Source organism: Hypanus sabinus, chromosome 19 (assembly GCF_030144855.1).
Source record: "Hypanus sabinus isolate sHypSab1 chromosome 19, sHypSab1.hap1, whole genome shotgun sequence".
Taxonomy (NCBI): domain Eukaryota; kingdom Metazoa; phylum Chordata; class Chondrichthyes; order Myliobatiformes; family Dasyatidae; genus Hypanus; species Hypanus sabinus.
This window is the reverse complement of record NC_082724.1, coordinates 54,340,144-54,775,248: the sequence shown is the minus strand read 5'-3', so window position 1 is coordinate 54,775,248 and position 435,105 is coordinate 54,340,144. Positions and strand designations below refer to the sequence as shown.

The 435,105-nt window shown below is 44.7% G+C and overlaps 3 protein-coding genes, 1 long non-coding RNA gene and 1 pseudogene across 9 annotated transcripts; 1 reads left to right on the top strand and 4 right to left on the bottom strand.

The window, feature by feature from the left end:
• Positions 1 to 960: 960 nt before the first annotated feature.
• On the bottom strand, positions 961 to 8,713 carry LOC132378154 (uncharacterized). The gene is made up of 4 exons (XR_009506903.1): positions 8,605 to 8,713; positions 3,763 to 3,882; positions 3,554 to 3,667; positions 961 to 1,103 (listed from the first exon to the last, which is right to left on the bottom strand). It is a non-coding gene; the product is annotated as an uncharacterized LOC132378154 (long non-coding RNA).
• Positions 8,714 to 19,572: 10,859 nt separating this feature from the next.
• vhl (von Hippel-Lindau tumor suppressor) lies at positions 19,573 to 25,769 on the bottom strand. Its single transcript, XM_059944430.1, has 3 exons — positions 25,489 to 25,769; positions 24,113 to 24,250; positions 19,573 to 20,888 (listed from the first exon to the last, which is right to left on the bottom strand). Exons 1-3 carry the CDS (start codon positions 25,685 to 25,687, stop codon positions 20,704 to 20,706), a joined length of 522 nt encoding a protein of 173 aa, XP_059800413.1. The 5' UTR covers positions 25,688 to 25,769; the 3' UTR covers positions 19,573 to 20,703.
• A 5,205-nt stretch (positions 25,770 to 30,974) lies between these two features.
• On the bottom strand, positions 30,975 to 67,719 carry thumpd3 (THUMP domain containing 3). Of its 6 annotated transcripts, none has more exons than XM_059944427.1 (10): positions 67,658 to 67,719; positions 66,356 to 66,632; positions 63,833 to 63,910; positions 49,583 to 50,095; positions 48,342 to 48,472; positions 42,647 to 42,716; positions 40,373 to 40,488; positions 39,135 to 39,242; positions 34,330 to 34,453; positions 30,975 to 32,610 (listed from the first exon to the last, which is right to left on the bottom strand). In XM_059944427.1, the coding sequence occupies exons 2-10, from the start codon at positions 66,620 to 66,622 to the stop codon at positions 32,395 to 32,397; spliced, it is 1,623 nt and encodes a 540-aa protein (XP_059800410.1). In that variant the 5' UTR covers positions 66,623 to 66,632; positions 67,658 to 67,719; the 3' UTR covers positions 30,975 to 32,394. The 6 variants fall into 6 exon arrangements, with proteins under 6 accessions (XP_059800410.1, XP_059800407.1, XP_059800408.1 ...); XM_059944424.1 differs by having other exon boundaries at positions 67,676 to 67,718; XM_059944425.1 differs by having other exon boundaries at positions 67,558 to 67,671.
• A 27,328-nt stretch (positions 67,720 to 95,047) lies between these two features.
• Positions 95,048 to 399,546, bottom strand: LOC132377932 (SLIT-ROBO Rho GTPase-activating protein 3). Its single transcript, XM_059944422.1, has 22 exons — positions 398,940 to 399,546; positions 303,915 to 304,110; positions 272,683 to 272,845; positions 248,309 to 248,371; positions 238,260 to 238,445; positions 220,934 to 221,062; positions 213,571 to 213,792; positions 202,086 to 202,187; positions 198,822 to 199,019; positions 197,073 to 197,157; positions 192,302 to 192,329; positions 188,213 to 188,315; positions 178,926 to 178,986; positions 173,458 to 173,535; positions 161,794 to 161,928; positions 155,939 to 156,044; positions 154,585 to 154,812; positions 152,964 to 153,043; positions 112,262 to 112,442; positions 109,598 to 109,747; positions 107,553 to 107,880; positions 95,048 to 104,067 (listed from the first exon to the last, which is right to left on the bottom strand). Exons 1-22 carry the CDS (start codon positions 399,004 to 399,006, stop codon positions 103,648 to 103,650), a joined length of 3,309 nt encoding a protein of 1,102 aa, XP_059800405.1. The 5' UTR covers positions 399,007 to 399,546; the 3' UTR covers positions 95,048 to 103,647.
• An 11,858-nt stretch (positions 399,547 to 411,404) lies between these two features.
• On the top strand, positions 411,405 to 412,875 carry LOC132377867 (eukaryotic translation initiation factor 4E transporter-like; annotated as a pseudogene).
• Positions 412,876 to 435,105: the final 22,230 nt, after the last annotated feature.

The following is a 435,105-nucleotide window of genomic DNA, read 5'->3' as shown; positions in this document are numbered from 1 at the left end:
TGCTTGTCACATGACTAACAATTTCTGGAAGTTAACCTCTTTCAAGATTTAAGTTTATCTCAGGTACATTGAAACATACAGTGAAATGTGTCATTTATGTTAACAACTAACACACCCAAGTGTAAGCCAAGGGCAGCCCACAAGTGTCCCCACGTATTCTGGTGCCAACATAGCATGCCTAGAATGCTCAGCAGAACAACGAAGAGCACAACAACAGCAAAACAAGCCTCCTTCCTCCCTCACAGCCAGGACAGACCTCCTGTTAAACTTATCCATGCTGTTTGCAGGAAACAGGCAAATCACCTATAACCACATTGTATAAATGAAGAAAACTTCCTCACATATTTCCCCCATCTCTCTTGTATATTTCCGTCACTTTGAAGATGTTCCCTAGCTTGTGAATGATCTGCCAATGGGAAGAGTACTTGAATCATCCTATCCAAACCTGGTGTGACCTTGAACACTTTTATCAAATCTCCTTCCTCTGCTTCTCCAGTCTAACCATATAACTGAGAACCTGACTATCTGGTAGCACTATGGCCCAAAGACAAGAGTTCAGCACCCAGCTCTATATTAGAGCAGTATTGTTGAACAAATTGTCTTTCAAATTAACAGCTTCAAACAAAAGCCTTGTACGCTTTTCAGGGAGATCTTAAAAGATCGATGGCATTGAAAAACAATAAGGAATCCTGATGGTTTAACTAATATTCTTCTCTCAGCTAAAGCCATTTTTTTTTTAAACCTTCACTTCACTTTACCTGTGTTGGATAAGTGCTCGAGCAAGCTGTGCTGCCAAATTCTTCATTGGGATAAAGTAGCAAGGCATTATTTCTCTCTGGTCTTTCATGGGGTTTCTGCTAATTACACCAAGTTCCTGATAATATACTCCCCCCCCCCCCCCCCCCGTTGACCACTGCTATTTGAAAAGATCACAAGTTCAGGCCATTCATATCCCTCTGGTTCTGCTGTTTAATTGAAATAAGTAGGATGATGAAAAAGGTGGGCAACACTGAGCAAACCATCAACAAAGAGGAGAGTTGGTGTGTTGGTCTCAGAGGTAGCTACAGCTCACTTTGTGATAACTTGCTTTCGTACAATTGGACCTGTGGGGATAAAGTTGATAACAGTTTACTCTGAAATCAGTGAAGAATACTCAGTAGTTCAAACTATTTGTTAAAAGCCATACTCGGGTTAAGAACACCTGACTTATGGATACCCCTACATATAAATGAGACAAAATACTAAATTTTTACATCTGGTGTATGTATATTTGCTCCTACAAATGGCAGAAATAAATTCCCCCCAACCTCAACATGCCCCCTCTACATTATTAGTAGTTCTTTCCTGTTCAGTTTTGCATGTATTTGATGCCATTTATTACCATACCGAGGTGCTATGGTTATTGTATTAAGTGTTTTTATTTATTTCATGACTCATGGACATCTATAAAAATGAAAGCCATTCTTTACCGAGGAAAAACCTGTATGTTATTGCCAATCATAAACCAAATGAATGTTTTGAACCAAGTGGACAATCATAGGACGTTGAACAGTACAGTACAGGCTGTTCGGCTCATGATGTGCTATTTAACCTACTCTAAGGTTAATATCACACTTCCATCCTGCATAGCCCTCTATATTTCTGTCATCAGGGACCCTTAAATGTCCCTGATGTATCTGTCTACCCCTGGCAGTGCCCTCCATGCACCTACCACTCCACCTAGCTCTGACATCCCCTCCTGTCACCTTGAAATTTTGCCCTCCAATATTAGCCATTTCTGCCCTGTGAGAAAAGGCACTGGCTGTTCACTCTCTCAATGCCTCTTATTGTCTTATACACCTCTATCCAGTCACATCTCGTACTCCATCCATCCAGGAGTAAAGCTCAAGTATGTTCCTGGGTGTCAAGATCTCTGAGGATCTAACCTGCTCCCAACACATTGATGTACGTAGTCATAAAGAAGGCAAGACAGCGGGCTATACTTGAGATACAGAAGCCTGAAGGCACAAACCCAGTGATTCAGGAACAGCTTCTTCCCCACCGCCATCCGATTCCTAAATGGACATTGAAGCTTTGGACACTACCTCACTTTTTTAATATACAGTATTTCTGTTTGTGCACATTTTTAATAATTTATTCCATATATGCAATTGAGTTACTTATTTATTATTATGTTTTATTATATTTTTTTTTCTCTCTCTGTTAGATTAAGTATAGCATTGAACTGCTGCTGCTAAGTTAACAAATATCACGTCACATGCAGGTGATAATAAACCTGAGTCTGATCTTTCCTCATAAGATACACTCTCTCCAGGTAGCATCCTGGTAAATCTCATCTGCACCCTCTCTAATTTCCTATATTGAGACAACCAGAACTGAACAGAATATTCCAAGTGTAGTCTCACTAGTTTTATAGAGCTGCAACATTACCTCATGGCTCTTGAACTCAATCTCTTGACTAATGAGAGCTAACACACCACAAGCCTTCTTAAGCACTCTATCAACTTGTGTGGCAACTTTGAGGGGTCTATGGACATGCACCCTATGATTCCTCAGTTCCTCTATTCAGTTAGGAATCCTGCCATTAACCCTACACTCTGTCTTCAACTTTCCAAAGTGAATCTCTTCACACCTTTCCAGGTTAAACTCCATCTGCCACTTCTCAGCCCAGCTCCTATCAATATATTGTATCCCTTGAACTCCTTCTACACTATCCACAATATCACCAACCTTTCTGTCATCTGCGAACTTCCTCATCCAAGTAATTTATTACAATTACAAAATATGCTCCTTTCTTCCTCTTGACAAGATATTCCATGGTTCCTTAACACCCCCCCCCATCCATTCCCTGCCTCAACAGATCAAACCTATCCAGAACCCCATGCAAGTGCTCCCTAAACAAACTCCACGTTTCCGTTGTGCATTTCCTGGAGTACATATTTCCAATTTATGCTCCCAACTTCCTGCCTAATAGCATCATAATTCTCCCTCAAATACTTTTCCATACCATCTGTGCTATCCCTGTCCAAGGCTATGGTGAAGGTCAGAGAGTTGTGGTCACTGTGTCCAAAATGCTGATCATTATCAAAATGGGACAATTAATCAATTCACCTCAGTCCCGACATCAGCCAATGTCCATATCCTGGGAGCTCTGTCAAGAGTTCAAGAACACTCAAACACTTTATGGTTGAGAACTGAGAACACGCTGAGCATCTGGTTTGAGTGTGCAGTATACTATTTTATTCCTATTTTAGAGAGTGTAGAACTGGCCCTCCTCGATCAACACTTACTCAGTAACCCACTTACTTAACCCCAGCCTAACCACAGGGCAATTTACAATGTCCAATTAACTTACTATTCAGTTTGTCTTTGAAATGTGGGAGGAAATCGGAGCACCATGCACTCCTGAGGAGAACGTACAAACTGCTGACAGAGGAAGCTGAAATTGAACTCTGGACTCTGGAGTTCCCAGCCACAAGTTGCACCAGTAAATACTAAACATAAGAGGAATCTGTGATTTGCACACTGAACTCTTTTTAGAGCTGATACTCACAAAGGTTATTGCAGCGATCATTGTCAATCCAGTACTTCAAGGTGCTTAGCTTCAGTGCCTCGTATGGATTTAGATATTCTGGAGGAATCCTAGGCTTGGTGGCCAGATAGGCAACTGTCCGATCAGAAACAGAGGAACACAATCAGTTATCTCTCAGTGACAAGCACTCATCACAGCAAAGTATCCAAAGTTAGATAACCAAGGCAGACCTGGCTTCATTTCTGTAAACTCGTCCTTCAGGTAGTCACTAATCCTCGACATCGAGACGCTGCTCAAACAGCAATCGTAGCGGAAACGTGATAACTGCTCTTTATAGTAAGGTGCAGAGCCTAAATGTGGCAATCAAAAACAACTGTGAAATGAATGACTGCGAAAATCACAGACCTTTAAACCAATAGTCATAAATGACACACTGAGCAATATTGTTAAAGCAGTTTCACTGAGCAGAATCGCTAACCGTAACCACCAGCCACTGATCCATAAACTGTAACTACCACACTGACTCCACTGTTTGTAATCACTGTACCACTGTTATAATCAGCCGCCCAGCTCCGAGTCTAATCCCAACTCCCCGTCCTATCATCTGACAACAGCACTGTTCATCCCTGAATAATCTCCATACTTACCCATAAAGTCATAGTTCCCTTCCTGTAATTGATCACAACCCCCACACAGTGACAACAATCAACAGGACTTGCTAACTAAACACCAAACTTGGGAACAGCGTCCCAAGTACCTTTCCTCCACAGATCACCATCCCATATCACAGAATGCTACATCACAGTACAGGCCCTTTGGCCCACAATGTTGTGCCAACCCTTTAACCTACTCTAAGATCAATCTAATCTACACAACCATCCATTGTTATGTCTTTAATGTGCCTACCTAACAGTTCCTTAAATGCCTCCAGTGTATCTGCCTCTACCACCCTCGGCAGGCTGTTCCATGCACTCGCCTCTCTATAAAAAAGCCTACCTCTGACATTCCCCTGTATGTTACACCAATCACCTTAAAATTATGTTCCCTCGAATTAGCAATTTCCACCCTGGAAAAAGTCTCCGGCCTTTCACTCGGTCAGAAAAGTGAGGAAGGTGCAGGATAGATGTATCCAAAATCAAAGAAATACTCAAATGGCAAAATAGTACAACCGTGGCTGACAAGGCAAGTCAAAGCTAATGTACACGCAAAAGAGAGGGCATACAACAAAACAAAAATTAGTGAGAAGACAGAAGATTGGAAAGCTTCTAAAACCCAACAGAGAGCAACTAAAAGAATCTTTAGGAGGGAAAGATGAAATATGAAAACAAGCTAGCAAACAATATCAAAGTGGATTGTAAAAGCTTTTTCAAGTATGTAAAAAATAAGAGAGAGATGAGAGTAGATATAGAACTACTAGAAAATGAGGCAGGAGAAATAATAATGGGGGCCAAGGAGATGGCAGATGAACCAAATGAGTATTTTGCATCAGTTTTCACTCTGGAAGACACTATCAGTGTGCCAGATGTTGAAGGGCGTGAGGGAAGAGAACTGGGTGCAGTTACTATTACAAGGGGGAAGGTGTTCAAAAGGCTGAAAGACCTAAAGGTACTGAAGCCACCCAGATCAGATGAACTTTACCCTAGGGTGCTTGTGGTGAAAGAGGTAGTGGTAGAGATTGTGGAGGCATTAGTAATGATTTTCAAAATCATTGGACTATGGCATGGTGCCAGAGGACAGGAAAATTGCAATGTCAAGGAGGAAGCAGCAGAAGGGAAATTATAGACCAGTTAGCCAGACCTCAGTGGTTGGGAAGATGTTAAGGATAAGATGATAGAGTACTTGGTGACACAGGACAAGATAGGACAAAGTCAGCATGGTTTCCTTAAGGGAAAATCCTGCCTGATGAGCCTGTTGGAATTCTTTGAGGAGATTATAGGTAGGATAGATAAAGGGGATGCAGCGGGTGTTGTACATTTGTACTTTCAGAAGGCCTTTGACAAGGTGCCACTCATGAGGCTGTTTACCAAGTTAAGAGCCCATGGTATTATAGGAAAGTTACTGGCATGTTTAGAGTATTGGTTGATTGGTAGGAGGCAGCAAGTGGGAATAGAAGAATCCCTTTCTGGTTGGCTGCCAGTGACTAGTTGGTGTTCCGCATGGGACCACTTCTTTTTATGCTCTATATCAATGATTTAGATGATGGAATAAATGGCTTTTTTGCCAAGTTTGCAGATGAAACGAAGATTGGTAAAGGGGCTGGTAGTGTTGAGGAAACAGGTAGGCTGCAGAAGGATTTAGACAGATTAGGAGAATGTCAAGAGAGTGGTAAATGAAAATACAATATTGGAAAATGTATGGTCATGCACTTTGGTAGAATTAAATGTGCAGAATATTTTCTAAATGTGGAGAAAATCCAGGAATCTGAGATGCAGAGGGACTTGGGAGTCCTTGTGCAGAACACCCCTGAAAGTTAACTTGCAGGTAGAGTTGGTGGTGAGGAAAACAAATGCAATGTTAGCATTCATTTCAAGAGGTCTAGACCACAAGAGCAGAGATGATGTTGAGGTTTTATAAGGCACTGGTGAGGCCTCACCTTGAGTATTGTGAACAGTTCTGGGCTCCTCATCTAAGAAAAGAAGTGCTGCTGGCATTAGAGAGGTTTCAAAGGAGGTTCACAGGGATGATTCTGGAAACAAAGGAACATTGCAAGGAACATTTGATGGCTCTGAGACTATACTCACTGGAATTTAGGAAGAGGGGGATCCCAATGAAACCTTTTGAATGTTGAATGGCCTGGACAGAGTAGATGTGGAAAAGATGTTTCCCATAACGGAGGAGTCTAGGACAGCCCAGCACATCTGTAGTTGTGTATTTCCCATGATTCAAGATATTTACAAGAATAGGTGTGTAAAAAGGGCCTGTAGGATCATTGGAGACCCAAGTCACTCCAACCACAGTCTATTCCAGCTGCAGCCATCCAGGAAACGGTACCGCAGCATAAGAGCCAGAACCAACAGGCTCCGGGACAGCTTCTTCCATCAGGCCATCAGACTGATGAACTCACGCTGATTTGAGTGTATTGTATATTACATTGACTGTTCTATTTATTATAAATTACTATGATTGCACATTTAGATGGAGGCGTAACATAAAGATTTTTACTCCTCTTTATGTGAAAGATGTAAGAAATAAAGTCAATTCAAGAGGGCAGAGCCTCAGGATAGAGCGGCATCCATTTAAAACAAAGATGCGGAGAAATTCCTTTAGCCAGAGGGTGTTGAATATGTGGAATTTATTATCACAGGCAGCTGTGGAGGTCAGGTTGTTGGGTGTATTTAAGGCAGAGCTTGACAGGTTCTTGATTGGACACGGCATCAAAGGTTACAGGAAGAAGGCTGGGGAGTGGGGCTAGGGTGGGGGGGGGGGAATGGATCTGCCATGATTGAATGGCATAGCAGAGTCAAGGGGCCAAATGGCCTAATTTTGCTCCTCTGTCTTCTGGTCTTATGGTCAAATACAGGCCAAAACTGACATGGTTTCCTCAAGGGAAAATCTTGCCTGACAAATCTATTGAAATTCTTTGAGGAAGAGATTTGGTGGATGTTGTGTACTTGGATTTTTGAAGGCCTTTGCTATTGTGCCACATGTAAGACTGCTTTGCAAGAGCCCATGGTATTACAGGAAAGGTACCAGCATGGATAGAGCATTGGCTGATTGGCAGGAGGCAAAAAGGAAGCCTTTTCTGATTGGCTGGCATTTGACTAGTGGTGTTCCACAGTGGTCAGTGTAGGGGCTGCTTCTTTTTATGAAATATGTCAATGATTTGGATGACAGAATTGATGGCTTTGTGGCCAAGTTTGCAGATGATATGAAAATAGGTGGAGGGGCAGGTAGTGTTGAGGAAGCAGGGAGTCTGCAGAAGGGCTTATACAGAGTAAGAGAATGGGCAAAGAAGTGGCAGATGGAATACAGTTTCGGGAGCTGTATGGTCATGCACTTGAGTAAAAGGAATAAAAGTATAGACTATTTTTTAAATGGGTTAAGTACAAAAACTGAGATGCAACTTGGGAGTCCTCATGCAGGGTTCCCTAAATGTTAATTTGCAGGTTGAGTCAGTGGTGAGGAAGGCAAATGCAATGTTAGCACTCATTTTGAAAGGACTAAGATATCGAAGCAAGGATGTAACATTAAGGCTTTATAAGGCACTGGTGAGGCCTCACTTGGAGTATTGTGAGCAGTTTTTTGTGCATTATTTAAGGAAGGATGTTCTGACATTGGAGGAGGTTCATAAGCATGATTCCAGGAAAAAAGCCTTATCGTATGAGAAGTAATTAATGGCTCTGGACCTTTTCTCCCTGGAATTTAGAAGGGGGGTGGGTGGGTTCTCATTGAAACCTATCGAACATTGAAGAGCCTAGATAGAGTGGGTATAGAAGGGATGTTACCTATGGTGGGGTAGTCTAGGACCAGAGGGCACAGTCTCAAAATAGAGGAATGTCCATTTAGAATGGAGATAAGCCAGTGGGTGGTGAATCTGTGGAATTTGTTGCCGCAAGCAGTGACAGAATCCACGGTATTGGCTGCCAAAGTTACATGGAGAAGGTAGAAGAATGGAGTTAAGAGGAAATGGATCAGCCATGATGAAATGGTGGCAGACTCAATGGGCCAAATGGCCTAATTATGCTCCTATGTCCTGTGGTTTTTTGGTCCTATCAAGTCAATTCACATCCTCCATCATTCCAAAGAGAAAATCCCAAGCTTGCTCAATTTATTTTCATCAGACATGTTTTCTAATCTAGGCAACATCCTGCTAAATCTCTGCAGCCTCTCTAAAGCTTCCACATCCTTCCTATAATGACACGACCAGAACTGAACACAATTTTCCAAGTGTGGTCTAACCAGAGTTTTATAGAGCTGTACCAATTTCCAATCCCAATCCCGATTCACATGACTGCTTATCACCAACACCAGATCCATTTGCAATCAAAACCATTTGTTTCTCCTGGTCTATTAAACCACAATACATGTATCCTAGTTGTTTCACAAAAGATAAACACTGCTTCTGTACTCACTTTGAGGCACGCTGATGGTTAATCCAGGTGCCTGTAACAGAAGGAATTTATAATGTAATCAAAAGAACGTCAGGCTACAAATTACTTCATTTCGCCCTTCAAGCATATCACTACTTCAGGGACATTGCCACCCTCCCTACTGCCTACCCTATCTTCTGACCACTTCCATAGGAATACTGTATGTCCACTGAGGCAGTATAGAAGATACATGGACAGTGTATGAGATACGTGGATAATGTAGGAGATACGTGGACAGTATATGAGATACGTGGACAGTGTAGGAGATACATGGACAGTGTAGGAGATACGTGGACAGTGTATGAGATACGTGGACAGTGTAGGAGATACGTGGGCAGTGTAGGAGATACGTGGACAGTGTGGGAGATACGTGGACAGTGTATGAGATACGTGGACAGTGTAGGAGATGAGTGGGCAGTGTATGAGATACATGGGCAGTGTATGAGATACATGGGCAGTGTATGAGATAAGTGGGCAGTGTATGAGATACATGGACAGTGTATGAGATACGTGGACAGTGTAGGAGATACATGTGCAGTGTAGGAGATATATGGATAGTGTATGAGATACGTGGGCAGTGTAGGAGATACGTGGGCAGTGTAAGAGATACGTGGACAGTGTAGGAGATACGTGGGCGGTGTAGGAGATACGTGGACAGTGTAGGAGATACGTGGGCAGTGTAGGAGATACGTGGGCATTGTAGGAGATACATGGACAGTGTAGGAGATATGTGGGCAGTGTATGAGATACGTGGACAGTGTATGAGATACGTGGGCAGTGTAGGAGATACGTGGACAGTGTATGAGATACGTGGGCAGTGTATGAGATACGTGGGCGGTGTAGGAGTTACGTGGACAGTGTAGGAGATAAGTGGGCAGTGTATGAGATACGTGGGCAGTGTAGGAGATAAGTGGGCAGTGTATGAGATACGTGGACAGTGTAGGAGATAAGTGGGCAGTGTATGAGATACGTGGGCAGTGTAGGAGATACGTGGGCAGTGTAGAAGATACGTGGACAGTGTATGAGATACGTGGACAGTGTAGGAGATACATGTGCAGTGTAGGAGATAAGTGGGCAGTGTAAGAGATATGTGGGCATTGTAGGAGATACATGGACAGTGTAGAAGATACTTGGGCAGTGTAAGAGATACGTGGACAGTGTAGGAGATACATATGCAGTGTAGGAGATAAGTGGGCAGTGTAAGAGATATGTGGGCATTGTAGGAGATACATGGACAGTGTAGGAGATACGTGGACAATGTAGGAGATACATGGATAGTGTATGAGACACATGGGTAGTGTAGAAGATAGCTACAGATAGGTGGACAGTGTAGGAGATATGTGGAGATGTGAACAGTGTAGGAGATAATTGGAGATGTGAACAGTGTAGGAGATAAGTGGAGATGTGAACAGTGTAGGAGATAAGTGGAGATGTGAACAGTGTAGGAGATAAGTGGAGATGTAGACAGTGTAGGAGATAAGTCGAGATGTAGACAGTGTAGGAGGTAAGTGGAGATAAATCGACAGTGTAGGAGGTAAGTGGGCAGTGCAAGGTAGCTTGATTAGGTTAAAAGGAATTGACTTGCTGAAGCCATAAGATGGTTAAGATATTTCCATCTATATAGTGGCACCCAGTTGCTTTCAATTTCTAGAGAAATAATCCTGCTCTTGTTGGAAGTATTTCCACTACTCTATAATAGACTATTTTTTGAGTGTGTGGACTTTGATTCTTTGGATAGTTGTTCCATCCACTGCTCTGCAGAGCCTATCTGGTTTGAGGAATGCAGCTCAAAGGAATGCACTTAGGTCTCCCAGTTTCCAAATTGAGGATCATCTTCATTCGCCATATACATTTACATGTGTCCGGAACTTGCTGATGCGATATGCAACAAAAAACAACATTCAACAATTATAGAGAATAAAGAATCATATAAAATATAAAGTTGAAGGTTAAAGTATGGATATAAAATGTGATAAATACTTAATACTGCATGTATTTACAATGTAAAGAGCAGCATTATAAAATGGTTTAAAGTGTTTACAGTACAGTGCAGTCATGGGGATAATAGATAACGTCAGGTTGCTAGAATAGTTGATCAGATTAACAGCCTTGGTAAAGGAACTTTTCAGATGGTATGAATTTCTTTTTTGATTTACTAGCTCTATACTGCTTTCCAGAAGACAGCTTTTGGTAAGGGTAGCTTGCAGGGTATGTAGAGCCTGTAATGTCCTGGGTGCATACAAGTCCTGCAGTGATGGTAGATTGCAGCTAATGACCTTTACTGCTGACATGGTATGTTGTAAGAGGATGCTATACCAAACTTAATGTGAGGATGCTCTCTAGGATGCCGGTGTATGTTCTGGGGAAATAGATCTTACCATCTTAATAAAGGGTCTTGACCTGAAATGTCAACTGTTTAATCTCCTCCATAGATACTGCTGGACTTGCTGAGTTCCTCCAGAACCTTGTGTGTGTTGCCCAAGATTTCCAGCATTATCACAGATCTGGTTTCATGCCTGACATTTGGGTGCTGACTGTGTAAAGTTTGTATGTTTCCCTGTGACTGCATGGGATCCTACTGGGTGAAAGGTTTTCCTCCTACATCCTAACACATGGGCATTGGAAGGCCAACTAGCCTCTGCAAACTACCCTGAGAGTGTTGCGGAGTGTTAGAATCTGAGGCGAGTTGATGGGAATGTGGGGTAAAATGTCTCAAAGTGCGGTGAAAAGCTATACAGATCATAATATTACAACGGTACTTTATAATGTTACAAGGAAAAACAATAATAGGATGCAAACGAAAGTGTTACAGTTACAGAGACAGCGCATGCAGGTGGACAATCAGGTGCAAGGTCATGACCAGGTAGATTGTGAGGCCAAGAGTCTATCTTATCATACTATGCTGCCATTCGAGCATCTGTAATAACAACGGGATAGAAGCTATCCTTAAGCCTGGTGGTACATGCTTGCCGGCTTTTGTATTTCTGCCCAATGGGAAGGAGAGAACAAAGAGAGACTGGGGTGGGTGGGGTCTTTGATGCCACTGGCTGCTCTCCCAAGGCAGTGAGAAGTGTAGACAAAGTCTAAGGAGGGGTGGCTAGTTTTCATGATGAAATTAATGTAGGATTAGTGTAAATGGGTGGTTGATGGTTGGAGCAGACTCAATGGGCTGAAAGTCCTGTTTCCAACGTCTGCCTCTCTATGACCTCGATGCAGGAGACAAGCGTGACCAAAGGCTAAAATCAAAATGTAATCATCTTGGGTTGAAATGACTGATAAGTATTTCATATTAAGAGAATTTCAGTCAGATATAAAGTCACGTCAATCCTGAATATTGCATTAAAACATGAAAAAATACAATGAGGAAAAGGATACATTTTCCACGGGATAGGATTGGCATGAGTCACCCAGAAACTGTGTTGTGAGGGAAAACCGTGGATCATGTAACAATTAGTCAGAAGCTGAGACCATCTGGAACAGGGCTTGTGGGTGTCGGGTCAATGGCAAAGTGTAAAATTTCAAATTTCAACACATCATTTGCCCATAATGCCTGATAATTACTTTGTCACCAATAATTTATGAGCAGACAGTGTCTGCCTGTGTAGGACTGTCCTTTCTCATGACAAAGAGAGTTTAACTCTCTCCCCCTCAACCCTACACACTTCACGGAGTATCAGCCCTGGATGAATAGGTGACTGAAGACAGGAGTGAAACTAAGAGGTAAATAGGATTAACAGCAACACCACCTTTCATCACCAGTGGACGCTGCAGAGCAGTGAGTCCAGTAGACAAGAATAATTATACTTGCGGGTGTAGTGTTTTGCTTTGATGAAACAGTATTTATTTTAGTATTTATTTTTTAGCTTGCTTCAACTGTCCCTGAATAGTGTGGCTCCAACGAGGTGTTTTTTTGTTTAGGGACCCTGAGTTTGGCTAATGCTATTATTTCTGCGTGTTTAATTTTGAAGTGACCTTGTGTTTCATTGTTCATTTAGGAAATTACACTAAAACTAGGAAAACATAAAGGGGTGGCATTTTAGCTGTACGTGATAGGTATTCAGACACAGAGTGCAAAGACCGCGATGATACTGTGGCAGTTAACAAGTTTTCCACTAAGTTTTATAAGGAAAGGAATGATTTATACAGTCAACACGTTTGCCATTGTATCCACCAGACTGATAGAATTATTTCTGGAGGTTATAGCATTCCTATAGAATTTGCAGTGCATTTTTACAGCAACTAATATTTTCTGAAGTGAATGGAAATGGAACTATTGTAATAAATTCACACATATGCATAATAAGACATCTAACCATCACTAAAGAAACAGGTCTGTCAGCCTACTGTGCCCATAGTAACCACTAAGTATCCCATTTTCCAAAACTCGGTTGCAAGTTTCTTTGCCTTGGCATTTCAAGTGCTCATCTCAATACTTCTTGAATGTTGAGGGTAGCTGCTTCCACAACCCCAGCCATGTTAATTTAAACACACCACTAAAAGGCTCATAAACCCACCACCATTGGTGTTGGATCTGGTCCAGTTGAGCTACAACCCATCTGTCCTGTACAAACAAGAGAATATCTGCAGATGTTGGAAATCCGAGCAACACACACAAAATGCTGGAGGAACTCAGCAGGCCTGGAAAAAAGTACTATTGATGTTTCCGGCCAACTATGTACTTACCCAAACTTCTCTTAAATGTTGAAATGGAACCCATATCCACCACTTCCACTGGCAGCTTACTCCACACTCTCACCAACCTCTGAGTGAAGAAGTTCCTCCACATTTCACCATTCACCCCTAACCCATGACCTGTAGTTCTATTTTCACCCAACCTCAGTGGAAAAAGCCTGCTTGCATTTACCCTGTCTATACCCCAGATAATTTTGTATATGTGCTCCAAGTTGTTCCTGCCTCCTCCCTTCCTTTCCCTGGTGGCCACACACTCACTTTCTGATCTTCCTTAAACCACACAGGGTGTCCACCTCGAACAGACAGGATCCTAATGGAGAGTCCCAACCTGAAATGTTCACTCTCCATTTCCCTCCACACAGGCTGCCTGATCTGCCGAGTTCTTCAAGCATCTTAGCTGTCTGAGGAGTGCTCTGCCAAGACCATGGGAAAATAGATTGTTTCCTGATTGGTCAGGGCATCAGTGGTGATGGGGAAAAGGCAGGTGTATGGGGTTGAGTGGGATTCAGGATCAGCCATGTTGGAATGGCACAGCAGACTTGATGGACTGAATGGCCCAATTCTGTTCCTCTGTCTTATGGTCTGTTCATGCACTTTTCGGCCTTATACAGCCAAAAAAAAGCCACTTTTTGGCCTTATACAGGTGGCACTCAGGCTGGTCAAACAGGGGGCAATTCCTGCAGATATAGTCATTCAGACCGCGAAGAGTAATTCCCAGACAATTCCTGCAGATAGTCATTCAGAGTAATTCCCAGACAATTCCTGCAGATATAGTCATTCAGACTGCGAAGAGTAATTCCCAGACAATTCCTGCAGATATAGTCATTCAGACTGCGAAGAGTAGTTCCTGCAGATATAGTCATTCAGACTGCGAAGAGTAATTCCCATTAAACCTGATTCCAAGTGACTAAGCTCTCCTGTGCTACTTTTTTAAAATAATGAATCCAAGTTGAAAAGAATTTGTTTCACAGACTGGTATGGCAACTGCTCTGCCCAAGAGCACAAGCAGTTGCAGAGTTGTGAATTGCCCAGTCCATCACACAAACCAGACTCCACCCTGTTGACTCTGTCTACTGTCACAGAAAAGCAGCCAGCGTAATCCGTGCCACCCCAACCCGGGTTATTCTCTCTTCTCCCCATTCCTGCCAGGCAGAAGATACTAAGTGCTTACCACAGGGCTCAAAGACAGCTTCCATTCTGACTCTTAAATGGACCTCCGGTGAACTCGTGACCTCTCAATCTGCCTGCTGATGGCCCTTGCACTTTATTTGTCTACATGCACCGCACTCAGTGGCCAATGCCTCCTGTAACTAATACCGTACCCACTGAGTGTGGGTATTTCTGCTGCTGTAGCCCATCTACTTCAGGATTTGTCTTCCTGTGTATTCTTCTGCCCATGTTGTAATGTGTGGCTATTTGAGTTGCTGTCACCTTCCTGACAGCTTGAACTGGTCTGGCCATTCTCTCTGACCTCTCTCTAAACAAGGTGTTTCTGCCAACAGAACTGCCGTTCTCTGAATTTTTGGAGGTTGTATCTCACACTATTCTCTGTAAACTCCAGAGATTGTTGTGCATGAAAATCCCAGGAGATCAGCAGTTTCTGAGAGACTCAAATCATCCCATCTGGCACTAACAATCATTCCATGGTCAAAGACTCTTCCCCATTCTCATGTTTGGTCTGAACCTCTTGACCATGTCTGCATGTGTTTGTGCATTGAGCTGCTGCCGCATGATTGGCCGATTAGATATTTGCATTAAGGAGTAGGTGTACAGGTGTAAAGTGACCACTTTACATTCGGCATTCTCTTAAACACAAGAGATTCTGCAGATGTTGGAAATCCAGAGCAACCTACACAAAATGCTGGAGGGAATTCAGCAGGTCAGGCAGTACCTATGGAGAGGAATAAGCAGTTGGCATTCTGGAGGAGACCCTTTGGAACAGAATATCGACTCTTTATCCCTTCCATGGATGCTGCCCTGAGTTCCTCCAGCATTTTGCTTCTGTATTCCCTTATCTTTTTATTACTTTGATGTACTTCAGCCTGGATCTGAGATGGTCTGCCTGGCCATTTTTCACTGCATACGTCACGTATACACAATAATAAAACAATAGCCAATAAAGACGACTATCACACTATCAATTACCTTTAACTTGTACTAATAAACTGTTACCGCATCGATACGGTACATACATTTCTTGCCACGTTTGTAATAATTGCCGCAGGCGCGTTTTAAGTGCAGACGTACACTGTACCTGCAACTTCAGCTTAGCCCAGTGGTTGGTTATCGGGTGCGGGTAGACAGCGGGGTCGCTCTTTCCCCAGATGGATAAGCTGCGGGGGAATGATAACGGGCAGGGATTAGTTACGGTGACAGACGGGTGTGAGCCCGGCTAAAGGGCAGCGGAACTCACCATTTCCGCGCCACCGGAGAGCCACGGCGATTCCTACTCTGCATCTCGCAGCCGGCCAGGGAATGGGGTCGCAGCCTGTGTCTCTCTCAGCCGGCGGGGTATAGTGACGGGGCAGTGACGAGGCTCAGACACCCTGCCCTCCTACCCGGGCAGAGCCTCAGGATCCAGCCGATGTATTTCAATAAAGTCTTTTCAATGGCGGGAAGAGTTACATCGATCATGGAGTAGTTAAATGGTCTGCACTGGGCTGTAGTGTTACATATTATGCTTAAAAACCTGATGAAACACTGAGCGGCACAGACAGTTTAAAATAACCAGTCCTTACACTCAGATCCCTCTGTCGCCCATCTGTAACGAGGCTCCTCAGTATCGCCCACTGTAACCTATAGATTACAGTGTCGGCCTACTTTTCTATTTTATTAATTTTCTAAAAGGGAGAGCAGATTCAGAAATCAGAGGTGCAAAGATTAATTGTGAGTCAACTTGCAGGATTTCCTAAAAGTTAACTTGCAGGTTGAGTTGGTGGTAAGAAAGGCACATGCGTGGTCTTGACAAAGGGTCTCGGCCCGAAACGTTGACTGCTCGTTTCCACGGATACTGCCCGACCTGCTGAGTTCCTCCATCTTGACGGTCGTGTTGCTTTGACCCCAGCATCTGCAGTGTGCTTTGTGTTTGCAATGTTAGCATTCAATTCCAGAGGACTAAACACATAATAGAAGGGCTTGACGAGGCTTTGGTCAGGCTGCACGTGGGAACTGAGAGCAGTTTTGGGCCCCTTATCTAAAGGACGTGTTGTTTTTGGAGAGGGTGAGGAGGTGGTTCACAGGAATGAAGGGTTAACATATGGAGTTTAGAAGAATGAGGGCATGGGATCTCATTGAAACTTATGGAATATTGAAAGGCCTAGATAAGAGTGTGTGTGGAGAGGACCTTTCCTATAGTGGGGCAACCCAGGACCAGAGGACCTCAGCATAGAAGGAATCCCTTTAGAACAGAGATGCAGAAAACAATTTATTTAGCCAAAGGGTGGAGATTCTGTGGAATTCATTGCCATAGACTGTGGAGGCCAAGTCATTGGGTATACTTAAAGTGGAGGCTGATATGTTCTTGATTAGTAAGGGCATCACAAGTTATGGGGAAAAGGCAGGAGAATGGGGTTGAGAGGGATGATAAATCAGCCTTGATGGAATGGCATACTAGGCTCTATGGGTAAAGCGGTGTAGTTTTATTCCTGTGTCTGTTAGTTGTTACGAATGAGGAGCAACTCTGATGGGCAGAAGGGTGCAAAGTCGCCCCCCCCAGCCCCTTTTGGAGAATCGCAAATCGCTACTGTTCCGATGCTGTTATCAAGGGAGATGAGAGAGACACAGGAAAGCTGCCAAGACAGTTGTTATTGATAAACAGCTCATGTCTGTTAATGAGAGACGACTCAAAGATACACAAAGTGGAATATCTCCAGCTAATAAAAGAGAACGGAACCATTGATTACTGCTATTGTCTTTTGGAGAAGGTTTGTGTAGTAGGTACTGTTCTATTCATTGAAACCCCTCAGGCGGGCAACCAGAGTGGGCTGGTTTGATGGGTTGCATCATCTCAACCTGATTGACACCTGAGACCCGGTGAGTGGGGATAAAAGTGAGGTCTGGGGAACACCCCTCAGACGCACCAGGAGAGACGCTACGAGACCGGTGGGGGCTTGTGTGTGTCCTCCCTTGCCTGGGTGGCGAGCTCACCACGGAAGAATGGTTTAGCTAAAGGAGAGGTCACACTTGAACGGCCACGACAACGAGACACCTGACGGATTGAAATCATAAAGGAAAGCCGGCAAGTTTTTCTCTTTCCCTCTCTCTCTCTCCAACAATTGCAACACAGCGACAAACAAAAGACGGCAGCTTATGTGAACTGCAGAGAACTTCATATTTCCATCGGACAATACATTATCCCCTAGACAACGATAAAGCTTATCTCTTATTGATTATTATTATACCCACACTTTTAGTTTTAGTATTGACGACATATATTATCTGTATATTTGCATTGATATTATTTTTGTATATTTTTACTAATAAATACTGTTGAAAATAGTATCACCAGACTCCAACGGACACTCCTATCTTAGCTGGTAAGACACCCAGTTATGGAGTTCATAATAGTCTTATGGCCCCTCAGTATCACCAGGTAATCCAGACCCCTCAGTTGCCACCTTGAACCCAGTGTTGCCCCACTCCCATAACCCAGAGACTAGTCAGTACCATATACCCTCTGTATGATGTTGGTTGGTTTCATGCCTCCCATTCTAATCCAGCCAGTAATCAGTATCAGATTGTATTGGATCACTTACTGGTCAGTAGGCTGGCGTTGGTATCTCCATCCTGTCTGAAATCCATCAACTCTTCGATCCAGTGCTCATTGAGATATTCCTAGCCCACATACCATACTTCATTGACAACTCAACCACCCCAATGAGTTTGGACAGAATCTCCGTTCTCTAGTGGATGGTGTAGGTTGCTGTAGATTACAATCTGGTGAAGAAGTGACAGATGGAGTTCAATCCAGAAAAGTGTGAAGTGATACACTTTGGAAGATCAAACTTGAAGGTGGAATACAGGGTTAATGGTAGGGTTCTCCACAGTGTGGGGGAACAGAGGGATCATTGAGGTCCACGTTCACAGATCCATTAAAGTTACAACACAATTTGATAGGGTGGGTAAGAATGTATATAGTGTGCAGGCCTATATAGTCACAGGATTGAGTTCGAAGCTTTAGAGAGGATGCAGGGATTTACTAGGACGCTGTCTGAATTAGAGAGCATGTTTTAAGAAGATAGGTTGATCTTGCTAGGGCTTTTCTCTTTGGAGAAGATGGCAGGTGACAGGATAGAGGTAAACAAGATGTTAAGAGGCATCTATTGAATGGGTAGCCAGAGACCTCTTCCCCTTGGTGGAAATGGCTGAGTGGTCATACTTTAAGGTGTTTGGAGGAAGTGCAGGAGATGTCAGAGGTAGGTTTTTACACAAAGTGGTGCGTGCATGGAACATGCTGCTGGTGTGGTGGCAGAAGTAAACATATTACAGACCTTTAAGAGACTCTTTGACAGGTACATGGATGAAAGAAAAATGAAGAGCTGTGTGGGAGGGAAGAGTTTTGAGCAAGTTAAAATGTCAACAACATCATGGGCCATAGGGCCTGAACTCTGTTTCATGTTCTTTAGTGATATTGCTGCAACTTTATTGCAAGAATCACACTGGTGCATTTCAACTTGTGCAATATACTTTTAATGGCTTTGTTCAGCTTTTACATACAAAAAATATACAGGAGCTTAGTGTGTCCCTATCAGAGCTGTGACTTAAGCAAGCTAGCTTTGTCTGGTGATTCTGTGGATCTATTTTACTCTGACTCAGTAGCAGAGCTCAGCTACTGATCTTATACGATGCTAGCCACCAGCACCTCACAAGTTCAGCATTAATCACAGCTTTCACAGTTGAATATTGTTCGGACACTTGTCTGGCCTTGGACTTGAAGTATTGTTATTTACACAGAATTGCTGTGGAAAGTGAAAACAGCAAGAGGTGGGGGCAGTCTTCCTCTCAAACCAATGCCGAACTTCCACAACTGACATGGACCAGTACCAACAGTTTCAGTATTTCCAGGTACGTCAAAACTTTGGCAATAACAGAGAAAGGCAAAGACAAAGACAAATTTGTAGAGTGGAGCTGGCATGACAATGGAACCTCAACATGGAGAAAAGTGAGGTGACACATTTGCACCTGGAAGAATCAACCTGGTCATGCCTTGGAAAGAGTGTAGGAAAGGAGGGGGGGGGGGGGGAGGGATTAGGAAAGGGCTGGGCACAGACGTAACATCACTACAAAGTATAGTAACCAAAAATAAAGTGAGGATCCCTAGGGGAATTTCTGGAAGGGGATAGAATTGAAAGGCATGTTGGTTCTATTCCAACTTTGCAAGTCAATATGAAGTGAACAGGTGTGGTGAAATAGCAAAACAGGTGTTTAACGCTTTGAAGAGAAGACTGAAGTGACCAGTCATCCTTTTTTTTAAATGAAAGGAGGCCAGAACCAGGGACCATAATCATAGCTCAGCAGCAAATAATAAGCTTTAGAGGTTACGATGCAGAACAAGCTGGCTACGGCATCAGTATATACAGTGGGGAGCTCAGTTAATGAAGCAACTACAAGCTCACATACAAATATCATGACATTTTACTTAAAGGTTTAATTGAGAAAGTCCTTTCCCACAGTGCAGCCATATAATTAAGTGAATTTAAGATACCATCTCAAGTAAACTCATGCTCCTGGCATCTTCAGAAACCACGCAGAGTTAGGGTTGTCTCCCCAAATACTCTATGCTGCTGTTGCTGCTCTGGGTGAGTCTTTCCCTGTCTATTACATCAGCAGATCAGCTAGCTCCCCCTTTATTACATCCATATTTTGTACTTGCACTAGGCAGCAGTTTTACACACTAGCCCATCTTCACATCATACACTGACTAGGCTGTCATTTTCCTCTCCATTCCCAGTCAGTTCTGCCATCTTATAGAATAAACAGCAAGTGACTTCCCAGACACCAGGGCTCAAGACTGAGGTAGCCCAGCTTCCTGGCCAAATTTACTAACTTCCACTGCTGCCTGATGCTAACAGGCCCACCATCGCAAACCAGAGATTCACTGAGAACCGTTTTCACTTAAAGGTACAAGTGATGTAAAAAAAAATTTTTTTAAATTAAATTTGGTCCAAGAAATAGGAAAATACAAAATATGACAACAATTAACTAATTAACCAGGGAGACTGCTGGTCACAGCTTTGAGTCATAATCACAGTAGACAGTCACTGTTCATGGGAAGATCTGAAATGAGTGAAGCCATTCATTCTGTTCACCCAGCAGATCGCAGTTCATAGCTTGCCTACGCATAATACACCAGGTCGATCTGGGGTGATATGGCAAGTGAAAGGAACAATATCACTCTAAATTACTACTCTTTCCTTCCTGTTCAGCCAGCTGTTGAAGACGCTTAAGATCTTTCAGGACCTGGGGATTATCTTCTAGTTCGTCGTGGAGCGATCTGACTATCTCTAGATGTCTGTAGTCCTCCCGCTTCACAAGGCTACGCACCACTTGCAGACACCTCTCCTTTAGTGTGTAAACTGGATGGAAAGGAAAACATTTGAAAACACAATGTAACTCAATATTCTCAGTGACAATTTTTATTTTTAAAAATAGTAAAAATCACATTCTTATCAAACCAGATAAACCTTCATATTACAAACCTTTCCAGTCAGTAGTATGACATGTTAGAAGAGGTTACCTGCATTGTGGGAAATAAATGTGCACACAGCAAGTTCCCATGAATATTAACATAATAATACCCCACAAATATTAATGTTTTGGTCTCTTGATGGATCGATATTGTTCGGGACAACATGGTGAAATTCCTTCAGACGGATGGTGTTGCAGCATCATTTATGCCCTGGAATGGGCGTTAAACTGGTGTCTGCTAGACTTAGAAGTGATGATGTCACTGGACCAATTAAACACTGATGGCTTGCTCTAATGACAAATCCACATTTGGAAAGTTTAATTAAAACAGAGACACAAGACGGAATCTAGAGCAACAAATAAAGCGCTGGAGGAACTCAGCGGGTCGAGCAAAATCTGTGGAGGGAAACAAGAGAGCTGATATTTTATGTCAAGACCCTTGTCCAATGCAGATTACTACTCTTCAGTCAGAGGAAGGGTCCTGACCCAACATATCAACTATCCATTTCCCTTCATATTGATGCTCCCTGACACACCGAGTTCCTCCAGCAATTTGTGTTTTTTTTTTAAAACTAAAATGTTTAATTTTACTGGATATGGACATGGCCGTCTTAGCGTTGATGTATAGCTTTTCACCCAAACGCTTTTCTCTCTGGTAGCCTGAACTGTTCAAACTTTTCCAAGATAATGCTGCTGTATGAGCTTAAATTGGTCACTAAAGCAGGAAGGAGTCATTCAATATACAGGGCATTTCTTACGATTTTAATTACGAATTGTCAAAAGCCTCTGAATATGAAACAGCTTCTTCCTTGTAGCTGAAGCCTTTGGAAAAAATAAGCTCAGGTCCTGAATGGAGTGTCAGTAGGCAAGTACTATGGAGATATTGTAGTTGGAGATTTTCATTGGGATCATGAATTCCTAAACTGCATTAGGATTAAAGTTTTAAATATTGCAGTGGTTGTAAAGATTAATAAATCCTGAAGCCCCAATGAGATGTGCCCAATGCCCAATGAGATGACAGCTAACGCAAAAATAGCTGGGTGCCTGACAGAGATAATATTTAAATCTTTACTGTCTATAGGCAAAGTACCAGAAAGCAAACTGGAGAATAATTTGGCACTTAAAGGACTTAAAGGTTAAGTCTGGTAATCTTGGTCTGTGAATCTAATATTAATAAGGAATTTACTGGAAAAAAAATGCCTGAAGGACAGGATTAATGTACACCTGGGAATGTAAGGAATGACCAACATGGATTTGTGTGTGGAAGATCCTACTTGATAAATTTAATTGAGTATTTTTTGTAGGGATAACTAAATATATTGATAACGACAGTGTGGTTTACATGGACTTCAGCAAATACTTCGATAAGGTTCCACACGCAAGGCTGATCCAAAAATTATAGCCTGGGGATCCAATGCAAGATGGCAAAACTGACCTGTTATGGGAGGTGGTGATGAAGCATTGCTATTGTGATTGCTTGTATACCACAGGGATTAGTGTTGGGATCAATGCAACACCCCTTACAGTTTGCTTTTTAAGTTAATAATTTGTAAATTATGATTAAGTTTTCAATTAATTGCCGGTGATGTTGATAGTGAGGTAAGTAGTATTGAGCTACAGAATAGTAGTGTAATTTGGGCGGAACAATAACAGTTGGAATTTAATCTTGATAAGTGGGAGATGACATATTTTGAGGGTTCTAACAAAGGTAGGATATATATCATGAATGGTAAAGCCCTAGGAAGTATAGTTGGCCCTCCTTATTCGTTGGGGATTGGTTCCGGGACACCCTGCGGATACCAAAAAACATGGATGCTCAGGTCCCTTACTTAACCTGTCTCAAGTGGATGGAGCTTGGGACCCGTCGCCCGCACTGTTCCGTTGATGGAAAACAATCATGATTGAAAATAAAGTGGAAATAATAAAGCGATCAGAAAGAGGTGAAATGCCATTGGTCAATGGAAAAATGTTAGGCTACAGTCAGTCAACGATTGGAACAATTTTAAAGAATAAAGTGAGAATAATTGAGTATGTGAAAGGCCCTGCCCTGATGAAAGCTACAATTATTACTAAGCAACACAGTGGTTTAATCATTGAAATACATACATTTAAGTGTTTTATATGCATAGAAAGGTAAAATATATACTATATGCTAAGACAAATGTTTGACTGACACTAAGTAATACCAGACATACCTGTTCGGACTTCCTTATAATACCTAATGCAAAGTAAATGCAATGTAAATAGTCGTTATACTGTATTGTTCAGGGAACAATGCTCAAACAACAAGGGCTGGAGAGAGAACTTCCAGGTTTTCCGCACATGCAGAACCCGCGGATGAGGAGGGCTGACTGTATTTGAAAACAAAAGGACTTAATGTTCAAGTCCAAAGATCCCTGTAGGAGGCTGTACAGAGAGATGAGGTGATAAGGAGGTAGAGCTGGGGCTCCCAACACTTTTTATGTCATGGAGCCTTACCATTAACCGAGGGGTCCATGGACCCCAGGTTGGTAATCCCTCTCTGGAGTATAAAAGCAGTGAGGTCTAGATACAATATGATAAAATATCAGTTATGTCACAGCTGGAGTACTGTGTGCAGCTTTGGTTGGCACATTATAGGAAGGCTCACATTCCCCTAGGGAGGGTGCAGGGGTGATTCACTAGAATGTTTTGGTTATGAAGAGTCCGGGCCTGGGTTTTTTTGGAGCACAAGACGGCAAAATGTAATCTGGCGCAGATGTATAGAACTATTGGAGGTAGATTGTGTAAAACAAAAATCCCCATAGCAGTGGTGTCCAAGCTCAGAGGGCAGAGGCTTAAGGTCAGGAGGTAGTGGCTTACAGGAGATGAGAGGAAGAATTTTTTGGATATAGGGGGTGAATGCAATCTGGAACACACTGCTTGACTGGATGGTGGAGGTAGAAATTCTCACAGCTTTTGAGAAGTATCTGGAAGACAGCTCGAATTGCCAAGGTACAGAAGGATACAGACTGAGTACTGGTAAATGGAATCAATATTTGATGGCAAGGCAGGCTAGGGAGCCTGTTCTGTGATGTGTGATTCCAATTAGGAAATAATTAAAATATTATTAAGACTTATTGCAGCTGATTACCTGGTATGGTGATCTTAACTATTATGTATTGAGGCTGGCCAATCTCATTCACCTGGCCTGGGGGGGTGAAAAAGACCTCATGGCCATTGACAAGGAGCCTGTCATCGGAGATCGCATCACGGAACATCCAAGGGTGACCTGAGGAAGAAAACAGCAATATTTGGAAGGGTCGATCCTTTCCAAAGGCTGGAAGGAGTTGCCTGGACCTGAAGCATTATCTATTTCCCTTTCCACAGGACTGGCTGTTTCCAGCATTTTCTGTTTTTGTTTGTGAGTAACAGTATCAGTGAACAAGTTGACAAGGTCACTTAAAAAATACAGGAGAAAACATTTTAAATGGACTTCTTGAAAGCAACAGCAGATTAAATAGTAATCCCAAAGCAAATGACTGTTCCTAACTCCAAACCCAGCTGCAAGTGCTGAACCTTCCTCTAGAACAGGGGTTCCCAACCTAGGGTTCACAGACCCCTCAGTTAATGGTCAGGGACCAAGGCATTTAAAAAATTTGTGAACCCCTGCTCTAAAAGTCTGAACCATGAGCCCCAATCTACCTCTCAACCCCAACCATACTTATAACTCTCCACAGAAAATCTAGCAAGATTCCCAAGGCCAAGATGTATCCACAGTGCTCAAATCAATTTTAGATTTCTTACCCCAAATCATCTCAGATCCCACAATATTGCCATTATCTCTGACCCCTTCAACACCCAACCAACCCCCAGACTAGCTTATTGATCCCAGTCCCACCACCCTGACGTCACCCCTCCACCCAACCTGCATGATCACAGATGAACAACCTGTTGACCCCGGATCCACACTGAACCCACCCGTTGATCACGGAGCAACACTGGGATGCAGCCCCACACTCCAACATACCTGGACCGACTCAAGGACAGCTTATCAGATTCTTGAATAGCCCTCTTGTACTTGCAAACAAAGTGTAGATTTTGAAGCTAAGAGTCTTTCTCATCGTACAAGGGGTGGGGTCCATAGTTAGTGATCTGGCACTTTGTTTACCTGCACTGCACTTTTCTGTAGGTATTACGCTTTATTCTACATTATTATTGTTTTAACTTATTCTAGCTCAATGTACTGATTTGATCTGCATCATCAGTATGTAAGCTAAACTTTCCACTAATAGCTTGGTGTGTTATCAATAATAGAACAATAACAATAGCTTACTGAGGTCCTCTAGCAATATGTGTGACCCCAGCTCCAACCCCGACCCCACCTCAGACTCAGACCCAAACCAAAATGTCCGAGCCAAACCACTGCCCCAGTTCCCATCCCACTCCAGCACAGAAGCTGGTTCCCAAGTAAGGGGAGAACTAGCGTTGGGACACCCATGACCCGGGAGTGGGGAGCGGGCCGCTCACCTGTAAAGGTGTTCATCTTGCGGCCGCTCTGCGCTGCCATCACGGCATAAGTCTCAGGCAAGCCGCGGTAGTTGATCCAAACCGGCTGGACGCTGCGACCTGTGCAGTTACAGAAGGTGACGAAGGAGCTCTGTCGGCTGTGATGGGAGCGGAGCCAGTTCACACCGGCTACCGCGTCAGGATTCCCAATCTCCGGCATCGCTTGTAGTACAGCGCCGGGCCTTTGGCCTTCTAGAGTCTACGTTGTCGAAAGCAACAGCCGGCCCCCAAATGTTTTGATTGGCTAATTCCGTTGTCAATCTGTGAGTGAGCTATGATTGATAGGTAGTTTATTTAATTCGTAAATTCGAAGTCATGATTGGATAACTTTCACATCAATCACAAGGAAAGTTTAAAAACTCCGCCCCTTCGTTGATCGTCCAGGCTTGCAAATTAAGTGAAATTTAGCCGGGCAGATGTTTCTGGGATCTGTGCCGACTGATTAAGGAGTAATGCCACATGAAACCATTTGGAAGGTGAAACCGTCAAAGTTTTGGGTACTCATTTCTAAAGAAGGTTGCAGACATATTGTCCAGCCACTGATGTTGCCTGACTTAGGTAACCACACGGATAGAATTTATAACCACAGCAAGGTTACTGAGGAAAGGTTGAAAGTGATATGCACCATACGCAGGCAAATTGGACATCTTGGTCAGCATCGATCAGCATTGGGATGAAGTGCCTGCTCTGTGCTGTATTACACTGATTCTGAGTACTCACAGCAATTTGTTTATAGTTCCTGTTTTTGTAACGTCTGTACTGTTTTTATTTTTGTTTTTGTAATGACTCATTTGGTCAGTCAGTCAGTGTTTACGGTGCTCAACCAATTCTTAACAAAACCATTGAATCAGCAAGTGTCAAGAAACCTCACTCACAGCATAGTTAGTCCAACATATTCAAGACTTGTAGTGCACACCAGCATATTCTCCAACCACTGGATGTCATTCAATGCTCCTTAATTCAGTTTTTATATGAATTTAACTTATACTGCAGTACAGTATAAGTTTTCTTGTAAACTCAGTCATATTAAAGGGTGTTAGTAAGTTTCATTGGAGTGCAAGAAATTTGCTAAGGCTTACTGGGGAGAGTTTAAACTAGAATTGTTGGGTGGTGAGAACCAAACTGAAGAGACTGGGGAAGAGGAGGTGGCTCACAAATAGAGAAAACTTGTAGACAGTGTGAGAGAGGGGATAGGCAGGTAATACGGAAGGGACACGTTCAGACCGAAGGTTTGAGATGCGTCTATCTTAACACAAGGAGTGTTGTGAATGAAGCGGATGAGTTTGAGTGTGGATCAGTACTTGGAGATATAATGTGGTGGCCATTACAGAGACTTGGATAGCTCAGGGACAGGAATGGTTACTTCAAGTGCCAGGTTTTAGATGTTTCAGAAAGGACAGGGAGGGAGGCAAACGAGGTGGGGCGTGGCACTGTTGATCAGAGATAGTGTCACGGCTGCAGAAGAGGTAGACACCATGGAGGGATTGTCTATGGAGTCTCTGTGGGTAGAGGTTAGGAACAGGAAGGGGTCAATAACTTTACTGGGTATTTTTTATAGGCCGCCCAATAGTAACAGGGTTATCGAGGAGCAGATAGGGAAACAGATCCTGGAAATATGTAATAACAACAGAGTTGTCGTGATGGGAGATCTTAATTTCTCAAATGTCAATTGGCATCTCCCTAGAGCAAGGGGGTTTAGATGGCATGGAGTTTGTTAGGTGTGATCAGGAAGGTTTCTTGACACAATATGTAGATAAGCTTACAAGAGAAGAGGCTGGACTTGATTTGGTATTGGGAAATGAACCTGGTCAGGTGTCAGATCTCTCAGTGGGAGAGCATTTTAGAGATAGTGATCATAATTCTATCTCCTTTACAATAGCATTGGAGAGAGTTAGGAACAGACAAGTTACAAAAGCATTCAATTGGAGTAAGGGGAATTATGAGGCTATCAGGTAGGAAATTGGAAGCTTATGTAACCCCCTGGGTCGCCTCAGGCTCGCTCAGCTCGTTCTTGTCTAGGGGGAGCAGCCTTCGGCCCCGCCAAACTGGGTAATCAGCTGGTGTGGATGCTGTGTGATGTCCCCGCCTCACCCAAAAACAGACAGTACACCATATGCGATTAAATGAGTACAATTTATAAAGGTTACTATAACTAAGTGATTAATAACGATACAGTATATATGAAGAGAAAATTAAAGAAAAGGCGCCAAACTTATCAAAGTCCAAACCACTTCGTGCACAGCCGTTGGAGCTCAATTTCTGAAGTCTTCTGGCCACCATTCGATCCCCTCCGAACTCCTCGACTCGCAGCTCAGGACCCTCCGAACTCCTCGGACTCTCCAAACAGCTCAGGACCCTCCGAGTGGTCAACCAAGCACATCTAGCTTCATTCCCCCCCCCTCGGAGAATCTCCCGGCCTCGGACCCCCCCTTTGGGGTCCGATCCTCGCTCAGCTTAGAGCATTGCGTCCTCTCTCTCGACCCCCTCGCGCCGATCTGCCCAAAAGCCCGTCAACAAAAGCTTACAGACTCAGAAGAAAGAACATTAATCCCCATTTGGTTTACAAAGGAATACCATTCTCGTTATCAGTAAATTAGCATTCCTGCTAGTTAACAAAAAAGAAGAAACCCTCTTTACACTTAAATTGGAAACAGATGTTCTCAGGGAAAAGTACGGAAGAAATACGGCAAATGTTCAGGGGATATTTGTGTGGAGTTCTGCACAGGTACATTACAATGAGTCAGTGAAGTTATGGTAGGGTGCAGGAACTGTGGTGTACAAAGGCTGTAATAAATCTAGACAAGAAGAAAAGCTTACAAAAGGTTCAGAAAGCTAGGTAATGTTATAGAGATCTAGACGATTAGAAGGCTAATAGGAAGGAGCTTAAGAAGGAAATTAGGAGAGCCAGAAGGGGTCATGCGAAGGCCTTGGTGGGCAGGATTAAGGAAAACCCCAAAGCATTCTACAATTATGTGAAGAGCAAGAGGGTAAGATGTGAAAGAATAGGACCGGAGGAAATAGCGGAGGTACTTAATGAATACTTTACTTCAGTAGACTGAAAAGCTTGAGCATGTAGATATTAAGAGAGAGGATGTGCTGGAGCTTTTGGAAAGCATCAAGATAGATAAGTTGCCAGGACCGGATGAGATGTACCCCAGGATACTGTGGGAGGCTAGGGAGGAGATTGCTGAACCTCTGGTGACAATCTTTGCATCATCAATGGGAATGGGAGAGGTTCCTGAGGATTGCAGATGTTGTTCCTTTATTCAAGAAAGGGAGTAGAGATAGCCCAGGAAATTTAGACCACTGAGTCTTACCTCAATGGTTGGTAAGTTGATGGAGAAGATCCTGAGAAGCAGGATTTATGAACATTTGGAGAGATATAATATGAATAGGAATAGTCAGCATGGCTTTGTCTAGGGCAGGTCATGCTTTATGAACTAGACTGAATTTTTTTGAGGATGTGACTAAACACATTGATGAAGGAAGAGCAGTAGATGTAGTGTATATGGATTTCAGCATGGCATTTGATAAGGTACCCCATGCAAGGCTTATTCAGTCCTATTATATATATTATAATAAGGCTTATTATAGTGCTTTAACATCTTTAGACTATTTTTACTGTGCCCATAGTCTTTTTTATTAATTATGCTATTGTTTGCACTGTTGTAACTATATGTTGTAACTATGTGGTTTTGTGCAGGTCTTGTAGCTTTAGTTTTTGGTCTTGTTTGTCTGGTGGATTTGGAGCTCCTTTCCGGGAAACGCGCTAAGACGGTAGCGTGATATTAATACGCAGCAGCCTCTCCGGACTCTGGATTGGGGATTGCCAAACGTTATGTGGATTTTCTAGTGTAGTCTGTTTTGTCATATGCTTTTGTGATATCATTCTGGAGGAACGTTGTCTCATTTTTTAACTGCATTGCATTTGTGGTTTCTAAATGACAATAAACTGAATCTGAATCTGAATTGAGAAAGTAAGGAGGCATGGGATCCAAGAGGACATTGCTTTGTGGATCCAGAACTGGCTTGCCCACAGGAGGCAAAAAGTGGTTGTAGACGGGTCATATTCTGCATGGAGTCGGTGACCAGTGGAGTGACTCAGGGATCTGTTCTGGGACCCTTTCTCTTCATGATTTTTATAAATGACCTGGATGAGGAAATGGAGGGATGGGTTAGTAAATTTGCTGATGACACAAAAGTTGGAGGTGTTGTGGGTAGTGTGGAGGGCTGTCAGAGGTTACCGCGGGACATTTATAGGATGCAAAACTGCACTGAGAAGTGGCAGATGGAGTTCAACCCAGATAAGTGTGAAGTGGTTCAGTTTGGTAGGTCAAATATGATGGCAGAATATAGTATTAATGGTAAGACTCTTGGCAGTGTGGAGGATCAGGGGGATCTTGGGGTCCGAGTCCGTAGGATGCTCAAAGCAGCTGCGTAGGTTGACTCTGTGGTTAAGAAAGCGTACGGTGTATTAGCCTTCATCAATCGTGGGATTGAATTTAGGAGCCGAGAGGTAATGTTGCAGCTGTATAGGACCTTGGTCAGACCCCACTTGGAGTACTGTGCTCAGTTCTGGTCACCTCACTACAGGAAGGATGTGGAAGCCATAGAAAGGGTGCAGAGGAGATTTACAAGGATGTTGCCTGGATTGGGGAGCATACCCTATGAGAATAGGTTGAGTGAACTTGGCCTTTTCTCCTTGGAGTGAAGGAGGATGAGAGGTGACCTGATAGAGGTGTACAAGATGATGAGAGGCATTGATCATGTGGATAGTCAGAGGCTTTTTCCCAGGGCTGAAATGGTTGCCACAAGAGGGCACAGTTTTAAGGTGCTGGGGAGTAGGTACAGAGGCGATGTCAGGGGTAAGTTTTTTACTCAGAGAGTGGTGAGTGCGTGGAATGGGCTGCTGCCAATGGTGGTGGAGGAAAATACGATAGGGTCCTTTAAGAGACTTTTGGATAAGTACATGGAGTTTAGTAAAATAGAGGGCTATTGGTAAGCCTAGTATTTTCTAATGTAGGAACATGTTCAGCACAACTTTGTGGGCCAAAGGGCCTATATTGTGGTGTAGGTTTTCTATGTTTCTATGAAATAGAACTAGGTGATTTCAAGAGAACATGAGAACCCATTATCTGACTTATAGATACCTTTGTAAGTTAGGTGGTGGCTAATGGCTAGCACAAAGAAGCTACACCAGAGCAAATGTAGAAAGCTGGTAACTAGAGACATTTGAAAAGGGAACCAGATATTTGCAAACCAAGAAAATTTCACTGGTATTGTAATGGCTATACTTACTGTGTTCAAAATATTAGCCTGCATTTCAATAGCAGTCCAATCAAGGCAGTCTCCTTTTCTAATTTGTCTTTTGTGTAATATGGATTTTAAATGCACCTGGGGGCTGCTGACAGGACTAGCAACGCTAGAAAAATTGGACAACCTTAAAATCATATCCAAACTTTTATTCTAAAATGTAAGTAACATTCAAATAAGTTTTGCTCATGTATCTCTTAACCAATCTATCTCAGCAAATTAAAACAGCACAAATTCTCACTCTGTGTGACATTTAAATATATTTTAGTTCTGTTGTAGTTGAGAAGACAAAAATGAAAGCTAGGATAAAATCTCAAACTCTAATCAAGGTATCCTACATTGTGTGTGCTGACTCACAAATGCCATAGGATGCCGTGTAAGCCTGTATTTCAAGATCCACCCTCCATTTGCGGTCACTGCACCACAGAAAGCAGTTAGTTATCTGAAGCACACAGTATTTCAAGGCAATAAGGAATCAAGTGCTAGTATTAGATTCTGAATAATACAACAGGATCTATATGCAAATTCTGCACAACCTCTCTCCAATTCTTTCAATACTAAGCATTTGGTGTTGAATTAGATTAATTACTGTATTTTATCTCCCTTGAGGCCTGAAAAACAATGGCCAGTCTATCAGCTGCTTCCAGTATCTCTCTACAGATGAACCTATTGGGCAGAGACACCAGGCCAGGTAAATTTCAGCCAATATTCCTCCATCTGCTGTTTCCAATCAGGACTGCTGGATGGTGATGAGTGGAAAATCTGACTCAATTCTTCTCCACCTAATCCAGAAACACTGAGGGGAACTACTGTAAAAGTACTGCTTAGCACAGAACTAGAACATACAGTAGTACTGGCTTCTAAGTGTCATTAATGAACTAGGTGATTCCTCCATAAACAAGGTTATAGCAGCCAAAGGTTTAAAAAGGATGGTAGGTATGGATCAAAGAAATATTGGTGAAATATCCAGAATCAGAAAGAGATTAACAGAAGAGGAGGCGGGGGGAAAGAGTTTTGTTTTGGAGGAGAGATTAAGTTATATATTACATTTTTTTGGAGTGGGATATTTTAAGAGTATTTTTAATACTGACTTATTGTACTGCACAAACAAGAATTCCATAATGTTAAAAACAACCACAAAATTCTTAAACTTTAGTTGAGAATGTTTATCGTCTGTTGGCTTCTCAGCTCAGCTCAGTTGAAAGAAAAATTTGCTCAGTTTCTTTGCCCCCATTTCTGCTGTCCTGTGCATTAATCTAAAACTAACAAATAGGAAATACTGACCACACTCAAGTTGTTCTGATGTAACTGAGAGTGGAAGGGGGAGGTAGGTGGCAGATCCAATGTAACTAAGATTTCCACCTATTCAAATTGCTATCTCAACCTCCTTTGATGTCTTGAGTCCTTGTAACATTCACTACCAATCTGCTTCACAGATTTAAGATGGTGCGCAGTCTGAAAACGGTCCTTGGATCAACTGATGAAAGAGAGCACAAACTTTTTCTCCATTAACTTTTGTTTTAAACCCACTTATCTTACCAACAAGGCTCATGTTTATTCCTTAGGACTATACATTTCCTTCTCTTCTATTTCTACTGCCCCCGTTTTACACAAAACATCCTTGTTCTGAGCAGATTCTTGAGGCATCTTAAATAACTCATTAAAGGAAAGACCCGTACGTTTTAACAGGTAGACAGCAGCATGTAGCCCACCAACATTCACCCAGACAATATGAGACTTCCTCCAGAGATGACCCATTTTTGACATGGCCTGCAGCAGAAGAAAATGAATATCAGTTGTAATTTCTGGAGTTGTAGTTAGACTTTTGACCCTATAACACATGTTCTGGATTACAAGTGATATGAAGAGAAAAACTGTTCAAAATCAGAACAACTTTCATCCTAGCTTGACAGAATGTGGTGCTCATCCATACAAGGCATTGGTCTTCAAAGACACCAGTCACCCTTTGTGATCTTGGCAGGGTGAACAATGGGTACTGTGCTTAGCTGCTTTGTAATAGTGCTCTTCATCCTTCAGTCTGAACACTTTAGTCTGAAGATATCTAACCTACTGTGCTTTTCAAAAAGACTCACCTCAGTCCGCTGGGAACCCCCATTCCCCTTAGGTGCTCTCACAACAATGAATCACTTGTGACTCAATGTGAAGATGGGTAAAGTGGGGTGAGGAGTGCAGCCACTCAGTGTTGAACTTCAGTGCACAAGACTGAAGCCTGGTTGGTAAAGTGCATGGGCCCCACCAATGCTGGGGACTGGCAGGCCAGCTCCAAGTGTTGATAGCCCCTGGTCCTTCGAGCTCTTTCATCACCTTCTGTTGGATGTGACAGAAGCTGCTGTTTCTCTTTCTCTATATTTGTCTGTACAGCTTTTCCCAGTCCAGGGATTTCTCTGGGGTAATAAGCTGCCTTTGTGCAGCTACGCAATGAGAGGAGAGTGGGAGACAGTGAGTTCCATCACCTCTGGCAAGAGGCAGTGAGAGAAACGAGAACCCAGCTGCCCTGTAGACATGAGGCAAATGCTGCCAGTCCCCAGGAATAAATCACAGTCAAGGTGCCAGCCAAGATTGCAGCATTGAGCTGCACATCTCAGCAATGAGAGGCTGCATTGTTCATCTATGCCTAAGTAACAGGAGTCCTCACAGAGCCTCTCTACACTGACTCATGGGTGATTCAAGTTCCTACAGCAGCACCATCAGATACACACATCAAATGTTATAATGCCACTATGAACACTGTGATGGCTATCAAACATGTGGCTCAGGCAGCTGTTTTTTCAAGTTCATAGGGACTGTTTTCAGGACAGCGAAGGGAGTCAGGGATTAAAGACAGGGATGAGGGAGAGTTAGAGGTCAGGGACAGTAAAGGATGAATCAGGGGCAGGAGTCACAGCTCAGAGTCCAGGTTGGAGCACTTGCAGTCAAAGGTCAGTGAACCCTGAGAACAGAGTTTGGGTTGGTTGGTGCTAAGGATAAAGACCAGCAATCCCTGTGGTCAAGAACAGAAGTTGCTGGCCTCTGAGACTGAGGAACCACAGTCTGCAAGTCTCAGGGTCGGAGGGCCATTTACGTCTGGAGGTCCAAGTCCCGTGACTGGCAAGTCATGGGATTGCTATCCAGAGATCAGCAAAGTCTGGAAATTGAAGACTGAAGTCAGCAAGTCTGAAGGTTGAAGCCCGAAGATCAAAGCACCTGGGTTGTCTTGTCCGTAGGTCAGAGTTCGGGGCCAAGGACTGGAGGTTGAAGGATTGGATGCAGCCTGCCCTGGGGTTGGTGGCCTGTCCATCAGTGTGAGTGAGTGTGTTGTTGTGCCCAACATTGTGTGCATGCTAAGTTGATGCCAAAATCAACAGGTTGTGTAGGCTATTGACACAAACAGCACAGATTACTGTATATTTCCACATACATGGGATAAATAACTATATCTGAATCTGAATGCTCTGTGTCCCAATTGCCAAGTACTTGACAGCTTCTTACCTTCACAAAGCATTTCTTGTCTTGTGTTAGGAGAGCAGCTCTCCCAGTCTCAGGTCTGCATACTCGCCCCATTTCCTTCAGACAGGCTGGATAAAGGTCCCAGTTTTTCCTCTTTGAACCTATCCTAGTTTCATTAAATTTAGATGTCAGAAAACACCAATGGTACATCTATCCAGTATTTTGCCATGCTGGTCATTTTTCACATAGGGGCTTTTATATTTTTCACATAAGTCAGCATTTTGTTTGAACATCTGTAATATTAGAGTCAAATTCAATCAAGTTCTCAATCAATAGTTACATGCATATTTTCCTTTCTCTAAAGCATGGGTTTTCATACCAGCTGATGTGTTAAATTCAGAACTGAACCAAGGCTGTTTCAGGTTGATCCCTTTGTTACACAATCTACCTTTTACAAACCAGGATGGGTAGAGGCCACTGAGCAAATTGAAGTAACACTGACCATGAATAATGAGCAAGGTCAGTAGAAATGGGGTAAAAAATGTGCATGTGAATCATTACCTAGTCCCAGAATCATCTCTCACATTCCAGTGCTTATTCAGTTAAGACAGTACCAGTAGCACGTAGATGTTGTTTTGTTGTAACACAAAGGAGGTCCTCTCCAAACATTACAGAGCAACCAAATGCAATGGTTCTTAAGTACTGCTTCTCTACTGGAAGGTATCAATAGGCAAACTGGTAAACAACTAGAAAAAGCAATGCTTGTAATGAGCATGTACATCAAATGAACTGCAGCTGCAAAGATCAATAGAAGATACTGCCTTGTCAGTTTTCAAAGCAAATCCCTTAAGTGGCCTCCTGCTGCGAACCAGCAGAATGAGATTATTGTACACAGTTAACTAGTACTCCGTATATATCATGTCTATATATTTTCACACAAATTCTGAAAGAGTGAAGTTTAATTCTTTGTCTCTAATTTTGCTAATATAAAATGCTAATGCAGCCAACCTAGTGGTAACAGTGCCAGATTCACAATACAGCAGACTATGGAAGTTCCCTGATCACAGAGTGCCAGACCAAAGGGTCTCAACCTGTATTACAACACCAAAGAATATTCAAACCCATGTTTGCACTGATTTAATCTCTGACAGTTATTTTTTTTTTGTTACTAGTCCTGGAGCATAGAAAATCAAAACCATTCAGCCTGAGGTTTTCCAGAAATTGGTGGAAGATTCACAAGTTGGCCAAGAAATTAATTAAATCAAAATTTGAATCCAAATTTATTTCAGAATTAATACATTGTTAACCACATTGGCTGCTACCAAGCAACCAGAATGCAAATTTAGATGTATGAGCTGGGCTCAGAGTCACTGGTCAACCTCACATAACACAGTGCTCATATCTGGCAGTTATAGCTGCATTTGAAATACAAGAAATGATACTGTATATAAGTCTTAAGGTCACAAGAGCAGGACAAAGGTGGAGTGTTTTACAACAAGCAGTTTGCTTCCTGATTACTCCCATCTTTTCAAACTACATTGCAACCATCAGGAAAGAGGCAGAATATTGACTGCTTGCACTGATGAGTGTAATTCTAGTAGGTTCAATACTCCACGTGTCTGGCATCCCACCCTCCACACAAGAACTATTAGGGATAAATAATGCTAGTAACAAGAACATTCTGTCAATAATAGGTCTTCTGTAAAGCAATTAAACCACAATAAAACCACCTTAATATTTTAATCTGGTAAAGTAAGAGGGACCTCCAGTTCAAATTAATGCACTCATTTTCAACATTAATTAAAATGACAATTTTAAGGCAAACATGGAAATGAATGAGAAGTAAACTTAACATATCAACATTAGTGCATCAGCTTTAGCTCAGTATTACACTTTCAATGGACTCAATAGGCCGTGATTTTAAGTTCTAGGCCAGATGACATTCCTATTAAATACTTTGGGAACACTGGACTATTATGGTACCAATATTTAGAAGAGACATTTAGCTGAGACCCCATCTACCATCTCAGAGTAAAGTCAAAAATCGTGCAAGAATATTTCAAAGAAGTTCCCCAAGTCCTGGCAAATATTTATCCCTGTACCAACATCATTAAAAGGTAAATTATCTGGTCATGATAAAATGTACATTTCAATAGTGGCTGAACTTCAAATTGTGTAATTTACTCTAAAGTGCTTTGGGGTGTCCTGGGGTTATGAAAGGTGCCGTAACTTCTTTATTTCAATCATTTTACATTGCAGTTCAAAGTTCAAATTTCAAAGTAAATTTATTATCAAAGTACATACAGTATATGTCATAGAAACATAGAAAACCTACAACACAATACAGGCCCTTCAGCCCACGATGCTGTGCCGAACATGTACTTAGAAACTACCTAGGGTTACCCATAGCCCTCTATTTTACTAAGCTCCATGTACCTATCCAGGAATCTCGTATCTGTCTCCACCACCATTGCCAGAAGCCCATTCCATGCCCTCACCACCCTCTGCATAAAAAAACTTGCCCCTGACATCTCCTCTGTACCTACTTCCAAGAACCATATACAATAAATCCATAATAGAACCAATGAAAGACCGCACCAACTTGGGAGTTAAACCAGTGTGCAAAAGACAACAAATTGTGCAAATACAAAATGAAAGAGATAAATAATAACAGTAAATAAATAAGTAAGCAATAAACATCAAGAACAACAAATGAAGAATTCTTGAAGGTGAGTCCATAGGCTATGGGAGCAGTTCAGTGATGGGATAACAATGATGTTATTTCCACTGGTTCAAGAGCCTGATGGTTGAGAGGTAACAACTCTTCCTGAATGTGAGTACTGAGGCTCCTGTACCTTCTTTCTATTGGCAGCAGTGAGAAGAGAGCATGACCTGAGCGGTGGGGGTCCCTGATGATGGATGCTGCTTTCTTGCAACATCACTCCATGTAGATGTGTTCAATGTTGGGGAGGGTTTTTACTAATGATGGACTGGACGATACTCACTACCTTTTGTAGGACCTTAGATTCAAGGGCACTGGTGTTTCCATTTAGCCAGTCAATATACTCTCAATATACTCTCCATGTCAAAGTTTTAAATGTCATGCTGAATCTTCACAATCTGCTAAGTAGAGGTGATGCCATGCTTTCTTCATAATTGCACTTACGTGCTGGGCCAGGACAGGTCCTCCTAAATGATAACACTGAGGAATTTAAAGTTGCTGACCCTCTCCACCTCTGTTCCTCTGAGGAGGACTAGCTCATGGAGGACTGGTTTCCTTCTCCTGAAGTCAATAATCAACTTCTTGGTCTTGCTGACATTGATTGAGAGGTGGCTGTTGTTGTGGCACCACTCAGCCAATTTTCAATTTCACTCCTATATGCTAATTCAGCCTATAACGGTGGTGTTATCAACAAACTTGAATATGGCATTGAAGCTGTGCTTAGCCACACAGTGTAAAGTGAGTAGAACAGGGGGCTGAGCACACAACCTTGTGGTGCACCTGTGCTGATGGAGATGGTGGAAAAGATATTGTTGCCAATCCAAACTGTCTGGGGTCTGCAAGTGAGGAAATCAAGGATCCAATTACACAGGGAGGTATTGAGACCAAAGTTTTGAAGCTTATTGAATAGTTTAAATCAATAAGCTTCAAGCATTATTCTATAGTTATAATACATTGAAGGTTTGATATGCTTCACAAGTGGAAGTATATTTAGAATCCATCAGACAAGTGGGTGTTAGTCAAGATGTCAGTGACCAACGCAACCAATGGCAACATCCAGATAATTCACTAAGACCTTTTCTCTTCCTTCTTCTTTTAAACATGCTTCTACTACTAAACTGCATGCAATTGGAGCTTGTAATTTACATTTATATTATGTGTTTTTGAGCTGACTGGGCAAACTACAGCTTTAGCTGTTTCAAGGGGAATTCAGCATGTGGCTTGCAGTGCACGAACCCATCATCAGTTCCATTATTTGCCTATCTTGCTGAGCAAGATTGAAATCAATGAGTACAAGAGCAGAAGGTGAGTGGTGTTCAACGCTGTCTCCCTGCATTTGATCATTTTCCTTCTCCTTGCTCACTGCTGCCAGAGTAAGGTCAGGAGGCTTGGGTCTTGGGCAAGGTTTCAGCAGCATGGCTTGTGGGTAGTACTTGTTTTTAGAGGACTTTGCAGTTCATGTTACATATGTTTCTGGTTACACTTTTATTGTGCAATTTTGATTGGGGCACTTCGATGTGGACTGGCTCTGCGGCTTGCAGTCAACGAATGACACAGTGCTAAATTGAACTGAACTAAACGGAACATTCCTAGACCATTTCAAGGTCTCTACAGTTCGATGTTTAATATTGTGTGTTATTCGCTCGTTTTTGCCACTTGCACGATTTGTTCTTTTTTTCATGCATTGGGTGTTTGATGTTTTCTTTGAAGGGGTTCCATGGTGTTTCTTTGTTTAGTGGCTGCCTGTGGGAAGACGATTCTCATGGTTGTATAATACATGCATACTTTGATAATAAATGTATTTTGATTCTTTGAATCACAAAAATTAGAAAAGTATTCTAAAGAGTCAGTCAAAATGTTTTTAAGGATAGATATTTTGTTTGAAGTTTTGTTAAAGTTTAAAGTTAAAGTTCAGGAAGAAACAACCAATGAAGGAAGTATGCTAAAAAAGCCAGTGTAGGATAACCCAAGTAGATACAATCTTACTATCTCCCTCATTATTTTCAATGACAAGGATATTGTTAAATAAGTAGATGGAATAACCATTTCTGTATACACAAATGAGATGAACAATGAAATATTAAGTTCCTTGTGGTGAATTCCACAGTTCAGAGTGCAGTCTTACCTCTTTCCAAAAGGCATATCTGATATAATGATATCCACAGAACTGGTCTTGAGTGGAAGGTTACAGATATTCCACTGTATAACATCTAAAGGCAAGCCCCAGTTAGTCCTGCAATGCACAACAATGTTAATTTCAGTAAGAGATGAAATAAAAGACACCTTAGATTAGCCTTCATAGGCATACTTTTCTTAAACCTCAAGGCCCTATTCGTTCCCTAAACATGCTACACATTTTGAGTTATATTTCCACAAAGGTAAGTTATTCAGCAGCACCCATGTGAACCAGTCAGTGGATGTTGAGAAGCTATTAATTGCTCTGGTATTTGGATTGGAAGGCCTGGTGATTATCTTCTTCTGATCTCCAGATAGGGCACAGCGGACTGTTGTTGACTGTCATCCTGATAGAGATCAGTTGATTTGTGATATTTCATTCACATCTGATAAAACATTGCATCAGGCTATAATCTGCTGCTCTGGCCTAGCGTGGGAGGAATTGCTCAATATTACAGATGTGCTCTTGGATTAGTATTGGATATTCCACTTTCTAACAAATCAACAGTATGTTTAAGATTGTTACAACTACACAATGGGTTGGGAAATGGACAACAAATCATTTATTCAGGCTCAGGTTTGTCATGTCTTAATTTTGGTCAGTTATTCATTAGTCTTACCAATAAACCACTACCAGGCAAGGGTCAACTTTTATATCTTGAATTAAAAGCCAAGATTTAACAAGATTTAACTTAACCTTTAATGGGTGAGTTTCGATAATGGATTTTTTTCAACTAAAATAACAACCGTTATCACATTTTAGATTTAACTTTCTAGGAATCTCCTGATTTTCCTGTATATTAAAAGCATCTAGGTTTCAGACGGGGATTCAAGACTGGGTACTTCTGAAGGTGCTGACCTGTGGTGTGTACAATTCTGTGTGCACCTCCAAGGGAACTCCATATACACATGGCAGGCTACTTGGCCTTACCCAACGTTTGAACTCAACACTAGCCTTTGCTAAATATGATATGTAGTTTGTAACTGGGGCCAATGGTCTATAATCTCAGGTGATTTCTTGCCGCTCTCTCCTTGACAAAGGCTGACTGAAAAAAATACAGCTGTAAGTTCAATTTCACAACATTTGAAAATGGAATCAACGACCTGACAGTACATTTATAGGAACATTGCAAAGCCCCTTGGAGAAGCAGAACTCAGTGTCCACCTGGCAGTAGAATTAATTCTTACCTTCCCTTATCAAGTCTCTTCTTCTGTAAGGAATTGATGTTATTAATGGATCTGTTCACAGCCAGTACATTGTTGTCTCCACCAACAAAGTAAGACTGTGTGAATTCCAAAGCTCCCTAGAAAAATGTTCAAATGAGAGACAGGTATCAACAACTAAAGGCACAGCTCAAAACATGTACAAAGTACTTTTTACATACAGTAATTACAAGAGACCCTTATGGACTACTTGCTACTAAAGGCAAACATCTCCCTGCTGAAGTTATGAGTGTTAAAGACTACACCCAACCTCACATTTAAAATAGCTCTAAGATTTGTGACAGCTTTAAATATTTAATTGTGGTCATGCCTGCTGACACTTGCAGGCTGCCCCAGCACATCCTTAGATGTGATGGTTGTTAATGCAAACAACACATTTCACTGTATGTTTTTATGTGCATGTGATCAATAAATCTGAATCTGATTGATAACTGATATTTCCTATTCTATACACATACAACTGTGTGAAAAATAGCGTGTAGGAAAAGGTTGAATGTCTTGTCGTGTGTGACAGTGATGGCCCGTGCTATGGAGAACATGCCCAACCAGAATTGTAATCTCATGTTTTAACGTTCCTCAAACTTGTTTCAATTTATTGCTTGTAATTCTCCGTTAATAAGAACGAAACGAAATGACAAAATCTCACTCGCCAACATCAGCACTAATGACAGAGTAGAACTAGACACATTTTCACTGTGGGTCTAAACTGGCAGTGGCATTTTCAATTCTACTGCCTACGTGCTATACTCATGAGACCATAAGACACAGGAGTAGAGTTAGGCCATAAGGCCACTAAGTCTACTCCACCATTCTATTGTGGTTGATCTATTATTCCCCTAAACCACATGAACATTTCATGATGTCTGACCTTCCAAAGACCTCCCTACTCAACCTGTAACAGGTTAATACTGGCTCAAGGAAAGTAATCTTATTCCAATGGATAGGAGAAAGCTAAATAAAGCTTTTATTTAATTAAGTTGGTTTAAAAATTTCTATATGCATGCACATGTGTATGTTTTTAATCTTTAACTTTAAAATATTAACAGTATTTTTAACAAGATTTGCTTTTTTAGCAGAGTTCAGGGGATTTTGAATCCTGCCAAAAGACATTCCCAACAATGCATAAGTGTGACAGCTTTGATAGCAGGTGAACATGGGATGGGAAAATGCTAGGGAAGAATCAGGGAAGAATCTCCAAAAGGGAAGAGATTCTATGCCATTATATTCCTAATCCACCTCCAAGTAAAAGTGATAAGTCTTACTGATTCGCGGATCCAATATCTCAAAGTGGTAATTCTACATTGTTGTAAGATGATTGACCATGGGTGTTATCGTCAGTAAACCACAGAATTGTTAATGACAGCTGCTGATCTAATTCACATTCTATCATACAAAACAATCGTTGCCTTATCTTTGTACGTAATTTCCATTAGTTAAGCCACAGACATGAAAATGAGAGAATCCTAGTGTTACAGCTTTGGAACATTGATCCGCTTCCCTCCTCTCTCCTGATATGCAAAATTTCTGCATGTCAAAGAATGTTCTAGCTGGAGTAACCAGATAGATAATGGGCAGGTGAGAATCTTCGCTCATTTATCCTTACTGTGTGGTAAGATCAATTTACCTGTTGTTATTCTATACGAGAACAACTTAGTTGAGATCATGGATGGAACCTAGCCACATTTGCTCTGCAGTATGTGACATGAATGGAATGTGAGGCTATCAAGGTGGGTTGCAAATGACATAGGTACACAGTGACAAATAATACAGGAGTCTCACTCTGCACAACTCAGACCCAGCTTAATCCAATGGAGGAGATACAGTACATGGGTTGCAAGCCTACCATACATTAGACGTTACTGGATGTTCTAATAGATCCATTTGCAGTACGAGCCCAGTGCAACTAATTTACCACATTCAGTTCTACAGGTACTGCACCATGCGAGGTGTGAAAAGCATGGGGAAAGGGAAATTGTGGTGCTGGGAGGGAGTGAGAATTAGTGATGTGGAAAAAGAGAGAAATAAAAGTAGAAAAATATAGAGAAAAGAGACAAAGAAAATGCTGAGGAGAGAGATGTATAAAGCTGTACATGTACTACATATCACAAGCCAATTCTACAACATGATCCAAAGTGAATTAGAAATTGTGCGTGCAAGATCCCAGGCAGAAGTTACAACAAATGGATCAATGCAGTAAAATCTGTCTGTATCTAGACTCATTCATCTCAGTGACTTTACCTCAATTGGGATAGCTCCTGTCCCGCACATTGGATCGACGATGATATCGGTTAACTGAGGACTACAAAGTCTGCAAGGCAAAATTTTAAAAACAAGTTAGCAATAATGAAGACAAAAAAGCCAGCTGCATTTACACTTGCTTGATGCTTTGTAGTAGAACAGATCTGAAATCTTATTAACACAACCAGAAGAATTCATCGTTAAGTACAACAGCTCTCAGCTGAGTTACACATGAGGATTGGAAGGAGAATGTGGTGTGATGCACTTAGTGGCAACTCCACAGAGCTAGTAGAGTATATCAAGGTGATATAGATGAGGAGGCTTACATCTGTTTTGTCCAAATACCCATGCAAAATGAACTGATTAAGAAATATGGCACCTTATTTTTAATTCATTTGTAGTAAGGTCTTACTACACTATTCAGAAATTAATGAAAGGCACACTCTTAATCCAGGGTGAAATATTTACAGTACTGTTGAGAAGTCTTAGGCACATATATACATATATATAGCTAGGTATATATATTTTGCACAGTACTGTAGTAATTTTATGTATTGCACTGTACTGCTGTTGCAGCTGCAAAAAGCAAATTTCCTGACATACATGAGTGATGATAGACCTGATTCTGATATGGGTCTCTATTGTGGACTGAGAATAGAATTATGGTTGGGAAAAGGGGAAAGGAGAGGGGATTGAGCGGTGAGCACCAGAGAGATATTCTGTAAGTATCAGTAAACCAAGTATTTGGGATCAAAAGACCCTGACTGGTGTCTCAAAGTTGGGTGTGTCTGCACCCATACACCACCTGCCCCTGCCACTCCTTCTCTTTCACCTGTCAGACACCCCTCCCACAGCCCTCCACTCTTGCCATTCCCAACATTCTTTGCTCTTGCCAGATTTACAAACTTGCTCTCAGCTCCATGTTGATAAATCAGTACTGTGCAAAAGTCAGAGACACCATAGCTATATATATGCCTAAATCTTTTGCACAGCACTGTATATAGGTAAGGATTCATTATTCAGCCAGGGCGGACCCATGGGACGAGTGATAGTCATACAATTAAAATAGATCAAGGAGATAAATTATGGTAAGACCTTTCACAAGAGGATTGTCAGAAAAAATTAGACACATTTAAGAGGGATTGTGGTAAAAGACTGATGGACACTACCAAAGCAGCTCGTACACTGATAAGATGAACAGATATAAAATCAGGTTTAGATGCTGCGAACAGGGGACGCTATTTTTTTAGAGTCTCTTTGTCTCTATTCCGTCTGCTCTGATAGCATATCTTTCTACACCTGTCTTTTTAAGATGTCTTATCCCTTCATGATTTGTGCAGTACAACTTCATAGACTATTGAATAATAACACAATTGTAACCTCTTTAATCCCTGGAAAACTTATAGAAATATCTTCAACATCCTTTATAAAGCATTCATGTCCTTTCATCCATGTATGGCACCCAGAACTGGACATATTGCTCCATCTGATGACAAGCCTGTATTTATTTGATTTGACATAACTTTTGTATTCTATAAATCTGGTTTTATAACCACATCATGTTTTTTAACCTCTCCTACACAAAGATTAAAGCAAAAAATATTCTCAGTTCTCTCTACCCTCTAATAATATTCAACTGACAACTATTATATTTTTTTTCTGCATTCCAACCCCATCATCCAGGGAAATTGGTCTCCTTGTAAGATTATAGCCAACCCATACCTTAGAACAACCCACTACTGCATCGTGTAACCAACATCTGATTCTTGAATTGTCTGTCCTGGCTAGATCCCTCAATTTCCTGAAATTAGTGCTAACATTAGCTATGTAAATTCTAGATTATCTGTCTTTGCCTATCTCTAATCTGAATTGATACTAAAATTGTGATGTGACACTCTCCATATGGCCTACTTCATTTCGAGGACTAGATGAAGCAGTGTTCTTCCCTATTGGAGACACATAAAAGTTAAATAAAATTTTCTTGTACACTCTTCTGAAATTCCTCCCCTCATTTGCTATTAACACTAAGTACGTATTCCTGTCACTGTTAAGGGCTGAATTCACAAGCCTGTAGTCTCAACTTAACTCTCATTATCTATTTTTCTCATATGAACAGCTTGTTCTCATATCTCTGACTAGCATCCCACAGCTTTGCTCATTGAATAGAGAATATGATTTGTCTGTGATCAACTTTCCAGATTACATTAAACTGACTTTCTCAGCTGCAGGAATTCATGTCAATGGAATTTCCTGAAGCTTTCAAAGTTTTTGAATGAAAACTCATTCTAACTGCAGGGTGCAAGCTGTTCTGGAATGAGTGAAATGATATCTCAGTGAAAGCTTTGTAAAACAGTAAAAGTGTGCACAGTGATCCCAGTTCCTCCCAGTGTTAATTATTAACATTCAAGCCATCTACTGCAAGCAGCTAGGCATTTAAATGGAACTCAGCAACTTAATTTCAGGTTTTCTTTATACAGGTTTTATGATGTAAAGGAAATGTCTCTTTCTTGGCAAACTGGGATGTTTGCTACTTTGGGTAGTGTTACATGGAAATTATTTAAAATAATGAGAACCCATTTCTGCCTACAATACTGAGTCATGCAAATATCTTGGTCATTCTTGCATTTGCCTAGCCAGAGAGGGCATCATTTATTTTTATTTTATTTGCGATACAGTGCAGAACAGGCTGCACTTTCTGCTCAGCCAGCTATGCCACCCAGGAACCCACCTAATTACAGAACAATTTACAACGGGCAACTGATATATTAACTGGTACGCCTTTGGAATGTGGGAGGAAAACAGCATGCGTGCGTTCCCAGGGAGGAGTGTACCAGCTACTTACAGATGATGCTGCAATTGAACTCTAAATTCCAATGTCCCAAGCTGCATTAGCTAACAGCTATGCTGCTGTGGCGCCCAATTGTAACCTTGTACCTCACAGAATGCCTATGTGCACTGATGCTTCAGGAGAGCATAGCTTTAGAAGGAGTAGGCCATCTAACAGCTCGTGTGTGCTTTGTAGTCAACAATATCCTCGCTAATCTCCTTCCTCAATGCCACTTTCTTGCATTAACCCCATTATCTTTCAATTCCTCCATGTGAGAAAATCAATAGATTTCTGTCCTGAATACAATCACGACTGAGCCTCTGCAGCGTTTTCAGATGCAGTCTTCCTCTAGGTAAAGAAATTTTCTCACATATCTCTAGTAAATTTTCACTTTGAAACTGTGACTTACATTTTTTTCAGGAATATTGTCAGTAACTAGTGGAATTCTGCAGGGGTCAGTGTTGGGACTGTAGCTCAAACATGAGAAAATCTACTGAAATTAAGGTTTACAGGAGAAGGTAGGTTAAATGAGTGGCAAAAATCTTAAAAATGAAGTCCAATATGGGAAAATGTGAAATTTCCTATTTTGGCAGGAAAAAAACAAAAAAAAAATATATCATCTATATATTGAGAGAATGCAAAGCTCTGAGTTGCAGAAAAATCTGGTTGTCCCAGTGTGTGATTCTCAAATGGGTGGTATATAGGCACTATAAGTTATTAGGAAATCTAACAAGGTTATTGTTCAGTACCGGGGTAAATCAGTTATATTGAACCACTGTTGAGACCACATCTGGAAAATTATGTACTGAGTTTGCTCTGCCAGTCATCATGGCTGATTTAAAAAGAGCAAACTCAATGGGTCAAATGGCCCAATCCTGCTCCTCTATCTTAACATTATGGTCTTATTATTACACTCACTGCAATCAGGGGAAAATACAAATCTGACATTCCTGTCAAGCCAGGAAGAAATCTATATGCCTCAAAGAGATCACCTCTCTATATTCTTAACTAGAGAGATATGAGGTCTGATCATTTCTCCTCATATGATCCAAGAAATCAACCCAGTGAAATTTTGGTGTACTCCCTCAATTGCAAACACAGGCTGTGCACCAATTATTCAAAATTCCAAATCCAAAAACCTCCAAAATCTAAAATTTTTTGAACGCATACAGGACGTTACAAACAGAAAATTCCACGAGGCACTGGGAATGCTCCTAGGTGATGTGCAAGTCAGTCACCACAGACTGTTCTGAGAAGTGACCTCACATATGTAATGAGCTGAAATATGAAATATTTTCATTTCATATGTAATGAAAATTAGAAAAATACTGCATTAGCGAAAAGTGAAGATCTCAATCTTGTACTGAAAGAGTGTACTTGTCAGCATTGGAGTGAAAATATGCCACTTAATGGTATGCTGATCATGAACCAAAGATCAATCATAATGAAATGAAAATTGGAGGTAATTGAATATGTTCTCCCCATGGAATGTGTGGGATTTTTCTGGACGCCCTGATGTCCTCACTCAGTCCAAAGACATACTGGTTGTAGGTTAAATAGTCATTGCAAATTATTCCAAGATTAGGCTGGGGATAAATCGAGGCTTGCTCTGCAGCACAGCTTGAAGGGCTGGAAGGGCCTACTCCACATTGTATCTCTAAATAAAAATAAATAAATGTATATATATTCAATAGGCTGGTTGCAGACATCTAAGAAAACGGCATGCTATTAAATTTTTAAAGATTTGCGGTGAGAAAGCATCTGCCGATCACAAAGCAGCAATGAAATTCATTGATGAGTTTGCCAAGATCATTGCTGATGAAAATCTAACACATTGAATGGCTGCATCCGTACATACTGTATGTGTGATGAACAAGTGTAAGACAAGGTCTGCTTACCGGTAGTGCATAAAATCAGTCGGGAATGATGGCAATGCCAAACAACCAATGACTGTCCATCTGGCTGAGGTAGTAATAGTAATGGTTCAACATCCATATTATAGTTTCATGTACAAACCTACTTAAAATATTATATAAAGCAACCCACCCTTCCTATCATAGCTACTGTGGAATGGGTAGCTGTTGAAATTGATGGCAGATACGAAACCAAATGCAGCGCAGGAACCCGGTAACAGACACGGTCGGGGTGGACATTCAACTCTAACAGTGTATGGAGGACCCAGCTCCATCACATCAGACTGTGGACTGTTCACTCTGTGAGCTTAATGCCAGCTGTATATCAACTGTATATATAATGTAAATGAATTTTGTGTTTAGTCATGGGTCACGTCCCCAACAAAACTCGCTGTGTACATGCAAATATCCCAAAATCCAAAACACTTCTGGGCCCAAGCATTTCAGATACAGGGTGTTCAACCTGTATATTCTTTCTTAGGGAGGCCAGTATATAATATTCCAGATGTGGTTTCACTGATGGCTCTATATAACTGATAAATAAATCAGCATCTTGAAACACAAAAGTTCTGAAAGTGGCATGACAAATGTTAAGATGTTTTCATTAGTGGAACAGTCTGAAATAAGGGGGAGACAGCTTCAAGGGGTCAGTCACATAAAAGCATAGTATGTAGAGATGTCTTCATGCAGAAGGCAGTGAACATCAGCTACTCGCTTCCCTGGAGTTGGAAGTACTTACACTGGAAGTGTTCTTGGGGGAAAAGAAACATCAGGGGTTTGAGGGTTATGGGGATCTGGCACAGAGGAGGCTTGAGGCAGATCAACTAATATATAATGAATGGCAGAGAAGACATGAGAGACCTGTTCTGCTAATTTTTTGTGATTTCTATCCAATGCATTTCAAATTCGGATGTCCAAATGTTTGGATAAACAAAACAAATAAAGTAATTCCTACCTTAGCATCCCATAGGCCAGAGTAGATCGCAGAGTTGTAGGCCCAAAGTGGACTATGTTTCGCCTGTGCAGGCTTTCCTCTGTAAGAGCTATACCAATCACTACTTCATTATCATGAATATTGAGTAGGATCTGCAGATATGTGTGAATGGGTAGAGGGGCACAAAAACAAAATGATTATTGATGGCAGCGCAATAGTGTCATTTTCTTCCCACGGGTAACAAAATACTTCACAGCATTACTATGGATACTTTCCAGCAAAGTAAATGATATCATCCAAACCAACAACCACCTGCTGTACTGAGAAATCCTCCCTGTGTGCCATCTGCCTAGAGCACTTCCGTACTGTGTACAAAATACAAAATTTAACACATCATCTGTAGACAGACTTAGATCAACATTGGGCAATAACTTAGTGCTATGTGATAAGGTATGATTTTTCAATTACACTTTACTTAGAACAAGACTGTAATGATCATATGTTTTAGGACATAAACAATATGAAATGATTGAAGGCAATTTGACCATTCATTCCTTCAACAAATTCAAATGCTTCCTGTTCATGATTGAAACTGTGACCATATCACTTAATGGTACTAAAATTCAATGATCTTAATAGTTCATAATGTCTCCATTTCAGTATTTATCCTTTAGCCTTCTAAGCTTCTGAGAGACATTCTCCTTAACCACACACAAAACCACCATACACAGAACCACTACATGCTAACACACTCGTTTTCAAAAATAAGAGTTAAACAGCTTCAACTGTATTACTTCATTTTAATAATTTGAAATAAAATAAAGTTTTTGCTTTTAATTACTTCCTCAGGTTGGGGCATGATAAAAGGAAAAAAACTCAGGGTGGGGACTTCTGTACAAACCTATTAAGACTACTTAAAATCTGAAATTAAAAAAAACCCAGAAAATGCTAAGAATACTCAAAAGGTATAGCAGCTGCTATGGAGAGAAAAACAGTTAATAGTTCAGGTTGAAGACCCTTCGCCAGAACTGGAAATCACTGTGAATAACGTTGCAGCTGGGAATACATTTTAGGTGTGTGCAGAAGTCAAGGCTCTGAGCTGGCTGTAAGACTGCCACGGTACTCATCAGGAGTGTGTGCCTGTAAGAAATGCCGATTGATTATGTACACAGCGGTGGAAGGCTATTTATGGCAGTTGACAACTTCAAAAGAGCAAAGAAGAAAAGGGGTAGGAGGATGCAGACACACTCTATATCGAGTACCTCTATATCGAATTTGGTCATATCTGCCTTCCACTTGAATAGATCCTGCACAGCACCACCAAACTCTCTAGCTGCCTCCATTGAGGTAAAGTTATGCTTCTCCCCAGCTCTATTGCAGGTAACTCGAAATTTGAGCAGCTCGCAGCCCTTCCCTTCATTTTCATTTTTGCCATTCAGATGTCCCTCATGTGGAACCTGATCAGCAGCCACATCATTGAAGATCATGGTGGCCTCCTTGATTTCAGAGAGTTGATCGCCATTTGGCCCAGATTCAGAGACAGGTAACGCTGTGCCATTGTGCAGCTGATCTCCAGAAGCTAAATGGGGACAAATCACAGGTGCATTATTTTGGTTAATTTCATGTGATGTTTCAGAAGCCGGGCTGCTTCCTTGATTGGCTTTCCTGCGCTGTAACTTCCTCTTCTTCAGACTGTTGTTGAGCTTCCACACTTCAAGGGGAACTGTCCAGGGGAGTTCACCAGCCAAATGCCTGAAGTCTTCCAGTATACTATCCTGTTAAAGAAACAAAGAGACAAGCAAAAAAAAGTGATATTTCTGGTGTGACAGAGATGGGATGCATTGTTTGAGGTGGAATCTTTCAAAGAGGTATTAAATCACAGCACCATCTGCCTTCCCAAATAGATGTAAAAGAATCAAGGGATACCCTTTCAATGAGGACTCCCCCATTCTTTAGCATTGTAACTAGTATTAACTCATTTTTCATCTGCTGTATGAGGGAATTAATGTCTTCTTATCAACTATCATATTTCCTATAGGAGTGACAATAGTTCTGAGGTACTGAATGAGCACTGTGGTACTTTGGAATGTGTCTTATAGAGCAAACTAATGCAATATTGGCCCTTCTCAACAGGTCAGAATAAAAAAAGGTTGCTGGTTATGTTCTCGCTCTCTGAAATTGGGATATTATAGTCTACTTAGAGCACTCATCTCAAATATTATATATTCTTCAAAATTACAGCAAAGTCATTCAATGTAAAGGCAGAAAATCCTTCCTTATACATAGTGGGAATTAGTAAGTCCCTCTACAAAATATCTGTTAATAATTGAATTTTTCAACATCAAGATTGAAATGCTTTTATTAGAAAACGGTTATGCAACCAAGTCAGGTGAACAGTGTTGTTACAGATCAACTGCAATGTTAGTGAATTAACACTAGAGTACTAGAAAAGACTCAGGGAATAAATGACATACAGCTACTCTTGTTCTTATTTTCTTTCCCTTGTTTCCAAGATATTTCCCCTTTATCTTTCTGCACACATACAGTCAGTGGCCACTCTATTAGGTGCGGCTGTATACCTGCTTGTTAATGAAAATATCTATCAGTCAATCATGTGGCAGCAACTCAATACATAAAAGCATGCAGACTTGATCAAGTTGTTGCTCAGACCAAACATCAGAATGGGGAAGTACAGTAATGTGATCTCAGTGACTTTGACAGTGGATTGATTGTTAGTGGCAGACGGGGTAGTTAAGTATCTCAAACTGCTCACCTCCCTGGGATTTTCACACTTAACAGTCACTAGAGTTTACAGAGAATGGTGCAAAAACAAAAAAAATAAATCTAGTGAGTGGCAGTTCTGTGGGTGAGAATGTCTTGTTAATATGAAAGGTCAAAGTGAATGACCAGACTAGTTGAAACTGACTGAAAGGAGACAGTAACTCAAATAACCACTTGTTACAAGAGTTGCGTGCAGAAGAACACCTTTGAATGCACAACACACTGAACCTTGAAGTGGATGGGCTACAGCTGCAGAAGACCATAAGACTCAGGAGCAGAATTAAGCCATCTGGCCCATCGAGTCTGCTCCGCCATTCAATCATGGCTGATCTTTTTATCTATCTCCTCCTCAACCCCAGTTCCTAGACTTCTCCCCGTAACCTTTGATGCCATGTCCAGTGAAGAACCTATCAATCTCTGCCTTAAATACAACCAACGACCTGGCCCCCACAGCTATATGTGGCAACAAATTTCACAAAGTTACCACCCTAAAGAAATTTCACAAAGTTACCACCCTAAAGAAATTTCTCCACATCTCTGTTTTGAAAGGGTGCCCGTCTATCCTGAGGCTGTGCCTCTTGTCCTAGACTCTCCCACCATGGGAAACATCCTTTCCACATCTACTCTGTCTAGGCCTTTCAATATTGGAAAGGTTTCAATGAGATCCCCCTCATCCTTTTGAATTCCAGTAAGTACAGACCCAGAGGCATCAAACGTTCCTCGTATGATAACCCTTTCATTCCTGGAATCATCCTTGTGAACCTCCTCTAGACCCTCTCCAAGGCAAGCACATCTTTTCTAAGTAGACCACGGACATGCACTCAATAGCTACTTTATTAGGTACAGCAGATACCTAATAAAGTGTCCTGACTCCCCATTCTGAGTTGAACCAGTCAGGGCAAAGGTCAGCCAAAATCATTGCTTTTAGTACCTGGGGTTGAATAGGAGTCAAGAGTTCCTGCTGGTGATCAAATCTCAGGGACTTCTGAAGAACAATGCTCAAATTGCTTCAATGCTGTCCCCTAGTTTATATGTAGCAAATGCTAAGGTAAGGAAATGAGATTAACATAGTGTGTCAAACCCAGTCAAAACATTTGTGATGAGACTCCAGTGACAAAGGTAAGAAAACAGATTATCTATCCCAAAAAACCTACAGAAGTAGCATAATAGACTGAAAATGCAATCCAGAGTTTATTGGACTTTAAATCTTGATGGTATCCAACAACATTAACAGCCTGTACTTATACATTTGGTTTTTATTAAGAACTCTGCTCCATCATCAAGGCAGCAATACCAGACAAAATTTAACACCGACACATTAAAAGAGCTATCAGGCAGTTGACCGAAAACTTGGTGAGAATAGATATTAATACCTAAGAGGAACAACAGGAAAAGACATGAAGATTTAGATTCAAAGATTTAAATTATATTTATTATCAAAGAATGTATAAATTATACATCCTTAAGATTTGTTTGCTCACAGGTAGTCACAAAGCAATAAATCCGAAAGAGCCCAATTAAGGGAAAAAAATAAAAATAAGAAAGATCAAACCCCAATGAGCAAAAGAGAAAAAAATACAAATCATGTAAACAATTGAAGCAAACAACAACATGCCGAACCAAAATTGAGTCCTCTAATCCGAATCCTGGAGTAGGCAAAGCCTCCCATGTTAGCGGACACACAGCACAGCAGCTGGGGCAGTCTTCATTGCTCCAGAGTCATGGAGAGAGGAGTGACCATAATGGAGAGTGAGCAAAATCAGCTCTTGTCTCCTATCTGGGCTGGCATTTAAATAGTCTAAACAGCAGATTGTACCTCGCACTAGGACCCAGTTGCAGTGAAGGGCTCCAGGCCTAGACCACGTTAACCAGCGACTTGTTGCAGGCCTAGATTTCACCACCCTGTCCGAAGCCACTCTCAAACTCTTCAAATCAGCTCGGCGCCCAGAGTGATACAACCTCACGCCTGGGCCAGTTGTATGGGCATTGAATCTCCTCTTCCCATGCTCCGATTTCTCCTCTTGGCATCCAGAGCAATCCAACCTCACACCCAGGCCAATTGTACAGGCATCAAACTCCATCTGCAACACACTATCTTGGCTTGTCCCCAAAACTCACCCTACCATCACTCGGCCCTTCACTGTTTACAGCGATCATTTAACACAATCTACCTCAGAAAGGGTATTTTTAGCGATGTTTTTAGTTAGATTTATTAACTTATTAACTGCGTTCAGTAGTGCCACCTTAACCAGATTTCCAAAGTTTAGGGCATCTGCAACTAAAGGCAGGACCAATACTAAAGTAATTAAATACAAGGGTGATCAAGAGAAAATAAATGAAGTGTTGCAGAACTGGAGGCAAAAACAGGTTGATGGAGGCCAGTTATGAAGGCATCCAAAAACAAAGATGAGGAGTAAAAGTGAGACACTGTTTAACCAGAACTAACAAGTGTAAAAGCAAACACATGGGCATGGATGATGAGCCTGGTGTGAGATAGAACCCATGAGATGCAAGTCAAGGTTTACAAGGTGAGAATTAGGATTCCTGCAGCAGAGATGGACTGCAGAGAGCAGAACATGGAAATCCAGCTCGGAATGCAAAGGAGGAGTCAAGTGTAGAGTTAACAAGAGGTCTATGATTATTTCAGTAGCCATAGAGATCTAGAGCCCTTTGGAACAACTCATCAATGTCTACCTGACCTAATCCCATCTGGCCCACGTCCCTCTAAACATTTACCTGTTCAAATGTCTTTTTATTCTTATAATTGTAGCTGGCTCTATCACTTCTTCTGGCAGATCATTCCATATACCAGTAGCAAACTTGTCCTTCAGATTCCCCTTAATTTTTTTCACCTTAAATCTATGCCCTTTAGTTTTAGACTTCCCTACCCTGAGAAAAATAAAGACCGCTACCATCCATCTTCTCCATATCCCTCATGATTCTATACATGGCTATTATGTTCACCATTCAGCATCCATCACTCTAGGAAAACAGTCTCAGTCTATCCAGTCTCTCATAACTAAAGCCCTCCAGTCCTGGCAAGATCCATGTGAATCATTTTGCACCTTCTCTAGCTTAAAGGCATCCTTCCCAAAGCAAGGCGACCAGAACATGATACTTTAAGTGTGATTGCATTAACATCTTCGATATTAAAGGATGCTGAAACAGAAGCAGAGTCTGCTGATGCCATGGAGATGGAGATGAACAGTTTTAATGAATGGGAGTCAGTATGATAGATAATAAGTGAATGGCAAAGTGAAAGAGTATGATAACTTGAGTTTGACTGAAGAAACAGGGTATGTAGATAATAGCTCAGCATCAAATAGAGAAAAAACAATTCTAAAATACCATAATATCAAATTTAACCAAGTGTTAAACAAAATAAATGAATTAGAACAATGGTACATGACATTTTGGAAAAGGAGGCAGAAAAATGTAGGGAGCTCCAATCCTTGAGGATAATATTAGGCCACAAATCAGTAATGAGCCTAGCTCAACAGATTGGAAACTGAAGTCAGAATCGGTTTAAATAAAAAAATGGGCAAAGAGCATTGTTGGTCTATTAGTGGTTATATAGCTTAGCAGAAAATCAGTATAGAAGGAATGGACTTTTAATAAGGATGGTTTAAGAATCGTAGGGGACTTTAAATTTAACATGGTCTAGAAAAGTCAGATCAGCAAATACAGACATGGACAGGTTCATTTAATACATTCAGATTCTATTTAGAAAGATTATTGGAGAATGAACCATTCACAATCAACTACAAAAGGACAGTGTTAGATTTAATGAAAACTCTTGAAAAGTTGATTAATATCACTGAAGACTGGATACATGTAAAAACATCTAAGAATGACTTAGCATTGATAGGCAACAAGTAAAAAAATCAAGATTTAAAATTGTTCACTCTCGTTCTTCAATACAGGATTGTAAAGGAGAACAAAATTATTGTTCATCTGGATCCGATGTAGCATAAAAAAACAAAGTAAGCATAAAGAACACAATTAAAACAGAATAAGTATAAAAGCAATCTTATAAACCACAATGTACAAGTAACTGTTTGACTGTGACCATATATACATAGACTAATTGTATGTACAGTACATACATTAAGTGACACTAGGTGCAGGAGTATCTGTACTTAATGTGACTCTGACAGGAAATGTTAAAATGATAAAATGACTATTGGCAAGAGGAACTCTTCTGGGCAGCAGCAGAGCATATGAAAACACAGTAAGACAGTGACTGTATCAGTGTGGGTATGTGGTGTGGAGCATAAGCGTAAAGTGGCAGCACATGGGGGGGTGGTTAGGGTGCTGAGTGGCTGATGTGTATGTAGTGGTGTGGTAATGGATAGAGATGTTGATCAGCCCGAGTCTAGTGGTGCTAGCACGGATGATACGTAGCCTCTTCCCTGATGGGAGTGGGACAGATAGTCTATAAGCAAGGTATCTACACCATAAAATAACAAACAACAAACTACCATAATCAGCAACAAAATACCTATGTCTAAAACTGATGAAAGAACTTGTGCAAGTCTGCAAAAAGGAAAAGGGCGTCTAAGTAAAATCAACTGTTTTGTGTCTATCTTTGCAGTAGAAGGTTCTAAAGGCAAACTAGGTAAACAGAAGGCAAAAGAGATTGAGGAATTTAGACACAGTGTCGTACCACGTGGAAACAAACATTCATGCCATCAGAGTTGCTCAGTAAGTCAGTCGTACCTGCCTGTGTTTGGCCTCTGGCTCTCTAAACCTTATCCACCTATGTAGTTATCTAGACAGTTTTTAAATGTTGTTTATGTGCTCACCTCAACCACCATTTCAGGCTGCTCATTTGAAATATGCATCAGTATTTGCATAAAGAAGCTGCCCTGATGTTCTTTTAAATCTCTCACCTTTGATCTTAAGCTTATGCCCTCTTGACCTGCACCCTGGGAAAGACAATGTGTTCCCACCCTGTCTATGCCCTCAGATTCTTATATACCTCTGAAACTTCTACATTACAGAGAATAAAGTGCTGGTCAACACAACCTCTGTTACTCAGGCCCCTAATTCCAAGCAACATTCTGCTAAAACTTTTCTGCATTCTTTCTCGTTTAGGAACTATAACTGAATGGCCAAAACTGTACACAATACTCCAAGTGTAACCACAACAACATCTTAAATAACTTCAACATTACTTACCAGGTTATATACCCTGACTGATGAAGGTCAGTTTTTTTCACCATCTTATTTACTTGAGATGTCGCTTTTGTCAAACTATGCACTTGCACTCCTAGGCCCCATGTTGCATTGCACTCCCCAGAGCCTTACCATTCACTGTACAAGTCCTACCTGGCTTGATCTCCCAAAATGTAATACCTCATATTTATCTGGGTTGAAAGCAATTTGCCAATCCTTAGACCACAAACCTAGCTGATCAAGATCCCCCCTCTAACTTTTAATAATCTTCTACACTATGAACAATACTATCTATTCACAAACTTACTAAGTAGGCCTTGTATATTCACATCCAGATTGTTTATGTAACTTACAAATAATCCCAAACTCAACCCTAGTGGCAGATCAGTACACAGGCATCCAGTACGAGAATCAACTCTTAAACCATCACCCTAGCACTGAGCCAATTGCAAATCCAATCAGCTATCTCACCTCGGATCCCATGGGATTCAGCCTTCCAGACCCCTTGCCATGAAGGACCTCCTCAAAGGCCTTACTGCACTGCATCTACTGCCCTATCCTCACCTACCCTTTAGGTTACCTTCTCAAGGAACTCATGAAATTTGTTAGACACTGCTTCCCATGCACAAAGCCGTCCTGAATCAAACTCTCTCTCTCCAAAAGTTGGTAGATCCTGTCCCTCAGAAATCCCTCCAGCAATTTATCCATCACTGATACCAGACTCACTGTCCTGTATAGTTTTCTGACTCGTTTTTGAAACCTATTTTAAACACTGGTACGTTAACCACTCTCCCGTGGTCCGAAACCTCACCTGTGGCCAGAGTTAAAGCAAAAATCTCTGTCAGGGCCTCCACAATTGCACCTCCAGCTTTCAACAAGGTCTGGGAATGCAGCAGACCAGGCCCTGGAGATTTATTAATCTTAGTGCACTTTTTGCCTTTACGCCCTGCTAAACACAGCACATAATGATGATGACACTCTGTTGATCCATGTGTGGTCCAAGACACTTCCAGTCATTACCCTCACTTCCTCAGCTTTTATAGGAAGAAGCGCTGTCGATGTTTTGGACCGAGACCCTTTGTCAAGACTAACTGAAAGTAAAGATAGTAAGAGATTTGAAAGTAGTGGGGGGAGGGGGAAATGCGAAATGATAGGAGAAGACCGGAGAGGGTGGGATGAAGCTGAGAGCCAAAAAGGTGATTGGCAAAAGGGATACAGAGCTAGAGAAGGGAAAGGATCATGGGACGGGAGGCCTAGGGAGAAAGGAAGGGGGAGGGGAGCACTAGAGGGAGATGGAGAACAAGCAAAGTGATGGGCAGAAAGAGAGAAAAAAAAAGAGGGGGAGAAAAGCTAAATATATCAGGAATTTGGATTCATTTTGACAGTAGAGGAGGCCATGGATAGACATATCAGAATGGGAATGGGACATGGAATTAAAATTTGTGGCCACTGGGAGATCCTGCTTTCTCTGGCGGACAGAGCGTAGGTGTTCAGTGAAACAGTCTCCCAGTCTGTGTTGGGTCTCACCAATATATAAAAGGCCACACCAGGAGCACCAGACCCAGTATGCCACACCAGCCGACTCACAGGTGAAGTGTCGCCTGACTTGGAAGGACTGTCTGGGGCCCTAAATGGTGAGGAGGAGGGAAGTGTAATGGCAGGTGTAGCACTTGTTCCCCTTGCAAGGATAAGTGCCAGGAGGGAGATCGGTGGGAAGGGATGGGGGGATGAGTGGACAAGGGAGTTGCGTAGGGAGCGATCCCTGCAGAAAGCAGAGAGGGTGGGGAGGGAAAGATGTGCTTGGTAGTGGGATCCCGCTGGAGGTGGCGGAAGTTACAGAAAATTATACATTGGACCCGGAGGCTGGTGGGGTGGTAAGTGAGCACAAGGGGAACCCTATCCTGAGTGGGGTAGTGGGCAGATGGGGTGAGGGCAGATGTGCGGGAAATGGGAGAGATGCGTTTGAGAGCAGAGTTGATGGTGGAAGAAGGGAAGCCCCTTTGTTTAAAAAAGGAAGACATCTCCTTCATCCTGGAATGAAAAGCTTCATCCTGAGAGCAGATGTGGCAGAGACAGAGGAATTGTGTGAAGGGGATAGCATTTTTGCAAGAGACAGGGTGGAAAGAGGAATATTCCAGGTAGCTGTGAGAGTCTGTAGTCTTATAGTAGATGTCAGTAGATAAGCCGTCTCCAGAGATGGAGACAGAAAAATCAAGAAAGGGGAGGGAGGTGTCAGAAATGGACCAGGTAAATCTGAGGGCAGGGTGAAAGTTGGAGGCAAAGTTAATGAAGTCAACGAGCTCAGCATGCATGCAGGAGGCAGCGCCAATGCAGTCGTTGATGTAGCGAAGGAAAATAGGGGGACACATACCCGTATAGGCTTGGAACATGAACTCGTCCACAAAGCCAAGATAAAGGCAGGCAAAACTGGGACCCATGGCTACACCTTTGGTTTGGAGGAAGTGGGAGGAGCCAAAGGAGGAGCCTGCCCTTACACTTCCTCCCTCAACACTATTCAGGGCCCAAGGCAGTCCTTCCAGGTGAGGTGACACTTCACCTGTGAGTCGGCTGGTGTGGTATACTGCGTCTGGTGCTCCTGGTGTGGCCTTTTATATATTGGTGAGACACGATGCAGACTGGGAGACCGTCTTGCTGAACACCTACACTCTGTCTGCCAGAGAAAGCAGGATCTCCCAGTGGCCACACATTTTAATTCCACGTCTCATTCCCATTCTGATATGTCTATCCATGGCCTCCTCTACTGTCAAGATGAAGCCACACTCAGGTTGGAGGAACAACACCTTATATACCAGCTGGGTAACCTCCAACCTGATGGCATGAATATTGACCTCTAACTTCCGTTAATGCCCCTCCTCCCCTTCTTACCCCATCCCAGGTATATTTAGCTTCCCCCCCCCTCCTTTTTTTCCTTCTCTTTCTGCCCATCACTCTGCCTGTTCTCCGTCTCCCTCTGGTGCTCCTCTCCCCCTTTCTTTCTCCCTAGGCCTCCAGTCCCATGATCCTTTCCCTTCTCCAGCTCTGTATCCTTTTTGCCAATCACCTTTCTGGCTCTCAGTTTTACCCCACCCCCTCTGGTCTTCTATCATTTCACATTTTCCCCTCCCCCTCCTACTTTCAAATCTCTTACTATCTTTCCTTTCAGTTAGTCCTGACGAAGGGTCTCTTCTCGAAACATCGACAGCACTTCTCCCTATAGATGCTGCCTGACCTGCTGCGTTCCACCAGCATTTTGTGTGTGTTGCTTGAAATTCCAGCATGTGCAGATTTCCTCGTGTTTGTTTCCTTAGCTTTCATTGTTTTCTCCACCGTAAAAATTGGAATTATTAAAAAATCTCTCCCATTTCCTTTGGCTCCACACACAGATGGCCACGCTAATCTTTAAGGGGCACTGAAATAAATTCAGTTCAAATCAATGGTCTTACATCTCTCCTTACCGTGTTTCTGGATACCCTAACAGCTAAACTTACTTCCACTGGCTACCATATTATCCCTGATTTTTCATCAGCTACTCTACCTCTTGGGACCACACCCTCCATCACTCTAGTTTAAGCCCGACTAGGTAGCATTTGCGAATGTCCCAGCCAGGATATGAGTCCTCCTCCAGTTCAGATGCAACCCATTTCTCTTGTATAGGTCATCACTACCCTAGATGAGAGCTTAATTATCCAAAATTTGAATCTCTGCATCTTGCACCCAGTACTCAACCATGCAATCAGCTTAGCTGTCTTACTAATTCTACCCTCACTAGCATGTGGCACTAGGAGTAATGCAGAGATCACGTCCTGCTTTTTAAGTTCTCACATAACTCCTTATATTCACTGCGCAGGACCTCATCCCTCATTCGACCTATGTTGTTGGTACCAAAAGACATCTAACTGTTTATGCTTCCCCTTGAGTGTGTTCTGCAACTGTTCCAAGACTTCGGAATCTGAAGCAGGTTTAATATCACTTGTATGTTTCATGAAATTTGTTGTTATGCTGCAGCAGTACACTGTAATTAATAATAATAAAAAGCTGTAAATTACAGAGAAGAAGCCGTTCCAGAATCGCTGAGCATGTGCCTTCAGGTTCCTGTACCTCCTCCCTGATGGTAGCAATGAGAAACGAGCATGTCCTGGTTGATGGGGATCCTTAATGATGGATGTCACCTTTTCGAGGCATTGCTCCTTGAAGATATCCAAGATGCTGGGGAGGCTAGTGGCCATGATAGAGCTGACTGAGTTTATAACTTTCTGCAGCTTATTTCAATCCCTTCTCCATACCAGACGGTGATGCAGCCAACTAGAATGCTCTCCACAGGACATCTGTAGAAACTCTTGCTTGTCTTTGGTGATATACTAAACTTCCTCAAACTCCTCATGAATTATAGCTATTGCCATGCCTTCTTTGAAACTGCATCTAGATGTTGGGCCTCGTTCCTCTTTCTGGCACCCAGAAGGCAACACACCAACCAGACATCTCTTCTGTAGGCACAAAATTTCCTGTCTGCCCACCTAACAATTAAGTCTCCTATAACTAGTACCCTGCCTAATGTTTCCCTTAGCAGCTGAGCCGCATAGCTGGTCAGAGAGCCTCTGACCAAGCAACCGCTGCTGTACTCAGAAAGGTTGTTCCCTCCTGCAGTATCCAGTATTTGCTTCTAAGGAGAATAGCCACTCTGCACCATCTGTCTCTTCTCCTCACAAGTTCAAGTTTATTGTTATTCCTGTATACATACATACCACCAAAGTTTCTCTGGACTAAGGTGCACAACACAGTGCATGTAACACACACAATGCAAAGGTAATTGTACCATATATAAATTAACAAATAATAAAGTGCATCAATGACACAAGTTAAAAAGAAAACAGTATACACTACTGGCACTTCAAACTTGGTGAGACCTGGGTTGTGCAGGGAGTTTAGCAGCCTCATAGCCCGAGGGAAAAAGCTGTATCTTATCCTAACCGTCCTTATCCTAATGCTACAGTAGCTGCTGCCATATGTTAGGGGATCAAAGAGATTGTTGGATGGATGGGAGGGATCATTGACAATGCAGCGCTACTGATAGATATCTTGGATGGGTGGAAGATGATCCTCACAATTCTCTGAAGGGCCTGGGTGATCTGGGTGATCACCTGAATATATGCCGCTTGTAACTTAGGTGCTATCACCTTGCTACAACTCTTGTCTATGACGCTCTCAGCATGTTGGATGATCTTAAGTATGTCCAACTTCAGCTCCAGTTCTTTAATTTGGCCAGACAGGAACACTTCCTACAAGTGTAGTCCATTCTCTGCAGGAACAGCATGCCACTGACCTGGCTGATATCCCAACGATACTTATTCTAAATAATAGTTCAAAGAGATCTTACCAGAGCTAACTTTTTTCCTTCCTCTGCCAAGCATCCTCTCACCAAAGCCTCAGCTTCCCATTCTCACTATACTTACTCTCTCAACAGCTGTTTTACAATGACAGCTCTGCTTGACCCTACCTTCTTTTTATTGACTGCTGTTACTGACTATTAACTGACACTTCTTAAACTCTTGCTCCAAGTCTAAGTCAATTGTTAAAACAATTAATACTGGCAAAATATGAAATATAAAACAAACTATGAGCTAAGAGCTGACAAACTTTGTAATATTGATGCATGCACCCTTGTTTCTCATAGTGATAGAGCACAAAAACAGGTCCTGTGTACTCACCAGCTCCAAATCATTAAGCATGCATTTATTCTCAACTCACATTAGTCTTATTTTATTCTCCCCAAATTCCCATCAATTCTCCCCAGATTTTAACACAGTAGGAGCAAAGTTACAGTGGCTATTAATCTGCATATCTTGGAGATGAAGCAGGATACTAGAGCACCCTGAGGAAACTCATGCAATCATGGGGAGAATGTGCAAACTTCATGTAGAAGTCAGGATTGAACTCAGTAGATTCAAAGTAGTGGATCATACATACATCAGAGGTACATCCCACCCCATCATTAATATCTATATGAGGCACTGCCTCAAGAAGTCAACATTCATCATCACTGGGATTTCCTCACCAGAAGCCCACGATCTGTGCGGATTGGAAATAACATCTCCTCCTTGCTGGCAATCGTAACTGGTATACCTCAAACATGCATGCTTAGCCCACTGCTCTGCTCTCTCTACACCCACAACTGTGTGGCTAGTCACAACTGAGATGTCATCTATAAATTTGCCAGTGACACAACCATTGTTGGCAGAACTTCAGATGGGGATAAGGAGGCGTACAGGAGTGAGACAAATCAGCTAGTTGAGTAGTGTCGCAAAAACAACCTTGCACTCAATGTTAGTAAGACCAAGGAAATGATTGTGGATTTCAGAAAGGAGAAGTATCGAGGACACACACATCAGGCCTCATCGATGGATAAGCAGTGGAAAGGGTGAGCAGTTTCAAGTTCCTGGTTGTCAACATCTCTGAAGATCTATCCTGGGCCCAACATACTGATGCAATTAAAAGAAAACTTAACAGCAGCTCTATTACTTTAGGTGTTTGAAGAGACTTGGTATGTCACCAAAGACACTAGCAAATTTCTATAGATGTACTGTGGAGAGCATTCTAACCAGTTGCATCACTGCCTAGTATGGAGGGACCATTACACAGGATCTTAAAAAGCTCCAGGAAGTTCTTCCATGCACTAGCCTTCCCAGCATTGAAGACGCCTTCAAAAGTTGATGCCTCAAAAAGGCAGCATCCATCATTAAGGACCAACCCCACCCCATCATCTAGGACATGCCCTCTTCTCAATTCTACCATTCAGAAGAAGATATGGGAGCCTGAAGGCACACACCCACCATTTCAGGAATAGCTTCTTCCCCTCTGCCATCAGATATCTGAATGGACAATGAACTCATGAACCCTTCTCTTTTGGCTCTACTTATATAATTTTTAATATAAACTTCTTGTTGTAATTTATAGTTTCTTTTTATTATTATGTATTGTAATGTACTGCTGCTGCCCCAAAACAATAAATTTCATGACATATACTAGTGGTATTAAACCTGATTCTGATTCAAATATCCCCACCATCCCGCTTCTCACAACTACCATCAGGGAGAAGGTACAGAATCCGTAAGTCTCACGTCACCACCAGGTTCAGGGCTATTCCCTTAATCCATTTAGTTCTTGAACCAACCTGCACAACCTTAATCAGCACCTCATTATGGACACACTATGATGACTTTGCATTAGAGTGGACATTTTTTGTTCTAATTATATTCTTCCCCATATAATTTTACGTATATTTTTCTCGTGAATGTTGTGCACCTGATGCTATGTGCCTGTAATGCTGCTGCAAGTAAGTCTGTCATTGTACCTCTACATATATGTGCATATGATAATAAACTCAGTTTTGAACACAGGTTGCTGGAGCTATGATGCAGTAGCTCTACAAGGTGAGCCACTGTAAGAGGTAGCCATAGAGATGGAAGACGTGTGTGATTTCCAATCTCAAAGGTCCTGTTCTGTTTCTTTATTTTCTTATATGCTACATATTATTCACTATATTAGTAGGCACTTACCTTGGATTTGTTAAACTGGTACTGAGGAAACTCCTGGATAACAACAAATAAATTATCAACAGATCTCAAAAGATGAACCTGAAAGAGAAAGAATAGCAGATAAAGATTTTAATTTGTATAAATTAATATTTGAAAGTAATCAAATGTGAAAATAATTTGATTTCTCTCCCTGATGGTTTATTTAGTACACACTGCCCAGGGTGTGCCAGGGATAAATTAAATTGTGTTCCTAGAATACCTTTCCACATATTAAAGATAACCATCATAACATTTCAAAAATTGGTTGAGAGGCATTTGAAACTTGACATGCAAAATGAAATACCACAAAGATGCAGATTTATCAGGTGACTGGATAAAAGACCTTGCCTTCAAACTATAAGAGAAATTTGTATTTTGGAGTATTTTTATAATTGTATTTGTTTCATTAATATAGAAATGGCAGCAGACTGTCAGACATCAGAGATGAACACTTAAGGTGAAATTGAGGCAGAGGTAGAAAAACAGCCATGATCGTGATAAAAAATGGAGTAGGATAAGAGGATCATATAACCTCTGCCTGCTTCTGTTTCTTACGTTATTCAACAGGGTTAAATATTAGCCTGGGCATCAGAAATAATATTTCTACTATTCTTTAAAATATTTTGTTTGCATTCATTGATGAAGGCAGACTGGGCTTTAGTTTAAAATCTCACCTGACAACAGTCCCTCTGACAGTGGGACACTTGATAAGCACTGCACTGATATATCAGCTACAATTATTGAATCTATTGTTCTTCAAGTGCTATGGATGGTTAGAAGGTTGTCATAAGTTACAATGGGACATTGAAAGGATGCAGAGATGGGCTAAGAAGTGGCAGATGGAGTTCAATCTGGAAAAATGTGAAGTGATATACTTTGGAAGGTTGAATTTGAATGCAGAGTACAGGACTAATGGCAGGATTCTTAGCAGTGTGGAGGAACTGAGGGATCTTGTGTTCCAAGTCCACAGATCCCACAAAGGTACCATATAATTATTAGCGTTGATAAGAAGGTATATGGTGTGCTAGTCTTCATTAGTTAGAGGACTGAGTTCAACAGCTGTGAGGTAATATTGCAGTTCTATAAAAATCTGGTTAGATTACACTTGGAATATTGTGTTCAGTTCAGATGTAATGATTGTAAACATGTGATTTAGAATTAAGGGGAGGTGTTGTTTGATCTGTTTAATATTTATTAACTTTACAGTTCAGCAATTAATTATCTGTTTATATTTAAAGTAGATCTTACAAGCATGTAACTGTTTAATATGCTTCCTAGTGACCACAATATATACATTCAGCTGTTCAATTTGTCCCCTAGTAGGTATTTTGGTATGATTCTGGAAGCTTCTCTTGGGACTGCATTATTTGAATGGGGGTATCTCATGGGTTGACTCTTATCTATGAATTTGAATAAAATTTTCCTTATCTATGTAGTATAAAAGAGCTGACCACAAGGCTAGTGCTATCTTTGTTTTTAGACCCTTCCACTTCTCCTCTCTTTAACTTGTAGACCTATATCACTATTCATTTTCAACTCTCTATGTTTAATAAAGCAAGCATGAAGCAACAGGTTTTGGGCCTCTGTCCTGATTTTTGAAAGAACCTTTGATAAAAACATCAAAATCTAACATGTCATCACAAAGAAGGCACAACAATGGCTCTACTTTGTTAGTATTTAGAGAAGATTTGGTATGTCACCAAAGACTCTTTCAAGTTTCTATGGATGTATGGTGAAGAGCATTCTGTCATCACAGTCGTGTATGTACTCTCTGGTGCACAGGATCACAAGAGGCAGCAAAGGATTATAGACTCAACCAGCTGCATCATGGGCTCAACCCTCTCTACTAACTGAGGTCATCTTCAATTTCTGGTGCCTCAAGAAGGAGGCATCCATCACTACAGACCTCCATCATCTGGGACATGCTCTCTTCTCATTACTAGCATTAGCGAGAAGATACAGGAGCCTGAGGACCAATTCAAAAATTTAGGAACAGCTTCTTCCCCTCTACCATTAGATGAATCCATGAGATTGTAGTTCCTTTTATTTTGCCTTTTTTGTAAATGTATTTTGATGTCTTTGCACTGTACTACTGCCTCAAAGCAAGTTTCACATCACGTCAATGATAATAAACCTGACTCTGATTCTTCTGTAGCTGTAGTATGAGTAGTGCCTTAACATCCCTTATGCCAACTGCACAGCAAACAGAACATCAGAGTAACATTTCACAAGGGCCAACAATAATGATGTTTTCAATGTTTTAACTTGGATTCAAACCATTAACTTGTTCAGAGATGGAAGAGGATGATCATCTAAACTGCAGCCAACTCACACAAAAAAGTAACTGTCCAATGTGATTAGTGATCTATGTTAAACTAACAGAGCACTGGCTATGGGTGGTCCAATTATTTTCCAACCTTCTGGATTTGGACTCACAAAGAACCTAGTTTTAAGCTCTCAATACTTTAAAAATGTACGGAATGGATACAAAATAATAAAGCTAACCTGAAAAAGATTATCTTTAGAAACCTCAAAATAGATTCTTCCTCGATCCTTGCTAATTCTGGACTCAGATCCTATTTTCTCTTGGACTTCATCGGCAGCTGTTTTCTCGAAGCCAGTAGGAACAGTCGCTCCAACTGTGACATAAGGCCCCTGCAAGCATCCGGGCTGCTTAATTGACACATCCTTGTTTCCACAAGGCCTTCCCTCCACTCCAGACACAGTCGCTGCTGTGTTTGGTCCATCGGCATCTCCGTGGGGTGCAGACATTGCTTTTATACTTAAAGGAAAAAGATAAGCATTTGTAGGGCGGTTTTCACCACAGAATGTCCCAAAGCAAAACATAACCCAGTGCTAACATTGGAAAGAAGGCAGCCAATTGTCACCTATCCAATTTACAAAATCAGTGAAATTATTTATTTTTTCAGGGGTGCTGACTAAGAGGTAAACAGGCTCTTCAAAAGAGTGCCACGGATCTTTTGCAAATATCTACTGACAAAAGGTTAATGTCTTCAGCAAAAGCCATCACCTCAAGCACAGCAGCGCTCCTGCAGTACGACGCAGGCTGGAATTACATGCTTAATTCTCTAGAATGGTACTGAATACCAACTGTGAGGGTACAGGTGACAAACACCTATAGAATTCTATAGAAGTGATTCTTAGCTAGAATAGACACTTGAAGGATTTTTGTACCATTCCACAAATTTCTTTCATTAAGATCTGGTGATCCTTTGACTCCCCTCCCAGGTGGTGCACTTTGTGCCCTGTTGCTACAGGTCAAGATTATTAAGTTAGTTATCACACTACGGACAGATGAATTAAAAACACGCACTTTAGTGCTTTCCAGTAATGTCAGTCAGACAGAACTGGGATGCAGACCTTCCGAGAACGGGGTCAGGAAATCAGCTCATGCCTGTGACCTATGTTACACTGGTCCTACTGCCATAGCTGAACCCAGATACGACTCCCAGTGACTAGTCTTTTGGCTGAGCACCCAGTGCTTGATGGGACATGCAGTATAACCCTGTATACTTCCTCCAGTGATATCTGAACCAACGAGTATCTACAAATCTGTAGCCGAGATTCCTCCTCCCCCCCCCACTTCCCGTGACCGAGGTAGATTACTCCCCAAGCATTCCCCTACCCAGGACTGAGATCACATCTGGTGATGACTGGGATCAGATCTAAACATCACCCCAACCTACCCAATGAGTGAGACGATACCTGGCCCTACAAAACCCACCGTCACTGGCTCCCCTTACCCTAACTCCCCCACCCCTTGGACAGCTGATGCGAAACACGGACCCACTCCGATGCCCTCACCCGCTCCGGTTGCCAGGTTCCCCAGCACTTCCGGTGCCCGTCCCTCCGATCACCGGAAATGCAATTAATGGAAGTGCGCATGCGCAGCTGGGTTGCGTGGCGGAGACACGTCGGGGTGGGAGGGGGAGAAGTTGATGGTCTCCCCGCTTCGGTGTGCTTACGGAGCGGGGAGAAAGGAGAGGTGTGGGAGGGGGTTGGTGATGGATCCTTGTCCTGGGGTAGAGGAGAGAGCGAGAAGCTAGGAGGTAGACTGGCCTCTGTGGGCCTGAGTGGGACGGTGGGAGAAGTTTCCTCCTACTGTATGTGTGGTGTGTGTTTAGGGGGGAGGGAGCTGGATCCCTCCCGCCTCTGTAAGAGGGTGGGAGAAGGTTCCTCCTACTGTATGTGTGGTGTGTGTTTAGGGGGGAGGGAGCTGGATCCCTCCCGCCTCTGTAAGAGGGTGGGAGAAGGTTCCTCCTACTGTATGTGTGGTGTGTGTTTAGGGGGGAGGGAGCTGGATCCCTCCCGCCTCTGTAAGAGGGTGGGAGAAGGTTCCTCCTACTGTATGTGTGGTGTGTGTTTAGGGGGGAGGGAGCTGGATCCCTCCCGCCTCTGTAAGAGGGTGGGAGAAGGTTCCTCCTACTGTATGTGTGGTGTGTGTTTAGGGGGGAGGGAGCTGGATCCCTCCCGCCTGTGTAAGAGGGTGGGAGAAGGTTCCTCCTACTGTATGTGTGGTGTGTGTTTAGGGGGGAGGGAGCTGGATCCCTCCCGCCTGTGTAAGAGGGTGGGAGAAGGTTCCTCCTACTGTATGTGTGGTGTGTGTTTGGGGGGAGGGAGCTGGATCCCTCCCGCCTGTGTAAGAGGGTGGGAGAAGGTTCCTCCTACTGTATGTGTGGTGTGTGTTTGGGGGGAGGGAGCTGGATCCCTCCAGCCTCTGTAAGAGGGTGGAAGAAAGTTCCTCCTACTGTATGTGTGGTGTGTGTTTAGGGGGGTCGGGGAGGGGTTCGGAGTGAGACTTCTTTGCGTGTGGGGAGATGGTGGAAACTATTGACTCTCCTGTGTGTGTTAGAGGAGTGGTTAAAAACTGTGAATACAAGAACAGGTGAGAGCCTGGACATTCATTGTTTACATTACGCATTGTGGGTTATATGTAAAAGTATGTAAATATCATATGTCATTACTAGACCACCTCCTGTGTGTGCCTCACTTGAAATTAAAATGAAACTAAGATGTGTTATTCTGGTCTCTGTATTTTTGTTTTCAATTAATGTTTTGGAGTTACAAAACAACAGTGGCAATGAGGTAGTTTTTAAACAAACCCAAGATGAACACCTATCTGTTTCAGGTGCAGTGGTTTGGTCGGAGCAGTTCAGCTGCTGCAGCCAATATAAGCTTTGCTGATATCATGGAAGTATTACAGGAATATTTAGAAACAAAGCCATCGTTGACTGCGTAATGTTTTGGGTTTCATAAGGATTCAAAAGGAAGGATTAAAGAAGTTGTATTGAGTATTGCCAATTCAAAAATGGGCTTAATGATACACTTACAAGAAAGCATTAAAAATGGCTCCAATCTGAAGCACAGCTTACATTAAAGAGAACAGTTGAAATTGCTGTATCAATGGAGACAGCAGACAGGCACAATTGAGTTGCAGTCAGGAAAGAAAGTGAGTGTGAGCAAAATTGCAATGTCTAAACAGGAACCAGCCTGGCTGAATAGTGTTACTGTTGTGGCAGAGTTTCACCAGGCCATTGTAGGTTTAAAGGCGAAACTTGCAGAAAATACAACAAAGTCAGACACATACAAAGAGCATGTCAGGCTGACAAAAATAAATGGACTGCACAAGGAAGAGAAAAAGATAAAAAGTCAAGTTGCAGTTTCAGAAAGAGTACTTATCAGCATACTGTTGATGAAAAATCTGATAATGATGAGTGACGCAGGACCGGGTAGCCTTGAGATTTATAGTGTGAAAACTAACTAGACGAGCAATATGGCTTGCACCAGAATTGTTCCCAATAGCCTTGCACACTGTTGATGTGTTGAGAAGCTTCTTCTCAAGGACTACTGTACCAGAACATTTTGTTAGTGACAATGGACCACAGTTTGTTGCATAACAGTTTCAATCATTCCTGAAAACGTATGGACATCTGCTCTGTACTACCTAGCTACGGCTTGGCAGAGAGATTTGTCCAGAGTCTAAACACACTGGGAGTAATATCAGTAGAACACAGTACGCTGATACTGCTCACCAATTTCCAATAAGCCGCACACATTACAATCAACGACTCACCAGCTACGCTGTTCCTGAGTTGCCCCTTGCATTCACACTTGGATCTCCTCAAACCCAGTCTCAGAAGGAGTACACAGATCAAACAGCTGAGACAAATTGAAGGCTCCTCAAACAAGGAGGTTTGATGTTTCACTCCTGGATAAGCAGTCCTGGCAAGGGACTGCAGATGTGATCAAAAGTGGGTACTCTGAGAGATTAAGGACTACTCTCCTACACAGTGGAGATCGCATTTGATATCACCTGGAGACAACACATCTATCAGTTGAGGAGAGCAGAGGGAATAGAGAAGAGAGGTGCCAGAGCTGTCAGAGCCACTTCCTGCAGTCCTAGAGTCCCAGAGTTGTAGGAGTCCTACAACCACCACAGAAGAGGTCCCAGAACCTGAGATTGTTTCACAACCACAATTCTCACCTGCTAAGCAGAGTGACTCCCACCCCCTTGTCAGGAAAGACGTTACCCACAAGAATAAGGAAACCTCCACAATGTCAGTACACTGTCACCTCATATGTGCATGCGTCATTTAAAAATGAAACTAAGACACAGTATTCCCAACTCAGTGTTTTTGCTTTAAATTATTTTCATGTTTTAGAGTTAGAAAGCATAACTTATGTATTGCAAATTCTGAGCCAAGACCCTCAGTCTTGGCTATTGCAGTCATTCATTTGGAGACAAGCACCTAGTATTCCTCCAGCTGAGACATTACTGCTCTTGTTTCTTTAGTGGGAGCTGAGGACCCTGTTCCCTCAGAATGAGCAAAAGATCCCCATCCAGTAGAAATGTGTGAGATCTCTGTATCCATCAGTTCAGCCTGGGGTTGAGGTCTCCACGCCCGTTTGAATGTGCTAAGAGCCTCAGTAGAGATCCCTTGTTCCTTCCTGTCAAAGCCAGCAATGCTATGTACCTGATCAGGCATGTTTCACCAGCATACAAGCAGTTCCAATTTTTCCCCTCCTCCATCCAGTCTGGGGTTGCCTGGCACAGGCTGCTTTCCCTATCTCAAATCTTGCCAAGTGTGATTCTTGCTGTGTTAATCTCGAGAGAGAGCACTGCTGACATTTTCCACCTGGCTGGGTCTCATGAGTAACTTATTGATACTGTTGCTTCCCAGCTGGTGTCACGAGCTGGTCTATAGCCAGAGAAACTAACTGATTACTCTTCCCTTACCTCAGGTATCTGGACCAAATATATCCCAGACCAGCCAGAGAATGAATAGAACTCTCATCTTAAAGCAATAAAATTAAATCACATCCAACAGCTGATCCAGAGGAAGAATAAGCCATTTTATTTGATTTTAGCTTATCTGCCCAGAGGATCCAATCGTGCTCTATTATCACTGACATCATCAGAAACAATAAAGAGAATAAGGATAGCTCTGTAAGACTGACAAACAGTATTAATGATAGCCTTAGTAACATTGAGATCTATCTTAGGGGCTCAGTTCTGTTGAAGTATCCAATCAGGAAGGATAGTTTCACATGCCCATCTTGGAGTTTTATAATGTTTTTATGATTTGCACATGAGCCTTTTTTACAAAATAATACACTTTAATTTTAAGACAAAGTAGGATTATGTAAGAGGGAGTCTTTAATGGTAAGCATACACATGGAGGTGGGAATAATTTGTACGCAGTGAGAGGCAGACTTGCATTGAGCTTACAGCAGATATTTTGGGGCTCTGTGGATAAACAGCCCTCTAAGGGCCTAAACATTGTTTGTCAGCTCACATGGTTGAGCGGATCCATGGCAGAGGGCGAACTACATAACCTGTCACTGAGCAAACTGAAGTCTGAAAGATGTTGATCAGCAAGCTTTCATTCACCGCTTATAGTGTTCTTACAGCTCACTATAAGATGTAAGGGATCACCTTTAACAGATTGTCAGAGATTTGCTTTCACAACCAGAATAAAGCAAGCAGCTACATTAGGACAAACAAAGGAAAATCTGCAGATGCTGGAAATCCAAGCAACACATGCAAAATGTTGGAGGAACTCAGCAGGTCATGCAGCATCTATAGAAAACAGTACAGTTGATGTTTTGGTCTGAGACTCTTTGGCAGGACCTAATGAAGGGTCTTGGCTCGAAACATTGACTATACTCTTCTATAGATGCTGCCTGGCCTGCTGTGTTCCTCCAGCATTTTGTGTGTATTGCTACATTAGGACAACATCTTCCACAAGGTTCACTTATGGTTCCATTTAGGTCTCCCCTTTCAACATTTGACATCTGCATCTTCCATGCCTTTAAAAATGCAGTTCAGAAGAACTGAGGAAAGCTCAGACCTTCAGAAGAAAACAGTAAAAGTAGTTTAAAAGGGTTGGAACTTTGGTTCCAGAGGACAAAGAACTCCATTAGATTCTTAAACCAACCTGCACGTTCCAAATCCTACCTCAGCAATGCAACACTATGACCCCACTGCCTGCGTTACCATGGAAGTTTTGTTTTGCACTAATGTCTTGTTCTGCAGTTTTGTTTTCCTTGGCTTGTATAAGTTACATGTAATTAACATATAACTTACTTTCTGTGTTGTCTGAATCGAATCTGTGACGCTGCTGAGAGCAATTTTTCCATTTTACTGTATCTCACCATACTTGTGCGTAGGTCAGTAAACTCTACAGCATAGAAGAACTCCAAGCTTGCTGTCAACACCAAGCATGTTAGCGTATAAAGCTCTTCTACATCATGGGACAATGTGGATACCTGAGAGGAAAGGGTAAATATTTTCTACCTGCACAGGTCACACCAGGATGTTCAGCATCAAATGGCAGGACTCAGTTCTTCAAAGAGAAAATTTATTAAGAGTGCCAGCCATACTGAAACATTCCAGTGGATTAGTATTGAAACATTTTGGAATGTGATCCACCTTTCTTTTGGAAGAAAGGGTATAACCATGTAGACACCACACCAGTGTCTCCATTTCTGCAGAAGGCTAAGGAAATCCAACATGTCCCCATTGACTCTCACCGAGTTTTACAGATGCAATATGGAATGTATCATATTAGGATGTATTAGAGCTTGGTATGGAAAATCCTCTGCCCAGGACGGGGAGAAATTGCAGAGAGTTCTGTATACAACTCAGTCCATCATGAAAACCGGCCTTCCTTCCACAGACTCTCTTTACACTTCTTACTGCCTCAGAAAAGCAGCCAGCATACCAAAGACTACCTCCACTCCTACCCTGGAGCTTCTATCTTCCCTCCATTCCATTGGTTAGAAGATCCAAAAGCAGGAAAACACATACTACCTAGCTTGACAGCTTCTATCCCACTGTTATAAAACTCTGGAATGGACTTCTTGTACATTATAAATGAACTCATTCTAGTAATCTACCTTGTCATGGCCCTTGTATCTTATTGCCTACCCACACTGCACTTTCTGTTACTTTTTGTTATTCCCTTTCACTTGTACAACTTTAAAGTATTTATGATTTAAATGATCAGTATGTATGGCTTATAAAACTAAGTTCTTCACTGTAACAACAATAAACCAACACTAATGTGCCTTTGGAAGCTCACTATGTTGAATATTATTTTCAAAAACAAGGGAAAAAGAAACACCTTTCAGGCAAGAGAGACGGAGGAGCAGTGTTGTCACTCCTGGAAGAAAAATGGCCGTGAGTTCTATCAGAATTTGAATGTTAAAAAAAGATTGTAGATGTTTGAAATCCTCAATACCAACAAGACAAGGAGATGATTATCGAATTCAGAAGACCTCGCTACACTCGCACCACTCTTTACATTGGTGGGCCAGCAGTGGAAATTGTGAGCAATTTCAAATACCTGGGAGTGCACATCTGATTGTCAAAGAACACATTATACACGATCAGAAATCTCGCCAACGCTCTTATTCTCTGAGGAGGCTGACGAGAGCTGAATCACATATATATATATATACTCACATCCTTCCAAACTAATACTTAGCAGAGAGCATCCTAACAGGCTGCATCATTGTATGGTACGGAAACTGCACTGTGGTGGGCAGGGAGTTTCTACAATAATCATCAAAGCTACCCAATGCATCCCCGGCACCAGCTGACCTGCCATCAAGGGACCTACTGTGTATACAGAGAAGTGCTAGTAACATCACACCAACTCTACTCTGTCCCACTCCCCTCAGAAAGGAGGCCTTGTAGCATCCACACCAGGACCACCAGACTCAAAAGCAGTCACTTTCCCTAAGCAGTAAGCCCGATCAACACCTCCACCTGCTAATCCACATCTGCACACCCCCCACCAACTTATTCTGAGCAAAACACACAAAATGCTGGAGGAACTCAGCAGGTCAGGCGGTATCTATGGAAACAAATAAACAGCTGACATTTCTTGCTGAGACCCTTCTGGATTTCCACCATCCGCAAAATCTCTTATATTTAAAATTTGTAGCTGCTTATTCTGGCTTTTGCCCCCCCCTTTTTTTTTCCAATTCTGATGAATGGTCTTTGAACCTAGACGTAGACTGTTTCCCTCCATCCATGCTGTCTGGTCTTTTGAGTTGCTCCAGCTTATTTTTGAGTATTTCTCTGGATTTCTAGCATTTGCAGAATCCTTTTGTGTTTAATTTTGCAGGTCAAAGTCCCTTCAGCAGAACAGTACTTGTCAGAACATTTTTTAATTATGTTCAACCTCTGGAAATGTTTTGATTTTCTCAGACTGGAAGGTGGTGGCTTACCAAAGACTTGGCATAAGGGAACCATCTGAGGGAAGAAGAACAATACGCAGGCACGGCATATGATGCTTTTTGGAGTGAGAACAGTCCATGGGATGATTGGAATAATTGGCTTAATTTTCTCATGCAGGGCACGAAAGCTGTAGAGTCATCTAGCTGGAAACAAGTCCTTTAGCCCAAACATCAATTGGTCAGATACTAATCCCAATTTATTTCCCCACATTCCCATTTACTCTGACCACACATTCTACCACTCATATATACACTGGCAGCGAGTAATAATGACCAATTACTCTGCCCACCTGCGTGACTTTGACATATGGGAGGAACCTGGAAGAAATTCACGCATTCTCAGGAAGAACATACAAACTGCACCCAGACAGTGCTGGAAATTAGGATCAAATGCAGGTCACTGGAGTTATGAGGCAGCAGCTCCATGAGAGAGCACTGTACCCTCTTAAAAGACCAAGACAATTATTGGCTCCAATAGTTAGATGTGAAAGCCGTAGTAGACACATACAGCTTTCAAGCTATCCAAGTATGCAACAGACATTTACAGCCACTGCTTTAGATAAGGCACATCTTGATGAAGGTTCTCAGCTATGATTGACTGGTTATTTCTCTTCAGAGATGCTGCCTGACCTGCAGAGTTCTTCCAGCATTTGTGTGTGATGCAGATCCTGTTTAGGACTATATGGCCAAGTGAGGCATCAATGCATTAGGCTATAACATTCTCTGTTTTCTGCAGTATGCAAAAAGTACTCCAAAAATTGGAATCATAAATTCATCATTATGCCCATCTATCTACTCCCAATTTCCTGCATTTGGCCCATTTACTTCCAAGCCACGTCCTTGCATGTATCTGTCTAAGTACTGCTTAAATTACTCTATTGTTCTGTCTCAAACACTTCCTCAGGAAACTCATTCCATACACTCACCAACCTCCTCAGGAAACTCATTCCACACACTCACCAACTTCCTCAGGAAACTCATTCCATACACTCACCAACTTCCTCGGGAAGCTCATTCCATATACACACCAACTTCCTCAGGAAACTCATTCCACACACTCACCAACTTCCTTGGGAAGCTCATTCCATACACTCACCACCTTCCTCAGGAAACCCGTTCCTGATTCACCAACTTCCCTCAGGAAACTCATTCCACATCCTCACCAACTTCCTCAGGAAACTCATTCCATATACTCACCAACTTCCTCAGGAAACTCATTCCATACACTCACCAACTTCCTCAGGAAACTCATTCCACATCCTCACCAACTTCCTCAGGAAACTCATTCCATATACTCACCAACTTCCTCAGGAAACTCATTCCATACACTCACCAACTTCCTCAGGAAGCTCATTCCATACACTCACCAACTTCCTCAGGAAACTTATTCCATACACTCACCAACTTCCTCAGGAAACTCATTCCATACACTCACCAACTTCCTCAGGAAACTCATTCCATATACACACCAACTTCCTCAGGAAACTCATTCCACACACTCACCAACTTCCTCAGGAAACTCATTCCACATTTTCACCAACTTCCTTGGGAAGCTCATTCCACACACTCACCAACTTCCTCAGGAAACTCATTCCACACACTCACCAACTTCCTCAGGAAACCCATTCCAGATTCACCAACTTCCCTCAGGAAACTCATTCCACACACTCACCAACTTCCTCAGGAAACTCATTCCATACACTCACCAGCTTCCTCAGAAAACTCATTCCACACACTCACCAACTTCCTCAGGAAACTCATTCCACATCCTCACCAACTTCCTCAGGAAACCCATTCCACATACTCACCAGCTTCCTCAGGAAACTCATTCCAGATTCACCAACTTCCTCAGGAAACTCATTCCTCATACTCACCAGCTTCCTCATGAAAGACATTACAGACACTCACCAACCTCCTCAGGAAACTTATTCCACATCCTCACCAACTTCCTCAGGAAACACATTCCATACACTCACCAACTTCCTCAGGAAACCCATTCCACATCCTCACCAACTTCCTCAGGACACACATTCCAGACACTCACCAACTTGCTCAGGAAGCTCATTCCATATACTCACCAACTTCCTCAGGAAACTCATTCCACATACTCACCAACTTCCTCAGGAAACTCATTCCACACACTCACCATCTTCCTCAGGAAACTCATTCCACACACTCACCAGCTTCCTCAGGAAACTCATTCCACACACTCACCATCTTCCTCAGGAAACTCATTCCACACACTCAACAGCTTCCTCAGGAAACTCATTCCAGATACACCAACTTCCTCAGGAAACTCATTCCATACACTCACCAACTTCCTCAGGAAACTCATTCCATATACACACCAACTTCCTCAGGAAACTCATTCCACACACTCACCAACTTCCTCAGGAAACTCATTCCACATACTCACCAACTTCCTTGGGAAGCTCATTCCACACACCAACTTCCTCAGGAAGCTCATTCCATACACTCACCACCTTCCTCAGGAAACTCATTCCATACACTCACCAACTTCCTCAGGAAACTCATTCCATACACTCACCAACTTCCTCAGGAAACTCATTCCATATACACACCAACTTCCTCAGGAAACTCATTCCACACACTCACCAACTTCCTCAGGAAACTCATTCCATACACTCACCAGCTTCCTCAGAAAACTCATTCCACACACTCACCAACTTCCTCAGGAAACTCATTCCACATCTTCACCAACTTCCTCAGGAAACCCATTCCACATATTCACCAGCTTCCTCAGGAAACTCATTCCAGATTCACCAACTTCCTCAGGAAACTCATTCCTCATACTCACCAGCTTCCTCATGAAAGACATTACAGACACTCACCAACTTCCTCAGGAAGCTCATTCCATACACTCACCAACTTCCTCAGGAAACTCATTCCATACACTCACCAACTTCCTCAGGAAACTCATTCCATATTCACACCAACTTCCTCAGGAAACTCATTCCACACACTCACCAACTTCCTCAGGAAACTCATTCCACATACTCACCAACTTCCTTGGGAAGCTCATTCCACACACTCACCAACTTCCTCAGGAAACTCATTCCACACACTCACCAACTTCCTCAGGAAACCCATTCCAGATTCACCAACTTCCCTCAGGAAACTCATTCCACACACTCACCAATTTCCTCAGGAAACTCATTCCATACACTCACCAGCTTCCTCAGAAAACTCATTCCACACACTCACCAACTTCCTCAGGAAACTCATTCCACATCCTCACCAACTTCCTCAGGAAACCCATTCCACATACTCACCAGCTTCCTCAGGAAACTCATTCCAGATTCACCAACTTCCTCAGGAAACTCATTCCTCATACTCACCAGCTTCCTCATGAAAGACATTACAGACACTCACCAACTTCCTCAGGAAACTTATTCCACATCCTCACCAACTTCCTCAGGAAACACATTCCATACACTCACCAACTTCCTCAGGAAACCCATTCCACATCCTCACCAACTTCCTCAGGACACACATTCCAGACACTCACCAACTTGCTCAGGAAGCTCATTCCATATACTCACCAACTTCCTCAGGAAACTCATTCCACATACTCACCAACTTCCTCAGGAAACTCATTCCACACACTCACCATCTTCCTCAGGAAACTCATTCCACACACTCACCAGCTTCCTCAGGAAACTCATTCCACACACTCACCATCTTCCTCAGGAAACTCATTCCACACACTCACCAGCTTCCTCAGGAAACTCATTCCAGATTCACCAACTTCCTCAGGAAACTCATTACATACACTCACCAACTTCCTCAGGAAACTCATTCCATATACACACCAACTTCCTCAGGAAACTCAGTCCACACACTCACCAACTTCCTCAGGAAACTCATTCCACATACTCACCAACTTCCTTGGGAAGCTCATTCCACGCACCAACTTCCTCAGGAAGCTCATTCCATACACTCACCACCTTCCTCAGGAAACCCATTCCAGATTCACCAACTTCCCTCAGGAAACTCATTCCACACACTCACCAACTTCCTCAGGAAACTCATTCCATACACTCACCAACTTCCTCAGGAAACTCATTCCATACACTCACCAACTTCCTCAGGAAACTCATTCCATATACACACCAACTTCCTCAGGAAACTCATTCCACACACTCACCAACTTCCTCAGGAAACTCATTCCATACACTCACCAGCTTCCTCAGAAAACTCATTCCACACACTCACCAACTTCCTCAGGAAACTCATTCCACATCCTCACCAACTTCCTCAGGAAACCCATTCCACATATTCACCAGCTTCCTCAGGAAACTCATTCCAGATTCACCAACTTCCTCAGGAAACTCATTCCTCATACTCACCAGCTTCCTCAGGAAACACATTACAGACACTCATCAACTTCCTCAGGAAACTCATTCCTCATACTCACCAGCTTCCTCATGAAAGACATTACAGACACTCACCAACTTCCTCAGGAAACTTATTCCACATCCTCACCAACTTCCTCAGGAAACACATTCCACATCCTCACCAACTTCCTCAGGAAACTCATTCCACATACTCACCAACTTCCTCAGGAAACTCATTCCACACACTCACCATCTTCCTCAGGAAACTCATTCCACACACTCACCAGCTTCCTCAGGAAACTCATTCCACACACTCACCATCTTCCTCAGGAAACTCATTCCACACACTCAACAGCTTCCTCAGGAAACTCATTCCAGATACACCAACTTCCTCAGGAAACTCATTCCATACACTCACCAACTTCCTCAGGAAACTCATTCCATATACACACCAACTTCCTCAGGAAACTCATTCCACACACTCACCAACTTCCTCAGGAAACTCATTCCACATACTCACCAACTTCCTTGGGAAGCTCATTCCACACACCAACTTCCTCAGGAAGCTCATTCCATACACTCACCACCTTCCTCAGGAAACTCATTCCATACACTCACCAACTTCCTCAGGAAACTCATTCCATACACTCACCAACTTCCTCAGGAAACTCATTCCATATACACACCAACTTCCTCAGGAAACTCATTCCACACACTCACCAACTTCCTCAGGAAACTCATTCCATACACTCACCAGCTTCCTCAGAAAACTCATTCCACACACTCACCAACTTCCTCAGGAAACTCATTCCACATCTTCACCAACTTCCTCAGGAAACCCATTCCACATATTCACCAGCTTCCTCAGGAAACTCATTCCAGATTCACCAACTTCCTCAGGAAACTCATTCCTCATACTCACCAGCTTCCTCATGAAAGACATTACAGACACTCACCAACTTCCTCAGGAAGCTCATTCCATACACTCACCAACTTCCTCAGGAAACTCATTCCATACACTCACCAACTTCCTCAGGAAACTCATTCCATATTCACACCAACTTCCTCAGGAAACTCATTCCACACACTCACCAACTTCCTCAGGAAACTCATTCCACATACTCACCAACTTCCTTGGGAAGCTCATTCCACACACTCACCAACTTCCTCAGGAAACTCATTCCACACACTCACCAACTTCCTCAGGAAACCCATTCCAGATTCACCAACTTCCCTCAGGAAACTCATTCCACACACTCACCAATTTCCTCAGGAAACTCATTCCATACACTCACCAGCTTCCTCAGAAAACTCATTCCACACACTCACCAACTTCCTCAGGAAACTCATTCCACATCCTCACCAACTTCCTCAGGAAACCCATTCCACATACTCACCAGCTTCCTCAGGAAACTCATTCCAGATTCACCAACTTCCTCAGGAAACTCATTCCTCATACTCACCAGCTTCCTCATGAAAGACATTACAGACACTCACCAACTTCCTCAGGAAACTTATTCCACATCCTCACCAACTTCCTCAGGAAACACATTCCATACACTCACCAACTTCCTCAGGAAACCCATTCCACATCCTCACCAACTTCCTCAGGACACACATTCCAGACACTCACCAACTTGCTCAGGAAGCTCATTCCATATACTCACCAACTTCCTCAGGAAACTCATTCCACATACTCACCAACTTCCTCAGGAAACTCATTCCACACACTCACCATCTTCCTCAGGAAACTCATTCCACACACTCACCAGCTTCCTCAGGAAACTCATTCCACACACTCACCATCTTCCTCAGGAAACTCATTCCACACACTCACCAGCTTCCTCAGGAAACTCATTCCAGATTCACCAACTTCCTCAGGAAACTCATTACATACACTCACCAACTTCCTCAGGAAACTCATTCCATATACACACCAACTTCCTCAGGAAACTCAGTCCACACACTCACCAACTTCCTCAGGAAACTCATTCCACATACTCACCAACTTCCTTGGGAAGCTCATTCCACGCACCAACTTCCTCAGGAAGCTCATTCCATACACTCACCACCTTCCTCAGGAAACCCATTCCAGATTCACCAACTTCCCTCAGGAAACTCATTCCACACACTCACCAACTTCCTCAGGAAACTCATTCCATACACTCACCAACTTCCTCAGGAAACTCATTCCATACACTCACCAACTTCCTCAGGAAACTCATTCCATATACACACCAACTTCCTCAGGAAACTCATTCCACACACTCACCAACTTCCTCAGGAAACTCATTCCATACACTCACCAGCTTCCTCAGAAAACTCATTCCACACACTCACCAACTTCCTCAGGAAACTCATTCCACATCCTCACCAACTTCCTCAGGAAACCCATTCCACATATTCACCAGCTTCCTCAGGAAACTCATTCCAGATTCACCAACTTCCTCAGGAAACTCATTCCTCATACTCACCAGCTTCCTCAGGAAACACATTACAGACACTCATCAACTTCCTCAGGAAACTCATTCCTCATACTCACCAGCTTCCTCATGAAAGACATTACAGACACTCACCAACTTCCTCAGGAAACTTATTCCACATCCTCACCAACTTCCTCAGGAAACACATTCCACATCCTCACCAACTTCCTCAGGAAACTCATTCCACATACTCACCAACTTCCTCAGGAAACACATTCCACATCCTCACCAACTTCCTCAGGAAACTCATTCCACATACTCACCAACTTCCTCAGGAAACCCATTCCACATACTCACCAACTTCCTCAGGAAACTCATTCCACATATTCACCAGCTTCCTCAGGAAACTCATTCCAGATTCACCAACTTCCTCAGGAAACTCATTCCTCATACTCACCAGCTTCCTCAGGAAACACATTACAGACACTCATCAACTTCCTCAGGAAACTCATTCCTCATACTCACCAGCTTCCTCATGAAAGACATTACAGACACTCACCAACTTCCTCAGGAAACTTATTCCACATCCTCACCAACTTCCTCAGGAAACACATTCCACATCCTCACCAACTTCCTCAGGAAACTCATTCCACATACTCACCAACTTCCTCAGGAAACCCATTCCACATACTCACCAACTTCCTCAGGAAACTCATTCCACATCCTCACCAAATTCCTCAGGAAACACATTCCACATACTCATGATTCCAGCATGAAAATGTTGTTCCTCAAAATTTAATTTAAATCATTTCCCTCTTATACTTCTGTGCCTGTTAGTTTTAGATTCCACTACCTGGTGGGGAAAACCTGCTATCATCCATCTTATCTATACCTCTCATGATTTTATATACCTCTATAAGGTTACCCCTCATTTTAGAATGCTCCAAGGAATAAATATCTAGCCTGTTTCAACCTCTCCCTCTATCAAAGGCCCTCTAATCCTGGCAACATCTTCAACAATTTTTATGCATTCCCTCATAACTTTCTTTCATGGTTTTCAGAACAGGAAGACCAAAACTGTTTACACAGCATTCCAAATGTGGCTTCACCAATACAATTGCAACATAATATCTCAACTCCTATACTCAATCCTCTTCATACTCTTTTATACATTTTCAGATATTTCCTTAGCCTTTGCTGTTCCAGAGAAATAAACAACCCAAGTTTGTCCAACCTTTCCTCAGAGTACACGCCCTCCTATCCAGGCAGTATCCTGGTAAATCTCTCTTGTACCCTCTTCAAAACTTTCCTCAGGCATCCTTCTGATAATGGGGAGATCAGAACTGAAAGGAATAGTCCAAGGAGTGCCCAACCAGAATTTTATTAAGTTGCAACAAAACTTCCTGACTCTTGAACTCAATGTCTCAACATGGAGCCAGGCATGCCCTGTGCTCTTTTCTACCACCCTGTCAACCTGTGCTGCCGCTTTCAGGATCTGATTGACATGGACCCCACGATCCAACCCTGTAAGTGTCCTGGCATTAACTGTGTACTGGCCCTTTATATTTGATATCCACTCAGACTTGGTCATATTAAACTCTGTCTGCCAATTCTCCATCCATCTGCATTTGATCTATATCCCACTGTTATCCTTTGGCAGTCTTCTCTCTATACGCAATACCACCAAATTTTGTATCATCTTCGGAATTATTGACCCACCCATCCATGTTGTGGTGTGTAGTTTATTTACTGTCTGTGCTTCTGCTGCAAGTTTGTCACTGTGCCTGTACCTCACCATACTTGAGCTCATGAACTGGAACAATTGGGACTTCTTCAGGGTGGAAGGAAGTAACAAGTGGAGAGCTCCAAGCATCAGTTTGGGATTTATGTCAGTGATACGAAGGAGGGAGAAGACTTTTAGGTGTGCAATCTTGATGATGACATCAAAATAGGTGGATAGGCAATCTGCAAAGATTGTATTTGGGCTCTGCAAGAGAATATAGATAGATAGGTGAAACTCGCCAAATGGAGTTCAATGTGGGAAATCGCAGGATCATTCACTTTGGTAAAAGTCAAATTATTATCAAAATTGATATATATATTTCATCATGAGATTTCACTATGAGATTCATTTTCTTGCAGACATTGACAGACAAATAAAGATACAGAATAGAATTTAGACTTGTAGAGTCATAGAAAAATACAGCACGGAAACAGGCCCTTTGGCCCATCTAGTTCATGTTGAACCATTTAACCTATCTAGTCCCATCGACCTGCACCTGGACCATAGCCTTCCTTACCTCTGCCATCCATTTACCAATTCAAACTTCTCTTAAATGTTGAAATCAAGTTTACTGTACATGCATCACTTGCACTAACCAGCTCATTCCACACTCTCATGACCCTTTGAGTGAACAGGTTTCCCCTCATGTTTCCCTTAAAATTTTCACCTTTCACCCTTAACCCATGACTTCTAGTTATAATCCCATCCAACCTCAGTAGAAAAAACCTGCTTGCATTTACCTTATCTATACCCCTCATAATTTTATATACATCCTCTATTCTTCTATTTTCCAAAGAATAAAATCAAAACCTATTCAATTTTTCGATCTTTCCTTATAACTTAGATTCTGCAGTCCTGACAACATCCTTGCAAATTTTTGCTGTAATTTTTCAACATCTTTCCTGTAGGTAGGTGACTAAAACTGCACACAATACTCCAAATTAGGCCCCATCAACCTTTTTATACAACCTCAACATAACATCCCGACTTCTGTACATAAACAGTTTAAGATGGCTCTTCTGAAGATGGGTGACAGCTTACTGGTGGTTGATAAAGCAAGAAATACAACTAAATACCTCTATTAATAAGATTCAAGATTCAAAAACTTTATTGTCATTCTAACCGTACATCAGCTCTGCAGGGCAGAATGAGACAACATTTCCCAGAAGCAGTGCAATCATAACATTGTGGCGACCCTTTTCCTGGCGTATCCGAACCGACTCACAATGAGATAGCCTACGGGGGTTTGCGAGCACAGAGCTTTGGAGCCTCTGCGCCATGGGGGGCCGGTTGACAGAGGCTTAAAAGTGAGGCTGAAGTTTTGGAATAAAGTTTTTTCCTTCGACTGCAGTTACCGACTCCGTGTCGTAATTTTAGCGCTGCGTGTAGCACACCGCTACAACATAACAATAAATAGTAAAACACAACAGCCACATGTCAGTTAAAAACAAGTTATAAGTGTCCAGTGCAAGTTAAAAGTGTCCAAAGCAGAGTCAGGTAGAGCAGCTATTTAGCAGTCTGACTGCCTGTGGGAGGAAGCTGTTTAGTAGCCTTGTGGTTTTAGTTTTGATGCTCTTGTAACGTTTGCCTGATGGCAGAAGAACAAACAGTTTATGGAGAGTGTGTGGGGGGTCTTTAATGATGTACCGTGTCTTCTGGAGGCATTGACTCTGAAAGAGGTCTTGGACAGAAGGTAGGGAGACCCCAATAACCTTCTCTGCTCCCCTAACCACCCTCTGCAAGGCTTTTTGTCAGCAGCACTGCAGCTGGAGTACCAGGTTGTGATGCAAAAGGTCAGCACACTCTCAACCACGCCTCTGTAGAATGTAGTTAAGATGTTAGTGAGGAGTGATGTTTGTTTAAGCTTCCTCAGAAAGTGCAATCTCTGCTGGGCTCATTTCACAATCCCAGTGGTGTTCCTGGACCAGGCGAGATTGTCTGAGATCTGCACCCCAAGGAACTTGGACATCCCCAAGGATGTTTTCCACTCTGTCCACTGTGGAGCCGCTGATGCTGAGGGGTGTGTGCTCAGGCTGAGACCGTCTGAAATCGATGATCATCTCCTTGGTTTTGGTGACATTAAGCATCAAGTTGTTGTCACTGCACCAGCTCTCTAGGTGTTTGACCTCCTCCCTGTTTCATTTTTGCTGACGAGCCCCATCACTGTGGTATCATCAGCAAATTTAATGATCAGGTCCTCCTTGAATCTGGCTGCACAGTCATGTGTTAGCAGTGTAAACAGCAATGGGCTGAGCACACAGCCTTGTGGGGATCCAGTGCTCAGTGTGATGGAGTCAGAGATGTTCCTGCCAACACAGACTGACTGTAGTCTCTCTGTTAAGAAATCCAGAATCCAGTGACACATGGCAGTGTTAAGGTCAAGCAGCAACAGTTTCTCCACTAGTCTCTGCGGGATGATGGTCTAACACTTTTTCTGTGGAAAATTGTGGTAAACTATCACCGCAAACAAAGAAGAGGCAAGTGAAGGCGAGGTTGACTTGAGAGTTGAGGCGTGCAGGTGCGATGCAAAGTCGGAGTAAGGTCAAGGCATGGTTGAGGGGAAGTGGTCAGAGCAGGGTCGAGGCATGCTTGAGACGGAGTCAGAGTTGGAGACAGTGTTGGAGTGAGTGGCACAGTTGAGTTCAGAGCCCATCCACTTAAACCAAGAGTGAGGCTGGATTGATCTAAGTGCTTGGCTGATTTGTAAAGGTCAGATACTTGGTGGGGGTGTCCAGGCCCAAACCATATCGAAATGGCAGGGCTCGGGTTCTAGTGTGGGGGACAGCTGATATTTGGACAATTTAAACGCTGGGCCAAGTGGAACGTAAGGGCAGGGGATGGGAACGGAGGCAAGGATCAGGCAGGTTCTCCCTGCCATTTACTCTGCTTTCCCCAGCACCGAGGCTGGGGTTTTTGTCCTGCTCCCACTGCGAGCTTCATGACGATTTGCCCCACTGTCTGATGAACTGAGGCAGAGGCTGTGGGCTTCAGGTCTGTGGACTCACTTTCATTCTGAATGCTGTTGCTTGCTTTTTTGTTTACATGATTTGTGTGGCCTTTCTCTCTCTGCACATTGGGTGCTGTTTTTTTATTTAATTGGGTTCTTTCGGGGTCCTTGTTTTATGGCTGCTTGCAAGCAGCCGAATTTCAAAGTGCAGAGAGAGAATTTCTGTAGACTTTGATAATGAATGTACTTCGATTTTGAAATTTACTTCGGCATATGAAGGCCAATGCGTTCCTTACAACCCTATCTACCTGTGCCACCTCTTTCAGTGAAATATGGACCTGTATTGCCAGATCCCTTTGCTCTACTGCTCTTGTCAGTGCCCTCCTGTTCACGATGTATGACCTGGTTCTACTGAAGTGCAACACCTCACACTTGTCTGTATTAAATTCCATCTGCCATTTTCCAGCTGGTCCAGATTCCACTATAAGCTCTGGTTTTCTTCCTTGCTGTCCACTACAGCCCCCAGTCTTGGTGTTATCTGCAAATTTGCTGATCCAGTTAACCACATTATCATCCAGATCTTTGACATAGATGACAAACAACAACAGACCCAGCGCCGATCCCTGCAGCATTCCACTAGTCACAGACCTCCACTCAGAGAGGCAATTGTCTACTACACCTCTCTAGCTTCTCCCACAAAGACAATGTCAAATCCAATTTACTACCTCATCTTGCATGTTGAGCCGTTGAACCTTCTTGACCAGTTGCCCATGCGGGACCTTGTCAAAGGCCTTGCTGAATTCACATCCACTGCCTTGCCTTCATCCACTTTCCCCGTAACTTCTTCGAAAAACTCTAAAGGATAGGTTAGACGTGACCTACTATGCACAAAGCCATGTTGACCATCCTTAATCAGTCTGTGTTTTACTGAATACTGATATATTTGGTCCCTTAGAAATAACTTTCCCACTACTGATGTCAGGCTCACTGGCCTATAATTACCTGGTATATTTTTAGAGCCTTTCTTAAACACCAGAACAAAATTAGCTATCCTCCAACCCTGTGATGCCTCAGGCTATCACTAAGGATGATTTAAATATCTCTGCTTGGGGCCCCTGCAATTTCTGCACTTGTCTCCCACAGGATCCAAGGGTACACATTGTCAGGCCCTGGGGATTCATCCACCCTGCTCTGGACCTCCTCCTTTGTCATCTGTTTAGGGTCTGTGATCTCACCACTGCTTTGCCTCACTTCTACAGACTCTGTGTCTATCTCCTGAGTAAATGAAAGTGCAAAACATTAATTTAAGATCTTCCCCGTCTCTTCTGGCTCCACCCGTAGATTACCATTCTGATCTTCTAGAGGACAAATTTTGTCCCAGGCAATCCTTTTGCTCTTAACATATATGTAGAATCCCTTATGATTCTCCTTCACCTTGTCTGTTAGGGCAATTTCATGCCTTCCTTTAGCCCTCCTGATTTCTTTCTCTTGCATTTCTTATACTCCATAGGCACCTCATTTGTTCCTACATGCTTATACTTGCTATGCACCTCATTTTTCTTAACCAGGGCCTCAATATCTCTTGAAAACCAAGGTTCCCTAAGCCTGTTATCTTTACCTTTTATTCTGACAGGCATATACAAGCTTTGTGCTCTCAAAATTTCGCTTCTCCAATTTAGAATCTCAACCCTTGGAAAGTCCTTTCTTGTTTTCCATATTTCCTTTGAAGCTAATGGCATTAAGATCACTAGGTGCTAAGCACTCCCCTGCACAAACTTCTGTCACCTGCCCTGTCTCATTGCCTAATATCAGATCAAGTATCACATACTCTCTTGTTGGGACTTCTGTGTCCTGATGAAGGAAACTTTCGTGAACACAGTTCCAATCACAACACCTCACTAGACATGTTCTCCAGTCTGTCTTGACTGAGCACTGCTGTGACATTTTCCCTGACTAGTAATGCCTTCTCTCTTTAAGCCCTCCCTCTCTGTCGCATTTAAAACAGGGACAACACGGAATATTGAGCTATGAAAAACTATACATAAGCAAAGACGGACAAACAATGAATGTCTGAACAGAAGACAAATAGTGCAACCCCTCCCCCCCCCCCGCCAGGAATGCGAGTTGTAGAGTTTGTAAAAGTGAGTCTATAGGTTGTTAATGTCAGCTCAGAGTTGAGGTGAGTGAAGTTGTGCATGCCAGTTCAGGAGCATGATGATTTATCCCATCACAATCAGCTAAAGAAAGAGGATTTATATTCTTTGGAGTTTAGAAGGGTAAAGAGAGATATTATTGAAACATATCAAGTTCAAGTTCAAGTTCAAGTTTATTATCTTTTGATTGTACAACCAAGCAAAATAATGTTCCTCCAGACCACAGTGCACCCACAAAGCATATATCACATAGAGCACATAAAACAAAATATTCCCACAAATACGCTAATAAAATGTAATTCAAAGTGCATGTTGTGAACAGCACAAGTAAACAGTACCAGATGACTTTGGTGGAGGCAGTGTACTCATTAGTCTCACAGCCTGAGGGAAGAAGCTGTTACCCAGTCCTGATGCTCCTGTACCTCCGTCCTGATGGAAGTGGGTCAAAAAGATCGTGGGATGGGTGGTAGGGATCCTCAACAATGCTCTGGGCCCTTTGCATACGACGTTCCTGGTAAATGTCACAAATGGGGGGGAGGGAGGCCCTGGTGACCCTGGTGGGTCTTATTGTCCTCTGTAGGGTCTTGTGGTCCAATGCCTTGCAGCTTCTGTACCACACAGTGATGCAACCAGACAAGACACTCTCAATGGTGATCCTGTAGAAAGTTGTTGGGATAGAAGATTCTAAGGGGATATGACTGATGTTGAGATGCTTCCACTAATAGGGCAGTCTTGAATGAGGGGACACAAGATAAGGAAGCAGTAATTTAAAATAAAAGTGCATAGACATTTCTTCTCACAGGTCACAGTTCATCTTTGGATTTTTCTACCCCCAGAGGTTTGCGGAGGCTATGTCACCGAAGGTATTTAAAGAGGAGGTAGATATAAAAATTGGGGAATTGAGGGCTATCAGGAAGTGGAGGGGAGGCCTGGGGCAGATCACATTGGATGTCAGGGTAGGACTGAAGGTCTGAGTGGTCTAGTCTTTAATTCGTTTGGACTCTGTTTCCTTGTATTCCTGCATTGGGACTTATATTCAACTACTGACTGAGGCAAGTGAGCTAAGGCTGTGACACTGACTTTGTATAATCTTAAACCCTATCCAAGGGGACATGAGACTAGGCCCTGCAAACACATTCTTTATGCGCTTTACATAAAAACTACATTACTACAGATTCTCATTTTCTTCTTCCCTTATATGCTGGTCCTGCTGGAGCTCATCTGGGCATAAGCTAAAGCAGTTTTCAAAGTGGGAGTTAGATGAGTCAGAGAATGTTAAAGATGGGCCATCATCTCCACTCCTTTAAATAAATGCTGCTGCACGGACCCGAGAACTGCACTGATGAGTTGCGTGGGAGGAACCATTTGGATAAAGTTAGTAACCCGAAAAAAATATGCAAGTAGCTGTTCTAAAGTAGAGGATTACAAACTGTTCACTAGTGCTGGGGTTTGAGGGTGGACAGATATAGGAAGCCAAGTCCAAGATATTTCAACTCAGCATCCAAATTCAGCACAGGAAGCCCTGTATAAACTGAGAGGATAGAGAGAAACAACTCACAGTTAATGCATCATACTTGAAGCTCAGTGGGTAGTGGCTGACAGGAGGTGGAAGGTGGTGTTATGATACAAGCAGGGACTCTTTCCAAGATGTAATAATTAATATTTTTCATTGCTGCGATAAATTTTGGTTTGATTCAGCTTTCCTAGTAGCGGAATGTTGGAATTGAAGGGGGAAGGCAGAGGGATTTTCCAGTGTGGTTGCACTCCCACCTACCTTCCCCATCACCTGGGTGCACCTTCCAGCTGATACTCCTTCCCCTTCCCTCACCACCGTCTTTTACTTTACTTTCCAGCCCTGATGAAGGGTCTCAGCCCAAAATATTGACTGTTTATTCCCCTCCATAGATACTGCCTCACCTGCAGAGTTTCTTCAACACACTTTGCGTGTAACTCGGCAAAACTTGGGACTCATTACATAAAGGCTGACTCTGTAAAAGACTGGAACACTTTCCTTCTGTGAAAGTAACTTCAAGCACTCCAGGAATGAGAATGGGATCCCCTATATTTGTTGTGAATTTGATACTTCAGCAATATTTGAGTAATCTTGTATATATATTGTTTGATTAAGTATTCTTGTTTGTTTAAGTAATTCATTATGGATTATACATATAAATACATGAATTGCATACGTCATCACATGTGAAACGTGTGTGCCTCTCCTGACCTGCTGCAAAGCTCCTTGCGGACCATGTTAGGGATCTGAAGCAGCAGCTGAGCGACCCTCAGCTCATATGGGAGAGTGAGGAGATCCTCGATCAAATTTATAGAGAGGTAGTCGCCCCTAAGTTGCAGGAATTGAGTAGTTAGGTGACTGTCAGGAGAAAGGGAATTGTGAATAGGCAGTTAGTGCAGAGCACCCCTGTGGTTGTTCCCCTAGAAAATGAGTGTTCTGTTATGGGCGATGACCTCCCAGGGGAATGCCATGGGGATCGGTTTACTGGTGCTGGGCATGGGTCTGTGGTGCAGAAGGGAAAGAGGGAAAAGAGGGTATCAATAGTGATAGGGGAACAGACAGGAGATTCTGTGGACATGAACAGGACACCCAGATGATAGGTTGCCTCCCAGGTGCCAGGGTCAGGGACATCTTGGATCGTGTCCACAACATTTTGGAGAAGGGGAGGAAGAGCAGGCAGATGTCTTGGTACATGTTGGTACCAATGACGCAGGAAGGAAAAGCAATGAGGTCCTGATGAGAGAATTTAGAGAGAGGCAGAAAGCTGAGAAGCAGGACCTCCAGGGTAATAATTGCTTGATTACTACTGAGCCACACGCCAATGAGGATAGAAACAGGATGATTTGCAGATAAATGCATGGCTGAGAAGCTGGAGCAGGGGGCAGGGATCTTTTCTGGGGGAGGTATGGCCTGTACAAAATGGATGGGTTGCACCTGAACCTGAGGGGGACCAATGTTCTTGTGGGCAGCTTTGTTAGAGCTCTTGGGGAGGGTTTAAACTAATTTGGTAGGAGGATGAGAACCAGAGTGAAGGGACACAGGACAGGCTGGATGGTAAAAAAGCAAAGATAGTGTGCAGTCAGACTCAGGAAGAGCAGGCAGATGATAGGACAAAATTACAGCCAGCTGGGTGAGCATCAGTGTAATCGGGATGCAGAATCAAAAAGGGTGACAAACACAGTACTCAAAGTATTATAAAAAATAAAAGAGAGTTGAGAGTGGATATAGGACTTCTAGAAAATGAGGTTGGAGAAATAATAACGGGGGCCAAGGAGATGGCAGATGAACTAAATGAGAGTTTTGCATCAGTGGAAGACACAAATATGTTCCCATTGTGGCAGGAGCTCACGTACACCAAACAAATGAAGATTTAAGGGCGAAGCTTGCAGAAAATGCATCCAGTAGGACACACACAAGGAACATGCCGGGCAGACAAAAGTACATGGATTACACAGAGAAGAGAAAAAATTTAAAAGTCAAGTTGTAATTTCAATAAGAGCACTAGTCTGCATGCTGTTGAAAAAAAATCTGATAACGATGAAAGGAACACAGGACTGAGATTTACAATTTGAAATCTACCATCAGATAAGCAATGTGGTTTATGCCAGAAGGGATTGGCAAAATAATTAAAATGGAATTAGTCACTGGTTCAGCTGTTTCAGTCATTCCACAAAATGAGTTTGAATGGCATTCCAAAGATACTAAATTGAAGCCTGCAGATATCCAACTGAGAACTTACACCAGAGAAAAGATAACTCCTGTGGGAATGACATTCATGACAGTGAAATACAACAACCGACAAGTCACATTGAACTTGTATGTGGTAAAAACAGAAGGACCAGCATTGTGGGGACATGACTGGCTGAGACAACTGCAACTTGATTGGAGATCCACCCACCATTTGCAATAGAGTCAACTGAGAGTGAAATAAGAAGGCTACTGGATGACGCCACAGTGTCTCTGAAGCACCATCAATAACTCTCGGAGACGTGAGGCGAGATATAGGCTTTTATTCGCTGGAAGAGAGCAGTCAGCAGCAAGAGATCCCCACACGACATCCTGGAGACTGAGGGAGGAGCCGTGCCTCCAATCACCTTTATACCGGGGTCAGTGGGAGGAGCCACAGGAGCAGTCAGCGGGGGGGGGGGGGGGGGGGCGGCGTGTCCAGACAGGTATATGTAGTTCAGCACAGTCTCCATGATGTACACCATGAACCATTGCCCAACAGAAGGCAAACAAGCCTTGTCCTCTATGCCTCTGGCTGGAAAGCTTATCGGACCATGCTGCTCAGAGGAATCATAAAGGTGATGAAAGCCGTGGTCCAGCTACAACCGTTTTCATAAGCAACATATCTGAGTAAGCTTCTGATATGTTAATTAAGCAATTACTTGTAAAATGTGGCTTGGTTACAAGCTGGAAGAGAGTTCAAGGAGCTTCAGGGAAATTGCAAGCATTTGACTTTTGTGAGTATAAAGAACCAGAATCTACTCTGTGCACATTGAGGTTATTGCATGAACTTCAAGTGGGAGACAAAAAGCTGCTTGTAAACGTAGATGCAAAGTTCAAAGCTGGTTGGATGAATGGAAGGCCAAACAGAAAGGAGTCATTAGAGATAAAAAAACAGAGGCTTCGTCAGGTGATGCTGTGGATGAGGAAACCAAGAGGAGAGATCAGATCGCAGAGAGAGCAATAGGAGGATTAATAAGAGAATACTTCAGTGAATGAAATGCACCTGCCCAAGATCAAGATGCACAAACTAAAAGAAAAGGATAAGAAAGATGTCTAGAGCTGTCAGAACCACTTCCTGCCGGTCTCACAGTCAACTCCCACAACCACAATGGAGAAAAGTCTCACCTGCCAAGCAGGGTGATTCCCTCTTGTCAGGAAAGACATATCCCATAAGAGTAAGAAAGCCTCCACAGCGATTAAATCTTTAGGCCTGAATGGCACAATTTAAAATTTACTACACTGTGGATGTCTGTAGTTGTATTATATAGTATACTGTGTATTTAGTTGAGCTGCATTCTCCATTGAGTTGGAGTTTATAGCTAAGCAGTGAGGAGAGTTGTATATTTGCTATTTCAGGAATATTTGAGTAATCTTGTATATATATAATTTTATTAAGCATTTTTGTTCATTTAAATAATTCATTATGGGTTATTATTTATAAATACGTGAATTTCAAATGTCATCATGCTACCATGTGATCTGTGCGCGCCTTGCTTAAAGTAAACATGAAGTCAGATCTGCATTCCCAGACTCCTGTGTCTTCCTTTGAATTAGTTTAATGTTTTAACGTAACACAACATAACAACATTCATCTCCAGATTCCAATCACACAAATGCTGGTTCTAGCCTTGCTCTAACTATACACTTTCATCTGGAGACCAAAGTTGATTGAAAATGGTGGGAGACATTCTAACAACTCTGGGTTCCTTTGAATTCCACCACCTCGGAAGGAGATACTTGGAGGGAGCAGAAGGAACTTACAAAGGTGTTGACATCATAGAAAACATTCCATCTGGATGCGTCATAGCTGTGCATGACAACTGTTGATGGGCCAAGACTGCAAGAGGCAGCAGAGAGTTGTGACCATAGGCCAGTCCATCATGCAGTTGCAGATTCCCTACATATGCTCTTTTGGCAGAGGAAAGATTGAAAGAGGAATTCATACCAGAATGGAAAGTGCTGAAGAACAGCAAATGGAAAATGTAGAACGTTTCCTGATGGATTGGTTGATCCTTTAGAAGCATACCCAGAGAAGTTTCATGTGAATGATTCTGGGAACCAAGAGGTTAATGTATGAGCAGGGTTTGATGGTTCTTGTCATGCACTTGCTGGAGTTTAGAAGAATGAGGGAGATCTCATTGAAAGACCTCGACAGAGTGGATGTGTTTCCTATAATGGGGGAGTCTAGGACTAGAAGGCACAGACTCAGAATACAAAGATCTTCCTTTAGAATGGACATTAGAAGGAACTTATTTAGCCAGAGGGCAGTGAATCTGTGGAATTCATTGCCATGGATGGCTGTGAAGGTCAAGTCATTGGGTATATTTAAAGTGGAGGCTGATAGGTTCTTGATTAGTAAGGGCATCAAAGGTTACAGGGAGAAGGCAGATGAATGGGGTTGAAATGGATAAATCTGCCATGATGGAATGGTGGAGCAGATTCAACAGACCAAATGCCCTAACTTGGCTCCTATGTCTTATGGTTTAAGATCTTTGGAAAATAAATACTGGGAAATGGGGAGAGTTTCCGAGGACAGAAGGACACTGCTTTGGGGAGGAATGCGACGACGAGGGACTGTAGTATATTTGCAGTGCTGGCTGAAAGAGAATCTTGTTTGTTCCTCTTCCCACCCCCCCCCCCCCCCCACCTCCCCACAGCCTCCCCCGGATTATTCTGATCCTCTCTTTTTGAAGTCACAAAGCTCCTCATTCTGATGGTGTGATAGTGTGGAACGGCTGAGAGATGTGGCGTGCAGGCCAGCAAGCTGACAAAGGAAGCCTCGAGTCAGCACATAGACCGGGAGAACCCACTCTCGGTGCGCTGGAGCAGTGCAGCGAAGGAACACAATTCCCTTCACCTTCGCCCTTTGACTTTTGACATGTTGGCGCTGTCAACGAGCACTGCCAGCTTCAGAAAGGAGAAGGACCGGAGAGGAACGAGTGAGCATGTCTTTTCACACAATAGAGAACAAGAAAGACAACAAGACATCTTTTTATATATATTATATATATACTGTATGTACATATACATGTATAGCACATAATATGAACAAACATTGTGGGGATAAAAGTGAGCATCCAGTCACTGTACCAAAATAAAATGTCATACTCCAAAGGATACTTTAAAAAAATAATTAGAAACCAAATGAGTTTTATTAAATACAGAGAGTGAGATTATTGTTAACCTCCATATACATGGAGGAAAATTAGTCCATGAAGTTACTATATTATTTACTGTTTTGGATATCAAATTAAACATCTCCATTGTAATGAAACATCAAGCTACTTAGCTAAGTGCAAACTCCTGGTGAGTGGATTAAGCTAATTCTATTTCATCTCAACTTGAAACAAGAAGCATCAGTATGCTTGACAGAATTTGCAGCATATCTTTGAGTGGTTTGAAGATCTTGTACCAGATCGCAACAGGCAAGGTGGCAACTGCCATGAAGGAAGGGATGCTCATCTTGTTGATTGTGATCTATTGCTGGTTCCCAATCCCTTTCATCGTCCTTGCCCATTCAGACATGTGATAAGGGTAGGAGAGCAGGGATATTGTAACATTGTGGTTTTGTCATTGGCCAATAAGGAAGCAGTCTGGGGTAACGATCCAGTTGATAATCCCATCATCACAGCTTAATTATTGGATTAATTTCTATTTTTCAATTGCTTTTCAATAAAGTTAATTTAAATTGCTGAAAAATCATTGACAGGTAAAGAAAACGTATGTCTTTAATCTTCCTGTCTTAGTCCAGTAGCCCGAGGACTGGAAACTTGAAGCCTGTCTTGAAGTTGGTGGACTGTCTGTATGTGTGTGTGGGAGGGGAGGTGGGGGAATGGGGCTTGTTTTGCTGCTTGTTATGTTCTGTTTTTCTTTAATTGCGTTTTGTGTTGTTCTGCCAAACTATGTTGATGCCGGAATTTGCGGTGGTACTTGCGGGCTGCCCCCAGCACCTCCTTAGGTGTGTTGGTTATTAACACAAAAGATACATTTCACTGTGTGTTAATAAATAAATCTGAATCTGATAGATCAGTCTGACAACTTACATGCCTTAAGGACCAGCAAGGTCAAAGGCAGCTTCTATCCGACTGTTATTAGTCTCTTGAACCGACCTCTCATGCACTAAAGAAGAGCTTTAGGTTTTCGAATCTACTTCGTTGTGACCCTAGCAGTTTATTTGTCTATCTGCACTTTAATTTCTCTGTAACTGCAACAAAATATTGTTTTCACTACCTCGATGTTATATAGGGCATGGCACACAAACAAGAACCTTTCTGAGCATGTGACTGTAATAAACCAATAGCATCTGCTGTACCCCCCCACCACCATCACAGGCAGCTGAGCATGTGACAAAGACATCTGTTCTTCCCAGAAAATGAATTAAAACTACATGGGTCAGCCACTCTACACCCCACAGCGCCACATCTACCATAATTATATATTTTGATGGAAGCAGGTTCCTCAGTTTGCAAAAGTAATCATCTGACTGGAGCAATTGGGTTCATTCAGAGTAGAACACATCAGATGCTGGCCACAGAGGAAAATGGAAATGGAGAGATGGGTGCAGGAGTCCATGAGAACGTGAAGAGTGAAGGGACTATTCAGCTCATTGTCACCCCAGTCATCTTATACTGTCACCCCAGTGTGACCAATCCCTCACACTCACCATTCATCCATGATTCATCCCTCCAGTTACATATTCTTCCCTCCCCTTCAGGATCTTCCCTCCACTGAGGCTCTTATCACTCTTCCAAAGAGGAAAATCTCTTCAGTACCTCACTCTTACACTGATTCCATCCCCCTCGTTCCCTATACTTCAATCTGTTTTGACGTTGGGAGAAATCCTGACAATTCCCCCACCCTTTTCCTGAGTCCCATCCCTCTGGTTCTCATTCCTCCTTCCCTCTCCCCAACTGAAGGAGCCTGCAGCTCTGAAGCTGCATCTAGTAGATGCCTTTAGAATGAACACACTTGAACACAAGTACCAACCTTTATCAAGTCTCAATAAACAAATACATTCCAGTATTTATTTTAAAGTTTACATTTTTTAAAGTAAACTAATAATCCCAAATTCAAACTGAGTCCTTGAATTATCTTATCCATAGTTATTTTAATTCTCGGTGGAATCAGTCCTGTTAACTTTCTGGCTTGTATTTAATATGCCTAGCCTTTAGAAATTAGTTTAATGCTGTCTGAATCTCCTGGGATTCTCAAAAAATACTAAAACTAAGGATGTGATTGCACCGGAGGGGGAGATTTACCAGGATGCTGACTAGGATGGAATGTTGCTCTGATAAGGAGACGCTAAATAGGATAAGCTTGTCTTCCTTAGAGACCGCCAGGAACTTGATGTAGATGTACAAAATTATGAGGGCAATGACGGTGTAGGAAACATTTCTCCATTTAAAAAATAGTCTAGTACTGTAGGGCATAGGTTTAAGGTAATGAGTCAGAAAATTTAGAGGGGATCTGAGAAAAAATTGTTTCATTTACAGGGTAGTTGGTATCTGGAACATGCCATGTGGTGGAGCTAGGTACTCTCACAATATTTTTGATGTTTGTGGACAAGTACTTGCCAATGTACAGTAGACTACAGAACAGATACTGGTAAATGGGATTGGTATAAGTAGGTGATTGATGGTCAAAACAGACAGAATGGGCCAAAAAGGCCTGTTTCGGTGCTGTGTGACTCCATGTCTCCGTCGCAAGAGAGTTCCTTGTGCCTGTGCCGACTTTGGGAAAAAGCCCACTAGTCCGATCTGTCCCCACATCCCTGCACTGTTTTCCTCTTTGCCCAGTTCAGCAAAGCAACTGCGTTCACTGCCCTCTCTCACACTGGATTCCAGATCAGGCCAACCGTTTGCGCTTAAAGGAACCATTTCTATGTTCACTTCTCCCTTTGGAATCATGTTGAACCTGTACCCCCCTGCTACTGATTTCCCAGAGGCAGAATCTGATCTTTCTAATCTCTATAGCAATGTCAAATGGGCCCCCCCCAGCGGAGAGTGCAGTGCAGTCATCTCTGAATCAGAAGGTTGCTGGCTCAGGTTCCATTTTGGGGCCACAACCTTCCACAGTTTGTGGGCTGGTCCGCCTGCCCTATACTGCGTATGAAGATCCCTTTTCACTGGGAAACAGAGTGTAGGGAAGGTGAAGGAAACCAAGATGAAAAATTAATAAACTAACAAGCTGTCTGTTCCAAAGCACACCAGGACATAACCCTTAGGTTCACTCTGACTGGTCTGGTGGTTTGTTTAAACACTGTGCTTGCAATACATAGAGTTTTGAATATATGTTTTTGCACTTCAAGTCCTTCAACAAGTCCGGAGCGATAGTGGAACATCAGGGAAATATGTCAGTGGCAGGGAGGGGGTTCCCTTTGCTACAGGCTCTTTTCCGTTTTAAAGCCCATTATAGACATGAGTCCGTTCTGGCTGTGCTCCCCTGCAGGTACTTTCTCCAGCTCCGCACTGGCTGAAAGGCTGCTCGTATTGACCATCTCCAGCCCCAAAGACTTTGCCACTTTCATATGCAGGCAGGTGAAGCACAGATCCAGTGTGGGGCTCATGCCACACGGACATACAGTGGGTCTCTGACCCCGTCCTCAGAGTAACTTCACGTCGCAACAGTGTGTCTCTTACACTCACGTGCACGCACACACACTCTCAAACTTTAATTGTCTACCTGCGGTACACTGTCTTTGTAACTGCAACACTCTATATACCTTCCCTTTCGTACCCCTTTGTACCGCCGTGTATGGAACCATCTGTCTAGATGGAACACAGACAAAAGATTTTCACTGTGTGACAATAACCAACTGGTTACCAAACACTCGGAAACACACTCATAATTCCACCAGTACACGCCCACATACACACAATTGTGCCAGCGTTGAACAGACTCTCTTTTATAACCAACGGGCTCTCCCAATGCAGGAAACAAGTCGCTGGAGGAAATCAGCTGTTCCTCCAGCAGATCGATCGTTGCTCCAGATTCCTGCATATTGTTCCTAGAGAAGCACCTCTCCAGGCAGGTTTGGCTTTCCATAATTCTTCATATCTTCATAATAGTCATCAGTATCTCACACTGGACAACCTTTACATTCCAATGGATGACTAAGCACAAGGCAGCCTACCTTGGATCAGGCCTGTAATCTCGCTGCTTGTAGGGCAGATCCCTAGCGTCATCCCTGTTTGTACCAGGTCAGATTGGGCCTGTCCTGTTCCTTGCTTTCCCAGGTTAATAAACTCGCAGAACACAAGGCTGAGTTGGGCCTGTAGCCTTGCAGAGTCAGGCCTGCACAGACCAGCAAGGTCATTGATTCATGGAGGAAAGAACATGCCAGGTTTCGGGTTATGAAATGAGGTTTGGGGGGCATCCTGGAACATCACAAGAGGAGGAGTTTCACAAGAACTATCCCAGAAATGAAAGGTCTAACATGTTAAGAGAATTTGATACCTCTGGGCCTGGATTTGATAAAATGCTGTTTGTTAAATTCATTAAATTGGAAAGGGTGCAGAACAAATTTCCATGGTTTAAAGTATGAGGTGTATTTGATACCTCTGGGCTTGGATTTGATGGAGTTCGGGAGGATGAGGGGGGAAAGTCATTGAAACTTCTTGAATACTGAAAGGCCTGCACAGAATGTACGTGGAAAGGATGCTTCCATTAGTAGGAGATTTCGGGATCTGAAGGCGCAGTCTCAGGTTAGAGGGGTGGTATTTAAAACTGAGATGAGAAGGAATTTCTTCAGCCAGAATCTGCAGAATTAATTGCCACAGAGAAAGGCAAAGGATGTCATTAGCTGTATCTAAGGCAGGGATTGATAGGTTCTTGAGGGGTTTAAGCGGAGAGAATAAAATCAAATTAGTGTATTTCACTGTAAGTAGATCGTTAGCCTGGAGCTGGTGGGCTGAAGGACATGTTCCCATGGTATATGACACAATAAGAAGGCGAGTTGAACAAGCTGCATCGTGATATCATCAAAGGAAGCCTGTGAACATCAGTCAACTGCAAGCAGTGATTTATTGGATGCAACTTGTAGAGCTGAGCAGTGGATGGGGACAGTGAGAGTGAGTGATAGTGGTTACTGATGTTACCAAGTCATTCTAGCCCAGATACTCCACCAAAGTCCATGACGATGGGGCTGGGGTGGTAGAAAATTCTCACATCTGGCTTGTAAACCAGAATAAACGAGCTGAGAGAATGACTGGGGGAAGTCGAGGGAACACACACGAGTCCTCATCGAGGGACCAGAAGTGGAAAGGGTGAGCAGTTTCAAGTTCCTGGGTGTCAGCATCTCTGAGGATCTACCCTGGGCTCAAAATATTGATGCAATCACAAAGAAGGCACAGCAGCGGCTATAATTCATGAGGAGTTTGAGAAGATTTGGTATGCCACTTGCAAGTTTCTACAGATATACCATGGAGAGCGTTCTAACTGGCTCTTTCACTGCCTGGTATGGACGAGCCACTGCACAGCATCAGAAAAAGCTGCAGAAAGTTGTAAACTCAGCCAGCTCATCATGGGCACTAGCCTCCCCAGCATCCAGAACACCTTCAAAAGACAATACCTCAAAAAAGCAGCCTCCATCATTAGAATCTCCATCCTCTCTTCTCATTGCTGCCATCCGGGAGGAGGTACAGGAGCCTGAAGACACACACTCAGTGTTTCAACAACAGCTTCTTCCCCTCTGCCATCAAATTTCTGAATGGTCAATGAACCATGAACACTGCCTCACTGTTATTTTCTCTCTGTTTGTACTAGTTATTTAATTTAAGTTTGAAAGTATACTTCTTATTGTAAGTTTTTAATGTTACGTATTGCAATGCTGCAGAACAACATTTACCAGTGACATTAAACCTGATTCTGATCACAACCCTGGCCACTCATATCATTTGGACAACATGTACAAAATGCTGGAGGAACTCATTAAGCCAAGCAGCTTCTATGGAGAGGAATAATCAGTCAACATTTCGGGCCGAGACCCTTCATCAGGACTGGAGAGGGAGGAGGAAGAAGCCAGATAAGAATTTGGGTCGGGGTTGGGGGGAACAAGTACGCTCTGGCAGGTGATAGAAGAAACCAGATGAGGGGGAAGGTAGGTGGGTGGAGCAATGGGGATGAAGTGAGGAACTGGGAGGTGATAGGTGGAAGATGTAAAGGGCTGAAGAAGAAGGAATCTGATTGGAGAGGAGAGTGGACCATGGGAGAAGGAGGGGCACCAGCGGGAGGTGACAGGCAGGTGAGAAGTGATGCCAGAATAGGGATAAAGAGGTGCAGAGGGTAAGTCACCAATAGTTACAGAAATCAATGTTCATGCCATTGGGTTAGAGGCTACAGACAGAACCTTAGGGTGGCCTCATTGTGACCATCTGATGAAGAAGACACTTGGCATGGTTGTCTTCATTGGTGAAGCCACTGAGTACAGGAGTTGGGATGTCATGTTACAACTAACTGTACGAGACACTGGTGAGGCCAATCCTTGGGGTATTCTGTCCAGCTATATAATAATGTCATTAAATTGGAAAAGGTGCAGAACAGATTCCCAAGGATGTTGCTGAATTTGGAGAGCATGAGCTATAAAACTGCATGAGCTGTAGTTGTTTTCCTTGGAGTGTAAGAGGTTGGGTTGATGTTATAGAGGTTTATTAAATCATGAGGGGCATAGATACAGTGGATAGTCACAATCTTTTTCCCAGGGTACGGAAGTCTAAAGCTAGAGGGAATAGATTTAACATGAGAGGGGAAAAAATTTATAGGGAACGTGACAGACAACTGTTTCCACACAGAGGGTGGCGAGTATTGGGGATAAGCTGCTAGACAAAGTAGAGGATGTGGGTGTAGCTACAACTTTTAAAAGACGTTTTGACAGGTGCGTTGTTTAGAGGGATATGGGCCAATCGTTGGAACCGGAACTAGCTTTGGCAGACTTGTTTGTCAGCATGGGCAATCTGGGCTGAAGGGCCTGTTTCTGTGCTGTATAACTCTATGACTCTAGGCTGGCTTGCTGGTCTGTAAATTAATTTTCCTAACCGGGCTTGGACAGCAGTGTCAACATGTGTCAAGCAGTGTCAAGCAAACACTAAATGCGATTGGTCCGACCCCCCTCTACACTGCCAAGTCACCAGTCCCCAGCGGCTGCCAAACCCAGATACCATCTTTGTCCCTGAGTTGACAGAATAACATTGAGGTGGTGGGGTAGGGGAATTACTATCCTAGTCGATATCCCCACTCCACTGTTCCCTCAGCGTTGCACAGCCTGGCTCGTGTGTGAGGGGTGGAAGTTAACCACGTTGGTGAGTGCTTGCCTGTCTGTTGGCAGCAAGTCAATCAAGTCTTGGAGAGAGAGGAAGGGGCAAGGTAACACCTCAGCCAGCTTACCCCAGCCTGAATCGAGCTGCACAGGTCTGAGGGAGCTCCTGCCTTCTACAAAGGTAATAATTAAATGCTACGCAAAGACCACCTGCCCTATTCTATGGCCAAAGATATAAGCTCAATGGACTCCCAGTTACACAGTTTGTAATGCTGTCTACAACAACTGAACGGGCACACGGACAAAATGAACATCCTCTGAATTGTTCACCTTTCAGGAGACTTTCCCAAGTCTGACATCCTAACCACGTAGTGACATCAGTCCTCAAAAAACACAAGCCAGCTACACCCTCCCCTACACACACACATGCGTGCGCGCACAGAGACACACACGCACACACACACACACACACACACACACACACACACAGTGTAAACTAAAGGAACCTTAACGATCATGTGCAGTTGTCCAAGGAGATGATGAAATATCACATTAAATATCACACAGTCCCTTTGCCTGTTTCTGTGACACTATGTACATCGAAAACATTTTCTTACAAAAGGAATACTACATAGATTAAATGCTTCACAAAAAGTAGGATAAGTTAATCTACATATTTTAGACACACACTCTTTGCCTAATTTCCATATTATTGTTACGTTATGCTGCATTAAGTACAACTGTAATATTAATTAGTTAATCATTAAACTGGTAATACTGTGCTACAATATGTATACGTCAATTCCCCCTTCCCCCACTTGCTCAGTACAAGCAGGGGGAGTGAAGCTCTTGCCTCTGCCATCTATTTACAGTGTTGATACTGGGCACCAGAGTAGTTGGCTTAACCACAAACATCGTGAGGGAGGAGTGGATGTGGAGATGTTCCAGTGGAAGGAACTCCCAGATGTTCTCAGTTGGAGCTGAAATGAAATGTGTTTTGTTGCTCCTTCTCGGCGGCCTCCTCCCAAACTGTATTTCCTCCTTCACTCCCACAGGACGCAGCCCCTGCACCTGCTTGTATTGCTTGGATAGCCAGCTCTCCTGAGCCTGCTCAGGACGTGCAGATTAAGGGCCGTTCATCCCAGGTGTCGCTGAAGTGGAGGCGGTTTTGCGGATGTGCGAGTGCAGGGAGACTGGGCCGACACTGATCTCCTGCTCTTGGCAAACCGGTTTCACCAGGGAAACGGCATCAACTACACGTTTACCTCAGTCTCGTTAATCAAAGGGACGGGAACAGAAGCCTAACCCTGGCTGGAAGGCTTCCTTCTCTCTGTTCAGGCGGTGCTTCGTACTGGGAATGAGGCTGGGTGGGTCACATAGTGCCGGACTTGTCACCCCCGCTGTTGGGGAAGACCTTCTCGGTAGGGGTCACGGCTGGACTCCCGACTCCCGAGCTGCTGCCGCTGCTGCTCGAGCGGTGCTGGACCACGGGGCGCACGGGCCTCATGGGAGGGGGCCGGAGCTGCGAGCCCCCCAGGCGGGCGGAGAGGGCCGGCTTGAAGGTGGTCATCATCTCGCTGGAGGAGCTGGAGCTGCGGCGCATGGCGGCGTCGGGGTCGCGGATGACGATGGTGTGCAGCGGGCTGGCCGGCTCGGAGTTCACCGCGCCGCTCGGCGGGTTCTTCATCTGCTCCAGCGTGTCCAAAACCACGTCGGGTGCCTGCTTGGCCGTGTTCTGCCTCTCCAGCTCCCGCAGCTCATTCAGGGCAGCACTCATGGTCTTCTCTATATCCTGGCCAGAAAGTAAAATCAAAATGACTGTGCAGAAAAATCCACGTGCCTCCTCTGTCAGTCCCCTCCCCCTCCCCTGAGGATATGATGAGCAAGCTAGGGCTTTCCTCTCTGGAGCAAAGGAGAAAGAGAGGTGACTTAGTTGAAGTGTGCAAGATGATAACAGGCAGAGATCAAATGGATAGCCAGAGAGTTTTTCCCCAAAGTGAAAATGGCTAATACAAGGGGAGATAATTTTAAGGTGACTGGAGGAAATTATAGGGGGGGATGTCAGAGATAAGTCTTTTTTTTACACAGAGAATGCCAGGGAGGTGGTAGAAGGAGATATGTTAGGGGCATTTAAGAAACTCTTAGATGGACACATGGATGATAGACAAAGAGAAGGCTATCTCAGAGGGAAAGGCTCGATTGATCTTAGGTCAGAAGGTTGGCACAACAGCGCGAGCTGGAGAGCCTGCACTGTGCTGTGACGTTCTATGTTCTATTTGGAACCAATTTCTGGGACCCTGAGCAATGCACAAAGCACTGGAGGAAGTCAGGAGGTCAGGCAGCATCTGTGGGGAATGGAGAGTCGACGTTTCAGATCCAGGCCCTTCACCTGGGACTCTGAAACAAGAGGGCGTAGACCATCAGACATAGGAACATCAAGTCTGCCCTGCAATTCCATCATGGCTGATTTATTTTCCCTCCAACTACGTTCTCCTGCCTCAAACAAGAGAAAATCTGCAGATGCTAAAATTCTAAACAGCACACACAAAGTGCTGGAGGAACTCAGCAGGCCAGGCAGCATCTATGGAAAAGAGTACAGTCTATGTTTTGGGCCGAGACCCTTCATTGGGACTGGAGAAAAAAAAGATGAAGAGTCAGAGTTAGAAGGTGTGGGAGGGAGGAAGAAACACAAGGTGATGGGTGAAACCTGGAGGTGGGGGAGGGAAGCAGTAAAGAGCTGGGAAGTTGATTGGTAAAAGAGATACAGGGCTGGAGAAGGGGGAATCTAATAGGAGAGGACAGAAGGCCGTGGAAGAAAGAAAAGAGGGAGGAGCTCCAGAGGGAGGCAATGGGTGGGTAAGGAGATAAGGTGAGAGAAGGAAATGGGAATGAGAATGGTGAAGGGGGGGGCATTACTGGAAGTTTGAGAAATCAATGTTCATGCCATCAGTTTGGAGGCTACTCAAACGGAATACAAGGTGTTGTTCTTCCAGTCTGAGTGTAGCCTCATCAACAGTAAGGAGGCCATGGATTGGCATATCGGAATGGGAATGGGAAGTGAAATTAAAATGGGTGGCCACTGGGAGATCCTGCTTTCTCTGGCGGATGGTGTAGGTGCTCGGCAAAGCGGTCTCTCAATCTAAATTGGTTCTCACCGATATACAGGAGGCCACACTAGGAGCACCGGATACAGTAGATGACCCCAACAGACTCACAGGTGAAGTGTCTTGAATGGGTTATGGGGGAGGAGGTGTAGGATAGTTGTAGCACTTGTTCCACTTGCAAAGCTGAGTGCCAGGAGGGAGGTCAGTGGGGAGGGACAAATGGACAAGGGAGTCGCATAGGGATTGATCCCTGTGGAAAGCGGAAAGTGGAGGGGGAGGGAAAGATGTGCTTAGTGGTGGGATCCCTTCAACATTCCATTGTACCCAAGGACGGGGCCTCAACAGCCACCTGTGGCAAAGAATACAGAATCACCACCCTCTGGCTAAAGAAATTCCTCTTCATAGTTTAGAGTGGGAGGTCAAAGATGTAAAGCGGGATGATGCTGTCTGTCCTTTTGATTGTGTGTTGCTCGAGATTCCAGCATCTGCACTCTCTTTTGCCTACAGAATAAATCTCTGTGAGTAATTTTCAAGGAGGTGATGAAAGTGATTGATTTGGGTACAGCAATGGACTTTGAATTTTGGTAAGACATTCGACAAGGTAGGCTCATCCAAAAGAGTAAGATGCATGGACACCATGGTGACTTGGCCATTTGAATTCAGAATTGGCTTGGCCTGAGAAGTCAGAGGGTAGAGGTCAACAGGTCATTTTGGCTGGAGGCCTGTGAATAATCGTGTTCTGCAGGGATCCATACTGGGACTTCTGCTGTTTGTGATATTCTGTATATAAACGACTTGAATGAAAACATGGATGGCTGGGTTAGTGAATTTGCTGATGACACAAAGATTGGTGGTTGGTGAATCATGTAGAAACTTGATAAGTGGGATGTAATCAGTTGCAGGTGTGGTGGAGAATGAGAAACGGAGCTTAATCCCGGCACATATGATGTGTTGCACTTTGGGAAGTGATAATATACGGAGAGATTCTGAGGTGCAAGTGCATAGTTCTCTGAAAGAGGCTTGCTTACCTAATCTAGTCTGTGCCAAGCTGTTATTCTGTCTAGTGCCATTAATCTGTGACTGGACCATAGCTGTCCATACTACACCCATCAATGTACTTAACAAAAATGTTGAAATCGAACCAATATCCACCACTTCCACTGGCAGCTCGCTCCACACTCTCACCACCCTCTGAGTAAAGAAGTTTCCCCATCATGTTCCCATTAAATATTTCACCCTCTGCCCCAACCTATGACCTGTAGTTCCAGTTTCATCCAACCTCAGTGGAAAAAGCCTGCTTGCATTGACCCTATCCACACCCCTCATAGTTTTGTATATCAAATGTCCCTTCAGTTTTCTGTGCTCCAGGGAATAGTTCAACCTTTCCCTGTAACTCAGGTCCTCAAGTCTCAGCAATGTCCTTGTAAATTTCCTCTGCAGTCTTTCAACCTTATTGATATAATTCCTGTAGGCCACACAATTCTCCAGATTAGGCCTCATCAACTTCTTGTACAACTTTTCATAACATCCCATCTCCTGTACCCAATACTTTGATCTATAAGGGCCAATGTAGCAAAAGCTTTCTTTATCACCCTGTCTACTCGTAACACCTCTTTCACAGAACTATGGATCAGTATTCCCAGATCCCAGTAGTAAATATGTGGAATGCTCTGCCACAGACTGCGGTGGAGGCTAAGTCCGTGGCGGAAGTTGATCATTTCCTGATCGGTCAGGACATCAAAGGATAAGGCGAGAAGGCAGGTGTATGGCGTTGAGTGGGATCCAGGATCAGCCATGATGGAGTGGTGGAGCAGACTTGATGGGCTGAATGGCCTAATTCTGATCCTATGTCTTATGGTCTTACTTCTCTCATGTGCCACTGTTGAGACTGAGGACTGGAGCTTGGAGGCCTGGAAGCCGCCTGTCCTGGGGGGTAGGGGTCTGCGTGTGGGTGGGAGCGTGGGAAAGGGGTTGTTTTGCTGTTGCTTGTTTTGTAGTGTGTTAGCTGAACATTGTGGGCGAGCTATATTGGCACTGGGATGCGTCGTGACACTTGCTGGCTGCCCAAAGCACATCCTTGGGTGATGCAAATGATGCATTTCGCTGTATGTTTCAACTCACACGTGATAATCATTAATCTAATATAGCCAATAAATCTGTATTTAGTCATTACCTCGGCCAGCGCCTCTGCCTCCAACGCCTTGTGGTCACCAAGGCTGCTGTGACGGGTGGAGACTGATGTCTGCCGCATGGGGTGCCCGTCTGCCAGATTCTTCCGATCAGGATAATTAATGCTGCCAGCGCTGCCGAAAGTGGCTAGCCGCCTCTTCTCCGGGCTTTCCATCCGGCCCCGGCTGACGGTGATCTTATGGGGACTGCTGGGACAGGCTGCAGCCCGTGGGGGTGTGTCGATGGCCGGTCCGGAGCCCCTGACTGGGCTGTGGGCATCCCCTCCACTCCGACGCCGCTGGATGGCAGCTCCGTCCGACCTTAAGCGCACCCTGAAATGGAAATGACGGCAATGGAAGTTCGGTTCAGGGGTCATAGACATCAGAGGGCATTGGAAGTGTGGGCATTATTAGAGCAGCCACTAATTTCAGGCACGGCCACTGTGATATCAGGTGGAGATCAGCGACATCAGCCAACAGATTGGTCAGGAAATTTCCCTCCTCTCCTTCAAAGTGGCACCACTAGCATGGCGGGCAGAGCTGCTCCCTCAAACCCCGGTGAGCCAGGTTCAATCCCCACCTCGGGTGCTGTATATGGGTGGGGTTTCTCCTTCTCCCTCTGACTGCCCCAGTTCCTTTCGACATCCCAGAGATGCGCAGGGTCAGTGGATGAACTGGCGGCTTTAAGCTGCCCCAAGTGTGTAGGTGAGTCCTGAAATGTGTGGCCAGTTAATGGGACTGTGGGAAGAATAGGTTACAAGGGGAACCAGCAGAAGTGTGGCATTGTTCTGTGAGCCAGCATGGACTCTTTAAGCTGAATGACCTCCAATATCATAGGGAAATATGGACGTGCAATGTTTTAGTGTCATACAGCACAGACACAGGCTCTCGCCATCAATTCTATGTCAACCATCATGCAGCCATTTACACCAATCCTCCTACACCCCCATCATCTCCCTCCAGATTCTGCCACTCACCTACACAATGGAAGGAAGCCAAATCATCTACCAACCTGGGCATCTTTGAAAAGTGGGGAAAGACTAGAGCACCCAGAGGAGTCATGGGGAGAACGTGCAAACTCCACACAGACAGCAGCTGAAGTCAGCATTGAACCCAAGGCAATAGAGCCGTGGGGCAGCAGCTCTCCTCCAGGTGACCCTACATTGATCTGAGAGGGCAGGCAAGCCTTTGCATTAACGTCTCCGGTGAAAGGCAGAGCTCCCAGCAGTGAGGGGTGACCCAAAAACCTTCTGACTGAGAGAAGAGACTGCCCAGCTCGGCAGTCACAGGGAGAGCATGCAAACTCCGCACAGACAGCGTTCAGGGTCAGGAATGAATCCGGGTCATAGCTGGCACCAATCTCACTCTGGTCCCTGGGACGGTGAGCAATGTGAACTACCCTCCCTATCTCTCCTGACACACCCATTGACCCGGCCAGTACAAATGTAGCCAGTTAAATGATACAGGTGACTTCTTAAACCAACCTCTTCCACTGTTTCAGACATTGTGTTTGGAGATACAGCACAGTAACAGGCCCTTCTGACTCAACGCACCTCTGCCACTCAATTACAACCGTGCGACCCATCAACCTACTAACCCGTATGCGTTTGGAATTTGGAGGAAAGGAGAGCAGCTGGAGGAAACTCATGTGATGGGGGGGGGGGGGGGGGAGCAGAACGTGCAGACTCCTTATTGTCAGCGATGGGAGTCTGACCCAGGTCGGTGGTGCTGTGGTACTGTCACACTAACCACCTACACTACTGGACTACTTACCCATATGTGACATTGAGGATGAGCCCAATCTCGCCAGCGCTGAGAAAGAGGGACGAATCGCAGTGGCAGTATTATTTTACAGAAGGAGGAACCTCAGCCTATTTGACATTTACTCACTGGGCCATTTGGGAGTGAGCTCTCAAAACCAAACATTGACAGTTAGTGTCAAGAACTGCAGGTTTCCATTTGTTCTAAACTCTTTCTGTGAGGTAGGCCGCAAGGAGAGCCCTCACTGCAGGGACGCCAAACTGACTAGTCAAAGAAAGGGGGTGAGTACCTGCCCAGGATACCTCCGAAGGAAAACTCTGGCAAGTTGTCCGAAGGAGACTGGAGGTCGTTCTTCGAGGAGGCCTTGTCATCCAGCAGTGGGCCGCTGCTTGCCTCACTGTCCGCTTTCTGGCTCAGGCTGTCAGAGAAGGCGTCGTCCCTGAGGAAGGCAGGCAGACATCAGTATTCCTTCAGCTAATACCCTTGCATTTACAAAGTGCCTCTCATAACCTTGATAAAGAAGCTTTGAAGCGTTATACTCTGTGAAACTTGGTCTTAATTATTTAACAGAACACAGGAAAATACTGGAGGAACTCAGCAGGTCAGGCAGTCAATGTTTTGGGCAGAGACTCTTCATCAGGACTGGAACGGAAGGGGGAAGAAGCCAGGATAAAAAGGTGTGTGTGGTGGGGGGGAGGGATGGAACAGATGACAGGTGGAATCAGCTGAGGAGAAGGTAGGTGCGATGAAGCGACAAGCTGAGAGGCAAAAGGTGGGTGAGGTAAAGGGATGAACAAGGAGGAATCTAATAGGAGAGGACAGTGGACCATGGGAGAAAGGGAAGGAGAAGGGGCACCAGAGTGAAGTGATGGGCAGCTGAGGAGAAGGGGTAGGAGGCAAACCAGAATGGGGAAATGGAAAGAGAGGAAGAAATCGCAGGAAGTTAGAGAAATCGATATTTACGTTGTCAGGTTGGAGGCTATCCAGATGGAATACTGAGGTGTTGTTCCTCCAACCCGAGAGTGGCCTCATTGTGGTAGTGGAGGAAACCATGGAGCTACATGTTGGAATGGGAATGGGAAATAGAACTGAAATGGATGGCAACCAGGAAAAATCACCTGATGTGCTCTCAGATTACCTGCCAGGGGAAGGGTCCGGCTTCTCTTCGGAATACTCCCATGGAGAGGGAATTGCGATGCACTCTCCCGAAAGACCAGTCCACCCTCAGCGCTGCACTGGACGGTCAGCCTGGGTGACTGTCATTCTGACCCCGGGGGCTTATTACAAAGTAAAGCTCTGACTACTCTGCCTCATAGAGGACCCAGTCTAAGCTGACTAACCGATTGCCATGGAGTTGACTACTGCCCTGCTGTCTCTGTGATCGAGCACACTGATGGTATGGCAGCTGTGTTTTATGGAGCTGGAGTAAGTTGAGAGCTAGTTAAGATCAGACAAGTTTGGTCAAGCAAGAAGCTTTGTAGCTGGGATAGGATAACCATTAGCCTAGCAGTCAAAACCAGATCTAACCCAAACTCCTGTACTGGAAGGACTGGCAAAAAGCTTCTTCGGGGTTTCTGCTGACACCCATTCTCCAGCTTTACAATGAGCTGAGAGCTGTGATTTATTTTAGTTTAAGAGGGGTGATCTTATTGGAAGATATAAGATCCTGAGGGAATGCTGAGATGTTCCCATTAGTGGGACAGCCACAAACAAGAGGGTGTAGTATTCTTTACCCTGGAGGCTGGATCATTGGAGATATTTAAAAGGAGGCTGATAATTGTTCTTTTTTATTTAGCGATACAGCACAATAACAGCTATCAGCCCACATGGCCCAATTACACCCATGTGACCAATTAACCTAACTCTTAGTTCTTTGTGAAGTGGGAGGAAACTCATGTCATTTTGGGCCGATGTATAAACTCCTTACAAAAACAGCAGTGAGAATTGAACCTAGGCTGTTGGGGCTGAAATAGTGTTACTCCAATTACTTAGCCACCATGCTGCCCTGGTATTCTGTATAAATATTTGAAAGATAGGGGAGTTGAGGGCTGTGGGAAACTGGCCCAGCTTAAGGCATGGTAGGGAAAGCTTGAAGGGCCAAGTGGCCTGCTCCTGCTAATTTCCTGCAGACTTTCTTGCAGCCACAGGTCTGGGTAATTCCATTGGTTCGATGATGGCTGAGAAAGTACTTATGAAGGAGATGAATTCTTATTGCACTAGGTGAAATTCTGGGTGCAGTCCCTTTTAGAGCAAGGGTCTTCTTGTGCATAGTTCACTCTAAAATATTATCACAGATAGAAAGTGTTTGGCACACTGGCCTTCATCCTTCAGGGCACTGAGTACTGAATTTGGGAAGTTATGTTGCTATTATGTTATATAAGGCATTGGCGAGACTGTATGTGGAGTATTGTATAGAGTTTCATTTACCCTGTTATTAGAAAAGATGTTCTTAAAGTAGAACATGCACGAATGATTTACTATGATGTTGCTTGGACTTGGGAGTCTAAGCTTCAAAGGAGAGGTTGTGTAGACTTTAGTCCCTGAAATGTAGGAAATTGAGGGGTTACCTGGTAGAGGTATATAAAATCACGAGGGGCAGAGACAATGGGAAAAGCTTTTTCCCAAGGAAGCTAAACTAAAAACAATAGGGTCTAGCCTTAAGATCAGAGGCTAGGGATTTAAAAGGGACATAAGGGGCTTCTTCTTCACACAAAAGGTGGTGTGTATTTATTTGGATGAGCTTTCAGAAATAGTGGTTGAAGCAGGCACATTAGTAACATTTAAAATATATCTAGATAAGTACATGGGAAGGAAATGTGTAAAGAGCTATGGGCCACACACAGGCAGGTGGGGCCAGCTCGCTGGGCATCACAGTCGGCATGGACGACTTGGGCCAATGGACCTGTTGCCACGTTCCACCACGCCACACCACTCCCTGGGGACAGGCACTTACATGTCCTGTACCACAATGTACTGATGCGGGATTAGACCATCCAGCCCATTGTGCCGTCCCTCCCACCAGTCCTCGGAGGCTCTGTGGTACAACAGCAGGGAGGCTCCCTTCTTGAACGACAGCTCCCGCGGCGAGCGGCCAACATAGTCGAACTTGGCGATGGCTTCGATCTGCTCAATCTCTGCAGAGGGTGACAGAGAGACAGTGATGGTCACTATTAGGGATAGATACTCACAGGCTCATGCTCTCTAAGAAGCTGGGTTTGGTGGAAAACAACTTCAGGAAGGGGCACGTTATGGGGTGACGACTGTAATTTGGATAAGTAGGAAAGTAGAGCACAGGACAGAGAACTATTCCACTTGCCACTCTTTCTCCATGACAATGAAAACTCTCACTCTCATTTCCTGCTGACTTTTGCCAGTCACATTAAATCCATGCTCCCTCTTGGACTATTCTACAACTATGATGAGCAAGGCCTTTGGGCATGCTTGGAGAAGTAGGGCATTTGCATGCTCTAGGGGTGATAGTAGTAGAACCTGGCCGAGGAGTGAAGTCCGACAACAATAACTTGTAGTTAGTTGATTCGGTTGTTAAGAAGGCATATGGTGAGCTGGCCTTCATTAGTTGGGGGGTTGAGTTCAAGAGCTGTGGGGTAATGTTGCAGCTCTATATAACCCTGGTTAGATCACACTTGGAATATCATGTTCAGTTCTGGTTGCCTCATTATAGGAAGGATGTGGAAGCTTTAGAGAGGGTTAAGAGGAGATTTAACAGGGTGCTGCATGGATTAGAGTGCAATTCTGTTTGAGAATTTAGTAATGACCAAACCACAAAGTTGACAAAAATCTCAAAACCAGTTACCGCCTTTATTTCATGATATCATGGGGAGCCGTCCTTCCAAGGAACAATGACTCTGCCAATGTAAGGTTACATGTTCAAATTTATATAGCAAATCCAATCACATTAGGCCAGCAGGTCTCAAGACAATGTTTCTGCTATTTACACAAAATCACAAAATTGGCATCTACACAATCGGTTCCTCATTGATCAGAGTACAAAACAAACCGTTAATCATGTTGCCTCTCAGATGAGGGTCAATGGTCCCTTATTAATGATATGATCTATTGTCAGTTAGTACAAGAAACGTAGACCCATTCTGTTTCTTATTATGCTATCCCCATGTTTCTGTTAACCCTTAGTCCTCAAGCTTAATTTTTCCTCCACAATGTGTGATGAGGAAAGGTTGAGTGAGCCAGGGCTTTTCTCTTTGGAGAGAGAGAGGGTGGGAAATGACAAGATAGAGGTGTAGAAGATGATAAGAGGCAAAGATTGAGTAGATAGGCAGAGACTTCTTCCCAGAGTGGGAGTGCCTAATAGGAGGGGGCATAATTTTAAGGTGTTTGGAGGAAGGTATAGGGGGATGTCAGAGATAAGTTTTTTCCACACAAAGAATTGTGAATATGTGGTATATACTGCCAGGAGCTGTGGCAGAGGCAGATACATTAGGGACATTTAAGAACTTTAGGTAGGCATGTGATGATAGGAAAATGGAGGGCTATGTGGAAGGGAAGGGTTAGATTGATCTTAGAGAAGGTTAAAAGGTCGGCACTGCATTGTGGGCGAAAGGATTTTGTATTGTTCTGCAATGTTCTGTGTTCTAAATAGCACCCTTAACATGCCAGGCCATGTCACAGGGTGAATACAGGATAGCAATAGCACAGCGATGCAGTGGGGGCCAAGCCATTGTGTAAGTTCAATGGTGAGGAGGATAGGTTTTTGATTAGTAAGGGTGTCAAAAGTTATGGGGAGAAGGCAGGAGAATGAGAGGAATCAGCCATGACGGAATGACAGAGCTGACCCGATGGGCCGAATGGCCGAGTTCTGCTTCCTTGTCTGATGCGGCTGGTAGATTGGTAACAAGTGTTAAATAAATAGTCGCCTTTCACCAATTCGACTACCTATATCCTTCGATAACCCGGCACTGATTTCAAATTTTCCGCGGAACTGTAATTTCAAATTTCTCGGGCCACTGTACCAATCTGTTGCGCATTGATTTGGTTGCACTAGATCTGTTCATGTGTTGGCATGCTCTTGTAAGCACAGACAGGCGATTCTTGCTTGTTTTCTTGCATTTATTAATAGCATTTGCGTGAGGCGTGGCTGCCCGGCACCCGCCCATCTCACTCGCCAGCAGTGCGCGCTGGGTCAGTCCGCCTTCTCACTCGCCTACCAGCAGTTGCGCACTGCCCTCTGGCGTCACCCGGCCGGCACTCCGTTCTCTTTTGCCTACGACCTCAGATCAGACGTGGTGACCCGCTGAACTTAAGCATATTACTAAGCAGAGGAAAAGAAACTAACGAGGATTCCCTCAGTAACTGTGAGTGAAGAGGGAAGAGCCCAGCGTCGAATCCCCGGCCACCTGGTGGTCATGTCAATTGTGGCGTATAGAAGACCTCCTTTCTCCAACTTTTGCTTCTGCTCACTCAGATGTGCTGCCATCAACATCAACAGTTTTTGAAGAAACTGTTGCGCCAGTTTCAGCACCAGTTCCTGATGCTTCACTCATTTTTCAAGATGAAGACATTAATGATCCTGACAACCCCACACTTGCAGACACATAACTTTGCCTGAAGGTATATTAAACGTCTCACTTTAGAAGCGGAAGTGCTCAATTGTTCTGTATAAGTTAATTCCTGTACATTTACCTTTACCCTTTATTTTATCTGTGCCTGTACAGTATATAACTTTATTAAAATTTCACTTGCTACTCATTTAATATTTGTTTCATTATTATCTAACTTGTACTGATTTACATGATATTTTAAAGGTATGATGAGGCGGTTAGCTACTGCTTAATATGATCCTTCTGTAATTCGGCATTTTCACTAATCCGACACTCTGAAGGTCCTGATGGTGCCGGATTAGTGAAGGTCGACCTGTATTTTTTGCTCAGTGACAATGCTGCCTCACAGCGCCAAAGGCCCTGGCTCAATCCGGACCTCCATTGCTGTCTGTGTGGAGTCTGCAGGTTCTCTCTGTGAATGTGTGGGTTTCCTCTGGCCTCCCCTGTCTCCTCCCTCATCCTAAGGTTGTGCAGGTTATTGGTTGCTGTAAATTGTCATTAGTGTGTAACTGAGGGGTAGAATCTGGGGTGAGCTGATGGAGAATAAGATGGGATGAGTGTAAAATCATGGACAAGTGGGCCAAAGGGCCTATTTCCATGACATGTGACTTTATATAAAAAAAGTCGAAGCATTGTAGAACACACTAGGTCATAAGGGATGTTGTATGGGGTGCAGTAAAGGATGAGGGAGAAGTAATAAGGCAGAGGGTTTTAGCAGGGAAAAATTCCAGGGTGTAGGACTGGGGAAAATGAATGCACAGTTGAGGATGGTGGACCAATTAAAAGCAGAGTTGGCCTAGAGGTCTGAGCTGGGGCTAGAGCTGGGGCTTTTAGGAGTTGCAGTATCAGGGGTGGAGGTGAGGTGCTGGCAGCTGAAGGTGGTGACAATATACCTAGGCTGTCAAAGGACGGGCAGCCTACGGGAGTACTAGGTGTGGGACCAGACTGGACATAGGCAGCGGAGAAATGCGCGGGCTCCCGTTCAAATTCCATACAATAGCACAGGAACAGGCTATTCACACTGAACTAATTCATCGAATGACACCTAATCTCCTCTGCATGCACATGGTGCAAATCCCTCCATTCTCTGCCTGGCTAAGTGTCTCTATTATATCTCCTCCCATTCCCACCCCAAGCAGTGCATTCCAGACACTCAACACTCTTTTGTGTATAAAAACTTACCCCAAATATCTCCTTTAAACTTGCCCCCAATTGTCTTGAATACTTGCTACTGTTATGTCCGCAGCCCCCTCCTTTGTGAGAATCGCAAGAGCACTAGTTGAGGGGGGGGCAGTAGACCCAGGAAATGGGAGAGAGACATGCCGGATGCCTCGATCCACTGGTGATGCAAATTAACGTGACATTGACCATTGTCTCCTGGAGACCACAGTTGTGGATTGGGGACAATGCTACGTGCAAGCCCTCGGGCAAAGTGGGCTGGTTGAGAGAGAGATTGCATCATCCCAACCTGATTGACATCTGAGACCCCGTGAGGAAGTATAAAAGAGGGTCTGGGGAACAACCCCTTCAGACGCACCAGACGAAACGCTAATGATCCCGTAGTAGCGGGAAGCCATTTGAAGGAAGTCACGTGCGTTCAATTCCGTTGCTGGAATCGGTGACTGGAACCACGGAAACCAGCTTTTAGCTAACAACGGGGAAGCCCGCTCCCCTGATTCAACGGATTCGCTTCATAAAAGACCCGGGCAAGTTTCTTTTCTGACCAATCTCTCTCTCCAACAAGTGAAAACCCAGCAGTCCCCAAAAAGCTGAAGCCTGCAGGAACTGAGTTACTGTTATATTTCCATCGGACAATGTATTATCGCCTAGACAAACGATCGAGCTGTTTCTTATTGATGGTAATTATTAGACCCGCGCTTTTAGATTGAGTAGTGACGACGTATATTATCTGAATGTTTGTATTAATCTTATTTTTGTGCCCCTTCATAAATAAAGACTTTTAAAAATAGTACCATCAGACTTCAACGGACCTCTCTATCTTTGCTGGTAAGTGATCCAGTTACGGGATTTTGTTAACACTACCTAATATTAGAAATTCTGACCCGGAGAAAAAGATACTGCTGTCTACCTTATCCATGGCCCTCATAATCTTATAAACTCCAATCCAGCCCCACTCTCAGCCTCCATTGCTTCAGAGTAAATAACCAGGACCAGCTAGGTCTGGAGACAGAGGCAATCTGAGCAAGGACCATCGGGGAAATTCATGATCCACCTATCTGTTCCTCAATCCACAGGAAGAAGAGCTACTGTAGCACAAGCTATCAGAGAGGGGAGGAGGTCAGAAGTTGAGGAAGGGGCAGGATTGGTAACTCAATATTCCAGGATACTGACACTACAGGCCTGATAGATGTGCAGGCAAGAGAGGAAGGGGAGTTCTCTTCTTATTGCAAGAGGACATAGAGAGGATATTCTTTGGGAATCTTCTACTGAGGCCATATAGAAACAAGAAGGGGATGGTCAACCCTGATGGGATTGTATTATAGACCCCCTCCCAGTAGTCAGTGTGAATTGGTGGAACAGATATACAATTGCACCTAGCTGTGAACATAGCAGGTAGTGTTAGTAAGAGGTTTTAATTTCCCTAATGTTGACTGTGCCAGCCTTAGTGTCAGAGGGTTGGACAGAGTGGAATTTCTGGTATGTCCAGGAAAGCTTCACTGTATGGAGGAACCAACAAGAGAAGGTACAACGCCGGACCTCTTCTGGGCAATAATGTAGGCAAGTGGCAGAAGTGTCTGTGCTCATACGCTTTGGGACCAGAAACCACAATGATATTAGTTTTGATATGGTTAGGGAGAGGATATGACTGCTAGGGTACCGGACTGAAGCAGAGCAAATTCTGGAACTGTGGGATGGAGCTTGTTGCGATTGATTGGGTGTGACTGTTTGCAGGGAACGGAGGGTCCACCAAGTGGGAGGTTTACAAATGTGGTGTCAAGAGGGGCCTGGATGCTCCTGTTAGAGTGAAGGGCAGGGCTGGCGGGTTTGGAGGCATTGAGTCTCTGTTTAAGGAAAAGGGGGAGGCATTCATTGCATGAGAGCAACTGGGAACAAGTGGATCTCTTGAAGATTATAAGAATTCTGGGAGTGCACTATTGAGAGACATTGGGGGTGGGTAGAAAGAAGATATGAGAAGGATCTGACAGGCAAGGTGAAGTGAAAATGAAAGAGATTCTAAAAGAATATTAAAGAGTAAAAGGATAGCGAGGGAGAGAATGTCTCCTTAAAGAATGCATGACCATCTCAGTGTGGAGCAAAAGGAGATGGGAGAGACTTTTAATGAATAATTTTCTTCAGCTTTTACTGTGGAGAATAAGATGGAAGGAAATGGGGGAGATGAATGGTGTTGGCTTGAACAACATACAAATCAGTAGAGGAAGTTGTTAGAGCCCTTAAAGTGGATGAATCCCCAGGCCTGGCCTGGGGCATTCTCAGACCTAGTAGAGAGCTAGGGAAGAAACTGCAAGAGTCTTTGAAGAGGTTTTTGCTTTCTCTCTGGTCACTGGTGAGGTTCTGAATGAACGGATAGCAGCTAATGTGGTACAAATGTTTAAAAATGGAAGCAAAAACAAGACGGAACTACAGGCCAGTGAGTCTGATATTGACGGTGGGTAAATTGCTGGAGGGGTTTCTGAGGAAAAAGATGTACCAACATCTAGAGGGATAAGGTCTGATTCAGGACAATTAGCAAAGATTTGCGTGTAGGAAGTTGTGTCAGACATATCTCGTCAAGTTTATCAAAGAGGTAATCAAGGGGGCAGTGAATATTGCTATGTGCAATTTAGCAAGGATTTGACAAGGTCTCCCAGGGCAAGCTAGTCTGAAAGGTTAGAATGCATGGGATCCAGGTGCTGGTAGATGATTGGATTCATAATTAGCTGAGTAGTAGGAAGTAGAGGATGATGATTGAGGGTTGTTTCTCCGACAGGAGACCTCTGTTAAGTGGTATACCACAGGGTCAACACTGAGACCTGTGTGGTTTATAATTTACTGTATATAAATAATTTGGATGTAAATGTAAAGGAAGAGTTAGTAATTTTGTAGGTGGTACTAAAATAGGTGGTGGTGTAGATAGTGTAGAAGGATATGAAAAACGACAATGGGTTCTTGATCAGCGAGGTTTGCCATATAAGGATTGGCATATGGCTTTCGATCCAGATAAATGTGAGGTATTACATTTTAGGAGATCAAGCCTGTTAGGACTTGTAGAGTGAACGGTAAGTCTCTATGGAGAGGTATGCAATAGAGGGAGAAGATTTGTATAGTGAATGACATGGCTCTGGGAAGTCGTATGTAACAGGACCTGTAGAGAATGGTAAGGCTCTGGAGAGTGGTATGTAACAGGGGGATAGGACCTGTATAGTGCATGATAAGGCTCTGGGATGTGGGATGTAACAGGGGGATAGGACCGGTACAGTGAATGATAAGGCTCTGGAGAGTGTTATCTAACAGGGGGATAGGACCTGTACAGTGAATGTTAAGGCTCTGGGATGTGGGATGCAACAGGGGGATAGGATCTGTAGTGTGAATGATAAGGCTCTGGAAATTGGGACGTAACAGGAGAAAAGGACATGTACAGTGAATGATAAGGCTCTGGAGAGTGGTATGTAACAGGGGGATAGGACCTGTACAGTGAATGATAAGGCTCTGGAGAGTGGTGGGATGTAACAGGGGGATAGGACCTGTACAGTAAATGATAAGGCTCTGGAGAGTGGGATGTAACAGTGGGATAGCACCTGTAGAGTGAATGATAAGGCTCTGGAGAGTGGTATGTAACAGGGGGGTAGGACCTGGACATTGAATGATAAGGCTCTGGAGAGTTGGATGTAACATGGGGACAGGACCTCTACAGTGAATGATTAGGCTCTGGAGAGTGATGGGAAGTAACAGGGGGATAAGAGCTCTAGATTGAATGATAAGGCTCTGGAGAGTGGTGGGATGTTACAGGGCGTTAGGACATGTACAGTGAATGATAAGGCCCTGGAGAGTGGGATGTAACCTGGGGATTGGACCTGTATAGTGAATGATAAGGCTCAGGAGATTGGGATGTAACAGGGGGATAGGACCTGTACAGTGAATGATAAGGCTCCTGAGAGTGGTGGGAGGTAACAGGGGGATAGGACTTGTAGAGTGAATGATAAGGCTCTGGAGAGTGGTGGGATGTAACAGGGGGATAGGACCTGTACAGTAAATGATAAGGCTCTGGAGAGTGGTGGGATGTAACAGGGGGATAGGACCTGTAGAGTGAATGATAAAGCTCTGGAGAATGGTGGGTTGTAACAGGGAGATAGTACTTGTACAGTGAATGATAAGGCTCTGGAGAGTGGTATGTAACAGGGGGATAGGACCTGTACAGTGATTGATAAGGCTCTGGAGAGTGGTATGTAACAGTGGGATAGCACCTGTAGAGTGAATGATAAGGCTCTGGAGAGTGGTATGTAACAGGGGGGTAGGACCTGGACATTGAATGATAAGGCTCTGGAGAGTGGTGGGATGTAACAGGGGGATAGGACCTGTACAGTAAATGATAAGGCTCTGGAGAGTGGTGGGATGTAACAGGGGGATAGGATCTGTATAGTGAATGATAAGGCTCCGGAGAGTGGTGGGATGTAATAGGGGGATAGGAACTGTACAGTGAATGATAAGGCTCTGGAGAGTGGGATGTAACAGAGGGATAGGACCTGCAGAGTGAAAGATAAGGCTCTGGAGAGTGGTATGTAAAAGGGGAATAGGACCTGTACAGTGAATGATAGGGCTCTGGAGAGTGGGATGTAACAGTGGGGTAGCACCTGTAGAGTGAATGATAAGGCTCTGGAGAGTGGTATGTAACAGGGGGGTAGCACCTGTAGAGTGAACGATAAGGCTCTGGAGAGTGGTGGGATGTAACGTGGGATAGGACCTGGACAGTGAATGATAAGGCTCTGGAGAGTGGTGGGATGTAACAGGGGGATAGGACCTGTACAGTAAATGATAAGGCTCTGGAGAGTGGTGGGATGTAACAGGGGGATAGGATCTGTATAGTGAATGATAAGGCTCCGGAGAGTGGTGGGATGTAATAGGGGGACAGGACCTCTACAGTGAATGATTACGCTCTGGAGAGTGATGGGATGTAACAGGGGGATAGGAGCTCTAGATTGAATGATAAGGCTCTGGAGAGTGGTGGGATGTTACAGGGCGTTAGGACATGTACAGTGAATGATAAGGCCCTGGAGAGTGGGATGTAACCGGGGGATTGGACCTGTATAGTGAATGATAAGGCTCTGGAGATTGGGATGCAACAGGGGGATAGGACCTGTACAGTGAATGATAAGGCTCCTGAGAGTGGTGGGATGTAACAGGGGGATAGGACCTGTACAGTGAATGATAAGGCTCTGGAGCGTGGGATGTAACAGTGGGATAGCACCTGTAGAGTGAATGATAAGGCTCTGGAGAGTGGTATGTAACAGGGGGGTAGGAGCTGGACATTGAATGATAAGGCTCTGGAGAGTGGTGGGATGTAACAGGAGGATAGGACCTGTACAGTAAATGATAAGGCTCTGGAGAGTGGTGGGATGTAACAGGGGGATAGGATCTGTATAGTGAATGATAAGGCTCCGGAGAGTGGTGGGATGTAATAGGGGGATAGGAACTGTACAGTGAATGATAAGGCTCTGGAGAGTGGGATGTAACAGAGGGATAGGACCTGCAGAGTGAAAGATAAGGCTCTGGAGAGTGGTATGTAACAGGCGGATAGTACCTCTAGAGCGAATGATAAGGCTCTGGAGAGTGGTATGTAACAGGCGGATAGGACCTGTAGAGTGAATGATAAGGCTCTGGAGAGTGGTATGTAACAGGCGGATAGGATCTGTAGAGTGAATGATAAGGCTCTGGAGAGTGGTGGGATGTAACAGGGGGATAGGACCTGTACAGTGAATGATAAGGCACTGGTGAGTGGGATGTAACCGGGGGATTGGACCTGTATAGTGAATGATAAGGCTCTGGAGATTGGGATGTAACAGGGGGATAGGACCTGTACAGTGAATGATAAGGCTCTGAAGAGTGGGATGAAACAGGGGGATAGGAACTGTACATTGAATGATAAGGCTCTGGAGAGAGGTATGTAACAGGCGGATAGGACCTCTAGAGCGAATGATAAGGCTCTGGAGAGTGGTATGTAACAGGCGGATAGGACCTGTAGAGTGAATGATAAGGCTCTGGAGAGTGGCATGTAACAGGCGGATAGGACCTGTAGAGTGAATGATAAGGCTCTGGAGAGTGGAATGTAACAGTGGGATAGGATCTGTACAGTGAATGATAAGGCTCTGGAAATTGGGACGTAACAGGAGAAAAGGACCTGTACAGTGAATGATAAGGCTCTGGAGAGTGATGTGTAACAAGGGGATAGGATCTGTATAGTGAATGATAAGGCTCCGGAGAGTGGTGGGATGTAACAGGGGGATAGGAACTGTACAGTGAATGATAAGGCTCTGGAGAGCGGGATGTAACAGGGGGATAGGACCTGCAGAGTGAAAGATAAGGCTCTGGAGAGTGGTATATAACAGGCGGATAGGACCTCTAGAGCGAATGATAAGGCTCTGGAGAGTGGGGTGTAACAGGGGGACAGGACCTCTACAGTGAATGATTAGGCTCTGGAGAGTGATGGGAAGTAACAGGGCGTTAGGACATGTACGGTGAATGATAAGGCCCTGGAGAGTGGGATGTAACCTGGGGATTGGACCTGTATAGTGAATGATAAGGCTCTGGAGATTGGGATGTAACAGGGGGATAGGACCTGTACAGTGAATGATAAGGCTCCTGAGAGTGGTGGGATGTAACAGGGGGATAGGACTTGTAGAGTGAATGATAAGGCTCTGGAGAGTGGTGGGATGTAACGTGGGATAGGACCTGGACAGTGAATGATAAGGCTCTGGAGAGTGGTGGGATGTAACAGGGGGATAGGACCTGTACAGTAAATGATAAGGCTCTGGAGAGTGGTGGGATGTAACAGGGGGATAGGATCTGTATAGTGAATGATAAGGCTCCGGAGAGTGGTGGGATGTAATAGGGGGACAGGACCTCTACAGTGAATGATTACGCTCTGGAGAGTGATGGGATGTAACAGGGGGATAGGAGCTCTAGATTGAATGATAAGGCTCTGGAGAGTGGTGGGATGTTACAGGGCGTTAGGACATGTACAGTGAATGATAAGGCCCTGGAGAGTGGGATGTAACCGGGGGATTGGACCTGTATAGTGAATGATAAGGCTCTGGAGATTGGGATGCAACAGGGGGATAGGACCTGTACAGTGAATGATAAGGCTCCTGAGAGTGGTGGGATGTAACAGGGGGATAGGACCTGTACAGTGAATGATAAGGCTCTGGAGCGTGGGATGTAACAGTGGGATAGCACCTGTAGAGTGAATGATAAGGCTCTGGAGAGTGGTATGTAACAGGGGGGTAGGAGCTGGACATTGAATGATAAGGCTCTGGAGAGTGGTGGGATGTAACAGGAGGATAGGACCTGTACAGTAAATGATAAGGCTCTGGAGAGTGGTGGGATGTAACAGGGGGATAGGATCTGTATAGTGAATGATAAGGCTCCGGAGAGTGGTGGGATGTAATAGGGGGATAGGAACTGTACAGTGAATGATAAGGCTCTGGAGAGTGGGATGTAACAGAGGGATAGGACCTGCAGAGTGAAAGATAAGGCTCTGGAGAGTGGTATGTAACAGGCGGATAGTACCTCTAGAGCGAATGATAAGGCTCTGGAGAGTGGTATGTAACAGGCGGATAGGACCTGTAGAGTGAATGATAAGGCTCTGGAGAGTGGTATGTAACAGGCGGATAGGATCTGTAGAGTGAATGATAAGGCTCTGGAGAGTGGTGGGATGTAACAGGGGGATAGGACCTGTACAGTGAATGATAAGGCACTGGTGAGTGGGATGTAACCGGGGGATTGGACCTGTATAGTGAATGATAAGGCTCTGGAGATTGGGATGTAACAGGGGGATAGGACCTGTACAGTGAATGATAAGGCTCTGAAGAGTGGGATGAAACAGGGGGATAGGAACTGTACATTGAATGATAAGGCTCTGGAGAGTGGTATGTAACAGGCGGATAGGACCTCTAGAGCGAATGATAAGGCTCTGGAGAGTGGTATGTAACAGGCGGATAGGACCTGTAGAGTGAATGATAAGGCTCTGGAGAGTGGCATGTAACAGGCGGATAGGACCTGTAGAGTGAATGATAAGGATCTGGAGAGTGGAATGTAACAGTGGGATAGGATCTGTACAGTGAATGATAAGGCTCTGGAAATTGGGACGTAACAGGAGAAAAGGACCTGTACAGTGAATGATAAGGCTCTGGAGAGTGATGTGTAACAAGGGGATAGGATCTGTATAGTGAATGATAAGGCTCCGGAGAGTGGTGGGATGTAACAGGGGGATAGGAACTGTACAGTGAATGATAAGGCTCTGGAGAGCGGGATGTAACAGGGGGATAGGACCTGCAGAGTGAAAGATAAGGCTCTGGAGAGTGGTATATAACAGGCGGATAGGACCTCTAGAGCGAATGATAAGGCTCTGGAGAGTGGGGTGTAACAGGGGGACAGGACCTCTACAGTGAATGATTAGGCTCTGGAGAGTGATGGGAAGTAACAGGGCGTTAGGACATGTACGGTGAATGATAAGGCCCTGGAGAGTGGGATGTAACCTGGGGATTGGACCTGTATAGTGAATGATAAGGCTCTGGAGATTGGGATGTAACAGGGGGATAGGACCTGTACAGTGAATGATAAGGCTCCTGAGAGTGGTGGGATGTAACAGGGGGATAGGACTTGTAGAGTGAATGATAAGGCTCTGGAGAGTGGTGGGATGTAACAGGGGGATAGGACCTGTACAATAAATGATAAGGCACTGGAGAGTGGTGGGATGTAACAGGGGGATAGGACCTGTAGAGTGAATGATAAAGCTCTGGAGAATGGTGGGTTGTAACAGGGAGATAGTACTTGTACAGTGAATGATAAGGCACTGGAGAGTGGGATGTAACCGGGGGATTGGACCTGTATAGTGAATGATAAGGCTCTGGAGATTGGGATGTAACAGGGGGATAGGACCTGTACAGTGAATGATAAGGCTCTGAAGAGTGGGATGAAACAGGGGGATAGGAACTGTACATTGAATGATAAGGCTCTGGAGAGTGTTATGTAACAGGCGGATAGGACCTCTAGAGCGAATGATAAGGCTCTGGAGAGTGGTATGTAACAGGCGGATAGGACCTGTACAGTGAATGATAAGGCTCTGGAGAGTGGGATGTAACAGTGGGATAGCACCTGTAGACTGAATGATAAGGCTCTGGAGAGTGGTATGTAACAGGGGGGTAGGACCTGGACATTGAATGATAAGGCTCTGGAGAGTGGTGGGATGTAACAGGGGGATAGGACCTGTACAGTAAATGATAAGGCTCTGGAGAGTGGTGGGATGTAACAGGGGGATAGGATCTGTATAGTGAATGATAAGGCTCCGGAGAGTGGTGGGATGTAATAGGGGGATAGGAACTGTACAGTGAATGATAAGGCTCTGGAGAGTGGGATGTAACAGAGGGATAGGACCTGCAGAGTGAATGATAAGGCTCTGGAGAGTGGTATGTAACAGGCGGATAGGACCTGTAGAGTGAATGATAAGGCTCTGGAGAGTGGTATGTAACAGGCGGATAGGACCTGTAGAGTGAATGATAAGGCTCTGGAGAGTGGTATGTAACAGGCGGATAGGACCTGTAGAGTGAATGATAAGGCTCCGGAGAGTGGTGGGATGTAACAGGGGGATAGGACCTGTACAGTGAATGATAAGGCACTGGAGAGTGGTGGGTTGTAACAGGGAGATAGTACTTGTACAGTGAATGATAAGGCACTGGAGAGTGGGATGTAACCGGGGGATTGGACCTGTATAGTGAATGATAAGGCTCTGGAGATTGGGATGTAACAGGGGGATAGGACCTGTACAGTGAATGATAAGGCTCTGAAGAGTGGGATGAAACAGGGGGATAGGACCTGTACAGTGAATGATAAGGCTCTGGAGAGTGGGATGTAACAGTGGGATAGCACCTGTAGACTGAATGATAAGGCTCTGGAGAGTGGTATGTAACAGGGGGGTAGGACCTGGACATTGAATGATAAGGCTCTGGAGAGTGGTGGGATGTAACAGGGGGATAGGACCTGTACAGTAAATGATAAGGCTCTGGAGAGTGGTGGGATGTAACAGGGGGGTAGGATCTGTATAGTGAATGATAAGGCTCCGGAGAGTGGTGGGATGTAATAGGGGGATAGGAACTGTACAGTGAATGATAAGGCTCTGGAGAGTGGGATGTAACAGAGGGATAGGACCTGCAGAGTGAAAGATAAGGCTCTGGAGAGTGGTATGTAACAGGCGGATAGGACCTCTAGAGCGAATGATAAGGCTCTGGAGAGTGGTATGTAACAGGCGGATAGGACCTGTAGAGTGAATGATAAGGCTCTGGAGAGTGGTATGTAACAGGCGGATAGGATCTGTAGAGTGAATGATAAGGCTCCGGAGAGTGGTGGGATGTAACAGGGGGATAGGACCTGTACAGTGAATGATAAGGCACTGGAGAGTGGGATGTAACCAGGGGATTGGACCTGTATAGTGAATGATAAGGCTCTGGAGATTGGGATGCAACAGGGGGATAGGACCTGTATCGTGAATGATAAGGCTCTGGAGAGTGGGATGAAACAGGGGGATAGGAACTGTACATTGAATGATAAGGCTCTGGAGAGTGGTATGTAACAGGCAGATAGGACCTCTAGAGCGAATGATAAGGCTCTGGAGAGTGGTATGTAACAGGCGGATAGGACCTGTAGAGTGAATGATAAGGCTCTGGAGAGTGGTATGTAACAGGCGGATAGGACCTGTAGAGTGAATGATAAGGCTCTGGAGAGTGGTATGTAACAGGCGGATAGGACCTGTAGAGTGAATGATAAGGCTTTGGAGAGTGGAATGTAACAGTGGGATAGGAAATGTACAGTGAATGATAAGACTCTGGAGAGTGGTATGTAACAGCGGGATAGGATCTGTACAGTGAATGATAAGGCTCTGGAAATTGGGACGTAACAGGAGAAAAGGACCTGTACAGTGAATGATAAGGCTCTGGAGATTGGGATGCAACAGGGGGATAGGACCTGTACAGTGAATGATAAGGCTCTGGAGAGTGGGATGAAACAGGGGGATAGGAACTGTACATTGAATGATAAGGCTCTGGAGAGTGGTATGTAACAGGCAGATAGGACCTCTAGAGCGAATGATAAGGCTCTGGAGAGTGGTATGTAACAGGCGGATAGGACCTGTAGAGTGAATGATAAGGCTCTGGAGAGTGGTATGTAACAGGCGGATAGGACCTGTAGAGTGAATGATAAGGCTCTGGAGAGTGGAATGTAACAGTGGGATAGGAAATGTACAGTGAATGATAAGACTCTGGAGAGTGGTATGTAACAGGCGGATAGGACCTTTAGAGTGAATGATAAGGCTCTGGAGAGTGGGATGAAACAGGGGGATAGGAACTGTACATTGAATGATAAGGCTCTGGAGAATGATGGGATGTAACAGGGGGATAGGAGCTCTAGATTGAATGATAAGGCTCTGGAGAGTGGTGGGATGTTACAGGGCGTTAGGACATGTACAGTGAATGATAAGGCACTGGAGATTGGGATGTAACAGCGGGATAGGATCTGTACAGTGAATGATAAGGCTGTGGAAATTGGGACGTAACAGGAGAAAAGGACCTGTACAGTGAATGATAAGGCTCTGGAGAGTGGTATGTAACAGGGGGATAGGACCTGTAGAGTGAATGATAAGGCTCTGGAGAGTGGTGGGATGTAACAGGGGGATAGGACCTGTAGAGTGAATGATAATGCTCTGGAGAGTGGTATGTAACAAGGGGATAGGATCTGTATAGTGAATGATAAGGCTCCGGAGAGTGGTGGGATATAACAGGGGGATAGGAACTGTACAGTGAATGATAAGGCTTTGGAGAGCGGGATGTAACAGGGGGATAGGACCTGCAGAGTGAAAGATAAGGCTCTGGAGAGTGGTATGTAACAGGCGGATAGGACCTCTAGAGCGAATGATAAGGCTCTGGAGAGTGGGATGTAACAGGGGGACAGGACCTCTACAGTGAATGATTAGGCTCTGGAGAGTGATGGGATGTAACAGGGGGATAGGAGCTCTAGATTGAATGATAAGGCTCTGGAGAGTGGTGGGATGTTACAGGGCGTTAGGACATGTACAGTGAATGATAAGGCCCTGGAGAGTGGGATGTAACCGGGGGATTGGACCTGTATAGTGAATGATAAGGCTCTGGAGATTGGGATGCAACAGGGGGATAGGACCTGTACAGTGAATGATAAGGCTCCTGAGAGTGGTGGGATGTAACAGGGGGATAGGACCTGTACAGTGAATGATAAGGCTCTGGAGCGTGGGATGTAACAGTGGGATAGCACCTGTAGAGTGAATGATAAGGCTCTGGAGAGTGGTATGTAACAGGGGGGTAGGAGCTGGACATTGAATGATAAGGCTCTGGAGAGTGGTGGGATGTAACAGGAGGATAGGACCTGTACAGTAAATGATAAGGCTCTGGAGAGTGGTGGGATGTAACAGGGGGATAGGATCTGTATAGTGAATGATAAGGCTCCGGAGAGTGGTGGGATGTAATAGGGGGATAGGAACTGTACAGTGAATGATAAGGCTCTGGAGAGTGGGATGTAACAGAGGGATAGGACCTGCAGAGTGAAAGATAAGGCTCTGGAGAGTGGTATGTAACAGGCGGATAGTACCTCTAGAGCGAATGATAAGGCTCTGGAGAGTGGTATGTAACAGGCGGATAGGACCTGTAGAGTGAATGATAAGGCTCTGGAGAGTGGTATGTAACAGGCGGATAGGATCTGTAGAGTGAATGATAAGGCTCTGGAGAGTGGTGGGATGTAACAGGGGGATAGGACCTGTACAGTGAATGATAAGGCACTGGTGAGTGGGATGTAACCGGGGGATTGGACCTGTATAGTGAATGATAAGGCTCTGGAGATTGGGATGTAACAGGGGGATAGGACCTGTACAGTGAATGATAAGTCTCTGAAGAGTGGGATGAAACAGGGGGATAGGAACTGTACATTGAATGATAAGGCTCTGGAGAGTGGTATGTAACAGGCGGATAGGACCTCTAGAGCGAATGATAAGGCTCTGGAGAGTGGTATGTAACAGGCGGATAGGACCTGTAGAGTGAATGATAAGGCTCTGGAGAGTGGCATGTAACAGGCGGATAGGACCTGTAGAGTGAATGATAAGGATCTGGAGAGTGGAATGTAACAGTGGGATAGGATCTGTACAGTGAATGATAAGGCTCTGGAAATTGGGACGTAACAGGAGAAAAGGACCTGTACAGTGAATGATAAGGCTCTGGAGAGTGATGTGTAACAAGGGGATAGGATCTGTATAGTGAATGATAAGGCTCCGGAGAGTGGTGGGATGTAACAGGGGGATAGGAACTGTACAGTGAATGATAAGGCTCTGGAGAGCGGGATGTAACAGGGGGATAGGACCTGCAGAGTGAAAGATAAGGCTCTGGAGAGTGGTATATAACAGGCGGATAGGACCTCTAGAGCGAATGATAAGGCTCTGGAGAGTGGGGTGTAACAGGGGGACAGGACCTCTACAGTGAATGATTAGGCTCTGGAGAGTGATGGGAAGTAACAGGGCGTTAGGACATGTACGGTGAATGATAAGGCCCTGGAGAGTGGGATGTAACCTGGGGATTGGACCTGTATAGTGAATGATAAGGCTCTGGAGATTGGGATGTAACAGGGGGATAGGACCTGTACAGTGAATGATAAGGCTCCTGAGAGTGGTGGGATGTAACAGGGGGATAGGACTTGTAGAGTGAATGATAAGGCTCTGGAGAGTGGTGGGATGTAACAGGGGGATAGGACCTGTACAATAAATGATAAGGCACTGGAGAGTGGTGGGATGTAACAGGGGGATAGGACCTGTAGAGTGAATGATAAAGCTCTGGAGAATGGTGGGTTGTAACAGGGAGATAGTACTTGTACAGTGAATGATAAGGCACTGGAGAGTGGGATGTAACCGGGGGATTGGACCTGTATAGTGAATGATAAGGCTCTGGAGATTGGGATGTAACAGGGGGATAGGACCTGTACAGTGAATGATAAGGTTCTGAAGAGTGGGATGAAACAGGGGGATAGGAACTGTACATTGAATGATAAGGCTCTGGAGAGTGTTATGTAACAGGCGGATAGGACCTCTAGAGCGAATGATAAGGCTCTGGAGAGTGGTATGTAACAGGCGGATAGGACCTGTACAGTGAATGATAAGGCTCTGGAGATTGGGATGTAACAGGGGGATAGGACCTGTACAGTGAATGATAAGGCTCTGAAGAGTGGGATGAAACAGGGGGATAGGAACTGTACATTGAATGATAAGGCTCTGGAGAGTGTTATGTAACAGGCGGATAGGACCTCTAGAGCGAATGATAAGGCTCTGGAGAGTGGTATGTAACAGGCGGATAGGACCTGTACAGTGAATGATAAGGCTCTGGAGAGTGGGATGTAACAGTGGGATAGCACCTGTAGACTGAATGATAAGGCTCTGGAGAGTGGTATGTAACAGGGGGGTAGGACCTGGACATTGAATGATAAGGCTCTGGAGAGTGGTGGGATGTAACAGGGGGATAGGACCTGTACAGTAAATGATAAGGCTCTGGAGAGTGGTGGGATGTAACAGGGGGATAGGATCTGTATAGTGAATGATAAGGCTCCGGAGAGTGGTGGGATGTAATAGGGGGATAGGAACTGTACAGTGAATGATAAGGCTCTGGAGAGTGGGATGTAACAGAGGGATAGGACCTGCAGAGTGAATGATAAGGCTCTGGAGAGTGGTATGTAACAGGCGGATAGGACCTGTAGAGTGAATGATAAGGCTCTGGAGAGTGGTATGTAACAGGCGGATAGGACCTGTAGAGTGAATGATAAGGCTCTGGAGAGTGGTATGTAACAGGCGGATAGGACCTGTAGAGTGAATGATAAGGCTCCGGAGAGTGGTGGGATGTAACAGGGGGATAGGACCTGTACAGTGAATGATAAGGCACTGGAGAGTGGTGGGTTGTAACAGGGAGATAGTACTTGTACAGTGAATGATAAGGCACTGGAGAGTGGGATGTAACCGGGGGATTGGACCTGTATAGTGAATGATAAGGCTCTGGAGATTGGGATGTAACAGGGGGATAGGACCTGTACAGTGAATGATAAGGCTCTGAAGAGTGGGATGAAACAGGGGGATAGGACCTGTACAGTGAATGATAAGGCTCTGGAGAGTGGGATGTAACAGTGGGATAGCACCTGTAGACTGAATGATAAGGCTCTGGAGAGTGGTATGTAACAGGGGGGTAGGACCTGGACATTGAATGATAAGGCTCTGGAGAGTGGTGGGATGTAACAGGGGGATAGGACCTGTACAGTAAATGATAAGGCTCTGGAGAGTGGTGGGATGTAACAGGGGGATAGGATCTGTATAGTGAATGATAAGGCTCCGGAGAGTGGTGGGATGTAATAGGGGGATAGGAACTGTACAGTGAATGATAAGGCTCTGGAGAGTGGGATGTAACAGAGGGATAGGACCTCTAGAGCGAATGATAAGGCTCTGGAGAGTGGTATGTAACAGGCGGATAGGACCTGTAGAGTGAATGATAAGGCTCTGGAGAGTGGTATGTAACAGGCGGATAGGATCTGTAGAGTGAATGATAAGGCTCCGGAGAGTGGTGGGATGTAACAGGGGGATAGGACCTGTACAGTGAATGATAAGGCACTGGAGAGTGGGATGTAACCAGGGGATTGGACCTGTATAGTGAATGATAAGGCTCTGGAGATTGGGATGCAACAGGGGGATAGGACCTGTATCGTGAATGATAAGGCTCTGGAGAGTGGGATGAAACAGGGGGATAGGAACTGTACATTGAATGATAAGGCTCTGGAGAGTGGTATGTAACAGGCAGATAGGACCTCTAGAGCGAATGATAAGGCTCTGGAGAGTGGTATGTAACAGGCGGATAGGACCTGTAGAGTGAATGATAAGGCTCTGGAGAGTGGTATGTAACAGGCGGATAGGACCTGTAGAGTGAATGATAAGGCTCTGGAGAGTGGTATGTAACAGGCGGATAGGACCTGTAGAGTGAATGATAAGGCTTTGGAGAGTGGAATGTAACAGTGGGATAGGAAATGTACAGTGAATGATAAGACTCTGGAGAGTGGTATGTAACAGCGGGATAGGATCTGTACAGTGAATGATAAGGCTCTGGAAATTGGGACGTAACAGGAGAAAAGGACCTGTACAGTGAATGATAAGGCTCTGGAGATTGGGATGCAACAGGGGGATAGGACCTGTACAGTGAATGATAAGGCTCTGGAGAGTGGGATGAAACAGGGGGATAGGAACTGTACATTGAATGATAAGGCTCTGGAGAGTGGTATGTAACAGGCAGATAGGACCTCTAGAGCGAATGATAAGGCTCTGGAGAGTGGTATGTAACAGGCGGATAGGACCTGTAGAGTGAATGATAAGGCTCTGGAGAGTGGTATGTAACAGGCGGATAGGACCTGTAGAGTGAATGATAAGGCTCTGGAGAGTGGAATGTAACAGTGGGATAGGAAATGTACAGTGAATGATAAGACTCTGGAGAGTGGTATGTAACAGGCGGATAGGACCTTTAGAGTGAATGATAAGGCTCTGGAGAGTGGGATGAAACAGGGGGATAGGAACTGTACATTGAATGATAAGGCTCTGGAGAATGATGGGATGTAACAGGGGGATAGGAGCTCTAGATTGAATGATAAGGCTCTGGAGAGTGGTGGGATGTTACAGGGCGTTAGGACATGTACAGTGAATGATAAGGCACTGGAGATTGGGATGTAACAGCGGGATAGGATCTGTACAGTGAATGATAAGGCTGTGGAAATTGGGACGTAACAGGAGAAAAGGACCTGTACAGTGAATGATAAGGCTCTGGAGAGTGGTATGTAACAGGGGGATAGGACCTGTAGAGTGAATGATAAGGCTCTGGAGAGTGGTGGGATGTAACAGGGGGATAGGACCTGTAGAGTGAATGATAATGCTCTGGAGAGTGGTATGTAACAAGGGGATAGGATCTGTATAGTGAATGATAAGGCTCCGGAGAGTGGTGGGATATAACAGGGGGATAGGAACTGTACAGTGAATGATAAGGCTTTGGAGAGCGGGATGTAACAGGGGGATAGGACCTGCAGAGTGAAAGATAAGGCTCTGGAGAGTGGTATGTAACAGGCGGATAGGACCTCTAGAGCGAATGATAAGGCTCTGGAGAGTGGGATGTAACAGGGGGACAGGACCTCTACAGTGAATGATTAGGCTCTGGAGAGTGATGGGATGTAACAGGGGGATAGGAGCTCTAGATTGAATGATAAGGCTCTGGAGAGTGGTGGGATGTTACAGGGCGTTAGGACATGTACAGTGAATGATAAGGCCCTGGAGAGTGGGATGTAACCGGGGGATTGGACCTGTATAGTGAATGATAAGGCTCTGGAGATTGGGATGCAACAGGGGGATAGGACCTGTACAGTGAATGATAAGGCTCCTGAGAGTGGTGGGATGTAACAGGGGGATAGGACCTGTACAGTGAATGATAAGGCTCTGGAGCGTGGGATGTAACAGTGGGATAGCACCTGTAGAGTGAATGATAAGGCTCTGGAGAGTGGTATGTAACAGGGGGGTAGGAGCTGGACATTGAATGATAAGGCTCTGGAGAGTGGTGGGATGTAACAGGAGGATAGGACCTGTACAGTAAATGATAAGGCTCTGGAGAGTGGTGGGATGTAACAGGGGGATAGGATCTGTATAGTGAATGATAAGGCTCCGGAGAGTGGTGGGATGTAATAGGGGGATAGGAACTGTACAGTGAATGATAAGGCTCTGGAGAGTGGGATGTAACAGAGGGATAGGACCTGCAGAGTGAAAGATAAGGCTCTGGAGAGTGGTATGTAACAGGCGGATAGTACCTCTAGAGCGAATGATAAGGCTCTGGAGAGTGGTATGTAACAGGCGGATAGGACCTGTAGAGTGAATGATAAGGCTCTGGAGAGTGGTATGTAACAGGCGGATAGGATCTGTAGAGTGAATGATAAGGCTCTGGAGAGTGGTGGGATGTAACAGGGGGATAGGACCTGTACAGTGAATGATAAGGCACTGGTGAGTGGGATGTAACCGGGTGATTGGACCTGTATAGTGAATGATAAGGCTCTGGAGATTGGGATGTAACAGGGGGATAGGACCTGTACAGTGAATGATAAGGCTCCGGAGAGTGGTGGGATGTAACAGGGGGATAGGAACTGTACAGTGAATGATAAGGCTCTGGAGAGCGGGATGTAACAGGGGGATAGGACCTGCAGAGTGAAAGATAAGGCTCTGGAGAGTGGTATATAACAGGCGGATAGGACCTCTAGAGCGAATGATAAGGCTCTGGAGAGTGGGGTGTAACAGGGGGACAGGACCTCTACAGTGAATGATTAGGCTCTGGAGAGTGATGGGAAGTAACAGGGCGTTAGGACATGTACGGTGAATGATAAGGCCCTGGAGAGTGGGATGTAACCTGGGGATTGGACCTGTATAGTGAATGATAAGGCTCTGGAGATTGGGATGTAACAGGGGGATAGGACCTGTACAGTGAATGATAAGGCTCCTGAGAGTGGTGGGATGTAACAGGGGGATTGGACTTGTAGAGTGAATGATAAGGCTCTGGAGAGTGGTGGGATGTAACAGGGGGATAGGACCTGTACAATAAATGATAAGGCACTGGAGAGTGGTGGGATGTAACAGGGGGATAGGACCTGTAGAGTGAATGATAAAGCTCTGGAGAATGGTGGGTTGTAACAGGGAGATAGTACTTGTACAGTGAATGATAAGGCACTGGAGAGTGGGATGTAACCGGGGGATTGGACCTGTATAGTGAATGATAAGGCTCTGGAGATTGGGATGTAACAGGGGGATAGGACCTGTACAGTGAATGATAAGGCTCTGAAGAGTGGGATGAAACAGGGGGATAGGAACTGTACATTGAATGATAAGGCTCTGGAGAGTGTTATGTAACAGGCGGATATGACCTCTAGAGCGAATGATAAGGCTCTGGAGAGTGGTATGTAACAGGCGGATAGGACCTGTACAGTGAATGATAAGGCTCTGGAGAGTGGGATGTAACAGTGGGATAGCACCTGTAGACTGAATGATAAGGCTCTGGAGAGTGGTATGTAACAGGGGGGTAGGACCTGGACATTGAATGATAAGGCTCTGGAGAGTGGTGGGATGTAACAGGGGGATAGGACCTGTACAGTAAATGATAAGGCTCTGGAGAGTGGTGCGATGTAACAGGGGGATAGGATCTGTATAGTGAATGATAAGGCTCCGGAGAGTGGTGGGATGTAATAGGGGGATAGGAACTGTACAGTGAATGATAAGGCTCTGGAGAGTGGGATGTAACAGAGGGATAGGACCTGCAGAGTGAATGATAAGGCTCTGGAGAGTGGTATGTAACAGGCGGATAGGACCTGTAGAGTGAATGATAAGGCTCTGGAGAGTGGTATGTAACAGGCGGATAGGACCTGTAGAGTGAATGATAAGGCTCTGGAGAGTGGTATGTAACAGGCGGATAGGACCTGTAGAGTGAATGATAAGGCTCCGGAGAGTGGTGGGATGTAACAGGGGGATAGGACCTGTACAGTGAATGATAAGGCACTGGAGAGTGGTGGGTTGTAACAGGGAGATAGTACTTGTACAGTGAATGATAAGGCACTGGAGAGTGGGATGTAACCGGGGGATTGGACCTGTATAGTGAATGATAAGGCTCTGGAGAGTGGTATGTAACAGGGGGGTAGGACCTGGACATTGAATGATAAGGCTCTGGAGAGTGGTGGGATGTAACAGGGGGATAGGACCTGTACAGTAAATGATAAGGCTCTGGAGAGTGGTGGGATGTAACAGGGGGATAGGATCTGTATAGTGAATGATAAGGCTCCGGAGAGTGGTGGGATGTAATAGGGGGATAGGAACTGTACAGTGAATGATAAGGCTCTGGAGAGTGGGATGTAACAGAGGGATAGGACCTGCAGAGTGAAAGATAAGGCTCTGGAGAGTGGTATGTAACAGGCGGATAGTACCTCTAGAGCGAATGATAAGGCTCTGGAGAGTGGTATGTAACAGGCGGATAGGACCTGTAGAGTGAATGATAAGGCTCTGGAGAGTGGTATGTAACAGGCGGATAGGATCTGTAGAGTGAATGATAAGGCTCTGGAGAGTGGTGGGATGTAACAGGGGGATAGGACCTGTACAGTGAATGATAAGGCACTGGTGAGTGGGATGTAACCGGGGGATTGGACCTGTATAGTGAATGATAAGGCTCTGGAGATTGGGATGTAACAGGGGGATAGGACCTGTACAGTGAATGATAAGGCTCTGAAGAGTGGGATGAAACAGGGGGATAGGAACTGTACATTGAATGATAAGGCTCTGGAGAGTGGTATGTAACAGGCGGATAGGACCTCTAGAGCGAATGATAAGGCTCTGGAGAGTGGTATGTAACAGGCGGATAGGACCTGTAGAGTGAATGATAAGGCTCTGGAGAGTGGCATGTAACAGGCGGATAGGACCTGTAGAGTGAATGATAAGGATCTGGAGAGTGGAATGTAACAGTGGGATAGGATCTGTACAGTGAATGATAAGGCTCTGGAAATTGGGACGTAACAGGAGAAAAGGACCTGTACAGTGAATGATAAGGCTCTGGAGAGTGATGTGTAACAAGGGGATAGGATCTGTATAGTGAATGATAAGGCTCCGGAGAGTGGTGGGATGTAACAGGGGGATAGGAACTGTACAGTGAATGATAAGGCTCTGGAGAGCGGGATGTAACAGGGGGATAGGACCTGCAGAGTGAAAGATAAGGCTCTGGAGAGTGGTATATAACAGGCGGATAGGACCTCTAGAGCGAATGATAAGGCTCTGGAGAGTGGGGTGTAACAGGGGGACAGGACCTCTACAGTGAATGATTAGGCTCTGGAGAGTGATGGGAAGTAACAGGGCGTTAGGACATGTACGGTGAATGATAAGGCCCTGGAGAGTGGGATGTAACCTGGGGATTGGACCTGTATAGTGAATGATAAGGCTCTGGAGATTGGGATGTAACAGGGGGATAGGACCTGTACAGTGAATGATAAGGCTCCTGAGAGTGGTGGGATGTAACAAGGGGATAGGACTTGTAGAGTGAATGATAAGGCTCTGGAGAGTGGTGGGATGTAACAGGGGGATAGGACCTGTACAATAAATGATAAGGCACTGGAGAGTGGTGGGATGTAACAGGGGGATAGGACCTGTAGAGTGAATGATAAAGCTCTGGAGAATGGTGGGTTGTAACAGGGAGATAGTACTTGTACAGTGAATGATAAGGCACTGGAGAGTGGGATGTAACCGGGGGATTGGACCTGTATAGTGAATGATAAGGCTCTGGAGATTGGGATGTAACAGGGGGATAGGACCTGTACAGTGAATGATAAGGCTCTGAAGAGTGGGATGAAACAGGGGGATAGGAACTGTACATTGAATGATAAGGCTCTGGAGAGTGTTATGTAACAGGCGGATAGGACCTCTAGAGCGAACGATAAGGCTCTGGAGAGTGGTATGTAACAGGCGGATAGGACCTGTACAGTGAATGATAAGGCTCTGGAGAGTGGGATGTAACAGTGGGATAGCACCTGTAGACTGAATGATAAGGCTCTGGAGAGTGGTATGTAACAGGGGGGTAGGACCTGGACATTGAATGATAAGGCTCTGGAGAGTGGTGGGATGTAACAGGGGGATAGGACCTGTACAGTAAATGATAATGCTCTGGAGAGTGGTGGGATGTAACAGGGGGATAGGATCTGTATAGTGAATGATAAGGCTCCGGAGAGTGGTGGGATGTAATAGGGGGATAGGAACTGTACAGTGAATGATAAGGCTCTGGAGAGTGGGATGTAACAGAGGGATAGGACCTGCAGAGTGAATGATAAGGCTCTGGAGAGTGGTATGTAACAGGCGGATAGGACCTGTAGAGTGAATGATAAGGCTCTGGAGAGTGGTATGTAACAGGCGGATAGGACCTGTAGAGTGAATGATAAGGCTCTGGAGAGTGGTATGTAACAGGCGGATAGGACCTGTAGAGTGAATGATAAGGCTCCGGAGAGTGGTGGGATGTAACAGGGGGATAGGACCTGTACAGTGAATGATAAGGCACTGGAGAGTGGTGGGTTGTAACAGGGAGATAGTACTTGTACAGTGAATGATAAGGCACTGGAGAGTGGGATGTAACCGGGGGATTGGACCTGTATAGTGAATGATAAGGCTCTGGAGATTGGGATGTAACAGGGGGATAGGACCTGTACAGTGAATGATAAGGCTCTGAAGAGTGGGATGAAACAGGGGGATAGGACCTGTACAATGAATGATAAGGCTCTGGAGAGTGGGATGTAACAGTGGGATAGCACCTGTAGACTGAATGATAAGGCTCTGGAGAGTGGTATGTAACAGGGGGGTAGGACCTGGACATTGAATGATAAGGCTCTGGAGAGTGGTGGGATGTAACAGGGGGATAGGACCTGTACAGTAAATGATAAGGCTCTGGAGAGTGGTGGGATGTAACAGGGGGATAGGATCTGTATAGTGAATGATAAGGCTCCGGAGAGTGGTGGGATGTAATAGGGGGATAGGAACTGTACAGTGAATGATAAGGCTCTGGAGAGTGGGATGTAACAGAGGGATAGGACCTGCAGAGTGAAAGATAAGGCTCTGGAGAGTGGTATGTAACAGGCGGATAGGACCTCTAGAGCGAATGATAAGGCTCTGGAGAGTGGTATGTAACAGGCGGATAGGACCTGTAGAGTGAATGATAAGGCTCTGGAGAGTGGTATGTAACAGGCGGATAGGATCTGTAGAGTGAATGATAAGGCTCCGGAGAGTGGTGGGATGTAACAGGGGGATAGGACCTGTACAGTGAATGATAAGGCACTGGAGAGTGGGATGTAACCAGGGGATTGGACCTGTATAGTGAATGATAAGGCTCTGGAGATTGGGATGCAACAGGGGGATAGGACCTGTATCGTGAATGATAAGGCTCTGGAGAGTGGGATGAAACAGGGGGATAGGAACTGTACATTGAATGATAAGGCTCTGGAGAGTGGTATGTAACAGGCAGATAGGACCTCTAGAGCGAATGATAAGGCTCTGGAGAGTGGTATGTAACAGGCGGATAGGACCTGTAGAGTGAATGATAAGGCTCTGGAGAGTGGTATGTAACAGGCGGATAGGACCTGTAGAGTGAATGATAAGGCTCTGGAGAGTGGTATGTAACAGGCGGATAGGACCTGTAGAGTGAATGATAAGGCTTTGGAGAGTGGAATGTAACAGTGGGATAGGAAATGTACAGTGAATGATAAGACTCTGGAGAGTGGTATGTAACAGCGGGATAGGATCTGTACAGTGAATGATAAGGCTCTGGAAATTGGGACGTAACAGGAGAAAAGGACCTGTACAGTGAATGATAAGGCTCTGGAGATTGGGATGCAACAGGGGGATAGGACCTGTACAGTGAATGATAAGGCTCTGGAGAGTGGGATGAAACAGGGGGATAGGAACTGTACATTGAATGATAAGGCTCTGGAGAGTGGTATGTAACAGGCAGATAGGACCTCTAGAGCGAATGATAAGGCTCTGGAGAGTGGTATGTAACAGGCGGATAGGACCTGTAGAGTGAATGATAAGGCTCTGGAGAGTGGTATGTAACAGGCGGATAGGACCTGTAGAGTGAATGATAAGGCTCTGGAGAGTGGAATGTAACAGTGGGATAGGAAATGTACAGTGAATGATAAGACTCTGGAGAGTGGTATGTAACAGGCGGATAGGACCTTTAGAGTGAATGATAAGGCTCTGGAGAGTGGTGGGATGTAACAGGGGGATAGGCCCTGTACAGTAAATGATAAGGCTCTGGAGAGTGGTGGGATGTAACAGGGGGATAGGACCTGTAGAGTGAATGATAATGCTCTGGAGAGTGGTATGTAACAAGGGGATAAGATCTGTATAGTGAATGATAAGGCTCCGGAGAGTGGTGGGATGTAACAGGGGGATAGGAACTGTACAGTGAATGATAAGGCTCTGGAGAGTGGGATGAAACAGGGGGATAGGAACTGTACAGTGAATGATAAGGCTCTGGAGAGAGGGTTGTAACAGGGGGATGGGACCTGCAGAGTGAAAGATAAGGCTCTGGAGAGTGGTATGTAACAGGGAGATAGGACCTGTAGAGTGAATGATAAGGCTCTGGAGAGTGGTATGTAACAGGCGGATAGGACCTGTAGAGTGAATGATAAGGCTCTGGAGAGTGGTGGGATGTAACAGGGGGATAGGAACTGTAGGGTGAATGATAAGGCTCTGGATAATGGTGGGTTGTAACAGGGAGATAGTACTTGTACAGTGAATGATAAGGCACTGGAGAGCGGTATGTAACAGGGGAATAGGACCTGTACAGTGTATGATAAGGCTCTGGAGAGCGGGATGTAACAGGGGGATAGGACCTGTATAGTGAGTGATAAGTCTCTGGAGAGTGGTATGTAACAGGGGGATAGGACCTGTACAGTAAATGATAAGGCTCTGGAGAGTGGTGGGATGTAACGGGGGATAGGACCTGTACAGTAAATGATAAGGCACTGGAGAGTGGTGGGATGTAACAGGGGGATAGGACCTGTAGAGTGAATGATAAAGTTCTGGAGAATGGTGGGTTGTAACAGGGAGATAGTACTTGTACAGTGAATGATAAGGCTCTGGTGAGTGGTATGTAACAGGGGGATAGGACCTGTACAGTGAATGATAAGGCTCTGGAGAGTGGGATGTAACAGTGGGATAGTACCTGTAGAGTGAATGATAAGGCTCTGGAGAGTGTTATGTAACAGGGGGGTAGGACCTGGACAGTGAATGATAAGGCTCTTGAGAGTGGTATGTAACAGGTGGATAGGAAATGTACAGTTAATGATAAGACTCTGGAGAGTGGTGGGATGTGACAGTGGTATAGGACCTGTGTAGTGAATGATAAGGCTCTCTAGATTGGGATTTAACAGGAGAATAGGAAATGTACAGTGAATGAGAAGGCTCTGGAGATTGGGATGTAACAGGGGGATAGGACCAGCAGAGTGAAAGATAAGGCCCTGGAAATTGGGACGTAACAGGAGAAAGGGACCTGTACAGTGAATGATAAGGCTCTGGAGAGTCGTATGTAACAGGGGGATAGGACCTGTAGAGTGAATGATATGAATCTGGGGTTTGGGATGTAACAGGGGGATAGGACCTGTACAGTAAATGATAAGGCTCTGGAGAGTGGTGAGATGTAACAGGGGGATAGGACCTGTAGAGTAAATGATAAGGCTCTGGAGAGTGGGATGTAACAGGGGGATAGGACCTGTACAGTAAATGATAAAGCTCTGGAGAGTGGTGGGATGTAACAGGGGGATAGGACCTGTAGAGTGAATGATAATGCTCTGGAGAGTGGTATGTAACAAGGGGATAGGATCTGTATAGTGAATGATAAGGCTCTGGAGAGTGGTGGGATGTAACAGGGGGATAGGAACTGTAGTGTGAATGATAAAGCTCTGGAGAATGGTGGGTCTGGAGAGTGGTGGGATGTAACAGGGGGATAGGACCTGTACAGTAAATGATAAGGCTCTGGAGAGTGGTGGGATGTAACGGGGGATAGGACCTGTACAGTAAATGATAACGCTCTGGAGAGTGGTGGGATGTAACAGGGGGATAGGACCTGTAGAGTGAATGATAAAGCTCTGGAGAATGGTGGGTTGTAACAGGGAGATAGTACTTGTACAGTGAATGATAAGGCTCTGGAGAGTGGTATGCAACAGGGGGATAGGACCTGTACAGTGAATGATAAGGCTCTGGAGAGTGGGATGTAACAGTGGGATAGCACCTGCAGAGTGAATGATAAGGCTCTGGAGAGTGTTATGTAACAGGGGGGTAGGACCTGGACAGTGAATGATAAGGCTCTGGAGAGTGGTATGTAACAGGTGGATAGGAAATGTACAGTGAATGATAAGACTCTGGAGAGTGGTATGTAACAGGAGGATAGGATATGTAGAGTGAATGATAAGGCTCTGGAGAGTGGTGGGATGTAACAGGGGGATATGACCTGTTGAGTGAATGATAAGTCTCTGGGGTATGGGATGTAACAGGGGGATAGGACCTGTTGAGTGAATGATATGGCTCTGGGGTGTGGGATGTAACAGGGGGATAGGAACTGTACAGTAAATGATAAGGCTCTGGAGAGTGGTGAGATGTAACAGGGGGATAGGACCTGTACAGTAAATGATAAGGCTCTGGAGAGTGATGGGATGTAACAGGGGGATAGGACCTGTAGAGTGAATGATAATGCTCTGGAGAGTGGTATGTAACAAGGGGATAGGATCTGTATTGTGAATGATAAGGCTCCGGAGAGTGGTGGGATGTAACAGGGGGATAGGAACTGTACAGTGAATGATAAGGCTCTGGAGAGTGGGATGAAACAGGGGGATAGGAACTGTACAGTGAATGATAAGCTCTGGAGAGTGGTGGGATGTAACAGGGGGATAGGACCTGTAAAGTGAATGATAAGGCACTGGAGTGTGGTATGTAACAGGGGGATAGGAGCTGTAGAGTGAATGATGAGGCTCTGGAGAGTGGGATGTAACAGGGGGATAGGACCTCTAGAGTGAATGATTAGGCTCTGGAGAGTGGTGGGATGTTACAGGGCGTTAGGACATGTACAGTGAATGATAAGGCACTGGAGATTGGGATGTAACAGGGGAATAGGACCTGTACAGTGAATGATAAGGCTCTGGATAGTGGGATGAAACAGGGGGATAGGAACTGTACAGTGAATGATAAGGCTCTGGAGAGCGGGATGTAACAGGGGGATAGGACCTGCAGAGTGAAAGATAAGGCTCTGGAGAGTGGTATGTAACAGGCGGATAGGACCTGTAGACTGAATGATAAGGCTCTGGAGAGTGGTATGTAACAGGCGGATAGGACCTGCAGAGTGAATGATAAGGCTCTGGAGAGTGGTATGTAACAGGGGGATAGGACCTGTACAGTGAATGATAAGGCACTGGAGTGTGGTATGGAACAGGGGGATAGGAGCTGTAGAGTGAATGATGAGGCTCTGGAGAGCGGGTTGTAACAGGGGGATAGGACCTGCAGAGTGAATGATAAGGCTCTGGAGAGTGGTATGTAACAGGCGGATAGGACCTCTAGAGTGAATGATAAGGCTCTGGAGAGTGGTGGGTTGTAACAGGGGGATAGGACCTGTACAGTAAATGATAAGGCTCTGGAGAGTGGTGGGATGTAACAGGGGGATAGGAACTGTAGGGTGAATGATAAAGCTCTGGAGAATGGTGGGTTGTAACAGGGAGATAGTACTTGTACAGTGAATGATAAGGCTCTGGAGAGTGGTGGGATGTTACAGGGGGATAGGACCTGTACAGTGAATGATAAGGCACTGGAGAGTGGGATGTAACCGGGGAATTGGACCTGTATAGTGAATGATAAGGCTCTGGAGATTGGGATGCAACAGGGGGATAGGACCTGTACAGTGAATGATAAGGCTCTGGAGAGTGGTATGTAACAGTGGGATAGGAAATGTACAGAGAATGATAAGACTCTGGAGATTGGTGGGATGTGACAGGGGTATAGGACCTGTGTAGTGAATGATAAGGCTCTCTAGATTGGGATTTAACAGGAGAATAGGAAATGTACAGTGAATGAGAAGGCTCTGGAGATTGGGATGTAACAGGGGGATAGGACCAGCAGAGTGAAAGATAAGGCCCTGGAAATTGGGACGTAACAGGAGAAAGGGACCTCTACAGTGAATGATAAGGCTCTGGAGAGTGGTATGTAACAGGGGGATAGGACCTGTAGAGTGAATGATAAGGCTCTGGAGAGTGGTGGGATGTAACAGGGGGATATGACCTGTTGAGTGAATGATAAGTCTCTGGGGTATGGGATGTAACAGGGGGATAGGACCTGTTCAGTGAATGATATGGCTCTGGGGTGTGGGATGTAACAGGGGGATAGGACCTGTACAGTAAATGATAAGGCTCTGGAGAGTGGTGAGATGTAACAGGGGGATAGGACCTGTACAGTAAATGATAAGGCTCTGGAGAGTGGTGGAATGTTACAGGGGGATAGGACCTGTAGAGTGAATGATAATGCTCTGGAGAGTGTTATGTAACAAGGGGATAGGAGCTGTATAGTGAATGATAAGGCACCGGAGAGTGGTGGGATGTAACAGGGGGATAAGAACTGTACAGTGAATGATAAGGCTCTGGAGAGTGGGATGAAACAGGGGGATAGGAACTGTACAGTGAATGATAAGGCTCTGGAGAGCGGGTTGTAACAGGGGGATAGGAGCTGCAGAGTGAAAGATAAGTCTCTGGAGAGTGGAATGTAACAGGCGGATAGGACCTGTACAGTAAATTAAAAGGCTCTGGAGAGTGGTGGGATGTAACAGGGGGATAGGAACTGTAGGGTGAATAATAAAGCTCTGGAGAATGGTGGGTTGTAACAGGGAGATAGTACTTGTACAGTGAATGATAAGGCTCTGGAGAGTGGTGGGATGTTACAGGGGGATAGGACCTGTACAGTGAATGATAAGGCACTGGAGAGTGGTGGGATGTTATAGGGGGATAGGACCTGTACAGTGAATGATAAGGCTCTGGAGAGTGGTATGTAACAGGGGAATAGGACCTGTACAGTGAATGATAAGGCTCTGGAGAGTGGGATGAAACAGGGGGATAGGAACTGTACAGTGAATGATAAGCTCTGGAGAGTGGTGGGATGTAACAGGGGGATAGGACCTGTAAAGTGAATGATAAGGCACTGGAGTGTGGTATGTAACAGGGGGATAGGAGCTGTAGAGTGAATGATGAGGCTCTGGAGAGTGGGATGTAACAGGGGGATAGGACCTCTAGAGTGAATGATTAGGCTCTGGAGAGTGGTGGGATGTTACAGGGCGTTAGGACATGTACAGTGAATGATAAGGCACTGGAGATTGGGATGTAACAGGGGAATAGGACCTGTACAGTGAATGATAAGGCTCTGGATAGTGGGATGAAACAGGGGGATAGGAACTGTACAGTGAATGATAAGGCTCTGGAGAGCGGGATGTAACAGGGGGATAGGACCTGCAGAGTGAAAGATAAGGCTCTGGAGAGTGGTATGTAACAGGCGGATAGGACCTGTAGAGTGAATGATAAGGCTCTGGAGAGTGGTATGTAACAGGCGGATAGGACCTGCAGAGTGAATGATAAGGCTCTGGAGAGTGGTATGTAACAGGGGGATAGGACCTGTACAGTGAATGATAAGGCACTGGAGTGTGGTATGGAACAGGGGGATAGGAGCTGTAGAGTGAATGATGAGGCTCTGGAGAGCGGGTTGTAACAGGGGGATAGGACCTGCAGAGTGAATGATAAGGCTCTGGAGAGTGGTATGTAACAGGCGGATAGGACCTCTAGAGTGAATGATAAGGCTCTGGAGAGTGGTGGGTTGTAACAGGGGGATAGGACCTGTACAGTAAATGATAAGGCTCTGGAGAGTGGTGGGATGTAACAGGGGGATAGGAACTGTAGGGTGAATGATAAAGCTCTGGAGAATGGTGGGTTGTAACAGGGAGATAGTACTTGTACAGTGAATGATAAGGCTCTGGAGAGTGGTGGGATGTTACAGGGGGATAGGACCTGTACAGTGAATGATAAGGCACTGGAGAGTGGGATGTAACCGGGGAATTGGACCTGTATAGTGAATGATAAGGCTCTGGAGATTGGGATGCAACAGGGGGATAGGACCTGTACAGTGAATGATAAGGCTCTGGAGAGTGGTATGTAACAGGGGGGTAGGACCTGGACAGTGAATGATAAGGCTCTGGAGAGTGGTATGTAACAGTGGGATAGGAAATGTACAGAGAATGATAAGACTCTGGAGATTGGTGGGATGTGACAGGGGTATAGGACCTGTGTAGTGAATGATAAGGCTCTCTAGATTGGGATTTAACAGGAGAATAGGAAATGTACAGTGAATGAGAAGGCTCTGGAGATTGGGATGTAACAGGGGGATAGGACCAGCAGAGTGAAAGATAAGGCCCTGGAAATTGGGACGTAACAGGAGAAAGGGACCTCTACAGTGAATGATAAGGCTCTGGAGAGTGGTATGTAACAGGGGGATAGGACCTGTAGAGTGAATGATAAGGCTCTGGAGAGTGGTGGGATGTAACAGGGGGATATGACCTGTTGAGTGAATGATAAGTCTCTGGGGTATGGGATGTAACAGGGGGATAGGACCTGTTCAGTGAATGATATGGCTCTGGGGTGTGGGATGTAACAGGGGGATAGGACCTGTACAGTAAATGATAAGGCTCTGGAGAGTGGTGAGATGTAACAGGGGGATAGGACCTGTACAGTAAATGATAAGGCTCTGGAGAGTGGTGGAATGTTACAGGGGGATAGGACCTGTAGAGTGAATGATAATGCTCTGGAGAGTGTTATGTAACAAGGGGATAGGAGCTGTATAGTGAATGATAAGGCACCGGAGAGTGGTGGGATGTAACAGGGGGATAGGAACTGTACAGTGAATGATAAGGCTCTGGAGAGTGGGATGAAACAGGGGGATAGGAACTGTACAGTGAATGATAAGGCTCTGGAGAGCGGGTTGTAACAGGGGGATAGGAGCTGCAGAGTGAAAGATAAGTCTCTGGAGAGTGGAATGTAACAGGCGGATAGGACCTGTACAGTAAATTAAAAGGCTCTGGAGAGTGGTGGGATGTAACAGGGGGATAGGAACTGTAGGGTGAATAATAAAGCTCTGGAGAATGGTGGGTTGTAACAGGGAGATAGTACTTGTACAGTGAATGATAAGGCTCTGGAGAGTGGTGGGATGTTACAGGGGGATAGGACCTGTACAGTGAATGATAAGGCACTGGAGAGTGGTGGGATGTTATAGGGGGATAGGACCTGTACAGTGAATGATAAGGCTCTGGAGAGTGGTATGTAACAGGGGAATAGGACCTGTACAGTGAATGATAAGGCTCTGGAGAGTGGGATGAAACAGGGGGATAGGAACTGTACAGTGAATGATAAGCTCTGGAGAGTGGTGGGATGTAACAGGGGGATAGGACCTGTAAAGTGAATGATAAGGCACTGGAGTGTGGTATGTAACAGGGGGATAGGAGCTGTAGAGTGAATGATGAGGCTCTGGAGAGCGGGTTGTAACAGGGGGATAGGACCTGCAGATTGAATGATAAGGCTCTGGAGAGTGGTATGTAACAGGCGGATAGGACCTCTAGAGTGAATGATAAGGCTCTGGAGAGTGGTGGGATGTAACAGGGGGATAGGAACTGTAGGGTGAATGATAAAGCTCTGGAGAATGGTGGGTTGTAACAGGGAGATAGTACTTGTACAGTGAATGATCAGGCTCTGGAGAGTGGTGGGATGTTACAGGGGGATAGGACCTGTAGAGTGAATGATAATGCTCTGGAGAGTGGTATGTAACAGGGGGATAGGACCTGTAGAGTGAATGATAAGGCTCTGGAGAGTGGTATGTAACAGGGGGGTAGGACCTGTACAGTGAATGATAAGGCTCTGGAGAGTGGGATGAAACAGGGGGATAGGAACTGTACAGTGAATGATAAGGCTCTGGAGAGCGGGATGTAACAGGGGGATAGGACCTGCAGAGTGAAAGATAAGGCTCTGGAGAGTGGTATGTAACAGGCGGATAGGACCTCTAGAGCGAATGATAAGGCTCTGGAGAGTGGTATGTAACAGGCGGATAGGACCTGTAGAGTGAATGATAAGGCTCTGGAGAGTGGTATGTTACAGGCGGATAGGACCTGTAGAGTGAATGATAAGGCACTGGGCTGTGGGATGTAACAGGGGGATAGGACCTGTACAGTGAATGATAAGGCTCTGGAGATTGGGATGTAACAGGGGGATATGACATGTAAAGTGAATGATAAGGCTCTTGATATTGGGATGTAACCGGAGAATAGAACATGTACAGTGAAGGATAAGGCTCTGGAGAGTGGTGGGATGTAACAGGGGGACAGGAACTGTAGGGTGAATGATAAAGCTCTGGAGAATGGTGGGTTGTAACAGGGAGATAGTACTTGTACAGTGAATGATAAGGCTCTGGAGAGTGGTGGGATGTTACAGGGGGATAGGACCTGTACAGTGAATGATAAGGCACTGGAGAGTGGTGGGATGTTATAGGGGGATAGGACCTGTACAGTGAATGATAAGGCTCTGGAGAGTGGTATGTAACAGGGGAATAGGACCTGTACAGTGAATGATAAGGCTCTGGAGAGTGGGATGAAACAGGGGGATAGGAACTGTACAGTGAATGATAAGCTCTGGAGAGTGGTGGGATGTAACAGGGGGATAGGACCTGTAAAGTGAATGATAAGGCACTGGAGTGTGGTATGTAACAGGGGGATAGGAGCTGTAGAGTGAATGATGAGGCTCTGGAGAGCGGGTTGTAACAGGGGGATAGGACCTGCAGAGTGAATGATAAGGCTCTGGAGAGTGGTATGTAACAGGCGGATAGGACCTCTAGAGTGAATGATAAGGCTCTGGAGAGTGGTGGGATGTAACAGGGGGATAGGAACTGTAGGGTGAATGATAAAGCTCTGGAGAATGGTGGGTTGTAACAGGGAGATAGTACTTGTACAGTGAATGATAAGGCTCTGGAGAGTGGTGGGATGTTACAGGGGGATAGGACCTGTAGAGTGAATGATAAGGCTCTGGAGAGTGGTATGTAACAGGGGGATAGGACCTGAAGAGTGAATGATAAGGCTCTGGAGAGTGGTATGTAACAGGGGGGTAGGACCTGTACAGTGAATGATAAGGCTCTGGAGAGTGGGATGAAACAGGGGGATAGGAACTGTACAGTGAGTGATAAGGCTCTGGAGAGCGGGATGTAACAGGGGGATAGGACCTGCAGAGTGAAAGATAAGGCTCTGGAGAGTGGTATGTAACAGGCTGATAGGACCTCTAGAGCGAATGATAAGGCTCTGGAGAGTGGTATGTAACAGGCGGATAGGACCTGTAGAGTGAATGATAAGGCTCTGGAGAGTGGTATGTTACAGGCGGATAGGACCTGTAGAGTGAATGATAAGGCACTGGGCTGTGGGATGTAACAGGGGGATAGGACCTGTACAGTGAATGATAAGGCTCTGGAGATTGGGATGTAACAGGGGGATATGACATGTAAAGTGAATGATAAGGCTCTTGATATTGGGATGTAACCGGAGAATAGAACATGTACAGTGAAGGATAAGGCTCTGGAGAGTGGTATGTAACAGGGGGATAGGACATGCATAGTGAATGATAAGGCTCTGGAGAGTGGTATGTAACAGGGGGATAGGACCTGTGTAGTGAATTATAAGGTTCTGGAGAGTGGTATGTAACAGGCGGATAGGAACTGTAGAGTGAATGATAAGGCTCTGGAGAGTTGTTTGTAACGTGGGATAGGACCTGTATAGTGAATGATAATTCTCCGGTTTATGGGATGTAACAGGGCGATAGGACCTGTACAGTGAATGATAAGGCTCTGGAGTGTGGTGCGATGTAACAGGGGGATAGGACTTGTAGAGTGAATGATAAGGCTTTGGGGTGTGGGATGTAACGGGGGGATAGCATCTGTAGAGTGCATGGTAAAGCTCTGGAGTGTGGTGCGATGTAACAGGGGGATAGGACCTATAGAGAGAATGATAAGGCCCTGGAGAGTGGTATGTAACAGGGGGATAGGACATGCATAGTGAATGATAAGGCTCTGGAGAGTGGTATGTAACAGGGGGATAGGACCTGTGTAGTGAATTATAAGGTTCTGGAGAGTGGTATGTAACAGGCGGATAGGAACTGTAGAGTGAATGATAAGGCTCTGGAGAGTTGTTTGTAACGTGGGATAGGACCTGTATAGTGAATGATAATTCTCCGGTTTATGGGATGTAACAGGGCGATAGGACCTGTACAGTGAATGATAAGGCTCTGGAGTGTGGTGCGATGTAACAGGGGGATAGGACCTATAGAGAGAATGATAAGGCCCTGGAGAGTGGGATGTAACAGGGGGATAGGACTTGTAGAGTGAATGATAAGGCTTTGGGGTGTGGGATGTAACGGGGGGATAGGACCTGTAAAGTGAATGGTAAGGCTCTGGAGAGTGGGATGTAACAGGGGGCTAGGACCTGTAGAGTGAATGATAAGGCACTGGAGAGTGGGATGTAACAGGGGGATAGGACCTGTAAAGTGAATGGTAAGGCTCTGGAGAGTGGGATGTAACAGGGGGATAGGACCTGAACAGTGAATGATAAGGCTCTGGAGAGTGGTGGGATATTACAGGGGGATAGGACCTGTACAGTGAATGATAAGGCTCTGTAGAGTGGTGGGATGTAAAAGGGGGATAGGAGCTGTAGAGTGAATGATAAGGCTCTGAGGTGTGGGATGTAAATGGGGATAGGACCTGTAAAGTGAATGGTAAGGCTCTGGAGAGTGGGATGTAACAGGGGGATAGGACCTGTACAGTAAATGTTTAAGCTCTGGAGAGTTGGGATGGAACACGGGATCTGGAAGTGTCCGTTGCCGAAACAGCATCTAAAGTAGACCGGGTTTTGATGAAGATGTCTACCACGCTTGGCTTCATCATTCAGAACATTGAGGATAGGAGTTGGAAATTATTCATGCAAAGGCTATTTGTAATGAGCAGGCATAAATAATGGTTGAAGTGGGAACATTAGCAGCACTTAAACACCATTTAGATAAGCAGATGGAAATGGGAGTCTTAGAGGACCATATGCCAAAAGCAGGCAGATCAAATTAACTTACTGGCAACCATGGTCAGCATGGTCCAGTTTGGCCAAAGGGCCTCTTTCTAAGCTTTGTGACCCTATGATCAAGTTAAAGAAAAAGAAGCCTAACAAATTAAGAAATGTTTTAAGTAACACTGTACTATTAAAAAGGTCAAAAAAACAGGGGTCAAATAAACTACATTTACAATATATGGAAATAGCTTCATAATACATGCAGAAGTCTTTAAGGGACAAAGGAAAACAAGTCCCCTGAATCACATGTAGATAATCCAGATGCTGAAATACAAACAACAGCTGGAAGCCTTGGAAGCATTGAGCAGGTCCAGCTTCCCTAACGAGCAGAAATCCTCTTTCAGCTTCATCCCTCTTTTGCTCTGATTTGAGGTCAGAGTGCCACACACAAATGGTTCCCCACACTCCACAGCCTTACGCGGCAGAACCATCTCGGAGAGCTGAAGGGTGCAGTGTGCCAGAGTGTTCACTAGATGGAGGCACACACCAGCTAGCTCACCCCCACAACCCCCAACCACCACCCTCCTGAAAGAAAGGAAGGCTTGCAGAGATCCTTGTACAACATGGAAACCACTATGTCTATACGAACCATCAACTATATTGATCTCATTTAGCAGCACTGCAATGTCTTGGAGGATGTTTCCAAAAATGAGAGTGTCTAGGAATAGAGGGTACAGCCTCCGAACAGACGGACAAACCTTTAGAACAGAGATGAGGAAGAATTATTTTGAACCAGAGGGTGGTGAATCTGTGGAATTCATTGCTACAGACAGTTGAGGAGGCCAGATCAATGGGTTTATTGAAAGTGGAGGTTGATCGGTTCTTGATTGGTCAGGCTGTCAAAGGTTATGGGGAGAAGGAAGGAGAAGGGGATTGAGAGGGTTAATAAATCAGCGATGATTGAATGATGTAGCAGATTCAATAGGCTGAATGGCCTCATTTTGCTCTGCTTCTTATGGTCCATGCTTGTCTATTTCTTAACTAGTTTCAACAATCTCTACCTTTACAGGAAGTACAAACTAGAACCCAACCATTATCTTGGTGAAAATGTACTTTCTCATGTCCCCTTTGAACTTCCTTACCCTAAACTCATGCCCTCTATCTCTGTTTCAATGAAAGCTGCTCGCGCCTGGCTCGTCTGAAGATACTGAGGTTATCTCTGGTAGCCAGGGTTGTAGTGTGGTCAGTGCTGCACCCACAGGGGTCCACACGCCATTCTGGTGATGATGACCACACACCCTCAGTGTTTGATCGGTGATGTTCAGGGATGAATACGAGGGGAAATAGTTACCAATCTTCCGTGAAGTAGTCTGTTGAAAATTGTTTGAGCGATCAGATGGGTCTCAGCTTAACAGATACAAGACAAGAAATGGTGCCTTGGCCAGTGCAGCTTTTCCACTGTGTGGACATTGGATTTGGCCTCATGACACAGGTGAGGATAGATGACCACAGTGTCAGGTCCTTCTTCACTGGGGATTTGAAAAGAGTCCAGCACAAGCCAGAGTACTCCCACTGTGATAACGGGTGGGCAGAATGTGGGTGAAGTTCAACTCCAACCTGATCTACATCACATCACCTGTCACTGCCTATCACACTCCACATCTCTTACCACCTCTCACCTCCCATCAACTCACCTTCAGTCCTGGGAGGGGTGTGTGGGACAGTGTGTCTCACTGGGACCAGTGTGTGGGATGGTGTATCACATTGTGACAGGAGTGTTTAAGACAGTGTGATGCATTGGGACTGGGACCAGTGTGTGGAATGGTTTGTTTCACTGGGGTGGGTGCATGTGACAGTGTGTAACACTGGCTTGTGTACCATAGGTTGAAGGAGCTGTGAATTTGAACAACTGAGTGACTCTAATGTCAGCTCTCCCACAGCTGAAGTGTACCCATGACTTGTACTGTACAATCTGGCGTGGACACCAGAAATCCCTGTACTGCTCGGACAATGCCCTTCCTGTGGTAACTCTGCGGAGGGTGCAGGCAGCTGTCCCCTGCTCCTAGAGTCTGCAGTAACAGACTCCCCCCACCCTTCAACAGAGTGGTGGTACCTGACGTACCATCATCGCTGGTGTGGGGCTCCGTTCCATTGTCGTGGTCCACCTCGTCGATGGTCCCCGGCTCACTGTGGGGGCTGTCACTGCAAAAGAGGACAAAAGTGTTAGCCAGGCTCACTTGGGGCTCACGAAGGCCAGGGACAACCTGCTTCGGCAGTCTACATGGTGGGGGGGGTGCAGATCCGGGTATTAACGGAACTCTATAGAGGCAGTGGCGTCAGAGGGAGGTGAGGTTAATGAAGTCTGTCTGAGCTAGCTCACTTTCTCATGGGAGATGGGAGTGCATCAGGAACAAATCAAAAGCCAATTGTCTGGAATGGGGATGCCTGCATGTGATGGTCTCTGTCCTGAGCTCTGCCCCATCGTGTGGAGTTTGTGACTCCAATTCCTTACTCCTGGAGCTTCCTGCATGCAGAGAATGAGGATTCCACACCAGACCATCCATCAAGGCAATGCCATGTAACACTGATCCACAGAACTGAGGGTCTCATACTGACTGCCCCATCTGTCAGAAGCTGGAGATGTAAGAGTAATTGGAAACTTAGCAATTTGAGATAAAGACAGAAGATGTTGGGAGGTACACAGCAAATCTGATGGAGGTTCATTGCCCAGAAGCTTTATGACAGTTTCAGATAAGGAAATGAGGCTCTTTAAGGTGTGGGTCAATACTTGGAGTATTGAGAGCAATTTTGCACCCTTTATCTAAGGGAGGATGTGCAAGTGTTGGAGAGGATCCCAAGGAAGTTCATGACAATGATCCCGGGAATGAAAGGGTGAATGTATGAGGAGTGTTTGTCAGTTCTAGACATTTACTTGCTGGATTTGAGAAGATCGAGGGGGATCTCACTGAAACTTATCAAATATTGAAGGGCCTAGAATCTGAATCTGAACCAGGTTTGTCACTGGCATGTGTAATGAAATTTGTTAACTTAGCTGCAGCAGTTCAATGCAATACACAATATAGAAGAAAAATAAATAAATCAATAACTATATGTATATTGGAGATTAAAAATCATGCAAAAACAGAAATTAAATATATTGAAAAAGTGAGGTAGTGTTCATGGATCCAATGACCATTTAGGAATTGGATGGCAGAGGGGAAGAAGCTGTTCCTGAATCGCTGAGTGTGTTCCTCAGGCTTCTGTAGATGTGGAGAAGATGTTTCCTGTAGTGCGGGCACTGTGTAGGATCATCCCTTTAGAACAGAGATGAGGAGGAATTAATTGCCACAAGCTGCTGTGGGGGCCAAGTTTGGATATATTTAACGCGGAGGTCGATAGGTTCTCCATTAGTGAGGGTGTCAAAGTTTATGAGGAGAAGGTAGGAGAATAGGGTTGAGATTGACAATTAATCAGCCATGATGGAATGCTGGAGCAGACTCGATGGGTCTAATTCTGCCCCTATGTCGTAAGATTTCTCTCTTTACAGACGCTGTCAGACCTGCCGCGTATCTGTGATCAGTCTGCATGTGACTCCATCAGGGAAAGGACTGACAGACCAGTCAGTGACGAGAGGTGAGCATCAGGCTGGGATGCTTAGATGAATGTCAGCGCAGTGATGGCAGGGGAACAAGGGTAACAGCCACAGGCTGAGTCTCTGAGTGTGGGTGGCAGCCATTTCCTACCAGTATTCCTCGCCTCCAGCCATACACTTCTCGTACATCGGCCCGTCCAGCTCCTTGTGGCTGGGGAAGATGCCCTCGTGGTTCACGATGATGCTTTTGATCACCTCGTTGACATGGGCTTGGCAGGAGACAGGGTCCTGTCCCTCAGGGATCGGCATCAAGGTTGGGCCGAAACAGATGGCCAGGTTGTAGGGGTCCATCATGTTTTCGTCGCTGTACTGGGAGAGGCTGGAAAACAAGAGACCCAACAGTACCGTCACCCAACAGCAGTCCTGCCTCCCCCGTGCATGCCAAGCCACCAGAGCCCCACAGAGGGCACCTGTCCTGCGCAACAGTGTTCCTTCCACACTCGGACCCTGGATGGGTCAGCCAGTCTGAGGTCCTGCCACTGATCGAGCACTTTGGCGCCCTTTCATGGTGTCTGTGGTGGACTGGACAAGGCTGAGCTCCGAAGTTGAACGGCCTGCCCACACTTCTTCCTTTTTACAAAAATACTTTTATTACAAATTACACTCTACAGCACTACAAAACACAGAGACAATAACAGTGGCTAACAGAGTTACAATATAAACTAAATTAAATTAAAATGTTCCCATCCCTAAAAAGAATGGCATTTATGGTGTCCAAAGGTCCTGGAAAACCTCCATGGTACCTGGGGGCACCGCATGTTCCCTCTGCACAGTTACCCGGGCAACACCGCCAGCCAGTCTGCCCAGGCGGAACCACTTCCAGGAGCCACATGTAGCCTATCTTTGCCAGCCCCAGGAGTAAGCCTACTAGGACATCTTCACCCCTCCTTGCTCCCTGCTCTACTGGATGATCAGATATAAAACGGGTGGGGCTAAAATGCAATCAGAAGGCGAGAAGCAGCCCCCACTGATATGTGAAAGGGTGCAGCAGCCTGGCACATTGTAGGAGAGGCGGGCATCTCATGGGAGCCACCAGCACAGTGGTGGTCAAGGCGTCTGCACACCCCACAGTGTGGGAGCAGACTCTTTGGACCATTTACACTCGACTCTCACCACCATCAACTCTGCTCACACTCACCTGCATCCAAGGGGTATTTCACCCACCGGCCATATGGGAGGAATGTTGAGCACCCGGGGGTGGGGTGGGGGAGCCACACTGTCACAGGGAAACCGTGCAAACTCCACACAGACAGTGTCCGGGGTCAGTATGAACCCGGATCTCTGATCGCCTGAGGCGTTGGCTCTCCCAGCTGCACCTTTGTGCCCCCCCAAACTTCGGAACCCGCGGCCCGGCAGCAGAAGAAGAAACGGTGGTGGTCGAAGGAGGAAGGGAGTGACGTTCAGCATCCAAGGAGTGTGAGACGGAAAAATGGAAACGCACTCACTGGTTGAGGAAGGCGAACAGGTATCTCATCACGATAATGACGGTTCGCGAGAGCGTCACAATGATCTGCTGGATGTGGTGGATCCTCTCCACAACGCTGTCGATCTCTGTGGGATGAAGAAGAGGGGAAAGCTTGAGGTGTTTCTCTCTGCCATCCCTCTCTCACGGTGCCAGAGGGAATCTGTGCGCACAGTCACATTGCTTTGTCCTGTAGGTGCCAGTTACAACATGGGTAGTGGTTTAAAGTGCTGTTACATTGAGTCACAGGTCACTACAGGCCATTCAGCCCTTCCACCCTGGGCCAAACTTTAATTCTGCTAGTCCCATCAACACGCACCTCGGCCATACCCCTCCCATCCATATACTTATCGAAACCTCTCTTAAAAATTCCAGATGAATCCCCATCCACCAGTTCCACTGGCCACTTGTTCCACACTCTCACTGCTGTCTGAGTGAAGATCCTCCTCAGATTCCCCTTAAGTATTGCACTTTCCACCCTTAACCTATGACCTCAAATTCTAGTTTCAGTTTCAGCCAACATCAGTGGCAAAAGCCTGCTCGCATTAACCTTATCTATACTCCTCATAATTTTGATACTTCTATCAAATCTTTCCTCATTCTCCAATGCTTTAGAGAATAAAGTTCTAATCTATTCAACTTTTCCCTATAACGCTGATCCTCAAGCCCCAGCGACATCCTTTTTAAATGTTCTCCGCATTCTTTCAATCCGATATCTTTCCTGTAGTTTGGTGACCAGAACTGTACACAATGCTCCAAATTAGGTCTCAGCACTGTCTTATACAACTTCAACATAACATGATTATCATTTCAGTTTAAGTCAACAGAGTGAACAAACGTAGGGATATAAACCTCCTACACAAACTAGAGCGGCAACATTTCATAATCTGCCTGCTCAACCACAGCCCACCGACATGAACATTGAGCCTTCCCAATTTTAGTTAAACCCCCTCCCCCCGGTGTTTCTTCACCCTCTCCCCCCTCGCTCTCTCTTTACGACCCTCCTCCAATCTTCCCCATTCACAACCCCAGCCCCCCCTTTATCCATTTTTTGTCCCTCCTGTTCATATACATCCAGTTCGCACTAAGTTCAGCCTCACCCTTCCTTATCAGATTCTGGTTCCACCTGCCATTCACCTCTCCTCTGTTGGTTTCTATCTGGAACTCGCCGCCAGAGGAGGAGGTAGGAGCAAATCAAGTTGCCATCTTTAAGAGACTTATGCACAGATACTTAAATAGGTATGGCATAGGACTTTCTTCCCTGCAGCGTAGGAGAATGAGCGGAGATCTGATATGCGTAGATATGTAAAATACAAACAGGCTTTTTCCAATGAGGTTGGTTGAGACTCTACAACTAGAGATTATAGGTTAAGGGTGACAGGTTAAGGGGACCTTCTTCACTCAGAGGGTGGTGGGAGTGTGGAGAGAGCTGCCAGAGAAGGTGCTGGATGCAGCTTTGGTTGCAACATTTCAGAGAGGTGTGGATGGGAGGGGTATGGAGGACCAGGGTCCAGGTACGGGTTAACGCGTTGAGGCAGAATATTAGTTCAGCACGGTAGATGGGCCCAAGGGCCTGTTTTTGTGCAGTACGACTCGAGGACTCAGAAAGCAGTGTATGTTTCTGGGGAATCAATATTGTTCAGGAGGGATAAAGAACAGGCAGATGAGTAGATGGATAAAATGGGGCTCCCCATGGGGCACATGAACCACTTTAAACCGGCAAGTAGCCTGTTAATGCTGGGTAACGTTCCATTTCACTCTGCCTTCCGATGAGTGGCTGAACCTTGTGCACACTCAAGCAGTGAGACAAGCCTGCAATCTGTTCAGAGCCTGCTCCTCAAACGACACAATGGCCTGATTGTGTCTGAGCTCCACTCGGACAATCAGAACAAAACTCACAGGCTTATAACTGAAGGGCACACATGTCTGCTGCATACTGATGGCTCAATCTCCCATCTGCTTTATGACCTTCCCATTCTCTGAAGCTCTGCTCTCGTCGGGTCCTCCTTTGCCTCCACGTTGCACCACCCTTTCAATACCAAGTGTTCTCCTTTGTGTAGCGAGGACTGTTATCCTCCCTTGGGATCTCGACGGGGGTTGCTCTCTGGAACGGCGGCTGTCTCTCTCTCTCGTGTAGAGGAGGCAGTGTTAGCGAATGAGTCACTGTGAGGGAAGCCGGTGGTAACTAGGCAGCAGACTGCATATCCACACAAATCCGCAGAAGACAGTGGTGACTCGAACGTAAATTGGTTTATTATTGGGACATGTACCGAGGTAGATTGAAAAACTTTGTTTGACATGCTATACATAAAGATCATTTCATCACAGTGAGGTTGTAGAAAGGAAAACGGAATGCAGAATTGACTGTTACAGTTATGGGAAAGCACAGTGCAATGTTTTGACAAAGTAGATTGTGCAGGTCAGGAGCACGGCAGGAAAACCTGCCCCCCACCGACTCTGTTGTGAATCAGCAGCACAAAGTCTCCTCCCACCCCAGGCATTCTCCGTCATCACCCCTTCCAACAGAAACTGACGACATGTTGTACCAGCTTCTACCCCTCAGCTACGGGACCATTGAATGGTTCCCTATACAATAAGATGAATTCTTGACCTCACATTCTACCTCGTTTTGATCCTGCACATTACTGTTTACCTGCATTCCACTTCCTCTGTTGCTGCCACACTTTGTGCTAGTGTTTCTATTGCTCCTGTGTTACCGTATTCTACCTCAATGCACGGTGTAATGATTTGATCTGTATGAACAGTGTGCAAGATAAACTTTTCACTGTTATCTCAGTATTTGTGACGGTTATAAACCAATTCCAATTCCCAAAGGGGAACACAAGGCTCACCTGCTCGTGGTTCTTCACTCAGAGCATGGACAGGGAAGAGGCTTCACTGGGGACTAACGAAGATGAGGTGCATCACCCTCAATTTACGAGCCATGTGTACAGTCCTCCATGTACATAAACATCTGGTTCCCTGGCCCAGCTCTACATCATTAATGATCTGATGCCCACCTTGGAATTAGAGTCACCTCAGACCACAGACCCAATTTTAGTCTCAAGGAAAGCTACTGAGACAATGAAATGTAAAACCAGGCAAAGCGTAAACTGAGGATCCAACCTTCCCCACTGATATCAGACGCTTGAAGTACCTCTTACAAGCCAAAGGTGAACTCTTGTTGTGACCCCGGCAATTTACTTATCTGCCAACACTGCACTTCCTCTGTAATTGTGTCCTCCATTCTACTGTTACACTGAGTATCTACCACACTGTTCTCTATAACTTCTGCCAACTACACCAGAATCCCGCCACAAACCTCATCTTCACTCCCCCCGCCACTCTCCACTCTCTGCAGGGATTGCTCTCCAAAGACTCCCTTGCCACTCATTCTTCCCAACTGATCTTCCTCCTGTGACTTATCTCTGCAAGCATGGAAAGTGCTTAACCTACCCCATCAGCTCCTTCCTCACCACCATTCAGGGCCCCAAACTGTCCTTACAGGTGAGGTGACACTTTGACCCGAGACATCTGTTGTATCTGGTGCTCCTGATACCACCTCCTCTGCATCGGTGAGACCCGACGTTGAATGGGTTTGTCAAGCACCATCGTTTCATCTCCCGCAAAAGACAGGATCTCCTGGTGGCCACCCATTTCATTTGATGCCTATCCATAGCCTCCTCTATTGCCATGGCCACATTCAGGTTGGAGGAGCAGCACCTCACATTCTGTCTGGGTAGCCTCTAATATGGAGGCATGGACATCGATTTCTCCAACTTCCCAAATCTCTCCCCCCCCACTTCCCCCTTCTCTAATTTTCCATTTCCTACCTGGCTCCCCTCTCACACTTACTCCTCATCTGCTCATCACCTCCTTCTTCCTTACTTCCCGTGGTCCACTCTTCTCTCCTCTAAGATTCCCTCTTCTTCAGACCCTTACCTTGTCCAAAGTTCAAAAGTTCATACTTCAAAGTAAATTTATTATCAACGTACATATACGTCACCATATATAGCTCTGAACTTCATTTTCTTGAGGGCATTCACAGTAAATGTAAAAGACACAATAAAAGCACCTATCTCCTTCCAGCTTTTCACTTCATCCCCCCCCCCCCCACCTGGTTTTACCTATCACCTACGGGCTTGAACTCCTTCCCTTCCCCTCACCTTCGTATTCTGGCATCTGCCCTATTTCTTTCGAGTCCTGATGAAGGGTCTCAGCCCAAAACTTCAACTGTTTATTCCCCTCCATAGACGCTGCCTGGCCTGCTGATTCTCCCCAGCATTTTGAGTTTGTTGCTCTGGATTTCCAGCGTCTGCAGAACCTCTTGTGTTTCCGTTATTGTTTTCCTTCCCAACTACCATGACGTGCTGAAGTGCGGAATGAACTATGGGGATGGCATGTAAACAAAAGCTTTACACTGTCTGAGATTAATGAACTGAATACCAGTCTGGCAAGCTTCCAGGGTACGTGGATAGAAAAGGAAGATGGATGTTACACACACACCTGGATGTGAGACGGCCATTCCTGGCCGCCAACAAAGATGAAGTACAGCCAGCACTGGGGCAAGCATCCACCCCCAGCCGACTCTACTTCTACTCTGTTACTCTACTCCTTGGGTTTTAGACCAAGACAGAACTTTATTCAAACATAAAAGAGCCTAAGAGAGCTGGACAGGGTAGACATCGGTATGATCCCACTAGGGGGAATGCCTCAAACAAGAGGACATGGTTACAAAGTAAGGGGCTGGTCATTTAAAAGAGAAATTTCTTCTCACAAAAGCTGGTGAATCTGTGCAATCGTCTGCCCCGAGGGTGCTGGAGGATGAATCATTAAATATATTTAAGGAGGAGATACAAGGTCTTAAAAGAGCAAGAAATTAAGGCTTATGAGAAACTGACACAGACATTTATTGCATGGCTATACTACATAGTATGTAAATACCATGAAAATAAGCCTTTTTGCAACCAGGAGAAGCACAAATTAGCATAAATGTGAACTGATATAAAATATAACTTACATAGAGCGGTACAGCACAGTAAAGGATCTTCAGCAAATGATGTTGCGCTAACCTTTTAACCAAGAGTAAGATCAAACTAATCTTTGCCTTCCACACAGCCCTCAATTTTTCTGTCATTTATGTGTCTATCCAAGAGGTTCCAAAACACCCCTAATGTATCTGTCTCTACTGGCAGGGCATTCAACACGCTCACCACTTTCACCTCTGATAACCCCTCTATACTTTCCTCTAATCATCTTAGAACTTTCTCCCTTTATATTAGCCATTTCCCCTCTGGGAAAAAGTCCCTGGGTATACACTGAACCTGTGCCCTTATCGTCTTATACACCACTGTCGTCATCTCTCATCCTCCTTCGCTCCTAAAAGCCCGAGCTTGCTCAGCCTTCCCTCATGCTCTCTAATCCAGGCAGCATCCTGGTAAATCTCCTCGGCACCTTCTCTAAAGCTTCCACATCCTTCCTATAACGAAGCAACCAGAACTGAACACAATACTCCAAATGTGGTCTAACCAGGGTTTAATAGAGCTGCAACATTACCTTGCGGCTCTTGAACTCAATCCCTTGTGTTTGTATCTGTGTGAAATAAACAGCAAAATGAACATAAGAACGCTCATGCAGGATTGAGAGAACGAAAAGAGATTTAGCTGAAGCTAGTGCTAACTGTGGCTTGCTTAGACCAGCCATGACCACACAGGATCGAGGAGCCGAATGGCTGCTAGCTTCTGGATTTCTTGCAGCTTCATCTGCCAGGTACACACTGCCGTGGAAGAGAGCCCATGTGAAAGCAAAGTGTGAATGAGAACATCGGAGCCTACTTACTGATGGAGCACATCAGATCCAGGAATCTCTCCTTGGGGAAGAGTGGATTTTCCAGGCCTCGGAAGTACAGCTTCAGGACGCCGGCTACCGAGTTGATGTCATGTTCGTTGTGGTTGTCCACAAGAGGATCTTCCCCTGGTTTGAAAGGGAAAGGCTTTGTGAGTCCAGGAACATAATGAAAGCTGTCATTCATGGACAATTGTAACAAAGGTAAGTGAGATCTGATCCAAGACGTGACAAGGAAGTTCACATCTCTATTAACCTGAACTAACATGTCAATACAAATCCACTGTCCTTCTCTCCTGGCCTGGAAGCCTTTGACCTGGCAGATGAGGGTTATCCCTGGTGTGGCCCATTTCTGCAGGGTGCAGTCAGGATCTGACACAGGAGAGGGTCCGGGACATTAAAGAGCCAGGGGCAAATCTGATGATCTTGGATGGTTAATACACAAAAGATTGCAGATGATGGTATCTGGAGCAACAAACAACCTGCTGGAGGAACTTTCCCTTAATTCTTCTCCTCCCTCTAGCCGCCCCACAACCTCTCGTTCCACACAGTTCACCTACAGTTCCTCAGCAGGTCAAGCAGCACCTACAGAGAGGAATAAATGGTCGACACTTTGGCCTGAGTCCCTTTATCAGGACCAAAGCATCAACCGTTTATTTCCCTCCATAGACCTGCTGAGTCTCTTCAAGATTTTGTGTGTTACTCTGGATTTCCAGCAGCTGCAGAATGTCTTGTGTTTATGACTTACAGTTCCTGCTCCCTCATCCCTACTCCCATTTGCTTTAGGTTCCATCTGCCATTCACCTCTCCCCCAGTGGTTCCTATTGTTAACTTCAGTTATCAGAGTCCAGCGCATTTCCCTGCAACCTTCACTCTCCCCTCTCCCCACCTGTCTCCAACCTTCACTCTCCCCTCTAACTACCTTCTTCCATCTACCTCAGTTTCTTCCCTCTCTTTTGCTGTCTGCCTCCATCCATCACCTACCTGCCAACGTCTCTCAGCTCCACCCATGCTCCCCTCCTCTACCTGTCACCATCTGCCTGTTATTTTACAGCCCTCTTCACTCAAACAATCATCCTGGACTCCTGGATCACCACACACCTTCTCCCCATCTCCACTCTCGGTCTGGGTTTCAACCCAAAATGCGGACAGCTCCTTCTCCCCGACAGATGCTGCTCAAATTGCTAAGTTCCTCCAATAATAGAATATAGACAATAACAGCACAGTACAGGCCCTTTGGCCCACAATGTTGTGCTGGCCTTTTAACCTACTCTAAGGTCAATCTAACCCTTCCCTCCTAAATAACCTCTATTTTTCTATCATCCATGTGCCTATTTAAGAGTTTTTTAAATGTCCCTATGTAACTGCCTCTACCACCCCTCCTGGCAGAACAACCTACTCTGGGTAAATAAAAACTTACCTCTGTCATTCCAGCCCCCCCACCACCTATTCTTTCTACTAACCATTTTAAAACTGTGCCCCCTTGTAGTTCCGTCTTGGGAGAAAGTCTCTGGCTATCCACTCAATCGATGTCTCTCATCATCTTATACACCTCGATCAGGTCACCTCTCATCCTCCTTTGCTCCGAAGAGAAAAGCCCTATTATGCTCAACCTATCCTCATAAGGCATGAAGACATGTTCTCTAACCCAGGAATCCTCCTGGGGTAAGTCTCCTCTGCACCCTCTCTAAATCTCCACCGTTCATATAATGACACACCTGGAACAATACAATATTTCAAGTGTGGTGTAACCAGAGTGTTATGGAGTTGCATCAATACCTTATGACTTGAACTCAGTCCCCTGCTAATGAAGGCCAGCGTACCATACACTTTCTTAACAACCCTATCAACTTGCACAACAACTCTGACGGATCAATCTGCAAGGACTCCACAATTCCTATAGGTTCCTCCACACTGTTAAGGATCTGCTCACTAACCCTGTATTCTGCCTCCAACTTCAACTTCCCAAAGTGAGTGACAATTTGTTGGGTTGAACTTCGTCTGCCACTTCTCTGCCAGTTCTGCATGCAGCATTGTACGCGGAATAGCTGCCCTCTCCAGCACCCTCTACCATACGTCTACGGCCCACAGCTCAGTGGAACGGGGAAGCTGGATCAGTAAGTGTAATCTGGATGAAGCCGTTCCAGGTTTTGAGGAAAAGGATCCTGTCAGTGACGTGAGGTTTGCTTATGTTTGCTGATCCTAATGCACATGTGTTGAGAGTAAAGAACATTATTCATGGTTGGTGATTGGCCTGGACTTACTGGCCCAAGAACATTAAGCATGTCCTTGTTGACTGACCCTCACCAATTCTTATCGAAGAGCGTGCTATCCAGATACAACTCAGCTCGGAATGGCTCTGCACGTGACCACAAAAAACCTGCACAGCGCAGCACATCATGGAAAGCATCCTCCCCTTTGTGGACTCTATCGACATATCTCACTGTCACAGTAAAGGAGCCAACATAGTCAAATACCCCTCCCAACCCAGGCATTCTCTCTCCCGCTACTCTCCTATCGGACAGAAGATACCAACATCTGGAAGCATTGTCATCAGATTCAAGGATAGCTTTATCTGTTTTATAAGACTATTGATTGGACCTCTTGTATAAGATGGACTTTTGAGCTCACAATATGCCTCATCATGGCCTTGAACATGACTGTCTGCTTGCACTTCACTTTCCCTGTAACTGTGATCTGCTGTTACTTTTTCCTTGTTCCACCTCGACGCACTGACCTGTAGGGACAGCATGCAAGCAAAGTTTTTCATTGCATCTTGGTACGTGTGACAATAATCATCTCTCTATGACTTTGACTCTAAACTAATGGCCCCAGCCTGCAGGAAAATGGGCCATGGACCTCTTGAGTATGTGTGGGTTGATACAGGAGATCACAAGGAGGGGCAAGTTCTAATTCACTTCTCATTCAATCTCCCAAGGGGTTACTCAAAGTGAGAGAGTCATTGAATAATTTGTCTAGAACTAATATGCCAACAAAAAACAAACACTCATTAAAACTCTATTAAGGTGTGCCATTTCCCATCATGTCAGGTAATGAGCCATACAAGAAGCTTTACCTCTAAACTGTTGGTGTCAGTTCTCCACTTACGTTCAAAGAGTCATTGAATGTTATGGCACAGAAACAGGTCCTTTGACCCATCTAGTCTGATGGATCATGGAAAAATGGTTCTGGAGGGTGATGTTTCATTGAGCATGACAACACATACTGAACTGTTAATCTGACTATTCGCATGGACCTGCACTTGGACCATAACCCTCTGTACCATTCCCAACTATGTACTTATCCAAACTTCTCTTAAATGTTGGAATCAAACCTGCATCCATCACTTCCACTGGCTCTCACCACCCTCTGAGTGAAGAAGTTTCCCTTCATGGTCCCGTTAAACATTTCACCTTTCACCCTTAACCCATGACCTGTAGTCCTATTCTCATCCAACCTCAGAGGAAAAAGCCAGCTTGCGTTTATCCGATCTATACACCTCATAATTTTGGACACCTCTTTCGAATCTGCTCTCATTCTCCTGCACTAGGGAATAAAGTCCCACCCTTTTCAACCTTACCCTGTAACTCAGGTCCTTGCGTTCTGGCAACATCCTTGTAACCTTTCTCTGTACTCTTTCAAGTTTTCTCTGCAGTCTTTCAGCAGCACACCATGGACCCTGTTACACTTCCCCCCTCTACCTTGATTATGTCTGGAGTGGATGAATCTCAGAGTTGAATACTGACAATAAATATACTTTGAACTTGGATTTGGTGCACAGATTAGAATCAAAGTGACAGAGGCAGAGAGCAAAATAAACACTGACTTTATCGTAACTTAGAGAAATCCACAAATGTGCAGCACACTAAAGCACCTTGGAAATAAATCACGGATCTAAACTTATTCCTGAATTACTTGATTATAATTGTATAGAGCAGCATATGGGTATACAGGCCCTTCGGCCCAACCAGTGTGTGCCGACCACTGCCCACCCAGCCAGTTCCAAGTTCCCTCTAAGCTCTGTCCCTCCATGTACCTATCAAAGTGCTCCTTAAATGATACTATTGTACCTGCATCAACCATTTATTCTGGTAGATCATTCCTTCTACCCATCAGATGTTGCATGAAAACGTTGCCCCTGAGGTCCCTCTCACTAAACCTACTCCCCTACCCTGGGGAAAAGACTGTTATCTTACACTTTATCCAGCCTCTCATAATTTTAAGCACTTCTGTAAGGTCAGCCCTCGTTCCTCTGCATTACAAGGATTAAAGACCCAGCCCGGCCAACCTGTGAATCCAAAAAGACCTCGTTGGAGTTTGAGTTTAAAACTGAGCTTATTGGTGTTCAGGTCAAACTAAAGGAACTCTTACAAAAACAAATGATAGAGGGGAAGAACAACACAAATTGGGAAAACCATCAATTATCTCATAGCAACACACACACACACACAAATGCTGGAGGAAGTCAGCAGGTCAGGCAGTATCTATGGAGAGGAATAACCAGTCAATGTTTTGGACCAAGACCCTTCATCAGGACTTGAAAAGAAGGGGGAAGAAACCAGATTAAGAAAGTTTGGGGGGTGTGGGGAAGGAGTACATGCTGGTAGATGATAGGTGAGGGGGAAGGTGAGTAAGTGAGAAAGGGTCACAGAATCAGGCTATTTTGGCCTATCATGTAGCAGCTCAGAGCAATGCATTTCCCAGCTGATTTTCCACAATCTGTCCCATCAATTTACTCTAGATTCGACCTTTTAATCACCAACTCAGGAAAATGCAAAGCAGCCAAATAATCCAGTAACACACACAACACACTGGAGGAACTCAGCAGTTCGGGTAGCATCCGTGGAAATGAACAGCCAACTTTTCAGGCTGTGACCCTTCATCCAGTAACCTGCATGTTATTGGGATGTGGGAGGAAATTGGAACACCAGTCTGTCTCAGGGAAAATGTACTAACTCCACACACAGGCGGCACCCAGAATCAGGATTGGTCCCAGGTCTCTGGAGCTGAGAGTCCTCCAGAGATCTGATGTGGGCTCTATCTGTTGTGACACTGTGGAACGGACACAAAGAACGCACATAAATAGAGGTGAAAGTTCAGAGGGAAAAAGAAACAGAAGCTCAGAGAAAAAGGGAGAAAGGATGCAATGGAGAGGTGAAAACCCAAATTCCGGTGTAGCTGACGGCCAAGAGCACAGGGCAACTCTGAATTTCCATATGTTTTTGGTCACTCGATGATCCACAGATAAGCTGGTAGTGTAGGTGGGCTGGTACAGCAGAGTATGTGAAGCAGTACTGTAGTGTAGCAGTTCTCAGAGCTATGAGATCAGGGCTCAATTCCCACCACTGTCCCTAGAGGGTTTGCACGTTCTCCCTGTGACCACAAAGGTTTCCACCCACATTCCAAGAATGCATAGGCTGCCCCCAGCACTTCCCTGACACAAGCGGCACACTTCACTGTATGTTTCAATGTACCTGTGACAAATAAAGCTAACCTTTATATAAAAGGCCTTTATCTTTATAAACTGCTACTGGAAACCAGCCAGGCTGAGCCCCAGTGGAATTGCACCATGCCCAAGGCAAGCTGAAACCAGACCTGTGTTGTCACTACAACCACAATAAGCTCCAGGTGAACCAATATGTGGTTTTGGTATTTGAAGCTATAATTGGGCCTGGCCCACAGTAACACAAGACGACACTCGAGCTGTTACTGAGTCCAATGTGGACTGTCATACCTGAGCCATTATGTAGCTCAGTGCAATACCGCCACAGGTAACTGCTAACTCTCACTCCTCGTGGTCTGACTCAGCCACAGATTATTCATGTTGCAAATGATTATGTAATTGACGCCACCACTGTGGTCATGTGATCATTCAGGAAAAGCTGTCTTTGTACCTACAGACCAGGCAAAAGCTCCCCTCAAGAAAGGGGGAAAACAGGACAATAAATGCAGATCTACGCCCCCAATCTGCTCAGGGTATGACAGAATAAACTAGCTACATTGTTTCATGTACAGTACTTCAGGTCAGTCATTCCCATACTTTTTCGGTTACCACCCCCTTGGCTCCCAGACCACAGCCCCAGTGGCTCTCTCTCCCTTTACGGCCATTACATAAAAACTATGAAGAAATTTGTGTTATCGTGCACAATGGAAAGAAAATAGAACTGCAGATTCAAAGCAATGACATATAATTGCAAATATTATTTAAATCTATTTAAAGCTACAAAATACAGTAAAAACAATTTTCACCAACAATGTTGGAAGTCTGAGTGTTCACCACTTCATTGCTGTTTCACATTGCTGGTGCAGTGATATCAACTTCTCAACATCAGGCTGAGTGTCACTCACAAGGAGTCTCAGATCCCCACGTTCAGTAATTTGCAGTCTGTTTTGTTGCTTTGAAAGAAATTGGGTGACCGCACTGAAACTGCACTCTATTAAATATGATGTTGGAAAGGCAATAAAGAATATCTTGACCTTTTTCCACAGTGCACAGTCGTGTTCAGATATTTATCTCTGCAAACAAAAGTCTTGATATGATTTTTTGAACCTTATCTTCAGCTCAAAGTTATTTTGTAGAAAGATCTGTTCTTCTATGATTTTTTTTTGGTAATTCCTTATCTCAAGACTTCAGGAATCAATTTATTATCCAATCTGGAATTTGGATCAAGAGAAGGTTCTGAAATCTCTCTGACATGTCTTTATACAGCTCACTCAGGTGGGCACAGTATACTTGAAAATCATCATCTGGTATTTCTGAGGCTGAGAAATTAGCAAAGGTCACAATGGCCAATGTTGCACTGAAGTAGGGTTAACTTGGACAGAAACTTAGACTCAGCTGATTTGACTTTGATAGATTCAGATTACCTCCTTGCAATTGAAGATTGATTTCATTAAACCTTGTGAATAATTCTGACAAATCAGCAATGTGATGCCTAATTTTCTTGAGTTGATGACTGAATGAAGTATTTGAGTCTTCAAAAATTTTATCACAGTTTCATAAAGGACATAAAAGTGTCTCAGGTAGTTTTATTTTGAGAGCCATATGACTTCTGTGTGCAACTGCAAGCTACTGCACAGGACCGAAAGAAGCTGAAGAGGGTTGTAAATCTAGTCAGCTCCATCTTGGGTACTAGCCTACTAAGTACCCAGGACACCTTCAGGGAGCGGTGTCTCAGAAAGGCAGTGTTCATTATTAAAAACCTCTAGCACCCAGAGCATGCCCTTTTCTCACTGTTACCATCAGGTAGGAGATACAGAAGCCTGAAGGCATACACTCAGCGATTCAGGAACAGCTTCCCCTCTGCCATCCGATTCCTAAATGGACATTGAACCCTTGGACACTACCTCACTTTTTTAATGTACAGTATTTCTGTTTTTTGCATGATATTTAATCTACTCAATATACATTTACTATAATTGATTGACTGATTTATTTATTTTTTCTTTTCTGTATTATGTATTGCATTGAACTGCTGCTGCTAAGTTAACAAATTTCACGTCACATGCCGGTGATAATAAACCTGATTCTGATTCATTCAAACTGTTCATCATTCTCAGTACAAAGCTCCCAAAATAGTCAGGAATTGAGAGCATGGGACTTGATTTTATTTACTGCTGTGATAACAGTATTTAGTGATTTGTGCAGCCGATCAGTTCGATTTTTTTTGAGGTAAGATGTTGGCTGTGAATAACACAGCTTTCATCCAGAAAGTATTAACCCCATGATGTCATCCTGTCGTTGATGATGCCCTATCTGTTGCACAAGCAAGAATGTTGGTGAGCAAAATGTCCTTCTCTTTGAAAAACTGCTCAATAGCATAAAATATTGACTCCCCCTTTGTGACTGTTTCTCGTCCTATTGCAAATAACAAATCTTGAACCATGCTTTCATCTTTTAAGAGTGTATTTAACCAAGAAACAAAGATTTGTTGCCTGGCAAATTTGACTCATCCAACTGCAAAGTAAATTTTGTTCTAAGTGTGACACACAATGTGTCTTTCACAGTCTCAGATATTTTATCAATTACTCTTTGAACAGTGTTGTCCTTGAGTAGAATCACTTTAATTATTTGGTCTTGTGACACGTACTTAAAACCTCCCTTACTGCTGGCAGAATCAGTTCTTCTTCCATTGTATGATGCTTTCCAGTTTTAACAATGAGCAATGAAATGTTGTATTATGGCGACCAACTTTCTGCACAGGCAAACTGGCTCACAAATAGCCAGCGCGCGGGGAGAGACTTTGGTGATGCACCTCTGATGTCATTTCCGCCCGGAAGGGCGGGAACTAGGGATTAAAAAGCCAGCGCTGCGAAGTTTGAATAAACTAGTCTCGAAACAACTTACCGACTATGTGTCGTTGTTTCTAGCTCTGTATGTAGTACATCGCTACATTGGTGACCCCGATGGTCCAAACGGGATTTGGACCAAAGATGACCGTCTCTTCATCTGTTCACCCAGTTTCGCTAAAACTGCCGACTTTCTGGATGCTGCGACCACGCGTGTGGTTTGACCAAGCAGAAGCCCAGTTCCAGATTCGGCAGATATCTTCTGATTCCACGCGTTACTATTACGTGTATGTAGTACATCGCTACAGTATGAAGCATGCAAGCCATCACTGTTTTGTTGTGAAGTGCTGGCAAACATGTTTTGAAGTGCTTTCCCTTTCTGTAAGTTTTCACAAAGTGACTGAAATTAAGCCAAGATCTTGTTTGCTTTTTCAGAGTGTAATCTCTTCAAATGCTCAAGGAGCCTGGATGGTCTCATTGTCTCATTTGAAAAATGCTTTTTCACACAACAGAAAAATTGGCTGCAGTTGATTGCTTGGCGCTAGTGTAAATCCATATTTCAGATGCTCCACACTATACTGTCTGCACTACTTTTTCGTTTGGCCTGCTTCTACATTTTCATTATGGATTAACGACCACAGTCATCGCTTTTGTTTAAGTCCAAACACAAGCACTGTGATCAATAAAGGGGAAAGTTATGATATCATAGCTCAGGCAAATGCTGACTCTGTCTGAAGGTACATAAACTGGGGCAGCGATATCTTGGTTGGGTTGTGGGCTGGAGAAGTGAGGTCATGACCATTCAAAGGAGCAGGTTGTGAACTTTATTTCATTGAAAGACACAACCTAATTCATAGGAATTGTGTCATGGTGTGATACTAGCTAGCAATGTACTACAGTAGGGAACGGCAATAATGTGTGGGAAGTAACAAATTCTTCAGTGCAGATTTCTCACGATGTGCCAAATACAGAAGTTTCACATCGCTTTTCAACAACTATAATACACTTCAAGCAGTCTAAGAGAACAATGGGTTAGCAAGACGAGGTGATTACGTGATCATTGTAATCAGTTATGAGGTACAAGAATCAAATGTTTATCGTAAGTAATTTATTTCTTTAATAAAGCCTGTAATCCCTCAGCTGTTCCCCTTGCTACCGAGTGCTCCCGCACCACCCTCTTAGAAACCTCCACTGCCCCCAGAGGGAGATATTGCCTACTTTGGGAACCACTGATCTAGATAGAACATCAAATGTAGGAGAGTTCAATCACCTATACTGAACACCAGCAATGATACTAATCCAATTATACTGGTTATTCTTACAAGCTGGAAGATGACATATCTTGAGAATAAAAACTTAGGAAGTAGGACTGCATTGGTGCTGCTTCCTGCACCCGAGCTGAACTCATCGACTTCATCCACTTTGCCTCCAACTTCCACCCTGCCCTCAAATTAGCTGGTTGATTTCTGACACCTCCCTCCCCTTTCTCGATCTCTCTGTCTCTGTCTCTGGGGACACATTATCTACTGATGTCTATTATAAATCCCACTGACTCTCACAGCTATCTGGACTATACATCTTCTCACTCTGCTGCTTGTAAAAACGCCATCCCCTTCTCTCAATTCCTCTGTCTCTGCCACATCTGCTCCCAGGATGAGGTGTTTCATTCTAGAATGAAGGAAATGTCCTCCTTTTTCAAAGAAAGAGGCTTCCCTTCTTCCACCATCAACACTGCCCTCACCTACATTTCTTCCATTTCACAAACGTCTGCTCTTACCCCATCTTCCCGCTGCCCTACCAGGGATAGGTATCTGCTTGTCCTCACCTACCACCCACCATACTCAGTGACGAGCACATAATTCTCCAAAACTTCTGCTACCTCCAACGAAATCCCACCACCAAGCACGTCTTTCCTTCTCTTTCCGCTTTCTGCCTTCCACAGGGATCGCTCCCTGTCCATTTGTCTCTCCTCACTGATCTCCCTCCTGGCACTTATACTTGCAAGCAGAACAACTGCTACACCTGCCCCTACACCCCCTCCCTACTACCATTCAGGGCCCTAAACAGACCTTCCAGGTGAGGCACCACTTCCCCGTAAGTGTGTTGGGGTCATATACTGTGTCTGGTGCTCCCGGTGGGGCCTCCTGCACATCAGTGAGACCCGATATAGATTAGGAGACCACTTTGCCGAGCATCTATGCTCCGTCCACCAGAACAAGTGGGATCTCTCAGTGGCTGCCCTTTTTAATTCCCCTTCCCATTCCCATTCCGATATGTCCATACATAGCCTCCTCCACTGTCACGATAGGGCCACACTTAGGTTGGAGAAACAACACCTTATATTCCATTTGGGTAGTCTCCAACCTGATGGCATGAACATTGATTTCTCAAACTTCCAGTAATGCCCCCCCCCTCACCAGTTCCCATCCCCCTTTCACTCCCTCACCTTATCTCCTTGCCTGTCCATTGCCTCCCTCTGGTACTCCTTCCTCCCTTTTTTACTTTCCTCCATGGCCTTCTGTCTCTTTCACCAATCAACTTCCTCCCTCCCTCCCTCTCCAGGTTTCACCCATCACTTTGATTTTTCTCTCTCCCCTCCCCCCACCTTTTAAATCTACCCCTCAGCTTTCCTTTTCCAGTCCTGCTGAAGGGTTTCAGCCTGAAACGTCGACTGTACTTTTTTCCATGGATGCTACCTGACCCGCTGAGTTCCTCCAACATTTTGTGTGTGCTGCCCGGATTTCCAGCATCTGCGAATCTTCTACTGTTTGGAAGTAGGATGCCCGAACTTGCTTTGTCATTCAATAAGAGCGGAGCTGATTGGATCTAAGCCTTAGATGCAATTGTCTGTCTGCTCCTCATAACCTTTGACTGGTCAATGTACAGAATCTTGTCTGCTTCACCCCAGGCTCCCAGATACATAAATACCAGCTTGTATTTATTATAAAAAAGCATTTAAATCTCAAAGTACTTGAAAGCATTATGTTTAAGGTGAGAGGGGAAAGGTTAAATAGGAACTTGAGGAGAAACTTCTTAAAACAAAAGCTGGTATCTATGTGGAATGAGCTGCCAGAGGAAGTGGTGAGGCAGACATAATAATGACATTTAAAATACATCTGAACAGGTACGTAGGTTGGACAGGTTTATAGGGATATGGATCGATTTGGACAGCTACGTGGATCGGAAAGGTTTATATGGGTCAAGTGGGCTTGGGCCAGTTTCTGTGCTGTATGATTCCATAACTTCAAGCTGATCAACTCTTGCCCAAAGATCACTTGCACATTTTCTCTGCATGTTCACTTGAATGCCACAGTTTAGAATCAATGGTATATGGAGATATACAGAAAGTTTTAACATTCTGAAACTAACCTCTCTCAAAAGCATTCTTGATGTCATTGACTTCACTCTGAGAGCCAGGAACTCGGAAAATGCCTTGTTGCTGTAAACCTGGAAACAGAATGGATATTTTGATTCAGAAATCCAAAACAGACACAACAGGATGCTGTCGGTAACCCAGTGGCCCTACTTCATCAAGTAGGCACAGCAACACTTTTACCAACAGTCCAAGCTAATTTTCCCTGTAACCTAATCTCCCACATTTCCATCTATTCTACCACCTTTCAGCTCTAGGGATAATTCACAGTATCCAATTAACCCACCAACCCACCCATCTTTGAGAAACCAAAGAACTGGTGTGGAAATTATCCTGGAAATGAGAGGTTAATGTTTGAGGAGAATTTGATGGCTCTGGGCCTACACTTGCTGGAGTTTAGAAGAATGAGGGGGGAATTTTATTGAAAACTATCAAATATTGAAAGGCCTAGATAGAGTGGACATGGAGAGGATACTTCCAGTAGCAGCGGAGTATAGGACAAGACAACATATCCTCAGAATACAAGGCCATCCCTTTAGAATAGAGATGAGGAAGTTCTTTAGCCAGAGGGTGGTGCACCTGAGGTCATTGGGTATATTTAAAGAGGATGTTCATAGAGCCTTGATTAATAAGGGCATCAAAGGTTAAGTGGAGAAGGTAGGAAAGTGGGAGTGAGGGGGGTGATAAATCAGCCATGATTGAATGGTGGAGCAGACTTGATGTGCTGAATGGGCTAATTCTGCCCCCATGTCTTATGGTCTTATAGAAACGCACTCAGTCACAGGGAGTATGAGTAAACTCCATAACTGCATAGCTCGTAGAGCTACTGCCTCTTGGTACCCGAGGACTGGGCTCAACTAGCTGTAACATTGTGCTGCCAAATATCGTACAAATACAAAATATTTATACAACTGACATATTTATGCCTTATTATAATTTTGCTCGTCTCCATATATGAAGCACACATATTCACTTTTTGAAAACTCTTCCATTTTGCATTACATAAAGGATTCAAAGAACAAGTTGCAAGTTGTGGGGATCTACTGAGGGCATGAAGCCCAAATTAATTAATGTTTGTAAAAATTAATTTGTACAAAAAAGTAACAGGCTCCAGGGTCTGACAGTTATAAGAGTAGCTATGCTGATTGCCTGATCTTTTTCTAAATCCTAGAATATGGATTGGAAGCAACAGTGATAACGTTGGAGCTGATGATTGCAGAGACTATAATGGAGGAACCCCCACCATGCAAGCCCATGCTCTTTTCTCACTACTACCATTGGGCAGGAGATACAGGAGCCTTAGGTCCCACACCATCAGGTTCAGGAACAGTTATTACCCTTCAATCATCAGGCTCCTGAACCAACATGGATAACTTTACTCACCTCAACTCTGAATTGCTCTACAACCTATAGAATCTACAGCTCCTGTTCTCAATATTTTTTTTATTATTTGCACAATTCATCTTCTTTTGCACATTGGTCATCTCTCTTTATTTTATTCTGAATTTTGAGGGTCTGTAGCCCAGTTAGCTTGAAGTCAGTATAGGTGAGCTGTGCAATATTCTTCTCAGGCTATGGAAGCATGTCCTTACAGAATTCACAAGTCACTGTACAAAAATTTGAGCTACAAAATAAAACTTGCTTTCATTTATACATTTCTTTTTGGCTTGTGTTTCTTGACACATGCACAGTTTATGCTTTGCATTATGGGAAATTGTGACTCGCAAGGTCTTCTATGATTGCAAAGCCCCTAATAGCACCCCCCCACCCCCCATAACACAAGCGTTTCTAGTACAAGGACCTACTACAGGGGATATGGTGACTGTGCATGGGAAAAATTAAAATAGTCCAAGTTTTTGAAAGAAAAATGTTATTTGCCAAATCTACTATAATTGTTCCAGGCATAATTAACAAGATCAGCAAGGAAGAGCAAGTGAATGTAATAAACTTAGACTGTCAGTAGGCGCTTGATAAACTTCTGCAGGAGTTAGGATAATGGTAGTGGTAAAGTGTACTGGCATGTTTTGTGGATTAAGACAACTAAGAAAGCAGAAGTAGCAATAAATCTTCAGGATTGAAAAATAAATGGTGTCCTTTCAAAGTCAAAGGTGAGTTTATTGTCATATGCACCAGTACATAGAAACATAGAAACCCTACAGCACAATACAGGCCCTTCGGCCCACAAAGTTGTGCCGAATATGTCCTTACTTTAGAAATTACTCAGCTTACCCATAGCCCTCTATCTTTCTAAGCTCCATATACTTATCCAAAAGTCTCTTAATAGACCCTATCATATCCGTCTCCACCACTGTTGCCAGCAGCCTATTCCACACATTCCCCACTCTCTGCGTAAAAAACTTACCCCGACATCTCCTCTGTACCTACTCCCCAGCACCTTAAACATGTGTCCATTTGTGGCAACCATTTCAGCCCTGGGAAAAAGCCTCTGACTATCCACACAATCAATGCCTCTCATCATCTTATACACCTCTGTTAGGTCACCTCTCATCCTCCATTGCTCCAAGGAGAAAAGGCCGAGTTCACTCAACCTATTCTCATAAGGCATGCTCCCCAATCCAGGCAATATCCTTGTAAATCTCCTCTGCACCCTTTCTATGGCTTCCACATCTTTCCTGTAGTGAGGTGACCAGAACTGAGCACAGTACTCCAAGTGGGGTCTGACCAGGGTTCTATAAAGCTGCAACATTACCTCTCAGCTCCTAAATTCAATTCCATGATTGACGAAGGCCAATACACCGTATGCCTTCTTAACCACAGAGTCAACCTGCATGGCTGCTCTGAGCCTCCTATGGACTCGGACCCCAAGGTCCCTCCGATGCTCCACACTGCCAAGTGTCTTACCATGAATACTATATTCTGCCATCATATTTGACCTACCAAAATGAACCACTTCACACTTAACTGGGTTGAACTCCATCTGCCACTTCTCAGCCCAGTTTTGCATCCTATCAATGTCCCGCTGTAACCTCTGACAGCCCTCCACATTATCCACAACTCCTCCAACCTTTGTGTCATCAGCAAACTTACTAACCCATCCCTCCACTTCCTCATTTAGGTCATTTATAAAAATCGTGAAGAGTAAGGGTCCCAGAACAGATCTCTGAGGCACTCCACTGGTGACCGACCTCCATGCAGAATATGACCCGTCTACAACCACTCTTTGCCTTCTGTGGGCAAGCCAGTTCTAGATCCACAAAGCAATGTCCCCTTGGATCCCATGCCTCCTTACTTTCTCAATAAGTCTTGCATGGGGTACCTTATCAAATGCCTTGCTGAAATCCATATACACTACATCTACTGCTCTTCCTTCATCGATGTGTTTAGTCACATCCTCAAAAAATCCAATCAGGCTCGTAAATCAGGACCTGCCCTTTACAAATCCATGCTGACTATTCCTAATCATATTACACCTCTCCAAATGTTCATAAATCCTGCCTCTCAGGATCTTTTCCATCAACTTACCAACCACTGAAGTAAGACTCACAGGTCTATAATTTCCTGGGCTATCTCTACTCCCTTTCTTGAATAAAGGAACAACATCCGCAACCCTTCAATCCTCTGGAACCTCTCCTGTCCCCATTGATGATGCAAAGATCATCGCCAGAGGCTCAGCAATCTCCTCCCTCGCCTCTTGCAGTAGCCTGGGGTACATCTCATCCGGACTCGGTGAATTATCCAACTTGATGCTTTCCAAAAGCTCCAGCACATCCTATTTCTTAATATCTACATTCTTAAGCTTTTCAGTCTGCTGGAAGTCATCACTACAATCACTAAGGTCCTTTTCCGTAGTGAATACTGAAGTAAAGTATTCACTACGGTTCCATACACACTTTCCCACTGTCACACTTGATAGGTCCTATTCTTTCACGTCTTATCCCCTTTCTCTTCACATACTTGTAGAATTCCTTGGGGTTTTCCTTAATCCTGTCTGCCGAGGCCTTCTCATGGCCCCTTCGGGCTCTCCTAATTTCCTTCTTAAGCTCCTTCCTGTTAGCCTTATAATCTTCTAGATCTCTAACATTTCCTAGCTCTCTGAACCTTTTGTAAGCTTTTCTTTTCTTCTTGACTAGATTTATTACAGCCTTTGTACACCACGGTTCCTGTACCCTACCATAACTTCCCTGTCTCATTGGGACATACCTATGCAGAACCCCACACAAATATCCCCGAACATTTGAAACATTTCTTCCGTACTTTTTCCTGAGAACATCTGTTCCCAATCTAAACTTCCAATTTCCTGCCTGATAGGTTCAAAATTCCCCTTCTTCCAATTAAATAATTTTCTAACTTGTCTGTTCCTATCTCTCTCCAATGGTATTGCAAAGGAGACAGAATTATGATGTGTGCACAGGTGCAATAAAGGACTTACTGCAACATCACAGGCACTTCACATCAGATAAACAGCACTCACAAGAAAAACATAAATTAAGTGTAAATTATACACAATGTTACAAGAAAGGGCATCGTCATAACCAAGGGAAATAAGTCAACTGTAGTGTAAAGTGGTCATTGTGTTGCTGTACTGAGACAATGATTAAGGTTGTGCAGATAGGTCCAAGAACACAATGGTTGAAAGGAAGCAGCGGTTCCTGAATAAGATCACAAACAAGAGAAAATCTGCAGACACTACGAATCCAAGTGACACACACTGAATACTGGAGGAACTCAGCAGGCCAGGCAGCAAAAATGAAAAAAAGTACAGTTAACGTTTTAGGTCGAGACACTTTGGCAGGACTGCTGAAAAAAAAGCTGAGGAGTAGATTTAAAAGGTGGGGGGAGGGGAGAGAGAAGCACAAGAGGGAGGAATGAAGTAAAGAGCTGGGAAGTTGATTGGTAAAGGAGATACAGGGCTGGAGACGGGGGATTGATAGGAGAGGACAGAAGGCCATGGAAGAAAGAAAAGTGGGGAGGAGCACCAGAGGAAAGCGATGAGCAGGCAAGGAGATAAGGTGAGAGAGGGAAAAGGGGATGGGGAATGGAGAAGGTGGGGGAGCATTACTGCAAGTTTGAGGTATCAATGTTCATGCCATCAGGTTGGAGGCTCCCAGACGGAATACAAGGTGTTGTTCCTCCAACCTAAGTAGCCTCATCATGACAGCAGAGGAGGCCATGGATGGGCATATCGGAATGGGAATGGGAAGTGGAACTAAAATGAACGGCCACCAGGAGATTCCGCTTTCTCTAATGGATGGAGCCTTTTCTTCTCCAGTCCTGCTGAAGGGTTTTGGCCAGAAAGTTGACTGAACGTCTTTTCCATAGATGATGCCTGGCCTGCTGAGTTCCTCCAGCATTTTGTGCGTGTTCCTGAATAAGGCAGTGTGGGACATTAAGCTTCTATCCCTCCTGCCCAATGGTAGCTGTGAGGAGATGGCATGGACCATATTGGAGCCTTAGACAATTGTGATCATAACAATAGAAAAGTATTAAATTATGAATAAATTACCATAAAGGTTGATAAATCGAATGCAGCTCTCCACCACAAGTGGGATGGCTTGTCCGGAATCCTTAAAAAGAAAAGGGGTACTTGTAGGAAGATCACAGACAGTCAGAAGAAGGGTATTAGCTGAAGACACAGCAAAGAACAGGAGAGAGCAAAGCCTTTCTAGTGAACTTTATTTTACCTAGTTCTTCCTTTTATTAAAATTAGAGATACAGCATGGTAACAGGCCCATCTGGCCCAATGACAGCGCTACCCAGTTACACGTGTGGCCAACTAACCTTCTAACCCATACGTCTTTGGACCGTGGGAGGAAACCGGAGCATCCGGAGGAAACCCATGCAGTCTCGGAGAGAATGTACAAACCCCTCACGGTGGATCTTTTTCGGCGAATCACTGTCAGCAAGATTTGTCTGAGAGCTGCCATCATGCACAGTTTTACCATTGGTTAAGAAGGTTTGGATCTCAGTAAGACTGCCTCAGCCTCCAGACACAGACTCCTTCCGGTTTGATGTTACTGGGGCCATTAACATGCCGTAGTCGCTCTGATCAGGTTTAATAATTTCCCTCAACTCTACTTCAGCAATGTGTCGTCCTTTTCATTCATTCCTCTCATCTGCTGAGTGTGACTTCCCATTGGGAGCTGCAGACTGTCACACTCCCCAGACCAGGGGAAACTCCAGTCAACTGTCCTGCTTGGGTTTGAGGAAGGATGCTGGTAACAGAAAGGCCATCTCTTAACATTGTATGTCCATCTTAGCTGCATTTAAGTTGAAGCTAGAAGTTAAAGGAATGGAGAAAGACAAGGAAAATGGCAGGGAGAAATATAACCTCATGGCCATGGATGGATGTATAGCATGAACACCCACACAGAGCTGTTCCGCCGATGGACAGTTTCTGCCCTGTGAAGTCGTTGGAAACCGTGTTTCTCAGAATTGTATTTTTCTTTCAGAAAGGCTAATAGGTGCAGCCATTTATTAATGGGCACTTCACGTCCTCTTACTGAAGGGTTTCCAAATCACGATGAAACTATTGTGATTGTTGTTGTACAATGAAAATACACACACAGGTAAGGTGCCATCATTATGAAACACCACCAATTCTTTGTAAAGGCAATCAAAATTGTGAGGGACATTGAGGAGGGGTGAGTAGGGGAAGATATCATAGCTGCTCAGGACACTGAGAACTATAGAGCATTGAAGGGGACCATTCAAGTGTGTGTGTGTGTGTGTGTGTGTGTGTGTGTGAGACAGAGAGTGTGAGTAAGTATGTAAGGGCATCTGGGTATGTATGCACCTTCAAGCATGTCTGTGATTTTCCAGGTGTACTTGTCTCAGCAGCAGTCTTAGTGTGTGTCTGTACGTGAGTATGTGTGCATGTTTATGTGTCTACAAGCATGTGCTTGACATTTTGTACAACTCTGTGTGAGACCATTGGCATGTGTGGATGTGTGCTTGTATGCATGTGTATAGGTGCACTGTTCATGTGGAAGAGAACATGGCTGGAGAGCTGTGTCCCCATGCAATCTCACTGCAGTATTGGTTAAATGTCTGACATAGAAATTTAAAAACTTCTGTTTGTTTGGAAAAAGTTCTGTTTATATTTAATCAATAAAATGGCTTTGGATCGCTTTTCACAATGAGTGTACTAATTGGGAGGATATGAAAAGCAAGTTCAAATGAATGTTAATTAGCCCCTGGACATTTCAGCAAGGGAGATAGCAAGGCGAAGAATGAAACGAATCTGTTTAATTAAATACATTTCAGCTTCAGCCTTGTGTGTGTTGCCATGGTGCAGCAGGAAGTTAATGAGTTCTGTCTGTGCATTTTGTTGAGCAGTGTGGCGGTCGCTGAAGGGGATAGAAGATAATACGATTCGTGTAGATACAACCAATGGACACTGTGTCTGGTACTGTCACTCAACGCGCAGTCCCGTCACCCTTCATATGTCCCAGGTCACATTTATCTCTGCAGTCTGTTGCCATTGGTAATGGCAATACTGCTTGCAGTTGAGAAAAGTCAGGCTCTCATTTCTATTAAACTGCCTCTGGCTTGTGGGATGCCGAAACAATTGTCTCTTCCTCTCATTTTCTTATTGGCAGTCTAGCACACCCTTTGTTTAAATAGATTGACTGATATTATTTGCTCCTGGATAGACAACCCTCGATCCTTCCTGATTAGCCGGGGCAGACTTTGATTCCCAGCCTCCAAAGGGAGAGTGGATCAAACTGCGGCTAGAGAAAAGGGGGAAGGCGGTGATTATCTTGCCTGGAATTCCACGATGGGTTGACCCCCTTCTGAGTGGAAAGAAGGGTTGTCCATTCACTGCAAGGTACTTACCCAATGTGGTGAACATCTGAATGGTTGACTCACCTACTCAACTGTCCACTTAGGCTCCCTGCTACACAGGGCAAAACAGATGAGCAAGAAATGCTGGCCTTGCTGAAATACCCACATCCCAAAAAATAATTTGAAAACCCCTTGGTCAGTGGATGAATTTTCCTCTGGTACGCTACGCAATTTGGAGGATCCAGACCTTGGTGTTTAGCCGCCTTCACTTGCACGTTGTTATTCTAGAAATACTGATTTTCAGTAATCTCAGCAAAATCCTTGTCTAATAACTGACCAGATTATCTATTGGTGCTTTTAGCGGAGGCCAAGACACTCGGAAGAAGTCCTGTTTGTTTTTCTTAAATAATGCGGTGGATTAAGCAGATTGGAAAAAGGTCAGAGTGTGGATGTCAAGTATGAGAAGCTGAACTGGGGGTGGAAGTCGGGATATTCCCGGCTGATCCAGTGAGGAAATATGATAACTAATGAGACCGGGCAGCTTGAAAGCATTAACTTTGTGGGCACTAGGGTTTCAGCAGGGACAGTGAAAGAGCAGAATTAATGTTAAGAGATAACTATGGACAGTGAGGTATCCAAGTAGCATTTGGCTATGGGGAGAGAGCAAAGGTTGAAGCTTTGCTCCACAAAATGCCAGCACAATCTCAAAGGACCAAATGGCCTTTGCTATAGCGTTCTAATTCCATAAATGCTGCACCTTTACACTCACATCCCCATATTACTCACCAGCCCTGGAGGAGGAAGATCAAAGGTCACTGCAAAGCCATGAGAATCACCAATGTCCCTCTGCCCTTCCTTGGAGGAGGAAAATATGTCCGATGCTTTGGCCAATGTTAATCTTCCAACCAAAGATTAAAAGTAGATTATCTGGTCGCTATTCTGTAGTTATGCACATGTTATGCACAAATAGGGAACAAGGGGAGGGAATTTGGTGCAGCATGTTTTGTGTGGGAAGGAAATGGGTGCAACACCTATTGTTGGGGAGAGAGTGTTGTACTGTAATTAAATTTTGCAGCAGAATTTCTTTAACTGTCCCTTTTGCAGAAGTGGTGATTGTGCCTGGAGCCCTGGTGGCACAGAATGTGGGTAGAGAGAGTACCATCCCACACCACACCTTGGTCATGGCACCAGAGGGATTGGATTTGTATTGGGTTCAGGAGTTTTGCTTCCCAAGTGGAGTGAAGCCCCTACGCCTTTGCTACACTCTGCCCAAACCACACACTATTTCTATGATGCAAGTTATATTTGTAAATATTTGCTATATTTGTATATTGAAATAGGTAAAAGGTTTTTTTTATAAAATGAACCCTTTAAAGTGTGAATTTAGAAGGATCCATTCTGTGTTGCATTAACCCCAATCTGAGGCAATTACATTCCCTTTAAGACAAAGAACCTGCTGGTTTTGCTAAACTGTCTTTACTGAGGCCCAACAAAAATGGTTGTAGCTACAACCTCAAGCTGGTGTGACATGCCAACTCAGAGCAGAGCTTATGGTGTGTTGTTCCTTCAAAGAATTCCTCACCTCATCTCAGCCCTTCTTTCAGCCGTCCACTTCTGCCATTTTTACCACTGACAAGCCCGAGAGTTTAAGTCAACGAGAACACCATTGTATTCTGGAGCCCAGTTTTCTTTCATCCTTAATTGCTCACCACATTGTCTCCAGGGCAACCTTCACTCTCAATGAGGAGCCTTCCACAGTGTGAAAAAGCTAGGTCTGACCGAACTTCACCAATCATCACGGGGGCATAACAGCACCATGTTAATCAGTTCTGATAAGCAATGACATGAGTCCTCCCCTCCTCCCCCCGCAACCACCCCTCCCCATCGCATTCAGCTCCCTTGCCTCAGAAACTATCTCCCCGTGTATACCTGAATTCTCGCTCGGGCATTCCTTCGTCCTCTGTTAGCAGCAAAGCAAGAGAAAAAACAAAGATGAAGCAAAGAGTAAAGGTAAGTCTCTCACAATCCCATAGAGGCCTCAGGACAGGTTGGAGAAGCTGGAATGCAGTGGCAGCTTATTGGATCTGTGGCTGCAGGCACCTCCAGTGTTCCTGGTGCTATCTTGTCGGGCCTTGGAAACCAGTTCGAATTGCCCTTACTTGAAGGAAACACCTTCTTAAACTGTTTGACCTATCTGTGATGTCAGCCCCTTGACATTCTTGACTGACCTTTCACATCAGTTCAAAGGGCCTAGTGAAGTTCCCAAGTGACAACGGAATCAGTGAATACCATCTTGTCCATATCTCAGGAGTGACAACGATGTAAAGGATATTTCATTACTCATGAATAAAGCAAAATTAGCAGGTTGGTTTTGTTTTAGGTCTGTCTGTGTTAGATTAGTTGATCCTGGCTGAGTAGATCTTAAGAAGGTTGAAGATGGGAGAGAGTGACTTGCAGTTTCTGCGTCCACCACGCTAGCTCAGTAATCTAGTTCCCTGTCACGAATGGTGCCACTAGTGAGAACGTGGATCCTGAGCAAATGGGCTAAGAGAGAAGTTCGGCTGCCAGCTGAGGACAGGCAGCAAACCTCATCAACTCATCTCGAGAACAGATTCAAAAGGAACAAGGTCCTGACTGCAAGAAAGCTAGCCTCTGCACAGCGGAGTGGGAGGTTACAGTGTAGGGAAGCAAAGAAACAGGTGACGGCAGCATTGAGAGAGTTTGGATCCAAAAGGCAAATCTCACGTTTCTGGGCTCAATGGCTTTGAGAGGGATGGAAGCATAATTCGAAATGAACAGGGAATTCTACCTGGTTCTGGTGGTGCTGCCTTGTGAAAAGTATGTCCGCCTGAATTTCCAAAGGAAAACTCAAGTTTTTCTGCTCTCCTCGTACAATTTGCAACTTCTGCAAACTTACTTCTTAAATGCTTTAAACAGAGTAAGCGTTACGTCTCTGCTCCGTGTTGGCACACTGTACCCACACCAAGCATACATGGGAGTGATTTAGCTCCCATTCTTGTTCTCTGGCCCTATTGATCCAGCTCATCCACGTATCTCCTCAATGTGGTGAACGTTTCTGTCTCCAGCAGCCAGTGACACAGCCCTCCTGATCCTTCTACTGGGTAACCAACTGCTAATCCTCTCATTGATATCAGGCTTCTTCCAAGGAAAATTTATCCTTCTTGCTTGTCTCATCTCAGCCTTATCATTTTGCTTCAAAGGATCCAACCCCAGCCAGGCCAGTCTACCCTCACAACTATAACTCTCCAGTGTTTGCAACGCCCTTGTAAATGTCCTCAGTACTCTGGTCAGTCTGGTGACCAGAGTGTTGTGCGGTGGTCGGACTTGTGCTTTATAACTCCTGGCAATGATCTCTGTCCTCTCCTTCTCTGTGGCTCTGAATCCTGTCCTCTGCCAGTCTCACCATCTTCAGGCATCGGTGGACATGCAACCCTTGTCATCTAGTCATTCAGCAGGGAAAGAGCCCATTCAGTCCACTCCTCCTTACTGACCAAAATTTCCATCTGAGCTACTCTCATTTTCCTGCATTTGGCCCATATCTTTCTAAGCCTTTCCTTTGCATGGAACTGTCAAGATGTCTTTTAAATGTTGGATTATACTTCCCTCAACCATCCCCTGGCTGCTTGTTCCATACATGTATCACCCTCTGTGCAGAGAAGTTGCCCCTCAGATCCCTTTTAAATCTTTCCCCTCTCACCTTAAACCTATGCCCCTCAAGTTTCTGATTCCCTTTCTGTGGGAAAAAGACTGAGTATTCACCCTGCCTGTGCCCCTTATGGTTTTATGAACCTTTATAAGGTCACCCTTCTGTCTTCAAGGCTCCAGTGATTAAAGTCTTAGCCTGCCCAACCTAACCCTATGACTCAGGCCCTCAAGACCTGGCAACATTCTTGTAAATCTTTGTGTACTTTTCCCACCTTAATGACATCTCTCCTTTAACAGAATAACCAAAACTCCGGTCAGTCTAAGTGCAGCCTTGTACAATTGCAACCTAACATCCTAACTCCTACACTCAATGCCCTGACTAATGAAGACCAGCATGCCAAAAGCCTTCTTCACCCCCTGTCTACCTGTGACGCCACTTTCAAAGTACAATGTACTTGCTTCTTGGTGGCTACCACACATCGTGCATTACTGACACTCCCTGAACATATTCCCCTCACACTTTTCCAGACAGGATTTTATTTCCTACTTCGGTGCCCACTGGCTTCTTCATGGCTTCTCTCTGCAGCCTAGAACTCGTGACTGCCAATCTTGGTATTATTGGAACACTTGTTAATTATGGCTCCCACATTTAAAACCAAGGCACTAAGGTGGGAGTAGTACTGACATCTACAGAACCTCATTAATCCAGCCTATCCCTTTCCATCTCACTGTTATCAGACTCTTGAATGAACCTCTTGTACGATAAGATGGGCTCGTGGCGTCACAGTCTACCTCATTATGAACTAGCACTTAACTGTTAACACGCACGGCACTTTTCGGAAGCTTTTGCAATTAATTCAACATTATTGTTTTCCCTTATTCTAACTCCGTGCACTTTGTAATGATTTCACCTGCATAAGCAGTTTGCAAGACAAACCCTACATTGTGTCTTGGTACATGTAACAATGATAAACCAATAAACTCTCCTGCTGTTAAATCTTCTGCCAACCGCTAGCCTTTCCACCTGGTTTGCATGAGTTATATTTTCAAATGCGTTGGCTAAATTCAGCATCAAAAGCACTACCCTCATCAGAAAATCTAGTAGAGTCAGTTGAACAGAAATATGCCCAAAGGCAGGAGTTCCCAACCAGAGACCCACTGACCCGTTGCTTGATGGTATTGGTCCATGGCATAGTATGGGTTGGGAATCCTTGCCCTAAGGTGCTGAGTTCTCAGCCGTCTCACCCCTCCACGGCCTTGCCCGAGGCATCTGCTACTCTATGGGAACCTAACAGGGAAGGAGTGGGATTGGTCTGGTACTGAGAAGCCACGGCGCAGGATTGGAAAAAAGCAACAGAGCTTGTAAACTCAACCCACCCTATCATAGGCACTAATCTCTCCACGATTGAGGACGCCTTCAAAAGGAGGCATACATCAGTAAGGACCCCCACCAACCAGGCCACGCCCTCTTCTCATTCCTCCCATTAGAGAGAAGGTACAGGAGCCTGAAGACACACACTCACCATTTGAGGAACAGCTTCTTCCCCTCTGCCATCAGGCAGTGAACCCATGAACGCCACCTCAGTATATTTGCTTTTCTTTTGCACTACTCTCTTAATTCTATCATATACATTTCTCATTGTAACTTATAATATATTTTATGTACTGTGCTGCACTGCTGCCACAAAACAACAAATTTCATGACGTGTCAGTAATAGTAAACCTGATTCACTTTTGGATTCTCTGCACTGTGTCACAGATGCTCTCCATCTCTCTGTGAGGCATCGAACAAGGTGGGGACTGAAGATGAGACTCCTAGTCTGGGTGGCGCGATATCATACTGAAACTATCTGCCCAGTAATGAGCCTTAGAAACCAGGCCATACCTGCCTGGGAAAGCTTCTATCTGTATCCCTCCTTTTCCTGCTACTCATGTCTCACCTAACAGCCTCTTAAAACACTACCATTTTATCTGCTTCCACCACTGCCCTCTGCTATTCCATTACAGGCACCTCCTACTCCCTGTGTAAAACTTGTTCACACATCTCCTTTAACCTTTCTCTCTCTCATCTTAAATGCAGTTCTTTAGTACTTGCCATTTCTACTCTGGAAGAAAGATTCTGGCTGTCTATTACATCTCTGTCTCTCATAACTTTATAAAGTTCTATCAGGTCTTCCCTCAGCCTCCAAAACTCCAGAGAAAACAACTCAAGTTTGTCCAGCTCTTCCTTACAGCACATACCCTCTAGACCAGGCAGCATCCCGGTGAACATCTTCTCCAAAGCCTTTCTGTAATGTGGCAACCACAAATACACCAGTGAGGCCTAACCCAAGTCTGATATGGTTGCAACACTATTTCCTTATTCGTCAACCAATGAACGCCATCCACTTCTTTTCCATCCTATCTGTGGCCACGTTCAGGGAACCGTGGACCTGGACCCCAAGATCACTACTCATAATATTCCACAGAATGTTGCAGTATTATCCATCTTTTATTGGGAGGGAAGGAAGGAGTAGGCTCTAGCTTGGGTTTGACTCCCACCATTCAGAAGCCGAGTTTCGGGTTCACTAGCTTGACCTCCATGACCTTTCAGAGCAGGCCAATAGGGGCTCAGCACAAGGGTTACTATCGTCAGCTGCCTGTATCTGATGCCCTCTGTTTGGTATTGCGTTGTAGGCATTGGGCTCTGATGGGACAGTAAAACTGACCAGCCTTCCTTCACACCAGCTTTAACCTTTGACTGGAGCACAGCTACAGAGTACGTGGATGAATGTCCTTTCTACAATCAAAGGGATGTTGGCATGGTTGGCGAAGCCAGCATTTATTACTCATCCTTAAAATTCCTGAAGAAAGTGGACGTGGTCATACTTCTTCAGCCCCCGCACCCTTGGTGTGACTCGATAATAGTTAGGAAAGTCCACAAAATGGAAATAAACAAAATATTGCAGATGCTGGAAAGCTGAAATTAAATCGGGGAATGCTGGAAACACTCAGCAGGTCAGGCAGCATTTGTAGAGAGAGAAACTGAGTTTCAGGTCAAAGATCAGAAAATGCTAATTCTGCTCCTGACCTGCTAATTGCTTCCAGTGTTTTTTTCACATGTGTCTGAGAATTTGCACAAAGTTACCCAAAGACTTTGAAGGATTTTCCCAGCCAAGGCATACAATGATTCCCTCAATGACTAGCCGATACAAGGCCTGATTGGACCACGAGTCTACCAAGAGCACAGGAGGTACACTGCAGCCCCAGGTGAGACAGAGCCAGTGAAGTTTCGAAGAGACACAGAAAGCCACCATTCCATTCAGCGTTTACAGTCTCCCAGCGCCTGCCACCAAGTACCTGTATGAACGTCTCCATATCGCCATTAAACAATTTATGATTATACTGTGATCGAGGCCTAGGCTTCCTCATTTTCTGTGGCTTAGGGGGAACCGATGGGGGCCTGAGAGAAATGGAACAAAGTCAACACACAGAGAAAACGAGAACTTGGATCTAAGCAAGAAGTGTTAGTCATCCATTGCATTGTTCATCATCAGTTATTCCCCAACACTTAGTTTATTATGTAACCAAAGCTGCAACCTGTCATTTGTTTCCCCGGCCCCAAGGTGCTACCTCTGGCTCTCTCTCTAATGTCATATGAGCACTAAATGCTTTCCATAAGATCGTAAAAGACATCGGAGCAGAATTAGGCCATTCCATCCTGGATAATTTATTATCCCTCTCAACTCCGTTCTCCTGCCTTCTCCACGTAACCTTTGAAGCCCTTACTTATCAAGAAACTATTAACCCCCACTTTAAACATAACCCAATCGTAACATCAGCCTTGAATTTGGTTAGCAAGTTCAGCAGGTGTTTCAGCTACGGGGAGGGTTAGAGCCAAGCCAGCTTATACATTTTCATCAGGGCATGAAAGGAAACCATTTAGCCTGCCACCTCTATGCTAGTTCTCAGAACATTCACATCAGTCTCATCCACTTTGGAATTTCTCTAGTAAACTCTTCTCTCTCTCTCTCTCTCTCTCTCTCTCTACACTTGCCCATCAGTTTCCCCCAGATTCTACCACTCATCTGTGCTGAGGATAATTTAGAATAACCCACAGACCTGCATGTCTTTGGGAAGTGGGAGGAAGCTGGTGCACCTGGGTGGGGAGGTGGGGGAGTGGAAACCAAGTGTTCAAAGGGACAGTATGCGGTCTCCAGACAGACAGCACCTGAGGTCAGGATTGAATCTGGGTCTTTAGACCTGTGAGGCAGCAGCTGTACCAGTGTGCTGGTGCGCTCGTCTGAGACCTGGACTATTGATGACAGAGTATGCAGTCCATTCTCCATAGACGCTGCACCCTCCCCTTTGCTCTCTCTGGCTACACTTTCCACTGCTTTAGAAAAGCAGGCAACATAATCAAAGACCCCTTCTAACCCGGTCAACCTCTCTTCTTCCCTCTCCCATTAGCCAGAAGATTCAAAAGCCCGAGAGTATGATCCAAGGACAATTTCTATCCTGTTGTTATCAGACTCTTGAACGGACCTCTCAAACTCTAAAGATGAACTGTTGATCTCCCAGTCTACATCATTCTCCTAAGTCTACCAAGACAACTGCACTGCTCCAAAGAGAGCTATATGAAAGCATTCTTACCCTCGGCCATTGGGCTCTCTAATGAGTCAACCTATAGCTGGGGAAGTGATGACTCCCCTCCTGTTAAGACTGTTTAAGGTAACTTATGTTTTATTCTTTCTTACTTCTTTTCTAATATTTGTATATCTGTGCACTTGTAATGCTACTGTGACGTTAATTTCCTTTGGGATCAATAAAGTATCTATCTATCTATTGATGCCCTTGTGCCCTATTCTTTCCCTGTACTGAACTTTCTTGGTGACGGTGACATTAACTTCTGCATTCTATTCCTTTATTACTACCTCAGTGTAATTATGTATGCATGGACCGTCTAGGTGACGTGCTTTTCACTGTATCGTGGTACACGTGACAATAAACACACGAGATTCCGCCGATGCTGGAAAACCAGAGTAATACACACAAAAAGCTGGAGGAACTCATCAGCTCAGGTACCAGCCTTGAAGAGGCATAAATGGTCAACATCTTGTTTGATGAAGGCTAAGAGGCAGATCTAGTATAAAAAGATCCGATGGCTTTGTTTTACAGAGCTAGACAATCTTGGGTGAGGGGATTTCTAGTTGGGAGTGAAGTGCAATTGGATTAACAGGGTTGAGTGGGTCCCAAGAAAGCTTCGAGTAAAGAGACAGCATATGCTGATGGTACGTGGAGATGAGGACCTCTGTGTTTCAAGACTAATTGCAGACTACTGGACAGTCTTCTCAAGAACGGGGGAGGCTGCGGATCAGAAGCTTATAAGATTATGAGAGGCATATATAGAGTAGATGGAGAGTAACTTTTTCTCAGGGCTGAAACGGCCAATACCAGAGGGCATGCATTTGAGATGAGAGGGGGTAATTTCAAAGGAGATGTGAGAGGTCAGTTTTTTTACATAGCGAGTGGTGGGCCCCTGGAATGCACTGACTGGGGTGGTGGTAGAGGCAGATACATTAGAGACTTTTAGATGAGTGAATGTGAGGAAAAAGGAAGGATATGGTCATTGTATATGGAGAAGGATTGTTTCAGTTAACTATTTGATCACTGATCTAACTGGTTCAGCACAACATTGTGGGCTGAAGGGCCTGTTCCTGTGCTGTACAATTTAACATTTATGGAGATATGTGGAGTTATTAGTAGCTGGGCCTTTGGTCAGCTGTGGTTAGTGGGAAGCTGCTACAGTGGATAGGGGTAAGTTACGGTACAATACAGGGTTGGGAAACGAGTGGTAAATTGCTCTTGGGCTGTGGTGGATGGTGGAGCAGCCACCTGCTTTTCTTCTCCATTGCCGTTTCTAGTCACGATCACTAGACTGAGACTAGCCTTCCAGATGCAGACACAAGAGACTGCAGTTGCAGGAGCACAGTAAAGCTGCAGGAACTCAGTGGGTCAGGCAGGAGCTCTGGAGGGTGTGGAAAAATGATTATTCATCTATTAGCAGCACTCTTACCGAAGATTGAACCTGAAAGGTTGATTGGACGTCTGGAGACTGGAGACTGGGGTAGGATGACTGTCCTTGCGTGTGGGTGGGTGGGGTGAGGAAAGGGGCTTGTTTTGCTATGTCTGTGTGGTTCTGCCAAGCACGCTATGCTGGCAGCGGCGCGTGTGGCAACACTTGCGGGCTGCCCCTGGCACATCCTTGGGTTGCTGATACAAGCGATGGTATGTTGCGATGTACATGTGATAAATAAATGACTTTGAATCTGAATCGTTCAAAGAGTATCATTAATTGGGTGACAGATTTAACCTTTTCTCAAAGGAGAGGTGGTCTTATCTTTAATGGGAAGGCAGGAGGGGAGATGGGAGCCAAGTAGCTGTTGATGTACAGTCAGAACGAGGTTAACAGGCACTCAACCGTGACACAGAGACTGTCAGAGTGGGAGCAAGTTATGTAGAGTGGGAGGTGGGTTAGTTGGACTGAAAAGCAACGTAAAACATGCCAGGATGCAGAGGAAGAGGGTGTTAACGATTCCCAGAGTCAGAGCTGCCACTGGACTACCTACAAACCACCTGCACCATTTAATCATGGCAGCTGGGTCAGTGAATGGGTAGAAGAATGCCAAGAACTATCTCTACTCCCAACTTTGCAGTGTTTTACCAAGGGGATCAAGTACAGGAAGAGATGTCTTCCAAGATATCAGGCCAATGCCTACTATCCTGACCACAGGGCAATGTTATTCTTGCTAGCAAAGATCAGTTACTTCTTCCAGCTATCCCAATGGTTGTTATTTATATTTAAATTTAAAATAAAATGTTTAGCATTTACTGAGTAAGAAAAGTACTAACAAGGTCAGCTGTGTATATTGCTGGCACCAATATAGGTATACTGTATGTGACTGTAATAAACACAGTTTTAAAATCCATGAATAGATTTTGTTGTTTTATAGTTTAAATCATTAAAATAATACTATTTTCCTTTGAGATTTACATTCTGCAAATGGTTAAAGGTTACCGATAGTTCCAGAACGCTGCATGTTAGACACTGCCAACTGTCCAGGCAAATGGTTGGGTGAACGGACTATCATCCACAGAGTCCATTTTCAGTCCTGTCCTCCACTGCTGACCCATGCCTGACCCTTTGACTGGGTAGAGGAGAGATGGTAAGTGGGTCTCTCAATATTTCTTTATGTCATAATCTCTTTATGACAAGGAACAACTGATCTGCAGAAACTTCTTGCCATTTTAACACCGAGTGGACAGTCAGCCCAGGAAAGCTGAAGAATCTGAAACCTTGTGGAGAGCTGCTTCACCTTTCACTGATTGACTTGCAAGAACCACTAACAGATCTTCACTGATTAAGGATAAATAACGTTGGTGTCCTACCTTGAAGTACCACATTCGGCCTTCTCACCTGGAAAGGCAAAGAAACATCACAGTTCAGCACAAATTAATCAATACTTATTAGTCCAACACTTCAAGGTTCAATGTACATTGAATTCAGATAATTTTAAGTAATTTGGTGATAAAATTCACAAATCCATCTCCATTGCCTGTAAACCATCCTTCCAAAGTTTTGTTTGTGAAACTGGTGCTTGAGTCAAAGTTTACATCATTAACATGAACTTGAGACACTTTACCTGGGAGAATCCAAAATTAATCCTACAAAGTTCCCTCAAGCATCCCACAAAAGGGTCAGAAATCATTCCACACCATCCACAAAATGGTAACTTGCAAATACTTCCTCAGGAGGCTGAAGGAACTCAGCACGTCCCCATTGACCCACTCCAAATTTTATAGATGCATCAGAGGAAACATCCCTCCCAGAGCTTAGTAAGACAACTGCTGTCCAAGACTGCAGGAAATCTTGGAGAGCTGTGAAGATAGCCCGGCACATCACAGAAATCTGCCTCCCCCTCCATTATCTTCATCTGCTCTTCCTGCTGCCTCGGTAAAGCTGACGACATGATGAAGGAACCCTGGACATTTTCTTTCTCCCCTCTCTTGTCAGGCGGGAGATATAAAAGCTTGAAAGCATGTGTCGCCAAACTCAGGCCAGCTTGTATCTCATCATTATCAGACTCTTGAATATTATCAGAGTCGAAGATCTCCCAATCCACCTCATCATTGTCCTTGTAGTTTATTTGTCTACCTAGACCACACTTCCTCTGTAAACACTATATCCTGCATTCTGTTTTGCTTTTTACTGCCTCAATATTCTTGTGTGGCATAATTTGTCTGGATAGCATAGAAACTAAGCTTTTCATTTTATCTCAGAATACGTGACAACAACAAACCAAGTCCCATTCCGATTCCAGATCTTATTTTCAAGTAAGTTTGCTGATGTTGCTTCTGACCTTTCACTTTACACCAACCGAGAAGTTCACCTCTGGTATTAATTGTCTCAGTAGATCCCAATAAACAGAGGACAACCTAATACACACTGTCAGCAGCCAAATGTAAATTTTACACATGATATTGTAACCTTCAATGACAGCTTTGATGCTATTGCACAGTCTTTTTTAACAAACAAATTAGTTTTGTTATCTTTGTAGGATGTAAGGGGAAAAGCATGCTCATTTTCAATGAGTGTCATTAACATACTTAAAGTCCCATTTTGAGCTGAAGTTTCAGAAGTGGTATAAATAGGTGAGAATACGTATGTTCATGCAGTGTGATGAAAATGATGTTCTGGATGCATAGGCTGGTAGGAAGAAAGGTAAGGGCCAAGTAACTCTATCCCTGCTCTGCCTGGCTAGAGGAAGGGTGGGAAATAAAAGAGATCCAGTTGTGGGCTCTATCAACTACAGTGTGGAGGGAAGCCCCATGTTTTGAAAGCAAGAGGACATCTTGAATGTCTTACGGTGGAAGGCCTCTAGACTCATAGAACAGCACAGCATGGTAAAGGCCCATCTAGTATGTGCAGAACTGCTATTCTGCCCAAACACTTTGACCCGCACCTGGACCATAACCTTCCATACTCCTCCCATCCATGTCCTTATCCAAATTTTTCTTAAATATTGAAATCGAATCTGCATTCACCACTTCTGCTGGCAGCCCATTTGACACTCTCACCATCCTCTAAGTGAAGAAGTTGTCTCCTTTAATATTCACCTTTCATAACCTATAACCTCTAGTTCTAGCACAGAATCTCAAGAATGGATGCAGCACAGACTGTCAAAAAAATGTGCTGGATGCATAGATGCTACAGTGAAAGATAAGGAACAAGGGGATTCTATCTTTCTTCTGTCCGGATGAAGGGTCTTGATTAAAAATGAAATGCCTGAGGAACTCATTGGGTCAGGCAGTACGTGTAGAGGGAAATGGACCATCTTCTAAAGATTCTGCCTGACATAATGAATTCCTCTAGCATTTTGCTTGTTGTTGGTATTTGGCATGCGTTCAGTAGGCCCAAGGGCTTATCACCATGCTCTGTAGCCCTATGAATCTTCTCTGCAGATCCATGATTAAACTTCCAACCTTTCACTGCAGAAGCAAGAGACCGATTGCTGAACCAACACTGACAGAAGAGGCAAACCAAACCCAACTCCAGTGGCCTTCATTATGATAAGGCCCACAGCACAACTGGATATTTGGATAAACTACCAACTTCTGATGTTTTGGGCCTCTGAGATAATGACAAGCTAAAAGTGTGAACTTTTCCCACTCCTACTCCTCCTCATCTTCAAATGAATGGAATCGAAAAGGAAGCTGATTATATTTTACTCTGTAGAAGGAGAGGAGGAAGAAAACAGCCAACCAGAAGATTGGTCCTGTGAGTGTCTGTGACAGTGACCCGAACCCAGACTGTGAGTGTCTGTGACAGTGACCCAAACCCAGACACTGTGATTGTCTGTGACAGTGACCCAAACCCAGACACTGTGAGTGTCTGTGACAGTGGGCGAACCCAGACACTGAGTGTCTGTGACAGTGGGCGAACCCAGACACTGTGATTGTCTGTGACAGTGACCCAAACCCAGACACTGTGTCTGTGACAGTGGGTGAACCCAGACACTGTGTCTGTGACAGTGGGCGAACCCAGACACTGAGTGTCTGTGACAGTGGGTGAACCCAGACACTGTGTCTGTGACAGTGGGCGAACCCAGACACTGAGTGTCTGTGACAGTGGGCGAACCCAGACACTGTGATTGTCTGTGACAGTGACCCAAACCCAGACACTGTGTCTGTGACAGTGGGCGAACCCAGACACTGAGTGTCTGTGACAGTGGGCGAACCCAGACACTGTGTCTGTGACAGTGACCCAAACCCAGACACTGAGTGTCTGTGACAGTGGGCGAACCCAGACACTGAGTGTCTGTGACAGTGGGCGAACCCAGGCACTGTGAGTGTCTGTGACAGTGGGCGAACCCAGACACTGTGATTGTCTGTGACAGTGGGCGAACCCAGACACTGAGTGTCTGTGACAGTGGGCGAATCCAGACACTGAGTGTCTGTGACAGTGGGCGAACCCAGACACTGTGATTGTCTGTGACAGTGACCCAAACCCAGACACTGTGTCTGTGACAGTGGGCGAACCCAGACACTGTGATTGTCTGTGACAGTGACCCAAACCCAGACACTGTGTCTGTGACAGTGGGTGAACCCAGACACTGTGTCTGTGACAGTGGGCGAACCCAGACACTGAGTGTCTGTGACAGTGGGTGAACCCAGACACTGTGTCTGTGACAGTGGGCGAACCCAGACACTGAGTGTCTGTGACAGTGGGCGAACCCAGACACTGTGATTGTCTGTGACAGTGACCCAAACCCAGACACTGTGTCTGTGACAGTGGGCGAACCCAGACACTGTGTCTGTGACAGTGACCCAAACCCAGACACTGAGTGTCTGTGACAGTGGGCGAACCCAGACACTGAGTGTCTGTGACAGTGGGCGAACCCAGACACTGAGTGTCTGTGACAGTGGGCGAACCCAGACACTGAGTGTCTGTGACAGTGGGCGAACCCAGACACTGAGTGTCTGTGACAGTGGGCGAACCCAGACACTGAGTGTCTGTGACAGTGGGCGAACCCAGACACTGAGTGTCTGTGACAGTGGGCGAACCCAGACACTGAGTGTCTGTGACAGTGGGCGAATCCAGACACTGAGTGTCTGTGACAGTGGGCGAACCCAGACACTGTGATTGTCTGTGACAGTGACCCAAACCCAGACACTGTGTCTGTGACAGTGGGCGAACCCAGACACTGTGATTGTCTGTGACAGTGACCCAAACCCAGACACTGTGTCTGTGACAGTGGGTGAACCCAGACACTGTGTCTGTGACAGTGGGCGAACCCAGACACTGAGTGTCTGTGACAGTGGGTGAACCCAGACACTGTGTCTGTGACAGTGGGCGAACCCAGACACTGAGTGTCTGTGACAGTGGGCGAACCCAGACACTGTGATTGTCTGTGACAGTGACCCAAACCCAGACACTGTGTCTGTGACAGTGGGCGAACCCAGACACTGTGTCTGTGACAGTGACCCAAACCCAGACACTGAGTGTCTGTGACAGTGGGCGAACCCAGACACTGAGTGTCTGTGACAGTGGGCGAACCCAGACACTGAGTGTCTGTGACAGTGGGCGAACCCAGACACTGAGTGTCTGTGACAGTGGGCGAACCCAGACACTGAGTGTCTGTGACAGTGGGCGAACCCAGACACTGAGTGTCTGTGACAGTGGGCGAACCCAGACACTGAGTGTCTGTGACAGTGGGCGAACCCAGACACTGAGTGTCTGTGACAGTGGGCGAACCCAGACACTGAGTGTCTGTGACAGTGGGCGAACCCAGACACTGAGTGTCTGTGACAGTGGGCGAACCCAGACACTGAGTGTCTGTGACAGTGGGCGAACCCAGACACTGAGTGTCTGTGACAGTGGGCGAACCCAGACACTGAGTGTCTGTGACAGTGGGCGAACCCAGACACTGAGTGTCTGTGACAGTCGGCGAACCCAGACACTGTGATTGTCTGTGACAGTGACCCAAACCCAGACACTGAGTGTCTGTGACAGTGGGCGAACCCAGACACAGGTTGGAAATAGAGCTGCTAGTAAAAATGGTGGAAAACACTGCTTTGTTCTCTCCATTTGCAGCAGACGTGAAGAACCCTGAGACGCGTAACAGTGTTCTAGAGAGAGGTGAGCGTGACCTTCACTGACCTTCTCCCAGTGTTTGCTTCAGGAGATCGTGTTTGGCCTGAAGCTTCGTGATCAAGTTGCTCCCATTCAGGTACTCTTTGAACTTCTGAAAGAGAAACAAGGGTTTCTGTGAGCACTTCTTGACGGTGAGCATACAGCCGTTAGCACAATCACATTCGAGCGCTTGGCTACAATCCCCGCCGATGTTATAAGTACGTTCTCCCCATGTCTGCGTGGGTTTCCTCTGGGTTCCTCCCACATTCCAAAGCCACATGATTAGGGTAAGTGAGTTGTGGGCACGCTATGCTGGCACCGGCAACACTTGTGGGCTTCCCAGCGCCATCCTCACTGATTTGATTTGATGCAAAGGCTGTGACAAATAAAGCTTACCTATCCCCAATCTACTTATCTCTTTCTGTTATGAGATCTACTCACATAAGTATCCAGGCACATTACACTCACAAGCTGCAGGCTGGGTTTGGAAATCACATCTTGCCTGTCCACCTCCTTCTGGAGCCCAGTATTCGGATGGGGTGGGACACTTAGTTTGGTATACACCCGTTACTTTCAACACTGTGCAATGTGCTTAGTATGCTGGTTTTAGCATTGTCCCAGCGATTCCATTACTAAATAATAACAATCCCATTGCCAGGAATGAACTAATGTCGAATTCCACACTGCAGTTTCCTGATGTGGGGGTGAGGGTGCTACCTACTATGTCACAGCTGGCGCTCCACGTGTCGTAAACCATCGTGGCATGGGAACGTAGTGGCCAGCGCATCGCTTTGCAGCACCAGCTGTAAGATCTGGATTGAATTACCCCTGCTGTTTGTAAGGAGTTTGTATGTTTTCCCTGTGACTGTGTGGGTTTCCTCCCACATTCCGAAGATGTACTGTTAGAGTTAATGAGTTGTGGGCATGCTATACGGGCACTGGAAACTTGGCCAGCACAATCCTTGCTGATTGGACTTGATGGAAATGACACATTTCACTGTATGTCTCGATGGGCTTGTGACAAGTAAATTCGCCCTTTACCCAGCCGTGGTCATGTCGTAGGACACATTCTAGCACTCAGAAGCCAAACGAACCAGTCACACATTACATCTGATGCCTCTGTTACAGCTGTCTCTGCACTGGGGGAACTGGGCGACTGCTTCACCAGACACCTTTGTTCCGTCCATTGTCCACCTGGGACCTTTCAGTTGCCAGCCATTCGAGTTCCTCTTCCTATTCACACACAGCGTCCTCAGGTCAAGGCTAAAGGCAATTAGAGGGATAGCACCTCATGTTCTGACTGGGCAGCAAATTTTAAAACTTCCGGAGATTACTCCACTCTGTTCCTTTTTCCCTGCTCTTCCTTCTCCCTCCTCCTCCCCCCTGTGATCCACCAGACCTCATCACCATATCTTTATCCCTCTCCCCTACCCCTCCATCTATCCATCACCCACACACACTGGTTCCTCCTCCCACCTTCAATCCCTGCACCATATTTCTCTCTCATCAGATTCCACATCCTCAGCCCATTGTCACCTCCACCTACTACCTGCCACCTCTTGCTTCACCTCTCCCCTCACCTCTTTATATCACCTCTCTCCCCTCTTTCAGTCCATATGAAGGGTTTCCAACTGTTCATTTTCCGCCACTGATGCTGCCTGACCTGCCGAGTTCCTCTAGTACCCAGTGGGTTGTTCTAGATTTCAGCATCTGTATTCTTTCGTGTCTCCAATAAACACGTATTCTCCTTTAATCTGTCTCTGACAGAGGACTTACTGTGAAGTAGAACATCTCGGTCTCCTGTTGATTAGCCCTTCGCTTTGCGATGTTGAGCTTGCTCATGTAAGTCTCAGAGGCGACAGATTTGACTGACTCTGTGGATCGGCTGTGGTGGAACGCGTCAGACACATCGAAGTCCTCCACAGTTAGCATGTCCTGCAGTGTCTGCATGGTGGCGTCCAGTGTCTTCCTGACCTGGAGGCAAGAGTGTAAGAGGGTGAGGACACATGACAGCCATTGCGAATGACCGTGGTGCATTTCTGTAGATGGTGTGCACTTCTGCTGCTTTGTGGTGAGGGGTAAGTTCAAGTGGAGGCGTGAAGGGCACTTTTTTTTATATGGACTGGTGGTACCTGGAATGTGCTGCTAAAGGGGATGGCTCAGGCAAGTTTGACAGAGGCATTTAGATAGGCACGTGAACGTGAAGAGAATGGATGGATATAGATATTAGATTAACTTGGCATTGAATTACTGGTTTAATTAGTTTGGCCTGTTCCTTGCTGCACAGTTCTACAATCTACAAAATGGTTCAAAATAAGGCAATGAGCAATGGACAATGATACCAATCCAACAACACTCAAGACGCTGAAGACCATCCAAACACAACGTCATGGGACAAAGGGCCTGAACTGTGCCGTAATGTTCTATAAGTTAACATAGACTTAAATTAACATAAATTATACAAAACATGAACAACAAAATGACATTCATCATCAAAGATCCCTATCATCTGGGTCAATCATCTTCTCACAGCTGTCATTGGGCAGGAGGTACAGAAGCCTGGAAACCTACACCATCAGGGTCTAAGCAAATCACAAACAAGAAAATCTGCAGATGTTGGAAATCTGAGCAACACACACAAAATGCTGGAGGAACTCTTCAGGCTAGGCAGCATCTTGGAAAAAAAGTGCAGTTGACGGTTCGGGCCAATACCCTTTGGCAGGAAGTGGAGAAAAGTCCAGTCCTGCCAAAGGGTTTTGGCCCAAAACATCGACTGTACTTTTTTCCGTAGGTGCTGCTAGGCCTGCTGAGTTCCTCCAGCACTTTGCAAGTACATATTCCATCAGGTTTAAGAACCATTCAGCTCTGAACCAACTGGTAAAACGTTAATTATTACTCAGTATAGCAGCACCATGCCCATTTTGTACCACAATGGACTTCACTTTATTCTAATTGTATAATTTATGTTTTTCTTGTGAACATTGAGTACCTGATGCTATGTATCTGTGATGCTGCTATGATCACATTTTTCTTTACATGATTACATACATGTACTGATGCATATGACAATAAGCTCAACTTTGACTCTGTCTCAGTGACAAGTTGAGAGAAAGAAGAGATATAGTTGGAGATAGTGTGAGTAGTTGGGTATCACTGGGCTGGCACCTCGTCATGCAGTACCCGCGGACTGCCCTGACCAAGCCTCCTGCACTCCTCATTGCCATCCACCTGGCTGCAAACTTACACACTGTGCTGATGGTCCACAGCAACTCAAGATGCCCCAGTGTGAGCTACCAGATCTGTTGCATTGAGCAGGATCGGAGCTGCTAACAACATTGTGAAGAGTGTACTCAGTGGAAAGGCAAGATTTTATCTCCACAGTATTGTGCAGCAGTCGCTTCTACCCCCAGAGTGGCATTTATAGAACATAAAACAGAAGAGCAAGATTGTGCTGAATTAATCTGCCTTATCCCTTCTGCCTGAACATGGTTCATACCCCTCCAATCTTGTGCATATTTATGTTCCTATCTAAGAGCTCTTAAAGGCTGGGACTTTATTCCTTGGAGCACAGGATACTAAGAGATGGATTTATAGAGGTGTACATCAAGATAAGGCCATAGATAAGGTGAACTATTTAATAAGACTTCGAGAGGCAATTTCTTTACACAAAACATTATAAATGTGAGGAATAAGCTGCCAGAGGAAGATGTTGGGTCAGATTTAATCACGACATTTAGAAGATACACATGGCTAGGAAAGGATTTGAAGCATATGGGCTAAGTGCTGGCAAATAGGGCTAACTTGGATGGGCATCTTAGCCAGCATGGACTAGATGGGCTGAAGGGCCTGTATTTGTGCTGTCTGACTCTGACTCTTAGTGTTTCTGTGGACCTTTGTACCATCCACCTCTCCTTTCCCATGAAGTCTGTTAGTACAGCTGCTCTGATTGGCCTGAGCGGCAGAGCAGGGCATGCTGGTAGTTGTTCCACCAAGTTCTGTCAAGTGGTGTCCAATGTACAGCAATATTGCCAGGGGGTGAGAGACTCATTTAAAGACATACTAGGACTTTATTTTACACAGGCTGGGATTTAATTCATTGCAAAGTTCAGGCAATGGGGTGACCTTACCAAGCTGTATAAAGTCACGAGGGACATAGGTTTAAGGAGGGAGGAGAAAGATTTCAAGGGACCCGAGCAGCAACTTCTTCACACAGATATGGAATGAGCTGTCAGAGGAGGTGGTTAAGGCAGGTACAATCACAACATCTAAATGACACATGGACATTTAGATGGATAGGAAAGGTTTTGGGGGATGTAGGCCAAACATGGGCAAATGGGACTTGATCAGACAGGCATTGAGGTCAGCACGGCAAGTGGCCTGTCTCCTTGCTGTATCATGCACAACACTTTGTCTGGCTAGGAACTGACCCATCTCCTGGTCCATTCCAAAATGGTTCCGTTCAGGAATACAATGTGGGAAAGGTGATGGAGAAATGAAGTGAAGCTCCCTTAAGCAGCAGAGGGATTGTGACGCGAGTCTTGATGAGCACGGCTTGGAACCAGATGCTGGAGTATCTGAAGCAAGGACCAAGACACGATATTAAACTGGATCGAGAATGGAGCACAAAACTAATGCTAGAAGAAATCACTAGTAAGGCTTACGATTGAACACTGAACTTACGTTTAGGTTCCTTAAGTACTCCATTTTTGGCACCCAAAACATGATTATCGATTAACAGGAACACCCTAAGCCCTTAAAGGGGCCTCGCCAGCTGTCCGTACTCTGGAGAGTTAGCGTATTTAAATCACAGAAGCCGGTGTGAATGGGAGTGTCTTGTAACAGGGATAATGAACGTCCATCCTGCTGTTGCGGTTGGACGAAGGAAAGCTCTTGTGAACTGGACTACACAATCTTCCCATCTTCCTAACCCAATCAGTGCTTTCCCACCCAGCTCCCTAGCTGCTCCCCTCCTCTCACTCAACACAGCCATTTCAGCCTCCCTCGCCTCCCCACGTTTCCATGTTGCAGCTCCTGACTCACCTCTTCATTCTCAATCTTCAGTGTGGCCAGACGGGACTGCAGCTGCTGATACCTCATCAGAAGCTCAGTCTGAACCGGCTGCTGGGCGCTCACCTGACACACCTGAAACAAGACAGGCAAGGCTGAGGATCAGTCGTCGTTTAAGCACAGGACCCTGGTCATCCAGTTCATTTCCTGTTGCCTGTGCTGCTGTTCAGGGGGCAGAGTGGGGTGCCACAGCTAGTGGGGCTGCAGCCTCACAGTGCCAGTGACCCCAACCTCGGCTGTTGCACACCCCACTTGCACTGATTCCCTCAACAGTGCTCCAGTTGCCCCTCGCGTCCCACATTTAGTTTGAGCGATCTGGGGTTTTTCTCTTTGGGGTGAAGGAGGATGAAAGGTGACTTGATAGAGGTGTACAAGATAAGAGGCATTGATTAAGTGGATAGACATTTTTCCCTAGGGCAGAAATGGCATAATTCTATTTTATTTGGAGGAAATTACGGGGAGGGGTTGTCAGAGGTAGGTTCATTACACAGAGAGTGGTGGGTGTGTGGAACGTCCTGCCAGGGGTGGAGATAGAGGCAGATACATTCGGGCCATTTAAGAAAGATAGGCACATGGGTGATAGAAAAATGGAGGGTTATGCAGGAGGGAAGGGTTAGATTGATCTTAGAAGGTTGGAACAATGTTGTGACAAGAAGGGTCTGTACTGTGCTGTTGTGTTCTATGTTCTAAGTCCAATCCCAAATTCATGTGCATTGGTCAATAAATTGGCCACTGAAAGTTAATGGCTTTTGTAACATTTTGTAAAGTTGATTGCTTTTGTAACATTAATGGCCAGAAGGTCTATATTACAAAACTGGAAAGAAGTAAATCCTCCTACCACGTTCCAGTGGTTTTCTCAAACTATTTCTTATCTGAGCCTGGAAAAAATTAGAAGCACTATTTTTGACTCATCAATTAAATTTGAAGAAACTTGGAGACCGTTCATTCGACATTTTCATATGAATTAATTTGGCCTTTTCCAGACCTTCTTTCTGCTTATTCATGTTCAGGTATGGAGTTCTGGAGTTTTTTGACACTATCATATACTTGTAAACTATTATTATTGCCCATGTTAGTTTAGTTTAGTGTTTTTTTTCTTAATATATATTTTTTTCACATATTTTCAAATTTTTTCTTCTTTTAACGGTTATTTTTGTTTTTTTTCATATATAATCATATGGACTTGATTGATTAAGGTAATTTCTTCTGTTGTTGTTTAATAGGATATTGTTATCTTATTATTAATGTGACTTCAAGTCTATTGTATACATAATTTACTCATTATTTTGTTATGTTTTTTTATATGTATATATGAAACTCAATAAAAAGATTGAAAAAGAAAAAAAAAAGAAAGTTAATGGCTCAGCAGAAGGTGTACTTCTTGCGGCAATTAGTATAAAATTTCATAGTCCCCAGAACATGCTTGTATGATTCTACACGGCCATTGTAGAGAGCATCCTCACATCCGCCATTACTGTCTGGTTTGGTGCAGCATATTTACACGATATATAAAAAGTACACAAAATTGACAGGTCAACAGAAAAGGGTCATTGGCTGCAGACTACCATCACTGCAGCACTTGTATTATGTGTCCAGGACAAGGAAGTGGGGAGGATAAATCATTGCTGACACTCTGCAAAGCACTATAGAGATATTAAATCAAAAACTTCACGCCATCTTAAATGCTTCTTCTCCCAGGCAGTGAATTTGAATTCTAGTCAGACCCCAGCCCCCTCTATCTATTCCCTCCACCCTCCCCCAACTTTCATTTCTCTGCACTACAAACACTTTAAACCACTTTTTATAATGCTGTTTACACTGTTAATACCTGCTGATATTTTTGTATTTATGCACATTTTATTCCGTATACTTCTCTTAATTTCTAACCGTATTATCTTTTTATGTATAATTCTTTATTTTATATAATTATTTATTCTTTATAATTTTTGAAAATTGTTATTTTTTGTTGCATGTCGTGTCCTGACCAACACACTACAGTAAATTGCTAATGCATGCATGTGGTGAAAAAAGTTCATCCTTGAAAATTGTTGAAATCGATTCTTGTTCGCAACCAGGCATTGATGGTAAATAATGTGTAGGCGGGTGGTGGAATTGATGGAAATGTGGGGAGAATGTGTTATCAGGAAACAGTGTGGAATGGGATTGCACAGGCTCAATCTCCCCCATAAGGAACCACACATTGTGTGAACACCTCTGTTATCAGGAATTAATTAAATGGTCCACAGGAAGATAAGGCTTAGGTGGTGAATGAATGGGTCAATGTGCCATAACTCAGCAATGTGACAGTCCCACAGTAATACTGCAGAAGCTGTAAGCAATGGCAAACTAGAACGAACACCTCTGCTTTATGAGGAGGGTTGGACTCTGGACATCAATGTTCATGACCCTTTACAGAAGAGCATCCTAACATGTTGAAGGCATCACGGTGTGGTACAGAAACTGCACTGCAAGTTGTCAAGATTGCCCAGTACATCACCAGCCATCATCAAGGACAAATACGGTCGGCCCTCCTTATCCGCGAGGGATTGGTTCCGGGACCCCTCAGAGATACCAAAAAACATGGATGCTCAAGTCCCTTATTCAACCTGGCTCTAGGCGGTGGATGTTAGGACCCAGCGGACCCCAGACCTTATTTAACCTGTCAGTGCGGTGGACATTAGGACCCAGCGTCGAAGTTCTGAATCCGCAGTGTTTCTGTCCATGAAAATAATCACGATCACGATTGAAAATAAAGTGGAAATAATAAAGCGATCGGAAAGAGGTGAAACGCCATCAGTCATTGTGAAAGCGTTAGGCTACATTGGTCAACGATCGGAACAATTTTAAAGGATAAAGTAAGAAAGGTCCTGCCCTGATGAAAGGTACAATTATTACTAAGCAACACAGTGGTTTAATTATTGGGTTTTGGGGTTTTGGGTTTTTGATCCTATCCTCCACATCAACCCAGCACGAATGGAGAGCGCACTTGGGAGTGGTCTGTCACTGGATCGAACTCGGGAACTTCTGTTCCCGAACCTGGCGCTGAAACACACATTCTTAAGTGTTTTATATGCATAGAAAGGTAAAATATGTACTATATACTAAGACAAATGTTTGACTGACTGACGTTAAATAACACTGGATGTACCTGTTCCAACTTACTTAGCAAGAGAACTTCCGATTTTTTTTATTCCGATCCACAATTACCCACACACATCCTCCCATATACTTTAAATCATCTCTAGATTACTTATAATACCTAATACAATGTAAATGCTATGTAAAATAGTTGTTATACTGCATTGTTTAGGGAATAATGACAAGAAAAAAAAGTCTGTACACAGTCGAACAATAAGTGCTGGAAGAGCACTTGTGGGTTTTCTCGTTTCACGGTTGGTTGAATTCGCGGATAAGGAGGGCAGACTGTATACAGAAAGGGTACTCTATAAGGGCCAGCAACAGCACGAAGGATCCCACCCACCCTGTCCATGGATCGTTTGTCCCATTCCCATCAGGGAGGAGGCTACGTAACATCCATGCCAGGACCACCAGACTCAAAAACAGTTACTTCCCCCAGGCCAACAGGCTGATCAACAGCTCCACCCACTAACCCACCACACTCCCATCACCACTACTTTATCATTTCCTGCAAGAGTCAGCTGATGTACAGACACTCCTGCACCTAGCTTCAATTTGCATCCAATCAGGCTATGTATAATTAGTTAATCTTATGTATTTATATTTATCGTGATTTTTTTTCTGTACCCTTTATGCTTATTGTGTTTTTTTTTAATGCTGGATCAAATCTGGAGTAAATATTACTAAATTCTCCTTTACACTTATTACTGAAGAATGACGATAAACTATGTTGAATCTTGAATTGTGATTATGGAGTGTAATTGCTGGGATGGCCTTGAATAGTTTGATTAACTGACTGACCTTTGTGAAGAGTATGTGGAAGCCAATAAATGTCCAGCAACATATTATATCAAAACTGTTTCAAATTCCCACAAGTAGTTCACAGGTACAGCCAGTTGAGGATAAATCATTATGCAGAAAATGCCTAAGGAATCAATTCTTTTCAATTGAACCACCTCATCGTGGCCCTTGCAATTTATTTGCCTGCCTGCACTGTACTTTCTCTGTGGCTACAACGCTATATTCTCCATTGTTCTTCTTACTACCACGATGTATGTCTGGATATCACGATCTGACTAGACGTCATGATCTGACTGGACGTCGTGATCTGACTGGACGTCGTGATCTGACTGGACATTGTGATCTGACTGGACATTGTGATTTGACTGGATGTCATGATCTGACTGGACATTGTGATCTGACTGGATATCACGATCTGACTGGACATCGTGATCTGACTGGACATTGTGATCTGACTGGACGTCGTGATCTGACTGGACATTGTGATCTGACTGGATATCACGATCTGACTGGACATCGTGATCTGACTGGACATTGTGATCTGACTGGACGTCGTGATCTGACTGGACATTGTGATCTGACTGGACGTCACGATCTGACTGGACGTCACAATCTGACTGGACGTCACAATCTGACTGGACGTCATGATCTGACTGGACGTCACAAACTGACTGGGCGTCACAATCTGACTGGACGTCGTGATCTGACTGGACGTCGTGATCTGACTGGACGTCACAATCTGACTGGACATCACGATCTGACTGGACGTCGCGATCTGACTGGACGTCGCGATCTGACTGGACATCACAATCTGACTGGATGTCATGATCTGACTGGACGTCACAATCTGACTGGACGTCGTGATCTGACTGGACGTCACCATCTGACTGGACGTCACAATCTGACTGGACGTCACAATCTGACTGGACGTCGCGATCTGACTGGACGTCGTGATCTGACTGGATGTCACGATCTGACTGGATGTCACGATCTGACTGGACGTCACGATCTGACTGGACGTCACAATCTGACTGGACGTCGCGATCTGACTGGACGTCGTGATCTGACTGGACGTCGTGATCTGACTGGACGTCGTGATCTGACTGGATGTCACAATCTGACTGGATGTCACGATCTGACTGGATGTCGCAATCTGACTGGACGTTGTGATCTGACTGGACGTTGTGATCTGACTGGACGTCGCGATCTGACTGGATGTCGCAATCTGACTGGACATTGTGATCTGACTGGACATCACAATCTGACTGGACATTGTGATCTGACTGGACGTCACAATCTGACTGGATGTCACATGAACAAAACTGCATCCACCCGGTCCTGCAATCTCACGTAACCATACACATTGCAATTTAGGCCAACCTGTCAATCTTCAGGCCAGGCCACTCAGGGACTTGTCCTAACTTTATTTTGTGACTGTATGTGCTTCATCATAATTATATGTTCTGTGTGCATACTGTATTTTACACCTTGGCCCTAGAGGAACGATGTTTCGTTTAGAAGTATACCTGTGTGTGGTTGAATGACAGTAAAGTTGAACATGATCACAGGACAATAATAAGTCAACATCAATGCCAGCTATTAGGTTCTTCGAGCAGTACGTCACTTCTATTTGTGGGATCTTGCTGTGCACATTGCTTATTGCCCTACAGTATAACTATGGGTACAGCTCACACATCCTCCACCGGTAGTAAAGCACTGAGCAATGTCCTGAGATTGAGCAGAATCAGGTTTATTATCACCAGCACGTGACCTGCAATTTGTTAACTTAGCAGCGGCAGTTCAATGCAATACACGGAGAAAAAAATAATAAATAAACAAGTAAATCAATTACATATATATTGAATACATTTTAAAAATGTGCAAATACAGAAATACTGTACATTAAAAAAAAAGTGAGGTAGTGTCCAAAGCTTCAATGTCAATTTAGGAATCGGATGGCAGAAGGGAAGAAGCTGTTCCTGAATCACTGAGTGTGTGCCTTCAGGCTTCTGTACCTCCTACCTGGTGGTAACAGTGAGAAAAGGGCATGTCCTGGGTGCTGGGGGTCCTTAATAATGGACGCTGCCTTTCTGAGACACTGCTCCCTGAAGATGTCCTGGGTACTTTGTAGACTAGTACCCAAGATGCAGCTGACTAGATTTATAACCTTCTGCAGCTTCTGTCAGTCCTGTGCAGTAGTCCCCCCCCCATACCAGACAGTGATGCAGCCTGTCAGAATGCTCTCCACGGTACAACTATAGAAGTTTTTGAGTGTATTTGTTGACATGCCAAATCTCTTCAAACTCCTAATAAAGTATAGCCGCTGTCTTGCCTTCTTTATAACTACATCGATATGTTGGGACCTGGTTAGATCCTCAGAGATCTTGACACTGAGGAACTTGAAGCTGCTCACCCTCTCCACTTCTGATCCGTCTAAGAGGATTGGTATGTGTTCCTTCGTCTTACCCTTCCTGGAGTCCACAATCAGAACTTTCATCTTACTGACATTAAGTGCCAGGTTGTTGCTGCGGCACCACTCCACTAGTTGGCATATCTTACTCCTGTGATTTTTCAGTGCACCCATTCCTTAAGAGCTGTGCAAATACTGAAAGGGAGGGTTGGGGATGGTGCTGAGTTCCTCCAGCATTTCACACAAAATGCTGGAGGAACTCAGCAGGTCAGGCAGCTGCACCCATGAAGAGGAATAAACAGTCATGTTTTGGGCCGAGACGCTTCATCGTGTGTTCTGAGCATCTGCCGATGATGAGTCTCAGCCTGATACACTGGCTGCTAATTCCCCTCCCGGCCTGCCGAGATCCTCCTGCATTTCCCTGTGTTGCTCTGGATCTGATGGAAGGGGATGTTCCAGACTGCCATTTACAAGGTGGAGAGTTCTCGCAGCCTGAGGGGATGAGGCTGTGAACTATTTGCTGGGAGTCTGCTACTCCCTCAAATACGGTACAGGTGTGAGAAAATCAGTCTATAAATATTTATTATTAGTAATCAAAGCCCATTAAGCACATAAAGCATGCCAGCATCTGTGCCTCCTTCCTGCTTTCACCACGCATGAGTTACTCCAGCTGAGAATGCTTTAACAATCTGTTAGCTACTAATTACCGACACTGGATCTGAGAGCTACAGTGGGAGGATCCACTGCTCCGAAATTTACACCATATTGTACATTTATGAAGATTTTAAACATAACATCAGGAAACATGATAGCTTAAGAAATGCAAACAGAAAATATCACAGGAAACATGGCTTTAATTTGCTCAAGTCAGGGATAATAACTCAGGTGCAGACCGAAGCATTAAAACGCACCACAATACTGGGGATGATTTTGTTCTTTGAAACCATTGTCTTGGGATCTAAGGAACCACAGTGTCAGTCCAACACTGCAGTAAATTCTTCTTAACCCTTCTCTTCTCATCTGCCCATCACCTTCCTCCTCCTCCTTCCCTTTCTCCCGTGGCCCACTCTCCTCTCCTATCAGATTCCGTCTTCTTCAGCATTTTACCTTTTCCACCTATCACCTTCTTACTCTGGCTCCTGCCCCTTTCCTTTACAGTCCCGGTGAAGGGTCTCAGCCCAGAATGATGGATGACTGTTTATCCCCTTCCACAGATGCTGCCTGACCTGGTGAGTTCTTCCAGCATTTCGTATGTGGTGCTCTGCTGTAAGCTACTGTAACCAAGTCTCTGTGGAACTTGATCCCCTGCTCTTCTCATTTAAGGGGTGAGGGAGCCACCTACTAAGTGCAGCATAAAAAATGAAATGTGCTGAGATGCTTCTCATGAAGATGGGGTAAACCAAATGCTTGGTACGAGTCACCCTGGTCCTGTCACTGGGTTGTGATGGGTCATTAAGTCGGTGGGCAGCTGTCATAAGAATCAAAGATCAAGGATCAACCTCATTCACCACATGTATTAGGAATGTGCTGTGGCATGTTGGTCAGGATGTGACATGCAACAGAAATCAACATTCAACAAGGATTATATAAAAATAAAGTTGAGATTAAAGTTCAGGTATGGAATAAAATGTGCATAAGTACTTAAATACCAGAAGTGTATACAATGTAAACAGCATTATAAAGTGGTTTCCAGTGTCTACGGTGCAGAGCAGTGACAAGCTTTCTAGAATGGCTGATCGGATTAACTGCCTGGGGGAAGATGATGGTGTGGAGTGTTTGTTTCAATAGCTTTTAATTTTCCAGAAGGGCACTTTTGGAAAAAGCAGTTTACAGGCTGGGTAGTGTCTGCAATGATCTTTCCTACCCACTTCTTTGTCCCGAACCTATACAAGTCCTGCAGTGATGACCTGACACAATGCTGAAGTTTTTGTAGATTGTGAGAGGGATTTGCCATGGTGCTTTGGTCACAGCGTGACTTGCTACAGCCTCAGCACCTCCTCTCTGGGTGGGCACAGGAAGAGAGGAGGAGGAGGGGAGACGCCGTTCCTGCTCCTGATTATCAAGCAATGTCTGCTGGATGTTGAACAATGAAATTCTGAATGTTGGCTCTCAAAACTCTTCCCGCAGGTTGTACATAAAGAAACACACAAAAGAAGCTTCTTCACCCTTTCTTAATGACATCCATATATAGCCGGTGCTCCTGAGCTTTCCACCTCTTAGATTTCACCCGAAACATCAACAGTTCCTCTTCTCCCACAGATAGAGTGGTAGAGGCAGGTTCGGTATTGTCAGTTAAAGTAACATTGGATAGGTATATAGACAGGAAAGGAATGGAGGGTTATGGGCTGAGTGCGGGTCAGTGGGACTTGGTGACAGTAAGCGTTTGGCACGGACTAGAAGGGCCGAGATGGCCTGTTCCTGTGCTGTAATTGTTATATGGTTATATGCCACCTGATCCACTGAGTTCTTCAGGTAAACACGAGGAAATCTGCAGATGCTGGAAATTCAAACAACAATACACATAAAATGCTGGTGGAACACAGCAGGCCAGGCAGCATCTATAGGGAGAAGCGCGGTCTTGGCCCGAAACGTTGACAGTGCTTCTCCCTATAGATGCTGCCTGGCCTGCTGTGTTCCACCAACATTTTGTGTGTGGAGTTCTTCCAGCAGATTGTTTGCTGCTTCAGACTCCAGCATCGTCAGCCTCTTGTGCCTCACTGCGTGTTAACCTGCTTGTCTGGGTGGGGCGGGAATCGGCAGGTTTAATCAGCAACTGAGTGGAGGGGCCACTGCAGAGGATCAGGAAGAAGCTGCAGAGGGTTGTAAACTCAGACAGCTCCATCATGGGCATTGGCCTCCCCACCATCGAGGACACCTTCAAAAGACGAAGCCTCAGAAAGGTAGAATCCATCATTAAGGACCCCCAGCACCCAGTACAAGCCTCCTTCTCATTACGACCATCAGAGAGGAGGTACTGGAGGCATGCACTCAATGTTTTTTAAATTCTTTATTTTTTATTTGGAGACACAGCGTGGAACAGGCTCTTCTGGCTAAACGAGCGGCACTGCCCAGCAACCCACCTGTTTAAAACTAGCCTAATCACAGGGCAATTTCCAATGACCAACTAACTGGTTTGTCTCGTTTTTAGTCCAATCCCAAACAAGAGAAAATCTGCAGGCACTGGAAATCCAAGCATTATTAAAAGTAAGTCTGAAGAACACAATAAAAAAAACAAAATATATACTGTATAAATATGAAAGGAATCCTATAAAGCACAACGTACAAGAACTGAGTGTGGCCATATTACATAAGATTGGTTTATATATGCTGTACATTAATATATGTACTGTATATACAAATTATATACATAGTAGTTAGGTATGGAATTAAGTGAAAACCAGTCTTCCTTGCAGTGAAGCACAGTTCTATAGCTGAGTTACAGTCAGTTTATGTAATAAAATACTTTTCTGAGAGAAATAATATTATAGTAAAACCAATTTCTCAGTGGAATTGTTTGTAGGGAGGCTCTTGGGGGACCCTACATCACTCTCCTCTCCTCGAGAGTGCTTCACTATTAGAGTCACTGAGCTTAGCCTTAGCTCTATCTAAGCTGCTCTCTTTCATATCCCTCACTAAGATTGGAAATCAGATGCTGCAAATCCAAAATAAAAAAGAAAATGATGGTGAGACTCAGTGGGTTAAGCAGCATCTATGGAGAGAGAAATGTTTTTAGGTCCAGGAAATTTTTTCAGACCTGTGCTGTTGACACTTTCTCATTCCTTAATACTTTCCAGCCGATGGGAACCTCTCGAAGTTGCTGTCCGTCATCTAATATCAAAAAAAGGAGATTTAAAGGGTATTTGAGGGGGAAGATACACAGAGAGTGGCTGGTACCTGGAATGTGCTGCAAAGGTGGTGTGGAATCAGTTACAATTTAATATGTATAAGAGACATTCAGATAGGCATAGAAGGATAAGGACTATTGTAGGCAAATGAAATGAGTATGGGAGGGCATGATGGGCTGAATGGCCTGCTTCTGTGCTGTACGACTCTTTGATCTTCTATTATGTTGATCTGAAAGGAGGTCACTGTTTTCCCAATGGTGATTGAAGCTGATCAAGAATTCACTCTTATTTAATACCTATAAAACCCTAAACAAAAACAATCAAAGGAATTTAACCAATACACACAATTTTGATTTTATTCTCAAGTTGTACAACCATTTGACCTTGAGGAACTCTTATGTCAATGCTGGAGAGAGCCTGCAGGTGTGGACTGAAAACCATGGGCACACCTCTATACCTGTTTAGAACACCAGACATGAGGTAACTCAGATCAGTCTACTGGAAGGGTCTTACACTCGAGCGGTGTTACAGGGATAAGTAACTTCTCAGGGTAAAGAAAGGATGGTTGCCCAGTGAGCAATAGCATCATGAGTATCTCTGTTTTCTCCATTCTCGCCTTCTCAGTGACAGCACCAAGCAAGGAATACAACCTCAGGAACTCTACACGTTAACTCAGCAGAAAAACAGTCCAGCCCGTCCAAGCCAGCCTGAGCTGGCCCCATTTGCCTCTGTCTGTCTCTGGCTTCTTTCAAACTTCCCATCCACGCACATGGTTTTAACTCCTTGTAATTATAACATAAAACAAGAATAGACCCACAATGTAGTGCCAAACTAACAAAGCTAATGACACCTTCTGCCTGTGCACAATCCGTATCTATCCTTCCCCTGAAGATTCATGTGTCTACCTAAGAACATCTTAAATGCCTCCATTGCATTTGCTTCTACTGCCAAACAAAAAGTGCATTCCAGGCACCCACCGCTCCTGTCCGCACATCTCCTTTCAACTTCCCCACTTGCCTTAAATGTAGGCCCTCTAGTTTCTACTGTGGGAAAAGGATCCAGCCACCTACTCTACTCGTGTCTCTCATTATCTTATAAACGTCTACCAGGTCTCCCCTCAGTTTCCGCCACTGCAGACAAAACAACCCAAGTTTGCCTCCACCACTTACCTCTGGCAGCTTGTTCCAAAAACCCCTCACCCTTTGTGCTCATGCCCCCTTTAAATCTCCCTTGAACCACCCCGTCCCAATCGACAGTCTCATACCTCATCTCCCATGTGTGGCTGGAATTCAAATTTGGTAGGTGGACAGAAGATCTGGTTGTACATGTCCATGACCTTGTGCTTGTCACTCCGGGCGTCCAGATTGTCCACAGCATTCTCAATGAGGTCCAGTCCCTCGTGCCGAGACGTCTCCAGGTTATACTCTGCCGAGAGGAAAGTCCGAAAGGTGCGTGCCAGGCTAGCATGGAATCCCAGATCAGAGCACTGGGGAGAGAGCACAGGGGAAGGATTCACCAGTGGAACGTCCGGGAGAGTAAACGCAGAAGGATTCTGATCAGTGATTCGGGTTTGCTTATTGTCATTCATCAGTACACAAGCATCAAAGAGAACAAAATGATTGTTACTCCGGATCCGATGCACCATATAGAACACAAGAAATATAAATACATAACATAGCTTATATACACAGTACTACCATTATGCTTAAATGTAATCTAATGATCGCAAGATCCTGCTGTACGTTAAGAACTCAAACACTACTGGTCTACACCATCAGCAAGTTGCTCGCTGGCTGAGATAATGAAGGAGCTCGCCTGAGTCGATGGAGGCTCACAGTCAAATAGTGAGTGGCCAGCTTGGCCTCTTTTCTTGTGATCGCAAGGCCCCTTTGGACATTGTTAATCTAGTACGCTGCAAGTTTGATTCGCTGATTTATTGGATGTGAGCAGGGGTGGATGGGGGTGGGGAGGGGGCTAGTTTTTGGTCATGGTGAGGATGAGGCTGAAGCTACGGTGTTGCCTGTTTGCAGCCGCCCCGAGTGAGGAGACAAAGCCAGGGTGCGTCACTGGGGCGGTGTAGCGTGGTGTCCAGAACGGAGTCAGAGCTGCCCTCCCAAGTTTTGCATGGCAGAAGTTGTTTTATCTGGCGGCAGATAATTTTAGCAGCGGCTTTTCAGGTGCCGGCATAGCTTCTGAGCCATCGCGCTCTCATCGCGAGCGTAGTGCAGTTGTGGCAACTGGAGATTTAAAATGGACCGAGGGGTCTGGACAATTTCAGATATAATTGACTGGTCATGTTTTGTATCTGCAAGGACTGGGTCTCAAGGCCACGGTGTCACCTAGCGGCTGCCAGTTGACAGGTGACATCGGTGGGCTGGGGGTCTCAACTGTATGTTCTGTGTTGTATTTTTACTGATATTCTATGTGGGTTTGTTGACTTGTATGCGTCAAGCTGTGGTGTCGTGGGGAGTGGGAGGAGTGGGCCTCGAGACTCTTATTATGTGATTGTGATCTTGTGTGTGACTGCTGGTAATGATTCTTTGCACCTTGACCCTGTAGTAATGCTGTCTCGTGTTCATCTATGGTTAAATGGTAATTCAACTGGAATTGAATTGAATGCAGAGCTGTAGTCAATAAAGCGCACCCTGATGTTTGCATCTTCACTAACAAAAAAACATCTGCAGATGCCGGAAATCCGAGCAACACACTCGAAATGCAAGATGAACAGAAGGCCTGGCAGCATCGGTAGAAAAGAATGAACAGTCGACATTTTGGGCCGAGACCCTTCGACAGTCAAGTCAAGTCAAGTTGCTTTTTATTGTCATTTCAACCATAAACTGCTGGTACAGTACACAGTAAAAACGAAACAACGTTCCTCCAGGACCCTGGTGCTACATGAAACAACACAAAACTACACGAGACTATGTGAGACAACTCAAGGCTACACTAGACTACAGACCTGCACAGGACTACATAAAATGCACAAAACAGTGCAGGGCAATACAATAATTAATAAACAAGACAATAGGCACAGTAGAGGACAAATTTCAATATAATAATAAATGATGTAGATGTCAGTCTAGACTCTGGGTATTGAGGAGTGTGATGGCTTGGGGGAAGAAACTGTTGCACAGTCTGGTCGTGAGAGCCCAAATGCTTCGGTGCCTTTTCCCAGATGGCAGGAGGGAGAAGAGATTGTATGAGGGGTGTGTAGGGTCCTTCACAATGCTGTCAGTTTTGCGGATGCAGCGTGTAGTGTAAATGTCCGTAATGGTAAGAAGAGAGACTCCAATGATCTTCTCAGCTGACCTCACTATCCGCTGCAGGGTCTTGCGATCCGAGATGGTGCAATCTACAAACCAGGCAGTGATGCAGTTGCTCAGGATACTCTCAATACAACCCCTGTAGAATGTGATGGGGATGGGGCGTGGGAGATGGACATTTCCCAGACAGGACTGGTTTCGGCCCAAAATGTTGACTGTACTCTTTTCCACAGATGCTGCCTGGCCTGCTGAGTTCCTCCAGCACTTTGTGTGTGTGTTGCTTGCATCTGTCCAGATGTTTCAGGGTGAAAGGCCAATGAAATGGCATCTGCTGTTGACCTGTTGTGTTGGTAAGCAAACTGGAACAGGTCCTGACAAAGGGTGTCGGCCCGAGACGTCAACTGTACTTCTTCCTATAGATGCTGCCTGGCCTGCTGCGTTCCACCAGCATTTTGTGTGTGTAACATACGGACCGGTTTGTTTTCGGGAAGTAGAAGAAACCAGAGCAAACTGCGGTCAGGAAGATTGTGCAAGCTGCACGCGGACAGCACTGAAGGCTGGAACAGAGCACAGGTAACAGCTGCTTTACTGGCTGTACCACACTGCTGCCCACCTCTCCCAGACTTGTGAGGATAGATAATAATATCAGCAGATCCAACATGAGCAGATGACACTCCAGCCTAGAGGCTAGCGTGCTTTTACAGTGACCCGGGTTCAATTCAGCCACTGTCCGTAAAGAGTCTGTACATTTTGCCCACAACACACGTGTTTCCTGCCACACTCCAAAGACTTACAGGTTATTATGTTAATTAGTCACATGGGTGTAATTGTCTGGCACAGGCTCGTTAGACCGGATGAGCTTGTTACTGTGCTTTACCTCTACATAATTATAATAATAAATATCACTTACCTTATATAATCATCCTAACCATGACCATGTGATCATTATAAATCAATTTACAATTTAAGAGTCAGTGAAAGATCTTGCCAGCTGTGTGGAGTTGACCACAGTGGGACCCAGGATGACTTGTCTACTATAATTTATTGAGATACGTGGAACAGGCCCTTCTGGACCCTTGAGCCGGAGTGGTGCCCAGCAATCCCCCAATTTAATCCTCGACTAATCACAAGACAATCTACAATCCCCAATTAAACTACCAACCTGTACACCTTTGGACTGTGGGAGGTAACCGGAGCATCTGGAAGAAACCCATGCAGTCATGGGGAGAATGCGTACAAGGGCAGTGGCAGGAATTGAACCCGGGTCACTGGTACTGTAAAGCATTGTGCCAACCACTACCCACACTGCCCTAAGCACAGGCGTGTAAACCAACACCTTCTCAGAGCCCTCCAATACTTTTGTTACGTTAGAATTTTATCAATATAAACTTTATTCATAATAATTAAATTAGCTATGAGAATGATCTGTGCAATGCCTTTTCATTCTAGTACTTATATCAAGTCTTGTTCTACTACTTTCATTAAAACCGATAGGATTGTTGCCACCAATTTGGCCGCCTGGAGTGATATGTTATAACCATAATTGAGGGTGTTCCTCAGCTAATCTGTCCCTCCCTGTCCATCAGTGGAGGGCCTTGCGATGGCTGCGCCAAGCTTCCAGTGCATCCCTCTAGAACGTACTCCTGCAGACTGGAAATCCTTTGTTTCGTGAGATGTGAGGAATGCTGAACTTTTTCTCTTCTCCCAAGGAGGGTGACCTACTTTCTGAGCAGCCGCTGGAGAACCCAGCTACACTTTAAAACCTGCACAAGCGGACAATGAAAGAGATTACGGATGACAAGCTTGCTCAGGTATGTGGAGAGCCATTGTGGTCAGGGCACAATACACTTGCAGCAAATTTTGCCTGATATTTTCCCCCCCAAACTACTGAATGAGTCACTTAAATCCTATTTATTATTTTCTCTGGGACACTGCCACTGGATTCCTGTTTCACATGCAGGTCTGAGAAGCAATGGGGCAAAGAAACACATTTTCTGGGTTGGTAAATCAATTTTCCAACTATTTAGGCAAAAGATCATTTTAAAAAAGGTCATAGAATTCTCTGAAGGATTTGATTTACATTCACAACCCATCTGCAATGCCCAGCTCAAGGCACTGAGGTGTAAATTAACCCTGCTTCTCTCAGTGATCATGAATAAAATAGATTACTAACGGGAATAGAGACACAAAGACTGAATCGCCTTCTTTAGAAAAACTCTTGGTTTGAATAAAGACATGTTTTAATGGGGTGTGGGGGGAGGAGAAGCTGAAGGGGAGTTTTGATGCAGAAACATCTTTCGCTCCCCTCCCCCTCCCTTTTGCCTTGCCTTCTGATTTCACCCGGCAAGCACACACTCATTCAGCACAGTTTAACTCCAAGTAACCCGTCATTCACTATATAGAAAGCCACGTTACTATGGTAACAGCCGCTAACATAGGTGTGTGCGCTCCCGCTTGCTGAATATTTACGTGTATTCATCAGTGATGTTTAGCAGAATAGGTCCTTCTGTGAGAGGGGGGAATGGAGTGGAGAGCAGTGGGGTGGGGGTGGGGAGAATATAACTCAAAGATGACAGGGGTGGGGGGGAGTACAGCCATCTGGGGCCTTCAGTCACCAGAACCAATAAGCAAGTGAATTTGTGATCATTGTGAGGAGGGCACAGATAGCGGGAAACGGACAGCCACAAGCCTGTCAGTGAGAGAGCTAGAGAGGATGAGCCCAGTGCGACAGGGAGAACTTGAACCAAATTCAGTTCCATCAATGACCAGGACCAGTAGCCCAGCCAACTGTGAGCCTCACCAACTTCTGCTCAGACATGAATCCTTCGGCCAGTTGAGAAGACTGCAGCATTAAATTTGCACAGACTTAACACACAGCGGATTGCCTCCCGTGAGACTAGATCAGCTGTAAAATAAAGGAAGTGGATGTGTCTGACTTCACAGAGGGATCTGATCTCACTGGCTGGTCTTATCTGCACTCGAGTGTACCCAAATGATTTTGAGGGCTGGTGTCACTGCCAAGTAATTTCAGAGTTCCTCTACTTGCCCAGAGGACTAAGGATATTCAGCATGTCTGCATTGATTCTTCACCATAGATAGCATTCTATCTGGATGCATTGCAGCTTGATGCAGCAATTACTCTGCCCAAAAGCCAGGGTAATTAAAGATCCCACTCACCCTGAACATCCTCTCTTCTGTCACCTCCAGATGGGCAGGAGACACAGAAGCCTAACGGCACATAGCACCAAGGTTAAGGACAGCTTCCACTCTGCTACTGAATGGTTCCTTAGTACAATAAGGTGAATCTATCTCATTGTGACCTTATTGTCTACCTGCACTGCAACTATAACACTCTACTGTTATTCCTTGTACTATCTCAATGTACTGCTCTAATGTATTGGTCTGCATGATTATTATACAAGGTGGGGTTTCACTGTACCCCGCCTCCAGGTGGCAAAAATAAATCCTTCCCAACCTGGACGTCCTCTCACCTTCCATCAGGGAGAAGATACAAAAGCTTGAAAAAGTGCACCATAAGGCACAAGGGCAAACCTCATTCCGCTACTATAAGACTCTTGAACAATAAAGATGAACAAGGTTTCTCAATCCACCTTGCTGTGGTCCTTCCACTTTATCTGTCTGCCTGAACTGCACTTTCTCTGTAACTGTAACACTCTGTCCTGCATTCTGCTATTGACTTTCCCTTTGAAGTGCCTCAATGTAATTCAGTTTGGAATGGTCCACAGAGATGACATGTTTTTCACTCTATCTGGGTGCACGTCACAATGAGGAACCTATATGTGGTGATGCCACAGCTCACAGGATAGCAATAACCCCATCCTCACATCTCGTTCCCGAGGAAAACCTTCCTCCCAAAGAGATTTGTACTTACAAAAGAAACAGGAGCAGGAGGAGGCCATCTGGCTTGTCGAGCCTGCTCCGCCATTCAATAAGACCATGACTGATCTGGCCACGGACTCACCTCTAACTGCATATCTTTTCCCCATAACCCTTAATTCCCATTCTATGTAAAAATCTATCTCACCTTCTCTTAAAGAGATCTACTGAGGTAGCCTCCACTTCTTCACTGGACACAGAATTCCACAGATTCACCACTCTCTCTGGGAAAAACAGTTCCTCCTCATCTCCGTCCTAAATTTACTTCCCCGAATCCCGAGGCTATGCCCCCTTCTTCCTTGCAGATCATCGGAAGGGCTAGCCTCTCCATACTCCTGGTTCATGCCAGAGGAAGCCTGCTACAGTTCAGACTATCTAGCTCAGAGGCTCTCACTATCCCGAGTGGTTTTTTGCAATAATGGGGCTGCACTGTGGTAATGTTATCAGCAACCCAGTGATTCAGAGCTCTTGTCTCACCATTCCAAGCCAGTTCAAGAACCTCTGATGGCATTGGATCGGAATGTTTGTGTGTTGAAAAGGGACCATCGCAGACACCATTGTAAAATGGTGACTCGAAAGGTGAGTGAGTCCTTGCCAAAACCTCTCAGTCAAGGTTTCCACTGCTTCTGGAGCTCCAACCTAAACTCCTTTAGGCCATTAGTTATCCCTTTTGTGTTGGAGACTGAGGCGAGACCTGACATCAAAGCCTGATGCCTGAAGACTGGAGACTGGAGGCCTGTCCTGGAGTTGGGGGGCTGTCCATGTGAGTGGGAGGGGGAAAAGGGGCTTGTTTGCTGTTGTTCTGTTCTGTGTTGATTTACCACTCACTGTGGGCAAGCAATGTTGGCACCAAAATGTGCAGTGACAGTTGCGAGCAGACCTCGTAGGTGTGCTGGCTGTTAACGCAAATGACGCATTTCACTGGATGTTTAAATGTTCATGTGATAAATAAATCTAAATCTGAACTTGATGAACGTATATAAAATTATGAGAGGTATATAGAGAGTAGTGTCTTTTTCCCAGGGTGGAAATGTCAAATACGGCAGGCTATAGATCTAAGGTGAGAGGGAAGAGTTTAAAAGAGAATTGTGAGGTAAATTATTTACACAAAGAGTGGTATATACCTGGAACACACTGCCTGGGAAGGTACTTAAGCAGATGCAGTTACAATGTTTTAGAGGCAATTAACCAGCGGCATGAACCAGGTGGGAAATAGAGAGTTGTGGACAACATTCAGATAGATAGGATTATTTTAAACTGGTGTCATATCAACACAGACGTTGTGATCTGAAAGGCCTGTTGTGGTACAGCACAGTCTTTTACGCTAATCCACCCTGCCCTCTGCACCCTACATATGTACCCAGTACACATTAATGGGAGGGACTTTCCTCAAGAGGCAAATCAGAACTGGAAGGAACACGTGCTACCTCTAGTGCAAAACTCATGAGAGAAGAAATGAATACTGACGTCAATCAGGTCGGAGACATCGTGGATGTAGTACTTGGCCACTGCTGCATTTGTTGCCGCGAGGTTAAGCAGGTAGTCGTTCCTTGCTTTTGTGCACTTCAGTTTGTTTTCAGAATACTTGGCTTGACGCTGGGGAAAAAGTTCAAAAATATTTATTGAACATCACACCTTCAGATATGACCAATAGATATGAGCTCATTATGTTTAATCTCGTCACATTATCACATCTGATGTAGAAAATTCACTCCAATATATCTAATTTCAAACCTCTTACTATTTAATATGGTATTCCAATGAGCATTTACCCCAGTTATATGGAACTTATACCCAAATATTGGCATTGGAGAGGGTCCACAGGAGTTTACAAGAATGACCCCAGGAACGAAAGGGTTAACATATGAGGTGGCTCTGGGCGTGTGCTCATTTGAATTTAGCAGTTTTGGTCCCATATCTAGGAAATAATGAATTGGCATTGCACAGGATCCAGGAGGTTTATCAGAATGATTCTAGAAATGAAAAGGTTAAGGTATGAAGAGCATTTGATGTCTCTGGGCTTGTTATCGCTGAAGTTTAGAGGAATGTGGGGGGGGGGGGTGTGGAATCTAATTGAAACCTATCAGATACTGGAAAGCCTAGATAGAATAGATATGGAGAAGATGTTTCCAATAATGGCAGCATTTGGTGGCTCTGGGTTTGAGCTCATTTGAGTTTGGAAGATAGAGGGGGGTCTCACTGAAACCTTTCAAATACTGTAAGGTCTAGATAGAGTGGACTTTGCGAGGATGTTTACTACAGGGCACAGTCTCAGTATAGAACGGCACCCCTTGAGAACAGAGATAAGGAGGGATTTCTTTAGCCAGAGGGTAGTGAATCTGTGCAATATTTGCCACAGACGGCAGTGAAGGCCAAGTTGTTGGGCATATTTAAAGCAGAAGTTGATAGGTTCTTGATTACTAAGGGTGTCAAAGGTTACAGTGAGAAGGCAGGAGGATGGGGTTGGGAGGGATAATAAGTCAGCCATGGTGGACTGGCGAAGCAGATTAGATGGGCCAAATGGCCGAATTCTGCTCCTATGTCTTATATTAAACCTGATGGACCAAACCTCTTCCCATTCATTCCCAAGGATGTAATGGGGGTCTGGCTGGTTGAAACCAAGCTATTGTGAGTACTGCAGTTCGTTGAACAGCCATGCACAGTATATTGAACAGCAGAGCAGTCTCAATGGGCTGAAAGGCCTCCTTCTACACCTATTTTCTACATCCCATGTCGCTACCTTCTATATAATGGGAATTAATTTTGTGTCTTTTTCTAGGAAGTGGACCAGAGTTTTTCCATTCCTTCACAATGTGCGGAATTCCAACTTCTTACATACAATGACTTATAATTCCAGTTGTCGAAAATCCCTCCCTATTTCTATCCTGAGGACTCCCATTTTCTCCATCACTCACCTAGTACAAAATGCTAACAGATGACACACTTTCCTAGTAATTAGGTCACTGATGAAAACACAGCAAGTATCCTTTGATATCGTCCCACAGGCTGCTGCCAGCACATCCGAGATCTATCGGTTGTTAATGCAATAGATCTGGAGGCTGGAGGCATGTCCTGGAGTTGGAGGGCTGTCCGTGGGAGTGAGCGGGTGGGAGGGAGCGGGTGGGAGGGAGCGGGTGGGAGTGAGCGGGTGGGAGTGAGCGGGTGGGAGGAAGGAGAAGGGCTCGTTTTGCTGTTATTGCTTTGGCAGTTGTTGCTCTGCCGAGCATTGTGCGAATATTATGTTGGCACCAGAATACGTGACGATGCACGTGGGCTGCACCCAGTACACCTCTCCTGTGTATTTGTTGCTGGTGCAAACGACACATTTCACTGTATGTCCCGATGGATATCTGATAAATAAACCTAATCCCCAGATCGAGTTAGCTGCTTTGATGCAGATTCATTGAGTTCCTGGGATGTTTTTGGATTTGAGCTCACGGAGAGTTGCCCTTCATGATGTCAGTGTGATCTTTGCAATGCCGTATGGAAACACTCATCCATTTTCCATCAATTGCTACTATAGCTTTAATGCTGCCATTTGTTTTACACAATCTTGCTCCCAACAGCTGTCTGAGGTCTAAAGGCAGACAGCAGTACAATAAAAAATCACATAGTGACTGTGAGCCGGAGACCTGGAGGGCTACCCTGGAGTTGGAGGACAGTCTATGTGTGTGTGGGTGGGTGGGAGGGGAGCTGTCAGAGAGGTCGGGGGCTTGTTTTGTTGTCGTTTTGTTGCTTGTTGTGCTCCGTGTTGTTCTGCCAAGCATTGTGGGCATGGTATGCAGGCACTGGAATGTGTGCCAACACTTGCGGGCTGCCCCCGGTACATCCTTACTGGGGGCAGTAAAGATGCTTGGCTATTAACGCGTACGACGCATTCATTGGATGTTTTGATGTACACGTGATGAGTAACTGAATCTGAGTCACGCTGTTGACATCACTCCGAGTGGTAGAGAGCCTACGGAACACTGGGAGGTGGGTCCATTGCCAGGATACTCCTTCTCACACCTGACTCTACGGCAGGTCTCATAGAGCCCCTGGTTAATGCTGAACAGGATGCTGATGTCTTTGGGAAAATGGTCACACTTTTTGTTGAAGGCGGCACTTCTGTGGCATGAACATTACTTGCCACCTATTGCCCATGCCTATGTGTTGCCCTGGTGTTGTTCATGCAGGCATGGGCTGCTTCGTAATCAAAGGGAGTACAGATAGAACAGGAGGGACACTGTATAATCAGCAAATAATCCTGTTAATGATGGAGGAAAGGTCACGGCGGAACTAACAGGACATGGTTGTGCGTAGAAACCAATACCACCATCATCCTGAGAAACTCCTGCAGTGATGTCCTAAGAGATTAATTTATAATTGCTTAAGTTGTAACTGTGTATACATATTTATCTCTATAAATAATTAGTTAATTGCTAAATTCATAAAAGTTAATAGTCTGATTGTGCAATTTTATGTGTGGAAGCAAGAGTCCCTTTAGGAATAGAGATGTACACAGCTGTTGATACATCGCTGTTCCAGACAATGCTCTCAGTAGTTCTCGGCAGTTGTTTGGCTTAGTCAAAAGTAACGCTGGAGAGCCCACACACTCAATAGTTCCCGAAATCCATGATCCACAGCATGTGTGGAAATCCGGGATTTACTTCAATTGGAACAACTGGCAGACTTCAGCATAATTTGGCCTAATAAATCCATAAGATCATAAAACATACTATAGGATGTTTGATCCATTGAATTTGCACTGCCATTCCATCATGTCCGATTTATTGAACCTCTCAACCCCATCTCCTGTCTTCTCCCTATAACTTTTGACTCTCTTACTAATCAGGAACGTAGCAGCTTTAAATATACCCAATAAATTGGCCTCCACAACCATCTGTGGCAATGAACTCCACAGATTTAACCCCCTCTGGTTAAAGAAATTCCTCCTCACCTCTGTTCGAAAGGGATGTCCTTGTATTCTGAGACTATGCCCTCTGGTCCTAGTCTCTCCCATTATAGGAAATATCCTCTTCATGTCCACTCTATCTAGACCATTCAATATTTGATAGGTTTCAATGAGATGTCCCCTTATTCTTCTAAACTCCAGCAATTATAGGCCCAGAGCCATAAAATGCAACTCTTATATTAATCCTTTCATTCCTGGGATAATTCTTGTGAATCTCCTGTGGGCCCTCTCCAATGCCAGCGCATCCTTTCTTAGATAAGGAGCCCAAAAGGTTGATGTGGCTGCACAGAGGTGGCTTCCCTTCGTGTTTCCACTGTCCTAATCAGCAATATCCCAATTCATGGATGCAGATTCATTAGTTGTTAATGTCAGATGTCCTGTGATACCCAATGAGTCAAAAGACTTGATGTTTTTATCTATCGAGCTTCAAGTTTAGCTGCCACCTCCAATACAGCACCAAAGAAGTGCTGCACCCCCCTATAAGACAGTAATTCTGAACACATCTGTCCAGGTACTGCTGGAACATTACAAAGCAGAGAATGAAGAACATACTGTAGAAGAGCACAGCACAGGAGAGGCCATTTAGCCCATTATGTTGTGTTGTACTTACTACTCATGAATGTCCTCTTCCTACTTATCATCCATGTCCCTACATTCCCCTCATATTTATGTGTCTGTCAAAAAGCTTATTAAACTCCACACAATTGCTTGTTTCCACTGCTACCCAGTTAACTCACTGCAGGCACCATCACTCTCTGTGGAAAAAAAGATGCCTGCGAGTAAAGAATTTTCTTGATGTCCTAGCTTGCATTTAACATAAGAACATAAGAGATAGGAGCAGGAGTAGGCCAATCGGCCCCTCAAGCCTGTTCTGCCATTCAACAAGATCATGGCTGATCCAATCTTAACTCTAGTTATCACCGAATCCCACAAGGCAACAGTGCCAACCAACAGGGCACCATGCCACCCATTTTATTTTATTTTTCATCCCGCCCAAACCCATGTGATCACCCGGGGAAAAAAAACACGATTTGCCAGTTGAGGAGAAAAAATCTGGAAAATTCCTCTCCGACCCATCCAGGCTATCGAAAACTGGCCCAGGAGATCACATGGCTGATCTAAACCTAGCCTCATGTCCGCTTACCTGTTCGCTCACCGTATCCCCAATGCCATTTTTATCCAGGAAAATGTCTATCTCTGTTTTGAATTTATTGAGTGTAGTAGCTTCCACAGCTCTCTGGGGCAGTAAATTCCACAGCCCCACTACCCTCTGTGTGAAGAAATTTCGCCTCAAATCAGTCCTGGAACAGCATCCCCTTATTTTAAGATTATGCCCCCTAGTCCTAGTTTCACCCATCGTTGGGAACATTCTCCCCGCATCCACCCGATCAAGCCCCTTCACAATCTTATATGTTTCAATAAGATTGCCTCTCATTCTTCAGAACTCCAATGAGTAGAGTCCCAATCTACTCAACCTCTCATCATACATCAACCCACCCATCCCCAGAATTAACCTAGTGAACCTTCTCTGCACTGCCTCGAGAGCCAGTATGTCCTTTCTTAAATATGGACACCAGAACTGCATGCAGTACTCCAGGTGTGGTCTCACCAATACCCGGTACAACTGCAGTAAGACCTCCCTGTTCTTATACTCCATCCCCCTAGCAATAAAAGCCAGCATTCCACTGGCCTTCTTGACCACCTGCTGCACTTGCATACTAACTTTTTGTGTTTCCTGCACCAGGACCCTCATATCCCTTTGCACAGAAGCACTTTCCAGTTTCTCTCCATTTAGATAATAACTTGCTCTATTATTTTTCCTGCCAAAGTGCAAGACCTCACACTTGTCAGTATTATATTTCATCTGCCAAATGTCTGCCCAATCACTCAGCCTAACTATGTCCCCCTGCAGGGTTTCAATGTCCTCCGCACTCATTACACTCCCTCCCATCTTTGTGTCATCAGCAAACTTCGATACGTTGCACTTAGTCCCTTTCTCCAAATTATTAATATAGATTGTAAAGAGTTGGGGTCCCAACACCGACCCCTGCGGAACACCACTAGTCACCAACTGCCAGTCTGAGAATAAACCATTTATCCCAACTCTCTGTTTTCTGTTAGAAAGCCAATCCTCCACCCATGCCAGAATATTATCCCCAATCCCATGATTTTTTACTTTAAGTAATAATCTTTGGTGTGGCACCTTGTCAAATGCCTTTTGGAAGTCCAAATACACCACATCCACTGGTTCCCCTTTATCTACCCTATATGTTATGTCCTCAAAGAACTCCAACAAATTTGTCAAACATGACTTCCCTTTTGTAAAGCCATGCTGACTTTGTCCTATTAAGCTGTGTTTATCCAAATGCCCTGTTACTGTTTTCTTAATTATCGATTCCAACATTTTGCCAACCACAGATGTTAGGCTAACTGGCCTATAATTCCCAGCCTTCTGTCTATTGCCCTTTTTAAATAAAGGAGTTACATTAGCATTTTTCCAATCTGCCGGGACCATTGCCGAGTCCAGCGAGTTTTGAAAAATTATCACTAATGCATCCACAATCCCGACCGCCACTTCCCTTAAGACCCCAGGATGCAAGCCATCCGGTCCAGGGGATTTATCCACCTTCAGTCCCATTAATTTATCAAGTACCATTTCCTTGGTGATTTGAATCGTAGTTAGCTTCTCTCCCCCTAGAGCCCCCTGTTTATCCAGTGTTGGGATATTTTGAGTGTCCTCTACTGTAAAAACTGATACAAAATATTTGTTCAGCGTTTCTACCATCTCCATGTCCCCTACCATTAATTTCCCGGTCTCATCTTCTAGGGGACCAACATTTACTTTAGCCACCCTTTTTCTTTTTATGTAACTATAAAAACTCCTACTATCTGCTTTTATGTTTTTCACCAATTTACTTTCATAATCTATCTTCTCCTTCTTAATCAATCTTTTTGTTATTTGCTGCTGATCTTTAAAAGCTTCTCGATCTTCAATCTTCCCACTAGATTTAGCTACCTTATATAACTTCCTTTTTAGTCATATACTTTGCTTTATTTCTTTACTTAGCCACGGATAACTATTTTTTTTCTTTTACACCCTTTTTTCTTCAGTGGAATGTATTCTTGATAGTTGTAAAATAACTCCTTAAATATACACCAGTGATCAAGTACTGATCTACCCTTTAATCTATTTTCCCAATCCATCTTAAGCAATTCTGCTCTTATACCATCATAGTCTCCTTTATTTATTTAACATAGTCTCCTTTATTTCTTCAACAAAGTAGTAATTACTTGCCTGAGATGGAGTATTGTGCCAAAGCAGCCACTGAATTTAACTGATAAAATATACTCAATTGCTACTTCATTAGTGGCTCAACTATTTCAAGCTTTAACGTGTTGATTTTTCAGAGATGCTCTTCTGCACACCACTGTTGTAACGTGTGGTTATTTGAGTTACTGTTGCCTTCCTGTCTGCTTGAATCAGTCTGACTATTCTCCTCTGAACTCTCTTATTAACAAGGCATTTTTGCCACAAAACTGCTGCTCACAGGATGTTTTTTTCTGTGTGCATTTCACACCATTCCTGTAAAAGCTAGAGAATGTTATGTGTAAAAATCCCAGGATATGAATTTATGACATACTCAAATCATTTCGTCTGGCCCCCAACAATCATTCGACAGTCAAAATCACATAGGTCACATTTCTTCCCCATTCTGAAGTTTGGTCTGAACAATAACTGAACCATGTCTGCATGCTTTTATGCATTGAGTTGCTGCCACATGATTGGCTGGTTAGATATTTACATTAACGAGCAGGTGGTCAGGTGAGCCTAATAAATTGGCCATTGGGTGTAAGTTATCCACTTGGAGTTTTCTTTGTATGATAGACTGCCGCAGGATTATAAGATCATCAGCTCATTGACTATGCCCATTCTCCAACCCATTTCAGATAGACAGACAGACATACTTTATTGATCCCGAGGGAAATTGGGTTTCGTTACAGCCAAACCAACCAAGAATAGTGAAGAAATATAGCAATATAAAACCATAAATAATTAAATAATAATAAGTTAATCATGCCAAGTGGAAATAAGTCCAGGACCAGCCTATTGGCTCAGGGTGTCTGACACTCCGAGGGAGGACACCCTGAGCCAATAGGCTGGTCCTGGACTTATTTCCACTTGGCATGATTTACTTATTATTCCCATTATCACATCACTTTCCTACATTAGTTGTGAAGGTTTTGGCCAGCTCCACTTTGGTCAACACAACTTTCTTTTCTCTGAGGACATTCAGCATAAACTGACATTATGTAGACTGCAGCAAACAATCTGCTTGAGGAACTCAGCAGGTCAGGTAGGTTTGTGACCCAAAACATCAGCAATTCCTTTACCTTCACCTGAGTTCCTCCAGCGGATTGTCTGCAGCAACAGATTCCGACACATCATGGAAACCAGCCTCCCCTCTCTGGACTCCTGTCTATTCTTCTGGCTTCCTCAGTAAAGGAGCTAGCATAAAGGGCCCCACCCACCCTGGACATTCCCTCATCTCTCCCCTCCCATTAGGTAGAAGATTAAAAAGCCTGACAGTGTGTAATTCAAGGTTGAAGGACAGTTTCTTTCTCACTGCTTTGAGACTATTGAATTGTCCCCCCAGAATGCTAAGATGAGTTGTTGACCTCTACCCAGATAGGGCCTTACAACTTACAGTCTGTCTGTACTGCAGCTGCCCTGTAACTGTAATGCTTTATTATGCATGGTGATATTACCTTCTCAATCATTAATGTAATGAAACGATCTGAATGGACAGCATCCAAAACAGAAAAAAATCATTGGTAGATGTGACAAATGAACCAATTTATCTAATTTAGCAATTATTTGCCATCCGGGGTCTCTGTTTAGATTTCATAGACTGCAGTTTGATTTAGCACAAGAGATTCTGCTGATCCACAGCAACACACAGAAATGCTGGAGGAACCCAGCAGGTCAGGCAGCATCTGTGGAGGGAGTGGACAGTTGGCATTTCGGGTCTAGGCCCTTTGTTGGGGTTTTTGCTATCCATAGATGCTGCCTGACCTGAAGAGTTCTTCCAGCTTTTTGTGTGTGTTACTGTAGTTAGAATTAATCTGTATGGCCAATTGCTTAAAGATATTCATAAAGCTGAATCCATTCACCTGGCCCCTGTTTTTGCAGGAAAATAATTAGCACTTGTTTAATTATGCTTCATGTCATTGGTATGTCCAACAACTTTAAGAATACAAAAGTGGAGAATTGGTGATTCAGCTACAAAGCACCATCAGGACTTTAGTTCGAATAGAAGTCCTCTTGCTAATCATTTTGAGCAAGCCTCAACTTGCACCTTGATGGGTGAGGGCTAAATGGGATATAATTTATTTCTAAAGAAGGTCATCAGGAATCTAGCAGATTAAAACTGACTGTGATTATTACATATAGATAATAAACACAGATGCTTGTAAGTGATGATCAGAAAAATAGGTAAATCAAATACAGCCAGCTCTTGCCTACTTAGCTTCATTGATTCAGATGTACATCAGAACATAGAGTGAAATGAATTGTTTGTGTTAACAACCAACACAGCTCCAATCTCAAGACAGGACACGAGTACCTACAGGTAGTGATAATTTGGAGTCTGGTTTAAGGGTGTAAACTAAGCAGCTTGTATGAGGGCACACTAGCATAAGAAGTTCAACCCACAGGAATTTAGCAGAACATTGCGAGCGATAAATCTCCTTGGCTTTTTTGAGAAGACCACAGAACTACAACCAATGGAACTCTCTAATTTACATTCAGAAAGATTTTGACATTTTCACATGAACATCGTTAATATCTGAAATATAGGGAAGAGTGTGAAAGAAATCAGTAATAGGGCCAGGCATCTGTGAGAATCTGCCACTCATAACCATAGAGAGGCAGAATAAAATTAGATGTAAAAACTTCAATATGTCCCCAAAATATGAACTGGGCCCTTTAGAGCCTTAAGCTGGTCTGCTCATCCAGCTGGAGCAAGGTTAAAAGGCATCTCAAATTCAGAGAAATAAACAGGTCATTCAGCCCATTAAACCCATGCTATCAAATGCCATTTTATGCAAATCCCATTGTTCCAATCAACTCCCATTCTGCAGATTTTTCCATTCTGCTGCACACAAGGGGCAATTTGCAGAGGTCAATTAACCCCCTCCGACCTGCCGATTTCGGGGTGGGAGGAAACCCACGGGGCGATAGAAAGAACGTGCAAGCTCCACACAGTCAGCATCCAAGGTCAGGAGTGAACTCAGGTCTTTGGTGTCGTGAGACTTAGATGCTCTGCCCTATTGTTCTGATGTCATAGTTGTCAGTATGAATGGGGAAATAAAAAATTTCTTATTTAAAATCACTTCCAATCTCAAAAATGTAATGTCAAATCTAATCCCATTCAATAATCTCATTCAATATAATCCCACTTATTCAGGTTTCTCACAAGTGTATATTGAGTTTATATCATTAACACTTTATGATTATTATAGAACATAGAACACTACAACACAGTACAGGCTCTTTGGCCCACAATGTTGTGTTGAACTTTTAACTTACTCTAAGATCAATCTAACCCTTCCCTCCAACAATGCCCTCCAGTTTTCTATCATCAATATTTCTTATTTCTTAAATGTCCCTAATGCATCTGTCTATACCACCACACTCACCACTCCTTGTGTCAAAAACCTACCTCTGACATCCCCAGTCATCCTCCATTATTTCCTCCAGTCACCTTTAAATTATTCCCCCTCATATTAGCCATTTCTGCCCTGGGAAAAGTTTCTGGCTATCCACTCAATCTATGCCTATGATGATCAAAATAGAAAGGCAAAGGGTTTTTGGGGCTATGGGCCAATGTGGTGGAAGAGGAGATGAAGCCCGGGGTAGATCAACAACAATCATACTGAATGGTGGGACAGGTTTGAGGGGCTGAGTGGCCTACTGATTCTCCTTTTTGCTTGTGTTCTGATGCTGGGATCACACTGGTACATACAGTACACTCTGCGGCCACTTTGTTAGGTACAGGAAGCACCTAACAAAATGGCCACTGAGTGTATTAGATCACACTGCTTTAAGGAAACATTTCTCATTTTATCAGAATTGTGGAGCAGGTGAAGACACCTTGCTGTAAAATTATAATAACATTCACTATTGCCACGTGCTTTTGCTGGTTCTGAAGAGCCTGGCAAATATTTGGTCTCCTTTGTGCTTGGATGAGTTGAGCTGACACCAAACACAGAGCAGAGAGAGGGAATCAACAGTCTCAGCAGACTGAAAAGGCAAAGTATTAGGTGACTGTACATTCCAGCAACCTCCCCTCCCCCCCAACCATTCATTCAACATTGCGATTGTAAGTAAATGCTGGTTGTAGCAGGAACATAATTGTGCACTCCCAAATTGGCACACTATTGCAAGCAGAGCACGTCTGTTTCCATAGAGACCATGCACAAACTGTCACACGGCGAGAAATGGAACCTAAAACAATACGGAAATCTTTATTAAACATTGCAGCACCTTCACCTCAGTCACTCATTCCTTGATATATTCTTCCTCCTTTGGGTTCAAGGGTCAAGCAGAGACTTGCTATGATAGAAGCCAGCACTCACACTGAGATTTGGTGGTACTTTCCAGGAGTTATCCAGTTTGCCTGCTCAGGTAAACAGGGGCCACAGTTAAGAAGTCATGTCTAATATCCCCCCACTTTTAATCAAGACCAATCAATTAAGAGCCAATTAACAGAGGCCAGGAGTGGGGATGTTCACTAATGATCACACAATGTTCCATTCCGTAGGCACATCCTCAGCAAATGAAGCTGCCTATAGCCGCAGGCAGTAAGACTCCACACAACGTTCAGCCATGCTCTGATAAATGCTGATCAACATCTGTGCCACAGATGTCCTAGGCAACGTAGTAGTGCAATCACTCAAGACAGGTTTAATGTTCTCTCAAGGGCTTGTCTATTGGTGGGTCCTCAGCTGGCTGCAGAGGCCGATCTAGGACCCCACATACTGTACTGTGGTGCAGTGTGGGCAAGAGTAAGTGGTAGCTGTGGTTAGTGGCTGGGTCTTTTGGTCGTTCAGCCTCTCCTTTTGCAGCTGCTGCTTGCTCTTTGTGGCACAATGGAGGTCACTCTCATGTAGCACAGCTCCCTCTTGAACAGATTTCCTCCAGGCGTATCTATTGAGTGCAGTCTCCCCAGTTTTTAGATGTAATGTTGCATTTCTTCAGGCTAAGTTTGATGTCATTTTCAGAGCACTTCCTTTGCCCACTGGGGGCTTGCTGACTGTCCTTCAACTGGAAGTAAACGAACTATCTGGGGAGACATCATTTAGGCATCCAGAGGCATAACCTATCCATCAGAGTTGGTATTCATTTATCATGGCGGAGGTGCTGCTTTGTTGGAATCCTCCAGTACGCAGGTGTTAGCGTGTCTGTCCTTCCAGCTGATCCTCAAAATCTTTCATAAGGATCTTCAATGCTGCCTACTGTAGTTGGTCCATGATTCAGCTCCGTACAGTAATGTAGGAAGGACAACTGCTCTACAGACCTGTAGGTCACAATCTTCAAAGGCTCTTTTCCTTAACGTTGCATAGGCTTCTCTAGCACTACTCAGGTGTTGGACAGCAAAGGCCTCAACTGGACCAGATGGATTGCACCCCAGTATTCTGAAAGAGGTGACTGCCATTGATTTTGGAGGCATTATTAGTGACCTTTCAAGAATCACTACCTTCTGGGATGGTTACGAAGGACTGGAAAATTGCAAAAGTCACTCCACTCGTTAAGAAAGGAAGGAGGCAAAAGAGGGGAAATTATAGACCAGTCAGTGTTTTGGGAAGATGTTGGATTCTATTATTAAGGATGAGGTTTCAGGGCACTTGGAGGCACATGATAAAATAGGCCAAAGTCAGCATAGTTTCCTTAAAAACTTGCCTGACAAATCTGTTAGAATCCTTTGAGAAAATAACAGACAGGATAGACAAAGGAGAGTCAGTGGATGTCAGTTACTAGGATTTTCAGAAGGCCTTTGACCGGGTGCCACCATAAGCCTGCTAAACAAAATTAGAGCCCATGGTATGACAGGAAACATACTAGCAGGGATAGAAAATTGGCTGACTGCAGCAGGCAAAGAATGGGAATGAAGGGATCCTTTTTGTATTGGCTGCTGGTGAGTAGTGGTGTTCCACAGGGGTCGAAATTGGGACTGCTTCGTTTCACATTATATGTCATGTTTTGTGGCCAAGTTCGTGGACGATATGAAGATATGTAGGTGGAAGAGTAGTTATTGTTGAGGAAATAGGGAGTTTACAGAGGAATTTGGACAGATTAGGAGACTGGGCAAGAAAGTGGCAGATGGAATATGGTGTAAGGAAGTGTATTATGATGGAGATTGACAGAAGGAATGATGGCATAATTATTTTCTATATGGGGAAAAATAGAGAAATCTGACTGGGGATTTGGAAGTCCTTGTGCAAGAATCCTTTGAAGGTTATCTTGCAGGTTGAGTCGGTGGTAAGGAAGGCATATGCTGTACAACATTAGCATCCATTTCAAGAGGACTAGAAAACAATCGAGAGCATCCTGACTGGCTGCATCACTGCCTGGTATGGGAACTGGACCTCCTTTAATTGCAGGACTCTGCAGAGAGTGGAGTGGACAGCCCAGTGCACCTGTAGTTGTGAACTTCCCATGATTTTCAGGACATTTACAAGAATAGGTGTGTAAAAAGGGCCCAAGGGATCACTGGGGACCCAAGTCACCCATCCACAATCTATTCCAGCTGCTACCATCCGGGAAGCAGTACCACAGCATGAAAGCCAGGACCAACAGGGTCTAAGACAGCTTCTTCCAGCAGGCCATCAGACTGATGAACTCACACTGATTTGAGTGTACTCTATATTACATTGTTCTATTTATGAAATTATTATAAATTACTAAGATTACACATTGCACATTTAGATGGAGATGTAACAAAGATATTTACTCCTCATGTATGTGATGGATGTAAGAAGCCAATTCGATTCCATAATGTCGAGGATTAATGAGGCATTAGTCAGGCCACACTTTGGAGTACTGTGAGTAGTTCTGGGCTGCTTATCTAAGAAAGGGTTACATTAAAGAAAGTCTAGAAGAGGTTCACGAGAATGATCCTGCAAATGCCAGGGTTAACGTATAAGCAGCTTTTAATGACTTGGGCCTGTAGTCATTAGAGTTTAGAAGAATTGGGGGGGGGGGGAAATCTCATTGAAACTTACTGAATATTGAAAGGTCTAGAAAGATTGGATGTGGAGAGAATGTTTCCTGTAGTAGGGGAGTCTAGGAATAGAGGTCACATCCTCAAAATACAAGGACATCCCTTTCGAACAGAGATAAGGAGGAATTTCTTTAAACGCAGGGTGGTGAATCTGTGGAATTCGTTGCCATGGATGGCTGTGGAAGCCAAGTCATTGGGTAGAATTAAAGAGGAAGTTGATTGGTTCTTAATTGTGAATGGTGTTAAGAGGTTATGGGATCACATCAGGACCAGTGATGTTGTTGCTTTTCAGGCTCCTGAGGGCATCATGGACTTCCTTCCTATTGGGCACCTCCCCCATTTCTTCCCTCACAGGTTTCTGGGGTATTGGTTAGTAACATCTGGTTCAGCTGTGCTGCTGTGATTAAGAACTTCTTGAAAGTCCTCTCCCTATCAATCATTGATATCATTGGATCCTTTAGTAAGTTCTTCCCGTCCTTTGAGTGCAGGCAGTTTAATCCACAGTTACTTGGACTGCTTTGGTGGCACTGAAGAAGCCTCTTGTATCACCAGAACCTACCAGTCTCTAGATTTCCAGGGCTTTCTCAGTCCACCAAGAGTTCTTTAGCTCCCTTACCATGCATTGGACATTTGCCTTGGCTCTGGACTAAGCTTCTCTTTTGGCCTTGCTGCCGATATCATTCTGCCAGGCACAAAAGGCTTTCCTTTTCTTGGAGATAAGTTGTTCTGCTTCTGTACCAATCCAAATGTTTTCTGGACTTTTACCCAAATATACTTTTGCAGGTATTGAGGATGGTGGATTTTGGCAAACCCCATTGTTGTTTGATGTCCCCCAGATATTCCCACTGGAATTTTTCCTTATGCGAGACCTGAAGATGCTGGTGGGTGGCAGTGTCAAGCAGACTCTCAAGTTTTAGTCTTGGCTTGGTCTACCTCTTATGAAGCCTCCTCTTTTTAGTGACTCTGATGGACATGGCGGAGCAGATCAGGTGACAATCTGTTCAGCAGTCACGTGGCCCTTGTGATATTCACATCACTGTAGTCCCTAGCTCGGACAATGACATAGACAATGAGATGACACTGTTTAGATTGGAGGTGCTATCTAGGTGCCTTGAATTTGTTTTTCTAGTGGAAGATAGTGTTTGTGATGGTAAGATTTCATTCAATACATGTGGTAAGATGCAGCACTCCATTTGAGTTGATGTTGTCAACGCTTTCCTTTCCTATGGTTCCCTTCCAAAGTTGGAAGTCCCAATTTACCCTGGCAATGAAGTCCCCTAAGAGACCAATTTTATCCTCTTTGGGGGTGTTTGACAACGTTGTGTCTATTGCAAGCATACAGGCCTCTTTTTCACATTTGTGAATACAGAGCCGGTGCATAAGCACTCATGACGGTGGCCATCTGACTGTTGGCAAACAGATTGCCCTGAGACATTCACCGACCCCCAACGGGGAGTTCAGAGAGTTGATTAACAGGCTGGTTCTGAATCGCAAACCCAACGCCATGGATCCCAGCCTTGTCAGTTCCCTTCCCGTTCCAGAAGAAGGTGTAATCACCCTCCTCCTCCCTCAGCTGCCCTTCGTCTGCCAGACGGGTTTCCGAAAGAGCAGCTGGATCAATCTGATGTTTACAGTTTTCCTCTCTGGATTCCCCCAATACTAGAAAATCTAACACCCACTCTTAACATTCAATGGTCCTCACACCACTTAGTCTGCACCATCAACACCCTGTGGGTCTCCAATGACGAGACCACCAGAACCTCAACTTCAACAGCCACAGAAATACTCCTGCTACAAGAGAAGGTCAGAGGCTTTGTACTTTGTGGTGAGTAGCTCACCTTCCTGAGAGCTCAAAGCTCTTAAAACATCTACAGTGCACAATCCAGGAGCGTGAAGCGATACCCTCCCCTTGCCAGGGTGTATGCAGCTCCCCAACAGCATTCAGGAACATAGAACACAGAACACTACAGCATATCACAGGCCCTTTGGCCCACAATGATGTGCTGTCACTTAACCTACTCTAAGATCAATATTACCCTTCATTCCTACATAGCTCTCCACCTTTCTATCATCCATGTGCCTGTCTGAGAGTTTCTTAAATGCTCCTAATTTATCTGCCTCTCCCAACACCCCTTACACATTCCTCACACCCACCGCTCTCTGTGTGAAATACTTACCTCTACACCCTCTCTATCCCTTCCTCCAATCACCTTAACATTAACCATTTCTGCTCCGGGAAAAGGTCTCTGGCTGTCCACTCGATCTCTGCCTCTTATCATCTTGTACACCTGATGTGAAGCTTCACATTATCCACAAACTGGTACCCCCTCCACCAGCCTAAATATTCACTCCCTCCATGAGTAGCACACATTGTCTACATGTATATTGTCTACCAAGTACATTCATGACCGCTACGCAAGAAATGACAAGGGCATGGAAACACCGCCGCTGGCCCATCAGTATAAGTTGCTCAGTATCCTGTCTTGTTCCTCCGTCGTCACTGGATCCACATCCTGGAACTCCCTCCCTCACAGTACAGAGGGAACACCTGCACCAAATGGACAATGGCAATTTGAAATGGTAGCTCACTGCTTCCTGTGGTCATGTACGGATGGGCAGTAAATGTATTTCATACAATATTTATCAGTAAAACCTTTCAATTAATAAATAAGAGTATTAATATTCATCTGCACTCAGTGGCCACTTTATTTGATACACCTTTTTACCAGCTTGTTAATGCAAATATCTTATCAGCCAATCATGTGGCAGCTACTCAATGCATAAAAGCATACAGACATGGTCAAGAGGTTCAGTTGTTGTTCAGACCAAACAAGAGAATGGGGAAGAAATGAGATTTACGTGACTTCAACCATGGAATGATTGTTGGTGACAGATGGGGTGGTATGAGTATCTCATAAGTTGCTGATCTCCTGGGATTTTTATGCACAACAGTCTTCAACGACTAAAAGAATGGTGCAAGAAAGAAAAACATCAAGTGAGTGGCAGTAGTTCTGTGGGTGAAAATGCCTTGTTAATTACTGAGCGAGGTCAAAGGAGAATGGCCAGACTGGTTTGGGCTGACAGAAAGCCAAATAACCATGCATTACAAGAATGATGTGCAGAAGAGCATCTCTGAACACACAACACGTTGACCCTTGAAGTGGATTGGCTACAGCAGCAGAACACCACAAATGTACACGGTGGCCGCTTTGTTAGGCACAGGAGGTTCTTCATAAAGCGGCCACTGAGTGTATTTAACATACGATATTTCCAGTTTTCTTATGAAAGGAGGCTTCCAGCTCACAAAACAATTAATAGTTCCTTGTAACCCATTCTCCCAAATTATGGAAATCAGCAATCAGCCAGCTCTCTGCTTCTACTGGTCATTGATGCATTGTTTCCTAGAAAGACCAATTTCCACCCTGGATACAAATACCGCTCACTCCCCAGTGTCTCAGTGCACCGTGTACATGACCGGATCCATCGATTCTGCAAGGGGAAGGTGGCAGGCCAGGTCAGCTCCGCCCTTGCTGTGCGGCCGCCACTCCCGCCTTACCTTCTCCTTCATCTTCTCGATTTTCCGCACGGAACTGCGCCGCTGCGGTCTGTCCTCGTGCCGCAAGAGGTTCACGTTGATGTCCCCCGATTTGCTGAACTGCTTCTCCTCCTGCTTCTCGGCCTCCTTCAACTTGCTCTCCGCACTGATGCTTTCTGCGTGGTACATGTGGTAGGTTTTCATCACCTGAGCGGGCAAGAGGACAGTTGAATGGCAACCAGCTAATCTATAACTAACCAGTGCCCAGTGCCCAGTGCCTTCTGTGCATTTTGTGTGTTCTCCCAGTGACTGCACACAATTCCTCTGACTGCCTTGGTTTCTTTCCGTATCTCAAAGACATGAAGGCCGGTCAGTTAAAATAGCTCACTATGAATTACCACTAGTGTGTAGGTGACTGGGAAAGTCTGAGAGAATTGTGCAATCCTAATCCTATCTCGGCAGCAGATCAATACACACTACCTCTTGCACTGTCATTGACTTATTGTGAAACTAACTTCTGGTAATCTCTCCTCCCTCCCTTCTCTATCTTTCCATTCCCCATTCTGGCAACCCTCTCACCCTTTCTCTTCTCCTCACCTGTCCATCGCCTCCCTCTTGTGCCCCTCCTTCCCTTTCTCCATTGGTCCAATTTCCTCTCCTATCAGATTCCTTCTTCCTCAGCCCTTTACCATTTCCACCAATCACCTGCCACTTCTCACTTCACCCCTTCCCCCATCCACCACCTTTCCCCTCACCTCGTTTCACCCATCACCTGCCACTTCACCCCTTCCCCCATCCACCACCCTTCCCCTCACCTGCCACTTCACCCCTTCTCCCATCCACCACCTTTCCCCTCACCTGCCACTTCACCCATCACCTGCCACTTCACCCCTTCTCCCATCCACCACCTTTCCCCTCACCTGCCACTTCACCCCTTTCCCCATCCACCACCTTTCCCCTCACCTCGTTTCACCCATCACCTGCCACTTCACCCCTTCTCCCATCCACCACCTTTCCCCTCACCTCATTTCACCCATCACCTGCCACTTCACCCCTTCCCCCATCCACCACCTTTCCCCTCACCTCATTTCACCCATCACCTGCCACTTCACCCCTTCCCCTATCCACCACCTTTCCCCTCACCTGGTTTCACCCATCACCTGCCACTTCACCCCTTCCCCCATCCACCACCTTTCCCCTCACCTGGTTTCACCCATCACCTGCCACTTCTCACTTCACCCCTTCCCCCATCCACCACCTTTCCCCTCACCTGGTTTCACCCATCACCTGCCACTTCTCACTTCACCCCTTCCCCCATCCACCACCTTTCCCCTCACCTGGTTTCACCCATCACCTGCCAGCTTGTTCTCCCTCTCCTCTCTTCTTAACTTCTTATTCTGGCTTCTTCCACCACCTTTCCATACCCAAAATGGGGGCTGTTTATTCCCCAGTGTAGACGCTGTCTGTGTGCGTTTCTAGGATTGTGTTTTGTTTTTGCACTAATGTCTTGTGTTGCACAACTTTTTTGTTTAGGTATAATTTCTGTTCTGTGTGTTGTTTGTTCCTGTGTGCCTGTGATGCTGAGGTAAGCAAATTTTTCATTGTACCTGCACCTCACCTCACTGTTGCTGAAGACATGAAACTTAAGTTGAGTTGAACATAGAGGGAGTGAGATTGGTGGAAATGGAGGGTGATGGTTGGCACAGAGCTGGGGGATGTAAGGTATAACTTCTGTGTTGTGTCTTGCTATTCATTTTTCAGGATCTAGATGTGACAGGAAACACCAGCATTTATTGCCCATTCCTAATTTCCCCTTAGCTCAGCGGCTTGCAGACGCAACCACACTGGAATGTCTGTGGTCACATATACAACAGAGCCAGTACGCATGGAGATCGTCTCTCTTCAAACTACCATCCAGTATTCATGGTCATTAGCACTACGACTAGCTATATGATTTGTAGTTATTTTGTTAAATGCACAGATTTGACATCTCAAGATTACTAGCAACATACAAAAAAATGTTGGGGTATCTCAGCTGGTGGGGTAGCATCCACGGAGAGGAATACAGACAGTGAGCACTTTGAACTGAGATCCTTCATCAGGACTGGAAATGAAGGGGAAAGAAGCCAGAATAAGAAAATGGGGGGGGGGGGGGGGGGTTAGGGGAAGGAGTACAAGCTGGCAGGCAGTAGGTGAAACCAGTCCTTTTTAGTCCTGAGGAAGGGTGTTGGTCTGAAACATTGACTGTTTATATTCCTGCCTGACCTGTTGTGTTCCTCCAGCATTTTGTGTGTGTTGTTTTGGATTTCCAGCATTTGCAGGATCTCTTGTGTTTATGCTTGAAATTATTAATCCAGAAACCTCATCACTGGACTTCTACCGTACTCTATCCTTGAAGGTAGAGAGCAGTGTAATAAAGTTTAGAGAGGGAACCTCAGAGATTATGGTGCAGGTAGCTTGTGGTACAACTTCAACATCCAACTTCAGAAGGGGAGAACGTACCAGCGGAAGTTATTGGGACAGGAAGGCTTGATTTATGAGGAAGCATTAGACAGGCTGGGGGCTTTTTCTCCCTGGAGTCTGGAGTCTGGGAGACTCAGGTGTCATCTTATAGAGGCTTCTAAAATCGTGATGTTTAAATAAGGTACATGGTCACAGTCTTTCCCAGGGTAGGGGCTTGTAAAACTACAAGGCAAGCAATAGGTTTAAACTAAAAGGGGGAAGATTTAAGGGGCACCTAAGGGGCAGGTTTTTCATACAGAAATTGGTGAATACATGGAACAAGCTGCAGGTGGCCCCCGCTTTTTGAACGTTCAATCTACAACAACTCGCTGTTACGAAAGACTTATATTAGTACCTGTTTTCGCTAACCAAAGAGGATTTTCGTTTTTACGAAAAAAAGACGTCCGCTTTATACGTGTGTTTACCCCGAGAAAGACTACAATGACCGTGAAGCCTTGTGCGGGCAGTTGTTTGCGCATGCATGTACGTGCCTATGTGTGTACGTGTGTACGTGCTGATTTTTTTCTACAAATCGATTTTGGTTCACTGCCTTCCCGAGTTTGATAAGTGAAACTACACTTTACCTACAATATTCTACTTTATATAAGGTGTAAATTTATTATATCATTCCTGCTTTTACTATATGTTAGTGTTATTTTAGATTTTATGTGTTATTTGCTTCGATTTGGTAGTTTTTTTTTGGGTCTGTGAATGCTCAAAAGACTTTCCCATATAAATTAATGGTAATTGCTTCTTAACTTTAAGACATTTCGGATTACAAACAGTTTCACAGGGACGCTCTACCTTCGGATTGCGGGGGAAACCTGTACTGGAAGAAGTGACAGAGGTCGGTGCAACTACATAATTTAAAAGGCATTTGGGCAGGTGCATGGATAGGAAAGATTTAGAGGGATATAGGTCAAATGCAGTTAAATGGGACTAGCTCAAGTAAGCAACTGGGTTGGCATGGACAGTAGGGCTGAAGGGCCTCTGTGTAACTCTACTGATAAACAACCAATTTTCCAGCCAAGTACAGGGCATCATGCGGCCATTTATTTTCCTTTTTTTGAATCACTATTCTCAACGGAGGTGGACTAGGCCAGTCAGTCAGATTAATATTCCATCTGAAACTCTATTTGAGATGACTTGGTGATTAATTTGTTGCCCGGAAGGATTTTATTTCAGTACATTCCTTTCAATCGACTCTGGGCTGAGACTGCCGTCCAACCTTGACGCTGCTCCCTCAATTTATCAAGATAACAGTTTCATCACAGTTCAATACATTGCTGATCACCTTCAAGGCGACTTCTGTAACACTCAATGGAAGTGCCATTAAGGGTATGGCGTCTATCACCGGCCTACAGGAGAGAAATCACAGCTGAAAAATTCAGGCCTATTCGTCCAGGAAAGGGTCCAGGTACCTTGCAAGTTTTGTGCTGTGGTCTATGAAAAAATGGAGCACTATGTGGGAGGGAAGGGTGAGGTTGATATTAGAGTAGGTTAAAAGGTTGGCACAGAACTGTGAGCTGGACGTCCTTACTGTCCTTACATTAGCTCTACATTCTATTATTATAATGAAACTGAAGATAAAGGGATGCAAGGCCAGGTCACTGTGGCACAGCATGCCCTGCACTCAGCAGTTCCAATCTGGGAATATTGAGAGAAGAATGAGGAAAGCAATTTAGGGGGGATTGGTTACAATTGCACACTGTTTTGGTGCCGTTAGCAAAGAAAGAATATTGGAGGCAATCCAGGAGAGATCAATTCCTCAGAAAAGATCGTTGTTCTGTCAAAACAGGCTAAATAGGTTGGGTGTACATATTATTTGTTTCATTAGTGGAGATCTCATTGAAACCTACTGAATACTGGACACAGTGGACATGCAGAGAATGCAGGCACATCTAGGATCCAAGGATAAAGGGATATCGAGTTAGAACAGAGGTGAAGTGGATTTTTTCAGCCAGGGGGTGGTGGATCTGTGGAATTCATTGCCACACTGAGCTGTGGAGACCAAGTTATTGCATTAATTAAGGCAGAGACTGATGGGGTCTTGATTAATAAGGGGGTTAAAGGTTATGGGGAGAAAGTTGCAGAATGGGGTTGAAAAAAAAATTAGACAGGATTGAACATCCAAATGGCCTAATTCTGCTTCTATATCTTTTGATCTTATGGGCAGGGTAAAGGTGAAGTGTTACAATGCGCCAAGGAAGCGAGCCCAAGTGCGCAGGCATGGAGATTCAGTTTGGCTACTTACACGGGCGTAAACACCAAACAGCAAACAGGAGGGATCTTCCCACCCCATAAAGGGCTGACAGGTATAGGCTTCGCTTGGGAAACGTGGAATGTAAGATGGATGTGCATTGATTTGGGCAGTTTGAGTTGGACTGCCGAGTGGTTGATAATACTCTCAATCTCAAATGGTCCCACGAAGCGAGGGGCAAGTTTCTTGGATTCATTCTTGAGGGGGATGCCTTTAGAAAAGAGCCAAACCTTCTGCCCAGGCCAACAATCAGGTGCAGGAGTTCAATGGCGATCGGCAATCCTCCGGTTGTGGTCGGCTGAGCAGAGCAGGGTCGCGAGCGCATCCTTCCAGAAGTTGCGGCACCGGCGGAGATGGGCCTGAACTGAAGGCACAGCAATATCATCTTCATGAGCGGAGAACACAGGGGGTTGGTAACCGAGGGAGCATTCAAAGGGAGACATTCCAGTGGTGGCGCTGACCAGGGAGTTGTGGGTGTACTCTACTCATGCGAGATGGCTGCTCCAGGCAGACGGGTTGTTGGCGCTTACGCAGCGCAGCGCTGCTTCCAAATCTCGGTTTGCCCGTTCTGTTTGACCGTTCATCTGTGGATGAAGGCTGAATGACAGACGTACTGAGGCACGAAGGGCTTGACAAAAAGATCTCCAGACCTGAGAGATGAATTGGGGGCCCCGGTCAGAAATAATGTCCGAGGGAATTCTATGAAGGCGGAAGACATGATGAACAAAGAGGTCAGCTGTCTCACGGGCTGTAGGGAGTTTGGGAAGGGCTACGAAGTGCACAGCTTTGGAGAAGCGGTCCACCATGGTGAGTACAGCAGTGTTCCCATGTGAAGGGGGTAGTCCCATAACAAAGTCCAGCACAGTGTGAGACCAAGGACGGCTAGGAACAGGTAGGGGACGAAGCAATCCAGCAGGTGGTCGGTAGGAGGCTTTTCCACGGGCACAAACAGAACAGGCAGAGACAAAGGAACGGGTATCAGTGTCCATGGAGGGCCATCAGAAATGTCTCTTCAGAAGGGACAGTGTTCGATCCTGGGATGGCAAGCGAAATGAGACGTGTGCCCCCACTGGAGAAACTGTGATCAAACGGAGTCCGGCACAAAGAGGCAATTGGAGGGTCCATTGCCTGGGTCAGGCTGAGTCCGTTGAGCCTCTTTGACTATGGCCTCGATCTCCCAGGTGAGGGCAGCCACTACACAGGATGGTGGAAGGATGGGCTCTGGGTTGGGAAGGCCCTCCTCAGAAATGTATTGAGCATCAGGCTTCCTGTTCTTGGACCCTGGATGATAGGTGAGTGTAAATCTGAACCGGCCAAAAAATAATGCCCAACAGGCTTGACCGGAATTCAGGCATTTGGCGATTTGGATATGTTCGTGCCATCGATCCAGATGACAAACGGATGTTCCGCTCCCTCCAGCCAGTGCCTCCACTCCTCCAAAGCAAGTTTGACTGCCAGTAACTCCCGGTTCCCTATGTCGTAATTTCGTTTGGCAGGGGATAGCCAGCGAGAAAAGAAGGCACAGGGATGAAGTTTTTGGTCAGGGCCTGAACGTTGTGAGAGGACCGTTCCCACCCCAGAGTGGAAGGTGTCGATCTCCACAATGAATTGACAAGAGGGGTCTGGTTGGACCAGGATGGGAGCGGATGTGAAATGCCTCTTCAGCTCTGAGAAGGCAGCGTCCTCCTTGTTGTCCCAGTGAAAAGGAGTCACAGGAGAGGTGAGTCGAGTAAGGAGCACTGCCACCCGGCTGCAATCACTGATGAAGCGACGATAAAAGTTTGCGAACCCCAGAAATCGCTGGAGTTGCTTGAGCATCGTGGGTTTTGGCCACTCCGCCAGCGCCCGGATCTTTTCCAGATTCGCCTTCACTTGCCTGTTCTCGATGATGTATCCTAAGAAACTGACAGAACGGACATGAAACTTGCACTCCTCAGCCTTTACGAATAGTAAAGCCTCTGCAGAACCTGACGGACAAGGTGGATGTGTTCCTGAAGACTGCTAGAGAAGATTAAGATGTCATCCAAATAAATAGACACAAAGCAGTTAATAAAATCTCTAAGGACATCGTTTATCAGGGCTTGGAAAACGGTGGGGGCCTTAGTGAGGCTGAATCGCATGACCAGGTATTTGAAGTGAGGTGTGTTAAAAGCTGTTTTCTACTCATCTCCCTCCCTTATCCTGACCAGATGATAGGCACTTCGTAGGTCCAACTTGGAAAAGATGGTGGCTCTGTGAAGTGGCTCAAAAACAGAGTTGAGAAGTGGTAGTGGGTATTTGTTCTTTACGGTTATGCTATTTAGGCCTCAGTAGTCAATGCAGGGATGCAAAGAAACATCTTTCTTCCCCACAAAGAAGAAACCTGTGCCAACAGGGGAGGATGAGAGTCGGATAATGCCGCTGCGAGTGATTCATTTAAGTAAGTCTCCATTGTTTCCGTTTCTGGCTGGGAGGACACGTTATACAGCTGACTGGTGGGTAGAGGAGCTCTGGGGAGAATGTCAACAGCACAATCATAAGGGCAGTGTGGAGGCAGGGAAAGAGCCCGTTGTTTGCTGAACACCTCCCCTAGATCGTGGTACTCGGCTGCAACCTTGGATTTCAGAGGCAGACGAGGTCGCGGTGACTTCTACAGGGGAAAGGGCCGACAGGAGACAAGTGGAGTCACAGAACGGATGCCAGCTGGCTATCTTCCCAGTGGACCAATCAATGTGGAGATTATGGCGGCTTAACCAGGGGTACCCAAGACGCTAAGAGCTTGAGGAGAGGAAACTAGGTTAAATCGTACCTGTTCCCGATGGTTCCCAGAGAGAATAAGAGACAGGGGTGGTGTGCAGTGAGTGACTCAGGCCAGAAGTCTACCATCCAGTGCCCATGCTTCCAGAGGGGTAATCAATGGCTCCCAAGGAATTCTGGCCTGGGAGGAACTATGTCTTCCACCAACAGGTTTCTCTCGGCGCCGGAGTCCACTAGAGCTGACAGAAGCAGGGACTGTTGGTTATTACTTAAGGTAACTTGGATCTGCATCTGGGTTCGAGGGACAGAAGGGAATGTTGTCTGGCTCGCCAGGGTCCCCCTTTCTACCGGTGAGCCCTCCCTTTTGGCCAAAGGGAACAGGCAGCACGGAAGTGGCTGGACTGGCTGCAATAGAGAGACTCCCCCCGATCGCAATCTCCGGAGCTGCTCTGTGGGAGAAAGACGGTTCTGCCCCAGCTCCGTTGGTTCCTCTCCCGGGCTGGTGGAAATGGCCGGGCTGGGAGCTAATCCAGGAGCTGGAGGAGAGGAGAGGCTTGTGTTGGTGGGAAATGGTAAAGTGGTGGACGACCAGTTCTCTCCCTCTGGCGTTCTCGAAGACGTTTGTCCAGCCTGGCGGCTAGGGAGATCAATGAATCCAGGCTGTCAGTGTCATCCCCCGCTGCCAACTCGTCCTCCACCATTTTTCTGAGGCCATTCCGGAATACCCCTTGGAGTGCCTCATCATTTCGCCCCGAGTCGGCCGCTAACGTCCGGAACTCCACAGAATACTCGGCGACACTGCGGGAGCCCTGACGGAGGGGGAGTAGATACTTAGCGGCATCTTTACCACGGGCGGGGTGGTCAAAGATCTTTCTCATCTCTGTGATAAAGGTGGGGAATGAAGAGCAGATACCCGGCTGATTGTCCCAAACAGCTGTAGTCCACACTAAGGCACTTCCCCGCAACAACCCCATGATATAAGCCACCTTAGATTTGCCCGTGGTGTACGTGGATGACTGCTGATCGAACATCAAGGAGCATTGCAGAAGGAAGGCCCGGCACTTCCCCAAGTCCCCAGCGTTGTGCTCCAGTTCAGGAACGTGCAGCTCTCTTGCCGGGGGTGTTGCTGACTACAGACTGTCTGGACTGGTTCGACAGCGTTCCAGGAGTGGATACACGGTCCACCTGGTCACTGATCTTCGTTATGTTAGTGGACAGGGAACGGAGGTTCTCCACAACATCCCAGAGGAGTTGATCGTGCAGACCCAGCAGGGAGCCCTGGCTGGCGAGGGCTTGTTGCAGGGTCTTCGTATCCGCTGGGTCCAGTTTTGGCCAGTTTGTTCTGTTACCCTGAGTGAAGGAAGTGAACCCAAGTGCAGGACACAGGCACGGAGATTCAGTTTGGATCCTTACACGGGCGTAAACGCCGAACAGCAAACAGGAGGGATCTTGACAAGGAGCCCTGATAGAGCCCTGACGGAGCCTTAACTCAGAGACTTGACATGGAGTCTTGACTCAGAGAGATGGAGTCTCATAGGTAAACCTTGAAACTGGAGCTAAACTTAGAACAAATGGCTCTAAGCGGTCGGGAAACGTAGTTATCTCACAGGAAAAAGACCAACGAACTGGTGACGAGTGGTTGTGACGCTGGCGTTCTTACACTGTAGTTCTTGATGGAAACCAGGTGTGCTGTTATCAAAGCCAATTAGAAATAATTGGGAAATAAATGGTCAAAACCATGGCACAATCAATGGAAATTAGGAGCAAGATAGGGAAATAAACGATTGGGACCATGACACGAAAATGTTTCCACGAGTTTGACAGTCCCGAATACAGGGACACAGTAATGAGATAAGGGGATGGTCATTTAAAACTGAGCTCTGTAGAATTCTCTTCTCACAGAGTGTGATGAATCTCTGAAGTTCTTTATCACAGAGGAAATGGAAGTATGTATTTAAAATGGAGGCAGGGACATTTTGGAAAGATTGTGGTTTTGATGGATTTTGGGATCTGGCACAGGAGTTCAGTTCAAAGTAAGTTTATATCAAAGTAGCTATATGTTACCATCCTCTACTCTGAGATTCATTTTCTTGTAGGCATTCAAATTAGAACAAAGAGATACAATAAAATCAATGACAAAACTACACCCAAAGACTGGCAAACAACCAATGTGCAAAAGAAGACAAACTGTGCAAATACAAAAAAAAACAAATAAAAAACAGAATAATAGATAAATAATACTGAGACCATGAGGTACTGAGTCCTCAAAAATGAGTCTGTACTTTGTGGAATCAGTTCAAAGTTGATGTGAGTGTAGTCATCCACATTGGTTCAGGAGCCTGATGGTGGAAGGGTAATAACTGTTCCTGAACCTTCTTGTGTGGGTGTGAGAAGAGGCTCTAGATGGGCAGAAAGCACAAGAATGGGCCGTTGTGAAGACTCTACAGTGTGGGTGACCAGGCAATGGTGTCTTGACAAGGAGGAAAGGCTCATCAGAAGCTAGCAAGAAGACAGGTAATATTTTAGAGTGACACTGGACTTGGAGCAGACAACGCCATATGCCCATACTCACAGTGTACAGCTCGTTGGTGACCTTCAGCAGCTCCTCATGCATTTGTTGGCCGATCTCCTTGCTCTGCAAACAATGAGAAATAGAGTGTTAATTGAACACAACCCTCTCTGTGACACCACCACCAGGACATGCCAGGGGCTAGGATGTTAACCTGCAGAATTTGGTGCATTCAGCAGACAAGCACATGTGCCTGTGTCTGTGATGACAAACTCACTTTGTGATGTTAGACTGCTGTCACCAGCCTTAATCTCTCACCTACCTTGATGACCTTGGGTGGGGTGGGGGGGGGGCGAGTTGTGGAAAGTCCTCAGTCAGGAGGTTTCATGTCTACCTTCCGTAGGAAGTTTTATATGCTATCACCCACATCTTCAACAAAAAGCTCCAACCCATGAGATCCCACAGATAATGAACATCCGTGAAATCTCCTGAATATTACTGGACCCCTCATGCCTCACCCATGAGATCCCACAGATGCCAATGGTCTTGTGTAAAATTCCTGACTCATTTTGAGCATACACTCTGCCTGTCTGGACCCTGAGCCTCTTGCTTTCTCTGCCCGTCGGTGCCCCTGCACCAGGACGCTGAGTGTGGACAGACTGACTGTAAGCCAGCAAGTTCACTTTTCCATTCCTCATCAGTTCATCCCAACATTTCCCTTCCTGTTTGACATGAAGTAAAATGCAAGGGTGCATGTGTTTGAGTGGAAGGGTAGGGTGTTAGGTCTATGAAGTAGTTTATTTCCAGTTGTTATTTGATTACTCCCTGCCTCAACCATACTCAACATCATATAATTAAATTCAGGCAGATTATCCTGCAACTTAATTCAATCTTGGAGGTGCCAATTCAGGCTAATAACTACACAAACAGATTGTAGCCCAAATCAGGCTCTCAATCACCCACAGTGCAGTTACAGAAGAAGGCCATAGAGTGATAGAGAGCTACAGCACACACATGGAACACTCGGCTTATCCAGTCCTTGCCAAACTGTTACTCTGCCTAATGCCATTGACCTGCACCAGCACCATTGCCCTCCAAACCCTTCCTGCCCATGTACTTCTCTTAAATGTTGAAATCTAAACTGCATGCACCATTTACACTGGCAGCTCTCGTTCTGCACTTTCATCACCTCATGTTCCTCTTAAACATTTCACCTTTCACCCTTAACCTATGCCCTCTAGTTCTTGTACAGGACCTCCTGGACAAATGCCTGCAGCTATAGTATCCCATAATATTAAGATGGAACATTATCCACCAAGAGAAGGAGGATAGACTGACGGTTTTCCCTGCTGTTCAGTTTCTGCTTGTTAGCATGTTGAACCTTGTTAGTGACAGCTAACTCAGGTACTGGTGATAGTGACACAGGACCACTGATTTCAGGTCAGTTCCATCACAGAGTAACATCTCCCATCTACACCGCTCCATCAAATACACTCAGTATTGATTAAACACTGAGTAAAGTATTTTCAATCTTGTCCTGGACATCCCAGCGAGGGGAACCGTGAACTTCAGACCTCTGCTGTCAAGCCTGTTGAAATGTACACTTCAATGAGATCATCTCACCTTCTAAAGTGTCTGGTTAATCTCTCCACACCAGGCAAACTTGCTGTCACACAGATCAATCTGGGGAACATCCACTGGAATAAATCCTTTCTAGGTAGGGAGAGGAGCCCTGTACACAATTACCCAGTCGTTGCCTCACCAATGCCCCCATCTTTGTTCCATATTGTCTCGATAAAGGCCCCTAAATTCTTACTGCATGTGCATGGTATCTTTCTGTGTTTTTGTTTGTTCTTATTTTGATCTATGTTTTTTCTTTGTGTTTAATTTATGTTTTTCTTGTGAAAGCTGCTTATATGAAGCCATGTCATAAACACAAGATATTCTGCAGATGCTGTAGATCCAGAGAACACGGACAAAATGGTGGAGGAACTCAACAAGTTAGGCAGCATCTACGGAGAGGAGTAGGCAGACAGTGTTTCAAAGTTCAAAGTGCATTTATTATCAAAGTATGTATACATTATACAATCCTGCCATTTGTCTCCTTACAGGCAACCACAAAACAAGAAACCATTAAAACAAAAGAAACCATTAAAAAATGACAAACACTCAACATGCACAGAGAGATTTAAAAAAAAAACTGTGCAAGCAATAAATGTGATGAAACAGCATTCAGAACAGAAGTGAGTCCAGAGACACAGAGCTCAGAGCAGCCGGAGCAGGCACACAGCCTCAGTGTCAGCGCAGCAAAGAGCAGAATCGGCCCAGGCCCAGGACCTTGTCACCTTGCCTCTTCAATCCATTCAGCCTGGTGTCTAAATCGTCCAAATGTCGGGTCATTCTTTGCTCTAAGACCCAGGCCCTGACTCATCGATACACTCTGGGACTGGAGCCCACAGTCAAGTTTTGGCCCGTCCCTCACCTTTCCAAATTGGCCCGGTGCTTCGATTGATCCATCTTTGCCTTTGATTTAGGTAGACTGTCTGTCTCAAGCATGCCTCAACCTCGCTCCGACCACATCCCTTGAACAAGTCTTAAACTTGCTTGCTCACAGCCACACACCTTGACCCTCGAGTCAGCCTTGCCTTCACTGACCTCTTCAGTGTTTACGTTGATCATTTACCCCAAAATTTTTACAGAAGTGTTATTAATAAGGTATTTAGTTTTTCTTGCTTTGAGAACCGTCAGAAATCTGAATCCCTGCCCCCTGCTCCAATCCCTCACCCACTCACTTATCCTCAACCTCATTCTATTCCTATTCTCACTGTCATGTGGCACAGGCAGTAATTCTGAGATGACTACCTTTGTGGTCCTTCTTCTCAACTTCCTTTCTAACTCCCTGTAGTCTGTTTTCAGGACCTCCTCCCTTTTCCTACCTATGTCGTTAGTACCAATATGTACCACGGCCTCTAGCTGTTCTCCTTCCCACTTCAGGATATTGTGGACATGACCAGAAACACCATGGACCCTGATACCTAGAAGACAAACTACCATCTGTGCTTCTTTCCTGAGTCCACAGAATCGCCTGTCTGTCCCCCGAGCCATACAGTCCCCTATCACTGCTACCATCCTCTTCCCTTCCCTACCCTTCTGAGCCACAGGGCCAGACTCTGTGCCAGAGGCACGGCCACTGTCGCTTCCCCCAGGTAGGCTGTCCCCCCAACAGTACTCAAACAGGAGTACTTATTGTCAAGGGGTACAGCCACAGGGGTACTCTCTAGTACCTGACTCTTCCCCTTCCCCCTCCTGACTGTGACCCACTTTTCCATCTCCCGTGGCCCTGGTGTGACCATCTGCCTATGACTCCTTTCTATCACCTCCTCGCTCTCCCTAACCAGGTGAAGGTCATTGAGTTGCATCTCCAGTTCCCTAACTCGGTTCCTTAGGAGCTGCAGCTTGACATACCTGGTGCAGAAATGTCCGTACGGGAGGCTGGGAGACTCCAGGACCTCCCACATCTGACACCGTGCACAGAACACTGGCCTCACACACATACTACTTCCTTTCCACAATTAACAAAGGTAAACCTACCTTGCCTTATCTCATTACCGCCTAAGCCCGTTGAGCCAAAGCCCTACCACTCTGCTGCCTCTCACTCCGTTGCCCACTCCGAATGCTGTCCACTGGATATGGCAGTCTTCTTTTTAAACCTTTTGTGCTCCACTGGCTGACGCCACGCGCCTGCGCAGTCTTGCCTCTCTTTCACCCCGAGCAGTAAAACTGTCTTTGCTCTGGAAATCAGCCATTCACTCGCAGCTTTCTTGCTTCAAATCAAAACCCATTGATACGTTTGTACATCAGATTTTTGAATTTAATGATATTATGGGGGTGGGGGGAGAAACAGCATGATAGTATAGTGGTTTGTGTAATGTTATTACAATGCCAGTGATTACTGATTGGGGTTCAATTCCCGCCTCTGTCTGTGAGGATTTTGTATATTCTCCCCATGGCCGTGTAGGTTTCCTCCTGGTGCTCTGGTTTCCTCCCACATTCCAAAGATGTATGGTTAGGGAGGTGTTAGTGAGTTGTGGGTATGCTACGTTGGTGCCAGAAGCATGTGAACGCTTGCCGGCTGCCTAACACAACCATTGCTGATTTGATATGATACAAGTGACACATATAACTGTATGTTTTGATGTACTTGTGACAAATAAAGTGAATCTTTAGATCTTTAAAGCTTGCTCGTACGTAGGGGAGTCCATAGGCAGGCATTCATTAACTAGGGACAGTTTGTAATCCCCAATTTCATGCTCTATGTTTGCTTAATAATAATTTTTGTGGCACTTTATCAAATGCCTTCTGAAAGTCCAAGTTCACCTTTTATTAATTTTGCTGTTACAATTTTTTTTTAAATTCCAACAGATTTGTCAAACATGGATCCACTTTCCTCTGCCAGTTCTGTTATTATTTTCTAAGTGTCCTATTACCATATTCCTAATTACAGATTCTAGTATTTCCAACTACTGAGATATTTCAGGTTAACTGGTTTATAGTTTATCTCTTCCTCCCTTCTCAGGAAGTGGGCATAACATTTATTATCTCTGCCTATGCCTCTTGTTGGCTTGGTAAAGCAACCAACATAGTCAAAGATCCCTCCCCCCAGATATTTTGCCCCCACCCACTGGGCAGAAGACACAAAAGCCTGAAAGCATGTACTGTATTACCATAGACTATTGAGTGGACAACTTTTATCATAGGATGGACTTCTGACCTCACAATCTACCTCATCATAGCCTTGCACCTCATTGACTACCTGCAATGCACTTTCTCTCTAACTGTAACACCACATTTGCATTCTGTTATTGCTGAACTCCAGGTACTGATGAGGTGAAAAGATCTGTGTGGATGGCATGCCAAACACACTACCTCAGTACATGTGACAAAAGTAAACCTACTTATCTTCCACTCTGTAGAATATCTAAACAATCGGTGTACCCACTCACCTCTTTCAAAACCTAGGCACAGCTCACCAGATTCTGAGGATTTATTGCCTTTTGGTCCCATTAATTTGCTCAAAATATTGTTCTTGTTAATTATAATTCCTTTCAGTTTTGCATTAAATATGGATCTGTTGTCATTCATTAGGAGGCTTTGATGTCTCCATTTGTGAAGATACAAAATATTTAATTCTTTGCCATTATTTGGTTCCTCAGTATGTTCCCTTGTCTCAGGGACCCAGATCAGTTAATATTTTCTTTGACATTTATTGATGGAAGTTTTTGCAGTCTGTTTCCCATGATTCTTCCTAATCTCTCATCTTCTGCTTTCCCTGTCCTTATCAATTGCTTGTTCATCCTTTGCTGAATTCTGGAATGTTCCCAGCCATCAGGTCCACTGCTTTTTTTTTGGATAAAGGTAAGCCTGCACCACAAAGTGACACAGAGGCATAGCCAGTAGTGCTGCCTCGCCGCTCCGGAGGCTGGGGGTCAATCCTGACCTCCCGTGTGGAATTTGCACACTCTCTCTGTGACCAGATGGGTTTCCCCAAGAATGTGCAGGTTGGTTGATAAATCTGACCACTGTGAATTAGCCCTTGTGTGTGGGTGAGAGGTAGAACCTGGGAAGCATTTGATGGGAAGTGGGCAGGATAAAATGGGTTAGTTCAGAATTAGAGTAAAGATGGTTGGCATGGATTTGATGGGCTGAAGGGTCTATTTCTGCACTATTGCCCTTTATGACTCTTAACAAGCCTTTTCCTTTTATATGATACAACCTTTAATTTTCCCTTTGGGGTTTTGTGCCTTAAGTAGTTATATATTCCTTGGAAACTATTAAGTAGCAACACACACACACACACACACACACACACACACACACACAATGCTGTTGGAACTCATGAGTTTGTGTGTGTTGTTCGGATTTCCAGAATCTGCAGATTTTCACTTGTTTGTGACTTAAATATCAGCCCATGCTTGCTAACAGTCATGCCCTACAATGTAATTTCTCAGTCTACCATAGCTGAATCATATCTCATACTTATATAGTTTTTGTTTAAAATTCAGACTGATTCAGATTGAATTAAATCAGTTTCAGTCTTCATATAAATTCTATAATCATATAATGATCAGTATTTATTTATGGAACAAGACCTTCTGGCCCTTCGAGCCGCACCACCAGCTACCCCTGATTTAACCCTAGCCTAATCACAAGACAATTTACAATGACTGCTACGTTTTTGGACTCTTCCATGAGCACCCTTAAATATCAGATTCACAGTCATATCAATGGTCAAGTTCATTGTCATGTGCACAGGAACAGTGAGGTAGGGGGGTAATAGAGAACTTGCATTATAGATAACATACTAGAAATGGTAGAAGACAGAGAGGAGAGACGTAAAAATGTCTGCAAAATAGCGACACAATCATTGTGGTGCAAAAGCTGGTCTGTAGTGACCCATTACTGAGATCCGGTTAGGATTGTGCAAGTCAGTTCAAGAACCTAATGGCTGTAGGATGGTAACTGTTCCTGAACCTGGTGGCATGAGGCTTTTGTGACTGTTTTTGTTGAACTATACTAGATTGAACGTTGCCTTCTCTTGGCTGACCCCATAACATATTGATTCGGAAAAACATGCACCATGCACCATGAACTCATCCCCAGTGTCCCAGTGTCAGGGTTTGATTGATACATTCCATCTGTAGGATATTTCTGCCATTGTTTCTTCACCAGTACACATATTCTTTCTCTGCTTGTGTTGTGCTGAGTACTGTGGGCATCCTGTGCTGGCCCCAGTGTGGTGACACTTGTTGACCCTCCCCAGCACATCCTTAGGTTGTGTTAGTTGTTAACACAAATGACACTTTACAACAGCAGACACGAGGAAATCTGCAGATGCTGGAAATTCAAACAACAACACACACAAAATGCTGGTGGAACACAGCAGGAATGTTCCACCAGCATTTTTGTGTGTCTTTACAACAGCAGGATCATTTGAATCAGTCAATAGATTCATTAGTGACCCTGGGGCGTACATTACCAACCCAAGTAGAGCAAGGCATGGTAATGAGACACCTTTAGGGACAGGAATTACCATAATACCTTGATAGAATAAGCTCCATCACTATCAGTAGCTCGAAGCAATGTTTGCAAGCAAGCTGCCTGATCACGTTGAAATGTCCTGCTCTCTGCTGAGCCTTTTCAAAGTTCTCTGAGAGTTTATCTGCAGACAGCAAATCGTAAACGTGCCTATCAGATGGGTTTACGAGAGCTATAAGTGGCACATCGAATGAGTGAGTAGCATTCATTAAACTTCACGGCAACGAGCCATTAATGTGAATATCAGACTGAGGCATTTCAACCTTCTCCTTACTAATACCTCTCCTTACCTCCTCTGCAAATGTTCTCAGCTGCTCTCTTTTAGACCATATCGTGGGCTCTGCTACCTGTTCACCCGTGTGAGTCCACACAAAGAGTGCTCCCAGTCAATATGAACATGAAGCATAATGCACCAGAGCCAACCTACAACACACTTACTCACAAGTTTTACAATCATGCTAAGCTTCATAAACATCTGGTCAATCTTGGCAGGACTCCTATCTTCAGCTTAGACCTTGTCATCGAGCAGTACAGCACTGGAACTGTCCCTTTGGCCCATCTAGTCTATGCTGAAACATTATTCTGCCTTGCTCCATTGAACCACACCTGAACCATTCCCCTCCATACCCCATCCATCCATGTTCATAAATGTTGCAATCAAACCCGCACCTCCCACTTCCGCTGGCAGTTCAGTCCACACTGTCATGTTCCCCTTAAACACTTCACCTTTCACCCTTAACCTATGACCTCTAGTTCCAGTCTCACCTAACCTCAGTGGAAAATGTCTGTTTGCATGTACCCTATCTATACCCCTCATAATTTTGTATACCTCTATCAGATCTCCCTTCAATCTCTTGTACCCCAGGGAACAGAGACCTAACCTTTCCCTGTAACTGATGTTCTCCAGACCTGGCAAAACCCTTGTAAATTTTGTCTGTCCTCTTTCAATCTTATTGAAAGCTTTCCTGTAGGTAGGTGACCAGAACTGCACACAATTTGGGAAGGGTATGCAGCTAAATGTGCAGTTTCATGGAACTGAAGTCATGTATTATCATGGTCATGAATCTGAAGAGTCACAGTAAACCGCCAAAACCTCAGAGCTCCTGGCATGAAGAAATGAGAAGTGTGGGAAAACAGAGGGGTTGGCAGGAGCATCTGGTGAGTTGATGCTAACATTCCCCACTGATCACCAAAGTCCTGGTGTTCTGGACAACAAGCACAGTACTTTCGTCTGGTGACAAAGTCTTCACACCTGATGGTAAATGGTGTTCTAAGTTGTACGTTGCTTCCAAGGTAGTCAATGTCATTGATTGCCACTCTTTAGACAGTGGGGAGGAATTCTGCTTTTCAATACAAAGGTCCTGGTAACTCAGAACCAGCTGAGGTGAACAGGTCTGTCAGGATTGTCTACTATAGTTTATGGTTTCATCTACATTGGTGAGAGCGGACATAGACAGGGGGTCTGCTTCGTCGAGTACCTTCGCTCTGTCCACCACAAAAGACAGGTTTTCCCAGTGGCAACCCATTTTAATTTTACTTTCCATCCCCATGCTGACATGTTGGACCATGACCTCCTCTACTACCATGATGAGGCGACTCTCAGGTTGGAGGAGCAATACCTCTTATTTCATCTGGGTAGCCTCCAATCTCATGGCCAGAACATCAATCTTCTCTAACGGTAATATTTTCTCCCTTCCCCTTTTCCCATTATCCATTCTGGCTCCCCTTTAGCCCCTTCTCTTCTCCTCACCTGCCATTCACCTCCTTCAGGTGTCCCTCCTCCTTTGTTGTCTCCCAAGGTCCACTCTCCTCTCCTATCAGGAAACTTCTCCTTCAGTCCTTTACCTTTTTCACCAATCACCTTCCAACTTTTCACTTCATCCTGCTCCTCCCCCTCCCCACTCACCTTCCCCATCAGCTGGTTTCACCTATCACCTGCCAGCTGGTACTTGTTCCCCTCACTGCCCCCCAGCACTTTCTTATTCAGGCTTCTGTCCCCTTCCTTTCCAGTCCTAATGAAGGGCCTTGGCCCAAAATATCAGTTGTTTATTCCCTTCTGTAGATGCTGCCTGACCTGCTGAGTTCCTCCAGCACTGTGTTACTCTGGATTGAACAGTAGCAGAACGAATCTGTCTGTGATAACTTGCTTGAATGGCACTGACTGGTTATCAGAGTGGGCTTTGTTTGCTGTATGCAAAAGAATGCAGCTGATTTAAACATATCAGATCAATTGCAAGAATGTGGCAAGTGCACATCTGGCCAATTGATCGTGCGGTGAATCAATGGGCTTCCTCTTTTCTTGTATGGGTTTTGAATGCATTTGCTTTTTGTCCTGGCGTGCTTGGTTCGTTATTCTCAAACTGTAAGTTTCCCAGCGTGTACCATTACTAACGTGACTCAGTAAAAATGTTAACTCCTATGACTCTGTAGCCATTCTTGCTCCATGCACACGTAACAGTGGGCGACAAGGATGAGATCCCAGCCACTCAGCCAGTGGCTCATCTGCTTCACACATACACTTGCACACACACAGCCCTCTGATGTCTGTTGATCACACCTCACAACATTCTGTCTAATGCACTGGGAATAGAAACTGGAATAGCTCTTAATACTGTTGAAACACTAACTTACTGAAGTTGTTACTAAATCCATTAATCAAATGATGGCTCCTTCTGTAAAGGACCCTACTCTGATATCAAATCTTACATACCAAAAATAGCTAGCTCCCATCTCTGGTCTGTACTGTGTTAACTCATCTGTGTATGGCTGAGATGGTGGAACTGATTTAATCACCGCAGGATGGAATTGACAGTGATGAGCCTTGGCTGCTGGCTGGCATCTTGTAATACTGCTGGACAACATGTGTATTTAGACGACAGTTAGTGACCACCTGGAGTGTTGCTGAATTCCGCTCTCCTCAACTCACATGGATTCCAGCGAGGGGGGACCCTTCGACTAACAGAGAAATCTTTGCTGTATCATGTTACCAAATACAACTGGCATCAGCTAATCCTGATTAAAGAATGCACTGTTGCCAGTCCTGATAACTCCCAGGCAAGGAGAGGACACCAAGACATATCTCATCTAATGCCACTTGGAAGTTTCAGATTTTTTTCATTCAGCAAAGTTCTTTAACCCCATGCATGAGTACAGAAGGATTACTTTCCAACTAATATTTGGGGGCTAATTTCAACTTCGAGCAAAGGTATAATATCAAATTGCCTGCACATATTTGTGGGCCACAGAAGGGAGAAGGATGCATTTCTCTGCACGTTTTGGTGTACACATGACAAATACTGAATCTGGAATCTTAGCATCTTCAGATAACTTTTTTTGCTGCCGGTGTGGAGTTTGCATGTTCACTCTGTGACAGCCTGGGTTTCCTCCATTGCTCCAGTTCCGTCCCACGTCCTACAGATGTGCTGGGAGTTAATTGATAGGTCAACTTGTTAGTGTCAATGACTTCTCATGTAGATGGCTGGGAGGAGAGTCAGTGGGAAGATGATCGACAGGTTGTAGGGAAATCAGTGGGGGACTGCAACTGTTGGTAATGCTTCGAGAGCCAGAACAGCCATATTGGGCCGAATAGCCTTCTATGCAAAGAAAATATGAAAAATAATAGCCACCCAATTCTACTTTGTTTCTTTACATCATTGCTTAAATTGAAATGGTCTCCCTGAATGGGTTTAAAGATAACAATGGCCAACTGATCCACTGTAGTTTTTTCCTGTTCTCCCCCTCCCATCGGACGGAATGAGACAGTAAGACATAGGAGCAGAATTACACTATTCAGCCCATCAAGTTTGCTCTATCATTTGATTATGGCTGATTTATTATCCCTCTCAAAACATATTCCTGCCTTCTCCCCATATCCTTTGACACCCTTACAAATCAAAAACCTATCAGCCTCTGCTTTAAATATCATAGTATGAAGTAAATTTATTATCAATATCTGTATAACCATATACAACCTTGAGACTCATTTTCATGCAAGCAGACACAAAACAAAGAAATACAATGGAATCTGTAAAGCCCCACACAAGCAAGACTGACAAACATCCAATGCGTGCAAAAAGAACAAATAATACAAAGAACGTGAACTGGGAGTCCCTGAAGGTGAGTCCACCGCTGAGGCAAGAAGAGGTAGGTAGAAACCTGATGGTTGCAGGTCACAGCTGAGGCGAGTGTAGCCGGCTTTGGAGCCCAATGGCTGCAGGGCAACAACTACTCCCAACCTGGTGGCATTGACCCAAGACCCCTGTACCTCCTGCCCAATGGTAGTAGTGAAAACAGAGGGTGTCAGGGCAAACCAAGGCAGTTGGCACAGGCTCAGGTGGGGGATGTTGGCTGACATGGAGAAGTGAGCTGAACACTGGCTCGACCTCAGCTCTCAGCCTTGACACCTTAATCTTTTTACTCTGGCTGGCACTTAAATCGGCTAACTATCAGCTAAACCTATACCCAATCACTTGGCCTCCGCAGCCATCTGCGGCTATGCATTTTGCCACCCACTGGCTAAAGAAATTCCTCCTCGTCTCCATTCTGAAATGAAATTATGAAAGCAAACCCAGCACTTCTATCCCACTGTTAACAGATTTTGGAACAGAACCCTCATACACTAAAGCATGAACTCAACATCTTCCAACCTACCTCATCATTTCCCTTGCATGTTATTCATCTCCCCGTGCGTAACCCTTTCTGCAACTACAGTCTACAATATATTTGGCATTCAGTTTTCCTTAGTACCACCTTGCAGGATTTGGGTGTGGAACTTCTGGATGGCAGGCAGGCAAAAACTTTTCACCGTATCCTGTTGCATGTGACAATAATAAACCAACTCCAATACAATAGGCAGTGGTGCAAACCTGCCTGTGTTTTGATATCCATTATCAGCAACATGGTTCAGGTGAGAATTGGCTGCACAGCACCTCATACAGATTGAATGCCAAGCCTAAGGGATAGTAGGTCTATTGATCAAATCAAGGAGGTGAGTTTGAAGCATGGTTTCAGAGATGGGAATACTGAGCATAGGGCCTTGGAGTGAGACAGATCAGCTGGTTGTGTGGTCTAGCAACAAAAACCTTGTGTTCAACATCACTAACACCAAGGAATTGACTGTAGGAAGGGGAAGTCGAGGGAACACACACCAGTACTCACTGAGGGCTCACCAGTGGAATGGGTGATCAGTTTCAAGTTCCTGGGTGTCAACATCTCTGAAGTTTAATCTTGGGCCTAACATATTGATGCAATTACAAAGAAGGCAGAGTAGTGGCTTATTCACTGCTGTGCACAAGTGCACAATATTGACCACAGATCAGAAAGTGTCAAACATGCTCTGCTACCAGAAGATCAGTATTTATTGTTGATCTGTATATCGTGGCTACTCATATATCAAAGGCACCTTAGTGTCACTTCTCACCAAGGCTAACCTCTTTAAACTGTTTCAGGAGTCAGCAGGTAACCACCATGAGAGGAATATGAGGCTTGTGTTATGTGTGTACAAAGTAAAGACTTCAGTTCCCACTGAGCAATGAAAGACTGTGTGAGTACAGAAGATGCTAGAAGCAAGCGAGTTCGAATGTCCAGCATGTCGACAAGGCACATCATTCCCCAGTTTACCGGATTGACAAAGAAATTCAGGTGAGAAGCCAAAATTTCTTATCATGGATAAGGCTAAGTCCTCTGGCACCTATGCAGTTCACTGGCAATCTAATGGATAACTGGAAATGCTTCAAACAGTGATCCAATATGTATTTAGCAGCTAGCAGGGCAGAAGATGGCTGATGGAAAATTGAAAGCATGTATTTTTCTACATGTAATTGTACGAAGATGCGTTGCACATCGCTAACAGCTTTCAAATTAATGAGACAGCCTTTACATTGGACACTCTGATGACAAAATTTGAGGAGTATCTTGTCGTAAGTAAAAACCACATCTGATTGGAAAAAAGGTGCTAGCTTTGACCAATATTTAGTTGAGCTTCCCACACTGAGTAAGTCCTGTGAGTTTGAAGATTTGAGAAACTCACTGGTTAGAGACAAAATAGTCTGTGGAACTTCAAATAATGGGCTCAGAGAAAGATTGCTCTATGAAAAGGATTTGATGCTGGGAAAGGCTGTGGACAGGTGCAGGGCAGCAGAGTCTGCATGAGCACAAACTAAGGAGCTGCACAAGGTAGAGACACACACACACACACACACACAGAGCACATGCCGCGAAAACACAGGAGTACCGCACAAGTCACTTCCCAAAGCAACAGAGAAACAGAGAGGTAGGCTCAAGCAGCAAATGTAGAGGCAGGCACATTCCAATGTCATGTCCTACTTATGGAAAGTCCTGCAATAATTGTGGGAAGAAAAATCATTTTGCAAAGTGCTGCAATGAGAAAGGTGCGCATTGTTGCTGAGCAAATGGAGGAAGTCTTTGTGGATTCTCTGTATTCTGCTAGTGCTGGTAAAACAGAATGGATTTTTCCAGTGACTGTGAATGAGACAGTAATTCCATTCAAGCTTGACACCGGAGCCCAGGTGAATCTGTTGTCCATGGATGATTACAATACTCTTATAGTAAAGAGCAAGGTTTACCCAGTGAAGTTAAAGGTGACAGGCAATACTGGAGAGAACGTTTCAGCAAAAGGGGTCTGTATAGTGCCCTTCTAACACCAGGGGCAGCACCTATAGGCACAGCTACAGATTGTTGAAAAGTGAGTACAGCCAATATTAGGCCTGAGTGCATGTGAAAAGCTCAGCCCGATGGAAAGAGTTCACAGACCAAGGATGATGACCAACAGTCAAGCAAGAGGAGCCCAAGAACCCCACCTTCCAGAGACAGCCATACCAGCTACACCAGCATAACAGGCAAGATGCCAGTGCTGAACCCAGTGATCATGGTGAACAAGTCACCAGCTTTGGTCAAAACTATCTCCATGCTCCTCTCTGAAGTTGTTGAGGAAAAATAAAAAGGAGGATGGGTATGCTACAGCTGAACATAAACCAACAGTAGGAGTTGCTATTTGTGATACGCTGTCAAGAGAGAGAGCTCTGTGAATTTAGACAGAATCAGTTGGAACTGATGCAAGTGCAAGCATTCACTGATCACATGGATGCAGTCCAGGGTTCCATTGTGGGGTACATGGAGTGAATTATGGTCATGCAGCAAGAGAAAGAACAGAGACAAACAGATAGGATCTTTGCAGAAGGATGTGAAAGAAATGAACACGTTGATCAGAGTCCTCAAAAAGCCACCAATATTAATCAGCAAATGAAAGCAATTCATCTGTGAAAACAAACGGCAGACCAGAAGGAATCAGTAAACCACCACAGAGACTGATTAAAAGTTGATGAGTGAATAAGGGACTGTATTTGCTCATTACAATTGAATGTAGATATCTTTGTTGGAGAGGATTATTGTTCCTTGCAGGTTTATGGGGGCATAGTGTTATGTTTTTTTTCTTTAAAGGGGGGAAGATGAGTTATTATGTGTGTACATAATAAAGAACTTCAGTCCCCAGTGAGCAATGTGGTTGGTTCACCTGGAACTGGAAATGATGTGGGAGAGCTGGCCACGCGCGTTCAGTGATGGCTGAAGCTGTTTTCTGTAAATAAAATGTTCTAGTGTTTACTCACATTGTTTGTCTTTACTAAGAGCATACATAACCGGGTGGGTGCAAGGATGGAGGTCTTTGGGATAAAGTGACTTTATATTCAGTGGTGAGGTCGTGGTCTAGAGGAGGTGTAAGAGCTCTGGGGCTGTGAAGGAAGAATGTACAGAGCCTATCATCATCTAGTGAAGGCCAGGCCAGGAATCGAACCTGGGGCCTTTGTGTCTGTCCATCCCTGGCACAAATGAGTGGGATCAGAACAGATTAGGAAACCACCCTGGGATCACTCTCAGCATGGTAGCATTGTGGTTAGCATAACGCTATTACAGTGCCAGTGCCAGTGACCTGGGTTTGATTCCCACAACTGTCAGTAAGGACTTTGTACATTCTGTCTGTGATCATATGATTTTCTCCCAGATGCTCCATTTTCCTCCCACATTCTAATGACCGAAGAGTTAATCAGATAATCGGTCACATGGGTGTAATTGGGGTGCGCGAGCTCCTCATCCAGAAGGGCCTGTTAGCGTGCTGTATCTCTAAATAAGAATTAACAAAAAGGCATGCACCGAATTTGGTTAAAGCTCAGCACAGAATAAGAATAAAACCAGGGATCTCATAAAACTATATGGAAAGAAGGGGTGCTGAGAGCTATGGGCAAAACATGAGCAAATGGAATGAGTTCACTGGGCAACACTTTGCATGGATGAACTGGGCTGGACAGCCTGTTTCTATGTTCTGAGACTCAATGACTCCATGTCTCTATTTGAATCTGAGCTCAATACTGATCAGGAATCCAACCTGGGGGAACTGGGTCTGTCCATCAGCTCATCACCCACACACTCCCTCTGTTTAATTCCTATCTCCACCTGCCTCCCTTTATTCTGTACTCTGCCTTCCTCTCCTATCAGATTCTATCACGATCAGCCCTTTGTCACCTTCCAGATTCTGACGCCTTTCCCACTCTACTACATCCCACCCCAACCATCCACCCACCACCCTCATCACATAACCTTCCTTTCAACTTGCAGCTCTTGCTTCATCCTGTCTCTGCACCTTTTCACTCTTGCTACCTCCCCTCTCTTTTTCAGTCCAAATGAATGATCTTGAACCAAAACGTTGGCTGTTCTTTTCTCTGCACAGATGCTGCCTGCCCCAGCATTTTATGTCACTACTGGGTCTATAATACCTATGTATACTTTTAATGAGATCAAAACTTAGCACACACTAAGGATCTGTGTCTGTAACGCCCAGGCAGGCAGTAACAGTGACCTGAGCTCAGGACATGGATGGGATGAGCTATCTGCAGGATTCGGCTGCTTAGTGTATCACTGCCTTCAACCACCTGATTGTTTGTAAACAGGTAAATGCAGAAATTTAAGTGAAGTGGGAAGCTGTGAGGTGATAGGTAGAAAAATTAAAGAGCTTAAGAAGAACCAGTCTGATTTGAGAAGACAGAGGACAAGCGGAGAAAGTGGACTAGAGGCACCAGAGGGAACTTCCTCATAAAAATAGAACATTGCCGCATTTAGTGGCCAGAGGACTTTTAGAGCAAGTTGGCTCAAGGGAGAGATAGAGTTTGCTGTCTGGAAGGTTGCTATTACAGTTTGAAGTACACATTGACTCTCATACTGGATCTTACACTTTAAAACACAATGTAAGATCAATAGGTAGTTGTTGTTTTCTCCGGTTCATGGGCTAGATAATCAAGTCCAAATGAAGCAAGGACAGGGAACTAAAAATACATTGTCTGGTGGGCCACAGGTGAGGTGAGACACTGTATTTTATACCAATGGCAGATCTGGGTCCATACGGTCAAAGTATTGCAATCTCATTTGGTTTTTGTCAGTGTGACAACACTTTGCATTTGTGGTAACAAGCAAGAACATGGAGGAACTCAGCAGGTCGGGCAGCATCTATTGACTCTAAGCAATCTGAGATCTTCCATCAGGGCTGGAAAGGAAGGGGGGAGAACACCAGAATAATTAGGTGGGGAGGGGTGGAGTGCAAGATGGCAGGTCGAAGGTCAAGCCAGATGAGAGAGAAGGCATGGGGGTGGGGGAGGGAGGTATTGAAGTAAGAAGCTGGGAGGTGATAGGTGAATCTGATAGGAGATGAGCATGGTCCATGGGAGAAAGGGAAGGAGAAGGAGTACCAGAGGGAGGTGATAGGCAGGTGAGGGGAAGGGATGGGGTAAGAGGGGAGACAGAATGGGGAATGGAAAAAGAAAGCAAGGGGAGGGTGGAGAAATTACTGTGTTAATTGCATCAGGTTGGAGGCTACCCAGACAGAAAATGAGGGATTGCTCCTCCAACTTGAGAGTGGCCTCATCGTGGCAGTAGAGCAGGCCATGGACCAACATGGCGGAATGGGAATAGGAAATATTATTAAAATGGTGGTCTTGACGAAGTGGGCCCCCGATTACCAGCATCTGCAGAATCTCTGGTGTATATTACTTTACATTTATAAAATGATTTCATGAATAATGGCAGGGAGACTCAGACAAGAAATGATCTGGTAAGGTTAGGAAGAAGGTCAACAGCTGGCCAAATAGACAAAGGCATTAGCGGAGAGGGAGAAGGCCAAGAGAGAGACGCTGAGGGACAGGTTCCAGGACTTGGGTTTAAGGAGACTATAGATACGGCTGCCATTGCGAGGGGAAATAAAAGAGGTGCAGGAGTCCAGATTTGGAAAGTCATAAAGTCTTGCAGCATTGAAACAGCCATTTTAAAGATCAGTTTTATTTGTCACATGTACATCGAAACATCAGAAGTGTGTCTTTTTGTGTCAATGACCAACACAGGCTGATGTATCGGGGGCAGCCTGCAAGTATCACCATGGCCTCTGGCGGCAACATAGCATGCCCGCAACATACTAACCCTTGGCCACGCATCTTTAGAATGTGTGAGGAAAGCAGAGCGCCCCGAGGAAGACCACGTGCTCACAAGGGGAAGTAGAAACTCCTTATAGACAGTTGCTTTACTGAACATGTGTCACTGGCACTGTAAAGCATCATGCTAACCGCTACACTACCAAGCCACCCTGGCCCACCAAGTTCAAGTTCATGGCCATCAAGTACCCTATACTAACCCCATTTGTCTATATCTGGCCAGTGGTCTTCTAAAAGAAACACTGCTGCTACTTGTAAGATCGAAAACAGTTGTATCTAAACTTCCAACTGAGAGTTTGTTTAGTTTCTGGTCATAAAAGGAAGGCAGTTTTCAGATCTTAAAATGCAAAGGGAAGCAGTAATCAGCCTGAAGTTAAAAACACCTTTGCAAACAAGCTCTGTATTTTGCAGATGCTCTCTCTGTGTAAAAGTAGATGCTAGCTCACAGCATCCTGTCTTATTGCTCAAGGGTAGATTATAAGACAACGAGTTGTTTAATTTGGGTTGTTTCAAACTAACAAACTGACTTATAAATTGCTTAGTTCAAAGAAGCTTGTAGAACAGACAGAAAATATTATTTAGCATATCAATATGATTATTGATATCAATGTGATTATAGTCGGGAGTTTTATGTTAGCTTTATAGTGTTAATGGCAGCTAGCTAAGATCTATGTCTCCAAAAAATGCTTTTAAACCATTTGTTTTAAAAGGATATCCGAGGAAATGTTAAAATATCTTAAGTGTGTGAAGTCACCATGTGGTAGAAAAAAGATATAAATATAGAGAGTAGTTCAGGCTTAGTTGGAATGGGGTAAGGAACTGAAAGAAGAAATGTGAAAGCAACACAGGGTGAACTAGAATCCATTACTCCAGCTTCAGTTTCTGCCACAGATGATTCATTTGTCTGCAATGTATTAGAATGTCTTTTTAGTTTATAGGAATTGTACCTGTGTTTTGGAAATCCTTACATTTTACTTATTCTGCCATAACTCTCTGTGACATCATCCTTCTCTCTTCAAGAAACATCCTGCGTCAGTTGATTGCAAGAATTTCAGGGTTATTCCTAAATATTCCTGTGTTATCATTTCTTTTTAACATAAGGTATGTAAGATTTCCAAACATGATCTTAAAAAGAAGTTCACAGATCAACTTTATTCAACACATACATCTACATGTATGAAAAATCTGCTGGTGCGATATGCAACAGAGGAGATAAATCCACTGAATTTCTCTCACTCCAACACTGAGTTGTTCCTATAACCTATAGACACACTTTAAAGGACTCATCATCTCACGTTCTCAATATGTATTGCTAATTAATTTATTATTACTATTTTGCTTGTTTTTTTTCTTTTCGCATTTGCACAGTTCATTGTCTTTTACACATTGGTTGTTGGTCCATCTTGTGTGTAGATTTTCACTGGTTCTCTTATGTTTCTTTGTATTTACTATGAATGCTTGCAAGCAAATGAATATCAGGGCATTATATGGTGACATATATGTACTTTGATAATAAATTTACTTTGAACTTTAAACCTGATCTATGCCTCCTATCATCTTATAAGCTCGAAGGGCCAAGTGCTTTATTCCTGCTCCTGTTTCCTTGTGTTCTGTTTTTATACCAAACGTGATGTCTCCCTGTTTCTCTGTGTTGAAATTCATCTGCTAGCCACATATCAATCCCCACAGGGGCTTCATTCATGCAGTCAAACTTGGATCAGTCACACCAAGCAACTCGAACTGCTGCATAAAAGCTTGTCAGCAAAGAATTCCAGTGGCGATACAAGCTTAAGGAAATAATTTGAAATATTTAACATAGGCCATTATTCGAGGGAGAAAGTAACAATCTTAATGGGGACCCTGATGGTGTTTTTTGTTCTAATGGTGTTTGTCATCTGTGCAAAAAATAACAAGCAGAAAAATGGGAACAAAGAGTACAACAGTTGAAAGCAAGCTGGCTCATTCATTGTGTTACAGATGTGGAAAGATTGCTGATGGCCCTGGGCTGATTTTTGTGTTCAGAGCTAAAGATCTGCCACTTAGATCACTACGAGGAATATTTCCTCATTATTTTCCCCTCTTTTATGTTTCTCCAATCCTCCTGCTGTCAGAATCAGAATCAGGTTTATTTTCTCTGACAAATTATGAGAAACTTGCTGTTTAATGGCAGCAGTACATAAAATATACCATAAAATACAATTACATATACTGTGTGTCTATACAGAGTGCATTTTATATACACTTACTTCCGTACTGCCTGGTAAGCTGCTGCTGTTTAGGGCAGCACTGAAGGTTCTCCATTTCTGTCTGTCTGTGAGAAGGATTCTTCATTACTATTTTGTTTTTGACCAGTCAGGGTTGTTAGCTTTGAGCTGAAGCCCCGAACCCAGAGCACCAGTGGGCCACTCTTCGTCTGGACTCTACCCTCTGACCTGTTTGGCATGGGTGACCCTACCAAGAGCCAAAGCGTAAAGCCCTGACTCCAGCCAACACAGTTCTCTGGGTCCTTGAGTTAAGTAAGCCTTCAAACCCCATGACAAGGTTGTTGTCGGCTTGGAGGATTGTATTATAGAGTATATCTAGGTTTCCATTTATCAATATATTTGATGCATTGTCTTTTAAAGATGCTCTTGATGTCAGGGAGATTAGTGCTCATGATGGAGATGTCTGAATGTGCAGTTTGTTCCGACCCTCCGTACCAGATGGTGATTTATCCAGTCAGAATGCTGTCCACTGCAAATCCTGGATGTGCTCCTCATCAGGAAGCTCAGGAATACAGTTATAGGGAAAAACGAGAATGTTCTAGAAGCACATCAGGGACAGATACACTGCCCAATTGAGGAGGGGGACATGGTAATATAAACAGTGCTGGCAATTGTGTGCCGATATCTGAGGAGAAATGGCAGCAGCTTGACGTGGTTTTGTTGAAACACCCTGGGAGGGCACACCAATAGTTGTTCATTCTATTGGGTGCAGTCTTTCATTGATTCCTGACGAAGGGTCTCGGCCCGGAACGTTGACAGTGCTTCTCCTTATAGATGCTGCCTGGCCTGCTGTGTTCTACCAGCATTTTGTGTGTGTGTTGCTTGAATTTCCAGCATCTGCAGATTTCCTTGTGTTTTTTCATTGATTCTATTGTGTTTCTTGTATTTACTGTGATTACCCACAAGAAGGTGGATCTCAGGGTTGTATTTGGTGACATATATGTACTTTAATACAAATTTATCATGATTTTTGAACTTTGAACAGATTAGGAGCACGGGCGAAGTGGCAGATGGAATATAGTGTAGGGAAGTGTATGGTCATGCGCTTTGATAGAAGGAATAAAGGAGTCAGAGGGCTTGTTTTGCTGTTTTTGTTTTGTCTCCTGGTATGTTTTGCTTTGTTGTATTCTGTGTTCTTTTGCCAAATATGGTGGGCATGTTTTGTTGGCACCAGAATAGGTGACAACACTAGCAGGTTGCCCCCAGCACGTTCCTTGGGTGTGTCGGTTGTTAAGGCAAATGACTCGTTTCACTGCAGGTTTTGATATACACATGACAAAAAACTCTGAATCTGAATCTGAAGTTTCTATTTGCCATCCACTCACTCACCTACTCCATGCCACTCCTCTCCACCTCCTCTACTACACCTCCCTTCCTCTCTAGCTGCGACAGCCGAAATACAAAAGTGTAAATGATTATTGAAATGGTTCAAAGCACAGATGCCCATCCATTGTACCACTTCATCCAGTTACTGAGCTGTAATAAGTGCTGGGGACTAACTCAGCCAACTGTGCTGAGACAGTGAAGGAGATGAAATCATCTATTGTTATCAGGGATGCTTGTTCCTAGAACCTGTCAGACTATCACTAAGATATCTTGTACAAATTTTTGCTCATTAATTGCACCATTACAAGTGAACAATAGAAGTACTGAGCTAATATGGGAGATTCCTCAGCTACCAACCTAGAAAACTGCAGTTCAAAGTCAAAGGAAAGAGTCAAAGTTGAGTTGATTGTCACAGGACCATGTCTGCACAGGTGCGATGAAAGACTTACCTGTAGCAGCATCATAGCATCATGTAAACAGCATTCACAAGAGAAACATAACATTTACTAAAAATATACACCATTGTTACAAGAAAGAACACAACTGGAGCACATTTTAATGCAAAGTGATCAATGCTTCACGCCCCTCTCCTGAGAGTTGATTGGATGACACCCCAGTATAGTGAAAGGGATAAGAAGGTGTTTGATTCCAGAAGACCTTCCCACCATTGAGCACATCTACAAAGAGCGCTATTGCAGAAAGGCATCATCCATCATCTAGGACCCCACTATTCAGGCCATGTTCTCTTCTCACTGCTGCTATTGGGAAGGAGGTACAGGAGCCTCAGGTCCCACACTACCAGGTTCAGGAACAGTTAGTACCCCTCACCATCAGGCTGTTGAACCAGAAGAGATGGCTTCACTTATCCTAACGCTGAACTGGTTCCACAAACTACAGACTCACTTTCAAGGACTCTGCAACTCATGTTCTCAATATTTATTACTTATTAATTTATTATTAATTTTTTTCTTTTTTTGTACTGTATTAGCACAATCTGTTGTCTTTTGCACGTTGGCTGTTTGCCTGTTTTTGTTTTGTGTAGTTTTTCATTGATTCTCGTGTGTTTCTTTCTATTTTTTGTGAATGCCCGCAAGCAAAGGAATCTCAGGATAGTATATGGTGACATATATGTACTTTGATAAGGAATTTATTTTGAACTTTTGAACTTTAAACTTTAAAACAAATCCACCACTGACCTTGCAAAAGAACCTGTGACATTATTTTAAACCAAAATCCACCATTTAAAATTATAATTGATTCTACATTTTGAGAATATAATTAGTTGCAGAAAGCTTTGGTAACTGCCAATATTCTTCTACAAATAGATGTAACTTGCAGTTGGTTCATGCAGAAGAGATGCTTCAACTGATGGATGCAAATGAGCACAAGCAAGCAGGTCCAGCAAGCTCAGTAGAAGCATCCAGAGACAGATAGTCATAGAGGCCCTTCAGCCCAACATACCGATGCTGACCAAACTGCCCATCTAAGCTAGTCCCATTTACCCACGTTTGCCCAATATCTCACAGACTTTCCCATTCTTGACCCGTTAAATGTTGTTAATGTATCTGGCTCAACCAATTCCACAAACACACCACCCTGTGTGAGCAAGTTTCACCTCAGGTTCCTATTAAATCTTCCTCCTCATGTTAAACCTATGCCCTCTAGTTCATTGATTCCCTACCCCTTTTGTATATCTCTGTTAAATCTCTCCTCATTCTCCTGCACTCTTGAGAATAAAGTGGAGTTCATATTAATGGCCTAATTCTACTCCTATGTCTTATGGTCTTAACCACCCGAGTACAGCAGCCGTGGATTCTCCCAGGACCCTTCTACCACAGAGGGTATGACATCCCCAACACCATCAGACCAGTTTACAGGGTGAGCTGACCAGCTGCACCTTCATTCAAGTGAATTCTAAACCTGGAAGGAGTCACTTAATCCCTGAACAGCCGCGCCAGATTCCAAGCCTACCCAAAGCCTCGGATGGGTACATACCAACCCCCAACCTTGAGAAAGGCTCGACTAATCCTCCCCCATTATCTTTAATAGCGATTTGTTTTGTTGGTGTTATACCTGACGGTGTTGAAGCTCAGAAGATGATGGCTGCTGGGTGTCAATCTATTGTTTCGCAGCCTGTGGCTCCCAATAGTTCAACCACAGGCCTCTTGTGACTGAAGTGCATTGCCATGTTCTGAGAAAATCACCACTTTCCATAAGACCATAATTCATAGGAGCAGAATTAGGCCATTCAGCCCATCGAGTCTGCTTCACCGTTCCATCATGGCTGATCCTGGATCCCACTCAATCCCACACACCTGCCTTCTCACCATATCCTTTGATGCCCTGAATGATCAGGAAACCATCAACTTCCACCTTAAATATACCCATGGACTTGGCCTCCATCACAATCTGTGGCAGAGCATTCCACAGATTCACCTCTCTCTGGCTAAAACAAAACTCCTCCTTACCTCTGTTCTAGAAGGCTGCTCCTCAGTTTTGAGGCTGTGCCCTCTAGTTCTGGATATGCCCCACCATAGGAAACATCCACTCGACATCCACCCTCTCTAGTCCTTTCAACATTCAATAGGTTTCAATGAGATCCTCCCAAAGCTGCCAAATGCTCCTCCTCCTTTGCTTGCAATGTGTCACTGAAGTTACAGAGCCGCATCCCTTGACGGCCAGAGTATCTCAGACATCGCCAGTTGTTTTATGCTCTGGCCTCACCACCATGGTTGCAGGACCATCTATCACTGTGTGCGGTTATAACACGTGGGAATAGAAACTCAGGCCTTCTTAGTTTGGATGTGGGCTCCTTTCAGTCTCAAGGAACTTTTGTAGAAACTGATAAACTGATAAGCCAAATTACTGTATAGCATCAATGGAGAGGAATAAACAGTCGATATTTCGGGCCGAGGCCCTTTGTCTCAGCCTGAATCATCAAATGTTTAGTCCTCTCCATTGACGCTGTCTGACCTGCTGAGTTCCTCCAGCATTTTGTGCATGTTGCTCTGAATTTCCAATATTTGCAGAATCACTTGTGTTTATATAATTTGTCTTGTACTTTTATCTATTATCTGTTTGAACAGCAGTGAAAACAGAAAATGCTGGGGATACAGACAGAAGCTCATAGACCTGAAACATTAACTCTGTTGCTCTCTTCACAGACACTGCTTGAGTTTGTGAGTGTTTCCAGCCCTTTCTGATTTTTACCTCAGATTTTCAGCATCTGCAGGTATTCTTTTGGTTGTCAAATGAATAAACTGACCTTTTTAAAGAGCCGAATTACGTCCTCGCTGATCTGCGTTAGGCGAACGATGATGTTGTTGGTGTATATGTCATTGAGTGTGGCATGGTCTTTGCTCTCTCGTCGTGTCTGGTTGAGGACCAGGTACCAGCAGTTCACGGGTGACAGTAGATGTTGGTCTTTCCTGGGAATTGAAGAGGCACAGTCTGTGTTAATGCTCATTTCACTCAACACTCCCCTTGGAGTTGAAGCAAATCCCTCCCTTTCTGCATGAAACGATTATCAGCTGAACAGGCAAGGCACCTCCATGAGAAAGCACTCCTATCCCCACATGCAACAGCGCAGAACTCCCTCAACTTTGTAATGACCCAGGGTCCAGATTAAAAGCAAATTAAACAAAAATCCTCTGCCTACTGGCTGCATTTAAAACAAATAACACCATTGCAAGAGGCCGCAGGAGTTCGTCACGGGCACAACCTTTTCTGCCATTGAGGTTATCTTCAAGAGGAAGTCCCTCAAGAAGGTGGCATCTCTCCTTAAAGGCCCCTCACCATCTAGAAAATTCACTCTTCTCCTAACCATTGTCGGGGTGGAGGGACAAGAGCCTTAAGCCATACTAAACGTTTTAAGTCAAGTTAAGTCAAGTTAATTGTCATTTAGACCATAAACTGCTGGAACGGTACACAGTAAAAACGAAACAACGTTCCTCCAGGACCCTGGTGCTACATGAAACAACACAAAACTACACTAGACTATGTGAGACAGCACAAGGCTACACTTGGTCCCTCCACAAAGGTCACTGTATATCAAGCGCTCTGTGTCACCACCCTCCTTTATAGCTGTGAAGCTTGGGTAACCCACAGCCGTCACATCAAGTCCTTGGAGCGCTTCCACATAAGCTGCCTTCAGTGCACCCTGGGAATTTCCTGGCGTGAGCGGGTGCTTCACACTGAAATACTTGTAAAGACCAACTGCAGAAGTATTGAGGCCATGATCACCCAGCGTCAGCTGCAGTGGCTGGGACATGTGATAAGGATACCCCCATGTCGGCTACCCCACAGAGTGTTATACATATAAGGTCAACGCTCAGCTGGAGGGCTGAAGAAGCGCTATAAGAATCAGAGGAAGAATGCTTTAAGGAAGTACAAGATCAGACCTGAGGACCTGGAGGATGTTGCTGCTGACCGTATCGCTTGGCGACAGCTGTGTAGGGATGGGGTTCGTATTCTGGAGATGGAAAGAACCAGAAGACAGCAGAAGAGAGCCAGGAGAAATGCAGCCATGGTTGCCATCACTACCACCACTATCACATATACATGTCCCACCTGCAATAGAACTTGTGGGTCCAGGATAGGACTGTATAGTCATCAAAGATCTCACCGTTAAAGGAGTGGACGTCGTCATCGGATTCCGAAGAAGACATTAGACTATGTAAAACAACATAAGAACTACACTAGACTACAGATCTGCACAGGACTGCATAAAGTGCACAAAACAGTGCAGGGCAGTACAATAATTAATAAACAAGACAATAGGCACAGTAGAGGACAAATTTCAATATAATAATAATTGATGTAGATGTCAGTCCAGACTCTGGGTATTGAGGAGTCTGATGTCTTAGGGGAAGAAATTGTTGCACAGTCTGGTCGTGAGAGCTTCTTCCCCTCCACCATCAGATCTCTGAATCCATGAATTCACTATTCATCCTTTGTATTCCTTATTTATTTCTATCACTAAATAATTTCAGTAATTTTATGTCTTGCATTGTACTGCCAACAGAAAGCAACAAATTTTAGTAGATATCTCAATTACATTAAACCTGATTTTAATTCTGTTCTTTGGTACTCTGGTGCTATATTAGCTCTTTATTTACGTGCCCATTTTTCTCATCAATATACATTTTTATTAACCTTTTTTTAAAAAAATTAGCTACTGTAGTTCCTTTTATATGAATGCAAAGCAGGGAAAGACAGATAATACCTCATAGACCCACAGTCAAACACGAGCTGAAAATGGGGTTAATAAATATGGATGCGGGAGTGGATTACCGCCATTAACTTTACCGGTGAGACTTGTCGGAAATAGATAAGGTTCACACTGCAGATAAGTGAGCATCAGATAGGGTTTGCAGGTTTTGGAGTCATAGCTCATTGTTAAACATTAATGCCACAAGAAGCAAATGTAAGCCCTTGTGAACAATGCAGGCTGTTTAACTTTGCCTACTCCCTTCAGCACTCGCATTAATTCCTGGGTGTTTGAAAGATGTTGCCTTTGATTTTAAAGCAGGATGGCCTGGAAAGGCAGGTTAACCAGTACCAGAGAGTATAAAAGACTGATACTTTTATATGCCTGTCAAAGACTGACTGCAATCATAATTTCCAGAATGCCAAGAGATCTTGTCATTCTGATGAATACCTGTCATTTCTCTGTATAGCTGGTTAATCATTCTCAACAGACACTGCTCATCCACTACCAACTGCATGTTTCAATGCAGCTGAGAAGGCTGCCTGGATGCAAAGACAGTGCAACACTCAGCAAGTGTCAGTGGTCAGCATCTAGGTCCTGGTGTTAGCCACCCCAAGTCAAACATTTGCGGGATTAAAATTCCGTCTGCAAGGCAAGTCAAATTTCTTGTCGTGTACAAGTACGGTGAGGTCCAAGTACATGACAGACATGTAGGTATGGACAACACTCAGAACATAAATTGTACAAAAAATCCACCGGACAGCTTGCACAGATTCAGCATGTTATCTAAAACTTTGACAAATGTCTATAGTATCCTGACTGTGCCTCATGACCTGGTATGGAAACACCAGCACCCAGGACTGGAAAATCCTGTACAAAGTTGTGGGTATGGCTCAGTCCATCTCAGAAAATCCCTTCTCACCACTGAGCACACTACAAGGAGTGTTGCCACAGGAAAGCAGCGTCCAGCATCAAGGACTCCCATTATCCAGGCCATGCTCTCTTCTCAATGTTGCCATTGGGAAAGAGGTACAGGAGCCTTAGGTCCCACACCACCAGATTCAGGAACAGTTATCCCCTATAACTATCAGGCTGCTGAACTGAAGTGGATAACTTAACTCACCTCGACTCTGAACTGACTCCTCAATGTACGACTCACTATCAAGGACTTTACAACTCATGCTCTCAATATTATTTATTTACTTTTTCTTATTTTCAGTTTGTCTTCTTTTGCACGTTGGTTGCTTATCAGTCTTTGTAGATTTACATTGATTCTATTGTATGTCTCAGTTTTCCTGTAAATGCCTGCAAGGAAATGAACCTCAAGGTAGTGTATGGTGACATATACCTACTTTGAAAATAAATTTACTTTGATCTTAAAATATAAAAAAAGGTTGTGCAAAAACAAGACTTTAGTGCAAAAAAAAACAAAGGTACAATGGAAGATAAGTCCATGGTATTGCGAGATGTGACCTGTAGTGTTCCATTGCTGAGTTTGGTAAGGTTAGAGTTGTACAGATTGATTCAACACATTATATTGTAGCGCCTCATTTCCTAGCGTATCCGAACCGACTCACAATTAGATAGCCTACGGGGGTTTGCGAGCACAGAGCTTTGGAGCCTCTTCGCCATGGGGGGCCGGTTGACAGAGGCTTAAAAGTGAGGCTGAAGTTTTCGAATAAAGTTTTTCCTTCGACTGCAGTTACCGACTCCGTGTCGTAATTTTAGCGCTGCTTGTAGCACACCGCTACAATTGGTGACCCCGACGGTCCAAACGATTTTTGGACCAGAAATGACCGACGCCGCCTCTGTTCATGCGGTTTCGTTGAAACTGCCGGGTTTCTGGACACAGCGCCCGGACCTATGGTTCCAGCAAGCCGAAGCCCAATTCCACGTTCGCCGGATCACCTCAGAAGACACCCGCTACTACTACGTGGTGGGCTCCCTCGACCAGGACACAGCTGCCCAGGTCGCGGAGTTCGTACAGTCGCCCCCGGCAGACGGCAAGTACATGGAATTCAAAGCCCTGCTCCTCAGGACTTTTGGACTCTCACGGCGCGAGCGGGCTGCCCGTTTACTGCACCTGGATGGCTTGGGCGACAGACCTCCATCGGCTTTAATGAATGAGATGTTGTCTCTGGCCGAGGGACACACAGGACTCATGTTTGAGCAGGCATTCCTGGAGCAGCTGCCCGAGGACGTACGCCTGCTGCTGTCCGACGCGGATTTCAGTGACCCCCGGAAGGTGGCAGCCCGGGCGGACTTGCTGTGGAACGCCAAAAAGGTGAGCGGGGCGTCCATCGCACAGATCTCCCAGCCACGCTCCCGGCAGCAAACCAGTCCAGGCCCGGCCGCAGAGCCCGCTAACCCCCGGCCCAATGACCACTGGTGCTTCTACCACCAGCGGTGGGGCGCAGAAGCCCGCCGTTGCCGCCCGCCCTGCAAGTTCCCGGGAAACGCCAGGGCCAGCCGCCGCTGATGGCTACGGCGGCTGGCCATCGGGATAGCCTCCTGTATGTGTGGGATAGAAGGTCGGGACGCCGGTTTTTGGTCGATACTGGGGCTGAGGTCAGCGTTTTACCTCCGACGAGTTACGACACCCGCAGCAGGGCACCGGGTCCCCCCCTGAGGGCCGTGAATGGCAGCACAGTAAGGACCTATGGCACCCGTCAGGTGCAGCTACAGTTCGGCCCCAGCCAGTTCACGTGGGACTTCACACTGGCCGCCGTAGCCCAACCGCTTCTGGGTGCGGATTTTTTGCGAGCTCACAGCCTGCTGGTTGACCTGCCCAGGAAGAGACTGGTACACGCCGAGACCTTTCAGACGTTCTCCCTGGGCGCGGCCCAGTTGCCAGCCCCTCACCTCGGCTCCATCACGCTGTCCGACAACGATTTCACCAGGGTCCTGGCGGAGTTCCCATCGGTTCTGGCACCGCAGTTCACAGCAGCCATGCCCAGGCACGGCGTACAGCACCACATCCCGACACAGGGACCACCCCTCCATGCCCGTGCTCGGCGGCTTCCCCCGGACAAGCTCCGACTGGCGAAGGAGGAGTTCCAGAGAATGGAGGAATTGGGGATCATCCGGCGGTCCGACAGCCCCTGGGCTTCCCCCCTGCACATGGTGCCCAAAGCGACGGGGGGCTGGAGACCGTGCGGCGACTACCGCAGGCTGAACGAGGCTACCACACCGGACCGCTACCCTGTGCCGCACATTCAGGACTTTGCGGCAAACCTGCACGGCGCCCGGATCTTCTCCAAGGTCGACCTTGTCCGAGGGTACCATCAAATCCCGATGCATCCTGACGACGTCCCCAAAACGGCTCTCATCACCCCGTTTGGCCTCTCCGAGTTCCTCCGCATGCCGTTCGGCCTGAAGAATGCCGCACAGACGTTCCAGCGGTTAATGGACGCGGTGGGACGGGACCTGGACTTCGCGTTCATCTATTTGGATGACATCCTCATAGCCAGCGGCAGTCGTCAGGAGCATCTGTCCCACCTCCGTCAACTCTATGCCCGACTGAGTGAGTACGGTCTTACAATCAACCCTGCCAAATGCCAGTTCGGACTTGATACCATTGACTTCCTGGGCCACAGGATTACTAAGGACGGGGCAACCCCTCTGCCCGCTAAGGTAGATGCGGTCCGCCACTTCCCCCGACCCACCACGATCAAAGGCCTTCAGGAATTCGTAGGTATGGTCAATTTCTACCGCCGCTTCCTCCCTTCAGCTGCCCGGATCATGCGCCCCCTGTTTGCCCTGATGTCGGGTCCGAGCAAGAACATTACCTGGGACGAGGAGTCCGCCGCCGCTTTCGTTCAAACGAAGGAAGCTTTGGCTGACGCCGCAATGCTAGTACATCCCAGAATGGACACCCCTACCGCCCTCACAGTGGACGCATCAAACACGGCAGTCGGTGGGGTGCTGGAGCAGCTCATCGCAGGTCGCTGGCAACCCCTGGCGTTTTTCAGCAAACACCTGCGGCCACCCGAGCTCAAGTACAGTGCTTTTGACCGGGAACTGTTGGCGCTCTACCTGGCAATCCGGCATTTCAGGTACTTCCTAGAAGGCCGGCCCTTCACTGCGTTCATGGACCACAAACCGCTTACCTTTGCGTTTACGAAAGCATCCGACCCCTGGTCATCCCGCCAGCAACGCCACCTGTCCTACATCTCTGAATACACAACGGATGTCCGGCACGTCTCGGGTAAGGACAATGTCGTGGCGGATGCGCTCTCTCGCCCTACCGTTCATGCCCTTTCCCAAGGGGTAGACTTTGAGGCACTGGCAGAGGCACAGCAGGTAGATGAGGAGATTCCGAGTTACAGGACTGCAGTCTCTGGTTTGCAGCTCCAGGACTTCCCCGTGGGCCCAGGTGAGAGGACCCTACTCTGTGACGTCGCCACCGGCCGGCCCTGTCCGGTCGTCCCCGCAGCCTGGCGGCGACGTGTTTTCGACTCCATTCATAACTTGGCGCATCCCTCCATCCGGACAACTGTCCGGCTGGTTTCCAGCAGGTTCGTTTGGCACGGTCTCCGCAAACAGGTCAGTGAATGGGCCAGAACGTGCATGCACTGCCAGACGGCCAAGGTTCAGCGGCACACCAAAGCCCCACCGCAGCAGTTCCATCCCGCCCACCGGCGTTTCGACCACATTCATGTGGATATCGTGGGCCCCCTGCCAGTGTCGCGCGGAGCGCGTTACCTCCTGACTATCGTGGACCGGTTCACAAGATGGCCAGAGGCGGTCCCGCTCACCGACACCACCTCCGAATCTTGCGCCCGAGCCCTGCTCGCCACCTGGATATCCCGCTTTGGTGTACCAGCCCACATTACCTCCGACAGAGGCGCCCAGTTCACCTCCAGCCTGTGGTCAGCTATGGCCAGCCTTTTGGGGACTCAGCTGCACCACACCACTGCCTACCACCCACAGTCGAACGGGCTAGTGGAGCGTTTCCACCGTCACCTGAAGTCGGCCCTCATGGCCCGCCTGCGAGGAGCCAACTGGGCGGACGAGCTTCCCTGGGTCCTTCTCGGCATCCGCACAGCGCCCAAGGACGACCTGCACGCCTCATCGGCCGAGTTGGTATACGGCGCGCCCCTGGCCGTCCCCGGGGTGTTCCTACCAGCCCCGAGGGGGCAAGAGGAAGAACCCGCTGCAGTCCTGGGCAGACTTCGCGAGAAGCTCGGTAACCTGGCCCCCATACCCACGTCACAGCATGGGCGGCACCAGACCTGCGTACCCAAAGACCTACGGAACTGTAAGTTTGTGTTTGTACGAAGGGGCGGGCATCGGCCGCCGCTGCAGCGGCCATACGAGGGGCCGTTTACGGTGCTCCGGAACAACGGGTCCACGTTCGTGCTGGACGTTGGGGGGAAGGAGGAGGTTTTCACGGTGGACCGCCTCAAGCCGGCCCATGTGGACCTGGCGCAACCGGCCGAGTTTCCGGCGCCTCGGCGCAGAGGCCGACCTCCCAAGCAGGTTCTGGCCCAGGCTGTGGACATTGGGGGGTGTATCGCCGGTTCTGGGGGGGGGTTATGTAGCGCCTCATTTCCTAGCGTATCCGAACCGACTCACAATTAGATAGCCTACGGGGGTTTGCGAGCACAGAGCTTTGGAGCCTCTTCGCCATGGGGGGCCGGTTGACAGAGGCTTAAAAGTGAGGCTGAAGTTTTCGAATAAAGTTTTTCCTTCGACTGCAGTTACCGACTCCGTGTCGTAATTTTAGCGCTGCTTGTAGCACACCGCTACAATATCACCCTAGGCTGAATAGAAAGGAAAGCTTCTTTTACGTTGTCCCATCAACCATTCCTGACTCCAATGAAATGTGAACCAGATGCAGAGGTTCAGGAGTCTCTGCTCTTGCCTCCGAACAGCTCACCTTCCCAGATTCTGAAGACATTCCTCCATTGTCCATCATGCATCTTGCGATGTGTATGATGAGGAAAGCAAATGAAACATGCTTGCTGTCTGTTATAAACTCAGCTCTGCCCCAGATGACCTTTCTAGCTTATTAATGCAAGTTCTTTCTTAAGTAGCCAAAGCAACTTCTCTTACAGTAGTTAGTTTATAGCTACTGAAGTGATTACGTAAGCTAGCAATGTATCAGCCAGATTGAACCTGTGACCTAACAGGGCAGTTGTGTCTGTTGAATATGCATTTCCAAATCTCTTTTCAAATCTAGGAAGTGTGATTGACATGAATTGATGAAGTAGTTGTCTTTCACAGTGTGTAGGACAAAGCCCATCATTACACTCATGTCAATAAGCATTTACTATGATAAAATGTAACAGCATATTTCACAGGTTCATAGCGGACCTGAAGATATCAGTCATTTTCCATATTGTTAGAGTTGGAGAATGAACCAGATCTCAGATCTATCTTCCTCTGTTTACAATTGTTCAGATGGGCCGCTCCCTCGGAGACTTGCCATCATGCAGAGTAGAAATGTTCCAAGGCGTCTCACAGAGACGTGATCAGTGGAAATCACGGACCCTGAGAAAGAGCTTGTTGAAAGTTCCCACCATCTACTGCAATTGTCATTTCACTGTATAACTTTGCAAAGTGCATCATCTACATTTATCAGGATTAAATTCCATCTGCCAGTTTTCTGCCCAATTTACATCTACTCTATATTCGGTGGTTACTTCATTTGGTACACCGAAACACCTGCTCGTTAATGCAAACATGTGATCAGTCAAAACGTGGCCGCAACTCAGTGCATAGAAGCATGCAGACATGGTCAATAGGTTCAGTTGTTGTTCACACCAAACATCAGAATGGGGAAGAAATGTGATCTAAGAGATTTTCACCGCGGAGTGATTGTTGGTGCCAGACGGGGTGGTTTCAGTATCTCAGAAACCACTGATTTCATGGGATTTACATGCACAACAGTCTCTGGAGGTTATAGAGAATGCTGCGAAAAACAAAAAAAAACATCCAGTGAGCGGCAATTCTCTGGGTGAAAAAGGCTTGTTGAGGCTTGAGAGAGGCCAGAGAAGAATGACCAGATTGGATCAAAGTGACGAGAAAGTGACAGTAACTCAAATAACCATTTATTACAACAGTGGTGTGCAGGAGAGCACCTCTGAATGCACAACACATTGGACCTTGAAGTGGATGGGCTGCAGCAGCAAAAGACCACACCAACTTCCACTCCTGGACCTGAGCATGTGTACCGTTGTAGCTTTAGATAGGCTTCTTTGCTCTCCACAATGCTCTAACAACTTCATGTCATCCACAAACTTCTTACATTCACATCCAAGTAATTTACATCACAAACAATAAGGGACCCAGGTCCAGTCCCTGTGATACATCACTGCTTCTACACCACCCTCTTGTCACCTGCCACAAAGCCAATTTTGGATCCAGTTGGCATCTCACCATAGATCACATGATTAAGATCTTCTGGACTAGCCTACCGTCTGCAACCTTTTCAAATCAAGTCCACTGCCCTACCTTCAAGATTCTTCAAGTTAAATCATGATTTGCCCCATACAGTCACGCTGGCAATTCCCAAGTAGCCCTGCTAATATCCAAATTTAGATAAATCACATCCCTTGGGATTTTCTCCAATAACTTCACTACCCCACCAACTAAAAGCTCACTAGCTGGTTACCTCTCAGTCTAAGGAGAAGCCATGGCCAGTTGTGTTTTGGCTTAAAGAGGCCCTGGAGGAATGGCGACACTGGCTGGAGGGGGCAGAGCATCCATTCTTGGTCTGGACAGATCACAAGAACCTCTCCTATATTCAGGATGCTAAGAGACTCAACTCTTGTCAAGCCTGGTGGGCTCTCTTCCTCACATGGTTCAATTTCATCCTCTCTTATTGTCCTGACAGCATGAGTACAAAGGCTGACAATCTCTCCCGGCAGTTCGATGGATCTGCGGCCAATGCCGGTCCACAGCCCATTCTTCCTCACTCATGTATCGCTGCCCCGGTGATCGGGGGAAATAGAGGCAGAGGTGAGGGCCGCCCAACAATCAGATCCAGGCCCGGATGGGGTTCCTCCTAATGGGCTGTTTGACCCTGCTGCGGTGCATTCCGAAGTGTTGGAATGGGGTCACTCCTCCCGTCTGGCTGGACATCCGGGAATTCAACAGACTGGGGAGTTTGTAAAGAGACAATTCTGGTGGCCATCTATGTCCCTGGATGTCCACGACTTTGTATCTGCCTGTCCCACCTGCGCTCGGAACAAGACATCACGCCAGCATCCTGCGGGTCTGTTATGTCCACTGTTTGTGCCCCACCGCTCCTGGTCCCACCTCTGGGTAGATTTCATCACTGGTCTGCCCTGTCTAATGGAAAAACCACCAGGTTGGTTGCTGTGGACCCACTTCATTTCGCTCCCCAAACTCCCATCGGCTTGTGAGACTGTCATACTCATGGTTCAACATGTGTTCAGGCTCCAGGCTTTCCTCAAGACATAGTGTCTGATTGTCCACTTCCCGCTTTTGGGAGGCTTTCTGCTCCCTTGTAGGAGCCACGGCCAGACTCTCGTCTGGCTTTCACCCCCAATCAAATGGCCAGACTGAGAGAGTGAATCAGGAGTTGGAGACAACCCTGCGCTGTCTTGCCTCTTCCAACCCCATGTCCTGGAGCTCCTAATTGGTTTGGGCAGAGATCACCCACAATAACCTCCAGTCGTCCTCCACCGGTCTGTCTCCCTTTGAATGCCAGAAGGGATTCCAGCTCCCTCTCTTCCCTGATCAGGAGATTGACGGAGGAGTTCCTGTTGCTGAACAGCTGATCCAGCGTTACAAGTGCACCTGGAGACGAGTCAGGGCTTCTCTGCTACATTTATCCAATTCCCCCTTTGAATCCCTTATTATCATTCTTACAGGCAGGAAACTTATATGATAACCAAACTTATAGCCTTTCTTTCTCCTGGAGCTCTAAATCTGAGTCCCAAGTCCTTCAATAATATACATAGCAATATGCAAATACAGGTCATGAGATGTTAAGAACGTTATTCCATTTGACAGTGACTATGGAACATTCCGTTTTCTGACCTTTCTGAACCCCTCTGCAACTTTTGAAAATATCCTCCACAATATGCTTCCTACTTTGCCTAACTCAATGGCTGCCTTTACACACCTCGTCAAAGCCACAACAGTCAGAAGCTCCTGGTTCCCAACGTCATAATTCCTCTCGGCTGGAGTTAAGCGATGGTAAAGAAAGGCACAAGGGTGCAGTCGGCTATCCGCAGACGAGTGCTGAGAGAGGACAGCTCCAATACCTACATTGGACGCATCCACCTTGACTGTGAATGGCTGAGATGGGTCTGGGTGTTGTAGCAGCGGGGCAGTGGTGAAACATCGCTTTAGATTGGAAAAGGCTTGGTCGGCATCGTCCGTCCAATAGAATCCTGCCAAGGTCGTCTTGGTGAGTGCATTAATTGGAGCTGTGATAGAGCCAAAATTCCTGATGAAGCAGTGATAGAACTTCGCAAACCCCATGAAGCGCCGTACCTGTTAGACTGAGAAACGTTTTGGGCCACTCTGAAACTGCCTGAACTCTACTAGGGTCCATTTGAATATTGAATGGGGTAATATTTAATGGAATTCACATTTTTCAGGCTTGGCGTACAGGTTACTTTCAAGAAGGCACCTGAGTACTCTCTGGACGTGCTCCTGATGAGAGTGGGAAGAGATAAGGGTGTCATCTAAACACACAAACACAAACTGGTTCAACATGTCCCTGAACACATCGTTAGCCAAGGCCCGGAGCACAGCGGAGTTGGCCAGACCAAAAGGCATCACCAGGTATTCATAGGGGCTGTTAGAGGTGTTGAAAGCCATTTTCCACTCTTCCCCTTCTCTTATGCGCATCAGATTGCAAGCATTGCGCAGGTCAGTTTTGGAAAGTGTGGTTGCTCCCTGGAGATGTTCAGACTCAGGCGCCAGCAAGGGAAGAGGGTAGCGGTTCTTCACAGTGATGTTGTCCAGGGGCTGATAATCGATGCAGGGACGGAGCTTGTCATCTTTCTTGTTCACAAAAAAGAAGCCCGCTCCTGCCAGTGAGGTTTACGGATGGATAAACCCCAGGCTCAATGACTCCTTGATGAATTCCTCCATGGGCACCGTTTCAGGATTGAGAGGGAAAGGAGACAGCCCCGGGGAGAACTAGTGCCAGGTAGGAGGTCTATGGCACAGTTGAATGGCCGGTGTGGGGGCAGGGTGGTGGCCTCTCTTTTACTGAAAACATCAAGGAGATCTGCATATTCATCCGGAATCCCAGACAGTTCCACATCGTTAGCTGACACAGGAGAGGATTCATGGCATGGAGCTTGAGCTGGACCCAGACAGGTGGACAGGCATGCCGGTCCCCACTCTTGGTCTCTGAAGGTACTCCAATCGATCCATGGGTTATGTCCGGATAACCAGGGGATACCAAGTACCAGTGGCAGTTCAGGTGAATTAACCAGATAGGAAGATATTTCTTCATGATGGCTGCCTCCGAGCACCAGCTGGAGGGGTTGGGTGGGAAGATGGATCTGGCCAGTTCCCAGAGGTCGACCGTACAGCATCCTGCTGTTGATCTTTTCTCTTAATTCCTGAGTTGGAACTCCCCATCTTTGAGTGAGAGAGATATCCATAAGATTCCCGGCTGCACCGGAGTCGATAAATACCTTAAGTTCATGGGTCTGAGACCTCCAGGACAAGGAAGCTGCGAGCGTTACTGAATGAGGGGAAGCTGACTGAAGAGAGAACCGACCCATCAGGTTTCCCCTCCCTGCTGATGGGTATTCTCTTTTACTGGACATTTGGAACATGCTGCCCAGAGGTGTCCTGAATCACCACAGTAAAGGCAGGAGCCTGTTCTCCGGCACCGCTCTCATTTGTCCTGAGACAGGCACATGTGGCCCACTTGTATAGCCTCCTCCGTGGGCTGGAGGCTGGGTGGTGAGGGAGGGGGAGAGGGCGAGGAACGACGGTGATCAGGTGGTGTGTCGGAAGTTTGAAACATTCTTTGCCTGTGCCACTCAGTCATCCGGTCGTCATCTCGAATAGCCAGATTAATCAGGTCATCCAGACTATCCTGCTCGTCCTGGAAAGTGATCTCATGCCAGACCCCTGCGTTCAGTCCACGCTGGAAAGCAGTGATGAGAGATCTCTCATTCCATCCCGTCTCTACTGCAAGCATACGGAATTTGACTGCATAGGTTCCCACCATTACTCTGCCTTGGCGCGGGTGCAAATGTCAGTGGGCAGCCTCTTGCCTCCGTACTGGAAAATCAAAAACCGTCCTTAACTCCGCCACAAAATGTTGGAATGACTGGTCTGCAGGGTATCCTTGCTCCCATAAAGTGTTGAACAGGCTGAGTGGAGGTCCGTCAAGAAGAATAACCATGTACGCCAATTTTCGCACATCATCACCAAAACGACCGAGCTGGGCTTGGAATGTCAGCACACATTGGGTTATAAAACCATCGGGATCACCAGAATACCTGCGTGGTGGTGGAATACTCGGTTCCTATACAGTCGTGGTAGTTGACTCTGGTCCGGGAACTGGAGCATTAGTAGCAGAGATTGTCAGGCAGCAGAAAAGGAGGACCTGCGGGATGCTGGGAGTGGGACTGAGGCGGCCTGAAGCTGTTGAACTGAGCTGACGGGAACATTGATGGTTGTCAGGTGATGCTGGCTGCTCATAGTAAGTTCATGGACAGCAGCCGGGAGTGCGGAAATCGCAGACACCTGCGTGCGATTGTCTGTGGTGAGCTGTTGAACAGGTGCGGCTAGGGACGATACCTGTTCCTCCAAGTGAGACTGGACCTGGCCAGCACGAGATTATCTGCCTCATTCCCTCTGTAACTTCACCGAGAACCTGACCAATGAATCTCCCAGTCAAGGTCGGCTGCGCTCTCTCTGCTGGGTCCATCTTTGAGTGGTCGAGACTTGCTGTCACCAGGTTCAGATTTGGCCCAAGTGCGGAGTGAGAGACACTGAAGCTGGTCAATAGTTCACAAACTTTATTGTAAACAGTGTTAAAGGGAAAATAAACAATAAGTGCTAGGCCAAATAGGGCTGTTAACTAAAACTCTCAAAAGGAAAACGAAGCCTAACTGCAGCTGAAAGGAACATCTAAACATCAAACGAATACCACTAGTCTTCAGTCAGTTGACTCAAAAGTCCAATTGCTCAGGGAAGGCCGAAAGCAAACAGGCAGCAAAGTGTTGCTGTGCTGTGTCCAAGTCTCGACAAGCACTACGACGACAAGTATGGAGTTAATTATTATCACGATTAAATAATAATTAGCTGACAACATCAGAGGCTTTTAAGGGACATTTGGATAGGCACATGGATGTAAGGAAAATGAAGGGATATGGATATTGTGTAGGTAGGAGAGAATAGTGTTTAGGTGTTTTGATTTGCCTTTTAGCTGGTTAGGCACAACATTGTGGGCTGAATGGCCTGTTCCTGTGCTGTACTCTTCTAAGTTCTATGTACTTGAAACTTGCAAATTCACAAGCGCAATTGCAGTAGCTACTGCACTGTCGAATCTGTAGTTGTTACACTTCTGCATTTTTATCTAAGACATTTATATACATCACAGACAGCAGAGATCCCAGGGCAGATCCCTGTGGAACACCACTAACACCACAGACCTCCAGCTAGAATAAGTCACTTTGACCACTGCCCTCAGTCATCTATGGGCGAGGCAGTTCAGGAATCAAAAAGGCAATTTACCACAGATCCCATGCATCTCACTCTACTGGATACACATTGCATGAGGGTCATTGTCAAACGCTTTACTAATATCCATGTAAACAACGTTCACAGCTCTACCATCATCAGTCACCATCCTCCCCACGTCAAACAACTCAGTCGAGTTAGTAAGACACAACAAAAGCCGTGCCGGCTCTCGCTAATTAGGCCGTGGTTTTCCAAATGCTCATAAATCCTATCCCTAAGAATTCTCTCCAGTAACTTCCCTACCGCTGACATAACACTCACGGTTCTTTAGTTACCAGGATTATCCCCGGCTTCCTTCTTGAACAATGGAACAACATCAGCTACTCGCCAGTCCTCCAGGATCTCACTGTGGCCAGAGAGGACATGAAGATATGATCAAAGCCCCAGCAATCTGTCCTCTTGCCTCTTCAATAACCTGGGGTATTTCCCATCAGGCCCTGGGGACTTACCCATCTTAATGCTCTTCAAGAGTCCCAACACTACCTCCTCCTTTACCTTGGCATATCAATACACTCAGCACTGATCTCCCTATCCTCCATGTCCTTCTCCTTGCTAAATACTGATGTAAATACTGATTAAGATCCTTACCCACATCATCATGTCCAAGCAAATGTTACCCCGTTTATTGTTGAGTGGTCCTCTCCCGAGCTGTTTTCATGCTCCTGATGCACCTATGCAAAGAATGCCTTGGGATTCTCTTTAGTCCTGTTTGCCAAGGATTTTTCATGACCTGGAGAGGCTTTTCTAATTCCCTTCTAGAGTTTTATTCTGTCTTGTTTAAAATTCCCAAGGGGTCTGGTTGATTTTAGCTTCCTAAACTTTACATAATTTTCCTTTTTCTTCTTGACTAAATTCATCACCTCTCTTGACATCCAAGGTTCTCTTACCTTGCAATCCTTGTCCTTCCACTGAGTGGAACATACCAGTCCTGCACTGTGTAGTTGACCCAAAAACAGCTGTTACCAGTGAACTCTCCCTAGTTCCTGCCAAATGCACTTGTAATTTGCCTTGCTCCAGTTTAATGCTGTTCGGCAAGGTCCATACTAATCTGTGTCTATAGCTATCTAAGGAGTGTGGTTACTATTCCTAACTGCTCATCTGGCCAGGATCATTACCCAGGTCCAGTATAACCCCTCCTCTTATTAGACTTTCAACAGATTGATTTAAGAAATCCCCTTGGATGTACCAAACACATTCTACCCCATCTAAGCCTCTTGCACTCAGAAGGTCCCAGTTTATATTAGTTAAAATCCCCTATGACAACAACCCTATCGCTTTTACACCTTTCCGTAATTTGATTACCTGTTCATTGGTGGCTTTTGGGGGTCTGCAGGACAATCCCATCACAATGATTGTACTCTTCCTATTTTTCAGTTTTACAGATATAGACTCAACGGACAGGTCCTCCATTATGTTCCCTCTGAATGCAATGTGACATTGTCCCTGATTAGTAGTACAACTCTCCCACCTCTTTTACCTCTCTTGACAAAGTCTCTGTAATGAGCTCTGTTGTGCTGTGCACATCTGGAGGAGAAACCACATCTGACTGGTCGATCCGGTTTTAAAGTGTTGTAAAATGAACTAAAAACAGTTTTTACTGAGTTTCACCCACAAAGTAACATTTGCTTTCAATTGCAAAAGACTGGAGGAGAAAGTGTAATATAATGGAGAGGCTGGGCTTGTCTTCCTTTGAGTGGACTTGGCCTAGTGGGTATCTGGTAGAGGTAAATAAATTCATGAGGGGAAAATTTTCCCCATTATGGAAATGCTTGAAACCAGAGGGCATACATGTAAGATAAGGAGTGACAGAGTTAGAAAATTCTGCTCCCTCAGAGGGTGATTGCCCAAGAAGGTGGTGGAAGCAGAGAAATATTTAAGAAGGATGTGGATAAGCATTTGATTTCCAAGTGCTGGTAACTGGGATTCATGTAGATGGGTATTTAATGGTCAGCATGGATGTGATGGGCTGAATGGCCTACTTCTGCGCTGTATAAATCTATGTTGGTTAAATGCACTAGCCCAATTAACATTTCCGTCTCAGATGAGTTAAAAAAGTAACCAGCTTTGGGAATATATCTGAGCCTAGTATGATTAATTGGTTGTTTAAAAAACTCCAGAAATGTTGGATGGGGATTTGGGTTGGAGAGTGCAGGTTGTGCAGCCAGACGGACAACCCTTAAAACGTGCTTTAATGTTGCTTGGTCATTGTCTCCTCCAGACTGGAATCAAGCCAAACAAGGAAAGACTTCCATCGAAAGAGAATATAAGGGGGCTTTTTGATTTCATCTGCAATTAAAAACAGTTTGAGCAAAGGCAGTCTGGATTATTTTACCCTCCTCTGATCTCCAGGGGCTCATTGCATGATCACTCACTCACGGTCCACGTGCTCACGCGCAGGCGTGCGCTGGAGGGAGCTTCCTGCTCGTCCAGCGACATGCTGCGCCAACAGCTGACCCCTGACCCGCACAGCTGCATCCAATTAGGCTTCCCCTGGACTCCATTTGGCTGCTGCTGCCCGGCCACATGTCTGCCACATGGAGATGGGAGCTAAGCTACAGACGGCTAATGTATTCCAGGCACCGGGAAGGAGCAACCCTCTAAATTAATACTTAACAGAATTACAGAGCGCTGGTGTTTTGAATATCATTGGAAAGCAGCTACCAAGATTGTTCCTGTTTATTATTTTCAAATATAGAACAATACAGCACAGTACAGGCCCTTCGGCCCATGGTGTTAGGCATGATAGAAAAATAGAGGGTTATGTACAGAGATGTTAGAGTGACCATAGAGTAGGTTATAGGGTTGCTATAATCTACTCTATGATCAATCTAACTCATCCCTCCTACATAATCTTCGATTTTTCTAACACGCCGATCTAACTGTCTGGAATGAATTCCTCCTTGCTTTGTTTTAGCATCCCTCCCTGTTAGAAGGGCTCTGCTGATTTTTAGAGGTGGGAGACGCAAGCTAGTCACTGTGATAGTCTCTGAGCTGCATGCTGAAGAGAAGTGATATCAGACGTGGCCATGCTTGCTCCCTGCCCTCAGTACAACGTGTGTGCTTGTTCGGCTCTTTATTACTTTTCTTCTGCGATGTTCTGAAGGTCAGTTCTGGCTGTGTGGTTAACCATTTCCCTGGGTTAAGTGTGTCTGTCCGTGTGTGTAGGTGGGTGGGAGGGAGGTTTGTCTTGCAGCTGTTGTCCTGCTGAACATGAGATGATGTATGATTATCTCCGAAGACTGGAGCCGGACGGTTGACCAGTAGACCAGAAGCCCAAGCCCGATGGCTGAAGCCTGGAGACCAGAGACCTGTCCTGGAGTTGGAGGATTGACTGTGTGTGTCGGGGGGGGGGGGGGGGCGGTGGGAGGGAGGGAGGATAGGGGCTTGTTTTGCTGTTGCTGTTCAGTTGCTTGTTCTGTTGTGTTGTTCTGCCCAGCATTGTGGGCATCCAACACTGGCACCGGAACATGTGGGGACACTTGAAGATTGTGTTGGTTGTTACTGCAAACGACACGTTTCATTCTGTGCTTCGATACATAAACGGATCTGAATATCAGCCTGAACCTCATTGTGATTTGTATTCCACTCTGAGGCATAATCCAGGCTGGTACACTCGGAAACTGCTGCAGTCAGCTGAGGCGGGATTTGCTCTCTCCATTCCATGTCACCTCGGGCTCTGTGATGGTGCAGACTGCTGGCCCAGAGATTCTGTGTGATTCTGAGCTTGGGTGCCCTCTGTGCCGTTTTCATGTTTCCTTCATGCTTGTTTCAGTTTCACTGGTGCATTGGATGAGCTGGTAATCTAATTAGCTACTGTAAATTGCCTCAAGTGTGGATTAATGGCAAAAATAATCAACAGGGAAATGGGGGGGCAGGGCTGCAGGCGAACAAGAAGGGGAATGGGATTGATGGGATAGATTCCTTTGCCAAATGAATCTAAAGGGCCAAATGGCCGCCTCCAGTGTCAATGATAAGGACAGATTCTCACAGCACTATTTTGGAGCAGAAGAGCTCTGCTGATCAATATTTATCCCTAAATTATTTCTTATTAGTTATTTCTTCAGTGGTTTGATCAAGGCGTGACTGTGCAAGCCTGTGGACATCAACCAATGAGAACAACAAGAAGAGTTTAAAAGGAGACAGTTTTATAGAGCAGGCAAAAGAGTAGAGGGAGACAGAGTAGGAGGGCTTTGGCTAAATGGGGCTTGGGTGATAATGGGTCAAGGCGAGGTAGGTTGCCTGGGTAGAAGTATGTGTGTGAGGCTGGTGATCTGTGCTCAGTGTCAGATGTGGGAAGTCCTGGAGTCTCCAAGCCTCCTGGATGGCCACATCTACATCAGGTGCGTCGAGCTGCGGCTCCTTAGAGACTACGTTAGGGAACTGGAGATGCAGCTCGATGACCTTCATCTGGTCAGGGAGAGTGAGGAGGTGACGGAGAGCAGCTATAGGCAGGTAGTGACACCAGGGCCACGGGAGACAGAGAAGTGGGTAACAGTCAGGAGAGGGAAGGCAAGAGTCAGATGCTAGAGAGTACCCCTGTGGCTGTACCCCTTGACAATAAGTACTCCTGAGTATTGTTGGGGGTGGGGGGGAGCGGCCTACCTGGGGGAAGTGACAGTGGCCATTCCTCTGGCACAGAGTCTGGCCCTGTGGCTCAGAAGGGTAGGGAAGGGAAGAGGATGGCAGCAGTGATAGGGGACTGTATAGTCAGGGGTTCAGACAGGTGATTCTGTGGATGCAGAAAAGAAACTTGGATAGTAGTTTGCCTCCCAGGTGCCAGGGTCCGGGATGTTTCTGATTGTGTCCACTATATCCTACAGTGGGAAGGAGAACAGCCATAGGGTGTGGTACATATTGGTACCAACAACATAGGTAGGAAAAGGGAGGAGCTCTGGAAAACAGACTACAGGGAGTTAGGATGGAAGTTGAAAAGCAGGACCTCAAAGGTAGTCATCTCGGGATTACTGCCTGTGCCACACGACAGTGAGAATAGGAATAAGATGAGGTGAAGGATAAACGCCTGGCTGAGGCATTGGAGCAGGGGGCAGGGATTCAGATTTCTGGATCATTGGGACCTCTTTTGGGGCAGGTGTGACCTGTACAAAAAGGACAGGTTGCACTTGAATCTCAGGGGGACCAATATCCTGGCAGGGAGGTTTGCTAAGTCTACTGGGGAGCTGAGGGCATGGCACTGTTGATCAGAGATAGTGTCATAGCTGCAGAAAAGGAGGAAGCCATGGAGGGACTGTCTACTGAGTCTCTGTGGGTGGAGGTTAGGAATAGGAAGGGGTCAATAACTCCACTGGGTGTTTTTTATAGACCACCCAATAGTAACAGGGACATCGAGGAGCAGATAGGGAGGCAGATTCTGGAAAGGAGTAATAATAACAGGGTTGTTGTGGTGGGAAATTTTAATTTTCCATATATATTGATTGGCATCTCCCTAGAGAGAGGGGTTTGAGTTTAGGAGCCGAGGGGTAATGTTGCAGCTATATAGGACCTTGGTCAGACCCCACTTGGAGTACTGTGCTCAGTTCTGGTCACCTCACTACAGGAAAGATGTGGAAACCATAGAAAAGGTGCAGAGGAGATTTACAAGGATGTTGCCTGGATTGGGGAGCATGCCTTATGAGAATAGGTTGAGTGAACTCGGCCTTTTCTCCTTGGAGCAATGGAGGATGAGAGGTGACCTAATAGAGGTGTATAAGATGATGAGAGGCATTGATTGTGTGGATGGTCAGAGGCTTTTTCCCAGGGCTGAAATGACTACCATGAAAGGGCACAGTTTTAAGGTGCTTGGAAGTAGGTACAGAGGAGATGTCGGGGTAAATTTTTTTACTCGGAGAGTGGTGAGTGCATGGAATGGGCTGCTGGCATCAGTGGTGGAGGCAGATACAATAGGGTCTTTTAAGAGACTCCTGGATAGGAACATGGAGCTTAAAATAAAGGTCTATGGGTAATCCTAGGTAATTTCTAAGTAAGTACATGTTCGGCACAGCATTGTGGGCCAAAGGGTTTTCTATGTTTCTAAATTAAAACCAGCCAAACAGACTATCAATTATTAGCTCATTATGTTCATAGGTTCTTCTTACGTGTATGTAGATTGGCTGTGACATTGCCTGTTGCATCTGTGCTTATCTTGCACAAGTGTTTCTTACTCTGTAAAAGATTTTCTGAAGTTGGTACAGGATGAATTAATACAAACGTGTCTTTCTTTGGCCTGCAGGAGTTGGTTTCAACCTAATCTTCTCTACCAGTGTCCCAGCAACAATGACACCCATCCCGATCCACAGAAGATTATTCAACAGTGTCCTTAGTTTATCCAAATGGTGCCCTTCCAATGGGGTCTAGATTGAGAAACTCGGCCTTAGGCTAGGCAGTGGACTTGATGTCTTCTCGAAAGTCACCACTAGAGTTAAAATAAGCTGTTCACCTCATCATGCCTGTGATGGCAGGAACACAACATCGAGTCTGATCTCAGTTTTAAACTCGTTACTGCATAGACTTGTCAGGTTTCAGCCATTTCAACTATACAACAAGGAGCCTCCGGCCGTTTTTTAATCTGATGACCGATTCCACTTATTCTGCAGTGAATTCCAGATCCCATTACCACCTGGGAGAAAGGATCCCACCACCAAGGACATGCCCTTTTCATTACCACCATGAGACCCCAATACCACCCGGGCGATAGGATCCCACCACCCAGGACATGCCCTCTTCATTACCACCACCAGACCCCAATACCACCCGGGCGATAGGATCCCACCACCCAGGACATGCCCTCTTCATTACCACCACCAGACCCCAATACCACCCGGGCGATAGGATCTCACCACCCAGGACATGCCCTCTTCATTTCCACCACCAGACCCCAATACCACCCGGGCGATAGGATCCCACCACCCAGGACATGCCCTCTTCATTTCCACCACCAGACCCCAATACCACCCGGGCGATAGGATCCCACCACCCAGGACATGCCCTCTTCATTACCACCACCAGACCCCAATACCACCCGGGCGATAGGATCCCACCACCCAGGACATGCCCTCTTCATTACCACCACCAGACCCCAATACCACCCGGGCGATAGGATCCCACCACCCAGGACATGCCCTCTTCATTACCACCACCAGACCCCAATACCACCCGGGCGATAGGATCTCACCACCCAGGACATGCCCTCTTCATTACCACCACCAGACCCCAATACCACCCGGGCGATAGGATCCCACCACCCAGGACATGCCCTCTTCATTACCACCACCAGACCCCAATACCACCCGGGCGATAGGATCCCACCACCCAGGACATGCCCTCTTATCTTTATTTAGAAAACTCAAAAGGTCAGGAAGCATCTGTGGAGTCACCATCCCTAGATAATTCTAATGAGAGACCCTGGCCTTGAAATGTTACCTACTTCTCCTCCCACTGTTGCTGCCTGATCTGCTGAGCATTCCCAGCAATGTTTTCTTCTTTCATTTAAGGGCCCAAGTTATTGCCCTCTGTGCTGAGAAATATCAGTCTATCCAATCTACTCTACGTAGTCTCCCATTGCTAAAGAATACAGAATCAGAATCAGGTTTATTATCACTGACATATATTGTGAAATTTGTTTTGTGGCAGCAATACAGTGCAAATACATAAAGTATACTATGACATCGAGTGCGTGCCTTCAGATTTCCATAACTCCTCCCTGATGCTAATAATGAGAAGAAGGAATGCAAGTATTGGGTGGTGGGGACCCTTAATGCTGAAGGCCACCTGCTTCAGGTACTGACTGTTGAAGATGTCTTCAATGGTGGGGAGGCTTGTGCCCAATACAACCTCAGCTGAAGAAGAACTTCAAGAGAACTGAAATTCTCCACACTCATAACAGCTAGAATTCTTTAGGATGATCACCTCCTTCCTGCAACATGGTGACCAGAATCCATTGTCCATTCTCAATGTGATCTAAGTAATTTTTATTTAGTTAGAACATAGAAAAATACAGTACAGGAATGGGCCCTTCATCTCAGAATATTGTGCTGAACCAATTAAATTAGTAATCAAGCAACACACACACAAAATGCTGGTGGAATGCAGCAGGCCAGGGAGCATCTGTAGGGAGAAGCACTGTTGACGTTTCGGGCCGAGACCCTTCGTCAAGACTAATTATAATAGGACTAATCAGTAATCAATTGGTTAACTGGACTAATCTCTTCTCCCTACACCATGTCCATATCCTTTCATTTTCCTCACATTCATGTGTATATCTGAACATCTCTTAAAAGTCCCTAATGCAACCTGACTAGTTTTATATTCTGGCCCTTTGCTAATAACAAAAAGCATCTGATGTTCCTGCTACCGGCATGTGTGGACATACACTTCAAGGGTCCACTTACTTCTCAGCACCCTGATCTTTTCTGTGCATTCTCCTACCTTGGTTCCCTTGCCAGATACCATCCCCACCCTTTCCAGATCATCACTGTTCTGGCACCACCCTTCCCTCCAGCTGCCTTCTTTACTTTCAACCAGCCAGCAACCACTGCATCATCTCCAAACTTCCAAATCATGTCTTTTCTGTTTATGTCCAAGTCAATGCTAAAAGCAAAGGTCTTGTAATAAACCCTTAAGGAAAGCTGGAAAAAGCCTTGCACGTACAAAAATCATTTGTTGGCATTACCTGCCATTGAGACAGCTTTGGATACCACTTTCTCTTAGATCTCATAGGCTTTAAAATTACTGAACAGTTATCATTCAGATCTTTATGAAAGTCTCACTAAAATTAACATAAAATTCAAAATGTGCCCCAGAAAGGAAAAGTCTACAGAAAGTGGTGGACACAACCCAACCCATCACAGGCAAAACCATCCCCACCACTGAGCCCATGTCAAGGAGCCCTGCCACAATGAAGCAGCTTCCATCATTATCGACACCCACCATCCATGCTCTCTTCTCACTACCATTAGGCGGGAGATATAGGAGCCTTGGGACCAACATCACCAGGTTCAGAAACAGTTATTACGCTACAACCATCAGGTTCCTGGACCAGCATGGGTAACCTCATTTACCTCAACGCTGATCTGTCTCCACAACCCACAGGCTCACTTTCAGGGACTCTATAATTCAAGTTCTCAGTATTATATATTTACTTTTTTATTGTTAGCATGATTTGTCTTCTTTTGCACATTGGTTATTAGTCAGTCTTTGTTATGTATAGTTTTCAAATAAATTCTATTGTATTTCTTTATTTTCTGATAAATACCTGCAAGGACATGAATCTCAAGGTAGTATATGGAGACACGAACGTACTTCGACAATAAATTTACTTCAACTTTGACCATCAACAACCTGCCTTGATGACATCTCCAAGGATTCCACTGAGAGTCATATCTGACCTTAATAGATGCAACATCTTTGATGTGATTGACACCGCCTTTCAAAATGTTTCCAACAATTTGCAATGGAGATAAGTCATTACTCTGAATTTGACTAGTTTTGATCCCCCCCCCCCCCTTTAACACAGTGGCACCATGTTGGCAATCCCCCAATTTTCTGGCACATTGCCATTAGTGAGACAGGATTCCCCATTATCCTCAGAGCCTCATCTATTTCCTCCCTCGCTTCTCTCAACTGACTGAGATTCTGCAGATGATGGAAATCTAGAGCAACACACACAAAATGCTGGAGGAACTCAGCAGGTCAGGCAGCATGTATGAAGAGCAATAAACAGCTAACATTCCAGGCCAACGTTCTTCATCAGGACTGGAAAGGAAGGGGGAAGAAGCAGAGTAAGCAGGTGGAAGGAGGCAAAGGAGAAGGAGCTGGGTTAGAGGGAAGGTTGGGGAGGGGGATGATGTGAAGGGAGAGATTAGATGGAAGAGGTAAAGGGCTGAAGAAAAGGGAATTTGATTGGAGAGGAGAGGAAGAAAGAGGAGGAGATAGGGCACCAGATGGAGACAATAGGCAGGTGAGGAGAAGGTGTAAGAAGGGAGCCATAATGGGGAATGGAATAAAGAAGAAGCTGAGATACCTGCATCCAATTACTTATCTACTTTTAAGCATATAATACTTTCTGTTTTAGTGTTTTTATTCTGTTCAAACATTCACTCTACTCTTTCATGGCTTTCACCACCTTTTTATTCTTGCTTCTTCCTCTTTCTTTCCAGCCCTGCTGAAGGTCTCGAGCTGAAACGTTGACTGCTTATTCCCCTCCAAAGATGCTGCCTGATGTGCTGAATTCCTCCAGCATTCTGTGTGTGTTACTCTGGATTTTGAGCATCTGCAGAATCTCTTGTATCTATTCTTTCACTAAAATCTCTACATCGTACCTTCTCTTATTTAAACACACATCCTCCCCCTACCCCCATCTTCAAGTCTACATTCATCACTGGGTAATTCTTGAGTATTATATACTCCTGAATAACCCTTTTATCCTTTGTGTGTTTACAAAACATTATTGGGCTCTCATCTCTCTTGACCTGTTTTCTCTTACTTTCACTCTCGAACTTTAATACCTCCAGGCCTTCTATGTTGTTGAGCTCCTGATATCTGACAAAGGGTTTGTTTTCTCCCTTGCCCTTTCATGTGCTATGCTGGGATGATTAAGTTCCCAGGCTATAATCACTGCCAGGTTAACAAGGTGCATGTCCCTTGGAGCAGGAGGTCAGGGGAAGGTGTCACCATGATGTGCAAAAGTCACTAGGAAGACTCAACTACAGAAGTGCTCTGGCCATGTCCTATATTGACATTTGAGTCATAGAGCACTACAGCACATAACAGGCCCTTCAGCCCATCTAGTCCATGCTGAAACCATCTAAACTGCCTACTCCCTGCTCTGGGACCATGCCCTCCATACCTGTACCATCCATGTGCAATCTGCTTTCTTTATTCACAGTGCTGCCAGTTCTTCTACATTAGTTAATGTATCACTGGAAAGGCTTCTGCCTTGCTGTTTGCTGCAGTGGTATTTGAGAGTGGTGCATTTTACTTAGCATCAAGCAGAGGGATAATTTCATGAAGGTATCAACAGCCTCTGTGCTGGCAACGGGCCAACTTCCCATCTCACTTCAGGCCAAATGTACTCATTAGCCATTTTATTAGGTACCTCCTGTGTTCGTGGTCTTCTGCTGCTGTAGCCCATTCACTTCAAGGTTCAAGAGATACTCTTCTGCACACAGCAGCTGCAATGCACGGTTATTTGAGTTACTGTCGCCTTCTTGTCAGCTCGAACCAGTCTGGCCATTCTCCTCTGACCTCTCTCACCAACAAAGCATTTCCACCCACAGAACTGCTGCTCTCTGCACTGGATGTTTTTTTTGTTTCATGTACCATTGTCTGTAAACTCTGCAGACTACTGTGTGAAAATCTCAGCTGTTTCTCAGATACTCAAACCACCCTGATTAGCACCAACTATCATTCCATGGTTAAAGTCACTTAGTTTACATTTCTCCTCCATTCTGATGTTTGATTTGAAGCACAGAACCTCTGGACCATGTCTGCGTGCTTTTATGCATTGAGTTGCTGCCACCTGACTGGCTGATTAGATATTTGCATTAACGAGCCGGTGTACAGGTGTATCTAATAAAGTGGCCATTGAGCGTAAAGTCTCCATTTAGAGCATAGGGCATAGGATCAGAATTAGGCCATTTGGGTCATTGAATCTGCTTCATCATCCCATCGTGACTGACTTACTGTCCCTCTCAACTCCATTCTCCTGACTTCTCCCTGTAATCTTTGACATCCTTACTAATCAAGAACCTATCAACCTCCACTTTAAATATACCCAATGACTTGGACTCCACAGCCACCTATGGCAATGAATTCCACAGATTCATCACTCTCTGGCTGGAGAAGTTCTTCCTCATCTCTGTGGAACAGCAGGGTCTAGTACACTGCTTTATGGAAACCCGCCATTTTGGAGTCAACACTGCAACCTGATGCCTTTACCATTCTCCACAAAGACAGAACAGCTTAATCTTTTAAAGGTAGAGGAGGTGGAGTATGCTTTAGATTAACTCATTGTGGAGCACAGATGTGGTGGTTCTGTCTCAGTCCTGCTCCCCTGACCTGGGACATCTAGTGGTCAAGTGTTGTGCATTTTATCCACTGAGGGAATTTTCCACCATCATCCTGGTAGCAGTGTATGTTTCACCTCAGGGCAGTGTCAGACAGGCTCTGAAGGAGCAGAGCACAGTCATCAGCAATCATGAAACAGCACAGCCTGATGCCCTCCCTCCCTTTTATTGTGGGGGATTTCAACCAGGCCAGCTTGAAGAAGACTCTGAACAACTACCACCAACACATCCCCTGTGAAACCAGAGGAGCCAACACACCAGATCACTGTTACACCAACATCTAGAACACTTACCGTGCCATCCCACACCTGTACTCTGGGGAGTCCGATCAGCTGGTTGTACTTCCTACGCCCAGCACATAGGCAGAGACTAAAGACCGCAGAACCAGCGGTGAGAACAAAGGAAGATGGAGGAGTTGCTTACAGGTCAGCTTTGAGTCAGTGGACTGGATAATATTAAGGGACTCATCTTTGAATCTGAATAAATGTGCCACAGTAGTCACTGACTTCACTGACCTGTGTGGATGGGTGTGTGTCTTCGAGAACATACCAGACATACCTAACCAGAAGTTGTGGATGAACCAGGAGATTCATAGTCTGCTGAGGGCTAGATCTGTGGCATTCAGTACTGGTGATCCAGAACTATACAACAAGTCCAGGTATGACTTTTGGAAGGCTATTTTAAGGGTGAAAAAACAATTCTAATTGAAGTTAGAGATGGGGTTGGATGCATGCCAGCTCTGGCAGTGTTTGCAGGCCATTGCTTCCTACAAGGTGAAACCTGACATCATGATGCTCTCACTCCCAGATGAGCTCAATGCCTTCCATGCATGCTTTGAAAGAGCATCTGGTGACCCTATGATCTCTGTCTTGGAGGCCAATGTCAGAACAACTTTCAAGAGGGCGAACCCTCGCAAGGAGTCTGCCTCTGATGGTGTAACCTGATAGAACCCTGTGCTAACCAACTGGCAGGAGTGTTGAAGGACATCTTCAATATCTCATTGCTGAGTCAGAAGTTCCCATCTGCTTCAAAAGGATGACAATCATATTGGTGCCTAAGAAGAGTAGGATGAGCAGCCGCAATAACTATTGCCCAGTGGCACTCACATTCACTGTGATAAAGTGCCTCGAGAGGCTGGTCATTCATGGCCATAATCAACTCCTGCTTAACTTGTAATTTGCCTATCACCACAACAGGTCTACAGTGGATGCAATCTCACTGGCTCTCCGCTCGGTCTTGGACCACTTGGACAGCAGCAATATCTACATCAGGCTGCTGTTTATTGCGTTTAACATAATCAACAAGCTCCAAAAACTCTGTACCTCCCTCTGCAACTGGATTCATGGCTTCCTCACTGGGAGATCAGTCAGAGCAGATGGGAAATAACACCTCTTCCTCACTGACAGTCAACAAGGATGCATGCTTTACCCACTGCTCTACTCTCTCCACACCCACGACTACGGATAGGCACAGCTCAAACACCACTGGGGGACAGAACTATGATGGTGCTAGACCATGGCTTCTTTGAACTCATCTGTGAAAACAACTTAATTTCTACCTTTAATGTCTCTCTTTTGCCTTTTCAAGGTGGATGGGGTTCTGTCGAAGACCCTGACCCAGAGCTGCACTCTGGTTCCTGCTCTTGGGGCTCTCCGACTGGCCATTTGTTGATATCCCAAGGATACGACTCAGAAGAGAAGCTTGCCTTCGGGGTTCCAAGGCTTTGAGGCCCTGGAGATGAGCCAGTTCTATGCCAATGCCATGAACTGAAGCATGCATCGCAGGAGGAAACTGAACATCAGATCAGCTACCAGGTTTCTGTACTCAGATCCCTCTCTCTATCTCTCTTTCTCTTGTTGGTGGGGAAGAGTTCGTTGTCGATTCTCAAGTTGGAGGACTCGGGGAAAAAAAAGCAATGTGGCAGACTTTAACATCATAAATCAGTGAGTGTTTTTTTTTCTCCATCTTGTTCCTCTTCCCTCTTGCTGTGTGACACCTCTCTGCCCCTTTATTAGGGAGAGAGCCTATAATATGTGGATTGTCAGGTGAATGATTTGTACTGAAGATAATGGTCTTTCTTGGGGGCTTTCCTATTTCTTGCTTGGTGGGTGGAAGATGCTGATGCTTTTCTGTAGAAGTGGGAGAGGGTCGATGCTTTGCTGCTACTTGTGTGTGGTGAGGGGGAGTGGGTGGGCTTTGGGGTTCTAACGTTTTTACTGTCATTCACTCTTTGGGGTACCCTTCTGTTTTCATGGATGTCTGTGAAGAACAAGAATTTCAGGTATACATTCTCTGATATTAAATGGAACTATTGACTATTGAAATTTGCTGATGACACAACTACTGTTGGCAGAGTTTCAATGGTGATGAGGAGGCATACAGAAGTGAGATAGATCAGCTGGTTGACTGGTGTCACAAAAACAACCTTGCACTCAATGTCTGTAAGACCAAGGAACTGATTGTGGACTTCAGGAAGGGGAACATCAAGGCAGCAGCAGTGGAAAGGGTGAGCAGTTTCAAGTTCCTGGTGTCAACATCTCTGAGGATCTATCCTGGGCCCAACATATTGATATAATTACCAAAAAGCTATGAAAGAGGCTATACTTCATTAGTAATTTGAGGAAACTTGGTATGTCACCAAATACTCTTGCAAATTTCTACAAGTGTACTTTGGGGAGCATTCTAACTAGTTGCATCACCTTCTCGTGTGGAGGGGCCACTGCACCGGATCAGAAAAAGCAGCAGAAAGTTATAAGCTCAGTCAGCTCCATCATGGGCAACTAGTCTTCCCAGCATCAAGGGCACATTCAAAAGATGATGCCTCAAGAAGCCAACACCCATCATTAAGGACCCCCATCACCCAGGACATGCCCTCTTCTCATTGTTGCCATCAAGGAGGTGGTACAGGAGCCTGAAGACACACACTCAATGTTTCAGGAACAGCTTCTTCCCCTACACCATCAGATTTCAGAATGGACAATGAACCCATGAACACTACCTCACTTTTGTTTGCTCCCTTTTTGCACTACTTACTTAATTTAATTTTTACACATATTTCTTATTATAATTTATAGTTTTTTTTTATTATTTGGTATTGCAATGTACTGCTGCCAGAAAACAACAAACTTCACGACATATGCCAGTGGTATTAAACCTGATTCTGATTCTCAAGGGACATCATTGTGTGGCTGTACCCCCTGGTCCTAGACTCCCCCACTATTGGAAAAATTCTCTCCACGTCCACTCTATCTAAACCTTTCAATGTTTGAAAGGCTTCAGTGAGATCCCCCCTCCCATTCTTCTAAACTCCAGGGAGTACAGGCCCAGAGCCTTCAAATGCTCCTCGTACATTCACCCTTTCAATCCTGGGATCATTAGTGTGAACTTCTTCTGGATCCTCTCCAATGCCAGCACATCCTTTCTTAATGAAGGGCCCAAATCTGCTCACAAATCTCCAAGTGCAGTGTGACCTACGTCATTTAGGACGCCCATCTCAGGGACCCCCAGGGGCAGTATCACTGTCCGTGCATTGAAGAGTCAATCTGTCCCATTCATAAGCACCTCTCAACATTTTCCACTTTCACCTGTAAGGACATTCTTTGTGTGACTACATGGATTTCCTCTGTGTGCCCCAGTTTCCTCCCATGTCCCAAAGGCGTACAGTACATTTAGGGTGAGTGAGGTGTGGGCATGCTTTGTCAGTGCCAGAAGTGTGGTGACACCTCTGGTGCCCAGCACAACCCTTGCTGATTTTATTTGGCATCACTGACACTTTTCATTGTATGTTTTGATGTACATGTGCCAAATAAAGCTAATCTATCTTTCTTTCTCTATTTCTTCCTTTCCCCTGACTTGAGTTGAGTGGGAAAGATTTGTAAGGGGCTTGTGGAGCAACTTCACCCAGAGGGGTGGTGGGTATATGGAACAAGCTGTCAGAGGAAGTATTTGAAGTAGGTACTATAACAATATTTAAACAGGTACATGGAAAGGTGTAGAGGCATGTAGGCCAGACACAAGCAAATGGAATTAGCTAAGGTAGGCAGGCATCTTGGTTGTTATGGACAGTTGGGCCAAAAAGCCTGTTTCTGTGTTGTATTTTTCTATGACTCTATAGCTAATGTACTGGTTGACAGGTGCTCAAAGTTATGAATGCTCTTCTTAATCAAATTCTTAATATTAAGCTACAGGAAAAAGTAATGGGGTTCTTCTGTGAGCTAACATAGGAGTGATGCGCCAAATTGCCCCTCCCTATGTTTCAAGGAAACCTACTGCATTAATGTGAAACATGGAAACTTTTTAACTCATCCTTGTTTTATCTGGTTTTCTTCACAAGTAAAATTGGACCATCTCTGACTCCTCTCTGTACCTGCATTCTTGAACCTCCCTTAGGCACTGAGCTCACTGCAATCCCTTTCAGTGCTTGCCTTGTGTTCCGGCATAGGTACCATCTGAAAGCCATCAGCCACACAGAAATAGAGAAGGAGTGAAATTGTATAAAGCTACAAAGGAGGCTTATCCACAGGCCGGGCTTACCTGAACTGTTGATGTTCCTTTGAGCTGCGGATCTTTGCTGCAAACCTCTCCGCCAGCTTGTCCAGGCTCCGCGAGTACTCCACCTCGATCTCCGCCTTCCTCCTGAAGAACTCCTGTAAATCCTGCAGAAGCTGGAGACGGGATTCCGATTGCTGCTCCAGACATTTCAGCTGCTCCGCCAACTGTGCTCGGATCTCTACGAGAAACATGAAAGGCTATCGGTTAAAACCGGAAGGGGAGAAAGAAATGAAACAGTAACAAGTCAACAGCAACCTGGGATTCTGCAAAAATCTTTGAAATCAACCATTTTTGCCGTACATCAGCTTATTTATTAAATTCACCTCAGGGTTACATATGGTTACATATATGTACAATCATAGTAGATTTAAGGACTTTGACCTATTTATGCACAGCAACATTCCACAAGTAGTGATGTGATAAATGATTAGGTAATATTATTCAAGTGCTTTTTGAAGCAAAGAATTTTAAACATTACAGGGATGTCCTGATGTTTCTTCAAATTAGTGCAACAAGATCTATATTCACTGGGTTACCCAGGGAACGTCAGCTAACTTCCGTTCCAAAAGATCCTGACCCAATCAACCATACAAAACACACAAAGTGCTGGAGAAACGCAGCCAGTCAGGCAAAAACAATGGAGAGGAATAAACAGTCAACGTTTCAGGCCAAGACCCTTCGTCATGATGGAAGTTCCTCCAGCATTTTGTAGGTGTTGCTCTGGATTTCCAGCATCTGCGGAATCTCCTGTGTTTAGTATCTATCATGCTCTTGGACTGGACTATGCCAGCTGGCATAGGACCATAAAACATAGGAACAGAATTAGGCCATTCAGCCCATCGAGTCTGCTTCATTATTCCATTATGGCTGATTTATTATCCCTTTCAACCCCAGTCGCCTGCTTTGATACATAACAAAATAAGTCTCTCAGGTGGGACAGGAATTTACAAATTCCTGATACAGAGGTATCAGGTATCCATCCGCTTAGTATGGCCGACAGCTTACACAGAAGGAGGTAATTCAGTTGAACAGAAAAGCTTTGCCCAGTTCTCCCCATACTTTCCACTCCAATTCATTGCTGATCAATTTACCCTTGTTCTCCTTTCTGATCCTGAAGCGGTCAAGTTTTCCCAAGCTCTGTTTCCACAACTGCCAGCAGCCCACTGGGACCTGAGCCAAATGCCTATCCTTCATGACGAGGGATGGGGGTGGGGGGGGAATCTATTCAGCCACAAGAGGCAACAGGCTAATTAGTGACAGAGGCAGCCAGCTCGTTAATGAGGAAAGGCAGCAGGTTCGTCAACAAATCCAGGCTAATCAACGACAAGAGGCAGCGCGCTGGACAATGGTCAACAATGAGGGGCGGCAGGCTGGTCAATGACAAGGGGCAGCACACTAGACAACGATGAGAGTCGGAAGACTCTAACAGTGAGGCACAGCAGTGATGAGAGGGAGCAGGCTATTCAACAGCGAGTGGCAGCAGGTTTTCAGCGATGAGAGGTAGCAGGCTATCCAGGAGGATGCTTGAACAAGTCTTGTCCACAGCTGAGCTCTCTCCAGTTTCTGCCTGGTAAATTGCGTTGGTAGGAAGGTCGCTGGGTCCTGGCTGACTGTCAGTACCCCAACCCTGGGGTAGGAAGCTCAATCCTGCGGCTGTTGCACCTCACCGGGATGGATCCACACTCAGGTGTTCCTGGGCGATGTGAGTCACTGCTGCAACCAACCGTACGTGCTCTGTGCAATCACAGTCAAGGATGAAGAGGAATAAATTTTCAGAGTAAATGGGATGATGCATCATGGTCTTCCCCTTGACATGATGCATCACAAGGCCTGTTACCATGGCAATGCCGCCTCCTTCTCACATTGCTTTGCTACATCAGTAGGCGGTATTCTGGAGGTGGGAATGGAAACTAGCATTCAATGAGCAAGAAAATGAGGGCTGGGGAGAGTGCAGCCATCACCATGGCTGCGCAAAGACACAAACACCCAGTGTCCTGAACCTCTGGGAATGGACCCTATGTTGGAGGCAATCCTGAAGGTAGGGAACATTGTAACTGACTCAGCTCCTCAACCCACATTGTTACAAATACCCTTACTCCAGCCATCCTCCTGTTCTTCACATTCCCAGAAAACACCTTGGGATTTTCCTTAATCCAAGGCCTTCTCATGTCCTCTTCTCCCTCTTCGAAGTCCGTGCTTCTGCTCCTTGCTGGCTACCTTGTAACTCTCTAGAGCTCCGTTCAACCTTTGCTTCATAAACCTTAAGTATGCTTCTTTCTTCATCTTGACTAGATGTTCCACATCTCTTGTCAACCTTACATAGAAACATAGAAAATAGGTGCAGGAGTAGGCCATTCAGCCCTTAGAGCCTGCAACGCCATTCAGTATGATCATGGTTGATCATCCTGTACCTACTTTCTCTCCATACCCCCTGATCCCCTTAGCCAAAAGGGCCATATCTAACTCCCTCTTAAATATAACCAATGAACCGACCTCAACTGTTTCCTGTGGCAGAGAATTCCACCGACTCACCACTCTCTGTGTGAAGAAGTTTCTCCTCATCTCGGTCCTAAAAGGCTTCCCCTTTATCCTTAAACTGTGACCCCTCGTTCTGGACTTCCCCAACATCGGGAACAATCTTCCTGCAACTAGCCTGTCCAATCCCTTTAGAATTTTATACGTTTCAATAAGATCCCCCCTCAATCTTCTAAATTCCAGTGAGTATAAGCCCAGTCGATCCAGTCTTTCTTCATATGAAAGTCCTGCCATCCCAGGAATCAATCTGGTGAACTTCCTTTCTACTCCCTCTATGGCAAGAATGTCTTTCCTCAGATTAGGGGATCAAAACTGCACACAATGCAGTTACCATTCTTTCCCTGCCTCAGTGGGACAAAGCTATCCAGAACCCCATGCAATTGCTCACTAAGCAGCCTCTAGTGTTCAAAGTAAATTTATTATTGAAGTACATATATGCCACCATATACAACCCTGAGATTCATTTTGTTGCGGGCATATTCAATAAATCTGATAACTATAACAGAATCAAAGAAAGACTGCGCCAACTGGGCGTACAACCACTGTTGTGTATGTCCCTGAGTACACCCTTTCACAATTTACTCTATCATATTCCTGTCTAATTGCAACATAACGCCCTTTTCCCTAATTAAATACTTTCCAATTCCATCTGCTCCGAGGCTATAGTAAAGGTCAGGGAGTTGTGGTCACTGTTTCTGAAATACTCACCCACTGAGAGATCTGACAGCTGGTCTGGTTCACAGCCTGGCACCAGATCCAGTCTGCCCTCTCCTCTAGTTGGCCTGTCTACATAGCATGCCAGTAATCCTTCCCGGACACACCTAGCAAATTCCATCCCATCTAAACCCTTTGCTCTGAGGAGATGCCAATCAATATTAGGGAAATTGAAGCCAACAACCCTGTTATTGTTGCACCTTTCCAAAATCTGTCTCACAATCTGTTCCTCAACGTCTCTGTTGCTATTGGGGAGTCTACTGACTACTCCCAATAGAGTGATTGTCCCCTTTCTGTTTCTGACTTACACCCACAGTGCATCAGTAGACAAACCCTCCATGATGTCCTCCCTTTCTGCAGCAATAAATCCATTTTTCCCCTTCTAACTGTCTGCGGGGCCTGCTGGGAAGAGGGCCGCTGAACAAGCCTTGCGGAGGCTCACCTGCGTCAGTGCATGCTTAGGCTCGTTCTTGCTGCTTGAGATGGGGGCTGAGCTTGCACTGCTGTGTGGAGATCCCATACACCTCTCCGGCTGCAAACCAAGGCCCTACCAGCACCCTTGCATCTACGCATTTACTGCGCTGGGGGCACCATCTTCCACTGCTCCAGGTGGAAGGCCACCTGCATTGCTGAGTCAACTTCCTGCGTACAAAATACCTCTGGTTGCAGGTATCCAGCGCAATGCGCTTCAGTGATTAAGCATAAAGTGAGGTGCAGCTCAGGCTGTGAGTATGGTCTGCATTGGTTATAGATCTACACTACAGCTGCTACAAGCTGTCACGCAAGATTACAGATTGCAGCTTGCCACTGCGACTCAATACTTCCACTGATAAGCTCACCACCTATGAACTGCAGGACTGCACCAACAACTGCAGTAGCTGACAGCCTTCAGAACCAGAATCAGGTTACTATCACTGACATATGTTGTGAAATGTGTTGTTTTGTGGCAGCAGTACAGTGTAATACATAAAGTACACTATAAATTATGATCAGAAATATATATTTAAAAAATTAATAAGTAGTGCAAAAGAGAGAGCAAAAATAGTAAGGTAGTGTTCATGGGTTCAGGGTTCACTTAGAAATCCGATGGGGTGGAGAAAAGGCTGTTCCTAAAATACTGATCGTGTGTCTTCACACTGATGGTAGCGATGAAAAGAGGGCACGTCCTCAGTCGTGGGGATCGTTAATATCGAGTGCCACCTTTTTGAGGCATCTCCTGGTGAAGATGATCTCAGTGTTGGGTGGACCACTCCTGGTAGCGTGGGGGATCAGGGAAGTGGTGAGCACCCTCAGTCTCAAACACGTATAGCTACGATGACATAAACAAGGACACAAATGAAACCCATTTACAAACTCGTTTCTGTTTGAGTCACTGCCAAATAACAACAGATTGATAATGGTTTCCTTATTAAAAGACAGAGAATGGAGATTTGTGGTCTTGCTTCTGACAGCTTAATTTACTTGAAATCATTTTCAGCCATTATTACTGCTGGAGATTCAAAACCAACATAGGACTCCATCCAAACAACAGTTCATCATGGATTTGATAATATTCACTGGTCTACATATTAACACAAACCTTAATTACTAAAGCAGTACGTTTGCCTCCCTTTCCGCCAAACACTTCGCTGAATTATGTGTATTGATTTGGCATTTCAATTGCACCCACTTGAGATTCTAATCAAGAAAACCACCATTATTTTCAATAATTTCCAAGTCAAACCAGTGAAGAGACAAATTTGCTGTTTCCCTGCTACTCTGCATTCTTAGAAGTTTAACAATAATCGGCATGTCATCAAAGCCTGTCAAACTTCTATAGAAATTCAGCAGAAAGCGTTCTGATGGGTTGAATCACAGCCTAGAATGGAATATCGGATATATGGGAACATCAGAGGCTACAGGAATGGTGGCCTCAGACAGTTCCAACGTGGACACAGCTCTCTTCACCACTGAGAACATCTACGTGACGTGATGTCTCAGGAATGTGAAATCCACCACCAGGGTGAAGCCCCCTTCTCAAAGCTGCCATCAGGCAGGGGACACAAGAGCCTGAAGACCCACACCTCAAGGTTCAACAATAGCTTCTTCCCCACTGCCATCAGGCTCTTGAACAGATCTGAAAAACCCAAACACTTCTCTCAATTTACTCTAATGTCATTATGTTTGTTTTTCTTTATGTTGTCATGTAGATTATATATAATTTATGATAATTTAAATTGATGTTAATTTACATTTGTCACGTTTATAACATATTGTTTCTGCAAAACGCCAACTGTCATGACACTGGGTATGTATGTATGCCCACAACAATAAATTCGAACACAATCCACCTCCTGCCCCCACCCAGGTTATGCTACTGACTGTCAGATCACAAATCCATTGAGTGAACAATGAAGAGAAAATCTACAGATGCTGGAAATCCAAGCAGCACACACAAAATGCTGGAGGAACTCGGCAAAGAGAACAGTCGACATTTCGGGCCGAGACCCTTCATTAGGTCCTGACTGAAAGAAGCTACATAAAGTCGTTAAATTAGTCAGCTCCATCTTGGGTATTAGTTTCTGTAGCATCCAAGACATCTTCAAATCTTCAAGGAGCAGAGTCTCAGAAAGGCGTGTCCATTATTAAGGACCCCCACCATGCAGGTTCATGCCCTCTTCTCATTGTTAGTGTCAGGTAGGAGATACAGAAGCCTGAAGGCACACACTCAGCGATTCAGGAACAGCTTCTGTCATCTGATTTCTAAATGGATGTTGAACCATGAACACTACCTCACTTTTTTATATATTATTTCTGCCTTGTACTATTTTAATCAAATTGTTTAATCTGCATACTGTAACTGATTTCCTTTTTTTTCTTTCTATATTCTCACGTATTACATTGAACTGCTGCTGTTAAATTAATAAATTTCATGATGTATGCTGGTGATATTAAACTTGATTCTGATTCTGGGTATTAACATCTCTGAGGATCTATCCAGGTCCCAACACATTGACGGTGCTGCCACACCAGCGGCTATATTTCATTAGGAGTTTGAAGAGTTTGGGTATGTCACCACAGACATTCACAGATTTCTACAGGTGTAAGCATTCTAACTGGTCGCATCATCATCTGGTAGGGAGGGGCCACTACAGTCTTATTTAGGAACTGTTTTGTGGTGTGAGTGTGGACACAACCAGCCCTGAGACACCAGGCAAGGTCATTTGATTCTAAACAATTGGTTTATTGATCATTACAGAATGATTCTCTGGTGCTTCCCACTCCCTTCTCCTTTTCCCAAACTTGATTCCTCTCTCCTTGCCCCCTTCCCACTCTCAGTCCACGATAGAGACCCACATCAGAATCAGGTTTAACATTGCTCACATATATCATGAAATCTGTTTTTTTCTGCAGCAGCGTTACAGTGCAATACATATAGTTACTACAGTAGTGTGTAAAAGCCTTAGGCACCCGAGCTATAGATATGTGCCTAAGCCATTTGCACAGTCCTGTATGTTAGTGATAATAAACTTGATTCTGATCTGTCTCTGGGGTTCTTCTCAAAAATGAGGACTCAGCATTTCTCTGATTCTTCTCTGCTAAACAGTATTTGTGCAAGAAATGTCCAATGCAAATTCCCAGCAATTTTACCGGACCCTGCTCCCAAAGCCAGAGAAACAGCACACACAGGGTCTAATTTAGGAATATGGGAAGAGTCAAGGGGATTATTTCGCCAATGCTCATTTTTCTTTTTCCAACTTAGATTACAATTTTTAAATTGCTGTTAATAATCGCAGCATGTCCATGCCTGCTTTTTAAAATTATTTTATTCAATGATTCAGTCCTTCCATCTCAATGAATCCACACTGACAATGAGCAGCAGCGGACCTAACACTTTAACCATTTGTCTTGCCACAGATGCTGCCTGACCTTCTGAGAGTTCCCTATTGTTATTTCAGATTTTCATCAACCTGCAGCGTGGCAAACAGAGCTCGTCATTTCCTTCCATCCAAGGTAAACTGCGTGGGGTTGCATTATAGGGTGTGTGTTGGTGCAGTGGATAACCAACCAGACCAGTAATCCCGAGACCAAGAGTTCAAATCCCACCATAACAGTTGTGGAATTTAAATTCAATTAATCATCTGCTATTTCAAAAAAAGCTATTCATACACTCTGTGGCCACTTTATTCGGCCAGTCGATTGGACGGAAATTTTTAATCTGGCTCGAAGTCCACTCCAGCAGTGGGTGACATGGCTGTATTTGCATTCTTGAGAGTATGTTTCACCAAATTCTTCAGGATACTGCAAAAACATCAGAACGTTCAGGTTACAAGCTGTCGATTGCAGCCCAGAGAAAGTGCAATTAGCAAAATAGTCAATAGTGCCTGCAAAATATCACCCTATATTGACAGCACCATCTTGGAAAGATGGAAATCTAATCAGCCAATCACGTGGCAGCAGCTCAATGCACAAAAGCATGAAGATATGGTCAAGAGGTTCAGACCAAACATCAGAACAGACCAGACTATGTAACAGTTTCTTCCCCCAAGCCATCACACTCCTCAATACCCAGAGCCTGGACTGACTGCCCTCTACTGTGCCTATTGTCTTGTCTATTATTTATTGTAATGCCTGCACTGTTTTGTGCACCTTACGCAGTCCTGGGTAGGTCTGTAGTTTTTTTTCTGTGTTGTTTTTACGTAGTCCAGTGTAGTTTTTGTACTGTTTCATGTAGCACCATGGTCCTGAAAAACATTGTCTCGTACCAGCAGTTACGGTTGAAACGACAATAAAAAGTGACTTGACTTGACTTGACTTGACGTGAACTGTGATCTAATTGACTTTGACCATGGAAAGACTACTGATGCCAGACAGGGTGGTTTGGATGCCTCAGAAACTGTTGATCTCCTGGGATTTTCAAGCACAACAGTCTCTCATTTAAAGGGAATGGTGCAAAATACAAAAAAAATCCACTGAGTGGCAGTGAAAACGCCCTGTTAATGAGAGAGGTCAGAGGAGAATGGCCAGTCTGACTCAAGCAGACAGGAAGGTGACAGCAACTCAAAGAACAAAAAAGACAACAACAGTGCCAAGCAGACGAGCTTTACTGAACCCACAACACATCACACCTTGGGTGGGCTACAGCAGCAGGTGGCCACTGAGGGTAACCTCTGACCTTTCACCTTTGCCACACTGAAAGTAGATCTGAGAAGGCGTAAGCTGACTAACCTGCTTTGTTACTTGGACAACATGCAGGACCTCTACATGAGAGAAAATGCAGTTATGCGCTAGAAATCAATTGGTGCTAATTACAGGCGATGATTTGGAAACGCAGAATTGACAGGGACGAGGCTGGGATGTGGGCTGGCATACGCAACACTGGGCAGCAGGCAATGTTGTTTCTAAATAAACCCACTGCTATCCGACTGGAGGACTTGTCACATTGTGTACAAACAGAGCCGCAGGCGGCAGCAAACCGGTGCAGTAGCGAAGGGTTCGGAACTGATGGTTTAGATTTTCAAATGTTTGGACAGAGGGAGATTAGACGTGAAGGCCCATCACTTGGAAGAAGACAACAGTTTGGCTCACGTTGATTATGAAACTTTAAGGGAGGTGGTCAGAGGAAGGCCCGAGTGTTGGCAGCATTTGTGCGTGTTAGCCACATGGGTGTCCTTGGGTGACAGGGAGAGTTTACCATGCTGTGTCTCTAAATAAAGGAATAAAACCAAGCAATAGACATCCTGTTCCATGATGGAAGGCTCAATGAAGTGGAACAGCCTCTGTGCTTACATACCATGTCTGCAAGCAGACTGTAGACAGGTTTAGCCAATGACAAAATATGCAGTATGTTTCTGGTCCTGAGGGTTGTCAAACTTCATAAAACAAGTGCGATTGTTTCAAACTTCATATGACAAGAGGTGGCATTAACAGTTTGCCCTCCACATGGGAGGATGCTGAACTGCCCTGCTTGCACTCACAGCAAGGTGTTGGTGGCTGAGCAGACGAAGGGCTCCAGGGAGCTGAACGGAGATGTACACCACAGCTCAGAGAGCTTTCTCAGTGTTTCACACAGCTCCGTGCAGATGGAGGTGCAAGTACTGCGACTGCGGTCGCTGAAAAATGCAGCCAACACATATCAATTCATCCAGGCAATGCATGGATGTGTAATGTACACTGTTGAAGTAAACTGGCATAGCAGAGAATCATATTACAGGGTGACAAAAGAACACTCACTCACGCCCAGTACTTAAGTTCTGATGCAAGTTTTCAAATGTCATCTTCAAATGTTCTTCTTCATCAGAGGAATGTTCCCTGTACTCACTGGAGTTTAGAGGAATGAGGGGATCTCTCTGAAATGTTCTGAATATTGAAAGGCCTAGATAGAGTGGAGATGGACAAGGATGTTTTCTACAGTATGGGGAGTCTGGGGCACCAGCTCAAAATACAAGGACATCCCTTTAGAACAGGGATGAGGAGAAGTTTCTTTAGCCTGTGGACTAAATTGCCACAGACAGGTGTGGAGTCCAAGTGATTGGGTATATTTAAAATAGAAGTTGATAAGTGCTTGATGTCAAAGGTTACAGGGAGAAGGCAGAGAATGGGATTGAGAGGGATAATAAATCAGCCATGATGGAAAGGTGCAGCAGGCTCGATGGGCTGAATGGCTTAGTTTTGTCCCTAGGTCATTGCACTTCTGCACGTGACGATAAAGTTGACTCGAGAGCCGTTGGGCTTTGGTGTAATGCCACTTTCGGGGGGGCAGTGCTGCCAAAACACCTTGCAGTGGACTGACAAGAATGCTGGACTGTGGGACACAAGACTCTCTAGTGAGGCCCAACCCCACTGGGTGGCACAAGGCTTTACAGCCCCAGCTGTAAGTTGGGGTTTGATCCCCGCTGCTGCCTGCGAGGAGTTTGTCCGTTCTCTCTGTGGGTTTCCTCCAGGTGCTCCGGTTTGACCATACGGTCAAGGTTAATGCGGCAACACTTGCGGACTGTCCCCAGCACAACCCTCATTGATTTGATTTGACGCAAAAGGACACATTTCCCTGTGTGTGCTTCAATGTGACAAATGCAGCAAATCTTTATTTCTTCACCTTGATCACCATTGTCTCACTCAGAGTCAGGCACTGAGCTACAGGAGAACCACACTGACTCACAACGTGTGACTGATAGAGGCAACACACATACATTCGGTCCTCTGAACATCCCGGGCAGCGACTGCCCTGTCCTTTTGGAATCCAGCATTGCTGGGCTTTACATGAGGCAATCAGCATCAAACACCAGCATCCCTCCTCCCATTCAAATTCAATGCACATCGCCTTAATTATCTGCTTGGGTGGAAGCTCTCCTCCAGGCAGCTACAGTCACAATACCACGAGGCCCCTAACAGAAGCCATAGGCTCTCTCGCTTCCTGAACTCCGACCCTGGGGAGCCGTGCAGCAGTTGCTAAACAGACGCTTGTGTGCGATTTAATGCGCGTGAGATGCAGACTTCCCAGCCTCTGCAGCGTCGCAATTAAATCAGCAGAATGTTGTTCACGGAAGCTGAACATTTCCCCTACTCCCCCACCCTCGCTGTCCTGCATGCAAATTTAAACCAGATGTTTACTGCAAAAAAAACAACCTAAAGGGCCGAGGGCAAGTGGATAAAAGTTGGATAATTAAAGAGCCAGCTGTCTTCTTCATTTCCAAACCCTGCTTATTAGTTTTAATTTCATTTTGCCTGTTCATTTAGATGTGAGCTTTTGAAAATGGCTGTGTGGGGAGAACGAGTCAGTACGGGGCTTCCATGACAGAGCATGCCTGTCAGTCAATGGCAGACCTCTGATCCGAGGCTTTGGCCCTTCCCTCCTCCCCACCTGTGCCGCAGATTCCCAGCCACTACAGTCCCAGCACAATCCCATCGTCCTGAAGGTCTGGGCTATTGCAGTGTGATCGCGCTGCCCCATACGCTCTTGCTTACCGAGAACGTGCCAGCTTCTGCTCAGCAACCCTTCCAAAGCCCCACTGCCCAACACGCCTATACTGGCTCCCACAAATAGGCCAGAGATTTTGCAGATGCTGGAAATCCAGAGCAACAAACACAAAACGCCTAAAGAACTCGGCAGGCCATGGGGAAGATTAAACAGTCAACGTTTCCGACAGGGAAGCTTCGTCAGATCTGATGAAAAGTTTCAGCCCTAAACATCATCAACTATTTATTTCCTCTCCATAGATGCTGCCTGACCTGCTGAGTTCCTCCAGCATTTTGTGATATTAAAGTTCTGTTCCCTCAGGGAATTGCTCATTCTCATCACAACTACGGCAGGAATGGAACAGAGCAGAAGCAAATCTTCCCACCTGGTTGTGGGTAGGAACAGGACTAGCATAAGGGGAAAATTCTGCTCAATGGCATCTATCATATGAAGGTGCTGAAGGTAGGGGGAACAGGCCAGGACTTGGCTTTGTGACTGGTTATGGGTCAAAGTACTATTGAGTGAGGTGGTTTGTTCTGGTCCAGTGGTGCCTACACCATTTGCAGAGGGTTGTAAACTCAACCAACACAGGCACGAGCCTCCACACCATCGGGGGCATCTTCAGATGGAGATGCCTCAAAAAGGCGGCATCTATTATGAAAGACCCCCACCACCCAGGACATGTGCTCTTCTCATTACCACCATCAGGAAGAAGGTACAGAAGCCTAAAGGCACACACTCAACATTTCAGGAACAGTTTCTTCTCCTCTGCCATTGAATAATTCACAAACCCATGAACACTAACTCACTATTTTTGCTCTCTTCTTGCTCTACGTATTTTTTTAATATATATTTCTTTTTGGAATTGATAGCATATTTTATGCACTGCTGCTGCAAAACAACAAATGTCATGACATATGCCAGAGGTAGTAAAGCTGATTGTGATGAAGGATAGAGAAAGGAAGGTTTGGGGTTTATAAGCTTGTCTGAGTAGATAAATCAGGCCAGGAATCTATACAAATTCCAGGTGCCCAGTGTTTCATAAGGCCAGGCTATAAACTGCAGTAATTTATAATTTTACAAATGGGTGCAATCAACAGTGACGAGGTTCTGTCTGCATTAATGATGAAAGAATCACCTCAAAGAGTCCTGCAGCACACAGCGGGCAGGAAATAATCAACATGGACACAACCCACCCAGCGAGCTGTCTTTTCCAAAAACTCCCATCTGGAAAGCGCTATACATCTATTAAAACAAAAACGTCATGACATCTTAAAAGTTCCTCCTGCAGGCAGTTAATCTGATCAACCATTTGAGTTAGTTCTACCAACCCCTTTATCTATACCCCTGTTCTTGCACTATAAACACCTTAAACCACTTTTTATTATGTTGTTTACACTGTACATACATCTGGTTTTATGCATTTATGCACATTTTATTCCATATCCGTGCTTTATTCCCCACCTTTATTTGTATATAATTCTTTGTCCTTTCTAATTGTGGAATGTTGATTTTTGTTGAGTGTTGCACCAACACACCACAGCAATGCCAGTATATGATGAATAAAGTTAACCCCTGATCCTCGAAGCAGCCCTTCAGACTATCGAGTCCATACTGTCCTTAAAGTACCCATTTATATTTAATTCTACATCAATCCCATTTCTTTCTCCCTGCACAGGAAAAGAAAAGATCCTAGACTATTCTCTGGTTTTGAAAGGTCCGGAAAGAGTGAAAATAGAGAGTACATTTCCTCAATAGGAATGTCTAGGATCTGAGGGCACAACTTCAGAATAAAAGAACTTCCCTTTATTATTGATATGAGGAGGAATTTCTACAGACAGAGCCTAGTAAATCCTGGGTAATTTGTTGCCACAGAGGATGGTGGAGGTCAAATCATTGTGTGCACTTAAGATAGATTCAGATTCAGATTCAGTTTATTGTCATTTAAAAACCACAAATGCAATGCAGTTAAAAAATGAGACAATGTTCCCCCAGAATGATAAAAAAGCATATGACAAAACAGACTACACTAGAAAATCCACGTAACGTTTGGCAATCCCCAATCCAGAGTCCGGAGAGGCTGCTGTTTATTAATATCGCGCTACCGTCTAGCGTGTTCCCCAGAAAGGAGCTCCCATCCCACCAGACAAAGCAAGACCAAAAACTAAAGCTACAAGACCTGCACAAAACCACATAGTTACAACAGTGCAAACAATAGCATAATTAATAAAAAACAGATTATGGACACAGTAAAAATAGTCCAAGATATAAAAGGACTCTATATTTAAGAGAAATTTGGATAGATACAAGGATGAGAGGAGGATGGAGGGTTATGGTCCAGGGATTAGGCAGAATAGTTGTTCGACATAGACTAGATTGGCCAAAAGGCCTGCTTCTGTGATGTAGTGTTCAATAACTTGATGACTCTTGACAGGTTCTTGACTGATAAGGGGAGAATTGTTGATTAAAGGTCAATTCAGCAAAAGATGAGTGTGGGACAGTGTCTCAGAACTCCAGTACCCCAGGTTCAATCCTGACCTGTGTGTGGAGTTTGCACCTTCTCCTCACGACCATGGCGTGTTTCCTCCCACATCCCAAAGACGTATGAGTTGATAGGTTAATTGCTTCACTGTAAGTTGTCCCTAGTGATAGAATCTTGGGGTTGGAGGCAGTTGATGGGAATGTGGGGAGAATAAAGTGGTAATAATGGAAGTGGATGCTTTATGAACAGTGTGGACTTAGTGGGCTGAAAGGCTTCTTTCATTGCGGTACGACTGTGATGTTTCTGTGGGCAGAACCTTGGAGCTTTCTCTGCCACGATGCATTACACCCAGCTGTAACATTAGAAATTTCTGTAGTTTATACCAAGCAATGTGAAACTCTAGGGGCATCTGGAATCTGGATTTGTTTCTGGTCTGATTGAAAGCTGCTGTTCAGGCTGTACTCGTACGCTCAGGGTTTCCCTAGGGTCTCTGGCTTTTCTTCAATTTCCACAAACTTACACATTAATTCAGGTCCCAAGAGGCCTGGATGTCCGTCAAAGCCAATCCAGAACATGCTCCAGAACCAAAGCATAGTCATCGGCATTTAGAAGCTTGAAGGGTGAACTTATTGAAACCTAATAGGTCTTTAAGGGTCATGACATCATAGATGATAAAATGTTCCCACAAATGATTGACAGGACAACTTTACAGGAAAAAGGCTGCAGTCATTTAAACTGAGGATTTAAACCAGAAATTGGTGAATTTCTGGTGTCGGGGAGACTGACTCATTAGGCTGTTCAAAGAGAGGTGGATGGGTGAATATTGAGCAAACAGAGGACTATGGGAATCTGATACAGAAGAGGAGATGAGGCCTGGGGTATATTAACCCCAATAAAATTGACTAGCAGGACAGGTCTGAGGGCCTGCACGGCCGACTCCTGCCCCCATTTTCTAATTTAGAGAACTAGCCACAACATTGTGCTCCTGTAAATCAGGAACTTGGGGACTGTATAGAGTACTGACTGGGCAAAGACAAGAGATGTGTCTCATTAGAGTGGGTGTCTCTATGTAACTCCTCTTAGGGAAGAAGCAGTCTCAATATCACCTCCTCCAACAGCTGGCAACCTCACTCTGAGTACCGAATAACCTTTTGCATCTAGGGGGTTGTTGAAATAGATTGATGGGTAAGTGTAGATTGTAGAGAGAGCTTTACTCTGTATCTAACCTGTGCTGTCCCTACACTTAGAAAAACAAGTTTATTAAATATATTACAACACTACAAAATACAACAATAAATACCTTACAATATTTAATAGTAAATATTAACGCTTTAGTTTGTTATTTATGTGTGATTAATCTTTGTGATTAATGTGTGATTAAGATTTGATCTTTACCTTCCTATGTGTTATGTGTACTGCTGTGCTTTACACCCTGGTTCTGAGAAACATTAGGCAACACGAGTGAACCTGCAGACCTCAACAGAGGTCTGTGAGTTGATACCCCTGCCCCCCTTACCCCATCCCTATCTATAATTTTAGTCTGGTTCTCTTTCTCTCTTTCCCCCCCCCCTCACTATAATCTCCCCCCAGCCCTACCTTTCTTTCTCTTTTATTTCCCATAATTCTCCACCTTCCCCTAGCCCATTTCCCTTCAGCCTATCACTTCCCAGCTCTCTACTTCATCCCTCCCCCACCCCACCTTATCCCCCTCCACCATCCCATGCACTTCACTCCTGATGAAGGGTTTCGGCCCGAAACGTCATCACTACCTCCTCCCATAGATGCTGTCTGGCCTGCTAAGTTCTGCCAGCATCTTGTGTTTTTATTCCAAGAAACATTGTCTGGTTTTTACAGGTTTATACCTGTATATAGTTAAATGACAATAAACTTGACTTGAACAATAATTAACTAATAGCTAAATTAAAATACCTCCTTCCTGATCCAGGATACAATTAAGTCTCTGTGGTGACGATGCCCGGGGCTGCCATTCGTTCCTAGAGATACCCAGTCACAAACATACTCACGGTGGAGCCCTCACTGTTTGCCTACCTGCTTGCACAACCATTTTGACCAAGCTCAAGAACAAGACAATGACACCTCCTTCTACCCATCACCCTCTGCACTGGGTGACCCAATATTACTTGGGGGGGGGGGAGAGGGGCTAACGTGTAAGCAGGAGGAGCAGCTTCAGATGGTTAAACAGGGGCTGCACACTCCACGAGCGTGTGATACGCAGCCTCTTCCAGCCTACAGGGTGACAAGCAGATGGGAGATTTGGATTCAGGTTTGCTTACCACATTTACATCGAAGCACACAGTGAAATGCATTGTTTCCATTAACAACCAACATAACCCGAGGATGTGCTGGGGGCAGCCCACGTGTCACCACACTTTCTGGTGGCAATCCAGCCTGCCCACAAACCTCAGCAGAATAACACAGAAGAAAACAACAAGAGCAAAAACAAGCCTTGTTCCTCCCTCCCAGCCAGGCACATACACAGTCCTTTAACCCCCAGCACAGGCAGTCCTCCCGGGCCTCCAGCATCTAGTCTTTTGCAGATTTGTGGATCCACAGACATTGGGCCTTCAGCTTCCCTAGCAGACCTGCATTGATCCAGACACTAAAAACAACACTCTCTTCCATCCAAAGAAGGCAGAAGGCACACGGAAGCACCAGCTACCGGCCCTCTCCAAGTCATACACTCTCCAGACAGGGAAATTTATCACTGGCCCTTCACTGTTGCTGGATCAATTGAGAAACTCCCTCACCAACTGTACTATGTGACCACCTTCACCGAAAGGACCGCAGGGGTTCAGGAAGGCAGCTCGCCAGGGACAGGTAGAGCTGAAGAACAAAAGCCAGCAAAGTCCAAAAGGAAAAAGGAGCAGGATTAGACCACTCGGCCCCTCCATCTTGTCCTACATACACAGTATGACCATTGCTGATTAATACTGGACTCACAGCTGTGCCAGTTACCTCAATGCCTTGCTCTTTCAAATATACATCTATCTCCACCTTAAATATATCGATTGACCTGACCTTCACAACCCTCAGGGGCAGAGAATTCCAGAACTTCACGACTCCCTGAAAGAAGAGGCTACGGCGCACTCAGTTTTGTAACAATATCCCCTTGTTTGAGACACTCCCACTAGTGGAAACATCTCAATATCTACCCTGTCAAGTCCACTTAGGATCATATATAGTGTATTTGAGCACGATTACCCCTCTTTCTTTTAAACCCTAAGGAATATAGACCCAAATTGTCCAGCCTCTCTTCGTGAATTTTGAAAATGCCCATAAAAATAAAATCTTTTTTCTGCTAAACATTGGGCTCCAGCAGTGTCAATGTCAGCCTGCCAGCTGTACCATTGCTCGCTCAGATGAAAGTGGCAGATGAATGAACTGATGGTCAGGGTGCCTAATTTGATTGAGCACATACAGCTTTGAAAAATGTGGCCTCCTTCCAGAGTTGTCCCTATAATCTACCGCAGATTCCTCTCCAATACAGCAAACACACTCCAGGAATCAATTTTCAACTCTAGAAGACCAAATGCACGTGAAAAATCTGCCAAATGGAATTCATAATAGGGAAGGGAGAGAGGGAAGGAGGGGTGGTGGTCCAGGGCAGGCCTGGCGTTAGGAGCTGGGCCATGGCTGAGACCACTGTGGCAAAGTGGAGCATAATCGAAGACCAGTATAATTGAAGACAGTTGGGTAACATGTGCTGGTTATGGCAAGAATATCAGGATTAAGAAAGATCAACAAAATACAGGTGCTGCAAGTTCAAAATAAAAAACAGAAAATGCTGCAGACATGTGACAGAACACACAACCCAGCCCATCACAGGCACAACGCTCCCTGCCACTGGCAGCTTCTCCAGGAGGCGCATTCTCAGACAGGTGGCATTTACCATCAAGCACCCACGCTCTGTGTTGGTCCCAGGTATCGACCTTTAAGCTAAGCTTCACTTTACTCTGCATTAATATGCAAGTATGGTCTTGCCCAGGCATGGGCAAACTACGGCCCGCGGGTCATATGCGGCCCGTTAAGCTTTTTAATCCAGCCCGCAGAACTTCATGAAATTATATTAATAAACCTTGTTAACGTTTTTTCCCCGCAATTCTGGCATTTTCCCAATAGATGACGCACTCTATATACATTGACCTTTGTTGAGGTGCAGCGTATTACTCTACATTTGCGCTTTACTCTTTGTTCGGCTCAACCTATTTGTGTGAACAGGCATTCAGCGTCATGAACATCAACAAAGCCAGCCACAGATCCAAGTTAACTGACCAACACCTCAGATCCATCCTGAGAATCGCCACAACAAAACTAAATCCAGACTTTGATGCGCTGGCTAAAAAGGGAGACCAACAACACTGTTCCCACTGAAATTAAAAATAAGTTTCTTCGTTGTGTTATGTAAAAAATGCATTTGAAAATATTTTTTTTCAATAAGCCTTACATGTTACATGTCATTTCTGTTAAGTGAAGGACATGAGTAGTGCGCAGGTGCACGTACGTTCTCAAAATAAAAAATGCGCTCCAGATCAAATAACGCGCTCCGCATACTGGCGCGCTGTCACTGTTCTGTCTTTGGGCTGGTCGTTGTTGAGTTTTGGCACAGGGGACAATTGAATAAGAAGGAGCAGGACAAGTAGACCTGCATTTCCTACCATTTTTGAAATAAAGACAGTCAGGAGGAGAGTGATGATGATAATATCTTGAAGGATAATAGAATTTTCAGTGCTTTAAAATAATAACTGTTACTATTAAAAAAAGCTGTATTTTATTCATTTAATTTTCAGTGTTTTAAAAGTCATTTCAATAAATAGCTAAGTACCATGGGACTTCAAAGACAGATATTTTGTTGTAATGCATTTGTTCATTTTCAATTGAAATTAAAGCACATGTTTTCTACATATCCCATGATATTTTATTTTCTCTTATGAGGTGTATTACCAAAACACTCCATCCATCTGCTCCTGGTCCGGCCCCCCTGTCAAATTTTAGAACCCTTTGTGGCCCACAAGTCAAAAAGTTTGCCCACCCCTGGTCTTGCCCCTCTCCCCCATCACCTGGATCTACCTCTCCCCACTAGCTAGCTCTTGCTCCACATCTTTACCTCCACCTTTTTATACTCTCTACCTCCCCTCTTTCTTCCTAGTCCATATGGAAGTCTCAGCCCTAAGCCACCGACTGTTCATTCCCCTCCGTAGATGCTGCCTGACGAGCTCCAGCATTTTACGTGAGCTGCTCTGCATTGCCAGCGTATGTAGCAACTTGTGTTTATGATTTCCAGCATTCCGTTTTTAGTTTATAATACTTCAGTACTTCTAAAAGCCGTAGATCAATCCTTTTGTCTCTGCATATCTTTAAGCAAGATATCCTTTTGTTTCTTTCTTCCAAAGGAAGTTTATTCAGTGATTACAGCATCATGTTATTAAAATATTGCAATATTCCATTATTCAAACAACTTGAAGTCCATGGCTTCAAATTATAACTTAGTAATTTCTATCCACAATGCACTTGAGATCCCGTGAAACCCACAGCGTGGATAACTTCACTCACCTCAACTCTGAACTGATTCCACAACCTATGGACTCACTTTCGAGTACTCTACAACTCATGTTCTCAGGGTTTTTAAATTTGCTCAATTTGTCTTCTTTTGTACATCGGATGTTTGTCAGTTTTTACTTATGTACGATACATCATACATTCTATTGTATTTCTTTATTTTCCTGCAAGAAAATGAATCTCAAAGTATATGTACTTAAAGTATAATAACTTTACTTTGACAAGTCCTGAAAGGCCTCCAGTGCACCCATGGACACCACATGCTCTTTCTCCAGGGACACGCAAGCTCGGACATCACCCCAGAAGAGGGGCAGGACATTGGCTCGGCAAGGCCATGCCCAGGAATAAACCATCCAGGAGATCAGCCAATTGAAGCTTTTGGTTTGTGTGACATGGGTTTGGTCAATGTACCATGTGCTCCTGTGTTTATACAGTAGATTGAGCTTCTGCCACATGATTGGCTGATTAGATATTTGCATTATGAGCAGGTGTATATGATAAAGCTGCCACTCAGTGTACTTTCCAGTGTGACCCATCCAATGTTAACGGCATTCATCACCATGTTACTTACAGGACTAAATCTAATCACAGGTTCTTCTATTTTACCAATTGAAAGCATGGCTTAAAGAGGCACTGCTGTTCCCCAGAACAGACACTGTGAAAGCTGTCCCTCCTCACTATCAGGATGTATGCTCAGTGGCCACTTTATTAGGTACACCTGTACAGCTAAACACTTGCTCGTTAATGCAAATCTCTAATCAGCCAATCATGTGGCAGCAACTCAATGCGTAAAAGCATACAGAATTGATCAAGAGGTTCAGCTGTTGCTCAGACCAAACATCAGAATGGGGAAGGAATGTGATCTAAGTGACTTGGAAAGTGGAATGACTGTTGGTGCCAGATGGGGTGGTTTGAGTACCTCATAAATTGCTTACTTCCAGGGATTTCTATGCACAACAGTCTCTAGCTTTTACAGAGAATAGTGTGAAAAACAAAAAACAAAAAAAAAACAAATCTAGTGAGTGGCATTCTTTGGGTGAAAATGCCTTATCGCTGAGCGAGATCAGAGGAAATTGGCCAGACTGGTTCAAGCTGACAGGAAGGTGACAGTTACTCAGATAACCACACGTTACAACAGTGGTGTCAGAAAAGCATCTCTGAACACACAGCATGTTGAATCTTAAAGTGGATATGGACTATAGCAGCAGAAAACTCCAAAAATACACTCAGTGGCCATTTTATTAGGTGCAGGAGGTTACTGCTATATGATCCAAAGATTGCCCCTTTCCTCTCTAAGTTACCATGAATCAATCAACAATTATCTGAGAAAAAAGATTATTTTTTCTCTCTCAATGGTTGTAATTTCTAAATTTGAAATGTGTTTAAACAATATGAGAATAAACTTTAAAAATCTGCAACAACTAAAGATAAATCACAAATTTGCTATTTTAGTTTCAAGCGTTCATTTATTGGATATCTACTGGTGCCCAGCTTGGACAGTCATGTTAACATGTAATTGTCACCTGGAAGTATGTGAACAAATTTCCCAGCTCACACCACTACAACTCAGTTCTTCCTTAAATTGTTCTGAGGTGAGGAACAATCTGCTGGAGGAAAGTCAACAATTAATTTCCTCAAGCGTGCTCGACCCGCTGAGTTCTTTTAGCAGATGGTTTGTTATTTCAGATACCGCTTACGTCTTTATCCTGTGGGGAGCTCAGCACTTATATTTTTTTCATATTGACGTCGTGTAGGATTGTTAGGGTGGGAGAGTCTCACCTTTAGTTCTCCATAGAGCGAAGCTTTAGTGTGTATCAGTACAATTTAAGGTGACTGGAAGAAAATTTAAGGAGATGTCAAAAGTAGGATTTTTGCAATGGTGTCTGGAATGCAAGTCAGAGGATGGTGGTAGGGTTCAAAAGTTCAAAGCTCAAAGTAAATTAATTACACGTATAACATCATATATAACCCTGAGATTCATTTCTTTGTAGGCATGCTCACTAAATCTATAGAATAATAACCAAAATCAGTGAAAGACTGCCCAACTTGGGTGTACAACCAGAGCACAGAAGACAACAAACTGAACAAATACAAATAAAAGAAATAATAATAATAAATAAATGAACAATAAATATTGAAGAGTCCTTGAAAGTGAATACATTGGTTGTGGGAACACTTTAACAAACGATGGGTCAAGTGAAGTTATCTGCTTTGGTTCAAGAGCCTGATGGTTGAGGGGCAGAGGCTTATACAATAGGGACATTAGATTGATGTTAGGATTGACGTCAAGGGACAATAGATTGTTAGACAAGAGGGTTATGGTCTGTGTAGGACCGAAGGTTTAGACCATAAGATCATAAGACATTGGAGCAGAATTAGGTCATGGCAGGTTAAGAGGTTGGAAAAACATCATCGGCTGAGGGGCCTGTACGGTGCTGTAATGTTCTATGTTCTTAGTAAAATTTCACCTGTCATTCCTTTGTCCTCTTTCCCATTTGATCCAGGTTCTGTGGTAAACTTTGTCACTGTCCACCACATCACCAGTTTTGGTGTCATCTGTAAATCATGCAGCTTACATTCTTCACCCAAGTCATCAAATATGACCCCAACAACAGGGTGCCCAACACTAAACCACCACTGGCCTCCATTATGAAAATCAACCCTGAATCACCACTCTTCAATTCCTTTCACCAAGACAAGTTTTGTATCTAATTGACGAGCTCACCCTGGATCTCATATAATTGTACCTTACGGACCAGCCTGCCACGTGGAACCAGGTCAAAGACTTTGCTAAAGTCCACATGGACACTGTCCGCAGGCCTGCCCTCTTCGACCCTCTTGGTCACCTCTTCAAATTCGTGAGACATGATTTCCCAAACACAAAGCCATGCTAACCATCCCTAATCAGCCCTTGCCTTTTCAGATGGTTAGATGGTCAGGAGTCCAGAGCACTATCACCAGCCCACCTCCGACCAGCCTCATACCAGATATCTAGTGTGGCACGGGAGCAGACAACCGACCGCTGAGCCAGAGGTTTGTCCGCAGCTTGAGGAGACACAAACAAATACTCTTCATACTCCACCATCTCAAATTGAGGCTGATCTGCTTAAAAAGTAATGTGATCAGTTACAGAAGTCTTGAAAAATGAATTGAAGTAAATGAATCGCTTCCTACATCTCACCGAATTCAGTGGATGAGATTTCTGTCACAGTGGTGCATCCGAACCTTTTACTGCTGCTTCTTAGGGACAGGGAGAGTGCAGACCTCATCGTTGTATCTTTTCCCTAACACACACACCACCCAATGCAAACATACAGTCAGAATTAGAATTATCACTGACATATACTATGGAAGTTGTCGTTTTGTGGCAGTAGTACAGGCAAGACATAAAATATACTATAGATCACATTAAAAATATATGGAAAAAAATTAAATAAGTCGTGCGGAACGAGAACTAAAATAGTGAGGGAGTGTTCATGGTTCATTATCCACTTGGAAATCTGATGGTGGAGGGGAAGATGCTGTTACTAAACTCAGTGTTCCCTGCAGTGTTCCACGGCAGCTGACGGAACTGTAGCAGAACAAAAGGAGGAAGAGTTACTAGTTTGTTCAGTTTTCCCCTGGTCTGACTTGGGGGAGCAGTCCTTGCCAAGGTGCAGAGTGCAGCTGTCTTTGGATAGCTCACCGACATTACTGACTCCCAGAGGACCAGAGGGAACAGATTGTAAACAAACATTGGACAAGCTATCAAGCGTCCCAGATGGCAGTCAGCAGTGGCATGTGGTGTAGCCTGACTGTCACAGAAACAGATAATGCTGGATACGCACAGCAGGTCAAGCAGCACCTGTGGACAGTGAGATCCTCTGCCACCCTGAATGTCCTTTCTTCATCGAGTCCAGGGACATCGGTCAATGGGAGGACAGGAAAGAAGACCAGCTGACAAGGCATGCAATGGAAACGAAGCCGGTGGATGTCGGATGCGCAACAATCCAATCATCTCTCACCAAGAAAATGGAAGATTGCATTTCACATTGACAGGAGCTCAGGCGTTCCCCGCTCAGTGAATCAATCCAGCTAAAAAAAGTAAAGCAAGCCTCCAGCTTATCATAGCCAAAGAGCTGGGAGAACACTGGTCAATGTCGATACCAGCTTAATGCAGAGAAATACAGGACGTTATCCAATTCCCCGTCCAGATTGATCAATTCTCAGCCTTAAGTCAGTGATTATTTCTAAGCAGGTTTGTGATTTATTCCCTCAGAGAAGTCGAAGGACAACGGCTCTCTGATCATTTGGACTGTGATTTATTCCCTGTGAAGGGTTGCAGTGTATTGTATCTCCCACTGAGTCATAGAGGAACACAGCACAGACTGAGGCCTTTTGGCCCAATGAGTCCATGCTGACTACAGTGCCCACCCAGGTCGTCCCAATTTCCTGTAGCTCTGCCCCTTCATATCCTGTACCTATTCAATTGCTTCTTAAATAATATTGTTGTACTTGTTGCAAACACTTCCTCTGACAGCTCATTCCATAATACTCACCTCCCTTTGTTTGGAAGTGTTGCCCTTCAGGCCCTTTTTAAACCTGAGTTGGGTTTGGTGAATTACAGGGGTTCTTGCCTTTCAGAAACTGCGACCGTTATCGCAATGATCTATAAATAATTCGGGTGCCCGATTTGACCAGGCATACCGTCTTCTTGCTGGGCCCTGTTCCGACAGAAGGACTTTGTGGAGAGAATGCGAGAGAATGACCTGTTAGATAGTGGCCATGGGCGATGAGCCAGAGGTATGTGGGGCAATTGCTGAACATGTCTGTAGAGCAATGTTCCGAGGACTGAAATGGGTTTGGAGCTGCCAGGTGTTTGGGAGATCCTTAAAAGGGAAAGAGGGAGCAGGAAATGGTTCTGATAATTATCAGTCACTGGGCTTGCGAAGGCCCCGCACTCAACACCATCCCTCTGCTATCCTGTGTTTATACACAACAATTAAAGATAAACCAAGTGTACCAAATAATGTCATAACAGCATTCACAATGGGGCTTCCCAATGGTTCTATTTTCATTTAACGTCCTCTATAATTTTGCCTGTGTAATTGTGTATAATTGTAGGGCTCCTATTGAAGAAAATAAATAGATTCTGAATTCCCACCACTGGTGGGAAGATGGTGCATTTTTTTTGCAGGCTAATTAAATGTGTTTCCATGCTTTTCCTGTCATTTTGAACTGTAGGGTTTGCAGATCCACGTTGTCGTCAGTACATGAGCCAGAACGTCGCAGCTCGCTGGAAGTATTGGATTGGACATTGCTCATCGACTCGATTCACTCTGCTCGGTGATCTTCTCACCAAAGCTAACCACTGCCCTGTGTCACCTGAGATTGCCTGGCCGTCAGGGAAAGGCCAAGTAAATCATGTTAGACACTCGTCAGGAATAGCATTTCAAACAGGAATTATTCCTGTATGTGCTGCTATTTTCATGCATCTTTATGAACGGAGTCAGATGATGTTTCCTGTCTGAATGTTTCATTATGTGTGTGTGTTTTCGCTGCGGTATCTATCTTTGAGTTGCATGGTATGTGTTGTGTCTGACTGCATGCTTGAGACCATAAGGCATGGGGCACAATTATGCCATCAGCCCATCGAGTCCACTTCGCCATTTGACCATGGCTGATTTATTATCTCTCTCAACCCCGTTCTCCTGCCTTCTCCCTGTATCCCTTCATGCCCTGACCAATCAAAAATCTATCAACTTCTGCCTTAAATATACATATAGACTTGGCCTCCACAGCTACCTGTGGCATTGAATTCCACAGACTCTTCACTTTCTGGCTAAAGAAATTCCCCCTCATCTCTGTTCTAAAAGGACACCCCTCTATTCTGAGACTGTGTCCTCTGGTCTTAGACTCCCCCGTCATAGGAAACATCCTCTCCACATCCACACTACAAAGGCCATTCACCAGCTGATAGCTTTCAATGAGGTCACCTCTCTTTCTTCTGAATTCCAGTAAATACAGGCCCAGAGCAATCAAACATTCTTCATATGAAAAGCCATTCAAACCTGGAATCATTTTCATGAAGCAAACACGAGGAAATCTGCAGATGCTGGAAATTCAAACAACACACACAAAATGCTGGTGGAACACAGCAGGCCAGGCAGCATCAATAAGGAGAAGCACTGTCGACGTTTCGGGCCGAGACCCTTCGTCAGGACTAACTGAAAGGAAAGATAGTAAGAGATTTGAAAGTAGTGGGGGGAGGGGGAAACGCGAAATGATAGGAGAAGACCGGAGGGGGTGGGATAAAGCTAAGATCTGGAAAGGTGATTGGCGAAAGTGATACAGAGCTGGAAAAGGGAAAGGATCATGGGACGGGAGGCTTCAGGAGAAAGAAAATGGTGGGGGGGGGGGGAGCACCAGAGGGAGATGGAGAACAGGCAAACAACTAAATATGTCAGGGATGGGGTAAGAAGGGGAGGAGGGGCATTAACGGAAATTAGGGAACTCAATGTTCATGCCATCAGGTTGGAGGCTACCCAGCCGGTATATAAGGTGTTGTTCCTCCAACCTGAGTTTGGATTCATTTTGACAATAGAGGAGGCCATGGATAGACATATCAGAATGGGAATGGGACGTGGAATTAAAATGTGTGGCCACTGGGAGATCCTGCTTTTTCTGGCGGACCGAGCGTAGGTGTTCAGCGAAACAGTCTCCCAGTCTGCGTCGGGTCTCACCGATATATAAAAGGCCACACCGGGAGCACCGGACGCAGTATACCACACCAGCCGACTCACAGGTGAAGTGTCGCCTCACCTGGAAGGACTGTCTGGGGCCCTGAATGGTGGTGAGGGAGGAAGTGTAAGGGCAGGTGTAGCACTTGTTCCGTTTACAAGGATAAGTGCCAGGAGGGAGATTGGTGTGAAGGGATGGGGAGGGGGGGGGGATGAGTGGATAAGGGAGTCGCGTAGGGAGCGATCCCTGAGAAAAGCAGAAAGAGGTGGAGAGGGAAAAATGTGTTTGGTAGTGGGATCCCGCTGGAGGTGGCGGAAGTTACAGAGAATTATACGTTGGACCTGGAGGCTGGTGGGGTGGTAGGTAAGGACAAGGGGAACCCTATCCCGAGTGGGGTGGCGGGTGGATGGGGTGAGGGCAGTTGTGTGGGAAATGGGAGAGATGCGTTTGATCATTTTCATGAAGCTCCTTTGAACCATATTCTTTCTAAGATGAGGGGCCCAAAACTGACCATGTGAGGCCCTGCCAGTGCTTTACAAATTCTCAACATTACATCCTTTCTTTTATATTATAGTCTCCTTGAAATGAATGTTAACATCCCATTTGCCTTCTTCACTACTGATTCAACCTGCAAACTAACCATCAGGCAATCCTGCACAAGGACTCCTAAATCCTTTTGAGCCTCAGTTTCTTATATTTTCTCTCCATTTAGAAAACAGTCAACTCTTTCCTTTCTGCTATCAAAGTGCATGACCATACACTTCCCGACACCATATTCCATCTGTCACTTCTTTGCCCATTTTCTTAAACTGTCTAAGACCTAATCTGTGGCCTTTCTACTTCCTCAAAACTACCTGTCCCTCCACCTATCTTCATATCATCTGCAAACTTTCCAACAAAGCCATCAATCCCATCATCCAAATCATTGACTTATAACGTGAAAAGAATTGGTTCTAACCCAGCCCCCTGTGGAACACCAGTAGCAGTCAACCAGAAAAGGATTCCTTCATTCCCACCCTTTGCCTCCTGGCAATCAGCTACTGCTTTATCCATGCTAGAATCTTCCCTGTAATACAATGGGCTCACCGCCTCGTGTGTGGCACCTTGTCAAATCCAAGTACACAACATCAGCTGATTCTCCTTTGTCTATCCTGATTGTTATCTCTTAAAAGAACTCCAACAAATTTGTCAGGCAAGATTTTCCCTTGCGGAAACCATGCTGATTATGGGCTATTTTATCATGTACTGACTTCAAAAGATCGACCGTAACACACACGCACGCACACACACTATCTAACCAAACAGGTCATGTACAGGTTAAAGCTTCCCTACACACCACACACACACACACACACCCCACCCCCCCAACAACTGTAGGCGCACACACAGTCAAATCCATGTGACATGCATCAAATGTGCAAATACACACATTTAACATGCATGCACACAGAACAAACACATGACCACACACATTCAATGCATGCAAATACACATAAGAAAATATGCCTTCATTGTCTTCATTCAGTCCTGAGGTAGCCAAGGGGGAAAACCGTTCAACACTTAGGGTAGGTCCCATGAAACTGGACTAACCTGTGGCAAATTAATTCATGTCCTACCCAACATCCACACGTGACTGATTGGATTGGGGTAAGGAGTGAGGATGAGTGGGGATTTACAGATTTAGTCAGCTTGTCTCCATTAGTCATATTTACCCACATTAGGTCCATAACTGCCATGATTCTGATTTAAGTAATTCTGTAGATGCACCTGAAATGTTTTAGGAGTATTTATCTCCATCACATCTTCAAGCAGTATGTTCCAGATTCCAACAATCCTCTGTGTGATAAAAAATGCCCCTCACATCCCTTATTAACCTCCTACCTGTTACATTAAACCAGTACCCTGTTGTCTTGGACACTTTTACAATCTATCCATACTTCTATCAGGTCACCCAGCAGCCTCCTTCACTCCAGGGAAAACAGGCCCGCCTATCTACAACTTTCCTTATAACTGAAAGCTCCAAAGCAGGTAACATCCTGGAGAGTCTCCTCTGCACTCCCTCCAGCACAATCACATTCTTCTTATAGTGAGGGGACTGCATGCAGTAGTTCAGCTGTGGCCATGTCAATGATCTATGAAGTTGCATGTTCCATCTCAGTTCTTGGGTACTCTGCCCCAGTCCTTGATGGTAAGCATTTCATGTGCTTCATAACCACGTTATCCACCCAAAGATCTATGTGTTTAAAATCTCAAGATCCCTTTTATCATCAACACACCCTGGCACTTTACCATTTTCTTTCAATGTCCATCCATCCTTTGTCTTTCCAAAATGCCTCTTCTCACATTCATTGCATTAAATTCCACTTACAAATGCTCTGTTTAATTTTACATCTGATCTAGATGCTGATATAGCCTTAAAGAGCCCTCCTGGCTGTCCACAATACCACCAATATTTTGAAAGAAAGTTTATCTAAGTTGTCGCATGCACATTGAAACATACATCGCTGTTCTGCACCGAGTCAAATCAATGAGGATCGTGCTGGACAGCCTGCCATGCTTCCAGTGCCCCCAGCTCACAGCTTAGGACCACAACAGTGCCTAATGGCGACTCCTTTGCTTGAATTTTTGGAAACAGCTCTATTTCTATCTCTGATATCTTTTTTTTTACCTTTTCAAGGTTCTTTTGAAGACTCTGATCTGGAGTTACTCGCTGACTTTGGTCCTTTACAGAAATAGGACCCGATCTGGGGGTCTCACGACCGGCTGCTTTTCAATGTGCCAAGGATGTGGTCTGGAAGACTAGCGTGCCTTCAGGGTGCCGATTTTCCTGGCTCTGGAGGCAGTTGGATTCAAGGCCGTTGCCTCTGCCTGATGCGTCGTAGGAGACGGAAGATCGTAAGCAGCGAGCTGGATGCTGACTGTGTACCCAGAGACCCGAGTTCTTTGGGCACAGAGCTCGGAAAAAGCAACACAACAGACTTTTAACACAATAAATCAGCCAGTTTCTTTGTTATGGCTACCCTCTCATTGTGAAACGGGGACACCTCTTTTTCCCTTATAAAAGAGAGAGAGAGAGAGCCTGTGGTATGTTGAATTACCAGGGGAACAAGTCGTCTTTGGGGTTCTGCAAGTCTGTGTCTTCATTGATGCTTTGCTGCACGCTTGAGTGCTCGTGGGGGGGGGGGTCGTTGCTTTGTTGCTGCTAATGCGTGAGAAGGGGGAGCTGGGGGGTGACTTTGGGGTTCTAACACTTAACTGTCATTCATTCTTTGTGTCACTTCTCTATTAGCATGGATGCATGCGGGAAAAAAAAGAATTTCAGGATGTATATTGTATACATTTCTCTGACATTAAATGTACCTATTGAAACTCACTAACCCTAACCACACATCTCTGGAAATTGGGAGGAACTAGAGCACCCAAAGGAAACACTGGGCCATGGGCAGAACGTACAAACTCCTTACAGACAGAGGCAGGAATTAGGGTCATGCTAATGATTTATTAGGATCTCACTGCTATGCTGTCGTGCCACACTTTTCATCTGCAAACCTACTTATCAAATATTCATATCCCAAGTTATTAATAAATATCACAAACACCAAGGGTGCCAGTACTGATCCTTAATGTGCACTAGTGGTCACAGAATTGCAAACAGTAGAATATCTCTCCATTACCCCCCTCCGTCTCCTATCACCACCAATTTTGAATCAATTTGGCAGCTGGACCCCATGAACTCTAACCTCTGGAACAGACTAGCACGAGAAACCTTATCAAAGGCCTTGTATAGTAGATTCATTGAGGTCAACGACATGGAAACAAGTCTTTTGGCCCAACTGGTTCACACTGATCAAGATGCCTATCTAGGCTTACTCCGCTTGATGCAGTTATCCCATGTCTCTCTATTACATGTGGACAACATCTGGCACACTCCCCTGGTCAATATAATTACATCTTCAAGAAATTCATCACATTTGTGAGACAGGATTTCCCTTGAACAAAGCTGTATTGATTATATATAAACCATACCTGCCTTTCCAAATGAAGATAAACCCTGTCCTTCTGAACTTTTTCCAAGATCGATAAAGGGGTGAAGATCCTTAGGTATTGAAAGGCCTCACCTGTCCAACAGGTACAAGATTTTTGCAGCCTGCAGGATGGTTGTACAAACTGACTACTGAACAACACTAGCATGGTCCTTTCACGTCGGGATAGCGATAAAGGATGTGGCAGTGGTTGGGGTCAGTACTGTCTGGAAAATACTTTCCATTCTCTGCATCTACACAGAACTGCAGAGTGTCGTGTGCCCAGGGCCAAGATGAACACATCTCCTGAGGGCTGCAGAGGAATGTGGAGCAGGGAGCTCAATTGTAGTGGTAGTGGTACATGTTGCAACCAACAACATAGGTAATTCAAATCAAGAGACTCTGCTGAAAGTCCAGTACATCAGCAGTGGGCTTCTGAATGAAGGGCAGAACCACAATAATGATAACTTCCTGAGCTATATGGATATTGACATTGAACTAATAAAATCAGAGAAACTTCGACAAACGTCTATAGATGCACAGTAGGGACTAGACTTCTGTAGTATTCTGACTAGATGCATCACAGCCTGGCATGGAAGCACCAATGCTCAGGAAAGGAAATGTCTACAAAAAGCGTTGGATACAGCCCAGTCCATCACAAGAGGAACCCTCCCTGCACTGGGCACATCTACAAGGAGTGCTACCACAAGAAAACAGCGTCCAACATCCAGGCCATGCTCTCTTGTCACTGCCGCCATTGCAAAGGATACACAAGAGCCTTAGGTCCCACACCACCAGGTTCAGGAACGCTTATCACTCTCCAACTTTCAGGCTCCTGAACCAGCGTGAATAACTTCACTCACCTCCACTCTGAACTGATTCCACAATCCACAGACTCACTTTCAAAGACTCTACAACTCACGTTCTCAGTATTATTTATTTATAGATTTATTATTATCATTTCTGCTTTGGTATTTGCAGTTTGCCTTCTTTTGCACATTGGTTGTTGGTCAGTCTTTGTGTGAAGATTTTCATTGATTCTAGTGTATTTCTTTGTTCTACTGTGAATGCCTGCAAGAAAATGAATCTCAAGGTAGCATATGATGATATATAACTACTTTAATAATAAATTTACTTTGAACTTTGAGATGAATATACAATAGAGATGGGTTTCAATTCATGGCAAAGCCCGAGGATTGAGTGAGTTGTTCTGTTGCGATAGGTATCACCGGAATCACCCTGAGACTGGTGAAGTAGTGAGGCAGAGCAGTGGGGCTCTAGACAAGGTTTTAATCAAAATGCTTTGGTGCAGTCAGACCAAGGGAAGGGTTTGATTGAGGAGAAGTTCGGAAAACTACTGTGAAAGGGAAGAGTGGTCATACCAGATAGTAACTGTTTAATATGGTTACATATAATCACTGTAATTCAGTTTTTTTCTATATTTATCTTCGGCTGTAAAGTTAACAAATGCCGTGATATATGCCAATGATATTGAACCTGATTTGGAAGGAGCCGTTCAGGTTAGTAACTTGGGGAGGCTACAGTCAATGATGCTACGACTGATGGCTCGAATTGATCTCTCTTATATTTAGAGAGATCAATTAGAGCTTGTACTCAAGGGATTGGTTGCTGGGTGGGGCTGTTTATTGGGAATTTTGGGGCCTTAGGGAGTGAGTTACCTGTATAATGGTGTGGCCCTTTGGGGGTGCACTTGGGCTTAATTAGAGATCTCAGAGAGCATAGTGACAAAGGACTTTAAACTTCATATACAGCATGTCACCATATACAAACTTGAGACTGATTTTCTTGTGGGCATACTCAGTAAATCCAAGAATCATAGTAGAATCAATGAAATCAATCAAGAAGGCAAATAACCAGTGTACAAAAGACAACAAACTGTGCAAATACAAAAGAGAAAATAAACATAATAATGAATAAATGACAAATAAATAGCAAGCACATGAAACGAAGAGTTCCTGAAAGTAAGTCCATAGGTTGTGGGAACAATTTGGTGATTTGGCAGGTGAAGGTATCCCCACTGGTTCAGGGATCTGATGGTTGAGGATTAGTAACAAAGAAATACAAACACAAATCAATGGAATACTACACACAAATAAAGTCTGACAGACAATAAATGTGCAAAAGAAGACACACTATGCACATACAAACATAATAGCAAATATATTTAAATAGTACTGAGAACATGAGTTGTAGAATCATTGAAATTGAGTCCATACATTGTGCTCGTTGTTGGGGTGAGAGATGTTACCCACTCTGGTTCAGGAGTCTGATCGTTGAAGGAGTGATAAGTGTTCCTGAACCTGGTGGTGTGGGACCTGAGGCTCTTGTACCTCCTGCCCGATGGTAGCAGCAAGAAGAGAGCATGGCCTGGATGGTGGGGGTCCTTGTTGATGGGTGCTGGTTCCCTATGGCAGTTCTTCTTGTAGATGCATCCAATGGTGGGGAGGGTTTTTCCTGTGACAGTGTAGGTTGTATCTGCCACTTTTTGTAGGCTTCTCCATTCCGTGACGTTTGTGGTTCCATACCAGGCCATGATGCAACCAGTTAGGATACTCTCCATTGTGCATCTAGAGAAGCTGGAAGTTTGTCAAAGTTTTAGATGGCATATCATATCTGTGCACACCCCCAACGAAGTCTGAGCCTTCTTTGAAATGACACTTCTTCAAAGAATCCAATTCCTTGAAATGGATACATTTAGTATCCTTGTTTTACATTGAACTAAACCCCTGGATTTTTTTAAAAATAAAGCTTTATCATTCTCTGTTCCCTGAGACTTAACTGCTAGATCATCGGTTAAACATTTTCAATGCATGACACAAATAGACTTTTGCCTATAATTGGCTCATCAACATTTCAACCCAGAAAAGTCATCTCTTATTAAAGAAGAAGCTTATTGTCATTTGCACAAATACACGTATGTGCAGGTGCAGTGAAAAACTTGCTTGCAACATCACAAGTACATATCATCAAAGACACAGCCTTCACAAGAAAAACATAAATTATACAAGAAAGAACATGATTAGAATGAAAGAAATCAATGTCCGTTGTAGTGCAAAGTTGTGCTAGCATTGTCATGCTGAGGAAGTGACTTGGATTGTACAGGATGTTTGAAGGGAAGGAGCTGTTCTTGCCCTGGTGGTGTGGGTCTTCGGGCCAATTGTAGCTGCAGGAAGGTGATGTGGATCTTTGCTAACAGATGTTGCCTCTTGAGGCAGCAGTTCATGTAGATGCTACTGATGGTGGGAAAGGATGTGCCTGCGATGGTACTGGGCTGCAACTTCTTATGTAGTTGTGCACTGGAATTGCAGTAACAGACCATGATGCCACTATACTCCGTGACTAATGTCTCCACACTGTTTGGTTAGCAGTGTATGTACTTTGATAATAAATTTACATTGAACATTGAGCAACGTAAGAAAATGATTCTCAAGGTAGTAAATGGTGACATATAGTATGTTCTTTGATTAGAAATTTACAACTAACTTTGAAACCTGTATAAATCAAACTATAAAGTCATGTGTTAGTTATGATCAACTGGGAAACTATATTAAAGGGCATGACAATAAGCAAGTGATGGCTGTTTTTTAAAGAACTGGGACATAGCTTCTAAGCAACATGTGTCCCTTTAAAGTGCAAAAAAGACAGGAAAGGTGGCCCAGCCATGGCTATCAAAAGAAGTTAAATATAGTATTATTTCAAAGGAAAGAGCTGATAATGTTGCCAAAACAGAAACGGTGAGCGTGAGGCCTGGGGAAATTTCAGAATTCAGCAAAGGAGATCTAAAGCGTTGATATGGGAACAGAAAGTAAACCAGCAGAGTAGAGTTGGCCACAGGGAAAGAAAAACAGATCGTCCGTTCTTCTGCCACAATGTGGGAAAGAAAGTACTGTAAGTCACTTACAAACAGAGACTAGAAATCTAAATGAGGAAAAGGGAGATGGTAGAGAAATTTAAATAAATATTATGTCTGTCTTCACAGAGAAACTCTGGGAAATACTGAAGAACAATGGAGTCACAGACAGCATCAGTATAAAAACAGGAGAAATATATAAGACTGAAATGCCATAAGTCACCTAATGGCAGCTTGTGGATGCACTGGAAGTCATTTTACAAAATTCCACAGATTCTAGAACATTCCCCATGGATTGGAGGATAGTAAATGTAACTACAATGTTTCAGAAAAGGGGAAGAGGGAAAGCAGGAAACTTTAGAGCAGTTACCCTGACATCAATAGCAGGGAAAATTCTGGAATCTATTAAATTAGTGGTTTTCTAACTTACCAAAAGACTAATAAGATTGCCTCATTGCAGTTTGTTCAATTTCTTTTTAACCTTTTTTTCCCTCTGAGAGTGGAGCACAAATGCAATTCATAAACACAAGAGTTCATGGAGATGTTGGAAATCCAGAGTAACACACACTAAGTGCTGGAGTAAGTCAGCAGGTCAGGTAGCAAATACGGAGAGGAACAAATAATCAACATCTCGGTTGAGACCCTTCATCGGGACCTGACAAGCGCAGCCTGACCTGCTTGCCATGTGCTCCTGCCCTGCGTTTTACAGCTCCTGCATTCTTAGTAATGTTCAAACAAACAAAACAAGTCATCTGAGTAATCTAAGCAGCTGGATATCTGTAACAGATAGAGAAATTATCCTCGTTTCTCTTCCCACAGATACAGACCGAGTGTTTCTGTCATTTTCTGCCTTTCGACAATTATTTTCTATTTCCAGAATCTGCAGTTTTTTTTTGATTATATATCTGGTTTTACTCTCCAAAAAAGACAAAAGCCATATGGCCTTGAAGATTACAGCACAGAACAGGTCCTTCAACCCACAATGACACAATGTTGTGCCATCCTTTTAACCTACTCTTTGATCAACCTAACTGCTCTCTCCTGTACAGAACCTCTCCCGCAGTTATGTGAGCTTCTTTTTTCGCCTTCCTAGTTCTGATGTAGGGTCTGTGATCTGAAGTGTTATTTCTCTTTCCGTAGAAGTGGAGATGTTAGTTTTGATTGGCATCGTGGAAGGCATAGATATTGTGGGCCAAAGGGCCTGTTCGCATGCTGTGCAATTTTATGTTTTATGACTCACTGTTGTAAACCTCAAGCCTAACTTGTTCAACTGTTCCTCATGAGAACCAAAATGTTGTCTGAACTGCTTTCAGTGCATTAACATCTGTCTTAAATAAGGAGACACTACAGTGTACAATACACTTTAACGTATTTTCACTAAAGTTCTATATAATGGAAGTATAGGAATAGCTCAGGGGTCGGCAACCATTACCACTGAAAGAGCCATATGGACCCATTTCCCACAGAAAAGAAAACACTGGGAGCCACAAAACCCGTTTGACATTTAAAATGAAATAACACTGCATACAACAGGTTTTTTTTGCCTTTATGCTATGTATAAACAAACTATAATGTGTTGCATTTATGAAATTGATGAACTCCTGCAGAGAAAACAAAATTACATTTCTGCATGCAACAAAAGCATCTTGAACTCCGAAAAAAAGATGTTGGGTTGAAGATTACTCCATAGTTAGCCTACCTTGGATCGAAGAATTAAAAGAAAGCGCGCACTGGCAGGTGTCAGTATATTAATAGCGATAAAAAACACATTGTAGCGGTGTGCTACACGCAGCGCTAAAATAACGACACTGCAGTCAAAGATAACTTTATTCGAACTAAACAGCCTTGCTTTAAAGCCTCCCTCAACCCGTCCCCGTGGGCGCGGATGCTCCAAAAGACACGTACTCACAAACCCCCATAGGCTATCTCCCTTAGCCGGAATGGTGGCTAATTGTGAGCCGGTTCGGATGTGCCAGGAAATGGGGTCGCCACAACGTTTTATTTAGATTGTACAAGATCACCATAATCTTCAAATTTCGAATTACATTTCAAAAACTAACAAACCACGGGGAGCCGCAGTACAGAGATGAAAGCTTCTAATAAGATGGCAGAGTGCTTGGTCACAACGGCCCTTCTGGGTCCAACAAATGATGCACATGTGTGCCTGAAATGTTTTTCTTGTGATTGCAATACCCCGTTGGACATTTCTAACAGAAAATGCTGTAACTCCAGTTCATAGAAACCCAGAAACATGGAAAACCCACAGCACAATACAGGCCCTTCGGCCCACAAAGCTGAACCTGCTTATTAACCTTTTGTGAATATTATACCTGGACACCCAGGCAAATGTGATGTTGGCTTTCATTTCAAGAGGACTGGAATATAAAAGCAACGATGTACTGTTGAGATCTTATAAAGCACAGGTGAGGCTTTACTTGGAATATTTGTGAGCAGTTTTGGGCCCCTTATCTTAGAAAGGATGTGCTGAAACTGGAGAGGATTTAAAGGAGGTTCATGAAAATGATTCCAGGATTGAATGGCTTGTCATATGAAGAGTATCTGATAGCTCTGGGCCTGTATTCACAAGAATTCAGAAGAATGAGGGGTGACCTTATTTCAACCTATTGAATGGTGAAAGGCCTTGAGAGAGTGGATGTGGAGAGAGTGTTTCCTATGATGAGAGAGCCAAAAACCAGAGGATACAGCCTCAGAATAGAGGGGCATCCTTTTAGAATGGAGATGAGGAGGAAGTTCTTTGGCCAGAGACTGGTGAATCTGTGGAATTATTTGCCACAAGTAGCTGAGGAGGCAGGAGATTGGAGTTGAGAGGAAAAATGGATCAGCCATGATGAAATGGTGGAGCAGACTCGCTGGGCCAAATGGCCTAATTCTGCTCCTATTACTTATGGTCTTATGGTCCCTGTATCTCACATTCTGTAACCTCTCACCATTTGGATAACATGCCTCTTTTTTTAAAAAAATTCTTTCCAAAATGAACAATTGCAAATTTTTCCACATCTTACTCCATTTGACCAGATCATTAGCCATTTACATGACCCACCCACATTTCCCTGTAGACTTCTATTTTATTGTCAAGTGTCATCTTCAAATTTATCTGATGTACTTCATCTGAAATATAAACTGTGGAAGTTGTGGCCTGGCATTAATCCCTGTGGCACAACCTGATATTACATCTTGCGACCCATTCATGGGCTGCTCTGTGTCATCCAGCCATCGATACCAATACTCTGACATCATCAGTGTTTATTTTCCTCAATATGGCATCTTATCAAAATGGCTTCCGGTTTAAGATGATGCTGGTGAAACTCAGCAATTACTTATTGGGAGCAAGCAAAAAACTAAATAATTTATTAATAGATAATTTCCTGGTGAATGATCACTGAAAACAATAGCCTGTAAGTTCCCTTTCGGAGTTGAACTTTTGAAACGCCTGTACGCCCTGGCATTTTTGCGGTATGAAGTGAGCTATCGAAGGAGCATGGTAGGGCAAATCAAGGTGGCGGGGCCCGGGCCTGAGAGCAGGGAAGGAGCCAATGTTTGGCCACTGCTGGAGTGGAGTTGGAGGTGATTCAATGTGGCAGAACTGAGGCAAGATGAGTTGAGGTGAGGCTGAGTCAAGGCGGAGGCCAGGTCCAGGAGGGAGGGAGGACTCGAGGTCTGATTGATTTAAGCACCGGGCTGAATTGGAAAGGTTGAGTATGGGCTGAATTGAGGCAGCGGGGCACCGGCCCAAGCAAGTACTGAAGCGGCAGGGCCCAGGTCTAAGAACAAGGAAATGACCCGAAGTTTGGGCGATTTGTGGGCCATATTGAAAAGGTCAGGGTGTCAGGACTGGAGGTGAGTGACGGGCCAGTTCAGCTTGCTGCTCGGCAACGTTCAGTCAACTCTGCACTGAACTGAGGCTGCGGCCTACTCCTGAATCTGCTGTAGTGATACCTGCCTTCATCTCTGTGAACTCACTTTCATAAACTTCAGTTCTGTGTGCTATTTGCTTACTCTTATTGTTTGCAAGATTTCATTTTCTTTCTGCACATTGGGTGATTGATGGTCTTCTTTTATTAACGGGCTCTACTGGGTTTCTTTGGTTTGTGCTGTCTGTTAGGCAACGTATCTCAAGTTGGATAGGAAAATCCAACATAGTTGGATAATAAGTGCACTGTCAAATGGCTATGGATGAAATACAAACATGCTGCTGTTGTTCAGCTGACTCTTCGTGACCTCATAGACCATTGGGTCCACAAGGTTTTCATAGGAAGATACTGAAGTAGATTGCCAGCCCTTTGTTCCGCGCAGATACCACTGCTGCCCAGGCTGAGATCCGGCTGGATTTGAACTCAGGACCATCTGCCTTGAAGTCCAGTGCTGATGCCACTACACCACCACCTGCCTATATATTGTGGTAATTAAACCTCACTCTCCTTTTCCCCCCACTCTCTGCTTTGCTTGACTGATCTGAATGGGTGAAGTATAGCCAGGTAGTCATTAAAGCCCTTTAAGATCTGACTTGTACATGTCAGAGACTAATTGCATGGCAACTGACTGAGACCATGGGCACGCAGATCAGACATCACGGAGGCAAACCTGTTCAGTGGACTAATAATTGTGGAACGATCAAACGACATCCTGTTGTTACAGTTCACTCAGCAGCAGTGAATGAGAGCCATTAATAGCAGAAGGAGACAGGGGAAGAGAGGGGGCAGGGGCCAAATTATTGGAGCGAGAAGGACATGGAGGTGAACAAGATGCATTTTGTATGTAACTGTATGCAACTGTAATCCCAGATCTCCCCCCTCCAATTCAACACGTGGATGAACAACACAGGCTACCACTGTCTATGTTCCCTCCTTGTCCTGCACCCACCATCCACACACTAAATGCTACTGTCCTGAGCTTCACCTCCCACTAACTCCCCAGGCATCATGGACTCACCTTCACTACTGAGTCGGTGAGGAGGGCTCTGGGAAACTCAGACATGGCAAAGCATTGGGACTGATGGTGTGTTCGCCAAGGTCCTGAAGGAGTGTGCTGAACAGCTGTGTGGAGTTCTCCAGCGCATTTTCCATCTGAATCTCAGACTGGAAAGGGTCCCAACTGTGTGGAAAACATCATGTACGGTCCCAGTAACCAAGACGGCCAAACAAAAGACTTGAATGACTACTGTCCAGAGGCTCTGACTTCACAACTCATGAAGACCCCAGAGAGGCTGGTCCTGGTTTACCTCCAACCCTTAGTCAAATCAGCCCTTGATCCTCTACAGTTTGCCTACCAGGTGCACACTGGAGTCGATGATGTCGTCATCTACCTGCTGTCATAGTGGGGGGGGGGGGTCCCTTCAGGCCTGCACATGCAGGCTCCTCCCAAGCTAACAGGAGTCACCTGCCACTTGTTTCCAACGTCATCACCTGTAGCCTATTTAAACCCAGATTTCATCCACAACCTCTGTTCACTCATTGAACCAACCAGCCTCACCCAGTTGCTCCTAGCCTACAGTTACCTTACTGCCTGTGAGTTTAGTACCGGTTCTCTCTGGTTTTGTGGCCCCTTATGGCTTGTTGTTTTGCTGTCTACTATTAAAGTTATCATTTATTGCTGAATCATCTCTGCTACTCTGCTTTTGGGTAAGGCCTCCTCTACATTCCCTGACATATATTTTATTGAAAAGTTGCTGCATCAGAAGCAATCATTTTTCTTATTACTTATTCTTTTTCATTTTGGACCTATTTATTGTGTTCAGTTTGTACTTGATGACAATCTTAATGGCCATTTAATTATGTAAGTTTCCCACAGCAAGGGTAAACCTCCACCATATTGTGTCAACAGAGTTGAGCAAAAAGAATAAGGTCATCTATTGACAATCACTAACAATGCCACCAATTGGCTTGATACAAATATTGAATTATGAAGCTGCTATAAAGGACAGCTTGGTTTTAAGCCACAGCACTAAAACTATCATCCCAGAAGCTGCTTCGGCCGAAGGAAACCATTTCCCAAGCAGGAATATTAGTTTCTTTTTGGACAGCTCACATTGAACCATAGGCTCTGGCAGCTTCTTGTGTATCTCATGATAGGTAGCAAAGGGTTGTAGCTAGGTGCACTGCATTGATCATTTGTTCAACAATCGATACGTTAAAGAATTTGCAAGATATCCTCACCTTTCTCTAACCAGACTCTGAATGTACTAGATACCTAGCCTGCAATTAATGCAAATTGCCCAGTCTTGATATGAGATAAACTTATTTCACAGATGGATGTGTCATGCTGTCCTTTAAGATTTTAGAGAATTATGTCTAGTGGATTGGTGTGAGAAGAACACACTCACCCTGAACATGGAGAAGACCAAAGAAATCAGGAAGGTGTAGATGAACCACCCCACTCTGAAACTACATGGTTCCTAAATAGAGATAGTTAAACGCACCAAGTCCCTGGGATTTCACATCATGGATGACCTCACCTGGTCCTTTAATATAACCTCCCTGAATAAGAAGGTACTGCAGTGCCTCCAATTCCTAAGAAGATTGAGACAAGAGGCTCACCACCCCCATCTTAACTGCATTTTGCAGGAGCACCATTGAGAGCATCCTGACAAGTTGCATCTCCATCTGGTAGAGGAGCAGTCGAGCATCAGACCAGAAGTCCTGTGAACCTAAATACTTTCATCCCAGCCCACAGGATTACTCCTAAATCACCTTCTGGAAGCCTCACTTTCCTATTCCTCCCACAAGCTCTTAAACTCTGATTTGCATTTTAACATTATTTAAAAATATTTCCATCAATTATTTTTCCTGTTCATTCCTACCTGTGTTGCAAATCCTGGTGCCTCCATCACTGAGGACTCTTCACTAAAAAAAAGATCGGGGAGGCACACTGAAGAAACTAATTTAGTTTATAGAGCTATGAAAACTCCATACTTAAACGTAAACCAGATTTACACCCTGACATCAGACATGGTCCTAATCAGCTCACATCTGTCTTACATTGAAGCTCCTGGTGTGTAGAACCTCCTCAAAGCACCACACACTTTCCAAAGTTTCTGAGATTCTACTAAGTGAATTTGTCTGGGCTTGAAATTTCCTCAAAGTGCCTGGTTTCTATTCATGACTGCTTGGGAAATGTTGCAAAGGGTCAATAATTCTCAACAGCGCATGTAACCAGTTATTTTTTTTCCCACTCGTTTAATGCATCCAGCAGATCGTATTGCAAGAGCTTTGCGTCCCCTTTAAGTCTCCATCTCTACTCATTAGCCCTTCATCCCAGGAATCAATATAGACAATCTCACCTGCTTATCATCTCCCCCTGCTGCTCCTCCTCCTTCCCGTTCTCCCATGGTCCACTCTCCTCTCCTATCAGACTCCTTCATCTCCAGCACTTTACCTCTCCCATCCACCTGACTTCACCTGTCATCTTCCAGATAGTCCTACTTCCCCTCCCCCCATCTTTTTATTGTAGCATTTCCTCCTTTCCTTTCCAAAGAAGGGTCTCAGCCCAAAACGTTAACTGTTTGTTCATTTCCATAGATGCTGCCTGATTTTGTGTGTGTTGCTCTGGATTTCCAGAATCTCTTCTGGAGCATAGGAGAATGAGGGGAGATTTGATAGAGGTGTATAAAATTATGATGGGTATAGATAGAGTGAATGCAAGCAGGCTTTCTCCACTGAGGAGAGGGGAGAAAAAAACAGAGGTCATGGGTTAAGGGTGAAGGGGAAAAGTTTAAAGGGTACATGGGGGGGGGGTTCTTCACACAGAGAATGGTGGGACTGTGGAATGAGCTGCCAGATGATGTGGTAAGTGCAGGCTCAATTTTAACATTTAAGAAAAACTTGGACAGGCACATGGATGAGAGGTGTATGGAGGGATATGGTCCAGGTGCAGGTCAGTGGGACTAGGCAGAAAAATGTTTCAGCACAGCCAAGAAGGGCCAAAAGGCCTGTTTCTGTGCTGTAATGTACTATGGTTCTATGCAGTGTCTGTTGCACTACCATAGATTTTTCTACACTTTTTCTTTGCATTAAGGACTATTTTTCCGCATTAAGGTACAGTTTTTCTGTATAATTTAAATTCTGTGTTGTCTGCATCTGTACTCATGTTTAGGACAACAAACTCGACTTGGAAAGCAGAGTTCAATGGACTCCCACACCTATACAGAGTGAAGAGAGCACTCATTGTTAGCAGGGTTTTCTGCAAAGACACAGAACTCTGGAGGCCTCAAACATTGCAACTTGCAAAAACTTGCCTGGCGTCATTTATTTTGTTTATTCAGGGATACAGCACAGTAACAGACCCTTCCAGCACTTTAAACTGCTTCACTTTTATGGAAAGAACTCCATAAATAAATTACATCCATGTGATCAATTGACATAACAACCTGTACCTCTTTGGATTGTGGGAGGAAACTCGGGCACCAAGAGGAAACCTCAGGATATTATTATTTGCTATAAGTTTCTCTCTCTCAGAGGCAAAACTTTGGCTCTAGGTCTGTGTTGGTTTATTCTTAAAGTTTTATTTAAAAAATTAAAATATATTAGAATGGGAGACTTAACTGCAATCTACACCACTTTTTATTAATAATCTTTTTCTTTAAATAATTAACTCTTTTCTTTTTAAAAAAAATCGCAATATTGTTACTTGCCTTCCGCCTTGTAAAGGAACAGGACCAGAGCCAAAGGGAAAGCTGCTGGAGAGAAGGAAGCAGCTGCTGTGCTCTCTCTCCTCCCTTAGTGCCTGAACTGGTCATGAACGGACGGACCCGCGCTCCTGGCAGTGAGCACTGGAGAAATCTCCAGATACCTGACATTCCAAAGCTCACAGTTCAAAGGAAATTTAGAATCAAACTGCGTGTATTTCACCATAAAAACCTTGAGATTCATTTTCTTGCAGGCATTGCAATTCAAAGCACACTTATTATCAAAGAATTTATAAATTATACCCCTTGAAATTTGCTTACTGGCAGACAGATTCACAGGAAAGTAAAGAAATGCAATAGAAGTTATGAAGAACTATAGATAAACAAAGACTGATAAACAATCAAAAGAAAAAAAAATAAATAAATGTATGACTGAATGGATGGATGAATGAATAATATCAAGTTGTAGAGTCTTTGAAAGTGAGTCTGTAGGTTCTGGAATTATTTCAGCATTGAGGTGAGTGAAGAGTTTGATTGAGGAGGCTGATGGTGAAAGGTAATAACTATTCCTGAACCTGGTGGTGTGGGACTTAAGGCTCCTGTATGTGTCTTCTGCCCGATGGTAGTCATGAGGAGAGAGCATGGCCTGGATGGTCGGGGCCCTTGATGATGGATGCTGCTTTCTTGCTGCAGTGCTCCTTGTAGATGTGCTCAGATAAGTGGTCATCTCATTGAGATAGAGTCTCCAGCACCTCCAAGTGCCAAGGTCTCATTCAAAACCTAGAGCACAGCCTCATGGCTGGAAGAGGAATGAATGTTCTCTCTGACTTTTGTATGCAGGAGACCGAGGTGGTGGAAGGTTCGTAAAGTGGAGGTGGGAACAGCTTCAATCCATGAATGTCATTCCTACATTGTTAAGGTTGCCTAGTTGCTTTAGTTTTAAACTCATAGGCAAGCGTATCTTGCTGGGACCTGAGCCACATTGCATTCCTTTATCCTGTTCCAAAGAGCTGGGAAACTGGCTGAAGGCCAACAGCAATAACCCTGCTTCTAACTTCTTGACACTATTGTTTGAAAAGCAGAAACAGAAAGCACAGCAGGCTTCTTTCCCCCTGCTAGCTATGTGCTTTCAGAACTCTGAGAGCTTCTCACTTGGTTCCTGGGCACAGAGCCTTTGACCTCGTGGGACCTATTCCCCAGCAAATCTGAAGACATAGGCAGTCCTACTGTTCTGGACCATAAAACATACAGCAGCGTGCAAAACTGCTAGGCACATCTATATAGCTAAGATGCCTATGACTTTCGCACAGAATAGTATTTGTCAACATGGAACGGAGAGCGAATTTGACAATCTGGTGGGCACAAAGGCTGTTGGGAATGATGAGGGTGAAGGACCACAGGAGGAGGTGGGACAAATGGCAGAGAAGGAGTGGTGGGGCAGGGGGTTCCGTGAGTGCAGACACACCCAGCCCTGACACACCAGACAAAGTCATTTGATTTCAAACACTTGGTTTATTGATCACTACAGAATGTCTCTCTAATACTTCCCACTCCCTCCCATCTCCCTTCTGCTTTTCACAACCATGATCTTCCCTTCCCACTCTCAGTCCACAGTAGAGACTCATATCAGAATCAGGTTTATCACCACTCACATATGTCATGAAATTTGTTTTGTTTTTGCCGCAGCAATACAGTGCAATACATAAAATTACAACAGTACTGTACAAAAATTCTTAGGCATCCTAGCTATATATATGTACCTAAGATCTTTACAAAGTACCATAGGAGCAGAATTAGGCCATTCAGCCCATCAAGTCTGCTCTGCCATTCCATCAAGGCTGATTTATTATCTCTCTCAACCCTTTTCTCCTGCCTTCTCTCCATAACCTTTGATGCTCTGAATAATCTGGTTTGAATTTCAAATTTGAAAGAAAATTTATTATCAAAGTACATATATGCCACCATTTAATACCTCGTGATTCATTTCCTTGAGGCAGTCACTATAGAAGAGAGAAATACAATAGAATCTATGAAAAGTTACACATAAAGACTGACAGACATCCAATCTGCAAAAGAAGACAAACTGTGCAAGTGCAACAATATATAATTAAGCAAATAAATAATATTGAGAACATGAACTGCTCAATCCTTGAAGATTAGTCCATAGGCTGTGGAGTTCAGTGTTGAGGTGAATGAAGTTATCCACACTGGTTCAGGAGCCTGATGGCTGAACTGCTCCTGTTCCTGGTAATGTGGGACCCAAGGCTCCTGTAGCTCCTGCCCAATGGCAGTAGCGAGAAGAGAGCTTGGCCTGGATGGTGGGGTTTTTTGATGATGGATGCTGCTTTCTTGTGGCAGTCCTTGTAAATGAACTCAGCGGTTAGGAGGGCCATTACCAGGTTGGACGGGTCAATATCCACTACTTTTTGTAGACTTAACTATTCTTGGGCATTGGTGTTTCTGATATGATAACGCCAATGAGTTTAAGGTTATTGACTCTCTCGAGTGCTATGCTCCAGACCAAGCTGGACTTGGGACTGGTGGTGTAACCCTGCTCCCATTCTGTTGTGTCACATCAGACAGATGAAGAAGATGACCATGAAAAGGCACATACATTGCATCCATAAAAGTAACATTCATGGGTGCTGAGAGGTCCTGGAGATCGATATATCCAAATTTCACAGACTTGCAATGATTCATTTGTAATTCCATGGTCACTGTGCCGCTGAGCTTTACCAGGATGCTGCCTCGATTAGAGGGCGCATGCTATAATGAGAAGTTATACAAAATGAAGTTGTTTGTCCTGGAGTGGTAGAGACTGATGGGAGGAGGGCAAAGGTGGACAGCCAGTATCTTTTCCCAGGGTCGAAATGTCTTAATACTAGAGGGCATGCAATTAAAGGAAGAGAGACATGTTCAAAGCAGGTGAGTGGGGCAGGCTTGTTAAACAGAGAGTGATGGTGCTGCCAGGGGTGGTGGTGGAGGCAGATTTAACAGAGGTGTGGAGGCTGTTAGGAAGACCCATGACTATGTAGAGAACGAAGGGATATCATCCATGTGCAGGCAGAAGGGATTCGGTGTCATAAACATACGAGATTCTACAGATGCTGGAAATCCAGAGCAGCACATACAAAATGCGGGAGGTGCTCAAAAGGCCAAACAGCATCAATGGAAAGGAATAGACAGTCAATGTTTCAGGCTGAGACTAGAAACGTCAACTGTTTATTCCCTTCCATTGATGCTGCCGGACCAGCTGGGTTCCTCCAGCACTGTTTGTAGATCAGGATGCATTAGTTTAATTATTTTGGCACGATATGATGGGCTGAAGGGCCTGTGGTCTGTGTTGCCCAGCAACAATGGACAGAAACAGAGAGGAACACTGCTACACAGCATCCTCTGTACTGGGGAATGGAAGGGGTCTCAGCAGAAGCTAGAGGAATCAATATTTACGAGGAGAATTTATTTTTCTTTTTGTGCTGTCTGAAAGGGAGGTGGAAGCCACTTCAGCAGTAATCGCTAATGAGTGACTGGATGGCTTTTAATCTCAACTGTGCCTGCAGCAGTGATTTTAACATGACTCTCCCATTTGGGTTCTGGGTCACCATGTGGCTTGAGGGAGTCATGATTGGAGAGTTTCTGGACCCTGGCTGTGCTGAGGAGTCATTAGTTTAAATTTTGTTTTGCTGTGTTTCAGCCTCTTCCACCTGCTCCCTCCTACAATTAGTTTGAAACAGAAAAGACTTTTAAAGACATAGGAACAAAATTAGGCCATTTGGCCCAGCCAGTGTGCTCTGCCATTTCACCATGGCAAATTTATTTTCATTCTCCTGCCTCCTTCCTGTAACATTTGATACCCTGACTAGTTGAGGACTTAGTAACCTCCATTTTAAATACACCCAATGACTTGGCCTCCACAGCCACCTGTGACAAAGAGTTCTACAGATTCACCACCCTCAGGCTAAAGAAGTTGCTCCTCATCCTTCTTCTGAAGGGATGTCCTTATATTCTGAGGGTGTCGCCGCTGATCCTGGACTCTCCCATTGTTGGAAACATCCTCTCCATGTCCACTCTATCTGGACTTTTCAAGGGAGTCATAACTACATGGGAATCCCACCACAATGGCTGCCAGACCCCTGTGTTGTCAGTCATTGGCACCCCCCAAAATTCTGGTCTGCTGCTGTTTCAGAGCGTGGACAAGTGGAAAGTTTTCAGAAAGCTACGATTTGCAGCCCCAGACTGAATCACTGTTTGCTCACACTGGGAGTCCTGTCTTGTTGCCAGTCAAAGAGACAGACCAGTATACAGCAGCCGGAGACTGTAATCAAACCCTTCAATCTCCAGATCTATTGGATTCATAATTACAAACTGATTAATTAAAAATTAATAGTAAAATATTGAATTTGTTCTCCTTAAATCCCTTTTGGCTCTCTATATACTGGTGCCTGATCCACTGAATGACAGGCTTGTCATTAGAGAAAGAGATTAGGCAAATTGGGTCTGTATTCTGAGGGCAAGAAAGAATGAGGTGATTTCATACAAGATCCTCACAGGAGGTGGAGAGGCTTTGTTCACCATACACATTCACATGGATTACGAATTTGCTGTGCTGCGTTGGCCAGGGCGCAATATGCAACTAAAAACAAACTCAACAGTTATAAAGAATCAATGACAGGGGTCACCAACCTTTTTTGCACCACGGACTGGTTTAATATTGACAATATTCTTGCTGACCGGCTGACGGGGTGGGGGGTGGTGTTAATCATGACCGGAATACAGCCATACTCAAAGGGGGTTCCTTATGTCCAGTCTATTCCGCAATTTAGTTTTCGTGGTTCTCAGCACTTGCTTCTGTCCCGCCTGCTCACGTTTTTCCCACTTAAAAGACTCAGTGGGTTTGTCTTTAAGTGCAGGGTGCTTGGATTCAAGGTACCGAAGCCGTTTTGAGGGCTTCATTGTCTCATTAGAGGGCCTCCGGGCCCAAACTCCAGCCTCCCGCCCTCCCGCCACCAGACACCTTGGCCAGGTGCGGCTGGTCGTGGGTGGGGTGAGAGGACAAGGTCAGGGCCGGAGGTCCCCGTGCCAGGGCCACGATGGTCGCAGCCCAGAGAGAGCAAGGAGGAGGTCTACAGGGCATGCGCCCGCCCCCCTTGCAGGTAGGTAGGATCTATTGGCCAACAAAGCTTGGCTCGAGGGATGACTTTCAGTAGATCACAGCAAGGTAGCTGCTCTGTTACTTACGTATTAGGTTGTCTGCAAATATTTTAGCGCCGGGTTCCCCACGAACATTTGGTGTGCTAAACAGGTTCAGAGGCGGCACCCATCTGTCCGTGCTCCAGGCCAGTAGCAATTATCGCCGGCCGTGTGAGGTAGCCGGTTACCCGAGGCCAACCAGCGATCCCTGGCACGAGGGTATCACTGCATTTAGGCGATTGATGACCTTGCGTGCGTTCAAGTTCAACAGTGGGTGTGACAGGGAATGAGGAAAGGTGCAGCTGACTCATATCGTTTCATATCGCCAAATCGTATCTTCCCTCGTGGCCCAATAGCACACTCTTTGCAGCCCGGTACCGGTCCGTGGCCCGGTGGTTGGGGACCACTGATCAATGATGATATAAAAATAAGTACAGATATAGAATAAATGTGCAAAGATACATAAATGTCAGCATGTATTTACAAGGTAAGCAGCATTATAGAAGAAGTTTAAAGTGGTTACTGTGCAGTGATAGGGTTAACAGATAGAGGGTAGTGGGGTGGACGCTCAGATTAACTTCCCGTGGAAACAAACTCTTAAGACAGTGTGAAGTTTTTGTTTTAATAGCCTTATTGTGTTTTCAAGAATGGAGGTTTTGGAAAAAGAGGGTTGCTGGGTAGGTAGTGGGTAGAAGGGATGGATGCTTCGACAATGTTTCTCCTCATAGTGCTGTTTAAAACCAGCGGTGACTATCTTCTGGCAATTTAGAACAGAGGTGAGAGGCATTCATTCACTCAGAGGCCAATGGATCTTTAACCAAGTGGACTATGAAGGCTCAGTCTATTCGGGATCGATAGACTTTTAAATTTTAAGGGAATCTGGGGACAACGGGCTAGTGTGGGAAATGGTAAAGGTCAAAGTCAAAGTAAATTTACTATCAAAGTTCTCATATATCACCACTTACTAGAGATTTATTTTCTCACAGGAGTTTACAAGCAAATAACGAAATACAATAGAATTTATGAAATGCTATACATAAGCAAAGACTGACAATCAACGTGTAAAAAATGACAAACTGTGCAAAACAAAAATATAATTATTAATAAGTTGCAGAATCCTTGAAAGCGAGTTTGTAGGTTGTGGACAGTTCAGAGTTGAGGTGAGCGGAGTGAGTGAGGTGATTGAGGTAAAATATCAATCATGATCTTTCTGGATGATAGAGTGGGCATGAGAGGCCAAATGATGAACCTCTGCTTCTTACGTACAGTGCAGGCCTGGGCCAGTGGCACAGCTAGTAGAACCGCTACCTCACAGCGGAGGACACGATGGGGGGGGTTCAATCCTGACTACTCCACATCCTTAAGACGGCGGGCTGACTGGTAAATTGTTCCTCGTGTGGAGATGAGAGATAGAATCTGAGATCAGTTTATGGGAATATGGGGAAATTTTAACATGGGACGAATGTGCAGAAGAGGTTGTCCAGGATGCCGCCTGATTGGAGAGTAGTAGCAGTAAGGAGAAGCTGAACAAACTCGGACTGTGCACTCTTGAATGTCAGAGTCTGAGGGGAGACATGATGGAAGTTTAGAACATATGAGAGGCAGAAACAGGGTAAAGAGTCAAAATCTTTTACCTCAGAGTAGCAATGTCAAATACTAGAGGGCATGGCTTTAAGTAGAGGGGGTGCTGGGTGTAAGGATTAAAGGAGATTATGCAGGGCAATTTTGTTTAAAGAGAGAGTGGAGGGTGATTGGAACAGGCTGCCAGGGGTAGTAGTAAAAGGAAGTATGACTGAGGAGTTTGAGAGGCTTTTAGATAGATCCATAAATGTGCAAGGAATAGAGGGATAGGAAGTCACATGCAGGCAGATGAATTAGTTTCATTTGGCCTCACGTTTGACACAGTCATGGGCTGAGTGATCTATTCCTGTGTTGTACCGTTGGCCGTTCTAATATAAGATTAGTGTAACTACGTGGTTGTGGTCAGTACAGATTCAGTGGGCTGAAGGGCCTGTTTTCATGCTGTAGCTCTCTATCACTCTGTGTTCCTGTGTTCTATAGACAAAACAATCTGATGGCAGCAGAGCAGTGGTTGTGGTGTATCTGGATTTTAGTAAGACTAATGACAAGGTTCCCCATGACAGGCCCGTTCAGAAAGCCAGGAGGCAGGGATCCAGGCAAACTGAGCTGCATGAATTGAGAATGGGCTAGCCCACAGAAGGCAGGGGGTGATAGTAGATGGAGTGTACCCTGCTGGGAGGTCAGTGACCAGTGGTGTTCTGCGGGGATCTGTTCTGGGACTCCTGCTCTGTAATTTTTATGTGATTTGGATGAGAAAGCGGAAGAATGGGTAACTTTACAGATGACACGAAGGTTGGTGGTGCTATGGATAGTGTAGAATGTTGTCGTAGAGACATTGACGGGATGCAGATAGAGTTCAATACAGTGAAGTGTGAAGAGATTCACTTTGGAAGGTCAAATTTAAAGGTGGATACAGGGTTAATGGCAGGATTTTCAGCAGAATGAGGGAACGGAGGGATTGAGGAGTCCACGCCCAGAGATCATACAAAGTTCCCACGCAGGTTGATAGGCTAGTTTGGAAGATGCGCGTTGGCCTTCATTTGTTGGAGGATTGTGTTCTCGAGCTACAAGGTAACGTTGCAGCTCAATAAAACTTGGCTCAGACTGCATTTGGTGTATTGAGTTCAGTTCTGGTCACCTCACTATAACAAAGATGCAGAAGTTTTTAGAGAGGGTTCAGAGGAGATTTCCCAGGATTAGAGAACGTGGCTTATGAGGAGAGTTTGAGTGAACTTGGACTTTTCTCTTTGGAGCGAAGGAGGGTGAGAGGTATTTTGGTAGAGGTGCACAAGGTAATAAGAGACATAGATAGAGAGGACAGCTATTAACCCAGACAAGAAATGGCTAATACAAGAGGGCTTAACTTTACGATGTTTGGGGGAAATTATAAATGGGATTTCGAAGGTAGGGTATTTTTACTGAGAGTGGTGGGTGCATGGAACACCTGCTGAGTGCAGTGGTAGAGGCAGATACGTTAGGGACATCTCAGAGACTCATAAATAGATAAAAGGAAAATAGGCGATGTGGGAGGGAAGGGCTAGATTGATCTTAGAGTAGGGTTAAAGAGTCAGCCAACATCGGGAACCGAAGTGCCTGTACTCTGGCGTTCTGTTCTATGTTCTACATTCCGTGTCTACTCTCACACTCTGCAGTTTCCTTCTGTAACTGCAAATACCTAACATGCTGTTAACAGCTGTAGATTCTGGTCATGCTTCTGATAAAGGGCAGAGCACTGCGCCCAACCAGCCAGCACAAGTCACACGCCCTGGATATCTCTGGCTTTGCACTGACTAAGACCAAGACACTCTCTCACTACTCCGGCCTCCAACGACTAAAGATAACAACCTTGAGCCATGTCCAATTTAAATGAAATATTGTCTTGGCAACAACCACACTTCAATGGTCTGGAAGCTGTGCACCGACTAATGGCCACCATGCTGGGTTGCCTTGGATACTTAGCTGATCTTCCTGTGGTTCTAGACGTGATGAGGTCAGCAAGAATGGCCTCCTGATGTCACAGCCGGCATCGTCATCCTCTTTCTCTGTGACATTGTAAGTGGAATGAGGGCCACTTCACATTCAGCCTTCTGGTTTTTAGCCATTTCTGGGAGTTTTTTAAAGAAGTGATTTCTGAGCATCTCTCAAAACTTCTGGATTGTTGCTAAAATTCCATCTGGTTAAGTCCCTCCTGGAGAGGGAACCTTTTGCCCTTGCATAGTCTGATGTATTTGTGAATAAAATGTCAGTGGTCCCTATGACTGGCCAGAAGGCTACGTTTTTGTTCTGTAAACCCAGACAGAATAAAGTCAGAAGGACTGGCTGGAATTGACCAATGTGCTCAATTCAGACACGACGTTGACCAACAGGTGGACGTTGTAAGGTTGGCTCAGCTGGAACTGACTTCACCACGTACCACACACAAAATGTTGGAGGAACTCGACAGGTCAGGCAGAATCTACAGAGAAGAAAAAGCTGCTGTCATTTCAAGCTGAGATCCTTTATCAGGACTGGAAAGGGAGGAGGAAGAAAGAATGAAGAAAAAGAAGGCTTCTCCCCCCCCCCCCCCTTCCTTTGCAGTCCTGATGAAGGGTCGAGTGGAGAACGAACAAGCTCCTTACAGACAGTGGTGAGAATTGAATTTAGGTTGGTGACATGGTAAAGGCATAAAGCATGTGTGCTGCTGCAAGTTCCTGATTTACAACTGAAAGCAGTGTGCTCCCTGCCCACAGGAATCATTGCTGACCCTTTCTGCAATGTTTTCCAGATTTCACCACATATTCTGGTGATATTAAATCTGCTTCTGATCTCCCATCAGTGTCTCCAAGTGGTGACTGATTTCCAACACACCCACTTATCTGGAACAAGGGAGGCTGACAGCATTGGCTTTGAAATGGTGTCGTCAAATATCGCTGTAGGTCATTTTAAAACACTAATACTTTAAAAAGTTCTCTAGCAATATCTTAAAATTTTATTTTAAAGGTACAGCGTGAAACAGGCCCTTTTGGCCTAATGAGCCTCACTACCCAGCAGACACCTGTTGAGCTTTAGCCTAACCACAGGACAATTTACAATGACCACTTAATCTATTAATTCATACGCCTTTGGATAGTGGGAGGAAGTTCATGTGTACACAGAGATAATGTACAAGCTCCTTATGGACAACACTGGAATTCAACTGCAAACCCTGAAATGGCCCGAGCTGTAACAGCGCGATGCCAGCCACTAAGCTACCATGATGCCCTACACAAGATCACGCCATCCAGTGTATCTCTTACTCTACCATTGGATCAAGGTTGCCTCAGAGAGGCAGCGGGGCAAAGTTAAATGTTGAGGTGCATAGGGATGGACAGATATGGAGACAGGTATGAAAACTGATGCCTCTGTGTGTGAGCCATTTCGGCCCTGGGAAAATGTCTCTGATTAGCCACACTATCTCTGCCTCTTGTCATCTGGTATTTACAAATACAGCAAGATAGCAGGGCCTTCTGGCCCATTGAGCCTGCACCGCCCAATTGCACCCACGTTTCCATTTAACCTACTAACCCGTGTGTTTTTGGAATATGGGAGGAGACAACAGTACCTGATAGGAACCTACGTGGTCATGGGGAGAGAGTACAAACTACTGACAGTGGTGAGAATTGAACCAGGTCGCAGGCGCTGCAATAACATTCCGCTAACTGTGACACTCAGGTTCCTCTGAGTTAACCCTCAAGTGTGCTCCCTGTCCTCAGGAATAATTCTACAAACAATGTTCTCCAGATGTCTTTTAGATCTCTCATCAAATAGTGACAGTGATTTCCATTTCTGAAACAATTGAGATCGACAACACTCGCTTTTAAACCGTGCTCAAATATCGCTGTAGTTCATTTTAAAATACTAATACAGAGACACACAGCGACATCTCAACACAAGAAATCTGTATACAGGCTGTCCCCACATAACAAACGCAGGTACATACACTGGATTTTTAAAATTTAATAATATTAAAACTCAGCATAGACCCAACAGTATGTTGTTCAGCTCTGCTTTCATACATATATTATCTGTTAAAGTAATATTCTAAGAGTAGAGTTCAGAAAGCTACTGAAGGAAGTGTCTAGAGGAGAGCATTCTTTGGACTGATCCCTGGCTTGCATACTCCAAGGTCATCTGGACCCGATGGACAAAAGCAAGGAGAGGCCACTCCTCGCAATACTGACGTGCTGAACAGCTCTTCAATTCAGCTTTGTACCACCTACCCCACACAGCACAGAGAGGGGACTGGCCTCATAGAACGTAGTACATTACAGCACCGTATATGTATGTCCCTCAGCCCATGATGTGGTGCCTTATAACCTTATAACCTACCCTATGATCAATCTAACCCTTCTCTCCTACAGAGCCCTCCCTTTTTCTATCATCCATGTGCCCGTCTAAGAGTTCTGAAATGTCCCTAATGTACTTGTCTTGACCACTACCGCCAGCAGGAATTGGTGAATTCCATTCACCCACCACTGTGTAAAAACAATACCATCTTGTGTGTCTCTCTCACCCATCCTATTCTGAACAGAAAGGGGCTCACTCCCAGTCCTGTGTGTTTTCCTCTTCTCTGCCCACACACCCAATGTGCAACCGTCTTCTATATCCTACAGGTGCCCATCTCTGGGCAGCACCTAGAACTCTCCCTCTGCACCTTCGTTCTCAAGTACTGCAACAACCCACCTCTGGGACACTCCCTCAAGGAGTTGGTGCCCAATACCCAACCTTCTGGCCTTGCTTACTGTAAAAAGCAAGCTGCAGAGCTCTGATTGTAAACAGAGTACCGACTGTAGATGGAGCAAAGTCAGCTAACTTCACTGATCATTCAGTCACTTACTGAACAGAATTATAATTACCACTATTATAATTACTTCTTCTCCAGTTCTACAACAGGGACTACATTTCAAAAAATACCTAATTTACTGTGAGGCATTGTGAAGTCCAATGATTTTGAAAGTTGATGTACAAATGCAAGGCTTCTTGATTGCTAGAAACAGAATTTTTTCTCTTCCATCACGGCTTGGTACGGCAACTGCTCTGCCCGCGGCCGGGAGGAACTGCAGCGAGTCATGGACACAGCCCAGCCCATGACAGAGATTAGCCCCAGCCGTGAACTCTGCCTATACCTCCTTAGTCAAGCAGACAGAAAAATCAAAGACCCCGCCCACCCTAGACATTCTCTCTTCTGCCCTCTTCCATTGGAGAGAAGATACAAAAGCCTGAAAGGATGTACCACAGGCTGAAAAGACAGCTCCTACCTCACTGTCGAGTCGTTCCTTAGTATAATAAACACAGACTCTTGAGATCACAATCTACCTCATCACGAGCTTGCACGTTGTCTACCTGCACTCTAACTTCTTTCTGTATTCTGTTATTCTTTTACCTTGTGTGACCTCACTGCACCATTGCAAAGAATTGATCTGTATGAAGGTTTGCACGACAGGATTTTCACTGTCCCCTCGGTTTTCCAATGCCTCTACTTCTTCAGGAGACAAAAGAAATTCAGCATGTCTCCATCAACCCTTAGCAATTGTACTTGATGCACCAGTAGAAAGCACACAATCTGGATGCAACACGCCTTGGTATGGGAGAAACACCATATTCCAGAAAGTTGTTTGCACAGCTCAGCACATCACGGAAACTGGCCTCCCCTCCATAGACACTCTCTATACTTATTGTTACCCCAGTAAAGCAGCCAGCATAATCAAAGGCCCCACCCACCCTGGGCATTCTTTCTTCCAGCGGGCAGAAGATACGGAAGCCCGGAAACACATACAACCAGGCAGGCGCAAGGACAGGTTTAAACCCACTGTTATACGACCATTAAGTGACGCTCCAGTACAATGAGATGGACCGTTGACCTCACAATCTTTCTCCTTGTCTTGTTTTAACTCAAAGCACTATGCATGTGATGAGTTGATTTGTATGAACAGTATGCAAGATAATCTACCTCAGTACGTGACAATAATAAACCAATTTACCCATTTTATTTTCCTTCCCCTGGCTCTTCACTCTGCCACTTTGCTGGTGTCACTCCTTACTGTGCTTCCCCAACCACTGGAGGATGTTCTCAGACATTCGTGGTCAGGTTCACTGGCCAGCAATGCCAATGCCCAGTGCCAGTTGATGGCTGTTCAGCAGGAACCACTGCTGGGTTCGCAGGAGCAGTCAGGAGTTTGAGAACTGCTGGATGAAGAGATTGTCAGGGCTTGGAGATGGTGGGAACTACTCTGTCTACAGTTATTCTACACTGCATTGGAACAGGACAGACTAAACTCTACACACTGGGCTGTTGTGGCGCAGTTACTAAGTTCATTCTAAACTGAGGTTGATAGATTTCGATTTAGAGTCAAAGAGTCATACACCATGGACCAGATCCACATTAATTAGTGGGCAGTCATCCACATTAATCCCTTCTCCCAGCACTTGGCCTATAGCCATCTGTGCCTGGTGATTCGTGTCTTAAATGCAGTGTATTCCTTTTGGACATTAAGGGAAGCAAGAAATAGGGGGACCATGCAGGAAAGTAGCTCTGAGGTAGAAGATGAAGCATGATCTTGATAAGTGGGAAGCAGACTGACAAGGTTGGGTGGTCCACTGCTCCTTCGTATGACTTTTAAGTCATGTCACATGACATGAGTGCTTTGATCACGGACAACAAAAAAGAGCAGGTAATTGCCAATCTATCCATGATCACTTCACGTATTCCTTCAGCAGTGTGGCAAAGCTGAGTTCTCAAGTCCTCCCAATGTTTCCTGCTCCAGTTCCTCTGTAAGCCAAAATCATTAGTGCTGAATGGGTTGCAAGCAGGTTAAGTGGGAATCACAAGGCCAGAAGACATTAGGCCATTTGGCCCATCAAGTTTGCTCTCAATCCCATTCTTCTGCCTTCTCCCCATAACCTTTGATGTTGTTACTAATTAGCAATTTATCAACCTCTGCTTTACATCTACCAAATGATTTGTTTACGTATTTTTGGGCCGACTGAGCAATCTAGCACTTTTGCAATCTCCCGGGCAATTCAGCAAGGCTGAGAGGGGAGTATGTGGCCATCGTTTCCTAACGGTGGAACACAAACCCATACTCCCCGCCAATTAAAGCATCGAGCAAGATTGAAATGGATAAGGATCAGAGTGAAAGACGAGAGGATGCTTAGTGGAGTTTGACCAGTCACCCGCTCGCTGCTGCTGGAGGAAGGTGCCGGTTTAATCACCTTGGGTTGGCCAGTGGCTGTGTTTGATGTTTAATGTCTTTAATGCTGAACGTGCTCCGTGCTAGTGGACTTGTTTCTGGAGGACTCTGCAGTTCATGTTCCACGTGTTTCTGGTTACTCTTTCTTTGCTATTTGCACGAATGGAATGAGGCGCTTTGGCATGGAATTAGCTCTGCGCCTGAGCCTGCAGTCATCGACACAGCGCTAAACTGAACTGACTGGATTGCTGTTACAACTGGACCATGTTGGGGACTCTGCAGTTTGAAGTTTAATATTCGTGTCTTGTTTGCTCACTTTTGAGTGAATTGTTCATTTCTTCGCACGCTGGGTGTTTGGTATATTTTTTAATGGGTTCCATGGTGTTTCTTTGTTTCGTGCCTGACTGCAGGAGGACTGTATACATACTTTGATAATAAATGTACTTTGAAACTTTGATTTGACCCCTACAGTCATCTGTGGCAATGAATTCCACAGATTCACAATGCTCTGGCTAAAGAAACTCCTCCTCATCTCTGCTGTAAAGGGACTGTCTCATATTCTGAATCTGTGTCCTTCGGTCCTTAACTCCACAACTATTGGCAACATCTTCTCCACATCCACTCTATCTAGTCTTTTCAAGGACCCATAACTACAAGAGAAATGATTGAAACACCATCATAACTACAAGAGACTCATAACTACAAGAGAAATGATTGAAACACCACTGGAGATGCCCTGTAAATATATACAGCTCTTACAGGAATGCTCTTCACATAGTGAAATATTTACAATCACTGACACACTTCTGGGGATCCCTAATGAACAATGAGACACCACTCCAGGCTCTGCATCAGATCCATAGGGGTTTTCAAAGGGGAGCTCATGGAGGTGAGACTGAATTGTAAAGACCGTGCTCTATATAAAATGAAGATCATAATCTTGATGAAGATGATGAGGAAGCAAAGATTAGCACTAATCTCATTAGATGATCTTTCCGCTGTGTGCATTTCCTGTCATAATGTTGCTAGTCCATCTGATATTAAAACATAGAACATTATATTACAGTACAGACCCTTCAGCCCACAATGTTGAGCCTATCTTTTACCCTGCTCTCAGATCAATCTAATCCAATATTTTTTATCGTCCATGTGCCTATCTAAGATTTTCTTAAATGGGCCTAATGTGTCTGCCTCTACCACCACCTCTGGCAAAGAGTTTAAATTGAAGATTAATTTTCTGAAATGTGCAGCAACCATACAAAAGGATAGAATCACAGCAGAGTGAAATAGCTTTAAGGTAAGGGTAGAGAAAGCTCTCCTCAGATTTCTTTACAGCACAGGCTGAGGCCATTCAGCCCACAGTGTCCATCCCAGCTCTCAGTCCCATTTCCCTATGCAACCTTCCTCATTTCCTAGCCACCAATACTACAGTAGCCTGTTAAACTAGCAGCCAGCACTCTTTTGAGTAGAGGGATAAATGGTGAGTTTCTAGAGGAATATCCAAACTCTAAGAGGCATTGGTGCAATGTGGGCCTCAGATGATTGTGGCTTTCAAATGACAGCCAATCAGTCATCACTGCACTCTCCTCGAGACATTGTATTCAGCGGAAGAGGCATCATAAGTACCTTTGTCCTGTAACAAAAGGCTACCCTGCCAAAGTCAGAGTAAATTCATTATCAAAGTACGTTTGTGTCACCAGTTACTACTTTGAGGTTTATTTTCTCACATGAATTTACAGGAAAATATAGAAATACAACAGAATTTATGATGAACTACACATAAGCAAAGACTGACAAACAACCAATGTGCTACAAATAATAAAAAAAATAATAAAAAAATTTGAAACTATGTAATACTGAGTCATAGAGTCCTTGAGAGTGAGTGTATAGGTTGTAGAGTCACAGCACTGAGGTGAGTGAAGTTATCCACGCTGGTTCAGGAGCCTGATGGTTGTACGGAAATAACTATTCCTGAACTTGATGGTGTGGGACCGAAGGCTCCTGTACTTCCTGCCCAATTGTAGTAGTGGCCTGGATGGTGGGGGTCCTTGATAATGGACACAGCTTTCTTGTGGCAGCACTCCTTGTAAATGTGCTGAATGGTGGGTTGGGCTTTGCCTCCGATGGACTGGGCTGTACTCACCAAGACACGTCACAAAGCAAAATACTTGCTGCTGAAACTTAACTGTCATTGCAAAAGGCCTGGGATTAATTTGCCTCTAACTTTTCCACAAGATATGCATGAAATTGATTTTTCTAAATTCACTTCAAGTGTTTTTGCTAAATTGACAGCAGGTGTCGTGGCAACTAGTTGATGCCAAATCAGCATGAACTTCTTTGGCTGTTTAAAGGAGGTGGAATAAGTTGCTGGAATACGGGCAAAGAATGAATAGGACTAATGGGATTGTTTCCTCAGGAGCCAGCATGCATCCAATGGGCTGAATGGTCTACCACCATGAACTCATAAGGATGAGATAAGTTTTGAGGAGTCACATCTCAACACAAAGCACTGACACTCAGTGCAGAACTGAAACAGATTTCAGATGAGATAATAAGTTCCTGTTACATATTTTGCAAATGCAAAAGATCACAACACACTTTTCTGATAACCTGATCAATATTTGTTAGGAAATAACTTCAGGATGTGCCAAGGTATACTCTGCCCATACCACTCTGAAAGAGGTGGGTAGCTTTGGTAACTCATGTGCGCTAGGGAAGTACATTGGGTGGACACCACTGCACTGAAGTTTTGCTTTTATATGTCATCATTACATTTTTTATGTAGTGACCCAAAACATATCTAAAATTTCCACAACAAAGTCAAGAGTTCTGAACTTGCTCACTGTGGACAGCCGCTGAGATTGGGCCAAGCTCCAATATTGGAACCTACTTGGAGTCTGCAGGTGAGATGCAAACTGTCCCGTTTCTCAGCTCGTTAAACTGCAAACCCAGCTCGTTAAACCCACCCCTCGTTAGATATGGCACAGGTTCAGCAGCTCTGTCCATTGTAATGTTGAAGAACTGCAAGCTTTAAGCAATTAAAAACAAAAACAAGTTAAAAAAAAATTAAACACATATAATTTTCAAGTGATCCCTAACTTCCTGACCAAAACACCACAACCCGTAACCACAGACAGCAGCACGTCCTCCACAATTATTTTAAAGACTGAAGCTATGACAGGCTGCATCCTCAGCCTGCTGCTCTATTCTCTGCACACATTTCACTGCATAGTCAGATTCTGCTCTGACTCCATCGGCAAGTTTGATCGCTCCATAGTGAGCCATATCATCGGTCCCACAGCTGCAGGTTCAGGATATAACCTGTTCAGAACAGGGTAATGATATTCCCTTTTCTCCGTTCCTTTGTCTCCACTGATCTGTTCCCAGGATGAGGCTTTCCTGTCCAGGACATTAGAGATGCCTCCTGCTTCAAAGAACGGGTTTTCCCTTCCTCCACCATGAGTGCTGCCCTCACCTGCATCTCCTCCATTTCCCAGACATCTTCACTCACCCTATCTTCCCAAAGCCTAACAGGGATAGAGTTCCTTTTGTCCTCAGCTACCACCCCAAGAGACTCTGCATTCAACACATCATTCCCTGCAACTTCCTTCATCTTCAATGGGATCCTACCACCAAAAATATCTTTACCACCCCCACCATCCACTTTCTGTAACGATTGCTCACTCTGTGATTCCCTTATCCATTCATTCCTCCCCACTAATCTCCCCCGGCACAAAAATGCTACACCTGCCCATTCCTCTCCTCCCATGTCCTCATTCAGGGCTTCAAACAGTCCTTCCAGGTGAGACAACAACCTGCAAATCTGCTGGGACATCCATTGTATCCGGTGCTCCTGATGCGGCCTCCTCTACATTGGTGAAACACAAAAATTGGGGGAACCAATCTTTTGAGCATCCCTGCTCCATCTGCCAAAATCAGAACGTCCCAGTAGCCAACCATTTTAATTCCTCTCCTCATTCCCATTCCAACTCCAACATGTCAGTCCACGGTCTCCTCTTTTGCTACAATGAATCCACTTTCAGGGCAGAGAAGCAACACCTCATAATCTGTCCAGGTAGCCTCTATCCTGATAACACGAACATTGATTTCTCCTTCTGTTAATATTTTTCTCTTCCCCTTCCTTCTACTTCTAATCCCCACTCTGCCTTTTTACCTCTTCCTCTCTGTCTATCATCTTTCCCTGGTCCCACCCACCTGACCACCTATCACCTTCTAGCTAGTCCTCCTTCCTTTCCCCCCCACCCCACCACTTTATTCTGGTGTCTTCCCCTTCCCTTCCTGTCCTGAAGAAGGGTCTTATGGTCTTGGCCTGAAGCATCGGCTGTTTATTCTTTTCCATAGATACTGCTTGACCTGCTGAGTTCCTCCAGCACTCTGTGTGTGTTGAATAGGTTCAAGAACCGTAATTACCCTGCAACCATCAAGCCCCTGACCGGCGTGGAGAACTCGACTCACACACCTCGGATTCCACAACTTGCAGACTCACTTTCGAGGACTCTACAACTCGTTCTCAGTATTCGTTATTTATATTACTTTTTGTTTGCATAATTTCTCTTCGTTTGTACATTGGGTGTTTGACAGTCTATTTTTATGAATAGATTTTCAGAAATTGTATTTCTTTATTTTCCTGTAAATGCCAGCAAGAAAAATGGATGTCAAGGGAGTATATGGTGACAAATAGGTACTTTGATAGCAAATTTACTTCGACTTTGACTTTTACAATGAGTCAGAGTGCTGGAAGGAGATAGAGGGCTCAGTAACATGGTGGCATGACAACGACCTTTCCCTCAATGTCGGCAAAACAAAAGAGCTGGTCATTGACTTCAGAAAGGGGACAGTGCACATGCTCCAGTTTGTATCAATACTGCTGAAGTTGGAACTTCAAGTTTCTAGCAGTATACAACACCATTGCCTAGCCTGTCCAAACCATGTTGGCATCACGTCCAAGAAAGCTCACCAATGCTTCTTCTTCCTCAGGAAGAAATTTGGCACATCTCTACCAACCCGTACCAATTGTTATTGATACACCAACAGAAAACATTCTATCTGGATCCAAAATGGCTTGGTCTGGCAACTGCATTGCCAAGACCACGAGATACTGCAGAATGTTGTGAGCAAGTTTCCAAACATCACGGAAACCAACTTGCCTCTGTGGACCCGATCTATACTCCTCACTGCCTCAGTAAAGCAGCCAGCATAATGAAAGACTTCACCACCCTAGACATTCTCTCATCTCCCCTCTTCCATATATCCTAAATCCAGATAGGTTCATCTCTAACTTACTCAACATTGGGGATATGTCGACTGTAGCAGTTCAGGAAGACAGTTTAGTGTCATGTTGTCAATGGTGGTTAAGGATGAGCAATAAATACCGGTCCAACCAGTGAAATCCAAAACCTAAGAACTAGTAATAAAACTCTTACATGCGTGCTGTTTCCTTCAGCCCACTCCTTGGACAGTAGGGCCTAAGCCCTGGAATTCCCTTCCTCAACCTCTTCACCTCTCTTATCTCCAGATTGTTTGCTCACTTGAAATGTAACCATACTTGGAGTAAAAGTGGGTGAACAGTTTTTGTTCTGATTTAGGAAACATGCAGCTTATTTAGAGATATGGCACAGTTACAGGACTGACTAGTGCAAATAGCCTATGCTGCCCAATTACATCAGTATGACCAATTAACCTACTAACCCATAATGTGAGAGGAAACCGGAGGAATCCCACACAGTCACGGGGAGAAGGCACAAACGCCTCACAGACGGTGGCAGATTGAACCTGGGCTGACGCTGTAGTAGTGTCACACTAAATGCTAAAGTACCATGGCACCCATTAGTGGACTTGGCTCTAGAGAAGATAACATCACAAGAAGGGAGGCTGAGGTTTGCTGAGGTCAACTTCATTGCATTGACTGAATAAGATCATAAGGAAGAGCTGGGAAATGGAAGAGATCCCACAACTACAGAGAAATAAGTAATCGATGTGATTGGAAAGACTGGGCCTGTTTTGTGATTGGAGAGACTGGGCCTGTTTCGTTGCCAGGCCAGGAATGCTCCTCAGACTTGCAGTGTTAAACACTGCAGCCTGCCCAGTTCTGAATTGCAGGAGGTGCGAGCCAGGCATCTGAGATGCAGAAACAACAGAAGGTGCGTTTTACTCATTAGCTCAGAGTGATTTTGTGCATTGTCAACAGTGAAGGAGCTGCATGTTCTGGGAGAAGGGGAACAGTCCAACTCCCCTGGTGGCATAGTGGGGCACACCCAATTGAATGTTGTACCGCCAGTAAATTTCCAGCATACTGTCCAGGAAGATGTCAAGCAGAAGAGGAGCTGGTAATTTATTCATGTGATTAACTTAGGATTGTGTGGAAAACAATTGGGCTATTTCTGGGGTATGGACATATAGCCAATAACCTCAGCAACTAAGACCATAAGACATAGGATCAGAATTAGGCCATTGAGTCTGCTCCACCATTCAATCATGGCTGATCCTTTTTTCTACCTCCTCCTCAACCCCAGTTCCCAGCCTTCTCCCTGTAACCTCTGATGCCATGTCCAGTCAAGACCCTATCAACCTCTGCCTTAAATACACCCAATGACCTGGCTTCCATAGCTGCATGTGGCAATAAATTCCACAAATTCACCACCCTTTGGCTAAAGAAATCTCTCCACATCTGTTTTGAAAGGACACCCTTCTATCCTGAGGCTGTGCCCTCTTCTCCTAGACTCTCCCACCATGGGAAACATCCTTACCACATCTACTCTGTCTAGGCCTTTCAATATTTGAAAGGTTTCAATGAGATCCCCCTCATTTTTCTGAATTTCAGTGAGTTCAGACCCAGAACCATCAACGTTCCTCATATGATAACCCTTTCATTCCTGGAATCATCCGTGGGAACCTCCTCTGGACTCTCTCCAATGCCACCATATCTTTTCTAAGATGACAGGCCCAAAGCTGTTCACAATACTCAAGGTGAGGCCTCACCAGTGCCCTATAAAGCCTCAGCATCATATCCTTGCTCTTGTATTCTTGACCTCCTGAAATGAATGCTAACATGGCAACTAACTCCAGCCACCGAGCTTCAGATCTGAATATGGACTGTAGATTAAATTTCAAATGCAGCTTTGGACAATGGGATCCGAGAGCTGTGAAAACAGCAGCTGATTGAAAACCAGGCAATGTTGATTAATGTTGTCTGGATTATGGGTATGAAGAAGGGGATGTAAGAGGTATGTGTGGTTCAAAGAAAACTTTGTAGGTACATTGTAAATATAGAATTGTCCATTGATCTTTAGCATATAAAATGTTATGTAATGTTGTGTCGAACAGGCCTCTTCCTCTGAAAGGGTCTCAATATGATGCCAGCTGTGTTTTATTTTGCCAAATAAAGAGACTACTTCATTCCTACCAGCTACTTCTCACTGGTGATTTTGTTCACGTGACAGCAAAAACCTAGAAACGTGTAATGAGATGAGCCTCATTCTGGTTCCCCTCTTACTCACTTCTCTTCTCCTCACTTGCCCATCGCTTTCCTCTGTGCCCTTCCTCCTTCCCCTTCTCCCATGCTCAACTCTCCACCCCCACCAGATTCCTTCTACTTCAGCCCTTAACCTTTTTCAACTAATACTTCCCAGCTTCTCATTTCATATCCCTTTTCCATCTGCCCACCTTCCACCTCACTTATCACCTGCCAGTGTCACTCTTTACCCTCTCCCCACCTTATTCTAGCTTCTTCCCCTTTCCTTCGCAGTCCCAAAAGAAGGGACTCAGCACAAAATATTGACTATTTATTCTTCTCCATAGAAGTTGCCTGGCCTGCTGAGTTCCTCCAGCATTTTGTGTACATTGTTCCACATTTCTAGAATCTCATGTGTTTATGAAATAAGATATCTTTGCATTAGTTGGTACCAATCTCACAAACCATGTCAAAGTTGCTGGTTGCTTTTTGCTGGTGGCCCCCATTTGGGGAGGGTGGGCTAAGTAGAGTTTCTGCTCATGATCCCAGGTTATCCCTGACAGGATTCTGAGCAAGTATAGATTTTGATCAATTGGTTGGCCACAGTAAGGTCACAAGGCTATTAATATTAATGATGGTCATTTTAATCTAATATCACCTGTGATTATGTCAAAGCCTGAAGATCAGAGACTGGAGACTGGGGGCCTGTCCAAATGGAAGGGTGTGAGGGTGATTGGGAGGGAGGAGAGGAGCTTGTTTCACTGTCCTTGTTTTGTTGCTTGTTGTGTTATATTTTTCTCTGTTTTGTGTTGTTTTGCCAAGTATTGCGAGCTCGCTGCGTTGGAGCTGGAAATTGAGGTGACACTTGCAGGCTGTCCCCAGCACATCCTTAGGTGTTTTGGTGGTGAATACAATTCACTTTCTATTTTGATGTACATTTGATAAATAAATCTGAATCAGCATTGGAATCCTCGGGCTCAGTACTTCTTGTGCAACTGGATCCTCAATTTCCTCACTTGCAGACCCCAACCAGTTTGGATTTCCAACAATATCTCCTCCACAACCTAGATCAGCACAGGTACACCACAAGGCTGTGTGCTTAGCCCCCTGCTCTACTCACTTTACACTTAGGACTGTGAGACTAAACACAGCTCCAACGCCATATTGAAGTTTGCTGATAATACCACCGTCAATGGATGAATCAAAGGTGGTGGTGAATCAGCATATTGAGGGAGATTGAAAATCTGGCTGAGTGGTGCCACAACAACCTCACTCAACATCAGCTAAGCTATAGAGTTGATTATTAACTGCAGGAGGAGGAAACCAGAGGTCCATGAGCCAGTCCTCACCAGGAGATCAGAGGTCAGTAACTTTAAATTCCCTGGTGTTATCATTTCAGAGGATCTGTCCTGGGTCCAGCATGTAACTGCCATTAGAAAGGCAGTATGGCAAAACCTCTACTTTCTTCAAAGTTTGCCAGATTTTAGATGATACTCTGAATCTCAGCAAACTTCTATAGATGCACGGTAGAGAGTATACTGACTGGTTGCATCATGGCCTGGTAGGAAGACACCAATGCCCTTATACAGAAAATCCTACAAAAAGTAGCGGATACAGCCCAGCCCATATCAGGTAAAGCCCTCCCCACCAGTGAGCACATCTACATGGAATGCTGTCGCAGGAAAACAGAATCCCTCATCAAGGACTCCATCATCCAGGATAAGCACTCTTCCCACTGCTGCCATCAGGAATGAGGTACAGGAGGCTTATGTCCTGCACCAGCAGGTTCAGCGACAGTCCTTTCCCCTCAACCATCAAGCTCCTGAACCAGAGTGGATAACTTCACTCACCCCATCACTGAACTGATTCCACAATCTGTGGACTCACTTTCCAGGGCTCTCCAACTCATGGTTTCAGTAATCATTAATTGTTTTGAATTATTTTCTTTTCTTTTTTACTTTTCCACAACTTAATGTTTTTTTTTGCATAATGGTTGTTTGTCCATCTCTGTGTATAGTTTTTCATTGATTCTGTTGTGTTTCTTTGTATTTACTGTGAATGCCCATGAGAAAATGAATGTCAGGGCTGTACATGGTGACATATTTGCACTCCGATAATAAATTTATTTTGAACTTTGAATCCACCTGGCTGTCTGGTTTGCATCCAATGTCGATTTGCCTTCAATAAAAGAAAGGGTTACAATGACGTGGCCTTAAACTTCCAAAGTACTTTACAATCACTGGGGTTTTCCTTCTGTGCAAATACCATTGATATAGGAGATAAACTGCAGTTCCTACTCTACACCAAACAATGAAATCACTCAAAGTCAGAGAGAAAATTGGCCCTTCAGCCCACAGGGTTCATATTGACCATCAACCACCCATTTCACACCAATCCTACATTAATCCCAATCTTTTATTCTTCCCACGTTCCAACAACTCTCCCTGGTTCCACAACTCACCCGTTCTCTTTGGGGCAATGTACAGTGGACAATCAACCTGCATATCTTTGGGATGTGGCAGGAAACAGAAACACCCACAGGAAATTCACGCAGTCACAGGAAAAACGTGCAAACTCCACAGAGATAGCATCCAAGGTGAGGGCTAAACCTGGGTCACTGGAGCTGCTTTACTGTGCCATTCTAATCACATAGTGTGAGGGTAAACTTTTGCAAGCACATTATTTAATTTTAGCTGTAGATAACAGGCCATTCAGGCTCAATGAGCTCATGCTGCCCAATTACACCCATGTGACCAATTCACCTACTAACCTCAACAAGAGAAACTCTGCAGCTGCTGGAAACCCTTCACCTGCTGAAGGGTTTCGGCCTGAAACTTGACTGTACTTTTGTCCACAGATGCTGCCTGGCCTGCTGAGTTCCTCCAGCATTTTGTGTGTGTTGCTCACCTACTAACCTGTAAGTTTCTGGAATGTGGGTAGAAACTGGAGCACCTGGAGAATGCACAAACTCCTTATCAACAGTGGCAGTAACTAAACCCAGGTCACCGTGTCACCCTTAGTTTTTATTTAACTGATATTTTAAGTTTAGCTGATTCACTATAAACTCCCTTAGATCCACCTAGAGTGGCTGACTGCACCATGGATTCAAGTCCTAGAGGAGATGATTCCCTGACCGAGGAGAGAGCAATGGTGGACAATGTAATCACCTTCTTGCTGGCTGAATTATAATAACATTATTCCTGATGCAACTTGACCACAGAGTTATAAGATGAGACAAAACAGTGACAGAACAGACCTCTCAAACCATTATGAGCTCAACTTCTATGTAAGGACTTTCACATCTGTAAGGAACCAAAAGAAGCTCAGTTTCTTTTTGAAATATAGTGATAATGCACAGTAAAATATTATGAAAATCATAACAGAATACAGAATTTCAACCATAAATCTGCAGAACTTTGATAGTTTGTTCGGTTAATTATCAGCAATGACAGTACAACATGATATAATTATCTCCAACAAAATCACAATTAATTGTGACATAAATGTAGCTTTAATTATGTTATTCTGTAATAAATGATGACCGACATTTTAAAAAGGACACAAGGAAAATGATGTTTCTGTGAGAGGAAGGAAGGTGGGGGAGAGACAGGACATGCAGTGGTTTGGAAAGAGAGAGCTGGGGTTGGGCAAAAAGGACAAGTGAGTGGGTAACAAAGAGAGGGAGAGATAGACTAGGCTGAAATGAGGGGTGAAGTGGGGAGAGTGAGAAAGAGTAGGGCAGAACAGGGAGAAAGAATAGCTGGAGAGGAGGAAGTTGGAAGTGTATCATGAGATGGGGAAGAGGAGGAGATGGCAGAGAAAGTTCGAGAAGGGAGAAGGGTGGAAATGAGGAGCACTGAAGAATTGAGGGAAAATGAGAGAGAACTGGAGGACAGCATAGGAGAGAGTGAGACAGAGAAAGAGGGAAGAGAGGAAGGAGAGAGGAGAGGAAGGAGAGAGGAGAAGAGGAAGAGATTCTGGCTAGATAGCGCTGAATACTTGATAGTATTTGTCATATTCCGAGACCAACCAACACCATTTGAATCCCTGCTCTAGTGTCAACACTCCCATTGTTCTGGCCATCTCTTGGTAAATCAAAACACATTTTCTTTCTCAATTTCTCTGTTTTGATGAAAAGATCAGTAATCTGAAAGTTTAACTTTGTTTCCCTCTCCATAGATGCTGCCTCACCTGCTTTATCTCTAACCCATTCTGACCTCTATTCTTGTTTATCCAGCATCATTTAGGTTATTTATAAATGTCTGTTTGACTGGTAGCCCATTTTCTTGAGCAAATGATGGAGAGTTGGATACAGGCTTGGAAAGCAGATAACTACAGATCATACACAAGGAAATCTGCAGATGCTGGAAATTCAAACAACAACACACACAAAATGCTGGTAGAACACAGCAGGCCAGGCAGCATCTATAGGGAGAGGCGCTGTTGACGTTTCGGGCTGAGACCCTTCGTCAGGACTAACCGAAAGGAAAGATAGTAAGAGATTTGAAAGTAGTGGGGGGAGGGGGAAACGTGAAATGATAGGAGAAGGCCGGAGGGGGTGGGATGAAGCTAAGAGCTGGAAAGGTGATTGGCGAAAGAGATACAGAGCTGGAGAAGGGAAAGGATCATGGGACAGGAGGCCTCAGGAGAAAGAAGTGGGGGGGGGGGAAGCACCAGAGGATGATGGAGAACAGGCAAACAACTAAATATGTCAGGAATGGGGTAAGAAGGGGAGGAGGGGCATTAACGGAAGTTAGAGAAGTCAATGTTCATGCCATCAGGTTGGTGGCTACCCAGCCAGTATATAAGGTGTTGTTCCTCCAACCTGAGTTTGGATTCATTTTGACAATAGAGGAGACCATGGATAGACATATCAGAATGGGAATGGGACGTGGAATTAAAATGTGTGGCCACTGGGAGATCCTGCTTTCTCTGGTGGACCGAACGTAGGTGTTCTGCGAAACGGTCTCCCAGTCTGCGTCGAGTCTCACCAATATATAAAAGGCCACACCAGGAGCACCGGACGCAGTATACCACACCAGCCGACTCACAGGTGAAGTGTTGCCTCACCTGGAAGGACTGTCTGGGGCCCTGAATGGTGGTGAGGGAGGAAGTGTAAGGGCAGGTGTAGCACTTGTTCCGCTTACAAGGATAAGTGCCAGGAGGGAGATCGGTGGGAAGGGATGGGGGGGGGACGAGTGGACAAGGGAGTCGCGTAGGGAGCGACCCCTGCAAAAAGCAGAAAGGTGGGGGGGGGGGGCGGAGGGAAAAATCATTCTGTGCGATATATTGACACATGGCCTTCATTTTAAAATGCTGATGTTGGATTCCTTCAGTACTCCATCATTAAACTGTTTATTGAATTGCTATGACAACTTGCAAATTAACATTATAACACAACAAAATAACAGCTAATTAACATTAAACACTAGAAGTCTACCTGGACCAAAACGGAAAGGACAGTGTTTCTTCTGGAGGAATTTGATGCAGCAAATTTGCTGGCTTTTATCTATTTCAATGAAGAGGTGAAGATTTTGTGAAATTAAAGACAGCATGACATTGAGAGTGCCAGTGATCACCTGTTGGGGTTCAAGACACACCGGTGTCCGTACGGCGTTCCTACATTCTCTCCGTGACCACGTAGGTTTCCTTCCACATTAGAGTTAGTGTAGTGAGTTGTGGACACACTATGCTAACACAGGGAGCATAGTAACACTTGCGGGCTGCCCCCAGCACAATCCTCGGCACTTGTTGGTCATTGACGAAAAAGGAACTGTATATTTAGGTGTGACAGGTAAAGGTAAAGTAATCTGAAATTGAAGGAGACCTACTAAAGAATAGACTTCACACTTAATCTGATAAAATATATATTATGGATCAATAAACTAAAGAAGATTTTAATTTTCTCTGATCTTCCTTCTCAGATGACATAGGGAGCTCAGTCCCTTATTGGCTACTCTGTGATTACAGTTTCCTTGCTCTGGTTCTCGTTCTTATTTTGGGTTTGGGGGAAATGCTCCCGCCAGTACTAATGAGAAATGTATTGAAACAAATCAAATAATTACTCATTTCCACATCCATATGCGCTTAATGAACACTTTATTAGATACCTTCTGTACCTAAAAAATTGGCCACTGAGTTTATCTTCGTGGTCTTCTGCTGCTGTAGCCCATCGACTTCAAGGTTCAACATGTTGTGCATTCAGAGATGCTCTTCTGCACACCACTGTTGTAACACACGGTTACTTGATTTACTGTCACCTTCTTGTCAGCTTGAACCAGTCTGGCCATTCTCCTCTGACCTCTCAAGGTCATTCCCTAGACACAAAACACTGTCGGTCTTATCTAGGAGAAGGTGAAGAAGGTGTCTTGATCACAGCTGAAGGGTCTGGAGGAGGTAACAATAGAGACAAGAATGGGGGGGCTGAAGAAAGGAAAAGAATCAAACAATGATGGAGGTGCAGAGCAAAATTATTGCTGAGAATTCAAAATTAAAGTGAATGCTGGAGATACATCTGAACTGAGTATGGTTAACGTATTCCATCTCGGTAGCCTCCAACCTGATGGAATAAACATTGATTTCTCTAACTTCCAGTGATTTCTCCCTCTCCCCATTCTCCATTCTTACCTTTCTCTTCTCACTTGTCAATCAACTCCTTCAGGTAACCCTTCTCCTTTCTTTTCTCCTGTGGTCTACTCTCCTCTCCTATCAAAGTCCCTCTTCTCCAGCTCTTTACTTTTCCTACCTATCACGTCCCAGCTTTTCAATTCATGCCCCCTGACCTGGTTTCACCTGTCACCTGCCAGCTTTTACTCCTTCCCCACCCCCGGCCTTCTTACTCTGGCTTCTTCCCCCTTCCTTTCCAGTCCTGATGAAGGGTCTGGGCTCAAAATGTCGACATTTTATTCCTCTCCATAGATGCTGCCCGATGCGCCGATGCCTTCTAGCATTTCGTGTGTGTTGCTCTGGATTGCCAGCATCTGCACAGACTCTTGTGTCAAAAAATATGGTTTGACAGGTAAAGCAGCTGGTAGGAGACATCTTGTGATGAAGACAGAGCCACAAGAGACTGCAGATGCTGGAATCTGGAGCAGCACACAAGATGCTGAGAGAACATGGTCAGGTAGCATCTTTGGTGAGAAGTGGACAGTTGACGTTTCGGGTTGAGACTTTTCATCTGGATTAACCATTGATGTATTTATTTTTTATTATATATATACACACATACAGTGTGGAACAGGCCCGTCCGACCCAGCGAGCAGCACCACACAGCAACCCAGCTATTTAACCCTAGCTTAATCACAGGTCAATTTACAATGACCAATTAACCTTCTAACCGGTACGTCACTAGATTGTGGAAGTGAACCAAAGGACCTTTAGAAAACCCAGGTGATCACAGGAAGAATATACGAACTCCTTACAGACAGTATCGGAAATGGACACCCAGCTCTGACACTCTGAGCTGTAATAGCATCGTGCTAGCTGCTACGCTCCCGTTCTGCCCCACGTGATGAGATCTGGTGGTAGACACCTGGTCAGCTCCAGCGCCTGTATTTTCTGTGTTCTGAGGACATGCTGCAGAATGGAGTTTGTGCACAAACCTTCCCATTTAAATGATCTTTCTATACATGGTAACTGTTAATGTAATCATTTGGCTGTTTGCCATTTCGAAACATTGACAAGTTAGACTAAATCTGTCTGGTCATTGGGCTGGTGGGGGTAAGGAGATGTGAATAATTGTTCTCAGAACTGGAGATCTGCAGAAAGGATGGGGCAGGAACAGCAGAACAGTGTAGGAAATGCAGAAAGAAATGGAACTGATTATAGAACAAAGTAATTATGAATTGTCATGTGAATTCCACTTGAGAGCCACAGGTTAGTTAATAAGGTGGATTTAAACCAAGCAAAACCACCTCAAAGATTTCTCTCTTCCAGAGGTATGCCTTCAGAGTTTTTTTTTGACATCTCTTTGCTATGAACTTAAGGCTAATTGGGCATATGAGAACCATGTATATCTAATTGGAAATTCACTGAAATTTATTCAGCAAGAGTATAGCCAGGAATCTGCCGCACCATGCTGATGGCAAGGTCCTTGCTAGATTGAGGCAAATGCCATTGAGATGGCTTGATAAGCAGATGAAAGAGAAGGGAACAAAATGATCTCTGACAAGGTTAGGGCCAGCAGTGTGAGAAGGATTTTAAGGCACAGACCAGTTGAGCTGGATAGCTTGTGCCTCCTTATAACATGTCAAGGTAGATTTAAGAGAGAATTACAAAAGCAGTGGTAGAAGATCATAAACACAAGAACATCTGCAGATGCTGGAAGTCCAGAGCAACACACATAAATGTTGGAGGAACTCAGCAGGTCAGGCAGCAACTATGGAGGGGAATAAGCAGTCCATGTTTGGGGCCAAGTCCCTTCATCGGGTAATAGAAAGTTGGGAATTAGAACAATTGTTCCCAATTACTCTCAGAGCTGGCTACTACAATAGGTGTAATTACACTTGTGATCCAATAAGACTTTGCTTGTGGGTGTGGAGGATAAGTTCTCCTCAACAACCTGGTCCATTTTTGTCTCACTGGAGTTGAGTGTAACGCTTTCCGCTGGGGTGGCTAGAGAGGCTGATCTGGGATCCACATGTTCTGGATGGATTGCTTCAGTGGAGACTGCCTGTGTGGCATTTTGTTTCATGTAGGGAGGCTGATGCATGGGCAGCCACCACACAGTTCTTTGGAGATTGGAGTCAGGGTCCAGTGGCGTGGAATGCAAAATGATTGGTGACCCTTCACTGCAGCAGCCGTACTACATGTTTACTGCCATTGTGATGTGTTATCATCTCCCGCCAGCCATGCTGTTGAGGTCTTGGTGGAATTGTCTTTGTCCTTCCCCTTGACCTTGATGCCATGGGTAACCCTACCAGGGGCTAAGCACCAAATGCCCAGACGTTATTGGTCTTGGGATCTCAGGAACTCCCAGTATCTTCAATCCATTCTCCCTCAATATCCAGCAATCCCTCCGTTTCGACCCTTTGCAGTAACTTGGCCTCTATACTACACTGTGGGAGGAATCCTGCAGGACCCCCCCACCCCCACCCCCGAATGCCTTAGGACAGTTGAGTCCTGTTGTCATGTTGTCTTTACTCATGCTGGTTTATATTTTAACTCAGATTTATGGGAATGTACTTGACCTCTCAACAGCGATTAACCTATCAGGTGTAATAATTGTTAGCTTCATAAATTAATAAATCAAAATATTGCAAAGATTTATTATCTTGATCAGTTCAATCCTATAAAGCATTCAATAAGGACAATTAAATGAACACAGAATAATATGGCCTCTACAATATCAGTTTTATATATACTATTTATACACATATATACATACAGATATGTGTTGGCGCATGGCCAAGACATTGGTCTAGTGACCTGAAGGTCACTAGTTCGAGCCTCAGCCGAGGCACTATGTTGTGTCTTTGAGCAAGGCACTTAACCACACATTGCTCTGCGAAAACACCGGTGCCAAGCTGTATGGGTCCTAATGCTCTTCCCTTGTCCAGCATTGTGGAGAGGGGAGACTTGCAGCTTGGGCCCAGGCCTGCGCTTTGGAAACTCTTTCCCAGGTGCAAATCCACGGTCTCTCAAGACTAACGGATGCCTATAATACATACATACACACACATGTATGTATTTTTATCACATGTACATTGAAACATATAGTGAAATGTACACGCAATGGCGTGCTGGGGGCAGCCTGCAAGTGTCGTCATGCATTCCGGTGCCAACGTAGCATGCCCACAGTATTCCACAGATCAAGACAAGCAACAACTATAACGGTAGGAAAATAAATCCCTTTCTCATCCCTCCCACCCTCTGTTAAATACATATATATTGACAATTATATTAAAAATAAATTATATATATACGCACACAGTATATAGAAATGTCTGCCTACTGTGGTTATGGAAACCGTGGACTAACTGAGACCTTTGAGTACAAAACTTCCAACAGAAGCAGAAAGAAAGTGTTTTTCCTTGCAGTACGCAGGGAATATTGAGCGGATTTGTCAAGACCACTTAAATCAGGCTGGGCCATCCGTGAAGTAAGGTTGAATATAAAACATGCAGCTGAATTGGAACATTGCAGCCTGTTGTATGTGTCTGACGAGGGGCATCAACTGAATTTACTAATTAACTGCTGCAATCACACTGTTTTCATTCACACGTTCTATTCTGCCATTTCCTGAGCAATTATGACTCTGCTTCACTGTTTGCGAGACAGCAGGTTTCATTCAGGAGTCCACAAGGACAGATGTTAGCTTCCAACCGGTTTCAGCCTTGGGTTTTATCACAGACATACAGTTGTTCAGTCAAGAGGAAAGCAATGTGCTCAGACATATTGTTAGCCTGGAAATCTTTGAATATGAGAACACACGACACTAGGGTCTGCCTCTGAAGCACAATGGGGGTGCATACTATGAGAAAGCATGCAATAGGACAAGACCATTTAGACAATCAAAGCCGATGTATAATCCACTCTATCCACGGCAGACAGTTGTATTTCTTCAGGCCAGCTTTCAGCACCAATGATTTCTGCTCTCCCACTGGTTCACTGAATATCTCGTCACTGGATACTAACCAGAAATGAAACCATTGTCTATGCTTTCTTTTGTCAAGCCTGTAACTTTAATACTGGTTGGCATCAGTTAAGAAACATCAGCATGTGATCTCTGCCTCTGTGTGCTGTTGACACATTGTTATGAAACTTGCCAGAAAGTTTACTTGTTTTTCTAAAGGATGCCTTTACAAAATAAAAATGCCACATTGTATGATTCAAGTTCTTATCTTCGTTTCTGGATTGCTATAACTCTATAACCGATAACCTTAACTGTTTTCTTCTTCCATAGCTGCCGCCTGGCCCGTTTAGTTTTTCCAATATTTTCTACTTTTATTTGTGTTCCAGTATCTTCAGTTTTGCTTAGGATTTCTTTTCCTCCTTATCTTTCGTTTTGAAATACTCCTAAAATTGAAATATTGTGATGGAATGCTTGATTGGATAATTTTAAGATTAATGAATGGTATGACGTACACAAAGTCTACAGTTTCATTTAACTGTGGTAATGAACTTTGAATTTGTAATTACCTGAAGAGATGCTGTGAGAGAGTAAATACCTTTTTGTAATAGTGACTTTTGTATATGGTAACTGTTAATGCAATCATTTATTTGTTGGTAACTTGGAAAGACTAAGACAAGTTAAACCAGATCTGAATGGTCGCTAGATTGGCAGAGACCAGGGGCTGGGGGTGGGAGTCACTATTCACAAGACTGAGGTCTATGGGGGGAGGGGGGAATGGGGTTTGAAAATCAGGAACAATTGAATGGAGCACAGACATTAAAGAACAAAGCAATTGGAACCCAACATAAGGACTGCAAATTGGTAACAGAGAAATTTTAAACCAATTTGAACCAGGGCATTTTGAATGTGGGAGAAAACAAGCTATGTAAAGTGAACACAGCAAGAGCAGTTGAAAAAGGCTCTTAGGGGAAGTACAGGAGAAACAAATACCAATGCTTGTAACCTAGTGACATTGTTAAGCGTGTTCCTTGTGTACTTCATCAACTTCAGCTTAATGTGAGATTTGAGTTCGTAGCTAAAACGTTTGAGTTGACAGGAATCCTTGCAGTTATGGTAGACAGAGGGAGATGAGGGCTTTAGGTGGATATAACAAAGGAGGAAAGCTATATTGTTAAGCAACAGAAAAGACCAGACCCATGCCAGACTCAAGCCAGAAACCTCCAAGTCTTAAAATAATGGGAAGCATCTGTAAAAAGAGAAAGAATCTAATGTTTCTGGTTCTGACCTTTAATGAACCAGAAAAAGTTGAGAAATTCAATTGATTTGAATGGAGACCATGGAGAAAGCTTGTGTGGGGGGGAGGGAGGTGGTGGTTATCGTGAGCAGGGAGGCTGGGCAAGAGGAGGGAAGAACAAAAAAGCCAATCTGTGATAAGATAAAAAGTAAAGCTAAAAACGTTCAAAGTTCAAAGCAAATTCATTATCGAAGTACATATCTGTCACCATATGCTACCCTGAGATTTATTTTCTTGCAGGCATTTACAGGGGAAAAAAGAAATACAATAATGTTCACAAAAAACGCTGACAAACAACTAATGTGCAAAAGAAGACAACCTGTGCAAATAAAAAGATAGAACTGAGAATATGTGTGTAAAATCACATATCCTTCTGATATGTGATTTTACCTTCTGATCCACAAAATTACAACCACTACTTCATCACCACTAGGCTAAAATCCTGTAGCTCCCCATTCAACACTCTTGTGGGATTGCCTTGTAGACACGTTCTGCAACAGTTTAACTGGATAGGTTACCACCGTTGCTAAAGACAATGAGGGATTAGCAGTGAATACTGGACTTGAAGGATATATATCCGATAGCTAAGCAAGAAAACCGTGTAACCTCAGGCAGCCATTAATATATCCAGAGTGTCTGGCAAGATGTCATGAGGAATGCACAGAGAGAACTCCAGTATTGTATTCGAGCTGTGGGATACCCCTGTGAATCAGGCAGCTCACAGACTACACAGTGAGAGTGGCAAATGGACCACTGTCAATGTATAGACACTCCAAATGTAAAGAGCCATGCATTGTGATTCTTTTTAACATAGAACATACATGGAACATTGAACGCTACAGCTCAGGACAGGTCCTTTGGCCCACGATGTCGAGCCGACCTTTTAATCTACCCTAAGATCAATCTAACCCTTCCAGCCTACATACCCCTCCATTTTTCTATCATCCACATACCCAGCAAAGATTCTCTTAAATGTCCTTAATGTTTCTGCCTCTGCCACTATGCTGGCAGGAGTTTCCATGTACTCACCACTCTCTGCGTAAAAACTTACCCCGACATTCACCTCGATACTTTCTTCCAATCACATCAAAATTATGCCCCTTAGTATTAGCCATTTCCACCTTGGGGAAAAAAGTCTCTGGCTATCCATTTGGTCTATACCTCTTATCATCTTTTACCCCTCTCTCAAATCACCTTTCATCCTCCTTCACTCTGGAGAGAAAGGCCCTGTTAGAGTTGGAAAGACTGCTAGTTAAGTCCTGCCCCAATGCGGTACATGAACTTTTCCTTTCAATAGGTTTCAACAGGTACATTTAATGTCAGAGAAATATACATCCTAAAATTCTTTTTCTCACTAACATCCATGTAAACAGAGGAGTGCCCCAAAGAATGAGTAACAGTTAAATGTTAGAACCTCAAAGCCCCCCCAGCTCCCCCACACGCATAAGCAGCAATGAAGCAACGGCACACCCCCCAACCCCACCAGCAAAAAAGCATTGGCACCCCCCACCCACCACCAAGCACTCAAGCGTGCAGCGAAGTATCAATAAAGATAAAGACTTGCAGTACCCCAAAGACTATTCGTTCACCTGGTAATTCGACATACGTGTACACATTTTTTATTATGAATAAAGTTAATTTTTGAAATAAAGATGAACCAATTCCAGGCTGGAAACAGGATACATTTGCCAATTCACGAAGCGTATCTACATCCCCTTCCTCACTCTGGTTTTGTGCCTCGTTACTTGACAAAGCTGACTGAGAGGCAAGTGCCCTATGGTTCATTAGGCAACTGATCTGGGAAGGCAGGGTGCCAGGACAACAGAGATTTTGACAGCAGAGTGAGGTTGAACACTTGTTGGCAGAAGGTCCAATGATTAAACCTCCATATACTTGTATATAGTATGTGCAAAGACAGCTGAGAAACCGAGAACAGGGGAGCGAGTGGGTGCTGGGAGACAGAGAGGGAAGGTGTTCTTTCTTAACATATTTTGTATATCATATCTAAAATCCAGAAGGCCTCAGGGATGCCAAACATTTCAAAGATAGAAAAACAAAAGGAAAATGCTGGTTTAATTAACACAGAGAGCTCTCCGTACCGCAGAGAGCAAACGAGCTGGTTTCATCACCATCTGGTGTGAAGGGGCCAATGCACAGGATCAGGGAGAGCGGCACACGGTTGTAAACGTAAACAGCTCCATCGTGCCACTAATCTCCCCAGTATCAAGGACAGGTGATGCCTCAGAAAGGTGGCATTCATGACTAACGACTCTCCCCACTCAGGACATGCCCCCTTCTCATTACTACCATCAGGGAGGAGGTACGGGAGCTGAAGACTCACCATTTTAGGAGTAGCTTCTTTCTTCCTTTTGATAGCCATCAGATTGCTGCTGAGTCCATGAAAACTACAGTACGTCACTACCGTTGCTTTCTTTCGCATACTTTATTTTTAAGGTGGCTGTGGCTCAAGAGAGGGTAGCCATGGAGTCATGTGTAGCTAGCCATCTGGACACAAGCTGGGGTCTGATCAGCCCTGGCTGGGTCACCTGGAGGAGGCTGTATGATGTTGAAAGACCCGAAACACCCGATGATCCAGGAACATCACTGATGATGTGTCCACAGGCATCAGTAGATGTATGCACACAGATGAGTATATAGTATATTTTATGTATTGCACTGTACTGCTGTTGCAAAACAACAATTTTCACTGCGGTAATAACCCTGATTCTGATGGTCACCAGTGAGCCAGGTTGTGATTTCCCAGCATTCCCCCCCCCCCCCCCCCAATTAGGAAGGGTTTTATTGTCTCAGATCACTGGTGGTTTTAACCAGACTGACACTTGACTTGTTGCTATGGTGAAGTGTCACATCAGAGGAACTGCCAACATCTTTCTTGGCAAGTGGTGAGACGGCATGGCCCCCAGCAACTCAGTGTCGCAGGTTGCTGCCTCAGGGTGGCTGAGCCGGAGATGAGACCAGCATCTGACCTGTCCGTTTGCCAAAAGGCTCGTGGAGAGATGGAGCGTGGAAAGAGGCCCTGCAGTCCAATGTGTCCATACTGACAAAACTGTACACCTGAGCCAGTCCCATTTGGTAATTGGTTTATTATGGTCACACATACTGAGACGCAGTGTAAAGCTTTTGTTATTGTGCTATCCAGACAGATCGAGTGCATCAAGGTAGTACGAAAGAAAATAAAATAGGATAGAGAATATAATGTCAGAGTTACAGAGAAAGTGCAGTGCAGGAAGAAAACTGTAGCACAAGTGCCACAACAAGGTAGATTCAAAGTTTATCGTTGTCCTGAATTTGGCCCATATCCTTTTCAACTTTTCCTGTCCATGTACCTGTCCAAATTTTTTTTTAATGTTTTAATTGTACCCACCACTTCTACATCCTCAAGCAGCTCGTTCCATAGCTCTGTCTGAAAATCTAGCCCCTTAGGTCCCCTTTAAATCATATCACTGTCATCATAAACTTATGTCATTGTGTATTTGACTTCTCTATGATAGATGGTGACTATCTACCGTATCTATGCCCATTGTGATCTTATAAATCTCTGTACAGACACCTTCTGCCCCCAAAGCCTTGCCTCTGTACATTTCCAGGGTCTCTTTATAAATCAAGCCTCATGGCAATATCCCCAGGAAGTTCAAAATTCTAAGTAAATTTATTATCAATGTACTTATACTTCACCATATACGACCTTGAGATTCATTGTTTGTGGGCATTTACAGGAAAATAGAGAAATATAATTGAGTTTATCAAAAACCACACATAAGCAAAAACTGACAACCAATGTGCAAAAGAAGAAAAGTCCTGCATCAATCAGTCAATAAATAATACTGAGACATGAGCTGTAAAGTCCTTGAAAGTGAGTCCATAGGTTGTGGAATCAGCTCAGTGTTGAGGTGAGAGGAGTTATCTATGCCAATTCAGGAGCCTGATGCTGAAATAACTGTTGCTGAACCTGCTGGTGTGGGACCTAAAGCTCCTGTACCTCCTACTCGATGGTCATAGTGAGAAGACAACATAGTCTGGTTGCTGGGGATCGTTGTTCATAGATGCTGCCTTCCTGCAGCAGCACTCTTTCCTCTTGGCACACTTTCCAGCTTAATAACATTCTTCCTATAGCTTGGTGACCAGAGAGTGCAAAACACTCCAGATCTGACTCACCAGTTGTATGGGGGCACTGATGTCCCATCTCCTGTCCCATCTCCTGTACATAGTGCCCTGATTGACGGAGGCACTTTCCCCCTTCTGAGAAACATGTACCTGTAATCCTAGGTTTCTCTGTTCTATAACAGCCTTTGGCAGTCTTTATTGAGGCTCATCCCAACCTGCTGTGTAACACAGGCTTTTCACTGCCGGAGACAACAATTAACTGCTGTTGGAGGATTAGCAACTCTGAACGTTGTCCTGCCCTAAGTTTGCAGGTCTTCCTGCGTAAGGCTACCTGTAATCAAATGTTGCAAACTGATGCAAGCCAACGTTCAGAACCATGAGCTGAGGGATGTGCAGAAACATGGTACAGCCTCTCCTGAGGAGCAGGAACCTCACAAACATGTATGAGAAGGAACAATAGATATCACACTGACACTATGTAAATGTTGGAAGTAAAATGGATCTGTCTTGTATTGTAAATGGCAACATACGAAAGGACTGAATTCCAGGTCTGTACATTTTAGGAATTAAGTACAGATTAGGAACAGCACAGCATTAGCAATCATGCCCTACAGCTGGTTAAAGACTCAATGCTTGTGCAATCTATTAATGACTTGGGATATCACTGTATGATGTATGATAAGTAAGCTCACTAGGACGGTAGCTTAGCAGTTAGCGTAATGCTATTACAGCGCTAGCGGTAAGATCGGGGTTCAATTCCGATCTGTAAGGAGTTTATTTGCTCTTCTCGTGGCTGTATGGGTTTCTTCCCACATTCAAAAGATGTACAGTGAGGGTTAGTGAGTTATGGGCATGCTATGTTGGCACCAGCAGCCTGGCAACATTTGTGGGCTGCCCAGCACAAAGCTCGCTGATTAGATTTGACACAACGTATGCTTCAATAGACATGTGACAAATTAAGCTACTCTTTTTGGGAAAAAAAGTTGTGGGAAATGTTACCCTGAGTGCCTCATTTCTTTGAGGGAGTTCTTTATATAAAAGTGAACATCGTGCAAGTCCAGGCAAGGAGTGCTATCACTGCAGGCACCCACTGGCAAATGTTCCCAGATACAGTGATTTGATGGCGAGATAGACAATAAAGGTTCCACTATACTGTCCCAACCAACACTCCCAAGGCAGCTGCAGCACAGAATATTAAACAGCAAAGCTTCCTCTAAATCTTCCTGTCACCATATCTTACTAAAAATGCCAGATCTGTACACAGAGAACTTGCCGTTTGCATTAATATAATAGCAGTGGACAGTAACAGAACTAGTAAATGACTAACACACCACAGCAAATTCCTAAAAGATGTAAATGCATATGATGAATAAAGTCGATCCTTAATGATGTTAGATGACTATAGTTAATTCAGGTCATGAACTGTACGACAGTTGATGACAAGAATCTGATTCATCCTTAGGCTCTGTGTTATTGGGCCACATTCGTGGCCTGCAAGAACTGCATTTCATCTTCTGATTCTCCCACTTCTATGATGGTGGAGGATGACTGAGACAAGTGAGGAAATGAGCAACAAAACCCAAACCAGCTCTGACCTCTCACTGACTCCCATCTCCCGGCCAAGATTGTTTTTGAGTGCTCACTCACTGACCCTCATTCTGATCTGCTGGAATAATGTCCCTCATTCATTCACTCAACTGCCCCCACACAAATTGTGAGGGTAACCTGGAGGGCAAATGGAGAGCATTGGTAGCACTAACACAGGGAGGACAATAGCAGATTGTCACCAGTAGGGCATGATAGGGAAAGCTGCTTATTTGGAGGGGAGTGACTGCTGCAAGCAGTAATTGTGGTGAATAGCAGAGGTGAAGGGGAAGCTGGATAAACACACAGAGGAGAAAAAAATCCATGGTTCTGCTGCAGGGCCTTTGCCTTGAAACATTAACCCGGCTTCCCTTCCTACAGATGCTGACTGGGCAGTTGAGAGTTTGCATTTATTTCAGTGCATAAGACAGGGAGTGCTTCTGGGATTAGAGTAACAGACCAGGGTGGGGACAAGAGGAATGTGTGTCTGCTGGTTGAAACGTTCTGACTCAGGATCTTCTGAGATGAAACGTTTACTCTCATTCTTTCACTACAGATGCTGCCTGCCCTGCTGTGTGTTTCCTGTACTTCTTATTTATTTTTTAATTTCATATTTCCAGCATCTGCAATTCCTATAATTTTCAAAACAATATATGGATCATGTTAGAAGTTGTGACAGATGTATTCATTAAATCTACTGTAATTGTTCTACTCTTTTAAATATTAATGTTATGACTTTAGGAGGTACTATCAATGTTCTTTTATACCTGCTTATCTTCTGCATCCTGTTCCAAGTTCCGTTATTAACGACCCCCACCATCCAGGACACACTGTCTTCTCACTGTTGCCATCGGGAAGGAGGTACATGAGCCGTTGGTCCCACACCACCAGGTTCAGAAATAGTTATTACCCCAAAACCATCAGACTCTTAAACTAGAGGGGGTAGCTTCACTCACCTCAAATGCTGAACTGATTCCACAACCTACAGACTCACTTTCAAGGACTCTGCCATTCATATTCTCAGTGTTATTCATTATTATTATTATTATTATTATTATTAGCTTTTTTGTATTTGCACAGTTTACCTTCTATTACACATTGGTTGTTTGTCAGTCTTGGCAGTTTTTCATTGATTCTATTGTATTTCTTTGTTCTACTGTGAACGGCTGCAAAGAAAAGAATCTCAGGGTAGTATATAGTGACCTATAGATCCTTTGATAATAAATTTACTTTGAAGTTTTGTTATTGCTTTTCCACTAGTACTACCTCAGTGTGCTGATGTTTTAAAATGATCTATATGGACAGTGTGAACAAAGATTTTTTTACAGTATCACAATACAAGTGACAATAAGAAACCAACTATCAATTAGATGATGTGAGTACAAGATAGCACTGATCTGCTGGGTTGAATAGCCTGTTTCTCTGCTATTGCAGCAGATGGCCTTTTGACCAACACCATTATAATCCTTCATGGCATGGAGGTTTCAAGAGAGGACTATGGAGAGGGAATTATGTGTTTCTCAGTGTCCCTTTAGAAAGAGCTGCACAACTCAGTGCTACTTGCAAGCATTTTGTTATATTATTTCCAGCACCAAAAAGGAAGTCCTTTTACCCAATGTTTTCTCGACACACAGAACCAGAGTCCGGAGGGACTGAAAGCCCATTGTCAACATTTTAATCGGCCTTTGTTGAACTAGCACAGAATTATTTTCAGTCTCTTTTAAAGTCTTACTCTGCATCAAGAGCCAATGAACTAAATGCTTCCAGGACTTTCAAAAAGTAAGGTCTGGACAATATCAGCCCAGCTCAGAACTTAAGTCTAATTTCACATTAACTGGAAATCTACCATACATGGCACAAAGCAGCCATTGTGGAAATAACCTGCCAGAGAGGTTCAATATGAAGCAGGCCCATGGTGCTGCTGTATAAACCACGTGTCGTAGATATCTTCTTAGGCCGTCTGTTGGGTTTGTGGACTACTGGCTTCTAATGCAGATGTTGTGGGATGAGGCAATTAATGAGGCTGCCACAAATGATCTGCTTAAAGAATTCAAAGGCTCAAATAGCATCTGTGGGAGGAAAGGAACAACTGCAGTTTCAGATTGAAGTACTGCGTCAGACTCTTCTAGAAATGGGGCATGAGATGTCTGATAGTGAGGGGGCTAATTTGGGAAATGGCTCGCTCCCTGAACAGCTTATATGGGGACTCTGTGTATCCCTGGTGCATAATCTCAAGGTTTTCAATACTGTCCCATATGTTCCTGGTTGAATTTGAGTAGTCACATCGAGTGAGTCCCAGAAATCTGTGGGCATGTTGCATTTCTTCAAAGTGGCTTTGAGCACGTCCTTGAAACTCTTCCTACACCTGCTTGACATTTTTAGAGAATCAGTGTGAAGAAATGTTAAGTACCTTTATTATCAAAGTATGTTACCATCTACTACCCTGGGATACATTTTCTTGCAGGCATACACAGTAGAACAAAGACTAACAAACAACCAATGTGCAAAAGAAGACAAACTGTGCAAATACAAAAAAAAATAAATAGTAATAATGATAATATTACAGATAGAACAATCCATAGTAACCTTCCAGATATTATAACACAGGATAAGCAACCAAGAACAACTTTTTTAATAGATTATAGCTATTCCAAACACACATAACATATGGTACATAAATCAGTAAGTGAAAAACACTAGCAGTATGCTAAATTAAAAGAAGAAATTTGAAGACTATGGAACCTGAACGGCGTATACATTGTCCCAATTATAATATCTACAACTGGTATCATCCCAAAGTCACTACACAAGAACATTAAACAATTAAGCCTACCCAGCAATATTTACTGAACACCACTGCAATAATCCAAAAGTTCTAGCAATTAAGAAATGAGTGTTCTTGGCTATGCCCCTGCCTTAGGTTTTACTAGCTTGAATAAATAGCAATAATAATAAATAGTAAGAACATGAGCTGTAGAAATTGAGTCCCTATTGTGGTGGTCATGACTGGAAAATGGTGTATTTTGTTAAATGGTGAGTTTTTGGATAGTGCTGGTGTAAAGTGATCTGACTGTTCACCAATCACTTAAGCCCAACATGCAATTAGGAAGGCAAATAGTATGTTAGTCTTTATTACAAGGGGTTCTGAATTCAGGATAAGGAAATCTTATTGTAATTGTATATGGAGAGACCATGTCTAGAGAATTGTGCACTGATTTGGTGTCATTAACCTATGAGAGAACGTATTTGTCATTGAAGAAGTGCAGCAGCAGGGATTCACTCAACTTCAAGTTCAAAGTTCAAAGTAAAATGTACTTTATAATAAATTATATCATCATATACTGCCCTGAGATTCGTCCATGGATGACATTTGTAAACAAAGAGAAATTTTGTCCACGGATGACATTTGTACACAAAGAGAAATAGTGTGGTTGGAAATGTAGTCTTTAGACTTTAAACAAGTGGAGATTTCATTGAAATTTACAGAATTCTCAAGGGGCTGAGTAGTCTAGAATTAGAGTAACAGTTTCCAAATGAGAGTATTCAGGATGGCTGTGAAATTGCCCTACTCAAACAGCAGTAAACATTTAGAATTCCTTATCTCAGAAGGTTGTGGAGATTCAGCCATTATTGGAATAAATTGGACTTTGACAAGGTCCTGCTTGGGTGGCCGGTCAAGAAGGGTCAGCTGCACGGCACTCAAGGTGAGGTAATGTGGGAGAAGCATCAGAATGGTAGTTAATGGTTGTCTCTCTGATTGGAGTCTTGTGACTAATGGTGTGCCACAGGGATCAGTGCTGGGTCCTTTGTCATCAATATCAATGATTTGGATGACAATGTGGTTAACTGGATCAGCAAATTTGTGACTGACACCAAGATTGGGGGGTGTAGTGGACAGTGAGGAAGGCTATCATGGCTTGCAGAGGGATTTATATCAGCTGGAAAAATGGGCTGAAAAATGGCAGTTGGAATTTAATGCAGCCAAGTGCGAGGTTTTGCACTTCAGTAGAATCTATCAGGATAAGTCTTACACAGGAAATGGTAAAACACGGAGATCTGGGAATACAGATCCCTAATTTATTGAAAGGGCCATCACATGTAGTTAGGGTCATAAAGCAAGCTTTTGGAAAATTGGACTGCATAAATCAATGTAATGAGTACAGGAGATGGGATGTTATGTTGAACTTGTATAAGACATTGGTGAGGCCTAATTTGCAGCATTGTATGCAGTTTTAGTCACCTCCCTGCAGGAAAGATGAAAGAGTACAGAGAACATTTACAAGGATGTTGCCAGTTCTGGAGGACCTGAGTTATATGAAAAGATTGACTAGATTAGGACTGTATTCCTTAGCATGTAGAAGACTGAGGGGAGATTTGATAGAGGTATGCAAAATTATGAAGGGTGTAGATAGGGTAAATGCATCCAGGTTTTTTTCCCACTGAGGTTAGGTGAAATTACAACAAGAGATCATGGATTAATGGTGAAAGGTGAAACATTTAAGGGGACATGAGGGGAAACTTCTTCCCTCAGAGAGTTGTAAGAGCTGCCAGCACAAGTGCTGCATGTAAGCTTGATTTCAATGTTTGAATAGGTACATGGATAATAGGGGTATGAAGGGCCACGGTCCTAGTGCAGGTTGATGGGAGTAGGCAGTTTAAATGGTTTTGGCATGGATTAGATGGGCCAAAGGGTCTGTTTCTGTGCTGTACTTCTCTATGACTCTAAAGGAATATGAGGATTGTACTGGTAAATGTCACAGAAGTACAAGATCAGCCAAGATCATAATGAACAGCAGAGCAGACTCAAAGGGCCACCTATTCTTTCAGTCTGATGTTTATTAAGTCTGTCATGTTCTTCAAGCCTTGGATCACCCGGACAATAGGTGATCCTATGTCAGGCTGCTATTTATTGTGTACAGCTCAGTGTTCAACACCATCCTACGCTCAGTTCTAATCAATGAATTCCAAAACCTGGGCCCCTGCAACTGGCTCCTTGACCTCCTCACCAGAAAACCATAGTCAGTGCAGACTGGAAATAACATCTCCTCCACGTGGATAACCAACACCTGTGCACCTCCAAGATGTGTGCTTGGCCCACTGCTCTATTCTGTCTACACTCATGACTGGTGTGGCTAGGCACAGGTCAAACACCATGTATAAATCTGCCAATAATGCAACTATGCAAATGTTGCAACTATGATGCAACAATTTCAGATGATGACGAGGAGGCGTATAGGAGGGAGACAGATCAGTTTCTTGAGTAGTGTCATAAAAACAATCTGGTTCTCAGCAGCAATAAGACCAAGGAATTGATTGTGGGCTTCAGGAAGGGAAAGTCGAGGGAGCACACACCAGTCCTTATGGAGGGATCAGCAGTGGAAAGGGTGAGTGGTTTCAAGTTCCTGGGTGTCAACATCTCTGAAGATCCATCCTGGGCCCAAGATATTGATACAATTGCAAAGAAGGCAAAACAGCTGCTATATTTCATTAAGAGTTGGAGGAGGCTTGGTAAGTCAACAAAAACTCGCAAATTTCTACAGCTATGTAGTGGAAATTATTCTAATTGGTTGCAAAACTGTCTGATATGGTGGGGCCACTGCACAAGACTGGAAAAAGCTATGGAAGGTTGTAAACCCAGTCAACTTCATCATAGGCACGAGCCTCCACAGCATTGAGAACAACTTCAAAAGGCAATCTCTCAAAATGACTGAAAAATATTCAGTGTCGGGCTCATTCTCTTGCTTTCTACCATGAGAGAGTTGGAACTCAACTTCCATATACAAGTCAAAGCAACTATCATCTGCTCAGTGTCTGCGGTTCTGGAGTGCAGTCACCGGATACTGAACTTCTCATTAGCTCTGAACACTAGATAATAAGAAAAATCTAATTGCTCATTGCTCAAATAAAAATACGCTCTCACACAACTGAATTTCCTGATCTTACTCAGTGTTTATCGTGATGTCCTAATTGGGTGCTGAAAATGTGATATCTTTGAACTAATTTACCCAAGTAGGAGCAGCAAGCAATCTGCTGGAGGAATTCACACTGGATCGGGCAGAACCTGCCTGGGGGAAGAGAGGTTCTTGACACTTCACTTCGAGGCCCTCCTTCAAGACTCCCCGCAGATGTTGCTCGACCCGTGGGGTTCCTACAGTAGTTTGGTTTTTGCCCCAGAAATAAACATCAACAGTCCCTTGTGTCTCCATTTTACTGTTCCTTGCAAAGTCTCTTTAAAGAAGTTTGCCCCCTCTCTTTGATGAAGGTTTTGTGTCTCTATGTATGCTGCTTGACTTGCTTTGTTCCTCTAGCAGGTAATTGGCTCCATTTCCAGCATCTGCAGAAACTCTTGTGTACCCCAAGCAAGATCCCTGCACATGGACTGGCAGAGTCTCTAAGCTCCTATTAAGATGCTTTAGCTCATGAAGAGATATTGTGATGCCTTGCGTGATGAGGCATTAAACATCTATCACGTCTAGCCAGAGAAATGGACCTTTCACCCCAGGCAGTATGAATATCTGCCAATAATGGGTCCTGATGAAGGGTCTCAGAATGAAATGTTGGCTATTTATTCCCCTCCATAGGTGCTGCCCAACCTGCTGCGTTCCTCCAGCATTTTGTGTGCTCTGGATTTCCAACATCTGCAGAACTATAGCCATGACATAGGGAAGATTCAGAATGATGTTCCTGCAGTGTTTGGAGTCTGCATTAACTATCTATAGTGAAATATACTATATAGTAATTTATAGAATCAGTTTCTTACCATCTGAATTTACACTCCAGAGATTCCGTCAGAAAGTTCTTACCTAAAAAAATTCCTTGCTACAATTGTTAAATTAGATGTTCTTGTCTGATCCAGGCATTAGCCTGACACTTCCCTCTACTGTTGATACATTGCTGTTGAAATTAAGACTTGCTGCACTGTCTCCTCCAAATCTTCATTGTTAGCATCTCCCTTGATGCAAATATAATACTGTTGGCCATGTTATTCTGAAAAAAACATAGGCTACGAGGGGTGATTGATAAGTTTGTGGCCCAAGGTAAAAGGAGTCAATTTTAGAAGACTTAGCACATTTATTTTTCAACATAGTCCCCTCCTACATTTACACGCTTGGTCCAGTGGTTGTGGAGCAAACGGACCTTGGACCTCCAGAAAGTGTCCACAGATGGGTGATTGATAAGTTTGTGGCCTGAGGTAGAAGGCGATGAGTTATACAGCTCTCGTTACATGCACATGCAGGTCAGCTCTTTGAGTGATTATGCAGAAAGTTTGAAGTTAATAACTCATCTCCTACCTTAGGCCACGAACTTATCAATCACCTCAGTGAGTTATTAACTTCAAACTTTCTGCATAATCACTCAAAGAGTTGAACTATGTTGAAAAATAAATGTGCTAGGTTTTCTAAAATTGACTCCTACCGTAGGCCCCAAACTTATCAATCACCCCTCGTATCCTGGCCCAATCCCTCCCCCACCCAAAATGCACACACAGCCCTGTGAAATGTAAAACAGAATGAGAGTAAAATGTTTTCTGATGCTTGACATCATGGCTAGAATGTACCGATACTGCGTCAGAAAACCTCGGGTTCATACCCAGGAGAGGCAGAGTGTAGTGTTCTGTTACTACTAGTCACTGGGTGAGGGTGGGTAGTCAGGTCATCTGTAACAACCTTTCCCTGTTGCATTGCTTATGCAGGAACGTGAGTGGTGTTTGAAGTTCAATTATTGAAGTATATATATATGTGTGTGTCACCATATACTATCTTGTGATTCATTTTGTTGCACATTTATAGGAAAACAAAGAAATACAATTGTATTTATCAAAAAAACATAGCAAATCTGCCTCCAACCTGACAGCACGAACATTTGCCTCCACTTCTGGTAAGTTCCCCCTCCTCTTCCCTCTTCCTTCAATTTCCTCACTCTGGCCCCCTTCTTACCTCTTCTCTTCTCCTCACCTCCCCTCCCCTTGATGCCTCTGCTCCTTCCCTTTCTCCCATGGTCCACTCCCCTCTCCTATCAGATTCCTTTTGCTCCAGCCCTTCTTCCCCTTATCATCTCCCAGCTTCTTACTTCATCACCCCTCCCTGACCCACCTTGCTTCAATAATCACCTTCTAGCTTGTACTCTTCCCACTCCCCCAGCCTGCTTCTTCCTCCCTCCTTTCCAGTCCTGGTGAAGGGTCTTAGCCAGAAATGTGGACTGCTTATTCCTTTCCACAGATGCTGCCTGACCTGCTGAGTTCCTCCAGCATTTTGTGTTTGTTACTATAAATAGCAAAGACTGACAAACACCAAAGAGGACAAATTGTGCTAATAATAAAAAAGTAAATAAATAATACTGTACTGAGAACATGAAGCTTAGAGTCCCTGAAAATGAGTCTGTGTTGTTTATACACTGCAAGACAATATACTCGATTAACACTATAGTCAACTTAGAGAAAGACTTACTGATTGTATTTATTCTTATATGATTGGAAATAAAGTCCACTTCTGAAATAAGACTTTGCATGTCCTGACATTATGCGAGGCTCTGTACAAATGTGATTCTTCTGTTCTTTATATCAATGCATTAACCTTTCTCTACAACCACCAATGTATAAATAGACCGAGCGAGTACATGTCTAGCTAATGCTTCTCAGCAATGTATTTATGCACAAAATTTTTCCTTCTCTCCTCAGCCTTTGGAAGAACAAAATTTCAGATCTGTCCCCAAAAGAAAGCTAAAAATCCTTTTTTTAATTATGAAATTAAAAATGAGACAAGAGATTCCCTTTGGAAAATTAAAGCTGACTAACAATAATGGTGCATCAAACAATAATGGTCAGATGGTGGTTCTGCAGTTGTTGTACATAGGTAACAGGCAAGACTACTTGCAGTTTAAATTTCAGTATTTCACTTCAAGGTTCAGGTCAGATCTCTTCGAGTACATTGACACACTCTCCTTACAACATCAATGCAATTTGTTGTTGCTATTTGGACAGATCTTGGAAAGAACCTATAGCCAAGTCATTAATTTGCCTTTCCTCTTCATAGATCCTTTGTGGTTTCAGCTGTTGTCTTAACTAGAGCTATACTTTTTACACACAAACCAACAGACATTGTAACTCTTCATTTATTAATTAGCACCAATTCTTTTCATCCATTGCAAACTCAAGTATAATAATCCAGATGCCCTGGATTAATATTGCAGTGTGCAATGAGTATATTGCATTATAAAGAATGCAATAATTAAAATTGCAATGGTAACGTAATAATGCATGTAATTGTCCTAGTTACTAAATAAACCAATCCCTTACCATTCTCGATGTTTGAACCATGGCTTTGTGGTTAGCACTCAGGCCATGAGGATGCATGTGTTAGCCCTACTGCAAAAACCCGAGCACAAGCCTTGGGTCAACACTTCCATGCAACACTATGGTCCTGCACTTTGAGGGCAGCACAAAGAAAGGCCCATTAAACTAGGAGTTTATCTGACCTTTCTGATGGATACAAAACAAAATCCCACCGGCTGCAGGTATAAAGCAGAACGGGTGTTGTACCTGGAGTCCTGGCCAAAATTTATTGCTCAAAGTAATGAAGAAAAACTTCCAGATTATCTGTACATTAATGTTACTGTCAGTGGAGTTTACTGTGGGCAAATCAACTACCTCCCAATGTTCTGACCTCACTCACCAGCCTAATAAGCATTACCAATTTAGAACCTTTTGAAAACCAAAAACACTGAAGATACTAATCATATTAATTGGCTTGTTATTCATCAAAGAGTTTCATAAGGCATTAAAGGTTCAGCAAGTATTGAAACCGTTTTTGAACTCTGCTTTGGGATTTGTGTTCTGAGTTTCTGAGTGACTTTTCATTACACTTTAAGCAAAGATACTATCACCTCATGTAGCAGAGACATTCAATTAATTGGTCTTATTTCCCCGGACCTCCACTGCCTGTTTTATGTATAAGGATCCTATTAGACATTCACAACTGCTGTATAGTGTATGTATTCTACTAACTTGCCTTTAATTGCTTTTCATGTGGGGGTGGGATCCATCTGGATTAGTTGTCATATCCTTTCAAATTCTTGGCATTAAATGTGGTATCTCGTATGTTGCAAAAGTGGCTGCGTTTCAGAAGTAACCTATTGGTGTTATGGGGCATCCTGGGCACTGTATCCTGGGCTAGTCTTATTTTCTTTCAATTTGTCGATAGAAGAGGGCGAGAGTGCTGGAGTGCTGCTGAATTATGGCAGCACATGTTTAGGGGGATAGTAACCTTGGGTAATGGCACAGCTCCAGTGACACTGATTCAGCCCTGACTTCTGCTGCTGTCTGTGCGACGCTTGTAAGCTCTCTGTGCAACCACGTATGTTTCCCCTGGGTGCGCCAAATTCCTCCCACATCCCAAAGACATGGTAGGTTGATTGACTGCAGTAAATTATCCCCTAGTGTGTAGAGAGTGGTAATTGCACCTGGAGTATTGGAGTTTTGGACCCCTTTTCTAAGAAAGGATGGGCTGGCATTGGAGGGTGTCCAGAGGAGGATCAGAAGAATGATCCTGGGAATGAGAGGGTTGATATGCGAAGAGCATTTGATGGCTCTGGGTCTGTACTTGTTGGAGCTTGGCAGGATGGGGAGTGGGGAATCTCACTGAAGCCAATCAAATATTGAAAGGCCTAGCTAGAGTGGATGGGGGAGAGGATGTTTTCTATCGTGGATGAGTCTAGGACCAGAGGGTATAGCCTTCTAATACAAGGACGGCCCTTTAGAACAGAGATGAAGAGGAATTCCTTTAGGCAGAGGGTGGTGCATCTGTCCAATTCATTGCCACAGATGACTGTGGGGGCCAAGTCATTCGGTATATTTAAAGCACGTGTTGATAGGTTCTTGATTAGGAAGGATGTTAAAGGTTACAGGGAACAGGCATAAGAATGGATTTGAGAGGGATAATAAATCAGCCATGATAGAACTGTGGAGTGGACTTGATGGGCCGAATAGCCTTAATTCTGCTCCTATGTCTTATAGTCTTATGGGCAAAATCTGTGAAGGCGTTAACAGCAAAGTAGGGAGTATAAATGGTATACATGCAGAAGTTGTGCAATTGGATGGTAGATGGTTGGCACAGACTGGTGGATCGAAATGCTTGCTTCCATGTTTTCTGACTCTATGGCATTCTACTTTGATGCATCTCCCAGTTGTTTGTGGTTTTATCCTTCACCTTATTTCTCCTTCTCTTCTTTCCCTCCTAGCTGCACCCAACATTCAATTTCATGATGACCATATCCCCACAAATCCTCCACCTACATGGCTGTGCATCCCAGCATTGCAAACAAACATGCCTGAAAGCCACTTCCCCTGATCTTGCAAACTCCCCAGCAGAATTCAAAGTTCAAAGTAAATTCATTATCAAAGTACATATATGTCACTATATACTACCCTGAGATTCATTTTCTAGCAGGCATTCAACAGAGAAATACAATAGAATCAATGAAAAACTACACACAAAGTTTAACAAACAACCAACATGCAAAATGACAAACTGTGCAAATATAAATCAATCTGAGAACATGAGTTGTGGAGCCTTGAAAAGACAGTCAATAGGTTGTGGAATCAATTCAGGGTTGAGATGAATTTAGTTATCTGCACTGATTCGGGAGCCTCATGGTAGAAGTGCATTAGGTCATGTGTGGGACCTAAGGCTCCTGTACCTCCTCTCCGGTGGCAGTAGTGGGAAGAGGGCATGGCCTGGATGGTGGGGGTCCTTGATTATGGATGCTGCTTTCCCATGCTAGCCCTGCTTGTAGATGTGCTCAATGACAGTGAGGGGGTTGCCTCTGATGGACTGGGCTTAGCTGAGCTTAATGGGGTCTGAGGAGTACTGAGGGTGCTACAACCATCTTGGTACTTTGCCAGCAGTTTGAAGGTACCCACAGTGATGAAGAGGTTGAACAGGTTAATTTTTTTAACCCTCTTCCCACCAATACCCCTCATCTCACCTACAAAGCACCAAGGCCAGTTGTTGCACCCTAGTACTCCCCTAAACCAAATGAGCTCAGCTGTCTTGCACACAACAAACAAAAAAGAATGTAGAATATGGCTAGAAAACCTTCAGAATATATAAAACAAATCTATCATCCTGTTCTGAACACTGAGCCTTGACGGCTCTCGTTATGTTCCAGCAACTCTTCTCTGGCTGCTATCCATCACCGACAGTGTCCTGGGACTCCAGGCTTTGAATCTCAGGTGCAGGGGGCTGTCGGTGACGAAAAGGTTATTCCCCTCTCGCCATCGGCACTAACACCCTGTGTAAATCATCATCCTGAGAGAGGGGAGCGGGACTGGACGGAGATGTCTGCTTCCCGCGGGATGCGGCTCCCCTCCCTCAGCAAGGTGGGGTTACAACACTGCGCTGCCCAGACCCGTACAACTCGCCCTCTCTGCCCCATCTCCCCGCTCTGCAAAACTAAAGGTCAAGGGGAGACTAACTCGGAGAGCACAGACATGAAAGATCGGGCAGAAGTCAGTGGAGGTGAAGGGGGTGGGTGGGGGAGCATATGCGGCGGGTATGGGGGGGGGGGGTGATGAGGATAGGAAGAAGGATACAGACAAAAAAATGGCAGGGAACTTTGATACCAAATAGTTCGTGGGTCATGGTACAAACCCAATTATTTGTTTAAGAAAACAGGCGAGGCAACCAACTGGGTAAAGGGAAGGGGAACCGGTCACCTCCATGAGCTGATTCAGTTCCTCTCCCGTACGGGGTCACTCCCATTGCTGGGACGGACCGAGCCCCACAGCGAGGGGAGAGAGCCCAACATCTCGCTTTGCCAATGCAGAAGGTGGCAGGCACTCTGAAAGACACGGGAGGAACCGAACAATGATAGCTCTCTCCCCACAGCACCGACTTCCACCGTGAAAACTGAAACTGGCCTCAAGACGTCAGTAGTACGGCGATCCGCAAATCTGCCGGATCTCCGCCACCGGGAGAGCATTGGAAATACCAGGTGTTGGCAGAGTGAGGTTAAACCTTGCGGTCCGCAACTCTTCTTCCCGATTTCTGATTAATTGGGTGTAAACGTGGAACAATACATTTTAGAATATATTTTTCTGAAGTTATTAAGAATGAATTTCTCACAACATAGGAGCGTTGTTTAGACAGGCTTTTTTAAAACAATAATAAATAACGTTAAGAGAGAGGGGAAAGGAATTTGAGGGAGGGAGAGCAGCATCGATCAAAGTGCCCGACATGATAGGCAGAGGACATGCCTGACAGCACAGTTCACTGCAGGCTTCCATCGCTGATAGCAATCCTCAGCTCTTCCTTCATACTGCAATGCAGTTCTCAAACACAACCATCCTCCCCGCTTCAGCAAAGAAGCCGAGAGCGAGATTTCCCCAACTCACTGACCCAGGTGGTTAATGTCCGGGCTAAACAAAAAATCCGCACCGTGCAAACCCACTCCGCTGGAATAAAACATCGAATTCTTAAGAACTGACCTTTGACTTGGGTCTCGTATTCTGTAGTAATCTCTTTGTCTTTTTTGAATCTTCCTTGAGATGACATGCTGATCAGTTGGTGAGCAAGTCTAACTCCTCTGTTTCGCTGGGGAAACCTAGGCGTTGTGTGTGTGTTTAAGAAAGAGAGAGATCCGAACACTGTCTCTCAGCCACACTCCGTGTCGGTTTCACGCTTTGATATGGATTGAGAGGGAAAAAAACACCTCCTTCTTCACCCCCTTGGTTAAGCGGAGCAGGGATTTTCAAACACACAGTTTAATGCTGTTCCGTTCCTGAATTCATATTACTAACGGGCTCGGGGGGTCTTTTCACAAAACAAACCTGACTAGTCTAACCTGAACAGAAATACACGCGTCTGCTCCGTTCTGGGTCTTTGGTGGGAGCAGTTTCAGCGCCGCAACCCTTTACTGCCTTTCGTCTGGCCGCCTCCTCCGGCTTGCCCGCAACCTCTCATCCCGCTCCACTCTCCCCTGGGTCCCGGAACCTCCCGACCGTAACTTAATCCGCTGCAGAGCACCGAACTACATTTGAGTGAAGGGAAGGGGAGAGAGAGAAAATATGTCTGAAGCCAGTGTTTGGTTACTGCAGGCACAGGCTGAACAACGTCAAGCGCTCCTCCCACCCGAATCAAGGACCTAGGGAGAAGCTGTATCCTACAGGACACCCTCTGAATTACACAGGGAGTACACCTTCAGGAACAATGTGACTCCTCGCCATCCCTACGCCCAGATTCGGGTTGTTTCTTTACTCCAGCCCCGCCGCTGATAGGAACTGGATCACGGCCACATGTCCAGACGTCCGCACTGGAGTAGGATGCGCGTCCAGCCCGGCTCCGAGCCATTCTGCTACCCCCGATCAGGGCCGCGAGGTACTCCCTCACGCCCAGGAGAGGGGAGGGGTACTGGAGGTGGGGTAGTGTCACAATGTACAGCCATTACTCGTAAACGTTTGTTGTTTTAGCATAACTGGTACGTGATGTCCCATTCCTCAGCATGAACCTGTCATCCACCTGACCCCACCCGTCACTACCCGTGCCCTACCACTTACCCCACCCCACTACCCCACCGTTATACCCAACCACAGATACATCCACCCTCACTCACCTCAGTACCCCACATCACCCCTCCCATTTCCTATCCCCCTTCACCCTCTCTCCCCTTTGTTTTCCTCTTCCTCCCCTCTCCCCCTCCCACCACCCCAGCACCCCCCCCCCACACAGCTCCCGTCACCTCACCCGCCCTTCCACCTCCGCACACCCCTCCCTCCACTCCACTACCCCAACCTCCCTCTGCCCCCAAACTGATTCTGGTCAAGGAATGGAAAAGTCTACCCCTCTTTGCTGCCCAACTCCCCTTCTCTCCCTTCCAACTCTCCCCACCTCCAGCTACCTCTCTTCCTCTTTCCACTTCCCTTCCCCATCTCTCCCTCTTCCCTGACCTCTGCCCCCACCAACCCCCTCTACACAGTCCTCATCCACCTATTCTACTTCCAGATCCCTTTCACCTATCCTACCCCATACCCATTAACCTTAACCCTAACTCTAACCCACTCCAGTCCCAGCCTTTACCACCCTTCACCCTACTCCCACACTTAGCTGACATGACAGCATCCTTCCGGATCGCAAGCCCATGGAAAGAATTTGGGCCAGACAGAGTACCTGGCCGAGTACAGAAGACCTGTCTGATCAACTGGCTGCAGCGTTTGCTGACATCTTTAACCTCTCAGTTTAGCAGCTGTGTTATCAGTTCGCTTCAGTCATACCTGTAGTAGAACATCGTAATCTGTCTCCATGACCCGTTACACTTGCTTAACCTCCACTGCGGTGAAGTGCTTTAAGAGGTTGGTCATGAAGTATATTAACTGAGGAGAGACCTCGATCTGCTCCTATTTGCCTTCTGTCACAACCATAACCAAAAGACATAGGAGCAGAATTAGGCCCATCCAGTTTGCTCCACCATTCCATCATGGTTGATTTATTGTCCTTCTCAACCCCATTCTCCTTCTTTCTCCCTGATAAGAATAGGTCAAATGGCATTTCTGTCCAGGAACTGCATAGGTGCCATCACAAAAGAAGCATGACTGCCCTCTACTTTCTTAGAAGTCTGTGTAGATTTGGCATGTAATCTAGAACTTTGACAAACTTCTATACAAGCCCTGTGGAGAGCCTCCTGACTGGTTGCATCATAGCCTACTCTGGAATCACCAATGCCCAGAAATGAAAAAGTCTACAGCCCAGTCCATCATGGGCTAAACCCTGCCCGCCACTGACCACATTCACTCTCACAGACCTCCACAACCTACAGACTTACTTTCAAGGACTTTACAACTCATGTTCTTAGTTAATTTTTTGATTGGATGATTCCATAACTTGCATGTGGCTTGTTTGCTAGATTTTATGTATAGCTTTTCATAAGATTCTATTGTATTTCCTTATTTTCCTCTAAATGCCTGGAAGGAAATGAATGTCATGGTAGTAAATGGCAAAATATACAGTATGTACTTTGATCTTATTATTTTTCAAAGGTTCATTTATTATCAAAGCCTGTATCCATGTCCAACTCTGACATTTCTCCAGACAGCCATGAAGCAAAGGAAAACCGAGGAAGTCATTCAGAGAGAAACATCAAGCCCCGCTCCCCAGTACAAAAACGAGCAGCATCCCAGTCATCAACCCTACAGAAACTTCCCTGCCCCACACAAAACTGAACAGGAGTATTGACTGCACCCCCCAAAAAACTACCCCTTCCCCAACAAAAAACTAACAGAACATCAACCCCCAAACATCCTCCCCCCGTACAAAAATAAATGGAAAAGGAATGGAAGATAAAAAGCTCAGAATGTAAAAACCTTAAGTCTGAAAAACTACACAATCCATAAGCGCAATTGTCCAATCCATAATTGCAGAACTACAATACCATTCTATGATATCACTGACATTCATCAAAAGAGAGGAACACCACACAAGGCAGAGAAGCCTACCTGCCTGCCACAATGAGCCATAAAGTATTTTTACTTTGTCTTTCCCCTATTCCATTCCTCCAACTGTATCCATGTCCAACTCTGAAATTTCTCCAGGTAGCCACCAAGCAAAGGAAAACCATGAAAGTAATTCAGAGAGAAACATCAACTGTACTCCCTGCTCCACACTTACACTCTACTTGCTGTCCACTGAACTCTACCTTTATTTCATCTGCTTGGCTTTATTATTCCTTTGGCTCAACCCCAATCTGGAACTTGCCAGTTCTCCTCGCTATACCCTCAATCATACTGAACACCCCCCTCTCTCGAATTGGTCTTCTCGCCTCTACCCCAGAAAACGTTGAATGTTCACAACATCTCATAGCATCTCTCTGGTTTTGTTCAATGCCCATCCTTCCCTGTGTGGGTATAGCCCCTCCTTTGGTCTGATTGGTTCTCACGCATCATTGTATCACTCAATGACCCTTGCCACTATTCATAAAACATACACAGTCTTCTGAACAGTGCAAGAGATTGCCTTTTATGTGGGTGTTCCCTGAAGTTTTGAGAAGTATTACTAATCTTTGTGATAAGTACTTGTTAAGTTACTTTTTGTTTAGTTAATTAAGTTAATTTGCTCTGATCAGGCCAGTAACATCAAGAAGGATCCCACACGCCCTGTGATGCACACTGTTTGTCCTACTTCCATCAGGGAAGAGGCTACTTAACATCCACCCCAGGACCTATGGACAAGAGAACAGTTGATGTTTCAAGATGAGACCCTTCAGCAGGAGTGGAGAGGAAAAGATGAGGAGTGAGTTAGAAGGTGGGGGGAGGGGAGGAAGAAGCACAAGGTGATAGGTGAAACTGGGAGGGGGAGTGGTGAAGTAAAGAGCTGGGAAGTTCATTAGTGAAAGAGATACAGGGCTGGAGAAGAGGGTTTCTAATAGGAGAGGACAGAAGGCCATGAAAGAAAGAAAAAGGGGCATGAGCACCAGAGAGGTGATGGGCAAACAAGGAGATGAGGCAAAAGAAGGAAAAGGGGATGGGAAACAGAGAGGGGGCCCCATTACTGGAAGTTCAAGAAATCAATATTCATGCTATCAGGTTTGAGGCTGCACAGATGGAATATAAGTTGTGTCTCCTCCAGCGTGAGTGTGGCCTCATCACGACAGTGGAGGAGGCCATGGGTAGATGTATTGGAATGGGAATAGAAAATTGGATAAAAATGGGTGGCCACTGAGAGATCCCACTTTTTCTAGCAGGCAGAGTCTAGGTGCTCAGTGAAGCGGTTTTCCAATTTACATCGGGTCTCACCGATATACAAGAGGCCAGACTGGGAGCACCGGATACAGTAAATGACCCCAACAGACTCACAGGTGAAGTGTTGCCTCACCTGGAAGGATTATTTGGGGCTCTGAATGGTGGTGAGGGGGAAAGATGTGCTTGGTGGTGGGATCCCATTGGAGATGGCGGAAGTTACGAAGAATTATGTGCTGGACATGGAGGCTGGTGGGGTGGTAGGAGAGGACAAGAGGACCCCTATCCCTGGTGGGGTGGTAGGAGAGGACAAGAGGACCCCTATCCCTGGTGGGGTGGTAGGAGAGGACCCTATCCCTGGTGGGGTGGTGGGAAGACGGGGTGAGGGTAGACGTGCGCAAAATGGAAAAGATGTGGTTGAGAGCAGCATTGATGATGGAGGAAGGGAAGCCCATTTCTCTGAAGAAGGAGGACGTGTCCTTTGTTTTGGAATGAAAAGCCTCATCTTGAGAGCAGATGCAGTGGAAATGGAAGAATTGAAAGAAGGAGATGGCATTTTTAAATCAACCCCTGCTTTAAATATACCAAATGAATTGGCCTGCACAGCATACAGTGGCATTGAAATCCACAGACTCACCACCCTCTGGCTGAAGAAATCCTTCCTTATTTCTGTTCTAAAGGGACATCCTTCTATCTTGAGGCTGTGCCTTCTGGTCTTGAACTCCCTCACTATAGGAAACACTCTCCACATCTACTCTATCTAGGCCTTTAAATATTCGATAGGGGTTTCAATGAGAAACCCACTCTTTTTCTAAACTCTTGCTAGTACTGGCCCAGATCCAGAATACACTTCTCATATCTTAACCCTTTCATTCTTGAGATAGTTTTTTTGAGCGTCCTCTGGACCCTCTCCAATTCCTTTCTCAGCAAATGGGCTCAAACCTGCTCACTATAACCCAAGAGCTGCCTGACCAATGTGTTATAAAGCCTCAGCATGACATGCTTGCTTTTATATTCTAGTCCTCTCAAAATGAAAGCGGTCATTGCTTTTGACTTCCTTCACCACTTCCTTCTTAATAACACCACAAGAACAGGCAGATGTCCTGCTGGAGCGCAGTGGAGAACTTCTTTCATGCATTCTTGGAAGGGAAGTGTAAGTGAACAGTAAGTTCAGGTCAACAGAACTTCAAATGGTTTTGCTATCACATCTATCTCTGAGAAACCAGTCAAGAGCCCGGGGAAGATCCTTGACTGCAGCCTGAGAGATGCGACTGACATCCTGAAGACCACCAAGGAGTTAGAAATCTGGCTCACCAGCCTGGAAAAGTCAGGCCTACCTGGCAAGTTCAAGGCTTGGATCTACCAGCATGGCATCCTCCCCCCAAATACTCTGGCCCATGCAGGTATACGAGGTACCGATGTTTTTTGAAAGAGAGCTCAATGACTACCTTCAAAGATGGCTGGGCCTCCCATGTAGCCTGAGCAGCATTACTCTGTACATAAAAAGGAATGCACAGCAACTTCTTTTCAACAGTCTGAATAAGGTTTCCCATACAAGAGACTTGCTGCTGCACAGAGATTCCAGCAACCCCAAGGTCTCATCGACAGGCATTGAGGTCGGGATGGGCAGGAAGTGAAAGGCCAAGGACGTAGGGGATGTGGCTGAGTCACATCTGAAACACAGGGATCTGGTAGGGACAGTGGAGTCTGGTCAGGTGGGGCTGGACAGCTTCTCTTTAACCCACTTCGACAGGCCCCAGGGCAGGGACAGACACAAACTGGTCCAGGAAGAGGTGCAAGCACTGTTGAGAAAGTGTGTACCACCAGGAACGTAGGAATGGGGCAGCAGGGAGCTTGGACATGGTGAGAGGGTGCACTGAAGCAGAAGATCTCCTGGTCCAACATCTGGCAAGCAGAACCCTAGCACATCAAGTTCTGCCTATTCCAGCAAACATTCTTGCTTGGGGCAAAAATGAGGCACCATTATGTCCTCTCTGCCGCGGCAGAGGGACCCTGGAAAATGTTCTCAGCAGGTGCCCAAAAGCTCTGGGAGAAGGCTGCTACCTCCAGCACTATGACCTGGTGGCAGTGGCAGAAAATATTTCCTCGGCCATTAACAATCTCCACCACTCCAGAAAGCCCATAGCCTTTGTCAAAGCTGGAGACCAACCATTGCCCCAGCCCAGGTCACCAGCAGGCTTGCTCCCCACAGCGACTGACTGGAAACTGAACTTCGATCTTGGCAAGCAATTAAAGTTCCATGATCTTATTACATCTTCATCCATGAGGCCTGGCATTGTCATTCTCTCAGAAACCTCCAAGCAGGTGGTCGAACCGACAGTTCCAAGGAAAGACCAGTTTGAGTGGCATTTGAGCATAAGAAAGCCAAGTACCAGGAGCAGGTAGAGCGGTACCGGAGATGGGTTGGAGGCAGGTTGTGGGTCTATAGAGGTTGGGTGTGAAGGTTTTGGTCACTGTTCGCTCTGCGGAGCCTACTGTAAGCATTATGGGGGCTGCAAAGGGAAGAGCCATCAGGACTGTCACAGAGGCTGCTGAGCAAGCCTCCAGGTGCCTATGGATCAAGAGGTGTGATCCATAGACCAGTCTGCTGGGACACAAGCCAGGGCCTGGTCAACAGTGGCTCGGTCGCCTGGATAAGAGTGTCTGATGTTGAAACACCCGATGACCCCAGGTTACGTTGCTGATGATGTGTCCAGCACATGTTAGAATGTATCTCAACATTGACGGCTGAAAGGGAAACAGAAAATAGCAGAAATACTCAGCAAGTTGGGCAGCGTCAGTGAATCCTGTAGACATTCTTAGGGGCAGCAGGGTAGCATAGCATTTAGCACAATGCTTCACAGCGTCAGCTATAAGATCGGAGTTCAAAACTGCCGCTGTCTGTCAGGAGTTTGTACGTTCTCTCCACGACCATGTGGGTTTCCTCCTGGTGCTCCATTTCCCGCCCCCCCCCCACATTCCAAAGACGTACAGGTTAGGGTCAGTGAGTTGTGGGCAGACTATGTTGGCACCGCAAGCACGGTGTCTCTTGTGGGCTGACCCCGGCACAATCCTCGTTGATTTGGTTTAATGAAAATTACACAATTCAGCGTATGTTTCCATGTACGTGCGACAAATAAAGCTAATCCTTTAAATCCTTCTTCAGCTCCCGAGCAAGCTGTTCTTCTGATGTCAGAGATGTGTGGATGTGTACTCTATGATCTCACTACTCCTCTGTGTTTATTAGAATCTTTAGTCTGTGTTCACTTGCCATGTTTGACCTTCTCAAATGCATCATCCTATCTGTCTTCCACTGGATTTTATCTGCTGCTTTTATGCCTCCACAGACTCTGTCTACACTTCTAGCTGCTGCAAAAAAGCAGCCAGCATTATCAGAGATCCCTCCCAACCTGGACATACCCTCTTCTCCCACTTTCCATTAGGTGGAAAAATGCAAATGCTTGTAAAACACGTACCACCAGATTCAAGGACCGCTTCTATCTTGTTGGTATGAGACTCTTGGAAGGAACTCTAATACGAATGAACTCTTCTCGGGCTTCCAGCTGGGTAAAAACATTGATTACAACCGATGTTTCAATGACGAACTCTGCTATCTTCATCAGGGGTGATGCCCGGGCATGTCCAGTCCGGTGGTATTTATATCCAGAAGTCGGCCCCTCCTGATTGGATGTCTCTTTAGAACAGAGATGAGGAGGAACTTTTTTGGCTAGAGTATGGTGAATCTGCAGAATTCATTGCCACAGACAGCTACGGAGGCCAAATCTTTGGGTGTATTTAAAGCAGAAGCTGATCAGTTTTTGATTAATAAGGGCATTAATGGTTACATGGAGAAGGCAATAGAATGGGGTTGAGAGGGTAATAGATCAGCCACTTTTTGGGCAGAATGGCCTAATTCTGCTCCGGTGTCTTATAAGCAAACTTCTTAAATGACCCTACATTTGTATCAAATCATTAACAACATATGACAGATAGCAAGGGTCTTTGGAGCTCTATTGCTCACGGCCCCGCAGTCGTCAAGGTTCTTCCTTGGATTTATTTGTCAAGAGGGTCTGTTGAGCCAAAGTCCATGCACAATACACTACCTTGATTGATGCTTGCTCCTTATTACCTGCTCCCCTTTAACACATTCCATTGGTTAGTCAGAGATTATCTTCCTGGAGCAAATCCATGGGGGGGGGGGGTGTTTTTCATTTTGCATTTGGAATATTCTTTTCCCCATTTTTAAACGTTACTACACTAGCCATCTCCCAGTCTTCCATTTCCATGCCTATGGCCAAAGAAGTTTGGAAAATGATTGAGCTTGCGCTATTTTTGCCTTTTAGTTATAGATTTTATCCGGACCCAGTAATTTATTCATTTTAAACATGACAGACCCTTTAATGTGTCCCTCTAATATTTATCATTTCCCAAATTTAGGAAGTTCTTCTTCCTCATACTCCGTATTTATACAGGGTATCATGCTTGTATCAGAGTCCTCGCTACCTGAAGTCCACAGCCAAGGCCCGGGAATGGGAACAGGGCTGGATACAACCCAGTCTGTCACAGGCAAAGCCCAGCCAGCACATTTACAAGAAGAACTGCCACACGAAAGCAGAGTCCATCATTGAGGACCCCCACCATCCAGACCATGTTCTTTTCTCACTACCACCAGCATATGAGCCTTAACTCCCATACTAGCAGGTTGCAGAATAGTTATTACACTACAGCCTCAGGTACTTGAACCCACCTGGATAACTTCACTCACCTCAGCACCAGACTGACTCCACAACCTATGGACTCTACAACTGCTCCATTCGGTATTATTTTATCTGCACAATTAGTCTTCTTTTTCACATCGGTTATTGATCAGTCTTTGTTTATGTATTGTTTTCACAAATTCTATTGTACTTCTTTATTTTCCTGTGAATGCCTGCAAGAAAACAAATCTCAGGATTGTACATGGTGAAATATACTGCAGGTACTTCGATAATAAATTTACTTTGACTTATTGAATTGCTTCCCCGCGCTGACACAGATTAGCTTCTAACTGGCTGCTTCCAATCCACTTTTGCCAGATAAATTTGCCTTATCCCAGTTCAGAACTTTATTCCCAGTCTTGCTTTGTTGCTTTCTATAGTGACGTTAAATCTAACCAAATCATGATTACTCATGGGGGCGGGGATAAAGATACAGCGAATGGTCGCAATCTTTTTCCCAGAGTAGGGAATTCTAAATGTAGAGGGCCTAGGTTTAAAATGAAAGGGGTAAGAATTAAAGAAGATTCCGCTTTGTTTACCACATGTACATCAAATCATACAGTGAAATGCGTCATTTGCAGTATCACACAACACAGCTAAAAATGCACAGGGGACAGCCCTCAAGTGTTGCCACACACAAAGTATGTCCACCATGCTTGGAAGAACAACACAGAACACAACAAAACGGAACATACCAAATGACAGAGCAATAACAGTGAAACAAGCCATGTTTCTCCACGTTCACATGCACCCCTGGACAGGTCATGTTCTTTGGCCTCCACCATCCAGGAGACTCATGAATCTGCAGAAACTGGGACCTGACCTCCCCTACAGAATTGCAGAGATTCATCGACTTGGGGCTCTGGCCAACGGGCCTCACCTTCTGGACCTCCGATCAATCTTTGGGCTTTCATCTGGACCTCTGTTCGATCTTTGAGCATTGATCCAGATCTCTGATTGACCTTAGGCCTTCAATCTGTACTTTTGATCAGATTTTTAATCTACCTTTGGGCTTTGAACTTCGGTATTGACCCAGGAATTGCTGATGAGGGGTTCCTGAACATCCTTGTTGATCTGAGGGCTCAACATTTGGCCATGTCCTCGCTGCTGGCCTTCAAATGCGGAACGCAGGCTTAGGCTCCAGCCTGTCCTCTAATTCCCCCACATCCCTATTCCTAAACCCTAACCTGACCCTAACTCCCCTCTCTGTCCCCCAAACCATCCTTATGAACCACAAACTTTAAAAAAACACAATAAAAATGGTCTGAGCCGTGACCTCAATGAGGTCAGCAGCTCAGCACCACTGGATGTCCTGGAGATGGAACAAACTGCCAGAAGAAGTGACAGAGGCAGCTAAAGTCAAATGGTTTAAAAGATTTTTAGACCAATAAGAAAGAAAGATTAGCTTTATCACATGTACACCAAAACGTCAAAACATACAGTGAAATGTGTTTACATCAAAGCATATCAACAAGGACTGTGCTGGGCAGCCTGCAAATGTCCCCATGCTTCCAGTGCCAACGTAGTATGCCCACAGCTCACTACCCTTAACTGTGCATTTTTGGATTACGGGAGGAAACCGGTGCACCTGCATGAGAACCATGCAGTCTTGGGGAGAACGCATGAACTCCTTACAGACAGCAGCAGGAATCGAACCCCAAATGCTGATTGCTGTAAAGCGATGTCCTAACTATTGCACCATCGTGCAGCCCATACCTGAGGGATATGGATAAGAGCAGGCAATTGGACTAGCTTAGGTGGGCATCTTAGTCAGTATGGACGGGTTGGGCTGAAGGTTGCATTTCTTTGCTGTGTAACTGTAAAACTCTGTTGCCTCATCCTGCCCATGTCCAGGTTCATCCCATTAAAATATCTGATACACACCCTACCCCAACCCCTGCTTGATAAGTATTGGGTAAACAACCTCTTGAATGCATTTCAGAATGTTATTCTGTTATCGTCCCAGTGAACATTAGCAAAGTTGAAATCTCCAAATGGAGTTTGCTCATTCTCCCTGTGGTCACCTTGGCTTTGGAAGTATGGGTTTGTATGACAAAACAGCAGAGCCCATATACTAAAAGATTTCAATATTTTGGACTGGCCAATCAAATTTTAGATGAAATTTGTGTTCCAACTTTTCTGACTATGATGGGTGCAAAAACGTTATTATGCAATTTATAATCTCCACTGTAACATGTACTACTCCCCTCACCAGTGTAAGTCTCTGAAGTCAACCTTGCCCCTTTGGGGCAGTTATAAATTGCATAATAATGTTTTTGCACCCATCATAGTCAGAAAAGTTGGAACACAAATTTCATCTAAAACTTGATTTGCCAGTCCAAAATATTTTTAAATTATAAAAAATTTATTATGCAGTCTAGTGCAACCTGCAAAAATCCCAAAGAGGACATAATTAAAAGCATAAAGGACCACTATTGACCTAAACCTTTGATTATTACTGAGAGATTTAAATTTTATAAAAGGAATCAAGAGGAAGGAGAATCTATTTCACAGTTTGTAGTGGTGCTGAAGCAATTGTCTGATGACTGTGAATTTAGGCTGAATGTTGCTGAATGACATGTTAGGAGATATGCGGTTTGAGTAGTGAGGCAATTCAGAAATGTTTAGATACAGAAGACAGACTAACATTACAGAAGGCAATTGAGGTTAGTACATCCATGGAGATGGCAGCTAAAGAAGCACAGCTATTAAGCACATCTTCCCAAGTTTGTAAAGTTTCTACTGACTTTAAGAAATAAGACAATTATTGGCAATCAGTGTTACTGTTGTAGCAGAACTAGGCATTGAGCAGAAGAATGCTGGGATAAGGATTTAGATTGCTGAAACAGTGGCATAAAGGGACATATTGAATGCATCTGTAAAAGTTAAAAGACACTGTCACCCAAAGACACTGTAACAAAATAAAAGTCTTTAGGAAAAACAAAAAGAAACATGTGAACAAGATGGACCCTCACTCTGTACTTGAAGAAGCTTTGATATTTTATTTGCTTCAGGACACAAAGATGGCTATCGGGTGACTCTGTGGGTGGATATGGCCACAGAGAAGATACAGGTGGACAGAATTGCTGATATCAGAGACGGGAAATTGCAGCATCTCACCCCAAAGGGGCAAGGTTGACTTCAGAGATTTACACTGGTGAGGTTGTTCCAGTGAGGGGAGTAGTACATGTTACTACAGAGAAAGAAACTTCTACTGTATGTTGTTAAAGGTAGTTATCCAGCGCTTCTCCATGCTCATGGCTGGAGCAGCTCAAGCTCATCTGGCACTGAAGAAACACATAGAATGATTCAATGGAGAATGGGCAGTATGAAAGGAATCACTATTAAGCCTGGGTTCTTAGCAGAGTGGTGGAGGTGACTGCTGTGTGCCTCATGTATAAAAAGGTATGGATTAAAGTAAAAGATCAATTAAATGATTTAATAAAAATATGTGGCATGAAGAAGCCATATGGAAAAGCTGCTAGAAATCAATTAGTACCCATATGCAAAGCAGAGACCAGCAAGTCTTCTAGGAAAACATGACAGTGAAGGCATCTGCGACACTGAAAAGTGGCGTGCGTCCTTGCATCCCATCACCGGATGGCACTAAGAAGGGCTATGCTTCAAATTGGGAGAGCAGCTCTCAAGCTAAGAACTGCAGATCCACGAGAGAGAATACAGGAAGAAGATCTTGATGTCCTCAGTCTTCAGTGCCAAAACTTTAGTGGTGACTGTCATGTGACCAATACCTCCAATATTCGATGGGCTGGAAGCCCACTGGAAAATAGTGAATGAAAATATTCATGAGTTGGGTTTTCAATGGAAAATTAGAAGTGGGCATATAATAACATCAAGAACCTTTGATAGGCATGGCAGAGACAAAAGCTTGCATGGCAGAGATGATAGAGAAGGAAAGGAATGAGACTACAAGGAGAAGTGCTTTTGGAGAGAGCTTGTGGGTGGATGTAATGTGATTACTATAGTGACGAGGAAACTCTTTGGATTCTGCTGGCCTCACTAGTCAATCAGAAACAATAGAGCTGACAGACTTTGATGATAAAGTGCTATTGGAGAATTCAAGATGGACAAAGAAATGAAAGATGCGACCAGGAACCATTAAAGAAGGTGTTGAACGCCATGGTGCTGCTCAAGCAGAGATTCTTCTGCATTAGAAGCCGACCAAGATGGGAGGGGTATGGAGGCCTATGGTCCAGGTGCAGATCAATAGGTCTAGGCCATTTAAATGGTTTGGCATGGACTAGATGGGCTGTAGGACCCATTTCTGTGCTGCTGTTTTCTATGACTCTAAGAAGCTCCCCAGTAAGCAGTTTTGCCCGAATCCTCTTTGGGGAACTTTGACTTCAATGAGTTCTTCAACATGGAGAAAAGTGTACCTGGACTAGCATTGATGATTGAGGAGATGCTTGGTGAAGGATCAGTGTCATTCAGCCGGTTCAGTCAATGGTTTTCAGGTAAGTTAAGTAGATCAATAGCCTGCAGCCTAATCCACATGAAGAGCCTGAAAGACTTGCTGGTCGGGAGCCGAGGCTCCCAGCTCCTGTTCCACAGCTCAGAAACTACTTTGCTCCCATTCCATCATGAGAAGATAATAAGGAGATGAATAAAAAAGGATGAATTTTTAGAAATACAGTGAAAAGCAAATGTGGATGTGAAATTCTCACTGCTGACAAGGAGAGCCTAAAGAAGAGTTCACAGACTGGGGTGGTTTTGTCTGTGGAAGAGGTGGAAGCAGAACCGAAAGGTCGCAAAATGGAATTTGAGAGGAAGCTTGTCATCCTGTTCATGGTGGAACATCTGGAACAGACTCTAGCCATGTCATCTGGTCCTAAACACATACTAAAAATAAAGACACAGATATGACTGTTTTCAATAAGCTAGTTAACAGTATGAAGGCAAATGGAACCTTGTCTTTGCAATAAAATCCCCCTGAAATTCTACTGCACCACCTCCCCCCCCCCCCCGTATTGAGGCCTCCCTTCCCAGATATTCTAGGTGGCCTGCTTGACAGTCAGAAACGTCACACACCAGTCCCTAATCAGCAAGGCCATACGTTCTCCATCAGCTTTGCTTTCTGAGGTGCCCCATACTGACAATGCAGGCCGGGATCTATACATACACCATCGAGAGATAAAATGACTGTGGGGTAATCCCCAGGTCACCAGTACACTCACAGAAACAGGCAGACAGACAGATTGAATCTCTAGTTTAGTGACTAACCCTCAGCACCTGGGCAGAATAATCTCCAAGGTTGTTTCTGGGAATAGAGGCAATCTACTCTCTCCTGCTAGTTTAGGAAAAAATATTTTTTGTTATTGGTTGAATTTGATGATTATTCCACTGAATGTTAATAGTTCAGGTGCTGGGCTGTGTATAGGAAAGGGTAGAAACTGCTAAAATAAGGTGGGAAGGATATGTTATGTACTCATGTACATTTTGACCTATATGGGTTGCCATCAAGCATCCCAGTGTATAACGCACTGAACGTAATGTGAGAGGGAATTCTGGGTAAATGACTTCCAAGTGAAATCAACAGCAGCACATTTTTATTCCTCACCTCTTGGTTTCTTGTGTGTGTTATTCACTGCTTCTCAGTACCGCAAACATCATATTTATTCTTTACTTGGGGAGACAGCTTTGTTATGGGCCCTTTCAGCCGATGAGCCTGCACAGCCCAATTACACCCAGGAGCCCAGTTACTGTAGTAACCCGTACATCTCTGGAATGTGGGAGAAACTGGTGCACCTGAGAAAGGCCAGTACGGTCACGGAGGGATTGTACAAACTCCATACAGACAGTGGCAGGAATTGAAGCTAGGTTGTTGGCGCTGTAGAAACATTACGCTAGTCGTTACACTCTGTGCTGATGACAATGCTTCTTGCACACCTATTTGTCCAGGATGTGGAAAGCTTTGTGGATTTCCCATCCGGCACAGGGTTTCTCTTCTCCTGGACTGAGGACCCGGCCACAGCCAAACTGTATGAGAAGAGAAACTGGGAATCCAGCCATTCTCACAGGTTAACTTCTGCTTCAAGCTAACCCAATAGACCAAATAATTGTTATTTTCTGATCAATTGAACCTGCTATTGTTAAAACACGAAGTAACATTGCTTTTTACCTCTCTGATAACTTCCTGTCATTACCAAATTTTGTTGGAGTTACTAACTGAAGGGAAAGATAGTAAGAGTTTTGAAAATAGTGGGGGGAGGGGGAAACGCGAAATGATAGGAGAAGACCGGAGAGGGTGGGATGAAGCTAAGAGCTGGAAAGGTGATTGGCGAAAGTGATTCAGAGCTGGAGAAGGGAAAGGATCATGGGACGGGAGGCGGAAAACTAAATATATCAGGGATGGGGTAAGAAGGGGAGGAGGGGCATAAACAGAAGTTAGACAAGTCACTGTTCATGCTATCAGGTTAGAGGCTACCCAGCCGGTATATAAGGTGCTGTTCCTCCAACCTGAGTGTGGCTTCATCTTGACAATAGAGGAGGCAGTGGATAGACATATTAGAATGGGAATGGGACGTGGAATTAAAATGTGTGGCCACTGGGAGATCCTGCTTTTTCTGGCGGACAGAGCATAGGTATTCATCGAAACCGTCTCCCAGTCTGCGTCGGGTCTCACCAATATATAAAAGGCCACACTGGGAGCACCGGACGCAGTATACCACATTAGCTGACTCACAGGTGAAGTGTCGCCTCACCTGGAAGGACTGTCTGGGGCCCTGAATGGTGGTGAGGGAGGAAGTGTAAGGGCAGGTGTAGCACTTGTTCCACTTACAAGGATAAGTGCCAGGAGGGAGATCAGTGGGAAGGGATGAGGGAACTCCCTTGTCCATTCGTTCCCCCCCCCCATCCCTTCCCAGCTCTGAACTGATGCCACAACCTATGGACTCACTTTCAAGAACTCTATGACGCTATACCCATTTATTTGCAAAGTTTGTCTTCTTTTGCATGTTGATTGTTTGTTGGTATTTGTGTGTGTGTAGTTTTTCCTTGAATCTATAGCATTTCTTTGCTCTGCTGTGAATGCCTGCAAGAAAATAAATCTCAAAGTAGTAGTGACATATATGTACTTTGATAATAAATTAACTCTGAACTTCACTCCTCAAACACTCCAATGCATTTTTATTTCACATTTTTGACATGTTACACAACAGTATAATGATTTTTTTCTTCCTCTGTGTGAACCGGGGAGTTTAAAAAGAGAAAAGGAAACCAAACCCAGTGAATTTAATGGAGACACAAGAGACTACCAGTGCTGGATTCTAGAGCAAAAGAACAAAGATCTGGAGGAACACAGCAGGTCAGTCTGCATCTGTGGATGCAACATTTCGGGTTGAGACCCTGCATCAGGACTGAGAGTGCAGAGGGCCGAGGAGACAGAAGCTGGTGAGATAGATGACAGACTATCCAGATTTCCAGAGGATGAGACAGTGGATTATGAGAGTTTACCATAATAAAGAAACAAATTAAGAAGTTAACATATTGTGAATGTATAATTAAGAAGAAAATGAATATAAAATAAGATAGGTAGGAAGAGAATATTCTCATATGTAGATGTCAAAGGCATTGACAAACACTTAGGAAGGAAATCAGTATAAGCATAAGAATGACATTTATAAAAGTAGAGTAAATTAATGTTAAAATAACAAGAGTGCAAAAGTAAGCTATAGACATTTGAAAAAATGACCATGAAGTTAAGCGGAGAGTAAATTTACAGCACACAGAGGTGAACACAAAGTTAACAAGAAATGAAGATACAAGTAAGGATAGGTTGAAAATAAAAACAACGCTGTACTATATTCAAAAAGGTTGCAGGGGTGACAGATTATAGGACTTCTACTGTACTTATAAACTTGTTGTCCTATCACAGTTATAAAAGCTCGGTAAACACCCCAGTCCTTAACCATGGTGGGTAGTGCATGTCGGTATAGAAGAGCAGACTAAAGCCTTTCCAACCATTCTCAGCTGGATGTGCAGAATTTATAAGTTAATTGCTTTGAAAATGTCTACACCATGGCACTAAAGGCTTGTCCTTCACAACTACATGAATTTCTAGTTAAATTGTTCCTTTAGAGACACAGGACCAGATTTATCCATCAGAATGGAAAGCTTCCCAGATCATCCTGACCTCAAAGTTCAGAATAAATCTATCCAGGGGTTTATAGCTGTACGAGACACTCAATCATCAACACAGTAACTGAAGACATTTTCAATGGTGATACTAATCACTACTTATTCATCAATAGCCTGATCACTGTTGCTTAATTTGTGCTCCACCAGTACAGTCTAACTCAACTTTGGGCCAAATATGGACCAAAGAGCTGAATCCCAGTGGTGAGGTGAGAATCGCCCTTGATGTCAAGGTATCACATAGCATATTGGAAAATTGACACTGATGGATATCAGTGAGGAAGTTCTCCATTCGATGAACGTACCCAGTTCGGATAGTTGTCATTTCCAGAGGCCAGTTGCGCGATTCTACTAAAATTTCTTCATGAGGATGTGTGTATTCAGGTCCTACTGTGGCAACCCACTTCCTAGCGCACTCGAACTGGCTCACAAATAGCCAACGCGCCGGCACAAAGGTCAGTCCCAAAAGGGCGCCAGGTCTGCTTCACAAACAAAGGGAAAAAACCTGCGGATTTCTTGCGGGCTCACAGCCTACTGGTCGACCTGCCCAGGAAGAGACTGGTCCACGCCGAGACCTTTCAGACGTTCTCCCTGGATGAAGCCCAGTTGCCAGCCCCTCACCTCAACTCCATCACGCTGTCCGACAATGACTTCACCAGGGTCCTGGCAGATTTCCCATCGGTTCTGGCGCCGCAGTTCATGGCAGCCATGCCCCGACACAGCGTACAGCACCACATCCCGACCCAGGGACCACCCCTCCACGCCCACGCTCGGCGGCTTCCCCCGGACAAGCTCCGACTGGCGAAGGTGCCCAAAGCGACAGGGGGTAGCAGACCGTGTGGCAACTACTGCAGGCTGAACGAGGCTACCACACCGGACTGCTACCCTGTGCCGCACATTCAGGACTTTGCAGCAAACCTGCACGGCGCACGGATCTTCTCCAAGGTAGACCTTGTCCAAGGATACCATCAAATCCTGATGCATCTGGATGACGTCCCCAAAATGGCTCTCATCACCCCGTTCGGCCTTTTCGGGTTCCTCCGCATGCCGTTCGGTCTGAAGAATGCCGCACAGACGTTCCAGCGGTTAATGGATGCGGTGGGACGTGACCTGGACTTCACATTCATCTATTTGGATGACTTCTTCATAGCCAGCAGCAGTTGTCAGGAGCATCTGTCCCACCTCCGTCAACTCTATGCCCGGCTGAGTGAATACGGCCTGACAATCAACCCGGCCAAATGCCAGTTCGGGCTCGACACCATTGACTTCCTGGGCCACAGGATTACTAAAGACGGGGCAACCCCTCTGCCCGCTAAGGTAGATGCAGTCCGCCATTTCCCCTGACCCACCACGATCAAAGGCCTTCAGGAATTCGTAGGTATGGTCAATTTCTACCACTGCTTCCTCCCTTCAGCTGCCCGAATCATGCACCCCCATTTGCCCTGCTGTCCGGTCCGGGCAAGGACATTACCTGGGACGAGGAGTCTGCTGCCACTTTCATTCAAATGAAGGAAGCCTTGGCGAACGCCGCGATGCTAGTGCACCCCAGAATGGACGTCCCTACCGCCCTCACAGTGGACGCATCTAACACGGCAGTCGGTGGGGTGCTGCAACAACTCATCGCGGGCCGCTGGCAATCCCTGGCGTTTTTCAGCAGACACCTGCGGCCACCCGAGCTCAAATACAGTGCTTTCGACTGGGAACTGTTGGCGCTCTACCTGACAATCTGGCATTTCAGGTACTTCTTAGAAGGTAGGCCCTTCTCCGCATTCACGGACCACAAACCACTTACCTTTACGTTCACAAAGGTGACCAATCCCTGGTCGTCCCGCCAGCAGCGCCATCTGTCCTACATCTCTGAATACACAACGGATGTCCGGCATGTCTCGGGAAAGGACAATGTTGTGGCGGACGCGCTCTCTCGCTCTAGCATTCATGCCCTTTCCCAAGGGGTAGACTTTGAGGCGCTGGCAGAGGCACAGCAGGCAGACGAGGAGATCCTGAGTTACAGAACCGCAGTCTCCGGTTTGCAGCTCCAGGACCTCCCCGTAGGCCCAGGTGAGAGGACCCTACTCTGTGACGTCACCACCGGCCAACCCCATCCCGCCGTCCCGGCAGCCTGGCAGCGACGCGTTTTCGACTCCATTCATAACTTAGCACACCCCTCCATCTCCTCCATCAGGACAACTGTCCAGATGGTCTCCAGCAGGTTTGTTTGGCACGGACTCCGCAAGCAGGTCAGTGGCTGGGCCAGAACGTGCATGCACTGCCAGACGGCCAAGGTGCAGCGGCACACCAAAGCTCTGCCGCAGCAGTTCCACCCCACCCGCAGGAGTTTCGACCACATTCATGTGGATATCGTGGGCCCCCTGCCAGTGTCGCATGGAGCGCGGCACCTCGACTATCGTGGACCGGTTCACCAGATGGCCAGAGGCGATCCCACTCATCGACACCACCTCCGAATTTTGCGCCCGGGCACTGATCGCCACCTGGGTGTCCCGCTTTGGTGTGCCGGCCCACATTACCTCTGACAAAGGTGCCCAGTTCACCTCCAGCCTGTGGTCAGCTATGGCCAGCCTTTTGGGGACTCAGCTGCACCACACCACTGCCTACCACCCACAGTCGAACGGGCTAGTGGAGCGTTTCCACCGTCACCTAAAGTCGGCTCTCATGGCCCACCTGCGGGGAGCCAACTGGGCGGACGAGCTTCCCTGAGTCCTACTCGGCATCCGCACGGCGCCCAAAGACGATCTGCACACCTTGTCGGCCGAGTTGGTGTACGGTGCGCCCCTGGTCGTCCCCGGGGAGTTCATACCAACCCCAAGGGGGCAAGAGGAAGATCCCGCAGCAGTCCTGGGCAGACTACGCGAGAGGCTCGGTGACCTGGCCCCCATACCCACTTCACAGCACGGGCGGAACCCGACCTGCGTACCCAAAGACCTGCAGAACTGTAAGTTTTTGTTTGTACAAAGGGGCGGGCATTGGTCACCGCTGCAGCGGCCCTATGAGGGGCCGTTTACGGTGCTCCGGAACAACAGGTCCACGTTTGTGCCGGACGTTGGGGGGAGAGAGGAGGTTTTCACGGTGGACCGACTCAAACCGGCCCATGTGGACCAGGCGCAACCGGTCGAGTTTCCGGCACTGCAGCGCAGAGGCCGACCTCCCAAACCGGGTCCGGCCCAGACTGTGGACATTGGGGGGTGTATCGCCGGTTCTGGGGCGGGGGGGTGTTATGTGGCGACCCACTTCCTAGCGCACTCGAACTGGCTCACAAATAGCCAGCGCGCTGGCACAAAGGCCGGTCCCAAAAGGGCGCCAGGTCTGCTTCACCAACAAAGTGAAAAAGCCTGCAGGGGTTTGCGAGTATGTGTCCCTTACAGCATCTGCGCCTGGGGAGGGCGGGATGAGGGAGGCTTTAAAGCAAGGCTGTGAAGTTCGAATAAAATCATCTTTAATTGCAGTTTACCGACTCCGTGTCGTTATTTCAGCGCTGCATGTAGCACACCGCTACACTACCATATTTAGCTGTCACTTCAGTGAACTCCCTTTCACCACAAGATCAGAGTGAGGACTGTTCCATTAGCAACTGCTCAGATCTGTCCACATACAGAAAGACCTGGCTAATAGAACATAGAGCTTAGAACATCACAGGCCCTTTGGCTCACAATGTTGTGCTGACCTTTTAACCTACTTCCATTTTGTTGTGTGAGAGGAGGATGTTTGGGGGTGATGTTTTCTTGTGTTCTGTTAGATTTTTGGGTGGTGGAGGGGTTATGATTTGGGGGTCGATGTTCGTGTTCTGTTTTGTGTGGGGGAGAGGGTTTTGGGGGTTGATGATTTGGATGCTGTTCGTTTTTATATGGGGGCAGGGCTGGGTTTGATGTTTCTTTTTGAATGACTTTCATTTCCTTTCTTGTTTTTGTGGCTATCTGGAGAATGTAAATTTCAGAGTTGTATATAGATAGATGCTTTGATCATAAATGAACCTTTGAACAATCCCTCCATTTTAAAAATTGTACATATGCTTATCCCCCTATTTAAGAGTTTCTTGAATGCCCCTAATATATTTGCCTCTAGCACCACCCCTGGCAGGGCATTCCACACACCCACCACTCTTTGTGTAAAATATCCACTTCTGACATCCCCCCTATATTTACCTCCAATCACCTTAAAATTATGCCCCCTGGTATTAGCCCTGGGAAAAAGTCTCTAGCTATTGACTTCATTTATGCCTCTTTTCATCTTGTACACTTCTATTAAATACCCCTTCCTTTATTCCAAAGGGAAAAGCCTGAACTCACTCAACCTGTCCTCGTGATATTCCAGCTTTGGCTCTAAAGTGGTGAGCAGCGACCATTTCCACTCACCTTTCCTGGCTTTGGTATTAATATCAAACCCCACACTTCCTTCAGCCTGTGTTTACAGTTATATGCACTATATACTACATTTTATTTTTACAACCTCGATGTACTTTTGTATGGCCTGCCAGACAGTGGTGAATCTGTGGAATGCTCTACCACAGACTGTTGTGGAGGCCAAGTCTATGGTTATATTTAAGGCAGAAGTTGATCTTTTCCTGATTGGTCAGGGCATCAAAGGATATAGTGAGAAAGCAGGTGAATGGGGTTGAGTGGGATCCGGGATCAGGCGTGATGAAATGGTGGAGCAGACTCGATGAGCTGAATGGCCTTATTTTGCTCCTATGCCTTACTGTCTTATGATCTGTCTAGATGGCACACAAAAACTTTTTGCGGTATCTTTAAAAACATGTGTTCATATTGTTACGAACCCCGTAACTGGGTCACTTACCAGCAAAGATAGAGAGGTCTGTTGAAGTCTGATGGTACTATTTTTAACAGTATTTATTGATAAAGGGGCACAAAAATAAGATCAATGCAAACATACAGATAATATATGTCGTCAATACTAAATCTAAAAGCGCGGGTATAATAATAATCAATAAGAAATAGCTCTATCGTTGTCTAGGGGATAATGTATTGTCCGATGGAAATATAAAAGTCACTGTTAGTTCGTTCAAGCTGCAGCGTTTTGGGTTTGAGAGAGAGACAGGTTAAACTTGCCCAGTTCTTTTATGATGCCAATCCTTCGAGTCTTTTGGGAGTTGGTTTCCCCGTTATTAGCTAAAAGCCGTTTTTCCGTGGTAAGGGCACCGGTTTCCGGAGCAAATGGAACCGAACGCAAGTGGCCTCACCATCGGCTTCCGCTATTACGGGATCGCTAGCGTTTCTTCTGGTGTGTCTGAGGGGCTGTTCCCACAGACCCTCTTTTATCCTGACTCACAGGGTCTCAGATGTCAATCAGGTAATCCCTCCCTCAACCAGCCCACTTTGCCTGAGGGCTTCCACGCAGCACAGTATTGCAATACACAGGTTCGTCTTCAAGAGACAATGGCCGTGTCCCGTAGCTTTATATTGCCGAGGGAACGAGGCATTCTGCACGTCTCTCTCTCTCATTTCCTGGATCTCCTGACCCAAATCAATAGCGATCTTGCGGTTCTCACAAAGGAGGGGGCTGCCCCGCACCTTTTGGTCCCTCAGAACTGTGGTACATGCATAACAATATCCATTACACTTAATATGAATGCATATGTAGAGAGGTGAGAGTGTGGAACACCCTGCCAGGGGTGGTGGTGGTAGAGGCAGGTATATTAGGGACATTTAAGAAACTATTTTAGGCACATAAATGATGGGAAAACAGAGGGCTATGTGAAAGGGTAGGGTTAGATCGATCTTAGAGCAGTTTATAAGGTCAGCACAACATTGACGGCCAAAGGCCTATACTGTACTGTGCTGTAGCGTTCAGTGTTTTACGCTCTATGTCAGGGGCAGGAATAGGTCACTCAGTCCCTAGAGGCTGATTAGCCATCCAATCTGAGCATGACGACCTGACTGAGGCCTCAATTGCCTACCTTAGTAACCTTTCACCTCCACGTTTATCCAGTATTATCCATTTCTGCCTCAAAATTACCCAAACCTTTTTGCCATTAACCTTTGTGGAGAGGAGTTGCAAAGAGCCACAGCTGTATGATAGGAAAGATTTTCATGTATCGCGGTTCTTGATTCTCTCTCAAGGGGAAACATCCTCTGCGCATCCACCCTGTCAAGTACGGTTTTGTTTCGTTCTTTGATACACATTCTCAAATCAAGCCATCAAGCCAAGTCGAGTTTATTGTGATCTGCACACGTTCTGTGAGATACAGGGTGCAATGTAAAATTCGCTTGCAGCAGCATCACAGGCACATAGCTTCAGGCATCAAATAGAACATAAATTATACAAGGCAGCAAGGAAACAGATTACAAAATAAGGAAGTGCAATAAAAACAGGTGAATGGGAGTGCAGGAGGTGCTCCTCAGTATCCCATTGTTAAGGTAGGGGTATGCTTGTGCAGGTTGGATCGAGAACCCGTGGTTGTAGGAAAGTAACTGTTTCTGACCCTGGTTTTGTGGAACCACAATATTATTCTTGTGTCATTTTTACTTTAATACCCCCATTTGCTTTAAGATCCTTTTCTTTTCTTTCTTGTTATTTTTAATGGCTTGCACTTATGTCCATGGTTAATTTCATGATAATTCCCATCCTTGTCCTTTATCCATGGAGCTGTTCAGTTGGATCTCACACATTCCGCCATCTGGGCTTTAAATGATTCCTGGACCTGTGCAGATGCCTTGACTTCAGGGACTGCAGATCTGGGTGAGTGGCTCTCACTATTCGGTTGGTTTATTATTGTCACGTGTGCCGAGAAGCAGTGAAATGGTTTTTATTTTGCAAGCTATCCAGATAGATCATGCCACCCACAATTAGATCCAGGCAGTAAAGAGAAAACAAAATGCAGGATGTAGTGTCAGAGTTGCAGAGAAAGTGCAGCGCAGGTAGACAATAAAGTGCAAGGACCATGGCAAGGTAAATTGGAGTTTAAGGGCTCTGGTCAGGACTCTGATAACAGAAGGATACAAGTTGTTGAGTCTGGTGATACATGCCTTTAGGCTTTTGAATCTTCTGTCTGAGAAGAGTGAATGACCAGGGTGGGAAAGTTGCTGCAATTGTGTTGGCAGCTCTCCCAATACAGCGGGAAGCATAAATGAACTCAATGGAGAGGAGAATGGTTTATGAGACGGACTGTACTTTTTGTAATTTCATGAAATTCTGAAGATGTTGGAAATCCAGAGCAATAGCCACAAAATGCTGGAGGAATTTAGCAGGTCAAGGCAGCATCAATGGAGGGGGATAAACGGTCAACGTTTCAGGCCAAGACCCTCCATCAGGATGGGAAAGGAAAAGGGAAGAGGTCAGAATAAGATGAGGGCCTCTTCCAGACCTTTTCTCTTTTTATTCTTGTTCTGGTATGGAGTTCCGGAGTTTTTGACACTATCATACTCATATAAACTTGTATTATTGCCCATGTTAGTTTAGGTTTATTTTTTTTATATATACATTTCTTCGGCATTTTTACTTTTTTTTTCTTTTGATGACTATTTTTATTCTTTTTCATGTTCAATCAAAATAGGTTTGATTGTTTATTATAAGTTTTTTTTGGTTGATATTTAATAAGATATTGTTATCCTATTATAAATTTAACTTTAAATCTGATGCATTTATAACCTATTTATATTATGTTATGTTTCTCTTTATATATATGAAATTCAATAAAAAGATTGAAAAAGAACAGAATAAGATGAGAGGAGGGGGGGATGAAGTGAGAAGTGGGGAGGTAATAGATGTAAGAGGTAAACGGCTGAAGAAGAGAGAATCTGATGGGAGAGAAGAGTGGACCAAGGGAGAAAGGAGGAGGGACACCAGAGAGAGGTCATGGGCAGGTAATGAGGAGAAGAGAAGGGGTAAGAGGGGAGCCACAATGGGAAATGGACAATGAGAGAAGGGGGAGGGGGAAGAAATAACCACGTTAGAGAAATAGATGCTTATGTCATTTTCCATTAATTTATTCCAGTCTGGATGCAATACCAAGCTATGATAGGGTGTTTTTTACGCTGAGGGCCAATGGGGATAAACTGAATTTTCTCAGCATTTTGAGTGAGTGAAGGCTTTGGTGTGCACTATGCCCCTGTGCAGGATTCCACGTGGGACCTGTCTGACTGAAATTCCTTGGCATTATTTAGCGAATCACATCTCAGATTCCCTGCAGGTCAGACTGGATGAGGAGTCTGACATGCCATGCATTTCAACCAGGATTCTGGTGTAAAATGTAGATAGCAGGGTGCTAATTTAAAAATACTATGCTGTTTTAGTTTAATATAGTAATTGGTTCTAAATGCATTTAAGTACACTTAATCAACTCTTCATTTTCTAAAAGAATATATCTTAATTATTTTTTCTTCAGTTTTACTAGTTTTGAAATTTCAGACATTTACATACTGTTAGCAGCCATGACAGCTTTGGCTATAGAGAAGGCTCTGGCCCCAGCTTTACAATCTGTCAGTCAGGCAGGGGTATTTCAGGAACATGACCGAGGCACTGCATCATCTGTAGTCCATTCTTCATTCTTCAGACTCCGTAGAGGGCCCATTGAGGTTGGCCATTCTCCATCTGGCCCAGGTCATTGTGGATATGGGGGGACTGTGGTTTTTGTGAGTAGGTCAAGTCCAGCACAGTCTAGTGCTGCATTCACTTTATACAGTGATTCCATTATTGAGTCTACAGTGGTTCACTTCCCAGTTTTACAGTGGTAATATTCTTAGTTTTAGATGAATTCTTATCCTTAACTTTACTTACTGTTATACTTACCTGCCTCTGTTGTTATTTTTACAGTCACCCCATTTATATTCATTCCCTTCTGACTAACCCATTCATATTTTCCTTTGTTGGATTAACTTACAATGTATTTCCTCTTTCATAGAGGAATACATCTGATATTTTTATATTCCTTAGAATTGAACCATTTGCTTGTTACAGCACACTAGATGCTTGAGGAACTCAGTGGGTGATGATTCAAGATTCAAGTTTACTTATCCTGTGTACATTGAAACATACAGTGAAGTGTGTCCTTTGCATTAACAAGCAACACACCCAAGAGTGTGCTGGGGGCAGCCCACAAGTGTCAGCACACATTCCAGCACCAGCATAGCATGCCCACAATACAGAATACAACTAGCAACAAAAGGACAACAGAAAAGCAAGCCCCGTCATCCATGGGCAGTCAATCTCTCAGGTTGAGAAAACTTATCTGGATTGACAGAGGGAGGGAATATTTTGCACCTGCTTGTTAATTTTTGCAATCAAACTCTCATTAAAATTTCATTTATTCTCATAATCACAATAAATTCCTTGTTATCTCTGTGATCTTTTGCAACTTTAAAATGAAATAATGACTTTACATGCAACCTATTGTGAGTTCAGATGCACTTTGCACACCAGAAATTTCAATGTAGTGGTGCCCTGTTCGTCAGTCCCTTTCTGAAGCTGACTGAGGTGAATTCATCTGCCAAGTGAACTTTTACACTCAACTCAGAGATGAAGGTGGGGCCTTGATTTTACATCTCATTGGTTCTTGTGTATTTCATATTTAATGTACATTGAAGCATGTTTACTTATTAGTTTCATTACCATGATTCCTGCCTCAGAAATGACCTGGACTTGCTCCAATTTGCCTACTGCCAAAATAGGTCAACAGCAGATGTGTTTTCTCTGGCTCATCACTCTGATCTGGACCATCTGGACAACTGGGACTCATACGTCCGCCTGCTGTTCACCGACTGCAGCTCAGCATTCAACACAATCAACCTAGCCAAACTCATCACCAAGCTTCTAGACCTTGTCCTCTGTACATCCCTCCACAACTGGACATGGGATTTTGTCATCAACAGACCTCAATCTGAGAATCCAGGAAAAACATCTCCTCCTCCCTGACCATCAACACAGTTGAACCCCAAGGCTTTATGTCAGACCTCACGATCTATTATTAATAAACACACGGCTGTATAGCCAAGCACAGCTCCAATGCCAAGTTCAAATTTGTCAATGACACTGCTGCTGTTGGTGGCGATGAGTCAGCTGACCAGAGCAAGATAGCTGATTGAGTGGTGTTGCAACAACGACCTCTTGCTTAATGTCAGCAAAACTAATGAGATGATTGTTGACTTCAGGAAGGATAAGGAGGCAAAAATGCACTAGTTTACATTTGGGGATTGCACACAGAACACTGGAGGAACTCAGCAGGACCGGCAACATCTATGGAAAAGAGCCCTGATGAAGGGTCTCAGCTCGAAACATCAACTATACTGTTTCTCATAGATGTTGCCTGGCCTGCTGAGTTCCTCCAGCAATTTGTGTGTGCTGCTTGGATTTGCATATGGTGTGTTGGCATTCATTAACTGCGGGATTGAGTTCAAGAGCTGTGAGGTAATGTTACAGCTACGTAAGACCTTGGCCAGACCCCATTTGGAGTCCTGTGCTCAATTCTGGTCACTTCACTACAGGAAGGATGTGGAAACCATAGAAAGGGTGCAGGGAAAATTTACAAGGATGTCGTCTGGATTGGGGAGCATGCCTTATGAGAATAGGTTGAGTGAACGTGGCCTTTTCACCCTGGAGCAACAGAATGTGACAGGTGACCTGATAGAGATGTATAAGATGATGAGAGGCATTGATCGCGTGGATAGCCAGAGGCTTTTTCCCAGGGCTGAAATGGCTAACACAAGGGGGCATAGTTTTAAGGTGTTTGGAAATAGGTAAGAGGGGATGTCAGGGGTAGGTTTTTCACACAGAGAGTGGTGGGTGCGTGGAATGCACTGGTGGCAATGGTGGTGGAGGTGGGTACAATGAGGTTTAAGAGACTTCTAGATAGGTACATGAAGCTTAGGAAAAAGTGGGCTATGTGGTAGGGTAATTCTAGGCAGTTTCTAGAGTAGGTTACATGGTTGACACAACATTGTGGGGCAAAGGGCCTGTAACGTGCTGTAGATTTCTATGTTCTATGTTCCAGCGTCTGCAGATTTTCTCTTCTTTGTGACACATTAGGGGACCAGTGGTGGAGAGATTCAGCAGCTTTAAATTCCTGGGTGCTAACATAAAGTCTAAGTCCAGAAGACACAGCCTCAGAATAGAAAGGCATCCTTTTAGAAAGGAGATGAGGAGGAATTTCCTTAGTCAGAGATTGGTGAATCTGTGGAATTCTTTGCCACAGCAGCTGTGGAGGCCAAGTCTGTATGTATATTTAAGGCAGAGGTTGATGGGGCATGAAGGGATATGGGGAGAAGGCAGGAGATTGGGGCTGAGAGGAACAATGGATCAGTCATGATGAAATGGTGGAGCAGACTTGATGGGCCAAATGGCCCAATTCTGTTCCTATGTCTTATGGTCTTATATTGGATGACTTGTCCTGGACTCAACACAATCATAAGGAAAACATGCCAATATCTTTACTTTCTTAGGAGGTTAAGGAGGTTCAGTTTGTCATCAAATGCCTGATAAAACTTCTATGGAAGCAACACAGACAAAATGGTGGAGGAACTCAGCAGGCCAAGCATCATCTGTGGAGAAGAGTGCCCTGCTGAGCTCCTCTAGCATTTTGTGTGTGTTGCTTGGATTTCCAGTATCTGCAGATTTCCTCTTGTGCAGGAATGTCAGAAGCTGCAAAGTAGTGGACTGTGCCCCATACATCCTGGGAACGTACCTCTCCACTATCGGTACTCTCTACAGGAGGTGCTGCATTAAGAAGACATATCTATCATCAAAGTTCCTCACCATCCAGGCATGCCATCTTTTTGCAGCTACCATTGCGTGGCACGTACAGAAGTCGGAAGTCCCACACCACCAGATTCAAAAACAGCTGCTTCTTTTCAACGGTTCAGTTCTTGCACCAACCAGCAAAACGCTACTCACTACTGTATTACATCTTTACCATGTTGGAGTAAAATGGACTTTGTTGTTCTAATGGCGCTTTGCTGTATAACTTATGATGCATGCTGTATGTTTATATTGTGAATGCTTCGTATCTGATGCTCTGTGACAGTGTACACTTGCTTTTGTACACACGGCAATAAACTCAACCTCAACCTTGATTCTAACTTTACCACACTTCCCCGGTACTTTTACTTTTATTCTCTGTTTAACTTTACAATCACCTTCTCTTTTCAAGCTTGAATTCAAGTTCACTTTATTGTCATTCAACTGTACAGACGTATACCGCCAAACGAAGCAATGTTCCTCTACCTCAAGGTGAACAAAACAGTACATATAACTCACACACAACACATAAAGTAATATTACCACAAATAAATTAACAAATAACAAGGTACATTTATGACATAAGTTAGAAAGTAAACAGTATAATGCTACTGGCGCTTCACATGTGATGAGACCTGGGTTGTGGGAGGGAGTTCAGTAGTCTTACAGCCTTGGGGGAAGCTGTTTCCCATCCTAACAGTTCTTGTCCTAATGCTACGGTATCTCCTGTTTGATGGCAGGGAGTCAAAGAGATCGTTGGACAAGTAGGAGGGATCATTGACAATACCTAGGGCCCTACGTAGGCAGTGCTCCTGATGAATATCTCTGGCAGGTGGAAGAGAGTCTTGTGGTCAGATCTTTTACACTTCTTGTACCAGTGATACAGCTGGTCAGGATACTCTCAATGGTCCTTCTATAAAAAGTGTTTAGAATGACCAGAAAGCCTCGGTCGCCTCAATCTCCTCAGGCAGTGGAGATGCTTTTTTACTTTCTTGGCCAACGAGGTGATGTTGAGGGACCAGTTGAGGTCGTCTGTCATGTGCACTTCCAGAAACTTGCTGCTCTCTGGAGGAGCCATTTATCTGCAATGAGAAGTGGTCAGCCTGAATCCTCCTAAAGTCCGTAATCATATTTTTGGTCTTGTCCACATTGACACTCAAAATGTTGTGCTCACACCATTCTACCAGCCATTCTGTCTCATCGTCAGAGTGTTGAGGAGGAATGATGCCGAGGAAGGATTATGAAGATTCTAGGTTCTGAATATTGTTGGAGTTAATGAGGCCAGCCATTGTTGTGTCGCCAGCGAACTTGATGACTTGGTCTGAAATGAATCTGGTAGTGCAGTCATGTGTATAAACTGATGACTTACATCTTACATTTACACTCGATACTAACAATGTTCGTGTTCATTCTGCTCCGTAGTCGTTGACGACCTTTACACTTTAATATCATTCACTTTTTACATTCATACTGATTTCATTGATAATTTCACCTTTGTCCCTTGCTAATTTTACATCCATTTCAATGACTCTTCTACAAGTACAATGGACTCTTTGGCTTCTTGCCCATATTTTCAGAAGCTAGGGTTTTCATAATGCTTCTTTGTTAACATTTCTTCCTGTACTATCACACCTTTCTGCTTACTTTATTTTTCAAATTACTTCCTTATTGCCATTCAGAAAGGCAATAATTTCTATTGATAGTCATCAATCAGTCCCAAGTTCGAGGGCTGCAGTTCAGGTCCTCATCCAGGGTTCTCATTCATTGACATTGGGTAAATTCTGGGTGGGCGCTGAAGATCGAAGCCCGAAGGACAATTGGAACTCCAGACGGAAGCCTGCAGATTGACCAGAAGCCTGGAAATTGAGGCCCAATGACCAGAGCCCTGAGCCTGCAGATCTCTTAGAGTATGCTGGGAAGCTGGGGGCCTGATCTCTGTGAATCCAAAGACCAAAGGCAGCCTGTCTTGTGGTTAGGGACTGTGTACGTATATGCGTGGGTGGGTGGGTGGGTAGGAGAGAAGAACGAGGCTCGTTTTGCTGTTGTTGTCTTGTTGCTTGATATGCTTTGTTTTGGTGTGTTCAGTGTTGTTTTGCTGTGTATTGTGGGCCTGTCATGTTGGCGCCAGATGTGTGGTGACACTAGCAGGCTGCCCCCAACATATCCATAGGCATGTTAGTTGTTAAAGCCCATGACACATTTCACTGTATGTTTCAATGTACAGGTGATACATAAATCTGAATCTGGATCTGTTTCAAGACATTTTACACAAATATGATCACAAAATATGATCCTTAAAATTAAATGAACAAATGTTTAGTCCAAGAAGAATGTTTTGAAGAGATGCTTTTATTAAGAATGGAGGCAGAGGTCAGCACTTGGGAGATAAGTGGTTAGCAATAGCCAGCTGTCATTTGGCATGTGAGCTGGAGATAAACATCTGATGGCCCTACCCGAGGGCAAAGGGAGTTTAGCAGGTGCGACCAACAAGTGCCCTGCTCAGGGTGAAGCAAGTGACCCCTTTTTTACAGAGTTTTTCTCCTTATTTTTCACGTGGCAAAGATGAAGAAACGATGGGTAGGAGGGATTCATCGCTTTTACTTCACAATAATTACGGTAGCAGCAATGAAGGGTGGAGCATTTCCACAGAGAAGAATAGTTCTAACTAGCTGAAGTTCTCCATTGTGGATACATTAGCGACCAGTTTCACACCTACTTCCTGCCTGGATGAGAGAAGCACAGAGCTTTGTGGCATGCAGAAATTCAAGGGCACTTACATGTCAACAATAAGAGCTTGGAGAGGCAGTCTGATGGATGAATTGGGACTTTGTCTGCTCAGAAAAGCTTCTGCCATCCATTATGCATGATGTTGTCTCGGGCTTGACATTAAACTGCTGGTTAATCTGTGGCCAACCAATGCACACATTGGTGTATCCTGGGGGGTATCTCTTTGGGAATTTTCAGCAGGGTTTCAGGGGTCAGGATTCAAGAACACACTGCCCAGGGAAGGACAAGTTTTCACCATAGATCCTAGCAGTAGGGTAGGGAGGAGGGGAGGGAGGGGCGGTGTTAATTGCAATAGGTACTAAGCAGTAAATTACTTTTTGTTATTCAAAAATAAACAGGGGGACACTACAATGGGTAACTAAAACAGTCACTGGCACCAGCCTATCTGCCATCAAGTATTTGTATACAGAAAGGTGCCATCAATATCATGAAGGATCCTACCCACCCTGCTAATGGACTGTTTGTCCCACACCCATCAGGTAAGCTATGCAGTATCCCCCAAGCTGTCAGACTGATCAATACCTCCACACGTCTCCACACCCCAACTACCACTACTTGATCACTCCCTGTAAGTCATCTTATGTGCAGACACTTATGTACCTACTGTCACTTTATGGACATATATGTGTGTGTGTGTGTGTGTGTGTGTGTGTGTGTGTGTGTGTGTGTGTGTGTGTGTGTGTGTGTGTGTGTGTGTGTGTGTGTATGTATGTGTGTGTGTGTAGATAGATAGAGAGAGAGAGAAAACTAGCATAATTTATATTTATATTGTGTTTTATATTATGTATTCTTTATGTTTACTTTATGCTGCATCAGAACTGCAACAACAATCATTTCATTCTTTACATATGTGTACTAATGAATGACAATAAACATCTGTGAATTTTACATCTGCAGCATGCTCCCACCCACTCTGGACCCCCTAAAATTTGCCTACCGACACAACCTATCGACAGATGACGCAACAGCCACAGCTCTACACACTGTCTGGACATCTGGAGAAGAAGGATGCTTATGTGAGAACTGTTCTTGGACCACAGTTCAGCATTCAACACCATAATTCACCATAATTCCCTCCAGGCTTGACAAGAAGCTCAGAGACCTTGGCCTTCACCCTGCCTCATGTAGCTGGATCCTGGACTTCCTGTCAGATTGCTGACAGGTGGTAAGAGTGGGCTCCCTCACCACTCCCTCTGACCCTCAACACAAGTGCCCTTAGGGATGTGTCCTAAGCCCCCTCCTTTACTCTCTGTACACCCATGACTATGTTGCCACCCACAGCTCCAATCTGCTAATTAAATTTGCAGATGATACTACAATGATTGGCCTTATCTCAAGTAATAACAAGGCAGCCTACAGAGAAGAAGTCATCACCCTGACAGTGCTGTCAAGAAAACAACCTCTCCCTCAATGTCACAAAAACAAAGGAGCTGGTTGTGGATTACAGGAGGAATGGAGACAGGCTGACCCCTATTGATATCAATGGATCTGGGGTTGAGAGGGCGAGCAGCTTTAAGTTGCTCGGAACAAACGTTACTGAGGACCTCACATGGTCTGTACATACCGGCTGTGTGGTGATAAAGCACAACAGTGCCTCTTTCACCTCAGAGGGTTGAAGAAGTTTGGTATGGGTCTCCAAATCCTAAGAACTTTCTATAGGGACACAATTGAGAGCATCCTGACTGGCTGCATCACTGCCTGGAATGGGAACTGTACTTCCCTCAATCGTAGGTCTCTGCAGAGAGTGGTGCGGACAGCTCAGCGCATCTGTAGATGTGAACTCCCTACTGTTAAGGACATTTAAAGAGACAGGTGCATAAAAAGTGCCCAAAGGAACACTGGGGACCCAAATCACCCCAACTACAAACTGTTCCAGCTGCTACCATCCAGGAAATGGTACAGCAGCATAACATTCGGGACCAACAGGCTCCGGACCAGCTTCTTCCACCAGGCCATCAGACTGATTAATTAATGCTGATACAAGTGTAGTTCTATGCTATATTGACTGTCCTGTTGTACGTACTATTTTTTAAAAATTGCTATAAATTGCGCATTATGCATTCAGACTGAGACGTAATGAAGATTTTTACTCCTCGTGTATGTGAAGGATGTAAGAAATAAAGTCAATTCAATTCCATTTTGGATTCACTCTCCAGCATACTTGATGCCTATGCACCATTGGTTCTTTTGACCTATCACCACCCTTTCCTTTTCTCCTTCTTGCACCAATCTGTACATCACTCATAAAGTCTCCTTTTTCTTGTCCTTATGAATATGCAGTTAACTCCGTGGCCCGTGTCTACACATCCAGCTGCCTTGGTAAAGCAGCCAACATAATCAAAGATTCCACAGACCTTGGGCATTCTCTCTCGTCCCTTTTCTCACTGGGCAGAAGATACAAAATCCCAACAGAGCATTTGCTAGGCTGAAAGACGACTTCTATTCCATTGTTATAAGACTATAGGACAGTACCTTAGTATGATAAGGAGGACTCTTGACCTCACAGTCTACCTCATTATAACTCTTGCACCTTATTTTCTATCCGCACTGCACTTTCTCTGTAACTGTAATACTATATAATACATTTTGTTTTCTATGTTTCTGTTATACTGTCTCAATGTACTGTTGAGATAAAATTATCTGTCTGGATGGCATGCAAAACAAAGTTTTTCACTGTATCCTAATACACGTGACAATAATAAACCATCTTACTAATTTAACCTGAAACAGTTCTTTGGGGTTTCTTCCCAATGCTCTGGTTTCCTCCCACATCCTAAATGCTGCTGACCTGAACAATAGACTCTGTGGATACTGCCTGTTCTGCTGAGTACTTTCTGTTTTTGTTTCAGATTTCCATCACTCGCACTTCTTCATTTCTATGTTTGCAGCTGGTGAAAAAGCAAGTTTGATTGGATAGCACTGCAGTCGCAGAAGCTTTCCCACGCAGATCCAGAATGGAGCTTGAGAAAGCATCAGTTTTCAGTGGGAGTCTTTGGTTGGACAGTAGCAGAGAGGCAGTAGAAGTGTTCTTGTTCAGGTCCGGAGCAGAGCTTGACAAAACCCCATCTCCATAAAAGAGAGGTACCATCAAGTGGAGTGGTCATCATGGGAGCGGTCATCATCTGAGTGCTCTGAGTCAGAGTAGTAAGGCTTTGGCTCAACAGGTTTCAACAAAACCAGACAAATGTGAGCTAAGTAGGTAAGTTTATTTCTGTTTCTTTTTCTTATTTAACTCTTGAAAGAATAGGGGGTATGTCTGCAGGGCCAGTGTTCTGTTCTTACTGTCAGATGTGGGATTTCCAGGAGACTTCCAGTCTCCCTGATGGCCACATCTGCACCAGGTGCATCAAGATGCAGCTCTTTAGAGATTGTGTTAGGGAACTGGAGCTGCAGCTCAATAACCTTTGGCTAGGTAGGGAAAGTGAGCAGGTGGGGGATGGGAGCTACCGGGAGGTAGTCACCCCAAGGCTATAGGAAACAGATAAATGCGTGACTATCAAGAGAGGGGAGGGAAAATGTCAGGTAGTCGAGAACACCACTGATAATAACACCCTTAATAATATGTATTCCATTTTGAGTACTGTTGGAAGGGGGGTTGACCTAACTGGGGCCAGCAACAGTAGCTGTGCCTCTGACACTAAGTCCGGCCCTGTGGCTCAGAAAGATAGGGAATAGAAGAGGATAGCAGCTGTAATAGGGGACTCTATAGTCAGGGGAACAGATAGGTGATTCTGTAGATGTGAAAAAGAAATATGAATTATAGTTTGCCTCCCAGGTGCCAGGGTCTGAGATGTTTCTGGACGCATCCACAATATCCTGAAATGGGAGGATTAGCAGCCAGAAGTCGTGGTACATATTGATACCAATGACATAGGTAGAAAAAGGGAGGAGGTCCTGAAAACAGAATACATGGAGTTAGGAAATAAGTTAAGAAGCAGAACCTCAAAGGTAGTAATCTCAGAATTGCTGTCTATGCCACATGACAGTGAGGACAGAACAGAATGAGGTGGCAGATAAATGCATGGCTGAAGAATTGGAACAGGGGGCAGGGATTCAGTTTTCTGGATCATTGCAACCTCTTCTGGGGCAGGTGTGACCTGTACAAAATAGTCATCATTTCCTGCATGGGAGCGGTCATCATCTGAGTGCTCTGAGTCAGAGTAGTAAGGCTTTGGCTCAACAGGTTTCGACAAAACCTGAAGAATTAGAACAGGGGGCAGGGATTCAGTTTTCTGGATCATTGCAACCTCTTCTGGGGCAGGTGTGACCTGTACAAAAGGGGTAGGCTGCACTTGAATCTGAGGGGGACCAAGAGCTATTGGGAGTGGTTTAAACCAATATGGCAGGGGGATGGGAACCAGAATGATCGAGCTGAGGTTGAGCCTGTAGGTTTACAAGTAGATGATAGGTGTAATATGAACGTAAGGAAGGACAAACCAATGATGGCATACAAATGCAGACAGTGCAAAGAACTAAATTGTACCACAGAGGCAAAATTCAAAAGGGTAAAGAGTGCAGGACTGAAGGTGCTG

Coding starts and splice junctions, on each gene's coding strand:
- thumpd3 (XM_059944427.1), bottom strand. CDS start 66,622: ATGTCTGCACCCCACGGAGATGCCGATGGACCAAACACAGCAGCGACT. Junction 50,096..63,832: donor ACCAGTTTAACAAATCCAAG/GTAAGTGCCTAC, acceptor TTTCTTTAACAG/GATAGTATACTGGAAGACTT. Junction 39,243..40,372: donor AAGAGACTTGATAAGGGAAG/GTAAGAATTAAT, acceptor TGTGCATTGCAG/GACTAACTGGGGCTTGCCTT.
- vhl (XM_059944430.1), bottom strand. CDS start 25,687: ATGCCGGAGATTGGGAATCCTGACGCGGTAGCCGGTGTGAACTGGCTC. Junction 24,251..25,488: donor CAAGATGAACACCTTTACAG/GTGAGCGGCCCG, acceptor TTTCTTCCTCAG/GTCACCCTTGGATGTTCCGT. Junction 20,889..24,112: donor AGTTAAGATCACCATACCAG/GTAATCAGCTGC, acceptor CTTTCCATCCAG/TTTACACACTAAAGGAGAGG.
- LOC132377932 (XM_059944422.1), bottom strand. CDS start 399,006: ATGTCATCTCAAGGAAGATTCAAAAAAGACAAAGAGATTACTACAGAA. Junction 248,372..272,682: donor TAATTCGGCTCTTTAAAAAG/GTCAGTTTATTC, acceptor CATTGTTTGCAG/AGCAAGGAGATCGGCCAACA. Junction 213,793..220,933: donor ATGTCTCCGACCTGATTGAC/GTCAGTATTCAT, acceptor CTCTCTCCCCAG/TGCTCTGATCTGGGATTCCA.